This window comes from Tiliqua scincoides, chromosome 1 (assembly GCF_035046505.1).
Source record: "Tiliqua scincoides isolate rTilSci1 chromosome 1, rTilSci1.hap2, whole genome shotgun sequence".
In the NCBI taxonomy this organism is placed as follows: Eukaryota; Metazoa; Chordata; class Lepidosauria; order Squamata; family Scincidae; genus Tiliqua; species Tiliqua scincoides.
In genome coordinates, this window is record NC_089821.1 from 134,097,217 (window position 1) to 134,529,381 (window position 432,165).

At 44.5% G+C, this 432,165-nt stretch overlaps 5 protein-coding genes and 1 pseudogene across 5 annotated transcripts; 3 read left to right on the top strand and 3 right to left on the bottom strand.

Annotated features, from left to right (window-relative positions):
* Positions 1-24,846: 24,846 nt before the first annotated feature.
* On the bottom strand, positions 24,847-41,187 carry IRS2 (insulin receptor substrate 2). Its single transcript, XM_066637619.1, has 3 exons — positions 37,920-41,187; positions 30,000-30,049; positions 24,847-26,607 (listed from the first exon to the last, which is right to left on the bottom strand). The coding sequence occupies exons 1-2, from the start codon at positions 41,119-41,121 to the stop codon at positions 30,042-30,044; spliced, it is 3,210 nt and encodes a 1,069-aa protein (XP_066493716.1). The 5' UTR covers positions 41,122-41,187; the 3' UTR covers positions 24,847-26,607; positions 30,000-30,041.
* Positions 41,188-57,896: 16,709 nt separating this feature from the next.
* COL4A1 (collagen type IV alpha 1 chain) lies at positions 57,897-228,348 on the bottom strand. Its single transcript, XM_066633158.1, has 52 exons — positions 228,170-228,348; positions 176,085-176,135; positions 169,573-169,662; positions 169,432-169,476; positions 167,681-167,725; positions 167,271-167,333; positions 167,109-167,162; positions 166,899-166,925; positions 165,721-165,804; positions 163,981-164,034; positions 161,951-161,986; positions 157,164-157,205; positions 155,585-155,671; positions 153,588-153,623; positions 152,916-152,975; positions 150,063-150,107; positions 149,783-149,836; positions 147,231-147,272; positions 145,851-145,944; positions 145,306-145,341; positions 141,061-141,225; positions 135,639-135,734; positions 127,346-127,429; positions 123,539-123,609; positions 122,393-122,584; positions 120,470-120,638; positions 110,089-110,181; positions 109,861-109,965; positions 108,863-108,960; positions 106,117-106,267; positions 102,364-102,477; positions 101,690-101,857; positions 100,129-100,218; positions 98,714-98,866; positions 96,121-96,219; positions 90,686-90,775; positions 90,388-90,527; positions 87,173-87,299; positions 86,999-87,079; positions 85,205-85,303; positions 82,797-82,847; positions 80,166-80,351; positions 76,824-76,957; positions 76,414-76,486; positions 74,899-74,970; positions 74,016-74,144; positions 72,390-72,488; positions 67,554-67,766; positions 66,335-66,512; positions 63,778-63,892; positions 62,335-62,507; positions 57,897-59,384 (listed from the first exon to the last, which is right to left on the bottom strand). Exons 1-52 carry the CDS (start codon positions 228,248-228,250, stop codon positions 59,303-59,305), a joined length of 5,016 nt encoding a protein of 1,671 aa, XP_066489255.1. The 5' UTR covers positions 228,251-228,348; the 3' UTR covers positions 57,897-59,302.
* On the top strand, positions 147,010-147,129 carry LOC136637914 (5S ribosomal RNA; annotated as a pseudogene).
* COL4A2 (collagen type IV alpha 2 chain) lies at positions 228,286-393,247 on the top strand. Its single transcript, XM_066633056.1, has 48 exons — positions 228,286-228,506; positions 228,899-228,981; positions 229,554-229,614; positions 253,275-253,355; positions 293,545-293,679; positions 293,769-293,813; positions 296,246-296,362; positions 298,351-298,422; positions 303,263-303,298; positions 303,393-303,455; positions 303,873-303,908; positions 305,980-306,021; positions 306,949-307,035; positions 307,713-307,757; positions 310,193-310,255; positions 313,766-313,810; positions 315,686-315,739; positions 316,801-316,867; positions 319,498-319,599; positions 328,321-328,476; positions 332,402-332,494; positions 334,425-334,588; positions 335,933-336,005; positions 336,180-336,286; positions 339,139-339,340; positions 340,535-340,594; positions 341,868-341,930; positions 344,482-344,589; positions 345,236-345,457; positions 346,242-346,403; positions 347,552-347,722; positions 350,573-350,716; positions 352,756-352,881; positions 353,275-353,456; positions 361,210-361,273; positions 362,038-362,112; positions 364,358-364,465; positions 371,870-371,977; positions 374,162-374,233; positions 376,876-377,001; positions 380,010-380,126; positions 380,928-381,089; positions 381,175-381,273; positions 381,612-381,758; positions 384,686-384,802; positions 386,210-386,401; positions 388,469-388,755; positions 390,361-393,247. The coding sequence occupies exons 2-48, from the start codon at positions 228,938-228,940 to the stop codon at positions 390,613-390,615; spliced, it is 5,157 nt and encodes a 1,718-aa protein (XP_066489153.1). The 5' UTR covers positions 228,286-228,506; positions 228,899-228,937; the 3' UTR covers positions 390,616-393,247.
* Positions 393,248-401,294: 8,047 nt separating this feature from the next.
* On the bottom strand, positions 401,295-407,941 carry RAB20 (RAB20, member RAS oncogene family). The gene is made up of 2 exons (XM_066610126.1): positions 407,770-407,941; positions 401,295-401,877 (listed from the first exon to the last, which is right to left on the bottom strand). The coding sequence occupies exons 1-2, from the start codon at positions 407,936-407,938 to the stop codon at positions 401,345-401,347; spliced, it is 702 nt and encodes a 233-aa protein (XP_066466223.1). The 5' UTR covers positions 407,939-407,941; the 3' UTR covers positions 401,295-401,344.
* A 5,892-nt stretch (positions 407,942-413,833) lies between these two features.
* On the top strand, positions 413,834-416,477 carry MLNR (motilin receptor). The gene is made up of 2 exons (XM_066622194.1): positions 413,834-414,602; positions 416,086-416,477. The coding sequence occupies exons 1-2, from the start codon at positions 413,834-413,836 to the stop codon at positions 416,475-416,477; spliced, it is 1,161 nt and encodes a 386-aa protein (XP_066478291.1).
* Positions 416,478-432,165: the final 15,688 nt, after the last annotated feature.

Below are 432,165 nucleotides of genomic sequence, written 5' to 3' on the forward strand. Positions count from 1 at the left end.
TTCCCTTCCAAGCCAGATGTGAAAGTCATTCTGGGCAAGGTAGATGTCACTATGCTATAGGGGCCCTACGGTCATCTATACAATTAGAAGAAGAGTACATGATCTTTTACCAGAAACAGTTTACTGGATCTCATGGACATGTGCATGGTACTGTCAACTGTGAAGCAGTTTATCCTAAGTCAACAAGGCAAAGTCAAATAGCAAAATTCACTTCAGGATAGCCATTCATTGGAAAATCATTCTGGGTACATGTGTCAGGCACAACCGTTCATCTAGTACAGGGGTCTCTAAACTTTTCAGCCAAAGGGCTGCATCAAATATCTGGCACAGTGTCGAGGGTCAGAAAAAAAAAGTTAAATATAAAATTTAAATAAATACATTACAGATAGAACTTAGATGAATGAATGAATGAATGAATGGGCTCAAATGTCCAGGATTTCTCCAAGCACCAACACAGCTCAAGAAATAAAGCACACACTTAAATGGACCCCCATTCCCCCACCCCACAAGCACAACTCTAGTTAGTCAGGGGATTAGAGGTTGACCACAGGCCAGTTAGAGGCTCTTTGTGGGCCACATCTGGCCCTGAGACTAGGGTTTGGAGACCCCTGATCTAGAAGATGTTGATGATGTGGTTAGGCTGAAATGCTTGTACTTTGCATGGACAATGGGCTTCCATCTGAGTAGACACACCTAGGACTGTGCTCTTTGCTTAAGTAAATGTTGATAATTGCTTGACAAGTTAAGGATCTCATGCACTTGTCCATTGTAGATATGCAACCCTTTCAGCTCAATGTCCTCTTTGACATCTTCTAGACGAATGTGTTGCGCTGATAACTTGTACCTGAGACTTGTGCTCAGCCCAGAATGACATTCACATGAATGTCTATGCAAAAATGAATGGTGCTATTAGTCTTTGCCTTCTTTACTTTGGGTAAACTGCTGCTCACTTCTCTGAAGTCTGCCGCAGGCGAGGTCATCCAGGACCAGGTGCAGCAGATGGAACACTGGGTGCAGCACTACTCTGAGCTATATTCCCCAAAAAATGCAGTAACCGAGGAAGCACTGAACAACACTGAGTGCCTGCCTGTGCTGGAGGAGCTTGACAGTGACCCAGCCCTAGCAGAACTTTATGTGGCCCTGGACTCTTTCGCCTCTGGCAAGGCACCTGGGAAAGACAGCGTCCCTGCTGAAGTCCTAAAGTGCTGCAAAGAGATCATCGCCACTGAGCTGCATGAAATCCTCTGCCTTTGCTGGAGAGAAGGTGGAGTGCCACAAGACATGAGGGATGCAAACATTGTCACGCTGTACAAGAACAAAGGCGACAGGGGTGACTGCAATAACTACCATGACATCTCTCTCCTTAGTGTTGTAGGAAAGCTGTTTGCCCGAGTTGCACTGAAGAGGCTCCAGGTACTTGCAGAGAGCGTCTACCCAGAATTGCAGTGCGGATTCCGAGCCAACAGGTCCACCACCGATATGGTATTCTTCCTTGGACAGCTTCAGGAGAAATGCAGAGAACAATGACAGCCACTCTTTATAGTCTTCATAGATCTCATGAAGGCTTTTGACCTGGTCAGCAGGGATGACCTCTTTAAGATTCTCCCCAAGATCAGGTGTCCACCCAGGCTCCTCAGCATCATCGGGTCGTTCCACAAGGACATGAAGGGCACTGTAGTCTTTGATGGCTCCACATCAGACCCCTTTGACATCCAAAGCGAAGCAGGGCTGTGTTCTCGCGCCAACCTTGTTTGGGATTTTCTTTGCTGTCCTGCTGAAGCAGGCCTTTGGAACTGCAACAGAAGGCATCTATCTCCAGACCAGATCAGACGGAAAGCTCTTCAACCTCTCCAGACTGAGAGCAAAGTCCAAAGTCCAGCTGAAATGTCTGTGCGACTTCCTCTTTGCTGACGATGCAGCTGTCACCGCCCATTCTGCCAAAGATCTCCAGCAGCTCATGAACTGTTTTAGCAAGGCCTGCCAAGACTTTGAACTGACAAGCAGCCTGAAGAAAACACAGGTCATGGTTCAGGATGTGGACTCACCTCCCTGCATTGCAATCTCTGCGCATGAGCTGGATGTTGTCCATGACTTCGTGTACCTTGACTCAATGATCTCTGACACTCTTTCTCTGGATACCAAGCTAAACAAATGCATCGGTAAAGCAGTTACCACATTTTCCAGACTCACGAAGAGAGTGTGGTCCAACAAGAAGCTAACGGAACATACCAAGATCCAGGTCTACAGAGCTTGCATCTTGAGTACACTTCTGTGGACTTTTCGCCCACAACAGGAGAAGAAGCTGAACGCTTTCCACATCAGCTGCCTCCGACGCATCCTCGGTATCACCTGGCAGGACAAAGTTCCAAACAACACAGTCCTGGAAAGAGCTGGAATTCCCAGTCTGTATACAGTGCTGAAACAGAGACGCCTGCATTGGCTTGGTCATATCGTGAGAATGGGCGATGGTCGGATCCCAAAGGATCTCCTCTATGGAGAACTTGTGCAGGCAAAGCGCCCTACGGGTAGACCACAGCTGCACTACAAGGATATCTGCAAGAGGGATCTGAAGGCCTTAGGAGTGGACCTCAACAGGTGGGAAACCCTGGCCTCTGAGCGGCCCTAAGGCTTTCAGGCCCTCAACAGATGGGAAACCTTGGCCTCTGAGTGTTCTGCTTGGAGGCAGGCTGTGCAGCATGGCCTTTCCCAGTTTGAAGAGACACTTTGCCAACAGACTGCAGCAAAGAGCCAAAGAAGGAAGGCCCACAGCCAGGGAGACAGACCAGGGACAGACTGCACTTGCTCCCAGCGTGGAAGGGATTGTCACTCCTGAATTGGCCTTTTCAGCCACACTGGACGCTGTGCCAGAACCACCATTCAGAGCGTGATACCATAGTCTTTCAAGATGGAAGGTTGCCAACATACTTTACTTTGGGTAAACTGCTGCTCACTTCAGGATAGAACACAAGTGTCCATCAGAACCAGGTGACCGCTTCCGGTCAAAAACCATGTTCTCTCCTTCTAGGCCTGTGGTTGAACGTGTGGCCCCTCTAAAATAATGCCTCAGACATCTACCTTGCCTAGGATGACTTTCACATACCTGGCTTGGAAAGGAATCCTACCGTCACACCTGAGAGTAAGTCTGAGTAGGATTTTGCTCTGAGCTTTTACACTGGCACTGCCCCCCCCCCAAAAGAAGCACGAGACATAGGCATGGAATGATGTAAACTTTATTAATAAACAATAAACCTGTAACATGGAAAAACTAAAGTCCCTCAGCGTACTGACATCTAATAGCTTGGGAGAAATGGTGTTGGCCATCTATTTCCTCCTGACCCCAATCAGGCATCACATCTTGGCTCAAAGTGTCACTCAGTCGAGGGCTGAGTTATCTTCTCATGCCAACCCCTAAGATTCGAGGCAGCTAGCCAGCACAGACGCACACCAGAAAACCTTGTGTAAACCTTTGCTTGAATCAGCCAAGGGGCTTACCTCAACCAGCCTCATCAACCTGGACAAGTGTTGTCAGAGAGGTTCTGGCTTACCCCCTTGGCCTTGCTAACCTCAGCATGTATGCCAACCCTGCTCCTGGCTACCCAGCCAGCACATCACCTGCCATACGGGGGGGGGGGTTTGTTAGCCTAGTGCTTAACACACCCCACCCCACGGAAAACCCAAAAAGTTCCACAGACCCTGCTGCAGGTGAAACAAAAAAATATAGGTCTTTCATTCAGCTGAAAGACCTGTTTGACTTCTTCTATACTGGGGTGGACAAACCCTGGCCCGTGGGCCATTTGTGGCCCTTGGTGACCCCCAGTCTGGCCCACAAGAAGCCTCCAATCTCCAATGAGCCTCTGGCCCATTGGAGACTATTGGAGCCCTCACTGGCTGATGACTGCTGGTTGTGACCACCAGATGTGAATTGCAGTCAGAGCAAGGCCTTTTATAGTCCATGTGTTTTCTACTTTTCCTTGGGCATTATTTTAAACCCCCTCCCATTGCCTCTGAATACCTTATGTCTTCATGTGTTTCTGGCTTGGTCTGGCTTGGTCTGTATGTCTTCACTGTGCAAGAGGTATATAGTAAACAGTTCATAGTTCTCATGTGGTTCTACATGCATGTATTAGGGTTCTCATGTATTATAAGTAAGCTCAGTAACATTCATTCATTCATATAAGTTCCATCTCTAATGTATTCATTTATGTAAATTTATATAAATTTATTCAAATTTTAATGCAAAGAAATTCTTTTTTTTCCTGGCCCCGGACACAACATCAGAAAGATGATGTGGCCCTCCTGCCAAAATGTTTGCCCACCCCTATTCTGTACAAACAGCTGAATGCATTGCAGAGTTCCTGAGACATGTATGCAACCCAGAATGCAGTCCAGGCATATTAGGGGCCTTATGGAGTCTTTAGGGGGTGTTAAGGCATCTTGAGGTTTGTATAGGTGGTCAAAAGGGGGTAGTAAGCAGTTCTTACTGGGTCCAAGGGGTTTTTTGATGGGTACTAAAGTGTTCAGGGCGTCTTTATGGGCCTATAATCTGGGCAGACAGCAGTATTAGGGGGTTTTAGGATATCTTTAGGGGGTATTAAGGGGTTTTCAATAAATATTGCTTCCATAACAGTTAAGTGGGCTCTTTGTAGCCACTGGAGGGCAGAGAAAGTCCATGAGAGACAAGTGATGTGTTTCTTCTGTTGAATGTATTTGTGGCTCAAAAGTAGCTATGTACAATGCAGTAAGGGGGTGCGTATGCTTTTCATTATCATGGAGGCTATGTTTTTTTTGATATGTGCAGTGGTGACTTCACAGTTTAGAAATTTTATTATATTTCTGTTAAACTTGGCCCTTTTGATTTTTCTTTTCTTCTAGGAACTCAAAACTATACAAATTTTTACATTTTAAATAAACTTGAATTCTTTCATACATTGAGATCAATCCCAACAAGTGAACTATGTTTTTTTTTTAACTTTTCCCCCCTGAAGGCAGTGAGTTTCACTTTAATCTTTGTCAAATGAAGATGTTTATATATACCGTGATCAGGGGTACTGAGAGCTGGCCTTGGATCACGCAAGATGCCTGATTGGGCGCCCCTTCCTAAATGGGTTGGGGTAATAGAAGTACACTGAAAGGGGATTAAAGCTGTAGTGGAAACACAGCCCTGGATATCCTGAGATTAAGATACCCAAATTTATTTTGTAATAAATTTGTTTTGCACTGTATAGTTTGTTTTGTTTTGTCATGCCCCCCTGGAAGCCTGGACCCCAGGGTTTTTGCCCTCCTGCCCCCCCTTCTCAGGTTTGTATCTGATTGTTTGGTTCTGTCTCCTTAATTCTAATTGACAGTTTCTTCATCAATGAACTCACAGATGCAAGTCAGTGAACAGCACTGGAATAATGCCATTAGTAATAAAAAGTAATGCCATTACTTTATGAAAAGTCAGGGATTATGATGCCTGTTATAGACAGGGCAGAAAGACAAAAGGAAATTTCAGCTGTGTAGCAGAATAACACCAATAGATATAATGGTGTATACCATGGTGTATACCACATATATAATAATACGATGGCTCTTGCTGCAGTTAAGGTAATTTTATTAATTATAAATTAATAATTATACATTATACAATACTAGTGTGTTATTCTGTGTATAGAATGGTGTATAGTACTAGGACTATACTAGGACAGTCTGGTCACCCTAGGTATACCCTAGGTATAAGGCATCTTCCTATAATCCTCCTGCTAGCAAATTCTCCTCATCCTTCCCTCTCTGGACTCAACAGTTGCCTCTTCCAAACAAGATGAACACAGAGGATCTTGGAAGTGGAATACTCCCAGGATTCTCCTCGCCTGGGCAGTTCTGCATAAGTGCTGTGTGGTGAACAGGTAGGGAGGCCGTGGCAGTCAAAACCAGGTGCAAAACAACAAAGGGTGACGGGGACTCAATCCTGAGTCAGACACAACTGCAGCTTTGGTTGGCCCTGACCATGTTTCTTAAAAGATGATGCTGGGTGTACAGAAATTCCCCAACTGAAGTTGAATGTTCTTGGGTACTTTCAAGATAGAAATCTGCCCATCCATATGCCAGTGCCTTAGTCTCAGCATTCCACATATTATTTCAGCCAGCCCCAGCAAGCCCTGATTGCTTTTCAAAGTAAAACCCCTCAAAATACAGAGTAATGGCTTTTCAGGTGGGGGAGGGCAGGCAGCTGGTGGGACTGCTTGCTGGTGGGGAGCGAACTGTGTGGGGTGGGGAGCAGAGATGGCACCAAGATTCGGCCTGACCCCATTCCAGGGCAGTCCCGGGTTGCTCGCATTTGCAGGTGGTGCAGATTTGAGTAGATCCATTGAGGCTGCTGCAGTGTGACTCGGGGTAAGGGGAAACGTTTCCCCTTGCCCCAGGCTGGCCTGCAGTCAGCCCCAAACTTGCACTGCAGCTTGCTGTCCGTTTCCAGCACAAACTAGGATTGTGCCCTGAGAGTCTCAGGAGCCTTCCAACATGCTGGATACTTTTGCTTCAACATCCATCTTACTAACTTCCCCACTTCTGAAATTCATAACACTGTATAACTGAAGCTTGGAAATTAATCAATTACAATTTTACTGAATTACTTGAAATCTGTCATTTAACATTTAAACATTATTTTTCTGTTCCAATTAGAAAAGCCAAAGCTGAGATTCACAGATGGTCTTCTACTACAAAAGTCAGAATGACATAAATTCATTCTGTTGCATGTATTTTGTAGCACTGAAATGACTTCCTTGCACATTTTAACCTGCACACTGTTTAATCAAACACAAAAAAAAACATTGATTCAAAGTAATATTTAAGGTGCTTTCAATTTTTGAGATGACAGATGCTGAAGCTGACCTAAGCATCTTGTTGCTGAAAGGCAATATGTCATTCCTTGATGGACTGGACTGGGGTGTCCAAAGTTTTTGGCAGGAGGGCCACATCGTCTCTCTGACACAGTGTTGGGGGCCAGGGGAAAAAGGAATTAATTTACATTTAAAATTTGAATAAATTTATATAAATTTACATAAATGACTATATTAAAGATGAACTTATATGAATGAATGAAGGTCTTGCAATAGCTCAAGGCCTATAAAAGGCCTTGCACAAAGCAAGGTTGGCCTTTCCTTTGCTGCTGCTACTGCATCACAGACGTGAAACAACAAGCAGTGGAGGGAGCCCTCATCCCACAGCTCATGCGAGAGGTCAAACAGTCACCCTCACACTGAGAGCAGTTGCATGGGCCAGTGTGGGCTCCAACAAATCTCCAGAGGGCCAGAGGCTCATTGGAGACTGGGGGCTCCCTGAGGGCCGCATTGAGAGGCCTCGAGGGCCGCAAGTGGCCCCAGGGCCGGGGTTTGGGCACCCCTGGACTGGACTATGTGTATCGTTCATGATGTTCCTCTTTGGGTCTGAGTTGTTTTATTTATTTAGCCTTCCATTGTCCCCAGAAGCTATGGAAATGCTGGATCAAGACACAAGTGCAGGACCAGCAAAGAGGTTCTTACCTGGCTGCCCAAAGCCTCAATCAATAGGCCTGCTTGGGAGGTTAGGGAAGCAAGCCTTGGCACTAGCCATGGATCAGGATGCAACTAGATTTAGAGCCCAGCTCTCTAGTGCTGGTGGTATATGGGTGTAAGCATATTTATGACACCAGGAGCAATGGCACTGGGCTTCAGTGCTGGGAGGAGGACAACATGCAGCTGCTGGGGGTAAGTAGCACTGCTGGGTGGCGGTGTGGCTGTTGGAGCCAAGGGAGGGTGGAACAGGGGCAGCTCTGGCCTGGGACGGAGGCAGGATCAGCAGAGGAGGCCTCTGCTGGATCCTATACCCCACGTTGGGCTGCAAAATCTGACATGAGGCTTCTCTTGTTTGCACCAGCAAAATTGTTGGACCTGGGGCTTTCCTTGGAGGAAGGGGACAAAGGTCCTTTTAGTCTTATCCTGCAGAACTTTCCTAATGTTGCTATGTTCTGACTTGGAGCACAATTCTGTGCTTGTTTACTTAGAAGTAAGTCCCATTGATTTCAATGGGGTTTACTCTCAGGAAAGTCTGCACAGAAATACAGCCTTAGCATTGTAAGTATATTCTAAAAGCAGGAATGGGAACTCGAGTCAAGTGAGTTGCAAAAACGTGTTTTTTCACTGACTTGTGCAGGCTCGATCACATGTGTCAATCACTCAGGCAAACATTTGATTCTAGGGTTGCTGACTTGTGAGTCACTGTGGATTCAGGTGACTCGAGTCACCCAGGCATGGCTTGGGGTGCTACTTGCAGTCGATCTGCTTCCGTGTCACCTGAAAGACATCATGCAGTGATCTGGAAGCCGGGCATTCATCTGCAGCAGGGTGCATTTTGTTCAGTAAAGAGGCAGAGGCAGAGCTGTGGATGGAGGGAAACAGTTAATATTTTTTGTTTTGTGTTTGGATGGGGTTGCAAAAGTCAGAAAAGAAACATCTTTGCAAAAGGTGCTGCATGTGTCCAGAACACAAGGGAGGGAGGTGCTTCTTTTTGTCCATTGGATGGAGGATGTATCCTGATTTTGTCTCTGGGAGAGGGAGGGGAGAAGAGGAACTGTTTTTGGCCACAGGGACAAGTGGGTTTTGCAAGTGGGGGAGCTGGGGGAGGCAGTTCTTGGTGGTTCACCCACAACTCGTGTGTTCATTCATGCATCAATTGCTTGTTCCCATGCAGCAACAGTTGGTCTCTCTGCACATGCTCTCTCTCATGCATTCCTTAGTTTTTGGCTAGGCAGGCAGGGCAGGGGCATTGGGATATATACTTCTGCAGCAAGTGAAGTCAGCCTGCGCCTTCCTTTTTTTAGGGGGTGCATTATTCTACTCAGGGCAGGGTTGCTTTAATTGATGGATGCACACCAGTGCACAGCGTTTCCCAAAAATCTTTTCGTTAGCAGCCCGTCACGCAGCTTGTGTGGATTCCTTGTCTAGGATAATCTCTCATCACCAAGCTGGGGATTGTACGGAAGGAACCTGTCGGCACTTTCTGCACTGCTGCCTTCACAGCATGGCTTTTGTGGGATGGGATGGGCAGGGACAGCAAGGGAGTGTTTAAAGAGAACTCCAACACACACACGCACCCCAGCAGCAGCTCCATTTTTTTCCACGGAGCCATGGCTGGCTTTTTAAAGGGAAGGACTTGTGACTCAAGTCTTTTTGAGTTGTGAAAACACTCTGGGTGACTCAGAAAGTCGGCCCATTAGGAGTCACTTTCAAGACGAGTTGAGTCACGGGGGTGGAGACTTGTGACTTGACTTCGACTCAAGTCAACGTCAAGTCAACCATGCTGGATTTACCCATCCCTGATCAAAAGCCAAAAATATTTGCCAACTCAGCTCCTCAGACATATAGATTCTTGAACCTAACAAATACAAAACATTGGCATTTTACACCAGCAGGGAACCATCCATTTATTTAGCTGTGTAAACTCTTTGCTTACAAGGCTTTGTGAACTCTTGTTGAAAAGTGGTTTAATATTCTCAGTAATAATAATCATTAATAATACTTGCTATATTTCTGCAGTGGCAACTTTCCCCACAAAATGGTTACAGGGATCAGTGGTTACATAGCAGTTTCTCTCTTGATGTGAGAGTATATTTTGAAAATGCCTTTTGCATTTTTGACCACAAGTTTTGCATTGTCTGGTTCAATGCAGGAAAATGTGTCCCAGCAGAACCCATGCTCATCAAATACAGCAGGATTAATATCTCAAGAAATCACAGCTTCAGTCAGCCTAACATCCATACCGGGTAAGATGGTGGAATGCCTCATCAAAGATAGGATCTCAAAACACATAGACGAACAGGCCTTGCTGAGGGAGAGTCAGCATGGCTTCTGTAAGGGTAAGTCTTGCCTCACAAACCTTATAGAATTCTTTGAAAAGGTCAACAGGCATGTGGATGCGGGAGAACCCGTGGACATTATATATCTGGACTTTCAGAAGGCGTTTGACACGGTCCCTCACCAAAGGCTACTGAAAAAACTCCACAGTCAGGGAATTAGAGGACAGGTCCTCTCGTGGATTGAGAACTGGTTGGAGGCCAGGAAGCAGAGAGTGGGTGTCAATGGGCAATTTTCACAATGGAGAGAGGTGAAAAGCGGTGTGCCCCAAGGATCTGTCCTGGGACCAGTGCTTTTCAACCTCTTCATAAATGACATGGAGACAGGGTTGAGCAGTGAAGTGGCTAAGTTTGCAGATGACACCAAACTTTTCCGAGTGGTAAAGACCAGAAGTGATTGTGAGGAGCTCCAGAAGGATCTCTCCAGACTGGCAGAATGGGCAGCAAAATGGCAGATGCGTTTCAATGTCAGTAAGTGTAAAGTCATGCACATTGGGGCAAAAAATCCAAACTTTAGATATAGGCTGATGGTTTCTGAGCTGTCTGTGACAGATCAGGAGAGAGATCTTGGGGTGGTGGTGGACAGGTCGATGAAAGTGTCGATCCAATGTGCGGCAGCAGTGAAGAAGGCCAATTCTATGCTTGGGATCATTAGGAAGGGTATTGAGAACAAAACGGCTAGTATTATAATGCCGTTGTACTAATCTATGGTAAGGCCACACCTGGAGTATTGTGTCCAGTTCTGGTCGCCGCATCTCAAAAAAGACATAGTGGAAATGGAAAAGGTGCAAAAGAGAGCAACTAAGATGATTACAGGGCTGGGGCACCTTCCTTATGAGGAAAGGCTATGGCGTTTGGGCCTCTTCAGCCTAGAAAAGAGACGCTTGAGGGGGGACATGATTGAGACATACAAAATTATGCAGGGAATGGACAGAGTGGATAGGGAGATGCTCTTTACACTCTCACATAATACCAGAACCAGGGGACATCCACTAAAATTGAGTGTTGGGCGGGTTAGGACAAACAAAAGAAAATATTTCTTTACTCAGCGGTGTGGTCGGTCTGTGGAACTCCTTGCCACAGGATGTGGTGCTGGCGTCTAACCTAGACGCCTTTAAAAGGGGATTGGACAAGTTTCTGGAGGAGAAATCCATTATGGGGTACAAGCCATGATGTGTATGCGCAACCTCCTGATTTTAGAAATGGGTTATGTCAGAATGCCAGATGCAGGGGAGGGCACCAGGATGAGGTCTCTTGTTATCTGGTGTGCTCCCTGGGGCATTTGGTGGGCCGCTGTGAGATACAGGAAGCTGGACTAGATGGGCCTATGGCCTGATCCAGTGGGGCTGTTCTTATGTTCTTAGCTGTATGTATATGTTGAACATATACGGTACCTATGAAAATCCAGGCCTCTGTTCTAGTTTAAAATAGCAATAGCCATGTTGCAGAAAAGTCTCACTTTTTTCTTTCAGTACCAGGCAGGCAAAAATGAACATAATTGCATTGTCAAATTCAATCACCACACCAGGCATTCACTTGGAGTTCTTGCTGTGCTCAGCAGCATTTCACAGGAACTACTAGGGGGGCCCTTCCATTTGGCTCCATTTAGGAGAGGCATACAGGAAAGTAGTTATTGTACAAGATTAGTTTCCTGTATGTTGCAAATTGGCAGCCACAGGAAAACACAGGATGAATTTATCAGCTTAGAAGGTCAGCTAATAAAAAGAAAACTGCCTCTCTGACTGCTACTTGCTTCATGCTGTTTTTCTTGTAATTTTCACATGAAATGAGAAAGGAAGCCTTGGTTTGAGCTATTTCATTGCTGCCTTAGTGTCTACAGCTAATTGTGCAATCACCAACAAACCCATAAAACAAGTAGCACTGCTGTACTAGTAGCACTGCTCATTTAAATCAGCATATGAATGCTGTATTGCCACCACAAAGGAAGAGCTCAGCTTTGTGACAGCCTGAACTGGTGCAGTCCATTACCACCTCAGGATAAGGCCACTTAATAAGTGGCAGTCCAAGTTGATCTGCCAGCTGAAACAGTGGGGGATCTGCTGCCCCTACTTTCTGCAGTCCTCGCCCACAGTTGCACACAAACATGCATCATCACCCCCCTCCCATTCCAAGCAGTGCACACACACTACCTCCTTCTCCCTCTTCTTCTCCTCCATCTCCCAGACTTCTTGTTACAGTGCCAGGCCAGGAGGAAACTGTTTCTCCCCACCCCACCACTTTACAAGAAGTGGAAGAAAGGCAGCAGTCCTTTCTCCAAGAGCTCGGCAGAGCCCTTGAAAAAATGACTGCAGGAACTGGAAGAAGAGATCAGCTCCCCACCACATCCACTGCCTGCTTATCTTCCATGCTGTCTGAGCACATGAGACAATGGTGGCAGCAACCAGGCGGGTGGCCAGCCAGGGAAGTGGGCAGGCAGGCATTGGTTGTGACACATCCTGCACCAACTTGCCACCTCCCTCAACCTGCTGCTCAAAGTGGCCATTTTGGCAGTGGTGTCTCCAGGGTTTGTGTCACCCAGTGCGGGATGCCAGCGCATCACCCCCCATGCAGTGGGTGGGGCAATACTGCAGGTGGTGGGCGTGGTGATGTATCATCACTCCACCCCCACTGGTTTTTTGGCTGTACCTTTTGATAGAGCAAAGATAGAACACATTCTGCATGAAATTACGCATTGATTGATATATAGCATGATGGTATTAGTCTTCTAAATTGTGATTTTGGTCACTAGCGGTGTCACACACACCCCAGGTGTCAACTTACTAACACCGTATTGCAGCAGTTCTCAAACTTTTAGCACTGGGACCCACTCTTTAGAATGACAATCTGTCCAAGACCCACCAGAAGTGATGTCATGGTGGAAGTGACATCATCAGGCAAACTAAAATAAATCAGTATAAATAATCAAAGTAAAACAAATAATTAAATAAGCAGGAGCCAACCCTGGTCCACCAAGTGAATTTCCTCTGTAGCCTGCCTGCAATAACACTTCCCCTCCAAAACCACTAAGGTTTTCAGCCCTACCCAGTGCCCAGTTCAATTTAAGAACTTCTGTTTAAACCAGGATCCACCTCGCTTTGCAAATCTCAAAAAATTCACCTTATCAGCTGAAGCCTCTGTTTTGATCCTTTTTAGTGGCAGGGAGGCTGCATTCTGGAGCACTTGTTTGGTATCCGTGCACTCTCCTTTACCTGATCTTCTACACCAGCCAAGGCACATTTGCTTACTTGTGAGTAAATGCGACCGTGAGGCTTAGTTTCGCTTTCCATAGGACTCAATACATTCATCTGCTTGGGGGGAGGGACTTCTTCCTCAGGTGTTTTTGGGGGCTGCATTCATTGGATCAGGACCATTGGTGTCGTTGGATTTCTCTCAGCCTGCCCTTTCCGACAGACTAAGGCAAGTTCACCTACTCACGAGTAAACGCGTGATATGGCTCACTTTCACTTTCCATAGGGATCCTTGCACTTTTTGTTCTCCAGTTTTTTGGCCATAACTTTTGATAGAAAGGAGATATTTCACTCTGGTTTTTTGCATTCATTCTGCTCAAAATTCTGCATCCAACGGTATATAATATGATGGGGTTACTCCTAACCACTGCAATTTTAGCGTATCACCCCCCCAGTGCGCGTCACCCCCCCTGTACGTGTCACCCAATGTGGCCCGCACCCCCCACACCCCCTAGCAATGCCACTGCATTTTGGTCAGGCTCATAGCTGGACTGCCCATGCACTTCATTCACATGTAGACCAACCCTTAGAACAGATCAACAAGGGGCTGAATTTAAAACTGGCTACAACTATAAACAAATGTCTCAGGAATGTTATGCCCCAGGAATACCAAGCCACAATGTCTAATCAGAATTTCTAGAGTAATTGTGATATGCAGATATGCAAATTATAAAAGTGTATGCAGTGTTTCTCAAACTGTGTGTCCGGACCCACTAGGTGGGTCGCGAGCCAATTTCAGATAGGCCCCCATTCATTTCAATATTTTATTTTTAATATATCAGACTTGATGTTACCCTGGTATGTGACTGCATCTGGGGAGATGTTACAGATCTGTACTTTTAACAGGCTACCATGTATATGCTTTTTACAATGATAGTAAATGGAACTTACTCCTGGGTAAGTGTGAGTAGGATTGCTGCTTAGGATGGTTACCCTTCTTGATGATGTCACTTCCTGTCATGACATCACTTCTGGTGAGTCCTGGCCAATTCTCATTCTAAAAAGTGGGTCCCAGTGCTAAGTTTGAGAACCACTGGTGTATAGGATTAGTGTTGCTGGAATGGCACATGGGTCCAAGTGCAGGGCAAGGGAAATGTCCCATTCCTTTCTTGCACTTAGGTAAAGTCTACAGACAAACTTCATTTTCTGAATTTGCATGCCTTAGTGTTAAATAATTCCTTTTTAGTTAAAATGAGAGTGTAACTATCAAACAACATACTTGGCTGGCTGAACACTTGGTAATTAAACAGTGAAATCAAAGGCCAAAAACTGAATGAAAAACAAGGAAGCTTAGCAGCCTTGCTAAGAATAACAAACAATAAAATGTGACATTTGTACATTGATTCTGCAAAACAGTCCTCATTATTCTTGGAACCTGATTCCAAGTGAAGGGTGAGTTATAAGAAAAGGTAAAAGGCCAAAGTCCTACTTGCAGATAGGGAAAAAAATTGCATTAAATATGGCCTTTGGAACTGGAGGAGAGGGGCTCTGAGCAAACACAGGGAAAAACAGGTTTGAAATGTCTAAGCGTATTAGTGAACACGAAGCCACGAAACAAGCACTTAACACACATTGCTAATGTTCAGGAGAAATTCAGGAGAAATCAGCCAGGTTGCAAAAGACTGGTGTCGGTCAAGAGAATAGATGTCTCCAATTACACAAGAAATGAGAGAGTGCCAGTCTCCATAACAAGCCTGCTTTGTCAAGGCCATATAGCAAAGGAGTTTCATTTTTCTTCTAGAGCAAAACGTCAGATCCTATCCAACAACTTTTCTCTTAAAGAAGATGATTCCTCTCTCTAATGTAATTGGATTGTCAAGAGTTCTGTAAAGATATTTACTTGGGATCTGAACACCTTCTCACAGAACAACTATGTGAACATTAGAGCCTAAAGGACTGATCCTGAACACTCAGTGCTGGCCCTCTGCTGGTGCTGAGTGTCGCAAATGTGCTGCAAGGAACACCTGCGACACTCAATCCCGGGTCAACCTGGCGCCGGCTGAGCCAGCACCAGCCAGAGGCCTGCTGCACGCTGTCTGGAGTAAGGGATGAGCTTCAGGCAGTGGAGAAGGGGGGAGGGTGGGGCAGGGACAGGGAGTGAGATGGAAGGGGGCAGGACCAGCAGAGCTCTGGTCTGACTCATCCAGGATCCCATGTTGGGTGTCCCAGCCCAACATGGAGTCTCTCTGTGCCTGAAAAATAGCCCCATTGAGTAGCTCCATTACGTGGCTTGGACCTTTCCTTGGGGAAAGGGGCAAATGTCCCCTTCTCCTGAGGAGGCACCAGCGGCTGCCCAAAGCCCATAGGATGCAGCAGTAGCCATTTTGGCGCCACAGCTCCTCTGGGTACCTGGCAGCTCAGGATTGGGCTGGAAAGCAAAATCTCCCTTCCAGCACAATTAGGAATTATCCCCACTTATGTTCAGGAGATAATTGGGATAGTTCCCAATTTCCCACAATCAGGAATCATCCAGTTTAAGTGGGCTATTTATGAACCACTTTCAAAGAGGGTTCTTGAATTTAACCAGACTAGAAAAACTAGACTAGAACTGACTAGAAAGGGGGATATTTATATGCCAGATAGTATTCCATTTAACCACAGATGTGTTCATATCTTTCTGCCAGGGATGGGAACTCGAGTCAGGTGACTTGAGTCTGAGTCGCAAAATTGTGTACACTTGAGTCACCTGTGTCAATGATTCCATGTGTCAATGACACCTGTTCCACTGACTCGGAAATGAGTCCCCACATGTGCAGACTTGAGTCTATCTGTGTCTGGGGGTGCTTGCTTGCTATTTTTCACCATGTGAAAACACTTTATGGGGCCATAATTCAGACTGGGTGAGCAGCAGCAGGGAAGTTCCAGCCAGGAGGCAGGGAAGGGTTAATGTTTTGCATTGAGCAAGAGGTGGGAGAGGGAGGAGGGAATGGGCTCTCTTGTCCATTTCTGAAGGAACTGATGATCATTGGATGAAGTATGGGTGATCTTTTTCCCCCTCTCTGGACAAGGGAGGCCAGAACAAGGAGTCCAAGGTGGTTCTTGCCTTAGGATTGGCTGGAGGGGGAAAAGGAGGCAAGGAAGCCAGGGAGCGGTTCCTCATGGTTCCAAACCTTGTTACCTGGGAGGAAGAAGCTGCCTCAGTGATTGACAGGCAATGGGACTACTTCTGAATAGAGCAGCAAAGGATTGAGTCATACTCTTAACGTAAGACGCCCAGGTTCTGCTATGCAACCCTTCTCCCACTTGCTGCTTCTGTCCCCTCCCAATGTCTGTCCCTCCCCCTCCTGCCTTGCCAAGCTCGGATGCCTCTCATTCCCTTTTGGTCTGTGCGCTGGTGTGCCTGACCCCAAAGACTGTTGACTAGAGTCAAAATGACTCAGGCATTTTGAAGGATGAGTCAGCAAAGGGCACCCTGCTAGGACTCGTGCATAAGTCCAGTTGCAGGGGGCAGCGACTAGGGACTTGACTTGAGTCTCATTGTGGTGTCACGTTCCCATCCCTGCTTTCTACCATACTATTTCAAGGCTAGTCAACAATATATAGCCAACACTAACCAAGAAGATATTATAAATGCTGGCACAAATGAAGAGGTGCAAATAAAAAGGACTCAAAGGATGATAAAGATCTCAATATACATAGAACTTGTTCCCAAATAGTGGGGTTCAAGGTGAAATGTTATTTGAAAAATCTGAAACTAATTCACTGTTGAGGGATAATTAAGAAAAGTGCATATAAGCAGAAGCTCCCCTACTTAAAATGTGCATGGCCATAGGTCCATAGAAAGACCCATTCCTAGTATTCCCAGACATTTCCAGCCAGCCCAAGCAAACCCTGTTAGCTTGCTGATCACACATATGCATGCAGACATATCACACTGGTAAATGTTTAAAAGCTAATTTTTTAAAATCACATTTTAAAACATGTTGTAAGACCTGGAAAGAACACAAGTTCTTGTCTATGCAGCTTCCTCCCCCTTCTTTCTCTTCTCCTCCCCCCCCCCCCAAAAGAAGACATTCCTACTCAACCACAGCTATCTTAAAAATCTTGGAAGTCCCCATTTTATTTTGTTGGCAGCTCTCATTTCCTCCTTGTGGGAGGAAAAACAAACAATAGCTTCACAAAGATCCAGTAAGTGCCGTACTTAAACAACTGAACTGGGACTGTAGTCTTTTCCTAGTTCAAGGGGCCACATTTGTGAAAGGGAAGCATGTTATCTCTCCTTCCCTTGCATGCATGAGCTCTGCCTTCCCTCATTGGCTACAACAGTAGAAGGTAGGAGCAGGTGCTTCTCACCAATACTGTCTACAGAATTGTGTGTGACTATCACCAGTACTGTCACACAGCATACTCTCTGCAGATTTTGGCTCATATCTGTGTGCCACAGTAGTGAGAAACTACTAATGAGAAAAGGTTCCTAGGTATACCTTTTTAGAGCATAAGTTACATGAGGGAAATCTATTTTGTGTGTTGGGACTCTGTGCAGTGGCACACTCAATGGTTTGGTGAAAGAGAGAGAAATAGGGAAGCAAGGATGAAGGTGCAACAATTATTTTTGTTGTGACGATAATGTTACAAAGGCAGAGAAAGAGAATAAAAAACAGAAGCAAGTCCATGTTTCTTACAACTAGATCCTAAATATAAGCTGTTACTATGTACAGAGAGAGAAGAAAAAGAAAGGGAATTCTTAAAAAAGGGAAATGGGTGCATTATAGTGCAAGCAAAGAGGGGAGAAGGAGTGTAGTGAAATCAGGAGGGTTACCCAGGGGAACTGAGGTTGAAGAACTGGGGATCTGAGAGAGAGAGAGAGAGAGAGAGAGAGAGAGGTCAAGATGCCATGGCTGTGAAATGCTATGGCTGAATTATGATTCTCTGCAGCCTGAACCAAGGGCCATAGGCAGGGAGTGAGTCCCTCAATGGACCATGAAACCACTTCATACACTTCTGGTGAGCGGTTTAGGCACAATCCTAACCAACTTTCCAGCACCGAGGTAAGGGCAATGCAACTCTGAGGTAAGGGAACAAACATTACCTTACCTTGAGGAGACTTCCGTGACTGCCCCCCAACTGCAGGATGCAGTACACGTCCCACTGGCACAGCTGTACCAGTGCTGGAAAATTGGTTAGGATTGCATCCTTAGTCTCTCTCACTGTATTGTTACTGAATCATTATCACTATATTGTTATGACAATGGCTGTTCAAAGGGGCTTGGAGGAGAGGAGGATGGGAAAGGCAATGGGTGGCAGGGAAGGTGAGGCTTGCTGAGGCACCCCTCCAGAGGGTTGGCGCTCGGGGCATTTGCCCCACTTGCCCCCCTCCAGGTACGCCTATGACCAACTGCAAGGCTCCACTAAGGATCAAGGTTACAATTTCATTTCTGCTGTTTGGCATGTGCAATGTTGCAGAATTTGCAGGACTAGAAAGCCACAACAAAGAAGTCTTCCAATTCAAAAGCAAGTCAGATAGGGCTTTGAAGGAAAACCAGAGGTTAGGCTGTATCTATTGCTGTTCAAGGAGGGAAGTAGGGCAAGACAGTTCCTGGGAGAAGGATCACATTGTAAGGCAGCCCACATAAGGAGGACTGTTCAGTTCGCACTGGCACAGTGGCTTTCAGTTGCTCTCAGAGAAGGAAAGCAAGGCAGAAGGGAAGAAGGCTAGAAAGAAATGAGAGTGGTCAGTTAACAGTAGTTCTCGGGAAGTGGTTAGAGTAAGGGTGTTTCATGCAGCACCAGCACATCAACAAACAACAAACAGCAAGGCAAGCAATAAGAGGAAGGTAGTACAAAGATGTGGGACACTGTGACCCAACCCTTTAAACTTTGTCTTCCCATGTAATCCAATGAGATATTTTGGCGAGTGAGAGCCCAATCCTATGCATGTCTACTCAGAAGTAAGTCCCATTAGAGTCAATGGGGCTTACTCCCAGGAAAGTATGGATTGGGCTGTGAGCTCACTAAGGAACCTTCTTTTGCAATTTGATTGCCCTTGATTGCCCTAAATGGATGTTGCATCTTACCAAGGGTGCAACAAAGAAGTCATGGCAAACTCTGGAAGCCAGTTGTTTCATCAATGTGAACACCTCAATGTATTATTATTAATTTTAAAAGATTTATACCATGCCTAAGGAAAGGAATTTGGAGGCAAAGGAATGCCAGAGCAGATGAATTTAACTTAATTTGATGTTTGAATATAAAAACTGAATTTTTAATTAATTAATTAACTAATTGATTGATTACTTGATTAGATTAAATTTAATTTAATGATTGAATATAACCATGGAGTTGGTTAGAACACCAACTGGGGAACACCAACTGGTTGGGCATTCTTCTGTGCTGCTAATGGCTTTGTTTACTTCAGCCTGAAAGCTCCCAAGGTGTGGCTTTTGTTCACAAGTCAAATGCACTATGCAAGCAAGGTGAGGCCATTCATGGAATTTTCCAGTAATGAAAGTCAGGCAAAGCTTCTCTCAAGCTAGCCAGCCAGCCAGCGAGCATCAGTCCTGCTTTAAAATTACTGTTCTGGCCTGGGTCATGCTTTCCTAGCAAGCATCCAGTGTCACACAACTTCAAATGATCTCTCTCCTGATCTCCCCTAAATCGTGCATCGGCCAGTCGCTTCCATGTTGCAACACCCCAGCCGGCTGTGCGCCTGGAGTTTCATGCAGACATGGTTGGGAGGAATGTGGTTTGGGGGAGATCGGGTAGGAAGATTAGTGGCTCCCTGGCAGAACACTTAGTTGTGCCAGGGAAGCCATTTTCCATGTGCAGTGTTTGCTACTTTGAGCACTGCTGCATTAGGGACTTACCCCCTGTTGTTCAGCAACAAGGCCTCACTACAGAGGATTCTTGAAATGAGGCTGGAAACTTCTTGCACATCACATGTGCACTTGGCACAAACTGCGTATCCACATGCTGCCATTCTATTCTTCCACTTACCCTAAACAGGGTAAATTATTTTCTTTTTTGTTAAGTTAGTGAAGCCTTTTGAAAGAGCCCTGAGGAACTGAGGGTGAAGGAGATATTTAAAAAGGAAGGAAAGCTGTGAGAGTAAGAGAGGAAAAGAAGCCAAGTTTGAAAGTGTGGGTGGGTGTCACAGTTTTAACAAAATGATCCCTTTGTTACATTAGTCTTGGGGTGAGGAAACACAAAGCTTTACCCTCTGCCCGCTAACTGAGGAAACCTTTCTCCATGAACAAAATAATTGCATCTTATTATTATTAGCATTCTATGCACTTTTTTAAAAAAAGTTCACAATGTGGTTTATACAGAAAAAAGAATGACAACACAGGACTACAGCATTTTCCTGAGAGTGCTACATGCTGACACGGGATAACTGCAACATAAATTCCAGTTCTTTTGTAACAGATTTAAAACAATTATGCCATCATTCTATTGACTGTATTTAAACTGGTGAGTGTCTGAACCACTTGTACTGTGAGGGTGAATTAGTAGTGTCCTGTGCAGTTAGGACTGGAGGAAAGTGCTGGCAGCACTTTAGGATTAGCAGTCTCTGTGCTAACACTGGTGAGTTCCAGCGACAACCATGCTGACAATCTGGCTAATAAAAATGAAATCTGACAGCCCCAAAGAGTTCCCTGTTGGCTGCCTGATTATCGCTGAATGAGGAGGAGGAGGAGGTCTGTGGAGGACTGGTGAAGGCCCGAAGATCCTTGGAAAGAGAAGGAGCAAAGGTAGCCTTGGGCCTGTTGTTGCATAGGCTTGCTGGGGAAGCCCTGGTGAACAGTGACCTGGAATGCTGCTGTGTGACCTGGAATGCTCTAGTGTGCTGCTGCCAGTGCACCTTTCAGCCTCAGTTTCCTGCTCACTGTTGCCTTGTGCCCAGAGAGGTTGAGCGGGGGGGGGGGGTTGAGAGCAGCGGGGGTAAGCCCTCCACTTTGTGCTTTCCACGTGCTCCCCACCAAGAATGGAAATGGTGAGTCTGTGCTGTTTTGGTTTCTGTGCTGTGCTGCCTACAACTTCCTTTGCAAGGCAAAGTTCTGCATTTGTATTTCTGCATTTGTATTTTGCATGACCCTTTTCTTTTTCAGCACCCTTTGGTTCTTTGGTTTTCTGCTTTTCCATGGACGTTATTTTACCCCCACCCCCTTTTCTGGCTTGGTCTGTATGTTTGCGGAAAGCACATCCCTGATTGTCCCCAAGTGCATCAGTTTATGTCTCCAGGTGTTTTGTGCTTTTCCCTGGGTTGTGCTTGTGCTTTTAACCCTGCCCCTTTTCTTGATCTGTATGTATGTGACATTTTATTATGATACAGCATGGAACTAATAAGGTGTTTATATGAGTCATCTCTCATTTCAATGTATCATAATATAGTTACCCCTGCTAACTGGGTAAAAAGGCACTTTTTCAAATGGTGCCCCTCTTATATTTAACAGGAGGAGAATAATCTTCCCTCTTCACCCCAACACAGTGTCTCTAACAAATCAGGGGCACTTTTTATTTATTTACTTAATTAAATTTGATTTTGTCTGGGGGGGAGGGCTACAAATCTTCTTTGACCCCAGATAGGTAGCAGATAGATGCCTTAGCTATGCCACTGACTGAGGGGAGTCAGCAGCGCAAGTGGGTGGCAAGCTACTGGAGGGAGGTGGTGGGTTCCTCCCAATTTTCACTTTTTCAAGAGCCTGGGAGTGACATCCCTTCCAGTTGTGACATCACTTCTGGGACAACATTTTGAACTTGGCACCAGGCTACACAATCATTAGCTATGCCACTGGAAGACACCAAACTTTTCAGAGTTGTGAAGACCAGAAGAGATTGTAAAGAACTCCAGAAGGATCTCTCCAAACTGGGAGACTGGGCAGCAAAATGGTAGATGTGTTTCAATGTAAGTAAGTGTAAAGTCATGTACATTGGGGCAGAGAATCAAAACTTTACATATAGGCTAATGGGTTCTGAGCTGTCTGAGACAGATCAGGAGAGAGACCTTGGGGTCCTTGTGGACAGCTCAATGAGTGTTGATCTAATGTGCAGCAGCAGCGAAGAGGGCTAATTCTGTGCTTGGGATCATTAGAAAAGATATTGAGAATAAGACGGCTAATGTAATAATGCCATTGTACAAATTGATGGCAAGATCACACCTGAAGTATTGTGTCCAGTTCAGGTCGCCACATCTCAAAAAGGATATTGTGGAAATGGAAAATGTGCAGAAGAGAGCAAACAAAATGATTACTGGCCTGGGGCACCACCCTTACAAGGAAATGCAATGGCATTTGGGGCTCTTCAGTTAGAAAAGAGGAGCCTGAGGGGGAACATGATTGAGACATACAAAATTATGCAGGGGATGGATAGAGTGGATAGAGAGACACTTTTCTCTAACACCAGAATCAGGGGACATCCACTAAAATTGAGTGTTGGGAGGGTTAGGACAGACAATAGAAAATATTTATTTACCCAGCATGTAATTAGTCTGTGGAACTCCTTGCCACAGGAAGTGGTGATGGCATCTCGCCTAGACACCTTTAAGAGGGGATTGGACAAATTTCTGGAGGAAAAGTCCATCACAGGTTACAAGTCGTAATAGGTATGTGCAAGGTCCTGATTTTAGAAGTGTGTGCTACCTCAGAATGCCAGACAGGGTGACCAGTTATAATGGAGGATAGAGTGCGTATACCTTTAACCATTATATAGAAGAGGAAATTTTGGCAGGTGCAGCTTTTTAAACCCTCTTCTATACAATGGTTAAAGGTATATGCCCTCCCTTGAATCTGGTCACCCTGGCACCCTGAGGGGAATAATGAAACAGCAGTATTACAAAACTGATGTGTGTGTGAACATAAGAATATAAGAGCCCGGCTGGATCTGGCCAAAGGCCCATCTTCCTGTATCTCACAGTGGCCCACCAAATGCTTCAGGGAGCACACAAGACAACTAGACACAACATGAGTCCTGGTACCAGGGGTGGACCTCCTGCCAAAAAGTTTGGACACCCCTGCTGTAGCGACTACACCTCCACAGTCGTTAAAAATGGAAGGCTAGCTGTAAACCTCAGAATATTCTGAATATAGTACGCAATTCTAAACCCATATTATGATCACACATATACCCATATTATGATCACACATATACACATACCGGGTAGATGGGACTCATTAGCCTTGGAAGGCAGCTCATCTGAGAGAAGGAAAACTCTGATCCCAAATCTCCACTGCCTTGTGGCTACATTATGGCCAGTTATGGAAAAGGCTTCAGGAGTCAACCTCGAGGTAAAATCTGGAGCCGGAGTCCCTGAGGCAGTTCATGGCTGAACACAGTCACGTTCTGGCAACTCCTGCGACGCCGCTGGAACCAACCGTACTGGCTTCTGCCTTTCCATTGGACCATTTCAGCGACGTGGAGAGGGGGGATTTGCTGCATGGGTAACAGTCTATCCTCCATATCTACCTTACCCAGGCTGCGTGCACTGGAGAGGACACTGTTCTGGAACCACTATTCAGAGCACGATACCATAGTCTTCCGAGACTGAAGGATGCCAATACACACACACACACACACAAGCACGCACTTTAAAAATGAAAGACACGTTAATATTTACCCACTATTAAAATTTATTCATAAGCAGCTGTTTTACCTTATAAAGAATAAGATAATTTGATATCAACAAACAAAACCTCTACAAAAAACAGGCCCTCAAAGACTCTATTCCTTTAATAAATAACTTATTTTATTGCATATGGCTATTAAGGAGAGCAGCCAGGATCAATACAGACTAACTACATTACACTACTCTAGTTCCATGTATTCTCATCCCCAGCAGCATCACTGATTACTTCTATATACAGGGTGTACATTGGAAGACACAGCAAGTTAAGTTTTTTTAATCATTATCACAATAGCAAGATTAACATCCTGATATCCAGAAACAATTAGGTATCCAAAAAGAAAAACACTGCTTGTTAACTGTTCATGTAATATAGCAATTTTCTTAAATTTAAAAGTAAATCAGCTAAAATGTACAAAGTCCCTATATATATTACAAAGCAAACTTAATTTTTATACATTTTGGTTCCATATTGTAAACTAAATTAAATGGCCCAATTCTATCAAGGGCCTACGGCAGTGCATCTTATGATCTGCTGCCATAGGCCCTGTTGCAGTGGCACGGAAGTCATGTGCTTTGAAGCCGCTGCTGCAAAAGTGATCCAGCAGGTGACAGGTAAGGTGGCAGAAGGGGCATTTTGTGGGAAGATCAGGGCAGGGATCAGGCCAGGCTGGGAGCATCAAAGGGAGGTCAGATGCAGATTACAGCAGGTCTGCTGATATTCAATGCCCCTGGCCTGGGCCCAACAAGCCCCCTTGGACCTGCTTGGATTGAGGCCAGCTAAAGAGCTAGCAAGGATTCAAGGAGGTCCCATGGGGACCACAGAGTGGCCAGGCAGGCAAGTTTAAAATGTTCTGCACCTACCTCTCTGCTTCTGCCTGGTCTCTGGTCAGCTCATAAGCGTGCAGCAGAGGCTGCATGAGCACTGCTGCGTGCTCTGGACTGGCTCAGTATAGTATTGGGCCATAAGAATGTAAATATTTGCATATGCCCTCTGTGTAAAGTAAGATATATGGTATATGTTCAAGCTCTTTTGTTTTAGATCAGGGGTTGCCAACCTTTCAGTTTTAGGGCTCCTGGACCTTTAACAGTTGTGTAGAAGAGAGAATTTCAGCAGGTGCAGCTTGTCATCTGTGAGTTGACAAGCTGTACCTGCTGAAATTCCCTCTTCTACACAATTGTTAAAGGTTCAGGAGCCCTAAAGCTGAAAGGTTGGCAACCCTTGTTTTAGATGCTGTGTGACTCGTCATTGTGATATTGAGAACTTGTGATTTTTGAGAAGAGTGTTTTTTTTTTCTTTAAAAAGTTATATTTTGGTTTCAGCAAGTGCCACATTCAGTACTCCCATTCAGCAGGGACATCATTAACTATCATATTTGTTATATGCATTCAGACAGAAAGGGGAGCGTATTTAACAGAATCGGTAAGATTGACATTTAAATTTTTGTTCAGTGATTTTACTAGCATATGCATAATGATATTCTCCTCCCATGCTCTCAAAGGAACACCAAGTGGGTGGAGATTACATTCAGATTTGTCTTGTAATACAATCCTCTGTCCAAAAGCATGAAAGCAGGAAGACTTTGCATTGCATTTAAAATGAGCATAAGACACTGGCTCCTTTGTCTCCCTTGGTAAGGATGTTATGTATGTCATTGGAAATAATACAAGTTCATTATTTAGCACAGAGAATTCTGAAGGAAAACAAATATAGTGACTCTTTCAGACAAATCTTAGGGGAGGTAACTTGAAACAATTTTACATTTTTAAAAAAGTCTCTGATCAAACACAGACTAGGAACAATATGAGGATGAAATATTCCTTAATTATGGTACAATTTCTGGAGTTGTCATATGCAAAAATACCAACCATGACACCACTATTTTAAAAATACTGTACTGAGTACGGATTTATCATGAATTGCTAGCAGAACACCTTCTCCCTAGATTTTTATACTGCTGTTTTCTATGGAATGTTTTATTCCTGATTGATAGAAGGAAACTACAATGCCTTACTGAAGGACATGCTGTATTCTGCTCAAACCAGCATTTTTAATCTGTCTGGCACTCATTATTAGCCTTAATTTCTAGTATGTCAGTGTGTTTTTCTTGTTAAAAGAAATGCTGCTAAGATCAGGTTATCTGATACATGTAAGCATATAAATAGGAGAAAAAGCTTTTGCAATCTGACATACGGAAAATAATAGAGATGATTATATAAATGTGTCAGAGGTAAAGAATGATAGCTCAATACAGTTTAATAATTCAAGTTCTGTTGCTTCAGTTACATATTTAATAACTATTATAAATATTTTGATAGAAGTCTAATCTATCAAGTTCTGCCTTGGCTTAAATTTTTCAGTCCTCTCCTGGGTTCTGCCTGATAAGTAAACAGCAGCTAGTGACTGAGAACCAACCAGCCAGCAGTACAATTCTTGATAGGTTCAGTAAGGCTGATGACTATAACATTCAATACAGAGAGATAAAGGAGATGCTAGCTACTGTACACACTGGCAATACAAATCCAATTTCATTTTTTAACTGAGGTAGCACTGTAGTAGTAGTGAAAGGATGCCAATAAACACCAGTTTTTGCTGCCGCAGCAGGTGCAAACAGAATCTCCTAACATACTGGAGTTCATCTGCACTGAAAAGCTGATGTCTGTGTGTATGATCAGTCCACTGAAGAGGTCCAAAGTCCTGAATGCCGTCATCTTGAGGACAGTTTATGCAAACAGCAACACAGTGTCACAATACATCCCAGAGAATGAGACAGGTTGTTGCCATTCCAGGATAATCAAGAACTATTCTGAGAACTACATCAAACAGGAAAATAAGCAGATCTTAAAGTAACTTAAGATGCAAACTTTTTTTAAAATTCTACCGAATTTTAAAATGTTGAACTCTAAGTAATGATGGTAAAACTGATGTCTTCATTCTGAAAGAGAGAGAGAAAAAGACATCAATAAACCCTTCCCCAACAAGGATTAAGTTGTAGTCAGAATTCCATGACTGTCAACAATCATAGCACAGTCCAGTTCACTGCAGCTGGGTACTGTCTGCCTATGGAGGAATTGCCACAAGACTTCACAGAGCCTTTCTGCCTTGAAACAAACATACACATACCCATTATGGGTATTGTGGGGTCTGTGTGTGCCTCTTATCACCACTGAGCTCTTCCTCTCTGCACAGCACTATTTAGATAACAACTTGTATCCAGATTTTTTGGGGAGAGGGGGAGGTTGGAAAGAAATAAAAGGGGGCATTGTGACTTACAGCTCTTTAGATGTCCCTTTTCTTTTTCCATCATACAAATTTGATACAACTGTGTGGAGGGAGCAATATTGAAGAGATGCAATTTCCAGAACCATCCCAAGACTTTCTGATACCTTAGGCAGGATGCCAAATGTCGCTCTCCCTGACCTGATGATGTGCCAGCCTCTGCTTCTCCCACTCTCCAAAGTTCTAGCTCAGCACTTTCCTACACACCCACATTTCCTCTTCCTCTCTGGCCCCTTCATCTTTTTCCAATCCATGATGTGGAAGCAGGAGGAGGAGGAAAGTAGGTAGACAGAGAGGGGTACCCCTTACGGACTGTCTCAGGCAACAGCTTCAGTTGGCCTAATGGATGGGCCAGTCCTGGCTGTTTCTCTTCATCAAGCAGATACAACAAAAGATAATATACATTGTTTGTGCTCTCTCAACACTGGTTCTACAGAAAGATTCCAAAAACATGGGGGTACAAAGAGGCAGCAGATCAACCAGTGGCGGACTTACCCCTCCCTGCTCCCAGGGCAAAGGTCCATGAAGCCGCCCCCTCAAGATGCTGCCCCCTGTGCGCAAAGTCACCTCCCTCCTACCTTTGGAGCATGACGGAGCCTCGTGCAACTGTAGAACCAATCAGGGAAGCCTTCTGAAGCTTCCCCGTCAGCTTAAACTGCAGTTCCAGAAAACCGGAAGTGCAGTTTCCGACTGCGTTGTGAGCTTCTGTGTGGCTTCCTGCGCAGTCCTAGAGGCGCGTGGGCCCAGGGCATTTGGCCCGTTTGCCCAGCACTAGGTTCGCTGCTGAGATCAACAGATAGCTGTAAGTCTAAACTGCAAAGCTGTCCTTATTTTGTTCTACATTTACGAATGCTATGGGAATATGGGGTTGAAAAAGCATGTTCCTAATCATTAACAATAGATGTAAGCAAGTACGGATCTCAAAGCTGTTCATCAAGAAAATTTGATCTAGTCTCTACACACCCATTCATATGAGACAATATAAGGGTGACTTCTAAACTGCAATTCCAATACTTTTTGTCATGATTAGAGACAGAGATTTTCAAAAATTATTTGCCACATTAAAATATTGAAAATATCAGGAGTCACTGGCTGTGTGCAACTTTTTAAAAAGGCGTCACAACCTTATCCCAGCTCCTCAACTCTACCGGAATTAAAGAATCAATGCTCTTAGCTATTTGGACAAAGAAGAACGTTTTGTATGATCAAAGCTGGTTTTTAAGCCCATGACTCCCATCTGTCTTCTCAAAATTTAAAGAAAGGTAGCAAGGCAACAGCCTTTCCCCCACATGCCCACTTTCAGAAGAATACAGGGCATTCTGTGTTCTTCCTCATGTAACACAAACAGCAACAAAAATGTCCACTTAAACCAACCAATTATTGGCACTCACATTATACTCTCAGTCAACTTGGTCATTTGCTTCATCATTAAAAACAATGGGCAGTGCACTATTTTCCCCCTCACTGAAACTAAGTCAACAAGGCTGAGACAAATCTAAGCAGCCCAACTGCCTTTTCTTTGCCCAATGGATACAACTGTGTTCCCCTTTATGGGGGGCAGAGTGATGCAGAGAGACTGGGTCCAAGAAGGGGGAAGGATTGCTGGTGCTGGCATGTGCTGTATCCAAATCCCCTTGCCAAGCCTAATCCACTGCATGGTTCAGCATGGACTGAGTTGACCCATTGACCAAAAGTCCCCTCTCCCCAAAGGGAACCCCCTTGCAAGGAGACCTCCAGCAGCCAAAAATCTCCTGTGGGATTGGAGTACAGCCTGCATTGGTGCCATTGCATAGCCATGCAGGATTTACATTGCATTGGGCTGTAAGTCATTATCCCTAGTACGGGGATAAAAACACTTCCTTCCTATACAGCAGTGTTTCTCAAACTGCGGGATGGGACCCACTAAGTGGGTTGCAAGCCAATTTCAGGTGGATCCCCATTCATTTAATCAAACAAAAATAAAACATTGAAATGAATGGGGACCCACCTGAAATTGGCTCACAACCCACAGTTTGAGAAACACTGAGGGAGGTTATAGCCATGGGGCTGCCTCTTGTAGGAAGATGCCAAAGAGACAGGCAACAAATAGCTGCAAAAAGCTGCTATATTTCTCTATAGTCTGAAAAGTGGATATGGTACTAGATTCTTTTCTCTTATATGCTGTATTGCATTTGGGGAATAGATGAGTAGGAGGAGATAATAGCTCTCCAAGATTTCATACATATATTTTTCTCTGCCCTACCTGGAGATGCCAGGGATTGAGTCTGGGACCTTCTGTATACAAAACAGACAGTTTTCCACTGAGCTACAGCCCCTCCCTAATTCACTATAAGTTTGCACCCATACAGTTGCTTGCTTCAGGCACATGCACATATACAAGTGCCAAACTTTAATAACATTACAGCTCTTGATAAAAAAAACAAGTTCAACAACTATTTAGCATTAGTTATGTTGGACATGACAGCAACAAATCAGAATCCACAGTGCAGCTGTAGACATGAAAAACTGGTGGTTTATATTACTGGAATTAGAACACCCTTAACTATGCCTCCCACTTTTTTTTTCTATTTAGACTGCAAGCTAAATATGATAAAATCATCTACTACTTCCTTACATGCAGTAGCCAGCGCAACAGCATATTTTCTCAGCTGAAGGCCAGTCCAGCTAAGCCACAGTGCTTAGAAATAACCACTTCAGTAACAATGACAAAGTAATTCAAACAATGAAGATTAGCCATTAGCAACAAAAATTGTTTTTGGGAGGCAGGATTATGACAAAAACACATATAATGCAGCATCATTGTCTGAAGGATAAACTGAAAAAGAAAATCAATATGCATCTTGAAGAATCTGAAATAGTGTATTTTACTATTATATGACTAAGCATAGCAACCAGAGTTCAAAGGTACATATCCTGTAATGCTGCTGCTAAGATTAATTTTTTTAAAACCCAAAAAATTTAAATGCCTAAATAAGGCAAGCTCCACAAAAACATATGTTTCCATTCTGTTTCATAAATATAAGCTAAGCCAATAAAAAGGTACCTTACCGACTTTGCCTCTTGTTCCCTGGGATCAACATGGCAACAACGCTAACAAACTGGGAAAAGAAAACAAAAGAAAAAAATGATAAGCTTTGGGACTCTTTCCTTTTACTATTCCCTTCAAGTTATGTACATATTTGGGAAGAGGACTTATGCAAGTTGTTTTCACCATCACAGTTTCTGAAACATTTAGATTAATTGCTTGTGATTACATTCCAGCCTTTTTCATCATCCCATCTCCCAGCCAACAGCCAGGTTACATTTTTCTGCATGCGGTCAGTCATCAGTTCTTTCCTTTGGGTCCTGCAGGGTCTAGCAGGAGCCTACCAAAAAACCATCCTACAGGACTGAAGCTGCTCAAAGTTTCACGCTGCAGGATACTGTATTTATATCCTGCCTTTCCCCTCACCAATGGGAGGTGCACAAGGTGGTTTACAATACCGTATTTATTTATTTTTCTGCATATTCGTAATCCCCAATTGTGGTGTCACAATCTTAATAAAATAAAACAAACCACTCTTCACCAACTGCAGTAGCTGGAGGTGGCAATTATATCTGTTTATATTTCTGATCTAACAATCTGAAACAGTGTTTTACACGATACTCTATGATTTGTAGATACACGATCAGAATCTCTCAGAGTTAATAACAACAGTTGCACAAGTGGAGGGACTGATTGGAATGAGACAATGGCTCTCAAGAGAGGCAACCCCCCCCCCCAATGTTCCTGATGACAAATCTGTCCACCCCAGTTACTATTTTGCCCTGCAGGAAAACACACAGGTTCCCAAAGGGCAAAGAGCAGCAGGGCGGGCCTGATGGACTTTAATCTAGAAAACAGTGTGAGGGAAAGGGTATATGAACCACCATAGTTCTATTTTTCTCAAGAAACTGCTAGAGAAACAAAACAAGGAAGATCTTGATCAAAGAACAGGAACATAATGTATAGTTTTGCTCACAGTCACATAAAACATTCAGAAATTTTGAAGGCATAAAATCCACAGGTCTAGGGATCTACTTTCTTATATTTATCAGCTTATATTATCACTAAAGACAAGACTCTTAAAAGCAGTTGTGGCCTAGAGATTTGATGAGACGGATATCAGAGAAGGTATGATCACAAAGAGACAGGTCTTTTATCTATAGTTCTCTAAAAGAAGTGTGGTATAAAATAATTTTAAAATGGTATTTAACAAAGGTGTAGACCTTTTACGATTAAGACACCACTTAAGAATCATATGTTTAAAAAAAGACTACCAAAACATAGCAGAATAGCACTGTGTGTGTGCGCGTGTCAACTGTCCCTGTTAAAATAGATTGTAGGTGGTAGAACCGGGGGCTTATTCCCCTGGGGGCTGGGGATAAGGCTGTACTTGTCGTAAGAGGCGACTAAACAGCGACTGGGTAGATGGGACTCGATAGCCTGGGAAGGCAGCTCATCTGCGAGAAGGAAAACTCTCATCCCAAACCTCCACTGCCTTGTGGCTACATCCAGTTATGGAAAAGGCTTCAGGAGTCAACCTCGAGGTAAAATCCGGAGCCGGAGTCCCTGAGGCAGTTCATGGCTGAACACAGTCACGTTCTGGCAACTCCTGCGACGCCGCTGGAACCAACCGTATTGGCTTCTGCCTTTCCATTGGACCATTTCAGCGACGTGGAGAGGGGGGGATTTGCTGCATGGGTAACAGTCTATCCTCCATATCTACTTTACCCAGGCTTTGCGCACTGGAGAGGACACTCTGATCCAGAACCACCATTCAGAGCTCGATACCATAGTCTTCCGAGACTGAAGGATGCCAACAAGGTAGAACCGGGAAATCCCAGGCACTTGATCACCCAGACCTCTGCAAAACTGGAAACTACAAATGTGCTACAGGCACCTAAAACACTTAGGCCACAATCCTAACCAACTTTCCAGCACTGACATAAGGGCAATGCAACTCTGAGGTAAGGGAACAAACATTCCTTGATCTTGTGGAGGCCTCTGTGACAGCCCCCCAACTGCAGGATGCAGCACATGCCCCACTGGCACAGCTATGCCAGTGCTGGAAAGTTGGTTAGGATTGCGCCCTTAATGATACAGTACTGTCTAGGATTTGAAATATTTTTCAGTCTTGCTAGAATGATCCTCCCCCAAACATCTAGTTTTTGTGAGCAATGAATTTTAAAGTAATAAAATTATCAATAATAAATATATTACTATTTAATTTTGATACAATGATAAATAATATTTATATTAATATGAATTCACTTTAATAATCAGCCAATGAAATAAAATGTTAGCATTTCACGAATTATTACTAAAAATCTGCTTTGATTTCTACACTTTAAGCACTTATAGACTGGGTGTTTAATCTGGGATTATCATACTTCATTCATGAAACATCACCCACCTGTATTTTCCCCATAATTTTCACATTTATTAAGGCAGAAAATCTGACATTTTAGAAAACAATGGTAACAGCCAGTACAGAGGTGTGAACTGCTGTTCCTTCTTTTAAAAAACCTTCCCAGGTATAACATTCCACAACAGAAACATGAGGCATAAAAGGGAGAGGGTCAGTCTGTATGTACTGCAACATTAATTACAATTAATATTTGCATGTGAATACAAGCAAAAAAAGCAATGATTAGCTGACATCAGAAGGAGCAGATGCAGAAGTGCTCTTTAATATAACTATTAGCTGAATGTGAAGCTCAGTTGCTATAGAATTGATTTTGATAAAATATATAATTTTCACATTTTAATGTTTAATCCTCTGATCTTATTTTTTTTAAAGAAAGTTGACTTCAAGTTGAATTCTTCAGTTAAACCGCAAACCAGTTAAACTGGAATGCTTAGATTTTAGTAGCACATTCACTTTCAACACGATCACCTTTGTTCAGCTTTATTTAAAGCTGTATCTCATACAGTTTGTTGTGGGCATACTGATATAAAACCACTATAGATTTCTCATCAGAGATATAAATTCCATAGGCTACAACAGTTAAAACTAGACATAGCTGAATACTGTAACTATTTTCCCTTTCTCTGACTTGCTTGTTTTGTCAGATATCAGTATAGCCAGAAAATAAGGAAAATCACATCCAATACAAATGTCCCCAGGGAAATCTGTAAGACACACAAGCATTCACGCACCTATTTTATATCATCTCATTCTCCTGCACAAACCACAAACAACAAAACCAAGATTTTTGTTTTGTTGTTTGAACATGGTTGCAACACAAAGAGTATAGGCTTGAAAACGACAGCAGTCTAACAGCCCAATCCTATGCATGTCTACTCAGAAGTAAGTCCCATTAGAGTCAATGCGGTTTACTTCCAGGAAAGTGTGGATAGGATAGCAGCCTAAGTTTACTTGACATGACAGCTGTCTCTGCGGGTATATGTAAAATTCTAACAACTCAATCCTAACTACAAGTAACTTGGAAGGAACTGAAACCAAGTTCTGAAACTGTAACTGATAGTGATTATTTTTATTTACTTTTCTCACACTAGCAACTAGTACTAAATTTGACTGATCTTTTTGTTAATGAGCACCAAATATTTCACACTGCCTGTTTAATGAACAAATGCCAAGATACTGTCAATTCAGTTCAGAGGTTCTTAACCTGTGGGGCCTGCATCCCTAGGGAGTATGTGACCGAGGTATGTGAGGTGTTCCCATAAATGAAGAAAGAAATGTTACCTGGATACACACATTTTTTCTGTTATTGAAATGTAATATTTTTGAAGCTCCATTTCTTGCCATGTATTTCAATGCAATTTCAAGGAAACAGGAATAATAATTGAAATAAAATATAAGAAATATTTCTTAAGTATGAGACACAAAAAGTTAAGAACCTCTGATTTAGCCATTGAGTCAAGCTTAATATTTTGAAGGTGCTTGCACAATTAAAATGCCAACAGGGGAGAGGTTCCACAGCCACAGAGGGAGGAAATGTTTTTTAGGAGAACAGAACCCCAAAATGTATGAAAATAAACAAACAAACAAAAATAACTGGAACATGTATAACAGTGCAAGCCTGTGCATATCTACTCAGAAGTAAATAAAGCCCGCTGCACTTTATGAAACATACTCTCAGCAGGCTTTTCAGACTGGGCCCTGGTCTGTTTCCCTTTAAGGGATGGGGGTAGCTAGGAGGCAGTAGTGTAATCCTGGGGATCACGCCACTGCCTTCCCCCCCCAGGCTACCTCCCCCTTCCCCCGCAAGAACTTACTGCGGCTTTCAAACTCCCTGGGAGTTTGAAAACCGCAGGTGTATAGGATTGCAGTCTAACAGCCCAGTCATTATGGGACTGCCCATTCCATACAGCAGCACCATGATACAGTGGCACCAAAACAGCTGCCGCTGTATAGCCGAGCTCTCCTCAAGGTGCCTTTACCTTGTGTTGAGCCCCAGCTGGATTAGTCAGATGAGCTTAAATGCTGGCACAGAAATTGCCAGCCCCCCTCTCGGGTCTGAACCACTCTCCACCCTCTTCCCACCCAGTTTTGCCCCTTCTCTGCCTTTCCCCATCCTCTCTCCACTCTGGAATGCCTCCCCACTGTTTGGCAGAATACCTACCAGCAACAGCTCCCGGGCTCCAAAGACTGGCACAGAGGCCTAGTGCCCACCCATGCTGGCCTCCCCACCAGTGCCTCCCTTCTTCTGGCCACCATGACATGCCTTAGGAGACCAGTGCTGGTCTGGGCTAGGATTGGGCCATAAGAATGTTTACTATCAAAATTTGGAACATGTAGTACTATGTGTGACAGTGATAAAAATGATGACTGCAATTGATTGATTCGAAATGACATACAAAAAAGTAATCAGAACGCACACTAACGTCAGTGAAATACCAGAACACCATATGTACAAAATGTCATACAGTACACTTATAAATGTAATAAACTATGCACACAGTTATAAGCATAATGTCTCATTTCAGAAACTTCTTCAACACAGATTACAAGACCATTCATAATACCACATCCTGCTGTATCTTACAAGACTTGCTTGTTTCAGTTTGTGTTCCACTGACTAAGGTTGCAATCCTATACATCAGGGGCTCTCAAACTAGGGTGTCACAACGCCCCAGTCTGAGGGCCCTGAACTCTGCCCCCTTAAGGGGCGAGGGCAGGGGGTAGGCAGTGACACAAACCCCCAGGCTCAGGGGGCTGCAGGGCCCCTATCCCTTTTTGGGATTGACATCTATCTTCAAGGTGGAGCCTTCACTAAACCTTGTCTGAAGAGTTTTTGCATAACCGGCTGCCTCCTAATATGGTATGAAGTCTGTTATATAAGATATAGCAGAATCAAGTCTAGCTTGCACGATAAAGCAGAGCTTTGAACTATAACTAATTTACAGTATTTCTCTCATGTGCTTTGAAGGTGTTTCTGATAAGAGACACTATCTCATAACTGTTTACACACGTTATGAACTACTCATTTTTTATGTGTCATGTTGTATGTATGACTCTGTATATCATTTCATATGTTCAGTTTTTAGAAAGTTCACTGATAACGTGTTTTCAACATACTTTTCTGTATGTTGATTCAGAATTAACAACATAGTTTTTTTTTTAATCAGTGACATATATAATACTGTATGCTGCCAATTTTGATATTAAACATTCCAGTTATTTTGTTGGGTTTCTTCCCCCACGTTTGGGGTTCTGTTGTTTTCTGGCCCCCCCCCCTTCTTGCATTAGTAAGTTTTACAAAAACAGCAAAACATCATGAAACTGAGTTTGTGGAGGCTCTTAAATTTGGTTTCCATATATATTGCTATAGCAAACAATGATATGACAAAGTATACCTCATCCTTCACTCACTAGATTATATCACTTTGGACAATTTAGAGATCTACTTCATTTCAATATCATTACACTGATTTACTGAAGTGGCTGACAGACTCAACTGCCTATCACTTTATTCCCAGCTTGAATCTTACTTCTCGCATTAAGGCAATCCTAACCTGGAGTGCATTAAGGGCACAATCCTAACCCAGTGCTACTCTGGACCCTCCCCCAAACTTGACTCTAATAATGCAAACTCACCTTCACCGGGGCCCGCAACAGCACAGTGAGGCTGGTGCAAGTCCCTTGTGCGGGCCTCACTATGCCGTCGCAGGCCCCAGGGAAGGTGAGTTTGCATCAGTCAAGTTAGGGCGACACAGGAGTCTGGGGAAGGGGGTGGCGAGGAGTGGGAGGCGGGGCCAGGATATGGCAGTTATGCCGGATCCTAACCCCGTTCCCTGGAACCCTGGGCCAGCCCCAGGCTGCTCGTATTTCTGCCACAGATTTTGGTGGCGCAGATCTGAGTAGCCCCATTGGGGCTGCAGTGGCTCTCCCCAGGGTAAGGGGAAGCAATTCCTCTTGCCCTGGGCTGAGCAGCTAAGTGCCCAAGACTTGCACTGGATACAGCGCAGCCCCACTGGCCTGCCTGTTCCAGTGCAAGTTAGGATTGTGCTGCACCTCATTTAGAAAGACTTTAGCAAGCTACTCTATCTCAGCCTCTCCTCTCCCACAATTTGTATTGTATTGTATTGGCAACCTTCAGTCTCGAAAGACTATGGTATCGCGCTCTGAAAGGTGGTTCTGGCACAGCGTCTAGTGTGGTTGAAAAGGCCAATCCGGGAGTGACAATCCCTTCCACACCGGGAGCAAGTCTCCCACAATAAGGGGATATAAGGGGATATAATATCTACCTGACAAGGTTGTTGTAAGAATTACATTGATAATGCACATGTCAGGTGATTTATGTTAGCTATACAGATGCTAAGTACAACTATTAACTTCTGTTCTTGCTGAATCGTACTAGAATTTTTCATCAGCTGAAATACTCATTTATGAAACAGGAAAGCTGTCTGAAAACTAGTTTGAAATAAACTGTTTACAAGATAAAATATCAGACGTGAAATATCAGCTTTTAAACTGGTTTTGCTTTCTTACAAGTAGTAGTTTACCACGTTGGAAGGGTTTGGGGGGGGGATAATCTAATGCAAAAACAAACTGACCCATTTCAGGAATTTGATCTTCCTAACTAACTTTTGAAAACCTAGTACTGACAGAATTTATATTGCATAATCTGCAACATCTGCAAATAAATTCTCACATCACTAAACAAAAGCACTGTATTAGACCTGTATTAGACTGGCTTTGTTAAATCCATCAACACCTCACCTTTTTATTTCTTTCAAGCATTCCCTTCATGTTATATTCCTTAAGTCCTTGTTTACAACTTGCAACAAAAAAATACCTAATGTTTTGTATCACATATAGAAATAATTTAACTGAACAGTCTCACAGCTATTAGAATCAGAGAGCCGATGCAAACATGAGTGGCTCAGATCCATGTGGCAAGAGCCACGTGGCAGATCCATGTAAGAAAAAATATTAAAGAAGATACCAGATGCTGGACATAGGTATGAGAACAACAAAAGAAGAGCATTCACTACAGGCAGAGATGTGTGAAATGGGAGTGCTTGCACGTAAGCACCAGAATTTGGTTTAATTCAACAAGATGGCTCACGTTTAGATTCAGAAATCAGTTAACTTTGATTAGTTTCCCAATTAAGTTGAACAGAACCATTTCAAAGTAAATTAGTCAAGAATCTGTTTTGTCTTGTCTTCCCTATTATATGGTTCAAGAACTCATCGGTCACCACAGACAGAAGCACAGATTAGAGCAGTTGTTTTCAACCAGTGTGCTGTGGCACACTGGTGTGCCGCTAATGATCTGTGGGTGTGTTGTGGGAATTTGGGGGAGGGTCATTTATTAGTAAGACCATTGGGGAATGTGAGCCCCCCACTAGCAGGATGATGTGCCTTGTCAATTGTCAGAAAAACTGATGGTGTACCTTGATAATTTTAGTACCTTGTCAGTGCACTATGAGACAAAAAAGGTTGAAAATCACTGGATTAGAGCAAGGAAACTCACCTTTCACTGAAGTTGCCTCTTTCAGGTTGTGGGTCAAGAAGTCTACATTGCAGTAAGTACCACTGATATTTCTGCCGAGGGGGTGCTTGCCGTGGTCACCATTTTCCAGATGATCCCCACCCACTAGATCCACAGCAATGTAGTTGAGGCCATTCTGGAAGCCAGCTGAAGTCTCTCGGCACATGGGGCTGCTGTTCTGCTCCTCTGCCAAACCTTCATTTTTCCTGAGGGACACATTTTCCACAGAGGCAGAGTTATGTCGTTTGGGGTTGTGTGCAAAGGAAGGAGAAACAGGTGTCACTGTGGTAGTGGATGAGAATGTCTCTGAGCTGTGTCTCCGCCGTCCCTGGGGATCAGCACGGATGACTTTGGCTCCATAATTGGGATCAGGAGGAGGGTTAGCAAAGATAAAAGCCTCCACTCCAGACAGTGTCAGTCGCTTCAAACCAGCAACAGGGCTGGCTAAGCAAGCATTTTCAGGCTTGTGTAAAATGGGCTGGGATGGGCTAGTGACTGTTGTAAATGCCATCTCTGTATAATCACCTGCCTCAGACGATGGGCTAGGGAGACAGGCCATCCCCACACCAGACTTTAGGTAATGCTTGCCAGGCTGCACAGGGCTGGGGCAGGACCCTAGCAAAAGGGCTTCTTCAAAGGACCCTACTGAAATGGCATTTGACTGTAAACCATCAATGGTGAGGTTTGCATAATTGGAGATAGGGGACCTGTGTGATCCACTCAGGTCACAGCCAAGTGGGGAAGCTGAGTTGGTAAAGCCCAATTCCACTGAGTAGCCAATGTTGACGTATTCCCCACTGGGACTTTGAGGATCATGTGGAAGGCAGTGCTTATCCAAACTAGACAGCAATGGCTCTAGGGAAAGGTGACTGGGCTGGGCACTGCCTGCCCACTGGCTTAGGGAGCTCTCAGTCCGGTTGTGGTTTATGGGCAAAGGCATTGTACTGTGGCTGCAGGTGGCAGGGAAGGGCTCGCCTTTGGGGATGTGGATTAGCCTTCCTGCTGGTGAGTTCATAAGCACATACTGATCACTGTCCTTCTCACTCAGAGAACTAGCTTGGCTCAGGCAGGTATGGGAAGGTGGGCTATAGAAGTAGCTGGACTGGTCCCCAGGCCCATGGCCACTCAAGTCATCAGGAAAAGTCATAAGTGAGGCAGAAGTAGTAGAAGCCAAGGAGGACATACTGATATAGTCACCATTGGCCAATCTTCCATCAGGGCTTTCCCCAGATGACCTGGTACCAGTACCCCACATGCGCATGTAACTGCTGTCATCTGGGGAGCAATCACTGTTGATCTTGTAGGGGTGAGATTGCAAAATCTGCTGTGGAGCTGATACACTGGTGGGACTCATAGGAGCGTAAGCACTATGACCACCTTGTATAGGTCGGGCAGATACTACTCCGGGGCTCATAGGCACATAGTTCCCCTTGCCCTCCCTGCCACCACTGTGGCCTAGATGTGAGCTACTACTGCTGCTGGTTCCCCCAGAGCCAATTTCCACATCACCATAGTCCTCAGGATAGGGTGCATAGACTGCCTTTGGAGAGACTCCTGCTGTGGGGAAGGTGGCCCGCATGAGTGTGTACTCGTCCAAGGAAGCTGAAGAAAGTGGAAGCGGCACAGGGCGCTGGTGTGCCAGTGTTGTCAGGGAGCAAGTGCGCTTCCTGGGCACCTTGTCCCCTCCAGTGCTCTCCCATAGGTAGGGCCGGTGGCAGAGACATCCCTGCTCCATAGCCATGTAGCCATCAAGCTGCTGCTGCCCAGGAGGCGTGTCGGGCGTGTTGCTGTGGTTGCTGGCGGTTGAGGAAGATGAAAAGGGCCGTGGATCCCCACCAGGACTGGAGCCCAGATCCTCAAAGGCCATAAAAGCCGCAGGCTCGCTGGGGGAGCCAGAGGTGGAAATGCTGCCGCTGGAAAGGTGCTGGGAGAGTGCGGCAGGCTCCACGGCTGACCTGGGCCAGTGTCCCAAGGCCAGAGCCCGGCCAGGCTGCGTTGCTGCTGGGCCGCTTTGCCGGCAGCCGGTGGCCCCGAGGGTGTGCGAGCGGCTCAAGGGGGCGCACCCGGCGTCCGGGCTCAGGGGACTGCCAGCCAGCGAGCCGGTTCTGCAGCCGTCCCCCTCGCTCGTAGTGCGCGCCCGGCTGCTGCTGCTGCTGCTGGCCACGGCCAGCGTCTCGGTGCGCGAGCGGCGAAGCAGCGCGGTGTGGCCGGGGGGCAGCGCCACCAGGGGGTGGTGCGGGTGGCGGCGGCCGGGGACCGAGATCGGCCGGCTGCACATGGCCGCGAACCCGCCGGCGGAGGCGGCGCCGCCCGACGACGACGACGAGGAGGACTGGCTCTTGCTGCGCGGGCGGAACTCGGCGGGCTCCCGCAGCGCCCGCATGGCCTCCAGGACGGTCTCGTGGATGTTCTGCGCCACCACCGCGTCGTCGGCCTGCATCCAGAGCTCGCCGGGCCCCGTGGAGGCGGAGCGGCCGAGCTCCAGGAAGAAGAAGCTGTCCGAGTGGCCGCAGCGGCGGATGCTCATGAGCTGCAGCGTCACGCTGGGCCGCTCGCAGTTGAGGCGCACCAGGGCCACGGTGCGCGCCGCCAGGCACAGCCGGTGCACGCCCGTCAGGCCGCGGCTCTGCCCGAGGCCGCGGGGCTTCAGCGTCACCTGCCACACTTCGCGGTAGGCGGCCGCCCCGCCGCCCGCCTGCCCGTAGCCGCAGTCCTCGCACGAGGCCCCCTGCGGGCTCCCGGGGGAGCCGGGCCCGGGCCCGAGGGCGGCGGCCTGGCCCTCCCGCAGCAACTCGGTGAGCGCGCGGTACCAGCCGTCCTGCTCCTGCTCGCTCTCGGCCGCCAGCGCGAAGTACTCGTGGCGCGTGTAGAGCGCGACCAGGTGCTTGTGCTTGGCGTCGGCGCGCTTGTGGATGCTGAGGCAGGCGTCGAGGGCGATGCTGCGCCGCGGCGCCGCGGACTTGCCCCGCCACTTCTTCTCGCTCTCGTAGTACTCCAGCCGCGGCGCCTCCTCCGCGCCCGCGCCGGCCGCGCGCAGCACGAAGAAGCGCTTGTGGCCGTGCTTGTGCTTGCGCAGGTAGCCGCACTTGCGCACGCCCGGCGGCCGCTCCTGCTGCGGGGGCTGCTCGGCGTCCGGGCGAGCCGGGGGGCTGCCGGGCGGCTCCTGCGCGGGGGGGCTCGCCATCCCTCGCTTCCCCGGGAGGCCCCCTCGCCGGCCGCTCCAGCCTCGGTCTCTCCGGCGCTGCGCAGCCTCCTTCCGCTTCAGGACCACGGACGCCGCCGGCAGCGCCTGGGCTCCGGAGCAAAACAACACGTGACCGCCGGCTTTCCCTTTCTCGGGAGGCGGGGCCGTCGGGCGAGGGCGGGCGATGCGCTCCCTGCCTCCGCCCGCAGCCCCGGCGCGGCGCATTGGGCGGCGCGGCGCGTCAAGCACGGCGGCCCCGCCAATCGGCTGCGGGAAGGAGGCTCCCGCCCTGGCCTGTTTATCCCGCTGCCTGCCGCCCTGCGACAGTCTCCTTCCAGCCCGCGCCCCACGTGCCCCCGTCTGCCCTCGACCTGGAGAGGCCTCTCTGCTCGCTCGCAGGACAGCCGGGCGAGGCGCTGCGCCACAGTGGGGCTTCAGGGCACGGTCCTTCCTGTGTCTACTTAGAAGTCAGCCCTAGGGCTGACTCATAACTCAATGGGGCTTGCTCTCAGGAAAGTGTGCTGAGGATTGCAGTCCCAGGGCCCAGTCCGATCCCGCTCTCCAGCCCCGGCGTCGCCCTGCCAGTGGGGCGGGCGCTGCGTCCTGCGGTGGGAGGGGAGCGCTGGAGGCCTCCGCAAGGGCAGGGAGTGTTTGTTCCTTCGCAGCTGCAGAGTTGGACAGGACCGGGCCCTCAATCGATTAAATAAGTAAATCCATTCAATAAATAATAAATAAAACACCTGACGCTTGTGGGACGCAAAACCCTTTTGTGCTTGAGACGGCATACCGAATATTGGTCTCCCTCCTCCTTTCACGTCTCTTCCTCCTGCTCCCTGAACTGAGGAAGATGGAAGTATCCCTGATCTGTGCCATTCTGCTTTTGAATCCAAGGAGCAGGAAAAGGTGCAAAGGTGGGTGGGAGGAAGCAGGTGATGGACGATCAGGTGTGTGTTGCCACTAATTGGTCAGCCTCACCTGCTCCTCCAGACCAGCCCAACAGCTACAGGTCAGGGGACAGCTATGGGGGACTATTCTTGGAGATAACCAGGCCTTCCCTCTGAGTTGCCAGTTTTCACTAAGAAAGCACAAGCATGACCTGCAGTGGCACAAGCAGGGCCCCCCCCTTTTTTAAATCTGCAAATGTATTTACTACAAAACAATCAGGGAACCTTCTGAGTATCTCAAAACCACTACCCCCAGCACTGCTTTCAACCACCTGAATTGGTTTTCAGTATATGTAATGATGATGATGATGATCAGACCTTGTATCATGGGGGTGTATTATGGGGGTGCAAGCGGATCTGCTGCTTAAGTTAACCCAGGTCTACCCCCAAGAGTCCCCTCCCTTTTGCTCTTGCATACATTAGCACACACACCCTGGCCTGCTGCCACCTCCTCCTCTCCTGTCTGGTTGTTTAAGGAAGAGAAGAACCCAGCACTGCAAGCCTGGAGCACCCCACCTCCTCCTCTTCACCTTTAGGTTCACTGTACACTGCGTCCTCCTACTTGTTCCCAGCCATGTACAAACAAACAGGCTCGGTGGAGCAGGAGAAGATGGTGGATGGGCAGGCCTAAAGGTAAGAAGAAAGTGGAGGCAGAACAATCCTGTTTTGAGCACTTGTTAAAGCAAGGATTGCCTTGCTGTTTCTTTCAGGGTGTGTCTGTGTGTGTGGCAGCACTGGAGGAAGGGATGAGTTGTCATTGCCTCACTGTTTCTGGCTCACTCTGAACAAGCAAGATGATTGGACTGCTGACTGAAGCAACTGGGAGGGTGCCAAACTGGAGACTTGCAATGACATGCTCAGGGGGAAGGGCACTCCTTGTCAGTTCACTACCCCCTCCAGCCCACTATTTGAGGTGGTCACTTTGGTCAGCCTCATGGCTGACCCAGCCCTGTTTCTTATTTGCCACCCTCCCTCTTTCTTCCTCATTAACTTAAAACCTATCCCAGCCTCTTCTCAGATGCTACTTTTGAGAATGAATTCAGAACAACTCATTCCCACAACTATGTTACTATAATAAATATTTATATATCGCTTGTCAACAAAAAAGTTCATAAAGCAGTTTACACAACAATAAATACATAGTCCTCTGCCCCCAAAAGGCTCATAAATTGAAAAAGATGCAACAGCCACTATAGAAGACACTGTGCTGGGGCGAAGAGGGGCAGCTGCTGTGCCCCTGCTAAATATAAGAGATTCATCACTTTAAAAGGTGCCTCTTTCCCATTTAGCAGGGGCCAGTTATTGCCATGCTTCCAGTTAGAGGTGTCTGAGGGTTGCAGTCCTATGTACACTATGTGAGTAACAGCCCAATCCTATGCATGTCTGCTCAGGAGTAAGTCCCATTAAAGTCAATGGGGCTTAGTTCCAGGAAATTGTGGATAGGATTAGGCTGTAAGTCTCATTAAATGCAATGGGACTTAGATCTGAGTAGACATATTAGCACTGCACTGTCAGTTACTTACAATGTAGCTGGATGAAACAACATTACTACCACTAATAATGCTGTGGCTATATATTTATGAAGTGTAAAAGTTGTCTAGTCAGTTAATGCTACTTTAATTCTGTCCCTTTAGCAAACATGGCCTCTCTGTTTCAAATGAAACCAGTCATTGGTCACTTTAGAATCAAGGGCCTAAATGAGCATTTGGACACCGAACACCTTATTAATTTACACTGAACTGTGTATTAAGTAACTCTAATATCAGACTTATATTTAAGTTCTTGCAGTTTCACATTGACATATCACTGTGTACCCTTAAGCTCTCTTACTATACAATTTCTGACTTTTGACTTGCTCCAAACATAATGTTCCTTACACATGGAAAACTAGCACACAGTAGTATAGGTAGAAGGGGTGCAGGGGTAGCAATTACACTGGGCTGTAGGCTGTCTGGAGTCCACAGTTTGGCCGCCTGCTGCTGCAGTTACACCCTCCCCAGTGATAGCTGTTTGCGCCTCTGGCAAAAAGTGCTGAAAAAAACAACACTTTGCAAGAGGGGCAGCAGAGATTGCAGAGGTTGCTTGCTCCCCTTGCTCTGGGGGCCTGGCGAGACCAATGAAGGGCTTGGGGCGAGCAGAAGGAGGTGGGAGGAGGCAGTAGAGGAAGGGGAGTGACCAGTCTCCAGTAGCCACTCACACCTCTTGGGGGGCAAACAGGAGGGGAGCTGGGGGTGGGGGAGGTGGCAGATTTTTGTTATTTTTCAATTTTTTAAGAAGAACCACAGGTGTGACATCATAACTGGAAGTGACGTCCCTTCTGGATGTGACACGAGGGGCATTATTTTTAACTTTGCTCCAGGGTGGCTGGCTACATCACTGCTACACATGATGGAGACAAAGGCTAGAATTCTTTTCCCTGATATTTGTGTGCAGGATTGGGATTTTTCTTAGGTGGACCAGCATCCTGTCATGTGAGTCCCAGGCACAGCCCAGACGCAGGTTCACCCCCTATTTCCACCAAGCTTTCTGCAGGCACATTCCTACCAGGTGAACCCCAGGCCCTTCTCAAGGGCCCAGCATACCACCACAGCACAAAACGGCACCGGGTGTTCAGATGCCAAGTTCCCCGGTCGCAGACAGAGCAGGGAGAGAAGAGGGTCACGGGCCGCTCTTCAGATGCTCAGCATCCCCAAGTTACTGAGTCTGTGGGAGGAGAGGGATGGAAAGCTTACATCCAGACAGCACTCTTCACCCTTGCGGTCTCACATGATCTGTCTACAGTGGAGACTCAAGGCAGCAGGAGGCAGTGTTGCTCCATCTCCGCAGGAGAAACACTGGAGGGTGGCTGACGCACAACATGCTCGCCACCCCCCATTAAAAACAAGACCATGCGCCCCCTGCTGTCCGCCCTGGACATGTTTCGATCCGAAAAACCTGCAGGCAAGCGGGCAGGGGGCGTGTGCAGGAAAGGGTGAGAAGGCGCCTGCTGGGAAAGCCTCAGGTAGGGGCATGAGCATGCAGGCTTCTCAAAGACCAGCTGCCATTGGCCTCCACACGGGGACGCAGACTACACAGTTTTGGCTTTCTTCAGGCTGTTGTCAACACATAGCTGGAGGCTGCATGCAAAGCCAACAGCCTCTTCAAGGGATGCTCAGGTCTGCTGACTGCACCTGCTACCTGAGACAGGAGCATGCCTCATGAGGCATGCCGTGTGGACCATGTCCTCCTCCCAATAATGCCAGAGTTTTGTGTTCTCCATGCTGACATCCCCCTCCTCCTTGGGGAGGTTGGCCTCATCCTCTTCATCCTCGTGGCTGACTTGCCAGTCCTTGGGGGAAGGGAAGTTTGCCTCAAACGCTTTCACCATGTCGGCCATGTTGTCTGTCACCACGTAGCGCACCTTCTCCTTTATCTGGAAAGAGATGCACACCCCTTCAAAGGCCTCATAGATGTTCTTGCTGGAATGCTTCATCAGAAATTGTTAGCAAGCAAGCAACAAGCAAGTTAGTCTTCTGCTCAAAGTCCATGATCACGTACGATGTCACCCTGAAGAAGCTGTGCATTCTCTGGTCTGACCAGAAGTTGAGGGTTAGAGCCACATTGTCTGCCTGGCCCAGAAGGTGGAAACTTCAGCTCTAGCTGCCAAGTACAGTCTCTCTGCTTTGCTGCCAACCATCTTCTGGTTCATCTCTCAACAACTAGGGTCAAGCTCCCAGCAGAAGCGTCAAAATTCCGGCCTCTCCACAAATGACAGAGGGAGGGAACACCCAACAACAAATTCACAGATGGCACACCTCAGGATTCTCTTTGGGTTGTCAGCTGCATAAGCGTTGCTTGGTCCCTGGTCTACACTCCCTGCAGGAGAGGACTTAAAACTGTGTGTGTCCAGAACATTCAAACTCCTCCACCTTTGTTGGATGACGGGCCTTGAGGTGCCCGAGGAAGTTGGAGGTGGTGGATGGTTATGGTGGTCTGGCAGAAGATACACTGAGCAGAGGAATGGTTGTTGGCCAGTTTTTGCAAGTTGGTAAAACCAAAAGACATCCGTGTCCTCCACTTTCAAGAACTCATGGCAACAAAGCAAGAAGTGAGCAATACATAGCACCAGTCTACTCTTTCTGCCTGGCCTGGAAAGCAGGACTTTTGGGGGTTGGGATACAGCCAAAGATGGGTTCTACTCACCCAGCCTGGACAGCAGGTGAGAACAGCAGCTCTGGAAGGTGGTTGAATAGCTGAATGTCTGCTTCTTTTAGGAAAAATCAGGCAGCACCACTCAGATGCATACACTGTACAATTATTATTATGTATCAATTAGATTGGGCAGGAAACAGAAGGGAAGGAAAAAAAAATTGCTGTTTCTCATAAGAGTTTCTAAATTGCTGCCTGCCAGAAGTGGAGGGGAAACAAACTGAACACTAAGGAAGTGAGGCAGTAGCTGCGAAGATCTGACTGACTGATTCTCTATAACCTTCTCTGGGTTCTGTTCTGTAGCTGCCCACAATGAGGGTGACCCCCTCCCCCTGAAACAGAAGGCTTGACTTGGCTGGTGGAGAAATGCCAGATATTGTCCTCACCCACAGAGAGAGAGAGAGAGCGAGAGCGAGAGACTCAAGCTTAAGTCTCTCCTTAAGCTGTGGTCCTTCTCGACCACACTGAACCAGAAGTGAGTGCCAGGTGGGTGCTGCTGGAAACGAACCAGAACTAAACACTAAGCAAGTGAGGTAGTAGCTGTGATGATCTGACTGACGGGCAGCCCATTCCTGAGCTGCCCAGAGCTCCCAGGTCTGGTGGCTCCATGGCGGGCTCCCGCCAGATCCTGCGCCTCCCACACTACCACAGGAGGCTCCTCAGGAGAAGGGGACATTCATCCCCTTCCCCCAAATAAGGGAAGCAGCCCCACAATGGGGCTACTCACTTTAGCTGCGACCTTTTGGTTGTTGCTAAAGTAAAGGCGTTCGTGTAGGGTGAGCAGTCCTGCCCAAGTGCCTTGGATCCTGTGGAGCTCGGCTCCATGGATCTTCCTCTCCCCCTCTGCCAGCACTGACATAAGGGCAATGCAACTTATCGTAAGCTGAGGTAAGGGAACAAACATTGTCCTACTTTGAGGAGGCCTCCATGACTGCCCCCCAACTGCAGGATGCAACACACTCCCCACTGGCACAGCTATACCAGTGATGGAAAATTGGTTAGGATTGCACCCTGAATCTCTATAACCCTCTCTGTGTTTATTACCTTTTCTGTAACCTCTCCACTGTAGTTGTTCACAGCAGTCTACTCTTCCAATAGAATAAGAAGCACCCCCCCCCCAAAGTCACCACTGCCATGGCTGCTGCTGAAGTATATATCCCAATGACCAGTGACGCCTTTGCTCTGCCCACCTGCCTGCCTGCCTACCCAAAATAATTAAGGAAGGTTGCTGCCTGTGCTGGGAACACGAGAAAAAGTGTACAAGACTGCTAGCTTCGGCTGGTATGAATGAATTGAGGAGGTGGGGTGTGGCTTTTCTACCCTCTGAGAACAGCCTCTGTCCCGCTTGTCCTCACCTCCTGCAGCCTCCTCCTTTTGCTTGCAAAACCCACTTGTCCTTATGGGGAAAAACGGCTGCTTCTGTCCCCCTCCCCCCCCTCCCGGAGACGCTTCCTTCATCCAATGGATGCTCTCGGGGACCAGCAGAGGTGCCTCACTGTCTGGGTTCTGTGCAAAACCTAGGTAAAATTGATACTTTTTACAGAATCCACTACAAGTTCTACATCACGAGACCCTGAAAATTTTTTGGAGCACAAAAAAAAAAGCTAACCCTTTCACTCCACACCCAGTCCGTCTCTGAACGTAGTGTGCCCTGCTGCTGCTGCCCATGTCTGCCAAAAACAGCTTCCAGATTGTTTGAAGAGGTTTTTTATGGGTGAGTTGGAGGTGGCACAACTAGAGTCATCCAAGTCAATGGCGACGCACAAGTCAAGGGGCCCTTGACTCAAGTGCTTTCCTGAGTCTTCCACATGCATGACTCGAGTGTACACAAGTCAGCAAAAAACGCACGACTCAAGTTCCCATTCCTGGCTGCTACCTTTTCTTAGATTCTCAAAAGGGTTCATGACCTCAAAGTTAAGAATCACTGACATGAAGGAACATAAGCTGTCTTTAATCTATTCTAGGCCATGTATCCGCTACTTCAGCATTTCTTTATTGTTGCTAGTTCTAATTTATGTTGCTGCCAATAAGCATCTATTTCTTTTTGCTTCTGTATCATAGTACAACATAATTGCTTTTCACAATTGGCTTTTCCTCCTCCAGTATCTCACAGCCCAATCCTGAGCTGCCTGGGGCGTGGGGCTGCAGCGACACCGAAAATAGCTGCTGTCCCCTTCCCCTGGGTAAAGCGAGTAGCCCCACAATGGGGCTACTCGTTTCACCGCCAACTCAAAGGTCGGCAGTGAATCAAGATCCTCTGTGTCAGGCAGTGAGCCCAACACAGAGGCTCTGGATCCCGTGGAGCTTTGCTCCACGGGTCCCAACTCCCTCCCTCCCCACTCCCTTCCCCTGGCATGCCTCCTCCCTGCCCTCTCCCCACCCTCCGCCCCTCCTCCCTCCCCGGAATGCCTTCTCCCCACCTCCCTCCACACCCCACATGGCAGAGCTCCAGTGGCCCCCCAGCAGTAGTCCAGTGCTGGCGTGTGCTGGGCTACCACCAGCGCTCGCCCAGCAGTCGGGCCCAAAATGTGCCTTCTGGCATGTTAGCGACAGTACGCGCTGGTGGTAAACTGGCACACACTGTTCAGGATTGGACCCTCCGTCAATTTACTTTCCCAGACTTAGTTTTTTCCCCATATATGCTCTAAATTTCTTTTCTTGCTCATCAGCTTTCTGTTCTAGTTTATTATATCTTACATTAAATTCTTATGTGACTCTAGTTTCCGATTTGTTTATTTTTTAATTTGGTGGCTAACAATGTTCAACAGCTATGCAAACTCCACTAATTTTGTTTTTACTTCCACATCCTCATCTCTCCTTTCTTTTTTTATCATCACCCATGATTAGTATCATTACACGCCTGCCTATCCACAATTTCTTCTTCCTCCTCCCTCTTCACCTTTTAAAAAGACACAATGACCAGTCCTACATGCCAGTCAATCTACCTGCCAGTCTACTTGGCTACTTGCCAAGTACTTCCTGAACTCTCCCAGCATTGGTACTGAGCCCTAGTGCCAGTGTTGGGTGCTGTAAATGTGGCATTTAAGCACATTACGACACCAGGAGAGTAGGGAGCACTGGTACTGACTGAGTAGGGAGTGCTAGTCAGGAGGAAGGTACCTTGTAGGGAGAGGACAGAATGAGGGTGGGGTAGGGAGAGGAATGGGATGGGAGGGGCGTGGAACCAGCGGATCTCTGGTCCACTGTATCCTGAACTTGTCAGGCTTTTCAACCCAAGTCTCTCAAGTTTGTGCCTGCAAAATAGCTGGTGCAGACTTGAGAAGTTCCATTGCAGGGCTTTCCCCAGAGGAAATGGATGAAACCCAAGGAGATTCCCGGTGATTTCCTGGCACCTGCTGGATATAGTGGTAGTTGCTTTGGTGCCACTGCTCCAGCGGGTGCCAGGAAGCATAGGATTGGGCTGTTGATGTCAATACCCACAAAGATCCTGGGACAGATTATTAGGTGGAATTTCTGTGAGCGCTTAGAAACTAATGGGGTGATTCCTGGGAGCCACTATGAGCTTGTCAAGAATACATTGTGCCAGACTGACAGTGACTAGTGTGGTGGATTGTGGGAATGCTGTGGACTTAGTGTACCTAGATATCAGCACAGCATTTGATAAAATTTCCCATGAGTTCCCACATTAGGGCTGTGGATAAAATGTGCACTAAATGTTAATACTGTAGGGTGGATTCAAAGCTGGTTGCCCACATAAATTGCTCCACATCAACCTGTAGAGAAATATTGAGTAGGTGCCTCAGGACATTGTCTTGGACCTTATGCTATTCAACATTTTAATAAAATGACTTAGATGAAGTCATGAAGAAGAAGGTGTAGAGGTGTAGATACTTATCAAATCTACCGGTGAGAAGAAAGAAAGGATGTGGGGGTACCTCACATCCTGGAAGATTCAAAATGATCTTGACAAGCTCAGTTATTGGGCCAATACTAACAGGATGAAGTTCAATGCCAATAAATGTAAATGCATATAGGTAAAAAGAGTTAGAGGCAATTGTACAGAGCAGGAAAAACTTGATTTGGGGGGCATGTGTGTGTGAAAAAGATCTAGGTGTCTGTAAGTCCAGTTGTGGCCTTGAGATCTGTCAGTGTATGTCCCTGCATGGCAGTGCAATGATGGCCCCATCGGCGCAGAAGGCTGCCTACCAGTGGATGTGCCATGGATGCTGGTGCTATGCAAGAAAAACACAGTGAGGAATTGCACCATTTGAGATTAGACGTATTCTGCTGGCCCACCCTAACTACTGCAGAATTTAGCCATCTGGATAAGAAAATAGCTGTCTGCTCTTCAGTGGCATCACTAGGGGGTGTAGGGGGTGCAGAGGTGCAGGCCACACTGGGTGATGTGCCGGGGGAGTGATAGCTCCTTTCCTTCAAAGGTTATGGCCAAAACACCGAAAAGAAAAAAATGAATGGATCCCTATGGAAAGTGAAAGTGAGCCATAGCGCGTGTTTGCTCATGAGTAGGTGTACTTGCACAGCCTGTTGGAAAGGGCAGGCTGAGAGGAATCCAACAACACCAGAATGGTCCTGATCCAATGAATGCAGCCCTCAAAATACACCTGAGAAGGAGGTCCGATCCCTCCCAGCTGCGAGTCTATTGAGCCCAAAACAAAGTCACGTGGCTGCATTTACTCACAAGTAGGCCAACTCGCCTTAGTCCATCGGAAAGGGCAGGCAGAGAGGACTCCAACATCAGAATGGTCCTGATCCAATGAATGCAGCCCCCAAAATCACCTGAGAAGGAGGTCTCTCCCTCCCTCCCCGCTGCAAGTCTATTGATCCCTATGGAAAGCAAAGCAGCCTCACGTCACGTTTACTCGCAAGTAGGCAGACGTACCTGGGCTGATGGTCAGACCAAGCAAAGGGGAATGTGAGGACACCAGAATGGTCCAATGGAATGATCCAAAGGAAATGGAGTGCAACAAATGCTCAGGCTCCCCCCCCCCCCCCACTAAGAAGGATAAAAAAAGAGGCTTGAATTGATAAGGGGCATGTTTTCTATTTTGCACTTGTAAAGCTTGGTGGGTCTTTATCTTGACATGCCTGAAATAGAAGAACTTTAAACTGGGCACTGGGGAGGGCTGGAAATCTCACTGATTCTTTGGGGGGGGGGTGTTATTGCAGGCAGACTACAGAGTAAGCTCCATTGACCACTACAGGACTTACTTCTGAGTAGACATGCATAGGATTGGGCTCACAGGCTGCAATCCTACCCACACTTTCCTGAGAGTAAGCCCCATTGACCACAATAGGACTTACTTCAGAATAGATTCACTTGGTGGAACAGGACTGGCTCCCCCTTATTTAATTATTTCTTTTCTTTTAATTTACTTATTTATAATTATTTATTTTAATTTGCTTGATGATGTCACTTCCGGCCATGACATCACTTCCAATGGGTCCTGGACAGATTGTCATTCTAAAAAGTGGGTCCCAGTGCTAAAAGTTTGAGAACTGCTGCAATAAGGTATTAGTAAACTGACATGGGGTGTGTGTGTGAGAGACTCTACAAGTTTTCAAAATCACTAAAATCAGAGTGTGGAGGAATAATGTCGAGGAGGGAGTAGCTCTTTATCTGGTTGTCCAGCGGAATGCAGCTTCAAGGACACAGCCCACAATGTAGAGAGTACACAGACACAAGGAAATTCATCACCATTTCAGTCTGCATTTACAAATTTACAATAATAGCGGCAGTATAGCAAAACAAAGCAGAGACAGCAAAATATACAACACACATGACCACCAACAACCCACACATGAGGACTCTCACAGTTTCTCATAAAGCTCTGTGCACAAATCAGGACGGGTAGTGTCTCCTCCTCCTGCCACACCCTGTCTCATGATGCTAGCAGCTAGCTCATCACCTGTCTCATCAGCTAGCTCACTTTACACCTGAGTCCTGGTGACTCAGCACTTCCCAAACATTAGGCCCAACTTATTCAGGCCTGCAAATTTATCCTGGGTTATGTTCTAACCCTGACAAATAATCCCATCATGTTATATATCAGTCAGTCAGTCAGTCAGTCAGTAAGACCTTTATTGGCATAAAATACAGAGAAAGAACAAAACAAAACAGGAATATACAAAGACAACACAACACAAGCATAAACATCAGTCACTGCCCAGAGTCCCAGGGCGCTGCCTGGCTATTACCCCAGATAAAAAGGAAGCAACATTATCCAGAGTCTCAGAATCAGGTGTGGAAAGGAGAGACTGAAGCATGGTTGAATCCTCCCAGCCCTGCATGCTAGCTAACAATGGACCTAGATATTTCTTGCATGACACATCATGTAGCGGGCAGTAAAAAAAGGTATGCATTAAAGTCTCAACGCAATCCCTACCACACTTGCATTTCCTCTCTGAGTAGGGGATACCGCTGAACCTGCCCTTTAACAAGGCTGATGGAAGAGCGTTACACCTTGCCAGTGTGAAAGCTCTCCGGGCCTGTGGGCACACCAGGTGGTAAAAGAAGGAGGCCGGTTTCCCAAAACTGACTGGAATATGAAGATGGAGTGGAGAACATGTGGTTCTGGTGGCACTAAACAGCTCTTGTTGTTCGATATCCAGAATTCTTCCTTTGACAATTCTGTAAGCTGCATCACAACCAATCATGTTATATATCAATCAATGTGTAATTTTATGCAGAATGCAATGAAACAAACCACACTGAAATATCTGTGTTCTATCAAAAGGTACAGCCAAAAAACCAGTGGGGGGCAGGGTGATGGTACATCACCACACCCACCACCTGGGGCGTCGCTCCGCCCACTGCATGGGGTGATACGCAGGCCTCCCGCACCGGGTGATGCATATCCTAGTGATGCCACTGCTACTCCTCTGTATTTTTCTCTCAAAGTCCTTAAATCTCAGGCTGATCTCTTTTGCCTCCATACACAGGTTGCATGTCATGAAGTGCTGAACCTGAGAGGTCCTTGTCAGCATGAAAAAGTTAACTGGTGGTCTCCTGAACAGTTATGTCAGCTGACTGAGGTCTAACCAGGTCTACTCAGCCTATTGTGTTCAATGGGACTTACTCCCAGGAAATTGAGGTTAGGATTGCAGCCTTAGTTCAAGTCTGCTTGACTTGAACTTAGTTGACCACAATAAGACTTGACTATTGACAAGTCTACTTGACTTGAACTCAGTGGGAAAGAGCCTCCACCTAGCCTCCTGTATTTCCCTCCTCTGACCTAGGTCAGTCGGACAATGTATTGGACATCCAGACCAGGTGCTTTCCTTTGATGGATGCCAAGTGAGTCTGCCATGCATGATCTTGCTGGTCTCCTCAGAAAGAGACTAAGGTCACATTCTGCCTTGCCAATTGCTGTCGACTTTGACCATGGCGTCGTCTGTCTGAATGAGGGCATGGCAACCACAGAACCAGTTTCACTGCCCTCTTCACCAATACTGCAGCTGGGTTCTGCCTGCATATGCCTACAAATACCAGGCTTATATCATCTGACTGGACGTATGTCCCCGAGCCAGTGTGAATTGCATCCATAATGTGAATGCCCTGTTTCTTTATCCTATGTTTTGCTTATTTTTGATCAGTTTTAATTCCCTAGAAGTTTCTGGGCAGGTTTAGCAATTTTAGAATTGCTGGAAAATCCTCCTGCAAGATTCTTGTTCTTTATTTAGAAACATCATTATTCCCCAGTGTTGGATGTGGTTCCAGGGCGCATCTGGACAGGAAGGGCCCATCTTCCTGTCTGGGGCAGCTCTTCTATTTAGCAACAGAGCTACCTTGCCCATTGGGTAGCAAACTTGTCTGTCTTGATCCAAGGGATGGAATGGAGAATTCAGGTGGTTCCCATCTTCCCATCAGTAACTTGATGACATCATCCAGTCAAGGCAATATATTCCTCATCATATTCCCCTCAAGGGGCCTGTGTGGATTTCTTTGCTGATTGTGTGGCACCTTGGCATTGATGATCTCATACACCATTGCTGGACTTCCAGAATGCCAAGCTCCAAGCTGTGTGGAGTTCAGCTTTGGAGGATATTGGTATGCTTAAAGCAAATAGTGGTTCCCCAACACCCAGGAATTTATTTTCTCTGCCAGTTTCTGAGTGAGCTGTTTGTTGGGAGCTCAGAGAGAGGCACCTACCTCTCTTTCCCCATTTTAATTCTTTTTCTTTTGAACTTTTAATAAACTAGTTACATTTTGATCCTTGGTCTCTGCCTAGTCCATGTTCATTGGTAATGCAGTGGGTTGTCATGTCTCTCTGCCCTGCAGACACTACTATGGGTTTGATTTTTAATAAGATCCCCTGGGTTCAGCACTCTCATGGAAGGAGTTTCCCCCTCCCCCAGCTAGCCCTCCTCTGCCTGGTCTCTGTAGCCTGGGATGGCAGCAATAGATCCAAATTACCATGACATTTTGTCCATTCAGCTGCTGGACAAGTAAAGGGAAAGTGGGGAGTAGGAAGGTGTGCTAACTACTAGGTGCTACTCCTCTTGGTCAGCCAGCCTTCTCTGGATTCTCCTCTTCTCCTTTTCCTTGACACAGAGTTATTTTCAACCTGGGAGTTGGCAAGGCTTACACCTTCCAAGGAGTGAGGGACTTGACCCTAAGACAGGTAAAATGGCTCATGTCCTTACTGACACAGATGCCATAGTTAGTGCCATAATTAATCAAAGATTCTAGTGAATACACTGACTGGTCACATTACCTTCCAGCTCATGTTGCCTTCGGATGTGAATAGACTACTTGGTGCTTTGAGGCCTAACTAACTGTTGTGCTCTTGAATTCTTTCCAGTGTGGTCACCAAACTGCCAGGTGGAATTAAGGAAATTAGGTGGCAGAAATTGTGAAGGCTTTCCTGAACACCAGAGGCATCCCAAGTCCCTAAAAGGAGTTACAAGTGGTAGTTTACCATCTCCAGATGGTTCTTAATGAACCTGATCATGTGGATCCCTTCCAGTCTGGCTTCTGATCTGGTCTTGGGACTTGTTGTTTGCCCTGCTGGATGAGCTGCGCAGGGGATAAAAAGGTGGAGCACAACCCTGCTGATTCTACTGGAATTCTCAGCAGCACCGAGAGCTGGGGTGGGGGGGGGGTGCATTAAGTTTTGCAGGGAGCCTCCCTACAGCGTGCAAGCAGCTCCTTCCCTCTCTTTTGGAGCCATGGGGGGGGGGGGAATGGAGGCGAATGGCTCCCAAGGGGAAGGGAGGAGCCACTTCCATGCTGCAGGGAGGCTCCCTGCAAAACTTAGTGCACCACCACCCCTCTAGCTACACCAGTGCTCAGTAGCTTCTGAGATCAGGAAACTGTTTTTCAGTGGCTCTGATCCAGTCGCAAAACTGCCCCCTGTGCTGCCTAGGGCCAGGACCAAAAAACGGTCCCCCAAACCTAAAAACTCAGTTTTTTCTCTGAAAACTGGGAGTGACATTTTTAGGCTTACTGGAGGTCTCAGAAGGCCTGTAAAGAACAACAACAACAACAAAAAAGAAGGTGGAGGGAGGGGTTGTGGCAGCACCCCCTGCCAGGAGATGCCCCCAGGCATTTGCCCCCTGACCCCCTCAGGTACAACAATGCTCTGTTCCTAGATTAAGCCCAGAAGGCTTTTTTTGGGGGGGGGGGCTGCTGCTCTACCATGTAGCCACCTTTAGTTCAGGGATTTCTGCAGTCTTGTCCTCATGCTCTCAACATCTCATTCAAAAGTGGCATCAATATGCTGATGAAAATGAGAGTTAGAATGGTCAACACCTAATTCCAGGGAGGCAGTGGAAATTCTTAACTGGTATGTTGAGGTAGTTTTAGTTTGAATGAGGGTGAATAAGTAGAACTTTAATCCACACAAAATAGAGTTTTTGGCAATGGGAGATACATCTGTTCTGGTTGGTTCTGTTTATCATTTGACTTTAGATGGGGTTATGTTTTTGCTGAAGAGCCAAATACTGCAGCTTGGGGGATTCTACTGGACTCAGAATTGTCCTGGGATGCCCATGTGACAGCATAGCGGAATCCCTTTACTATCTCTGGATGGGTAACTGGTAGCCCTATATAAAAGAGGATTCCCTCAGCCCTGGTATCTATGCATTAATTACTTGATTGAATTACTGCAGTGTGGCCCTACATGGGGCTATCTTTGAAAATAGGCTGGGAGCTTCAACTGACCAGATATGTGGCTGCCAGGATACTGAGGAGAACAATCTGCATGGAGAATATTTGACTGATTTATCTGGGCATTTGCATGCCACCTTTGTACTGCCTGAGAGGCCTTCCAGACAGCTCACATTTAGTTAAACACAATTGACCTAGTTCAGATTTAAAAGCACATCAAATCGAGGAAGTGATGGTGGATTCTGTTGCTGGCTTTAATACAGCAATCTTATGTCTACTTCACTGGTTGCCAATTCACTGGGTGCAAATCACAGTGCTAGCATTAACCTTTAAAGCCCTAAACAGCTTGGGACCTGTTTATCTTAAGGACCATCTGTTCATGTATTAATCTGTCAGGCCCCTAAGAGCATGGAGGAGGTCCTGTTCTTTAGCCAGCTGTTAACAGAGTTTTGGAAGAGACAGGGTCTTTTCAGTTGAGGCAGTTCCCTTGAATTCCTTCCCTAGGAAAATTGGACTGGTTCACATTTCAGGTGGAGACTGAAGATGTATTTATTTGGCATAGCTTTTTATTCTGTCCAACATGGATTTTATTATGCTGCCATTGTCTATTTCTACTGTTTTATTGAAGTTTTTACATTTTTTAAAATTTTGAAAGCTGCTTTAGAAACGATTGGGGAAAAAATGATATAAAGCTGGGTAATAAATAGGTTGTGACCATCTATGGACCAAATGATAAGAACAGGGAAGGGGTCACAGCTCAGTGGTAAATCACATGTTTTGCATGGAAATTGTCCCAGGCTCAATTCGTGGCATCTACAGTAAGGAAGGACTGAGAAAGATTCCTGAGAAAGAATCCTCACAGCGCTTCTGTCAGTCTCTGTTGACATTATCACCTTATATGGACCAATAGCAGCCCAATCCAATGTCTCCCAGAGCCCAGGTGTGCAGCAGTGCCTAAATGTTTACCGCTACATCCAGGTGGGCTGGGAAGCAGCGCCAGGGCTACTCAGGGTAAGGAAGCTTATGCCGGTGAGCCCCAGGTGGCCCTGATGGGTCTCCTCGGATCTGTGCTTGCTATGGAGCAGGCACAAATTCAAGGAAACCCTTCTCGGGTCTCCTGGGCCAGGAGAGAGGTTTCCGCCCTGCTCCCTTCCCCCCGGCCACACCTTTCTCCCCAACCCGGAATGCCTCCCCTCCGCCCAAACTTACCTCTCTGCTGCCTGGCGCTCGCCTGGAGTTCTGGATGGCGGTCCGCCATCCTCCTCCCAGCGTTAGCTCAATGCAGGCTCCCACGAAGCCTGCTCTGGCACCAAGCTGGCATAGACTGTCGCAGGCTTGCCTTATGGCATGTATGAAACAGTGCACGCTAGCGCTGGGCCAGCACAGCGCACAATGGATCAGGCCCTAAGGCAGCATCCTGTGTTTCTAACAGATGCAGGTAAGGAATTTCACTTTGGCACCTCCTCTAATAGAAACATGGTGATAATCTTGAACCTGAGATTAGTTTGTATCATTTATACAAGCAACTAATTAAAAACAAGTGGCCATTAAAACATTTTTTACACAAATAGTTTTATTAAAATTTTTCATTTTTAAGAAATACATGGTCAAGGAACTACCCAAAAGGCCTTATTTAAAAAAAAATATTTTCATATTGGCTTACTTATATGATATAATTGGTTTTAGACATAAAGATTCTCAAATATCAGCATGTTTTACAGAAATCTAATAGAAGCTCACTGATTTGTTTTCTTAATTTGGAATATTTATCAAATGGTAAGGCCTTATCTGTTCAATATCAAGTCATTCAGTGTATTAGTGCTTAAAACCCTGAAATATTAAATACATAAACAAGGAAGCTCAAGGCATACATCTTACTGTAATAATCACAAGGTGTCTGGTTGGATTTTTTGGCCAACTAGGGGCCCAATCCTATCCAACTTCCCAGTTCTGGTGCAGCCGCAATGCAGACCCAGGGTAAGGGAACAAATGTTCCCATTCCTTGAGGAAGCCTCTGTGACTGCCTCCCCACTACAGGATGTAGTGCACGCCCCATTGACACAGCTGCACTGGCACTGGAAAATGGGACAGGATTGGGCCCTAAGGAGAATTTGATGTTTTATGCTTCTCTTCCCAAAATGAAAGTTGGTACTGGGAAATAGGAAGGAACCTCCAGAATGTTATTTGCCTAATTGCGGACATAAAACTGTGTGCTTCTCTTTATAAATAAGTGGTTGACCAAACAGAGAACATTTAAAATGTGAATGTTACATGTTTCAGTTTCTGCTTTCATCAGTAACACAGTTATCTAGTTCTAAATATTACTGAAACTGCATAGAAAGCCACGTAGTACCAAAGGGCAGATGCATTTCATTGATGGGCAAGAATTTTCCATGCTCTTGAGTGTAAGGTGCTTTTAACAAAACACATAATTCAGACAGGAGGTAACCTTGTAGGCAGCACCCTCCATTGTGTAAAAAGGGAATCCCTGATGTTCAGTCACACTCTATTTCCAGAACTCTTCTTTATATTAATATCACTTTGCATAGCAATCTTAAGTATATAACCAAGAGGCTGGAAATTCAAAACAAAAAGGAAGGAATTATAAAGTAAACCTATATATCTAATACATAGAAATGGGAAAGGGGTGTTACATACACAAGGCAGAGATGCCATCCCTCCTAGCACCTTTGGGAATTTTTCTGGATTTAGGGTAAGTATCAGTGCATCACATTTATATATAAGATAATTTATTCAGAAGTGCCATTTGAAGCTTATCTTTGTTGTTTCTCCTTCAGCAAGTAAAGGCCAAGAAAGCAGAGTTCAGTTAGGCAGGTTCCTGTAAGGTACTTGACTGTTTTCATAATGGGCAACAATGAGGTACATAGAATATATGCCTAAACTTCACTGCTGTTAAGAGAATAGCACCATATTGTGACATTAGTACAATGGAAATTCGTTATGTTCTTCTCATACAGACTTGGCAACGACTAACATTTGAGCGTAGCTCTCCTGCTTTCAGAGTGGAAGGAACAGGTTTCCTGAAAATAAAATTTAAAAAAATGAAAAGAGCCATCAGTGACCAATGAAGAAAATGTCTGAAGACATAGATTACCCAAGCCAGATAATGCAGGAGCTTTGACCCATAATAAGTCTCTAGCAGCTCTCAGCAGGAGGTGTTTCCTACAATAAACTTATTTGGAGCCTGATCCTGAGCGTCTATTGCCGGCGATATGCGAGTACTGCCAGCTCTAACTGTAAATGTTGTGAATGTGCCATAAGGCATGTTTATGGCACCGGGGAGGAGGGAGCACCAGTGATGAGCCTCAGCGCTGTGTGGACAGCTGGCTGGCGCTCTTCCAGCACCAGTCAGTGGTGAGTATTTTCAGGGGTGGGGGTGGAACAAAGTGGAGGGAGAGTGGAGGAAGGGTACAATCAGGCCCAGGAGGAGCATGGAGATGGTGACAGAGACTTCCGCCAAATCCCCTCCTGAGCTGGGTGACCTGACACGGGTCTCCTCAGCTCTGCGCCAGCTCAGATGTGGGCACAGAGGCAAGAAGACCTGTTGGCACTGCAGTTGCGTTACCTGGGATAAGGGAGCAAATGCTGCCCTATAACCTTGGCAGTAGCCTTGGCGCCCACAAGATGCAGTGGTCGCCATTTGCATCCCTGGGTACCAAGGAGTTCAGAATTGCGCTTCCCAAAGACTTGGCCTGGGGTCAATGGGCTTAGATTCTGCCTCTTGCTAAAATGGAAAGCAGGTTCATAATTTGTAGGATTAGCATAATTTACGACTTATGTGTAGGTGTTTTTCATAACACTCTGTTGGCCTCAGTGCTGCTCTCAAGATATAACTGGTCCCTCCTGTATGATTGCTGATGAATTCCCATCCTACCTGCCCATACCCAGCAAGCAGAAGCTGGCAGTGGTGGTGTATAACTTCCAAATGGGCATGCTACATGACACTTTACGCCTCCAGTGACTAGTGACTGGAGAAGAAAGCCCCTGAAATCATGGTCCTAAATTATGGGCCTTGGATTGAAAAACTCTTTCCCTAACCTCTTCTTGAACTTCTTGGGAGAAGAGATGAAGAAGAAAAAAAATAATGCCAAGGTTTGAAAGCAAAAACAAAGATACAGCTTAGTGATTTCAGATCTGGCCCTATCTCCTGGCTGCAAGACAGGGCTGGTCTGGGGAATTGTGGTGCCCTTTCTGAGGAGTCAACGGTAGTTGCTCTGCCTCCTGATTTTTTTTGGGGGGGGGGGTGGAGAGTATCTCAAAGGATACTAAAAGTACAAATCAGGAGGTAGCCTTGGTTGGCAAAAAATCCCTTGCACCGGCCAAAGGGTGTCACTAAAGTGCCGTAAGACACTTCTGCGTCAACTCTGCAGGCCGACCCAAGCCCTATTGGGCCAGCAGGAAGGTAAGCCTGTGCTGGCTGAATCAGGCAGGTGCAGGGGTTGGGGGAGGCGTGGGGAAGGTGGGAAAGAGGCATTCCGGAGTGGGGGGAGGGGGGGCAGTGGGTCGGCCTGTGGGTGGGCCATGGGTGAGTAGGTGGTGGGGCCAGGATCCAGCGCTTGTGCTGGATTCCAGGCATCCTGGAGCACCTCCAGGCTGCTCGGATCTGCGCCACCTCTTGAGGTTGCACAGATTCAAGTAGCCTCATTGGGGCTGCTGTGGTGTTACCCGGGTTGAGGGAACTGCATTTCTCTTGCCCCGGGCTGAGCCACATTCAGCCTCAACCCCGTGTTGAATATGGGGCAGGCCGGCCAGCCTCCCCGTTGCAGCGCAGGTTGGGATTGAGCTGCCCATTGCTCTTCTGTATTCCTTAGAGAAGTGCAAAGTAAGTTCACCTTATCTAACAATGTTTATATTAACTACTCAACAGACAAAATCTTCCTTAAACATTTAATTTTTAATCATGATCCAGTCCAGGTATCTCACTTTCTGACTGTTTTTTAATGATCTGCTCTTTCAACACATTTCAATTATACCCAGAAGTCATTCATTCAAAGCATGCCCTGCTCTTTCAACTTCTCTCTACTATTCTAAAGGCTAAAATTGCCCTCCCCCATGTTGATTTGCATATGACATGGTGATTCAAATTGTTTTGGGTGTGTGTGTGTGTGTGTGTGTGTGTGTGTGTGCGTGAGAGAGAGAGAGAGAGAGAGAGAGAGAGAGATCGCTTGACAACTGCAGCTCCGGATCTATTCCCATTCCCAATGGTGTCAATGGGAATCCATTTGCAGAAATCTTTGTGTGACAGCAGGAATTTGTGAGACAAAAAAGGCATTTGCAATTTGCTAGCTAAGAACCCAATCCTGAGCTTGGCATGCCAGTTTATCACCAGCATGCACTGTCATAAACGTGTCACAAGGCACATTTGCAGGCCCTAGCGCCAGGCAGGTGCCTGAGCGCTGCCTCTCGGCGGTTGCGCAGACCACTGAGCAGCAGAGGGGTAAGTGGAGGCATGGGGGAGGCGGGGGAGAGGGCAGGGGAGAGGCATTATGGAGAGGCGGGAGAGGGAGGGGAGGAGGCATACCAGGGGAGGAGGGAGCAGGGAGGGGGACAGGTGGAGCTCTGCTCCACCGTATCCAAAGCCTCTGCATTGGGCTCATCACCCGACATGGAGGCACTTGATTCACGGCCGACCTTTTTGCTGGCAGTGAATCGTGTAGCCCCATTGCGGGATTACTCAGTTTTCCCCGGGGAAAGAGGACGAAAGTCCCCTTCTCCCAAGAAGCTGGTGGCAGCTGCCTGGGGTGTGCAGGATGCGGCAGCAGCTATTTTTGGCGCCAGCACAGTCCTGAACCCCAGGCAGCTCAGGATTGGGTTGTAAAAAAGCACTGGAAGCAACACTTGTAAACTAAAAAGAGACCGGGTTCTGCTTTTCAACCGTTTCTGGTTTTCACCACTGCTCCAATTCCAAACCTGTCAAATAAGTGGGGGATGCCTGTATATCAAGCAGTGTAGAAGATGCTCCCAACTTACCTGAACATTTCATTCCTTTCAATAGTAGCAAGCCAAAAGCTGTAAGCGTTCGCATAGTAATTGCAGGTGCCCTTGCCATGGCATTCTATGAATGGGGCACTGCGAAACTCTTCAAGACAGGAACCTGGAGATGCCAGAGCTTGCCCCGAGCCCTCTGCACCAGCACTGGTGTGCTAAAAATATATAGAAATTATGCATCAGATTCTAGGAACATATTATTGGTTTTGTTATGCTGTTTCATTTTACAGCACACTTACCTATTATGTATTTGAGAATAATTCAGTATGATAAGTAATAGTTATTTGCATTGCATACATAAAATGGATGAAGAACAATGACTTGGACCAATGTACTTACATATGTTTAAATTACAGACACAAGAAATCCAAAAACTGATTCATGTGTGAAAAAGATTCATATGTGCACAGTGACATGGTGCTCAAGACCCAGTTACAGTGCATGCCACTGGAACATCCTGGCTCTCAAGTAGTCCCCTGTTAAGAATATATTCAGATGGCTCTAATGCTAGTACTGCTTTAAGGAAGTACATAATACAAGTCTGTCATGTCTACCTTAACCCATTAAGTGGTGCTTACTCTTATATTGACTTTTATATCAGTAATCTAAGTTTATTCTTTTTCTTAGCTATTTGTTCTGCTGGCCTGAGCTCTATTAATTTCATGGTATGATATTATTCAGTTTATATATTTTACTGTTTTGTATATCTTTACAAAGCTAATATTATGGTTCATAAAATAAACTGGTTTCTGTTGAGGGTACCTACATTGCTGCCTGGAACCTGCCTTCCAAGCAATGTGTGCAGCAGGATAGTCAGATATAGCACGGACCAATTCAGAAAAGTGGATTTCACTGCAGTTTGCCCTTGCATGCTTTTTTTTTTTTTATGAGGAAACAGCAGTTGCAGGGGCAATCAGGGTTAGGACCATAGTGGTGAGGAGGGAGAATGATCTTATTAACATTTTACCTATGCAATATGGCAGCAACTGTTACCCTGCACATGCCCGATCTCGTCTGATCTCGGAAGCTAAGCAGGGTCAGGCCTGGTCATCCTTGGATGGGAGACTGCCTGGGAATACTGGGTGCTGTAGGCTTATACCATAGTCTTTCGAGACTGAAGGTTGCCAACCATGTGGTCCCAACAAGAATGACCACTGACAAAAAACAGGAAGAGGGAAGCTGCCATAGCTACTACCTCTCTGAGGTGGCAGGTGCCATGTGGCATTTTGCAGTAAGGGATAAGTTACCAGCATTACTGTAAATAAATCTGAACTGTTAGACAAACAGCAATATAACTAAAAAGTAAAGTTCTAAAAAGTTGAGAAATTTGCTTGTATCTACAAAGGACTGTGGAAAAGACAGGTATTATATTTCTAAATCAGAAATGTAAAACAGCATTAATGTACTCCTTGGTGTACACCTTACCATTACAAAGGAGTAACCTATCCAAAGGGATATCCAGCCTTCTGGACATGGTGGAATTTGAACTGTTTGACTGTGAACTGCCATCACCATAGCAGGAGCTTCACATACAGCACACCTGAGTAGAGGAAGATAAAGCTGCAAAAGTTAGATGTTATCACCTTATAAGCTTCTCTCCGCCATTCCCATTTTTATCACTTACAGCCTAAACCCTGTGTGGTGATGCAGCTGCGCTTGAACGGGCTACACTACATCCCAAGGGGGATTTTTGGCTGTTGAAGGTCTCCCTCAGGGTAAGAGACCTCTCCTTTATCCCCTTGTCCACATTTGTCCCCTTGTCCCTGGGTAAGTCCCAGCAGCCTCAATGGGTCATCTAAGACCTGCACCAGCAATATTGTCTTGCGCTGTCACAACAGCACGCACTGTTGGAATGTTTGTTCCACTAGCTTAGGCTCAAGTTAGGATGTGGCCATTAATGCATTATTCATCTCTCTCTCTCTCTCTCTCTCTCTCTCTCTCTCTCACACACACACACACACACACACACACACACACACACACACCTGTACGTTCAGCACATGCCACACCATTCACTGTTTGCGCATTCAAATATCAATTGAGCAATGACATCCACATTGCTCACCTGGCATAACTGCTTTATCAAAATGGTGAATATGTTTCAACATTCTGGTTTCAGAGTTCAATACAGATGTATATTGAGCTATGAGAAAAATAGTGTACTATGCACGATAAATAAGGGAAAAGAACCCACTAACTCAGGGGTAACTCCAACGCCTCCTATGTTATAGGAAATGATGCAAAGTGAAAGTCAAAAGTTCATCACAATGGAAAAACCCCTCTTGTAGTGCTCCTTCTGGTTTAGCAGGATTAAGATGTAATCCATCAAATTTGTGTTTCAATTAGAGGTAGCCTACTTTAGTCAGAAAAGACAGGTTGCCACTCTGGCAAGCAGTGCATGAAATTGCTACACTGGAATCCAAACATTCATATTTTAGACAAAGTTTCAACCTCCCACTAGGATGAGACAATTCTATTAGTAAAATCAACAATGTATGAAACAAGGAGATAAACGGTAACATTTCACACACTCAGGGCACAATCCTACCCTTTGCAGGAACAGGCAAGCCAGGAGGCTTGCGCTGTATCCAGCAGGGACCAAAAGCAGCTCAGCCAGAGGCAAGGGAAACTTTTCCCCTCACCTCTGGGAAAGGCACCCTTTCCCCTATGGGTCTCCTCAGACTCACGCCACCTCTTGAGGTGGCACAAGTTCAAGGAGAGCAGAGCAGCTTGAAGCCTTCCGTTCTCAAAAAGAATATAGTGGAGATGGAAAAAGTGCAAAAGAGAGTAACCAAAATGATTACTGGGCTGGGGTACCTTCCCTATGATGAAAGGCTACAGCGTTTGGGACTCTTCAGTCTAGAAAAGAGGCGCCTGAGGGGGGACATGATTGAGACATCAAAATCATGCAGGGGATGGACAGAGTGGATAGAGAGATGCTCTTTTCCCTCTCACAACACCAGAACTGGGGACATCCACGAAAGTTGAGTGTTGGGAGAGTTAGGACAGACAAAAGAAAATATTTCTTTACCCAGCGTGTAATTAGTTTGTGGAACTCCTTGCCACAGGATGTAGTGATGGCATCTTGCCTGGATGCCTTTAAGAGGGGATTGGACAAATTTCTGGAGAAAAAGTACATTACGGGCTACAAGTCACAGTAGGTATGTGCAAGCTCTTGGTTTTAGAGGCAGGCTGGCTCTGATTGCCAGATGCAGGGGAGGGCACCAGGACGCAGATTGTGTCTGTTGTCTTGTGTGCTCCCTGGCGCATTGGTGGGCCACTGTGAGATACAGGAAGCTGGACTAGATGGGGCTTTGGCCTGATTCAGCAGGGCTCTTCTTATGTTCTTATGGGTTGGTATGCCGGATCTCAGCCCTGCCTCCCTCTCCCCGCCCCCAGGGCCACCCACTTCTGGCCCTCCCCTGCCCAGGAACGCCTCCCTCCTGCCTCCTCCCCGCCCCCTCCCTGCCTACCTCAGAGGCTTGCATCAGCCTGTTGGTGCAGAGGCTTGTTCCAGCCTCCGCAGGTTGGCGCACCTCTGCGTGCCAGCCTAGCCGACTCCTGAGGAGGCGTAAATGTGCCTTACTGGTTCAAGTCAAGGGCTGGATTGCGCCCTTAGTCTTCTAGTAGGTGTTATGATCCAAACATAATAATAGTTTTATTGCAAGCTGTCCTGAGCACCATTTTTTTTTGGCAAACAGATGAAATCTGTTTTCTCTTATAGAAATCAATAAATAATAAAAGATGCTTCCTCTTTCCACTAGCTCATTATGTAAAGAACATGTGTAAAATGTGAAATATTTTAAAACAAAAACACAAAATCTGTTCCAACTAATTATCAGTTGGGACTGTAAAAATGTGTGGATGACTTGACTTTCAAGCTTGAAAAAATTGGAGGACAGAAATGTTTATTTCAAGGCTGAAAAATTCTGCTTCTGCCTTTCTGAAATTTATTTGAAATATTTGTTAGCAAGATGCTTACCTACTGATGAAAGGCCTGATGCTGTCCCCTGTAATGGGAGCCATGCTCATTGGCATTGGTTCGGGGGTAGATAGCCAATAAGAATAATCATTCCTTGAGGCAAAATTGCACACATTGTTAATGTTGCAGAACAAGAAAGGCATTGTGCTGAATTTTCGTAGACAACTTCCTGCTGTACCTGAAAAAGCAAAAATCATCAATAAATCTTGGCTGCTTTCACACTACCCCTTTTCTCTTGAATTACCACCCTTCCTTAACTCACTTTTTATGGAGAATTCACACTGGGTCATTACAATCCCCTATGTACTTCAAGGTGTTCTGCATTCTCTTCCTGTCCTTTTACAGATCTGATCTGGCGTGATTATTCTGACTTGTAATGCACCTGTACTGCCAGTCTGTCTGGTGTGGAAGGCAAAGTGCTACAGATCGACCTGGTGGGGAAAGTATTGGTGTGCAGTGACTACAGCTCTTCTGGTGGCATGTACAGAATTCCCAGTTTGGTGAGTGTGTCAAGCAATCCTATTATGAGTTTATGCTTGCATGCAGCACAGAGGGAGCAGGTTCTGTCAACATCTTGAACAGCCCAGGATTCCCTTTATCCTAGAGACAGCTCTAGGAAGGCTGTCTGAGGCAGAGAAGAGTTTAATGATAACTGAGGGAGAGGAGGATGCCTGTGCCAGCTTGCCAAACACAGAAAATTTTAGATGCTGCAGCAGTGAACAGAACTGTACAGAAGCAGATTGCTTGTTATGAGTGGGAACAGTTTACCATTTGGAAGGGAAGCTACCTCTGGCCTCAGCTATCAGCCAAAGGGCCCCTGCCTGACAGGAAGAACATCAAGGGGAAGATCAACCTGGTTTCAGCTATCAGCCAAAGAAGAAGCAGCTGAAGGGAATTCTCTTTCATCCTCCCTACCAGAAAGAACTCTGTTCTGCCATACCTGCCAGTAGATCTGGGACTGGAGAATGGAAGGGTAGCAGTCTGGTTTCTGCCACTGACAAAAGGCTTCTGAACTGTGTGTGTACGTTTATTATTATTAGTGCAGCCTATTATATATTGCCTTGTAGATTGCTGATTGAAAGGTGGGACATACATACATACACAAATGGTTTCCCCTCTTTACTTAGGGAAGTTGATTATCCATCTGATTTACAATTACCTAAAATAATTTGCAAATTTGTTAATAAAAACTTGTCTAGATTGTTCTGTAGTCTCTTACCCAAGTCCTGGCCATGTGCTCTTTCATTTCCTTGTACGTAAAGCAAAGAATACCCATTGTACATTAATCTTGTTCCAAATGGACATGATGGCTCTTCTGTGGTTTGGCTGTGCCTGGTCACAAGGAAGCCATGAGCTACAGAGGGAGCACCTGGTGGACCCATTGACCCTGGAATACCTTCAGGGCCAGGTGGACCTGGAAAGCCTCTAGGACCTGCAAGATAGAATTTTTATTTCTAAGAAACAGTCAGGTTCAGATGTCTTGCTGCACCATGATTTAGAGTGACTAGAATGAGAAATCCTTGGTTTCAAGCATCCGTTTGGGGGGGGGGATGCAGAACGAAACTCCTGCGGATATTGGGACAGCCTGTATAAACTTGCACGTTCCCTCTATGTGCATGAATGATTCTCTTGATTTATTAAGTCTCTATTAAGCTCCAGAGATTATCATTAACTGAACACTTTTTCATTTTTCTTCAATCACAGAATATGGAGAAATTTGAGCTTCCTTGTTCTCAACTGCAGGGAAGTTTCCCTCCTCTTGTTACCCAGGCAGAGTCATGCAGAATAATACTATGAGGAGTGGCTCTCCACCTGCTCCCCAGACTGAACCTGGAAGCCCTTATGCAGCAACATGAATGGGTAACACAAACATAACAATAAGAGAAGACCATGAAAGGCAGAAAAATATCTCCCCATAGGACTCAAATTGCCAAAATATATGACAAGATAATAGAATCCTTTACTGGCGTATATAATAAACAGACCTGCAGACTATATACATTAGTCAGCCAGGAAGCAAATCAACTTCTCAGTTATGCAGCTCCCTCTCTTATTTCAGAAGAAGAGTCATTCAAGAGATAACGTGTTTTAGCCACATCAGTAAATGTTCTCTTGTTCTCAGGATGGGGTCCAGATGTCTTTGACAGATCCTGCCAAGTCATGTTATATACCCAGTTTCTGGACTGGATGAGAGGGGAGTCATCAAGACCATTTCCAAATTGTGCAGATGCTCTCACTCAACCTCCATACAATGAGGTGCAAAACATTCAGATGATGGTAAACAGGGCTCCAAAGCAAGAAATCTCTGAATACTGGTTGTTATGGTGGCCAGGATAATAGCTCCATCAGGTCCTACAACCATGGCCACTGAGGCTAGTGTTAGTGTTTCTTATACTGTGGGCTGGGACCCACTAGGTGGGTTGCGTGCCAATTTCAGGGGGTCCTCATTCATTTCAATGTGTATTATATTTTTAATATATTAGACTTGATGCTGATGTGGTATGTGACTGCATCTGGGGAAATGTTACAGATCTGTACTTTTAACAAACTACGTATATGCTTTTAACAATGATAGTAAATGGGACATACTCCTGAGTAAGTGTGGATAGGATTGCAGCCTTTGGGATGATTGACAGATGTCGAAAACAAAGGGGAGTTCGGGTGCTCAGGGTTCTTGGTTTTCGAACCCCAAAGCCCTCAAGGCCCCTCTGCTCAGTAGTACTGCCACCACCCTTTATGTGCCAGTGGCTCAGTCCAGGGACACTGAGACCCTCTAGGCTTAATTCTATCCCTTGCAGGCACTGAGCTCTTTCTCCAAGTAAAGCCTCAGTCCTCAAGTTACTAGACCTCAATGAGCACTTGGTAGCTTGCTGAACGGCTAGGCAGGATTCCTTTGTCCTCAACAGACAATGAAACAACTTGGTGTAAAAGATTTTAGTTTATTAAGTACATAAGATTACACAAGGCAGCAAATGCTAGAGGCATAAACATCTAGGAAACATATCAGCAATAAAATAATAAAGCTAGCTGGCTATCTCTATTAATACCTAACTCTCACCTGGGTCAGTTACTCTTGTAGATCTTTTAGCTCCAGGGCTACCTATGAGGCCAGGTGCCCATGATGGACAATGGAGCTCACATGTGTGCAGGATGTTGCACCCAAACTCTGTTGAAGAAGGCATCCTCACACCCCCTGGGCACTCATTATTATACTTCTTATGCTAATAGTACTGAGGTGACTTCATACTTATTAGCCTGTCCAATCAGAACCCTTCAGGAACAAAACCTTCTTGAAGTTGGCCTGGTTGCTAACTCCTCCTAGTTCTTACCCCTCCCAACTGGAGATCCACAGCGGCACTCCATGACGCTTGACAAGGTGCCTCTCTGTCTGCTAAGGTGCTAAACATTCCGATGGGTTGTAATTCTTGTTATCTGTCCTTTCTGACCAGCAAAGGAGAGACAACAATCCTTTTGTTTATTTACTCACATTCTTGCAGCTGGGAACTGCTAGCAACTTCTCCGTTACACTGTTTTAGTTTGGTTCAGGCTTCACTGCCAACCTAGGCCTAACATGTGCTTATTCATGACAACAGACCAAACAGATCAGCAAGTGCTTGGGAGGGTTCTTCTTTATTTTAAATAAATTTTTAAACGTATAAACTTTTAATTTACTTATTTTATTAATTTGATTTGATTTTGTCATACCGGGGGGAAGGGGTGTAAACATTTTTCTGCTTGATGATGTCAGTTCTGGCCAGGACATCACTTCCACATTAATGATATCACTTCCGGTGGGTCCCCAACAGACTGTTATTCTAAAAAGTGGGTCCCAGTGCTAAAACGTTTGAGAACCACTGGTATAGAGCAATGAGGACAACATCTGATCTTTTGGAGCACTTTTGGGATGAAAGGGAAAGGAAGACATACAGCATTCCCTGAGGCCAAGACTAGGTCAGTGAAGACCTAGTCCATACAGAATCTTGAAACTCTCCATCCTGGTGGTCCTGGGCTGGTATGAACAGGTCCACTGGCATCTTCTGGAAGCACCTGCAAATTATCTGGAACACTGCTGGGTTCACAGTTGCCACTTGAACTCATCCAATGTTTGCTGGTTGAGCCAATTTGTCATATTGGACTCACCTGTGACAGCTTTGCTCTTAAGGAATACAGGTGGGTTTCTGAATATGATTGCCTCTCTGTGCAGCAAATGGAATTTTGTGCCTCTCGTTCATATAGGCTTCTGTGGACATGTTGTCCATGATAATGAGGATGTTTTGCAGTTAAGATCTGATGTTGAAAGGCTTTGAGCTCCAAGACGTTTATGCTTCTTGCTGCCTTCGATGCTGATCATGTTCCCTAAGCTATGGCACTGGAGGTGATCAGGATCCTTGATAGATCAGGATCTCTGTGATAATCAACACTGCTCAACTGACAGCGAAATATGCACATTTGTGAGTAATGAGATCCCAAAATGTGAGATGTACTTTGTTGCTGGAAATGGACACAAGGGATTGCATCCTGGCAAGATGTCAGCATACCTGGAAGCCAGACTAATGTGGGGAGAACAGTATAGTATGGTTGCTCTTCTGAATAGAAGAAATGAGGCTTGCTGATCTTGGCTTGACACTTGACAGAGAGGAAAGTTTTTTGTTCGGTCTCCAAAATCACTTCCAGGTGTGTTGACCTCTTGCTGGTTGTTAGTGAGGTCTTGAGGTTCATGGAGACAGATATTCTGCCTCCTCTGGTTTTGGTCATGGGGATTGGATCAGGATGTCATCCATGTAGAGCTAAGCCACAATCTTCTGTAGGTGCAGATGGCCACCAGGTTAATGAGCACTTTTGTGAAAACCCTGGGTACTGACAACAGCATGGTACTGGAAATGATTCCCTGTATATGCAAGGCCTGTTAGGAATGTGTAAGTAGGCCTCTGAAAAGAAGTCTCCCTGTCTCAGTACCACCAAGACAGATTACAGTGTTTCAATCCTGAAATGGAACTTCTGCATTTGCTGATTTAGCAAATTCAGATGCAGTATCACTTAGGCTAGTGGTTCTCAAACTTCCTGGGAGCTTTACTCCCAGGGTAAGTCTTTGTGGGGGCAGGGGCAGCGAAGCGATCCCCAGGATCACACCCCTAAGGGGGATGGGAGCTATTTTTAAACATACATGTTCTTAGGGTCTGGGGGGCATGGGGAGCCCCGTGGAGTGCTTGCAGATCTCCCCGCAGCTTCTAAATAGTAAAAGTTGCAGGCATGATTAAACCGGAAGTGGAATTTCCAAATCACTTTGATTCTGAGGAACCAGTTCAATAGCCTCTATCTCCAAAATGTGGTCAATGCAGAGAGAATGAATAAATAAATGCCTGACCTTGCACCTAATCCCTGGGCATTCTACAAATTGGTTCCTGGGGATCTCTGGTAGCTTCAGGGCATAGCCCTCTTTTACTGTCTTCAGGACCCAGCAATCAGTTGTTGCTCTTTTCCACTGGCAAAGAGCTGGAGATGGTTCTCTGTATGAATAGACTGAGAACCATGGTATCATGCTGTGTACTGCTTCTTACTTTGCCACCAGCTTGCTGAGATGGGCTAAGATCTCCCACCCACCCACCCCCATCCCATCAAGGGTGGGTGGCCTCCAAGAGTTCCTGGAACAAAATCAATGATGTCAGCCCCTCATCTCCTCTTGCACCATCCAACGACGAAAGGGAGCGGGGAATGAGGGAGAATGGACTTGCTATCCTGTTAGGTTATCAGGGTGTGTGTGTGTGTGTGTGTGAGAGAGAGAGAGAATCTATTCGTGTGTGCAGAGACCCAATCTGCACCCTGCCCCAGGGCTTGCTGTAACCTCACAGTGGCCCCATCATCTACCTGTAGAAGTTCTCAAGAAGGTACAACCAACACTTGGAAGACTTAATATTTATGTTCTAGAGATGTTCCTATGATCAATCAGGTTGCACATTGTAGCCAATTCTCATTAAACTATATGATATCAATCTAAACCGTATATGCTACATATAGAATGCAACTTATCCAAGCAATGAAAATGATCTAGACTTACCTGGTGGGCCAACAGGACCAGTTTCTCCTTTCTGACCAGGCCTTCCATCAAACCCTGGAGAGCCAGGGGGACCAGGCACACCCACAGCCCCTATTACACCTGTTGAAATGATATTAATTAATAATCATTATTATGATTAATAATTGGTGACCTTTATAGGTCTCCTGACCCACCCACCAATCAGAACTCGGTTCCATCCGAACATTCTAGGAGTGAACCTGCCACAAGCCTCCTCACTCATGGTGGAATCTCCCCTCCCAAACTGAGAAGTTCATAGCTGTACCCTGTTGTTAATCAAGTTGGCCTTGGAGCCGACTTTCTTAAGAAAGAATCATAATTCTTTTATTAATTCTTCTATTAATCAGCTCAAAATGCAAATGTCTTCAGGGGGGTTGATCACTGGTATCCTGATGGGGGCACTTTACAATAACGATGTGCACAATCAGGGCTAGCAGTGTCAGCTAAAATGCAGATTGGTCCCTGGTGCCAGAGGATGTCTGGCAACTTAAAATTGGGTTTGCATAAGTTAATGTAAAATACAGGTGATCCAATGTTTTGGTACAAAATACAGAAGCTACTGGAATTGCATTCATGAGAACAAAAACAAACCGTAGATACAACGGAAAGATGCATGACAAGATTACCAAATTGCATTATCCTAGAGACACAAAAGGATTATGATTTTCCTTCCAGGATGTGTGATGGTTGAGGGGAGAGGGAAAGAATGTAAACAAACAACAGAGAGGAAATAAGGCCTGTAGCCCAGTGTTTCTGGGAAAACAGCACATCTTGCATGCTGGCATCTATATATGAAGGCCTGTGAGATGTTCCTTGATATCAGAATAGCATAACCAGAAATAAAATAAAATGGGGAGATTTTCTTGTAACACAGTGTGCACCAAGATCGTAATTCTGGCCTGGACCCACAACTAGAGGTCTCCTCAGACTTATGACAGCAAAAGAGCAGGTGGAAGTCTGAGAAGACCCAATGGATGCCAGATGGCCTGTGGACAGGTAAGTAAAGAACGTTTTTACTCACCTCTCTGGGCCATTTGGCTGCCCCCACTACCAAAGAATGCAGCACACATTCTACTGGCAGTGCTGCATGCTCTGGGCTGGCAGGGAATAGGAATGGGCAGTTAGCTTGAATTTCTTTTGGAAAGTTCATTTCAATAAAGTTAATTTATCACCACTCTTTTATTTAATGAATCCTCCATATCCGCTCTTCTGCATATTTTAAGTAGCATGCTACAAGCAAACTTTTTTAAATGCCCTCTTAAGTGATATGTCCTAAGGCAGAGTCTGATGGACATCAAGCAGCAATCCAGAAGAAGCTATGCAGGTCCAAGTTTGGCTGGTGCCCATTATACTTTGACTTTTCATGCCATTTCTGAGAACATGCTTTTATCAGGATCAAACAAAATGCTGCCCCACAACTAAATTCAAGGTGATAAGTAATTTACCAAGCAACTTAAATCATACAAAAGTCAATATCATTTGAAAACAGCCACATAGTTTACAAAGACAAAATACCTGAGCAGAACTAGGGAAGTTACACAAATACTTGTCTGCAGTATCCATCCTGTGCTATCCAGAAACACTAATGAACATGCGCTAAAAACCAACCTTGTTGTCCTTTAGGGCCCGGAGGACCAGAAAATCCTTTGGGACCAACTGGACCTACAGGCCCAGGTAAGCCTGGTTCACCTTTCAGAAGCTGGAATGGTCCCGGAGGTCCCGGTGGGCCTGGGAAACCTGTTAAAGTTGAAGTAGTAGATAACATGAGCCAGCGTTGACTGATGCAGATTGTCAAAGCCCAGTCAACAGTTATACTGCATCAACATGAACTTGCCAACAGGAACAAGCCATTCCATCAGGGCGCACACAGCAGACATCTCTAGGGATGGTGCCTGAAACTTGAGATTCTATTGACTTCCCTAGGAACTCTTTCTGCGCTTTGACATCAACACTACTATTTTCAAAATAAGCAAATCTGAAATGGAAATGTACGTATTCGGGGATCAACTCAACTGGATGAGCTGTAGGTCCTGAGCCTAGAGGCTCCATGGTTGCAGTGGCGTAGCTAAGGGGGTGCAGGGGGTAGCAGTTGCACTGGGCATCAAGCTTTAGGGGGGCAACAAGCTGAGCTTGACACTAGTGACCAAAATTGTGAAAATCTTGGTATGTATCAATAATACCATCATGTTATATATCATTGGAAAGGTATTTTAATGAAGAATGCAATGAAACAAACTGCACTGGAATATCAGTTTTCTATCAAAAGCTATGGCCAATTAACCAGAAAATGAAAACATAACTGCCTTGTAGAATAAAAAGTGGATTTTCTTAACTCCAAACTGACCTATGAGACTGTTTGTTCTGAGTGCCAATGAGATGTTATTAGGGATGTTATTAGGGATCAGGGGATGGCAAAGGGCACACCAGGCCATCCATGGGAGATGCACCTGGGACAAAAGGGTACCCTTTTAAGTATAAAATCATAACATACCTTTAGCTCCAGGATACCCTTGATCACCTTGTTCTCCCTTGAGCCCAGGGAAACCTGAAGTACCTTTCAGACCTGGATTTAAAAATATAGAAATATTTGTGGCGGCAGGGTGTTAAATGACACATACTGATCCTGCATCCTGTGAGTGGGGGAAAAAACCCTTTTCTGTCTCTTTCATCATTTATTAATTAAGCAGTCAAATGTTCCTCCACTGTTCTTGTTCTTTTTATTAATTAAGCAGCTGAGAACAAGCAACCAATGCTGCTGTAATCAGTGACTGAAAATAATGAGTGGGTGTGGATTTTCTTTCATCCATTTTTACATGTAACTGCATTGCATTAGTGAACCCTCTGTTATATGTGGTTCAGGATACAATGAAATCATTTTACAATGGACTCTCAGTAATAAAATAAGGCCCACTGTAGTTATGCATTTTACAACAAAGTCTGCACTGCTGTGATGGAGGAGAGAAAGGGAAGAGGGAACGGTGGCCAGTCAGTGTATGACGGACTGAGAAGTAGGAGGAGCTCCTTCTACCACTGCACCTGGCAAGGGTGCTACTCCGCAAAGTGGAGCCAGCGACAGTACCTTCCTTTTTTGGGGTGGCCGTAGCAGTGCCATGGGACGTGCTGAGTGAGTGGCAGCAGTTGGCTGTGCGTTGCAGGTGGATCTGCCCTCTCTGTGTTGCGTGAGTGGTTTGAGAATGTTTGAACTCACTGACAGCCATGAGGTGCAGAGATTTTCCATCTGGCTATGGCATTATCTCAAGTCTCAGTGGGGTTTTATGCAGCATGTCCGAGACAGGCTGTCTCCAGGAGTTCCTGAACAACCCAAAATATTTTATGAGGGAGCAATTTAAGAGGGACAAGCAAATATGGTACAGTATACCTCCAAGATGGGCCAGCACAGCAGGAGGAAGGCATAGGGAACACTTTGTTCAGTATGAGGTCTTGGAACAAATTACCAAAAATCAGTGTATCATAGCATTCACATTACAATATTTTTATAATACAAATGAGCCTCTGGAATGGATTAGTATTGTAAAGCCACTGTCCACTGTATATGCATGCTGCAAACCTCTGATTAATACAACTATCCAAAAGATTCAGGTAGTAATTGTAAAGTTGGTGGGACTGAGTCACAAGTGTGAATATTTGGTATGTGGGAAGTGTCTGGGGAGGACAATTTTAAAAAAGAGAAATGCTAACAGTTGACAGTGAGGATTTCCTACCTGTATGCTTCTAGATTACAGAAACTGAATTTTCATTCTTCTCTTTAGGAAATTAAAAACTGTAGATTGAGAAGAGCAAAAACCCCTCCCACCCTCAAAAGGTACACTGCTTGCTGCTAGAATGGTAGATTCTATACAAATATAGAAGATATCTTCTATGGATATATTTGCAGATATATATTTATATATAAATAAATATATATATTTGCAGATACACATTTGTAAAGGCAATTAAAACCAAAGGTTATTTTCTATTTACTTTGGCACTTATGTTTCCCCAATACCTTGAGGGCCTGGAATTCCAGGAGGTCCCATGTCACCTTTCTGACCAGTTGCTCCGGGAAAGCCAGCATTGCCCTGCACAAGACAAAACAGGCTTCATATCAGTTGTGGCACGCATGCGGCTTTGGATAAGAATGATGTATACATGATAGGCGAAGCTGAGAGATAGTGTCTGGCTGAATCAAAACGTTGTGCCAGCAAGGAGCAGCTTCTTTCAACGCTTCAGCACCTATTCCAATTGCCCCCAACGTGGCAGGGCAGGCAGGGGACACCTTTGCACCCTTCAGATTCTTGCCCTAAACAGGTGTGAGATGTCTCCTGGTCACATAAAGCCTCCTGGGAATGTAGTTGCCAATGTGGAAGAGAGCCCAGCAGAGCACAATACCCACTTGTGCTCCTAAAATCAACTTACAGGCATTCCTTGAGGCCCTTGGTCACCTTTGAATCCCTGTCTTCCAGCTGGGCCAGGCCAACCTGGACTTCCTTTTTCTCCTTTTGCTCCTGATAGTCCTGGAACACCTGGAGGTCCTTGTGATCCAGGTGGCCCTAAAGTAGAAATAGAAAATAATTTATTGGCAACATTTTGTTTAAGAAGAAAATAGAGTGATTGGTCAAAGGATGCCTGGCTGTGGTCCGTTCACACCCTCAGTAAAACGAAAACGATGCTTGAAAGTAAAGACAATGCTTTACAAAGATATAACATGAATACAGCTTCTATCTTCTTTCATTAGTCCTGTGGAACCTGGAAGCAACAGTGCTAAAGCACACCAACACAGTTCAATAGGTACAGGTAGGCCCAGGTGTCCATGGATCCGGTAACCGCAGTTTCAGTTACCAGTGGATACTGGCAACCCACTTTAAACACATTGAGAGCCCGATCCTGTGGTCTGCGCTGTGGCTCCACGCCGCAAACCACAGTCGCAAATGAGCCATAAGGCATGTTTGCGGGGCTTACTGTCGGGCTCCCGCAGGAGCTAGCTCAGCTCCAGCCAGCGCTGAGCCAGTGCACGGCGGGTGCCTGAGTTCCGCTGCTTGGTGGTCCCCTGGACTGCCGGGCTGCGAAACGGGAGATGGGGGCGTGGTCGGGGGTGTGGGGAGGTGCTCCAGGGAAGGGGGCAGCGTGGCCGGGGCGTGTCAGAGGAGGGGGAGAGGCGGATCCGTGGAGCCTAGTTCCACAGGATCCAAGGCACTCAGGCAGGGCTGCTTGCCCTACACGAGCGCCTTTACTTTAGCGGCAACCGAAAGGTCGCATCTAAAGTGAGTAGTCCCAATCCAGGGCTGCTTCCCTTACTCGGGGGAAGGGGACAAATGTCTCCTTCTCCTGAGGAGCCTCCTGTGGTAGCGCAGGAGGCACAGGATCCAGCGGGAGCCCTCCGTGGAGCTGCCGGGTCCCAGAGCTCCGGGCAGCTCAGGATTGGGCTGTAAGAGAGTGAGAAAAGGCCCCAGTAATTTGCTGGTCATTGTGCAGCGCTTTCACTGTGTTTGCAGGACTCCAGTCAGTCTCTTCAGCTGCTTCCAGCCTCTGTTCTCTCCATGCATTTATTTCCCTCTCTCCCCGTTCTCTCCCTTTCTTGATGCCACCCTCCTCCCACGTGCTGAGTTTGTGCCCATTGCAGCAGCAGCAAGACTGCATTTTATTTCATGCTCTAAAGCCCTCCCTTGCAAGTCAATGAATGAATGAATGAATGAAAAGAAAAGAAAAGATGGAAGGGGGGTTCTTCTTGGCATAAAGAGAAGTGGAACAGGGAAAAATCCAAAACAAACCACACACTGTAACACAACAGCAGAAAATGTTGTGGGATGGAAAGAAGACAGGAAAGTAGATTTTAAAACGGGGAAAAAAATTCTACAGATTCCACATGGATCTACACAAGAGGAAGAGTGTGTGTATGAGGGTGGGAAGGCAAGCAACTGAGTTTCTATAACAGCTGAAGTCAAACATTACCACTTGAGCTCCCCATCTGTTGATTCACAAACAAAACAAGCAGTAGACAACATTAAAATCGTTCTCACCCTCTCTCTTGCGCTTGTGAAAAAGTGGCTGCCGCCCCACCTCTTTTGCTCACACTGAGAACTTTTTCCGCCTTCAGCCCAACCAAGTCTAAGCTACTTCACTTGGATGATCTCAGTCCCCTTGCAAGCCAGCAGACTCAAGGGATCGTGAATGCAGCCCCCCCCCCACCTCAGGCAAACTTAAGAAAGGGGGTCAAGTTGAAACAAGCCCCATTAATCCTTACGTATGAATTTGGCACTCCTGTCAGCCCCCCCCCCCCCTCCGAATACCAGCCTCTGGACCTGGGGTCCAGGAAAGCCTTTTTTGCCTCAGTCTAATCACTGGCATTTTATACCAGTGCCCCTACATAGGAGTGAGGATCTGATGAGGGAAAAGGGGCTAGCAAAGGAAAGAGTAAGGGGCAGGGGGCAAGCCCCCTATGATCTCCAGAAAACCTTGCTAGTGCCTGTGACATCCAAGACAACCCTCCTCCATGAGGACTGTGTAATCCGTTTATTAACTTTAGAGGTAATTAAGTGGCCATAAACCCATACAACCACCTAACACCTCCTCAGGCCTCTCCAGTTTCAGTTACCAATTGCTCTTTAACCATAAGAGCCTCCAATCCTGGTAGCCAGACCAATTTGGGGAACCCTCCCCTGAACCGTGCTCCAGCCTGAGCCCCTCTGACTCAACTTGAACCCAGGAGCAGGTTCCTGTTACTGGGGGCTCCAGGTTCCACTAATTCACACTGGATTAACTCCCACAACCAAGTACCCCATGTTCCACCAATCCCAATAATCCAGTCAGCTGTAATAGATAGGATTTACTGAATATAGATTTAAAGAACAGTTATACAGACAGCACTGCATCAGACAAAGGTTTCAGAATTTAGGGTAGAGCATATCAATACAATACTCAGCACTACCAAAACAATAAAAGCTAACTCCTAATTCTAACTAGCACTCACCAAAGTCTTACACTTCCAAAGTCCAGTCTGACCCATCCCTGCTGCAGTCAAGGCGGGTCCATCTTGTCAGAATGGTCAAAGCTCAAGCTCCCATAGCCAGAGACAAAGCTAGAACAAAGGAAAGCTCCTTTCCTTTACCTTTATAGGTCTCCTGACCCACCCACCAATCAGAACTCGGTTCCATCTGAACATTCTAGGAGTGCCACAAGCCTCCTCACTCATGGTGGAATCTCCTCTCCCAAACTGAGAAGTTCACAGCTGTACCCTGTTGTTAATCAAGTTGGCCTTGGAGCCCACTTAGTAGCTTGGTACAGTATCTGAGGGCCCTGTGAAGCGGCCTCCTCCTCAGTTCTCTCAAACCTGGTATGCACTAATTAGAAGTTGGTTACAGCTGGGCCCTTGTACTCGGGCCTAACAACATGGCTACAAGCAGAAACGGTCCTTGTTCGGATGTTACCTAGCCATCAATATTCACTTTTCTGTCACAGTGCCCCAAAGCAAAACTCTCTCTCCTCCTGCTCCTTCTCTGCCCGACTCTGGAGGAAATCTTCTCCAAGGCCTGGGAACTTGGACTTGGATCAGCCTGGTAACTGTTTAAGGAAGCAAAATGTCCGTTGGCCTGTGTAATTGGAGCTTGATTACTTGGCAAAAATTTTACGCACTATAGGAGAGTATCTACGGGAATTCATTTTCAGTAAACAAAAAATTACCCTGATAGTCGTTATGATTTTCAATGCATTAGCTGCTTGGTAACTGCCTAATACAGATTTTAAATTCTAAGATTCTCTTACCTGGAAGCCCAGGTTGTCCTTGGGGTCCCCGATCACCCTTAGGTCCCTCTGTGAGTCTGCCAGGTAATCCAGGAATGCCTGGTTGACCAGTGGGACCCTGTGGACCAATAAATCCTGGCTCGCCTTTTGCACCTGGAATCCCTGGACTTCCTGGGGATCCTGGAAAGCCCACATCTCCTTTTGTACCTAAGATTTAAAACAACCTTTGTGGTTAGATGAAACATAAAACTACAGTGGAATGAAATGAAGTTTGGTAGCCATGTTGATCCATAAGAAGATAATTCATAAGGACAGTAAAATGATTTGAATGATGATATTGTTCACAGAATGAGTTTTCATTACTAATGTTGTACACAAGATTTATTTCTGCAATGAAAATTAGTCTTCAATACACTCTACATTTGAAGGATCTCTCTAGGTGGCCAACGTTTCAACTTTAGGGCTCCCTCCTACACATTTAACAACTGTGTAGAGGAGGGAATTTCAGCAGGTGCAGCTTCTCATCTGTGAAAAAAACCAGGCTGTACCTGTTGAAATTCCTATACAATTATTAAACTTTCAGAAGCCCAAAAATTGAAAAGTTGGTCACCCCTACTATAGATAAAATTATATTCAGCGGCCGTATAGTGGCCGTATAGCGGCCGTACTTGGATCGTGCAGACCTGGCCACGGTGATCCATGCCTCAGTGACATTGAGATTAGATTACTGTAACGCGCTCTATGTGGGGCTGTCCTTGAAGACGGTTCAGAAACTGCAACTAGTGCAGAATGCGGCGGCCCGTGTGGTTACTGGAGGTAGGCAGTTCGACTCTGTCAGTCCGCTTCTCCAGCGGCTGCACTGGCTGCCCATTCGTTTCCGGGCCCAATTCAAGGTGCTGGTATTGACCTTTAAAGCCCTATACTGCTCTGGACCAGGGTATCTTAGAGATCGCCTGCTCCCGTACAATCCGGCTCGTCCTCTTAGGTCATCAGAGAAGGCCTTTTTACAAGTGCCGCCACCTAGGGAGGTACGTGAGGCGGCTGCAAGAAATAGGGCCTTCTCAGTAGTGGCACCAACGCTATGGAACTCCCTTCCCCTTGACTTAAGAATGGCTCCCTCTCTTGAGACCTTTCGGCGAGGCCTGAAGACCCTTCTGTTTAAACAGGCCTTCTGAGTTCTCAGCCTTTTAACATCTTTTTAACATCTTTTAATATTTTTTACAGGCCTGATTCTTTTATGACTTGCTGCTGCTCTATGCTCTTTTTACCTATTCTTTTTACTCTGACTGCTGTTTTTTATGATGTGTTAATATGTTTTTAAATTATGTTTTTAATATGTTGTAAGCTGCCTTGAGTCCCTTCGGGGAGAAAGGCGGGGTAAAAATAAAGTTATTATTATTATTATTATTCAGTGCTGGCACTAGGTTTCTGGGAACCTAGGAGCAAAGTCACCCCCTGATGGCACAATGAGTACTGCCACTAGACTGAGTGTTGAAGGGTCCACTGATCAGGCACCAATACTGGTAGTGATTCTATGCACCTTTGGGAACAAATGGGTTTTAATGCATTATCTAGCATTCTGACAAGATCTTGAAGGAAGATTAATCTTTCTTCAAGATCAATTCTTGACAAATATTACCCCAGTTCAATGATTATATTTTTCTTACATACATGTAATGTAATGTTTACAAAAAAAATATTTTCCTGTGACTTGTAAAATGTAACACAAGTATTTCTTTTGCCACACATATACCATAAGCTGGGAAATCATGGCACGGTTTCTCAAGTGACAGAGTACACAGTCACCACCAGTGTATGGATAAATCATAAGATACTTCAACAAATCCTAAGTTCTTAGGATGGAGCTTATCAGCAACTATGCTTGTGAAATGGTATAGAATCATTTGATAGCTCTTGATTTCCTTTACAAAGGTAAGAGAAATACCAAATAAACCAAAAAAGACCCATGTTTTAACACATGCACAATTACAAGGCATGCCAAAAACACAGGAAACTCAGCAGAAAATGAATGAAGGCTATTTATAATTTCTAATTCGGCTTCTCATTTGTGGGACACTGTGGTCAGAAAGACTTACTGTAGCCAAGACTAGAATTTTACCCCAATTCTTCTGGAAATCAGTAAAATCATTATATTGGTGGTGCCTCCTTATCTGCGGGGCTTCCTTTCCTGGACCACCCGTGGATACCGAAAACTGCGGATAAAGAAATCCGCGGTTTTCAGGGCTCACTAGAGCTCTCTGAATGTGACCAGAGCCTTGCTCTGGTTGTATTTGCAGTCATTCTGAGCCCCAGAGATGCAGTGCATGGCCTCTCAGAGGCTAAGAAAGTCGCCTGGAGCCTTTTTACAGCGACTTTTGCTAAAACCACATAACTTCCCTTGATCACTCCTCAGTGTTCAGCCTTGTCGCACATGCATCCCATGTCCCTAAATTGCATCCTCCCCCTTGAATTTTCTTCTACAGGTGGGGCCTCTTTATATGTGGATTCAGTACCGGCAGATTTGCCACACCGTGGGTGCCGAACCCCTGGATCAGCCCACTGAAGACCTTCTAGATGTGATTGGAACCTTGTTTTCACAGCACTGGCTCTTCATGGAGCAAGTCACTTAACAATTAGTTTTATTTACATTACCTTTTTCACCCTTTGCACCGTGAATGCCAGGAAATCCTCTGCCTGAAATACCTATAAGATGAAGGTAGCAACAGTGAAAAAAGAGGAACATAGAGCAGGCCTGCTGAATCTGTGGATTTGGGACCCACAGATTTCAGTAGACTCACATGCACCCTCCTGAGGCAAAGATTTTCTTTCATTAATTTTTACATGTAACTGCATTGCGTTAGTATAAAGTGGACCCCCTGTTATATTTGGTTCAAAATACAATGAAATCGTTTTACAAGGGACTCTCCATAAAAATACATTCACTACATAATGTTATGCACTTTATGATAAGGCCCGCCAAAGGCCTTTTAAAGGCTTTAAATTGTCACTTCTGGTTTTTCTGTAAAACCAGAAATGACCTTCTACGGGCTCTCAGAGCGACCCCATTTTATCCCCCTGAAAGGCATTCAATGAGGAGTTTTACTAACTGAGGAATGTGGACATGAAGAGATTTGAGTTCTTGGATGAGCAGTTATTTGAAGACGGGCTCTGAAAGTGAGACCTGTGACCCCCTTCTATGCTTGTGCCTGGGTCTGCCCCTCTATTGTTTGGAATATGTAATTGACATTTTTTGCCATTTGGGTTTTGTCTGAAGATCTGGGACTGCTGCAAAGTCAGTCCCCTAATCCCCAAGGTGCTACTTCCTTAACCACTATTGCCCCTACTCACTTGAAGAATTTCAGTTATTTTCTTCTCCCTACTAGGGAGAGGAGAGGAGAGAGAATTGCTCCAAGTGCATCGACACCTTCCATGCTTGAGGCTATGTCAGACTTTGGTATGTGAGGAGAGTTCAGGAAAGCAGTGGCTTCCTCTGTCATCGCTTGATATTGCTTCTGAGGCCATCCTGGTGCCTAGGAAGTCTCCTCAAATGACAATGCAGTATTGTTCACTACCTTCCCTGCTCAGAGTAGGAGGAGTTGGATATGGTGCACTGTCCAGCTAGAGTCAAATGCATTGGAGTACTGTTCTTGGGCCAGTGCACAAGCAGAGCTGAGGTGTCTACTGTGCTAGAGAACTTTGTCCTTGACTTATTTCCAGAGCCCAGCCCAGTCTTAAGGAGGACCTGTCCTGCTGTGCTTTGGAATAGTGTTCTCAGATTAGAGGTGGCAGTTCCCATGCCAAAGCACCCTGCAATGTTGCAGGTCTAACTTACTTTGTTTGGCAAGAGCAAGAGACTAGGGGCCCAATCCTATCCAATTTTCCAGAGCTGGTGCTGCTATGTGTATAGGGTATGCACTGCTTCCTGTGTTGGGGAGACAGTCTTGGAGGCCTTCTCGAGGTATAGGAACATACCTTTACTTTGGGACTGCATTGAGGCTGCACTGGTGCTGGAAATTTGAATAGGATTGGGCCCTAGCTTAGTTAGTTCTAGTTTGGCAAGGGCTTGTCAGTATTTTCCCCATAATCCCAATTGGGCCCCTATCTCTGCCAAGAAAATGTCAGACAGGGGGCAAGAGATGGAAAGAAGGATGGAGAAGAAAAGTTATAGTTTCCATTTGCTATCAGTTGCTCTGGAAAAACTTGTCTTGAAGGGTGGCACGCAAATATGTAAAATAAATACAGTGGGTTTTTTTTTCACGGGCTAAGCATCCACCAATTTGAGCATCTACAGATGCTGAGCCCAAGCCTCAGAGGGCCTTCCAGATGTGACCAGAAGTTGCTGATGCAAAGTGGCTTCTGGTTGTGACCGGGAAGCCTTCTGAAGAGGATGGGAGGCCAGCGCAACCGTTGGAGGGCATGGCCTCCAGGTAAGTTAATGCAGGACTGCAACCCTGGTCCGTCATGGATTTCAGCATCTGTGAATTCTGCTATCTGTTGGGTGTTGTGGAACCGATCCCCCACGGATACCGAGGGCCCACTGAACATTATCCAACACCTAGACCAGCGATTTCCAACTTTTTTCATCTGATGGCACACTAACAAGATACTAAAATTGTCAAGGCACACCATCAGTTTCTTGACAATTGACAAGGCACACCATACTGTTGGTGGGGGTTCACACACCCCCAATGGCCCTATTAGTAAATGAGCCTCCCCCCAAACTCTCGCGGCACAACTGCAGACCATTCCAGCACACCAGTGTGCCATGGCACAGTGGTTGAAAATGGCTACCCTAGACGTTCTAAATCCTCTGCTCCACAACACAGTCACTGAATGATATAGGCCCTCTTCCTGGACTAGCTACTAGACCTTCCATACTGTTCCAGGAGGAGGCACGATTATGATTTTTTTTGAAATGCCATCTGTAAGTCACAGAAAAATCAACCTTTTTTTTTTTTTTAAACTCATAGGAAATCTATTGAGATCCCAATTGGTTAGAGCATATAATCAGGCAGGAAAATATCTTCTACTGCAGATGAACAAGAAAATAATTGACTTACCTGGGTCACCTTTCGTACCAGTTGGACCTGGGATTCCATCATAACCTCGCTCACCCTTTTCTCCAGGTGCACCTTGAGCCCCAGGGAGCCCTGGATCACCTGCAAAAAATTTTTTTTTTTTCATCTTTTAGGTTTCAGTATTTGTATTGGCCTTTCTCTTGGTGTAAAGCTATAGCTAGATTATATGGTATTTATACTGCCTCTTGCCTCTAGTCTCAATAAAAATAGCAGAAAATCCAGTCACCATTGCAATTACACTTAAATTAAGTCCGCATTATTTTAAAATATAAATATATTTCAGAAACTTTCAAAAAATGTAGTCCACTATCATACACTAAAACAGAATGACTTAGAGCCCAATCCTGTGCTCAGCGGCATGCCTCCATGCGAGCACTGTCGCAAAGCACGTTTGCATGTCGTAAGGCACGTTTACGAACCTCACCACCAGGCTCCCACCCATGCTAGCTCAGTGCTAGCAGGAGCTGGGCTAGCACGGGGTGGTTGCCCAGCCTCTGCGGCTCAGCGGTCTCCCGGACCACTGAGCTGTGGCACAGTAAGCAGGGGCTGGGACGGGGCGGGGAGGAAGCATTCTGGGGAGGGGGGAGGCCGGCAGGGGGCAGAGAGAGGGCAGGGGGAGGTGTGGCGTGGGGAGGGGGGCAGGTGGGAGGCATGCCAGGGAGAGGGAGGGAGGCAGGATCGTGGAGCTCTGCTCCACAGGATCCAAGGGGCTCGTGGAGGGGCTGCTTACCGTACCCTACTTACCTTACCCGGGGGAAGAGGAAAAAAGTCCCCTTCTCCTGAGGCACTTCGCATGGTAGCCCGGGGCGTGCAGGATCCAGCAGCAGCCGTTCTCTGTGCCCCCGAGCCTGGGTGCACTGGGCAGCTCAGGATTGGGCTGCCCAAGCACAATCCTGAGCTCCCGTGGTGCGCAGCTGTGGCGGCACCAGAAATGACTGCCTCCACAACCTGCACACCCATGGCAGCCGCAGGTGGCACCTCAGGAGAAGGGGACTTTCGTCCCCTTCCCTGGTTAATGGGAGTAGCCCAGTAATGGGGCTACTCGATTCACCGCCAACCAAAATGTCCCTCTCCATTCCCTCCCCTGGCACGTCTCCCCCTGCCCTCTCTCCACCTCCTCGTCACACCTCCCTCCGCCCTCTCCCTGCCCTCCACCCACCTCCCTGGAACACCGCCTCCTCGTTTCCCTCACTTTCCCCGCTTTCCTCTCCACTGCCCGGCGGTCTGTGCGACCACTGAGTGGTGGAGGCCAGTCACCCACCCGGCACTAGCCCAGGGCCAGCCAGCGCTGGGCTAGCACTTGCAAATGTGCCCGCACCAGCAGTATTCCAGTGCGTTGAGCTCAGGATTGGGCTCTTAGACCTTGGCATTCAAATAGAAACAAAATTTATATTTTCATTTGTACCCAATAATATGTGAGGAATGAGGATCAGGTACCTACTGACTTTTTAGAACCTCAAGCATTTGGCTACATGGGCACATGAGCACTTCTGAGGACTTATTTAAGTTTCTATAGGACTCATTATTTTTGCCACCATTGATTAACATGGTTACTCTTCTGGAACATGCATTTTTACACAATGTGCTAAAAGCTCTACAGAGCTGATTTATACAACATCCTTGTCCTAGTCAAATTACTTGCTTGTATTTAAATTGTATACAATTTAATTTATAAAACTCAAAATATGAAGTATAAATCACAAAAGTGAAAAGATTTCCATGTTACTTTTTAAGAGGAAAGGAACATTTCTGATTAAAAAACAAATGATTCACTACCTGTTTGTCCTTTTAAGCCTTGGAAGCCACCCAAGCCTGGGGATCCCTTTTCACCTTTTTCTCCTGAGAGGCCTGGAACACCTTTTTTTAAAAAAAGGTCAAGGGTTTAGTTTTATCATCAGAGTACTTGGTAGACTTAGGCCAGAAAGGTAGATGAGATTGTGGATCACTTGCCTGGAGGACCTTGAAAACCTATTTCCCCCTTCACACCTGGGGAACCAGGGATGCCTGGAATTCCTGGAAGACCCTTTTCTCCTTTCTCTCCATATATGCCTGGACTACCTGGCTTTCCAGCTTCTCCCTGTGGGATAAGAGAACTCACTCATTAATCAGTTAAAGCTGGGTAAAGCAGCAGGACCAGACTCAATTCCTCCTGATATTTATAAAGAAGCACCAGAGTGGTGGGCCCCAATAATTGCAGAACTTTTCACTAGAATTGATAAATTTGGGGTACTTCCGGACACTTGGACTAGATCTATCTTGGTTCCCATCTTCAAAAAAGGGGATAAAAAACTTCCCCCCAGCTACAGGCCAATCAGCCTTTTAGACCTGGCAGGGAAAATGTATGCCTCCCATCTACTTAAGAAACTTTCTGTCTGGATTTCGGACCATAACATCATATGCCCAGAGCAAGCGGGTTTTAGGCCAAATAAGTCTGCAATTGATCAGTGTGTGGTACTATCCCACCTAATCTCCAAACAAAGGACCCAAAATAAATCCCGACTATATGTGGCTTTTTTAGATTTAAAGTCGGCCTTTGATTCCATAGGTAGAGATAGACTATGGGATAAACTTGAGAAGATGGGAGTGGACAAAAGGCTATTAATATTAATTCGTGCCCTTCATTTAAACACCTCATGCCAAGTGAAATTATCTCCGAGGGGCAGCCTCTCGGCCCCAATTCCAATCAACAAGGGGGTCAAGCAGGGGTGCGTTCTTGCTCCCACCCTGTTCAATCTCTTCATTAATGATCTGGCTCCCTATCTAGCAAACTTCGACACGCTTTCCCCCAAATTAGGTTCAGTGGATATCCCTCTTCTTTTGTATGCTGATGACATGGCCCTGATATCCCGAACTAAAATAGGATTAAGGAGACTGGTTAATGCCTGCATAGAATATTTTACCATCAATGCCCTCCAGCTAAACTATGAAAAGTCCAAGATTGTGGTGTTTGGGCACTCTTGGAAACCACAGTCCTGGCTTTTCAATGGTAAATCAATACAACAAGTCAAGGAATTTCAGTATCTTGGTCTCTGGTTTCACTACCGGCTTTTCTGGTCTTCCCATCGTCTTACAGTAATCAACTCATCCAAACTAGCTGTTCAGGCTATTACTCGTTTTTTCTTCTCTTGGGGTAACTCATTCATTCCAGCTGCTCTCCAGGCTTTTAATGCCAAAGTTACACCTCAAATTTTGTATGGCATTCCTGTTTGGATGCCAGCATTAAATGACTCAATTGAAAAGATCCATTCTAATTTTCTATACAAGATCTTAGGTGTACCGCATTGCGTTCCCTTCGCGGCACTTTGCCTGGAGACAGGCCAATATAGGCTGGAGTTTCTAGCTTGGTCCAGTTTCTTAAAATACTGGGCCAAAGTGTGCTTCAGGGCTGACCAAAACCCATTGTTAAAGGGGTTATTGACTGACTCGCTGTTGTCTCCTTGCTTAGCTCTATTCAATAAGAAAATTAGACAAATGGGTCTCGAGGAAGATCTACAAGGAGCTGCTACACTTGAGGTTTCTATCAGGCTCTTGACAACAAGACTAACTGACATAGAAAGGCAAGAGATTTTGGCTGCAGCACAAAAAAAATGTTCGCCCCTAAATTTCCATCTTAACAATACTTTTGGTAAACAACCAAAGTACCTGACCTTCTTAGAGTGCCCCTTTGCAAGGAGGGCTTTTACATTAACCCGATGCAACGTGTTGCCTTCTAATGACCTACTTGGTAGGTTTAGAAATGCCCCGAAAGAAGAACAATTTTGCAATTGTGGCCTCAGAGAGGTAGACTCTCTTCCACACATTGTTCTGCGTTGTGCTTTTAATCAAGTGCTCAGAGACCAGCATCTCCCCTCGTTGTCAGGAAACAAAAAAGGTCTCTCTGAGATCACCTCTTTACAACTTTTGCTGGCGGGTGAATTTGAATTCGTGACCCTTCCCGTTGCTAAATTTTTACATTTGAGCAACATGAAACGGGCTAAGCTGCTGGTTCTAAGCAACTTGGAGTAACTGTGTAAGCAAATTGTTGTGTTTTAACCCTTATTTCTTATTTCTCTTTTAACATATACCTTCATACATGACTGTTTGGAGATATTAGTTGTAAAACTATATGCCTAATAAAGGTTTGTTGTATGTTGTATGTATGTTGTTGGATAAGAGAACTAACAATACATTCCAAATACTTGCAATTTCACATTATTTAGAATTACTTTCTTACAACATGCACTTTGATCATTATTACCAAGCCCAAGCAGCGATTTAATAGAGTGGGCATACTATTGTCCTGTGGATCAAAAATCCAAAAGCAACCCTGAAGTGAGGGAACTTGAAAGGCTTATACCCCAAAAGCCATGCCATTTCCCTTTCCATTCAAAGCAGAGTTACCTCTTGGCATGAGCAGAACAGAGACAAAGAGCCTACAAGTCTCTATCTCTGTCCCTGGCAATTGAACTTGTGCCAGTGGCAAGCAATAGAACAAGGCAGATCATAAGTTAAACAGTGGTTCTGGACCACTGGGAGAGAAAGAATTCTAATGTTCTTGATGAACAGAGATGCAAAGAAGGAGGACAACTAAATTTTACAGACTAATTACAAATAACTTTCCATTGTTCTGTTATTTATTATGTAAAACATAATACTATAACATACCTTATTAAAGGATGCATTATTTGAAGCCTTTAGTATTTGTATGTATAGTTATTGCAATTTCTTATCTCACTTGTAAAAATTCATGCCAACCAAAATGGCCCAGCACTGTATACTTTTGCATAGTTTTATGCCTTCCAATCAGAGTTGCATTTAGCAAAGCAACTTGTACAATTTGGTGTACCCTCGTATCTGCGGGAGGTTCCATTTCTGAACCTCCCATGGATACATAAATCCATGGATACGGATACATGAATCTGCAGCTCCCCTGCCTCTGGAGGGTCTTCTGAGTCCAGTAGAGGCCATGCGCATCTGCCAGGCTCAGAATGATGGAAAATAGCAAAAAAAAGTTACATCTGGTTTGTCTGTGAAAATTACGTTTTTAATGCTTTATAAGGCCTGGGGAGGCCTGGGGTAGCCCTCCTGGATTCGCAGATCAGTGAATCTGTGGATATGGGGGGTGGGGGGGGAGAAAGACTCTGTATTTAGGACATTTCATATAGTTCATGGAGGATTGTGGGTACCTTCTCACCCAAAGCCCCAGGGATACCAATTCCGGGAAGTCCTGGCAGTCCTTTGTCTCCTTTCACACCTTTCTCTCCAGGAAACCCTGGTATACCTGGATCACCAGGAAGACCTTGTACACCTTTTGCTCCTGATTGCCCTAAAATTAAAAATTCAAATTATACTATATAAAATTATATTTTTCTTCTTTAAAAGTAAAATTATTTGAAAAACTAATCTGAATATTTTGAATCCTAGAAAATGAATACCAAATCAGTCATAGTTTTTAAATCAGCACAGTTTAAAAGTTAATGTTACCTGGCAGACCCATTTCTCCTATTGACCCCTTTTGGCCAGTAGGTCCTGGTTCTCCTGGGTATCCTGGAAAACCCTGGTCCCCTTTTGGCCCTTAAGGGAAAAAAAAATATTTTTATTACACATTGTTCACTGAGTTGCACTAAAGCTTACTCCTTAATAGGTTCATGTGACACAGGGGTTTCTTCCCTCCAATTTTTTTCCACTGGAAAACTGGAAAATTTTTTTTGGGGGGGGGGGGAATAGAATAAAAACCTAATGAATTATCATCATTTTGGAACACTGAATGAAATGCTTTTTAGGGCATTTTTTTCTCAACTATTATTCACACTATTCATTCCCCTCTGTGGTTTTCACACTAGCTATTTCACCTAGAATTATCATCCTTTGATCATTTACATTTTCCAGAGAAGCAACTCGGCTGACAACTTTTGGCATCCCACTGTTGCATGCCACTTCCATCTTCTTTCAGATCAGGATTGTGATTTTTTAAAAATAATTTCTGTTGAGATGAAAGATCTTATATATGATGTGGTTGGTGATGCCCCACCTTTTCCTCTTGTTATTGATTTCAGCTGTCTTCAGAGTTTGAAACTTTCTAGGAAGGTGGCTTAGTACCTGCATCTGTTACCCTCTGTAACTTTGAGCTCTAGAAAGGGTAAAATTCCTCACAATCCTCCTCCCCGATTCCTGGTTACTACTAGTGAGATAAATCACTTGGACCAGAAGAACTGGAGATAATGGGTAATGAGTAGAGGTGGGTGAAAACGGTCTTATTTTTTCACAGGTTTTGGTGTTTTCCAGTTAGAAAGCAGAACTATGTGTTTTTATTCCAAGGGCACATTTTTATAAATTATAATCACTTTAAAAGTATACTAGGTAGGTGATATAGGTGGCATTGTGTCAGCAGATGTAGTCACATGCATGTAGAGGTGCTAGAGAATGGTTTTTTTTTTTAAGGATTTCGCATATTTCAGGTTTTTGTTTTTTGTTTTTTTTGTACAAATATGAGAAGTGCAGAAAGTGGTGTTATGTGTTTTATTCACCAACTCTACTGATGAGTCTTGGTGGCAATCTACCAAATGAATGAGATGCAACTGTGTCAGTAAAGGTGCTGTACAAAAGGAGAGAAGCACAATGAAACAGCTACTGGAGAACCTTCTTCCTTGGAACAGCTGTACTATGGGCCTAGGAGTCTCCCTTCCCAGCCTTTCCTCCAAGGTCCCATGGCGAGGAATTACACGAGGGACTTGATCCAATATTTGATTTGATCTGCTGCTATGTGTAATGTGTTCAGCTTATGTGTTAAAACTGTGAAGTTTGAAACACCAAATACCTAAATAACATATTTTGCATATATTTCAGTTTTACCCAAAAACATTTAGAAACAATAGAACCCAACATGGATATAAATCTTGCCAGACAAATCTCATCTCCTATTTTGATTGGGTTACTAGTATACTGGACTGTGGGAATGTAGTAGATTTTTACAAGTGCCGCCGCCTAAGGAGGTACGTGGGGCGGCGGCAAGAAATAGGGCCTTCTCAGTAGTGGCACCAATGTTGTGGAACTCCCTTCCCCTTGACTTGAGAATGGCTCCCTCTCTTGAGTCCTTTCGGCGAGGCCTGAAGACCTTGTTGTTTAACCAAGCCTTCTGACGTTATGGCCTTTTTAACATCTTTTATATATCTTTTAGTTGCTTTTTTACAGGCCCGATTCCTCTAAGAACTGCTGTTTTATGCTCTTTTATTCTGACTCTTCTGACTACTGTTTTTATGGGTTCTGCTAATGTGTTTTTTAATATGTTTTTATCTGTGAAATTATGTTTTGTTTTATATGTTGTTAGCCGCCCTGGGTCCCTTTTTGGGAGAAGGGCGGGATAAAAATAAAGTTTTATTATTATTATTATTAGTAGATGTAATGTATCTTGACTTCAGTAAAGCATTTGACAAGGTCCCACATGACATCCTAATCAGCAAGTTGGTAAAATACGGGTTCAAAGATACAATTGTTAGATGGATGCACAACTGGTTGGACGGCCATACACAGAGGGTGTTTGTCAATGGCTTTGCGTCAACCTGGAGGGCGGTTTTGAGTCGGGTACCCCAGGGCTCTGTCTTGGGCCCGGTTCTCTTTAATATCTTCATCAATGACTTGGATGAGGGGATACAAGGGAGCCTCATCAAATTTGCGGATGACACCAAACTGGGAGGAGTAGCAAACACAATAGAAAATAGTAGAAACCTTCAGGAAGACCTAGACAAAATGGAATACTGGGCTGAAATGAGTAAGATGAAGTTCAACAGTGATAAATGGAAAGTTCTGCACTTGGACAAAAACAACGAAAGATGCAGGTATAAAATGGGAGATACATGGCTTGGTAGCAGAACATGTGAGTGGGATCTTGGAGTTGTGGTGGATCACAGGATGAACATGAGTCAGCAGTGTGATGCGGCTGCAGAGAAGGCAAATGCAATTTTAGCCTGCATTAACAGAACCGTAGCTTCCAATTCACAAGAAGTTGCAGTTCCGCTTTACTTTGCACTGGTTAGACCTCACCTTGAGTACTCTGTCCAAATCTGGACACCCCACTTTAAGAAAGATGCAGCCAAACTGGAGCAGGTTCAGAGGAGAGCGACGAGGATGATCAGAGGGCTGGAAGACAAACCCTATGAGGAAAGGTTGAGGGAACTTGGCACGTTCAGCCTGGAGAAGAGAAGGCTGAGAAGAGATATGGTAGCTCTCTTCAAGTACCCAAACGGCTATCATATGGGAGAAGGGAACAATTTTTTCTCAGCTGTCTCTGAAAGCAGAACTAGAACCCATGGGTACAAACTGCAAGAGAGGAGATTTTGATTAGACCAGGAAAAAATTCTTGACGGTCAGGGCGGTTTGGCAGTGGAACAGATTGCCGAGAGAGGTGGTGAACTCTCCCTCACTGGAGATAGTCAAGCAGAGGCTCAACAAGCACCTGTTGGAGATGCTCTAAGAGGATTTCCTGCCTAAGGCAGGGGGTTGGACTAGATGACCTATCAAGTCCCTTCCAACTCTATGATTCTAAGATTTAAAGAGGGGAGGAACTTTTCCATGGATTTAATAAGAACATAAGAACAGCCCCACTGGATCAGGCCATAGACCCATGTAGTCCAGCTTCCTATATCTCACAGCGGCCCACCAAATGCTCCAGGGAGCACACCAGACAACAAGAGACCTGCATCCTGGTGCCCTCCCTTGCATCTGGCATTCTGACATAGCCCATTTCTAAAATCAGGAGGTTGCGCATACACATCATGGCTTGTAACCCATAATGGATTTTTCCTCCAGAAACTTGTCCAATCCCTTTTTAAAGGCGTCCAGGCCAGATGCCGTCACCACATCCTGTGGGCAAGGAGTTCCACAGACTAACCACAAGCTGTGTAAAGAAATATTTTCTCTTGTCTGTTCTAACTTTCCCAACACTCAATTTAGTGGATGTCCCCTGGTTCTGGTGTTATGTGAGAGTGTAAAGAGCATCTCTCTATCCACTTTATCCTTCCTATGCATAATTTTGTATGTCTCAATGTAATGGAAGATCAGAAGATCATCAGGTGGATGATGTGGTGTTGACAGCGATTCCCTGTTTTGACAGCTGTTTGACAGCTCTGGGAAGGGCAAGGCTGGCTCCACAGCTGTAATCAATTAAGGCCAATGGAGACCTGGATGGACACCTGAGCTTCATTTGACCTTGATGGGACTTTGAATGGACATGGACTGAAGGGATGGCTCACCTGAGCCTAATTTGGAGCTAATGAGGTAGCTCACAGCTGAGCTGCATTTGGATCATGAGACATCCAAGGATAAAAGGCAGCTTCGGAAGGAGACAGAGCTACCCTGACCCAGGACCAAGAGTGGGATGCTGACCCAGCCGGAAGCTGGACCCTGACCCAGAGCGAGGAGCAGGACGCTGACCAGAGAGAGGATCCTGATCCAGGACCAAGAGCGGGACGCTGACCCAGAGGAAGCCGGACACTGACCCAGAGGGAAACCCGGACGGACCCACACTGGGAGAAGGGGACTGCCAGAACTCTGCTGGAGGACACAGAAGAGAGGACTGCCAGGACCCTGCTGGAGAAGACACTCTGCTGGAGAGAACACTACTGGAGAGGAGGAACTCTACTGCAGAAGATTGGACTGGGAAGACTGGACTGGGAAGACTGGACTGTGCTTTGGAGACTGGATTGGACTTCGACTGGAGGCTTCAGACCTCCACCCATTAAGTGGAGTTTTGGGGAGGGAAAGCCTCTGGACAAGAGGACTTGCAGGGAGTGTATGTGTTTGCAGCAATAAATTCTTGTTAATTGCTATAGATAAGAAGTCCTGTGTTTATTCCTTTGCACACCACAGCTGTTGTTCTTGGGAAAGGGGGTTGTTAATTAGCCAAAAAGCGGGCATTAGAAGGGAGTTGAGATATTTGGATGGGACAAATTGGCGTGGTCGGCAGGAGTCGAAGATATTTGGCAGAACACTCAATATTTGGCAGATATTTGGCAGAACCCCCTTCAGGCGTCTCTTTTCTAGACTGAAGAGGCCCAAACATTGTAGCCTTTCCTTATAAGGAAGGTGCCCCAGCCCAGTAATCATCTTAGTCGCTCTCTTTTGCACCTTTTCCATTTCCACAATGTCCTTTTTGAGATGTGGTGACCAGAACTGGACACAATACTCCAGGTGTGGCCTTATCATCGATTTGTACAACAGCATTATAATATTAGCCATTTTGTTCTCAATACCTTTTCTCATGATCCCAAGCATAGAACTGACCTTCTTCACGGCCGCCGCACATTGGGTCGACACATTCATCGAGCTGTCCACCACCACCCCAAGATCTCTCTTCTGATCTGTCACAGACAACTCAGAACCCATTAGCCTATATTTGAAGTTTTGATTTTTTGTCCCAATGTGCATTACACTTACTGACATTGAAGCGCATCTGCCATTTTGCTGCCCATTCTGCCAGTTTGGAGAGATCCTTCTGGAGCTCTTCACAAACACTTCTGGTCTTCACCACTCGGAAAAGTTTGGTGTCATCTGCAAACTTAGTCACCTCACTGCTCAACCCTGACTCCAGGTCATTTATGAAGAGCACTAATCCCAGGACAGATCCTTGGGGTACACCGCTTTTCACCTCTCTCCATTGTGAAAATTGCCCATTGACACCCACTCTCTGTCTCCTGGTCTTCAACCAGTTCTCAATCCATGAGATGACCTGCCCTCTAATTCCCTGACTGTGGAGTTTTTTCAGTAGCCTTTGGTGAGGAACTGTGTCGAATGCCTTCTGAAAGTCCAGATATATAATGTCCACGGGTTCTCCTGCATCCACATGCCTGTTGACAATATTCCCATCCAGAAAGATCTCTCCACAAATTAGTGTTAATGACAAGAAGAAAACCAAGGTTTCATACCTGGCTGGCCAGGTAATCCAGGCTCCCCATCCCTCCCTGGCATTCCTGCTGTTCCAGCTTCCCCTTGATTTCCCTTCTGCCCTATTAGTCCTTCTTGTCCTGGAAAGTATAATTAAAAACAAACAAACAAAACATTATCGGCTCATTTCTCTTCTGATCACATCTGAAGTTATCCCCTACCTAACAGTGAAACTCACTTCACACACACCACTGCTGAACTGTTGGTATGAACTTGAGCCTTATATCACATGAAAATAGACAGGATACCAGTTAATTATATACCAATATGACAAAATTGATAGTACAAAAGAAAATAGAACTTTATTATTTGGGTTGATCAGTGGGAAGACTAATGATTGGCTAATTGGAATGCCTAACTGACAAAGTTCATGGCAATACATAAAAAAATGAAACTGTGTATCCCTAAGATACTAGTTTTATGACAGTACAGGTTGCCCCCCTGTATCCATGGTTTCATGTATCCCCGCATGTGACCCTCGCGTGCACCCCCTCCAGAAGCAAGGGGAGCTCTGCACCCTCACCTCCAGAGGGCCTTTTGAGTCTAGCAGCAGTGGCGTAGCTAAGGGGGTGCAGGGGGTAGCAGTTGCACTGGGCATCAAGCTTTAGGGGGGCAACAAGCTGAGCGTAACACTAGTGACCAAAATAGTGAAAATCTTGGTATGTATGAATAATACCATCACGTTATATATCATTGCAAGGTAATTTAATGCAGAATGCAATGAAACAAACCACATTGGAATATCTGTATTCTATCAAAAGTTATGGCCAATTAACCATAAAATGAAAACACAATTGCCTTATGGAACAAAAAGTAGATTTGCTTAACTCAAAACAGACCTATGAGACTGATCGTTCTGAGTGCCAATGAGAAGTTATTATGATACAGCATGGAACCAATAAGTTTTTATTTATTTACTTAATTACATTTCATTTTGTCATGGAGGGCGAACTACAAAATCTTCTTTGACCCCAGGCAGCAGATAGATGCTGTGCCACTGACCGGGAAGAGGCAGCAGAGCAAGTGGGTCATGAGCTGCTGGAGGGAGTAGGTGGGTTCCAATTTTCACTTTTTAAAAAGCCCAGGTGTGACATCACTTCTGGTTGTGACATCACTTCCGGGGCAACATTTTGAGCTTGGCATCAGGCTACACGTTCATTAGCTACGCCACTGCCTAGCAGAGGCCATGCACATGTATCTGCGTCCTCTGCTGAGCTCAGAATGACTCTAACAAGGCAAAAAACTAGACTTTCAGTTTTCTTGTCAAAACCGGTTTGGATGAGAAAATAGGAAGTTGCATTTTTTGCCTTGTTACAGTTATTCTGAGCTTGGTAGAGGCCACAGATGGGTGTGCGCAGCTTGTGCTGGGCTCAGAAGATCCTCTGAGGGTGGGGAGGAAGTTCCCTGGAATGCAATTTCACTTAAACACGGGGGGTTCCAAAACGGAACTTCAGTAGTATAATTTTGTTTGCCATCAACTGTATAGTTTAAATTTCTTTCTTTCTTTCTTTCTTTTTTCCTACCATCTGTAGTAGACCATAGGAGGAAGGTTGGCTGTCTGAAGAAGGCAGGTACCAATGCGATGCTGACAAAATTCAAGCAGGGCATGGGGGCTTAAAATCTGAACTGTCCCAAATAAACACTTGAAAAAGATGTGCCTCATTTTAAGCTGGACCAAGATTCATTTGAGCCTGGATTTGGCTAAATATAAGATTCACTTCCTGCCTCAGATCCTCTGAGGGTGGGGAGGAAGTTCCCTGGAATGCAATTTCACTTAAACACGGGGGGTTCCAAAACGGAACTTCAGTAGTATAATTTTGTTTGCCATCAACTGTATAGTTTAAATTTCTTTCTTTCTTTCTTTCTTTTTTCCTACCATCTGTAGTAGACCATAGGAGGAAGGTTGGCTGTCTGAAGAAGGCAGGTACCAATGCGATGCTGACAAAATTCAAGCAGGGCATGGGGGCTTAAAATCTGAACTGTCCCAAATAAACACTTGAAAAAGATGTGCCTCATTTTAAGCTGGACCAAGATTCATTTGAGCCTGGATTTGGCTAAATATAAGATTCACTTCCTGCTTTTCCTGATTACTTTTACTTCCTTGTTACATTTTTATCCTGTTTCTTCCAAAGAGCTCAGAAAGATGCACATAATTGTTCCCAACGCCATTTTAGTCTCACAACAATTCAATGAGGAATGTTAGGTTGAGTGTAGGTAAGCAACCCAAAGTCACCCAGTGAACTTCGTGCTGAGTGGGGATTTGAACCTGGGTCTCCCTGATCCAATACTGATTGTCTAACACACTGGCTCTCTTAGGCCCAAATCCTAACCCACTTTCCAGCACTGGGCATAGCTGTGCCAATGGGCTGTTCGCTGCATCGTGCAGTTTGGGGGCATTCATGGAGGCCTCCTCAAAGTAAGGGAATGTTTGCTTCCTTACCTAAGAGCTGCATTGTCTTTATGTTGGTGGTGGAAAGTGGGTTAGGATTGCGCCCTTGGTGGCTAAGATGTTACTAAAACATAAACACACACAAGTTTAAGCCCATAGGGCAGGTGTCATTTCATTTTACAGACCTTTATCTCCTTGTTCTCCCTTTTGACCTTTCATGCTTCCCATGTCTACGTGTTCCATTGATCCTGGTTCTCCTCGCAGACCAACTTCACCCTTTTCACCTTTCAAACCAGAAGTACCTCTGACTCCTGCCACGCCAGGTAAGCCTTGGTCACCTGCAATGAACAAACAGAACAGAATCACCAGAGGCCTAGAAAATATTGTGAGCTAGAGCCATTTTTCCAGCAGGTTCAAAAACACTTTTCTCCATTCAAGTTGGCTTTATTTAAACACATGGTTAGCAAGGCATATATTTATTAAATTAACGGTATGATCTTAACCAGTGTTTCTCAAACTGTGGGTCAGGATCCACTTGGTGGGTTATGATCCAATTTCTGATGGGTCCCACAGAGCCTCCAATGAAAACACGAGTGCTGGAAATATTGGGTAAATGTCCTAAGCCCTAAGGCTATTCAAAAATAAGACAGTTGCTAACTACCCTGCAAGGAGCTGAGCTCCTGGAGTACGTAGCTGCTAATTGCCCTGCAAACAGCTGAACTCCTGCAGTTTGCAAGCCTGTATGAATATACGGGGGGGGGGGCTGTATCTGCAGATCCCTTACCTGCGGATCAGGTCTGCTGCCCCCCCCACCCCGCACACACACACCCTCACATCTGGAGGGTCTTTTGAGGCCTGCAAGCACCCATGTGCAACCGCCCATGGCCACTGCAAACTTCAAAATGATGGAAAATAATTTAAAAATGCTACTTTCGGTTTTCGTTTGAAACTGGAAGTGACACTTCTAATGCTTTATAAGGTATTGGGAGGCTAGGAGATGCCTGGTTTTCAATAAAAAACCAGCAGTAGCATTTCTTAAAAAAAAATTTCCGCCATTCTGAGCCTTGCAGCCCAGTTCCCCTCACCTCCAGAGGGTGGGTGATGTCCCCAGTTATCCACAGTTTCACTTAACTGCGGCGGGGGTGGTGGTGGTTCCAAAATGGAACCCCTGCAGACACTGGGGAATACCTACAGAGATATAAATGTTTGAGTGTCTTTTTCTGGTGTTCCCCCCCCCCCAAGTCTGTCAATGACAGATAGTGGGGGCAGTTAAAGGCTGGGTCACATAAGTAAGTCCCTCAATCCTTGGGGCTATTCATTAGGTCTGCCACATTACAGGAAATGGATCAAGTTGTTAAATAAATATTTCTTTCTAGATCATTTTTTAAAAGTCTTTTAAAGCTAGGTGGGTCCCGACAGAGTGTAATTTTAAAAAGTGGGTCCTGATGCTAAAAAGTTTGGGAACCACTTATCTTAACTGTTTCAGAGTACATGTATTTCCACTGCACATATAAATTACTTGTACTAGATTAATTGAACACTGTGGATTTAAACCAACACCTCACCTTACTCAGCCAATTACTCAACAAATAATTCTTACCTTTTCCACCTGGAAGCCCAGGATATCCGATAGGACCAGGAGGACCTTGGCCTCCAGGGGTTCCCATAACTCCCATTTCACCTTTGATTCCTAAAATCAAATTGGAATCATTGTTTACATTACTGTGACCAACTGACTATATACTTAGTTCCATTGCCCTTCAATAACTCTGCCCAATCGTATTGCTGAGCAAATATAAAATTGCACTTTTCCAGCCAAGGCTTTTTTATTTAAAACAATTTATTCAGTTTCATTTTAAATATGCATTCCTATGTTCTAGTTGTACAGTTTTCACCCACACAGACAGACAGGCATAAGCCTTATAAACAGACAAAATAATTTGGAACAGGAGTTCCATTCTTATACAGCATTTTATTCTCATCAGCACCATAGAAATTATAGCAAACAGTAATACTAATTAAAATGATGGCCTAGTTCAAATGCTACATGAAACCATAGTTTAATCATAGTTGCTTGTGACATTCTCAGCCTTGAGCATGTCACCCCTCCCCTTGTATGCATGGGAGAAAAAGAGTAGTTCTGATCCTGACTTGGCATAAGCCTGGATTTGCCAAGACAGAATATCACAGCAAATCCTGGCTTGTTCTAAGACAGAATTGGAAGTAATATCCCTCTTCACCTTGCACATACGTGAGGCTGGGAGACTATTAAACTCCCAGGACTAAACAGGGCAGGTATCTATGATTCATTGTTTCTTCATGGATTTGGAAACTTTTCTAGTCTTATGACTCTACTTTTAAAAAATGTTACGCCTTTCACAACAGAGTAGGTGACCAGTTGGAACCATTTGCTATCAATTTACTGTGATAGCCATGTAGGTTAAAAAGTATTAAATTTTAAAAATGAAATATGAATGCTGGGATTCTCAGGATGTGAACAGGAGCCCATAGCAGAAAGTCAAAAAAATTGAACTATTGTGATGAATCTCTTGCATTTCCTCCTGCTTCCCCCATTTCATCCCTCCCTGGGATCAGTCCCATCTTCCATTTCCTATACATGTCTTTTTAAAATCCTTAACTCACCAAGATTCTTGTGTAGCTATTCTGACTTTTTGAGGTGTCTCCTCCTTTTCTTGTTCCTAGGAATTGTTTTTGACTGTGCCTGTAGAAGCCACTTATTTAAGAGCTCCCATCCATCTTGTGCCCCTTTCCCCATTTATTCATCTACCCATTAAATCCTACCTATCATTTCTCTAAGTCTTCCTGAAAACCTAAGTACTGGGGGGGGGGGGGGGCTTCCTTCCTGAAATCTCATTCTCTTTGTTTCTCGTAAGATTGAGAATTCCAGCAGTTCATGACCACTTTCCCTTAAAATTCTTGCTACTTTGATCTCATTGACCAATTCCTGGTTAAGATCAGGTCAAGGATGATCTCTCCCCTTGTTCCTTCCTCCACTTTCTGGAAGATGAAGTTATTCTCCAGTTCATCACTGGTCATTTCCTTCTTCCTCATGATAGTACTCATATTCTGGACATAAAATGCCCTTTTTTAGCCTACAGAAAGTTGATAATGTAAAAACTAGAAGGAAAAAAAATACATACCTGGAACACCTGGCTGTCCTTCTTTTCCGGGTTGGCCAGGGAAACCAGGCAACCCTTTCAAACCTGGCAGTCCTTGTGGTCCTTGACTACCCTTATCTCCTTTGGGCCCTGGCATATCTAGCCCAGGGATACCTGGATAGCCTCTGTCTCCTTTTACTCCTTGAGGTCCTGTAATAAGTAAGAAAATTCTATAGAATGACTCTTGCATTCAATATGGCATGTCATGCTTACTATTACCCCTCAAACAAACAATTTGAAAACATTGTTATCACTTCTGGCATCCTTTTTCTAACCTATCCATTTTTGTCCCCTTATGGAACTCATATGGTGAATTGTTGATTAATAAAATGATCTTCATAATTTTCTTTAAAAAAAAATTGTGCACACTTTCAGTGGTAAGCATAATGAAAAAATCAAGCTTTAAATTTACCCAAAGGTATCTGTCATATGTTAATTTCAAACTATAAAGAAATAGAAAATATTATAGAACCTGTTCTATAGCTTTACCTTACATCCAGATTCCTAACAAATGAACCATGAATATCCACGCAATTAATTGAAAATCAATATTCCATGAAAACCCAAATAAATACAGTTAATTTGAATTCATCTAAGATTGTGCATCTTATTTTCAAATAAAAACAGAAACTAAAATCCCAAATCAGCAAACTTACCTATAGGTCCTGGAGGGCCAGGTTCTCCTGCAGGTCCTGAAGGGCCAGGAAGGCCAATTCCTGGAACACCAGGGGAGCCCTGCTGACCTGGTAATCCACGAGCGCCAGGGTTACCTAATTGAACAACAACAACTAGTTAAGTTTCTTACTACTAATTATAAGGATTTTTTTTGCCATTAATTCTGAAATCCTACATTTGCCTCAGTTTCACTAAAGTTGCAATCCTATCTATGCACATGTACTTGGGAGTAAGTTTGGTTGAACTCTGTGAGACTTAGTTTGGAGCAGACATGCACAGAATTGGATTACCCACCATGTGTCACTTGCTATAATTTGAAAGAGTTGTCTAGGGATTTCACTGAAGTGACTTCAGTTAGGAGAGATCTGAAGTGTGTATATGACAGAAAAATAAGCTTTACTGATAGGGGAAAAATAGGAATCAAATGTGAAATAACGCTAACCAACTGACCTTTGCCTATGAATGGGAAAATTTGAACTGTGAATTTCTCTTCTCTGTAGTCCTGGTGTGGGTCAGTCTTGCATGATGGGGAAGGCAGCCAGGTAGGGTCACATGAAAATTTGTCCCTTGTTAGGGATAGGTCAGACAGGCCTGAGAATCTGGAACTGTTTCCTCACACGCAGGACTTGAAACTGGTAACCTGATCATCCAACAACAAACGTTTGTACAGAAAGAAAGGGCTCCCAGGAAAGAAAGCCTCAGAACTTGAACTGCCTAAACTCACAACCTAAACAGCAGGCTCTCCCTATCTTGTGCTGCATCACTTCAGTGAGGTCAGAGTGGGTAGACTAACCAGAGTGGGTGGAATCCTTTACAGAGAAGGGGAATTCACAGGTAAGCTCAAATTTCTCCACTCTCCTGTGGTTCCCGCATGGCTCAGTCTTACACGCTGGGATTCAGAATAGCTGTGCCTTTCTAAGTGCACACTGCAGAACTCTGCACCACCTTCTGAAGAACCTGGTGGCCAAAGGCTACCAAAGGCTACATCAGCTGAAACAAATGCATAAATCCTGTGTTTGGTGAACATGTCGACTAACTTCTGTGTAGCTACCTTACAGTACATTTCAAGAGATGGACTGAACCATTTTGCTGCTGAGGCTGCAGCCCTCCTGAACGTGCCCTGATATTGGCTAGCACTACTTTTCCCTCAAGCTTTATAGGCCTCTCTACAGCAGTCCTGCAGCCAATGCAAAATGAAGGTTGTGGAAACCCTTAGGACAGCAGGTCCCAAATTTACTGTGATCATGGCGCTCGTCTTTTATAGTCGCCTCTTCCTCCTGACTCTCCAGGTGCTGCCATCTTGGACCATGCAAGAATCCACAACTTCTTGTGCGATCCAAGATGGTGGCAAACAGGTGAGCCAGGAAGAGGCTGCTGGGGACATCTCAAGGCATCCTTGTGAGTTTGCCGTGGCACCTTCTGGCATCATGATGCACAGTTTGGGAACCAATGCTTTATGCCATTGTTAGAGCATTTAAACGAAACAAATAACAATTCCAACTTTCTGTACTCCTTGGTTGTAGCCAAATAAAAGCTGAGGATCCTGTGGGCATCTAGGGTGTGCCAATCCTGTTCTCTGAAGTTGGAAAGATTTGAACAAAGGATGGGAATACAATTTCCTCTGTGCTGTAGAAGAAGGAATTCACTTTTGAAATACAGAAAGGATCTATTCTCAGGACATCCTTGGCCTCATGAAACACATAAAATTCCCTGTAGGGAATTCCCTGGAGAGTGTTAAGCTCTGACATCCAGCAACCCTACCAGCAAGATTGTTTTAAGAGTCAGGATTCTATTAGAACAAGTGGCCATAGGCTCAAAGGGAGACTCGGTCAGAGCTTTAAGTACCATGTTAAGATTCCAGAAGGGGAATCTACAGATGCGAGAAGTATGTTAATGAAAGCTGCCTCTTTTAGGAACCTCCACATACAAGGACGGGGGGGGGGGGCAGAGCCTGCTGTCCTTATGCCCCAAGATAATAGAAATGGCTAACACCTGTCCTTTGAGGGTATTTGTGCTTAACCCTTTAGTGATCTTGTAGTAACCCCAGCAAATTGTGAACATCTGGGGGCTTGTGTTGCCCTTTCTTTACCAAGCTCTGGCTGACAAAGATGTGCCATGTGATGGCATAGATGTAGTTAGTAGTTTTTCTTCCGGCCAACAGGCTGCTTGTGGGTCAGCCTGAGGCAAGAGGTGGCTTCTCCCCTTACCCCAATGGTGCTCAGATCTGCACCATTTAAATCGGTAGTGCAAATCCTAGCATCTGGGACTGCCCCGGACCATCCGGCATAAGTGCCAGATCCTGCCCCTGTGAACGCCTACTGCCTGCCTCCCTCGCCCCAAAATGCTTCCCTCCTGCCTTCTCCCTGCCCTCCCCACACCCCTCACATCCCTGCGCTGGCTAAGCTAGGCTGATGCAAACTCACCCTGTCCAGGGGCCTGTGTCGGTGCGGAAAGGCCGGCGCATGTCCTTGTGCTGGCCTAACTCCACTGATGTCAGCATGAAAGGGCTTTATGGCACTTTTGCAAAAATGTTGGGCCAGCGCAAGGGACTTGTGTCGGCTCAAGGGCGCCTTTGAATTATGCCGTAAGCCCTCAATGTCCAGGGAGTAAGGTGTAGTATTTCCGGTTGTTGATGACACAGCGGGCACTGGAGAAGTAGCTCTCTCTGGATTTATAACTATTATGAAGATTTTCTTGCAGCCTGTTTGCTGCTGCCAGTTTTCATGCACTGCTCCTGTAGCCACCTGATGCCTTTCACTAAGTGCGGTAATCTCTGCCCTCAACTTCAGGAAGCAACGGTGGACTAGAGGGGGGGTTGAATCCCACAAAGCCTAATTTCTTGAGGTGTGCTCCCTAGGAAGGTGTAGGAGGAGAATCTCTAGAGGAGCCCCCTAGAATGCTACCTCTTAAATCTTCTCTTCACCACCAGTGTAGGTAAGTCATGAGAAGGAGAAAAAATACTAAATACTTGCTACTAATGGTTTGGAAAACAAACAAATTCAGCTGGAGTTGAGCAAATACCCGGTCTTCTGCTAGCCAGGTAGGTTTGGTTTGGAGAATGAGGGAGAGCCCCTCCCCTTGGAACTAATTCTTCATGTGATTCTACCTGGCTAGCAAGAGGAAGAGATTCTTCATCAAGCAAAATTGACCCACAACAGAACTCCAGGACATGTGAATTTTCACACAGAAAAAATTACCATGTTCTAATTTTAGCTATTACAGGTTGTGTCTTGGTATCCACAAGGATTCCACTCCCAGCACCCACTTGGATACAAAAAAGCGAGTAAAAGGAAATCCATTTAAAAAACAATGTCCCTTTGCTCTGCGATTTAAAAACAGCCTTGCTGACCTTTGTAATGCACAACAGAAGCATCAGGTAATCATCAATCATTCTCTCTCCAGATGCTTACAAAGGCTTCACACTGAGGCAGCGACTTCTCCCTTCACCAGGAGCTCAGCAAGGGAAAAGAATGCAGAGGAGGTGATAATCACTTCCATTCTATCACATGCTCAGGGGGAAAGGAGGTCACTTGCCTTGGAGTGAAGCTATTCTAAACACCTGGAGGAGAGAATGATTGATGGATTTTCCGTCAGTTGGCCTCTGCTGCACTAATAGGCTATTGTTGAACAACTTTTCCCTTAAAATTAAAGGCCCTTCTCATCGCTTTGAGATAAAACTGCAGGTGAAAAATCCGTGGATAATTAGGTTATACCTGTAGTGGTAAAAAAGTTACCTTGGAGCCCTGGAAGGCCAGCTACACCTGGAAGTCCTTTTTCTCCTGGTACACCAGGGAGCCCTCTATCCCCTTTTGCTCCAGGAAAGCCATCTTGTCCTTGTGGGCCAGGAAGACCTTTAGGACCTGGGAGACCTGCACCAGGTTCACCCTTAATAAATAATAAAACACTAATAACACACTATTAATAATAATAAAACACTATTAACAACTGCAAAAAACAAAAAAACAAAAAATACCCCCGTGCTCAAATACAGAAAGGAAGTATCAGTTAGGGAGTGTTAAAACTGCATTCAGTTGGCATACCAGCAGTATGCAGTATGCTGTATGTATACTAGAAGCACAAAGAAGTGACTAGCACATTCCTGCCTACCTGCAAGCACTGCTCTTTCAAATCTTTGGCTGAACTGCTCTAATGTCATGGAACACTCTGACAACCTGCGATGAAGGTGTTAGCAAAAGAATGTTTGCAAGCAGTGGAAGTCTTGTGAGGGAAATAAAGAAAAGGTTTGGGTTAAATCATTTGGGATACTCACAGGGGGTTCTGAACATGTTGCTCTCTTCATGTAAGTAATCTACCAACTCTTATATAGTTTTTATTAATTGGAGAGAGCAATAAAATAGGTCTTGAGGTTCTATCAAAGTTGGAGTTGTCATAGGCTTGTAAGGCTCAGTAGAAGCACTCAAATGTCAAGTGGCAGCCATTAACTGTGCATTAGAACAGACATTAACAAGCCCTTTCAAGTAATCATCTCTCCCCACTCTTTTTATTTGCAATGTTTCATCTGCTCGCACTGAACAGTTCCACCTGTCAGTGAATGCTTGAAAGCCACAATAATGATCTGTAGCCAGAGTAGCATGAATGGAACAAAGATCATGAAATTTGTCCCCTTCTCCCTAATGCAGCCCCTGGCACTCCTTGAAAAGCAGTCCTGAGGGTCACTGTGCTCTCATGACAGGATGGCATCTAGCATGAGGCTAGCAGTGGGAGGAAGCAAATGGTCAAGCCTCTTTACCAGTGAGGGTTTCGTTCCCCAAACCTCCACAGTTGCAAAATTTTGTGGATGACTAAGTTGGAACTGGAAATGACAAATGTCCCTTTAAAAACATGCAAAATGGGAAAGCACAAAAAAAGCTTTCCATATCTTGTGTGGCAAGCTGGAGGGCAGAAGGGCAGTCTATGGCGCTCTGGAAAACAATTTTTGGATTGCGTGGCGCCCTCTCCCCATTCCCTTGATCCTGCTTCCCCACGAAAGGAGCTGCCTAACACCTCTCAGAACAGCCGCCTTGGTTCCTGCTGGGGATGGGGATAGGGATGTGCGCACGTACACACGAGGCTAGGCTGTGCCTTCCTCAAGTACCATGGCCCCTTCCCCCCTCCGCTGCTGCTGTGCCCCTTTAAGCCCCTAACACCCACTACCCATGGCTACCCCTGTCCTCAGTTCAAAAGTTTAGAACCAACCCCAGATGCACTGCTGAGTAGTGATTCACTGAGGCCAGCCCCTCTCTTTGGCTGCTAGAGTTTCAGCTTCCTACACGCTTGCGGAAGAGGAGGGACTCAATCCCAGTGCCTTGTACTTGCTTCGCCCAAAAGCCCCCAACGCTGCTCTAAAGATATCGCCATTTACCCCGTCTGTCCCACTGGGATGCCACGCGGTCTTCACAAAGGCACCTGGTTTGGGTCTCTCCTCTCCCGCAAGGACGGAAGAAGCTGAAATGTTTTCCTTGCCTGGGGCTGCAATCCTACACACACTTTCCTGGGAGAAAGCCCCACTGGACATAATGGGGTTTACTTCTGAGTAGACAAGCATAGACTTGCTTGCATAGACAAACCCCTGCTATTTGGGTAAGAGGCACTTTTTCAAGTGGGTGCTCCTTTTTTAGCAGGGGGAGAGTAACTGGCCCACCTCACCCCAGCACTGTCTGTTCTAGTGGCTGTCTGCTGGTATTCCTTTGCATCTTTTTAGATTGTGAGCCCTTTTGGGACAGGGAGCCATTTAGTTATTTGATTTTTCTCTGTAAACCGCTTTGTGAACTTTTAGTTGAAAAGCGGTATATAAATACTGTTAATAATAATAAATGTTCTTAAAGGGACTTTTATTTTAGCAACTCTCGTGTGTGTGTGTGTGTGTGTGTGTGTGTGTGTGTGTGTGTGTGTGTGTGTGTGTCTGCGTGCACATGTCCCCTTCCCCAGCAGGAACCAAGGCAGCTGTTCTGGGAGGTGCCAGGCAGCTCCTTTGGTGGGGACGCAGGATCAAGGGAAAGTGGAGGGGGCTCTTCGTGATCTGGAAATCACTTCCAGAGTACCATAGACTGCCCTGCTGCCCTGCAGCTTGCTGTGCAAGGTATGGAAAGCTTTTTCCCCGCTTTCCCCTTGCTTGCATGTTTTAAAGGGACTTTTTTTCCAGATACTCAACAATGATGGCCTTGGCCACCCATGTTGAGTCAAATCCACAGGTGCAAAATCCGCTCATAAGGATGCTCTACTTGCATAGGGCTTTCGTATGAGTCTTCTGTCATGAGCTTCCTTCCACTCATGCTAGTGAGTTCCAAATGTGTTCCAAATGTGATGCTGCTCAGTAAGAAGAAAACCTGGAAAATCTAAGCAAAACCCTGCAAAATTAGAAACAACCAGAAACACTGTTGTCATCCTCATTAACCATACAATGATGATATTTGAACCACTATTATTACTAGCATTAGTAGCTGTGATTACTGGAAGTTAGCCCAATCTGCAAGCACTTACTTTTGGACCTTGAAGCCCTGCTGGACCTGGTAACCCTCTGGAACCAAGTTCTCCCTTCTTCCCAGTTAGTCCTGGTGGGCCTGCCTGACCTGGGAAGCCTACAGAACCAAAAGACATGATACTCAAATGACATAGCAAATAGATAATGCTAAAGTCTTTAAGCTATGCTGGAAACATAGTAAAATGATAACACTTGAATTTAAGAGAAATAAAATGCAGTGATAATATAGAAAAAGTATATGTGCTGCTATCATTTTCTAGGGGTGAGATTCGAGGAGATTCAGAGCATAATACAAATCGTAACATTTATCTCCCCAGTTGGTACCACTGGCCAAAATTTGAGGTCCCGGTTCCAATATTCCCTTTACTTGTTACACAGCAGGGTGGGGCGTTTGGCAATGATGTCGTACATTATTGCCAACTTTCGGTTCAGTCAAGCCGCTGGTGTCACCCAGGCTACCCAGTAACACATCTTCAGCAAGCCTGCCACCAGTCCCTTTGCCAGCATGGAACCAGTCCCAGGCAGATCCAACAATTTACACCACCCATGGGGCTTTCTAGACAGGTTTCCTAGTTGTTTGGGGCCACAAGAAAGCTGGCGGTGGCCTTTGAGTGGGAAGGAGGTGGAGCCACACATGCTCATAATGTAGGCTCCAGTACAAATGCCTCTGTGCCTATAATGAAGTTGTAACTGGCAGGATGCAAAGCTGAAGTCTCTACCTCTACAGCCATGGAGATACAGTAGCCCATGGAAGCTGTCCTGTGGAGGAAGAGAAAGCTAATGCTCTATAGTCTCCTCCCCTCTCAAAACAGTGTGGAGGCAATGGCAGAAGGCCTGCCAAGCAAGACCAGCAGGACTGTCTTAGCAGATGAACAGGGAGGGACAACTCTGAAGCATGACAGAATGATTCTGTGAGTATAACAGGGGTGCAAACCCCCCAATCGAAGCTAGGGGGTGAGAACTTAACATACAATCTCTATTGCATATAATATTATACCTTGTGGCCCTGGAAGGCCAGGAAACCCTATCCCTGGTGGTCCTGGAAGACCTTTTTCACCTGGCAAGCCAGGTCTTCCTGACAACCCAGGATCTCCTTTGTCACCTGTGCAGTTAGAAATAAAAAATAAGCCAAGTTTAGTTCTTATGGTAACAGAGAATTGTGGGTGGGATGGGCAAGCTGCAGAACAACAAAGAAGATTCTCCATATTAAAATAAGACTAGGTACCTTGGATGCCTGGAATTCCGGAAGGTCCATCAATTCCATCTGATCCTGGGGGACCAGGCAGAAAAATGGCACGTCCAGCTTCACCTTTGGACCCTTGTAATATAAGAAAAAGATACAGCAAACAAACAGGCAGATATACTCAGTCATTGCTTTCCAGAACACAAAATATGTATCTTCCAACTGATTGCTCTTCTCCATTTAGTAGATGAAACAAGACTATACTAGGGTTGGGAACTCTTGTCAGTGACTCAGACTCGAGTCGCAAAAATGCATGATTTTCAGTGACACGTGAGTCACTCGTAAGTCGCAAGCGTGGAAGACTCTGAAAAAAACTCGAGGCAGAGCCCCTCTGACTCGGCACTCATCCCCATGATGGTGACTTGAGTGTGCCTGTGTCTGGGTGTGCTTGCTTACTGTTTTCGTGGTGTGAAAAACCTCATAGGGCCATCATTCTGACAGGGTGAGCAGCAGCAAGGTTCCAGCTGGGAGGCAGGAAAGGTTTAATGTTTGCAGTGAATGGGAAGAGGCAGGACTGGGCTCTCTTTTCCCATCTTTGATAGGAAGGAAGGAATGGATGATCATTGGACAAAGGATTCTGATATTTTCATTGGTTGAGAGAGAGCAGGAGGAGGAGCAAATGCCTTATGATTGGCTTGAGAAGCCCAGGGAGGGGAGGAGGTGGTGGGAGGGAGTTCATAGTGATCACGCTTTGCACTGCATGAAAAGGTAGAAGGAATTCTCACTGGTTGCAGTGGGACTACTTCTAAGCAGGGCTGCAGAGGATTGGGTCATCCTGGTAAGCCTCCCAGCTGAATGTGCTCCTCCTCCCTCTCGTTGCTTCTGGCTCTCTCATAGTCCATCCCACCTGGAGGGTGGGTCGTCTTTACAGACGGGCGGGGACATCAGGGGAGTGTTCAAATTGAACTCCAACACACACACCTCCGGCAGCAGCCCTGTTTTTTCCATGCTGACTCTTTAAAGGGGGAAGGACTCAACTCAACTCCATTTAGTCACTAAAGGGTGACTTGAAGACTTGGAATGTGCCCCCTTTATGACTCTTTTTCGAGTCAGGTCGCAGGGGGCTTTTTCGAGTCAAGTCGCAACTCAGCTCAAGACATGTCAGGTTTTCCCATCCCTGGACTAGACCTCTGCATTTTATGAGAAGAGCACCTTCTCAACTTAGTTAGGGACAAAAATTTACCATACCGTTATTTTGCCCATTTTCAATATTACTTGCACTATACTCATTAAAGTAACAGTACTTTCCTATTTAAATTCAATAATCAGCAAAAAAAAAAAAAAAATACTTGGAAAAAATAATCAGAAAGATTCATTTTAAAAACAATGGCAGAATATGTTCAAGGCAGAGTTGAATATAACATTGAAAATATGGAAAATATTAAAACGTAACACCCACTCACCTCCCCACTATACCAGTCAGGAATGAAAAGCATGAAAGTAAAAGGATTTGTATTAGTCCTTTTGAACACTGTTCATACCATTTTGGGGGGGACAACGACTAAAAACATTAGATTGCTTTGGAGAAGCAACAAAGTTTTAGAAGAGATGCAGCTCAGTAAGAAATCTCTAGCACCACACTAGAACCTTATGTCTAAGTAAGTGGGTGAGGAAAAGTGAGAGAGGGCAACAACTGCCAATCTCATGCCTTTTGACCCAGATCCAAACTACATGTAACATTTACCATGTGATAATGTAGTCATCAAAGGCCTACTTATACCTAGCAGCCATGTGGGGTTATGGTCCATGGCATGGAGGTGGAGGTTATTTAACCCTTTACTTCCGCCAGGTCCTCTGAGAGGAATTTTATCAGGGGGTACAAAATTTCTTTTGACCCCTTCCCAAAGGGGGAGGGGAGAAACAGAGCAGGGGGGGAGGGTGGTGATGGGGCAGGAAGAACTGAGGCAGGGAGGGAGCAAAACAGGGTTGGGGATGGCAAAAGCTGGTCAACTGGGCTTCCCAATGCAGAGCCCAGGTCCACCTGGCCATGTGGCATCAGCAGATAGATACATTAATAAGGAAAAACAAACACACTCCTTTTTACGTATAACATTTTTATTTTATAATAATAAAAGAGGAAAAGGAGAAATACAATTTTAGAAAGGCCAACAACATTAAAAGAATATACATATGAAAATACATGGAATATCTCTAATAGTGTAGCAAGAGTGAAGTCGAGTATTCTAGTTACTTACAACTTTATATATTTATAATCTAAATTTTTATCCTTACCTATGCTGTATCTCTAACAGCCCCTCTTCTCATTATGTATATTTTCTCAGATTATTATTCTCTATTCCTTTAAATCTAATCTTCAAATCCACAACTCATTAAATCATTGTTCATGATTTCCAATTGTTCATGAAGTTTTCATTGATTTCTCTTTAAGTAAAGTCATAAGTTGTCTATTTCTGCAAAGTCTATAACTTAAGTCCACCATTCTTCTATTGACGGAATGTCTGTAGTTTTCAATATTGTGCATAAAGTATTCTAGCTGCATTTATCATATATAAAAATAAGATTTTGAATCTTTTTTCCACATATTCATCTATCATACACAGCAAAAAAGTCTTCAGGTTTCATTTACACACTTGTTCTTAAAACCAACTATATCCAATACTTTTTTTGCTTTAGTACATGTTCATCACATATGATAAAAAGATCCATCCAGTTATTTTTACATTTCCAACACTTATGTTTTTGTACATCTTCACTAACTTACTTGGTGTCATATACCATCTATATATAACCTTTTATACATTTTCCTTGATGTTAACATTTAGAGCAAATTTCATATGCTTTGTCCATAATTTCTCCCATTTTTTCATTGAAAGTTCGTGACCCACATTTTCAGCCCAATGAATCATACATTCTTTAACCTGTTCATCTTCCATTTCAAATTTCAACAATTTATAAATCTTTGAGATTATCTGCTGATTTTAAGTATTTTTCCAATATTGACTCTTCCTCTTCAAATCCATATAATTTTTTATCAATTTTAAATCTTTCTAATATTTGTACAAATAAAACCATTAGTTAAAACCTTCTCCTATTTTTTTCTTCTCTAGACTTCAATTTATAATGCCCCTGTGCAAACTCAATAGGTTTCTATATAATAACCATTTACCTCCCTGTTCTGTATTCAAACCAAATGAGCTTCTTGTGGTAAAATAGTGGAATTTTACTATAAAACCTATTTTTATATTCGTTCCATATCCTCCACACTGCATGTCTGACTTTCACTGCATTCTTAAATTCTACTTTTACTTTTACTTTATCATACCATTAAGATTCCATGCCAACCAAGAGCCCAACCCTGTGCTCGGTGGCATGGCTTTGTGCCACTGAGCACTGTCACAAATGTGCCGTAAGGTACATTAGCGAGCCTCTCCGTCAGGCTCCTGCCCGTGATAGCCCAGCGCCAGCCGGTGTAGGACTAGCGCAGGGTGGCCGCCCAGCCTCCGTGGCTCGGTGGTCTCCTGGACCGCCGAGCCACGGCACAGTAAGCGAGGGCCGGGATGGGGGCAGGGAGAAGGCATTATAGGGAGGGGGGAGGCCAGCGGGGGCAGAGAGAGGGTGGGGAGAGGTGTGACGCGGAGGCGTGAAGTGGAGGGGCGGACAGGAGGTGTGCCGGGGGAGGGAGGGAGGCGGGTCCGCGGAGCTCCTCTCCGCAGGATCCAAGGCGCTCATGGAGGGCTTGGCGCCCTCCACGAGTGCCTTTACTCTACCTCCAACCTTTTGGTCAGCGGTAAAGTGAGTAGCCCCATTTTGGGGCTGCTTACCTTACCTGGGGGAAGGGGATGAAAGTCCCCTTCTCCCGAGGCGCACCCATGGTAGCCCAGGGCGCGCAGGATCCAGCAGCAGCTGTTCTCGGTGTCGCCGAGCCTGGGTGCCCTGGGCAGCTCAGGATTGGGCTGCAAATCTTAAATCATGTCCTTCTAAATTTAGCAGTTTTCTATTTTGCAATAACAACCATTCTTTCATCCACAGAAAACATGATGCATAATAAATTTTCAAATCTGGCAGCCCTTAATCCTCCTCTTTCTTTTGCACCTTGCAAAATCTTAAACTTTACTCTTGGTTTTTTCCCTTGCAATATAAATTTTGCCATATCTTTCTGCCATTCTTTAAATGGTTTATCAGAGAGTAAAACTGGTATAGTCTGGAAAAGAAACAACATTTTTGGCAGTACATTCATCTTAATTACTGAAATCCTTCCTAGAATCGATAACTTCAGTCTTTCCCATCTTGCAAAATCTCTTTTGATCTCATTCCAAACTTTAAACAAAATTATTCTGAAACATACAGTTCATACCTGTCAATGTAATACCCAGATATTTAATTTTACCACCTTAAATCCAGTTTTGTTCATCAGCTTTACTTTTTCTTGTAAGTTCATGTTCTTAGAAGTTAAATTTTTATTTTAAAACTTGCAAACAAACCAAATTCCTTCAACTTTAACAATCAACAATTTAGTATCTTTTAGTGGTTGATCTAAAATTAAAACCATATCAGCCACAAATGCTCTTAATTTTACAGTTCATTCTTCATCCTTGCCTCCCTGTATTTTTTCATCTAATAACTCTACACCAGGTGTGCCCAAGCCCCAGCCCTGGGGCCACTTGCGGCCCTCAAGGACTCCCAATGCAGCCCTCAGGGAGCCCCCAGTCTCCAATGAGCCTCTGGCCCTCTGGAGATTTGTTGGAGCCCACACTGGCCAACTGCTTTCAGCATGAGGGCGACTGACCCCATGAGCTGTGGGATGAGGGCTCCCTCCACTGCTTGCTGTTTCACGTCTGTGATGCAGCAGCAGCAGTGAAGTGCAAGGCCTCTTATAGGCATTGAGCTATTGCAAGACCTGCATTCATTCATTCATATAAGTTCATCTTTAGTATATTCATGTATGTAAACGTATGTAAATTTATTCAAATTTTAAATGAAAATTAATTCTTTTTCCCCCCCAGCACAGTGTCTGAGAGATGAAGTGGCCCTCTGGCCAAAAACTTTGGACACCCCTGCTTCCAGGGCAAGCATAAACAATAATGGTGATAAAGAACACCTTGTCATGTTTCCTTTTGAATCTCAAAAGCCTAAGACAATTCTCAATTCACTACCATCTGCACAGTTTGTAACATATAAATTGATTTCATCCATTTAGTAAAGTTCTCCCCAGAGTTCATCTCTTCTAAGACCTTAATCAGAAAAGTTCAATTCAGAATGTCGAACGCTTTCTCAGAATCTAAAAACGCTATTTTAGTCTTGTTTGTTTCTCTATCCTTTTGTCATAATACTCCAACAGATCTAGTACTATTCTAACATTGCCACTCAAGTAGTTTTTCAGCAGAAAACCACATTGATCTTCATGTATAACATTTTGTAATATCTTCATTCTATTTGCTAAAATTGCAATAAATATAATCATTATTTAACAATGAAATAGGTTTATAATTTTTATATCCATTAAATCTTGCCCTTCTTTATGTATATTTGCGACTTTCCACAATGCTGGTATTTTCCCAGTCTGTAGAATATCATTCATTATATTTAATAACAGTGGCTTATTTCTTCTTCTAAACATTTATCAAATCTTCCTGTTAAACCATCAGGTCCAAGCACTTTGTATTTATTTTCTTTATTGCATCTGCAACTTCCAATGGAGTTATTCTGTCATTTAAAATTCTTCTTTGTTCTTCCGATAGCTTTGGTAAGTTTTGTTTCTCCAAATAACATTTAACTTGGGCTTGATCTATCTTTTGACACTTATGTAACATAGTAAGTTGTGATTATTGTTTGTATATCCTCCTGTTCAGTATACATTTTTTCTACCTCCTGCAGTTTTGAAATACTTCTCCTTTCTCTCTCCTTTCTCAATTTGTGAGCCAACCATTTTCCTGGCTTATTGGTATATTCAAAATATCTTTGTTTAGCAAATTTCAATTTAGCTTGTATTCGATTCACTGTCATAAGTGATAACTGATTCTGTAAATCTTTTATTTGTTGTACTACTTTTTTATTACCTGAAGTTTTCACCAATTCTTGTTCTTTTTTTTTTAAAAAAATTCCTCCTTCAAATAATGAAATAGTCTTTTTCTCTTTTTAGGGGCATTTATCCCATTAATATTCCAAGATTAAAACTTATATTCCATGATTAGTGTTTTCGACTGGTTCTTGCAATGTCCATAATCTCCTTTTCATATCCTTGAGCTTGCTGCATATCCCTTCCTCAATTCTCCTCATAAATTCTCTTGCTTTCTGGATCGTATCCAATCTGAAGGGTTTTTTTTGGCTGAAATTTAAACACACCTTCCAGTTTACCCCATCTGAAAACAATCTTCATATGTTTTAACACGTCCACCAAAAAAGCCATAATCCTTTCTTTTCCTTAGAATTCTAAGTGGGACCTCCTTCAACACAATGATCAGTACTCCGTGTTGTTGTAAAATCCTATCTCTTTTTCTTTTTCTTATGAAATGCACTAGTAAGTCCCTAGTGAGATTCTTCCAACTTGTAAATCTTGTGTTTACTCTAATGACCCTATCAAGATTGATCTCCAGATCTTCCAGTTCAATTTGAAGAAATTCTGCTAAAGTATCTCTCATTCTTATCTCCTCTGCTCTGGTATTGCCCTGAATCTTAAAATTTTCTCTTTTTGTGCCTGTTCCATCAACGCGAGCATAACGAGTCTTATCTTCTTTAACTTCCAAATCGTCAAATTTTGCCTTATGAGCTTACATTCTGTCATTTATCCCTTTAATCTCTGTCTTAGTTTCTTTCCACGCTGCATCTAAGTGTGACACATCTTTTTGCATCTGGGCTTTCATCCCTTGTAACTCTTGATGTGATGGTTCGAAATTCCCCTCTATCTTCTTCACTAATCTATCCTCCATCTTTTCCAATAATTCTTGGATACTTTCAATATTTAATTCTCATGCCAGAGATTTTGGAGGGAATTTCCCTTTTCATAGCTGTTCAAGAACTGGAGGTTGTCCAGGACTTTGTGTACCTTGGCTCAACGATCTCCGACACTCTTTTTCTCGATACCGAGCTAAACAAACGCATCGGTAAAGCAGCTACCACGTTTTCCAGACTCACAAAGAGTGTCTGGTCCAACAAGAAGCTGACGGAACATACCAAGATCCAGGTCTACAGGGCCTGCGTCCTGAGTACACTTCTGTACTGCAGCGAGTCATGGACTCTTTGCTCACTACAGGAGAGGAAACTGAACGCTTTCCACATGTGCTGCCTCCGACGCATTCTCGGCATCACCTGGCAGGACAAAGTTCCTAACAACACAGTCCTGGAACGTGCTGGAATCCCTAGCATGTATGCACTCCTGAAACAGAGACGCCTGCGTTGGCTCGGTCATGTCGTGAGAATGGATGATTGCCAGATCCCAAAGGATCTCCTTTACGGAGAACTCATGCAAGGAAAGCGCCCTACAGGTAGACCACAGCTGCGATACAAGGACATCTGCAAGAGGGATCTGAAAGCCTTAGGAGTGGACCTCAACAAGTCGGAAACCCTGGCCTCTGAGCGGCCTGCTTGGAGGCAGGCTGTGCAGCATGGCCTTTCCCAGTTTGAAGAGACACTTGGCCAACAGTCTGAGGCTACGAGGCAAAGAAGGAAGGGCCATAGCCAGGGAGACAGACCAGGGACAGACTGCACTTGCTCCCAGTGTGGAGGGGATTGTCACTCCCGAATTGGCCTTTTCAGCCACACTAGACGCTGTTCCAGAACCACCTTTCAGAGCGTGATACCATAGTCTTTCGAGACTGAAGGTTGCCAACAAAAACAAAAAAGAGAAATTAAGTCTCTATCTTGTAGCCATTATTTCTTTATTTGTAATTTAGAAGTACAAACATTACACAGCTCAGCACAACCTGAAACAGTTTTGTCCGGATTCCAAAATTCTCAGATGGCTGAGAGATATTTCAAGTATGTCAACAAAAAACCACAAAAATTGTAACAAGTAGCGAAGACAGTCTTTCCTTTGTTCACAAATTATCAACAGCAATCTATAAAAATACTTCATACCAGTCTCTTTTCATCTTATTCCCAATATTTAGAATCATTGCTGAACAATTAAACTTTACTGCTTTATCTTCTATTCTGTATGTAAACTCTGCTGTAGTCTCATTCTGAAATTTCTATTAGTTGTTAGTTCTTTAATCTTTAATTATTTCTTATTCCGGCTGTTGGTTTCACTTTTACTTTTCAAATCCACAGGCTTTCTCTTTATCTCCTGAGTCCATTCTTTGCTACACACCCCACAAAAACAAGCTGTGTAGAGGAGGTCAGACTTACTTTCTGTCTGCTACTTGAGCTTGATGTTTTTCTTCTCCCTCGCTCTAAACCAGGGGTGTCAAACATAAGGCCCCGAGGGCTGGATGCGGCCCGCGGAAGCTTTTTAGCCGGCCCTCAGGCTCTCAGCTGCTGAGCAGTGCTGAGGCGTTACTGCTGCAAGGGCAGTCCACATGAAAACTGGACTCTCTTATATCTTGAAATATGATCGAGATTTGTGTATTTTCTCTTCTGTCAGTTGCAGCTAATGAGTTCCTAAGTGAGAAAAAGGGCTTATTTTTGTTATGACCTGTATAATGACATCACTTCCTGCCTAATGACATCACTTCTGGCCCCCGGCAGGCATCATGAATGCTGTTCAGCCCTCAGTATGAAACGAGTTTGACACCCCTGCTCTAAACTTTTCTAAACCCTTGGAGCCTATGCTCCAATGGGAAAAGACAAGAGAGTTTGGAAGATTCGTGTACACCCTTTCCATCCAGGGGTATCTTGTTTACGTCTGCAGACGTACCTTGCCGATGCAGAGCTATCAGCAAGATTGTCAGCCTCCTTCCGACCAGAAGCCCCCGAAAAACAAACATACTGCTAATTCTCTCTAAAATCTTTGAAATGTAGAATATCATGCAGAAAATCAGCATCATAGTTTTTAGGCACACACTAGAATGGAAAGTGTCCTGACTGTACCAAAACTTACTTCTGCAGTAGTTGTAGTCCTGCAGCTGTGTCGTATACACTCCTTCATGGTAAGTGGATCCACAAGCCAAAGAGCTACTGTAGCAGGCCAGTTTCCTCCCAGATTTGATACTGTGTTAAGGAGCATCATGTATGCATTCCTCAGTCTGGGGCATATGGCAGTATCCACTGCTGCACACCTGGGAGAGTCTCCTTTGCGAGTAGCGATTGTGGGTGAGATCAGAAAATGTAAGATCTCAGAAAATTTCTGGTCCCCCTCTTGGGTCCCTTTTTTGACCCTGGGCCTGGGTAGAAATTAGCCCCTTTATCCCCCTCTCAAGGGCCCCAACATCCGCACTGTTTCCCCACGAAAAACTGAATGACTAGATTTTTGGCAGGAAAATGGGATAAAGTTAAAGGGTTAAATACGCTCTGCTTCTGTGCTGAGGACCCAATTTCAACCATGACCCTGCCCAACTGCTACATGCAACTAAAGACAAGCCTTTAACTATATCACCACATGGCAAATGCGATGTGTGCTTTGGGTCTCAATGGTATGAGCTGGGGTGGTAGTGAAGGCGGGAAGTAGTTTGCTCAGTACATACAAACATATGCCATGAGCTTGATCTTCATCATTACTGTTAAACCATGCATAGAAAATGCATAGTTTGGGTATGCATAATAAAAGTAATTTCCTTATTCCATCTTAAACAGAATGCCACAGGTATCACACTGTCGTTACTGAGTATGGTAGGGGTTGGTCAGGATGAGCACTGGCTAAGGCTATTGATGGCTATCCATCAATGGGCTCACCCAGTTTGGGTGATCCCTGAACCTTCAGAACTAGTGGCAGAAGTTCTGCCCAATGTGCCATCTATGCCCTAACCACATTTCAAATTTCATCCACATGTTTTCTTCTTTTGTTCAATTTCATCCAGAGATCCACAATGTTTCATCAATGTTTTTATGATTATTTTTCTTTTATTTCTGTTTATTTAGGTTTTTCATGCATTCCCATGTGTTATATAGTTAGCTATCTTTTTTGCTGGCCCCAAAATTTGCAAGCTGAATAAGACTATGCTGTGACATTCATTCATTTTTCATCCACTCTCTGGTACCTAACCAGAGAAAAGTGCTAGGCATTGCTGTATTTTGTCCATCATAAGATTAAACAAATCCTTTTATCCAAAAACCAGTTCATACATAATGTAGTCCTTTGAGTCTCATGTAAAATCACATGAACATCATATGTCATGAACACATGTACAACAATCTGTTGCCATTTCTGTAACTAAATTTTAGTGAAGCTTTTTCCATTGCAAAAATTCCCTCCCAGGTGTAGCAGCAACCATGTGTACACAGTATTTTAAAAAGTGTAACAAAGTATTACCTGGAAATCCTGGTGCTCCAGGGATCCCTGAAATACCTTTTTCTCCTTTATCACCAGGTAAGCCAGCAGGTCCAACTCCTGGTGCACCTGGAAAGCCTCTCTCTCCACGAGGCCCTGGAAAACCACTTGTTCCTGGGGGGCCACGTTCTCCTTTTAATCCAATTGTTCCCTGATTTTATGGAAACAGGAAAAGGATGGCTTGCTTAACTGTTTACTATAGTTCTTCCAATGGGCTTCTATCTATCCAGACACACATAGTGGAGTTCTGAGCATCCACAGAGCTAACTGTGGAAGTTTCTAGCATTTTGTTCAGCATTCTGCTCCCATGCTTGAGAAGATAGACCCCATGCATGGCTGTGTGCCTCAAGCATAGGAACAACGCACAATCTCTAAATTCCTTTGAAGACTACCCAGTGTGAATATAATAGAAGACACCAAACTTTCAGAGCTTGAAAACCAGACCTGCAGAAGGAAGGCAGGTTGTGTGTCTGCCCAGAAAGCTATTCAAAGAACCAGAGTTACAGGGAAGCAGCCTGTCCTCCTTTGTAGCCCCTGTGCAGTCACACATAGTGGTGACTAACTAGCTTTACTCTCCTACTTTGGAGAAGTGTGCAGGTGAATCCTGGGAAGCATGGGAATCATGCTTGATCAGCTCTCAACCTCATGTTGGGGCATAGTGCCTGATGAAAGTCAATGGTTGCTGCCCTTATAGAGTATCAGAAATAGGTCAAGTTAGTGACAGAAGATGTAACCTCTCTGACAGAGAGAGACTGAGATTTATCAATGTTTCCAAAGCTGCAGGAAGATTTTCTTTCCATAAATCCATTGACTTGTTGGACAGATAGTCTCCTACAAGACTTTTAGTCACATTATCCACTGCAACAACAGTAATCACTCAAAGGACCTACACCAAGACTGTTACAACAGCAAGACAATCAGAATTCAGAGGTATACAGGGAGGCTCAAACCCATCAAAATATTTTTTTAAAGATGTTAAAAACATTTTGAATACTAGTATTACAGAAAAGCCCTGGAAGGATTAAGTTCTCCTTTTCTCCAGTGTTCTTTATTTTCTGTGTATACAGTGTAGTATACAGTGTGACCCTATATCCATAGGGGATCCATTAACCCATTTCTGCCCAGCCCATAGGTGTTGATCCCTGTTGCAGATATGCAGAAATGGCTTACCACTTCCTGTTAGCATTAGAGCTAGTTTCATTCAGCATTCAGGTTTTTGGCAGCTTGCTCTGTGGCGCTAGAAGCTTAAATGCTTATAACAACCTGTTTAAACAAGAAATCTTCACTCCTGTAAGCTTTTTAACAATGTTAATGGGCGTGAGGGGCCCCAATTCATGAACAGCTGAGAGCCCAAACCTATCCACACTTACCTGGAAGTAAGCCCAATTGATTATAATGGAACTTGATTGATTGATAGGGTGCCAGGGCAACTATGTATCTAAGTATCTAAGTTCTTCCTTAATGCAGAACTTTACCCGCCTCAGCTGGCGGGGTGTCTCTCCAAGCTCTGAGACATAGAAAAATCTCTAAGCTCTGAGACCTCAGTCTTACTGAGTCTTACTGAGGTCTTCTTGGCACTCCGTATCCTCCATTGCTTGAACATTGTTCCCACCTGATCCATCCTCATGCCAATCAAGAGCAGCATGGAAAATCCTAGAGGTCAGTTTTAACTCAATTCCCCAATCCATCCAGATTTAGTCAGACTATTTAGTATAAATCCATTTTATATACAAATGCATTTCAAAGGTTCTGCTTGCAAGAGCACTTCAATGAGCAACAATTGTAACACAGAATGTTGCTTTACAACATTCCAAAAGGAATAAAGAGGGCGAAACGTGTAGATATCATTTGACACAATCGTTATTGTCATGACAAACTAGAAAGTGTCATCAAACAAATACATACCGATGCACCTTTAGCACCTGGGGGACCAGGCAGACCATCTCGCCCTGGTATTCCATCTTTACCAGGAGCACCTGCAAGTCCAGGAAAGCCAGGATTTCCTTTTTCACCTTTTAGATCAGAATCAATAAAAACATCTCCAGGTTCTCCTTTCACTCCTTGGATTCCAGGTTGTCCAGGTACACCTGGAGGTCCCTGCAATTACATTCAGTTACAGTAGGATCATGAAAGGCTTTTTGCCATTGATGTTCATAATGAGAAGGACCAACTTGCCATGTTTTTTATGATCTTCAGAATACTGCACCTGCAGCCAAACCCTATACTTGTGATATATCTGCACATATGCCAGTGCAACAATGGCTCTTCCAGTGCAGAACTCCACTAACTGATGGACACAGTACAGAAGCCAGCACAATATAGCTTAGATGCTGTTACATCTCCACTGGCAGAGAGGCCAAAAAGAGAGGGGAGATGGGGCAGGATGAGGAGGAGTCCATATAACCATATCTTCCTTCAGAGAACAGAGGAACCCAATGGTGGAAAAATCCTACATCAGTGACAAAGCTGGCAAGATAGGAATAACCCATTGGGAACAATGGGAAAGGGAAACACACCAGGAAATTGCACCTCCTGCCAGCCCACCTTCCTACCATGTCGCACATGATACAGACTACAAGGCAGAGTCAATCGCAATGCACTAACTTCAGTATACACACCCCTGTCAGGGAGACTACAGCTCAGATGAGAAAAAGCATGGCATGGGGATATATACCTCTCTGTTTTCTCAAAGGGTAACTTTGGTGATGGAAACTATGACGAAAGTGCACATAGTGCACAAAGGGAGAACTTTGTACAAACAACCTTTTGTCTCACAAAACTTGTAGACGCTTGTCTTCTCAAAATTCTTATTGCAAATATTTTACCCAGGAGGTCTCCTCACACAAACACTCAACTAGAACCTCTATGTCACCATCCCAACATACACTGGAATGGAAAAAGCATTGGCCTGTAAATTATGTGGTGTCAAAATAAGAATTTTATACAACATAATAACAATTACTCTCTATTCATTACAGGACCATACTGTTCTCTTAGCTACTGAAAAAAAGATGAGACTATGTACCATTATTTATCAGGCCATTTACTTACTGCCACTCCTGGAATGCCGTCAAATCCAGAAGGGCCCCTGTCTCCTTTAGTACCTGGGGGCCCTGGAAAACCTTTCAAAAAATAGTAACATTTAATTTAAAGGTACAAATATAAAGTTCTCATAATAAGAGATTAATAATAATGACAATTGTTCTAGCTAGAGTTTGATATCCTGAGCAGGTGTGCTTTAAAGCAGTGTTTCTCAACGTTTATCCTCCGCCGTACCACTTCATATGGTCCATCTGTTTGAAGTACCGCTAGACGTACATCAAATTACCAGTTACTTTTGAGTTGGGAGGCCAGATGTCATGTGATCAACACCAATAAGAGGTTCAAGGTGGACAGGAGAGCTTTTTCAAGAGCAGAAAAGCATGCTTTGGAACTCTACCCACCGAGCCAAGCCTCCTACCACTGTTTGTTGTATCATGTTCCTGGTCTCGCTGCCAGATGGCAGGTGGCAGGTGTCCAGGGGTCCCGTGAATATCACCAGACACCACTTCAAGTACCACTGGTGGTACCCATACCACTGGTTGAGAAACACTGCTTTAAAGTACTTCTTTTTAAAATGCAAAATATTTGCAGCAGCAATACATTGTTATCCTCCTCTGAGAATTGTTCATCTCCAGGTGCTGCTCCTTTCTTAAATGTTCCCACTGAGGATTTTTTTCTCTCTCTATAGTTTGTTTTTTAAGCCTTCCTCATCATATCTCATGTCCACCTAAAGGAGGGGGGAAGAGGAAGAAAAGGCAGAGAGGCTGTCATGAAATTGCTATATAGGTGGAGCCACTGTATTCGCAGGGGATCTGTTCTGGGAACCCCTGCTGATACCGAATTTCATGGATACTTAAATCCATGATCTTTGCCCCATTAACCCTTCCAAAGGGGACTGGAGCTGTGCTCCAGTTCCCTCTGGAGGGCTTTCTGAACCCAGTGAGGCAGTGCTGTGCAAAAAAAAGCCACTTCTGGTTTCCCAATGTGACTTTTGGGGGGGGGGCCTTTTAAGGCATTCTAAGGCTCAGGGAAGCCTTCCAGGGGCTTCCCCAGGCCTTAGAATACATTAAAAGGTGAAAAAAAACACAGCACTTTTCCCGAGGGAAACTAAAAGTGGTTTTTTTCACCCCTCTGAGCCATTCTGAAGTCTGCAGAGGCAGCGGGCAAACACGTGTTGCCTCTCCGGGCTTCAGAAAGCCCTCTGGAGAGAATTGGAGCACAGCTCCAGTCCCCTTTGAAGGGCTCAGGTGGAGCAGAAGGGCTCCAGGGAACCCACATTAAGCCAGGTCTGTGAATGTATAATCCGCAGAGAAACAGGCTTCACCTGTATTTCACGTGTGTTATTTCTCTTCCTGTTAGGTTTCTCCATTTTGCTGAGTAATTCTGTGTGATCCTCATGGTTTTGGGCATTGTCACCCCTCCCTCTCCAGCTTTCCTGTTAACACTTCCAAAAACTGCCAAATAAGAGTGGGGGAGAATTGCAAATTTGTTTCAAAACTGAGATGCAAATTACAGGCAGCTTGCTAGACATCATTCCAGCCAGGAATGATAAATCCCAACTGACGGGAAGTTCTCTCTTCCTCCAGTCATCCACAGCTTAATATTAGGAGAGCCCAGCAACCAGTGATGCAGAAGGCAAGGGTGGCTGGTGGTTCCATTATCCAGGTATACATGTTAGGCAGTACTCACGCATTTTGTTTCACTTCAGAATTGTCTCCCTCAATCGTTTTACAGACATGTTTTGTTCAAGCTCATTCAAAATTTCCGACCAGAGCTCTGAGTTATAATGCATGCATGAGGTTCTGCAGGAGCAAATCATCATCTGCTGGCCAGGTGTATGATTGGACTGCAGTAATTCATGCAGGTTAACTAAACCCTTTTTGGCCCAAGTAAATTCTTTTTACATTTTCTCTTGTGCATTTGATTTTGTTATCTCCTATTTCTTTTATTAAAACTTTTAATAAATATATTCCATTTAACCTCGAGTTACCTAGTTATAGGAAAATCAGTGGATTGCCATGTCTCCTCGCTGTGCAGGAATTACTGTGAGAGTTATTTTGACAGAGATCGCTCAGGCATTGTTCTAGGAGGGGGTTCTGCCCAGGGAGTTCTCTGGCTAGCCTGATCTCCTGGTTTGGTGGAAGAGGATTCAAGGCCCTATCCAGAACAGCCAGTGCCGGCCCAGCACCAACACTGAGCATTGCAAACGTGCTGGAAAGTACATTGCAATGTTAACCACTGGCTCAGCACTGGAATCAGCTCAGCACGAGCCCAAACTGAGCCAGTGTAAGGTGGAAGAATGATGAATGCTGGCCAGAGCTTTGGGTGAGTGCTGGGCAGTGGACTGGTAAGTTGGGGCGGTGGGGCGGGGCCGGGGGAGGGAACAGGGTAGGAGGGGGGTCGAGATGGCACAGCAGGCCCTGACGCCATATCCTAACCCCCCTACTGGCCTGGGAGACCTGATACAGGTCTCTTTGAATCTGTGCCCGCTCAGTAGTGGGCACATATCCAAGGAGACCCATTGGGGCCACCTGGGGATTACATGGGATAAGGGAGTGTAAGCTTCCTTACCCTGAGTAGGGCAGTGCAGCTTCCCAGCCCCAATGGGATGCAGCAACTGCCATTCTCAGCAGGCACTGACAAGCACAGGATTGGTCTGCCCATCTACCAAGCTTTCCCCAAGTAAGTTGTGTGTCCAGACAGAGAAGGGAATGGGAAGGGAGTGTGCATACTGAGAGGCACTACTCCGCTGAGGCACTACTACCATGGATCAGCATGTGGTCACTGGCGGCCCCTCTCTGTTGAGAACCCTCTCAGGCTTCTCTCTGTTGAAACACCAGTACCTCAGTGTGAGTCAGGACCTCAACAGATGATATGGCTGTCTCCCAAAGCACTATGGAAAGTCACTGGGGCAATTAGAAGAAACAACCCATTTCAGGATTCTCTCCTCTACTGCAGAAGAATCAAGTTATCTACCTATTCCAATGCAGACCTACAATAAGTAATGTCTTGTATTAGATTGTCTATGCTCTTTTTCTCACCATGATTGCCTTTTTTTCAGTCTTGTGAAATAAGTTGCAGGAAAAATGATACATTGTTATTGTTTTGCGTTGATGATGCAAGACAACCAATTGAGTCAACTAGCTTTTGAAGATTTTTAGCACTTATTGGACCCTTGCTAAGATACTAATTCGCATGAACCATGGTGAATATTTAGTTATTTAATTCTAATAATGCTTTTTCATTTTTTAAATCCACACAAAGTTCCCTGAAATTGGAAAACAGTTATGCACATTTCAGTGATTTAAAAAGTGGGATTCTTTTTCAACCAGAGCCATATCAACAGCAACAAAGAGATCAATGGTATTTTAGGTTTGTTTTGCATGCAAATGCAGAAGTAACTCAATTTTCCAGAGTTCTTGCTGCTGACGTCTTTGTTCTGATGAAAAATCAGTAGGGAAATTCACCAGTTTCAATGGCCACTGTTTTCATAGCAGATACCAATACTTGAAATTTCCAGTTCCAAGCATTTATATACATATTTTACTGTACAGTACCATACATTTGTACTCCCATTTTCTTCTACCAAAGTGATATATATGTATGTTCCCAGATAGTCATTTATCAGGGCACTGACCAGATCTAGATGTGCTATGCTTTAGCAATGTGATGGTATTATATGTCCTGAGATTAATGCTTTCAGACCATCACCTGAATCAAAGCAACATGAAGCAATTAGATTTACCAAAAAATACGAATGGAGAGCAAATCCTGACGGAGGTATGTCTTTTGCAGTCCAGTTATTTTGTGCTTTACCTGGTTCTCCTGGAGGCCCTTGGGGTCCTGGTGATCCAGAAACGCCAGATATATCACAGGTTAAACAGCTTATACCTTTTTCACCTGCATTGCAAAATAAAGGGATAGTAAGGGGTTTCTACTCAAGATTATTTTCAAAACAAACTGTAATTTTGTTTTGAACAAAAGAGAAACCAAAAGTTATGTCTCAAGAAACACGAGGATTTTATATCAAATTTCACCATTCAACTATTTTAATTAAATGTTCAGAGTGATGTGGTAAAAATGAGTAGATTTGTATAGCAAGTAGCTACATATAAACAGTTAAGAATAAGGAGCACCTTTCATGTGATTTGGATAAATCATGTGACCACTTGCAATTTATGAGTCTGCCCTCATTGGATCTTTAGGGAATTTTTTGGCAGGAAAATGTGTGGAACAGGAGGAGTACCCAGTGGGGCACAGCAGACAGTAGATACAGTTGAAAGTTAGGACCACACTTAGATGCTTGTTGAAGTTCCTAAATAGGGTTTGCCTAAAAGCATGTAGGGGAGATTTGCTTTGTGTGCCCACATGAGTAAGAAAAAGAATGAGGAGACGCTGGGTATGTAAGTGATTTTCTTTGTACATTGGTTAAGAAAGTATGTGTATTTGAAATGGGTGTCAATATGGTGGTAGCAGTACATGTATGTTCATCAGTGGGGATAATAGTGCCCACCCTCTTCTTTAGAGCTCACAAGCTATTGATAGTTGTATAATCCTCCTTAATTTATTCAGTCTGTAAATAAAAACACTAAGGGCGCAATCCAAACCTGCACTGGAGCAGGCAAGCCAGGAGGCTTGCGCTGCATCCAATGCAGGTTCGTTGGCTGCAGCGGCTCAGCCAGAGGCAAGGGGAAGCTCTTCCCCTTACCCTTGGGTAAGGGCTGCTAGCCCCAATGGGTCTCCTTGGACCTGCGCCGCCCCCAGAGGTGGCGCAAGTCAGAGGAGAGTGGAGCAGCTTGAAGCCGCTCCGTTCTCCCAGGAATGGGGGTTGGGATTCGGCATAACTGCCATGTCCCAGCCCCACTCCTGGCTCCCCCGGAGCCGCCCATCGCCTGCCCTCCCCCTGCCCAGGAATGCCTCCCTTCCACCTCCTCCACACCCCCCACGCTTACCTTCACCGCTTGTGTCGGTGTGGGTGCGCTGGCACAAGCAGTGGCGAGGAAGCCGCTGCAGAGGCTTCTGCCGCCCTCCGTGTGTCGGCGCATCTAGATGTGCCAACGCAGCTTCCTCCCACAGAGGCACAAACGTCCTTTATGGCACGTTTGCAACCCTCCTGGGGCACCTATGCCAGCATAAGTGCCAGTTAGGATTGCGCCCTAACAGTTCATTCCTCTGCTTAACCTATTCCCACTAAAGGAGGACAAGATTTCTTGCATCAGCACGCTTCAACCTCAGACTGATTTTCTCCCTGCAAAAAGGTTTACTAGCTAAGAAAATAAGTTCAGGCTGTCCACCTGTATCCATTTTAACTGGGATTAAATAGGTTTATAAGCACAATCTTAGGTATGTCTGCTCAGAGGGAGACTGAAAAAGGAATTCTTACCTGTGAATTTCCTGTTCTGGGAGGAGGCAGTCATCACAACATGGATTGCCCCTCCCTCTGCACAAGGCAAGACCGTCTCCTCCTCCAGGGGGAGGGCATTCCATCCCAGTCTGGTTCTGTTTAGAGTTCTTCACTCCCTTGCACCCTCAGTAGCACCATACCATAACTTAAATTTAACGGTTAACAATAGAACTGAGAGAAGCTAAGTCAGTGAGCAGCGGCAGAAAAAGGGGGCAGGAAGGAACAGACTGCCTGGCCCAATCTACCTGCCCTGTCTTCTACCCCACATGTACAGTGTCTGGCGATGTCCAATCCCCATAGGGTGGGCCGAATGCCTCCCTCCCTCCCCCCAGAACAGGAGATTTACAGGTAAGAATTCCTTTTTCTCTGTAGGAAGGAGGGGGGCATTGGACATGGGAAGCAACCGAGCAGTGTAGTACAGGGTGGGCCTAGATCCAATGTTGTCATGTTACTGCCACCACCGTCTGCAGTACCCTCCTACCAAAGGCTACCTTGGCTGAGGCTGCCAGGTCAATGCAGTAATACCTGGAGAAGGTATAGGCAAGGACCAGGTTGCTGCCCTACAGATGTTGTCAAGGGAGCACAACCCCTCTAAGGCAGCCAAGATAGCAGCCCTCTGGATGGAATGGACTGTAATCCTGGGGAAGGTGGCTTCCCTGCAGCCTGGTAGGCCACCTCTATTGCTCACTTTAGCCACCTGGAGAAGGTGGCCCTGGATGCCCGTTTCCCCATGGCTGGTCCTTGGAAAAGAACAAAAGGGCAGTAGTACCCCCATTTGTTTAGTGCTTCCTGCTCATCCTCCAGGCTGTCAACTGGAACAGCCCTGGTTGAGGGTACATCAACGGCCCTTGTCTCAGCAGATCTACCATTTCTAGAAACCTCCACTTCCTGCCAGTGTTGGAAACTCGAGTCAGGTGACTCGAACTACAGTCACAAAAATGCATGATTTGGGTGACTGCACCTCATGAGTCACACACAACGAAGACTCTGAAAAAGACTCGAGTCAGGGTCCCCCTGACTCAGCACTCGTCCCCACGTGTGCAGACTCAAGTCTGCCTGTGTCTGGGGGTGCCTGCTTACTGTTTCTGTGGTGTGGAAAACCTCATGGGGCCATAATTCTGACCAACGAGCAGCATGTGAGCTGGAGCAGGGAGGCAGAACTGAGCTCTCTTTTCCCATCTCTCATAGGAAGGAATGAACAGATTATCATTGGACAAAGGACAAAGGATGATCATTCTCATATTTCCATTGGCTGAGGGAAGGCAGGAGCAGGAGGGGTGGGACAACCCTCATTGAATTACCAGCTACAGTGGGACTACTTCTGAGTAGGGCTGCCAAAGATCAGGTTGTCCTGGTAAGCATCCCAGCTGCTGATCGTTGAGAAAGATCCCAACTTCTGGACTTTCAGAAGGCGTTTGACAGGGTCCCTCACCAAAGGCTACTGAAAAAACTCCACAGTCAGGGAATTAGAGGACAGGTCCTCTCATGGATTGAGAACTGGTTGGAGGCCAGGAAGCAGAGAGTGGGTGTCAATGGGCAATTTTCACAATGGAGAGAGGTGAAAAGCGGTGTGCCCCAAGGATCTGTCCTGGGACTGGTGCTTTTCAACCTCTTCATAAATGACCTGGAGACAGGGTTGAACAGTGAGGTGGCTAAGTTTGCAGACGACACCAAACTTTTCTGAGTGGTGAAGACCAGAAGTGATTGTGAGGAGCTCCAGAAGGATCTCTCCAGACTGGCAGAATGGGCAGCAAAATGGCAGATGTCAGTAAGTGTAAAGTCATGCACATTGGAGCAAAAAATCAAAACTTTAGATATAGGCTGATGGGTTCTGAGCTGTCTGTGACAGATCAGGAGAGAGATCTTGGGGTGGTGGTGGACAGGTCGATGAAAGTGTCGACCCAATGTGCGGCGGCAGTGAAGAAGGCCAATTCTATGCTTGGGATCATGAGGAAGGGTATTGAGAACAAAATGGCTAGTATTATAATGCCGTTGTACAAATCTATGGTGAGGCCACACCTGGAGTATTGTGTCCAGTTCTGGTCGCCGCATCTCAAAAAAGACATAGTGGAAATGGAAAAGGTGCAAAAGAGAGCGACTAAGATGATTACGGGGCTGGGGCACCTTCCTTATGAGGAAAGGCTAGGGCGTTTGGACCTCTTCAGCCTAGAAAAGAGACGCCTGAGGGGGGACATGATTGAGACATACAAAATTATGCAGGGGATGGACAGAGTGGATAGGGAGATGCTCTTTACACTCTCACATAATACCAGAACCAGGGGACATCCACTAAAATCGAGTGTTGGGCGGGTTAGGACAGACAAAAGAAAATATTTCTTTACTCAGCGCGTGGTCGATCTGTGGAACTCCTTGCCACAGGATGTGGTGCTGGCGTCTAGCCTAGACGCCTTTAAAAGGGGATTGGACGAGTTTCTGGAGGAAAAATCCATTATGGGGTACAAGCCATGATGTGTATGCGCAACCTCCTGATTTTAGAAATGGGTTAAGTCAGAATGCCAGATGTAGGGGAGGGCACCAGGATGCAGGTCTCTTGTTATCTGGTGTGCTCCCTGGGGCATTTGGTGGGCCGCTGTGAGATACAGGAAGCTGGACTAGATGGGCCTATGGCCTGATCCAGTGGGGCTGTTCTTATGTTCTTATGGTGACCCTCCTCCCTCTTGTTGCTTCTGTCCCAGCTCTCTCACTCACTCCCACACCTCCCGCCCTGTTTACAAATGTGTGGGGACAGCAGGGGAGTGTTCAAAGAGAGCTCTGACACATACTCCCCAGCAGCAGCCTCGTTTTTTCCATGGCAGGCTTTTTAAAGGGGGGACGACTCATCTCAAGTCCATTAGAGTCACTAAAGGGTGACTCAGAAAGTGCCCCTGTTAGGACCCTTTTTTGAGTCGAGTCATGGCGGCTTGGTGACTTGACTCGGAAGTAAGCCACACTGGGTTTTCCCATCCCTGCTTCCTGCCCTGTACTAGTCGAAGGAAAGCAGGGATGCCTGGGCCGGTAGGGTGCCACTAGGATGACTTCTGCATGGCTTGACCTGATCTTTTTGAGGATCAAGGGTAACAACTGCACTGGAGGGAAGGTATAAAGCAGCCCCTCTGGCTGCTTGCTTTGGATAGCATCTACCCCTTTGGCTCCCTCTGTCTTTGTTCTTATGAAGAACCAGGAGAGGTGAGCGTTGGACTCTGATGCGAAAAGGTCCACCACTGGCTTCCCCAGACACCAGGTGATTTCTGGGTGCAGCTGCCACTCTGTCTCAGACATGTGTTGCCTGCTTAGCCAATCTGCAGCTACATTGGCTGTTCCTGCAAGATGCTGTGCCTTCAGGGAAGCTAGGTGCCCCTCTGCCCAGGTGAAGAGCAGAGCTACCTCTTCCCTAAGTCTTCTGGAACATGTCCCTCCTTGTCAATTTATGTATGCCTTGGTCATCATGGGATCCTGAGAAACTCCAGAGTGTACCCCTGAATCACTGCCTGCAGGACCCAGAAGTCTGAGGTCACAGACTGCCACTTGTCTGTGAAGGCCAGGAGATGAGCTCCAATGGGTAAGGAATCACCTCCACATCTACACTTGTCCTTACTGGCTCTGGTGCCTGAAAGTGTCCAGATCCTCTGGTTCTGGGAAACACTCTACTCCTATTCCAGCAGTTTCTATTGTGCTGAGAGTCATCCTTGCTGCAAGTACTTCCAAGGATGTATGCCTTGCTCCAATTGTATGAAAGGACTGGCGCTTTTGGTGGCATACTTTTTCCTTGATGGCAGAACTTTCCTTTTGTCCCTATTTTCAACGAGGAAAGGCTCTAACACATCCCTGAAAAGTTTTTCTCCTTTAAAGGGAAACCTACCAGTCTGGTTAGGGAGGCAGCATCCCCAACCCATTGGTGAAGTCAAATATTGTGACAGGCTCTGGCATCAAGTTGCATGGCATCGAAGAAGGAATTGGCTGTAAAAGTTGCTGCTGGTGATATCTCTTAAGGCAGGTTTTAGCCTTTAGCTTGGGTTCAGAGGTGGTGAGCTCCTCAGCCCACAGGAAAGCTGCCCTAGCCATAAAATTTCTTTTAAAGGAGGTATTCATGTGCCTACCACAGCTGTTCTTGGAGCCCTCTCCTCCTCTGATGGTAAGATGGCTAAAGAGGAGATGGATGCTACTGGGACATCCACAGTGGGAACCTTGAGTTGCTTTGTGGTCTTTTGCGGGAGGAGGTAAAGCTTGTTAATCATCCTGGAGCTGTGTTTGGGGTGCACAGGTTGTTCCCAGTCACTGTCTAGGGCCCTCTTGAAAGGTTCAGGAAAAGGCTCTGTTTCTGGTTTGGCTGCTCAATAAGGAAAGAGCAGCTTTGTTTTGGAATGTGCCCCCATGGGAGGTGCTTGTGTAAGATCAGGGCTGGTGTTGAGCTCTACTAACTGAGAGGCTTTAGTCAGCATCTTTGGGAATAGATCAACTGGGAAAAGTCCATTTTCTGTACTTCCTCCTCGCCCTCAGCCCCTGAGAGTTCTCTATCAGATGATGATGGGGTAGAGTTAAGGTCAGATAGGTGTGTGATTTCTTCCCTTTAGCCAGCTTGCCCAAGGCCTGCATTGCCTATATTTTCAAAGGGGGAAGGTAAGGGATTGTCAGATGCTGAGCTGGTGGAGGAGACAGGGAAGTCAGTTGACTCGAAGGGCTGGGAGAACTTTTCCATGTGGCCTTGTGAGGTGGGAGGTGGGAAGTAACTGTTCTGCAAGTCTTAAATATGTCCTTAAAATCGCAATCCTGTCTTGCGCTAGAACAGGCAGGCCAGAAGGCTTGTGCTGTATCCAGTGCAAGATAGGACGCCAAAGTGGTTCAGCCAGAGGCAAGGGGAAACTCTTCTCGTTACTTCCTGGTAAGCCACTGAAGCCCCTATGGGTTTCCTCGAACTTGTGCCACCTCCTAAGGTCACTAAGCTTGAAGTCACTCTGCGCTGCTTGGGAACAGGGGTTGGGAACCAGCATAAGAGCTGGATCCCAGCCTTACCTCTGCTTCCTGCCTGCCCACCCCCAGGGCCACCCTGCCCCTGAATGCCTCCCTCCCACCTCCTCCCCATCCTCCCCAGACCCCTGCGTCAGTCGAACTCGGCCAATGCAACTTACCTGGGGAAAGCTGCCACGGAGGCTGGATGCAGCCTCCGTTCCCCAGTACACCTTTGTGTGCTGGCGTGGCTTCCTCCTGAGGAGGTGCAAATGTGCTGTGTGGCACATTTGCCACTCTCCTGGGCTTGTGTAAGGGACTTGCACTGGCCCAAGGGTGACCCAGAATTGTTTCCTGAGGATACTTTCAAAAAAACCCTCCACTGCTTCATCATTTTGCTGAGCTTAGCTTTGGAGATGGTGGCCCTCTTCCTGCTGCTCCCAGATGTCCTGGGGGGGGAACTCTCTCTGCCTCCTCACCGAATGAACGACTGGAAAACTGGTGCTGTAGCCTGGTTTGGCACAGTCACAGCGTGAGGTCCAGGGCTAAGCTGCCACTCTGGACCCAGTGGGGACTCCAGTCGCAGCAGCGGCGGTGTGCCCTAGGCAGGAAATGCTTGTCCACACCTACCGCTGGTTGCTGGCTCCTTCTCTTGCCCTTCTCTGTCAGTGACTCATGACTGCTGTGGAACGTGGGGTCCTGTGGGCTCCCGCAGCATGAATTGGTGAGGCCGGCTGAGTCTTCCCTCCATGAAGGGGTCTCTGGTTGAAGGGGGGGGAGGAACACTAGAACTGAGTAGGGAGTGTGGAATAAGAGTGCAGAGCCATGGAGAGAAGGAGAAGGAAAATCTTTTTTGGAGAATTGGAGATGCTGCGTTGTAGAGTTCAGCCAAGTCACTACCTAGCTCTGTGCGAGGCAGAGCCAGACTAGGGTGGGATGCCCTCCCCTGGAGGATGAGACCTGAACAGCCCTGCCTTGTGCAGACGGAAACGCAACTCATGTCGTAACATACCCCCCCCCCCCCCCGCTGAGAGAACAGTGGGACTTACTCCCAGGTATCTGTCTGTCCCAGGGTATAGGATTGCAGCCTTAAATTATGTTTAGGAGCCAGGAAGAAGGGTGACTAGCTATTGAATATATTCTTGAATCTTCTTCCAAAATAAAGAATGGAGAGCGAAGAGGTCAATAATAAACTTGACTGCAGACGAAAAGATACAAATATCACATCTGATCCTGGGAATGTAGGCAGTAATTTTGAGTTGTTGTGGAGAAATATATGTAATTTCATCAGGTTGTGATGAAAAAAGTGTATAGAATATGACTGCAGCCTCAGTGAACAGGTTGGGATGAGACAACTCATTCTTGGCTCTGACTGAAAACATACAGGAATATGTCGCCCGTCCCGTGACTCAAGATCAATAGTTGTCTCTGATTGAGACCATACTCTTTGAATTTGTTATTGTAATTATACTCCATGAAATAAATCCCTTGAAATGTATGCTACTTTTTATATCTAGAGGGAGTAAAACAGTTGCTTAGAATGGTTGTCTCTTGAATTCTTGGTATAAATTATTTGTCAGTATTGTACCTTAGCGGAACCCACAGAAGTAGTGAGGTGCATAATCCTCACAGCAAGCTTCACACCTTTGACCTACTTGAGCAGTTTACGGATAATTTAAATATGGTGTGTGTGTGTAAATCTTATCTGTAAAAGAAACGCAAACCGCAACGGTATATCTTCTGGAGATACCAAAGTGTTACCTTTTTCTCCCCTTTCTCCTGGGAAGCCATGCTGTCCTGGAGAGCCTGGAGAACCTGGATCACCAGGTTGCCCAGGTTGACAGTCCAGATCTCCATCTACAGTTTGATTAAAAGAAAAAAGAACATTATTTCTAAATATTGCATCACAGTCCTAAGACAGTCCTAGAAATCTTTCGTTCACAGAAATCTGTGTGAACTTGCAGTTCACAAGAAGGACGTGCAGTGAGTGAATGACGTTGAATTGAATCATGTAAGTATACAATCCAGAATTTACATCTGTTTACCTAGGCTAGTTCAGTGGCTCTCAAACTTCTTAGAACTGGGACCCGCTCAGCTTTATGAGACTCAAAAAAAATTTAATTTAATTAATTGATTTATTTATACCGCTAGTTCACACAGTACTCTCCTTCAACACACAAGCAAATCCAACAATCCTCAAGACTGCAACCCTGTTAAGAAATATAATGAATTGGCAAATCACAAATATGGCAAGTAAAAGTTCTTATTACCATGGTGACTAGCAAAAGTGCTGCTGCAATTGCCGAAATTGCTGCTGGCTATATCTGTAGTGAAATCATACACATGTGATGCTTCACCTTTAAATCAGAGCAACACTGGGCCTTGCTAACAGAGAGTGTCCATGGGCTTCCAACACAGTCTCAGTCTTTTCACTCCTTCCCAATCAAGGTTTCTTTTCATTCTGCAGCCCCTCCCCCAGGTGCTGATAGAACAAGCAGAGAATGGAAGAATTGCTGCTCTGCTCCTTCCAAAAACCCTGCTCAAAAGGCAAATGATACCATTGCTGATGCCAAGAGCGAAAAAAGGAGAATAGAAGTAACTATTCCATCTCCTCCTCCAGGTGCCTCTCACTGTGGGAACTAAGAGCTTATTTGCAGAGGCCTGAGTGTGATCATGGAGGCCTCTGGGGCAAACTCCTCTTGGGAGGGATGGTCTAAGGCTGTGGAGAAGCAACTCTCAGAACTCCTGGAGTTGAACTGCTCCCTTCAAGTATCTATAAAACAGAAAATGGGCAATCACTCAGTATTGGGTTTTACCAAACAGTTCTATTTTAGAGTAAAACTCCATTTTGTGCAAGTCATGCAGACAGTGTTTGAAAGTTACCAGCTTCAGAAAGCAAGAACTATGCTAGTACTTTGTGCTCTAAAAGAATTGCCTGGCCACACATTTACGGTTACAGGACAATGGAGATTTGAACAGACCAACTCAGCCCTATCTAAACGTAATCAGAACCACAGCTTGCCACTAATTAATTGGCACACCAAGAGCCTCATCTGCTTTCGTGCTCCTCTTGGATGTTCAACCTTCAAGGCTCTTTGCACAGGAATTAGTACACCTGAATTTGCCTTTGACCCTCAAAAAACTTTTGGCACTCTGTCTTTTTTTCTCTGAATTGTAAAACAAAGTTCTTATCTGGTGAACTTTGGACTTCTTGTAGGTGGGAGGATATTACCTCATGGATTAGGGTCCCTGCCTCTGGGACTAGGAAGGCAATGCTAAGAAAGCCACTTCCTGGACAGTGGAAAGTGCCTACCAAGATGGCTAAGCAATGGGAAAGCTTGCAAGACAGATAATATAAGTAAACGAAGGAGCAGAAGAAGAAAAAACAGAACCAACTAATTAACTATGTAAGATAGCAGAGCAATTAAACCAGCCTGAGGGAACTTGAAGAAGAGCAAGGGTGGACAGAACATCCTCCCACCCCTGAGAAAAACAGATGTTTACTAGATGAGAGTTTTGCTTTTCCTTCTCGTGAACACTTGGAACAACCCTTCACCAAAAGTGAAAAGCAGTGTATCTGAAGAGGGAGCTCTCTCCGTTATTCTGATAGGTATCACGTTCTAAGGTTTGAGAACAGACTGAAAGACTTGTAAAGGTATGGACCTAGTGGCTGCCCTACAAATCTTCAAGGGTTGCTATCTTGCAGTGGTGCCCCCTACAGAATGGCCCAAACAATCCAAAACAAATCAAATGAGGATGAGTAGGCAAGCACAATGTACTCTCTGAACCAAGTGAAGAATGTAATTGTGGAGACTTTGAAAGAAGATGATTTAAATGAAACAAAAAGGCATTTATGAAAGAGAACAGGCCTTGTGCAATCCATATGCAACTTCAATGCGCAGGAAACACTGAGGTAGTGTCACTCACATTCATTTGGGGAGGAGAGACGATAATAGAAAGAGGACAAGATTAGCTCTTTGGCCCTATGAAATGAAATGTTACTCTTAGGAATACAGTTCAAGACAGAGGATGACCTAGTCATTTTGAAAGTTATAAAGATCCCAACTAGTAGTTAGTGTCCCAGCATCAGGAATCCTGTATGCAGAAGTGAATGCAATAAGAAAAATAGTTTAGGGTGAGAACTTCAGAGAAGTTGCTCCCAGGGATTTTGAAGCAACTCAGAGGAAGAGCTCTGGTGACTATATTCAGACTCCAGGAGTTTGCATGTCAAACTGGAGGCAGAGAATTGAGAAGAGGTATGCAGGATCTTCCTGATCAAAGGGTGAAAGGATAATCTTTAGAACACTTGATGATGCCAGAAAGAGCTAACACCTGGTTTTTTCAGGGAATTGGGTTGCCAGAATCTAGACCATCCTGTAACAAAAGAACATCAAAAACATAGGCAGGACTATACTACTGGTATTAGCATACCATTGGAGGAAGGCCTTCCAGGTATTGTTATATAGTCTAATGGGAGAAACTTGCAAGAGGCAGGTAGAATATGAACAACTCTAGGATGCTACCCAAAACTAGGAGGTTTGCCACTCAATATGACGGAAAGTGTGTGGTTGCAGGTACTGCAAAGGATTTTTGGCACAGAAGATCTGGAATATTTGGAAGTTGCCAGGGATCCTGAGCTGACAGGTTCACCAGGTCAGAAAACCAATGGAGATAAGGCTAGCAGGGGACAATGAGAATGATACCTGCATCAGCCTGAGAGTTTTGACTGAAGGGTAACAGAGGGAAGCATGAAACCCTGTAGAGCATTTATGAAAACAGTGGTCTTTCTTGAAGCCTGATTGCCTATAGTGGTACTTAGTTGTTCATACCAGATGCAAAGAGGTCCATCACAGGAACCCTGAGCTTGACTGAGATTTGCTAAACATAGAAGAAATAAGTAGTAAAACCTCAACCAGAAATAAATACAAAAAGCAAAAGGATGCTTGTTTTGAGCTTGCATTATTGCTTTATTAGAGCGTTAATTATTCTAAGGTTTCCCTCCACATAAGAGACTATGTGATTCAGGAGTCATTCTGACCAATTCATAACTTGATAATTAAGCATATCTGAGAATTTAGCTCTCTTCTTAGATGTGCTTCTACTAGAGATGAAAAATAAGTCTCTGCTCAATGAAGTGGGAATAGAGCTTCTCTGAGAAGAAGATATGACCTGGTCACTTCTTGCCTGTTGGCACAAATCAGGGGTGTCCAAACATTTTAGCAGGAGGGTCACATCATCTCTCTGACACTGTGTTGGGGGCTGGGGGAAAAAAGAATTAATTCACATATAAAATCTGAATAAATTTGCATAAATGAATATATTTGAGATGGAACTTATATGAATGAATGAAGGTCTTGCAGTAGCTCAAGGCCTATAAAAGACCTTGCACAAAGCAAGGCCAGCGTTTTCTTCGCTGTCACTGCTGGATCACAGATGTTAAACAGCAAGTAGTGGAGGGAGCCCTCGTCCCACAGCTCAAGTGAGAGTTGAACAGTCGTCCTCTCAGTGAGAGCAGTTACGCTGGGCCAGCATGGGCTCCAGAAAGTCTCTGGAGGGCCAGAGGCTCATTGGAGACTGGGACCTCTCCGCAGGCTGGATTGGGAGCTCCTGAGGGCCACAAGTGGCCTCCGGGCCGAGGTCTGGGCACCCCTGGTATAAATCTTTGTTGGTGAGAACATCTTTCCAATTGAGTTTTAGGACAAAGGCCTTTAGAGATAGATGAATTACCTGAAATTCTGCTATTCTGAAATAACTCTGGGGACAGAGATTGAGATGGAGCAGCTTCCTTCTTCCCCGAGTTGTGAACAGAAGAAATAACAGATACCAAGAAGGGAGATGCTGATGTGCAAAAATCTCTAATAGGAAAAGGAAAGCATTGAATTTTTGTGGATAGTGAGAATTGCCCCATTTAAATGACAAGATGCAGTGAGAAACCCAATGTCAACCGTTTGGCAAGACTGAACTTTGCCTGATTGGTGTGAATTGGTATTAAGTTCCGGTTTAATCTTTTGAAAGCACTTTGTCCCTACAGCCCAGAGAAAATATTTGTCCTAAGGAAGATTTTTTTTTTGGGGGGGGGGGGGCGGGTAAGAAGCATGGAAGATGCCTACTCAACCAGATGCTTTTATTGTAGGGGCCAGAATAAGAGGAATGCTCCTCTGGTCAAGTGAGCAAGACTGTTTAATAGCTCTTGTTCTGGCTAGATAGGCAAAGGAAGTCTGAATCCATTTGATAACATTAGGGTGCACTGCTTTGCCCTCTAAAGTCAAAGGAGAAGGAAACCTGAAACCAGCTTGACTCATCCCCTAGCTGTAATCCTGTTGTAAATTGAGAAGGCTGCCTGGAGTTGAACCAGCTGTGGCTGATTACTCAGTCTCCTGAGAAATAGGCAGACAGATGCCTTGCTTCCTGCTGAAATGTTCCTTGAAGACATGAAAACAGCAAGTGTGACATTTCCCTTTTTCCTTCTGTGAGAGCAAAGCACAGGAACATGGTGACCACAGTATAAGACAGTACCAACTGCAGCTTCTAGGCCATGAGGACTCATGTAGTATTCCTTGAAAAACCTGGCACAGAGGGAAGCGGAACTGGGGACCAAATTGATCTCATTTCCAACTATTTCTTCTTATTAATACATTTTTATCTGTTGTCATTTGTTTTGTTGAATGTTGGAACCCTGAGAATCTCTGACAGAACACTTCCTTCTTGTCTGAGGCAGGAAGACATACTTGAGATTGATGGGTAGTTTCTGTGTTTCACGCAATGGCTTTCTTGGTTTTGCCTTCTTAGTCCCAGAGGTGAGACCCAACCCACTGAGGAACGTACAACAGTCCACTGGGGGGGGAATACTTGAACTCATGTTGTGCAGATTGTCAAGACTGTGTTCTTGATTAGACACAGCAGAGGGAAACTCATATACCTGGCTTGGAAGCAATTCATCAGATACATGAACTCTGTTAAAATTACAGTTAGAAGCCACTCACCATCCATTGTGGAGCCTCTTATGCCAGCCAAAGTCAATGTCCTAGATGAAGCAATTTCTGCTATGATGAGGTATTTTATTGAAAAGCAAATCAGGATTCATTTCACAACTGTTCTTACTGCAGCCTTGACATTTTCCTCCTTATCTTAGATTCTTTATGTGCATATACAACATTTGGCCTTGGCCTGCACATTAACTTGCCTGTTGTGCCAGGTGGACCTGGAGGTCCTGGTGAGCCAGGAGGTCCTGGAAAACCATCTCTTCCTTTTGGTCCAGGCAAAGAAAGTCCAGGAGGGCCTCGGTCACCCTTCTCTCCTCTCTCTCCCGGAATACCAGGTGCTCCTATTATTCCTGCACTGGGTTGCCCTTGATTATGGAAATATAACACGCATAAAAAACCATCAGAAAAATAATCAATCAAGACAATAATAAGAGCTTAGCTATGTGAAGCTCACCAAATGAACTCAAGCAAAAGCAATAATTGTCCAACTGTTGCCCACCCTGCATATTTTGCTTGCTCCGTCTTACTCTGTACCATATGACTTGGGAAAGTCATGGGAGAACCTCAACTCTTATTATAAAATCCAAAATCCTGAAGGATATTACTGAATTTCAGGGTTTATTGAGGAGGTTGCACATAGAATTGGTGGAGAGGGGAATGGTACTTCTGAACCAGGCACTTGTTTCAATCCAGTTTCTGTTCACACCTTGCTGGTGGTTATTGACATGACATCAAGGGCTCGAGGAAGCACTGAAATGGAAGCCCTCCACTTCATGGCTCTGACTGGGAAACTATATTTCAGTCTTGTGGTCACGTTTCCTTGCTGGGGCAAGTGGGAGAGGGTGTCCCAAAACACCCTTGCTTAGGGGCCAGGGGTTCAGACTAGGGATTTCTTGGTTACTTCTCCTCCCTCCATTCCAGTCTCCCTCTGACTAGCCCCTGAAGTTCTTCCTGTTCTGGTACTCTTCTTCCTCCCTTGACTTTCCCCCGGCCATCCCATTCTCCTTATTGTGCTCTGCCTTTTTGTTCTGTTTGATCTCCACTGCTTGTGTCTTCATTCCATCTCCAATTTTCACCTCTCCTTCTCCCTTTCTTTCATCCCTTGCACCTCCTCTTTCTCCTCCTCAGCTTCCTTCTCCCCTCTCAGCTTCCTCCTCTTTTTAAACCCTCCCACTACCACCTTCCCATCTGCCCCTTGAAATCATCATCAGTTGTGGAGTTGACCAACTGACAGCTCTCTGAGGCACTTGTTGATGACAGGTCACAGAGCACCAAACAGGGAAGCTCCAAATGTGAAGGGCTCCATGTAGTGCTAGTAACTGATCACACCACAGAAACATCCAACTGTGTGGTATCACTTGAAGTCCAAACATGGGACGCCTACTCCACACAGTGAGCCACTAGTGTGCAGTGACTTGCCATACAAAGCCTGTGGTTTTCGCACAATCACTGCAACATGACATTTTACAGAGATGTGGTAAATTGTTTGCTATCACATCATGACAGCCTCCAAGTGGCTTGATCAAGCAGCCACTTGGCAGACAGGCAGAAAGTCTGATGTGAGAGCAAAGAAGATGAGCATATTACTCACTGACAGACAGAACTGAATTTACCTTATCTATCATGCTGTATTTGCAAATATTGTCACCTGTGTAGTCTTGCTTTGTTTTTCAAATATAAAAATATTTTTGATCAACCTCATGGTTAGGAATGGACACACCTCGTATCATATTACCTCAAAAACATCAGAAAATAGCTCAGTTTATTTCTGAGTCAAATTCAAATTAATTTCCCTAATACCCATCTTCATACCCACCCCCAAACTTTCTTCCTTCCCTTATCTGTCCAGGGAAGAGTGACTAGATAAACAGCCATAGGAAGATCTCATCTCCTTGACCTCCCTTCTCTCCCTGTAGCACTGCAAGTGTAATAGGAAGAAAGCCTTGGGTGACACTTGGGTATGTAGTTCTCCTGAGGGTTACTTGGGCAACTGCCATTCCAGTAACCCTGAGGAAAACTACACTACATCCAAGACATATGTAGTGCAACAAAGAGCAAAGGGGAGTTGGAATGGAGGTATTGTTAAGTGGTAGAGTACATGCTTTGCATGTAGAAGAGTGCAAGTTCAATCTGTGATATCTCCAGGTAGGGCTAGGAAAGATCCCTTTGAAAACCTGGAGAGTCAGTCAGTCTAGTAGACAATCCTGAGTTAGACTGACCATGATCTGACTCAGGATAAGCTAGTATGGCTGAACAGAAGCAGGTGCCCAGTACTTACCTCACTCCTTCCTCTTGACAAAACAGGAAGCACAGGAAGTTTTGTTTTATCTAAGGGGACCACAACAAAGTTGCCGGGTAACTGGCTGCTTCCCCCCACTCCCTTCTCATTGTTTCTTCCTTGAGCAGTCATCTAAAACTTCAAGGGACGCTTTGAGGAAGGAGCAAAGGGAAGGGTCAGGGAAGCTGGTTGCCACTATTGAAAATGCTGCATGGGCAGCAGCAACCAGCTTCCTAACCCCCCACACCAATCCTTCTGTGCACCAATCCTTCTATAAGGAGCATAAAGAAGGAGCAAAGTGAGTGAAGTGGCTTGCTGCTGCCTGCATGTTTTTTTATGTGTGTTTGTTTGTTGCAGGTTGCAAATGGCTTTCCTACCCACTGGTGTACAAATGGGGGGCCGAGATGGCAGTAGGCCCCAGGTTCCACCCTCGAGAGGGTGGCACCACTAGTGGCCAAAATTGCTAAAAATCACAATTTGTAGGTATACCACCATCATGTTATATACCATTCAGTGCATAATTTACTGCAGAATGCAATGAAAAAAACCAGAGTGAAATATCTCAATTCTATCAAAATTTATGGCCAAAAAACCAGAAAACAAAAATGCAACTATCGTATGTAACAAAATATACATTTCCCTAACTCAAAATGGATCAATGAGACGGAACACAACATGGAACCAATAAGGTGTTAGTAAAGTAACACCCAGGGGGTGATACCACTAGTGACCAAAATTGTGGAAATTGTGGTTCTTAGGAATAATACCATCATGTTTTTATATCAATATATATATATAATTTCCTTAACTCAAAACTGACCAATGAGTCTGAGTGTTCTGAGAGCTAACGACGTGTTATTATGACACAGCAAGGAACCAATAAGATGTTATTATTAGTCAGCTCCCTTTTCCATGTATCAGAGCTAATACTAGAACTCCTATCCTATCTTGATACTAAAACTCCTATTCACTCCCATTCTGACTGCCCTCTGGGGCTGGATAGACCTATTCAGTTGTGAGAGTGTCATCAAGTTGGCCACTTTTTGTTGTTGGTTATTGAGTGGTTGGGTAACCTGTACCGCTCTACAGTAAAAATTAATAAAGTTAATGGGATGACGCCATGAGTTAGCAGACCGGGTGACACCAACCCTAGCGATGCCATTGGTGAGAAGGCTGGGTGCTGTACACTGGCTTAGATGACTTGGATTCTAAACACTGATAGCGGACTACAAACTATCAGTGGTTATCAATCATGATAGCTACATTGAACCTCCAGATGCAGAGGCAGTATGTCACCGAGTCAGGGATGGATCCTGTGTTTGTATTGTGGGGGACATGAGCACTATCTTAACTTCAGTGCCCAGGTCAACCAGGCAGGTAGACCTGGGCTCCTGACTGAACTTTGGTCTCTGTGGCTGAGGTCTGCTGGATAGGTAGACCTGGGCTCCCACCTGAACTTGGAGCCCAGATCTACCTGCTGGATAGACCTGAACTTCCATTCTGACTGGTGGGTAGACCTAGGCTGTTGGTTGAAGTTTGGCCTCTCTAGCCAAGTTTTGCTGGGCAGATAGACATGGGCTTCCACCCAGACTTGCAGCCCAGATTAATTAATTTTGTCATATGGGAGAGAGGTGTCAAAGTGTCAAAAATTTATGGGCCCCAGGTGCCAAATGATCTAGCTATGCCACTGTTCCTACCCCTTTGCTCCTTTCACATGCAACCTTTTAAACATCTGCTCTGTACATAAATGTGCATTTTGGCTGGGATGGGGAGTAGGTGAAAGGTCAAATTTTTGCACAATACTGTGTTGAGATGACTGCATCTGCAGTGTCAGAATTGTTCTATGACAGCCTAATTAATAAGGATGCTGTTAAAACCGGTCCTTATTTTGGACAACTGACATGCGTTACAGCACTTCTCAACAAACCAGAATTAAAACAGATAGTTGTCCTGACTAGGTTGTGAACCTGTGTCCATCTGCTGCAGAGCAAGGAGAAAGAACAGCTCTAGGAATTGCCTTCTAGCACATCAGCTACACTTTCCTTAGATCAGCATGCCTCCTAGTGGACATAAAGGAGAGAATCCCAGCATTTGCAACACTGAAAGACAATACTAAGAAAGGCAAGATTCATTCTAAACGCAAACAAAGAAAAATGAATATTCTCACCTGGAGGACCTTGTAGCCCTGGCACACCTTGAAAACCTTAAAAAAAAAACAAATGTGATGAATTCTCAGACAGCAAGCATTGGAATTAGCCTCTCTCTGAAGCTAGGCTTGGTTCCATTGAGAAGGTAGCCTAAAATATTCTTCAAAATGGGAGGTCATCTGCTTTCTCTATGAAGCAAGCTCTAGATAGGAGTAGAGAATAAAATATATTGTGGATTATTGTTGTTGCATTTTGAGCTACTGCCTTCTTTTGAGACATCTTCTGCAAAAGGAAATGCTTAAAAATAATGACTATATTGGTTGCTTGAAGGCTTCCTCCTTTCTTTTTTCCACCTCTGTACCTGTTTGGAGGCTTCTATTTATTTGCTGGTGCTTAGGAGCTGCCCCCCTTTTTTTGCTATCCTATTTTCTCTACAATTTTTATGGCAGAATATACTTACTGAAAAGAGATCCATTAAAACATGGATCTGGCATTTACTCAGATCAGTTAATTTCCAACTTCAAATAGCTGGAACATAAAAAAAGTAACAATTATCTAAATTTACCTTTTGGACCTGGCTCCCCTTTTGGTCCTGTGAATCCTGGAGGGCCTGGATCTCCTTTTTCACCTATTAGTACTTCTTTCTCTGTACCTATAACCTAAATTAAAGGACAAGAGAGAGGGAATTCAAAAGTTCAGGCAAGAGAAAGGGAATTCAAAATAAACACCAAGAAGTTCAAACCTCAAACAGAATAAATGATGGGCTTCAGTTCTCTATATGGGCAGCCACATTAACTGGCAAGTTGATTGTGTATCACAAACTCAACCTCCCTGACTGGAGACAAGTTTGGCTGCCTGGTCTCTAAGTGCATACAATCCTGGAAGGGGGCTGGCCATCTCTGACAAAAAGAGAAGCCTGAATCCACATTTATCACAAGGCTGTCTCACAAAGGCATTTTTCAAGCAAACATACAAAAAAGACTGTCTCCAAGAGGATGCCTCACAGTTTTTAGCTGTTAAATTTCACAGGGGCTTCTATGAAATTAAACATGTCTAAAACCGCAGGAAAATAGGCCAAAAAAAAAAAAAAAAAAAAAAAAAGGAGGAAATGGGATTCATCATAGGGGTTTTTTAACTCCACTTTGTTTTTTAACTCCATTCTGCCAAGGAAGCAAGTCACCCGCTATCAACATTTGTACTCCCATGTTTGTTTTGCTAACAGTCCGAAGAACTTCTGTTTGTTGACAGACTAGGACAGGGGAGTCAAACATAAGGCCTGTGGGTCAAATGCGGCCTCTGCAAGCAATTTATCTGGCTCCCCCATTATAATTGGGATCTCTCAGCTTGATAATTGGGCTGTCTCATATCTTAAAAATATGAACAAGATTTGAAAATTTTCTCTTCTGTCATTTGCAGCTGATGAGTTTCTATGTGAAAACAAAGCGCTTATTCTGGCCATCATCTGCATAATGATGTCACTTCTGGTTCTCAGCAGGCACCACGAATGCCTAACTTTGACCCTCTGTATGAAATTGATTTGACATCCCTGGACTAGGATGTCAGCAGGATAGTAAAAAGTGGTTCCTTTCACACCTTTGAAGATAAATGGTCTGCACAGAAATAATTACAAATAATTTTCAAATTCTGATCACATACAGCAGGGAACTGAATCAAAATCTTTAGATAAAGCGTTCAAAAAGAAAACTGTGTACTATGACTTTCACATAAGCAGCAACTGTTACCCAGCACATGCCTGATCTCGTCTGAGCTCAGAAGATAAGCAGGGTCAGGCCTGGTTAGTACTTGGATGGGAGACTGCCTGGGAATACCAGGTGCTGTAGGCTTATACCATAATCTTTTGAGACTGAAGGTTGCCAACCATGACTTTCACATCAAATGTAACTACTGTACTTTAAGACAGACATTCATATAGACATTCACTTACTATTCCTGGAGGTCCAGGAAAACCTGGTACACCCTTTTCTCCCTTAAAAAAAGTAAAAGAATTTACATTTTAAAAGTGATTGAAGAAAAAGAAACCTTACTGTGAATGGGCACAATCTAGTCATTATGCATGAGGACCAGTAAGTGAAGGTGCAAGCTAGCCCTCTTGTGCCATTTTACATGGAAGCGGATACAGACTGCCCTCTGTGCATCTGCACCATAGCCTGGAACATTACCAGAGCAATCCTAAATTGCGCTGGAACAGGCAGACCGTCTGGCCTGCACTGTATCCAGCATGAGTTTCAGGCTGGCTGTTGCCTAGCTCAAGGCAAGGGGAAGTAATTACCCTTACCTTGGGTAGAGCCACAGTAGCCCCAATGGGGTTACAAGGATCTGCACCACCTAAAGAGGTCTGCCCAAGGCTGCTAGGGGATAGGGATAGGATCTGGCAAAACAGCCAATTCCTGGCCCCACCCCCTGCTCCCGCCTGCCCTCCCCCCACCCCGGAATGCCTCCTCCTCGTTCCCACAGATGCCTGTACTGGCCAAGCTCAGCCAGTGCAGACTCACCTGTCTCTGTTGGTGCAAAGGCAGGAACTGGCCTCTGTGGACCAGCGCATGTCTGTGCACCGGCCCAGCTGAAGTCCGAGGAAGCGCAAACGTACTTTATGGCATGTTTGTGACCCTCTCAGGCCGGCGCAAGGGACTTGCGCTGGCCAAGTGCACCTTTAGGATTGTGCTCTACTACTACTATGGGAGACAACACAGAAAGTAAAAGGAAATAAAAACAATAGAAAGCATGGGAAATAAAATGCAATGATTGTTGCTACATGTACTTAGGCTTAGTTATTATAAGTATGGGTATAAGTGGGCAGGATCAAAGTCTTCATGAAAAAGCTGGGCTTTGTGGAAGAATTTGAGAAACATAAGAGCTGTGCTATTTCAAAGGTTTTTTGAGAGGTAGTTCCTAGCATAAGGGGCAGTAAAGAAGAAGGCACAGAATTGTTTGAGGGAGGAGGAGATATCATTTGGATGGGGATAAGCAGCAAGGTGGCCAAGTTTGCAGTTCATACTAAATTTTTCTGGGTGGTGAAGTCCAGAGTGGATTGAGAAGAGCTCAAAAAGAATCTCTCCAAACTGGAGAAATGAGCAGCAAAATGGCAGATGTGAAAGAGGTAAGTAAGTGCTAAAAGATGCACACTGGGACAAGAAATCAAACTTCCACATATATGCTCTTGGGTTCTAAGCTGTCTGCAATAGATCAGGCGAGAGATCTTGGGGTGGTGGCAGACAGCTCAAAGGAAGTGTTGACCCAGTGCGTGACTGCTGTAAAGAAGCCTGATTAGCCTGAAGCCTGCTGTAAAGAAGCTCAGGATTATTTAAAAAAGAGGTTGAAAATAAAAGGGTCAATATTATTATGCCATTGTAAAAATCAATTCTATGGCCAAATCTGGAGAATTGTGTCCAGTTCTGGTCACGGCATCTCAAAAAGGATATAGTGAAGAGAATGACCAAAATGATTAGTGAGTTGATTAGTGGGTGAATTAGTACCATCCTTATAAGAAAATGCTACAACATTTGGAGAAAGAAGGAGCCTGGGGGGGCATGATTGAGACATATAAAATTATACACGGGATGGATAGAGTAGACAGAAAAGTAGTTCTTTTCCTTCTCACACAATACCAGAAGCAGGGGTCATCCATTAAAGGTGACTGGCAAGAGAATCAAAATAGACAACAGGAAACATTTCATTACCTAATGTGTATTAATCTGTGTAACTTCTTGCCACAGGATATGTTGGCACCTGGTCTAAGATGCCTTTGAAAGGGGTTTGGATAAATTTATGGAGGAAAATTGAGTATAGGTTACAAGTCATGATAACTGTACACAGCCTCCAGACTTTAGAGGTTGCCTATCTCTGAACACCAGGTACAAAGGAGTGGCAAGATTATACAGGTATCTGGTGAGCCACTGTGAGATACAGGAAACTGTGCGATACAGGAAACTGGACTAGATGGGCCCTTGGCCTGATCTAGTAGGGCTCTTCTTATAACCAAGGGTGGTGAAGCTGGAAGAGCAAAAAGTCACAGACAGAGATAAGCCAGAATATGAGAATGGAGAGATATGGTGAAGGGAAGACCATGGAAGGATTTGAAGGAAAAGAGCAGACACAAAGCCACTATAGTTAAGTGTCACATGGTCAGACAGACAAGTGCAAACATAAGGATGTCTGGCTCTAAGTTTACTGCAAACTGAGATTATAATTTATTGCTCTTTAACTCTACACAAATCATACTATCTGCAGAATATAGTCAAAGATTTAGACTGACCCCCCCCAAAATTTGTGGTTGTTAAGTTGTGCCAATTTAGCCAAGCTGTAGTTAGAATAGATGCACCTAAGCAAGTTTCAGAACCTAGCAGTTTTACACTATAACAGCACAACTAAGGGATAAACAATAAAAGTATTTAAATATTCAGTGCTTCTTCTAGAGTTTTTATTATTCTCTGCAAGTCAAACAAGTTTTAAAGGTGTATCTTTAAATCATCTAATCACCTTAGGGCCATCTGCACCACGTAGTCCTGGGAATCCTGGCTGGCCAGCTTCTCCCTACATATGTCATAGAAAAAGAAATATATACAGAATGACTGTTCCCTGTTTCAGTACAACGCTCAATGTATGAACAAAGTATGAAAAGTCATTTTTCTGTAATAACTACACACTAACAGAGAATAAATAGGGCTTAAAAGTTTGTAATCCAAAACTCAAGCATGACCAAAGATGTCTTTAAAGATGTAATAACAATGCAATATTGAAGATAAAATGAAATACACACAGTGCTTCCTTTTTCTCCATTCTCTCCTTCCTTTCCAGGTCTTCCCTATAATAGAGATATCACATTACATGGTTAAGACAGAAATTCTTGCACCTTTTATATGACATTTTGAGATAACCAAAATGATAATGATGTATGAGCTCTACCCCCTTTCCTGGCAGCTTGATTCAGAAACCAGCTGGTTTTTCCAAGCTTTCCCAAAGAAGTTTTTAGAAGTTTCAGAAAAATCTTGGAGGTTATCTGAGGAAATCTGAGGAATGCCAAGGGAAGTTTGGAAAAGCTAAATGCAAGGGGACCCCTACAGCTCCCTTCTCTCCAATTCACTCATGAGGCAACTCTGACCAGCCCCCTCTCCCACACACTTAACATAGCTACTCAACCTCCAACCTTCACATACACCCAACATGTCAAGGGTCCACCAAGTCCCTTCCTCCTTCACTTCCACCCATTTACCTGGCTGCTGCTCCAGTAGTGACTCCAGCAGCAGCAGGAGGGAGAAAAGAAGGTTGGGGAGCTCTCTCCCCTTCCAAGCACAGCACACAAGCAGAACAAGCAGCACTTGGAACAAGTTACTTATCTCTAACTGAAACACTTTTGAGTGATCATCTGTGCAGTCACACTAGTGGGATAGGTATCTCTGCAAACCCTCATCTTTGGAAAATACTAAAGTTCTACCCAAGATTTTTGTTAGCAGTCATGCCCCCAAACAGAGATGGGTGCATGTCAGTGCAAATGGTTAGGGCATGGCCAATGCCTTCCCACTCAATTGCTTTTAACCACCAATGAACATTCGAAGAGAAATGAATATTCTCCAGCAAAATGGAAGTACGAGCAGGTTGCTTGACAGGGCTGTTCACCACTTGAGAAACTTCAAAGGAAAGCAACCTGTTCTTCTTCATGGTCTACTCAGTGGTTCTCAAACTGGTGGGTTGTGACCCACCAGGAGAACCGAAAAGGATCATGCCCCTTTAAAAGGAATGGCCCAGAAATTGGCAGCAATGTGATTGCCATGATCATGCTGCTGTCAGGTTTTTCAACTTACCTGGGGGTTGCTATGGCTCTCCAAAGCATCTGGGGAGACTGTAATCCCCTCTGCAGCCCACCTTGAGATTTGGAAATGTTGTAAAAAGGTGAAAAAAAACCCACTTCTGGTTTTAGTCCCAAAACAGGAAGTGGTTTTTTTTTTCTTTTTACATCATTTCCAAATTACAACATATCTGGAAGGGCTGCAGGGGCTTGCAGTGTCCCCAGACCCTCCAGAGAGCCATAGTGACCCCCATGTAAGTGGGAAAAAAAACCCTTCTCTGCCTGGCAGCAGCACAATCATGGTGATTGCATTGCTGCTGCCCCCAGCCAACTTACAGGGTTCCCGAAGTCCAAGTAGGTCTTCAGGAACCACTGGTCTACATGCATTCACGCCAATGGGATGTTAGTGAGCTGACTTACCTGGGGAAAGGTACAGAGTTCTGCTATGAAAACCCCTGCAGCACAGTCCATCAAAACCGTTCAAGCTTTTGGAAAAGATTTGCAGAGCTGCAACAAGGGCAATCCTCACCATGTTTATACATCTAAAGTTTTATAAACACGGTGAGGATTATATATGTTCGTAGGTTTTCATGGCCAGCAATAATCCAACAATTTAACATATATTTATTTGAGTGAGAAGACCATGGCTGTGTCAAAGAATTAGAATCCATGTTGTTAAAAAAGTCTAATGTTTCGTTCTGTTTTTTTCAGAACATCAGGGAAAACACACCTAGACAGGACACGTTGCTAGAGAAGATTGTCCATGATGCAGCTCTGCAAAGTTATTCCACAAGTAAAATTCTAGCCTCTCTTTCCATGTGGTCCTGTAGCAAGGACAAGGATCAACAAGGTTTTGGGCCTAATCCTTTCCAACTTTCCAGCGCTGAAGCAGCAATGCCAATGAGGCATGTGCTGCATCCTGCAGTTGGGGGCAGGTAGTAATGGAGGCCTCATCAAGGTAAGGGAATGTTTGTTCTCTTACCCTGGAGTTGCATTGCAGCTGCATCAGCACTGGAAAGTTGGATAGGAATGGGCCCATTATCTTTTCTGATGCGGGCTGAGAGCTTAACATAAAAAGCAAGAGAATTTTCTTAACATCTAGAACAGGGGTGTCCAAACATTTTGACAGGAGGGCCACATCATCTCTCTGACACTGTGTTGGGAGGCCGGGGAAAAAAAGAATTAATTTACATTTAAAATTTGAATAAATTTGCATAAATGATTAGAGATGGAACTTATATGAATAAATGAAGGTCTTGCAGTAGCTCAAGGCCTATAAAAGGCCTTTCACAAAGCAAGGCCAGCCTTTCCTTTGCTGCCACTGCTGCATCACAGATGTGAAACAGCAAGTAGTGGAGGAAGCCCTCATCCCACAGCTCAGGTGAGAGGTCGAACAGTCGTCCTTATGCTGGGAGCAGTTGCATCTGGTCAGCATGGGCTCCAGCAAGTCTCTGGAGGGCCAGAGGCTCATTGGAGACTGGGGGCTCCCCAAGGGCCTGATTGGGAGCCTCCGAGGGCCACAAGTGGCCCCCGGGCCGGGGTTTGGGCACCCCTGATCTAGAACATGGAAGGCTTATCATCCTGTGGGGTTGGAAAGAAAACTAGGAGAATGATGTCCTGTCCTATATGAAAGGTAGAGATTATGTTCAGCAAGAATGAAAGAAAGCATGTGCATCTATAGAATTCTCTGCATTATGAATCTAATTTCCATAAACACATTCCATTTTTTAATTCACAGGCAGGACCACTATTTTCAATAATAGCCCTTAAATGGGGCTATTATAAAAGCAAGTTTATTGGCGGGAAAAAAACACTATGCATACATACCCGTGGACCAGGTTTCCCAGGTTCACCTTTCTCCCCTTTCGTGCTGAAACCTGGTGATCCCTTCAAAACATAAGCAATGCTTCTGTGTTACTAGAGTCAATTGCAAATTAAATTTTAATATTAGTTCTAAAAGCCCAATCCTATCCTCCACCCATCCTCCACACCCCCCACACACACCCCCGCTGGTGTAGCTGCACCGAAAAGGAGTGCTCTGTATCCAGAGGGGGTCTGGGGGAGAGCAGGAGTATTCAGAGGGAAAAGGAAATTTAAATCTGCTTATGCTTCCATAAGTCACAATGGGTCCCTTCGGACCTGTGCCAGCTCTTTAGCTGCCGCAAGTGTGGGGAGAGAAAGGATGGGGGAGGAGAGTGGAGGGAGAATCCAGTGTATGCCATCACCCCAGATTCACCCACTCTGGCAGCCTTCCCATCCCCATTTCTCCCCCCTCCCATTCAGTTTCACCCCTCCCCATCTTACCTGCTCCAATGGCCTTTTGTGGCAGTGCACCCAAAATGGCTGCTGATGAGCGCTCTGTTTTCCTGTCATAAACATTTTTGCAGTACAGCCCAATCCTGGATAGGATTGAGCTGTAAACTACCCAGAATGTATTCCTCAAGATATGTTCACCATCATCTCTTAAATAACCAAAATACATATCAGATGCATACTTACTGGGTAGCCAGGGTCACCCTTTTCACCAGGATCACCCTATTAGAATGAGAAACACAGCAGATAAATACAGTGAAGTATGAGCTAGATCACAAAGAAAAAGATCCAAATTCAACATAACTTCACAACAAAAAAACACTACTTGACTCTTCTCTACACCAGCACAACAGCTTCGGGCGAATGGTTTGCTCTTCAGTTTATTTATACACCACTTTTGAAGAGGTTCCCAAGGTGGCTTACAACATTGGAAAGTACAATACATATGGAGGCCAGCACTGACCTGAGGAGCTGGCATTATAGGCTCCCTCTGGCCTAGGCACCTCTTCTTCTTCCCCTCAGGGCCCATAGACCTCAAGGAGTCCCTAGAAAGGTTGGGAAGGGGCTGACCTAACAGCCTTCACAGCTGAGTGCTGGACTTCCACCCTCAATAGGAGCTGGAGGAAAGAGCTCCCTCCTCCCCCAGCCTGGGCACATCATCTTCTTTTTGCCAAAGGTTAGTATCAGGTCCACTGAAATAGCTTAGAAAGGAGTCAGATGTTCCCTTGACAAAGTCGTTAAAATTAGAAATGATGGAAATTTGGAAGTTTCAATAGAAAGGAACACCAAGCCTAACCACTGTTCAGTTCACATGTTCAAAGTGTCAGTTACTCTTTCAGGATGCTTGCTGTATATGTCTACTGCCTACTGCTTCAAAACATAGTAAGTTTTTAAAAAAATACTTTGTAAATGTGAATGATAGGTGATAGGAAATCTACCCTATGTAAAGATTAGCTGTTCAAAAGCTCCAGTGCCTTAACCCATTTTTGCCCAGCCCATTTGGTCCCTGATGCATATATGCAACGTTGGGCAGAAATGTTAATATGATCTGTTATTAGAAACTGTTCAATAGCACACAGGCAAGGAAAATGGCAAGGAATGGGGTAAAGAGGGAAAGGAAAGAGGATGGGTAAGGTGACACCTGTGAAAGCTGGGTCCCCAGGAACCAAGATAACTCCACTGATGTCATCCTGAGGGAAGGCAGGGCCCCAAGGGACTGGTCAAAAGGGGAAGAGCACTTCTTCCCAAGGAGAAGCGGACCCAGCTTGTGCAGAGTGTTCATTTAACAAGGAAAAGAACCCCACTTGTGTGCCATTCAACAAAGGTATAGAATGCCCTCTGGACAAGACAATTCCCTTTCCCAACATATGGCAGTAAAATTCCTTAGTAACCCTAGGACTGTATACATTATTTTGCCCCCTACAGATGGGCACCATGTCTTTCCCCACACCCAATGACATGAATGTGCCCCTCAGGAAGAGGCCAAGGTGGGCGGAAGTGCAAAGGCAGTAACAGGGGGAAGGGTTCAGCTTCCTTTACCTGTACATTCCTTCCAATATTAAATTACGTTTTTCCTACTCCCAGCCCCACTTGATACGAATGAGGCAGACACATAAAATAGACATTGCGTCTGGCTGGCCCCCAGCAGTGTCACCAGAAAAATAAATACATGGGAGTGTGTGTGTGTGTGTGTGCACATACACACAAGGGGCAAAGGGAATTGGGGGTGAACTTTGTCCCACATGTTTAATTTCTGAAAGAAAAATTAAAAAATTAGTATTTCATATTAAAGTTCACATTCCAAACATAAGCAGAAGCAAAACCATGAGAAACAGAAACTTTCCTTCAAGTTATCACTGAGATAACAATGGGGAGTTGTTGGGGGGTATGCTATTTCTCTGGGTTGCATTTGTTCGCTCTGGCAACACTGATGTTTGACCCTTTGCACACTGCATACGTCATCTTACACAGGCCATGACTAATGAGAAGATGACTATGGACCAAAGAAGCTTCCTACCATCAATTTTTCCAGACAGAAACATTTGCTTACAAAAAGAACCAAGAGTAAAGTGACAGAGTACACATTGTTTATTTATTGTTCCATTTCACCCTCTTGTTTAGTTATACCTTTTGGGAACAATGTCCAAAATTAATATCTAGAAGAACCAAATGGACATTCTTACTTGATCTCCACGTATGAGTATGCTTCCTTTCTCTCCGTGGTGCGCAGTTCCTTGGGGGCCTGGAGGGCCCATGATTCCCCGTTCACCCTATAGATGCCCAAAACAAACATGCAGCATTGTACTCTACTTGAATATTAATGAATGTAATTAAAGCCTTCCATCCAATCAACAGGCAAATTCAGAGACACTCATAACTTTGAAAAGTCAAATGCAATCAAAGTCCATCATCTTAGGAATTACCACTATGTATGACTATGATCAGAAGTATGTGGTATTATATTCTTCTGAGAGGGCAGACAAATATGATTTTTACAGCCCAGTCCTAGTCCCATGCTGTGGTGCAGTGAGGCCAGTGCAGACTTCGCCACATCCAGCATGGGACCAGAGGCCCTTTACCCCAAGTAGAGTCCCAGCAGCCCCTATGGGGCTACTTAGATCTGTGCCAGTGATATTGCTGGTGCAAATCCAGGTCACCCCATGTAAGGCTTTCAGGGCTGGGAGTGGGGATAAGATGCAGCAGTAGCTGTGGCTGTCATCACCACCTGGGTCTAAACTGCCCCTTCCCTGCCCTCTCCCAGCCATGCTAATCAAGCCAAAAGCCCACCTAACTCAGTTTTCTTCTAACAAGGACTAACTCAGATGCTATAAGAAGTTAATAAGAAAGTACTGATAGAGTGCAATCCTAACCCCTTATGTTAGGATAATACTTCAGGCAATGCAGCTCTGAAGTAAGGGAACAAACATTCCCTTGCTTTGAGTAGGCCTTCGTGAGTGACACCCAACTGCAGGATACAGCACACGTCCCATTGGCACCGCTATGCCAGTGCTGGAAAGTACTGACATAAGGGGTTAGGATTGCGCCCACAATGATGTATATTCACTGTTACAGTTCCTCAAACCTGGTATCAGAATTAAATATCTGAAATAGCTACATTCATGTTAGACTCATAGACTAACTTCATGATTATACTTATTCCTTTAAAAAGTGTTACACAAATCTGAACATGAACATGATTCTATGAATTATAATCATTCTTCTGGGGGTTCCTGAAATGAGTCTAATCCTGTCCAAGCAGTATGCTGGTGCATCACAAGGTCTGCCAGCATACTGCATGGGCTGCTGGTGTGGCAGCCTCTCTGCTGTTCTGTGAAGAGCTGCTATAGGTGCAAAGGCCTCAAATGGCAGCGGTGTTGTGCAGACCGGCTGTTGACAGAGGTTTGTGGTGGCGGGGCAGGCTGGAGAGGCAGCAGTGAGGCCTAACACACTTCCTGTAGAGGAACAGAGCTATACCAGCAAAAGAGATGAGCAGACCAATAGGGTTCCAGACAGCGGCAAAAGAGGTAATTAAAATTTACTTGCCTCTCCTGGCTAGCCTGGTCCCCTGCTGGCATGTGGGATATAGTGGAGGCTGCACTGGCAGCCCTAAATCCTGTGTGCCAGTGGGAGATAGGATTGGGCTGTGAGTGGCTCATTAACGAGGTTGGAGGAAAGGGAAGAAGTTTTGTAATCACTCAGATCTTAGAAGTAGAAACTACAACTTCAAGCAAATGCAGATGACTTTCAAAAGTATAAACTTACCTTTTCACCTTTCGGTCCTTCGAAAGTCAAACCCATACGACCCTGGTGACACAAAGAAGAATGGTTTTGGAACAGAAAATTCACTTTCAGAGTAAATCATTTTCAAATTTGTTTTCAAGTCTTTTTCATGCACTGTTGCTCAACCAAGAAAGCAAATATTTTTTTTACATATAAACAGAATTTTTCAAAGGTTCTAAAAAATTAAAGATTCTAAAATTAAAGATGCTAAAAAATTTTCTGAAATGTGTATTTTTTAAAGCAATAAAGTGGTTATGAGGAAAACAAATTGTTCTTGCACAAGAAGCGGCATAGAAAAGTTATGAAATTATAGTGCTAGCAAGGAGATAGATTGGTTCATCAAGAAGCAGTCTTGGAATGTTTGGTAACTGTATATCAACAGTTGCTACCACAACCACACAGCCAGGTTTTCCCTGAATCTAAAAAGTCACTAAACTGGTTTTATCACTTCCCCCAAAGTTTCTTGCCTGGGAAAAACTGGAAAACCACCGCTCTCTCTATGACTATATAATACGGGCTCAGCCCAGTAAAAGTTTGGATTTTTGGGAGAGTGGACGTTTCTTCAGGAGAAAAGACAGTAGACCCATAGTTTCAACATCATCATACCTTTACTGGCATCACACACACACACACACACCCTATACAGGTTGAGCCTACTTACTTGCAGATTTTCCATCTACAGATTTGGCTCAACGGGGGTCCTCCTGACCCCCTTTGAGCCACTTTCAGCCCAATCTGAAGCCTCTGGAGGGGACTGGAGCTGTGCTGTAAGTTTGTTAAAAAATGTTTCACGTATAATTTTGCTATAACTGAGTGTAAGCTTTTCAGTCGGTATTGGATGGTAAACTGTGGTCTCCTTTGGGGAAAATTATAGCTTTTGTCCAGTCTTTAGGCCCTGTTCCTTTGCTAAAAAGAGGTGCGCCAACAAACAAGGCCCACCACTCTGGTTCATTTTTTTACCAATAGCGGGTATCGCATCAGGGCCTGGCTTACCAACTGATCAGATCTCTAGTAGGCCAATCAGATCTCTTGTCTCTGCTATGGGGACCAGTGTCCATTCAGGAAGACTGAAAAATACAGGGTCAATAGAAAGGACTGTAGTTCTATTTTGCTCAGAGAGCAAAGAGGGAAAATACTGGATCCAGATGTGTGGGGGAATTAAGGAAAGGTCACCTTCATTCTTACAAAAAGAACCTTTCACAATATTCCAAAAATTTTTGGTGTTTTTCAGGGAAACAGATTGTAACAAGCTGTTCCATTGCTCTTGAATAAGACCATTTCTTTTTTCGTTTATAAGATGTTTCAATTGTTGTTTCAGTAGGAAATACTGTAAAAATGTTGGAATTGGCACGTCTGTACTGTTAATAGATCTCAAACCTATCAGGATAGGAATCCAAACCTTCAGATTCTTATCAGACAATTCTTAACAAACCAGGTCTGTTTGTCCAAAAATTCTTTTTCCTTGTAAGGGCTGGGAATATGGCCCAGCTCAGCCACAATTTGCCTGGTTATTCTTTCGTAAAGTCTTATTTGCTCATACAGATCATCTGAGGTGGTAAGAGAAAGACTAGGACCAGACAACAATTCCAATAAATAATGAAATTTTTGCTTAATAAAAATATTCACCCCAATTTTAGGCAAGATTTCCAAATTCTTCATAGTAGCAATCAGATCTTTGTTAACCAGTTTATCTAGCTCTAGATGACAAATTAAAGGGAGATGGTCACTAACAGGGAAATCACCTATGTAAAAATCTCCAAGATATGTTTCAAAGCCAGTGGGATCACCAAATAATCGATGAAACTGGCTCCCTGCTGAGAGACAAAAGTAAATTCCCTTGAATTCTTATATTACTGTTATGTATTCATGATTGTATCATTGCATTTGTTTTAATTCATGGTTTTGTAGGTTAATAGTTGGTGCTGGTATGTTAAGATTTGGTTTATTGTCTCATTTCTACTTTAAACATTATTGCTAGCTGTCTTAAGGTGGATATATGTAAATCATGAACTTTTAAAATCCCAGCAGTGTCAACAGAGGATGTTTAGACACATGTTCAACTTGTCTACTGAGATCTTTGGGACTTAAAAAACTTGACCTTGGCTGGATTGTGCCCATATGTTACCACTGTATATACCAATTTTAACGCTAACATTTCTAAAAAATGAAGCTGTATAACTCACCAAACGCATGGCACGTGAATTTTTGTAATCAGCAAATTTATTTACTTATTTAAAAGATTTTTATACCACTTTTTCAGCGCTCAAAGTATACAACAATAAAATTACAATACCACAGAATTAATATAAATAAAACCAATATAAATAAAACCAATTAAAACTAGAGCAGATTGAGAGCCCAATCCTGTGCTCAGTGGCACAGCTCTGTGCCGCCGAGCACTGTCACAAACGTGCTGTAAGGTACGTTTGCGAGCCTCACTGCTGGGTTTCCACCCGTGCTAGCCCAGCTGGGGCGGTCGCACCGCCAAACCGCAGCGTGGTAAGCGGGGGCGGGGAGGAGGTGTTCTGGGGAGGGGGGAGGCCGGCAGGGGGCGGAGAGAGGGAGGGGGGAGACATGACGTGGGGAGGGGGAGGCATGCTGCGGAGACAAGATGCAGGGAGGGGGGCGGGCGGAAGGTGTGCCGGCGGGAGGGAGGGAGTTGGGTCCATGGAGCACCGCTCTGCAGGATCCAAGGTGCTCGTGGAGGGCTCCCGACACGAGCGCCTTTACCTTACCGCCGACTTTTTGGTTGGCAGTAAAGTGAGTAGCCCCGTTGCGGGGCTGCTTACCTTACCTGGGAGAAGGGGACGAAAGTTCCCTTCTCCCAAGGCACCTCCTGCAGTAGCCTGGGGCACGCAGGATACGGCGGCAGCTGTTCTCGGTGCCACCAATCCTGGGCGCCCCGGGCAGCTCAGGATTGGGCTGTGAAAGGTGTAAAAACTGTAACACATACAAATAACCAATTTCTGCCCAGCCCACAGGTGTACACATCCCTGTTGCATATATGCAACATTGGGCAGAAATGGCTTAAAATAGTATAAAACACAAGTATAAACCCCCTGCTAACTGGTTAAGAGGCACTTTTTCAAGAGGATGCTGCTCTTTTATTTAGCAGGGGGAGAATAACTGGCCCACCTCACCCCAGCAGTGTCTTTTCTAGTAGCTGTCAGCTGGTGTTGCAACTTTTTAGATTGTGAGCCCTTTAGGGACAGGGAGACATTAGTTATTTGAGTGTTTCTGTAAACCACTTTGTGAACTTTTTGTTGAAAAGTGGTATATAAATGCTGTTAATAATAATAATTAATAATAATCATCTCAAAGGTGTTAATTAAAAAGGGAAATGTTCATTAATTCCTTCATACAGATGCAGTCTACAAACCTGTTGGCACACTAAGAACACTGTTGCTAACTATTTGGTTCTCAAGGTTTGTCTTCATACTATAAATGTGCATATAGCATGGATATTGTATTGTATTGAACAATACAAAACTTCTAGGTGTTTTTCAGTCTCTGAAAACAAGGATAAACAAGGACAACCTGCTACTGAGGTTGTGGCAGCAAGCTCAGTTCTAAAGGAAATGGTGCCTAAAGCCTGTGGCACATGTTGCCTCCCCCACTGTGATGATAAGTACCTTCCTGCCCCTTCCTCCTCCAGTTTAAAAACAGAGGAGAGGTGATAGCAACAGCAGCAGCAGAAGCAGATCTCTTAGGGCCCAATTCTATCCAATTTTCCAGTGCTGGTGCAACTATGCCAAAGGGATGTGCGCTGCATCCTGCAGCAGAGGGACCGTTATGGGGGTGTCCTCAGGGTTGCATTGTGGCTGCATGGGTGCTGGACAGTTGAATAGGATTGGACCTTTAACCAGTCCATTTTCTCCTCCTCCGCCATAAGCAAGAAGAAAAGACAAAAATAATGGTCATCCTCAGAGATCAGAATTGCTGCCGCTTGCTGCTACCTCCCCCTCTACCATCTTTTCCTATTTCCTCTGCTGCAGTTTTGAAATAGGGTGGATCAGCAGCAGAGGAGCAGTACCTCTCCCTATGTACTTGTTCCACTCTGCTCTGCCACTCTATTTCAAAATAGCAAAGTGAGGAGGGAAGAGGACAAGCAGGCTAGTGGAAGCAGCTTGAAGAGGTGGCTAATGCACCTGTTCCCATCTTGCCTCATGGGTGGGCCATCCCTGCAGAGCATGTAAAAGCTGTTCCAGCTCAACCAATGCTATTTTATGAAGCCTGTTATTCAATTTTTTGCACCCAAGATGTAAGTATACCAGTAGACTCCTATTCATTCTCTCTCTCTCTCTCTCTCTCTCTCTCTCTCTCTCTCCCCCCCCCCCGTCTGTGCGTGGACATGTGCATTAATTGACTTAGGGTCCAATCCTATCCAATTTTCCAGTGCTGGTGCAGCTGTGCCATTTGTTCCCTTACTTCGGGTGTGCATTGTGGCTCCACAGGTGCTGGAAAGTTGGATAGGGCACCCTTAGGGCACAATCCTAACCAACTTTCCAGTACTGACATGGCTGTGTCAATGTGGCATGCACTGCATCCTGCAGTGGGGAAGCAGTCAAGGGGGCATCCTCAAGATAAGGGCATGTTCGTTACCTTACTTTGGGGTTGCATTGCGGTTAGGTCAGTGCTGGAAAGTTGGTTAGGACTGTGCCCTAATACACATACACAGTGTCACAGACATACAAATCAGGGTGACAAATTTCCCAAAAGAAAGTAGGACCTAGAAATGCATTTTACATATTCATGGCAAACAAACTTACCTTCTCACCTGGGGGACCTGGTAACCCTGGAGGACCCTGTAAAAGAAGATATTTTAGTGGTAATATATAATACACTTGTTTCAAGCTTGTCACATCTTCAACAAAAAGTAACACTAAAAATGGAGTTTTTGTTTCATACGAGTAGTTTTACTGGACTGACTCAGAATAGAATGTATCATGAATAGAACTGCCAGTTCTCATGGGATTGGTTGTGTATTTGGATAGCAAACCTGGTTTGAAATCTACAGAAAATCTATGGAAATGCTTTGGCTAGATTTCATTTATAAATTACAGCCTGCTGAAGAAACAATATTGAATTTATAATCTGCTTCTTGTTCTGTTTATACAGAATACACACTGCTCTTCAATGAAAAAAATTCATCACAGTTAAGAACTTAAAACAAACATAAAACTGCAGTTAACAAATACAAACCATAGACAAGTACCAAAAGTCAAAACAAAGAAGCCCCCTCCCCATTACTTGTCAAATAACTCAAAAGGTACAGTGAACAAAAGCACGCTACTCATTACTAACAAGTATCATTTTATTTGCTGCATCACCAAAGGCATAGAATGAATGAACCATGGCTGCAATCCAAATCTGCCGGCACTTCTTACTCTCATGGCACGTTCGCAACACCCTACGCCAGCACAACAGTGCACTGCAGAGGCTTAAGATAGTGCCATTAATGATTAACTGCATCTTGTATAAAAAATACTTTCCTTTCTTAATGTTTTCGCTGTAATTTTACTGCTGAAATTAATGCTTTCCATTTAGAGAAGGAATAAACAGACAGCTTCCATTCATGAACTGACAAACTTCTGTTCTATCATATAGTCAAGTTACTGCTTTCTTTCCTTTTTCTTTCTGTGAAAAGAAGGACGCAATTCAATCCTGCACTGCAGCAGGCAAGCCAGGAGGCTTGCGCTGCATCCAATGCGGGTTTCTGGCCAGCAGCGGCTCAGCCAGAGGCAAGGGGAAGCTCTTCCCCTTACCCCTGGGTAAGGGCTGCTGGCCCAAATGAGTCTTCTTGGACCTGCGCCACCTCCGGAGGTGGCGCAAGTCCAAGGAGAACGGAGTGGCTTTAAGCCACTCCATTCTCCCCGGGGACATGGGTTGGGATCCAGCATAACCATCGAGTCCCAGCCCCACTCCCCAGCTCCCCACACGCTCACCGCCAGGACCGCCCATCGCCCACTCTTCCCCTGCCCAGAAACGCCCCCTTCCTGCCTCATCCACACCCCCACCACACCTACCTTTGCCGCCTGTGTTGCCGCGGGTGTGCTGGCAAAAGCGGCGGGGAGGAAGCCACCGCAGAGGCTTCTGCCAGCCTCAGTGCATTGGCACATCTAGATGCACCAACACAGCTTCCTCCCATGGAGGCGCCACCAAGCTTTACAGCATGTCTGCAACCCTCCCGGGGATCCTATGCCAGCATAACTGCCGGTTAGGATTGCGCCCCAAGCGTCTATCTAAGAACACTATCTTTCTAAGTAGTCTAAGGGTTAAACCAGATGTTATCCAGAATGTTTAACTTGGCCCTGTTTTGTTTTGTTGCTTTTGTCAATAGTAGATTGGGAGGGTCAAAAGAGAGCAAAACCATGTCAGGAGCTTTAAGACTTCAATCCTTTTATGGTTCTGATACCAACTATGTCCCCCATGAACTATTTTAATTGCAAAAAAATATTCCACTAGTTTCAATGGAAGGTTCCCCCCCCCCCCAGCTAAAACAGTGTGTGGGAAGATGCAATCAGGTTTGGAACCATTACGAGGGCGAAGTCCTAAAGTCCTCCAATCCAGCATGGTTTCACACCTCCCTGCATGCACTATTTACCAAAACAAAAAAGAACCCCAAACCACATGAAACATTGACATATTCATAAACATACATAGGTATGGGTTCTAGGTAACATCTAATTTATTCCTTAGAAACATGGGGGAAAATTTAGACAAATACATACTTGGATGACAGAACTATTTATAAATGTTATAAACAGCAATATGCAAGAAACCAAAAATTGATACTTACTGGTCTACCTAAAGATCCAGGTGGTCCAATAGCACCTGGCAATCCAGGGGCACCCTGTGCATGAAAAAATTGTTTACATAACTATGTATAAGGCAACACAGCGTCATCCATTTATGTATGTAATTTCCAACTCTCAACTAGTTACACTTTGGGCCAAAACTACCCGTAATTTGGGATATCTAATGATGGATTTAAATATAAAAATATAATCTTCATTTTAATCTTAACAAACATGCACAGAAGTGTGTTATGTATCCACTACAATTGACTGGCAGGAGAGTCAGAACAGGCAAAAGAAAACATTTCTTTACCTAGGGAGTAACTGATCTGTGGTACCATAGGATGGCAAGGACCTACAAGTATTTAAAAGGGGATTGGACCAATTTATGGAGGAAAAGTCTATCACACTTAAAAATCATGTGTGATAAACATGATTATCAAAACCTCCGCATTTTAGAGGTAGCCTATCTCTGAATGCCAGACGCAATTAAATGGTAACAGTATTTAGGTGTCTTGCTTACTCCCAGAGGGATTTGGTGGGCCACTGTGGGGGCATTATCCTCAAGGTACCTAGTGCCACCGGAACAAGCAATCTAGTAGCACTAGATGTTTTCTGGCTGTCACAAAGAAGACACACCAGAGCAAGTGCCCTGGCCGCCGCCACAAGTAGTGAGCGGTTGGCTCCACGCTCCAGTGAACTCTGGACACCTGCTGGCATTGGTAAGTCTGCATAGGGAGTGGGATGAATGGAGTGGTGATGGGGGGGGGGGAGAAGGGCAGATTGGGACTGGGAAGGGGGTGGTTTTAGTGGCATACCACACTGAAGCCCAACCACTGTCCTGGCCTCAATCTGCCTTCCTGATTCCATACAGACTTGTGCCCGCTATATTGCTGGTGCACGTCAAAGAAGATTCAGCAAACCAGCAGGGGCTTACCCTGGGGGAAAGGAACAAAGGAAAGGAAAGGAACAAATTTTCCCTTGCCCCACGGAGGCTTCCAGAGGCTGAAACGTCCTGCAAGATGCAGTGGGCACAACTCTGGCAATGCTGCATCATCGTGTGGGAAGTTACAGTGGATTTGGCTGCCCGATACAGAAAGTTTGACTAGATAAGCCCATGATTTGATCCAGCAGTGCTCTTCTTGCTTTGCCCTTTTTTACTCAGCCCCTTCCCCTTTCTAAGGAGTTCCTTTTTCCTTCACTCTCTTCTTTCTAATAGCCTCTCCCCTAGAATCCATTGAGAGTGAATGTTAGCCACAAAATTCCTGTTTTGCTTCAAACATGAGTAAGTTCAACTAGGCCACCATTTTGCACTGTTCTTTTTAAAATAAATCCTTTTTGTGCCTTTCAGCCTCATCTCCATTTTCCTGCCAAATTACATAGCTGTGCCTCTGGGCACTATACAGGATTCCTGCACACAACTGTTTTTCTCCTGTGCATGTGATAATGTGTTTAAATTAACACTGTTTGTAACAGCTTCTATATACTCCTATAAGAAAAAGTGAACTGTTGCACTTGGAAACAACGGGGGATTCAAAACTGCATCCATGCCTTTGATAATGGGGTAGATGGTCTTCAGTGAGAGGGAAGTTCCATGTGGCTTTGTGTGGAGAATGTACAGAAATGCCCTGCAGCCCCCTCCTTCAGAGTCCTTGTGCTATATAGGTTATCTTTTTAATCTCATCCATCACCTCACCCATCATAATGAAAGTGAATGCTGCTAAATTAATATCAGATCTTACCGGTTGCCCAGGCTGGCCAGGAAATCCCTTTTCACCTTTGATTATACCATCTGGTACGAGTCCAATCACTTCTCCTGGGTCGCCCTATAAGACAAAAAGAGTATTGGTAAATCTATCAGGATAGGGCTGTTTACCTGATAGGCGTAGGGCAGCTGTCACTTGCTTTCCCCTACCTGTGCCCTACAGTTGATATTCTTTAATAAATAACTTAATTTGTGCCCTGGAACTTACTAATAACATTTACTACCTACTTTTTCCTTTAGCGCCACTGCATACTTTATACACCAGCCCATATACACTGATGTTCCATGATGATTTATCATGATGAACACAGGGAAGTATGAACGAGAGAGGCACATCTCCAGATAAACAGTAGTGTTCTTCAGGTGCTTAGTACTGCAAACACCAGTACACTCAGATTACTAAGGGACTCTCAGTTTCTCAATATTATCAACGAATAAGCTAGCAAAATACATGTTGTAAATAATTCTGTATTAAGGTCCATACTGAATGAAATGATCCACAATATACAGCAGCTGTCTTTGAATTCTAGCAGGACCACTAATTTGACTATGCTTAAGTCATGTGAATATTAATTTATCATAAGCAATTAACAGCCCAATCCTGAGCTACGCGGGGCGCCCAGGCTCAGCGGCACGGAGAAGGGCTGCCATTGGATCCTGCGTGCCCCGGGCTACTGTGGGAGGCGCCTCAGGAGAAGGGGACCAAAAGGTCGGGAGAACGGGACCAAAAGGTCGGCAGTAAAGTAAAGGCGCTCATGTAGGGTGCAGAGCCCTCCATGAGTGCTTTGGATCCTGCAGAGCGGAGCTCCACGGACCCGCCTCCCTTGCTCCCCCCGGCACGCCTCCCCCTACCCTCTCTCCGCCCCCCACTGGCCTCCCGGCTTCCCGGAATGCCTCCTCTCCGCCCCTGCTTACTGTGCCGCAGCTCAGCGGTCTGGGAGACTGCTGAGCCGTGGAAGCTGGGCGACCGTCCCACGCTAGCCCAGCACAAGCCTGGACTGGGCTAGAACGCTGGGCTAGAACAGGTGGGAGCCTGGCAGTGAGACTGACAAATGTGCCTTAAGGCACATTTGCAACAGTGCTCAGCGGCATGGAGCCGTGCCGCTGAGCACAGGATTGAGCTCTAACTTGTTTGTTTTTAATTATAAAATATACCTTTATTCCTGGAACTCCTGGGGGTCCCTAGGAAAAAAAAATAGATTTTTTTAAAAAGAAATTATAGCTTTTGAGCAAGTTTTGATGGTATGCATTTGAAATCATACTAAAATATTCAGATATTCGCAATCTCAATAGTTGCTTACTTAATTTTTTTCTCTTATAATTTTTATTCTTGTATCTCTCTTTCCAAATTTAAAGAATACTTACTAGATTTCCAGGTAACCCAGGTAATCCAGGGGGACCAAGGGGACCTCTTTCACCCTAATGAAACAGAGAAAGTAACTTCATTTCTTCTTATTTGAAAACACATATTTTCTATTCTATATTTGAAAATGTATATCAAGAGAATGCTTCTTGAAAATGTTTTACCTTTGTTCCATTGCACCCTGGGATGCCGGGAGGACCTGGAGGGCCATCTCCTCCAGGGATGCCCTAAGATTAGGGATGGACAAAGGAAAAAAACAAAACAAAACCAACAATTACCATTATTTATTTATTTTTATTTTTATTATAGAAATGTATATTCCTTTTCTATGCCAAAGCAAATGCCCAAGGTGGCTTTCAAAGCTCCATAGTAGAGTACAAATGAATTTCTACAATTATTGTTCTACGGGCAGCTCGCAGAAATCTCCTCTTCCAGATGGAATCCTTCACAGCATGGTCATCACATCTGGCATCTGGGTAGACCAGATACTATGGGTATACCATGTTGATTTTTGGTAGACATCACTGCTGAAATCTCCACAATGCTTAAGTTGTAAATTGAATATCATACATACCGGAAGACCGGGGTTTCCTGGATAGCCTGCTGGACCTGGTGGGCCCTGAAATTAATGGAATTAATATAATTAAAAATTGAAATTAAAAATCAAAAATAGTCTAAGGGCCTAAGCTTCCCCAGTGCCCAGGGAGCAAAGTTCAAGCCCAGGCAGCTCTTGAGCAGGTGAAGAACTGAGAAGACCCATGTAGGGCTCCACAGCTTAGAAGCAGGTTCTGTCCAGGGCTCCTGTGGCATGGAGAAAACTGGAAGTGATGTTTTAAGGCTCTCCAGAGGCCTTAAACCAGAAGTGATGTTTTAAGGACCTCAAAAGGCCTTAGAAGACATAGTGAGGGTCAGGGAGGCCATGTGCGGCCTCTCCAATTCTCAGAATGTCTCCAGATGGGGAAACAGCGGGTGCAGGAGGCCCTCAGGGCAGCAGAAACTGCGCCTCCCCCAGCTGTGCCTCCTGTGAGCACTTGCATCTGCTGACATCCCCCCCAAGGTATGTCAGTTCTGCGATCTGCAGATTGTAGCTTCTTAGTGGACTGGATTGTGCTCCAACAAGATGGCCTAGAATCATAAAATTTTAGAGTTGGAAGTGACTACAAGATCATTAAGTCCAACCTCTTGCCAATGCAGAATGTCCACAATTACAACATCCCCAATAGATGGCTATTCCGCTTCTATAGGTCCAGCCTTGTTATACACAGATTTTTTATACATGGATTTGATTCAACACGAATGGCCATTGCAAATGAGAAGGAATGTGCTGATCCCTGGAGAAGGGGAAAAATGCATCTATTTAAAATCACAGTTTAAAAAAAACTGCTTTTCTTACTGTTGTAGAGAGACGGTCATGCAAGTGATCATTCCATTCTTCAGCTGAGCCAGGCAAAGGCAAGGGGTCCTTTGCATTTCTAATTGCTGACTGCCTCTCTACAACAGTAAGAAGCTGTTTTTAAACCACAAATTAAAGGGACACACTTTTTAATTTTTTTAACTGCTTTTATTTAACACATTTTATGGTATGAGCAGGGAGTCCCGGAATCAAATACCTGTGAATGTCGAGACACAAACTTATTAGGAGCAATGGAGGGGCGAGAAACCTGGAAGGGGGTCTTCAAATCAATTTTTCCACTGTTTTTATCCACAGATTTTTTTTATCCACTAGGGATTCTGGAACGGAACCCTAACAGATAACGAGACACGACCTGACACGATCTATAATGATGCAGAGTCTACCACCTTCCAAGGTAGACTGTTTCACTTCCAAACAGTTCTTACTGTCAAAAGTTCTTCTTAACATTTAATGAAAATCTCCTTTAAACCCATTTGTTTAAACAAATGTCCCTCATTTAAACCCATTTGTCCCTGATTCTACCCTCCAGAGCAACCATGATCAAATCTGCTCCATCTTCCATGAGACAGCCTCTCAGATATTTGCAGATACCAATCGTGTCATATTTTAACCATCTCTTCTCCACACTAAACCTGCCCAGCAGCCTTTTCTCATAGTGCACAGACTATGTCCCCCTCACTATCCTAGTCACTGCCCTCAGGAGCTGCTCCAGTTTGTCAATATCCCTCTTAAGTTGCTCAAAACAAGACAATTGCATAAAATGTTCTAGATGTAGCGACTAACATTCAGTGGCATATTGCCTCTGAGGAAGCTCCATATAGTCAGCATAACTAATAATAACTGATAGGCCCATACTGCATGAATTTGTCTAATCCTACTTTTAAGCTCAAGATAAATGCAAGCAAACTCACCCTCGTTCCTTTTGTTCCTGGTAGTCCTGGTTCTCCAATATCACCCTATAAGAAAGGTAGGGAGAGAATGTTCCTTTTATATGGCTTCAACTTTCAAGTGAAATTCTCCAAAATGCTTTATAGCAATAGAATGTATCATACCTTCAGTCCCGCAGACCCTGGAGGCCCTTCAGGCCCTTGTACACCAGGAAACCCAAATAAACCTTGTAAACCTGGCAAACCTCTTTCACCCTATGAAAAGAAGCAACATATTTAGTAAAATATGATTCAGTACATTTTCCTTAATGAGCCAGCTAGAACAGCCCAAGACTGCAATCCTATACACACTTTTCTGGGAGTAAGTCCCACTGAACACAATGGGACTTACTTCTGAGAAGACAGATTGTGCTGTAAGTGAATGCTCTCAAAGGCAAGAAATGAACTTTTCAATCTTTATTTCCAAGTATCTTTTACCAGAACGAAGACAGCATTGTTTCAAGACATGGCAGGTACGTATTTCTGTCACTAGAGACACTCCTGAAGAACTGGTTTTACTTGTGGTGAACACACAAGTAAAACAACTCAATGCTAAACAGGCATATCCTCAACAACACACTCATAGGTCAGTCCATCAATCACGAACTGCCAACAGTGGCAGGGGGAGAAAGGCTTGCTGCAGGAGTGAAAGGTGAAACTGCTGCTCCTACTGAACTGATGTTTGAGCTGTGGGCATTGATTTAGGGGTGTAAAGGTGCCAGAAAGCAGTGCAGCAGAGCAAAGTGAAGTCTGCACACACTTGTTGGAGTTGGAGTGCTCACATCATGCAACAGTTCCCCCCTTCCTCCCAGTCAACTTCTCTTCTGGGAGAAAAAGGGGAGTCAAGTTTAAGAGCTCCTCCCATTCATCATCATCAGTATTTATATACTGCTTTTCAACAAAAAGTTCACAAAGTGGTTTACAGAGAAAAATCAAATAACTAATGGCTCCCTGTCCCAATAGGGCTCACAATCTAAAAAGATGCAAAAGAACACCAGGAGGCAGCCACTAGAAAAGACACTGCTGGGGTGAGGAGGGCCAGTTACTCTCCCCTTGCTAAATAAAAGAGGAGCACCTACTTGAAAAAGTGCCTCTTACTCAGTTATCAGGGTAAGTTATCAGTTATCAGTTATTCATGAAGCAACATCAATGTGAGTGGAGAAAGCTGCTGGTGTGGCAAGCCAATGACTGCTTCATGCTTTGAGCAGCAGCAGAATGGTCAGCAAAGCCTACCTCCTGCACAAGTTCAGCAACTGCACAGGAAGGCTGGAGAGGGAGAGGCTTTAGGTGTGTGTCTAGTTTGCTCAAAAGGGGTTAATTAAGAAGGAAACAGCCCTGATCACCGCTAACCTCCTGCACTGTTCCTCAAACATCTACTCCACTTGCTGGCTGAACCATAGCCCGTCACAGCCACCTCTGTCTCTGACAAAACAAAAAGAACCACAGTGGTCACAGGATGGCTTGATTTAAATCAGCTACAAGGAAAAGCTGATTTAAACCTTTGATTTCAAACAACTGAAATCTTTCCCATTGATACCGCTTCATTAATTACCAGATTGTGCAAACCTGACCACTAAACCATGTTAACTTACAACTTGAGTATTATTTACACTAATAGGAGAGAATACTGTGTATAATTCTTATAATTTGTATTACTCATATTTTGTATAAATTTTAGATAACTTGATTGCTTTAAAATATTCCCACAGAGGAAATTTCTTACAACCAGCAGCCATGATAGTGAGGTTGGGAATAAGAAGGGAACAAAAACATCGGGAGCTAAAAGTTGGAGTTTATGGTTTTATTTAATGTGCTCTAACCTTTTCCCTCAAACTTGAGCACTATGAGCCCAAGATTATAAAGTCTGTAACTACAACCTTAAACTCTTTAAGATGTGCATACACATACAGAAGAACCAGACTGCCAAGCATATATATTAAATGAAGTAAGAAACTGTGCATACTGTAGGTTCTCAATGATGTGGTAAAACTGTTTCTCAGCTTCATTATTCAGACTGCATGAAAGGGTTAACAAGTCTGAATGTTGCCCCATGAAAAAACATTCACATGTACAGAAAATGAGCATGTCAGGGAAACCTTCCCCTCAACATGTTAGTTTATGAGTAGGAATGTTTTTTGTGGAAAAGGATTCCATCATGTGAACCCCAACTGCAATTTTTCAGTGGTACAGCTGAAATATTAGCCCTTTTCAGGTTTCATGGTCAGCATGAGGACAAACGCATGGTGGTGGGATAGTGAGAGTGCACCAGAAAGTGCACCATTGCCCATGTGCTCCTGAAGGCCCTCCAAAAACAAGTATAGCATTTGACCACAGCAGGGCTGCTCAAACCCGGCCCGTGGGCCACTTGCGGCCCGCTGGGGGTCTCCATGAGGCCCCTGGAGGGTTCCCCCATCTCTAATGGGCACCAGCCCTCACCGCAGCCTAAGCTGCCAGACACACGAGCTCCAGGTCTGGTGTTCCCTCGCAACCACTCAGCTTCGCAACTGCAAAGCTCAGCAGCAGCAAAAGAAAGACAGGCCCAGCATGCACGCAGGGCCTTTCACAGTGGGAAGGTAACGCAAGACTTGCAGGTCTCGTGTTACTTCCCACTACAAAAGGTGCTGCACGAATGCTGGGCCTGTCTTTCCCTGTCTGGCCAGTTGGGGGCAGCCCGCATGCATAGTGGCGATGGAGGCTGCTGCAGCAGAACAAGCCATCTGAGCGGGTGGGCAAGCAGGCAGGCAGGCGGGCAGGCAGCCGAGCGGGTGCGCAGGCAGGCAGTTGGGGGGTAGGCGGGTGGCCAGGCTGCAGCACAAGCCAAGCAAGGGAAGGAGGGGGAGAGGGCGGATGCGTGGGTAGGCGGGCAGGTGAGTAGGCTGCAGGACAAGCCGCCCGAGGGTGGTGGGGTAGGTGAGCAGGCCGCTGTGCAGGCGGGCGCCCAGGCACGAGAACATGTCACATGTCAGGTCAGGTCATGAGGGACAGAGGGAGGGCGAGGGGGCAGGCAAGCTGGTGGGTGTGTGTGAATGAGAGTTCTTAAGAACTGGCTGAAGATTCCCTCCCCACATTCCTGAGCGTGAATGTGTGTTTGAACTAGTTTGAATTCATTCAGTCATACAAGTTCCATCTCTAATATAGTCATTTATATACATTATGTAAATTTATTCAAATTTGCCATGCAAATTAATTTTTTTTCCAGCCCCCAACACAGTGTCAGAGATGATGTGGCCCTCCTGCCAAAATGTCTGAGCACGCCTGGTCTACAGTGATAAAATGATGTATCCAGGGAGAGAATCTCCCCATTATCTGGAATACAGGGACACTTCCATTCCTGGTATAGCTGCAGACAAATGATGTAAATGTGGTTGGGGGGGGGATTTGGAACTATAGCAGCCCAGGACCATTTGCTGGCGCACGCTCCTTTCTCTATCACAAGTTTGTCTATATATCGGTCACACTAACTGAAAGCAGCAAATGTACCACCTTAAGCAGAAAGAAGCTATGAAAAGCTGCCACTTTATGGGCCTCTTAACCTCTTTATGGGCCTAACACAAGTGCATCACAGTGCACTTGTGTTACGCAAGTCAGAGGATAACCAAAGAGAATAGCACCTACAGTTGCCATAGTGCATCCTCTTCTGCTCTTCACTGATTTGCTAGGGCAGCAACTGAATTGGGTGGAATGGTAGATATCTGCTCGGGTAACCATGTAATGTGGGAAAAAGTCCCCTCCTAAGAGGGCAAGAAACCTAGCTGTTTTGTTTCAAAACCAAATTGCAGTAGTGAACCCAGGTGATTTTTCTGTCAACATGTACTAGGCAAGCAAAAAGTCAAAATATAACCAGTTTATTAAAAACCCAAAAGAAAAGGGAATTGGAAAGGAGCGAAAGGAAGCACAGCAAGTTGGCTGGTGACAGATGGTCACAGCTTGACAAAACTGGATGCAGTAACTAGTAATGCCCAGTAGAGAGAGTTGGAGAGCTACTTAAGAGAAAAGTACACAAAACTCCAAGGAATGGCTGAACCAAGGAAGTTTGTAGCCTGACTTGGAACGAAAGTACATCTGCCTGACAGATGGTTGCATTGACTCTTTCATGTAGACGTAGTATATATTTTGTGGTGCTTTCACACAGATGAGATAGCACAGGGCAGGCAAGAGTCAGTTGTTTTGAGGTATGTACATTCTGACTTCTGGTCAGGCCTCCGGAATAAAACTGGCGTGTATGTGGCAGACTTAGTGCAAAAGAAAATTAAAGTAATTCCCTAAATGCACTTTGCTAGAAAACTGTTTAAATCGATCTGGAAATGCTGGCCTTCTCCATTTACTGGGGAGTAAGTATTTTTATTCATTTATCTGAAAAATTTATATCCCATCTTTCCCATGCCATAGAAGTGCCTTCTGTGAACCAGAAGCTAGTTCCAATGCAAAATACACTTTCCAGCTGTATGCAGGAGCATATATCAACTAGGCTTGTGATATCACAGGATCATCTTATTGGATGAGGGGAAACCACATGGCCACTCCATTACACCCCTTTACCTGGACATATCTTCCTAACCAGTGGACACATGCCAATATCAGCAGGTGGGTTAGCTGTTGTTTCTGGGGAAGCCCAGACATGACCACGGAACAATACACATCTTGTACATGTGGCTTCTTGGAAATGGCACTTCCAACAAAAAACATCAGAGGAGCATCTCAGGGAAATGACTCCTGTATCTCTGATGCCAGACAGATTCTGTGGGAGGTTGCAGCACTCCCCCTCCCCCCACACAAGGTGAAAAAGCAGGTAATTCATCATAGCTAGTGAAAAAAAAATAGCTCCTCTAACCATAGAGAAAAAAATAGTTAATGGAAACAATTAGAGGGAACATAATTAAATTCAAGAGTTCTGTGCATCATGTGTTGTTCCAGGGTTGGAAACATTAACTGAGCTTCTGTTTAAGACTTGAGGATATGCAGATGGTAGCAGCTGTCTCTGAAGATGATACAATGCCAAATGAACAGCATCATGTGAAAAATATTAGAACTATCAGCACTGGGAATCAAATAAAAACAAAGAGCAATTTCTTTGTCGCCTGTAAGTTACAGTGCAAAATCCAGAATATGGAATAGGATTTATCTTTGTAAGGAGGTCAATGTTCGTTTAAAACAAAAACCCAACACATACACACAGCCCCAAGTCTCTACCCCTCATGCCTGTGGGAAAGTGTGCAAACATGTCTATGACTATGGTTCAAAAAGCCAAGAGACTCAGTTTTCTGGACCTGCATATTCAATGCCATAGATAGGTCATTGCAGCATTCTATTCCAATATACCTTTTCTTAATCAAGAGAGTTATCCAGCCCACAACTTTTTATCAAAGCAGCACTTTTAAAAAAACATTCCCAATACTTACCAGACTGAGGGCCCAATCCTATGAGCTGCGGTGCTAGCGCGCTGCTGGTACTACTGACCTGGCTGTCACAAAAAGGGTACCAAAAGGCACTTTTGTGCCAGTGGTAATGACGTGCTACTGGCTTTGAGCCCAGAGTCAGTCAGCACTGAACCTAAGCGCTTAAAGATGGCTGCTGAGAGTGCCTGAAGTAAGGGCAGCTGGCAACTGGCAGCAGGGCTTTTCAGGGCGGGAGGGGGCAGAAGCAGACCCCGGAGGAGGGTGGAGATGGCGGCAGGCTCTGTTGGCATATCCTGACCCCCCCACCAGGCCAGAAAACCCAACATGGGTCTCCTAGGTTCTGAGCCAGTTCAATAACTGGGGCAGAACTGAGGAGATCCATTGCAGCTGCCTGGATCTTACACATGATAAGGGAACATTTGTTTCTTTACCTTGAGGAGACCTGGCGCCACTTCCCTCCCCATAGGACACAGAGGTCGCTATTTGGCATTGCTGTAGCCCTGCGCACTAGGGAAGTTTAGGACTGAGCTGTAAAACATTGCTAACAAAATAAGGGCCTAATCCTATCCAACTTTCCAGCACTGATACAGCAACGCCAACAAGGTGCGCACTGCATCCTGTGGTAGTGGTGAGAGTCATGGAGGCTTCCGTAAGGTACCAGAATATTTGTTCCCTTCAGGGTTGCACTGCAGCTGCATCAGCATGAGAAAGCTGGATAGGGTCAAAATGTTTAGTATTTGCATTTTCTGTTCTAAGCACAGAATGGGGGGGAAGGGTTTTCTGTTGCAAAGTCTGTTAAATCTTGATGAAATCTTAGTCTTGCAGGGAAGCCTGTAGTTTAGAGGTAGACTATATGTTGTGCATACACAAGATTCGAGATTTAATTCCTGATATTTCCAGGAAAAGGTAGAAAAGATCCCTGTTTAAAATTTAACAGCTCAATCCTATCCACAGTTTCCTGGAAGCAAGCCCCATTGACCCTAATGGGACTTACTTCTGAGTAGATATGCATAGGATTGGGCTGTAAGAGAGATACTGTCAGTCGAGGGTAGCCAAAACAGAGAAAGAGTGATTATTATACTTGTTCATCTATTTGTTTGTAGAATTTTACCCTGCCCTTCAAGCAAAGCTTTTAACAATGTTAAGCCAAATAATAAAGAAAGCCATATAAAATTCCTTTCAACAGTTTGTCCAGTCAACATATACAAGAAAAAAATATGGCTATAAACACTGAATACTTACTTTTTGCCCCTTTACTCCACTGCAGTCACATTTTCCACAACCAGAACAAGCCTGAAAGTAAAAAAGAAATCTTTGACTCTGATGACATATGCCGATCTGCTAGTTAGAGAAAATGGTTACATGTAATAAAAATATACCTTTCACCCAAAGTCATTAACATATTAAACACCAAGCAATTTATAGGCCAAATTATGGTGCAAACCTACACATCTACTTAGAAATAAACCTGACTGAGTTGAATGGAACTTAATCCCAGGTAAATATGTATAGGATTGCAGCCTTTGTAATATATTTTTTGCCATATGTGATTTAAAAAAAATTAAAATAGGGTCATTTTAAGTGGCAGCTCATTCAGAAATAGCTTCTAGAGAAAGGGCATACAGTGCACATTTGGGATCATTAGTGTCTCTTATCTAGAGAAATCAACAGTTTAAAAAAGTTACATATAAGAGTTTTTCCATTTTCATAACCTCATGGGCATATTTTGTCATGCAAAATTTATATTTGTTTGTTCTTTGGTACAATTTTTACTCCATCCTTCAAGCAAAACTTATCTAGGTGACTAAGAGCCCAATCCTAACCCATACTGGAACGGGAAGGACAGCTGGCCTGCCCCATATACAGAGCAGAGTTGGGGATGCCTGTGACTCAGCCCCTGGCAAGGGAAATTGATTTCCCTTACCCTGGGTAGCGCTGCAGCAGCTCCAATGGGGTTACCCAGATCTGTACCACCTAAAGAGGTAGCACAGATCTAAGCAGCCTGGAACTGCACCAGGTCACCCAGGAGTGGGGTTAGGATCCAGCCCAAATGCTGGATCTTGGCCCCACCCCCTGCTTGGCCCCAGCCTGCCCACTGGCCTGCCTACCACCCACCTGGCCGCCCTCCTCCTGCCCCAAAATGCCTCAGTTCTACCCTCCCCCAACCCCGTGCCAGCCCAACACGGCCAGTGTGAACTTTACAAAGGCACCAGAGGTGGCCTCCTGACTCCCAAGGTGGCACAAAAGTGCCTTATGGCTGGCCCAAAGTCCGCTTTGGATTGCACCCTAACAATGTTAAAATAAACAATAAATAAAACCATATAAAATATTTAAAAAACAAGTCAATTTGAAAAAAGAATCAGTGACATTATTGAGGAGTCAATAACATAACAGTAGTCCATAGCAAATAAAAGAGATTTTCTTCTGGCATTTAAGTGAATAAAGGTTCAGCCCAGATATTATTTCTTTTGGGAGATTATTCCACAAAAGGGGCACTCTTATTGGTCCTCATCCATCACATAGCAAATTGGTCAGGGACCCAAAGCAGAGCCTCAGAGGTCAAGCATAAAATCTGGGCAGGTTGGTATTGAAGGAGACAGTTCCTGAGGTAGTCTAATCCTAGGGCTTTAAAAGAAGTCCAGCATCTTGAATTGGGTCCAGGAATTGAAAAACAGTAGGTGAAGTTGTTTTAACATGGGGAAAACATGTCTCATATACCTTGCCCTAGGCCAGGGGTGACCAAACCCCGGCCCTGGGGCCACTTACGGCCCTTGAGGACTTCCAATCTGGCCCACAGGGAGCCCCCAGTCTCTAATGAGTCTCTGGTCCTTCGAAGACTTGCTGGAGCCCACGCTTGCCCAAAGCAACTGCTCTCAGCATGACAGCCAACAGTACGACCTTTTGCATGAGCTGTGGGATGAGGACTCCCTTCACTGCTTGCTGTTTCACGTTTGTGATGCAGCAGTGGCAGCAAAGGAAAGGCTGGCCTTGCTTTGTGCAAGGCCTTTTATAGGCCTTGAATTATTGCAAGACCTTCATTCATTCATATAAGTCCATCTCTAATATATTCATTTATGTAAATTTATTCAAATTTAAATGTAAATTAATTCTTTTTCCCCCTGGCCCATGACACAGTATCAGAGAGATGATGTGGCCCTCCTGCCAAAAAGTTTGAACCCCCCTGCCCTAGACAGTAATTAGTCATTTTGTGCTAACTGCAGTTTCTGTAGTTTCTTTAAAGGCACCCCATATAAAAGGACACTGTAGAAATTCAACCAGGATGTTATCCAAGACAACTGTAGCCAAACTTATCTGGCTGGCAACACCCCATCATCAGAAGTTGTTGTTTGGAAAGTCCGGTAAATTCTTCCTCACAGAAGAGCTACATGCAACAAATGCTTTATTTGTAGTTTATTATTGGTACATAACAATAATGCATGGAGTGTGTGCACTACTGTGAACTATAAATTCACTGCTTTTGCCTGCTCCAGAGACTAGTGTGATAAGAGAGAACCCTCTCCACACACAAACACACATGCACACATACTCCAAGTTCTCTGGTGTGTGCAAAGGGTTTGTGAGGTAGGAGGAGTCAGTAGCAACTTCAATTCATGGATGGCAAATTGCCAAGCCAAAATCTGTTTGCCCATGAATTCAAAGGAACTGAATATGTATACATGAGTGGTTAGCGTCATTCCTACAACTTATATACAGTAGCTACAAATGGATACCAGGTTTATACCTATTTAACTCCTCCCAAAGAATGCTGGGCATTATAGATGAGAATGCTGGGAATTCCGAGTTAGAGATCTGTAGCCCCCCTTTCTAGAACAGAGACGTGAGATGAAAGCACGATATTGGATGATTTAATACAGAAAGACTATAAAACTACGTTAGTAACCTTCAGTCTCGAAAGACTATGGTATCACACTCTGAATGGTGGTTCTGGAACAGCGTCTAGTGTGGCTGAAAAGGCCAATTCGGGATTGACAATCCTTTCCACACTGGGAGCAAGTGCAGTCTGTCCCTGGTCTGTCTCCCTGGCTATGGGCCTTCCTTCTTTGCTTCTTTGCCTCTGACTGTTGGCCAAGTTTCTCTTCAAACTGGGAAAGGCCATGCTGCACAGCCTGCCTCCAAGCAGGCCGCTCAGAGGCCAGGATTTCCCACTTGTTGAGGTCCACTCCTAAGGCCTTCAGATCCCTCTTGCAGATGTCCTTGTATCGCAGCTGTGGTCTACCTGTAGGGCGCTTTCCTTGCACGAGTTCTCCATAGAGGAAATTCTTTGGGATCCGGCCATCATCCATTCTCACGACATGACCGAGCCAACGCAGGCGTCTCTGTTTCAGCAGTGCATACATGCTAGGGATTCCAGCACAATCCAGGACTGTGTTGTTTGATGTATTTATATATGACAACTGCTGCAAGAATATTGTATGCCAAATACTGGAAAGTTCCAGAGATATCTGCACTGGAAGAATGGTGGAGAAAGGTATTGGATCTGGCAGAAATGGATAAACTTACAATTCTTCTTAAAGAAAACTTTTACAAATTTTTATGGACAACTGAAAACCATTCATGGACTTCCTATGCATCCAGGGGAAAATGAGCCAAATAATTTATGGATTCAATGAGTAGATAAGGGATTTAATTTTTTTTCTCATTTTTCTTTGGTGTTGAAAATGTACTATTCAATAAGTAGTAGACTATTTAAGATTTGATAGCTAACTCGTATGTTGTATGATTTTGTAGTAGAACAAAGAAATGTAGATCAAGATTTTCGCACTTGCCACACAACTTGCAATATCTTTACTTTTTAATTTTTCTTTGTATTTGTTTAAATAAAATAAAAATAAAAAAGAAATAGATTCTGGTGAGGAAAAAGCACTCAGCACATGCTCAGAGTAACTTAAGGTGGCACACAGGAAGAGAAGAGGAACTTGCCGACAGCGTATATTAAAAACCAGTACCTAACCCACTGGCCAAACTGATTGCTGACCTGGGGAATTCAAAAATGTTTCCCCCTATTTACCACTACACGAGCCAGTTTTCATATGGCAGTTTCCTTCACTGATATCACTTTCATTTGTTAAAAATGCATGCTATACATGTACAGAGTATACTTTATGATAAATACACAAATGCCATGTTCACCACACATATACACCACACTATTTTACACACCCACAGAACATTCAGTTCCTAGAAGAACAATCCCCACCAAATGAAGTGAAAGAAGGGACTGAAAAGTTTATACTGGTACCCAGGAATAACCTACTACTGGATAGACCCATAACAGCAAATGGCAGCACAGCACTGGTTGTCACCAACAGCTCCTAATTAGAGCCACTCCAAAGCAAAGTTGGCATTACCATTTTGAAAAAGTGTAATTCAAACTGAATTTTAGCTTTGCTCCCAAGGAGAAACATCAGAGAATTTTCATGAGAAGCTAAATGAATTTATATAGCCAAGTGAATTTTCAGGATGAGAAGTTCTGCACATCCCTACAATGTTTCATCAAGCCTTGAATTGTAGGCCTGTTGCTGACAGGCGGCCTCCTAATCTGGAACAGCCACTCAAACAACAGACAAATACACACAGGGACCAAAGCCTGTAAGAAACCTAGATAGCAACTCTAACTTCATATCTACTTTTTACAGGACCTAATAATGCCAGCCATACCATCAGGGGTATATGCACCTGTTCTACTCCAAATGAGATATACAGTATGCCAGTGGTTTGTAAAGTCCTCCTTAGGAGGAGGGAACCACCTAAGGCTTGCGGGGGTGAGGGGATTGCAGCAATGCAATCCACAGGATCGCACTGCTGCTGGGGAAAGGGGAAGGTTGTTAAAGGGAAAGACTCATATTGAGGGAACCAGCAGCTGCCAGCAGCTCTGTTTGGCCCCTTCGAATGTGGATGAGGCCCTGGGGGTAAGTACTGACCTTTTTAACAGCTTCAGCTGGGATAGATTCCCAGGATCGCATTGCTTCTGGGGAAAGGAGGGTTCTTCGCTTACCTGAAGCCTGCAACGGGGTCCAGGGGGTGCCCCCAAGCCTTGAAAATTAAAGAAAAAAAACATGATTGGAAGTAGCTTCCGGTTTTGTGACTGGAAATCGGAAGTGGCTTACAATCGCATTTTTTAAATTTTCAAGGCTTGGGGAGCCCTGGCTCCCTGCATCCCCCAGATCCTGTTGCTGGCTTCAGGTAAGCCAGGAACCCCCCTTTCCCCAGAAGTAGTGCGATCCTGGGAATCGCTCTGCTCCTGGGACCTTGTCCAAAGTCTAAGCAGCACATTGTTGCACAACTCTGCTGAAATTCATCTAGAAATAATGATTGGCCCCTGTATAGTGCTGAATACCATGATGCATTTGTTCAACAAGCAGGATTTGCATATATAGTACAGACCTTGGTGCCTCTTTAGTCACTGGGCCTCTTACACTTTTGCCAAAGGCTTTCAAGTACTGTAGTAGTAATCACTGAAACCATAGCTTGCTTGTACTTACTCATGATTAAGAGTACAATCCTGAGCATCCTGCACGCCTCAGGACATCATCTGCTTTTTGGTAAGTTTTTTTTGTTTTTTTTAAAGGGGGCTTACTGGGGGCAGGAGTTGCAGCATGGGTGTTCCTTTAATCTTTCTTGCAGGCAGTGGCAGTAGGCAGCTCTGCAAGTCTTACCAGCAGCCAGATTATGTTGGCTGCTGTTCTTTACCCTAGGCATTCTTCCAGAGCTGCCTCCTGCCACTGCCTGCAAAACAGATTAAAAAGGCCACCTTATGCCAGAACAAACTGAACATCTAAGTGGGATACAATGTAAAAAGCAAAGCCACCAAAAGAGAAACCAAGGCATGCAAGACCTATTAAACAATGAAATGGAGTTCCATGAGATGCATCCACTGAAAAGAGAAACAGTGCAAGCTTCATGGGCTTGTTCAGAAGGGAAGCTGACTGTTGGCAACAGGGATGGGCACTTGAGTCTTGAAGACTCTATTTGAGTTGTGAAAAAACACGTTTTCTGCTATTCGTGTCAACTCAGTTATGCATATCACTGACTTGGGTGCTGACTTGTGATTTGGGACTCTAACTAGGAAAAGAGTAATGCTTTGTATAGACTCAAGTCATGAAGACTTGTCATTTTGGACCTGTGACTTGGCAACTCAACTTTGTGTGTGCATGTGCTTGCTTACTATTTCTTTTGCTACTTCTGAGTCAGGCCAAAGACCTTATAGGTGATCCAGAAGCTGGCATTCAAAATGGCGCAAGCAGCAGATTTGGTGGGATGTAGGTTGGCTCCAGGAGGTGTGGGTTGGGAGGGTGGAGGGAGGCTGCAGGAGGCTGGGGGAAGAAATCAGAAGAAGGTGGGGGCAGCCAGGACACCGGGGGGGGGGGGGGAGGAAAAGCTCTGTTATCCATCTTGGAAGGAATTGATGATTGACTGGCTGAATGGATGGCCTTTTTTGCTGAACGAGGGAGGGGAGAAGGAGGAGTCCAATGGTTTGGGGACGGGTTCTGCAACAGGGAAAAATGCCTGCATAGTCCAGCGAGAGGGAAAAGGAGATGGGCAAAGCAGGGGGAAGTATTTCCTTGCAACAGAAGAGTAGGAAGGAAGCCCCATTGATTGCAATGGGACTGTTGAGTAGAGCTGCAAAGGACTGGGTCGTAAGCCTCCTAGCTGCTGTGAGTGACCCTTCTGCCTGCTGCTTCTGTCCCCTTATGCTGCCTCTCTCTCCGCGCTTTACTGAATTCGAAACTCCTCCCTGTTGGTCTGTGGTGTGCTGCTCAGCACTCCTTCTGAAGGCAGAATTGGGAGCTGTGATGTGAATGGGGGGTTGTTGCTGGGATGCATAAGGAACCTATAGGTTTCTGCACTGCTGCACTCACTTGAATAACAGCACAGCTTTGTTTACCTAAATGAAATGAAAAGGGTGGTTGAAGTAAAGAACGTCAACACATTGCTGAATGCAGATGGGATGGGAACATCAGGGGAGCATTAAACAAGAACTGATACCTCCACCAGCACCTCCATTTTTTTTGGTTGTTTTTTTTTTGGTGGAGCTGTGCCTGACTCAAGCTGTGCTTGATTTGCTTTTTGAAAAGACTCGCACTCGAGTCAAAATGACTCAGGACGCGTCGTGATGGCCATCCGTTTTGACTTACAAGCAAGTTGAGTCAAGGGGACAGAGTCTTGCAACTCAGCGCAGTGACTCTGGCACATCCCTGGCAGCAGATGATACAAGGAAAACAAACTGCACAATATATATCTATAATAACTCTACTTTTATGTTTGTGGATTTGAACTATATAGATGACAGTTCTCAGCTGTCCCTACGAATATTGACAGTAAAGACTTTTGGTTAAAAATCACTAGATCATTGATCCCTGTGGGTCAGGATTCACAAGGTGGGTCATGAGCCAATTTCAGGTGGGTCCCCATTCATTTAAATATGTTATTTTTAATATATTAAGCTTGATGCTGCCATGATATGTGACTACGTTTGGAGAAATGTTACAGATTTGTACTTTAACAGGTTACTATGGATATGCTTTCAACAGTGATAGTAAATGGGACTTACTCCTGGGTAAGTGTGGGTAGGATTGCAGCCTAGGATTGTTAAATTTTCCTGCTTGCTGATGTCACTTCCGGTCATGACATTACTTCTGGTGGGTCCTTACGGATTCTCATTTTAAAAAGTGGATCCCAGTGCTAAAAGTTTGAGAACCACTGAGCTAGATCATCTGCATAATATGCATTCAAACAGAGAGACTCAAATTTGACTTGGCTTATAGAGGTAAAAACAAAGCCGGGATGGTAGATTTGTGTGTGCTTCATATCCCACCAAATAGGGAAACAATGAGGCATTGCCAACTGGAGGATGCTTATCTTCCAAATTCCTTTGGCATTCACTTCTCCAGCAACATGTCAAATTAAGTTTCCCACTGTAGCCTTCACTGTGCAGCAGAAAAATCAGAAAATTTAACTCAGCAATATAGCGGCTGGCAAGATGGGGGGGGGGAGAAAAAGACTTTAGTAGAATAGCGCAATATACATCTTCAGCCTAACCCTCTATTTCTGCTTAACCTCCCCCCCCCAATGTTATTTCACAATGTTTGTGAATGCATGGAATTCTATTATCTCAACATATCCTTAATTTTCTGCTGACACAGTAAACAATTTAGTTGAGACCCTAGCTGACCTCTGAAAAGGGAAAATAGTTTGGACTTACAAGCATTGTTATCTCTGGGTAATTTCTCCTAAGTAGTGGGGCTCCACAGGTAGGATCCCAATCCACCACCTGAAGCAGATGCTTTACTGTGCCTCATGAGTGACCTGGTTTTGGTCCTACTTAGAAATCTGGGTGCTCCATATGGCATGAGCCCACCACAACAAGAACCTGCCCTAGTATGTAGAGTGCATTATTTATTGATTTTTTTCACATTTTTATACTACCCTTCCTCCAAAGAGCTCAGGATGGTGTAAATGGTTCCTTCCCTCCTTTTGTCCTCGCAACAACCCTGTGAGGTTGAGCAATAGTGAGTAGCCCAAAGTCACCCAAAAAGTTTCATGGCTAAGCAGAGATTTGAACCTGGATCTTCCAGGTCTAAGTCCAACTCCAGAACCACTACACTATCCTTGTTAGCCTTTGAGATGACAACGTCTTGAATGATGGTCAGCAGGTTTAAATTTGAAAAAATCTTTTATGACCTTCTCAACAATTGAAGCTGGTGAAGAATGTCCTGGTAGCCATTAATTACCAGGCATTCACAGAACAACGGTTGGATAGCTAGCTGTCATGACTTTAGTGTTACACATAGTATCAATCAGCTTTTCTGAATCTAGTTTTGCTCCACGGGCAGCAAACCCCAAGTATAAAAAATAGTTATTTAAAATGAACAACAAGAAGGTAAATAAATATAATCCTAACACATTAATAGTGTCATTTTGTAGATAAACGGATTTTTCCCATATTTTTGTCCACCTTTCACTAATTTTAGACACTTCTAACGCCCTGCCATGAGGCTTTTGGGATGTCTCAGCATCCCAAAAGCTGAAAAGGCATCCTGCTACACTAGCAATGGTCTCTGAATTTATCACCATTACAGTAGAGCCATATACAAAGGTGGCTAGGTAAGAATGCAGATTTGCTAAGAACGATCTTTCTTAGCCAGACCTCTTGCTAGGGGTGGCACATGATCAAGCAACCAAGTTCACCTGATGAAGTCAAGTGGTAGATAGAGGTGATCAGGTGGTCATAAAATTCCAGTCAGATAAACTCAAACAAAGTCACACACAGGGATGCTTGTGCAGTTGCCTGGGTATATCATTGAAAGCAGATGCTGTTCTTTATTCAAAAGCACACCCACTATGAGTGCAGAAACCACCACCACCACCCCAGCTGTATATGTAAGATTACAGGACAATATATAGTAGAATTCTCATATCTGAGGATTCAGCTTCCACAATTTCAGTTATCTGTGGTTTACCACAGCCTAGAAATATTAAATGGAAAATTCCAGAAATAAATGATTCATAAATTTCAAATTGCACACCACTCTGAGTAACATGGTGAAATCTTTCCACCCTTTCACACTCATGACTTCTCTCTCTGTCCTCAGTACCCATTCTGGCCCACTTTACTTGTGTCCACTTAGCTTCTAGCATTCTTGCTGTCCATACCTGTTGCCACATTATTGCAATGTGTTGTAAAAATAACTTTATCATAGGTATCTACATAAAGGGGTAACAAGCTATGCAGGGGGGTGACAAAGGGCAACCCCCAATATGGTGGTGGCAGTGACCCTGGCTGCAGCCATGGTTTCCCAATCACTGGCTGCAGTTGAGCCAACAGGCTGGAGCTATCCAGGATGGATTTCAGTTGTTGCAGCCTAAGAACATGGGTGTTTAACACATCTGACCAGCCATTTGGGTAGCTGACTCTCAGCCACCTTGGCCGATAACATTCAGCAGGGGGCAGGTTGATGGTTGATGGTAACAATTAATTGGATGCAGGAGATGGTAACTGCATTATTGGGGGCAAGGAATTGTCTTACAGCTCAGTCCTGAGCTTCTTGGCGACCACTGGAACAGTGGTGTCAAAGCAGCTACCGTTGTATCCAGTGGGTGCTGAGAAGCAGCTGGAGGTTTCCTCTGGGGAAGAGGACTTTTGTCCCCTTCCTCCAGGGAAGGACCCAAGCCCCATAGTGGGGCTTCTCAAGTCTACACCAGCTATTTTGTCAAATACCCAAGGGCTGTCATATGGAAGAAGGGAGAGATTTGTTCTCAACTGCCTCTGAACTAGAACCAACAGGTACGAACCACAAGAGAAGAGATTCCAACTGGACATCAGGAAAAAAATTCCTGAAGGTAAGGGCAGTTTGGCAGTGGAACAGATTGCCGAGAGAGGTAGTGGACTCTTCCTCACTGGAGATCTTCAAGCAGAGGCTCAACAAGCACCTGTTGGAGATGCTCTAGGAGGATTTCCTGCTACAGGCAGGGGGTTGGACTAGTTAACCTATTAGGCCCCTTCCAACTCTATAACATCATAGAAAACAATTTTGTCATAGGTGAATATAATTTTTTCATAGGAAGTGCCAATGGGCCCCGAGTGCCAAATGACCTTTGCATGCCACTGCTGCATACTGCCCTTGAACTTCCTGTTACAATTTTTATTATACAAAATCTCTTACAAATACAATAACTCAGTGTTTCTCAAATTGTGGGTCGGCACCCACTAGGTGGGTCACAAGCCAATTTCAGGTAGGTTCCCACTCATTTCAATGTGTATTATATTTTGAATACAGTAGACTTGATGCTACTATAGTATGTGACTGCATTTGGGGAAATGTGACAGATCAGTATTTTTCACAGGCTACTATGTAAATATGCTTGTGACAATGATAAATGGGGCTTATTCCCAGGTAAGTGAGGATAGGATTGCTATGTTTGGGGAATTTAAAAACAAAAACAAATCAGCAACTGCTTGGGAGGTAAGGAAGGTTTTTCTTTACTTTAAATAAATTTTTAAATGTATAGGTCTAGCCTTGTTATACACGTATTTTTTATACACGTATTTGACTCAACAGAAATGAGCCCTGCAATGAGAAGGAATGTGCTGATCCCTGGAGAAGGGGGAAAATGCAGCCCTTTAAAATCACAGTTTAAAAAACTGTTTTTTACTGTTTCAGAGAGACCGTTATACAAGTGATTACAGGTATAACCTAAGTATCCACAGATTTTTCTATCTCAAAGCTGATGAGAAGGGCCCTTTAAATTAAAGGAAAACAGTTATTTAATAATACCACTGAGGGCGGCCGGCTGACAATCCATTAATCATTCTCTCTGCAGGCTTCACTTCTCCCTTCCCCCTGAGCACGTGAAAGAAGGCTAAATGGCAGCAATTATCCCCTTCTCCATTCTTTCCCCCTTGCTGGGGCTCCTGGTGAAGGGAGGGATTGCTGCCTCCTAGTGAAGCCCAAGTGCCTGGAGAGAAACTGATTGCCTCTGTGTGCATGACAAAGATCAGCAAGGCTGTTTTTAAATCACAGGAGCAAAAAGACTTGTTTTTTAAATTGATTTGCTATAGTGCATTTTTTGCCATCTACCTGAGTTCTTGGAACAGAACCCTTGCGAATAATGAGACTCAACCTGTATACTTATTGTAAACTTTTAATTTACAAGATTGATTGATTTGATTTTGTCATATGGGAGTGTTAAAAATGACATCACTTCTGGTGGGTCCCAATAGATTATCTTTCTAAAAAGTGGGTCCCAGTACTAAAAAGTTGGAGAACCACTGCAAATAACTAAATGTGAAGTATTTCATTCTAGTGTCTAGATTGGACACTAGAATTCAGTGTCCAATCTAGTGGATTGTCCTGACATGCATGGAATGTACTTGGAATATTTTTAGATATATGAATAGGATATTCATTCTGCTATGCATGTTTAGTATAATGGATTCTGTGTTTTTATGCTGAACTCTCATGAAGACAAAGCAAAGGCCTTGGAATGTAAATTATTACTGGGAGACAATCTAAAAGTGAGATGGTGTGCACCCAGAAATGTTTGGAGTATTATATTATTATCCACAAGTTCTGCTCCCCTTGCCTTTGGAAGTTTTTCTGAGCCTCCCAGAGGCAGCGTGCATCCATGCGCTGCCTCTGCGAGGCTCAGAATTCCCCGATCGTGTGAGATATGTGATTTCCAGTTTCCCAGAAGAAACCAGAAGTCGTGTCTCTCACACAATGCCCACTGCCTCTGGGAGGAAAGCTGGAGGCAAGGGGAGCAGAGCTTAGCTTCCCCTTGCCTTCGAAGGCTTCGCATAGCGTCAAGCCCCGCTTGATGAAATGGATGCCGGTCTGCATCCCTGTTAAGCGGTACATGACTGTATATGGTAAAGCTGAGAAGCTGCTACACTTACAAAACCTTTAGCTCTCCCATGACTTTCCACTGTGGTCTCTGATACTGCAGAGCATTTGGCTAATCCCCTGAAGTGGGCAACTGTGACAGGAAGCATAACTATCTCTTTGCCTTTATCCTCCTCCTGTTATTTACAGCTTTTATCTTCACTTGTACATTCATTCACTTCCTTCTGTGCTCCTAGCAAAGTGACAAATCTTTCTGCAAAAATACTCCCCTTGATATGAGTTCATGCATTTTGTTTTTCCCATGGAAAAATGCATAGTGGAGACTGATTGTTTTTTCACTATGACCCAACAATGAAAAGTCCACACCTTTTGAAGGGTGTGTGAGTGGGCTAACAGCAAATTGCTATAAAAAACACTCATGATAGTGATAGGAGGAGGATTGGGGCGAACATTTTAGTCATCCTCCAAAGCAGGTTTGGGCTCCTAATACCTACAGGCAAAACTTCCGTACATCACTAATTGTTTTGACCGTTCAACCAATTGTCAAGGGTTATTGGTTTTCTGTTGGTGGTAAATCAGATGCCACTTTAAATACATGGATTAAACTCAGGATTAATCCCTGTATTTAAAGTGGCATCTGATTTACAACCAACAAAAAGATTCACTACATTTTCTCTAAGTAATGAAGCTGTAGGGTCTCAACGCAGATTGGAACAATGGTAATAAAGAGAATGGCAGATTCAATTCTTCTGCCCTGCACAACTTTCTTCTGAAAATCACCAATGAAGCTGCTGTCTTCAGCAAATTGGGGGATGATTTCCTGAATGAAAATTGTGCAGGATAGGAAATTTTAAACACCCTCCCACACACTTTTGTATTGTGATCTTATTCCAAATAGGGGGGCTCCACAGCTGTGTTTGGTAAACAGAAAATAAAGGTGAGAGTCTGGTCTGTTTTTGGTCTCTCAGGTTTCACACTTAGGTGCTTCCAACTTGACAAGCAATGATGGTCCTTAGAGGGTTATGTGTATGTGGGGTGGTTGTTTTTTTGTAGGGGGTGGTGGTAGTGTGGGATTTGACTATGGCTGGGGACACTGTTGCCAGATCGTCCCAGATTTTGCTCCAACCTGGGACACATTTTGGGTTCTTGGCAACCAAGGCCACATGCTGCCATACAGAGCATCCACAGAAAAAAATTAATCCCTCTCTCACCTGATGAAACTGCCCACAGTCAGCATCAGTCTACCACCTGCCTGTATCCTGATTACACACTCAGAGTCCTTTATTACATTGCCCACAAATTGCCTCGGCCCAAGTAGCACCTCAAACCAATCAAGGAAGTTCTGCCTGAAACCAGCAGCTTTCCACTCAGAATAAGACAACCACTCTGTAACCACCCAATTCCTGCTCCCTTCTATCTCATAGCTAGAAACCTTGCCATTAAGACTCTGGCTATCTCTTGCTCTCATCTCCATCATTCTATAGGCTTTCTTTTCATCTTGCCCTTGAGCCTCATCTCTCATATAAAACTTGTGTGTTTTGAGGAAATTCAGTATTTTACATACATGCTGCAGCTCCTCCTGAAGTGTCTTCCTGCTACTCCCCTGCAGATGCCGTTACCCCTCTCTTCTTGTATCCTCTGAGCAGTATCAAAGCTCTGGTCAGTCGCAATTATTGGTGGCTTAATGTAGTTGCTACACTCAGTGGTGTAGCCTAGTCATTTGATACCCAGAGCCCATAAATTTTTGATATCCCCATATGGCAAAATTTAATTATTAATTATATATTTTTATACCACCCTTCTTCTAAGGAACTCAGGGTGGCATGCATGGTTCCTCCCTTTCTTTTGTTCTCACAACAACCCTGTGAGGTAGATGAGGTTGAGAAATAATAATAGTCATGACATGAAATGAATAATAATAATGGCCACAAGCAATGGATTAATGCCAGTGCCCTCCCTTGCTACAGCTTTCCTGCACATAGCACTCAATGACATACTGCCCCTGCATCTGGATCAAGCCTGTGACCGAGAGAAATGGCAACTCCAATTCAGAATAGTAGACCCTGCCACCACATGGGACAAACACTAAAGAAGAAGACTATAGTCCACCATGAATGTTTCGAATTCATTTTAAAAGTCATCTAAGCCAATGATCAACACCACCCATCCTTCCCACCAGTGGCATCATTAGGGTTGGTGCCTCCTGATCTGGTAACTCATGGTGTCACCTCCATTAACTTTATTTATATTACTATGGAGCAGTCAGGTCACCCAACCAATCAGTGGCCCAAAAACAAAAACAGTGGCCAACCTGATGACACACCACTGAGTGTTGAACTCCTTTTGAGTTTGAGTATTAGCTCTGATACATGGAAAAGGGAGCTCAGCTGGCTCATAATAACGTCTTACTGGTTCCATGCTGTGTCATAATAACACATCGTTGGCTCTCAGAACACTCAGATTCACTGGTCTGTTCTGAGTTAAGGAAATCCACTTTGTTACGTTAGTCAGTTCTGTTTTCTTTTTCTGGTTATTTGGCTATAACTTTTGATAGAACGGCGGTATTTCACTCTGGTTTCTTTCATTGCGTTCTGCTGTAAATTATTACTCTTTTGGTTACTAGTGGTGTCATCCCCCTTCCTGGGTGTCGCCTTACTAACAAATTAGTGATTCCATGCTGTATCACAACAACATCTCATTGGTTCTTCAAACAATCAGTCTCATTGCTGGTCTGCTCTGAATCAAGGAAATCTGTTCAGTAAGACTTGGGCTATAATCCTATCTTACTCATCAGAAACAAACATTTCTACCTGTACACCTCTTACTCATTGGAAACAAACACCCTGTATCTTGCAGGGTTGTTGAACAATAACAAGATATGTGAAGTACTTCTGTTTTAAGTAGACGTATTTGTTTCCAGTGAGTAATGGTGTAGCTAGGTCATTAGACAACTGGGGCCCATAAAATTTTGTCACCCCATACAACATAATTAATTATTATAAATTAATTAATTTACATTTTTATACCACCCATCCTCTAAACAGCTCACAGCCGAATCCTGAGCTGCCCAGAGCGCCCAGGTTCAGCAGCACCGAGAAGGGCTGCCACCGAATCCTGCACCTCCCACGCTACTGCGGGAGGCGCCACAGGAGAAGGGGATGCTCATCCCATTCCCCCGAGTAAGGTAAGCAGCCCCGCAATGGGGCTACTCACTTTACCACTGACCAAAAGGTCGGCGGTAAGGTAAAGGAGCTTGTGTAGGGAACACAGCCCTCCACAAGTGCCCTGGATCCTGCGGAACACAGTTTCGTGGATCCTCCTCCTGCCTGCCCTCTCTCTGCCCCTGTTGGCCTCCCCCTCCCCAGAACGTCTCCTCCCCGCCCCCGTTCCACAGCCTGGCAGTCCGGGAGACCGCGGAGCCGCGGGACCTGGGCGACCGCCCCGCGCTAGCCCAGCACTAGCCAGCACTGGGCTAGCACCGGCAGGAGCCCGACTGTGGTTGGCGGCACGCCTCCATGCTGCTGACCACAGGATTGGGCTCTCAGGGTGGTGTACATGGTTCCTCCCCTTATTTTCTCCTCACAATAACCCTGTGAGGTAGGTGAGACAGAGACAGTAATAGCCACGACATGAAATGAATAATAATAATGGCCCGAAAATAAATGCAGTGAATATTTCCTCACAAGCAATGGATGAAACTCTGCATCAGATGTTATATAACACAATGATATTATTCCTAAAGCCATAATTTCCAGAATTTTGGTCACTAGGGCATCACACCACTCAAGGATGTCTGACTGGTCCATTTTGAGTGAAGGCAATGGTTCTCAAACTTTTAACACTGAGACCCACTTTTTAGAACGACAGTCTGTCCGGGACCCCCAGAAGTGATGCCATGGTTGGAAATGACATCATCTAGCACAATAAAATAAATAATTAAAAATAATAAAATTAAAGAAAAACAAATAATTAAATGACGGGAAGCCAGCTCTGTTTCACCAAGGGAATGTTCTCTGTAGCCTGCCTGCAATAACACCCCCCCCCACACACACACACAAATATCAGTGAGATTTTCAGCCCTACACAGTGCCCAGTTCAATGTAAATTCTTATATTTCAACCATATCACTGTCAGGGTCCACCTGGCTTTACAAGTCTAAAAGAGAAAAAAAATTGACCTTACCAACTCAAGTCTCTGTTTTATGCTTTGGGGGGGGTGCTGCCTTCTGGAGCATTTGTTGAGCTCCACTTTCATCAGATGGGGACCATGCAGCCAGCCTTGCATTCCCCTTTGCATGACTTGACCAGGAGCCAAGGCATGTTTGCTTACTTGCAAGTAAATGTGACCATGTGGCTTACTTTCTCTTTCCATAGGGCTCAGTATAATCATTTGCTTAGAGGGAGGGACTTCCTTCTTGGGTGTTTTTTAGGGGCTGCTTTCATTGGATAGGAACCATTCTGCTGTCATTGGATTCCTCTCAGCCTGCCCTGTCCAACAAACTAAGGCAAGGTCGTCTAATTGTGAGTAAATGCGTGATATGGTTCGGTTTCACTTTCCATAGGGCTCCATGCATTTTTGTTTGTTTCCGGTTTTTTGGTCATAACTTTTGATGGAAAGGAAATATTTCACTCTGGACTTTTTCATTGCATTCTGCTGGAAAGTCCACATCTGACGGTATATAGCATGATGGGGTTATTCCTAACCTCCATGATGATGGCCCATTTGTGGTGTCACCCCCCAAGGCTGGTACCTCGGGTAGACCGGCCTCGGACCCTCACTAGCTACGCCACTGCCAGTAAGATAGGATTAAAACCTAAGTCTTACTGAACACAATGGGTTTACTTCTGTGTAAGGTAAATAACACTGATTTCAAACAGTTATGAGTCACTCTTGGTTTTTGATTCTGAACAGATATTAGATGCATGTCATGGAATATGTGGGTGTCAACCAAAGAATATGAGTGAAGCAACCTGAGAGATTCTGAGATGGTTGAAGTTAATTTGAGAATTTCCTATTTCAAGCAAAGGTAAAGCTGCACAATGCAAACTGGCCCTTGCTTGGCCCTTTCACACATTTCCAGGCCATAAATCCTACCAAAACATCATGATCAATCACAGGCCAGGGAGGATACCACAGTAAGAGATGGCCAGTGACATTGGGAGGGTCATCAAACTATCAAGGAAGGAAAGAGGAAGAGATTGGTATCCAATAGGAAGAGGGAGTAATCAAGATGGAAGAACACTAAGAGCCAGGAGAAAAGGTTAAAAAGAGGAACCCAGTTCAGAGATAGCAACCCAAAAGAATGAGGCAAGACATGCATGTCTGAACTCCCACCTGAAAGACCAATCTACCTAGTGCTGGCCACTCTGGTCATCTGCATTTGATTTTTCATTAGTGGAAAAGATAATACACAAAGTATAAGTAAACACTGTTCTCTGGCCTTCACCAGTTCACAGGAAAGGGACAATATTATTATTGATCACAAGCACATTGGGCTTAAAGAAGCAGAATAGGAACTTGGGCTTAATGGGCAAATCAAGCAGCATGATTCTGCCTTTCTCAGCTCTCCTGCTGCACACACACACACACACACACACACACACAAGAAAATATGAGCAACAAAATATTTTTAAGTCAAATAAAATAATCTTTTTATTATTAAGGTTATACTGCAAATGCTTAAAAGCTGCAAACTTAGAGATCAGATAAATAATAAGGGAAACTTTGCCTTCAGATCCATGTTTTGCCTCAATTCTTTTTCAGTAGCCCTTTCAGCACAGCATTTGTGAAAATCAAGAGTTACAACAGGCAGGCAGTCAAGAGACATCCTCACTGACCAAACACAGTGTCATTGTTCTAGCTACTTGGCAGGAACTTGCCAAAGCCCTGCTATAAGGGGTCTTCACAATTTTTTCCTCATTGCTTCAGGGGATGGGGTGAGGTTTACCATTTTTGGTTTTGTGTTCTTGCTTGTAAGAATTGACTATTTGTGAGTTTGTTTTCATTCTGACTGGATCAAGAACTGGGTCAATTTACAGCTGTGTCTGAACCCAAAAGTTCTGATTTATTTACTTCAGTCTGTAAACAATGAAATAAAGAAATGTTTCTGCATTGCTGTTTTGATCTGTCTTCAAGAAAGATATTGAATTTTTAGCTGAAGAACTTCACAGTATTTGTGAAGTTTTTACATGACAGGAGAAACTTGCTATTCAGACAAAGTGAAAGACGGATACATTATTCAGAACTCAAAAGGTGTAGCCTCTGAAAATAATGGAAAACACAGACTACACTGGAGATATCTGGAAACCTGGGAGGTCCAAAGAAACTATAAGGGCAGGAGGTCTGGTCTAGAGGGTCTAGCCTCCGTTTGCCTGAATATAACATCCGAAGGTCGCCAGTTCGAGGCCACGGGCACCGTGTGACCTTGAAGCAGCTGACAAGCTGAGCCGAGTTATTCCATCTGCTCTGAGTATGGGAGGATGGAGGCCAGAATGTTGCGACCAGATCAGAAAGAAACATCTGAATGTTGTGGTTTCTTGAAAGATAGAACCTTCTTTCAAATTGTAAAAATCCCTATGGGGATTTAGTTGGCCTGCCTATGTAAACCGCCTTGAATAAAGTCCGAGGAGAAATCTGAGGACCAAGAAAGGCGGTATAGAAATACCTGTATTATTGTATTATTTATAAATTCAGTTGAGAGTGTTGAATGCTCCTTACACAGATAGAAAGGATACACTATAAACACAGCTCATTATAAATCAACAATTATTGATCGTGCCAAAAGGACAACCTTCAAAAAGATAAAATAGAAGTAACTTCCCTACCATAATTCAAATTAATCTCAACACAAGACATGTCATGCAAATTTTTATATAAACCAGAAATGAAATAGTTGCAGCCAGTGGACTGTAGTGAACATGGTTTATAGGTAAAGGTATGCCACCATTCCTAAATAGTGAAACATATGTCACCAATATAGATGATGAGGTTGATTATGAATATGATACAAAATTCATGAGACAGATTTATTTGCAGTGCAATTCTATCTTGTGCCAGGAGGCTTGCGCTGCATCCATTGCAAGATAGGGCTGCAAAGTGGCTCAGTCAAAGGTAAGGGGAATCTTTTCCCCTTACCCCCGGGTAAGCCACTGCAGTCCCTATGGGTCTCCTTGGACTTGCTTCCTGAAGTGGTACAAGTCCGAGGAGAGCAGAGCAGCTTGAAGCTGCTCTGTGCTACTCGGGTATTAAGGCTAGGGTCTGGCATAACAGCTAGATTCCAGCCCCACCTCCCACTCCCTGCCTGCCCGCCCCAGGGACCACCCTCCGCCCACCCTGGAATGCATCCCTCCCGCCCTCCACAGAGTCTTGCATCAGCCAAGCTCAGCTGACACAAGTCTTGTTCCCTCCGTCCACATGGATGCTGAATTCAGCTTCCATGTGCTGGCCCAGCTGACTCTCGAAGTGCAAACATGCCTTATGGTACGTTTGTGACCCTCATGGGCTGGTGCAAGGGACTTGTGCCAGCCCAAGGGCAAGTCAGTTTTGCACCCTTAGGGCCCTGGGTGGGTCGCAAACATGCCGTAAAGCATGTTTGTGCCTCCTCAAGGGGATGCCAGGCCGGCGCTCCAAGAAGTGCTGGCCTGCGGAGGCTGACAGACACCTCTGCACCAGCTTCCCCTCCAGTGCTTCCATCGGCCCCACAGGACTGACACAAGTGAAAAAGGTAGGCGTGGGGGGCGGGGAGGAGGAGGGAGGGAGGCATTCCTGGGTGAGGGGGAAGGAGCGCGGTGGGCGGCCCGGGGGGCAGATGTGCGGGGAGCGGGAGGCAGGGCTGGGATACGGCAGTTATACAGGATCCAAACCCCCATTTCTGGGGAGAACAGAGTGACTTCAAGTCGCTCCGCTTTCCTCGGACTTGTGCCACCTTAGGAGGTGACGCAAGTCCAAGGAGACCCATAGGCACCAGCAGCCCTTACCCGGGGGTAAGGGGAAAAGTTTCCCCTTGCTTCTGGCTAAGCCACTGCTGGCCACAATCCTGTGCTGGACACAGTGCAAGCCTCCTGGCTGGCCTGTTCCAGCGCAAGTTAGGATTGCACTGTCAGATGACAACGACCATATGATAAACAATACTTACACACAAGTGAGACCTGCCAGAAAATTTTCAGTGTATCCCAACATTCTTTAGAAACATTCTTGTTCAGGGTTCCAGAAAGCCTTGAAATGCTGTTCAGATCATATGCTTGTGTGGGAATTGTTAAATCATCATCCACTTTCAAAGCAAGCACATGGATTGCTTCTATACCTATCTTTCTCTCTGGAATGAGCACTGTCGTTCACACTTTCTTTTGGAAGCATTTTTTTGTTGTCTTAAAAAGAAAACCATATTTGTGACAGGGCTTGAGGTTAGCTTAGTTTGTAATAAAACAAATGTTATTGCATGTGTAGAAACATAAATTTCTCTCAAGGTTTTTTAAGGCTTCTCTGCTTTCTGTTTAAATGTTGCCAATTTGCCTGTACTGTGTTGATCAGGTCTGGGGGATTAGTGATAACCTCTATCTGCCTCTCAATTACCTTCACGCAAGTTTCTGTTCGGAACACACACAAGAGTTAATTGTTTCTGGGGAGAGAAAAGGTAAGCTTTTAATTACTAGTTTTTCTTTACAATACTTTTTTTTCCATTTACTGTTTTGCTCTTTTGCCATAAAAGCAAAAAAATAAAAATAAAAAAATGAGCGTCAGTCAGTAAAGCCTGCCCCCACAATAACAGAAACACACACTGGGTAATTAGCGGTGTAATCCTTTAACATGTCTACTCAGAAATAATCCAGAGTTAAATGGAATTTAGTAAATTCTACTAAAATCAATGAGAATAGATTTGGGTTACCCTTTACATGCCCAGTCTTGTCTGATCTCAGAAGTTAAGCAGGGTTGGGCCTGGTTAGTACTTGGATGGGAGACTGCTTGGGAATACCAGGTGCTTATACCATAGTCTTTCGAGACTGAAGGTTGCCAACCATCTAGATTAGTGTTTCTCAACCAGTGTGGTACTGATACCACTGGTGGTACTTAAGGTGGTGTCTGGTGGTACTCATTGGACCCCCAGATCTCTACCACCTGGAGAGACCAGCAATGTAATGCGATAAGCAGCAGAAGGAGGCTTGGTTGGCAGAGCTCCAGTGCGTGCTTTTGGCGTGCCAAAAAAAGCCCTCCCATCTGCCCTGAGCCTCTTACTGGTGTTTGTCATGTTGCATCTGGCCTCCCAATGCAGAAGTAACTGGCAATGACATCATCACCAGTTACTTCCAGTTGTACTTCCAATAGGTGGACCACACAAAGTGGGATCATATGGCAGGGGACAAATGTTGAGAAATGCTGATCTAGATCAATATTATCTACGCTGACTGGCAGTATTTTTCAGGGTCTCATACAAGAGACACTTCCCAGTTTTACCAGAAACATCAAGACCTGGACCTATAATCCCTTGGTATCTTCCACACGGATTGCTATATCACTGAACTAAGATCTTTATTTAGTGGAAACGTTCCTTAGAAAAGTGTAATATTTTTCTATTAAAGTCCTTTCTCCCCCCCCCCCATCATATTTTTATATTTTTAAGAATGCTTAGTTCCTGCTCTAGTTATTCTGCTTGCTCATACCAATATGTTTGATATTTTCTACCCTGGCCAAAATCTTGGGCAAAAATAAGAGCTATCTATCTATGTTCTAAAAGTAGTTAAACAATGTTTGATGCGGCATGAGGGTAGAGTAAAGCAGTCACAGGAAATTGTAGTTTACTGTTTAACAATTGCTGGAGGTTAAGGGAAACAAATCTGTCAACATCCCTCTTCTGTTTCTCTGTTGACTAGACAGGAAACTAGAAAAATTTAAAAAAAATAACAATGATAGTCTTCCAGCTGGGTGTTGTACTTGCTAAATAAAAACATATTTTAATACTCAGTTGACTTTAGAACTCAAATTTAATAACAAACAAAATCAGTCTAACAAATTAATAGTGGTGATAACTTTTTAAAAGTAATTAATCCAGCATGGGATGGTTAACATATACTGATCAGTATTTTCACCAAAAACATTGCAGTTTCATTAGTGAGGGGGAAGACCCAATTGGATAAAATTGCCTATATTATTTAAAAATGGAGATGTATAGTCCAATCCTAACCATCTTTCCAACACATCTGCAGCCGTACCAATGGGGCACAGACTGTATTCTGTGATGTGGAGGCAGTCATGGAGGACTTCTCCAGGTAAGGGAAAGTTTGTTTCCTTCTCTGTTTGTTTGCGCTCTGCTGCCGCAAAAGTTTTTATCCCTTCATCTAAATCAGGCAACCCCCCAAACTCCGGCCCTGGGGCCATTTGCGGCCCTCGGGGGCTCCCAATCTGGCCCACAGGGAGCCCCCAGTCTCCAATGAGTCTCTGGCCCTCTGGAGACTTGTTGGAGCCCATGCTGGCCCAACATAACTGCTCTCAGCGTGAGGGCAACTGTTTGACTGCTTGCGTGAGCTGTGGGACAACGGCTCCCTCCACTGCTTACTGTTTATTCATTTATTCATATTTTATTTTTATTGTAAATTTATTCATCTCTGTGATGCAGCTGCAGCAGCGAAGGAAAGGTCAACCTTGCTTTGTGCAAGGTTTTTTATAGGCCTCGAGCTTCTGCAAGACCTTCATTCATTCATATAAGTTCAATCTCTAATAAATTCATTTATGTAAATTTATTCAAATTTTAAATGTAAATTAATTCTTTTTTTTCCTGGCCCCCGAACACAGTGTCAGAGAGATGATGTGGCCCTCCTGCCAAAATGTTTGGACATCCCTGATCTAAATCATTGACAAAGACACTAAAGTGAACCAACATCCAATAAAGAATCTTGGGTCATACCACTAGAAACTAACATGTGGATGAAGAGCCATTGATGACTGTACTCTGTGTACGACTTTTCAACCAACTATCATCTAATAGTTGTATCATCTACCTAGCCCATATTTTACTAGCTTGCTAATCAAGATGTCATGGGGAACTCTGTCAGATATGTTACTGAATTACATCCATAATACTTCCATCATCCACTAAGCCAGCTATTTTGAATCTTTTTCATCTCATGGCGCACTGACAAGGCACTAAAATTGCCAAGATACACCATCAAGTTTTTGACAATTGACAAGGCACACCATGCTGCTGGTGAGAAGCTCAGCTCCCCCAATGGCGTTACTAATAAATGGCCCTCCCCCAAACTCCTACAGCACACCAGTGTGCCATGGCACAGTGGTTGAAAATTGCTGCACTAAGCTAATAATGAGATTACAGAAAGAGATTAGATTTGTCTGGTACAATTATTTTTGACAAATCCATGTTGACTTCTAATAATCACTGCATTGCTGTATGGCGCCTGAGGGGGTACATGATTGAGACATACAAAATCATGTAGGAGATGGAGATAGACATACGCTCTTTTCCCTCTTACATAACACCAGAACCAGGGGACATCCATGAAAGTTAGTGTTGGGAGAGTTAGGACAGACAGAAGAAAATATTTCTTTATCCAGAGTGTAATAAGTCTGTGGAATTCTTTGCCACAGGAAGTAGTGATGGCATCTTGCCTGGATGCCTTTAAGAGGGGATTGGACAAATTTCTGGAGGAAAAGTTCATTACAGGTTACAAGTCATAGTAGGTATGTGCAAGCCCTTGGTTTTAGAGGCAGGCTGCCTCTGATTGCCAGATGCAGGGGAGAGCACCGGGACGCAGGTTGTGTCTGATGTCTTGTGCGCTCCCTGGGGCATTTGGTGGGCCACTGTGAGATACAAGAAGCTGGACTAGATGGGCCTTTGGCCTGATCCAGCAGGGCTCTTCTTATATTCTTGTATTTGTGTATATCCACTCAGATTTATACAGATGTGTATACAGTTTGTTCTAATAGCTTTACTGGTACTGAAGTCAGACTGACAAGTCTGTAATTTCCTCAGGGTCCAATCCTATCCAATTTTCCAGCTCTGGTGTAGCCACAATGCAGCCCTGTGGTAAGGGAACACATGTTCCCATACCTTAAGAAGGCTCCAGTGACTGCCTGTTCATCACAAGATGCAGCACACTAGCACAACTGCACCAGCCGTGGAAAACTGGATAGGATTGGGCCCTAAGTCTCTCTTTTTCTTTCCCTTTTTTTAAAAGCTTGCTACAATATTAGCCAGTCTCTAGTCTTGTGGCACATTCCCCTTCTACCAGGATTTCTCAAAGATAATTGACAAAGGTTCTGAGAGTACAGCAGTAAGTTCTTTTAGTACTCTAGGGTGCAGTTCATCTGATCTGAATGACTTAAATTCATTTAGGCTCATTAGTTTTTAACCAGAGATCTGGTTAAAATGAATTTAAGTCATTCATTAAGTCATTCAAATCAGATGAACTGCATTACTCTCAGAACCTCTAACAATTATCTTTGAGAAATCCTGGAAAAAAAGGGGAATGTGCCACAAGACTCTTAACATGCAGACATGTCCCTTTACCCTACTGTTGTGGGGCTGTGCACACTCCCTCCCTCCCCCAGCCAAAGAGCTGACATAAAAGTTTGCCCAATCCTCCTTATAGGAGAAAACAAACAAAAAGTAGGAATTCAGCGTTCTCTTTTTCACCAGATAAAAATTCATATCCTTATTAAGCAGTGACCCTACCATTTTGTTTCTCCTTCTCTTCCTCTGAATGTACCCCCCCCATTTTTTTGTGCTCTTTGCATGGAGGGTTTAGACTAGGATTGGAACTGTGGCAGGAACAAAGTCTTAAAGACCCCACCACTATAGCTCCATTCCATTTTTCAGCCGCCCCCCCCCCCCCACATACTCTCTTCTCAACAAGAGCACATGCTGGGTCATGTTGCACATCATCTTGTTGGCCCTAAACTGACAACAAAAGGCTATCTTGTTGGCCCTAAACTGACAACAAAAGGCTATTTTAGGCAGTTCACTACTATGTCCATCTGACATAGTACAGCAAGTTCAGTACAGCAAGTGACCTGTGCAAGGTTACATAGCAACTCCACAGCTATGTGAGATTTGAAACCACTCTGGCCATTTGAGCTACAGGACTGCAATACTTTCACATTTTTACATGTTAAAATTCCCGGTTTTCTCAAACTTTTTTTTTTTTAAAGTAGACAATCATGATTTACATCTTGTTTATTCTATTATGAAGACACAGTCTTGTAATGGCACAGGCAAAAGATGCATTCACATTCTTCCTTTAAAGAAATGCTTTTTTAAAAAAAAGTCTCCTATGGTCCATAGGAGCTGCAGAACTTCACTTTTGCAAAGCCCTGGCCACCCCAGAGCTGAAAAACTGCAGATAGCAAGATGCTCATTTAGCAGACTGTTGTTCCCATTTATGGATTATTGGACTTCCTATCCAAGCTTCCAACTTGTTTTTAAGCAATTCACCACTTAGGAATCTACTTCCCAAATGCGTCACTGCATATTTTCCCAAGAGCTCCATTCATATTTGTAAAGAGTCACAACAACCATGTATTAAAACTTGATTGGAGACCTCTTTACAATGTCTCTTTACAATTCCTATAGCCAATATATATTTTATTGTGCATTATTCTTGTAACATTTTTTCACAAGTTAATTTTTTTTGGCATACATGTTGTCCATGTAAGGCAGCAAATTGGGAATACATCTGGTACATTAGCAAATGTGCCAAATGTAACATTTCACAATAAGATGTTCTGAACACTCCGTTTTTAAAGTGAGTATACAGATGTTTGGCCTCAAAAACAAATCATATGATAGAGTTTTGGGTGGTTTCGGTTATGATTGATTTCAGCCTTTATCACTTTAAGATGTTTGTGCTCACCATGTTGCCAATTGTTATGTTTTTGGGGAAAAAACAGGAAGCTTTTGAAAATTTATACTACCACGAATTGGTAGAATTCTATCCAGAATGCAAGACTTTATTTCTAATATTTACATATATAGCATTTATGTGCCCTTTCATTTCCCTCATTAACAGAGCATGTGAATTTATCACCTTCATTGTCCAAACTGAATGTGCAGTATTTTCCTCTGCCAATCCTGCAGAGGGAGTGGAGGTTGCAACAATCACCAGTTGCTCTGACTGCATAAGAAAGACGGGTGGGGCGGGAGGAATGAGAGAGAGGTGACACATTGAGAACTATTATACAATACACTCTTGACATCTCCTTATGCTTATGCAATTGGCCAAAGCAGTGGTGCAGGTGCCCCCCCCCCCATCAATGTTTTGAGGACAATGAAATTTCCTGTTCTGGATGGAACATTCTTTCCTTCAAGGATCTGGTTTGCAGCTTGGAAATGCTCATAAACAATGCTTTGGTACTCTTGGGGCAACTGTGAAAGAGTTTTTCCATCGTTGGCTGGTACGTTAACTGCAAATAAAGATGCTCTAGGACAAGGGTGTCCAAACTTTTTGGCAGGAGGGCCAAAACATCTCTCTAACACTGTTTTGAGGGCTGGGGGGGGGGGGAAGAAAAAAATTAATTTACAATTCAAATTTGAATAAATTTACATGAATTTACATAAATGAATATGTTAGAGATGGAACTTATATGAATGAATGAAGGTCCTGCAATAGCTCAGGGCCTACAAAAGGCCTTGCACAAAGCAAGGCTGGCCTTTTCTTCGCTGCTGCTGCTGCAGCATCACAAACGCGAAACAGCAAGCAATGGAGGGAGCCCTAGTTCTACAGCTCACACAAGAGGTAAAACAGTTGCCCTCACACTGAGAGCAGCGCGAGCTCCAGCAAGTCTCCAGAGGGCCAGAGGTTCATTGGACTAGGGGCTCCGCAAGGGCCAGATTGGGAGTCCCCGAGGGCCATAAATGGCCACTGGGCCGGGGTTTGGGCACCCCTGCTCTAGGACACTGTTTCTCAACGTTTGCGCTCAACGTTTCCTCAAGTGACAATGTCACTTCACATGGTCCGCCTATTTGAAGTACCATCAGACATTACTGGCAATGACATCATCACCAGTTATTTCCAGGTTGGTAGACCAAATGTGATGTGACAGGGTGGTTCAGGGTGGACGGTAGGGCTTTTTTGAGCACAGAAAAGCATGCTTTGAAGCTCTGCCCACCAAGCCAAGCCTCCTATCGCTGTTTGTTGCGTTACATTCCTGGTCCCACTGCTGTATTGCAGATGTTCAGGGGTCCCATGAGTACAATTAGGCACTACCTCAAGTACCACTGGTTAAGAAACATTGCTCTAGGAGGATTTCCTGATACAGGCAGGAGGTTGAACCTTGTAGGTTCCTTCCAACTGCCCGAACTGCCCCTCCTGACCAAGGAATTAAGTCAGATAGAGGTTAAAAGATGTTTCAGACCTCATTGATAAATTAAAGATCAATAAGTCACCGGGCCCTGATGGCATCCACCCAAGAGTTATTAAGGAATTGAAGAATGAAGTTGCTGATCTCTTGACTAAAATATGCAACTTGTCCCTCAAAACGGCCACGGTGCCAGAGGATTGGCGTATCTTTGTCATGCCGATCTTTAAAAAGGGAAAGAGGGGGAACCTGGGAAACTATAGGCCGGTCAGCCTAACATCTATACTGGGTAAGATGGTGGAATGCCTCATCAAAGATAGAATCTCAAAACACATAGACGAACAAGCCTTGCTGAGGGAGAATCAACACGGCTTCTGTAAGGGTAAGTCTTGCCTCACAAACCTTCTAGAATTCTTTGAAAAGGTCAACAGACGTGGATGCGGGAGAACCCGTAGACATTATATATCTGGACTTTCAGAAGGCGTTCGACATGGTCCCTCACCAAAGGCTACTGAAAAAACTCCACAGCCAGGGAATTAGAGGGCAGGTCCTCTCATGGATTGAGACCTGGTTGAAGATCAGGAGACAGAGAGTGGATGTCAACGGACAATTTTCACAATGGATAGAGGTGAAAAGTGGTGTGCCCCAAGGATCTGTCCTGGGACCGGTGCTCTTCAACATCTTCATAAATGACCTGGAGACAGGGTTGAGAAGTGAGGTGGCTAAGTTTGCAGACGACACCAAACTTTTCTAGTGGTGAAGACCAGAAGTGATTGTGAGGAGCTCCAGAAGGATCTCTCCAGACTGGCAGAATGGGCAGCAAAATGGCAGATGCGTTTCAATGTAAGTAAGTGTAAAGTCATGCACATTGGGGCAAAAAATCAAAACTTCACCTATAGGCTAATGGGTTCTGAGCTATCTGTGACAGATCAGGAGAGAGATCTTAGGGTGGTGGTGGACAGCTCGATGAAAACGTCAACCCAATGTGCTGCGGCAGTGAAGAAGGCCAATTCTATGCTTGGGATCATTAGAAAAGGTATTGAGAACAAAACGGCTAGTATTATAATGCCGTTGTACAAATCTATGGTAAGGCCACACCTGGAGTATTGTGACCAGTTCTGTTCGCCGCATCTCAAAAAGGATATAGTGGAAATGGAAAAGGTACAAAAGAGGGCAACTAAGATGATTGCTGGGCTGGGGCACCTTCCTTATGCAGAAAGGCTACGGCGTTTGGGCCTCTTCAGCCTAAAAAAGAGACACCTGAGGGGAGACATGATTGAGACATACAAAATTATGCAGGGGATGGACAGAGTGGATAGGGAGATGCTCTTTACACTCTCACATAACACCAGAACCAGGGGACATCCATTAAAATTGAGTGATGGGAGGGTTAGGACAGACAAAAGAAAATATTTCTTTACTCAGCATGTGGTCAGTCTGTGGAACTCCTTGCCACAGGATGTGGTGACGGCATCTGGCCTGAATGCCTTTAAAAAGGGATTGGACAAGTTTCTGGAGGAAAAATCCATTATGGGTTACAAGCCATGATGTGTATGTGCAACCTCCTGATTTTAGAAATGGGTTATGTCAGAATGCCAGATGCAAGGGAGGCATCAAGATGAGGTCTCTTGTTATCTCGTGTACTCCCTGGGGCATTTGGTGGGGCCGCTGTGAGATATAGGAAGTCTGTTTGGATGAGGGAGGACAGGAGGAGGAACTCAAGGGGATTCTTGCTTTGGAACTGGCTGGAGAAGCCCAGGGAAAAAGGAAGTGAGGAAGCAGGTGGGTAGGTTTGTAGTGATCACACTTTCCAAGTGCATGGCTGCTGTGACCTCTGTTGTTACTTGGGGGGGACTAAGCCCCATTGAATGACCAGCTGCAATGGGACACTTCTGAGTTCAGCTGCAAAGGATTGGATCATACAGTAAGCCTCCCAGTTGCTGCACATGGCCCTCCTCCTCCCTCCTGCTGTTTCTGTCCCTGCTCTTATGCAGTCCTTCCCAGCCCCTTCTGCCCTGTTTACAGATGGGATGGGACAGCAGGGGAGTGTTTAAAGAAAACGCCGACACACACACACACCACCTAGCAGCACCACTTTTTCCCCCACACCTGACGTGTATCAAACAGACTCGTGACTTGAGTCTTTTCAAGTTGCAAAACCCCTCTGGGCAACTAGGAAAGTCTGCCTGTTTTCAAGTTGAGTCATGGGGGGCTGAGACTCGTGACTCAAGTCAAGTCACACCTAACTTGCCCATTCCTGCTACAAGCTTACAGACTGCCAAATGGTTAACTTAAACCAAAGGCCTCACTTTGATTGACCAATGAAGTTAAAATAACTTCAGAGCACTCAAAATCTCAACCCTGAAAAACAACATAAATAGGAATATTCAGACTTGTGTTAGTCATACACAAGTGGAGTTAGTCATACAAACCACAACAGCTCCCTAATTACTTTAACTTACACACCAGCCAAAAGGCTGTTCTATTTTGGTGCAGCCAAAAGATGAATCTAGCTTCTTCTGAGAGATCCACACATAAACACACTGCATTACAGAATCTGGCATTATTATAAATAATTATAAATGCAAAACACCATACATAAATATAAATCTGAAGAAAACATTTCTTGTTGCATTAGCACACGTATAACAACATTTTTTTTTAAATGGTGATGCAGTCCTTTAAGTGCATAACCTTAACAAAAAAAAAACTCCATTTTTTTTGTCATGGAGGAAGAATTTTTCCATGTAGACAAGGCATTAAAAGCATTTGCTCTATTTGCTCATGTAAGCGACATGACTGTACACTGAGAATGTAAATGGGTAGTGTAGCTCTATCACTAGAGAGTCCCCGCTCTTGCAGAAAATATTGGGAGTAGCCAAAAGTCTGCCACCCAATCAGCCCAAGACTAAAGTTGCACATGCATGCCACTTGGGCTCTTTCAGGAAGCAGCATGCAGGCACAAGCTCTCAGCTGACCAGGGCTGACAGTTTGAGGGCGAGTAGTAGTAGTAGGTGGTCTGCCTGGGGCACATTCATTTAGCCTAATTTCTATCTCTCTTAAAGGATCCTTTTTGTTGAGAAGTGTAACTCCCACTTCCCATTTAAATGGTTAAAAAAAACTGACCTCAAAGCACAGGCACAGTGTAACTTGCATCCTCTAAGCCCAATTTCCTCCCCCACCCTCTTCCTTGTCTTGTTTCAGGGCTTTAGTGCATCTGCATGTGGGATATCACTTTCCTGACTGGGAAAGTGATAAATTCCAGCATATGGCTGGGCTAGTCTGTTGCTGCAGTAACAACAAAGAATCCTGTGGCATTAGACTAATAATTCTATTGTGGTGTAACCATTTGTGTATTATTGTTATTATTTCTATGTCCTTTGAATCAAGTAAGAAAGAATCCTAAAGTTACAATTTTATGCATACTTACCTGGAAGTAAGCTTCATTGAACTTGACGGACTTACATCTGCATAGACATGCATAGGATTGAACTGCACATTTCACAGGATCTCCCAAGAAACAGGATGTGCATATGTGCCTCTGTGGCACAGCATTTTTCAAGAGCTTTGGGTGTGCCTGTCATCTAAAGGGGGTTTAGGATATGGCATAGATTGACTCCTCCTTGTCCCTCCTGTTTCCTTCTTGCATGTCCATTAATAACAAACAAGCCATAATAACGAACTAATAAACCATAAAGTATTGATGAATTAACTGATGCTTCAGTGAAAGTCAACTGTTAGGATAGCTTGGTTACATTCACGGATTGGAAAAAAAATGGCGTTACTTCTCGTGGTGAAGAGATGTACATTGACACAACAGCAGAAAAATTCTTATGTTATTATTATTATTATTAACAGTATTTATATACCGCTTTTCAACTAAAAGTTCACAAAGCGGTTTACAGAGAAACATCAAATAACCAAATGTTAAATACACCTGCTAGTCACAGTCAATGGGGATCAATGCAATACTACATTTCAATAGTGCTTTCTGAGTGTGCAAAGTGCTTCGCATGTATTATCTGACCCCTGCTTGCCTTGGGTGCTTCAGAAACACCAGTCTGAAAAGCATATGCCCTGCATGCCCATGGGCACAGGTGCAATAACAGTCTCACCACTGTAGCCCCAGTTTTACTGATAGATGTGCACAGACACTGACACAATGCTGCCCTCAATAATGGCACAACAACTGCTGGCAGAAACCTCCAAATGGGGTAAGGGAACATCTGTTCCCTTACCTCGAGGCTGCATTGGGGCTGGACAGTTGGATAGGACTGGGCTGTAGGACTACAGGTTGGGTCTCATTATTTGCGAGGCTTCCATTCCCAGAACTCGGGATGGATGGCAAAAAACGCACTAAAGCTAATCAATTTAAAAAACATTTGCTCTGGTGATTTAAAAACAGCCTTGCTGGCCTTTTGTAATGCACACGGAGGCAATCAGTCTCTCTACAGGTACTTAGGCTTCACTAGGAGGCAGCAATCCCTGCTGTTTCTGGGCAATCAATGAACTTAAGGTTTGCAGAGTCATAAAACCTTTTTCTAAGAAACAACCAAAGTGGGCAAAAGAGCCCACTAAGAGCCCACTCTGAGAGTTGCTAAGTATCCAGAGTTTCTAAGGGCGCAATCTTAACCCCTTATGTCAGTGCTTTCCAGCACTGACATAAGAGCAACGCAGCTCTGAGGTAAGGGAACAAACATTCCCTTACTTTGAGGAGGCCTCTATGAGTGACACCCAACTGCAGGATGCAGTACACTTCCCATTGGCTGGAAAGTACTGACATAAGGGGTTAGGATTGCGCCCTAAGAGTTTAAAATGACCCCAATTCCCTGAGAGATGTCACTATTTATTTAATGCATTTCTATTTCACAGTTCCCTCACATTGTGATTACGACTTGGAACTTCCTAGACAAGGACACAACAGTATCAATGTTATTACAGCAAGTTTTGGAATTTCATGACTGTGTGAAAGACTGAAGAAAGACTGGTAACGCAGAGGCATAAAAACAACTGAACAACAGCCATGGACAGCATCTGTCTCTAGGATTTTTCCTAGTCGTGCCCCTGGTAGTATGGTGTGAATGCCCTTAACATGGCACAGATGCAGTGGGTCATGGTGGACACACAGGCATCCTGCAAAAGTATTGGCAATGCCAACAGGTGGTGCTGTGCTGACAATGGGAGCTCTTCCAGATGGGGTGTTTAGTATTTTCAAACTCTGTTATGGTGGATTCCCATGACATCATTATCCATCTGTTGTTTTCCTGTACGTTCCCCATGCTTAAACAGTCACGTTTACCAACACAGAAAGCCTGTTAATAATGAAAACGGTGATACAACAGCAAAGTGACTGGACATGCGTACAGTTCACTTCCTGGTAGGGTTCAGACCAGTGCTTCTCAAACTCCTACAAGGGAGTTGGGAGTACTGTAAGTGTCTGTGGGGGGGGGGGGGGCCCTATGGCAGTAACATGATTTGGATTGTGCTGCTGCGGGGAGGGAGGGGGGAGTTTTAAACTTACCTAAGGGAGTGCCGGCCTCCAAGGAGTTACAGGGAACCCCGCAGAAGCTTCTGCAGGACTCCCCAAACCTCCAAAACAAGAAAAAAATGACAAAAAACCACTTCCTGTTTTGGAGGCTTGGGGAACCCTGCAGAAGCATCTGGGGGGCTCTTCAGATCCCCTGGAAGCCAGCACTCCCTTAGGAAAGTTTAAAACCCCCTCCCCCCTCCAGCAGCAGTGTGCTCCTGGGGATCACATTGCTGCTTTCCCCCCCTACCCCTTAAAGGGCAGGAACAAGTGCTTTCCTGGCTGGAAAGTTGTGACCCACCAGATTGGGAATCACTGGTTTAGACTAATTATGGCTCCATCGCACCACAGGAGTGGGGGACCAATTTTAATGGTTTGCTGATCCACAACGATTCCTGATGGTTCTGGAGAATGTTCTGGTTGCTAAGGCTAGCAATTCAGCTAAGGCTCTAGCCAGCTTGCAGAACAAGGGAATCACCAGAGCCATCGATAAGATTGCTCCTGAGCAACAGTGGTCTCTTGCTTCTCCAGGGAGCTACACATAATGAAATATGTGGACAGGTGTCTTCAGCAACAATAGAGGGTTAGAACTCATGACCTGAGGCAGTGAAGAAAGAATATGCTTCTGCCATCATTGCATCCCCAGCCAGTTGTCCAGTGAAGCTATTTAGAATTTCTGGAAATTTATTACATCTTGGTGTGTGTGTCCCCCAGGTGGGGAGGTGCCACAGGGATCCATTCTATCTCCCATGTTATTTAATATCTACATATAACTGCTGGGAGAAATCATCAGGGGATTTGTAGCTGGGTATCTTCAATATGCAGATGGCACCCTGTTCTTTGTCTCCATTCCATATGGGATCAGGGAAGGTTTGGAAGACACTGCCTGGATTTGTTGAGGGACCATTGGATGAAGGCAAACCAGTTGAAATTAAATCTCGACAAAACAGAGGTGTAGGTTCAGAGATGTGCAGCTCAGATGCTGAATTTTCAGCTGGCTTTGGAGGGGGCTATATGCCCCCCTAAAGGAACAAGTTACTAATTTGGCTATGCTCTTGGATCTGCATAGTTTTTGAATCATCAGGTGGTAACTGTGACCAGGATAAATTTTGCCCAGCTTAAAGCACACCTTAATGAGTCTCTGACTCATTAGGTTGGACAAAGAGTTGTTGGACAAGGCATAAAGAATTCCCCATGAAGGGGGACGGGGAGAGGGAAAGAGAATTTGTGTTAAGAGGAAATTTCACTGGAATTTGTGGACACAGAACTACAGGGAACATTCTGTGCCACTGACGCTGAGTACCTAATTGCTCTCTCTATGAAGGATAAGTCACACTCATCTGATAAAGAATTGCCACCCCAAATTCCATAGACCAGGAAGAACTCCCCTCAGTTACTCATGGATAGGAGAACATGTCCCATTTCAAGGAGGAGATATGTGGTGATGGTAAGGGATGTGAAGTGGGGGTTATTTTTCAATTGGCACTTAAAGTCCAATGGAATCCTGCTTCTTGGTAGCAAGACAGGACCAACCAGTGAGACTGTAGGCCTCCATCTTGGAAAAAAAAATCAAGATTGATGGCCCTGCCTCTGGGTCTAAGTGATAACGCACCTCAAAGGATGCGAAATGCCCTTCCAATTACCTTGAAAAATATTCAAGGTTGCCACCTAAATCTATAGTTCAATAATACATCTCTGAATTCTATCTAGTGGTTGCAATTAATGTTCTCAATTGTATAGAATCAAATGCATCAAACTGACCAGCAAAGCAACAAGAAGTAGGCATATGCATTTTTAGTTGAAAAATTCAAGATCTACACATCATCCTCAATACATTGAGATTGCATGATATGAACTTCCAGAGAGCCAAAGTTTAAAAATGTTGTGCATGAGATCAGGCTCAAAGAAAATTCTGTACAACTGAATAACAGTTCTCAAAGCATTTGGCAAAGTAATTTATCTTTTTATCTTTACAAAGAGTTCAGCTTTGTGCGGAATAGAACAAGAAAGTCTTTCCATTAATCCAGAAGACTATGATGACTTGACACAAAGAGAAGTACCAAATAATTTCATGTAAAGGTCAAAAGTGAAAAGCCTCTTGTAGATTCCAAGTAACCTTAAAAATACGTCTAAATTAGAAATTATCTAGAATGCCATACAATTCTTCTGAAAATTTTAAAACTATCACCTAGTTATGTTAAAAAGAACATGTAAAACATTGAAATAGAATAGGCTAGAAGGACTATGGCTTCTAGATCATCCATGTACTGATTAATCATCATTTAGTATATCTTGGACGGCATGTGTTGGCAAAGAATGTTGAGCACAGAGGAAGGAAAACATCTGGAAGTGAAGAGTTCCATGAGTTTCTCACAGAACATTCATTTTAAAAACTTCATTTGTAAAAACAGGGTTTGGTGACAGCCTGCCTATGAGAATTGCGTTGGGTCTGTAAGAATTGGTGTGAGAGTCGGTGAGAAAGGTGGTATAGCAATACTGTATAACAATAACAAACAGGTTGCAAGCAATGCCACAGAAATGTGGAGGAGTACGGAGAGTCAGCCCCCAAGAAAAGAAAGAAAGATTAGCAGCTTGGCCAACCTGAAGCTGCTCCAGCTGGAAGCTTGGAAGGTGCCAGATGTGATGATCATGCCATGAAGGATTCCATCTGGAAGTGAAGGGATCTACAAGTGTTTGCAGAACAATTATTGTAAAAACTCATTTGAAATAAAGATGAGTTTAATATAGCCTGCCTATGTGAACCGCCTTGAGTCTGTAAGACTCTCACAACGTGTTGTGAGAGTCAGTGGGAAAGGCGGTATAACACGGTATAGTAAATAATATTAATTACGTTAATTACAGCAATTGTATATGCGTACTACACACTTTCCTCCTTCATCAGCCCCCCCCCCCCAGTAGACCAGGAGGAATACACGGTCAGCTGCTGTGAAGTGTTTGCGGAACATTTTGCAGATAAAATCGATCGTATTCGTCACAACTTGGATGCCACATTGACAGTGTCTGACGATGTCCCCTTGGCAACTGCTTGTCCTGTGTTGTGGGATTCTTTTCAGCTTGTACAGCCTGAGGATGTGGACAGACTCCTTTGGAGTGTGAGGCCATCTGCCTGCCTGCTCGACCCTTGCCCAGCTTGGTTGATAAGAGCTGCCCGGGGTGGGCTGGCTGAGTGGACAGGGAGGGTGGTCAACTCTTCCTTGATGGAGGGGACGTTACCACTCGCTTTGAAACGGGCGGTGGTTCGCCCCCTCCTGAAGAAGCCCTCCCTGGATTCCACTGTGTTGGATAACTACCGGCCAGTCTCCAACATCCCGTTTCTGGGCAAGGTAATTGAGCGGGTGGTGGCGTCCCAACTCCAGAGGGTCTTGGATGAAGCCGATTATCTGGATCCTTTTCAATCTGGCTTCAGGCCGGGCTTTGGGACGGAAACCGCCTTGGTCGCCTTGGTGGATGACCTACGCCGGGGACTGGACAGGGGGAGTGCGTCCCTGTTGGTCCTGCTGGACCTCTCAGCGGCTTTCGATACCATCGACCATGGTATCCTTCTGGGCCGATTGGCCGAGTTGGGAGCTGGAGGCACTGTTTTGCGGTGGTTCCGCTCCTACTTGGAGGGTCGGTCCCAGATGGTGGTGCTGGGGGATGCCTGTTCGACACCCTGGCCCTTGAGATGCGGGGTGTCACAGGGCTCAATTCTGTCCCCCATGCTATTTAACATCTACATGAAACCGCTGGGAGAGGTCATCCGGGGGTTTGGAGTGGGGTGCCATCAATATGCTGATGACACCCAGCTCTATCTCTCCTTTCCTCCAGACTCCAGGGTGGCGGTTGAGGACCTGGAGCGCTGTCTGGAGGCAGTGAGGATCTGGATGGGGGCTAACAAGCTGAAATTAAATCCGGATAAGACAGAGGCTCTCCTGGTTAGGAAATCCTCGATGCAGGTGCTGGACTATCGGCTTGCGCTGAATGGGGTTGCACTCCCTCTGAAGGAGCAGGTCCGCAGCTTGGGGGTCCACCTGGACTCGCAGCTGCTCCTGGATTCCCAGGTGGCGGCTGTGGCAAGGGGGGCCTTCACTCAGCTTCGGCTGGTGCGCCAGCTGCGGCCGTACTTGGATCGTGCAGACCTGGCCACGGTGATCCATGCCTCGGTGACATCGAGATTAGATTACTGTAACGCACTCTATGTGGGGCTGCCCTTGAAGACGGTTCGGAAACTGCAACTAGTGCAGAATGCGGCGGCCCGTGTGGTTACTGGAGGTAGGCGGTTCGACCCTGTCAGTCCGCTTCTCCAGCGGCTGCACTGGCTGCCCATTCGTTTCCGGGCCCAATTCAAGGTGCTGGTATTGACCTTTAAAGCCCTATACTGCTCTGGACCAGGGTATCTTAGAGATCGCCTGCTCCCGTACAATCCGGCTCGCCCTCTCAGGTCATCAGAGAAGGCCTTTTTACAAGTGCCGCCGCCTAGGGAGGTACGTGGGGCGGCTGCAAGAAATAGGGCCTTCTCAGTAGTGGCACCAACGCTATGGAACTCCCTTCCCCTTGACTTAAGAATGGCTCCCTCTCTTGAGACCTTTCGGCGAGGCCTGAAGACCCTTCTGTTTAAACAGGCCTTCTGAGTTCTTGGCCTTTTAACATCTTTTTAACATCTTTTAATATTTTTTTACAGGCCTGATTCTTTTATGACTTGCTGCTGCTCTATGCTCTTTTTACCTATTTTTTTTACTCTGACTGCTGTTTTTAGTATGTGTTAATATGTTTTTATTTGTTTTTTAAATTGTTTTTAATATGTTGTAAGCCGCCTTGAGTCCCTTCGGGGAGAAAGGCGGGGTAGAAATAAAGTTATTATTATTATTATTATTATTATTATTATTATTATTTCTGATTTTATACTTGGTGCTATACTAAGTGAAGTAACAGAAGGGCACAGAACTAACAAAAAGACTTTCATCCCCGGTGCTTGAGCACCAGCATCGGGTCTTGCTTTATGCACTGGGGCAGTATTAACCATCAACATCCTGGGGGGGGGGGAAACTCTCTCGGCTTTGTGAGGAGCCACCCATGGTTCATAGGATAGCACCATAAGGGAAAGTGAAATAGGCTCCAAACCTATACTTACTTGGCTGACAATTGGTTCCATTAAACACAATGGAGTTTACTTCCAAGTGGACATGCATAGGATTGTACTGTAGGTCATTAAGTGTTGGTATATGGTTGCATCAGCAAAAGGTAGTAGTAAGAAGCATTGAAGATCATGTTTAAAACTGAGAAAGAGAACTAGGACTGCTAGGCCTTCTGACACTGATCTTCAATCAGTGTCAATTCATCAGCTGTTTATATTCCACATTGCATCATTTCAGCCCAACATTTTTCTACCTGAAGGTAAATTTATTGGTTATCTTCAGATCCTTGATGAGGTTATTCAAGGACTTTGTGATTTATTTTTGCTACACACAGGCTCTGGATTAAATTATATATGTATTTATATATAATCATCACATTGTTGTTCACACTATAGACAAACACAACAGGCCTCCAAGTTTCCTAACTTTGTTTTCCAATTTTTTCCATAATGTTGAAAACCTGTAGTTGTGCCTGTAGTTGTGTGTAGCAGGTAATGCTCAGACTATGTTTTTTATTTTCTGATATACTTTTAATGTGTTAATTAGACCACAGTGATCAGTTTCTTAGCCCATTCAAAGAACAGGTTCTTTGGCTAGTCTTCCTAAACAGAACTGATTCATGAATAGCTGAATTATTGGTTCTCTACAGAAATGTTGAGATTTGGTCTTCTAGTGCTCATTGCTGCAAAGTGTGTGGTATAAAAGCAATCTGTTCAGCAGGAAAACTTGGAGGCCTGTAAGGATTTGATGCAGAGGATGCATCTTGGGTTTTCAGACTATCCAGACTAAAAAATGGTGATGAGTCTATGGGACTCCAAATGCTGTGAATATACAAGAACTCTGCCAGACAGATAAAATTATTAATAGTTCACTAGAGATGCCATTTCAGTTTCAAACATGAAAACTGAAATGTTCCAGCTCTTTCCTCACAGTAGGAAGTTTGTACTTGCACATCTGGAATACAAGGAGCCATCCAGACTCTTTATTCATGTGTGTGGATGACAGAGACTTCTCCAGAGAAACAGAGTGAATCACATCTCCTGTTTATCAAACTAAATCAGAATGCGCTTCAGATGCACCAGACAAATTTGATTTGTAGAAGACTCACAGTGCTATACATGTCACAGTAGAAGACTCACAGCACTATACATGTCTACTCAGAAATAAGTTCCATTGCTATCTCTGAGGCTTATTCTCAAGTAAGTGTCCACTGAGACTACAATCCAGTAATGAAAGACTCAGGGCCCAATCCTATCCAATTTTCTAGCACCAATGTAGCCATCCCAACAGGGCGTGCTCTGCATCTGCGGTGCAGGGGGGCGCAGTTACAGAGGCTTCCTCATAGTAATTTGTTCCTTACTTCGGGGCTGCACTGCAGCTACATCAGCGCTGAAAAAGTTAGATAGAATTGGACCCTTAGACTGCAATCCTATACACACTTATCTGTAAGTAAATCCCATTAAACTCAGTGGGGCTTACTTCTGCATAGACATGCATAAGATTGTGTTGTCAGTTCCTAGACAGAAAAGAGAATTAGAAACAATCTTTCAACTAAGTTCCTGTTCTATGTCAGAATACTTTCCAGAGTAAATGGGTGTAGTAGAAACATCCTGTACTGGATGATGTCATAAAGCAAACATAAAGACAGAAGCTGCCATCAGCAACGGACAATTAGTTAAGCCAGGCACATCTTAGATCTGTTAATACAATAACTACTACTTTTTATTTCTATAGTCCCATTTTTTAACGAAATGTTTCAGTCGTTATTATATTCATCCTTACAACCACCCTGCAACTATCTCTTATTTCTTACATGACTATGAGAGAATTTCAGAGCTCCTATATTCCAGGATTGGCAGCCCAGTCCTATGGCTGCTGGCTGCTACAGTGCAAAAATGGTGACCACAGTATCTAGCGGCCCCGTCGAGGCCACTGGAGATCTCCTTGGGGGAAGGGGATTTCATTGCCTTCTGCCAAGTATGGCGCAGCCCCACAATGAAGTTACCTAGTCTATACTGGCTATTTTGCCGGCACAGATTTGAAAAAGGATCTAGTGGAGCAGGCCTCTGCTGGACCCACCCCACTCCTGCTCTGGGCCCTCCCCCAACCCTGAACAGCCTCACCACTGGCCACTGGATACAATGCTTCCAGCACTGGGCCCAATGCTGAATGACACTGGCTCAGAGCCAGCGGTCCCTCCGCCCACAGTGCCATAAACATGGACCTATGAGCCGATAGGATAGGATTCTTAGTCACACTGTAATGATCAAGAAAATATCTATGGCTTTTAATGCTGAAATGAAACAGAAAGGTAAAATATGCTTTCCTTTATAACCTGCATTTATCAATATTTTGGACAAAATTCTGTGGGGGGGGAGCTTCAAAGAGCTTTTATTTACTTGTTTACCTGCTTCTATTCTTCTCTTTCCTCCAAGAAGGAAGATAGTACAAGATGTTATCCATTTTATCTGTTCTTACTTGGATTTGGTGGAGTGGTGCTAATTTGCCAAAGCCGCAGTGAGTTTCATGGCTCCCAATTCCATTAAGACTGTGTATCAAATCAAATCAAAAATTAAGGGGAATGTTTATATTCACCACACCTTCGTAAATTAGAAAAACAGTGTTACACTGAATTTCAAAACTGACAGCAAAAGCAACAAAATAACTAGACCTGAACTAATGGCAATTCAAACAATCAATAATTAGGCCCAAAAGAAGCAAGGGAAGCAATCTACAATAAGTCAGGGAAAAAATCAAATTGATTTAATGCCACATTAATGGATACTTCAATCTCCAAGCCATCTCTCATCCTCCATCTGCAATATCTGGGACAGAGTCGAGGTCATTGCACAGCTTACAGGAAGTTTTTAATATCCCACAGGACCAAGTCTTTGTGATTTAGCAGCTGCCTATTTGTCATATTGTTTGCATAAGTCTCAAGGGATAGCAGTAAACGGAATTTTATACTTGACATGTTTAAAATACTAAAAAAAGTACATCCTGTATTCTATGCAGTACACAAAGAAAGAAGACAGGAAATCTTTAGGATGCTGACTTCTTTGGTTTTTTTATGCTAAGACGTTAATTGTTTAAGGATGGCAGAATGGAGAGAGCAACACTTTACTTCACACCCAAAACGTGAGTGGCTCTAGAAAAATAAATGTGATCTGGGGGTATATGAATGTGCCTGTTCCAAATTCAAGAAATTATACATGTGTTTCAGTCTAAGTTAGAAAAATAAATCGAGAAAGTAGTAGAACTACTTTTTTGTTACACAGGGCATTCTGAGGCCTGGGGAAGTCTCTGGAGGGCTTCCCCAGGCCTCGGAATGCCTAAAACACACGCTGCCTCTGCAAGCTTCAGAAAGTCCCAGAGGGGACCAGATGTATCGGAATCGCAGAAGATCTGGCAAGGAGGTAGAATGTGGTGTCAGCAGTGGCCCCTTTAAGGGTGAAGGCCTAGGCATTCAGCAGGGAGTGTGCTGCACAGCTGCAACCACTTGAAGGCAATAGGGCCCTCAGGCATAAAAGCACCTGATGAAGGGAGAGTCTGGTGTGGGTAGCAGTAGGAGGAAAGCTTGAGGAAGGGGGAGACAGGATTAATGGACTGAGAAGCTAATGGACTTCTAGGACAACTGGAACTACGGAACTGCTGATGGTCTTTGGAGTAGACTAATGGACTTTGGAGACTGCTGGAGCAGAGACTGCTGAAGACACTGGAGTTTGGTGTGTGGCTGCCGTGCCCAAGACCTGCAGAGGACCAAGGTGCTGCTGCAGTGGCAGGAGGCTGCTGGCAGGAGAGAGGACCTCTGCAGATTGAACAGGCGAGCTACCCCGGTGGTGGGGTCCAGCAGGACTGCAAGACAGAATTAGAGTTATTGTTGGGTAAAAAAGGGAGCTAATTAGCTAAAAGTGGGCATTAATTCTCCAGGCAGAGCTTTGACTGGGAATCTGGCAAAACACCAGAGCACAGTTCTGTTCCCTTTGGAGGGCTCAGGTAGAGCCAACTCTGGCTCAACATGGGACCAGCGGACTTTCCATAGGGCTCCATGCATTTTGTTTTCCAGTTTTTTGACCATAAAGTTTGATACAAAGGAGATATTTCACTCTGGTTTTTTCATTGCATTCTGATGTAAATTCTGCATCCATCATATATAACATGATGATATTATTCCTAGAAACTGCAGTTTTACCTCATGACCTCCCCAGTGCGCATCACTCCCTCCTGTATGCGTCACCCAGTGCAACCCGCACCCCCTAGCAATGCCACTGCATCCAGCTCCCCATGATTCCAGAAATATATATTTGAGTGCTAAGCCCTATGGAAAGTGAAACTGAACCCTATTGCACATTTACTTGAGAATAGGTGAACGTGCTTTAGTCCATCAGAAAGGGCAGGCTGAGAGAAATCAAATGACACCAGAATGGTCCTGATCCAATGAACATAGCCCCCCCAAAACTCCTGAGAAAGAAGTCCCTCCCTCCAAGATGACAAATGTATTGAGCCCAATGGAAAGTGAAACTAAGCATTTACTTGCAAGTAGGTGTTTACTCAAGAGTAAGCAAACGTGCCTTGGCCCATGGCCAGGCAAGGAGGAATGTGAGGGCTACCAGATTAGTTCTTACCTGATGAGTGTGGAGAAGAGAGCTGTCAAGAGAAGGAGCTGTTCTCAATTCCAGGTGAGGCACCACCACCTAGAAGGCTCTTGCCACCATCCCCCTCAACTCTGCTGGTGTAAGGACCTCTTCCGATGCCCTGAGAGGACAGGTTGGATTGTATGGAAGGAGGCATTCCCTCAAATACCCTGGACCTGAGCTGTAAAGAACTTTAAAAGTCAAAACTAGCAATCTGAATTGAGCCTGGAAATGAACTGCCAGTTAGTGTAGTTGCTGAAGCAGCAGCCAGACTGAGTCAAACCGATGAGCCCCAGCGACCATATGGATGGCTGCATTCTGCCCTGACTGCAGTTTCTAGACCGTCTTCAGAGGCAGCCTCACATAGAGAGTGTTGCAGTAATCTAATCTGGATGTCGGTTCCTGGCCTCAAGCCACAAAGGGCTTTAAAGATAAAAGTAGTTTCTTGAATTGTGTCCAGAACTGTACCGCACCCAGCATAACCACAGGAACAGCAGTTGGTCAAAATCAAACTGCCAGGCCCACAGGCTACTTCATGTCTACCATCAAGACATGGGCTACTCTGGACCAAATTAATTGGTACCATGAAAGGAGGTAGAACCTTCCTGATCTCATGTTACTGAAGTCAATTCTCATTGTAAAATCATTATATTGGGTTTTATTCCTAGTAAGCCCTTGATGACATCACATTGCATGTTTCTTTGTAAGCACACAGTCCACTTGTTACCAAATAATGAAGGCTGATTAAACAAGGCTGAATGCACGCTATGGCTAAAATGCTAAATGCAGGATCAGAGTTGGAAGAACACCAACTATAGCCCTGCTCATAAATTACATTAATATGGACGTCCATCCACTTGAAGGGGGAGCCCAAGAGTACGCCAATAAGCCAGACCACATTGCAAGGGGCCATGGAACCTAAGGCAGTGACATCATGAGGTCACTTCTGGGTTTGGCAAAGAAGTTTCAGAGCAAAGAAGCAAGCAGTCAGTGAAGAAGGGTGCCCCCTTCCATCTTGCCTTGCATGGCACCCCTTCCAGCCTGGTGCCTGGGGCTGGCTGCCCCCCTGCTCACTAAGCTACTGAATAAGCTTCACCCTGTTATACTTCCTAACCCATGTCGCCCCTCCCCCATACAGAATATTTATGCACTGACAACAGATGTGCCCAGGGAGACCTTCTCCCTGTGATCAGGAATATTGATTGCTCAGCATTCGCAATCATAGAAAGAAAGTCTACAGCAGGGGTGCTCCATAGGTGGATCGCGATCTACTGGTAGATCGCGAGGCAAAATGAGTAGATCGCGGAGTGCCGACCCCCCCTTCAGGTGCCTCTGGGAGGAAACGCCGGGAGTAAGGCCCATTGTACTCAATGGGGCTTACTCCCAGGTAAGTGTGGCTAGGATTGCAGCCTCACAGCCTAATCCTAGGCATGTCTACTCAGGAGTAAGTCCTGTTATACTCAGTGGGGCTCAAGGTACACCAACATACATTGTACACATAAATGTTATATGTTATGATGGCGCGAACATTGTAAAAAAAACTCTGGTAGATCTCCGGGCCTTGCTGGGTTTCAAAGTAGCTCTCGAGCCAAAAAAGTGTGAGCACCCCTGGTCCACAGCAACACACAGTGTTTGTCAGTACAAACCAACACTGGATTTGCGGAGTTCAGGATTTCGGTTTACAGCAGGGGTGTCCAAAGTTTTCGGCAGGAGGGCCACATCATTTCTCTGACACTGTGTCGGCGGCTAGGGAAAAAAAGAATTAATTTACATTTAAAATTTGAATAAATTTACATAAGTTTACATAAATTAATATTCTAAAGGTGGAACTTATATGAATGAATGAAGGTCTTGCAATAGCTCAAGGCCTATAAAAGGCCTTGCACAAAGCAAGGCTGGCCTTTTTTTTTGCTGCCGCTACTGCATCACAGACGTGAAACAGCAAGCAGTGGAGCGAGTTTACAGCTTACGGGAGAGGTCAAACAGTCACCCTCACGCTGAGAGCAGTTGTGTCGGGCCAGTGCGGGCTCCAGCAAGTTTCTGGAGGGCCAGAGGCTCATTGGAGACTGGGGTCTCCCTGAGGGCCACATTGGGAGTCCTCAAGGGTTGCAAGTGGCCCCAGGGCCGGGGTTTGGGCACCCCTGGTTTACAGGCATACTCCCCAAATAGCAGGGATGGGCTAATCCAGCGTGGCTTGATTCAAGTCAAGTCACAAGTCTCCACACCCCACAAATAAAAAACGAATAATAACGGGGGCACTTTCCAAGTCTCTGAGTCGCCTTTTCATGACTTGAAAAGACTTGAGTCATGAGCCTTTGTCAGGCGTGGGGAAAAAAAATTGGCCTGCTGCTCGGTGCGTGTGGGTGTCGTAGTTCTCTTTAAACACTCTCCTGATGTCTAAATCCATCTGTAAACAAGGCGGGAGGAAAGAAGCATCAAGAAGGAGAAGGGTCATGCAAGGCTTACCAGGATGACCCAATCCTTTGTAGCTGTACTTAGAAGTAGTTCTATTGCAGCTGAGCATTCAATGGGGCTTCCTCCCCTCCTCCCAAGTAACAACATAGCTCAGCTCACAGCAGTTATGTGTTTGGAAAGCATAGTTGCTACAAATCTCCCCCCCCCACACACTTCCCTGCCTCCTTTTTCCCCTGGGCTTCTCCAGCCAATTCCAAGGCAAGAAACACCTTGGGCTCCTCCTCCTGCCCTCTCTCATCCAAACGAACAAACCAGACCCTTCATCATTCACCACTGGTTCCTTCCTATCAGAGATGGGCAAGAGAACCCGCTCCCACCTCCCCACCCCCTCACATGCAAAAGCAAACATTAACTAGCCTTTCCTCCCTCGTGGCTAGAACTTCTCAGCTGCTTGCCAAGCCTGAAAGATGGCCCAACAAGGTTTTTCATGCCACGGAAACAGTAAGCAAGCATACCCAGACACGCGCAGACTCGAGTTTGCATGTGTGGGGATGAGTGCTGAGTCAAGGGGCCCTTGACTCAAGTGTTTTGCCAAGTCTTCCAGGCACACATCTCAAGTCTCCACAAATCAGTGAAAAACGCGCATTTTCGCAACTCAGACTCAAGTCACCTGACTCAAGTTCCCATCCCTGCCAAACAGCATAAACATAATTTATGGCCAGGTTTTATATGTCACTTGCAGAATTCAGAAACATCACATGCAACAGAATTCAAATATTAAAAAAAAATTCTCTTTAAGGTCAGTGTTAGGGTGCTAGAGCAGGGGTGTCAAGCTCATTTCATACAGAGGGCTGAAGTTAGTGTTCAGGGCTCCAGCTGAGGGCTGGAAGTGATGTCATTAAGCAGAAAGTGACATCATTAAGCAGCTAATAGCCAGAAATCAGACCCTGTTCTCATATAGAAACTCATTAACTGAGAATTACAGAACAGAAAGTAGACAAATCTTGATCATATTTCAAGATTTGGGAAAGCCCAATTTTCATGTGGGCTGCCATTTCAGCTGTAACACTTCAGTAGCTGAGAGCCTGAGGGCCAGATAAAAAGCTTCCAGGGGCAGAATATGGCCCCCAGGCCTTATGTGTGACACCCCTGTGCTAGAGTTTACCCTCCCGCTCCAAAAGCATGGAAAACTAGAAATTAAAGTAGTCACATCGTACAATCTTGTATAATATGCTAGTTTTACAAATTCGGCTATGCATCCACACTTTCAGCTCAACATTAGACTGGCGAGAGATGCATCCAGGTATAAATTCAACAGGTAAAGCATTCCCAATCACTTGTTAGAGATACACCTTATTAATGTCTGCCTGATGCATCTACTGTTGGCATCCTTCAGTCTCGGAAGACTATGGTGTCACGCTCTGAATGGTGGTTCTGGAACAGTGTCCTCTCCAGTGCGCGAAGCCTGGGTAAAGTAGGTATGGAGGATAGGCTGTTTCCCATGCAGCAAATCCCCCCTCTACACGTCACTGAAATGGTCCAATGGAAAGGCAGAGGCCAACACGGCCTCTACAGATGCATCTACAAGATACAGTGTTTCCCCAAAATACCTCCTACAGTGCAATGCATCAGGCAGACATTCATTAGAATTATGTGCAATTAGAGTTATGTGCAATGCAATTGAGAAAACATTGCTGCGGAATTTGTGCCCAGATGCATCTTTCCACAGTCAGATATTCAGTTCAAGTAGATAGTGGATATGCTCTGCCCACCACTCTACTCCTCTTTCACATTTCCTGTTCCAGTCCCCACTCCTTGTGACAAAGCAGAGAGAAGGGAGCCACCAAGCTGGTTGAAAAGAGGAACAGCACACCACACTTGGTGTAGCTACCACACTTGCCAGTGGATTGCTCAACTTCCAATCACTTCCAATCTTCCAATCACTTCCCATCACTACTGAGCCTATATGAGAGGGTAAATGTAATGTCACACCCTACTGTCCTAGTTAGCAACAAAAGTGCAGCACACTTTAAATTGGGAGGGGACAAAAAGGTCAATCCCTTGGAAGGGATCAGCTAAACATTCACAACTTTTGTAACTGAATTTGGATTAGCTTTGGTTAGTACCCATCACCAGAGATGGGAAAACCCAGTGTGGCTTGACTCAAGTTCCACCCTTTGTGACTCAACTAAAAAAAAAGTCATAATGGGGGCACTTTCTGAGTTACCAAGTCACCCTTCACAACTCTAAAGGATTCAAGTCACCCCGCCCCCTTTAAATAGCCAGCTGTGGAAAAAAACAGGGCTATTGCAGATAGGAAATAACAGAGAGCCTGGTGGAACTCTGGCACAATGGCTGTGGCCCATGACGAAATGCAGTAGCCCCCAAGGCAGAATGCACAATGGCCATGATGAAATGCAATAACTCCCAATGCAGAATGCAGCAGCCCAGGTGGTTATGGGGGCTAGACGGTTTGACTCTGCTTGATCACTGCTTTAACAGCTACATTAGCTGCCATTAATTTCCGGTCCCAATTCAAGGTACTGGTGTTGACCTTTAAACCCTTTAATGGTTTGGGGCCAGGCTATCTAAGAAACCACCTTCTCCCAAACATTCCAGTCTACCCTCTTAGGTCATATGAAGGGGCTCTTCTTCAAATTCTACCTCTGTCACAAGTTAGAGGGACAGTGGCTTGGGGACAAGCCTTCTCAGCAGTACTACAACAATTATGGAATTCTCTTCCAGAGGAAATAAGAACTACTTGTCTTAGCATAAGGTTTGGTCTAGAGGGTAGAGCCTCCATTTGCCTGAAGATAACATCTACAAGGTCGCCAGTTCGAGGCCACCGGCACCGTGCGACCTTGAAGCAGCTGATAAGCTGAAGCCGAACTATTCCATCTGCTCTGAGCATGGGAGGATGGAGGCCAGAATGTGAAACCAGATCAGAGTGAAACATCTGAATGTTGTGGTTCTTGAAAGATAGAACCTTCTTTCAATTGTTAAAATCCCTATGGGGATTTAAATAAGCCTGCCTATGTAAACCGCCTTGAATAAAGTCTTGAATAAAGACCAAGAAAGGCGGTATATAAATACCTGTATTATTATTATTATTATTATTATTATTATTATTATTATTATTTCCTCCCTCATGGCTTTTCAGTGAGGGCTAAAAAAATACCTGTTTTGTCTGACATTTGGTTGATGGATGCCTGTTTGATCTCTGCTTTGCTGTATCGTGGACTCCGTGTGAGGCTGGAATGCCTGACACAGAGTCACAGAATCAAAGAGTTGGAAGGGGCCTAATAGGTTAACTAGTCCAACCCCCTGACTGTAGCAGGAAATTCTCCTAGAACATCTCCAACAGGTGCTTGTCGAGCCTCTGCTTGAAGATCTCCAGTGAGGAAGAGTCCACCACCTCCCTCAGCAATTGGTTCCACTGCTGAACTGCCCTGACTGTCAGGAATTTTTTCCTGATGTCCAATCGGAATCTCTTCTCTTGCAGTTTGTACCTGTTGGTTTCAGAAGCAGCTGAGAACAAATTTGTCCCTCCTTCCATATGACAGCCTTTTAGGTATTTGTCTAATTTGTCCCTTCTTTCATATGATAGCCCATAGGTATTTGGCAAAATAGCCAGCGCAGACTTGAGAAGCCCCATTGTGGGGCTTGGGGTTTTCCCCAGAGGAAGGGGACAAAAGTCCCTTTCCCCCCAAGGAAACCTCTGGGTGCCTACTGGATACGCAGGTAGCTGCTCTGTTCCAGCGGTCGCCAGGAAGCTCAGGACTGAGCTGTAAGACAATTCCTTGCCCCAATGATGCAGTCAACATCTCCTGCATCCAATTAATTGTATATCAACCTGCCCCCTGCTGAATGTTATTGCCAAGATGGCTGAGAGTCAACTACCCAAATGGCTGGTCAGGTGTGTCAAACACCCATGTTCTTAGGCTGCAACAATTTTTCATCCTAGCAAAATGAATGGCACTGAGGAAATACTGAGCAGCTGTACCACATTCAACATGGAGTCTAAGGGCCCAATCCTATCCAACTTCCCAGTGCCAGTGCAGCCACAATGCAGCCCCAAAGTAAGGGAACAAATATTCCCTTATTTTGAGAATGCCTCTGTGACTTCCCCCACCACCACAGGATATAGCACACGCCCCATTGGCACAGCTGCATCAGCATTAGAAAACTGGATAGGATTGGCCCCTAAGTAGGAGCAAATTATGAGCAATTTTATCTGAAAAAAGTAACTTAGTGTCCTACGTGGTCAATTTGGGATCCCCCACCATCTAAGAGGGTGATAAAAAGATGAATTCAGAGGACAGATCTTTGGATCTTGGCAGAAACCAAACTGTAAGGATTTGAAAGGAGAGTTCATGCCAAGGAATGAACTCTCCTTTCAAACCTTTGTCTAACCCTTTCAAACACCATCTGAAAGAGTTAGACATAGACATGTAATGAACTTCTCAAGAAATGGGGGAAGACTGAGAAAGTCAACAGAAGGGGAGCTGGAAAGAGGAAAAAACTTGTCTTGTTCTCTCCCCGCCCAATGTATTGTGACCACTCTGCTCCCCCATTCAACTGCTTTAAAACTCTCCCTCCTTCTCCCCTTTTTCTGCACCTGAGCCACAGCTGGCCCAAGTCCCCTGACACCTGAGGTAGCATGCAAATTTGCCCCCCATTCAACAACATGTCAGCCTCTGCTCCTCTCAATCTTCAGTGCTCTAGCTCAGCACTCCATCCTCTTCCACATACCCTCTTCCAATCCAGGAATTAGAAAAAGGAGTAGAGGTAAGTAGCAGACCGAAAAGGGTGCTCCCTACCAATCTGGAGCTTAAAATGACCACTGCAATTGGCCTCATGGATGGACTGAGCCTGACCTGAGCTACTACAGTAGGAGTGGTTCATTCATGGTACCACTGCAGAAGGACCACAACACTGTGGAGCTGGGCTGCAGTGCATGGGTCCTAGGAGCATCTTATCATCAATCACCCTGTTTCAAATGAAAGGCCGGAAGAGCTGTAATTATTGCTGCTGTCACCAAGAAGGGATAAAATAAATCAAAGTCTTTGAGAAACAGGATCTCTTCTTTCCTGTACTCTCCAAAGCCCTGCATGAACTGAAACAAGACTTCGGGTGAAGGGCTGGACTTTGCTTCATTTCACATGGAGGGGGGAGAGACTAGTAGCAACCACAATAAAAAGTTTTCTAGATGTCAAACCAAAATTTGTCAACCCCTCTTGCTATTCCTGCATTTTGTTAAATTACAAGAAATGCACTTTACAAAATACAGTGTCTTGGATCAGTGCCAGCATCTCAGCTTTGAGATATTTGCAAATCTTCTCATCTCTATCAAGGAGTCTCTTGGAAAGAACTCTCATAGAATGTTAAAGTTGGAAGGAGCCTTGGAGGCAATGTGGCCCAACCCCCTGCTCAGTACACTCTCTCTATAGTACTCAAGTGACAATTAGACAGCAGTTCTAAGTTCCATTATCTGTGGGGCTTACTTCCTTGCAGATGTGCATAGACTTGTTCCGATAGACACTTCTATAAAGGTTTATGGGGGGAAACTTGAAGGAAGCAGTCACAGAAGAAATTGTACATGCATGTCATTTTGAAAATCCAACAAAATAAAGGCTTCAGTAAAATGAAAGAAAACTGACATTTACATATATCCCAGCATGCTAGAGATGTCAATTGCAGAAAGTAGATGCTTTTGTACCTGCTTTTTCATGTGCTGCTAGGCATCAAAGAAGACTTTAAAAAAATAAGTTTTAAATTATTTAAGACAATAATCCAAGATCTAGTGGCTTGATTCTATTCAGCTGGGTGACCCTATACAATATTCAATAGGATGAAAAATGAAGGTTATAGCTCAGAAGTTTCCAAACCTTGGGTCTGCAGCCCATCAGTGGGTCACAACCCCATTTTTAATAAGTCGTGAAACCTATAAGGCAGATGAAGCTGTGTGCATCAAAGGTCAAACAACCTGTTACTTGGGGGGAGCACTGTTAATCACCATTTCCACCACAGAACCTTGAGCAGCTGGTAAAGTGAAACCTTTTTAGGTGGGCCCCAATGCTAAAAAGTTTGGGACCCACTATTCTAGCTAATCATTCACATTAGGCTCTACATCTGTGATCATGAGTGTGTGTGTGTACACGTATATAAAACCAGTAAGATGATGGCAAATACGCTACTTTACATCCTGAATAACACTACATTTTTGCTTACACTTTTAAGGGAAGAGATGGGACCCAAGAAAATATTATCTCACATGCTAAACTTTTAAAAACTTTTAAGCATAGTATGTTATACTCATTAAACATGCCCACTGTGTTTCCGTTTCTCTTTCAGGGATCACAGAGAGCAGTGGAAAAGGAGAGGCACAGCGCTTTCTGGGTAAGCTTCTTACAAGTAGTGAATAGCCACACAGCTGTCCCACCATCGCCTCTCTCACAAGCATGGCCATTTTCAGATCATTCTGATCTAACGAAACCAGCCTGAGCAGACTTCATGCATAGGGCCAACCACAGACCTGGGAAATCTTCACCAAAACTGAGCTGAGCGCAAGGCGTGGGTTCTTCCGACCCACACCAACACGCCAAAGGGTCTGAAGGCTCGTTCACGATCACCTGAATGCAGAGGCACATTTATCACCTCTCTGTCCAGACTGCGTGCAAACCTCCCCCAAGAAGGGTCTGCAGCATCATTACACGTGCCAGAGAAGAGTGAAGCTTCCCCGAGCTCCAGACACGCGTGTTCGTGCCGAGGCCCCTGGAAACACCTGCCCAGGAGTGGCCCTCCGCAGGCTGCCCTGAGCGACCCCGTCGGCAAGCCGAGCCGGCAAGGGGGAGAGGCGCCGAACTCCAGCCTTCCGAGGGGAAGCATCTCCTCCGGCAGCGGCAGCAGCAGCAGCGAGGCAGGTTCTGGCGGCGCCAGCGCTACTCACCCCCGCAGCCTCTGCGCAGTCCTCGCCCGCGCTCAGCAGCCACAGCGCCAGCAGCAGCAGCGCCAGGTCCCCGCGGGCCATCCTCGCTCCGCCGCTGCTCGCGCGCAACTGTGCCCCGGCGGCCCCAATCCTGCGCGGCTGCGTCCCCGTGCCCCGCCCCGGGCGCCTCTCGAGCCGAGAGGGGAGCGCGTCTTACAGCCCCCGCTGGCGGCCCATGTGGCCCCGCCCCGCCCGTCCTCTCCGCCCCCCGGGAGGGCACCGAGGCCAGAAGCCGCCTGGACCGCCCGTGCTCCGCGCCGCTCCTTCTCGGGGCTGCTGGGTGCGGCGCGGCTGATGGGTGAGTAGCGCCTGGGTAGTGCGGGGCTGCTGGTGCCTGGCCATCTTCGCCCCTGTCCCCGCGCCCACCTGCGCCCAGTGGCCCTCTCTTGAGGGGCAGTCCTGGGACTCCCGTCCCCAGCAGCAGTGCGCCCCTCGAGGAAGGAGACCATCCTCAAGGACCATCCGCCCCCCCCCTGCCCCCCGCACTGTAGTAGTAAGCTGGTGGCGCTCGTAAGGTGAAGGCTGTGGTTAAGCGAGCTCCGAGGTGGGGAACCGATCTGGATACTCCGCTTAGCAAAATGATAGTCATGGTGTCGGTCCAGGAAAATAAAAGATGCTAATTGGGCAGAGTGTGAGGCACGACTAGTTTCTCTTAGAAACCTCTGTGTGTTCCTCCTCTTTGGTTTCCAGGAGCGTCTTCCTGAACAGGACATCAAGAGAGGGGCAAAAATGAGAAGTTCTCAGCACCTCTGTTTACAACACTGGCCTGTGCGGTAAGTATTATTATTATTATATACTGCTTTTCAGTTAAAAAAGTTCTCAGAGAAAGGGAACAATCTTAACCAGGTCTACTCAGAAGTAAGTCCTGTTTTGTTCAGTGGGGCTTACTCTCAGGAAAGTGGGGTTAGAATTGCAGCCAAAATCAACTAACTTGGGCCACTGTTAAAATCAACTTGGTGGGCCTCTGTGAGATACAGGAAGCTGGACTAGATGGGCCTATGGCTTGATCCAGCGGGGCTCTTCTTATGTTTTTAACTAAATGGCACCCTGTCCCAAAACAGCTCACAATTTAAGAAAGTGCATAAGACTTCCACTAGAAAACACACTGTGCGGGAGTGTAAAGGGACAGTCATTCTCTCTCTGCTAAGAAGGGCACCAGTTGAAAAAGTGCCTCTTGACTAGTTAGCACCTTCTTTGCACCTGTTACTGTCAGTGACACAGGGAGTGGTGTACAGCACCTTGTTCTTGTTAAAAAGAAGATATCTGAAACGTTTAGAGCTGTCCCATATGTCCAAAGGAGTGTCTCACATATTGTATTGATGTAGAATTTGTCTCATCTGTACAGATTTGTGCAAGTTGTATTACTCTTGGAGGTGACTGTACTCTTAACTGGCCAAGTGCAAGCTGTAAGTACATTTTTCAACATTTCTTGCAATGACATTTTACTCCCACATTTTACTCCCTAGCTTCTTGTAGGGCTGCAGTTAGGTCACTGCCAAAATTCTGCTATCATTTTTAATGTTCTTGAACAATCAGTTTATAAGGTTTGTTTTAACTACCCTTTTAAATATTTTCCTTTCTATCACAGAGCTTCAAATGCTTTTCTCTCTTTTTATCCAAAATGACTGTTTGAGGCTTGCATACAGAGTGTTATTCATGAGCATCTTTGTTTTCTTAGTCTTGAATTACTTCAGAAATATTTTTTTTAAAGTGATTTGAACTGTGTGTGTGAATTACACACACATACACAAATGTCCCGACTTGCCTATCAATACACAGCTCAAACCCCTGAACCTAGAAACATGAAATTTGGGGAGTATATTCTTTCCATCAGGGCCTAGGAGTGGGGGTAAAGGGGGTAATTTGTACCCAAACCCAGGGTCAAAAGGGGGGCCCAGGAGCCAAAGGAGGGGTCCCAGAAATTTCCTGGGATCTTACTTTTTCCTATCTACTCAGACCTGTTGCCTGCGTGGGATGCTGGGGACACTACTGATGCCACATGGGTTGATATATCTGGGCTCCAAAGTCTTTTCTAGCAGTCTCTAACCTCCCCCCTGTTTTGTCCTTCCCTTTGCAAAGGGGCCCAAAAGAAACTTTGTACCCCCTGATAAAATTACTCTCAGAGGCCCTGCCTTCCATGACATATGGACCTACTAAGAAGGGATTTTTGAAATTTGATCCCTAAGAGGGTGAAAAGAAGCAAGATGTGTTTTCAAGGATTCCTCAATATCTCTTAGGGTGCAATCCTAACCCACTTTCCAGCTCTGATATAAGGGGAATGCTGCTCTGAGGTAACTTGGGGTGTTTTTCTTTTACTGTGTCGATAGGTAAATTGTGTATGAATGAGGGAATTCCTCTTAAACAAGGAGGATGTAGATAAGCAGGGCTAGCAGTGTCAGCTAAAATACAGATTAGCACCCTGGTGCCAGATGATGTCTAGCAACTTAAAATGAGGTACACACAAAGTTAGTGGAATTGCATTCAGAAAAGCAAACGCAAGCTGTAGATACAATGACAAGGATTACAAAGATACATGACAGAACTACTAAATTGCCTTTAGCTAGATTACCTCTTTCTTTCAAGATGTGTAACTGTTAAGGGGAGGGGGAAAGAATGTAAACAACCAAGAGTCTGAGGCTTGACCAAAGTGGAAATAAGGCCTGTAAGCCTGTGTTCTTTGGGAGAACAGTTCATCTTGCATGCTGGCATCCATATATAAAGGCCTGTGAAATGTTTCTTGATATCAAAGTAGTAGAACCTGGGAAAAATAAAATGGGGGGGGGGATTTACTCATAACATTTTTCATTAGGTTTCCTGGGTTCTACAAAGGGAACATGGAAGAGTTTCTTTCTAGACACATATTTATAGAATCGTAGAGTTGGAAGGAATCTATAATGTCATCTAGTTTACGCCCCTCCCTGTAGCAGGAAATCCTCCAAGAACAGTGTTTTTTCAATCTTTCTCATCTCATGGCATACTGAGAAGGCACTAAAATTGTCAAGGCACATAATCAGTTTTGTGCCAACTGCCAAGGCACACCATACTGTTGACTGGGGGCTCACAATGGCCTTACTAATTAATAAATGACCCACCCCAAACTTCCACGGCACACCTGCAGACCATTTGCGGCACAGTGGTTGAAAATCACTTTGTCTGTGAAGCCAGTGCTTGAATAACTCCAGTGAGGCAGAATCCACCCCCTCCCTTGGCAATCTGTTCCACTGCCAAACTTAGCTTAACATCAAGAATTTATTCCTGATATCCAGTACTGATATAGATACTTAAAGTTCTGATGATAACCCCTTCCTTTCTGTGTTAGTATCCAGTTGATTCCTGGTTGCAGTACTGTTGTGCAGTGCAATTCATTTTCTAGTTGTATTTGGTTAGCATTCTGCTGTGTCTTTAATTGAATAGATTTTTAGCTATGGCTTGTCTCAATGTAGAAGAGACAGGAAGCATTGCTTTAGTAGCTGTATTGCCAGAGTCTGCTATGAGGAATATATCCTCCTTACTCCAAAAAAGAAAAATTGTCCTGATCTTTCCAATTTCATTTGTGAACATAAGAAGTGATGTGAAAAAAATCACTGAAGGAAAAGTGAAAGAAGAAAATAGGTGCATAAGCTTTTAATCAGGTGTAGAGATGAGAAAGTGAAGAGCTTTTAATATACAAGCATGCAAAGAAGGAAGGCCCATAGCCAGGGAGACAGACCAGGGACAGTCTGCACTTGCTTCCAGTGTGGAAGGGATTGTCACTCCCGAATTGGCCTTTTCAGCCACACTAGATGCTATTCCGGAACCACCATTCAGAGTGCGATACTATAGTCTTTCAAGACTGAAGGTTGCCTACTACTAATGCAAAGAAGAGGCAATCTATCTCTAGTAGCCTGTGCAGTCAAGTAGTGTCTGGCAGGCAGTGTCTGTTTACACAACAAAGGCAATAGATTGGACTGAATGTTCACTAATGATCTAATTGCATAACAACGGGATCAGAAAACGTATCCCAGCAGAGGCGTATACTGCAAAGAAAGAAGGGTTCCTCTAAATCCAGGAGGGTGCCCGCATGGCTAACAAGCCAAGTTAGAGAGGCTGTAAAGGACAAGGAAGCTTCCTTCCGTAAATGGAAGTCTTGCCCTAATGAGGAGAATAAAAAGGAACATAAACTGTGGCAAAAGAAATGTAAGAAGGTGATACGGGAGGCCAAGTGAGACTATGAGGAAAGCATGGCCAGCAACATTAAGGGGAATAATAAAAGCTTCTTCAAATATGTTAGAAGCAGGAAACCCGCCAGAGAAGCGGTTGGTCCTCTGGATGGCGAGGGAGGGAAAGGGGAGATAAAAGGAGACTTGGAGTTGGCAGAGAAATTAAATGAGTTCTTTGCATCTGTCTTCACGGCAGAAGACCTCGGGCAGATACCGCCGCCCGAACGGCCCTCCTGACCGAGCAATTAAGTCAGATAGAGGTTAAAAGAGAAGATGTTTCAGACCTCATTGATAAATTAAAGATCAATAAGTCACTGGGCCCTGATGGCATCTACCCAAGAGTTATTAAGGAATTGAAGAATGAAGTTGCTGATCAACTAAGATATGCAGCTTGTCCCTCAAAATGGCCACTCTTGCCAGAAGATTGGAGGATAGCAAATGTCACGCCTATCTTTAAAAAGGGAAAGAGGGGGGACCCGGGAAACTATAGGCCGGTCAGCCTAACATCCATACCGGGTAAGATGGTGGAATGCCTCATCAAAGATAGAATCTCAAAACACATAGACGAACAAGCCTTGCTGAGAGAGAATCAGCATGGCTTCTGTAAGGGTAAGTCTTGCCTTGCGAACCTTATAGAATTCTCTGAAAAGGTCAATAGGCATGTGGATGCGGGAGAACCCGTGGACATTATATATCTGTGCTTTCTGAAGGCGTTTGACACAGTCCCTCACCAAATGCTACTAAAAAATCTCGGTAGTCAGGGAATTAGAGGGCAGGTCCTCTCATGGATTGAGAACTGGTTGAAGAGCAGGAAACAGAGAGTGGGTGTCAATGGGCAATTTTCATAATGGAGAGAAGTGAAAAGCGGTGTGCCCCAAGGATCTGTCCTGGGACTAGTGCTCTTCAACCTCTTCATAAGTGACCTGGAGACAGGGTTGAGCAGTGGGGTGGCAAAGTTTGCAGAGAGAGATCTTGGGGTGGTGGTAGACAGGTCGATGAAAGTGTCGACTCAATGCATGGCGGCAGTGAAGAAGGCCAATTCTATGCTTGGGATCATTAGAAAAGGTATTGAGAACAAAACAGCTAATATTATAATGCCATTGTACAAATCTATGGTAAGGCCACACCTGGAGTATTGTGTCCAGTTCTGGTCACCGCATCTCAAAAAGACATAGTGGAAATGGAAAAGGTGCAAAAGAGAGCGACTAAGATCATCATGCCGCACACCTGTAAATGACAGAAGAATATATACATTTAAAGTAGAAAAAGTTCTGAGCTTTTTATTAAGTTTTATTATAATTTTATTTTAAAATACCAACAAACAAGTGCAAACTCAAAAAATTAGAAATAAAAAATAGTAATAATAAAAATAAAAATGAAAATTAAAAAAATAGATATTGAAAGTTGTGTGGCAAGTGTGGAGTTCTAGATTTCTTTATTAAACAGTCTGTTGGCAACCTTCAGTCTCGAAAGACTATGGTATCGCGCTCTGAAAGGTGATTCTGGAACAGCGTCTAGTGTGGCTGAAAAGGCCAATTCAGGAGTGACAATCCCTTCCACACTGGGAGCAAGTGCAGTCTGTCCCTGGTCTGTTTCCCTGGCTATGGGCCTTCCTTCTTCGCCTCTTTGCCTCAGACTGTTGGCCAAGGGTCTCTTCAAACTGGGAAAGGCCATGCTGCACAGCCTGCCTCCAAGCGGGCCGCTCAGAGGCCAGGCTCAGCGGCCAGAATAAACAGTCTATTCATTATTTTAAAATGCATTTTAAGTACGAGAGAAAAAATTGTCTATATATCCATTATCTACTCATCAAATCCATAATTCATTCGACCCAGTTTCCCCTTTGCACATAGGAAGTCCATGAATGGTCTCCAATTGTCCATATAAGTCTTTACTGACTTCTCTTTAAGAACATAAGAACAGCCCCACTGGATCAGGCCATAGGCCCATCTAGTCCAGCTTCCTGTATCTCACAGCGGCCCACCAAATGCCCCAGGGAGCACACCAGATAACAAGAGACCTGCATCCTGGTGCCCTCCCCTACATCTGGCATTCTGACTTAACCCATTTCTAAAATCAGGAGGTTGCGCATACACATCATGGCTTGTACCCCATAATGGATTTTTCCTCCAGAAACTCGTCCAATCCCCTTTTAAAGGCGTCTAGGTTAGACGCCAGCACCACATCCTGTGGCAAGGAGACCACGCGCTGAGTAAAGAAATATTTTCTTTTGTCTGTCCTAACCCGCCCAACACTCAATTTTAGTGGATGTCCCCTGGTTCTGGTATTATGTGAGAGAGTAAAGAGCATCTCCCTATCCACTCTGTCCATCCCCTGCATAATTTTGTATGTCTCAATCATGTCCCCCCTCAAGCGTCTCTTTTCTAGGCTGAAGAGGCCCAAACGCCCTAGCCTTTCCTCATAAGGAAGGTGCCCCAGCCCCGTAATCATCTTAGTTGCTCTCTTGCACCTTTTCCATTTCCACTATGTCTTTTTTGAGATGCGGCGACCAGAACTGGACACAATACTCCAGGTGTGGCCTTACCATAGATTTGTACAACGGCATTATAATACTAGCCGTTTTGTTCTCAATACCCTTCCTAATGATCCCAAGCATAGAATTGGCCTTCTTCACTGCCGCCGCACATTGGGTCGACACTTTCATCGACCTGTCCACCACCACCCCAAGATCTCTCTCCTGATCTGTCACAGACAGCTCAGAACCCATCAGCCTATATCTAAAGTTTTGATTTTTTGCCCCAATGTGCATGACTTTACACTTACTGACATTGAAGCGCATCTGCCATTTTGCTGCCCATTCTGCCAGTCTGGAGAGATCCTTCTGGAGCTCCTCACAATCACTTCTGGTCTTTACCACTCGGAAAAGTTTGGTGTCATCTGCAAACTTTGCCACTTCACTGCTCAACCCTGTCTCCAGGTCATTTATGAAGAGGTTGAAAAGCACCGGTCCCAGGACAGATCCTTGGGGCACACCGCTTTTCACCTCTCTCCATTGTGAAAATTGCCCATTGACACCCACTCTCTGCTTCCTGGCCTCCAACCAGTTCTCAATCCATGAGAGGACCTGTCCTCTAATTCCCTGACTGTGGAGTTTTTTTCAGTAGCCTTTGGTGAGGGACTGTGTCAAATGCCTTCTGAAAGTCCAGATATATAATGTCCACGGGTTCTCCCGCATCCACATGCCTGTTGACCTTTTCAAAGAATTCTATAAGGTTCGTGAGGCAAGACTTACCCTTACAGAAGCCATGCTGACTCTCCCTCAGCAAGGCCTATTCGTCTATGTGTTTTGAGATCCTATCTTTGATGAGGCATTCCACCATCTTACCCGGTATGGATGTTAGGCTGACCGGCCTATAGTTTCCCGGGTCCCCCGTCTTTCCCTTTTTAAAAATAGACGTGACATTTGCTATCCTCCAATCTTCTGGCACCGTGGCCGTTTTGAGGGACAAGTTGCATACCTTAGTCAAGAGATCTGCAACTTCATTCTTCAATTCCTTAATAACCCTTGGGTGGATGCCATCAGGGCCCGGTGACTTATTGATCTTTAATTTATCAATGAGGTCTGAAACATCTTCTCTTTTAACCTCTATCTGACTTAACTCCTCGGTTAGGAGGGGCCGTTCAGGCAGTGGTATCTGCCCGAGGTCTTCTGCCGTGAAGACAGATGCAAATAACTCATTTAATTTCTCTGCCATCTCTAAGTCTCCTTTTATCTCCCCTTTCCCTCCCTCACCATCCAGAGGGCCAACCGCTTCTCTGGCAGGTTTCCTGCTTCTAACATATTTGAAGAAGCTTTTATTATTCCCCTTAATGTTGCTGGCCATGCGTTCCTCATAGTCTCGCTTGGCCTCCCATATCACCTTCTTACATTTCTTTTGCCACAGTTTATGTTCCTTTTTATTCTCCTCATTAGGGCAAGACTTCCATTTACGGAAGGAAGCTTCCTTGCCCTTCACAGCCTCTCTAACTTGGCTGGTTAGCCATGTGGGCACCCTCCTGGATTTAGTGGAACCCTTCTTTCTTTGCGGTATACACCTCTGCTGGGCCTCTATTACTGTTGTTTTAAGCAGCCTCCATGCACTCTGGAGAGATTGGACTCTTTTTACCCTCCCTTTCAACCTCCTTCTAACCAGCCTCCTCATTTGAGGGAAGTCCGCCCGTCGGAAGTCAAGGGTTTTTGTTAGAGTTTTGCCTGGTATTATTCCCCCAACGTGCATTATTCCCCCAACTTTGTCATAAGTTTGTCCATTTCAGCAAGGTCCGATATCTTTACCTACTGTTCTTCAACTGAAGGTATCTCTGAAAGCTTCTAGTACTTGGAATACAATATTTTTGTGGCAGTTGTCATTCATGAAAGTATAATTTCAAGATCTTTCTGAATCTAATATCAATTATTCCCAACAAAAAGTTTTCTGGATTCATTTGTAAATTTACCTTCAATATCAATCGCATTTGCTGGTGTTTCAAAGTCCAATATTTTTTCACTTTGGTACAAGTCCACCCCATAAGATAGAATGTTCCTTCTTGCCAACATCTACCTGGTATATTTTTGCTAATTTAACTGGTGTCGTATACCATCTATACATCATTTTGTAAAAATTTTCTATAAGATTTACATTTAATGTAAATTTTAGTCTTTTAGTCCACAGACTTTTCCATTGCTCCATTAATATCTCATGACCAACATTTCTCACCCATTGTATCATAAAGTCCTAAACCCAGTGGTTCTCAAACTTAGGGAGACATTTGCTCCCTAAGTCTTTGCAGGGGAGGGGCTAGAGCAGCAATGTGATCCCCAGTATCTTGTTACTAACAGGGGTGAAAGGGGGCTATTTTTCCTTATTGAGGGCTGCTGGCAACTGCAGGAGTTGCAGGGCTCCCCCATGCTTAGAATGCTGACTTAGAATGTTGAGAAAAACCAGTTGCCAAGCAACCAGGATGTGCTTAGTGACTGGTTTTTCTCAACATACTAAGCATAAGAGAGGGCTGCTGGGGGCTCCCTGCAATTCGTGCAGCTGCCAGCAGCCCTCAGTAAAACAGCCCCCTTTCACCCCCGTTAGCACTGTGATCCTGGGGATCTCATTGCTACCTCCCCCTCTTCCCCTGTCCCTTTACACAAGCTGCTGGGTCTTCACCCCCCAATTTGGAAACCACTGCCTTAACCTGTTCCTCTTCTGTCTCATATTTTAAAAATAACATACATTTTGGAAGTAGTATGTTCTTCTTCTAGACAAAGTTGACTCTCTAATAAAGACATACAATCTTCAAAGCCATATATTTTTTTATCCATTTTGAATCCCTCCAAAAGCTGTATACAGTTGTGCGCTGCTTAATGACAAGGATTGGGAACACAATCCCCTTCATCAAGCAGGGCTTGACACAATCTGGTTGCTCCACAGAGAAGTGGATGCTCTGCACCCCTCTCTTCCAGAGGGTTGTTTGAGCTTCCCAGAGGTAGAACGTGTCCACTTGCTGTCTCTGCAGAGCTCAGACTGAGGGAAATTGTGTCTCTTGTGCAACTTCCGGTTTCACAGAGGAAATAGCAAGAGAGAAGCAATTTCCCTCAGTCTGAGCCTTGCAGAGGCAGCGCGTAAATATGCGCTCAGACAGGTGTACCAAGGAGGCAAGTTCTGGACTGGAAAGGGAGCAGGAGCCTACATGGGGCTGCACATACACATAAAGTAGGCCCCAATATACCGTATTTTTTGCTCCATAAGATGCACCTAGTTTTTAGAGGAGGAAAACAAGGAAAAAAATATTCTGAACCATATAGTGTAATAAAATATTTAATAAACTATAACAGAATAACATTTGAACCATGTAAAGTGAACAGCAGTCAACAGTGGCATTAAGAACCATTATCACTGTCATTAACAAATGGAGAGACTTAAAGGTTTGAGTACTCTGGTTTTCTGGAAACCCCAAGAACTCATCATCGCTAGAGTCAGAATTTATGAAGCTCACAAAAGCAGGTGCACACAAATAGGGGATCACATTATCTTTCTGCTACAATGATGTTCTGCCAAATTCCAATCCACTGGACCTTGTGCCCGCTTAAGGCTGTTCAGTCCCCCTTGTGCAACTCACCAGTGCAGCAAGCAAAAGTGAGTCCAGTTCCAGTCCACAGATGCCAAGTAAATCAGTCCCATCAATCAGAGTTGCCAAATCAGAGTCCAGAGCCAATAAGCCAAATTACAGTCCAAGGTCAGGTTCCAGGTAGGTCAGTCAAATCCATCAGGGTATCCAAGTCCAGTCACAATCCACAGTCAGATTCCAAAGTCACTAAACCCAGTCAGTCTCCTCTCCTACCTACACTCCTTCAAAACCCACAAACCCTTTCTGCCTCTGGTATTGCTTATATCCCTGAGGGCCCTATTGCCTTCCAGTGGCTGCAGCTATGCAGCACACTCTGCTGGATGCCCAGGCCTTACCCTTAAAGGGGCCACTGCTGACACCACATCAACCTCCTCACCAGATCTTCCTGGATTCCAATGGGGGGGGGGGGAAGCAGATCTCTATACAGACCAGTGCAAAAACAGGGGAAAGGTGTGGGGAAGGGAAGATCTCTGTATAGACATCACAGCAAGACCAGTGCAAAACCCCTTGCACACAGAACCAACAGATGGAAGTGGGGGGGGGCAGATCTCCATACATACCAGTGTAAAAGCAGGGGAAAGGTGTGGGGAAGGGAAGATCTCTGTATAGACATCACAGCAAGACCAGTGCAAAACCCCTTGCACACAGAACCAACAGATGGAAGTGGGGGGGGGGGGCGCAGATCTCCATACATACCAGTGCAAAAGCAGGGGAAAGGTGTGGGGGAGGGAAGATCTCTGTATAGACATCACAGCAAGACCAGTGCAAAACCCCTTGCACACAGAACCACACAGAACCGTCAGGTGCTCACTCCCTGGGCTCCCTGGACTCACTCCCTGGGCTCCCTCCCTGGGCTCACAAGCCTGCCAGGGGCTCACTCCTAGGGATGCTTGGATGGGAGAGAAGCCTGCGATTGACTCATTTCGCCTGAAGATCGACTGGTAGCTCTCAATCGACATAATGAGCACCCCTGCTCTAGGGGCTTGCTCAGCAAGACTGCCACCCCACCCACGCTTTCCTGGGAGTGAGCCCCAGTGACGCTGAGACTTACTTCTGAGTAAGGGCTCAGGGTAGGGCTCAGGGCTCAGGATAGGAGGGCTTGCTCAGCAAGACTCCTATCCCACCCACACTTTCCTGGGAAGGCGAGCAGAGTGGGCAAGGGGCGGGGCCGGGGACAGAGGTTTTTTTTTTTTTTTGCAGTATTCGCTCCATAAGACACACACACTTTTCTCCCCACTTTTTTTTGGGGGGGAAGTGCGTCTTATGGAGTGAAAAATACGGTAAATGGTTCAGTTTGTGCTAGTAAGGAGGCAGCAGTAGGATGAAAGGCTGAGGACTCTTTCTCCATAGCCGCAAAAGAAGACAGTAGCCTGAGGAAAGGAGGTAGAAACAGGCACAATATATCCCCCTAAGCCAGTGGTTCTCACACATTTAGCACCAGGACCACTTTTTAGAATGAGAATTTGTCAGGACCCACTGGAAGTGATGTCGTGACTGGAAGTGACATCATCAAGCAGGAAATTTTTTAACAATCCTAGGCTACAATCCTACCCACACTTATCCAGGAGTAAAATATACATAGTAGCTTGTTAAAAGTACAGGTCTGTAACATTTCCCCAAATGCAGTCACATACCATGGGAGCATCAAATCTACATAATAAATTAAAAATAAAATATTGAACTGAATGGTGACCCAACTGAAATTGGCTTGTGACCCACCTAGTAGATCCCAACCCACAGTTTGAGAACCGCTGCCCTAAGCTTTCCAAGCCATACTGAAGCAATAGTAGAAGGCTCTCCAGGCCAGGCAGCAGAATCCTTTCTAGATAGATGGAGGGATGGTGATATCATAGCAATGTTTCCATTGCATCTTGTTTAGCACGCTAATAAAATATGGACTAGATCAGGGGTGTTTAAACTTTTTGGTAGGAGGGCCACATCATCTCTCTGACACTCTGTCAGGGGCTGTGGAAAAAATAGTTTACATTTCAGATTTGAATAAATTTACATAAGTTTACATATGTGAATACATTAGAGATGGAATTTATGTGAATGAATGAAGGTCTTGCAGTAGCTCAAGGCCAATTAAAGGCCTTGCACAAAACAAGGTCAGCCTTTCCTTTGCTGCCACAGCTGCATCATAGGCGTGAAACAGCAAGCAGTGGGGAGAGTCCTCATCCAACAGCTCACATGAGATATTGAATAGTCACTCTCATGTTGAGAGCAGTTATGTTGGGCCAGCATGGGCTCCAGCAAGTCTCCGGAGGACCAGAGGCTCATTGGAGACTGGGGGCTCCACGTGGGCCAGATTGGGAGTGCTTGAGGGCTGCAAGTAGCCCCCGGGCCGGGGTTTGGGGATCCCTTGTCTGGGAGAACTGCAACATAGCCACAAATTTTCCCTAATGGGGAAAAATAGCTTGATGGGGGAATTGAAGTTGGGGCATCAGCATGAGGCAACATATTAGCCTCATAATGTTTCAGCCCTGGTCTGGATTGACCCTGTAACTATCACAGCTGTTCTTCTGAAGTGGGAAAAAAATTGTGGCATTTCAATCATAGAGGTCTATGGAATGTGTCATTTTTTTGGCCATCATCCAGATTTGCTCAGCAGTTTAGCAAGTTTATAATTCAATACAGCAATATGTGGCAGTTTTTTCCCCCTTAGGCAAATCCTAAGTTTAGTATGCAGTAATTTATTTTAATCTCTTTTGTGGCAGCAGTTTGCCTGTTGGAGCTTCCTTGTTCCACTTATCTGAGCCGTAAATCAAGAAGTGTGCAGAATAGAATATCTAATTCCTTTTCAGAGATGGGGCACTGGGGTTGCAGAGCATGGGAAGCCTGCAGTATTTCCTGTGGCTATCTGCCAAGACATTGTTTGCTGGGTTTGACCCAAAATTTTTTCCTTGTACGGAGTCTACTTTTAGTATTCTTAATAGACATATTAAGATATATGTCTTATAAAATTAGATATATTTTATATCTTATAAAAAAAGATATCTTATAAAATTATAGTTTATAAGTAATAATAAAAAGAAAAAAGATCCTAAAACATTTCCCTATATTTACACATGCTTGCAAACTGCAGGAGCTGAGCTCTTTGCAGGGTAATCAGCTGCTACTGTATCTTATTTTTCAATAGCCTCAGGGCTCGAGGCATTTAGTTGTCTGATCTTTCCATCATCAATTGGTAAACCCACCAAAAATCAGACCACAATCCACAGTTTGGGAACCACTGGTGTAAGATAATCTCCTCTGGGGGTCAGTGGAACATCTTGCAGGAGCAACCAGTTTGATTACAGATTGGCTCAGCTGGACATCGGTCAACAATGCAGAGCTCCAGTATTCCATCCTCATTGAGAGCGCTCCCAGTGAACCGTACAGAGATCAATAGATCTGTCTGGCGGATCTAGACAACTCTGGTGTCTTGTTGCCCAGAAGGTTTTCCACCAGTACGATTTACAACATGATTTGGTGGGCCTGTATGTCATGATGCATGGACTCTGGAAGGCCTCAAAGCAGCAATCAATTTGATGATATTTTGGAATTTCTTCAGGCTGGCCTTAAAAGACAAGTAGCAGTGCTTAATAGCATGCTGGGCTGCTATGGCTTGGAGGGTGTAGGGGGGGCCTCAGCATATTCATCTTTTGGGGGGGAGGTGTCTTCCTTGCTCAGACCTGTATACAGGTTTCCGTCATGAACTTTAAATTGGGTTCTGACAGTCCTTCAGGATATTCCTTTTGAGCTTTTGGCTACTTGTTTCTTAAATAATCTGATGCTGTTTTGTCATATGGCACTGTTCTGGGACACCCCACTCACCTGGTTTCTCATTCCCACAAAACTCAAGCCATCTGTGGGATTGGGAGAATGTTTGGCTAGGAACTGTCACTCCAGCTTGTTACTGCATGACCACTGGGGTCATGTAGCTTCCTGAGCCCATGTATTCCCAGAGTTTGCTGGAGTCAGCTGTCTGTGCTGGAGGAAAAAGTATCATTAAAGCACAGCTGTCTGGGAATTTCACATTGAATGTGCTTAGATACATTATATACCTTTAGGACAAAAATGAGAGATTACATAGTGTTTTCCTTTCTGGCTTGAAATCAAACTGCGAATCACTGCCATTTATACCAAAACAATTTAGTTGGAGAGAGTAGCAATTTTGGGAGGCAGCTTGGAACACAATAATATATATAATATTATTTATTTATTTTTCACATTTTTATACCGCCCTTCCTCCAAAGAGCTAAGGGCGGTTTACACAGCTGCTCCTCCCCTCTTTCTTGTCCTCACAACAACCCTGTGAGGTAGGTGAGGCTGAGAGAAAGTGACTGGCCCAAGGTCACCCAGGAAGCTTTGTGGCTGAGGGGGGATTTGAACCTGGATCATCCAGGTCTAAGTCCACCTCCCAAACCACTACACCACCCATATTATAAAGCATGCCCAGGTTGATATCAGTCCTGACAAATTGATAAATAGCACCCGCTGATTCATTGCCAGTGGCGTAGCTAGGTCATTTGACACTCAAGGCCCATAAATGTTTGTCATCCCGTATGACATAATTAATTAATTATTCAGGTGATATCACGACTGGAAGTGACATCATCAAGGAAATTAAAACAAATAATTATAAATAGTTAATTAAAGAAAAGCAAATCATTAAATAAGAGGAAGATAACCCTGTTCCACCAAGTGACCTGCCTGCAATAATACCCTCCCAAAAAAATATCTGAGATTTTCAACCCTACACAGTGCCCAGTTCAATTTAAGTTCTTATATTTCAAGCATATCACTATCAGGACCCACCTGGCTTTACAAGTCTAAAATAGAAAAAGTTCATCTTACCAGCTGAAGCCCCTGTTATATTCTTTTTATGGGGGGGACGGGACGGACTGCCTTCTGGAGTATTTGTTGAGCTCCACATTCATCAGACTGGGACAATTCTGGCGGCCTCACATCCCTCTTTACCTGACCATACCATGAGCCAAGGCATGTTCTTGCTTGCGAGTTTTGCTTTCTTTGGGGCTCAATATATTTGTCTGTTTGGAGGGACTTCCTTCCTGGGTGTTTTTGGGGGTCTGCGTTCATCGGATCATCATCGGAGAATTGACTTCCTGTTCAGGAAATCCTGAGAATTTTATTTCCTAGAACAACTTTCCATAGATTCTGCCCACAGCCACTCAAGACTCGTTGAGAAAGATATTACTGGCTTTATTTTTGGTAATGCACACGTTACAGGAAATGCATGCTTAGAGCTGTTGGCTTTTTTCACAACAGGCCACCCAGGTCTGTAGTGGAGGAGGGAGACATGCTCTACTCTCTTCCCATGATTCTCGGGTCCCCTTGCCTGCTATATGTCAAAGGGGAAAAATGCTTCCATTGGTACCAATGGGTACTAAATAGCCCATGTAACAAATATCTTCTGCTGGGGAACCATTCTGGATCAGGACCGTGTTGGGGGACAGTCACAAACTATGGGGAAGCACTCAATTTGGCTAGGTATTTATTGTGAAAATGCAAGCAGAAGTACGAAGTATGCGCTTCCTGTGACATGCAGTTTGACCCTAAGATTTCTTTGTGTAGGGAAATGTATTTCTGGTGCATGTTTGTGGAATTCATGATTAATGAAGACTTCCTGTGATGAACAGAAAATTCCATTTGACGCAGCCTTTCAAAAGAGCTTTTGTGATCATTCTAAAATGATTACAAATATGTCCAAAAGGGATGAGACTTATTTTTCAACCAACAGTATAGAACTTTTTAAAATCAAAGTTGAGCTAACACTAAGGATAACAGCAAGAAATGACATATTCAACTGCAGTCCTGCATCAAGCACATTACCATAAACAGTCTTGGAATGTATAAGAGTGTGCATGACACTGACAGAATCCCTCCTGTTCAGATATAATCAATTGATGAAGGGTTATGTTTACTACAGCTTCCAGGTATTTCTCAAAAAGCAGCATAACTCAAGAGCATAGATCTGCTCTTTTTCTTATCTATTGAAAAAAATAGATAAATCTGTACAACCAAGAGTAGTGGGTTTGCATGCCAGCATGATTTCTATCTTTTCTGGATGCAGTTTGTTTGCTAGCTCACATCCATCCAACCATAGCTTTCAAACAGAACCAGATACAGCTAGTCTCCCAATTTACAATATTTATTTTATAGACATCCCAACTTAAGGACAGCTGTGTCATATTTTCACACAAACACTGTCCATCTACTCTGATGTTTTCATGAGCACCACAGAAATCCAGCTTCCCTTTGGGAACTGGTTGGCCTTTCAACCCACCACACGCCAGCTTCCCTAGCTGGGAGAAGGGTACCAAGGGTTGTGCTTGATTGAGAGTGCACAGACCACCTGTGAGTGGGTGGTAGCAGTCAAAGTGGACAAGGGAAAGGGTGTGTGTGTAGGTGGAATATACAAACCCATCCACCCCAATCACTTTTTCAACATCCATGGGTGCTTAGCAGCATTTTAGAGAAGTATTAAATTTTTTAATGATCCTTAGAGATCTTTTAATGATCCTTAGAGATCCAGCTTCGTTCCAACTAGAATCTTTGAACACATAAGAGAGCTAGGATGGTGTAGTGGTTCAGGAGTTGATATTAGACCTGGAAAATCTTTGCTTGGCCATGAAGCTTGCTGGGTGACCTTGGGCCAGTCACCACATCTCAGCCTAAACTCCCTCACAGGGTTGTTGTGAGAATAAAAGAAGGCAAGGGACTATGTACACCATCCAGAGCTCCTTTGAAGAAGGAAAGTATAAACATGTGAAAAATAAATTAGGAGTATAATGAGAGAGGATGTGAACAACAGACCAGATGACATAGTTTAAATCAGCCAAAGGAAGTGCACTATGTGGCTGTTTATAATCGCAGTATGTTAGTTGTTTTTACTTTGATAAGAGCATTTTGGTATGCAGTGACTGCTGTTGTCCAAAGATAATGTTTATTCATCTTTAAAAACAATAGGCTAAAGAGGCAAGAAGCATTTCTGTTCATAAACAATGACTGAGGGCCAAATCCTATCCAGCTTTCCAGCACTGGTGCAGCTGTGCCAATGGTAGGCATTGCATTCTGTGGTAGGAGAACAATCAGAGAGTTCTCCTCCAGGTAAGGGAATGTTTGTTTCCCTTCCTTGAGACTGCATTGCTGCAGCACCGGCACTAGAAAGTTGGATAGGATCGGGCCCTAGGTCACTGGGGATCCTTCCAACATTAAATAACCCATTCTGCATCATTCAAGAAATTTAGCTGAGCAATATAGATGAATGCAAAGCTGAATTCTTCGTGGCAAATAAATACATCATTCCTGTGTTTAATCTGTGAAATATTTTGTCTTGGTGTTTGTTTTCTTTGTTTTCTTATAATTTAATGGTTAAAAGGGCCAAAATGAATCACTGGGCATAAATCTTTGTTTACAAACTTATCTCCATGGGATATTTTTCCAGTTGTGTTTAACTGTTAAGAAAGAAGATTCCTTGAATCACTTTTCACATTATGGTTGTTCTGTAAAACTGTGAATTGACTGGGGGGGGGGGGTTATAAGGTAAATATCTCTGTGAATGCTTTGGCCATGTGTAATCACATCCCTAAATGTGGGGGGAGTCAGAAGACTCATCACCTGATCATCAGTAACATTAACAATCATTTAAAAGGTTGAAGAACATTAAAATAATTATGCGAGTTAAACAACATGTTCATGTATAGATCACATTGCACATCAAACTGAATGACACTGTGTAGCTATGAAATTGGATTTCATGTCTTCTCTCTCACTATAGTAGTCACAACAAATTCAATAACTTTCAACTAGATGTAATTTTGTTAATCTGCTAAAGCTGAGGTTACCAAAACTGTGCACCGTGGTGCCTGAGGGCACCACAGCAAACTCAAGGGGTGCTATGAGTTGTCCCACTGGCCTCTTCTTCCGGGTCTCCTGGGCACCGCCATTTTGGATCACATGAGATTTCACACGATTTTCGCAAAAACTCCTGAGAATTGCATGATCCAAGACGGCAGCACCTGACAGAACTGGGAAGAGGCCACTGTGAATGAAGGGGCCCATGATCCCTGGTAAGTTTGGAAAGTAGATAAGAGAGTCAGGGTGATGTAGTTGTTTGGGAGATAGACTCAGACCTTGAAGACCCAGGTTCAAATCCCCCCTACGCCTGAAGCTTCCTGGGTGACCTTGGGCCAGTCACTTTCTCTCAGCCTCACCTACCCCACAGGGCTGTTGTGAGGACGAAAGGAGAGGAGCAGCTGTGTACACCGCCCTGAGCTCTTTGGAGGAAGGGTGGTATAAAAATGTGATAAATAAATAATAAAAAAGTTGTTCTACAGATCTCAATGAGAAAAATAAGTTCATGTCTAATTCTTACTAAAACCATTTATAGAAGAGACCATTGTCCTTGGCTTAACACCAGGGTGTCCAAATTTTTTGGCAGGAGGGCCACATCATCACCAGGGGAAAAAAGAATTAATTTACATTTCAAATTTGAATAAATTTACATAAATTTATATAAATGACTATATTAGATATGGAAGTTATATAATGAAGATATGAATGAAGGTCTTGCAATAGCTCAAGGCCTATAAAAGGTCTTGCACAAAGCAAGACCGGCCTTTCCTTCGCTGCCGTTGCTGCATCACAGATGTGAAACAATAAGCAATGGAGAGAGCCCTTATCCCACACTTCACTCAAGAGTTCCAACAGTTGCCTTATGCTGAGAGCAGTTGCGTCAGCCAGTGCAGGCTCCAGCAAGTCTCTGGAGGGGCAGAGGCTCATTGGAAACTGGAGGCTCCCCGTGGGCCGGATTGGGAGTCCTCAAGGGCCACAAGTAGCCCCCGGGCCAGGGTTTGGGAACGCCTGGCTTAACACATATGAACCTATTCATACTGATTTTGAAAATCAGTATTTAGGCATCGTAAGAGTCTTGCTGGATCAGCCAAGGGCACATCTAATCCAGATTCCTGTATCGTGTTGGCTAGAAAATGCCATTTGTTCTGAGAACAGAAGGAATTTGATGTTGTAGAGCAGTGATTTTCAACCTTTTTCATCTCATGGCACACTAACAAGGCACTAAAATGGTCAAGGCACACCATTAGGTTTTTGACAACTGACAAGCCACACCATGCTGCCAGTGGGGGCTCACATCTCCCATTGGCCCTCTTAATAAATGACCTTCTCCCAAATTCCTGTGGCACACCTGAGGACCACTTGGCACAGTGGTTGAAAATGGCTGTTGTAGAGTAATGATGTGATTCCATTAGAATGACTGATATTATAGTACAGATATTTATATTATAACTGATGGCTATATTCATTCACCTGTTGTTTTAAAACCTGGTTCAACAGCTTTCCTCTTCCCTGAACCCATTATGTGACTTTGGTAACCTATGGTCTCTCAGAATCTGTTCAGACATAATGATGAATTGTCTAGTTTCGAGACCAAGCAATGGCGAGCCTCAAGTTAACATGATTCTCCTTCCTAAAGACAGGAGGAGAGGAGAAATTTTGAGTGAGCAAACGATGATTTGCACACACCATAGTTTGCCCTCAAACCAGTATTCTTACCTACTATCACACCATAGCTTGGATCCTGGCTAGAGTGCAAAGTATAATTTACTACTGCATTGGTTGAAAAGCAACTATAACTTGCTGCTAACTGAAGGCTAGTGCTTCTAATCTCCTATCCTTGAGCACAAAAGAACGGGCACAAGGGTGTATTTAACTCCTGCTGTTTAATCTGGAGTTGAAAAATATCCACTGTCTTTATATAAAACTACCCACTTCCTTCTGTTTTCCCTAGCGATCCTGCCCCAGGTCCCCCTGCTTAGGCAGGACTAGGCAGGAGGACACCTGGTCAGGCCTTTTGTGTCATCATGCCGGGTTTTGGAACTTTCTCTCCTGTAATGTTCTTCATTACAATTCGGACAGTCTCACACTTGTGCAACAGTTTAAGAAGAAACAAAACAGCAGGTATTGCCCCTGCCGTTCCTGTCCTTATCCAATCCTCTGTATAAGTGAGGCAAGACCTCTCCTCTCTCTCTCATCTTACTAGAGGGAGAGATGTCATCTTCTCTCACAGAAAGCTTGAAAAAAGCAAGAAATAAGATTTCCTCCACTCTTTCTGTTTTTGTCCAAAACTTCCTGCAGGTGAAAAAAGATCTTAACCTCTCCTTCCAGCAAGCATGAATCATTTGAAAGAGAGGTGGGGATTTTTGTCATTCAGCTGAGATTTCATTAGATAAGAAACAGTGGGCATTTCCCTCTCTGTTCCTTCCCATTCCCACATGTCTGTGCAGAGAAGACGGGATTCTGCATCTCTCTCAAGCCAGAGAGAGGGAGATTGTGTCTTTCAGTGGCGTAGCTAGCATGGGGCGGGGCGTGGGATGATCCACCATAGGTACCAGCCTTGGGGGGGTGACATCGCACGTGACCAAAATTGTTAAAATCACAGTGGTTAGCAATAATACTGTCATGCTATATATCATTGGATGCGAAATTTATAGCAGAATGCAAGGAAAAAACTGGAGTGAAATATCTCCGTTCTATCAAAAGTTATGGCTGAAAAACCAGAAAATGAAACATGCATGGAGTCCTATGGAAAGTGAAACTGAGCCATTTGTGTTTTTACTTGTGAGTAAGCAAATGTGCCTTGGCTCATGGTCACGTCAGGCAAAGGGGAATGCGAGGCCACCAGAATGGTTCCAACCTGATGGAACTGGAGCTCAACAAATGCTCCAAAAGGCAGCCCTCCCACAATAAAAAGAATTAAACAGAGGCTTGAGACGGTAAGGTGAATATTTTTTATTTTAGACTTGTAAAGTTAGGTGGGTCCTGATAATATGCTTGAAATATAAGAACTTAAATTGAAGTGGGCATTGGGTAGAGCTGAAAATCTCATTGATTTTTTTGTGAGGGGGTCGTTATTACAGGTAGGCTACAGAGAAAATTCACTTGGTGAATTGGGGTGGCTTCCCCGATTTAATTATTTATTTTTCCTTAATTCAATTATTATAGTTATTTATTTTAATTTGCTTGATAATGTCACTTTCAGCCATGACATCACTTGAAAAATTAATTATGCATTCTAGGATTTTTATTAACTTCATTTGCCTTAATATATTTTTATATTTATAGAATTTATACCCTGCCTTTCTACCCCGCTAAGTGCACTCAAGGCGACCTCAATGTGTGTTATGGCATGTTAAACTGTACACACTTCCAAAAGTAATTGTAAATGTAAAAACTATAAATTGAAATATTCTGACACTTATAAAATAGAACGCTTGGGTTGCATTTACTCTAATAAAGAAAATGTTAATACTATATGGGAGTGGATTTCAGTAAATACTAAAGCCTCATTATCCTGTTAAGTTCATTGAGTATTACAAGCCCTTGAAAATATTATTTCAGAAGTAGAAAATATAGGATTTGGTCACATTTTTACTATGAACAAGGTGTCTCAAGCTGAGTTAAGACTGCAATTCTATGCACACTTATGTTGGTGTAACTTGGTGGGGCTTACTTCTGAGTAAACGTGCATATAGTGTAAAACTGATTAAGGGCGCAATCCTAACATGACATTAGACAAGGGACTTGCACTGGTCCAGGAGTGTCGTGAAAGTGTTGTAAAGTGGGCCCCGGGGAAGGTGAGTGCAGGGGTCTGGGGAGGGCAGGGAGGTGTTCTGGGGCGGAGGGAGGGTAGGTGTTGCTGGGGGTGGGGGAGCGGCAGGCGGGGCCGGGATCCTGCAGTTATGCAGGATCGTAACCCCGTTACCGGGCAGTCTGGACCAGCCCTGGGCTGCTTGGATTTGCACTACCTCTGGAGGATGCACAGATCTGAGTAGCCCCATTGAGGCTGCAGTGGCTCTCCCCGGGGAAGGGGAAGTGATTCCTCTTGCCCTGGTTGAGCTACTAAGCACCCGAACCTAGCACTGGATACCTTCCCCTTCCCCGCTGGCCTGCCTGTTTCAGTGCAAATTAGGATAAGGTCATACGAATAAAACCACAAGCAACTCTGATCTAAAACTTCTCTGGAATATAACCAATGTACAGTGCAGTCCTATGCATGTTTAGTTAGAAGTCCCACAAACTCAAATCCCAACTAGTTTATTAATAGACCTGTCTCAGAGCACTTCTCTTCTAAAATCCCGTTTATGGAAGAGGGCCCAGACTTCCTAGTTTCCTATTGTGTGAAGCTAATGATGTCATTGTTCTAATGACTTCCATGACTTAACTGAACTAGAAAATGTTAAAAATGTAAGCAAAATGCAGTTAAATATAGACATCAGTGCTCAGTGTATTGGTGTGTATGTATGATTGTACAGTTTATGTGATGGGGAAAGAAATCTGTTCCATTAATATGCGTTACATCTTGGTAAACATAAAATCTTAACTCTGAAGAAAGGATGGTGATTTATTCTTCTGTGGCTAAGCTCATATGGTATTATATAAGTGCATTTTATTATCACATGGTCAACAATGCTCTTTAAAAAAAAAAAAAGTAGCAAAATGTGCCAGTACTGTGGAATAGAAGATTTATATACGCATTATGGATATTTAAATATTTTGGAGAATTCCTCTGTTAAATTCGGCCTCCTGTACTAAAGAAGATTTTATTTTGGTGGGGAGGGTCAGTCTCTATTGTAAGCAGCTTAAAATATTGGATTTAAGAATTCCTTTTGAGCTAAGATTCCGTTCATAAAATACCATACCAAAACCTTTAGGTACTTTTATTTTGATGGAATACTCTGTATCCAGGAAAACAACAAAAGACTTTAACCATATATAATGTCTAGCTTTCTAAGCCAAATAAGTCTTCAAACAGTTGCAAAGCACATCCACACCCATGTTTCAATCCCCTTGATTGCTTGTCATGTTATAATTCCCCATCCTCTTTAGAATGCATGCTGTCATACTGTCTAGAATGCATACCTATCAGAATGCATACTGTCCTGCTGCAGCCCTTGCACAACAGTGGCTGTTAGCAATGCCTTGACAAGTAAGCCCAGTGATTGACATATTGCCAGGTTGGAGATGCAGAGGACAAGCTGTTTCATGTTTTAAAGCTAATTATGGGAGCTTCAACTGCAGTATTGAATCAAGTTTACTAGATTTCTTCTGTGGTATGTTTCTGCTAGAGCAGTCTTTCTCAAACTATGAGTCAGGACCCACTAGGTGGGTCGCGAGCCCATTTCAGGTGGGTCCCTATTCATTTCAATATTCTATTTTTAATATATTAGACTTGATGCTACCATGGTATGTGACTGCATTTGGGGAAATGTTACAGACCTATACTTTTAACAAGCAACTATGTATATTCTTTTAACAATGTTAGCAAATGGAACTTACTTCTGGCTAAGTGTGGGTAGGACTGCAGCCTAGGATTGTTTAAAAAAAAAATTCTTGCTTGATGATGTCACTTCTGGTCATGATATCACTTCCAGTGGGTCCTGACAGATTCTCATTCTAAAAAGCAGGTCCCAGTGCTAAATGCGTGAGAACCACTGTGCTAGAGAAACACTGTATTATGTACTTCCTAGAATTGTGTGAGTGGATTTTCATCTGTTCCACTGCACTCCATAACAAAGGTAATCATCATACATGGGGACCCTGAGTGATGGACATCCAACTTACAGATGGCCATGTTGGCGCTTTCACACAGATGCAGTCTGTCCATGCTGATGCTTTCGCACAGATGCTGCAATGGAACCAGGATGTAACTTGGGAACTTAGGGCACAATCCTAACCCCTTATGTCAGTGCTTTCCAGAATGGACATAAGGGCAATGCAGCTCTGAGGTAAGGGTACAAACGTTCCCTTACTTTGAGGAGGCCTCAAAAGTTGAGTGATACCTAACTGCAGGATACAGCACATGTCCCTTTGGCACTGCTATGCCAGTGCTGGAAAGCACTGGGTTTGCGCCCTTAGTGTAATAAGGTATTTAAAACACAAGTAAAAAATTCCAACATTAGAACAAAGAATTTAGAAAACATCAGAAATTTTCCTGCTTAGGGTCTTTACATGAGCATCAAAATTACCTGTGTTAACCACACAGGAAGAAATCTTCTAAGTGTGGATTGGCATCTAAGCATCTGCACAAAGATTGTTCTTGTTAAGATTGTCTTTCCAAAGCCACATTTAGCTCATATAGTATTAATGGGATTCATCTGCACTAAGACCAAAGTGATTATAAGCATGTGTAATATTGCTAAGTAAAAGGCTGATTATGTTCTCAATTCTTTTAGATGTTTTTTTTGTTCCAGAATATTTAAGTATTCCTAATTTCAGTACTTAGGCCACCACACTATCTTTTCTTTCATTTGTGTTGGCAAGATGACATTTACCTTAAACATTTTTTTCAATTATTTTGAAGTAAATTATATAGAATTACAACAGCGCAAACCTTTACATGTTGACTCAGAAGTAAGTTCCATTGTTTTAATGGGGGTTACTTTCAGGTACATGCACAGAAAGATTGCAGTTTAATGGGGGTTAATTTCAGGTACATGCACAGAAAGATTGCAGTTTAAATAAACTAATAAGCCTCAATTTGGGATTGCCAAATGTGAACCAAATCGCACAGTTCAAACAGAGGTCCTTTGAATTTGCTATGAGGTGCTACTGGATGATCTTCCATGTCAAGTAAGGGGCCTGAATTTTCTGTTTGGATTTGTCATGCAGTTGTAGTCCTTGCTCTTGTGATGTTATTTAAAAGACATTTGAGTGTGTGTTTTATTTTTCAGGGAGGAAAGACTTACACAGGACCATGCGGAGGAAGAGACTGTAGTGGAGGTTGTGAATGTTTCCCAGAAAAAGGCGCTCGTGTAAGTACGAATATGATGCTATGCAAAATAATCTTAGTACTTTTGTCCTAGTAAGGACCAGGCAATTTCATCTATACTGTAACCACTATGTATACTTGTCTTTGATGTTTAGATTTTAACACCAAAAAGAACATATCTACAGTACAGTATAACATGTTTTCCAGAAAACTACAGCATTGTAGAAGCATGTCATCTAATGCACTTTGAATATAAAATCTTTACAAACAGTATCTACTTAAAGGATGTTGTACTTCTCAGTCCTTCTGTTGATAAACACCAGGGAGGTCATTTGTATATTTCATACATTTCGAAGCTTCAGAGCTGATAAAACATAACAGAGTTTTGACTTACTATAGTAAGACATTGGGGTCTGTTGATATTTTTTTCTTTGTAGTTTCTGTATTTCCAGCCCTGATTAAGTGGCCATTTTTTTGTAGGAGCCTTTAATAATGAATAGCTGTCATTCTATAGCGGTCATTGTATGGGTCAGGACCTTTCTGTTCCAGAATATTTAACTATTCCTAATTTCTGTGGAATAACTTTCTGTGGAATACATTCCTCAAACTATGACTTTATTGAAGATAAGACAGAAGACAATGCAAGTCGTTATAGAAACTGAACTACTGTATATGTTAAATTCCTTTGCTATAGTTGGAACCAATTGCCTGCATCACATCAACAGAAGCAATAAACTTTTTGTTTCTACATAAGGTGTCTTGAAATATAAATGGCATGATATCAAGTATGTTTGCCCACTTTTGATGAAATAGTATAGAACATAACATGAGGCGATATACTATATATAACAAAACAAGGCGAAAGATCCCCAAGCTAATTAGATTAGTGAGTGAATTCTAGGATCACAATTCCATCTTCAAAAAACTATACAACCAACCCAATGGCTAAACAAAAAAGGGGGGGAGAGTGCTCATGTTAAAAATTGATAAATTTCTGCAGATGAAAGGATGAAGTAAAATCAGTAGTTCAGTCTTTATAAGAGTTAACATAAAAAAGATGTAAGGGTCCAGCCTTTTTATACACGGATTTTTTATACACGGATTTGACTCAGCACAAATGGCCTCTGCAAATGAGATGGAATGTGCTGATCTCTGGAGAAGGGGAAAAATGCACCCCTTTAAAATCGCAGTTTAAAAAACTGCTTTTTACTGTTGCAGAGAGATAGTCATGCAAGTTATTACAGGTATAACTTAATTATCCACAGATTTTTCTATCTCAAAGCTGATGAGAAGGGCCCTTTAAATGAAAGGAAAACAGTTGTTTAATAATGGCAGAGAGGGCAGCCGGCTGACAGTTCCTTCCTTTTACACTCTTCTTGACTTCATGGACCTGTTTCTCTTATAGCTAATACTATTCCTCCCCTCAAGCTGGAAAATGTCCCACTCAAGTAGAAAAGCCATAACAGAACTCCCTAAACTCAGGCCCTTGAAAACATCCAGCTGGAGGAGAGGCATGCTGGCAGTTCTCCTGAGGTTCATGCCAACATGCTTCTCTTTGCTGCCAATATCTGATGGTAGGATGTGGATAGTGCATATAAGCAGTCAGTGGTCCCTGCTAGCTTGGGAGAGAAGGCAGCAGGGCCCCCCCCCCCACTACACAATTTTTGTGCATATTTTGGGAGAGCCCCCTGTGCTGTCTTCTCACACTTATACTCCTACCCAGTTCATTCATATTTGTCATCCTTCCTTGCTTAATGGGGAATGATTTGCATAACACTGGAAAATGTTCAGCTGATTTATGCTAACTCCATATGATCACATCACACTCAGAATTGTAACACACTCAGAAATTGATTTTTCAACATGTACCCACATTTTACGATGCTACTGCTAGCCATGCTTTTTGTACTGATCCAATAAAATACATGAATGTGCCTTGGCAAACCAAGACCTGTGTTTTTAAAGAAAAAATTGTGTGGCAATGTCACTGGATGCAGACATTGATAATTTGGTTCACAGCTTATCATAATGACCCTAGGGTTGACTATCAGCCCAATTTTATCCCCCACTACCATCTCTGATGCAGCTATGCCAAAAAGGCACATGCTGCATCCTTTGGTGGGGCAGGGCCAGTGGCATAGCTAAGGGGGTGCAGGGGGTAGCAGTTACACCAGGCATCAGACTTTAGTGGGGCAACAAGCTGAGCTTGACACTAGTGACCAAAATTGTGAAAATCTTGGTATGTATGAATAATATCATCATGTTATATATCATTGGAAAGGTAATTTAATGCAGAATGCAGTGAAACAAACCACATTAGAATATCTCTATTCTATCTAACGTTATGGCCAATAACCAGAAAATAAAAACACAACTGCCTTTATGGAACAAAAAGTGGATTTGTTTAACTCAAAACTGACCTATCAGACTGATAGTTCTGAGTGCCAATGAGATGTTATTATGATACAGCATGGAACCAATAACTTTTTATTTACTTAATTAAATAAATTTGATTTTGTTATGGCAGGGGAGCTGCAAACTTTTCTTTGACCCCAGGTAGCAGATAGATGCCTTAGCAATCCCACTGACTGGGGGGAGGCAGCAGAGCATGTGGATGGTGAGCTGCTAGGGGGAGGAGGTGGGTTCCTCCCAATTTTCACTTTCACATCAAGCCCAGGTGTCACTTCCAGTTATGACATCACTTCCAGGGCAACATTTTGAGCTCGGCACCGGGCTACAAGATCTTTAGCTACGCCACAGGGCAGGGCAATTGGACAACCTGCAGAAGAGAAGTGAAAACATCATGCACTTACCTCCTGTAGGGCTGCCAAAACTGACGATGCATCTCCTTGAACATACACAACCTATGTTGTATATGTTCAAGGAGTGAAAATGGACAGGGTAGTTTTAAAATAAGGGGATAAGATCCAGTATGTGCTGTTGCCATTGGATCCATCCCTCCTGCCTCCCCAGGTCCTCTTCTCCATGTCCAGAAACATTAATTCCTCCCTCCCCTTCCCTGCCTCTAAGGAGGCTGCTCTTGCCTGGCTGCCACTGCTTATTGTTTACAGTGGCAGCCCAACTGCAATGAATGGGAGGTCCATTTTGCAACGCCCATAAATCATATTGCACTACTGGAAAATATGTTCTGGTGGCACAGTGGCTGCATAAGATTGGACCATAAGATGGATCCAAGACAAATTACCTGGGATAATTACCCGGAACTGAAACAGAAACTTACTACATGTTCATTTTCATTAGTAGAAGATTATTCCCTGGTATTTTTAAGAATTGGGACATGTTTTCAGACTATTCATTTGTTAAACTCCAACGGATATCTAATACAAAAAGTGCCTTGTTCTTAAAAATCAAAAAGAGTTTCAAACCAGATCCCAAACAAGACTTTATTAGCATTGGAAGGAAATAACCTTACATAAAAAGGAACATTCAAATGTCAGCAATCACATTAGAAAATCTGAGTAATGAGATGCTAAAATGAACACAAAGATGAATGAGTTTTGTTAATCGATACTGATGTTAACAAGCAAACAGGAGCAGATGTTATATAGTTTTTAAGATTATTGCATTTTAGTGCTATGTAAATTAGTTCAGTGCCCTAGGAACATAATTTAATTTTTTTTTAAATGCATAAACTATTCAACTTTTAAAGTACTTCAGAATTCACATCCAGCTCGTCCTTTTTAAGTCATTTCAGTGGTATTTACAGATCTCGAGATTTCTCTAAATCAATTGTTGATGGCCATTTTTGGTGATATAGCAATAGGACCCCTGGGCTTGTTGCTTCTCACATACTAGGAAAAATGCCAATAAATAAATAATTATATATATCTCTGTGGGGTCACACAATGTGGAAACTTAAAGAAGCAATCAAAATATCTCCTTTGAAAGTAACATTGAATCATAGAATCCTAGAGTTGGAAGGTACCTAAAAGGTCATCTAGTCGAACCCCTGCCTATAGCAAGAAATCCTCCTAGAGCTTCTCCAGTAGGTGCGTGTCAAACCTCTGCTTGAAGATCTCTAGTGAAGGAGAATTCACTACCTCCCTCGGCAATATGTTCTATTACCGAACCACCCTTACCGTCAGGAATTTTTTCCTGATATCCAATCGGAATCTCTTCTCTTGAATTTTTTACAATTCGATCTAGTTCTACTTTCAGAAGCAGTTGAGAACAAATTTGCCCCTTCTTCCATATGAGAGTTGATATACAACTTGAGAACTGTGGTAGGAGGTAAACCGTGCACATACGCAGTGTACTGCCCTTGCCTAGAGAATATATCCTGCTATGTAGGTACTCTTCAAAATAAATGTGTAAAAGAGATGACTGCGAGGTGCTGCTGGATAATCTTCCATGTCAAGGGGTCTGAAAGCTTCTATGTCCTCAAGAGCTAGGATAGCTTGCCTAATTACATGCTCACACATTCACACGAACAGATCCTAGTTTATCAATTGATTACAGCCAGGTTTGCAGTCACAAAATATAATGATTAATTTGGCACTTAATTGTGCAGATGTGCATACAAGCCCAAGAGAAGGAAGAAGCTCTTCTCCATCATACATGCTCACCAGTTGATTCCTTTGGTTAAGTTATTAGATCAGACAGTATCCTGTGAGGCAAATACATTTACAAAAATAATGGAATATATCAAAGAGAAATTACGCAGCCGTCCTATGTATACTAACCCAGGAATAAGCTCCACTAACAAAATTGAACTTTTTTTGAGTAAACATACATAGGATTGTATTCTAAATGCCTTGGCTCTCAGAGATTTGAAGTAAGGGGGAAGATTAAATGAACAGACTTGTTCAGTTGATTCCAAACATATCGATGCTGTCAAGGTACCGTACATACCACCAGCATAGGCTCTGTTGCTCATATGTTGAATGTAAAATATTTTATATACTGGTAATCACCAGCAGGAAGCAAGAAGTCAGGATAGACGTGTGCAGTCTGTTCAAGTTGGTTGAGGAGGTGATTTTTTTCAGCCCATGGGAGAAGCAGGCAGAGACAGTGACACTATGGACAAACAAGTCTCCATAAGAGGCTACGACCTGCTGCCAGTGTACACAATTGTTATTTATGAGGATGCTTGAAAATCATAGCATTTGATTTAGAAGCAACCAGAAGGCTGTGGCATCCAGTGCCTTATTTCAAGGCAGGGAACACACAACCTAAGCCTCTTGAATTCATCTAGGGTAGGGATTTTCAACCTTTTCAACCTCGCGGCACACTGACAAGGCACTAAAATTGTCAAGGCACCCCATCAGTTTTTGGACAGTTGACAAGTCAGACCACACTGACAGCAGGGGCTTGCATCTCCCAGTGGCCCTGCTAACAAATGATCCTCCCCCAAACCCCCACAGCACACTTGCAGACCCTCTATGGCACACCAGATTGCCACAGCACAGTGACTGAAAATGGCTGATCTAGAGTGAGGGGGAACCTTAAAATCATTGTGTGTCAGCAGACTCAGAAAGTGAAGTTGCACACAACTGGAGAACGGCAGAAAATTCTTCCAGGATGATCAGCCCACAAAATTGTTGAACTTTCCCAAGGAAAGTGTTGGGACCTTTCTGGAAGTTCCAGGCAAACTAAGATCATAAGTTTGGAGGCCTTCCTTTGCTGTTGGGTCACAAATTATGAGGGTCATATTACATGTTACATTAAAAATGTTAGTCTTGGTAGACTTCGTTTTGTTCTTCAGTTAGTAGCATCAGGATCAGGGTTCCTGCAGATGAGGACCATGCGAGGAGGTAGAGGGGTTTTTACCCCACTATAGGACCGAAACCAATGTTGTTTACCCCATAAAAAGGCTGTACAGTAATTACTGCCAGCTAGAACTTTTGTCTGTGATTGGTTGCAGGTGGTTTGGAACTGGGTCTTCTGGATCAGGCCCAAAGTAGGAAATAGGTTTGAAGTTCACCCATTGCTGTAATCTTAATCTACAAGGGCCTTGATTTAGCTGCTGCTGACTAAAGAAATACTAAGTCTAGTAGGGTTAATAATGCTTTAAACACCAGATCTGCATTCTGTTTTTGCCTCTTAAAGCTTAGTATGTATTGACCTTTACTCTCAGCCAAGGATCAGTTAGCATCCTGCACTACTTTCTGGCCCATGCGCTTTTCTTGGTCATCTCCTTCCTTTAATCTTTTGGCTGTACAGTTTGGCTGTCTCCTACTTACCTACTGTCTTCTACTCCTTTCCTGTTTTTCTTACCTCATCTTTTGACAACTGTTTTTGGACCTGCTCATATCTTGTTTCAGGCATAAGCGTGCTGCTAACACAATGGTGTTTGGCCACAATCTACAAATCAGTGCTGCGGTCATGTAGTAGATAGGAGTTTGCAGTTTCTTCCAATCAGGTGGGCAAGGAATGAGCTGTATATTATAGCCAGATCTGTTGAGGTGGGATCAGTAAAAAAGGCAGCAGAGATTTCTGCACAGAAATATATGACTGTTGTCACTGCATGAAAATTATATTTGTTGTGATGTACTGTTAACCATATTGAAAGGCTTTGGATTCACAGCTCTTCAGCGGCAAGCATATAATGAACCCATGTTCAATCGTGCTATTTTTTTCTAAATAAGCTTACCTTTAAAGTAAAATAGCAATTTCATTTAACAGTTTGATTATACTTGATCATTGGATTACTCCTTTGACTATAATCAGTGGTGTCGCTAGGCGGTGCAGGGGGTGTGGCCGCACCAGGTGACGCGCAATGGGGGGGTGACACGCACAGGGGGTGACACGCTAAAATCACGGCGGTTAGGAGTAACCCCATCATTTTATATACCATTGGATGTTGAATTTTGAGCAGAATACTATACAAAAAACCAGAGTGAAATATCTCCTTTCTATCAAAAGTTATGGCCAAAAACCCAGAGAACAAAAAATGCATGGATTCCTATGGAAAGTGAAAGTGAGCCGTATCTCACGTTTACTCATGAGTAGGTGAACTTGCCTTAGTCCATCATAAAGGGCAGGCTGAGAGGAATCCAACGACACCAGAATGGTCCTGATCCAGTGAATACAGCCCCCAAAAATACCTGAGAAGGAAGTCCCTCCCTTCAAGCAGATGAATGTATTGAGCCCTACGGAAAGCTAAACTAAGCCTCACGGTCGCGTTTACTCACGAGTAAGCAAACTGCCTTGGCTGGTGAGGAAGATCAGGTGAAGGAGAGTGCAAGGCTACCGAATGGTCCTGATCCTATGCATCTGGAGCTAAACAAGTGCTCCAGAAGCAGCCTCCCCCCCACTAAAAAGGATCAAAACAGAGGCTTCAGCGGATAAGGCGAACCTTTTTGAGACTTGCAAAGCCAGGTGGATCCTGACAGTGATCTGGTTTAAACAGTAATTCTTAAATTGAACTGGGCACTGGGTAGGGCTGAAAACCTTACTGGTTTTGGAGGTGGGGAGTTATTGCAGGCAGGCTACAGAGGAAATTCACTTGATGGACCAGGGCTGGCTTCTGCTTATTTAATTATTTGTTTTACTTTAATTATTTATACTGATTTATTTTAGTTTGCCTGATGATGTCACTTCCACCATGACATCACTTCTGGTGGGTCTTGGACAGATTGTCATTGTAAAAAGTGGGTCCCAGTGCTAAAAGTTTGAGAACTGCTGCAATAAGGTGTTAGTAAGTTGACACCCGTGTGTGTGTGTGTGTGTGTGTGTGACACCGCTAGTGACCAAAATCACTAAAATCACAATTTGGAAGAATAATACCATCATGTTATATCAATAGATTCGTAATTTCATGCAGAATGTGTTCTGTCTTTGTTCTATCAAAAAGTACAGCCAAAAAACCAGCGGGGGTGGAGTCCATGCCCACCACCTGGGGTGTTGCCCCGCCCACTGCATGGGGGGTGACGCGCTGGCATCCTGCACTGGGTGATGCGAACCCTAGCGACTCCACTGCTTTAATCCAAGGCAGTTCACATAGGCAAACTTTCTCTACACCCCAAGGGAGTTTTCACAAGAACAAAGAAGTTTGAATCTTTCAAGAACAACCAGCATTCCAGATGGGTCTTTCACAGTCTGGTATCAATTCTGGCTGTAGTTGCATCCCATGCTGACTGATGAACAGCTCCCTCTCTCTCACTGAAGGGTTCTACTCAGTTGTCAGTCACTTCTCGAGGTCTCAATGCTCATGGAATCTTCTGGTGATTTCAAAATGGCAACATTTAGATGTTATCTTTGGGCTTCACAGTGGCTCTACCCTTTAGACCAGACCTCCTGCTTATAAGACACAAGCTAAGGGGTGGGCAGCCCAATACTGAGATGCCCAGCATGTGGAACTGCCATGGCACCAAAAATGGCTGCTGTGGCATCATAAGCACACAGGCCACTGCTGGCGGCTCCTCAGGGGAAGAAGACATTCATCCCCTTCCCCTAGGTAAGGAAAGTAGCCCCACAATGGGGCCACTCGATTCTGTGGCAGCTCTTTCGCCACCACAGAATCCAGGAGTCCTGTGTCAGGCCACGGGGCTCTTGATCTGGTGGAGCTGAACTTCACCAGTCCTGCCCCCTTCCCGCTCCTGCTCCCTTCCCTGCCATGCCTCCTCCCCGCCTTCCAAGTGCCCCAGAACACCTCATCCCCGCCTCCTCCCATGTCCCTGCTCACCAGGCAGCAGACCATGGGCCCAGCACCAGAGCTGGCCCAGTATAGGCTTGCACTGGGCTGGGTCCGGCACTGGGCCTGTGATAAGGCTTGCAAACGTGCCTTATGGCACACTTGCGACAGTGCGCACTGGTGAAAAGCCTGCGTGCCAGTTTCAGGATCAGGCCCTAAAGCAATGGTTCCAAAACTGTGAGCCGTGGGAGGAGCTCTGGAGGAGCTCTGGGAGGAGCCATGGAAATCAGTCAGGGGAGCCACGGAAATGCAATGTATAGGATTGTAGGAGGAACCTACATGTTGAACCATGGGAGGAACCACCAGTTGAAAGAAACTGGGAAAAACTAGGCTAAATAATAGCCTCTTTGTCTTTTCTGGCTCTTTCTGAGACTTTATTCCAAGGCTAGGAAAGGTCAGTCTCCTACTATTAATACACGAGAAACTCTCCTTCCCCAAATGTTAAAAGGTTAGCAAAAGATAATTTAATACTGTGCTCCAAGAGGCACACTCTGGTTCCGTCAGCACCATAGTTCTATTTATGAAGTGCCCACCCCTGATTGAATAGGAATGTAACCCCTCACGAAGAAGATTTCTGTGTACTTGCTGAACTCCAGTAGTTTGTAAAGGCATGAAACCATAAAAAAAAAACACACACACACACAGAGGACAAAAAAGCCCCAGAATGCTTTGTATCTAGGGTTGCTAAGGGTTATAGAGAAAACAAGAGTTTTGATTCTGAGAGAGGCATCACTATGACCTGAAACTTCCTGCCAGGTGGATAGGAAAGAACTTTCAACCTCATTACAGCAAGAATTGGAACTGTGCTTCATGACTTACTGTGTGAAAGACAGAAAGAGGAGGGAATAATTGGGGACAGATGTATACAAAAAGAGTGACAATTATGGAAAGAAGATTTGAAGCAGAGAGAGAATGAGAAAGAAAGGAAAGGCTGCCTGGTCCATACTGGATGCTGCAATACAATGTTGCAACCCAACCCCTGCAACCTAACATGGTAGTCCAGAGCATGCTTACTGTGAGGTAACAGCCCAATGCTATCCACCCTGGCGCTGAAGGTTTACAGCAGTGGCATTGCTAGGGGGCCACACTGGGTGATGCACACAGGGAGGGTGACACCACCACTGGCCAAAATTTTTTAAATCTTGATATTTTCAAATACTGCCATCATGTTATATATAATTCAATGTGTGATTTCATGTAGAATGCAGTGAAACAAACCGTATTAAAATATCTATATTCTATCAAAAGTTATCATAAAAAAACCCAGCGGGGGCGGGGCAACAATATGTTGTCACACCCACAGCATCTATCATGGGGGTGATGTGCTGGCCTCTTGCACAGGGTGATTCAAACCCTAGTGATACCACTGAGCTACACTGGCACACAAATGGCTGCCGCTGTATTCTTTGGGGCTGGAGCAACTACTGGAGGTCTCCTTAAGGGAAGGGAGCAGATAGCTTGGTCACAGCTGCAATGGGTCTCCTCGAATCTAGAGGAGATGATTGGACTGGGCCCTAAGTCTCTTTAAATCCAGGAAGATTTACTCGCTACATAGTGCAATATTTTGTTGTGGAACCCCTGTTGTAATCTATAAAGGTTGAGACTTTATATCCACAAGGTTTCTGTTCCCAGAGCTCACGTGGATGGCAAAAATCATGTTAAAGCAAATTCATTTAAAAAAGAATGTCCCTTTGCTTGGTGATTTAAAAACAGTGTTGCTGACCTTTGTAATGCAAGGGCAGGCAATTAGGGTGCACCTGACCTGCACTTTTGCCGGCCCAGGAGAGTCACAAATGTGCCATAAGGCACATTTGTGCCTCCTCAGGCGGAAGCCGCGTCAGTGCAAGGAGATTTGCCGACACATGGAGGCTGAATCCAGCCTCTGTGGCAGCTTCCCCGCCAAGTCTTGCATTGACCTGGCTGGGCCAAAGCAAGAGGAAAAGGTAGGTGTGGGGGTGGCAGGGAAGAGGCAGGAGAGAGGCATTCCTGGGGGGGGGCAGGCAGTGGGCAGCCCCAGGGACGGGCAGGTAGGGAGCGGGAGGCAGGGCTGGGATCCGGCAGTTATGCCTGATCCCAACCCCCGTTCCCGGGGAGAACAGAGCAGCTTCAAACCGCTCCGCTCTCCTCAGACTTGTGCCACCTCCAGAGGTGGCGCAAGTCTGAGGAGACCCATAGGGGCCAGCAGCCCTTACACAGAGGTATGGGGAAATGTTTGCCCATACCTCTGGCTGAGCTGTTTATGGCCACTATCCTGTGCTGGATACAGCGCAAGCCTTCTGGCTTGCCTTTTCCAGCGCAGGATAGGATTGCGTCCTTAGCCTCTCTCCAGGCACTTAGAAAGGCTTCACTCTGAGGCAACGACCCTTCCTTTCAACGGGAGCCACTGCGCAGGGAAAGAATGGAGAAGGTTAGCATTATTTCAGGTGCTCAGGGGGAAGGGAGGGGTCCCTTGCCTCAGAGTGAAGCTGTTCTAATCGCCTGAAGAGAGAACAATTAATGGATTGTCTGTCAGCGCCCTCCCCCACATTAAGGAGGCTATTGTTAAATGGCTTTTTTCCTTTAGTTGAAAGGGCCCTTTTCATCTCATTGAGATAAAACTGCTGGTGAAAAAAATATGTGGATAATTAGGTTATACCTATAGTTTAGTTAATTTTATTAGCAGCATTTGGAAAGTACAGCCAGTTGTATGTAAGCAGACATACAAATTAATTCAGTTGTGCCAGGAACATAATTATTATGGTCAGACAGAGTATTTGTGTTGATTTAAGAGAATTTCATAGTCCTTGTGGTTTTTGGACCAGCTGCAAGAGAAAATGGTAAACAGCTGGACATTTCATAATCAGTTTTTCTGGGCTTTCTTTTGATACTGTTACCAATTTTAATTCGTTCAGGCATATGTGCACTTCTGCTTTCACCAAAAAGTCTTCCCTTTCAAGAAGCATCATTTTATTTAGATGGGGGAGGTAATATTTCATTCACCATAAGCAAACTTCTGTTGCATAGTGGCCAACAGTACAATCCCATGCATATTTACTCAGAAGTAAATTTCACGTACTTTAATGGGAATTACTCCCTAGTGAGTATGCATAAGATTGCAGCCTATGTGTCTTGAACTGTAAACCAGAAAATAAATAAATTTCATCTTGATATGAACATATTAGGTAGCTTTAGACAAGCCATTTCCCAGCCTTAGCCCCAGTGTCTGCAGTAAGGGTATTAAAATGGATCTACCTTGCAAGTTTATTGTAATGATCAATGACATAATGCTGGATCAGGCCAAACGCCCATGTAATACATAATTCTGTTTCCCAAACAGCCACCATCTCCTTTGGAAAACTTACAAGCAGAAAAGAGAGGCATACTTCTTTCCTGCCATTCCTGTCCTGCTGCTGATATTCAAAGTCATACTGCTCCTAAACTTGGAAAGTAGTGCATAGCCATCAGGACTAGCAGCCAACTGACTCCTAAACTGACCTTTCAGAGTCCTAAATGATGCTTTCATTGAAAACGTCTCCACAAATTTCAGTCAAAAACCATGTCCCATCTTAAGACTAGGGCTTAGACTTGTCGGAAGCATTTCTGACTGTCATCCATGTCCTTCAGATTTCAATAACCACTTTCCAGCATGGAAAGCTATCACACTAGGACCTCACCATAGTTGAACTAAGATATGCAAATAGAATTTTGTCCAACTTCAGTTGGAGAACCAGTTGGTCCCAATTCTTCTTCAAGTTGACCTAGTCATTGTAACCTCTCCTTTAGCTTAGAACACCTTTCTCCCCTTCCCCAGCATTATAAGAACTACAAAACATTCAAAATTTCCTTGAGATAGATGCCACCCGTTAGAAAGGTGTTGCAGAACACATCCCACAATCCAAGATCCATCAGACATTGTACTTCCATTACTCTACGGCCCTGAAATCAGATGGCACTCTCAGATCTATCCTTGATATAAGATACTGTAACAGATTCATCATGACCCACAGTATCTTTACAGGTCCCCCTTCCACTCTTCCAATTCAGAGACTGGATGGCTCTGGTAGATTTGCTAGATGCCTACTTATTTCCATATAGCACTCAGTTCTCAACCCAAGAAGTACTTCCCATTTCATAGTAGATCAGTGATACTATCTATATTTATTAGAGAAGTGGTTCCCAAATTGGTGGGTCTTGACTCACCACAGGAACCAGAAGCAGGGCTTTCACCGGAAGGAGAGTGCACTGCAGATGGCAGCAATGTGATCCTCAGGGTTGTGCTACTGCTAGGAATGAAGGGGTTTATTTTTTTACTTACCTCTGCCAGGCCTCCTGGGGGATGCAGGGAGCCCACAAACACCTCTGAGGGGCTCCCCAAGCTTCCGAAAGTGTGAAAAAAAAAGCATTCAGAAACCACTTCTGGTTTTTGATCTCGAAAGTGAGAGTTCTCATTTTTTTCCTACCTGGCAGCAGTTACATGGAACTGAGCAGGAAGGCACAGGCCACGCCCATGCATGCACACACAGTGTCTTCCCTCAGGGGGATCAGGGTTTGTACTGAAAACATTGGCTATAGCTCTACAATTTTCTAAAAGTTGCTCTGCCCAGGTGCTGATCCTGTCACTGCATGTGCACAGATGACCACTTGAAAAACTTTGGTTGCAGATAAGCAACCTGTTCTTCCTGTGGCTGCTTATCCTTTAAAAAAAAGGGGGGGGGGTATCTTACATGTATTTGCCATCTAACTTGTAGTTTTGCCCTTGTATATGGTATTTCTATGAAAACATGAAGAATTTATTTAGACGGCAGGAGTGAGTCAAGAGTATTAATTTTGGTACAAAAGAAATGCAGTGATATTGGGGGAATCCCAGAAGGTGGCTTTCTGCCTTTGGTGGTGGTGGTGGGGAGGTATCAGCTAGTATGGACATAAAATATCACACCATCCAATGTTATGTTGTAGACAAAAATATGGAAAACATCAGTTTATACAGAATGAAAAGACACAGGCTACAACACCAAATATGGTGCTCAAACCTAGAATTAAATTGTCCTTGAGATTTTTTTCCTAATCCATTCTAAAAGAAGACTGCAAGAGGGGGTCTAACACACGCAAACATTATTGAGATGAATACTTGTGATACGAAATGTGTTTTACTGCATACTGATGACAGATCACGTCTTCCAGTGGCTTCATTTAGATCAGGGATCTCCAAACCCTGGCCTGGGGGCCAGATGCGGACTGCAGCAAGCCTCTTTCTGGTCCGCAGCCAAACTCTTGTCCCCTGAAAGCCTCTGGCCCATTCAACTGAGCATGACCATAACTATGCTCTGATTGTGTCTGGAGGGTGTTCTGAGGGCCAGAGAGGTTGGATGAATGAGCCCATTCATTCATTTATTCACTCATCAAAGTTCCATCTCTAATTTATTTATTTAAATTTTATATTTAAAAATTTTTCCCTGCCCTCCACACCATGTCAGATATTTGATGCGGCCCTCTGGCCAAAAAGTTTGGAGACGCCTGATATAGATGTTAAAGAGCATGAAGAAAAAGTGAGACCCTGCAGGAACTTAGGCCAATAGACAAGAGGTCGAACAGTAGCCTAACAATGTTGTTTTTGAAACCCAACCCAACAGATAGGAGCAGAGCAACCATAATGTCAGCAAAATATATAACCCATCTTGGTCACTGTTGTGAACTGGCCCTAAATGGGAAATGCTGAGAGAGGTGCTAGGAAGAATATTGGAGGTTAATGGAGATTGAAATGATCCCTCCTACCTCCCTCTATCTCTTGGGGGAAAGCATCGAAAAATGACATAGGTGAAAAAAGATAGGTGCACTATTGCAAAGAGCTTTATGGCACACAAAGTGCTTTATGGTGTGCACTCTGTCGGTGCAAGTAGTAGATAGAACTGAACCACAAGTATGTTTTATGAATGGTGTGTGGCATCCCTCCATTGCCATTGGTGAGCATCCACTCATAAATATTTCCCTGTTTTGTATAAGAGCCACACAGTACTTGATGCTCAACTTTGACCTATTTGCAGGCTTTCTCTGCTGAAGTCTGGACTGATTCTTTGGGGATCAAGCAGTCTCTCATGCTCTTTGACTTCATAGATTTTATTGTGAATGACACATTTTTGGAATGCTTTCAGTGGAAGGATGCTATATAATGCGGATGTGGGATAAGCATGTGAAACAGAGAACATTTCAGATAATATTCTTTGTAACTGCAGTAGCACATTTTCCTTAATTTCAATTCCCCTGTGCTCCTAAATTTGGTTCTTATAAATGATTTGTATCCATGAGAAATTAAACTCCACTTCAGATGTGATGCTTTCTAAGAAGAAAAAAAAGTTGGCACAGCCCAGTTCCGTACTAATGTAACATCTGTTCTCATTTCAATTATACTGATGTGCAGCCAGAATAACTGCAGTATGAGAGTAACTGGTTTATTCAGTTGAATTGTTTGAGAATTGTAATCTGACTCTGGGAACCAAATCTACATTGAGCAAGAAAAGTCTACAGTGAAAACTGAAACTCCTTACTGGAGCAGGAAGATATCTACACTATCCGAATTATTGAGCAAATCCAAATGACTCTTTAGGAAGTGGTCACTTATGAGAGCGTGCATGTAACCACATGTTAAGCTGATTTCCTTTAATGTCATGTAAGTAGTTTAAGACATGAGAAGTTATTCTTGTATACAGTAACATTTGTGTTATCCAGTACTTTAAATACTGGAAAACTTGTATAACTGGCATCTCCACAGCAAGTGGAAATATCATTTAAACAAGTACATTGCTTAATGAAAAGTCAGGTAAGCAATCTGTCTGCCTCTGAGCCCCTCCCCATACCATCTTGGGATCCCATGCCCCATGGCATCCATGGATTTGACCATCCGCGAATGAAGGGGAACAGTCTCTGATGCTCCCAGAAGCAACTCCTCGGTCTCACCAGATGCGTTTAAAAAAATGTTCCTTACCCTAGCACCACAAATCATGCCAGCTGCAGGGCAGTCTTTGATGCTCCTGGAAGCTACTTGCTGCCCACCTCAAGGCCCTTGACCCTGGTGTACTTCAGAATGCATCACGGAGGTGTCTGAGAAACGTTTCTGTTCTATATGCTTCCTAGAAGTGATATCTGAAAAAAAATTGCAATTTGGTTCATTATTATACTACTAAGGTTATGAAATGATGTATTTTTAGTAATTGGAAATTACTAAATAAATAAATAAATGCACAGAAAAATGTAGCAGTGCAACTGAGGTGCTGTTCTCAGGTATGAAAGCACCTACATTAGCATCAACATTTGGAGAGGCAAAACACTAAATGCTCTTCTTGTTCTTCCCTTGTCTCCTCCTTCATTTGTCCTTCTGCCTCAAAAGTTTGACCATAGCACATCTGAAAATTAAACATCATATTTGTTGGCAGTGTTTGTGTAATTACTGGTGTACTGTTCTTGCAAAAGATTGTTTTAAAAATAAATATTATTACAGGTGGAGCCTATTTATGCACGTGAGTTCCTTTCCGTGACCCGGCGCGATTAAGGAGAAATGCGTTGTGCTAAATTCCATAGACTTACGCAAAAACGCTGCAGCCTGACACTTCCGGATGGAAGGAAACTAAGGCAATGGCTCTCAATCGCCTCCCCCTCCTCCGCTCCGTACTCAGCCCTCCCTGTTGCCAGCTGTCCCCGATTCTTTCACAGGTGGGATGCTGAACTTTTAAGAGTCCAGTCCTATGCCAGCGCAAGGGGAACCTCCTCCATGGCTCCAGGGCTATCCCCTGACTGTGCGAGGCGGAGCCTTATTGCAGTGTTTTGGGCTGCCTTGAAAGGGATTCCCGGCCCAGCTATTCCCTGCCCAGTGCAGGGCAAAGGAGGCAAAGGTGTGTGTGACTTTCAGTTCCCCCCCCACCTGATTCAAGTTGAGACAAATCTGAAGATAAAAACTTTGTGGATAAATAAGTAAATATTTATCCAAATATGGATAATAGGATAAATATTGCACCTGTATATTGTTTTGTTAGCATATACAGAGGTTACAGCATGGCTTTTGCTAATTTTTGAACTTAATAGTGTGTGCATGCACGCACACACACAGTCCAAAAATTAACAAATGGGGTGGGAGACTGGATGCAGATTTGTGAGCAGCCTTCGGATATCCGTCAAATATTTCTCAAGCAAGAAAAATCTGCAGTGAAAACTAAAGTTCCTTCTCAGGCAGGAAAATGTTTGTGCTTTCATGGCTTACTGCAACTGATTTTTTCCTTACCATCCATGGTCATAGCTTAGCATTGCTCAGACTGCCAAGATCACTTTGTATTTTTGTAAACATTATACGAGAGCCTGAATTTCTTTACAGAAGTTCCTTCACAGACAGTTTACCATATTACTGTCTGTCTGGTGATGATTTAAAGTTTGTTGACTTATAAATGCCTGTGCCGAAACTGCTGCTTATTTGCCACTTGCCTCTTGCAACATAATTTTCTACCCCTCCCCGTTTCTTAATTTATTCAATTTTGTTCTTTCTCATTCTGTTTTTCACAATCTGGAAAAATGGCAAAAACAATGTCATTCCGTTATGTGGGCATTCCTGTCATCCACCAAAACAACATAAACGTTTTGCTGTGCCACTGGATATGCAAGTGAGGCACGTTGGAGGAGAGGCATGTTGTGCTCTGTCAGTTGTATCAACATGCATGTCCTTGTCTGGGGAGCTCGTAAAAAAATAATCCTGCATATCATCATCCAAGTAATGGTAGGCATGGAGAATCAGGAGAGAGCTGCTCAAATTGCATTTTGTGAAATTAAGCTGGATACATCATGTTAAGTATTTCTTGGACTTGGGAAGAGGCAGTTACAATTTGTCATTTAAGTAGTGTAAGTTAGTGCTTGATAGAACAGAACCTCTCTTTGAATTCACAGGCAATGATTCAAGTCGAGACCACCATTTTGGGTGATAGGAATGGCAAGCAGATCTTCTCATCTGACCTAGGTGATGCTGGCCACAAAGCAGTCACACACCCATTTCAGGATAAGCAATAGGCCTGCTCTCTTCCCCTCTCCTTTCCAAAGTGTGATACAAGAAGAATTGACTATGTCTGCTGTCAGTTCTATCCAATTCTTCTGCCAGAATTGGACACAATACTTCATATGAGGTCTGCCTAGCATGGAATAAAATGAAAGCTTTCTTCTGGCTTAGAAATTATAGTTCTAGTAATTGCATTAGATTCGACTTTCTGGGGAAGTGGCTCTGCAACCTTGTGTTCAGCTTGTTATTAACTGAAAGGCAAATATTTCTTTTCATGTGTATTAGTGCCAAGCCCCATCTTTATCCTTGTGCATTTAATTTTTAATTTTTTTTCCTTCCTAAATGCAGTACTTTGCATTTGTCGCTTTGGGATTTAATTTTGCTAGTTTCAGTTTTTCATTCTGTCAAAGCAGTGACATGCAGTGAGATTCAGAACAGGGAAGGAAACAAAAATCACTCTCCCCCCTCCGCCCATTAAGCTTAGTCTCTACAACACACACTCTACCTCCCCCCAGAAATAAATAAGTAAAGCTCAATCTCTGCAACACACACTACCACCCCCCCAATAAATAAATAAAGAAAGCTCAGTCTTTGGAACACTCTCTCCAACCCCCTCAATAATTTTAAGCTCACCTTCCCCCACTCAGAGCTGGGGAGAGCTCAGCATAAGGCATTTGAAGCTACTAGAAAATGACCGCTCCTGGTACTTTGGAGAGCCAGCCCACTGAGCAGGCTCCCTGCTTTTTTTATTGGGTATTTTTTTAACAGAAGAGAAGCAACTCATCCAGCTGCCTCCCCAGAGCTTGCTGATGCAGGTGCTATGTTATTTTTTGCTTGGCTAGCCAGCTACCCTGCTTTTTTTTTAAATTGGAAGACACCCATGATTCCAGCTTAACCTACTGGAGGCAAGCCTTCCTGCTGCCTCCCTAGAGACTGATGACACAAGCACTGTCGTTTTATTAATGGGCAAAAAGAGGTAGCTCTCCCTGTATATTTTGGTCCTTTCAAGCCACCATAGTGATTGAGCTGATGCAGCTGTCCTTGTTCCCTCCAAATTTGTGTATGTGTGTGTTAACAGTGCATGTTGCTTTAAAGAAGCTATGTGCTGCAGCAGAGAGAAGCAGCTTAGGAAAGGCAAAAGGTACTTGCAGGGTCAGGTGAGGCCTCTACTTACCCTGCCTACACTGACCACACATCATTGTATCAAAGTCATAATGAATTGTATTTCTGTCTTCCGAGGTGTTATCATTAACTGTGCTAAGGAGTTCCTCCACCCTTTCATGCAAGTCTTTGAAGAAGAGCATGAGAGTATGGGGCCTAGACAAAGCCCTTCAACATCCTTCTCAGAACCTCCCTTCAATAGGATAAAGGGCCATTGATGATCACTCTTTGTTTTCTAGCCAATTGTGTGTCCGCCTGACCTTTTTATCTAGCCTTTATTGACTAGTTTGCAAACTAAAATTTAATGGGAGACTTTATCAAGTACTATGCTGCAATCAAAATGAATTATGTCCACACTACTTCTACAATTTACTATGCTAGTAACCCAATGAAAAATAAAGAGGACCTTGGTCTCGGATAAATCTATGTTTGCTTTTACGAGGGTCGCCCAGAAAGTAATGCACCACATTTTTTTTCTTCAACAATTATTTATTGAACACAATGAAACTTACACACAACCGCCTTCTAATGGCCTCACCCTCTGTGCCCAGCAACTAACCGTACTTCTGTCGACTGCAGTTTCTCCATAAACTGTACACAAACGTTTGTGAATGTTCCCAACAGTTTCTTTCTCCGCAGTGAGAAATTCAATGACGACATGCTGCTTGTAACATACATCACTTACAGATGCCATTTCGAAACACTGCTGCAGCTACGCTATCTGTCTGAAGAAACCAAAAATTTGTGTGCGCACTCCTGAAAATTCAAATAATGTATATCTAAAGTTTCGCATTCGTACCTTTACTGTAGGCTGAGAAAAAAAAAGTGGTGCATTACTTTCTGGGCGACCCTTGTACTAATCACTATGTTGTTATCAAGATGCTTACAGACTGATTGCCTTATTTGTGCCTAATTTGTTCCAAGTATCTCGCTTGTACTGATCCGACTGATTCAGAGCCCAATCCTCTGGTCTTCAGAGCCCAATCCTGTGGTCGGCGGCAAGGAGCTGTGCCACTGAATACAGCCGCAAACGTACCGTAAGGCACGTTCGCAGGGCTCACCACCAGGCTCCCACCCATGCTAGCCCAGTGCCAGCAGGTGCTGGGCTAGCGCTGGGTGGTCGCCCAGGTCCTGTGGCTCGGCGGTCTCCGGGACCGCCGGACTGCGGAATGGTAGGCGGGGGCGGGAGGAGGCATTCCGGGGAGGGAAGAGGCCGGTGGGGGCGGAGAGAGGGCAGAGGGAGGCATGTTGGGGGTTGGCAGGAGGAGGATTCACAGAGCTCTGCTACGCAGGATCCAGGGCGCTCGTGGAGGGCTGCGCGCTCTGCATGAGCACCTTTTCCTTGTACTGATCCATTGCGGGGCTGCTTAGCTTACTCAGGGGAAGGGGGCGAACGTCCCCTTCTCCCAAGGCGCCTCCTGCGGTTGCATGGGAGGCGCTGGATTCAGCGGCAGCCCTCCTCAGTGCCGCCGAGCCTGGGATTGGGCTGCCCATTTCCTGGATCCTCTTTGCCCCCCCCTTTGGAAAATAGGGATAACATTATCCCATCTTCACTCTTACGGCACCTCCAGAATTTTTCTAAAATGATAGGCAGGGGTTCTGAGTACATCAGCGAGTTGTTTTTGTATCCCAAGTTGCAATTCATCTGGTCTGGAAGGCTTGAACTCATTTAAGGTAGGTAGATATTTCCTAACCAGTCCAACCCTGTAGGCCTAGCAATTGAGACTTTTTACAGTAAAGAGAGAGTAGTCAGGCTACTGTGATTTGGATGTCTCAGTACCAACAAATGAAATATTTTGCTGTTATGAGTGAAGTGAGCAGGTAGAGATTACTAGTTTGTGTGACAGTGATGAGCAGAGGTGCAACAGACTACAGAAAATATGAGAAACAAATTACAGTACATGAGCAGCAGCAAAGCATGTATTTGGAAAGCTAGCAAAATGCCAAAAGGGGAAAGCATTTTCATTCCTGCAGTCCAGCTTTCAGGTTTATTTTTTTTCTGATGCAGTTTGCGAGAAAACCTAAAGAAAAATTACCAGATCAAGGTGTTCAAAATGATATTGCTGACAAATGGCTTTCCAAGACCGGAATACTATTGCCTTTATTATGACTGCTTTGAGAGTTTTTGCAAAACAGCCAATTTTATGTAAGGGGGAAAACATCCAAATGTTTTATTTTTCCACAGCTGTTATTTGTAAGTATTTTCACAGGAGGCAGATGGAGCATGTGAACTATTAAAAAAAAAATCTGGAATAATTACATCAAATAGTTGTGAAATGAATAGACTTTTCTGTGAGAATGCTGAAGGGGGAGTAGGTTGGAATGGCGTAGGAGAACTCATACAATTGATTCTGTATTTCATGCCTATGATAATATAATGTATACATTGATAGGCTTCTATGTTTTATCATTGTAATGTATATGTCAATATTTCTATTTTCTATCTATTATAAAGACTTTTGATGTGCTCTCTTGAAAAATATTATTTAATTCTACTCTTGGTTTTCATTCTGATCAGTATACTTTATAAAAAAATTGGAATACCAGTGCTCTAAATTCAGAAATTCCAGTTACATTACAAGAAATGTTTAGAATGTTTCACATGTTAAATCATAAGCAGTGTTAAATCCCACTGAGCCCAATTTATTGTCTTTTTTGCTGTTATAGAGTTAGGGTTAGTCTTTAATCACCTTCCCAGAAAGTATGTTTTACTAATACTTCAGTGCTTTGTTATTGATAACTTGTTGATTTATTTAAAATATGTATATGCTGTCTTGACTCCCATAAAAATGGGGACTTCCAGATACCTAACAAAAATGATTAAAATATAATATATTATATGTTAAAATAAAGTGATAATAGCTAAAAATAATAGTAGCAGCATAAGTAATGAAAGCACTAAAATAGCAGAATAAAAGCAGCAGCAGATGATAAAAACATAACAACCCTACTGGAACACTAGCAGAAAGTCAAACAGAAGAGAAAGATATACAGGCCAACACACAGCACCCTTTTTAGCGACTTGATCCTGGTGTGCTGGTGTACGTTCTCTGTGTGCTGAAAGATAAAAGTTGGGTAAAGGGGGGGTCTGTTTCATACTGCTGAATACTTCAAATGCCATTAAAGCGATCAGTTAATTTTCCTTCCCTCTACTCCTCTAATTTCCAGTTTCCACAGAAAAGTCTGATTCTGTCGGTGTTTTGCTGACTCTGCTTTGCCTAGGACCCTGTTTCTAGCTTCACAAAAGTTATATATGGTACTTTTACTTTATTTCATCATTTCAAGGTTCTTAGAACTAGGCATTGTCTAGTTTTGTTGTCAGTTTCTGTTTTATGCCACTCCAGCAACATGCACAGGAGCTACTCTTGCGTGTGTTCGAAGGCTTCTGGCCCATAGTTTATTCCAGTCTTCTCCTAGGACTCAAACTATGCAAAACCATTTGGCAGTGGTTCTCAGACTCTCAAGGAGAGTATGAGCCACAATAAGTGCATGCGGGGCGGGGGGGAGGCAGCAACATGACCCGCTGGATTGTGCCACTTTGGAAGGGCACCGGGGGTTGCTGCCACTTACGAGAGCCTGCAGCAGCCCCCTAGACTGTGTTTCCGATACCAGAAGTTGTTACAATCGCAATTTTGAGGGTCTCTGCCTTTTGGAGGTCCCTGTGGAGTCTGGCGTGGGGGCTCCCCACACACCCAGGAGGCTGCTGCAGGCTCTGGTAAGTGGCAGCAAGCCCCTGTGCCCCTCCAAAGCGGCACGATCCAGCGGGTTGGGTCTCTGCCTTCTCCCCTCCCCACCCCTTAAGGGGGCAGAGATCAGGGCTCTCTGGCTGGGGCATTGTGATGCCCCAGTTTGAGTACCACTGCCATGTGGTGACTCCATGACCACTGTCATATGGCCTTTGATGACTCCATGACAATGTTTCTTTAACATATAATCACTACACATGATTATAAAAAGGACTATGATGTTTAGACAAGATGAAGAATGATAGAATCCATAACTGCCCAGGTGCACAATTTCATTCTTTGCCATTTTAGTTCATTAATATTGTTATATGCTCTTGCCCCTTACAGCATCAAAACATTTTTTCTGAGTAATGATGCATGAAAGCAGATGCTGTGCAGGCAGGCCCCTGTATCCATGGATTCAACTTTAACATGTCTCTATAAGCATTCAATCTTATAGCATGATGTAGGCAGGCTGCCAGCAGCCTGTATGCTTGATGAGACTAGATCGAATGGTAACAGGAAATAGTTAACTTCCTTCTTCCTGCTACTGTTTGAGCTAGTTTTGTCAAGCATTCAGGCATCTGGCTGCCTGCACATGTTACTTGAATGCTTGTAGCAAGCGACCTGTTAAAGCAAGAAACATTTCACTGGTAAGTATTTCAACAATGTTAATGGGTGTGGGGGCAGCGGAGATAGAGTTCCCTCATATCCACTCTTTCTGAATCATCAGTGGGGGGGGGGCTGGAATGAATCCCCTGCAGATACAGGGGTCTGCCTGTATATTTATTGCATACAAAGTTTTTGATCAAGCAGTAAATTATTGAACTAAAACCCTTCACCCTGTTAGAAAAGATATTAACTTACTGCCCGCTGCTTCTCCAGAACTGTAGCCTTGCCCATTTAAAAGCACTTTTATTCATTTGAAAAGTTAAACATATATGAATTGATGAGGTGCATAATAGTTAATGCAGCTAACAAAGCTACAGGAGTTACACTGTGCTAGAGTTTAGTTTCCCATTCCCAATAATTTGTTAAAATGGGATAACCCATAATTCCCCCCCCCACATGCTTTATCTTGTGCCCTGAGTACAGTAGTATAATGTTTGATGTTTTTTAATTACGTTCACATTTTTACTGTGTGCATTTTATATTGTCCATTGTTTCTATCCCCTGGAAATTATTTTATGCCAATAAAGGTCTCAATCAATTAATCAAAATTATTGAACTAAAGAGTAATGAATGGGTGTACCGGCAGGGTCTCGGTCTCCACAGAGATCCTTCCTCAGACCCTCCATAGATACAGAAAACAGCAGATAAGGAGGTTCACTGTTCCAGCCCCTTTAAACCCTATGAAGGCGATTGGAGCTGTCAAAGCACAGCTTTGCTTTGCTTTAACTTTGCTTTGCTTTGCAGCCTTTAAACCCTATGAAGGCGACTGGAGCTGTCAAAGCACAGCTTTGGTCAAAGCACAGCTCCAGTCATCTGTGGAGCGTTCAGGTTGGGTCAAGTCAGCTCAACATGGGTCCAGGGGGCCCATGTTATGCCAGAGCTGCAGATATAAAATCCATGAGTAATTAGGCTCAACCTGTTTTTTTATCATATGTATAGCTTTTATGCATAACATCAATTAAGCAAAACATTATGACAAACCACCTGCTTCTTTCAAATATTTTTTAAATAGATGTTGAAAGGAAACAGCATTTAATGGAGTTTATTTGGCATTTACTTACCACAGTGAGCTAGTGACACAACTGCCTTTGTAAAATGTTACATTAAAATTCTTCCTTATTTGAGAATTCCTATGGTAGAATGAGACTCTTACAACAGTTTATCTAATTTAACTGTGGATAGAAACCAAAGTGAGAAACATCTAGAAATTCAGAGGGGAAAAAATGCAGCCACCTGCATTTCTAATATTTTTCCCCAAGGAGGTCTGTGAATTGGTTTGCAAATGCATATTGCTAAATAGTTTGAATAATTGGCAGCTTGAGAAAATAGTCTTCACTTACTCATAAATAGAAGATCTATTTCATAAACACTTCCAGCTTTATTGGACCAAATTATTCCTACTGAAACTACACAGAGTTATGGAACAAATTGAGCTGGCCCTTGTTGGGATTATTGTCAAGTGTGTTTATTTAAAATTTGTTTGTTAAATGTTCTATTGAACATGGTAAGCAAAATTAAGTACATGATCTTTCATATTTTTATGCAAACTATAGTATAAGTATGTATGCTTCAGCACTTTTGGAATATCGGTGACTCTGCTACACTTTGTAGTGATTGAAACAGTGATTGATTGATTAGCATGCTGATATGCTAATCACACATACGCTGAGCCAGGAAGAAATCATACAGGGTTTCTTGGCCTAGTAATTGTCCAGGGCTGCAATTCTGTAAACACATTTGTGACAGTAAACCCCACTGAGCACTATGGGATATACTTCTAAGTAAGATGGGATTGCACTATACAGCTGCAATCCTATGAACGTTTACATTGGTGTATTCCAATTGAAATCTTTAGAACTTACTTCTGAGTAAGCATGTTTAGGATTGTAGTGGAAGTCTCCTTAGGAACCTGCTTTATGATTTGAAAGCCCTGTATTGAAGCAATAAGGATACTTCAATGCAAGTATTTGCATGTCTACTCAGAAGTAAGTACCTCTGAGTTTAGTAAGACTTACTCCCAGGCAAAGGCAGGAGGATAGAGGAGTAATGTGGCTGGAACTGCAGCCTCATATTTCTTTCTAGGTACAGTAACCAGAATTATTGGTAGAGGTGTTTGAAACGGTGTTATTTTACTCAGAAGTAAGCCCATTGTGTTCAGTAAATCTTAGGCTGTAATCCTATTTTACCAGAAACAAACACCTCTATTTTCACATTGATTTGAAAATTTTAAAAGAAAATATTTCAAAATGGTGCATGGGTGGGCACATTTTTGTTAGCTCTCAGTTTGGTGCTTCATGGTATTTAGACCCTGCAAGCATGATTCTCCCCCTTTAGAAATGAAGAATACGATATCATATACAGCAGTGGTTCTCAAACTTTTAGCACCGGGACCCACTTTTTAGAATGACAATCTGTCCAGGACCCACTGGAAATGATGTCATGGCTGAAGTGATGTCATGGCCAAAAGCAAGCAAATTAAAACAAATAATTATAAATGATTAAAAACAAATAAATAAGGGGAAACCAGTCCTGTTCCGCCATATCAAATTTCTCTATAGCCTGCCTGCAATAACACCCCCCTCCCCCAAAATCAGTAAGATTTTCAGCCCTATCCAATGCCCAGTTCAATTTAAGTTCTTATAGTTGTACCATATCAGTATTGGAACCCACCTAGCTTTACAAGTCTAAAAAATAAAAAAAAAATTACCTTACTGGCTCAAGCCTCTGTTCTTTTTATGGGGGGAAGGTTGCCTTCTGGAGCATTTGTTGAGCTCCACTTTCATCGGATCGGGACCATTCTGGTGGCCTTGCATTCCTAACCATGGGCCAAGACACAGTTGCTTACTTGTGAGTAAACTCAAACATGTAGCTTAGATTCGCTTTCCATAGGGCCAGTGGCGTCGCTAGGGGGGGTGCGGACTGACAATATGGCTCAGTTTCACTTTCCATAGGGCTCAATGCACTTGTCTTCTCAGTTATCAGCTAAAGCTTTGCGACCCACCAACAATCAGGTTGCAACCCACCAAGTGGGTCACAACCTGCAGTTTGAGAAACGCTGATATAGAGAAAATGTATGCAAGTTTGTAGTACAGGCATGCCCCCTTATCCGTGGGAGTTCTGTTTTGGAACACACACCCCCATGGGATAGCTGAAACCATGGATACGGATGAACGCCAATCTCCATGGTTAGGGGGCTGCCCCCCCAATGCTTAAGGCATTAGGAGGCCCTTCCCTGGATTTCCTAATGCCTTATAAAGCATTAAAAACGTCACTTCCGGTTTCTGTGTGAAACTGGAAGTCATGTGTTTTCAGCTCTCTAGCTAAGTCTGAGCCCACCAAAGACTAGAGTGGACATCCTTGGCCTCTCTAAGTTCAGACTCCCCTCTGGAGGCAAGGGGAGCAGAGCTTCTTTCACCTCTGGAGGGGGCAGGCAGGGGGCCAGACCCAATCCACGAATAACTGAATCTATGCTTGGGATCATTAGGAAGGGTATTGAGAACAAAACGGCTAGTATTATAATGCCGTTGTACAAATCTATGGTAAGGCCACACCTGGAGTATTGTGTCCAGTTCTGGTTGCCGCATCTCAAAAAAGACATAGTGGAAATGGAAAAGGTGCAAAAGAGAGCGACTAAGATGATTACGGGGCTGGGGCACCTTCCTTATGAGGAAAGGCTACGGCGTTTGGGCCTCTTCAGCCTAGAAAAGAGACGCTTGAGGGGGGACATGATTGAGACATACAAAATTATGCAGGGGATGGACAGAGTGGATAGGGAGATGCTCTTTACACTCTCACATAATACCAGAACCAGGGGACATCCACTGAAATTGAGTGTTCGGAGGGTTAGGACAGACAAAAGAAAATATTTCTTTACTCAGCGTGTGGTCGGTCTGTGGAACTCCTTGCCACAGGATGTGGTGCTGGCGTCTAGCCTTTAAAAGGGGATTGGACAAGTTTCTGGAGGAAAAATCCATTATGGGGTACAAGCCATGATGTGTATGCGCAACCTCCTGATTTTAGAAATGGGTTATGTCAGAATGCCAGATGCAAGGGAGGGCACCAGGATGAGGTCTCTCTGGTGTGCTCCCTGGGGCATTTGTTGGGCCGCTGTGAGATACAGGAAGCTGGACTAGATGGGCCTATGGCCTGATCCAGTGGGGCTGTTCTTATGTAATCCGCTAATACAGGATCCACAGATATGGGGGCACTCCTGTATAGAAGGAAAAATAGAAGCAACACTTGAAACTTGTGCCCAGGTGTCACAACCCTATGGACCCAGTACAACCTTTAGCATAGGACTGCTCCTCCCTCATCCCTCCTTTAGAGCAGTTGGCAAGAAAGGCCTTGGTCCAGCAAATCTCAGAAGTTTATATAAATGCCCTCAAGCATGATTTACCCTTACATTTTTCTTTATGGTAATAAACTTGAAACCTGAACCTCAGGCTCCAGGAAAGTCTATCCGTCTCCCCCTCCCCGTGCTTAGGTTCTATTTAAATCATCATCATATTTGAATGCATCCTTGTTTTAGAAACTATCCCTCCCCTCTTTCATATCTGTAGAATGTCTGCACTCTTTCTTCCATCCAAAGGGTTGAAGGTCAGGAAGAGTTCTGAAGGGAGCTTCAACCAGTTTCCTGCACCTTATATAGACTGTTCGAAGAGTGCTTATTAAATTCCTTTAGGGTGTTTTTGAAATTGTTCCCAGAATCCCTACACAGACGGCTTAAATGTAAGAAAAGTTATAAAATGTCTTCCTTACAGCAGCTACAATGTTGGAGTTTATGATGTTTATGACGCTGACCAAAAACATAGTTTGGAAATTTCAGTGATCAGTGGTTTGGAAGGAAAATTATGTTCTCCAAAGTATTTAAACACAGCAACAACAAAAGAACAGATTTAGTTAACAGTGCATTTAACGCCTACTGAAAGAAAACATCTGTGGTGAACTTTCTGAATGTTCTTAGTCTTGAGAACTCGCCCACACAAACTTAAAATATTTTTAAAATAAATTGTTTGATTGCTCAGTTTTACTTTTATTATTGACTTACAGCACAATCCTATACATGTCTACTCAGAAGTAAGTCCTATTGTGTTCAGTGGGGCTTTCTTCCAGGAAAGTGTGTATAGAATTGCTTCCTGAGTTTGCAAACCTGAATGCACTTTCTGGGAGTAAACCCAACTAAGCTTAATGGGAGTTTCTTCTGGGTAGACATACATAAGATTGCACTTTCACCATCTTCAGATCCTGGTTGTGGTCTTCTTCTTAAGAACTTAAGGAACCAAGCAAAAAATTCATACAGATGGATACATGGTATCCACTGATCTGGCATCTGCCGATTTGACTTACTGAGGATGCCAGCGGATACTGGGTTACAAATTTTAAGGATATTTAAACAAAAAAAAGTGCAAAAAGTGGGGCTCCTACCATTGCACAGCAAATCAGCACCATTTCCATGTGCTCTTTACAAGCCACCAGTACTATTTTTAGGGCTGAGAGACCCACTTCCGGGTAGCATAGATGTTCCTGGTTCCTCTCATGTTCACCCCGGAATGTGGGGGAATGTGAAATTGACCACGAAAAAGCAATAATCTTTGGATACGCAGCCAGCATCAATCATGGCAGAGATTCACCTTGAGTCAGTGTGGCCTCCTCATTCTCCCCGGGGGGGGGGGGGACTTGCCCTAACTGTGGTTGGTGTATGACATACTCACCATTAAGATGTTTTTGCTTTGAAGGGGCTTATATTGGCCAACATATATCTATCAGAACACAATATCATTGGAGGGAAGGGGTACGACAAAAAATCCTAGGGTGTGGGGTGCACCATTCCACAGTTACTTCACACATAGCTTACTCAGAACTTCTTTGAGTCCAGAGTTTCTCTATATGGAAGATTGCCTTTTGGATCTGGGAAGATTTGACCAGGGTATCTTTGAGTCCAACCCAGCTGGTGCCGCAGGAGGAGCCTGCCATCTCCAACACTAGCATTCTCATAACCTAGGGTGGGCACTGGCCCTCTTGTCTGGCCCATGCTGGTGGGATGCTCATAGGCCTGGGAGTTGTGGGCTCATGGCTCCCCAGTTCTTCCTTTGTGCCCCTCCTTCCTTTCTCCTCTTCCCCTTTGCCCTCCTCTCCTGGCCTTTCTCCCTCTTTCCTGCCTGATCTCCACCTCTGGTTCTAACTTCCTTCTCTCTCTCCTCATTCTCCACCCCCTCCGCTCTGTATCCTGTTTCTTTTTTATCTCTTTCCCAGCACTTCCAAGAGGCCAGTCCCAACATCCCCTTGTCCCAGTTTGATTGTGTCCAGATGGGCTGACTCCCCCATATGCAACAATCTCAAGCTCGTGATGTTATTGCTGCACTCTCCTGGCCCCCTGCATTAGCCATGCCCCAGTCTGTTGGCGCTCAATGGGCAACAGTCAGACATATCTAGTTTTACAAGCAGAATAATATGCCCTTCCTTTTCTATAAAAAGTTAAATTATGTGCAGGAAATTTTGGATGAAACTTTGCCAGCTCCTCTTTACACATGTGCTAGGTGGGTGCAATGTGAGTACTCCATCCATTTCGCAACACACTGGGATTTTTTTGCTGAATTACAGTGGGGGGGGGGTTAATCAAAACTACCATTCATATTGCTAAAACTATTTTAAATTTAGTATTAGCAGCACATGTAGAGGGGCTATTTGTACAAAGTGCTCCCTGTATTTAAGGTACAAAGCCCCTGGGTACCAAAAAATGAGGGGAACAAGCCAACTTTGGATGACACTGGCTTAGTGTCATCCAAATCAGTTTAAGGTAGTTTCCCCTGACTTTATTCTTTGTTGAAAATTTCCTGCAACTGAGAGCAATATTTTATATTTTGCATGTGCTGTGGTGTGATGAGTACTCATACTGGTGACATTTGGTGACATTACTGAGCAACAAGACAACTTTCAGAAAGAACAGTTTAGGGAAAAATCTGAAAAATTGGACTGAATTGCTGTGCTGAACCGTGGGAAAGAACCTTCTAAAAGTTGTTTAGTTGACTGCCTACAAACAAGAATGTGGCTTTCAGGGACATCATGGAGAGAATTTCGTAGCAGGCATTTTAATGAAACTGTCATGTTAATTTTGTCCTTATTTGTAATTTTAGGGGGAAAAAACTAGGAGATGAATCACTTGTCTGGAATTTATTTCCTTTCCTGAAAGTAAATGTCATTTGTCTGGGCAGCACAAGTTAAATGAGCAGTAAATGAAGTGGCCATTAAGCTAAACTGTAAAAGTTTTTTTTTTCTTTTTTTGGCAATTTAGGAAAACACAATTGAAATTCCATTCATTTGATTTAAAAATGTTCTATTTTTATGCAGCAAAGAGGATGAATACAGCAAGTCTCAACATTGCAATTCTACAAATATTTACTTAAAAATAAATCCCATTGTATTTAATGGGGGATACTCTTAAGGAAGTGTATATAGCAGTGGTGTTCAAACTGGGGTGTCATGACACCCCAGCCTGAGGGCCCTGGTCCCTTTCCCCTTAAGGGGCGGGGGTAGCTAGGAGGCAGGGAGGAGGCAGCAGCACGATCCCCAGGATCATGTCGCTCAGGGGGGCTGCAGGGGCTTGGTGCACTTGCCCAAGCCCCCTGAAGCCCCGTGGGGGTGCGGGGAGCCCTGTACGACCTTCGGCAGGGCTCCCCGGGTCAGCAAAGGTGACAGCAGAGCAATTGCGCCCCGCTATGCTAAACCGGAAGCGGTGCGCAATTGCTCCATGTTCCCTTTTGACCGGGCTGCAGGGACTGGGGTGCACCCTCCAGTCCCTGCAGCAGCCGTCCCTGACTGCGGGGAGCCGGGCGCGAGCAGCTGCAGGGCTCCTCAGGTCAGGGAAAGTGAGAGTGGGGTGATCACACTCCACTTCCCGTTTTACCTTCAGCTTAATTTCAACATTGAACCCTCCCCTTCACCGACATCGATGGCTGGGTTCCCTTGGAGAAAAAACAGTCCCTGGCTGGACCCTTCTTCTCCGAAACCGTACACCATCAAGGCCTCTCCTGACTGCTGTTCCTCGGATCTCATCAGACCTGCGATTTTGGGAAGAAATAGCGTGCTTTCCAAGAGCTTTCCAGGAGCTCAGAAAAACATGACTACTCGGCCACCTCAAGCCCCGCCCCCTCCAAGTGAACATAAGTTCTATAGGCGAAGGTTGGAGTGGAAATTTGACAGAACATCCTTAAACCTGTAAGCCTCCCACTTTGAAATGGATGTCCTTAGATGTGTATCAGCAAAATAGCTGGCACAAATTTGAGGAGACAAAGAGGCAGGGGAGGCTGCAGAAAAGGGGATAGGATCTGGCACACACCAGAACCTTCCTGCCCAGTTTTTCCCCAGCCCAGTTTTCCTCCCTCCCTGCCAGTGCCTTAGCTGTGCTGGTGGCTGGCTGGCAATCCACTGGCAGATGAGGAGCCCTGTTGCCAAAATGGCTGCTTGTGAAAGTAGTCTAGGTGTATTTCTACATATCTCTTTACAGCAGCAGAGGAGAAAAATTCCTCATTCCTTTCCAAATATTGCTGCATTTTACTGTCAGGATGTTGACTCTTTCATAGCAAATGTAAAATTTCTATATTTTTGTTATGAAGTATTAAAGATGTGTGACTTCTCCTGAACTGCTGTTGGAGTGACTTAGAATATATCATGCTACTGTATTTTTAAAAAAATCAGAAGCATTTGGCTTATTTTCCAAACCAGTCCAAAAGCTGTACATCACCAACCACAGAATCATAGAATGGTAGAGTTGGAGGGTACCTTGAAGATCATCTAGCCCAACTCCCTCATCACAGCAGGCAAGTGAAACGGCATCTCTCAGATAGCCATCCCTTTTCTTATTGAAGGCTTTGAATGAGGGAGAGCCAACAACTGCGCTAGACAGAAGGTTCCAGTGCCATGCAGCTCGTCAAGTTAGTATTACTTGTTTGTGCCTAGCTAAACTTACCTCTTTGTCGTTTCAACAAATTGGTTCTAGTCCTGCCCTCAGAAACCATGGAGAACAATTCCTCCCTGTCTTCTGACTGACAGCCCTTCAGATACGTGAAGACAGGTATCACATCTCACCTTAATCTTCTCTTTGCCACTCTCAATCAGTCCTACAAAGCACCATCTTTCCCAAAGGTAGTTTCAGCACATCCACCACCTGAATTTGTGGAGCTCTGACATCATTGCCTGTGTGCCCACCCCCTTTTTAAGAAATGCACCTGAACCACTTTCTCCTCCTCCAGTTATGGGCCTGGCTGCTGTAGCTCCCAGGGCCAAGCCCAAAACACGCTGCCTCCCCACAACCCACTACCTCCCATACGTACCCAGTCACACAGAGCCTCGCATGACCTTCCCGTTGCTGCTCCAAAGGCCATCTGAGGCTTCTGGAGCACTGTTAAAAGTTCATCTGGTTTTCCAATGGAAAACGGGTACTTTACAACTGGGCACTTCCCAAGTCGCCCAGAGTGTTTTCACAACTCAAAAAGACTCAAGTCTCAAATCGTTCGCTCTAAAAAAAACCAGCCATGGAAAAAAGCGGGGCTGCTGCTGGGGTGTGTGTGTGTGTGTGTGTGTGTGTGTTGGAGCTGTTTAAACACTCTCCTGCTGTCTCCATCCTACCTGTAAACAAGGCGGGAGGGAGTGGGGTGGAGTGCTTGAGCGCAAAAGCAGCAAGAGGGGGAGGGTCATGCACAGCAGTTGCGAGGCTTACCAGAACGACCCAATTCTTTGCAGCTGTACTCAGAGGTAGTCCCATTTGCGCCGGTTGTTCAATGACGCATCCTCCTCCCAAGTAATAACAGCCATTAGGAGCCATGCCTTGGAAAGCGTAATTGATACAAACTTCCTTCCCCCCCCTCCGCTTTCCTGTCTCCTCCCCCTTTCTTGGCTCCTCCAGCCAATCCTAAGGCAAGAACCCCCTGGGCTCCTTGTTCTGCCTTCCCTCATCCAAAGAAAAAAATTAGATCTCCCATCCTTCATCCAATGACCATCAGTTCCTTTAGAGCAGTGATTTTCAACCTTTTTCATCTCATGGCACACTGACAAGGCATTAAAATGGTCAAGGCCCACCACCAGGTTTTTGACAATTGACAAGGCACACCATGCTGCCAGTGGAGACTCACATCTCCGATTGGCCCTATTAATAAGTGACCTTCCCCCAAATTCCTGTGGCACACCTGTGGACCACTCATGGCACACCAGTTGAAAATGGCTGCTTTAGAGATAGGCAAGAGAGCCTGCTTCCGCCTCCCACTCTCCTGTCTGATGCAAAAGCAAAACATTAACGCTTCCCTACCTCTTGACTAGAACTTCCCTGTTGCTTGCCTGGTCTGAATGATGGCACCATGAGATCTTTCATGCCTTGAAAAAAGCAAGCAAGCACACCCAGACACAGACTCGAATCTGCATGTGTGGGGACTGAGTGCTAAGTCAAGTGGCCTCAGACTCAAGTCCATGTCACAGTCAATGGTGTAAGTGACTTGAGTGTAAATGAGTCAGCAATCAATGCTGATTTTCCTGACTCAAACCCAAGTCACCTGATTCGAGTTCCCATCAATGCCCAGAACCAGCAGAGCTGCTGGATTTCACCAAGCACCAAAACACACCCCAGGCACCTTGCAAAATGCTAAGTATCTCAGAACAAGCATCCTGCAAGAGACGTCTCTGGGTTTCACAAACACCAAAATATGCACACACACACTAAGAGATAAAGCAGACTCTGAAACAGGTCCGCATTCTCCCTCTCCAAAAATGATTTATTTAAAGGTACAGAAGTAAATTTTTCAGAATAAACAAGAGATGTCCCTGGGTTTCACAAACACCAATACACACCGATCACTACCTCTCACCTCTGCACAGACCTGACTGAGAGGAAACCCCCCCATGCATGTACTCTCTCTCACACACACACTTAGGGTGCAAGCCCTTTTGTCAACAGAGGAAGGAGAAACTCTTGATAACATTGCCCTTTTTGTCTGTACAGTCCTTGGAAAATGGAAGCAAAAGCTTAGATCTGTAACAAGCTAGCATATGGGGCATTTCTGACTATTGGGTTCCTCTCTTTGGTTGTATATCATGTAATTATGAATTTGTTGTGTGGTTTTATTTATATATTTTCATGACGCACATGCCAATAAAGGTCTCATCATCATCACGCATGCACACACTCTGCTGCACGGTATGGAGAAGTGCTACGAAGGGGGGACAGGCTCTGGGAGCAAGGTGGAGAAGCAGGGCTTTTTAACCTGACAGCCAAAACACCCAGCAACAAGGGAGAGGAGGAGGAGTTGCGCAGTGCACAGGAGGGCTATGGGGGAGCAGGCTCTTGGAGCAAAGAGGGGGAGGAAGGGGAAAGCAGGGGTTTTGCAAGTCTCTTCTCATTTTCTCTACTCATATACATACGCCTATCACAGCTCCCTACCTCCCTCACAGACCTGAGAGAGGAAAGCAGTACAAGGGTCAGCGATAGGAGCAGCAGCGCAGTCTCTCCACTAGCAGCCCCTCCACATGGTTCTTCTTCTGTAGGTCTCTGCAGTTTAAATTCACATGGTTGTCCAAGAGCCCTGAAGTTCCCGCACAAGCTGTCACATGATCTCCAGGGCTCTGCAGAGCTTGCCCCCAAGCTTCAGGGCTCTTGGGTGACCTGCAGAACTCGTGCAAGAGTCCTGAAGTTCGTGCATGATCTGCAGTGCTCTTGTGAGAGCCCTGAAGCCCTCGCACAAGCCCTGCAAAACCCTGCCGGTCGCGCAGGAGCCTAGGAACTCCCACCCAAGCTCTGTAGAGCTTGGGCTTAAGTGACCATGGACCAGAGGGTCTCTATGGGGTGTGGGTCTCTGGGGGCTGGATCCTGGGACTCTGGGGGCCAGATCTGGCCCATGGGCTATCTGGGGGCCCATGAGATAGGGTAACAAAAACCAGTTGATGGCCATCTTAGGAAGAGACCTTATTGCCTAGATTGTTGACAGACTTCGGAGCCTGTTAGAATGATGTCATTCTCTGCAACCCTTTCCAGTCTGGCCTACTTACCTACTAACACTGTCACAGACTTTAAACTGGGATAGATTTACTAAACACAGTATTGAAAAATGGGTCTGATTTCACTCTGCTGGTATTATTAGGAGTATAGACAATGAGTGCCATCTATTGGCGATTTTTAAATATTAAAGACTACCAACAGTCAAAACTTGATGGGATTTTCTTTAACTATATATTTTTTTCTATTTCAATCTGAAAATATCCTCCAAATTTCCAGAATAACATGCCAATTAACAGTTAAACATACATGCATCCAAAAATGTGATAGTATATGTCATCTTTCAGAATGAGATAGCAAAACAGGGTAACATGGTAAATTCCAGTTAACTGTTTTGTCAAACCTCTATAAAATCAATGCCTATTAATGCAATAGATAGAATATTCAAAATATTGAGATATTACTGGGCCGATCCTATCCCCCACCATTGATTGACAATGCCTTGCCAACAGGGCACACACTCTACCCAATGGTGGGGGGGGGACGACGATCAAGAGACCTGCCAGAGGTAAGTAAAAATGTATTCTGCTTACCTCTGTGTAGGTCTCCTAGTGGTCTGTGGATCTCCTTGGACTTGAAAAGAGGGGATACGATCCTACTGATTGGGGATCCACCATCAGACTCGCACTCCCCCATTCCCCTGTGCATAACTGCTGACTGGCACTAGGGGAGTGCAACATCCCTTTGTTATTCCACCTGCACTACTTGCCGGTGTGTTTCCAGGTAAAGTTCAAGGTGTGAGTTTTAACCAGGGATGGGAAGATCCTGCACAGCTTGAGTTGAGTTGGATCTAGGGTCATTGCCCCCCATAGCTTGACTCAAAAACGAGTCATAATGGAGGCACTTTCTGAGTTGCTGAGTCATCCTTACATGACTCAATAGGTCTCAAGTCATCCTGCCCCTTTAAAAAGACCACCATGGAAAAAAAGGGGCTGGTGTGTGTGTATGTGTGTTGGAGTTCTCTTTTAATACTCCCCTGATGCTTTGTCCCATTTGTAAACAAGGCAGGAGGGGGTGGGAGGGACTGTGTGAGAGCCAGGACAGAAGCAGCAAGAGGGAGGAGGGTCATGCACAGCAGCTGCGAGGCTTACCAGGACAACTGAATCCTTGATATCTCTATTCAGAAGCAGTCCCACTACAGCTGGTCATTTAATGAGGCTTCCTCCCCACAAGTAGCAACAGAGTCAAAAGGAGCCATGCATTCAGAAAGTATGATCACTATGAACTGCCTCCCCCCCTTCACTGTCTCCTTCTCTTCCCTAGGCTTCTCCAGCCAATCGTAAGGCAAGAACCCCCTTGGCTCCTCCTCCAGCCCTCTCTCAGCCAAAAAAACCCATCATTTGTCCAGTGATCATTGGTTCCTTCCTTCCTTCCTATTAGAGATGGCCAAAGAGCTTGCTCTTGCCTCCCCTCTCCTTCTCAAGCAAAAGGAAAACATTAATCCTGACCTGTCTTCCAGCTGGAACATCCCGGTCTGAATGACGGCTCCATGGGGTTTTTCACACTGTGAAAATAGTAAGCAAGCATACGCAGACACAGGCAGACTCGAGTCTGCATACATGGGGATGAGTGCAGAGTCAGGGAACCCTTGACTCAAGTGTTTTTTCAAGTCTTCCATGTGCATGACTCACAAGTATACAAGTCCGTGAAAAACACGCATTTTTGTGACTGGAGTTTGAGTCATCCAATTTGAGTTCCCAACCCTGGCTTTAACATTTAAAGCTCTAAATCAGTGGTTCTCAAACTTCCTGGGAGCTTTACTTCTGGGGTAAGTCTTTGTGAGGGAGGAGTCGAGGGCTAACAGGGTGGAAGGGGGGCGCTTTTACCTACTGATGTGTGCAGGACTGGGGAACCCCATACTGGGGAGCTGATTCCAAAAATGGCATCTGTTTTGCCCTATCATGTTTAGTTTTGGAGACACGGCATAGCCTCTTCAGTGAATGGTTCAAGCAGCTTCCTCATGAGGAAGCCTACACCATGGCTTCCTCATGAGGAAGCTGCTTGAACCATTCACTAATGAGGCTATACTGTATCTCCAAAACTAGACGTGACAGAGCAAAACAGATGCCATTCTTGGAATCGGCTCCCCAATTCATATCAAACCACCATAAAGTTTGGGAAAATTTTTCTGACCCTCAATTTTGTAGGCCTTTGTTATTTATACTTATTTATTTTAATTTGCCTGATGATATCATTTCCACCATGATATCACTTCTGGTGGGTCTTGGACAGATTGTCATTCTAAAAAGTGGGTCACAGTGCTAAAAGTAAGCTGCAATAAGGTGACACCTGGGGGGACGACGACACCTCTAGTAACCAGAATCACTAAAATCACAATTTGGAAGAATAATACCATCATGTTACATATCAATCAATGCATAATTTCATGCAGAATGTGTTCTTTGTTCTATCAAAAGGTACAGCCAAAAAATCAGTGGGGCAGAGTACATCACCACGCAGAGTACATCACCACGCCCACCACTTGGGGTGTTGCCCCGCCCACTGCATGGGGGGTGATGTGCTGGTATCCCGCACTAGGTGACACGAACCCTAGTGACGCCACTGGGATTACATCAAACTTTTCCAAGTGGTGAAAACCAGAAGAGATTGTGAAGGATCTCTCCAAACTTGGAAAATGGGCAGCAAAATGGCAGATGTGTTTCAATGTAAATAAATGTAAAGTCATGCACATTGGAGCAAAGAATCAAAATTTTATATAGGCTAATGGGTTCTGAGCTGTGCAACAGAGGAGGAGAGAGATCTTGGGGTGCTGGTGGACAGCTCGATGAAAATGTTGACTCAATGAGCGGTGACAGTAAACAAGGCTAATTCCATGCTTGGGATCATTACACAAGGTATTGAGAATAAGACGGCTAATATTATCATGCCATTGTACAAATCAATAGTAAGGCCACACCTGCAGTATTGCGTCCAGTTCTGGTCGCCACATTTCAGAAAGGATATCGTGGCAATGGAAAAGGTGCAGAAGAGAGCAACCAAAATGATTACTGGACTGTGGCAACTTCCTTATGAGGAAAGGCTACAGCGTTTGGGGCTTTTCAGTCTCGAAAAGAGGCACCTGATTGAGACATTCAAAGTTATGCAGGGGTTGGATAGAATGGATAGAGATGCTCTTTTCCCTCACATAACACCAGAACCAGCGGACATTCACTAAAGTTGAGTGTTGGAAGAGTTCAGGCACACAAAAGAAAATATTTCTTTACCCAATGTGTAGTTAGTCTGTGGAACTCCTTGCCACAGGAAATAGTGATGGCATCTTGCCTAGATGCCTTTAAGAGAGAGAAGAACAAATTTCTGGAGGAAAAGTTCATCACAGGTCACAAGCCAGTATGTGCTAGTATGTGCACAGTATGTGCAAGTTTCTGGTTTTAGAGGTAGGCTGCCTCCGATTGCCAGATGCAGGAGAGGGCACCAGGACATAGTTTGTGTCTGTTGTCTTGTGTGCTCCCTGAAGCATTTGGGGGGCCACTGTGAGATACAGGAAGCTGGACTAGATGGGCCTTTGGCCTGATGCAGCAAGGCTCTTCTTATGCTCTTATGTGATGTTTGGGGTTTTTTTTTTAACAGATCAGCAAGTACTTGGGAGGGTTAGGAGAGTTCTTCTTTATTTAAAAAAAAATGTTTAAACTTATTGTAAACTTTCAAGTTTACTTGAGCCCAAATCATAACCAATTTCCAGCTCTGGCATAGCTGCACCAATGGGGCATGTGCTGCATCCTGCAGTTGGGGGGCAGACACAGAGAATGTTTATTCCCTTACCTTGGACCTACATTGCCCTTACCTCGATGCTGGACAGTTAGTTAGGATTGCACCCTTATTTAATTTGATTTGATTTTGTTTTATGGAGGTGTTTGTCCTGCTTATTGATGTCACTTCTGGCCATCACTTCCAGTGGGTCCTGATAGATTGTCATTCTAAAAAGTGGGTTCCGTTGTTAAAAAGTTGGAGAACCACTGCACTATACAATAACAAGGTTGAAAAATCTGGTAACTTTTAAGTCTTTTGTTAATCCCAAATTGTTTTCAAGAACATGCTGATATCTAATCTTCTGATACAGAAACAGTTGCAGGATTTTTTTACAGAATCATATGGTCTCAGTGATCTAACTTACATAGTGATCCTACCTTTATTCTCCTGCACTGATGTAGTGGTGCTGGTGTGGTTTCTGCTGCATACTGCAGAGGAATTTTGCAGGCTGGAGGTCTCCTCAGGGTGACATTTGTCCCCTTGACTGGGACAACTCCCAACTTTTTCTTTGCAAGTCTCCCAGTTGGGTCCCCACTACAGTGTAGCCAGTTTTGCTGCAACTACACGCTATTGTGGGGAAAACCATAGGTTTTGGCTGTTAATTACTTTTAGGGTGCAGTCCTAACCCCTTATGTCAGTGCTTTCCAGCCAACGGGACATTTGCTGCAACCTGCAGTTGGGTGTCACTCACAGAGGCCTCCTCAAAGTAAGGGAATGTTTGTTCCCTTACCTCAGAGCTGCATTGCCCTTAAGTCAGTGCTGGAAAGCACTGAGATAAGAGGTTAGGATTGCACCCTTAGGCACTTAATTTTAGGGAAATAATCACCTCCAATGTTCAGGGGAAAAAAAAACATTGCAAGTTATGACTCCTGCCGATCTTTCAGTCGTTTCCTCAAATATGTGGTTTCACAAATAAGTTGCACTGGTGTGTATTGCAGGATTATGATAGCCAAAGAGATTTTGCTGATGCTTGTTCAAGTGCAACACTTCTGTAGTGTAATTAAGAATCTAGGATATTACTTTTGTTACGCATGTATGGTGTGTATTTTTTTGTACATATTAATGGTCAAAAATTAATGCTTTGTGTTAAAAATACAATTTCCCTTCTTTATGGAAGTAACATATTTCTTCATTAATACAGAGAAAAAATTGTTCTGTATCCAAGCAGTAGTATGCGAAGAATTATTTTTTTGTTGTGCTTCTCAGGGCCAACCAGGACCACTGGGCCACCTGGGACCCTCTGGGCCACCTGGCGTGCAAGGTATCCCAGGACTACCAGGGCATAATGGTGACAAAGGCGAAAGAGGACAACCAGGAGTAACTGGACCAAAGGGAGAAGTGGTAATTACAACACTTCTAATAAGCTACCCGGTTGTAAGGAACTAACTGAAGGAATGATAACTTTTTATCATGTTTCTTTTTCATCCTAGGGACCAAGAGGGGTCACTGGGTTTTCTGGTGCAGATGGTATTCCCGTAAGTAATCATTATTTCGTACATTGAAATTAGGAAGTGTTGAGTTTACATAATCTCCATTCCATAAATGGTTCAGAATGGTTTCAAATAATCCTTCCATTATTAAATCTCTTTTGCTTAATTTTATAACATATATGCCAACCATTCTTAGAAATGAAACTTAAATATTTTGTATGCTAGAAATCTGTAGAGATTTGGGGGAATTTTTAAATGAGCAAGGGATATAGAATAAACTAAAAAGGTGACAAATTCATAATTCACCAAACACTGAACATAAGAACCATAAGCAATCCATGGAAAAGCATTGATATGCTTTTTTGACTGTGACAAGACAGGATATAATCTAAAATATAAAATGAAATAGTAAAATAGAATGATTTTGTTCATACATTTTAATTGATATTTTGTGGAATAAAATAAGCAAAGAACTTTCCTTCTTAATTTCTGTCATAGAAATTCTTGTACAGATTTCCCATAACTTCTTTCCTCTGCAGTGCCTTTTGACCTTTTTCTACTTCCCACCCACATAAATCTAAATATGTTCCAAATGTTATTTCAGATCAGGGTCAGTGCCAGGGTCTTCTGAGTTCTGTGGCATGCCCTTTTTCTGGGGCCTTTTTAATATATGAGGGCACCTCCTCCCTTCCTAGCCTCATCTCTCCCCCCCCCATTTTGCACATGCACAAGTTTCATTGTCTGTAGTAGCATTTGCTTTATGAAGCAGAATTGTTGGTATATAACAGAATATTAAGGAGATCTAGGATTATAGAACCTCCAACCGTTATGTAAGGAGAAGTCAGCCCTTCACACCATTTTCACATGGTGGTACAGTCAGTTCTTGTTATCTGCTAGGGTTAGTTCCTGAAAAATATAGTGGATATCAAATTAGCGGATCCTGAATCATTTAGCCTATGAGGAAAATTGGAATCAGTTCCAGGGCACCCTCTTCACCACATACTATAAACTTTAAGCATCTAAGTCTTAATTTGAAGTCTGTGGGGCTGGGTGATAGCATGAGCTCATCAACATCTCCAACATCTGATGCTTCCTCCTCCATGCTGGCTATCCCTCAACTCTTTGAAGGTTTCTGGCCCAACAACAAGGCCTCAGATTTCAGCCAGGGGGAGGGGGTTGCTTCGCCCATCTTCCTCCACCTGTGTCTTGACTCCTTTCCTAGGTTTGCCCCAGCAGCCCTCAGGTAGCCCTCCAGAGACTCTCATTTTCGCCAGGGTTGTGAAAGTTCAGTTCACTGGAATGAAGGTTTGGGGGACAGTCCTTGAACTTCATTTCTAGGAAAAATTTAGCAATTTTCTACACACACATACAAGATGTAAGGTTTCAACAGGAGCACAGAACCCCAATTATTATTAATAAATCATTAATTAAATATTTAATAAATTAAATATTTCTAGATCTCTTTTCTATCTAGTGGGTCACAACAGGTTATTATTTTTAAATGTGGGTCCCAGTGCTGAAAAGTTTGGGAAGCACTGGTATAGAGCTAAAAGAACTCTTAGGCTCAATTCTCAAACATTATGAGAGGCAAGCAAGAAGGACTTTACTCATGGTGATGCCTCTATCCATCCTGTCCTTTCAGCTGGAGTCTCCAGTTAGATTATACATGTAATGTTATGCACATAATGCAGTATCAGCCTGGGTTTCAGATCCCTAGTATTTTTGCAACGTATGCCCAGGCACAGCACAGTTACAGTAAAGGAGACGCTGGGTTCAAGCAATGTCTCATGGGTAAGTTCTTTTTATTTAGACTGAGGGCCCAATCCTATCCAGCTTTCCAGCACCGGTGCAGCCGCATGTTCCCATACCTTGAGGAGGCCTCTGTGACTGCCTCCCCGTCACAGGAAGCAGTGCATACCCCATTGGCACAGCAGCACTGGCACTGGAATATTGGATAAGATTGGGCCCTTACTGCTCAGTCCTACCCCCCCCCACCCGTACTGATGCCAATGCATTGCTGATGGAGTATGTGCTGCATCCAGTGGGGGGTGGGGGGGAGGCAAGCAGACAGCCAGCAGGAGATAAGTAGAAACATTTTTTTAAATGTAAGCTACCCAGTCACCTATGGGTCTCCTCAGACCTGTGTCAGCCATTTTTCTGGCATATATCTAAAAGGGGCAGGTGATCGCCTGGAAAAATTATTTGAAGAAAAGAGATGGAAGCTTTGCCTCTTCTCTTCCATTCCTCACAGCCCTGTGTCTAGATTTTCCCTGCCACTGATTTTTTTTCAGTTCCTATTCTCTGAAGCATCTGGTTCAGACAACAATGATATTTTTAAGAATTACTCTTTTTCACTGCCCTTTCCCATGGAGCTGCTGCTTGAGCTAATGATGAGAACATTTAAGAGCTGTGTGAAGATTAGAAAGTAGAAACAAGAAACAGATGTTCAGATACTGGTATTTATTCTGTCTTCACAGGGTCACCCAGGCCAAGCAGGATCACGGGGGAAGCCAGGCCATGATGGCTGCAATGGGACCAAAGGTGATCCTGGTCAGCAGGGAAGCCCAGGATCTGCAGGCGTGCCTGGTTTCTTTGTAAGTAGTAATGCTGAATAAATAAATCCAATGTAACCTGTATTAGTGTAATTGTTGTATTTAAAAAAAAAAAAAAACACAGGCAAAATGGACCCAAAATGAGTCACTGCTGAAGTGGGAGATTTTCCTACCATTTCTACAAGAATTGTAAACCCCAATGCTGTGGGGTAGTGACAAAAACTCTCCTTCACATAAGCTGTAGACCAGTGTTTCTCAACCAGTGGTGCTTGAGGTGGGTCTGGTGGTACTCGCAGAACCCCTGGATACCTGCTACCCTGGAACCAGGAACGTGATGCAACAAAGAGCAGTAGGAGACTCTACTTGGCTGGCAGCTCTCCAAAGCATGCCTTCCAGTGCTTGAAAAAGCCCTCCTGTCCACCCAGATCCCCTTACTAGTGTTTATCATGCTGCATCTGGCCTCCCAACACAGTAGTAACTGACAAAGAAGTTGTCCCCAATTACTTCCAGTGGTACTTCAAATAGGTGGATCATGTGAAGTGGTACAGTGGGGGTCAAACGTTGAGAAACACTGCTCACATTGTTTAGAACTACCATTGTTTAGAAAAATACAAACAGCAGACTGCCTGTCAAATAAGGTGTGAAATTTATATACTAATACAGAGCTGCCTTGTCTTATACAGTCACAAAGATATTTGTTGTTTATTATTTCTCTGGAGTGAAAGAACAAAATTTCTCCTTACGGCTAGCATGGCATTAGCTTAGTCCTTCACCTGCATCAGTAGTTTGATATTTGTACAAAAATAAAAAGAGATCTTCACTAAGGAGGAAAAGAGACCCTTCATCAAGGGCAAAAATAATCTTTTCTTTATTTTCCTAGTTGTTGTTAGCCCCAGATATATCACAGGAATCATGAAATTGTCTGAAACCAATCACAGCTTCTGAGTTATTCATTTTTAAAAGACTGGAGAAATTGTTTTGGGAGAAGAAAATTTGATTGGGATTTGTTTTTAATTATTTTAATACAAATATTTTTTAAATTCTAATGACATGTGCATCTATATAATAAAGAAGCTAAGAACACCATGTTGCAAATTATAAGGATCACTTTATCCTAGAATGTAAATATACACGTACTTTATGACAAAGAGAAAAAAAGACAAATGAATGAATAGTTTCCTCCTCTATTTGGACACCTTTGTGACTTTTGTGCTGCTGGCTGAGGGAACAAAACCTAGTGAGGATGGAGGTGGGGATGTGGTGGAAGCAGGATCTTCTTTCTTACTGGCTAAAGGTTAATGAAGCTTAACTTTGGGGCCTCGAATCCCAGAGGGTTTCTAGAAGTGACTTTAGACCACACTGCTTAAAAAATTTTGGATCTATAATAATTGTGATAATAATTAAATTAAAGTAAAACAATAAAATAAGATGAGATCAGATGGGGAAGCCAGCCCTGTTTCAACAACTGAATTCCCTCTGTAGCCTTCCTCACTCCTCCCTAAAAAACACCCTAAGATTTTCAGTACTGCCCAATGCCCAATTCAGTTTAACTTCTTATATTTAAACCAGTGCAGTGTGATTTGGGACAAAATCAGTTTTAAATCCAACATGCTTTTTGTTTGGGCTGGATTGCGATTCAAAGCTGCCCTCTAAACAGCATTAAAACCCGAGAGTGATGAGGAGAAGAAATGAGATGGGGAGGAGGAGTCAGGAAAAGACAACCCTTTCCAATAAAGCAGTGGTTTCCAAACCATTTTATACCGGAACTCACTTTTTAAAACGAAAGACTTTAAAATGAAAGTATTTTAAAACAAAATACTTCTTTCCTTCCATTGTTTGTGTCAGCGTTTGGGAAAGTTATTATTCTGTGCCATGCCCATGTACTGTATTCTAGTTGAAAATAATATTTCCTCCCTGAATGGGAAGGTGCATAATGGGGCTTATATATGGAAAACTGTGAATTTCCTGAAAGAATTCTTGTGTCATTGATGAACGCGAAAGTTAAAGGCATTTTTCTTCTACCAATGCAGGGAAACCAAGGACCCAAAGGTCAGAAGGGCGAGCCATTTGTGCTGACTCCAACATTAGCTGTACAATACAGGGTAAGTTTGTATAGCACCCACAAACAGTTTAGTTATTGTGCAATGTCATAGTGTGTTTTGGATGAAGAGGTTCTTTATTACCCTATTTGCATGCAAAGCTTAGAAGACTATCCAGTGTTCCTGAATATGTCAGAAGATTGTAACCTTCCAATTATGTTATGTAGCCCAATTTTGCATTGCAAAGCTCCTCTTTTTTTCATCATGACACCAGCTGCAGACTGGCCACAGATACATTGAAATGTTTCAATCGAAAAGTTTTTCATTTTTCAATACAGAGGGTCCTCCTTGTAAGTCTCCTCATTATACACTTCCCTGCATTTAAGTCCTCAACTTCTGGAGGCCCTAGATATCAGAATTCCCTGCATGTAACATCCTTTCTGCCATAGCCATACCTGCACACTCTTCTTTCTCTTCTGAGCTTTTAAAGAGACATCCCTGCATTGCATGCACTTATTTCTCCTCCCATCACTCTCTGAGCTCTTACAGGTGTCCTTTGCTTAACAATGGGGATATGTTATCCAGTCCTCATTGTAAAGCAAATCCATTGTTATGTGGACATCTAGCACCTTTAGTAGCTGAATGCAGCATAGTATCTATGGCGTCTGTAGCATGCATTTGAATATAATTGAATAGCATACTGGTTCCCAAACTGGTGGGCTGCGACCCACCTACCAGGGAAATATTTGTCCCAGGGAAAGGGCAAGGGGGAGGGAAGGCAGCAATGTGATCCCTTGGATCCCCACTTTCAGAAGTGGTTGTTGATCACATTTTTTTTTACTGTTTTGGAGGCTTGAGAAGCCCTGCAAAGGCATCTGCGGGTCTCCCTGCATCCCTTGGAGATCAGCACTCCCTTAGGTACATCTTTTTTTAAAAACTCTCCCCTCACTCTGGCAGCAGCACGATCCTGGGGATCACATTACTGCCATAGCCCCTTCCCCCACACACTTATGGTGCTCCCAACTCATTTGTTGAAGTTTGGGAAGCACTGGAGCGCCATTTAAGAACTTTGTGTTCCCTTCCATCTAGTGGCATAGCAGCTATACAATCTATAGCATGTAATTGAATGAAACTGATTAGCATGTAAGAACTTTGTTTTTACCTTAGGGACCACAGCTGTATATATGGCTGGTTGCTAGTCGGAACATTGCTAAGCAACACACACCTGTATTGTCAACTTTGATGTTGTTATTGTTGTCATTAGTTGGAGTAACAGGGAGGGTGACCTCCCAACACCTGCTCGCTTCACTTACCTCTTTCCCTCATGCGCAGTGCTTCTGCCACTTCCTTTAATGCTTGCAGAGGGAATTCTGGGCTCTAGCATTCCCTCTACTGGCCTTCAGAGGTGAAGAAAGCAATAGTAGTGGCAGTGCTGAACTTAGAGAGAGGGAGAAAGAGAGAGAGAGCAAATAAGCCTTTTCCACTTTCCTCTTATGTATTACTGCTTGAGAAGAGGATGGAACCAGTCCAGACTCCATGGAGATGTCAGGCTGGGTGATGTGGTGGATGGGCAAGGAGTACCCCCTCCCCCACCTCACATGCCTGCCTGGTATGAAGTACTCAAATTGCATCATGGGTGGCTGCCCCAGCAGGGGCAATGTACTACTTTGTACATATGTGTTCAGGACTGCATGCCACTCCCTACAGTCTCTATCCTTAGATTATTTCATTGGTTTTTTTGTGGAATAAAATCCCCCTCTTTCAGTACTATGAAGCGCTTGACCTTTCCCCACTAGAACATAAGAACAGCCCCACTGGATCAGGCCATAGGCCCATCTAGTCCAGCTTCCTGTATCTCACAACGGCCCACCAAATGCCCCAAGGAGCACACCAGATAACAAGAGACCTCATCCTGGTGCCCTCTCTTGCATCTGGCATTCTGACATAACCCATTTCTAAAATCAGGAGGTTGCACATACACATCATGGCTTGTACCCTGTAATGGATTTTTCCTCCAGAAACTTGTCCAGTCCCCTTTTAAAGGCGTCCAGGCCAGTTGCCATCACCACATCCTGCGGCAAGGAGTTCCACAGACCAACCACACGCTGAGTAAAGAAATATTTTCTTTTGTCTGTTCTAACTCTCCCAACACTCAATTTTAGTGGATGTCCCCTGGTTCTAGTGTTATGTGAGAGTGTAAAGAGCATCTCCCTATCCACTCTGTCCATCCCCTGCATAATTTTGTATGTCTCAATCATGTCCCCCCTCAGGCGTCTCTTTTCTAGGGTGAAGAGGCCCAAACGCCATAGCCTTTCCTCATAAGGAAGGTGCCCCAGCCCCGTAATCATCTTCACTAACCCGTAATCACTAACCCATATGCACATTCATTCATTTAATTCATTCGTTTATTCATTCATTCATTTGCAGGAATTTTATCCCACCTTTCTCCCACAATGAAGGGAATTCAAGGCAGCTAACAATAGAAAAAATAAAACCAGTATAATGTTAAAAACACAAATTTTAAAAACAGTTATTAAAACAAAACGAACACCCAGGATCGCAACTATTGAAATATATCTCATTAAAAGCACCAGCCCACAGTATCAATTAAAAGCCTTCCTAAATAAAAAGGTCTTGAGACCCCACAGAAAGTTCTCCAGGGAAGGAGCTATAATGCCAGGGGAAGGGAATTCCATAAGCGAAGCACCGCCATCGAAAAGGCCTTATTTCTAGCCACCACCCCCTCACCTCTACTGGTGACAGTACTGTCAGAAGGGCCCCCTCAGATGACCTGAGAGTAGGATTATATGGACAAAGGTGGTCCCTCAGATACCCTGGTCTCGAACTGCAAAGGGCTTTAAATTCAAAACTAGCATTGAATTGAGCCTGGAAATGAACTGGCAGCCAGTGTAGCTGCTGAAGCAGCAGCCTGACTAAGTCAAACCAGTGTGCCCCAGCAACCACACATTCAGCTGCACTCTGCACTAGTTGCAGTTTCCAAACCATCTTCAGAGGCCACCCCACATAGAGCACATTGCAAAAATGTATATCAGTGGTTCTCAACAGTTGTATGGATACCACCAGTGGTACTTGAGGTGGTGTCTGGTGGTACTCACAGGACCCCTGGACACCTGCTACCCGGCAGCAAGAACAGGAACATAACTCAACAAAAAGCAGTAAGAGGCTTGGCTTGGTGGGCAGAGCTCCAAAGCATGCTTTTCAGTGCTCAAAAATGCCTTCCCTTCCGCCCTGATTATCTTACTGGTGTTTGTCACATAACATCTAGCCTCCCAATTACTTCCCCATTTCTTCTCGTGTTACTTCAAATAGGTGGACCGTGTGAAGTCGTACAGTAGAGGACAAGCAAGGTGTTAAACAGGAACTCAGTCAACCAACTCAGAAGGACAACATGGTCAGTGGTGTCAAAGGTCACCAAGAGGTCCAGCAGGACTAACAGGGATGCACTCCCCCTGACCATTCCCTGGTGCAGGTGATCCACCAATGCGACCAAGGCAGTCTCCATCCCAAATTCCAGCCTGAAGCCAGACTGGAACAGATCCAGCTTCCTCCAGGACTCTCTTTTATCACCTTGCCATAAAACAGTTTATCACCTTGCCATAAAACGGAATATTTGAGACTATTTTTGGAATATTTGATTTTTACACCTCCTGACTCATCTAGGCAGGTCTCCATAATATACACCAGGTCAGCACCCTCAACCTGGTTTAGGCAAGTCTTATTATTCACTGACCTGCCTTTCAAAAGCTGCAATTTCAGACTCAGGGATCATTGCCTAGAGCAGGGGTGCCCAAACCCTGGCCCTGGGGCCGCATGTGGCCCTCGAGGCCTCTCAATGCGGCCCTCAGGGAGCCCCCAGTCTCCAATGAGCCTCTGGCCCTCCAGAGATTTGTTGGAGCCCCACTGGCCTGACGCAACTGCTCTCAGTGTGAGGGCGACTGTTTGACCTCTTGCGTGAGCTGTGGGAAGAGGGCTTCCTCCACTGCTTGCTGTTTCATGTCTGTGATGCAGTAGCGGCAGCAAAGGAAAGGCCAGCCTTGCGTTGTGCAAGGCCTTTTATAGGCCTTGAGCTGTTGCAAGACCTTCATTCATTCATATAAGTTCACCTCTAGTATATTAATTTATGTAAACTTATGTAAATTTATTCAAATTTAAAGTGTAAATTAATTCTTTTTTCCCCCGGCCCCCGACACCGTGTCAGAGAGATGATGTGGCCCTCCTGCCAAAAACTTTGGACACCCCTGGCCTAGAGTGCCAAATATCAGAGGGATGAGGCAAGGGCCAGAAAGAGGGGCAGTCTGTCTACGACTGACTCTTGTTCTCCTGTAATGACCTGTCCGACCCCCACTGCCATATCCTCTGCAACCCATCACTCTACTAATGGTGGCTGAACTCACCTCCCCTACATTATTTTGTCTGACAGAACATTCCCCTTTCTAAGTCATTTCGCCAGAAGTCTAAGTTTTCCAGGCTTTTACCCTAATTTATGAATGGAACTCCCTATGTAAAATGTATGCCAAATCCACTGAAACAGGAATAGCCACCTATGCAGTTTTGTTGCTTTCTTTTCTTATACACAACAGTGTGATCCAATCCTCAGGATGGGTTGCAATTGGGTAATTTGAAACACATTTGTTTATAGGTTGCTACTTAACTGTTATGTCTATATGAGAAATAGGTAATATTAAGTATTGTGTGGCTTTTTAATAGTTAAGTTTTAGTTACACTGTCTGTGTTTTATTCAGTTTCTACATTCCACAAATTATCATAAATCTTTAAAAAAATCATTGGTATTTCTAAAGGAATGTTATTTTGCTTAGTAGAAATTGTTCTTTGTCTTAGAACTATGTATAGTATTCACTAATTTAAATTCATTTTTCTCTAGGGAGACATTGGTGACCCAGGTTTTATAGGTTTCCCAGTAAGTAGCACTGCTGCAAATAACAATTATACAAACCATAGTAAAAATAATTATGAGAGAATTTGACCTTTTGAAAATGTTAATTGATTTATAGGGTCCTCCAGGTGCCCCTGGTTCAGCGGGTGTATTTGGTCCAGTTGGAGAGCCAGGTCTACCTGTAAGTATTAGCAAATACAGAAATTATTATATCATCTTGCAAGTACTTCATTGTCTGGGGAATAGTGACAACCACACAACCCATCAATGCAGATTACTACACCACAATATTTATTTATTGGATTTGTAATCCGCCTTTCTCCCCAAAGGGGACCCAAGGCACCCAAATATCCATGCCTGTGGTAGGTACATATGTAGGATTCTGGATGGTCACAAACCTAAGAACTTGTCAAGTTTGTGATACACTTAAAAACTAAACTGAAAAATGAAAAAAATTGTTAAATGCTCATAAAATACATTCTAAACTATTTTGTAGTTACATATTCAAGTTGTGTGTAACATGCTAGCTACGAATTAATGACCTCTTCCATATGAACACTCATAAGAGATCATTTACTTTCCATTATTTTGTTTCTAGGGTGCTCCAGGACCACCAGGATCTCCAGGACTTCAGGTAAGTTCTTTCTAATCAGTTATGCTCATTTTGAGAGAGTGCTCATTTTGAGCATGACATAGAAAATGATCCAAAGGTCTATAGGATGTGATCACTGCTTTATTTATTTAATAAGTAAAGGTATGCATCACTTAATGGTGGAGATACATTCTGAGGAGCCTGTCATTAGGCAATTTCGTCACCATGTGAACATTCTTAGTCCATGACACCATCTGGTGGGACTATCTGGTATAGCCAATTGTTCCTAAACTACAAACCTAGGCTACATGGGGCCCAATCCTATGCAGTGTGTGCCAGCTCACTGCCGGCATGCACTCTCACAAACGTGCCATAAGGCATGTTTGTGGCCCTCAGTGTCAGTGGAGCACCGATGCTAGCCCAGCACTGGCTGGTGCTTGGCTGGCACTGGTGGAGCACCAGAACTCCACTGCTTGTCAGTCACACAGACTGCTGGGCAGCGGAATGGAGAATCCACTCCCCCCACACTGTTGGCTGGAACATCATTATGCAGTGCATACCTGTACTTTCTGTATGACTCATAAGGTTTAAAAATCAAAACAGAAAACAAGAAAAAAAATTAATCAATAAAACACAGCAGGCATAAACAGAAAAGTGAAGCAGAACATAATTTTTTTAAATTATGTTTTTAATCTATGTTTTTAACCATTGTTGTAAGCCAACTTGGGTCCCTGCCAGGAGGAAGGCGGGATATAAATAAAGTTGATAGTAATAATAATAAGAAGAAGAACAGGTAAAATAGTCAATGACACTTTAAAATGACTGGGAAATAAAGGGGTCTTTGACTGGTACTGGAGTGGCATCCAAAAAGTGTGACTCAACATGCAAAAGTTTGATCAACATGCAGGGTTCTATAATTTGAAGGAAAAAAAACACACCCAGAGGAAGTTGTCAATAATTATCACAAGATATTGGGGGAGGCCAATGCACTGAACTGTTGTTGGAAGGTAACTTGATCCATGGGGGAGGAAGTTGTCTGTATGAGAACCTTTTTTTAAGCATTGAGACAAAACCGAATAAACATTTGCACAAAACAGTTCAATGAGAACTTTCAATTCTGATTTGAACTGAATGAATATTCTTTGCTGATTTTATTCATTTAATGGTTCATTGCCTTTTCACTGAAGATAGAGTTTAACTAGGTAGAAAAGCTAATGGAGAGTCTTTATGATACATCTTTTATTCAGTCAGCTTTTCAAGGTCAGCTTATCTGTGATGTCAAATGGTTACCTCAGGCAGCAGATTGGCAGAGGGGTGCCCACCTATCCACTGTTCCTTCCTCTCCTTCCAGTCCTTGGAAAAGGAAGAGAGGGGCAGAGAGGAAATGTGGAGGGGAGAAGAATACTGAGCTAGAGCATTTGGGAGGAGCAGAGGCAAGGAGGGGAAGATTTTGGCGTGCTGCCTCAGACAACAGGAGGTTTCTGGCCAGTCCCGAGCTTCCTGAAAGTACTATTGTGCAAGTGGTTGTGGTTCATCAATATAATCCCTATAATATTGATAAACTTGCCAATTGTCCCTATTCACCCCAGCACAGTATCTTTTCTAGTATTTCTTCTGCATTTTTTAGATTGCATCTTTTTTTAATATAGAAAACACCAGTATCTTTTCTGGTATTTCTTTTTGGATTATCTTTTATGAGTCATTTTGGGACAGGGAAGGCAAATCCATAACATAGCAACAACTAGTATGAACCAGTTCATTGTCAGTAGAGAAAATGTTCTGAATTCATTGAGGTTTCAGGAAGAAGTGCAAGAAGAAAACAGAATAATATCTATTTAGGTGATTATAAGACTTGAATTATGAAGACGTTGAATGTTCTACGTTTTCATGATCTTAGAACAGCTTTTTAAGAGGCATTATGGGATTCACGAACTTCGACTGTCTCACAGAAGTGATAATTTAATTATAGCCTAAACATCACAGCAGAATAATTCAACTGCTTTGTATTGACACTAATGGCATAACAAAGAAAGAAACCACTCACAGATTGTCATTTGTTTAAGCATGTTGAAAATACCAGACTAATGCTAAATGCTCATAAATTGTCTTTTAGGGCAACAGAGGTCTTGGCTTTCATGGAGAAAAGGGTGAAAAGGTAAATAGAAACTGACAAGTATTTGTATTTGTCCTAGAATGTGAAAGTGATGCCAGTAGATGCTAACAATCACCTAATAAATTCTGCAGCCAGAAAACTAGCATATAGCTTGCACTGGTTTTTCTTTAACTTGTGCCAAAAAAATTGAATAGTGCAAGTACAAACAAATTGATAATCTGTCATAGGCATTCTGTGACTATCCAAATACCTCAGAAAATTCATAACATGAACTTAATGAATTTTACCTGTTGTTTCACTTCAGCATGTAGTATTAAAATTATGCTGCCTCTGAACATAAAGTTTCCATTTAGCTTTTTACAGTTGGTAGCCTTTGGTGGACCATCTGCTAAGTCATCTACAGAAGTGGCCATCAGCACATTTTGTAGCAGTGAATTCTATAAATGAAGAATTCACTTCTTCATTTCACTTCTTCAAAGTGAAGAAGTACATTCCTTTGGCCCTCCTAAATCTACTGCCAATCAATTTCAGTGAGTGAACACGAGGTTTGATAATATTAAATAAAATTAAAGGGATACAGGGAGGAAGTCTCTCTGTCCACTCTCTTCCACATCATTCATAATTTTATAATTTTATAGACTTCAGCCATGCTGTCTCCCTGCCCCAGTAATCTTTGCCCCTTCCTCATAGAGAAGGTGTTCCAGCCACTGATTATTTTAGTCCCCTTCCTGTCCCTTTTCCAAGTCTGTGACATTCTTTTTGAGACAGCATGACCAGAAATGCACACTGTGTTCTAATTCTCAGTCAGTTAATATATTTGTAGCATTAGATGCTTCAACTTGAAAGGTATGAAAACAAATTCAGGCCCATCCTCTAAGTGTTTTTAATTTTCATATAATCCATGATTATATATCCAATTTTGTTTAAACATTTATTGTATTTAAACTTCCTTATGTGGCTTTCCTGTAGGGTGATATTGGGCCCCCTGGGCCGCCTGGTCTTCCATCAACTGGAGAGCTGGTTAAAACAACTGTTGAAATTTCAACTGAATTAAAGGTAATTAAGGACCTTTAAAACTAGCCTCAGAAGGACTCGGTTCTAATGAAGGCATTATCCTACTTGAGCTTTTGGATATTTTGATAATCAACCGACACAGCTACATACTACTGTTGTGTCAAATATCTCTTATTACAAATTAGTGTACAGTGGGTCTTCCTTATCTGCAGGTTCAGCACCTGTGAATTTGACCCAATGCAGCTGCCAGCCTGTGCTGGAGGGCCTCACATGACCTCCTGGATGCAACCAGATGAGTCTTCTGGTTGCATCCAAGAGGTGTTTTGAGGCATGGAGAGGCTGCAGCAGCCCCATCCCCCCACCCCCAGGCCTCAGTTACCTCTCAGAAGCATCAGGCACTTCCTGTTTTTGCCGAACTAGAAGTGCCTTTCAAATGACTCCAGCAGGCCTTCTGAGGCACAGGTAGGTCGCTCACAGCCTCTTCACATCTCAGAAAGCCTGCCAGAGCCTTCTAACAGGCTATTCTGGTTTTTCAGGCCCCTCAGATTTGATTATCTGCAGAAATTAGTATCCATAGGGGGTCCAGGAATGGATCCCCTGAGGATATCGAGGGCCCATATTTGTTTTTTTCATCGTTTGCTACATAGGTATTAAGATTTGGTTTTTGATTCATATAAATGTCTTACGATGTAAAATGTTGTGTTTTTATATATTACTAGGGTACGAAAGGAATAAAAGGAATAAGGGGAGAACCTGGAATTCCGGTAAGTCCAGAGAAAGAAGTGGAGCTAGAATCACAATCACTCTAGGATTAACAATATATGAAATTTTTTTTAGGAAAGTGCTGATGTACCATATTAGCTTACAACCATTTTCAGAAAATGTGAATATATTAGACATTTAGCATTTGGGTGTGCTAAAATTGTATCTGTTTTGCTAAGCTGAGATGTTCAAATATCAAAATCCTAAAAAAAAAAAAAGTTATCAACCAAAAATGACAATGAGCAAAGAAGACATGATTGTTATATTACTATGTTTTTAATACACACAAGCACAATTAACATGCCAGAAAAGAAAAAGGAAATCTTCCTCTTTGGAAAAACTTTTAAAACAGAATTTTGGTTAGAAAAATTGTGTTTTTAAATAGTCTAAATAGAATTTTGGATCCTTTAACTTCAAAATGCAACTTGACAAAGATTTAGCTTCAGTAAATCCTTTGGGAAATGTGGTTTGTCCACTTCTCCTCAACTTACCTAGCTGCATATCTGAAAAAAAGTCCTAGTAAATATGCCATATTTGAACAATTTTGTTGTTCACTATTGCAGTGGCTAGATTGACAATACTATAATCATAGAAAACTTCACTGAAAGTGGCTATTTAAGTTAATTATTGAACTTTTGTTTTGAGGATTGTCATGTTTTCAGTTCATAAACTAGGACAAAACTACATAAATGTGAAATTTATATGTAAAATAAATGTGTAATTTGAGCATGTGTGCTTATTTTTTCTAATTCGATTAAAAATGGGGCTATTTGATTCACCACCAACAAAAAGGTCGATGGTGAATCAAGAGCCTCCGTGTAGGGTGGCGAGCCCAACACAGAGACTCTGGATCCGGTGGAGCAATGCTCCACCAGTTCCGCCTCCCTCCCTCTTGGCAGAGGTTGGGTGCCCGTCCAACGGTAACCCGCCGCCAGCCAGTGCTGGGCTACCACTGGCACTAGCCTGGCGGTAGGGCCCGCAAACGTGCCTTATGGCATGTTTGCAACAGTGTGGGCCAGCACTGAGCTGGCACACCAAGCCCAGGATTGGGCTCTCAGTCCTTGCCCCTCACTCCTTTAACTAGGAGGACCTATATAGAGCCAAGCTGCATCTCTAATGTAATGTGTACCTTTAATATGCTTGTCTTGTAATATACTTGTATAAGGTGATCCCCTCCCTGTTTTTTGGTGTAGGAAAGAGTTGCGGTTGCTCAACTGTATCGTTACAGATTTGCTGTTGTCACCAGATTTGTCAGTAATGCTGGCAAGTAGCTTATGGCATATGCCTAAGAAGCCAAATGGGTTTACTTATTCAAGCTCCCATTCTTTCTTAGCATTTTAATATTTGTATCTGACAAATTTGTATATGCCCATGTACGCCTTAGTAACACTCAATGGTATCTCAAAGCAGGACCAGGGGGAGGGAGGGAGGGAGGAAAAGATAGAAATGTAGCAGATGTGAAAAATAAACATTTAACGTTAGCCAGATATATCAGATACATGCAGCGAAATTAAGATCTGCACACACAGAAGATACTTTCTGCTAATGACAAGTATCCAGTAGCACATTTGGGCTACAGTCTTTGCATGTTATTCTTGGAGTAAGCCCCATACAGTACTTACTGTAGTTATTGTGTTCATTAAGAACTTGCTATTAAATGTGCACAGTCTTTTGGATTTTATTTACTATGTGTCTAGCACTTTGTTTGGGCAGCAGTATTTTTCTGTTGAAACTGAGCATTAATTCAGCCAATCAATCTAAATATTCAGGGATGATTCCTGAGCTTCATGACTCTTTTTGCTACATATTGCTACATTTAAGATATTGCTGCTGCTGTAACTACTGTAACCAGGATCACTCATGTAAGCCTCCTGAACTATTACACTAATATTCAGAATTATGTTCTTGTCCTTCCAATTTGTAGAAAATACTTCTGTTATGGAAATTGTCCCTAACCCTAAAGATTCTCTTCATGTTTCATGCATATTAAAGCAATTCTCAAATTGTGGGCTGGGACCCACAAGGTGGGTTGCAAGCCAATTTCAGGTGGAGCCCCATTCATTTAAATGTGTATGTTATTTTTAATAGACTTAATGCTCCCATGGTATGTGACCGCATCTGGGCAAATGCTACAGATCTGTACTCTTTACAGATGCTTTATGCTGTACTTTATGCAAATGCTTTTAAAAATAATTTTTAAGCATCTATTTTTTGTAAACTTTTAATTAATCAATTATATTTGATTTTGTCATATGGGGGGTATTAAAAATGTTCCTGCTTGATGATGTCACTTCTGGCCATGACATCACTTCCAGGTTAATTGCATCACTTCCAATGGCTCATGACAGATTGTTATTCTAAAAAGTGGGTCCCGGTGCTGAAAAGTTTGAGAACTACTGATTTATTATGCTAAATTAGAACTTTTTTTTCTTTGTAGGGTTTCCCTGCGTATACAGCAGATAAGGGAGAAGAAGGAGTAACAGGTTTTCCAGGGCAAAGAGTAAGTTTGTAAACACAATCAAGAATAAATTATACATCCTTGCAGTATGATATTTCTTCTGCCATTCCTCTCAGACCTTTAGAAACTGCCACACCATTTGTGTAGCATGGATTTGGATGGTGCATCCAATCAAATTTGTTTTGTATGATTGGTTGTTCTGCTGTTCTTGAAGATCTGCCTGAAAATCAGATTTGGTACTGGGAAGGAATTCCTGCCCCCAAGTCAAACTGATCTGTGTTAGGCCTTACACTACCTGAACTACATACATACATACATAAGACCTTTATTGGCATAGATAATGGAAATACAAAACAACAACCAAACATTAAACATTCAGAACACACACACAATAAAATAAAGCACTCGTAATCATCCAATACCCCCTCCCCCCATTCACCATAATATAGCGGAAGACCCAGAATTCCGTCCTGCCAGAATCCCAGAAACAAAGTTGGCAACCTTGTCAAGAGAGTCAGTTTCCTCTATGAAAAGAAGAGTTTGTAATTTAAATGAATCCTCCCAGCCCTGCATTTTGTTCAGCAGTGGAGCCAGATAGATCTTACGAAGGGTATCATGGAGTGGGCAGTAAAAAAATATATGATGTAATGTCTCCACACAATTCCTGTCACAGGTACATCTTCTTTCTGAGTAGGGAATGCCACTAAACCTGCCCGCTAGCAGAGCTGATGGAAAGGCATTGCATCTCGCAAGGGAGAATGCTCTGCGTGCCTGTGGGCACTGCAGATGATAAAGGAAAGAAGCCGGCTTCCCAAAGCTGACTGGGATGTGCAGATGGAGAGGGGAGCAAATGGTGTTAGCTGCACAGAGTAGCTCTTGATGCTCAATATCGAGCAATCTTTCCTTGATAGTCCTGTAGGCTTCGCTTAAACCAATCATACCCAGGCTTGCTGTGTCTAGTCCTATCGATTTAAGCTTGGTGAGTAAATCCGCAACCTCCACAAGCAGTACTGGATCAGCCAGAAGCTGGTACATTAGCCCATATGGGGCAGCATTGAAGAGGATCGCAAGCCAAAATTTTACTGATCTCAACCAAGCCAATGTTTTGAGTCTAATAAAACCCACTTCAAGCAGAGTCTAATAAAACCCACTTCATAGCAGAGTATGGAACACATCTGGGGAAACCCAAGATCCTCCGCAGGAAGGAGGCCTGTATGCTCTCAGTTGAATGATTCAAGGCCTTATGCCAGATTGGACAGCCATAAAGAATTTGCGGAAGTACCTTAGCCTTGAATACCTCTAAAGCAGCCGGGACATATCTGTTACCTTGGCTAAAAAAAAACCGGGAAATTGCAAGGGATGAGATTTTTGATGCATTTAGGACTGCATTACGATGAGAAACCCACAAATGCTTATAGTAGAAATTAATGCCTAAATATCTGAATGTCTTTACCTGTTCCATTTTGTTGCCCATAAATGACCATTTAAATGGTTTCCAATTGTTGGCAAACACCATGATTTTAGATTTAGAGTAGTTAATCTGTAACTTGTTGGATGTAAAATACTCTATAGATTGATTAAGTAGACGTTTTAAGCCAATTCTTGTTCGAGAAATAAGAGCCGCATCATCCGCATACAGTAATAGCGGCACTGGATGGGACCCAAGTATCTGGCAGTGACTATCCACTGTCTTCAAGGCTGGGGCTAAATCATTCAGGAACAGGTTAAGTAGCATGGGAGCCAAAATGCATCCCTGCTTAACCCCTTTGTTTATAGCAATGGGGTGTGTGAGGCTACCACTCCTGGTATATCTAACTTTACATGATGTGTTAGAATATAAGATCTTAATTAACACCAATAGTCTTTTATCAATCCCCATGCTGGCTAATTTAGACCAAAGAAGAACTCTATCAATGGAATCAAACGCAGCTCTTAGATCAAGGAAAGCCACATAGAGTCTTGCCTTGGCTTTCTTAATCTTTTTATAGACTAGGTGAGATAAAATTAAACAGTTATCCATTGTTGATTTGCCCCAACAAAATCCTGATTGCTCAGGACCTAGGATATCCTTAGAGTTGGTCCAGGTAAAAAGCTTATTATTTAGGTATTTCGCATAAATTTTGCCTATTACAGAGAGCAAGCTGATAGGCCGCCTGAACTAGCATTCCAGCACTGCAAGGTCATTCTGGTGCAAAAGCTAGGCCAGTTCCACGCTGCCAATAATTGTAAGAGGCACAGTGTGCATGGCAGCATTTCCAAGTGGCTTTGTTGGCATCATTTAGTTGGCAGCATGGGGCAGGTCATAGGCAGGGAGGGGGAGTAACAGGCTGTGGTGGGGGGAGAACCAGAATCGGGTATTGGGGAGGGAGTGGACCTGGCAACAGTCGCACTCGATGGATCTAGTCCCATTTTTCTGCCTGCCCTGCCCAACCTCAGATTTGTGCCAGCTATATAGCTGGCATAGGTTTGAGGAAACCATAGGAAATCTGGCAGCCTACTGGGGGTAAATAAAAAATATTTTTACTTACCTCCTGTATGGTGTCTGATCACCATCATAGCATGCAGCTCAGCCTCCACTGGTGCAACTGCATGCTATAACATGGTGAGGGATAGGATTGAGCAGTAAGGGTGCAATCCTAAACAACTTTCCAGCACTGACCTAGCCATAATGCAACCCCAAGGTAAGGTAACAAGCATGCCCTTACCTTGAGAAGGCTGCCTTGATTGCCTCCCCACTGCAGGATGCAGTGCACGACACATTGGCAGAGCTATGTCAGAGCTGGAATGTTGATTAGGAGTGCGCCAAAGGGCACAATCCAGAGGCACCCTTGGACTGGCACAAGTCCCTTTCGCCAGCCCAGGAGGATTGCAAAGATCCCATAAGACATGTTTGCACCTCCTCAGGAGTTGGCAGGCCAGCGCACAAAAACTCACTGGCCTGCAGAGACTGACACAAGTCTCTGTGCCAATGGAGGCACCGAGCCTTGTGTCAGCCAAGCTGGGCCGACACAAGGCTCTGGGGTGGGCAGGAAGGAGGCGGGAGGGAGGTTTTCCAGGGTGGGGGGAGGGCAGGCGGTGGGCAGCTTTGGGGGTAGGCTGGTGGGGAGCAGGAAGCGGGGCTGGGACCTGGCAGTTGTGCCAGATTCCAACCCCCATTCCCGGGGAGTTCAGAGTGGCTTCAAGCGGCTCTGCTCTCCTCAGACATGCGCCACCTCAAGAGGTGGTGCAAGTCTGAGGAGACCCATAGGGCCAGGGTGCCTTACCCAGAGATAAGGGGAAAAGTTTCACCTTACCTCTGGCTGAGCTACTTTGGGCCCCTATCCTGCACTGGATACAGTGCAAGCCTCTTGATCTGCCTGTTTCAGCGCAGGGTAGGATTGTACCCTAAGTTACATATGTGTAAAATCCAACATATTTAGGCTGAAATTAATTCCTGGATGGGGGGGGGGGGGGACAGGGATATACCAAAACATATTTTCAAATGTAGCCAAGGTTGAAAAATCAGTTGTGTGAAATGGTTGTGTTTGTCAATAACACCAAACTCTTTTATAGGGTTTACCAGGAATCAATGGTCTAAAAGGAGCAAAAGGGAATATAGTAAGTATGCAGCCCAATTATATTTCTAGCAGTGTTTCTTTTCATTAATTATAGTTAAAATTTGTACCATGCTTTTCCTTAAAAAAAAAAAAAAAAAAAAAAAGCACACACACGCATCAAAACTCTGTACAATGTTAAGGGCACAATCCTAGCCCCTTATGTCAGTGCTTTCCAGCACTGGCATAGTGGTGCCAATGGAACATGTGTTGCATCCTGCAGTTGGGTGTCACTCACGGAGGCCTCCTCAAAGTAAGGAAATGTTTGTTCTCTTTCCTCGGAGCTGCATTGCCCTTATGTCAGTGCTGGAAAGTACTGACACAAGGGGTTAGGATTGCGCCTCAAATACATAAACCAGAACAAAAATACATAAAAATATTTACTACTACTTGTTAAATGAAATGTACATTGCTTGTTTCTTTGGTGCACCTGCACCTACCCACTTAAAGGAAGGAGAAAAAATACTGCATACCACTGGAGCATGTGTAGTATGAATTTCAACATTTTTTTCTGTGGAGTCTTATGAAAAATATTGAAGCTCCTTTCTTACTTGTGCACTATAGTGCAATATCTGAAGAATATAGGTTGAGTCTCATTATTTGTGAGAGTTCCGTTCCCAGAATTCACATAGATGGCAAAAATTGCATTAAAGCAAATCCTTTTAAAAAACAATGTCCCTTTGCTAGGCAATTTAAAAATAGCCTTGCTTACCTTTGTGATGTAAGATAGAGTAATTGAGAAGACAATCCATCAATCAGTCTCCTTCCAGGTGCTTAGAAAGGCTTCACTCTGAGCTAGCAACCCCTCCCCTCACCAATTCAAAGTGATTATCTTTCTTTCACTTGCTCAAGGAGGAAGGAGGGGTCGCTGCCTTGGAGTGAAGTTGAAGTTGCCTGGAGAGAGAATGATGGATGGATTGTCAGTCGGCTGCCCTCTCACATTAACAAGGCTATTGTTAAATGACTTTTTTCCTTTAATTTAAAGGACCCTTCTCATTGTGTTGAGATAGAAAATTCTGTGGATATTTCCACGGGTGAAAAATCTGTGGATAATTAGGTTATACCTGTAATTGCTTGCATGACTGTCTCTCTACAACAGTAAGAAAAGCAGATTTTTTTAAAACTGTGATTTTAAAGGGATGCATTTTTCCCCTTCTCCAGGGATCAGCACATTCCTTCTCATTTGCAAGGGCCATTCCTGTTGAGTCAAATCCTTGTATAAAAAATCCACGTATAGCAAGGTTGGACTAGTATGTCCAAAGAAGAAGGTAGCGCAACATGAAATGAATGAGGAAAAGGGGGGCAGAAAGCAGACAGATGTGGGAGTGAGTCTTTAACTAGGAATTCAAACAATTACAAATGTTGGTTCACTTCTGGTTTGGGTCATCAATATTGTTTAACTCTCCAGTTCAGACACTAACTTTAAAAAGTGGTTTGGTAATTGGTTCAAACACGTTGAACTGATTTTGAACCAGTCTAGGTACATTTTATGCAAGAAATTTATAAAAGCCTTTTGCTGCACTGCAATTCTGTAAAATGAATACAGTTATAACTTATTTTTTAATTGTATCTTTTTGCATTTGGTTAAGTTTTTACAAACAAAATACATACAGCAGGATTTAAAATGACAACAGGAAAATATCCTTCTTAGAATGAATGGTAAAATTGAAACCTCCTGATTTTAGAAGTAAGCTACCTCCGAGTGCCAGATGAAAGGGATGGCACCAGGATGCAAGTCTCTTGTTGTCTTGTGTGCTCCCTGATGGGCCACTGTGAGATACAGGAAGCTGGACTAGATGGGCCTTTGGCCTGATCCAGAAGTGCTCTTCCTCTGTTCTTATGGATCCAAACCAATGTAACTATTTGATATGTTTTTCAGGGTATCTCAGGTTATGATGGCAACCCTGGCATCCCTGGACTAAAAGGAATGGAGGTACTTCTTTAATTTTTTTAGTTGTTTTCATGGTCAATGAGCGTCATTAACCATTGAAGTAGAACACATTGTATAAAACGAACTATTTCAAGTGCACAATTTCTTTGGTTGCCACCTGAAGCAGAATATTTTGATGAAAGTGATGAACATTAAGAGCACAATCCTGTGGTGCCCGAGTGCCACACTGCAATCACAGCGCAGGTTGTTGCAAATGTACCATAAGGCAAGCAAGCGGCACCAGTGGGAGGCTTGTGCCGCTCCATCGATGCTTCAGTAAGAGCCCAGTCGCCCCTCAGTTAAGCACCTAGTGGCACCAGGACAATGGGGACTGCGGTGGAACAGCAGGGGGAGACATTTCTGGGGAGTGTGAGGGTGGGGACAGACCTGGAAGGGGAGTGGAATCAGCAAAGGCCTCCTCCGCTGAATCCTATCCCCTGTGTAGAGCTCAGAAGTGAAATAGCTGGCACAGACTCAAGAAGTCCAATTCAACAGGCTGGGCCTTATTTGGGGTAAGGGGATGAATGGGAGGTGTTGCATTCCTCTGAGGACACCTCCAGACTACTCTGATTCACCAAAGCAACCAGCAATAGCCGTTTAGTGCTGCTGCTGCTCCTGTGCTAGATAGGATTGGGCCATCAATCTAGCAATAATTTATTATGATGAAGATATTCATGCTTGCATATGAAAAACAGAAAATTGGTGATTTATGGGAACTCTCTAAGAAAAGTGATTGGATTTGTAAATGAGGAAGAAGCTTTTTGCATCAACATTCAGAATAAAGGCAGCTAGCGTGCCCGTATGGGCACGCTAGCGCTGATTGCCAGGCTAAACCCCCCTATCAGCCGGCAGCAGGGCTTTGCTGCCAGCTGATTGGCTGGCTGGCCTTGGGGGGGCGGGACAACTGAGCCTGATCTAGCGCGCAGGCGCTAGACCCGGCTCAGTTCCGTTCCTGGAAGCGACCGAGCAGGTCGCTTTTCCAGGGGCGGAGGAGAGGCAATTTCTCCCACAAACAGCAACTTGTGAAACATTTTTATGAGATAAATTAATTTGCATTTTCTAAGGGAGAACCAGGGGAGCAAGGTGTTCAAGGACCACCAGCTTACGTACATCAGCCCACACTAATAAAAGGTATTGCTTCTTGTGAAGTTGAATATATTTAATGTATCTTACCTATTCCTGTTTTAGTCAAATAGAGAATAGAGCCATCATTATTTAGCAAGTTTGACAAATAGTTGACTTAATTTTGATTAATAAGCACATGCAGAAAGGAGGCTTACACCATGGCTTCCTCATGAGGAAGCTGCTTGAACCCTTCACTAATGAGACTATACTGTATCTTCAAAACTAGATGTGATAGGGCAAAACGGATGCCATTTTTGGAATTGGCACCCCAAATTCATATCTAACCACCATAAAGTTTGGGAAAAACTTTTCTGACCCTCAGTTTTGTAGGCCTGTGTTATCCACAGATTTGGGACCTGTGGTTTTATCTAACTGCAGGTTCCGAACCTGCAAGTTCCGCTGGACCTGGTCTCTCAGAATGTGACTGGAGCTGTGATCCAGTTGTGTCCAGAGGGTCTTCTGAGGGGTGGGGAAGCCATGAGCAGTCTCCCCAACCCTTAGAAGTCCTTCTAAGGCTTCCAGAAGGCTGAAAAGAGCAACTTCTGGTTTGTGATCAGAAGTTGTGATTTTCGACCTTCCAGATGCCTTAGAAGACCTTCTGAGGATCAGGGAGACTTCCCGGCCATCAGAAGTCCCTCTGAATGTGTCTGAAGCTCTGGTCACATTTGGAAGATTACAGGGTGCTTGACCTGCGGATTTCATTATCCGCAGGTTTCAGCATCTATGGGGGTTCCAGAAACGGAACCCCTGCAGATACCAAGGCATGACTGTACATTTTTTTCCAATGCCATTCCATTCTAATATACCTTTCCAATGTGGCCATTCTAATTAACCACTGCATAGATTAAGTCAGTAGTTCCCAAACTCTCCCTGAGAGTTTGGACCTTTGTAAGTCTTTGCAGGGGAGGTGAGGGGGCAACAATGCAATCTCCATGTTTACACCACCACTGGGAACAAACAGGTTGTTGTTTTTTTAAAACTTACCTGGGGGTCTCTGTTGCTCTCCAGAGGGTCTGGGGAGCCTGTGCTCCCCCCTCTGCAGGCCTTCCCGTGCCTCCAAACTGCTGTAAGCATTTCCTACCCACTTTTGCAGTGAAAGAGGTAGTGTGTTGGGAGCACAGTTTACAGTATTTTGGAGACTCAGGGAGGCCTGCAAGAGAGATCCGGGCTCCCAGACCATTTGGAGAGCCATAGTGACTCCCAGGTAAGTTTTTTTAAAAAGTTCTTTTATCACCAGCGGTAGCGCAATCATGGCAATCATGCTGTTGCCATCACTGTTGCCCTGCCCCTTAATGGGGCAGCAACAGAGCTTCCTTGGCTGGGGCATCGTGATGCCTTAGTTTGGGAACCCCCAGGGTTAAACAAGGAAGCCAAGGAACCATTCCTTTTGTATTTTAACAAAGCTGACCCACTAACTTGGGAATCATAGACACTGGTGAATTTACATTTGCCTTGAATTTTCCTTGCAGTTGTCTCTTTTAACATGTCTCTCCCAGATGCAACAGCCTGGGCTCAGCATTTTTCAAGGCTGGGGCACTGAGCAGGGTGACCATATAAAATGGAGTACACAGAACCTATACCTTTAAACAATAGAAAGAAGAGGACACCAGGATGCAGGAGGGCACCGGGCACCGGTGTCTCTTGTGTGCTCCCTGGGTCATTTGGTGGGCCACTATGAGATACAGGAAGCTGAACTAGATGGGCCTATGGCCTGATCCAGCGGAGCTGTTCGTATGAAATTTTGGCAGTTGCGTCTCAACATGGAAAGGCTTAAAAAGTTGCACCTGCCAAAATTACCTCTTCTATACAATGGTTAAAGGCTCCCGTTCCACCAGGGAGCCACTGTTTCATGCCGCTGATCTCCCCAAAACTGCAACCCAGCCAGCTGTGTCTGCCCAGAAATCCAGGTGCAATAGCTGCTATGGTGATGGAACCTGAAAGCAGCTGGCCAGGGCACGGTTTTGGGGAGATCAGCAGCTCAGAACAGTGGCTTCCCAGCAGAATGGGAAGCACTGTTCACCCAGGGGACAGATTTAGCCGTGCGGTATGGAGAGTCCAGCTCTGGTCTAGAATATCCTCTGCTCTACTTTACAGTATACTCTAGAACAGTGTTTCTCAAACTGTGAGTTGGGACCTACTAGGTGGGTCCCCATTCATTTCAATATTTTATTTTTAAAATATTAGACTTGATGCTACCATGGTCTGCATTTGCGGAAAACATTACAGAGCTCTATTTTTAACAGGCTACTATTGTATATGCTTTTAACAATGATAGTAAATGGAACTTACTCCTGAGTAAGTGTATGTAGGATTGCAGCCAAGAATTGTTAAAAAATTTTCCTGCTTGATGATGTCACTTCTGTTCATGACATAACTTCCAGTGGGTTTTGACAGATTCTCAATCTAAAAAGTGGGTCCTGGTACTAAAAGTTTGAGAACCACTGCTCTAGAATACTGTATTTTCTCAGCCCAATGTTTCTTAGTGATTAGAATTGGTAACGAAATAATGTGGCCTTAAGTTACACATTATTTTAGTGAGTCATTTTAATGAGAGATTTGATGGATATCTCTGGTGTGCTGCATGTATATGATGTTCACTACAGAAGTTTTACTTGTTCTCTTGGGGATGTTTTCAGGTGCAAGAGGTGACTGGGGAGTCCGTGGTGCTCCTGGACCTGGAGGAGATAGAGGCGAGCAAGGCAGTCCTGGCATCCCTGGTCCAGAAGGACCATCAGATGGTAATTTTCTGCCTTTCTGTTATTCAGAGATTGACTTGCAGAGAATTAATTCACTTTTCTCTAGTTTATAATTGCACTGTTTATTCCAGGAGTGTTAAACTCATTTCATACAGTGGGCCATAGTATTCATGATGCCTGCTGAGGGCCAGAAGTGACATAGTTAAGCAGGAAGTGATGTCATGAAGCAGGTCATGACACTTTTTTCCTCACTTAAGGAACTGATTAGCTGCAAATGTTAGAAGAGAGAATATGCAAATTTTGACCATATTTTCAATATATGAGAGAGCCCGATTATCATGTGGGCTGCCCTTTCAGCAGTGACACCTCAGCACAGCTCAGCAGCTGAGAGCAGCTGCTGGTGTTGCTGGGAGAGGCTAAGGGTGGGATAAAGAGCTTCCATGGGCCACATCACACTCCCGGGCCTTATGTTTGACACCCTTGGTTTATTCAGTCTTTCTTGTTCTTCTGATCTTTGTTGTTGATCACTAGATCCCAAGCACATGCTTCACTAGACTTGCTTGCTTAACCATCTTAAGTTTCTTTTGCAGTACAGGCTCTTTTTCATAATGTTCCTGTTCTTTGCCTTTGACACACTGTAGTTTGTTTGTTTTCATGATTCTGGTACAGAAGATTGGTGAGTGGATGCCTTTTTCTATTAGGTGTAAAGTTGGAATTTCGGTTCCTACCAGTGCTATGATTCTGTTAGTAATCTTTATTGTTAATACAGGCATATCCGTGTATCTGCGAGGGATCTGTTCCACGGACACCCTGCAGATACAGAAACTGTGGATCTGCAGGACACCTGTATTGATAATGCCCCTCTCTCCTGTGGAAATGGAACTTACCAGAGGAAATGGGCATATCTTCCTTTTACTCAGGGGTCTCCAAACCCCGGCCCGGGGGCCAGATGTGGCCCATGGCAAACCTCTATCTGGCCAGCATCTGACCCCCTGAGAGGCTCTGGCCCAGATTACCAAACACAACTGGAGTTGTGCTTGTGGGGTGGGAAAACGGGGGTCCATTTAAGTGTGTGCTTTGGGCTGTGGTTGTGTTTGGAGAAATCCTGGACATTTGAGCCCATTCATTCATTTATTTAATCATCTAAGTTCCATCTCTAATGTATTTATTTAAATTTTATATTTAATTTTTGTTTTTCCGGCCCTCAACACTATGCCAGATATTTGATGTGGCCCTTCAGCCAAAATGTTTAGAGACCCCTGCTTTAACTGGTTGCTGTAAGCATGATGAAATTAGGCTCCTGGCAGCTTGAATACTTGATAAAACTAGCTCTAAAACTAAACAGGGTTAACTGCCACTTCCTGTTTAGCTTTATTGCTGATTTTATCAAGTATTCAAGCTGCTGGGAGCCTGATTTCATTGCGCTATAAGTGTAACTGCTTACAGAGTTCTGTTAAAGGAAGACACACACATTTCCTCCTGTAAGTTTTTAAACTGGGATGGCTCTGCATCTGCAAATAAGTGAAACCATAGATATGGGATCTGCAGATATGGGGGACTGTACTTCTATTAAAATCTGTTGTGGAAATTTTGAGCCAGATTCAAGCTATTCAGAATATTTTATTTATTTTATATATTTAGTTCTTAAAATATTTATATCCCATCTCATTCTAAAGACTCAAGTCAGTGAAGAGTTCCATTTAAAATCTGATGGACTTCAAAACCTGCTGTAGCCCTGGATTTCCTACATTTAGTACATCTAGCAGAGGTTGGATTAGATGGCTAGACAAGACAAGATCTCCTATATCTGTGTGGTTCTATGATTCTAGTCTGTGAGAGAAGTGTTCCTCCCCAATTTGTTTCCAGAGGCTGAAGAACTGATCTCACCATTTAACTCTGTGCCCAAGACTCTCAGTGCAAAATAATATAAAACCTTTTGCCTCAGCTGAGGAATTGGTACCTATTCAAAAACTCTAGAAAAATGGTGTTCTCTGAGGGGAGGGGAGGATGCTGTCCATCCACTGCGAAGAAAGAACTTCGCAGTCAAGTCTAGTATTTTTCTTCCTCTCACAGTGAACATCCTTGGATTTCATCTACTGTAGCTCTTTTCCAGTCTGGTACAGTAAAACTGTTATTCTATTCAGTGGATGTGTGCAATCTGGAATAGCTTACAAAGGATGAAAAAGATCAAGTGGCTACCTTTCACCTTTCAGACCAGGAAGCATGAGTGTTCATGTGTTAATACTGAGCATGATACTCTTAGGTGATGCTCTTTGGCAGGGGTGCCCAAACCCTGAGCCAGGGGCCATTTGCAGCCCTCAGGGAACCCCAATCTGGCCTGTGGGGTGCCCCCAGTCTATAATGAGCCTCTGTCCTGCCAAAGACTTGCTGGAGCCCACACTAGTCTTACACGACTGCTCTCAGCACAAGGGTTGACTGTGTGACCTCTCGCATGAGTTGTGGGCTTCCTCCGCTGCTTGCTGTTTCATGCCTGTGAAGTTTGGCTTGCTTTGTACAAGGCCTTTTATAGGCTGTGATCTGTCACGAGACCTCCATTCATTCATATAAGTTCCATCTCTTTTTTGTTTGTCTGTTTGTATCCCACCTTTCTATCCAATGAAGGGCATTCAAGGCAGCTCACAATCAAAACTATATTAAAAATATAAAATGTATATATATATAGTATAAAAGATATTTTAAAACAATAAACACAATAAAACCTTATTATAAAACCAAATTAAAATACATTCAAAAGTGCCATGCCCCATACATAAATTTATGTAAATTTATTAAAAATTTTTAAATGTAAATTAATTATTTTTTTCCTGGCCCCCGACACAGTGTCAGAGGGATGATGTGGCCCTCCTGCCTAAAAGTTTGGACACCCCTGCTCTTAGGTACTCTCTATGATGAGGCCTCATATGCTTGGGCTATGCTTCATCCAGCCAATTTTCCTTTGAGGCTCTCTTTCCCAGATTGGCTGGATGGGAGGGACTGAACAAGGAATCATGCCCTGGAGCATATGGCCTTATTCAAAGCTCTGTGCACATCTGTGCACTTCAGGGCTCTGTGCACATCAAGTTTATATCGTTCTTCTCCTAGGATGGATTGGAAAAGCACTCCAAAAGACTGTGTTACCTTGAGGTAGAAAGATCAGAGTTTTTCTCAGAATCGCTAACATCTTATAAAAAATACACAATTTTTTGTTGGGAATATTCAATGACTGGATTCAGAAAGACTTTGAAACTATATTTTTATATATGACAACTGCCACAACATTATATGCTAAGTGTTGTAAGGTTCCAGAGATACCTTCAGTTGAATAATGGTGGGTAAAGATATTGAACTTAGCTGAAATTGACAAACTTATGATTCTTCTTAAAGACAAATCAGTAAAGACTTCAGTGGTAATTGGAAACCATTCATGGACTTCCTTCATGTGAAGAGGGAAATGGGCTTAGTGAATAATGGATTTGATGAATAGATAATTAATATACAGTCGTGCTTCGCTTAGCGATGCAAACCAGCACCCCTGTCGTCATGCAAGGCTTGACTATCTACAAAGCCTCTGAAGACAAGGGGAAGCTGTGTTCCCATTGGCTTTGGAGGCTTGGGTGTGTGCGTGCAGGGACTAGCAGTGGTATCTCATATGCGGCCTGTTGCTTGTCAGAGCCTCGCAAAGCAGCGCTCACCTGTACAGATATATTGGAATCCCAGAAGATATGGCGAGGAGATAGGATGTCATGTCTGCAGTGGCCCTTTGCTCTGGTCAGTCTGGGAAACGTAGGGTTAAAACCTGGGCTTTGATCAGTAGGTGTGCTGCACAGCTGCAGCCACGAGAAGCAGTCAGGCTGTTACAGGATATAAGGAATACCTGGAGCAGAGAGTGTTGGTGGGTTGCAGTTGGAAAGAGTGTGGAGGAAGGAGAGGAGACTTGCTGGCTAAATGGACTGACTTTTTGGCTAACTGACCTACTAGCTTGTTAACTCACAAACTGACTCACAGCTCTGCTTATCAGACTGACTCTCTGGCTAACTGACTTACTGGCTGTAAACTCATGGACTGACCCACAGTTCTGCTAACGGACCAACATACCAGCTAACATTTTACTGAACTTTTGGACTGATTAACTGGCAACCTGACCAACGGACTGGCGGACACATGGCAAACTGGTGAACTGGCTTGTGGATTAACTGACCACCCAACTGATTAATGAACTGCTTGCCTGGACTAAGATTGCTAGGTGGTGGAGAGCTGAAGGGGCGCTACTGCACCTGCAAGGACTGCTGCCTCAGGAACTGAGAGGATCCTGCAGGCCCACAAGAAAGCTACCTTTTTCACTGGTGCTGGGGTACAGTGGTGGTGTTTGCTAGGGCTGTCTGTGGTTAAGCTGGAGGAACTAATTAGCCTTAAAGTGGGCATAGGTTCTCTAGGCTAAGTTTATAGGAGAAATTTGGCAAGACAAACTGGAACCAGGAGTGGGGTGTGAGCCCAAGGCAATTAGTTTCATCTTTGTGTAACAGGAGAGCAAAGCAAATGGATCTTTGTCAGATCTGGGAGGCCCTTGCTATATGGAAAGCAAATGCTCCTGCCATATTATGGAACGTCTGGACTACTTCGAGCATTTTTTGGACCATATTTCAGATGGTGCAACATATGGGGAGGCTCATTAAATGTGGCATCCTTTCCCTGAAAAGGCATAGAGGGTCAAATGTGGGGGGAAAAGGTCCTGAGAGAAGAAGGTACCAAGTTAAAAGGGCTAATTTGCATATATAGAGAGAAAAATCTGGCATATGTGGAGGCCTTGGCAAATGCCCACAAAGATATAAAGGCAGCAGAAAGCCTTAATAAGGTACAGGCAGGGCGCCTGGCTGAACTGAAGTGCTGGTCTTGGCTAGAGATGAAGAGGTGGGACTGCAGGAGCAGCAGAGAGGGCCTTTTCAGTCCCCTGGACCTGACTGACTGATGGACTGGAGGACAAACAATGAACTAGCATACTGACTGAAGGACTGATTAACAGTCTAACCAACAGAGACTGCTGAGTGGCGGAGAACTGGGTTGGCACTGCTGTAATTGAAAGAACTGCTGCTTGGAGAATTGGGAGGAGGGACCCTGCAGCCTCACAGACAAGCCACCTACTAGACACCTTCTTGCTGATGCTGTCGTTCAGCAGTAGGTGTATATGTTGCTAGAGCTAGCTGTGCTTGAGCCCAGGGGAAGGGCTAATTAGCTCAAAGTTGGGCATAAGTTCTCTAGGCCAAGGCTAGAACAGGAATTTGGCAAAACAAGAGATAACACTCTTTTGTTGAAAATGTATTTTAGAGATATAGATGGTTTAAGTTATGATACCTAATATGTTATATGATTTTGTAGAAGAACAAAGCAATGCAGATTTACTGTAGACTTAGAACTCTGCACTTGCCACGTAACTTTAAATATTTGTTTTTATTCTTATCTTTATTTCTGTTTTTTCCTTTTTCTTTTCTGGAATTTGTATTTGTTAATTTTTGTTGTTCGAAATAAAAGAAAAGACACTGGAAAAAAAGAAAATACACAATTCCTCCCTTAGTGACAGAGCCCCAAATTTTCACACCCTCCAAGCTGAGTTGACAGCCGTGAGGAAAAAACCTCACATTAAAGAATCGAAAAAGGAATTGGCTCGGCATGCTCAGTGGGACTGTCATAGTTCTAAGCATCTTGTTTAAGTCCCATGTTGGCTGTCTGAAGGAGAACGAGCGGAGGTGACAGGAGGAAAGCTCCGCTGAGAAAACATTTAAGATGTGGATGTGAGAATGACTTAAAAAAAAATCTTTGTAAAACAGTAGAAATACCTGGAGCTTATCATCTCATGTTTCAGGCCTTGACAGTGACGTTGCTAGGGGGGTGCAGGGGGTGCGGGCCACACCAGGTGATGCATACAGGTGGGTGATGCACACTGGGGGGGATGACACGCTAAAATTACGGTGGTTAGGAGTAATACCATCATGTTATATACCATTGGATGTGGAATGTCCTACAGAATGCAATGCAAAAAACCAGAGTGAAATATCTCCTTTCTATCAAATGTTATGGCCAAAAAACCAGAGAACAAAAAAATGCATGGAGCCCTATGGAAAATGAAACTGAGCCGTATCGTGCATTTACTCGTGAGTAGGTGACCTTGCCTTAGTCTGTTGGAAAGGGCAGGCTGAGAGGAATCCAACAACATCAGAATGATCTTGATCAAATGAATGCAGCCCCAAAAAACACCTGAGAGGGAAGACCCTCCCTCCAAGCAGATGAATGTATTGAGCCCTATGGAAAGTGAAACTACGTCTCACTGTTGTGTTTACTCGTGAGTAAGCAAATGTGCCTTGGCTGGTGGTCAGGCCGGGTAAAGGGAAATATGAAGCCACCATTGTGGTCCTGATGTGATGGAACTGGAGGTCAACAAATGCTCCAGAAGGCAGCCCCCCCCCTTACTAAAAAGGATGAAAACTGAGGCTTCAGCTGATAAGGTGAACCTTTTTGAGACTTGCAAAGCCAGGTGGATCCTGACAGTGATCTGGTTTAAACAGAAGTTCTTAAATTGAACTGGCCACTGGGTAGGGCTAAAAACCTTACTGATTTTTTTTTGGGGGGGGGGGTGTTACTGCAGGCAGGCTACAGAGGAAATTCACTTGGTGAACCAGGCTGGCTTCTGCTTATTTAATTATTTGTTTTACTTTAATTATTTACTTATTTGTTTTAATTTGCCTGATGATGTAACTTCCACCATGACATCACTTCTGGTGGGTCTTGGACAGATTGTCATTGTAAAAAGTGTATCCCAGTGCTAAAAATTTGAGAGCTGCTGCAATAAGGTGTTAGTTAGTTGACACCCTGGGGGGGGGTGTGTGACACCACTAGTAACCAAAATCACTAAAATCACAGTTTGGAGGAATAATACCATCATGTTATATATCAATTAATGCATTATTTCATGAAGAATGCGTTCTATCTTTCTTCTATCAAAAGGTCACCACGCCCACCACCTGGGGTGTTGCCCCGCCCACTGCATGGGGGGTGACACGCTGGCATCCCGCACCAGGTGCCACAAACCCTAGTGATGCCACTGGGCCTTGATCTAAACTGGTCCATAGTTTCTATGGTAGCAGAGACCTCTGTAATCAGTTCAGCACAGATTTGAGAGCATTCACCGAAATAATAAACTGATGGTATATGAATCCTTTGAAATTAACCTACAGTTCTGCAAATTCTACAAATTGTAGAATTCTGTAGTATTCTACAATACTCTACATCAGGGGTGCCCAAACCCCAGCCCGGGGGCCACTTGTGGCCCTTAGGGACTCCCAATCCGGCCCACAGGGAGCCCCCAGTCTCCAATGAGCCTGTGGCCCTCTGGAGACTTGCTGGAGCCCACACTGGCCCAACATAACTGCTCTCAGCGTGAGGGTGACTGTTCAGCCTCTTGCGTGAGCTGTGGGACAAGGGCTGCTTGCTGTTTGACATCTGTGATGCAGTAGCGGAAGCGAAGGAAACACTGGCCTTGCTTTGTGCAAGGCCTTTTATAGATCTTGAGCTTTTGCAAGACCTTCATTCATTCATATAAGGTCCATCTCTAATATATTCATTGATGTAAATTTATTCAAATTTTATTCCTGGCCCCCCCCCCACAGTGTCAGAGAGATGATGTGGCCCTCCTGCCAAAAAGTTTGGACAGCCATGCTCTACGTATTCTGCAAAACAAAATATGCAAAACAGCTAATTTTCTTACTACTTTCAACTAGAGTCAAAGTTGCCTTGTTGAATGTCTTCAGTGGGATGATGTATAGACCTGTGATGGAGAAAAGTATGTGTATCATTGCTTGAAAACTCACACACTAAACATAGCTGGCAAAGGGAATAATAAAAGTCACAAGTACTGCCAGGACTGGGCCTCCAGGCACGGCATCTCCCCGGGAGTAGGGCCTCCGGCCTCCTGGGAGCATCCAACAGCCATGGTGCCGGCTAAGCCAGACACAGGCTTCATAAGCAACCTGAGCAGCCTAGGGAAGGGTCGCTCCTCCCCAGGCAGCAGCAGTGCCGGAGGGAAGGCCAGAGGGGGTTTGCAACCCTTGCCTTATTCTGCTGGTCCATGACCTGAAAGGAACTTGACTGCCCCAGTCCTTGAGAGAGCGAGCAGGGACTGGGAGCCCCCAGGACTGGGACCTGCCTGGGCTTCCTGGGTCCCTGGGCTGACCTCAGGAGAAGCAAGGCCGCAGGCTCGAGGACTGTCAGCCAATTCTTCCCAACGCTGGCCAGCTGATCAAGGTACAAACACTGAGGTATCTGAGGTCCTCCTGAGGACATCTGGGCTGACCCCGAACACCAGTGCTGCAGGCGACCAACCTCTGGGGAACCCCTTTCCCGCGGCAGCAGCCATCAGCCAGGGAGCTCCACCTGGAACATCGAGGGGTCAGGAAGGGTCTGGCAACGATCCTAACATGCGTTGACGGCACAAGTCTATGTAAGCCAGAAGGGCCTGTGACGTAACAGGCCCCATGAATGTTAAACGTCTGACTCAAGTAAACCACCTGTGCAAAGTGACCATGTCTGTCTCCCGTCCTTCTCTCTGCCGACAACTGCCCATCATCAACAGGGTAGCCCCTCACATTCAGTTCCACACCAGGGGGCAGAGTTTTCACTCGCTATGGACATTACATACCTACATAGGCTAATGAGAATCTGTTGTTTTGTTTCATTTAGAGCATTCAAAAAATCACTTATTTTTTTCCATTTCAGATATCTCTATAGGAAGGGGTTTGCCTGGAGAAATAGGACCGAAAGGCTCTGTTGGTGATCCAGGTCTTCCAGCTATTTATCCAGGTCTTCCAGGTTTAGATGGTCGTCCTGGACTACCTGGTTTTATTGGTTCACCTGGCCCTCCAGGAACTCAAGGTAAGAGACTGGTAAAGGATTAATATAAACTTTAAGGAAATGTAAGGAAATATCATGTGACTAACCTCAATAGAGTATTATAAAAAAATGTCCTTATGTAGGAAGTTGGAGAGACCAATGGGAATCCAAACTTTCCACTAGCAAAAGTTTGATAGCTGGGCAAATTGACATATTTAAAAGTGGTATATTTAGCAGGGGGAGAGCAACTGTGGGCACAATCCTAATCTCTTATATCAGTGCTTGCGAGCACTGGCAATGCAGCTCTGAGGTAAGGGAACAAACATTCCCTTACTTTGAGGAGGCCTCCGTGAGTGACACCCAACTGCAGGATGCAGCACAAGCCCCATTGGCACCGCTATTCCAGTGCTGGAAAGTACTGACATAAGTGGTTAGGATTGCGACCTGTCTGTATTAACTACAACACAGCATCTTTTCTAGTGGCTGCTGCTTGCTGATGTTTTTCTGCATTTTTTTTAAGATTGTAAGCCGTTGAGGGCATAAGAACATAAGAACAGCCCCACTGGATCAGGCCATAGGCCCATCTAGTCCAGCTTCCTGTATCTCACAGTGACCCACCAAATGCCCCAGGGAGCACACCAGATAACAAGAGACCTCATCCTGGTGCCCTTCCTTGCATCTGGCATTCTGACATAACCCATTTCTAAAATCAGGAGGTTGCGCATACACATCATGGCTTGTACCCCGTAATGGATTTTTCTTCCAGAAATTTATCCAATCCCCTTTGGATTGGGGAATAATTTATTTATCTTGCTTCATAAGCCACTTTGGGAACTTTTGTTGAGAAGTGTGTGCATGTGTGTATAAGTTTATATATATTCATTAGTTTTTACCGAAACCGGAAAATACCTTTAAACTGCTCCAGGGAGCATATCTATAACACACACACAATTATCTGCAGAGGTTTCATTCCTGGAACCCCTACAGATACCAAAATCCACAGATGTTGGAATTCTTAAAAAATTTATTAAAGGCATTTATGCCCTGCCTTTTCGCCAAAAAGTTGCCTAAGGCGACTTACCTTAAAACAATCTAGAACAGAGGTGCTCAATACGTCGATCGCGAGGCAAAATGAGTCGATCTCAGGCTTCTCTCCCGTCCACGCATCCCTGGGAGTGAGCCCCTGGCAGGCTTGTGAGCCCAGGGAGTGAGCACCTGGCAGGCTCCTCCCTGGGAGAGGAGCCGCTGGCAGGCTTCTCTCCCGTCCACACATCCCTGGGAGTGAGCCCCGTTGACTCTACTGGGACTGACTTACCTTTCCCCTGTTTTTGCACTGGTATGTATGGAGATCTGCCCCCCCCCCCAACTTCCATCTGTTGGTTCTGTGTGCAAGGGGTTTTGCACTGGTCTTGCTGTGATGTCTATATAGAGATCTTCCCTCCCCCACACCTTTTCCCTGTTTTTGCACTGGTATGTATGGAGATCTGCCCCCCCCCCAACTTCCATCTGTTGGTTGTGTGTGCAAGGGGTTTTGCACTGGTCTTGCTGTGATGTCTATATAGAGATCTTCCCTCCCACACACCTTTCCCCTGTTTTTGCACTGGTCTGTATAGAGATCTGCTCCCCCCCCCCCACTTGTATTGGAATCGAGGAAGATCTGGTGAGGAGGTAGATGTGGTGTCAGCAGTGACCCCTTTAAGGGTAAGGCCTGGACATCCAGCAGAGTGTGCTGCACAGCTGCAGCCTGAGCACCTGAGGCAGGAAGGGCTCCACTTATTTATGTGAGTCAGCCTTTTCCTACATGAAGATCATTAAGTCCAAGTACCATTCCACCATGACTGATGAACATTTGGAAGTGTGCTTGAGGCTGGCTGTCAGCAGCTACTGTCCGGACTATGCATCCTTGGCTGATTCACTTCAGTGCAAGTCATCAAAGTAAACTCAAGTAATTACAAAAAAATGTTTATAGTTAATTATGTTGTGTTGTGCAATATTGGCTCATGCGGTTATGCAAGGTACACCAACATACATTGTACACATAAATGTTATATGTTATGATGGCGCGAACATTGTAAAAAATCTCTGGTAGATCTCCGGGCCTTGCTGGGTTTCAAAGTAGCTCTCGAGCCAAAAAAGTGTGAGCACCCCTGATCTAGAATGATAACCTTTTAATTATCTCTAGCTATCTGCTTAATTTATGTTTGCCCGTCTGCTTACCTGAGTTAAAATTGAATTATTACTGTTCATTCAGCTCCTACTGAGGTCAATTAATCAGAATTGCACTTCACATGTTATGTGAATGCAAATCTGTTTGCTAATGCATATACATAGCAGGGAGCATGAAAAATAAGGCCAACAAGCTGGTTGGCTCCACCCCTTCTGGCTCCTGTGCCAGCCTGGAATCTCGTGAGATCTCGGCCGGGCAGCACAGCACTCAGACGCACTTCCACTGCTTCCACCCTCTGCCAAGGCAGTGAGGTGTCACTCGTCCGCCTGACCTCCCCATTTTGCACCCACCCCCAGGTTGCTCTGGGCTGTGGTGGTGGTCCACTGGTCAGCCCAGTTTCAGGCTTCTCTGGCGCTGCTCTGATCCCATGGCGGTCGCTCTGGCCCCCCACAGCTGGTGGGGGGCCCAGGTGAGTTCCCCCGGCGGATCAGGGCCAGCTGGCCCGTCACTACCCTTTTTTCATCCTGCCCTGCCCTCTTTCTCTCCTCAGACTTATGCCAACTACATAGTCCATAGGCAACCAGAAGGCCTACCCAGAGGTAAGTTAAAATGTTTTTTACTTATCTCTGATTGGCCTTCTGGTCACCCACACCCAGCATTGGATGCAGCATGTACTCTATCAGCCTGGCTGCATTATGAATGATGGTAGGGGATAGGATTGAGCTGTTAGAGAAGGTGAAGAGAAGAAGGAAAGCTGAGAGTATTGCGAAAAGGGGGATATACTTGATCCTGAAGCTAAAAGGTCTCAGGGAAGGTGTTCTGCGTTAGGTTGATGTGAGTTGGGGAAGATGAGGCTCAAAAGTAGTAGAGCCTCCTGGAGCGCTCTCAATGCCTCACAATGGCCTCTTTTTCCTGAACATTCAGTATGCTTGGCTGATGCTATAATGACTGGAAAAGAAAGGCAAGCAGAACCAAGCAATGTTTGCCCAATTCTGTTGCCTCGATCAAAAGCACTAAAGCAATGGACCTCAAGTTTCAGGATCTCCAAAGCATCACTTCTCTCTTGATACAAAAATAGAGGAAAGGAAAAGAACCTGATCTACTCATCCCTCATAAAAACTAGCCCCCATTGCTTGTTCCTTATATGTATGTTCATTTTACTGCAACTGTTGTCGGCACCCATGACCATGAAGTGGATGATGCAGTTCAAACTATGGGTCATGACCCACTGGTAGGTTGTGAGTTCATGTGCATGGGTCATTACCTGGGCTCTCCTACCCACTCTTGCTCCAATTTGGCTCCAAATTGGAGCCATTCCAAACCAAATCACCAGAAGGATGGGGCGGCCTCTTCTCGATTTGCTGTGGACTGGCGACCCACTATACTGTCCTCTACCAGCCTCAAAATAGCCTGCAGAAGCCTTGGAAAGCCACTTCCAGTTTTTGAAGTAAACTGGAAGTGGGTCTTTGAGGCTTCTGTGGGCCATCCTGAGGCCTACAGATGTCAGTAGAGTGGGTCACTAGCCCAGCGCAACCCAAAAGAAGCCTCCCCACCACCCCAGTAAGTCATGCTTCTTGACCACCATGGAGGATGTGGGGTCACAGTGTTGAGAAGATTGGGAACTACTGAGTTAGTCACAATCCAATTCCTTTTTTGGAGAACTGCCACACTCACAGAGGAGTGGAGAGGTAGGGCACTCCTGTCCCTTTTTGTCTGCCATTCAGCTATGCTAGTGCTAGTCAGCTCAGAACTATACAATTATTTCCCTTCGTCTAATGTTTTGATTTTTCAATTCTTCAGGTTATGTTGTTGGGCTTAAAGGATCTCCAGGGGTTCCTGGCGCTGCAGGCAGTCAGGGTTACCCAGGGCCACGAGGACAACAGGGAGTGAAAGGTAAGGTTACATCCAAACTAGATTTTTAATTTGCCATCTGCTACTGCTTGTGATACAGGAGACTAAGGGCTTAATCATATACTTACCTTAGCATCGGCAATGAGTCCTAGCATCAGTGCTTGGTGCCGTCCATATTTATGTCACCTGGGGAGTAGGGAGCGCTGCTGCTGGGCCAATACTAGTCAGGTGCCAGGCCCAGCACCAGCAAGGGGAGGACATGCCACCACCAGGGGTAAGTAAAACTGCCAGGTGGTGGTGCAACCTCTGGGGGGCAAGGCAAAACAAGGGCAGGGCCAGAGGGAGGAACTAGGGTGGGAGAGAGGTGGGACTGGTGGAGCTCTGCTCCACCGTATCCTGAACTCCATGTCAAGCTGAAAAGCCTGACGTGGAGTCTCTCAAGTCTGCGCTGATAAAATAGCCAGTGTGAACTTGAGAAGCCGCATTGTGGGGATTAGGACTTTCTCCAAAATCCCCTTTCCCCAAGGAGACCTCTGGCGGCCTCTGTGGTGCCGCTGGATGCAGCGGTAGTTGTTTTTGTGCCTCTGCACCCGGCAGAGCCCCCAGCTTCAGGATTGGACTGCACAGGCCCAATTCTATACAACTTTCCACTGCCAGTGCAGCTGCAATGCAGCCCCAAGAGAAGGGAACACACATTCCTTTACCTGGTCCTGGAGGAGGCCTCCATGGCTGCCCCCCTTCCACAGGATGTGCCTCATTGTCAGAGCTGCACCAGTGCTGGAAAATTGGATAGGATTGGACCCTTAATCCACACAGCTTCTTAGGACCACTTTCTTCTGATTAGTACTTCCAGGTTTTCTTGCCTTGTATTCTTGAACTAAAGCTTTTTTTGCAGCTAGTCTGGACAGAACTTTTGTGCTTTTATCCCATTTCTCCTTCTTCAATGCCTCTTTTAAATCTTCTCCTTTTTGTCTTTCTTGATTTCCTCTGCTACTTAAAGCTAAAATCTTGACCCATTTCAGTCAGGCTTCTGGCTAGTCTGGGGATGGAGGCTGCTTTGGTTGCCCTAGTGAATGACCATCTAGAGAGGAGGGCAAAGTGCATCCTTTTTGATTCTGCTGGACATGCTGGACATGGTTGCAGTGCCATCAACCATGGCATCTTACTGGACCAGTTGGCTGAATTGTGTCCGTGAGGCATTGTTTTGTGCTGAATGTGGCTCTAGAGAGCAGGTTGCAGAAGGTGGGACTGAGGTGTTTCTTGGCCTTTGGCCAATGGAAGCCTGAGACTGAATGGATGTGGGCTGTTTAATTTTTTTTATGTATCATAATAATAATAAAAAATTAAATACAGGTATTTATATACCATCTTTCTTGGTCCTCAGATTTCTCCTCAGACTTTATTCAAGGCTATTTACGTAGGCAGGCTATTTAAATCCCCGTAGGGATTTTTCGTACAATTGAAAGAAGGTTCTATCGTTCAAGAACCACAACTTTTCAGATGTTTCTTTCTGATCTGGTATCACATTCTGGCCTCCATCCTCCCACGCTCAGAGCAGATGGAATAACACGGCTCAGCTTGTCAGCTGCTTCAAGGTCGCATGGTGCCGGTGGCCTCGAACTGGCGACCTGCAGATGTTATCTTCAGGCAAACAGAGGCTCTACCCTCTAGACCAGACCTCCTGCCCCTGAAGGTTTGTATGTTGCCTTTTCATCCCCAAGATGACTCGCATTCAGTTTGAAAAGCACTGCAGGTTCCAATGGTGAGAGGGATGCCTGCCTTGTTGGCTTTCCCTCTTTTCCTCACCAAAGCAAATGTGCAGTAGCCTCCACTAGTGTAATGTCCCTGGGACATTACATGGCTCTTTTCCGTTCATTAATGTTTGTATCAATGTTTCTTCTGAGATTTCAGAAGATAATTTTCTGGGAAAAGATTGACTTGATTCTGCTTCCTGTGGCATGTGTTTTGGCAGGTGAGGCAGGCGATTGTAAATGTGCTGAAAGTGATGAAGGAAAAAGAGGTCCTGCTGGTCAGCCTGGTCCACCAGGCTTTCCTGGTCCACTGGGACAGCCCGGGAGAAAAGGAGAAAGTGGAGACCAAGGGCAACACGGGATTCCTGGCTTTCCTGGTGCAAAAGTATAATATTTACAGAATAAACTTACGTTATTTAAACATGTTTACACACATAGCAAAAAGCAAAATTATTTTAGTTTTAAATTACAAAATGGCTAGTTGCTGGATATTTCCCATTCTCTTAACGGTTTTCCATACCCTTAGCAGTGTGTTTTTTAAAAAGTCATTGTTGAATTACAAAATATTCTAACAATTTTGTTTAAAAAATTAAATCATTGATAAATGATATGCACAAAAAGTTGTTCTCTTTTCTGTCAGTTATTTTCAGGAATTTCTGTTCAAAAGATTCAGGGTAGATTCTGAAGTAACACTGCTGTTTTTGGACAGGAATGCACATAACTTGCATTTCTGCATATGAGGAAAAAAATCTAGGACTGGCTTAAAATGCTCCCCCCACTTTTGCAGCTTACAAAAGGGATAATTTGGGGGATTTTTCAGGGAATGGTGAAATTTAATGAAAGTTTTGAGAAGGACTTAGCTGTGAGTAGCTACTGTTTTCATTCCTTCTGGGGGGATGTAGTGTAAAGCATCCAGCAATTGGTCGCTGTTGTTCTCCCTAGAGTACTCCAAAATAATACCATTTATAATGGCATCATTCCAGGGAGTTTCTGTGGAAGAGGGAAATAGCTGCAGAGAGGAACAGTTCTGCTACTGCTTAAGATGTAATGGTAGCAAAAATTGTTTATAACAGTGTTTCTCAACCAGTGGTATGGGTACCTCCAGTGGTACTTGAAGTGGTGTCTGGTGGTACTTGTAGAACCCTTCGACATCTGCTGTTTGGCAGCAAGACAAGTGACACAACAAACATTGGTAGGAAGCTTGGCTTGGTGGGCAGAGCTCCAAAGCATGCTTTTCATGCACTTTAATAAGCTCTCCTGTCCACCCTGAGCCTTTTACTGATTTTTCCATGTCGAATCCAGCCTCTCAACCCAGAAGTAACTTTCGGTGGTACTTCCAGTAGGTGGATCATGCAAAGTGGTGTGGTGGAGGATAAACATTAAGAAATGCTGGTTTATAATGTTGTCAGATAACACTTCCACCAGGTTTCATGTTTGTGTCACAAAAGAAGCAATGCTGCTGTAGGTGTGCATATTAGCAGCCATTTGCAAAGTTATAGATCATGATTCTATATCTGAAATTTGTTCACAGTACTAGAAGAATTCCTGCCAAATTTTTCTCTGCCCATTTTAAAAGCTGTATGGAGCGCAAAAGTTAGTGCTGCTTCTTCCCTTTCTCACTGTGAACCATATTTTCTACGTATTTTGTCACTGATCTTGCAAGCAGAAATAGGTACTTTATGTTTGTGTATGACGGCTTTGATTAATCTCGTTCTGTTAATGCCAACAGGGAGCCCATGGTATACCTGGAGCCCCTGGAAGACAAGGGCTAAAAGGGGATTCTCGATACGTTACAACACAAGGTATAGGCAGCAATCTGCTTTTTCAAAAACAATTGCAAGTGTAGCATATGGTTACTGTGCTTGTTCACTTGGAAGTAAGACTTGGTGTATTCACTGAGACTTACTCCCAGGAAATTGCAACCCTAGTGGTTTATCTTCTACAAGACATGTGTCTCACTACAAGTATTATTTTAGGTACCAAAGGAGATGAAGGAATTCCCGGAATTCCTGGACCTAAAGGAAAAGATGGTTTACCAGGCAGAGACGGGAAGGATGGTTTACCAGGAGTCCCTGGGCTTCCAGTAAGTAATCTGATTTTTAAAATTTATTAAGTTCCGCTGTACTAAGGTCATATGATAATACAGTAAGATTTTAAAATAACCTGATTTAAAATGAAAGCTGAACTAGATGCAAATACAGGTGGAGCCTGTTTATCCAGGCTAAATCTGGCTGAACATGGGTCCCCTAAACCTCCGTTGGGCGAGACTCTGCCCACTTCCGCCCTCCAAAGGGAACCAGAGTTGAGCTCCAGACCCCTCTGGGGGGCTTCTGAAGCCCACAGACTGTGTGCATCTGCCCATGATCTCTGTGGGCTTCAGATTGGCTCCTGGAGCTGAAAGAACATGATTTCTGGTTTCCCTCAGGAAACTGGAAGTGACATTTTAATGCCTTTTAAGGCATTCTGAGGCCTGGGGAAGGGAATCTGGAAGTCACGTTCTTTCAGCTCCAGGAGCCATTCCGAAGCCCACAGAGGGCATGGGCAGGTGCGTGTGGCCTCTGCGGGCTTTGGAAAGCCCTCCGGAGGGTTTAAGAGCATAACTCTAGTCCACTTCAGAGAGCCAAGGGGCTGAAAATCATGGATTTGCTTGGGGATCCCCATGGATACTGAGGCCCCACCTGCATATACCAGGGGTGTCACTCATTTCATCCCGGGTGCCACATCAGATTTATGGCACCTGCTGAGGGCTAAACTCCAAATGTGGCCCCCAGAAGTGATGTGAACACTGGTGACGCGATGTGATGTCACAAGTGATGTCACTTTCAGTGTTTTAAAAAAATGGGAAAACCCTGTCTCCTCCCAGCTGCTCACTGCCCCCTTGCTCTGCTGCCTCCCCCCAACCCAGCCCCCTTCTGTTCACCCCTGCTAATCCCCAGTAGCCCCCCCCCCCCATCTACCTGGAGCAAGGGAAACAAGCAGGCAGAGGCTGCAGTCACCACCTCTGCTTGCAAAAACTTTGGTTTTCCTCTAGGGAAAAAACCCCAAACTTCTTGCAAGCAAAGGTGACGAATGCAGCCTCTACCTGCTCGCTTCCACTGCTTCCCCTGCCTCCCACAAGCAGCATCCCCCTCCCGCCCAACCCCCAAGCAAGGGAAAGGAGCAGGCAGAAGCTGCATTAGCTGCCCCAACTTGCAAGAAGTTTGGGGACTTTTTTCTCTGGGAAAAGACCCCCAAACTTTTTGCAAAGAGAGGCGGTGAATGCAGCCTCTGCCCGCTTGCTCCTGCTGCTCCCCCACCTCCCACAAGCAGCACCCCCTCCTGCCCACCAGCCAAGCTCCCTGATCACCCCCCCCAAGCCCCAACCTACCTGCTGCTGCAGCCATCTCCTCCATGGTGGCTGCTCTGAACGCAACTCTGCTCCAGTCACATCCAGAGGACATTCTGAAGGTTGGGGCTGCTGTGCGCAGCATCCCTGGCCCTCAGAATGACATTTTGAGGCCTTGGAAGGCTTAAAAGATCTCCTCCGGGTTTTCGGAAAATGTCATTCTGAGAACCAGGGATGCTACTCGCAGCATTCCTGGCCCTCAGAATTCTGCTACAGACATGACCGGAGTAGAGTTCCTGCTGTGGTCGAAGCAAGCAGGGGTGGGGCAGCTCTGGAACGCCCCTAGAGTACAGGAGCTGCCTGAAAAGGCTCCACAGGCCGTATCCAACCCGCAGGCCATGCGTTTAACCCCCCAGTATATATTCTCTTAAAACGCAACATTTAAAATACTTACTATTTTTCCTTTGCTTTTGTTTTTTTAAAAATCCTTCCAACCTTTCTATATCTTCAGGTTGCTTCAAGTTTATTAGGTTGATCAGCTCATAAGCCATACACCTATTTATCTAAAATCTTAAAACCAGAGTTTAAAACCATATAGAAACAGAATTTGGCTACATCCACAACACACTCTTTGCAAAGACTACTTAACAGTAATTTCAGTCTGCCACAATTCTTCCCCCAGGTTAACAGAGCTTACCATTCCACCTGGAGGCCTCTCTTTGGTCTGCAGAGGAATCCTGACCTTTGCTGCAGCCAGCTGTGCATGCCCGGAAATTCAGGCGCAAAGCCTGCTGGGGCGACAGGGTTGCTTTACTGCACCAAAGAGAGGCCCCCAGGTGGAACAGTAAGCTCCATATGCGCAGGTGACACCTTTACCGGCATGCAGCAGTTTCCACTTTGGAGACTGCTGCTGTGGTTGATTGATGGAATACAAGTGCTGGAAGAGTGACAGCATGTGAATTTGATCTGCATGATAACAGATTGTATGGGTATATATCAGTGGTTCCTAAACTTACCTGGGTCATGACACCCCTGCAGCCGCCTCCTTCCTGGCTCAGCCGGGCACCACCATCTCGGATCTTGCAAAATCTTGTGATACCCAAGATGGCAGTGCCCAGATCTCATGAGGTTTAGTGAGATCTGGTGGCACCCGAAGAAACAGGTAGGAGAAGCCACCAGAGACATCCTGCAGCGCCCTTGTAGAGCATGCTGTGGTGCCCTAAGATCTTGTGATGCATCCTTAAGGAACCCCTGGTATATGTATTCATGCCCACCAGTAGGGCAGAGGTATTACCTATTGAGTTCTAATTGAAAGACTGGTGGGTTGCTATTTCGGACTTAATTAGACTTTCTATTAGCTTTTCTTTCCTGTCTTGCTGTACTGCAAGTGTAACAATGGCTGCAGTTCTTTCCTGGTTGCAGTGAAGTTCTTACCAAACTCAGCTTTGCTGTGTGGACTGATTGATTCATTCAGCTATGCCAACAACAAGAAGCCAGATTTGCCTGTGTTTCAGCACTAAGTGAGACTGCTGAGGAAATTAGGAATGGCTTACTAGGCTAAAAGAAATCAACCATTGTTACAAGTTGTGTTATATTAACTTTCTTTGCAGGGTGATGGTGTAAGGGGTGCCATAGGAGATGCTGGTGAGCAAGGCCCACCAGGTCCTCCCGGTTTTCCAGGTGATGTTGGTTTTCCTGGTGTTGGCTTGCCAGGTCCAAAAGGATATCGTGGCCCTCCAGGTGACCTCGGGACATCTGGCAGACCTGGTTTTCCAGGTCCTCCAGGTCCTTTAGGTTCTCCTGCTGAAATAGGTATGTAGCCAATTCAAATTATTGCAAGAAATTTCCCTTCAGGGCTGTTCAGATGCTGCCAAATATGACAATGGCCTGCCCCACAATCCACTGCCACAATAGTAGGTTGACGAAAATACATTAAACTGATGTGCCAGATTATACATAGGCTCCCATTGTCTTGCAGGAACATTGCTGGCTTTATACCACTTTATGAACATTTTTGGTTGAATTTCATATAATTAGCAATTATATTAATAATAACCATATAATTGATAAATACAATATATTTAATATATATAAAATAATATATACTGTAATAATAAAATGGGACAATGATCACTCCTCCTAGCTTTCTTATTTCAAGCAATTGAGTGGCTAGCCAAAAATGGGTTGAAAGAGCTCCTATTATACATAGGGCGATATCCTAACCCCAGCTTTCCAGCACTGGCATAGCGGTGCCAATGGGACATGTGCTGCATCCTGCAGTTGGGTGTCACTCACAGTGGCCTTCTCAAAGTAAGGGATTGTTTGTTCCCTTACCTCGGAGCTATATTGCCCTTATGTCAGTGCTGACATAAAAGGTTAGGATTGCGCCCATAATTACTGAATGGTACAGTATGAAAATTGGTCCCATTATACAGATTGGGATTGCAGTTCTGCTTTGAATGGGTTTTAAATAAGGTCTGATATGAATCCAACTGAACTGTCGCTTGACTTTCTTCCTTGACCATTGTGTTTGTGTGGCTTTGAACTCAAAGCCACACTCAGTGCCAACTCAATGTGCTGTGCATTCTCTCTAATCCTTTGGACTAGAAACTTTTGGCCTCATATTTTCCATAGATAAAATGGGTGAATTATTTTCTATAATGTCTTTAGGCTTAATCCCTTGATATTATATAGAGTGTGTGTGTATGTTCATACATGTGAGATGTAAACTGTAACTTTGCTCTTCTTGTTGAGTAATGCACTTTTAGGCCTTCCTTTATGTTTTTGTACTCCATGTCACAGACAAGAGTTCCATAGGGGTTATCATAAACCATCACAAGCACATTCAGATAACATTCTCTGCAACAACCCTGGTTTTCCAAGAGATCAGTACTGCCACATTGGATGGCTCTGCTTATAGTCACAATGCCTGCCAATTTCTGGAGGAATGTAGATTAACTTGGTTTTATTCATTCTATTGATTTTTTCTTTTTAACTTCCTTGTAGACTGCGGACAAACAGGGCAGGTCATTATTAGAGGCAACGGATCTGAACCAATATACTCAGGTAAAGAAAACAGGATATGATCACTTAAAAATGTATATGAGGTTTAAAGCTGCCTTCTTCTGAGTCAGGTCATCAGTCTCTGTTGCTCAGTACTGCTGACACTGATTGGCAGTAGCTCTCATGGCTTCAGATGGAGGCCTTTCCTAGCCATCTGTCAGGGATTAAACCTGGGACCTTCTGCATGCAAAACATCTGCTCTGCCACTCACATTAGTGCTTTTAAATGAAATTCTTAATGGGGAACATGAGTAGTTTTTGGAAGTATGTTTTAATTTGGCAAACTTCATTTGGTTTAAATACAGTATATCATTGGCCCACATCATATGCAGACTTTACTTCCACAAATTCAACTATACGTGCTCAGGAAACAAAAAGAGAGAAAAAAACAACAGTCTAATAGTGTGGGCAATTCTACCAACCATTCAATTTTCTGAGTTTATACCCAGGAGGGAGCATGGGATGGGAGAATGAATCTGCTGTTCCTCAATCACATCTGTTCTCACATGTTTCTCATATTGTGATTTTAGTTCTTAAAGAAACAGTACATATTTTTCAGGTTTAAGGCAGTGTCAGCTGTATGTAATTTTCCCCTTATGCACTGATTTCAGAACCTAATCTTTGTGCAAAATGTGGACTGACTATAACATCATGCAACTGTCACAAATTCCAGTGAAGAAAAGTATACAAATTCTTTTAAGTTACTGGTGGGACTCACCAGGCACATTCACTGTGCAATCCTATGCACATTTACACTGGGAGTAAATGTCATTGAACACAGTGGGACTTACCGCTGGGTAAACATGCATAGAATTCCACTGTTCTAGTATTGGGGAAGGGTGGGGAGAGGGCAGGGCGGAGGTGTTCCAGAGGGGAAGGAGTGGAGTTGGAGAAGGGCGGGACAGGAGGAGCTCAGCTCCACCAGATCCTGAGCTCCATGTTGGGCTGTGTGGCCTGACACGGAACTCTTTGATTTTGTGGCAGCTCAAGAGCTGCTGCAGAACCAAGTAGCTCCATTGCAGGGCTACTTTCCTTACCCGGGGAAGGGGACAAAGATCCCCTTCCCCTGAGGAGCCTCTGGCCACTGCCTGGTTGTGCTCAGGGCACTGTGTCAGCCCATTTCAGTGCTGCTGCAGCCCCATGCACTGAGTAGCTTAGGAAGCTGGGTTGGAAGTGGGTTTTGGCTCTGGAAAGTTTGTGCTTTCTTGAAAATATATATGTACTAGAGTTGAAGGGCACCACATGACTTTGTTTCAATCTGCAATGTTTGTCTCCAGGAACTGGCTGTCCTCAAGCCCCAAAAGGAGTTCCAGGAATTCCAGGTCTGCCAGGACGACCAGGTAAAGTTCTCGTGTCATTTTTGTTTTCCTATTTAGCTTTTAAAATATTTTCATCAACAGCATTAGTTCTGATTATAATTATTCTATCACAATTTGTATGGTTTTTTGGAAATGAGTGAGATTTCAAACATAGAATGGAAAACAAAACACATAGGACACGGTTCAGAAAAGTTAAGCCATTGATTTCAGACTTATTGTTCCTTTGTTCCATAGCTCAAGATATAGAACTCCTCTGCCTGAAGCTTTCAAGTAGGATCAGGGCTAACAGCTCTAATCATAGAGTGATAAGATCAGCTAATGAGAGCTCTGTTCTTCACATCTTGCAAATGTCCTTTCAAGATTGAGGGGAGAGATCAAGAGATGAGATGGCTGCTCCTGTTAAGGCAGAAAAGGTGCCTTAAGGAGGCAGGAAGGAAATGGTAGTCTGCTGCATGTTGTGGGAGCGGAGAATCAGATTCTTAAAAATGTTGGCTGAACTTACACACACACACACACACACACACACACACGCTTTTTGAGTGGAACTAAAAGGTTAAGGGAGCCCAATTCATTTACAGCTCAAGTAACCTGCTACTTAGCCATCTTTAATCTTAACCTAGACAGCATAACTCTATTGATGTGTTTAAAATCATTAAAACCACATGCATTCAATGTTGCACAAATAAGTCATCACAGAGTAGTTATCACAGTATATTCGTATAGCTTGCTATTAAGCAGCAGTCACACCACCCTAGTAACATATAAATCCAAACATACATATATTTAGTTCCTTTTTATTGAGCTAGTATGTGTACTACACCAGACATTTCCTAGATTAATCAAGATTTCCTAGATTTCCTAGGTCCGCACTAGTAGCGGACCTGCCATTAAATGAAAAAGGCAAATGCCCCAGGCACAGAGCCTCGCACACCTCTAGGATCACACAGAAGCCCCTCTAAGGCTCCCAATGCTGTTAGAAACTGTGCTTCCGGTTTGCCGGAAGCGCAGCTTAAAACGTCAGGGCAGCTTCAGAAGGTTTCCCTGACACATTCTGGAGTCATGCAAGGCTCTGTGTGCTACATGTAAGTGGGGGGTGGATTTGCATGTGGGGGCAGCAGCATCCTGCGGGGAGGGCACCATCGTGGACCTTTGCCCCAGGGCACGGAGTTGGGGAGGTCTACTATTGAACTGCACTATTCTTGAAGTAATACCTGTTCTCTAACATCAAGATAACCAATTATGGCTAATATTTTTGAATTGTTTGGTGTGTTTTTTAGTTGCTGTCATGCCAAATCCTCAAAACTTTATGAACTTTAAGATTTCAGTAGGATGACAGCCTTTAAGTCTGCTAGGAAAAGTATTTGCACGCACATTTCTTTGAACCACGGGCTGTTCCTAGATCTCATTTACTAGCATTTATGCTACCAGCAAAATCATTGACGCACATTTTAAACAACCAAACTGGTTGTTTTTAGCTGTATTAGACCATTTTAAATTTAATATTTTTATTTCAACTGAAATTTTAAAATCCACAATAAATCTTTTTTGCATATTGCAGTTCACTAATAGAATTCTCCCTATTAAATCCCTATTAATTCTTCCTATAAAAACTAATTCACCAATTTGAACTACGTTATCTCCTTAACACTAGATTAACAACCCAATCCTATCCAACTTTCCAGCACCGGTGCAACTGCAATGCAGCCCGGGGTAAGGGAACAAAATGTTCCCAAACCTTAAGGAGGCCTCTGACTGCACCTCCAACACAGGAAGCAGTGCATACCCCATACGCACAGCAGCACTGGAAAAATGGATAGGATTGGGCTGTAATTGTATTCCAGTAGTAGATTTAGGGCCCAATGCTATCCAATTTTCCAGCACCGGTGTAAACTCAATGCAGCCTTAAGGTAAGAGAACAAACGTTCCCATACCTTAAGGTGTCCTCTGTGACTGCATCACCACCACAGGATGCAGTACATGCCCCAATAGCACTGCTGCTCCTGCACTGGAAAATTGAAAATGGATTTGGGCCCTTATTGAATACTTCTATAAAATTCACATATTTCAAACTTGCTTATCTAATTCATATGGGGGGGGGGGGAAGAAGATGAAATATTTCATTATAGTTCAACACTTCCCATTCGATATGCTAATTGCAGACATCTCTGCTTTCTTCCAGAACTGAGCAGTAATAACTATCCTTCCTGCCATTAACAAACAATAAACATTACATTTCATATAATGTGCCTAGTGCTTCTATATCATATAATCATGGAGTTGGAGGGAACTTACAGACTCATTGAGTCCAGCCCTCTGCCAGTGCAGGCTGTGCACAACTAGTAACATCCCTGATAGATGGCTGTATTTCCTTTGCTTAAAGACCTCCAATGATGGAGAATAAATCATCTTCTGAGGCAGACTGTTCCACTGCTGAATAGTTCGAATCATCAGGAAATTCTTCCTAATGTTTAATTGAAATCTCCCTTAATGTACATATATATTGTGTTCCTTTTATATGTGTGTATTTTTCTTTATTTGCATTTCATTTTGTAAACTTTCTTTAAAAATACAGGTGCAAGAGGCGCAAAAGGGATTCCAGGTGAACCGGGCCTATCTGGAGCGAAAGGGCTAATAGGTCCTCAGGGGGACCGAGGTCTTGAAGGTTTGCCAGGTCCAGCAGGTATGTAAAACTCCAACATACAATTTCAAATATATGCAATTGATCCATTTTTCCCTGATTGATTTGTTTGCAGTTATTGTTGGGTCTTTTAATTAATTTGACCCTAAGAACTGCCCACAGTCTTGAGAGGTTTAAGCATCGCTGCCATATTCCTGGTGAGGCTATTGTACCAAAGAGTCACCTACAATTGGATTCTTTTCCAAACTGTACTCAAATTGCATTCATACAATAGCTTCTGATGAAGCCAAAGGTAAGAACTTTTAAGTTCAATTGATTTCACTAGCACATATTGTTGTGCAAATTTCTAACTAAAATCAAAGGGATTTTAAATGCGCCTATTTGGCTTGGTAGTTGGCTTGGTTGATTTGCGTTGCTCTGATTGTCTTATAATGCAGTTCTCTGGAGGATTCCTCAGAAGTGCATGTCACCAATTTAATAGGACTTTCTTATAATATGTCTAGAATTGCAGCCTAATATAATCTTATGTGGGTCTACTCACAAGAGAACTCCATTGAATTGAATGGGACTTACTCCCAAGTATATGAGTGTATGATTGCAGCTTTAGTCATGTTTTTTGTAGTTTCATTCAAGATTGCTATATCAAATATCTTATTTGGAACTAGAACGGTCATTCTATTATACTTAGGATTTACTGGACCTAGGGGAAGCATTGGTGCACCAGGATTACCAGGGGAACAGGGCATTCCAGGAGATCCTGGTTCGCCAGGTTTGCCAGGACCTCCAGGACTGAAAGGAACTACAGGTGATATTCTAGAAGCATCATCAGGCCCTCAAGGGGATGTTGGACCACCTGGATTCCCAGGTCTGAAAGGCACTCAAGGAGAACAAGGGCTACCAGGACTTAAAGGTAAATCTTGTTTAAGTCAATGAAAAACATGAACAAATGGAATTGTATGAATGCAGTCAAGCCTTCCTGATAACCTTCTTGGCTAGGCAGGGCAATTGGTAGCTCATATGATGGAGAAAAATGAGAGAGAGAGTGGCAGCTGTGATCCGCAACGATCTTAATCGTTCTGTTAATCTTTTTTCAATGTAGTGAAGCTTGTTTCTAACTTATATAGGGTCCAATCCTATCCAATTTTCCACTGTCGGTGTGGCTATGCCAATGGGGCATGCACTGCTTCCTGTCTTGGGGAGGCAGTCACGGAGGTCTCCTCCAGGTTTAGGAACATTTGTTCCCTTATCTCGGGGCTGCATTGCAGCTGCCCCGATGCTGGAAAGTTGGAGAGGACTGGGCCCATAGTCTTTTCATGACATAACCCTAGAGCTGATTATTTCTACTTCTGTCTAATGACAGCATTGGGGGGGGGGGATAGATGCCTACAATTCTAGAAAGTTTTGACCCAGTTTTAGAAAGTCCTGTCTGAGTCAGACTGACAAGGACACCTTGTCTATCACCCCTACTCAATGTGGTGTGGTTCTGTTTGTCATCCTCCCTACTTGGGCAAAGTTCTTGGTCAAGGACCTCAACTTTATATTGATGGTCTGTTCTAAGCAATGCTATTCAAACATTGCTCTTCAGGTCATGTCTGCTACAAGTTCAGTACCAATTCTTCAGCAAAGGTTTGGTTCGCTCTTCTGTGGTCCAATCCAAACCAATAAGGTTAATAATTTGTTTTCTTTATTGTTAGGCAGCATTGGCGTTCCAGGTCCATTTGGAGTCAAAGGTTATGATGGGTATCCTGGTCCGCGGGGCTTGAGTGGTGAGCCAGGACCACCAGGATCATTTGGAATCCCTGGACTGCCAGGCCCACAAGGTTCCAAGGGCAGGGCAGGTTCACAAGGGTTTGCTGGTGAGAGAGTCTTCCTGCATTTTACCTAAATAAAAATTTCCTCATACTTTGCCAGTGTTGTTCTAGTAGCCTTCTGGGAAATGAAGCTTTTTGTAAACAGTAGGAATATATCTTTAGAAACCACAGTTCCATCCTATTAAGCTTTTATTTAATTTGAATAATTAATGAATTAATGTGGAGTATGTGTTCCATGTGTAAATGCTGCCAATATTTGGTGCAATTATGATCTTTAAATAAATCAATGGACATTTTATTGTTGATGTGGGATTCTTCTAACTTACATGATTCAAAGATTATACAACCTATGTGGAAGTCACTGAAAAATGCTTTGGCATACTACTGATTCATCACACAGGTGGCTGTGATATCTGTATGCAGCCTACATACAGCTTGGCCCAATCATATAGAGAGTTCCAGGTCCTGCTACAGACTCACACACCTCCCCCCCAAACCTGAAGGGGTTGGGCAAAGTCAGCATACTTCTTCCGCTGGCACTGACTGCCATAAAGCAGTGACAAAGTGTGTGTGTGTGGGGGGGGGGGAGAGAGAGAGAGAGAGAGAGATAGAAAAATGCTAAGGCAGAGTGGCATTCCCAGAGGAGGTGCAAAATAAGTTGTGCAGGAGAGCCTCCACATTGCTCTCATCACCCAGAATGGTTTTGCAGGTGAGGAGGAGGGACTGCTTACATGGCGCATTGAGGCGCTTGCACAACTTACCATTTACCCCCCCCCAAGAATGCCACTAATAAGGCAGAGGTTCCTAAACTTACCGTGGTCACAACACCCTTTCACAGCAGCCTCTTCCTGGCTCTCCCAGACACCCTCAACTTGGATCATGTTTCATGATGGCAGTGCCCAGGAAAGCCAGGAAGAAGAGGTCACCAGGGAAATCCCACAGCACCCCTGTGAGTTCACCACAGCACCCCCAGGCTCTGCAGTGCACAATTTGGGAAAAAGCTGAGCTAAGGGACCAGATTCTAAGTAAGAGTCATTTTTACTCTTCCAAATGACTCTAATTTGGAAGTACAATTACTAATTGTTCACTCTTCATTTGTAGATTTTTTTTCATATTTATTCACAATGTCTGGCTTCCAGTGGCCCTGCTTTATTCAATGTATTTTCTCTTTCTTTCTATGTGACTCTCCATAGGCTTACCTGGCACAAGAGGAACTCCAGGAGACCCAGGAATGCCTGGACCTATAGGCATGAAAGGTCTGGCTGGTGACAAAGGTGAATCGGGTCTCCCTGGAGCAACAGGTGAAGCTGGTGAGAGGGGCCTTCCTGGAATGGATGAAATGCCTGGCCGCCCAGGACTGAAAGGTAAAATAAGAAATTCTAAACCGCAGTTATATAAGCAGCTGCTCTGAGTTCGAGAGACTGATTTAGAATCGATGCTTGGCAAACATGTTTATAAATTTATAAATAATGGGTTTTTAATTGGCATTGTAAATCTCATGTAATCTCATGATCAGTTAGCACAGCCATTCTGACATATAGCACAAATAAAAATGCATTATTAACAATATTTATACAGGTGTGTGTCGCTTCATGAGATTCTGCCTAATGACCGACTGCATATACAGTGTGGTTGTCTGAGATCAAAGTTCCCCTAAGAGCACAAAACTGCCTCCACACATCTTGTAAAAATCTTTTCTAAAGCTTTTCTTGCTTGGCAGAGGGAGGCGTTCTGGGGCAGGCGGAGGGTGGTCCCGGTGGCGGGCAGGTGGGGAGCAAGAGGCAGGACTGGGACCAGGCAGTTATGCTGGATTCCAACCCCGCTCCCCAAGCTGTGCGGAGTGGCTTCAAGCCACTCCACTCTGCTCGGACCTGCGCCACCTTAGGAGGTGGCGCAAGTCCGAGGAGACTCATAGGGGCTGCAGTGGTTTACCCAGGAAGAGTTTCCCCTTACCTTCAACTGAGCCACTCTGCAGCCCTATCTCGCACTGGGTATAGTGCAAGTCTCCTGGCTTGCTTGTTACAGCACAAGATAAGATTGCACTGTAAATGAGCCAACTGAGCATCTGAGGCCTGTATACCTCTTTTTTTTTTTTACAATTTTTATGAGCTTAATGAAGCAATCCTTCTGCATTTGTTTACTCTGTAAACCAACACGAAGAGTTTAAGGAAGCAATCCAACTTCTCCCTCTGCTCAGAGTAAACAGACATGTGGGAACAAGCATGATTAGTTTAAGGAAGTAATCAAGGGGCTCCCTCTGCTTACCCACGTCTGTCCCATTTACAAACAAACATGTTGCTCCTGTACAAACAAACATGGTAAGCTTAACGACAGGTTCACCTAACAGGGATCAGAGAATGAATCCCCATCGTTAAATGACACACACCTGTATATGCTTCTTTTATTGGGAAATCTATTAACTGATCTGGAAAAGAAGTAGAATTGCTCAGGCAATGAGTACATCTTGTTTTGCAAACAATTCAAGTGATTCAGACTTGACCAGTTGACCCATTTTGCACCCAAGACCCTCTGAAAGGATTCTGGGACGGGACCTGTTGTAGGCTTGGCTGATCTCTGAGAAAGAACCGCCTTAGCTCCTCTCACCTGGATCAGTCTCCTCAGTTGTACCGTCCATCACCAAACTGCGCTGGAAGGGTGCTGATGGCTTTAATCAGCAGTGTCAAAAAGAGGTTTGCCAGGGAGAAACAATCTAAATTGATTTCTTGCAAACTTCTTCTCTGAAAACTCTTCATTTACTTTGGGGTGATCTTAAGGAGGCTCTTGCAGTTGTCTCTCTGTCTGTATGACAATCTTGGGGATCCCAGGCTGACTAGGTAGGAGTGGGGCCAGCCAACTGCTGTCACAGTCTAGCATGAACATCAGATAGCAAGGCTAGGGAGGACCTATCTGAATTGCTGCTGTGTCCCCGTTTGTTTCCTAACACATTTTTCTTTGGCTTGACGTGTTTGTCTACATGTGTATGTGGTGTTGGATATATGCCAGGCAAGCATGAACCAGACAGAGTCTTGTGGCATTCTCTTGGGCTGATGGCAGAGAAACCTCAGGCCTCCATGGAGGAGGAGAGTATTTAGGGCCAGTCCTATCCAACTTTCCAGTGCTGGTGCAGCTGCAACAGTCCTGAAGCAAGGGAACAAATGTTCCCTTATCTTGTGGAGGGCTTCATAACTATCCTTCCAACACAGGATGCAGCGCACACCCCATTGGCACGGCTACACCAGGGCTGGAAAGTTGGATAGGATTTGGCACTTAGCTAGCTGGCCCCACCTTCAACAGCATGGGAGGGGCAATTCTAAAAATCAAGAATATCACCCCTCCTCTATTAAAGAATAAATCTTTTGCACCAGTTTTTACTGCATAATGTGCTGGAGAGAAGCCCAGACTGTCTGGTTGGTCACTAAATTCCCAAAAATGAAAACAATCTTATGCAACACATGTGACCTAGAACATGTTTACTCTGAAGTAAATATCCACCATAGAGTTCAGTGAAACTTTCTCCCAGAAGTAAGTGCATCCTACCATGTACAAGACCCCTCCTGTATATACTAAAAACAAACTAGGGTGATTTGAGTGTCTGGGTTATGTTTACTGTTTGTTTTTGTGTTTAGGAATGAAAAATATCAGTACAAAACCATCATAAGTTTTTTTTTTTTTTAATTCAGCTTGTCTTTAGCTTAAACTTTAAGTGGTTCCCAAAATCTCAGAGTTTGGAAACCAGTAAGTATTTGATGGAGAGGGGAGGGTCAGGGGCAGGGAAGGGTTATTTCAACTTACTTGGGGGTTACTATGGCTCTCTAGAGGGTCCAAGGAGCCTGTGACCCGCTCTGCTCCAAATTAATGAGAAAAAGGAAAAAAATCACTTACCATTTTCATCACGAAACCAGAGGTGGGTTTTTTTCTCATCAGTTTGGAGCTGCCGGGAGGGCTGCAGAGGGGGTTGCCAGCTCCCTGGACCCTCCAGAGAGCCATAGTGACCCCCAAGTAAGTTGAAAAAAGCCCTTCCCTCCCAGGCAGCAGCACGATAATCCTGACTGTGTTTCTCGCATTGCTGCTGACCTGCCCCTTAAGGGGGAGAGGCAGAGCTTCCCTGGCTGGGGTGTTATGACACCCCAGTTTGGGAACATCTGACTTAAATAATCAGGTAGAGATATGTATGGATAGGTATGACATTTCTCATTCAAATTTTTCATCAACAGGTGCTAAAGGCTCACCTGGCATTGCAGGTTTCAAAGGCTCTATGGGCTTTAAAGGTTTGCCAGGAAGGAAGGGGGTACCGGGAGAGAGCGGCACTGCAGGCAAGCAAGGTTCTCCAGGTCTACCTGGTGAGCCAGGATTGAAAGGTATTTTCCTTAAATTTGTCCGATATTACTCTAGATCAGTATTTCTCAAACTGTGGGTCGGGACCCACTAGGTGGGTCGCGAGACCATTTCAGTTAGGTCCCCATTCTTTTCAATATTTTATTTTTAATATATTACCTTTGGGGAAATGTTATAGACCTGTACTTTTAACAAACTACTATGTATATTCTTTTAACAATGATAGTAAAGGAAACTTACTCCTGGGTAAGTGTGGTAGGATTGTAGCCTAGGATAGTTAAAAATTTTCCTGCTTGATGATGTCACTTCCGGTCATGACATCACTTCCGGTGAATCCTGATAGATTCTCGTTCTGTCCCGGTGGGTCCCAGTGCTAAATGTGTGAGAACCACTAGACACATTCAAATACAATTGTGAACACCTTTAAAAAATTAAAACATTATGTGCTTCCTTACTACCTACTGTTATTTACAGCCTATATGTCACCTATTGTAGCGATCTTGTATATGAGGCAAGTGAAGAACAGCTGTCCAGTACAGACAAATGTATTCTTCTCTTCTTTAGGAGAGAGTAATCAAGAACATTTCATTGATGACTTGATCCCTACAGGAAGGAGACAATCTCTATAACTGTATTCATCTTATAGCGCAATCCTAACCCCCAGACTAGGCCGGCACAAACCACTTGTGCCGACCCAGGGGTGTCGCAAACGTGCCGTGAGGCACATTTGTGTCGATTGAAGAGTTGGGGAGGCCAGCGCAAGGAGCTGCGCTGGCTTCCCCGCACCAGATCCAGGCCCAGCGGAGTAAATTTGTATTGGCCGGGCTCAGCCAATGCAGGGGCCTGTGGGGCGTGGGGAGGAGGCATTTTGAGGTGGGGGAGGGTGGGTGACAGGCAGGCAGGTGGGAAGCGAGGCCAGGATCCCGTATTTATGCCAGATCCTGACCCTGTTCCCAAGTGGTGCAGCACAACCTCTGGCTGCTCTGATCTACTCAGATTTGCTGCACCTCAGGAGGTGGCGCTGATCCGAGTAGACGCATTGCGGCCAGTGCAGCACAAAACACGGGGTAAGGGGAGAGTTTTCCTCTTGCCTTGGGTTGCGCCCATTCTGGCCCCAAACATGCCCCTGCCTACTCTAGCGCAAGTTACGACTGTATCCTTAGTTGGCCAACTGAGAGGCCTATCGTTTCTCATCAAAATGTCAATGCTATGATTTAAAGGGAGCAGGTGCTAAGCTATACTCCATCAAATAGGTGCTTACATCCTTCTCCTGTCTCCTGCCAATCCAGAGTATGCAACACTGCTGATAGAGCACATGCTGCATGCTATAGTTGTGGGAATGACCAGACTGCCTAGAAGAACCCTTTAGGTTGCCTGACCTCCACTGGGTCTCCTCAGTCAGGTATTTTACTGGCATAATTCCAAGGAGAGTCGGGAGTGTGTTGGGCTGGGAAAAGGATCTTGCTGGGTGTGGCTGCTGCCAAGATCCTGCCTCTCCTGCTGTTGAAACACTCCCTGCCCTACTCCTCCCCTAAACCATCCCTGCCGCCACCTCATCTGATCCAGCAGTTCCACCAGAAGCTGTTGTCCCATGCATGGAGCCACTGGCTGTTTGCTCTTACGACCCTGGCACAACTGTGGCGCAGCTTTCACACCACCAGACTAGGACTTGTATTAGTGGATCACAGTGGTGGTGAATTATGGTGGATTGCCACTATAAACCTTGGGTAGGATTGGGGCCTTAGATAATACCTACATTCTCATATACTACTTTGAGAAATATGTAGATACCACATCTACAGGTCACAATTAAGGAAAAGTTGCAAATTACGCAACTGTTTAATTAAATACTACAAGAGGAAGGCCTTTGTATTTGCATTGCCTTTTAGCTGTCTCCCCTCTTAAACGTCATCTTTATATTGTAAGGATATTTTTAAACACAGCACATATTTTATTATTCATAGTAGCTATGCAGAATTAGCAGTAACATGATGGAAGCCTGCGTAATGGAAGTCTGGGTGTATTAATATGGCAACCTTGGTTAGGCATTTCTTGTTAATAGGTGACCGTGGGGAACGTGGTCTGCCAGGAGAACCTCCTAAAATTATGCCAGGCATGCTACTGGAAGTGAAAGGGGAAAAGGGAACTGAAGGTATTAGAGGTGCCAAAGGAAGGATTGGATTGCAAGGTAAGGAACAACAATGGTTTAATCAGAAATATGTGTGATATATTGTAACAGTTATCTACTGCACCGATTTTTAATTTGGATTTTAGTTATAATTACTTGATTGCACATTACATAAAGGACACTGTCAAAAACAGAAATTCAGATAAATGACAAAAAGTCATTTTAAAATATTAAAAAATGTACATGCACACCAGCACAGATTTCATGGTTGTTTATTAGGGAAGGGCATACAGCGACACAGAACTTTGTTTCCAAACCGTTTTCACCACCAAGATCAAAAATGAAATTGTCAGGATATACAGTCCATCATGAAACAAAAGGTAGCTTTATACAAGGTATGTGACTCACCAATCTCATCCGAAATTAACCTATTTCCAAATGTCTGTCTTGTAGGCAGTAAAGGAATGCCAGGGTTACCTGGCCAGATTGGAAGACCAGGTTTACCTGGATTTCCAGGTTATGTTGAAGGTCAAAAAGGAGACATTGGGATTAAAGGAATCAAAGGTCAGCCAGGATATGCTGGTGTCCCAGGATCTCGTGGTATTCCTGGTTTCCCTGGAACTACCGGACCCAGGGTGAGCAAATTTTGTTTGTTGAATCAAATTGAATGCTTGTTTGTCACCTTTGGAAACCTTGAAAATAGGCCCAGCCCATCAGTGCCTGAGGCAGTGCTCCCCTTCCCTCAGGTGGGCAAAGCACATTTATCCAACTTCACCACAGCTAACTACTCTAGGCTGACCAGACTTCATTGATGCCCCCTCCTCTTCTTGCTTCTGTCAGATTTTAAAAAGGCAGAATAGAATTGAAGAGGCTTGTGGGGAAGAGGAGGAAAGTGACACTGGCATTAAATGCAACAGAAATGAAAACAAGAGGTGGCAAAGGAGCCTCAGGAAGAAGCAGAAGAAAGGGGGTAGTAGGATAGGGTGAGGGCTGCTGAAGAAAAAAGTGGGGAGGAGTCAGATGGTGGTTAAGTCACCCAGTGGCATAGCGTGGGTTACCAGTGCCCACGGCAAGGCAGGTAAGAACAGCCCTGCTGGATCATGCCCAGGCCCCATCCAGTTTCTTGTATCTCACAGCAGCCCAACAGATGCCTCAGGAAGCACGTACAAGAACACAAGATACTTGCATCTCGCTGTCACCTCCCTGCATCTAACCTGCTATTTACACTCACAACCCCAAGCGAAGACACCATATTGCAATTGGGTTTAACTTATGCTATTTTATTAAACACAGTGACCAATTTTTAATGCATGAAACCTACTGAATATACTTTCACTTCCTCACCAGTCTGGGGCGGTTAAAAAAACTGTCATCCACGGCCAATTCAGGTGACAGAAAAAAATTTCTACCCAGTCCTCATAATGAGCAACCAACTAATCTCAGACTATACATACCTATCATGGCTTGTAACCTGTGATGGTTTCCCTCCAGAAATTTGTTCACTCCTATTTTAAAGGCATCTAGACCAGATGCCATCACCACATCTAAGACTAAGAAATATTTTCTTTTTGTCTGTTCTAACTCTCCTGACACTCAATTTTAGTGGATGTCCCCTGTTTCTGGTGTTGTGTGAGAGGGAAAAGAGCACCCCTCTATCCACTATCCATCCCCTGCATAATTTTGTATATGTCAATCATGTCCCCCATCAGGCACCTCTTTTCTAGACTGAAGAGCCTCAAGCACTGCAGCCTTTCCTCATAAGGGAAGTGCCCCAGCCCAGCAATCACTTTGGTAGCTCTCTTCTGCATCTTTTCTAATTCCACTATATCCTTTTTAAGATGTGGGGACTAGAACTGAACACAATAGTCTAGGTGTGGGCTTACCAACGATTTGTACAATGGCATTATAATATTTGCTGTTTTATTCTCAATCCCTTTAATGATCCCTAGCATGGAATTGACTGTCTTCACTGTTGCCGCACATTGGATTGACACTTTCATCGAGCTGTCCACCAGCACCCCAAGATCTTTCTCCTGAGCTCCAGTAGACAGCTCCAACCCCATTAGCCTATATGTGGTTTGGATTTTTTTTTTTGTCCCATTGTGCTTTAATTTACACTTACCTACATTGAAATGCATCTGCCATTTTGCTGCCCATTCTCCCAGTTTGGAGAGATCTTTCTGGAGCTTCTCACAATCCCTTCTAGTCTTCACCATTCAGATAAGTTTAATGCCATCGACAAACTTGGCCACCTCACTGCTTATCCCTATCTCCAGGTCATTTATGAACAAGTTGAAAAGCACTGATCCCAGCACAGATCACTGGGGCACACCACTTTTCTCTCCATTGTGAAAACAGGCCCTTGACACCCACTCTCTGTTTCCTGTACTTCAACCAATTCTTAATCCATAAGAGGACCTGCCCTCTAATTCTCTGACTGTGGAGTTTTCTCAGCAGCCTTTGGTGAGGGACCATGTCAGATGCCTTCTGAAAATCCAGATACATAATACCCACGGGTTCCTCCGCATCCACATGCCTGTTGACCTTTTCAAAGAATTCTAAAAGGTTCGTGAGGCAAGACTTATTCTTGCAGAAGTTGTTCTGACTCTCTCTCTCAGCAAGGCGTGTTTTAAGATTTTATATTTAATGAAACTTTCTACCATCTTACCCAGAACAGATATTAGGCTGACCAGCCTATGGTTTCCTGGGTCCCCTCTCCTTCCTTTTCTAAAGATTAGCATGACATTAGCTATCCTCAAATCATCTGGCATCGTGGCCATTTTAAGGAACAAGTTACGAATTATATTCCCCTATTATCCCTGATTATAGTATTGCATCCCCTAACCCATGAACCATTGTAATTGAAGTAAAATGAATTTAATGCTAGTATATGCAAATTATAATATAATGCTAATATATGCCTGGTTTTAACCCATGTCTGCCCAGCCCACAGCTGTACACATTTGTATATGCAACATTGGGCAGACATGGCTTAATTTGTGCAAATTTTTCAATAACTATTGAAATCTACACTTAAATCTCAATTGACAATATTGAGTCTTGAAAATATAGATTTGGGGTGCACAGGATGTCGGAATTGACTGGCCTGCTTGAAGGGTTGACGAAGACCCTGTTATTCCCCAGCAAAGCCTCCCCTTCATCCACATGGCCTCTTGGGACCCTAGCCACTATGGCCCGGAACTCACCTGCTTCAGAATCCCATGTCAGCTCTCCCTCTTCTGCCAGCCCTTTGAATTTGGAGGTGCCCCACAGCACCGCCTGCACATAGCTCTCCAATTAGAGTTCCATGGCTTTTTGCCCCCACCATGGTGTTTAGGAAGGGCAGCTTCTCCTCATTCTCATCATCCTCCCTGTCTGAGAAGCAGCAGCCAGGAGGCAAGGGCAGTGGCAGGGAAGGATGGTTGAAGCCCCCCCCCCCCAGTTGCTACTGCTTCAGCTTGAGCGTGTCCTTGACCGAGAAGCCAGGCTAAGTGACATCCATGCAAATGCACTGCCTTTTGCTCACAGCCTCTTCACAGACCAAGTGCTGATTCCAGACTCTGAGCCGCTTCTATGACTGCAGTGGGTGCTTCATGGCAAGAAGGGGTCAGGCTGAGGCTGTGCCTCCATTGGAAGCTGGAGGAGCTTCAACCAGCTCCCTGAGGTTCCAAAAGGGAAACCTGCAGGCATCGTTGCAGCGGCCAAGTCAGCAGAAACCAGGCCATGTCGGGTCAGAGGGCCCCTGGGGTTGTCCGGATGAGTGAGGCACCCTCGAGGCACAAGGAGGCCCTGGTTTGTATGAACTAGAGCAGGCTGAATGAGGGGGGCCTGCACCAAGAGGGGGCACCCCTTTCCAGACCAGTCTCTCTCTCCTTTTTTGGTCACCAGCATCGCCACTCCCTTCCTTTCCTGTGGCTCCAAAGAGCTCCATCATGTCCCTCAGGGATTCACCCAGATTTGCAACTTGGGTGTTTGTTATTGAAAGTCTGAAAGAACCGAATGAAAAGGGGGAAAGGGGACAGAAAAAAGATAACCCACTGTGGAAAAGGGCTATTTTTTAATTTATTATTACTACTTTTTTTCTTTTGAAATTTTACACCCAGGGCAATTGTCCTGTGGCCTCCCTCCATGCTATGCTACTGAATTCACCACCACCTTCCAATCCTGAAGTGACCACTTCACCTAACCTCATAAAACAGCAACCTTCATTTAATAATAATAATAATAATAATAATAATAACAACAACAATAATAACAACAACAACAACAACAACAGGTATTTATATGCCGCCTTTCTTGGTCTTTATTCAAGGCAGTTTACATAGGCAGGCTTATCTAAATCCCTTATTAAATAGGGATTTTTACAATTGAAAGAAGGTTCTTAATTTCAAGAACCACCACATTCAAGGTGTTTCATTCCGATCTGGCTTCACATTCTGGCCTCCATCCTCCCACGCTCAGAGCAGGTGGAATAGCTCGGCTTCAGCTTGTCAGCTGCTTCAAGGTTGCACGGTGCCGGTGGCCTCGAACTGGCGACCTTGTGGATGTTATCTTCAGGCAGAGGGAGGCTCTACCCTCTAGACCAGACCTCCTGCCCCATTTGAAAATCAAATGAAAAACATTTGAAAATCAAAGTTCAGAATCCCAAAAGCTAAGTTTTGTAAATACCCCAAAACAGAAAAGTTATTATTACCTTACTATGGAGTGGACCACCCATGAGCCAACACTCTTGCATATTTTGTTACCGACAAAGGGTTAGCTGGTGGTGTCACGAGAGAGGGCTTTCTTCATGAGGAACACCCTGCCTACCAGAGGTGTATTTCCCCTAAGGCAAGCTGTAACTCTTGCCAGGGGGCGCCATTTTTACAGGGGCACAAAAACCCGAAGACACATGCACATTTATGTGACTGGCTGTGGCTGCGTTCCTCATTCTGCCCCTCACCTTCTTGCTTCACCCTGCTACCTTCTCACCTCACCTCTTTGCTTTGCCCCGCCACCACCTCACCTCGCCCCTTGCCTCGCCTCGCCTCGCCTCATCACCCCTTGTCTCACTTAGCCACTGCTTGTTCTCTTCTTCAGTCAGCCAGCCAGGAAGCCCCTTTTGAGGTTGGGGATTTGTTCAGGGAGGGGCTGAGTGCAGGCAGGGGGGGGTGAGGAAGGGAAGGGCCTGGCTGTGAGTGGAGGCTCCTTGGGGTGGGGGCCAGCAGAGGGGTCAAAAGGGAACATAGAGGGAGGGAGGAAGATAACTGGAGGAACACTGGAGGGGCTTCTTTATTGAATGTGGCTTTAGTTATGTGGCTTTTCTCTCTCACTCTCCACCCTCCCCCCCCCCACATACACACAGAGGCAGGACTGCATTCAGCCCCCACCCCAAGGAGCCTCCACTCAACTCTGCTGCTTCAGGCAACTCATTTGTCTGCAGCTATCACTTTGCATCACTTTCTCTTTAAAAACTTCAGCTGTTCCGGGGCAAGGACCTGCACTTTCATCCCCTGCCTGCTATCAGGGCAGAAGCGCTCTAGACAGGGAGCTCCTCTCTTAGCAGGAGGCAAGCACCTGTCCCTCTTTGATCTTGTGCCTTTTTGAGACAGTGAATGTTTATCTACCTTGCTATACAAACTGTGTTGTTGGCTTTTGTTGAAAAGTGGTGCCCCTTTGCTTAGTTAGCAGAAGTCATATAAATACTAAAATAAATTGGTGCTGGGAAGGCACATTTTCGAGTGAATTAAAACCAACAAACCACCTTGCTTTGCTCCACCAGCCCCCACGGAGGAGAGAGTGCACATGCATTGATTTATGTTTAGTTGAATTGTACAGAATGTGTTTGGTTTTTTTTCAATTGGGATATTTTCAATGAGTGCAACTCCAGTTGTTCTGAGGAGGCAGGAAAGGCCCCTGGTGCCTCTGCTCACCTAACCTTGAAGTAGGTGAAGCTGTAGATCTCACTGACGGGGAGGCTGCCGGTCTTGCTCTTCACAATCAAGCAGCTGTGGGGAGGCAGCAGGGAGGTCAGTCCCTCCCCCCCACGGCTGTACAGTGCAGAAAGCCCCCCCCCCCCACACACACAAAAAGCTCAAACTCACTTCATGGCCACGCAGGACAATAATACTCCCCCCCACACACACACACACACTCCTTCCTGCAGTTATAAGAAATTTCTACTGTGCCAAGCTCTTTAAACTCTAAGGTGACATTTTGCATATGAGGTTGCCAAAAAGGGGACTGCTTTTAGACAGCATAAATAGGGACAAAAGGTAGAAAAAGATTGTACTGGGGAGGAACATGCATTCCTCAAAATGTTTAGAATCTTAGATTCTTTTTCTAACATGCAGAAAGTGGTCCCACAGTCAACATTAAGCTCCCGCACTACAACTACCTGAGTGAATCTTTTTTTTTTTTTTTTTTTAAGACCAATGGGTATCTTCTGGCCCCTTGTTCAGAGTCTTGGTCCCACAAAATCTCTGATGGCTCACCAACCTGGATCCCTGATTCTACCATGTATACTCTGACAACAATTCCTATCCTGTAATCAGGACACCAGATAAACTAAGGGTTTGTTATATAAACCAAATGATGACTCATTATATCACTGAGTGATCTTGGCAGAAAAACCCATTTTGACCAGTGTAATTCCCCCATCTCCTCAGATTGCAATCCTATTCACACTTGCTGGGAGTGAGTGATAGCGGCGCAATTTCAGTGCTTGGCATGGGTGTCATTTCCCCTAGATATGCCTCTGCTGCCTACAAGATCAAATTGGGTCCCTCTCTGCCAGTAGTGGAGAAAACTCCATCACTGGTTACAAGCCATGATGATTAACCGTCTGAGATTAACTGGTTGCTCATCATGAGGGCCACGTCGAAATTTTTTCTGCCACCCAAATTGGTTGTGGATGGCAGTATTTTTGCCTACCCCAGACTTGTGAGAGAGGAAAGGTGTGTTCTGCAGGTTTCATGTATTAAAATTCGGCCACTTGCGTTTAATAAAGTGGTCCAAATTAAACCCAAGTGCAGTCTAGTGTTTTTGTTGGGGGGTGCGAGAGTAAACAGAACATCAGATGCAGGGGAGTGGCAGCAAGATGCAGGTATCTTGTGGTCTTGTGGGTGGTCCCTGAGGCATCTGGTGGGCTGCTGTGAGATACAGAAAGCTGAACTAGATGGGCCCTGGGCCTGATCCAGCAGGGTTCTTCTTATGTTCTTATGTACGCTAGTGGCAACAAAAAACACATGTGATTTTGCTTCTGTTTGTGTTTTGTTACCCTTACTGATAATTTTTATGCTGATTTTGTAATTTTTTTTTAAACTGATTTTTAATTTTGTTCTAAACTGCCTTGAGTGCTTCCCACTGGATGGGAAAAGATGGATAAAAATATTTTAAATAAATAAAACTGCATGGTAGATATAACTGACTCCTGCAAATCCATGAAGTAAGTCTATGACTTATTATTGAACTGTATTCAATACTGGCTTTCAAAATAATTGTAGATAGTGGGAAGAATAAAAACTTTCTGTCCCTCATCTGTTTGTAAGGACTTAATGAATCTTGAATTACAGGTCATACCTTGTTATTTACTGGAGTTCTGTTCCAGAACTCCCAGTGGATAAAAAAAATCAGTGGATACCAAATCAGTAGAAAAATAGCTTTAAAGACCCACTTTCAAGGTTTCTTGCTCCTCTGTTGTCACTCCAGAATGTTATAAATACTGTGCCGCATCCACACACTAGATGGGGTGAATAATAGAATTGAATGGGATGAAATTATTTCATTCGATTCATTATTCACCCCATCTCGTGGCTGAATTTGGTATAGCATCTATACCCATGCATTTTGGGGCTATAATAGATGAGCAAGAAACCCAGAAGTGTCTTTAAAGCTATCTTTAACCCTGAGAAGCTTGCAACTGGTGTGGTTTAGCAGTGCAAAGGTAGGAAATTTGATTTTGACACTTTTTTTCCTTGATACATGGCATTTAAAGGTGGACCCCGGTATCAGTGGTGAGTCAAATCAGTGGATGCTGAATCAATGGCTATCAAGGTCCAACCTGTACTTTAGGTTTAGGAGTTGGGTTTTGGTTATGTTTTCAATAGAAAATGGAAACATGAATAGAAAAAAGGGTTAAATATGTTAATGCATTGCCGCAGTTATGCTGACTGAGGGCCCAATCCTATCCAATTTTCCAGTGCCAATGCAGCAGTGCCAATGGGGCATGCACTGCTTCCTGTGGTGGGGAGGCAGTTATGGAGGCCTCCTCAAGGTAAGGGAATGTTTATTTCATTGTCTTGGGGCTGCTTTGTAGTTGTACTGGTGCTGGAAAGTTGGATAGGACTGGGTCCTGAGTAATATTCATTCTGATAAATAGCCTGATGTCCATTTTCAACTACATCACAGGGAGAAAAGGGTATTGCAGGGCATGGAGGTATAGGTGGCGGAAGAGGCCAGCCTGGAGAAGTTGGTGAGTCCATTTATTATCCAGCTAAGCTTTAAAAATAATTATATATAAAAGAATCATTTCATAAGTGATGTGTACAGAATGGATACTAGATGCAGAACAAGCTGAATTCACTCAAAATATCGTTATTCTTATTAAGGATCTTCACCTTGTGTCTTTTTGTTCTTTGTATATTTTCTTACTGATTTTTCATTTCTGGTGCAATTCTAATGTCTTCTTGTGCCGGTGCAGTGACTGTTGCACCAGCACGTTCTGGTATCCATAAGATATGGATACGTGGAAGATAAGGGTGCCGGTGGGAAGTCCTTTGTTGTCCCACTGGTACTAGGTGCAAGAAGGAACGCATGCCAGAGTAGGTAAGACCTGCTCCAAGCATCATAGGAGTGGGGGTGGGGGTGGGTGGATCAGGTCCTGGGAGGGACTTGGGATCCACACACGTGAATATTCTGTCTCCCTCCCCAGGCTTGGAATCCTGACACTGCTCCACTCAGATTTGTGCCAGCAAATTAGCAGGTACAGGTCCGAACAGACCCATTTTCACCACTAGAGCTTTCCCTGGGGCAAGGGGACAAATGTTCCCTTACCTCAAGGAGACCTCCAAGCTGCTCAATCCCAGCATAGGATGCAGCACAACCACACTGGCCCTTCTGCAGCAATGCTGGTTAGGATTGGATTGGACTATTCCTTAAACTTTAGGGAAAGATACCTTTTTTAACACTAAACAATTATAGATACACACACACACTATTAATTTCTGCTTCTTACAGGCCTTAGGGGAGATACTGTGAACTTACCAGGAAGACCAGGTTTTAAAGGGGATGCTGGTGTGCCTGGAGTTACAGGTATTTGTGTGTCTGTGTGTGTACATGATGCAAAATAGTTCATCATTGGACAGAAAGTCATATGTGCACTTGGACAGTGATGTCCAACCTGCATACAGTTAGTGATGTTTCCATAATGTATTTTGGCTATCTATCATTGCGATACTATGCATATGTACTCCAAAGAAAGCCCCATTGAGTTCACTGTGTCTTAGTCACAGGTAAGTGTGTATAGGATCGCAACCTAAAATGTCATTTTAGAGAAAAACTAGAGGCAAGATAGTACCTGTATAGTTAAGGTAAAGTGTTCAAACAGCAATTATCAGTCATAAAATCTGAACCCACCATTCAGTCTGCCTCAAGTTTGCAGGAAGTAACTTGATGACAGTCTCTATCACAACTTCATGTCTGATGCAAATCTATTGAGATTCAGCATTTCAAAATCTTACCTGAATCTGCAACAGCACCCTAATATTTGTGAATTTTTTTAAATTTAAATTACATTTTATTTTTTGGTCAGGCTAACTCAGTTCACTTTGGGCTTATATCCCTGACATTGTTTCCAAAAAGTCACATTTGTTTGGAGTTATTAGCTCTTAAAAATGTATTGCTTTCAGTGGGGAGTTGGGGGATTGTTCTGACTGATAATATCTCCCATGTCTATTTAGGAGGATTAAGAGTTTTTGTTTGCCCTTAGCAGTCATGGGTGCCACTGGGCAGCCCAATCCTGAGCTGCCTGGGGCACCCAGGCTTGGCGGCACCGAGAATGGCTGCCAATGGATCCTGCGCACCCTGGGCTACCACGGGAGGCGCCTCAGGAGAAGGGGCATGGGGCTACTCACTTTACCGCAGTGGGGCTACTCACTTTACTCTTTACGATGAGGCTTTACTTTAGGAAAAAGCGCTCATGTAGGGCGCCGAGCCCTCCATGAGCAACTTGGATCCTGCAGAGCAGAGCTCTGCGGACCCGCCTCCCTCCCTCCCCCGGTACATCTCCAGCCCATCTCCCTCCCTGCATCACGCCTCCCACCCGCCCTCTCTGCTGCCCACAAGCCTCCCCCCTCCAAGGAATGCCTCCTTCTGCCTCCGCTTACCATGCCTTAGCTCAGCGGTCCAGGAGGCCGCGGAGGCTGGATGACCGCCCCACGCTAGCCCTGCACCAGCCGGCACCGGGCTAGCACAGGTGGGAGCCCTGTGGAGAGGCTCGCAAACGTGCCTTATGACATGTTTGCGACAGTGCTCAGTGGCACAAAGCTGTGCCACCGAGTACAGGATTGGGCTCCTTCTGAGCTAAAACCAGCTTGACTTAAATTCTTCTGTTCATAAAATCAACACCACACGTCCAATCTTCCTGGAGTTTGATATGGATAGAGGTTTATCTAATTATCTGTCCAACTATCCAATTAATCTTCTTGGAGTTTGATATGAATAAACTAGAAGTCACCCACCATTTTCACCAACATGGTCCTGACCCACAGAGATGAGCCAGAAAGAGGGGAAGGAATGAACTTCCTGGCTGGCTGCCATTGCCTCCTACCAAGCCTGCGTACCTACTTGATAAGCATGCAGGGAAGAAATGAGTCAGAGGACATGACTTTATGCCAGCCCACTTTTAGTAAGCATATCAAGATTGACTACTCATTTCATGATGTTTTCATGCTGACCACTATGTGTGGAATAGGATGCTGAGCTGTGTGGTTGGAAGCCATTTTAGCAGGGCCTTCTTGTTGGCATCCTTCAGTCTTGGAAGACTATGGTGTCACGCTCTGAATGGTGGTTCTGGAACAGAGTGTCCTCTCCAGTGCGCGAAGCCTGGGTAAAGTAGGTATGGAGGATAGGCTGTTACCCATGCAGCAAATCCCCCCTCTCCACGTTGCTGAAATGGTCCAATGGAAAGGCAGAGGCCAATATCGTTGGTTCCAGCGGCGTCACAGGAGTTGCCAGAACGTGACTGTGTTCAGCCATGAACTGCCTCAGGGACTCCGGCTCCGGATTTTGCCTTGAGGTTGACTCCTGAAGCCTTTTCCATAACTGGATGTAGCCACAAGGCAGTGGAGGTTTGGGATCAGAGTTTTCCTTTTCTCAGATGAGCTGCCTTCCCAGGCCGACGAGTCCCATCTACCCAGTGGCTGTTTAGTCGCCTCTTACGACAAGTACAGCCAAACTGAGGGCCTATTCTTATCCCTAGCCCCCAGGGGTAGCAGGGCCTAGGCCTGCCTTAAGAAAAGTTTTGTTTTGCGTTTTCATTTTGTTTTGTTTTTTGCAGGTGTGAAAGGAGCCAAAGGAGAAAAAGGTGAAAGTGGTACTCAAGGATTTTTTGGCATTGAAGGCCTGAAGGGCTCCAAGGGCACCCCTGGTTTAAGAGGACAAGAAGGTATATTTTCATTGCATTCATATTACCCATTGGCACTGTTGAGATTAGGAGCAGGTTTAATTTTTTCCCTTATATTGCTGAAACTTAACATGTTCTTTGGAGTGACTGCATGAAGTGACAAGCTAATTAAACAATTAAACACCTTTGCTCTGGGAACTAAGTGCCAGGTAAGGCACAAGAGTTTAGCACCTGGGCGAGGAGAAGGCAAGGAGACCTCTGAGTTTTGGAGAAGGAGAGGAGGAGGAGCAGGAAGAGGAGGTAAGTGTACTCATTCTAACGCTTTGTCTTTCTAACTCCCTGTCTTCTAACCTTAACCTTACCTTTAAAGCAACCTTAAATCAAAATTGAAAGGTAGCATCTAAGGGAGGTACATAGGGCTACTCTGAGCAGGAGCAGAGTCCTACTCGTGAGTAAGAGCAGCGTCCTACTCGTGAGTAAGTGCCCAAGGGTCAGGCATTTAAATCAAAATTGAAAGTTAGCTGCACCTAAGGTAGCACTTAATCGAAGGAAGGGAGGAGGATAAAGTGAAAAGCAGGTTTTCTACTTGTTTAAATTAAACCTATACTTAACCCAGGTTAAACCTAATCTAAGTTAGAACATAACCTAAACAGGTCAGTAAATTGGGACACAGGATCTAGAGAGCAATAAATAATTAAACAAACCCAAATAAAAACTAGCTTGAGGTTACAAAAACAGTCCAGCCTAAGAGAACAGAACTAGGAGGGAAAGGACCTAGGAAGGGCCAATTCCCAACCTATTAAGAGCCCCATTAGGCTAATCCAAGCAGTCCATTCAGGAGCCTGCAGAGTAGGTCACGCCCATCAGCAGCCATTTGCCTTCCTGAGCTTTTGTAAACTCACCTGGGAAGGCCAGCCCCCTTTCAATCAGGAAAGAAGGAGGGGGGAGGAGCCAGCCAGGAGTATAAAGCTAGGCAGGCCATCGCGTGAGGCTCTCTGCAGACGCGTGTGGCCTCTGGGAACCCAGTGCCTCTGGGAACTAAGTGCCAGGTAAGGCACAAGAGTTTAGCACCTGGGCGAGTTCAGCAGCAGGGCGAGGAGGCCAGGGCCCCATACGCTGCCCTTCCTCTTCCCTTGAGAAGAGGGCTGCTATCCAGTGTACGGTTTTTAAAAGGACCCCTAAATAAAACAACAACAACAACAAAAAAGCTATGCAGTCAGACAGCCAGCAGCAGGGTGGGGGCTATCCAGTGTTCTGCATCGAGTGCCACATGTATGATTATATGCCTCTGGGGCATAAGTCATGGGTGTGTCCTCGGTGCAAGGAGCTCCAGGCTCTCAGGGAACGCGTCCGCTCCCTTGAAGCCTTGGTGGCCGACCTGGAGAAGCGCAGGCAGCCAGAGGAGGACCGTGGGGAGACTTCTGGGGACGATCAGGCTTCGTCCCAACCTCAGGCGTGCAGCTCCTCGGCTGCCCGGGTGGGAAGTCTCGGGACTGGAGGACGTCATCCTGGAGAGGAGGGAAGCAATCCCCTAGGGGGGATCCCTTCTCCAGGGGATGGGCCCGTATCCGAGCGCACTCGGGATACTCCTCGGCGGGAGGGGGGTCGGGGGCTTCTTGTAGTGGGGGATTCGATTATTAGAAACATAGAGAGGGGGGTTTGCGACGGATGTGAGGACCGCATGGTGACTTGCCTGCCTGGTGCGAAGGTTGCGGACATCACTTCTCGTCTAGACAGGCTGGTAGACAGTGCTGGGGGAGAGGTAGCGGCTGTGGTGCATGTCGGCACCAACGACGTGGGCAAGTGTAGCTGGGAGGTCCTGGAGGCCAAATTTAGGCTTTTAGGCAGGAAGCTGAAAGCCAGGACCTCAAAGGTAGCGTTCTCTGAAGTGCTACCTGTTCCACGCGCAGGGCCAGCTAGGCAGGCGGAGATCAGGGGTCTCAATGCGTGGATGAGACGGTGGTGTAGGGAGGAGGGGTTTAGATTCGTTAGGCACTGGGGAACGTTTTGGGACAAGCGGGGCCTGTACAAGAGGGACGGGCTCCATTTGAACCAGAATGGAACCAGACTGCTGGCGCATAACATTAAAAAGGTGGCAGAGCAGCTTTTAAACTGATCCCTGGGGGAAGGCCGACAGGAGCCGAGGGGCATCCGGTTCGGGACTCCTCATCCCTATGGGATGAGGATGGGGAGGTTAGAGAACAACAAGACAAAGGCAGGGTAGGAGAAGAAATTGGGAAAGGTAGGGAGATGGGATGTGATAGACGGTTTGGCACAATGAGAGGATGCGGGGACAAAGGAGCGAATAAGCAGCCCATCCTGGGGCATTCCGTGTATAAATGCTTTTATGCGAATGCCCGAAGTCTACGAGCAAAGGTGGGAGAACTGGAATGTCTGGTGACAAGGGAAAATATTGACATAGTGGGGATAACGGAAACCTGGTGGAATGCGGAGAATCAGTGGGATACCGCAATCCCGGGCTATAAACTCTACAGGAGGGACAGGCAGGGGTGTGTTGGAGGTGGGGTGGCCCTTTATGTTAAGGAAGGGATAGAATCCAGCAAAGTAGAGATTGAAGGTGGGTCCGACTCCACTGTAGAATCTCTGTGGGTTAAATTACCAGGCTTGAGCAGCGATGTAATACTGGGGGCGTGCTATCGTCCTCCAGACCAGAAATCTGATGGGGACCTTGAAATGAGGAAACAGATCAGGGAGGTGACAAGGAAGGACAGGGTTGTAATCATGGGGGACTTCAATTATCCTCATATTGACTGGGTCAATTTGTGTTCTGGTCACGATAAGGAAACCGGATTTCTTGACGTGCTAAATGACTGTGGCTTAGATCAGCTAGTCACGGAGGACAGGAGCCACCAGAGGACAGGTGACTCTGGATTTAATTTTGTGCGGTACGCAGGACCTGGTTAGAGATGTAAACGTTACTGAGCCATTGGGGAACAGTGATCATGCTGCGATCCGTTTTGACGTGCACGTTGGGGGAAGAATACCAGGCAAATCTCTAACAAAAACCCTTGACTTCCGACGGGCGGACTTCCCTCAAATGAGGAGGCTGGTTAGAAGGAGGTTGAAAGGGAGGGTAAAAAGAGTCCAGTCTCTCCAGAGTGCATGGAGGCTGCTTAAAACAACAGTAATAGAGGCCCAGCAGAGGTGTATACCGCAAAGAAAGAAGGGTTCCACTAAATCCAGGAGAGTGCCCGCATGGCTAACCAGCCAAGTTAGAGAGGCGGTGAAGGGCAAGGAAGCTTCCTTCCGTAAATGGAAGTCTTGCCCTAATGAAGAGAATAAAAAGGAACATAAACTGTGGCAAAAGAAATGTAAGAAGGTGATGGGGAGGCCAAGCGAGACTATGAGGAACGCATGGCCAGCAACATTAAGGGGAATAATAAAAGCTTCTTCAAATATGTTAGAAGCAGGAAACCCGCCAGAGAAGCGGTTGGCCCGCTGGATGGCGAGGGAGGGAAAGGGGAGATAAAAGGAGATTTAGAGATGGCAGAGAAATTAAATGAGTTCTTTGCATCTGTCTTCACGGCAGAAGACCTCGGGCAGATACCGCTGCCCGAACGGCCCCTCCTGACCGAGGAGTTAAGTCAGATAGAGGTTAAAAGAGAAGATGTTTCAGACCTCATTGATAAATTAAAGATCAATAAGTCACCGGGCCCTGATGGCATACACCCAAGGGTTATTAAGGAATTGAAGAATGAAGTTGCAGATCTCTTGACTAAGGTATGCAACTTGTCCCTCAAAACGGCCACGGTACCAGAAGATTGGAGGATAGCAAATGTCACGCCTATTTTTAAAAAGGGAAAGAGGGGGGACCCGGGAAACTATAGGCCGGTCAGCCTAACATCTATACCGGGTAAGATGGTGGAATGCCTCATCAAAGATAGGATCTCAAAACACATAGACGAACAGGCCTTGCTGAGGGAGAGTCAGCATGGCTTCTGTAAGGGTAAGTCTTGCCTCACGAACCTTATAGAATTCTTTGAAAAGGTCAACAGGCATGTGGATGCGGGAGAACCCATGGACATTATATATCTGGACTTTCAGAAGGCGTTTGACACGGTCCCTCACCAAAGGCTACTGAAAAAACTCCACAGTCAGGGAATTAGAGGACAGGTCCTCTCGTGGATTGAGAACTGGTTGGAGGCCAGGAAGCAGAGAGTGGGTGTCAATGGGCAATTTTCACAATGGAGAGAGGTGAAAAGCGGTGTGCCCCAAGGATCTGTCCTGGGACCGGTGCTTTTCAACCTCTTCATAAATGACCTGGAGACAGGGTTGAGCAGTGAAGTGGCTAAGTTTGCAGACGACACCAAACTTTTCCGAGTGGTAAAGACCAGAAGTGATTGTGAGGAGCTCCAGAAGGATCTCTCCAGACTGGCAGAATGGGCAGCAAAATGGCAGATGCGCTTCAATGTCAGTAAGTGTAAAGTCATGCACATTGGGGCAAAAAATCAAAACTTTAGATATAGGCTGATGGGTTCTGAGCTGTCTGTGGCAGATCAGGAGAGAGATCTTGGGGTGGTGGTGGACAGGTCGATGAAAGTGTCGACCCAATGTGCGGCAGCAGTGAAGAAGGCCAATTCTATGCTTGGGATCATTAGGAAGGGTATTGAGAACAAAATGGTTAGTATTATAATGCCGTTGTACAAATCGATGGTAAGGCCACACCTGGAGTATTGTGTCCAGTTCTGGTCGCCGCATCTCAAAAAAGACATAGTGGAAATGGAAAAGGTGCAAAAGAGAGCGACTAAGATGATTACGGGGCTGGGGCACCTTCCTTATGAGGAAAGCTACGGCGTTTGGGCCTCTTCAGCCTAGAAAAGAGACGCTTGAGGGGGGACATGATTGAGACATACAAAATTATGCAGGGGATGGACAGAGTGGATAGGGAGATGCTCTTTACACTCTCACATAATACCAGAACCAGGGGACATCCACTAAAATTGAGTGTTGGGCGGGTTAGGACAGACAAAAGAAAATATTTCTTTACTCAGCGCGTGGTCGGTCTGTGGAACTCCTTGCCACAGGATGTGGTGCTGGCGTCTAGCCTAGACGCCTTTAAAAGGGGATTGGACGAGTTTCTGGAGGAAAAATCCATTATGGGGTACAAGCCATGATGTGTATGCGCAACCTCCTGATTTTAGGAATGGGTTAAGTCAGAATGCCAGATGTAGGGGAGAGCACCAGGATGAGGTCTCTTGTTATCTGGTGTGCTCCCTGGGGCATTTGGTGGGCCGCTGTGAGATACAGGAAGCTGGACTAGATGGGCCTATGGCCTGATCCAGTGGGGCTGTTCTTATGTTCTTATGTTCTTAACAATACATCACTGCCTGTAAGGATTATGTTAAAAGGTCCCTGAAGGCCTTTTAAGGAGTTTAAACATCACATCTGGTTTTATGATAAACCGGAAGTGACCTTCTAAGGCAGGTGTGTCAAACATAAAGCCCGTGGAAGCTTTATTCAGTCCTTGGACTCTCAGCCGCTGAGCTGTCACTGCTGAAAGGGCAGCCTGCATGATAATTGGCTCTCCTATATCTTGGAATATGATCAAATTTGCATATTTTCTCTTCTGTCATTTGCAGCTAATGAGTTCCTAAGTGAGAAAAAAAATGCTTATTTCTGGTTATGACCTGTTTAATGACATCATTTCCAGCTATCAGCAGGCATCTTGAATGCTATTTGGCCTGCTGTATAAAATGGGTTTGACACCCCTGTTCTAAGGCCTTAAAGGGCCTGGGAGGCTGCACACAGCCTCCATGGGTCTCAGAACACCTCTGAAGGTGACCATAGCACAGCTCCATTCACCTCTGGAGGGTGCAGGTCAGGCCATCCCTGCAGGTAAGTAAAATCTGTGGGTTCAGAATCCGTGGACACAGAGGTCTGACCTGTATCTGAGATTAATGCACATATAACTACAAATTTCTGATGTTTTTATTTATGCATCCTGTAGGGGACCCACTGGGTCATGGGAGGCAGTGGCAGGGCACCTTAAGGTCTGGCCTCAGAGCTGTCAGCCTGGCCCAAGTGGCCTCAGTAGGGTTATGGGGGAAGGGGGTTGCATCATCTGGGTCTTTTTCCCCACCATCTGGGGCTCTCGCAGCCCCATTCAGCTTTGGCTCATGGGCTGGCCAGCTCCTGCTCCTAGCCAGTTCTGCCTTCATCCTTGGCTGGGCTGGGCTTTATGCTGGTGGCCAGCCCCCTTTGGCTCCACCCCTTCCTCCCTGGGAGGGTCATAATGCTGGCTACCAGAGTCCTCCCTCCCTCTTCTCACCTCTGCTTCTCTCTCCTGCTCTGTCTGCCAGCCAGGCTGCAGGGGCTGCTGCCTACCCCACCGTCCCTGGAGTGGGCTGGGCTTGTGGGTGGTGTGGCCCCTGCAGACCGGCAAGCAAGGGGGCAACAGCAATCTCTGGACCTTCAGGCAATCTGCTGGAGGCCTACCCAGTCAGTCAGGGACTCGCTTGGTTCCCCATGGCCCAGGCACCTTTCCCGAGACTGGGCCGGGTCTGCTGCTGAGCATCTGCTTGCAAGCGGGCTGTGGGAAGTGGCCCCCCAAGCCACCGCAGAGGCTACCTGAGTCAGCCTGGGCTGGCACCCCCCCTGTTCCCCCCTCTCTGATGCTTGGAGGGGTGGGGCCGCAGTCAGCGCTCAGCCGTGGTCTCTCTCCAGCTGGCCGTGTGCCCCTCAGTCATGGCTCACTCAGTCATTGCTCCCAGGAGCCTGCAGGCTGGTCTCCCCCAGCCTTGCTGCTCCTCTCCTGACAGGTGCAAGAGTCTGCCTATGATAGCCTCGTGGCTCCGTTTCCCCTCAAGCTGCAGGAGCTAAGGCGGGCCCTTTCTCCTCACTACTGCTGCCACCCAGCCAGGGGGCTGGCTCCTGGATGGCCCCACTCCCGGGTAAGTCAGGGATCCCTGACACATCCACTCAGCATTTATTTACAGTGTGATTATACATCAAATGTACACTAACAAGAGAATGAGTACCAACATTCCTACCATTTCCATATTGTACCAGCATCCTGTAAGTTACTAGTGAAACAGAGAATTGTTGACCAACAATAGAGCTGTGGAATGTAAAATAATTGGTATGGAAAACTCTCATGTAAACTCTGGTTAAAATATATCCTTTTCAGATCAAACCAGCCAGCAACTTCGGAGTAGTTCACAAATAAACCCAACTAAGGGCCCAATCCTTTCCAATTTTCCAGTGCCGGTGTAGCTGTACCCATGGGGTGTGCACTGCATTCTGTGGTGGGGAGGCAGTCACAAAGACCTCCTCAAGATATGGGAACGTTTGTTCCCTTACCTTGGGGCTACATTGCAGCTGCACTGGTGCTGGAAAGTTGGATAGGATTGGGCCTTAAATCTAGTCACAGTTATTCCATCATTTGGATGATGTAGTAACAAATGTCATGATTTATTTGTACCATAGGATTCCCAGGACAAGTTGGGGAACGAGGTTCACCTGGAGATCCAGGTATTCCTGGATTATCTGGTGAAAAAGGAAGTTCTGGATGGCCGGGGCCTCCAGGAGAAAAAGGTAAATTATTTCTTTGTTAATTATTAATTATACAGCAGTACAGGGGGCCCCTGTATCCATGGATCCAGTATCCGCAGATTCAGTTATTCATGGATCATGTCATCAGCCCTCTGCCAGGCTAGAACTGAGCCTTACAGTTAAAAAAAAAAAAAGCAACTTCCGGTTTCTCTGTGAAACAGGAAGTGACTTTTTTAATGCCTTGTAAGGCATTAGGTGGCCTGGAGGGGTGTAATAAAATCGTCATGATAATGCCTTATAAGGCATTAAAAATGCCATTAAGACATTAAATACCTTATAAAGCATTAAAAACATTCTTTTTCCACAGAAAAACTTAAATCTTTTTTTTCTTTTTTTTCTTTTTCTTTTTATTGTAAGGCTCAGTCTGAATCTGGCAGAGGCAGCATATGGACATGCTGTGCTCAGAAGACCTTCTGGAGGCTAGGAGAACAGAACTTCCCTCACCTCCAGAGGGTGGAGGGGAATTCTCTGGTGTCCATAGTTTCAGTTAACAGCGGGTTGTTCTGGAATGGGAACCCCCCCCCCACGGATACTGGGGCGTGTCTGTATGTATTTTACTGGGGCACGTCTGTAACCAGCTAACTGGTTAAGAGGCACTTTTTCAAGTGGGTGCTCCTCTTTTATTTAGCAGGGGGAGAGTAACTGGCCCACCTCAGCCCAGCAGTGTCTTTTCTAGTGGCTGTCTGCTGGTGTTGCATCTTTTTAGATTGTGAGCCCTTTTGGGACAGGGAGCCATTAGATATTTGATTTTCTCTGTAAACCGCTTTGTGAACTTTTTGTTGAAAAGCGGTATATAAATACTGTTGTTGTTGTTGTTGTTTTGATCTTAAAAGAGAAAAGCTCTGCACTTTGGTCTATCAGCAACAAATGGTAATATGGTTTCTGTGGCATACTAGTGAACCATTCTTAAATTCTCCTCACATTTTTCCACTTCTGTGAAGCATTAGGAGATAGATTGGCCCAGGGAATCCTAGAAAGAGCCTCCCACAAATATGCACGGTGGTCGTGAAAGCTCAAGTTCTTACTTGGTTTTGTCTATTTCAGCTTTGAGTGGTCTTCTTGAAGATACTTCCTGATTACAGGAAGTAGAATAAAGTGATAAAATGAACATAAAGGACTTCCTTCTCATGACTATTCCTCTCTTTGAAGCTAAATATTTTATTTTCAGCTGCCTTGAAAGCCCTCACACACTCAGACAGGTCATTTTTCTCTCTGAATTCTCAGAAGGAATACCAAAATGATTGAGAGGGCACTTCCCTCTGTATTAGTATGTAGGGTCCAAACTAGAAGATGCTTCTCCAGGAGAGGAGCTAGTCCCATCACCCTGACCAGCACTGCCAAGTGAGCAGAGCAGTAGGGTCCATTTGGAGCTCTGGAGTCCCACTGATTTCGGCTCATTTTCTCTCCCCCTCACCCCACCGGATTGTTTTTCCCACTGAGGAATATGTATGAGTAGGTTCCCATAGCTCCCTACCCAAACAGCAAGAAAGGGGGCTTGATTCTTGGCCTGGAAACTGACATAGGTGGGAGGTTCCTGGGGGTGAGATGGGGTTAGCAGCTCAGTGACTTGACAAAATCATTGGATCTGATTCACAGTGGTTACAACTGGAGCCAAAGTGAACCTAGCCAATCTGACTTAGTTGTTGGACATGCTGGTCTCATAACAACTAAAAGTATGATCCAGACTGACATCCATCATCCAGACATCCGAATGTTGTAGGACTCTTCTTTAGGCTAGATGTTATGGTAAACAAAAATAGCAAAAAAGGATATATATGTGTCTTGGGACATGATTTAAAAAAAAATGTCCCATTGTGGTTGGTTGGCAACCTTCAGTCTCGAAAGACTATGGTATAAGCCTACAGCACCCGGTATTCCCAGGCAGTCTCCCATCCAAGTACTAACCAGGTCTGACCCTGCTTAGCTTCTGAGATCAGACAAGATCAGACTGTGGTCTAATTCCAGAATTAGAACTGAAACTTTTCTTTCCTGACTCATGAGTTGTAAGTACAATATTGAATGGAACTGTAGTGTGTATGTAAGAAGGAGTTATGTTACAAATTCTTTCCCCCACCCCCAATTAATAACTACATGAACTCTGTTCATAAATTAAATGAGCAAAACTAAAATATATGAATAATGCAGAATGTATGGCATATTTGGCAGGTGGCCGTGGCTTGAAAGGACTTGCTGGGTTAGATGGTTTGCCAGGCACCAAGGGCTTGCCAGGATCCCCAGGTATGTTCATGTTATGTTGACTGTTATTGAGAAGTGTTGTCTTATGACTTGACTTTCAGATCCTTATGGCAATCATGCCTTCACCTTATGCCTTCTGGAACGCATTCCTGACTTTCATGATAACTCCTCCTCCTAGAGCTGCTAGCAGTCTCCTCAACAAGAGGGAGAGTTATCCCACTCTCCTGGCCCAGTCCTGCCTTATGTTCTGTAGAGCTTCTACGTAGGTTTCTTGAAGACCTTTTCCTTTTTTATTCCCCTTCCCAAATCCTCCCTACATATTCCAGGTAGGGAATATGTTTGCCTAGGGAAGCAAGAGTGGGAAGGATATTGAGGGTGTTGGAACAGCAGTTCTCTCCCCCCCCCCCAGGTTTTGCCACAAGTGGTGGCAGCCCAAACATGGGCACAACTTGTGCCCAGCAGTTGATTTGCAACTTGGTTTTTCACTGCGTCAGGTGTAGGTATAATAAAAACCCAAGTTCATTCCCCCTTATCCAAACACCTCCAATTTGAGCATGAGATCACTGTCAAAAACTCATTACACTCTTGTCCTTTTAACCAGGGTGTGGGGAAGTTTCATCACACCTTTCCCTGAGCATTTTCCAGGCCCTCTGTATGAGGCTGTCACCATCTGCTCAGCCCTGCCTGATTGAGACAGCTGTCAGAGGGGTCGCTGGCAGCATTTCTTTGAATGTCAATTGTGTTATTGCCAGGCACTGCAGAAGTGAGCTGCCAATTGCTTCAATCCCAGGCAGCAATTCCTGAGCTGCAGTGAGCTACTGGAGCTAACAGTGCCTTTGCATACATTTGCACAAAGCTACAGGATTGATAAATTTGCCTCTACAGATGCCACCTTCAGCAGGAGGGTATTGCAAAACATGCATGTCCATTGATTTTTGGCTCCTGTGGAGAGCCCACCTGGAAACTTTACTGCTGTTTACATTCTAAAGGTCAGGAATGCTCTCCAGAAGCCACAGAAGAAAGGAACGTTTCTTGTCTTCAAAAGGACATTCCAGCCACTGCTTCACTCTCCCCAGGACCAAAATCTTGTTAAGACCTTTATTTTGCATATGGAATGCAAGAGCTCCTGGTAGGGAGTCCCATTTTTCCCCTCGCAGGGATTTGGTGTGAATAGATCCAGCTGGGAATGACCACAATAGTCCTTACCTTGATGAGAGCTGAATGTTTGGCTCTGTATCCTGGGTTGAGACAAATGCTTCTGCAACTTCCGTTCAGTTTGGGAGAATGGGATTAACCCCCCCCCCCCCCCCCGGAAAGTGCAGGGATGGGAACTTGAGTCAGATGACACAAGTACGAGTCGCAAAAAACATGTTTTTGCTGACCTGTATGCGCTCATGCTGATGACTTAGGCACTGGCTCGAGTCTGAGGCCACTTGACTCTGCACTGATTCCCCTTGCATGTGCACTGGAGTCTGTCTGGGTGTGCTTGCTTACTTTATTCACGACATGAAAGACCTTGTGGAGCCATCATTCAGACCGGATGAGCAGCAGGGAGGTTCCAGCAAGGAGGCACAGCAGGGTTAATGTTTTGCATCAAGGGGCGGGGGAAAGGTTCCTTTTTCCTTCAGTGATCATTGGATGAAGCATGGGCAATCTGATTTTTTTTCTTTTGCTGAGGTAGGGCAGGAGGAGGAGCACAGAATTAGCTGGAGAAACCCAGGGATGGGAAGGAAGCAGTTTGTAGTGATCACACATTCCAACCACATGGCTCCTATGGGCTCCAGTAGCATAGCTATAGGGGGGTACAAAGCATTCAGTTTTGCAGAGAGCACTACATGTTGAATGGAGTCTCGCTGCAGGCATGCAAGCAGCCCCCTCTCCTTCAGAGCACAGGTGAGGCAGGTGTTGTCTGTGAAAAAACACCACAATGGACCCGCCTGCTTCCACCTGAGAAGGCTCTCCTTACACCTGAAGGGGCTATCCTTATGACCACTTTCTTGGGTATAAGTAGGCAGGGTAACTGCTGTGTTTTTCCATGGACGACAAGGCAGTTCTGCTGCTCCCTCACTGCACATCCTGGCTCGGAAGGGGAAGGGGCCGCTTGCACCTCTCACCCCCTCTTGTCTTTTTTTACAGATGGGATGGGGACATCATGGAAGTGTTTAAAGAGAATTTCAACACACACACACCCGCAGCAGCCCTGTTTTTCCCCCATGGCTGGGTTTTTAAAGGGAACAACTCAAGACTTGAGTCTTTTTGAGTTGTGAAATCACTCTGGGCAGCTCAGAAAGTCTGCTGGTTAGGACTTGTTTTCGAGTTGAGTCGCAGGAGGTGGAGACTCATGACTTTATTCAAGTCAAGCCATGCTGAACTCATCCCTCCCTGGGAAAGGGAATGATAAAGTTGAGGACCCTGCCTCCAGCTCCAGGAGGAGCCGCTGTCCCAAAGGTCAGGAACATCCTCCAGAAGTCACAGAGAATAGGAATTCACGGTGAGAAATTTCTTTCCACAAAGCAAAATGTGGGAGAATTCAAGGTGCTGAAAACAACAAAGAGGCTAGAAGCACCTCAAAGACTAACATGGGTACTGTCTAAGCAAAATTAGGAAGATGCTCATTTCCATATCTAGGAAAGTGACACTATAATATTCTGTGGCATCACAGTCTCTCTTATTTTTCACAACAGGTCCAGATGATTATGGCCCACCAGGTTTCCCAGGCATTAGGGGGGACAAAGGCACAGCAGGAGAGTCAAGTTCTGTTCAAGGTCGTAGTGGAGCTCCAGGTCAGCAAGGAGAAAGAGGAGATCCAGGTTAGCATATTCACTTGTTTTATACATGGTGCTCGGCTTTGTCTCCTCCTAGTTAAATGTTTGCTGAAACTGCAACAATTTTTCTGGGGAAAGCTGTAATGACAACAAAATACAGATCTCTGTGTATTCATGTTCATGTGATGCTAATCTTGGAAATGTTTTCTTGCTTAATTTTTTTCTTTGGCTAAGAAAAAAGAGCTGCTTTTGCTAAGAACAATAACAAGCACCTAACTGCCTTCTTTTAAAAGTGGGGAGGCACTGCTCAAAGCCTGTACCACAATGGTCCTTAAACTTTTAGCATTGGGATCTACTTTTAAGAATTATTATCTGTCTGGGATCCACCAGAAGCGATGTCATTAACTTGGAAGTGATGTCATGGCCAAAAGTGACATCATCAAGCAGGAAGTGCTTTTCTAAAAATGCAGCCAGCACAAAGATCATATGAGGAAGCCAGCCCTGTTCCACAAAGTGAATTCTCTCTATGGCCTGCCTGCACAAACCCCAACCCCCCCCCCCCAAAAAAAAAAAAACACCATAAGATTTCAGCCCTGCAGTTCAATTTCATTTCTTATATTTAAGCCAGTTCAGTGTGATTTAGGACAAACTCAATTTTAAATTCAACATGTTTTTTGTTTGGACTGGATAGAGATTCAAAGCTTCCCTTTAAACAACATTAAAAACCCAGAATGATGGGGAGAGGAAATGAGACTCCAGTGGGGAGAAGGAGAGGAATCTTTAAAAGATAACAACCCTTTCCAATCAAGCAGTGGTTCCAAACATAATAGCACTGGAATCCACTTTCAAAAATTACACACCATCAGGACCCACCTAGCTTTACAAGTCTAGAAAACAAAAAAAGTCTTACCAGCTCAAGTCTCTTTTTACTGTACAGGAGGGGGTCTGCCTTATGGAGCACTTGTTGAACTCCCCTTCACCTGACCTTCCACATGAGCCACGGCATGGTTGCTCATGAGTAAACACAAAAGTTTCACTTTCCATAGGGTTCAATACATTCATCAACTTCCTTCTCTGGTGCTTTTTTCGGGGTTGTGTTGATTGGATTGGGGCCATTCTGGTGGCGTTGGATTCCTCTCAGCCTGCCCTTTGGAATGGACCAAGGCACACTCGTCTATTCACAAATAATGCACAGTATTGCTCAGTTTCTTTCCATTTTTCTTGTTCGCTACCAACTTGTCAGTTGCAGCTTTGCGACCCACCAAGTGGGTCATGACCCACAGTTTGAGAAACCCTACACTACATAATGCATCACTTCAGATTAAAGCTGCCAACTTCAGAGTAAAAAATGTGGCTCCCAGGATGACCAGGAATGTTGCTGGGCTGAGTCAGATCAGAACTGTTCAAATTACCATAGGGTTTCTCAAACACTTGGTGGGTTGCAGTGGCATAGCTAATGATCGTGTAGCCCGGTGCCAAGCTCAAAATGTTGCCCCAGAAGTTATGTCACAACTGGAAGGAACATCATGCCCGGGCCAGTTGTTATCATTTTCTGGTTAATTGGCCACAACGTTTAGTAGAATACAGATATTCCAGTGCAGTTTGTTTCATTGCGCTCTGCATTAAATTACCTTTGCAATGATATACAACATGATGGTATTATTCATACATACCAAGATTTTCATAATTTTGGTCATTAGTCTCAAGTTCAGTTTTTTGCCCCCCTAAGCCTTGATGCCCACAGCTGTACAACAGCTGTACAACAGCTGCCCCCTGCACCTGCTTAGCTATGCCACTGGTGGGTTGCGACCTGACTGTTGGTAGGTCGCGAAGCTTAAGCTGATAAACTGACACCTGAGAAGGCAAATGCATGTTGCCCTATGGAAAGTGAGCCATATGGTGCGTTTACTTCCAAGTAGGTGAATGTGCCTTAGTTTGCTGCAAAGGGCAGGCCAAGAGGAATCCAATACCAGCAGAATGGTCCTGATCCAATGAACACAACCCCCAAAAAACACCCAAGAAGGAAGTCCCTCCCTCCAGGCTAACTAATATATTGAGCCCCATGGAAGGCGAAACTAAGCTTCATGTTCACATTTACTCATAAGTAAGTAAATACGCCTTTGCTGGTGTTGAAGATCAGGCAAAGGGGAATGCACGACCACCAGAATGGTCCTGATCCAATCAATGTGGAGCTCAACAAATGCTCCAGAAAGCAGCCGCCACCCCCCACTAAAAAAGATAAAAACAGAGGCTTCAGCTGATAAGGTGAATTTTTTTATTTTTTAAGTTGTAAAGCTAGGTGGATCCTGAAAGTACTAATTCCTCTCCCAGTGGAGCCTAATTTCCTCTCCTCATCACTCTGGGATTTTAATGGTGTTTAGATGGAAGCTTTGAAGATCAATCTAACCCACACAAAAAACATGCTGGATTTAAATCTGATTTCATCCCAAATTACACTGAACTGGATTAAATATAAGAACTTAAATTGAACTGGGCACTGGGTATGACTAAAAATCTTACTGATTTTTTTGGGGGGGGCGGGGGTTGAGGTTATTGCAGGCAGGCTACAGAGATAATTCACATGGTGGAACAGGGCTGGCTCTTCATCTCATCTCCCCTTATTTCATTATTTGAAATTATTTATTTATTGTAATTTGCTTGATGATGTCACATATGGCCGTGACATAACTTCCATTAGATTGTCATTCTAAAAGCGGGTCCCAAGCTAAAAAGTTTGAGGACCACTGCCTTTATAATAAGAAGTTTTAATGATAATTTTTAAGAATCTCCATTCATACTTTGTAAGATCTGTTCTATTGTATCTCTTTCCATGGTGACCCAGTTTGGCAACCTACAAAGTTCAAACAGAAGAAAATCTATGCTATGGAACAGTTTCAAAGCAGTGTGGAGGGTAACTTGCTGTGGTGAAAAATACCCACAATGGCAGACATCACTGCAAATACCAGTATTTCTGAAAATATTTAATGCAGAGTATGCTTCACCTTGTCTGTGCATTCTTTCCTAACACTAATTCCTTTACTTCTGACCTTTAGGACAGCAAGGCTTAGTAGGTCACCCTGGACCTGATGGAATACCAGGCATTCCTGGAGTTTCCAATATATCTGGAACATCTGGTGACATAGGATCACCTGGTTTGGATGGAGTGCCAGGTAACATAATCCTGCTCACTATCAGTAGATGTAGGTGTGTCTCAGTTATGTTATTATTATTGCTGCTATGAACAAAGTTACTTGGAGGGAATAAGTGGGACAGTGATTTAATCTTGTTTGGGGGGTTTTGTAATTGTTTAAATCTATTGTAATCAGAATGACCAGATACAATGGAGGGCAGAGTGCCTGTACATTTAACCATTGTATAAAAGAGGTAACTTTGGCAGTTGCAGCTCAACATGGAAGGGTTTAAAAAGCTGCGACTCCTCTACAGAGGCACAAATGCAGATGGGCAAGACCTGGCTTGGTTATTATTCAGAAGTCCCGCTGTGTTTAGTGGAGTTTAATCTCAGGAAAATGGTACAGGATTACAGTCTTAGTTAGACCATAAACTGAACATGAGCCAGCAGCACGATGCAGCTGCAAAAAACATTCATGCAATGCATACTGCATTAATACGGCATAGAGTCCAGTTTACATGAAGTAATTATTCTATTCCACCTGTAGTAGTCGGACCTCACTTGACATAATGCATCCATTTTTAGAAGGAAATTCTAAGAAGCTGGAATGGGTTCAGAGAAGGTGAGGTGTGGAGTCTGGAAGCCAATTCCTATGAGGAACATTTAAGAGAGCTTGGTGTGCGTAGCCTAGAGAAAATTAAGTGGAGATGTGATCTTTTAGTATCTGAAGGGCTGTTACACAGAAAAAAGGCAGAACTTACATTACATGACTCCCAAGTGCAGTACTAGAAGAAATGGTTGATCCACAGTGGTTGATTTATGTTATGTGTACATCATATAGGTTACCCAGGGCCACCAGGGTTACCTGGAATAGTTGCTCCACCTGGAATCAAAGGAGAAGCAGGACAAATAGGGGTGGCTGGAGAAGATGGTCCACAGGGAATTAAAGGAGACCGTGGCCCAGATGGGAGTCCTGGAATACCTGGGTTTCCAGGAACAAAAGGTATGATGGCAAAACACAGTACTGAGGACTACTAATTTGGGCTATTTGTGCATATATATAATACCATCATCATCTTGCCTTGAAGGATATAAAGGTGAACAAGGAGTCATGGGATTTGTTGGCATAGTGGGACTTCCTGGTGATTTTGGCCCGAGTGGACCCAAAGGAGATAGAGGAGCAACTGGTAAGTTAACATTTGTTATAGTGGATTAATAATGTTTGAAATGACTATCTGCCTCTTCAAAAACGGGTGTATTTAGATTAAAATTCACCATCACCACCCCCAAGCTATAGCATTTTTTTAACTATACAGCTGAAATCTCATAGCTACTTCAGTCTCTCCTCGATTTTCTTCTCATTTTGGAACACTTGAATAAGTCTGGTTACTTTTTGGGATGGCAAAAGCAGTCATAATCCAAAGTAATCAAAGTCTCCAGTGAACAGAGATAGGGAACTCCGTGCTTAAGTCAGTATCTGCAAAGTCATTCTGCTTTGTTTCACAAATTGATTTTTTACTTATAGGATTTCCAGGACCTGTAGGTTCCCCTGGACTGCCTCCTGTCCCTCCTAAACTGGTTGCTGAGCGAGGGACATCAGGTGTCCATGGAAGCAGGGGGCCTCAAGGCACATCAGGTGATATGGGTCCCCAAGGTCCACCAGGAGATCCAGGTAGGAAAATCATTCTGCAAATATGTCTTGCTATGGCTGTTTTTTCGCCACTGTTCAAGTGGGGAACATGAGCTTTCTTCCCACTTAAACATTTCTCTGTGAAGGAATACACATTACATCTGAATTTGTCATCAGTGCAGACTTTTTTCTTAATTATCAGCTAAGCAAAGGTTTGTAGAAATTCAGTGGGTGACTTTTAGAATCCTAATGGAAAACACTACACAATTGGTCAGCTTTGTCATCATACCTTTCACAGTGTCTGCCTTCACTGGAATCATTTCAGAAGTGCTTCCATGCAAGCAACAGTTATTGGCCCTTGGTGATGCAAACACATGTTCATTTCCTGATTCCTGACACGCCAAACTTCAGAAGAGAGACTCTGTTCTGTGTAGCCCGTTGAGCTTTCTAAATTTTTCCAACATTTGTCTTCTCCTCTACCACTTCACATGGTCCACATTTTTGAAGTACCACCAGAAGTAACTGGCGATGACATCGTTGCCAGTTACTTCTAGGTTGGGAGGCCACATGTGGCATGACAAACACCAGTAAGAGGCTCAGGTTGAACAGGAGGGATTTTTCAAGCATGGAAGAGCGTGCTTTGGAGCCTCCTACTGCTGTTCGTTCTGTTGCGTTCCTGGTCTTGCTGCCAGGTGGCAGGTGTCCAGGGGTCCCACGAATACCACCAGGCACCACCTCAAGTACCACTGGTGGTCTCTGTACCACTGTTTGAGAAACACTGATCTAAGTAGTCCTACTGTCTTCAGGTATTGTTCTGCCACAACTGTGCAGCTCCTTGAGTGTTCTCCATGAAATCTGTAGTAATTTTCATTCAGAATCTGTGTTTTTGACTTTATGAACTATTAACCCAGTCCTGGCATAGATATTTGACCCTGTATAAGAACACAAGAAAAGCCCCACTGGATCTGACCCAAAGGCACATCTTGTCCATCATCTTAATACCCACAGAGTCCTACCAGCTTCCTTTGGGAAGTCCACAAGCAGGAGAGAAAAGGCATGCTTTGGTTCCACCCAATGATTTCTCTAAACCCTTTTCCAAGCCATCCAAGCTAGTGGCCATCACCATATCTCATGACAAAAAATTCCACAGGCAAATTATGCACTGTGTGAAGGACTTCTTTTTGTCTGTCCTAAATTTCGAAAAAACCAACCAATGTCATTGGGTGACACTTGGCTCTAGAGAGATAAAAGAGAAAGATAAAAGAAACTTATCTTAATTACCTCTCACCATGGCATTGGCTAAGAAAAAAGAGCTGTTTTTGCTAAGATCAATAACAAGCACCGAAATACCTTCATTTTAAAAGTGGGGAGGCACTGCTCAAAGCCTGTACCACAACGGTCCTTGGGGCTTCTTAGTTTGGGGGAAAAAGGCCGTTTGGGGGGATGTGATTGAGACCAAGCTGATTTTTGGTAGGTCATGAAAAGTTTTTGGAACATTAAAAACAAAAACACTTTACAAGGACCCTTGCCCAGTTTGCAGAAGAAAATTGTTACCTGGAATGCTAACCTGTGGTATGAGCTAATTTTAATACCCCTAAATTAAAATATCACATTATCACATTTTCTGTATTAATTGGTATGCTGTAGATAATGTGTGAATCCAGTTTCAGTCATTTGTCTGGCCTGGAAGTCTCTCTAACTGCACATCTTGCTCTCCAGTTCAGCCTTCTGGCTACCCTGGAATGACTGTAGAATGGTCAGGGAGAACAGTCCTTGAATCTATTTCTAGGGAGAATTAGCAAATGTCTGCACACCATGAAAGGTCTCTAGCAGCCTTGGGAGCACAGGACTCCTATTATTAATTAATAATTTGTTTCTTACTAATAAATAAAATATTTCTTTTCTATATCTTTTTTTATGTAGTGAGCCACGATAAGCTGATGTTTTTAAATATGAGTCCTGGTGCTAAAAGTTTGGGAAGCATTGGTACACAGTATTCTACATGTGACTGTACCATAGACTTTTATAAGGATCCTTGCCCTAATGACCCCTATTGTAGAACTGGACTCTTCTGCTCCTGTTGGTAACACAGTAGACATTCTGTCTGGCTTCTGTTCACTCAAACATAAAAGCAGTAAAAATATGGGTGCAGTCCGTCCTTATGCTGATCACCTGCAGAGGATTCCTGGGCCTATTTAGATTAGAACTATTGGGCAGCCCAATCCTATTCTTCCTGGCATTGCAGTGTACAGCTGTGCCAAAATGACCACTGCTGTATCCAGGGAGGCCACAGAGGTCTCCTCAGGGGAAGGGGGGACATTCATCCCCTTACCCTTAGTAAATGGGACTACTCTAGTCTGCACCAGCTGTTTTGTCAGGCTTTTCAACCTGACACATGGCATAGGATTCGGCAGAGGATGCCACCACCTGCCCCATCTCCTCCCAGGCTGGTCCCACTCCCCATTCCACATCCCCACCCCAGAATGCCTCCCCCTCCTAGAAAAGCCACCCCGCTGCCTGGCAGTGCTACTTACCATTGGTGGTTCCTGTGTGGCTTCGTCATGACGCTGAGGCCAAGCACCAACTGGCGCTGTCCCAGTGCCAGTGCTTCCTCCTTGCCAGGTGCCACGAATGTGCTTTATGGTGTGTTCACTACACCAAGATAGGATTGGGCCCTAAGGCTGCAATCCTACACACTTTCCTGGGTGTAAGCACCATTGGACACAGTGGGACTTACTTCTGAGTAGACAACCTAGGAATTCATTGTAAAGCTATTAGCTTTGTCATCAAATACAGCCTCCATTAAAATATGTGATTTACAGGAACACTCCAATAGTTGAATTATATTCATACATGTTATATTCAGATGAGCATTCAAGGAGTTTAATGGACTATAATTCACTCATTTCCAGGATAGCCTTGCTATAAAATGACATGGATTATTATTCTGTGTAACTTTATTTTCTGAGGTCCTAGAGGCCCGTCAGGTAAATCAGGACCACAAGGAAGTTCGGGAATATCGGCATCTCCAGGCTTCAGAGGAGATCAAGGGCGAACAGGACTGCAGGGTCCAGGGGGCTTTGAAGGTAAATGTTGTTTCTAGAATTCTTCCTTCCATTTACTGCCACAGGTTTAGAAACCTGTTTTTCAGGTGCAATATCAACTTCCCAATAGTGCAGATAGTTGCTGAGGAAATACAAATGTCTTCTTAGCTCTATCCAATCTAATTTCTGTATGTGGCTGTTACTGGCATTGGATATCAGAATACCAGTCCTTCAGCCAGGATTGCAGTGATCCTTACTGACTAATAACCCAGTCCTGAGCTGCCCAGCCCACGGGGCTGCAACAGTGCCGAAAATGGCTGCCGCTGCATCCAGCATGCCCCAGGCAGCTGCCACCACTTCCTCAGGTGAAGGAAACTTTCATCCCCTTTCCCCAGGGTAAAGCAAGTAGCCTCACAATGGGGCTACTCGATTCTACAATGACTCAAGGGTCAGCATAGTATTTAGAACCTCTGTGTTGGGCAGACAGCCTGACACGGAGACTCAGGATCTGGTGAAACAAAACTCCTCCAGTCCTGTCTCCCTCCCTCCGCACTCCCTCCCCCACAGCATCCCTCTTCCCTGTCCTCTCCCCGCCTCCCCCTGCCCTGGAACACCTCTTCCCTGCCTTCCCCTGTGCCGCCTCCTACCTCTCCGCTGCCTGGCAGTCCATGCAACTGCCAAGTGGCGGAGCTTTAGCTAGCACCGGCACTCGACCTGTGCTGGGAGCCACAAACATGCCTTATGGCACATTTGCAACAGTGCATGCTGGCGGTAAGCCAGCACACACTCATTAGGCTTGGGCTTTAAGGTGACCAAGTGGGTCCCTGTTTATAAATCTGTACTAAAGTTCATACTTTGGCTCACATGTTAGAACCACATACTTTATTAAAATATTATTTGAATTTTAAAAGAGCTTCTGAATACACTCCTGGCCACAGCTGTAACTTGGATCTCCAGGGAGAGCTGTGAGTCCAGGTGCAACCCCAAACAGCAAACTCAATCCTGCAGAGGGAATGCAACCCCATTCTGGGTGGACAGATTACTCCGTACCTGCATCAAGGATTTCCTGACGAGGAAATCTTGTATATATGTAATAAATCTTTCACAAATTAGATGCTAGAGGGTATACTACTGAAATAACTTCAGATTAGTAGCTGTAGGGCACAATCCTAACCCCTTATGTCAGTGCTTTCCAGCAGTGACATAAGGGCGATGCAGCTCCGAGGTAAGGGAACAAACATTCCCTTACTTTGAGGAGGCCTCCGTGAGTGACACCCAACTGCAAGATGCAGCACATGTCCCATTGGCTGGAAAGCACTGGGGTTAGGATTGCGCCCATAGTCATCTAACCTCTTGTTTTGGCTTATTGTATTTCAAGCTGATTGAGATCAGCCTTAGCTTGAATTGGATTTTAACAAGTATTTCCATATTTTACTTTCTTCCCCCCAGGTGCATCAGGTGATCCAGGTACACCTGGAATACCAGGAATGCCAGGTCGCAGTATTAACATAGGTTACCTCCTGGTGAAGCACAGCCAATCTGATCAAGAGCCAATGTGTCCAGTGGGTATGAACAAACTCTGGAGTGGCTACAGCTTACTATATTTTGAAGGACAGGACAAAGCACATAACCAGGACCTGGGTATGCATTTTCCACACTGCTCTGTATTGTAAATCTGCATTTAAACAGTATTTGCAAAAAAGCTGACTCTCAGATGTCAGAATACTGGTTTTATTTATACTTTCCAATATTTCCAAGCCTCTCAGTGAATGTGACTGATACACCCACTTCTTGTTTTACATGGAGTTACGTTCCTGAAAATCAGCACGCTTTACAAAAATACGTAAATTAAAAAGCCAAATGCACACACGCAAAACCAGCCAAACATGTAGGAGCACCAAGAAGTTTAAGCCAACATTGCATATACGCAACAGGTGTTGGGATATCCCTGTATGTGAGGTAAGGGGTAGCAGAGGAGGGTTGCAGCAGATCCCCCTTTGTTTGATATTACCTCCCTCACCCAGGCTGAGAAGAACAGACATGAGGCAGAGACAGAGGCTTGTCAAACATTTCAACAAGAGGATTTTACTTACCGTTTCATTTTGTAATTTATAGCATCTGATTAACAGAGATCCACCTAAACTTGGTTAATATCAAGCCCCTAAAGCTGGCTTACCCTGCAAGCCTTGTGTTCAGGATGGCTGAGGCATCCAAGGCCCTGGTTTGCCAATCCTGTCATAACTCTGATCTGAGCTGGTCTGAGGAGAAAAGAACACCCTAAGGCAGTAGTACTCAAACTGGGGCGTCATGACACTCCAGCTTGAGGACCCTGGCTTCTGCCCCCTTAAGAGGTGGGGGCAGGGGGAAGGTAGCGACGCAATCCCCAGGATTGCATTGCTAACAGGGTTCTAGGGACTGGGATATATTCACCAGTCCCTGCAGCAGCTGTCCTGAAGTGCAGGGAGCCCTGCACAAGCGTCTGCAGGGCTCCCCAGCATGCAGCAAGTTAAAGTGGAGCTATCGCACTCTACTTCCGGTTTTGTGGAAGTGGAGTGCAGTCACTGCACTTTCACTTTCTTCAGGCTGGGGAGCCCTGCAGATGCTTGCGCAGGGCTCCCCACACTTCAGGACAGCTGCTGCAGGGACTGGTGAGTGCATCCCAGTCCCTGCAGCCCCCCTGAGCAATGTGATCCTGGGGATTGCGTCGCTGCCTTTCCCCCGCCCCTGCTGCCTCCCTCCTGCAAGCACTTACTGCAGCTTTCAAACTCCCTGAGAGTTTTGAAAGGAACGTTATTTTGAAAAAGTGTAAATCAAACCCATGTAGAACAGAGAGGTACCTGTTGATCTTGATCTGATTTTGGAAGCCCAGTCTGATCCTGGGTTGACCCTGGGCGTGCTGCAGAAAGAAGAGTATGTTGTCACCACTGAAGCCTCCTGGTCTACTCCCTCCCCCCATGCTAGATACAGCATGCCTATTTTTGGCACAGCTGCACCAGTTAGCAGGTTGAGCCAGCAAAAAAGGAGGGATGAAAGCTAGCCCAGTTCGTTCGGCGGGATCACTGTCATATGCCACTTCATTGACTGGAGCGTCATTATGCAGTGCATACCTGTATACCTTAGAACAGTGGTTCCCATCCTTTTTAGCACCAGGACCCACTTTTTAAAATGACAATTTGTTGGGACCCACCAGAAGTGATGTCATTAACCTGGAAGTGCTATCATGGCCAGAAGCGACATCATCAAGCAGGAATGTTTTTAACATTCCCCCATATAACAAAATCAAATCTAATTAAGTAAGTTAAAAGTTTACAATAAGTTTAAAAAGTGTACTTAAAATAAACAATAGCCCTCCTAACCCTCCCAAGCAGTTGCTGTTCTGTTTTAAAAAGTTCCCCAACGTTCCAGTGCTGCCATCCTATCCACACTTATTCAGGAGTAAGCCCCATTGACAAACATTGTTAAAAGTATATACATAGTTGACTGTTCAAAATCATCTGTCACATTTCCCCAAATGCAGCCACATACTATGATATGCATCAAGTCTAATATATTAAACATAAAATATACATTGAAATGAATGGGGACCCACCTGAAATTGGCTCACAACTCATCTATTGGGTCCTGACCCACAGTTTGAGAAACACTACCTTAGAAGTTAAAAAAAATTAAAAACGTACACTAATGAGGCTTTGTGTTTTGGTTTTCCAGGCCTAGCTGGGTCTTGTCTCGCTCGATTCAGCACTATGCCTTTTCTTTACTGCAATCCTGGGGATATCTGCTATTATGCAAGTCGCAATGACAAATCCTACTGGCTCACAACTACAGCCCCTCTTCCAATGATGCCGGTGCAAGAAGAAGAAATCAGACCTTATATCAGTCGTTGTTCAGTCTGTGAGGCTCCAGCGATTGCGATAGCTATTCATAGCCAGGACGTTTCTATTCCACACTGCCCTGAAGGATGGCGGAGTTTATGGATTGGATATTCCTTCCTAATGGTATTTGCTTCTTTTGCTGACTGTGATACAAAGTGTGATACATTCACACACTTTACAAGTGTGATACAAGTGTGATACATTCACACACAAATTGTGTGTGAATGTGAGAGTGAATACATATCCTGCTCTGACTTCAACTTCCCAGTGGTCTCCTACTCAAGAGACTGAGCAGGTCCACACAGGATCAGATGCTTTGGGGTCATTCAGTGGCCCCGTGGCACATAGATGTAAGCCAAGTTGCTTGATTATTTTTGAGTTTAGTTCTTGAAACAGAACTTGGTTTTTTGTGTGTACTAAGTATACAGACCCCCCCCCCCCATTTAAATGAGCAAAAATGCTAGGCAAAGGAAGTTCTGTTAAAAACTGAGAATTCAAGAAAATACAGCTAAAGAGGACATTGAAGCTGCAGTACTACAAAATATGAGTGGCAGCATTTATGTAGCTCTGTTGAGCGTTCAGAGCATTTCAAATGTATAATCTTGGTGCAATTATTTTACCTAATTTTTATTAGCATCCTAAAATTTCAGAAGGGACAGAAAGAGGGAGGGTCTTGCCTAAAATTACCTGGTGAATTCATGGCAGAGATTAGGTGTGAATCAGGGAATTCCTGATTCATAACTCAGTGCACATTATGCTACTCTACACTAAAACTGACATTAAGCACACATTATTAAGCTCACCGTTGGCAACCAGAACTTATGTAATAGGCAAACAGCCAGCACCAGTGCACTGGCAGGACTTTTTTCTTTTTAAAGCTACTTTAGATGGGATGTCTCTTTCCCTCAGGGTAACACATGGACAGGTCAATTTTTGCCTGCATTAACAGAATGGTAACTTCCAAGTTACAAGAAGTTGTGGTTCTGCTTTACTCTGCACTGGTTAGATCTCACCTGGAGTATTGTGTCCAGTTCTGGACACCCCACTTTAAGAAAGATGCAGCCAAACTGGAGCAGGTTCAGAGGAGAGCGACGAGGATGATCAGGGGGCTGGAGGACAAGCCCTACAAGGAAAGGTTGAGGGAACTTGGCATGTTCAGCCTGGAGAAGAGAAGGCTGAGAGGGGATATGATAGCTCTCTTCAGATACCTAAAGGGCTGTCATATGGAAGAAGGGAACAATTTATTCTCAGTTGTCTCTGAAAGCAGAACTAGAACCCATGGATACAAACTGCAAGAGAGGAGATTTTGATTAGACATCAAGAAAAAATTCCCGACAGTCAGGGTGGTTCGGCAGTGGAACAGATTGCCAAGAGAGGTGGTGGACTCTCCCTCACTGGAAATATTCAAGTAGAGGCTTGACAAGCACCTGTTGGAGATGCTCTAAGAGGATTTCCTGCCTAAAGCAGGGGGTTGGATTAGATGACCTATTAGGCCCCTTCCAACTCTATGATTCTAGGTCCTACTATTATTTTTCCTCTTGAAGCTAAGTAATTTTCACTTGCATCTAGATACAGGAAGCTTTCTTCTCTTTGCTGCTACCATAATTTGTGAATTTTATAGATGCTATTTTATTGTTTCCAAATTTGTAAGAGATTTAGATAGCACTGCTGTAGGTAACATACTGCACATTTTATTCTGCATTTGAATGTATATCTGTTCTCTCCTAGCACACAGCCGCTGGTGCTGAAGGAGGGGGCCAATCCCTTGTTTCTCCAGGAAGCTGTCTGGAAGACTTCAGAGCAACACCGTTTATTGAATGCAATGGCGCTCAGGGAACCTGCCACTACTTTGCAAACAAATATAGTTTCTGGCTTACCACCATTGACGATTCATTTCAACACTCGCCTTCCTCAGATACACTGAAGTCAGGACTTATCCGAACACACATAAGCAGATGTCAAGTGTGTATGAAAAATTTGTAAAACAAAGTTACTCCAGAATAGCAAGTCTTATTGGTGCTTATTTAACTTGTTACCTCAAAACCTGAACAAGATTAATTTCATTTATTTTCGAGAAGAAACAAACCTTTGGAAATGCTTACAGCCAACCTTTAGTTTCTGCTACTATTAACATTATTTGTTAGTCATACTCTTGTATGGTTGCAATCAAAAAGTCTAAGTTCTCTTATAAAGTACAGACAGTTTAATGGGTTACTTACCTAGCGTTTGCTGTCAGGTGTGATGTATAGTACCAACTTGTTTTTATGCATGTGTGCTATATACAGACACAACACACACTGAAAACAATTCAGTCATTGTTACCTAGTGATCAACATTAGAACAGATGTGCAGACTACAATGAAAAGAGCTCAGAACTGAAATTCAAGTACCATGTTAATGCTTACAATTGGTACTAAAATAAGTGCTCAGGCACTTGTCTTCTAGTTTGTAAGATTTTAGCCATACTCCAGCACAAAGTTATGTGTATATCAGACCCACTAATTGCAAGGGGACTTCACATGTGCACTAGATTGCAGCTTATGTGTTGTAATTTCATTAAAGAGCTGCTTATTTTCCTTACAGTTTTTAAAAACAGAACAGTCATTACTTCTTATGTCTAGTTGTTCCCATAGTTTTCTGTGCCACTCAAAGATGATTGTACTCTAAAATGCTAGCTATTGTATTTGGAACAAAATGTTAGCTCCCTGGACTTAATAATGTACTACTTCTGCTGGTTTAATTAAGACCAGTTACACATCTGGGGGGGGGGGAGAGGAAGAATTTTTTTTTTTTAATCACACCTAAGTAGTATACATCCAGCTGTCAGGTTTACCACTGAGCAAGGGAAAGATGGGATTTTCTGGATGTGCTTGTCAGCTGCAGAGTCCTCCTTGCAGCTGACACATTGGGACATAGAATGTAAAAAAACCTACACATACAGACTTACCTGCATAAAAACTGTAAACATCATCCTGGGCAAAAAAGAGGATTAATTAATACCTTAAACACCAGAGCTAGATGTCTCTCAGAGCCTCGATATTTACTTGGAGAATACGCACGTGTATGCAGAGCCTTACAACAAAATGGATACACAGAACAAGAAATTAATAGAGCATTGTGACACTGACAAAAAAATAACACCTGAACAAAAGTATTTTTGCCTTATATCTGGAACATCATGGATAAGATTAGGAGGATATTGGAAAAAGCCAACCTCAGACCCATCTATAGACCTACCGAAAAGATAATAACATAAGAACAGCCCCACTGAATCAGGCCATAGGCCCATCTAGTCCAGCTTCCTGTATCTCACAGCGGCCCACCAAATGCCCCAGGGAGCACACCAGATAACAAGAGACCTCATCCTGGTGCCCTCCCTTGCACCTGGCATTCTGACATAGCCCATTTCTAAAATCAGGAGGCTGCAAATACACATCATGGCTTGTAACCCATAATGGATTTTTCCTCCAGAAACCTGTCCAATCCCCTTTTAAAGGCGTCCAGGCCAGAAACCGTCACCACATCCTGCGGCAAGGAGTTCCACAGACTGACCACATTAGAGGTCATTAGACTGACCACATTAGTGACCACACAGACTGACCACATTAGTGGTCATTAGACTGGCCACTGAGAGATCTCTCAGGCATTACCATCTGTGAAGGATAAAAGACTACTGCTTTTCATAGCTGGTGCATATCATATTCTTGCAAGTGTGGGAAAGTCTACATAGGGACTACAAATAGGAGCAGGCTTACTAAAGGAACATGAACACCACTGCCATTTAGAGCAAAGTGAAAAATCAGTGGCAGGACATGCTGTGAGAACTGGCCACCAAATAAATTTCAATCAGACTCAGGTTCTTTCTACAGTGCAACAATATCATTCAAGAATCTATAGAGAGGCCATTGAAATTGCAACATAAAAACAGTATGAACAATAAAGAAGAGTCAGTACGTATAAATAATGTCTGGCTTCCAGCACTCAAATCTACTAGAATAAAAAAGTTTGAGAAGCATATATAAAAAAATTGCTCGATGAACAGGCAAAGGAGTGTTAGTATGCCTTTAAAAATTCAAGCAAGAACTGGCAGTTAAGCCAGTAGCCAACTAACACATAAGAGGATACAAATTCTTTGTAACCTCTGAAGATGCTTTCCACAGTTGAAAGTGAAATGTTGTGACTAGATCCTACAATGTGTTTAAACCCGTGGCATAGTTTTAAATTATGTTTTAAGCACTATGGTTTTCTTTAGTCTGTCCAAAATCAATTAGCAACAGAAGTATGTTCTGGATCGATGATCTCATGATTACCAGGCATCAGCAGACAAACAAGACATTTGGGGGATTGTGCCCCATAGCTGGTAGAATTGTAACTCAATCTTCTACCCACTATTCTTTGGTTCTAGGACTGCAACAGGAAACATTCTGCTAGGAAGGGCCAAACTAACCATGTGCTTAACTTTGATGTCCTTGGTTTTTCTTAAGCAATGTCAGAAAGATTTTCCCTGTACCCTGCAGATCATAGACCAGGATTACTGGAGTGCAGCACTCCAGCTTCCTGGCTCTAATTATGAATAGGTTTGTAATTCTCTATCAAATTAAAGACTGTTTTGAAATTTTTGTTGTGTGGTTTGATGTTGTATAACCTACATTCCTGGATTTAAATTATAAACAGACCCGTGAGTGCATATAATTGGCCTCAACTGGAGAGATCAAATCAGCACTGATGCACAATGCTCTTTCGGTGTTCATAATGACCAGATTTAGGTTCAAGGCAGCGACCCTGACTAGGAAAAGAGTAGTCTCACTGAAAGTACTTTTAATAGTTGATCTGGCCTGTGCTCCATATACTAGGCTAGTGATTGAAGAATCTGCTCTTACTGTCACATTGTAAGGACCTCAAAAAATCAAAGATTAGGTTAAAAAATGAGAATTGGGGCGGGAATTGCTATATGGCAGTGGTTCTCAAACTTGTGGGTTGTGACCCTTCAGCCTGAGAACAACTGCCCCTTTCCCTTTAAGAGGCAGTGCAGGGGGAAAGCAGCGATGCAATCCCTAGGATCCTGCTGTTGAGGGGGAAGGGCAACTGTTTCCAACTTAACTTACCTGCTCCCAAGGTCCACACCCCTCTGCAGGACTCCCTGCTGCTTGTAGAAGGTTAAAATAAAAAAAAAAAACCTATCATGACCCACTTCTGGGTTGCAATCACAAAACTGGGTCACAATCATTTTTTTTTCACATTTTACAAGCTGTGGGGGCTCTGTGGGGCTCCCTGCACCCCCTGGACCCCAGCAGCAGGTAAATTAAAAACAGCCCCGCTTCCACCACAGCAACATGATCCTGGGGATCATGATCAGCCCCACAAAGACTTACCCTGGTTCTTGAACACCCAGAGTTCTTCTCAAACTTCTGGGAGAGGGGGATCTGGTATTTCCTTCATTTTAGATGAAGCAGCTCTAGTTTCTTAGCTTTGCACAAATAAGTGTTGACTATTAGAAATGAAATGCTTAACTTGCCTTAATATGCATTTCCTTGGGTCAGGAACTGAGAAGAAAGAAAATATATTCTCAAAACTTGATAGCATGTTTTAAGTACAGGCATGCATCGCTTAACAACCTTCCATTTAGTGGCAGATCACATATACAACAGTGATCAAAGCACAACAAAGAGGCTCTTAACAAGGCAGTCAAGTCTGCTATAGCCTGCAGGAAAGTGTCTGTTTACACAATTAAAAGGCTCTTAATGCAAAGATTAACTCCAGTAGACTGTGCAGCCAGCTAGTGTCTGGCAGGGAGAGTCTGCTTACACAAAAAAGACACTAGATTGGGCTGAATGTTTGCTTAATGACCTAATTGCATAATAACAGAGATTGGAGAATGTATCCCCATATACCTACACATGTATATCAATAGGATTATAGTCCAATTTATACTTCAGCAACACCATTCTGATAACTATGTGATATGGCACGTGCTCTTGGTGCAATTACAGCCCCACCAGTCAGCTGTTCTGTCAGTGGATGGGCCTTGGATCAGTGACGTCACTAGGATTCGAGTCACCCGGTGCAGGAGGCCTGCGCCTCACCCCATGTAGTGGGTGGGGCAGTGCCCCAGTTGGGTGTGGTGATGTACCACTGCCCCGCCCCCCACTGGTTTTTGGGCTGTACCTTTTGTTATAACACAGATATTTCAATGTGGTTTGTTTCATTGCATTCTGCATGAAATTACGCATTGATTGATATATAACATGATGGTCTTATTCCGCCAAACTCTGATTTTAGTGATTTTGAAAACTTGTAGAGTCTCACACACACACACACACCCCGTGTCAACTTACTAACACCTTATTGCAGCAGTTCTCAGACTTTTAGCACTGGGACCCACTTCTTAGAATGACAATCTGTCCAGGACCCATTTTTTGTGAGGCGCTTTTGTGCCAGGAGCTTCTTGGCTTCTCCATGTTATTTTTCCCCTGAATCTGTCAAGTGGCGAGGGGAGCAACGGTCCAGAGTACTCCTAGTGCCAACCGCCTCATTCTCCACATGCCTCCGCAACCCAAACAGGTCCCAAAACTTCACACCTCACAGCTGTTATGGCAGAAGTGAAGGAGCTGACGGGCCCCCTTTTGCCCGCGCTTTGAGTGCTGCTCATTGGGGGCAAGGAAGGGACCTTCTATAAAACAGAGCACCTGTCCTGCCCGACACTCCCAAGCTTCAGTAATTTATCTCAGGTTTTGGAGGTAAAACTCTCGGGCACCATTTTCCTTTCACATGCTCTGTCATGGACTAGAACGGGTCTCCAAACCCCAGCTGGGGGCCAGGTGCAGCCCGTGGCCAGCCTCTATCCAGCCCGTGGCCAGCCTCTTGACCCCTGAAAGCCTCTGGCCCACTTGGCCGAACGTGACTGGAACTATGCTCTGGTTGCATCTGGAGGGTGTTCAAGGGCCAGAGAGGTTGAATGAATGAGCCCATTCATTCATTTATTCACTCGTATAAGTTCCATCTCTAATTTATTTAAATAAATTTTATAATTAAATTTTTTTTCCGGCCCGCAACATCGTGCCAGATATTTGATGCGGCCCTCTGGCCAAAAAGTTTGGAGACCCCTGGACTAGAAGATGCGAAGGATGATCTCCCCCCACTGTTTTACCTCAGGAAAGTGCTAATTAATTGGCTCAGGTGACTCTGAAGGGCTACCCCAGGGCAGTGGTTTTCAAATTCTAGGAGAGTTTGCAGTGCTGTAAGTACTAGCGGGAGCAGGGGGAGGCAGCAATGTGATCCCCACGATTGCACCACTCAGGAGGGTGGCAGGGACTGGGATGCACTCACCAGTCCCTGCAGCAGCTTTCCCAAGGTGCTGGGAGCCCTGCGCGAGCACCTGCAGGGCTCCCCAGCTCATTTGAAGTGAAAGTGAAACAACTGCGCCACAGAAGAAATGAAGTCTTCTTCATTTATGAGCACCACCAAGCACCAGATTCCCCCACAGAAACATAGCTTGAAGGGGCCTGGGGGGTGGATGGCTTAGTGAGTCAAACTCCTCAGATGTCCCCTCAAGGGAGCCCCACTGGATCAGGCCCTCTAGTCCAGCTTCCTGTATCTCACAGTGACCCACCAAATGCCCCAGGGAGCACACAAGACAACAGACACAACCTGCGTCCCGGTGCCCTTCCCTGCAATCTGGCAATCAGAAGCAGCCTGCCTCTAAAACCAAGAGTTTGCACATACCTACTATGATTTGTAACCTGTAATGAACTTTTCCTCCAGAAATATGTCCAATCCCCTCTTAAAGGCATCCAGGCAAGATGCCATCACTACTTCCTGTGGCAAAGAGTTCCACTAATTACATGCTGGGTAAAGAAATATTTTCTTCTGCCTGTCCTAACTCTCCCAACACTCAACTTTCGTGGATGTCCCCTGGTTCTGGTGTTATGTGAGAGGGAAAAGAGTGCCTCTCTATCTACTCTGTCCATCCCCTGCATGGTTTTGTATGTCTCAATCATGTCCACCTTCAGGCACCTCTTTTCTAGACTGAAGAGGCCCAAATGTTGTAGCCTTTCGGCATAGGGAAGATGCCCCAGCCCAGTAATCATTTTGGTTGCTCTCTTTTGCACCTATTCCATCTCCACCATATCCTTTCTGAAATGTGGCAACCAGAACGGGACACAATACTCCAGATGTGGCCTTACAATTGATTTGTACAACAGCATTATAATGTTCGCTGTCTTATTCTCAATGTCTTTCCTAACGATCCCAAGCATGGAATTAGCCCTCTTTACTGCAGCCGCACATTGGGTCGACACTTTCATTGACCTTTCCACCAGCACCCCAAGATCTCTCTCCTGATCTGTCTCAGACAGCTCAGAACCCATTAGCCTATATGTAAAATTTTGATTCTTTGCCCCAATGTGCATGACTTTACGCTTACTTACATTGAAACGCATCTGCCATTTTGCTGCCCAGTCTCCCAGTTTGGAGAGATCCTTCTGGAGCTCATCACAATCTCTTCTGGTCTTCACTACTCGGAAAAGTTTGGTGTCATCTGCAAACTTGGCCACCTGGCTGCTTAGCCCTGCCTCCAGGTCGTTTATGAACAGGTTGAAAAGTACAGGTCCCAGGACAGATCCTTGGGGCATGCCACTTTCCACCTCTCTCCATTGTGAAAATTGCCCATTGATACCCACTCTCTGCTTCCTGGACCTCAACCAGTTCCTAATCCAGGAGAGGACCTGCCCTCTAATTCCCTGACTGTGAAGTTTTCTCAGCAGCCTTTGGTGAGGGACCGTGTCAAACACCTGCTGAAAGTCCAGGTATATACGTAATATCCACAGATTCTCCCGCAGCCACATGCCTGTTGACCTTTTCAATGAATTCTAAAAGGTTCGTGAGGCAAGACTTACTCTTACAGAAGCTGTGCTGATTCTCCCTCAGCAGGCTTGTTTGTCTATGGGCACAATCCAAATCCAAAGCCAGGAGGCTTGTGCTGCATCCAAAGCGGGTTTCTGGCCAGCAGTGGCTCAGCCAAAGGCAAGGGGAAACTTTTCCCCTTACCCCTGGGTAAGGGCTGCTGGCCCCAATGGGTCTCCTCAGACCTGTGCCACTTCTGAAGGTGGCACAAGTCCAAGGAGAGCAGAGTGGCTTGAAGCCGCTCCGTTCTCCCCGGGGATGGGGGTTAGGATCCAGCATAACCGCCGGGTCCCAGCCACGCCCCTGGCTCCCTGTGCACTCACCCCCAGGGCCACCCAACACCCGCCCTCCCTCTGCCCAGGAATGCTTCTCCAACCTCCTCCCCACCCCCCCCACACCTACCTTCACCACTTGTGTCGGCAAGGGTGCACTGGCACAAGCGGCGGCAAGGAAGCCGCCACAGAGGCTTCTGCTGGCCTCTGTGCATCGGCGCATCTAGTCAGCTTCCTCCCATAGAGGCGCAAACATGCTTTATGGCACATCTGTGACCCTCCCAGGGTTCCTATGCCAGCATAAGTGCCGGTTAGGATTACGCCCTAAGATTTTATCTTTGATGAGGCATTCTACCATCTTAACTGGAACAGCTGTTCCAACACAGACCCCCCTCTCTGTGTTCCCACCTCAGCGGGAGGTGGGTCAAGGACTTCTTGTAGTGGGCGATTCAGCCAGACAAGAAGTCCTTGACTCACCTCCTGCCAAGGAGTATCCTTCGTGCAAATGGATACGGGCCCATCTCTTAAAGAGGGGGTACCCCCTAGGGGATTGTTTCCCTCCTCCTCAGAGTGATGTCCTCTAGCCCTAAGACTTCCCACCCGGGCAGCTGATGAGCTGCCTTCCTGAGGATGGGACGAAGCCTGCACTTCCCTGGAAGTCTCCTTGTGGTCCCTCTCTACCTGCCTCTGTTTTTCCAGGTCGGTCACCAAGGCTTCAAGGGAGCAGACCGGCTCCCTGAGGCCTTGGAGTTCCATGCAATGAGGACACACCCATGACTTATGCCCCCAAGACATATAGTCATACATGTGACACTTGGAGCAAAAGGACAAACTCTGAGGAGAAGTGAACAACAGTGTGTACAACCACTTAGATAAGCTCTTTCCTGTGGACACTTTCCTTAGATTGTTGTCCAGGGCAACCAGAGCTCTTAACCTTAATCCCAAGACTGAGCCTAATACCTTTTCTTCTGCCACTCTAACAGAGCTGTGGGCTAAGTTTTTTGTTTCCTCAAGGCCCTTGCAAGACAGCAGAAGTTCCCTTCCCTGATGCATTTAAATCTGTCATGCACACAGAGTGAGCAGTGCCTGCGCAAAAGATGCACACACCAAAATTGATTGGTAAGCTTTATTCTTTACCAGAGAAAGCTTTGAACACTGCAGATTTCCAAAGTAGATGCACTGGTGGCTGCTTTATCCTATGCCGCCATTCCTGCTGAGGAGGAACAGGGTCCAAAAGACCGTGAAATAGGAGAGTTGAAGTGACACTTAAGAGAGTGTTTGAAAACTCCTCATTTGTGTTCAGGGCTAGTGCTACTAACTCTAATGCCCAGGGCTACTTATTACTGGGCAGAAGAACTAGCTGGTGCTAACTCTTCTCTCCCCAAGCTTGGGATGGATACTTTTAAGAAGTTAGCTCCATCCACAGCCTCTAATCGCAAAGAGAACGTTAACCCTCAGCGTCAGTCCTTTTGAGGTCAAAGATGGTCTTTTCACCCCAAAGGACAATCTAAATTAGAGCTCAGTTGAGCAAATTTAGATAGGCTCACCACACAGCAAAGTCCTCCAACTTTCCATCTTCCAGCCAGTCCTCTAAACAGTACAAGGGCAGAACTACCTGATGCCATGATGCTCAAAGACCCAGTGCTGGTGGGGGCAATCTCCTCAAGTTTGCACACTGTTGGCCCTCTGTGTACTCTGATGTGTACACTCTGGAGTTTACTCACTATTCTTCCTTGTTTTAAAAAAAAAAAGTAAAAAGGTCAAACGAGCTTTTCTGGATCTCAAGTGGTTAAACTCATAGTCTACCATAAATTCCACAGTAAGAATATCAAATTAGTACTGACTTCCCTGGAGAAGGCAGATTTCCTTTGTGTGCTCCTTGTTCAGGAGAGCCCACAAGCATTATCTCAGATTTTGCTGCACTGGGCACCACTTAATACAGAGCACTCACATTCAGGTTGGCGTCATCCCCCAGGGTCTTCACCAATATCTTGGTGACAGTTGTGGCTCATTGCACCAATAGGGGATCTTTGTTTACCCCTGTCTGGACGGTATTCTGCTCAGGGCACCCTCCAGCCTTGAATAAAATCCTGACCATGATTAAATCCCTGAAATTCTTGGGATTTGTGATCAACTGTACGAGTTCCCTTGTCCCTTCCTAGACCCTGGAACACCTCAGGGTTCTCATCAATACAAGATCCTTTCAGGCAGCACCACTTCAGGAATGTTGTGTAAAGGTAAAGGGACTCCTGAAATTAGTTCTCACATCCAGCTCCTTGGATGTGATGCAATTATCCAGGCTGCTAGGAATACTAGTCTCTCTCCAGGATCTACTAACTTGGGCTCAGTTTCACACAAGGTGACTTCAAAAAGTCCTCCATCCCTTTCAACTAAAAATAGAGAGCAGCGTTCACTAACACATCTGAATTCCCCTGCTTCTCAAGCAGGACCTTCCACTGATGGTTGCAGAAGGACAGACTCGTGAAAGGAGTGAGTGTGGAGATCCCACACAGAAGCATCAAAACCACAGATGCCAGTTTATTAGAATGGGGTGCACACACTGAGGGTCTTTTTGCTCAGGGCAAAAAGGGTACTCGGAGGTACTCTGGCTCAGCTGCCAGAGGCTCAGGGAGGAGGAGTGGGGGCTTCAACGCCAGGCTTTCAGACATGACATTTCACCTGGGCACTCCAGTAGTAGTTCTGTTCGAATCAACAGATCCTTCGAAATTTCCTCCCCATCAAGATCTCCTCTCCCAGGGGCCCCTCCTTCACCCACAACCCATACAGTTCCACCTGACTGTGTAGAGTTTGACAGGGTAGGACTAGCTCATCTTGGCTACACTGAGAAAGTGATTTCTGCCTTAATGGCATCACCATTCCACTTACAAAAGTCATAACTGGAAAATATTTAGACACAAAGACCCTGTACTCTTTCCAGCATTCATTTTAACATGCTTGATGACAAAATAAGTTATTAGTTTATATCTCCAAGTGTCACAGTATGCTGATTGAAGTTTTTACCTGACAATACCTATGAGAAGGAGAGGACTAATTTGAAACCCAAAGTGCTCCAGCTTGAGACAAGGACCTTTCTGTGCTGTACATACACCCAGTGTGTTCAAGTAGCTACCTCACACCTGCATATTTCCTGAAAAGCACTTATTCACATGTTAGCAACTCTTCCTTCCAACAAACATATGTAAAAATTATTCAAACAGAAAGCAAAGATGCGTCAGCAAGGCAGCAATCTTCCTTGTAGCAAGATCAGCAAGATACAGCTCATGTGGAGAAATCACACTGAATCCTGTGTAAGAGAATTGCTCCATATGGAAGCCTTTTTAACATGGTGTATTACTTCTAAAATTGACTTCTATCATTCGTATCACTTAAACCCCTGCATCTGTGACTCAAATCAAGTTTTACAAAATCTCTTATGTAAAAAATAAAATCAACTCATCTCATTGATCTTGATGCGTATATTATAGCCTTTACCAACTTAAATTGCTTCAAATTAGTACAGTGCAATTTAGCTTAATGGTTTATCTGCAGCAGCCAGGTTGTGTGCTTTTTGATGTCTTGTAATTACTCAAGTCTACAGTCTGTGGTGATCCTTCAGTTTTCTGTTGCAAAATTACTGGTACCACCATCTCAAACACAGTTTCAAAGAGATGGTCCACCTTATATCCAGTTTTTGCACTGGTTTCGAAACACATCTTTTCTGCTGCAGGAGCATTCCTCTCATCCAACATTTTGTATTTTAAGATCTTCTTATAAAGCGCGATGGCATCATCCCTGTGTACTTGTTTTTTCACTTTGGAAGAAATGCAGTTGCTGATGGATGTCTCAGAGTGACATTCATCTTCTGTTTCTGACAGTAAGGCACAAGCATCTGTAAGGTCTGCTTTATTTCCAACAATAGCAAAGATGCATTCTGTACTGGCAGTGTCTGTCAATGCCAGGAACCGATCCTCAAGTTCCACCATGCTTTGTGAATTGGTTACATCGTAAGTGAGAATAACAGCTGCTGCTCCACGGCAGTACATAGACCCAAGGCCATGAAATTGCTCACGACCTAGAAGACAGAAAACAGAAAGATGTTTGGAGCACTGACATCCTACTTTTCAAAAAATAAAAAGCTAAAAAGATGTAGAAAGGTAGGATATTAATAAGATAGCCCATAAAGCCAACCCTCAGAGATTCAATAGATCCAACACGAGACCAAACTAAAATAGCAAGAGGAGGCCAGAATAAGCTTCAGGAAAACAAAGGACTACAGTTTATGTTAACCAATGGGGGGGAGGGGGTTTGAAAGCTTATTAAAAATCTGTCTAGACTGCAACAATTTATAATGCCATTGTGCAATCTGTAGTTGGAGTACCCTACCATGCTACAATGCACATTTACTCCCAGTGAGCAGGAAGATAACTACTGTTCTTCACCCAAACTACCTCTTCTTCCTCACTTCTCCCTCCTCTGCTTCCTCATCCTCTCCCTCAGAACACTTAGTCTTACTACCCTGCCACAAAATTAACTGCAGTTCTTGCTTCCTCTCTCTCTCCCCCTTTGAACAAGCTGTGCCCACCTTCCTCAATACATTACTGAAGCAAAATCTCTCTTTCAGTCAGCATAGATGACAGCCTGAAGAATCAACCTCACATCTCTCTAGAACAGGGTTCCCTTAACCAATCTACCACAACCTCTGAGAAGCAACTGCTGAGCTGCCTTTGTTTGCACAGAAATGGAGACCATGGTTCCTTTTCAACACCCATTTCAGAGCACCAGTTAACAGTCATTATTGTGCTGAAGCAGTTCCCTCACAAGTGAGCAGTGAGGCAATTTCAGCTTAGGCTTCTTCCTATTTGTCTCTTCTTTGCAACTCATTGCATGCATTGAGTCATTGATGTGCCCTTCTGCTGTGGTCAGGCTCTCAGCTTCTTTGTGCCTTACACCCAGTTTTTTTTTTTCCCTCTCTCATTCACACTCCTAGATACAATTTTCCCCCCAAAATGCCACTTATGGTCTCTCAGTAATTATAACACACTTGCACCTCTCCCATTCAGCATGGGACTTCTTCTGTAGAAACTAAGCTGTCTTCTTCTCCTCCTCCTCCCCACTCCAAGTATCAAGTCAGCTTTGGCAGATTTTCTGGGCTGAAACACACAAGCATACACAGCTCATTATAAGTGAGATTATGCCTTGTTTACTTTGCCCCTTGGACTGCATCTATTACAACTCCCTCTCCTCTTGCCGTAAACAAGCCCTAAATAAACTGCATATTGTAAGCTGAACCTTCTGGTTTCTCTTTCTTCTTTTCCCTACCAACTCCCTGTAAATGTGCTACCACTGATCAAAGTTCCCTTGTTTCAGTAGAGGTATAGGTCCTTTCCTACAAGTTCCTGATCAAAGTTCCTGATCAAAGTGAACCGATCAAAGTTCCCTTGTTTCAGTAGAGGTGTAGGTCCTTTCCTACAAGTTCCTGAACAAGAGTGGTAACAAAGGTGAAGGACAACTTTTAGAATCCCTTGTTCAGTGCTGTCAAGACTTTCCAAACAAGTCACATTTCAAAAAAAGGGGAATTAACATAATTTTGCAACAGGCAGACAGCCTTTCCTCAACAGAAGTGCCACTAGGCTCAATGTAAAGAACCAAATATGCAAGTTATGTAGGCAACACTACAAACTGAATCTGAACTGCACTTTACTGATTTCAAAAACAACAAGTTTCCGTTTACAGCAGAAAATGCAAACCAAAATTTCAGGTGAATTTTCTGAACTCCCACAATACTGAAAACCAAACATCAAAAATCAACATTCCTTGATTTTTATTCTTGGGTAAGGTAAAATGCTCTAATTTCAACAAGCACTGAAATTCACTTCACTACTTGGAAGCGTAGAACAAACATTTTCTCTGGTGAACATAAATAAGACCAAATGCAATCTTCTTCCAATCTTCTTCTCTGGAAAGATTCCACAATACAGTGAGAAAACACCAAAAATAAACAGAGTCTCTTCTTTGAAAAGAAGTGGCATCTCCCAGTAACAACAAATGTGAATTAAGAACTGCTGCATCTTGTACAGTAAATTACAATCCAATCCCAATGCATAATGGAATGTTCATAAATAAGTACCATGGAGTACCATGGAGTACAGTCTGACTTGCATCTTCAGAAAACTTGCATAGGTCCCAAGCTACAGATGTTGCAGAGGAAGGTGACAGAATTCTGGACTTCTCTCTATTCCGAACTGAAATGGAGAATCACTTCAGACTGCAGACACTTTTGAATTCTCCTTTGTGCAAAAGATATCCTGCATGTGCTAAATCAGGGAAAGGCCTGCAACTGATTTCCTTCAGTGCACTCATGTAGTATATGCAGCAAAGTTTTTTGCTCGAGTTTATAAAAATATAAAAATTAGCTTTAGAGCTATTTGAGTTGTGTACTCCCACCCTAGACTAATAGCCAGGACCAATTTCCAGTGTTCTTCCCTCAAGTGGCTGCCCATAAATATCAATGAAGAAATCCAGAATTTTGATGTCGTGCAGATACTGAAGTATAAGTTGATCTCACAGGTAAGTGGAGGGCAGGTTTTGAGCAAAAAACCATTGAATTCTCTATGACCCTTGGAAAAGTCGGGAGGGGGATTAAACTTAGAGGGGTGTCTGACTATAGTTATGTCTGATTTTACCCGTGGCCAAATTCTGAAAAATAACGTACTGATAATTGTTACCTAAGAACTGTACAATCTCTAATTTTTTAATTCTGATCTTCACAACCTTTTTGTAAACACTATCAGAGTAACTGCACTCTAAACAACATACCAGTAGAACCATTAATCAAAGTCTCAGAAGCAGTGAAAAGGTTAACTAGGGCTATAGCTTGCCCTGGAGCCCATCACCATGGAGACTGATTGTCCTGTCATTATCTCTGCTGCAGGAACAGACCTGAGTGACCTCATAGATAAGCCGAGGAGATGATCTACGCTTGATTTACTGGCAGATATTTCTTGCCTTATGGACGAGTACCTACGGTAGTTAAGATTGGAATGAATAAGCATGTCCTCCTCAAAATGAAAGAGAAAGAAGTTTACTCATTCCTATTCTCAACTTGTCTTAGGATGCAATCCTATACTGTGTCCAAACTCTTTGGCAGGAGGGTGATATCATCTCTCTGATATGGTGCCAGGGGCCAAGAAAAAAATAATTTACATTTCAAATTTGAATAAATTTACATAAATGAATATATTAGAGATGGAACTTATATGAATGAAAGAAGGTCTTGCAATAGCTCAAGGCCTATAAAAGGACTTGTACTCACAGATGTGAAACAGCAAGCAGCGGAGGGAGCCCTCATTCCACAGCTCATGTGAGTGGTTGAACAGTTGGCCGTCACACTGAGAGCAGTTACGTTGGGCCAGTGCAGGCTCCAGCAAGTCTCCTGAGGGTCAGAGGCTCAATGGAGACTGGGGGCTCCCTGTGGGCCAGACTGGGAGTGCTCAAGAGCCGCAAGTGGCCCCAGGGCCAGGGTTTGGGCACCCCTGCTATACACTAAGCCCAAGATACATACTGGTTCCATTCCAGAGGTATCTCCAGAAGTCGGAATGCACATGGTTGAAAACAGCTGGCTTGTGCTGGCTAATTATGTCTGTACAAAAGAACCACAGTAGATGGACTGCATCTGCACGAAAGCACCAATGCAAACATCCATAACTCAAGGACCCACTGTAGTTCAGAAATATCAATCTGTGTGACATGGGATATGGCATATGTCCTGGGACACCTGCAAAGCAACAGCTACACTAGTGCAGCAAAATACCCAATACGGATGTACGTCAGCTTCTGAAGGCCAACCTGGGCCCTGTGGAGCCAGCGCAATGGTAAGGTCAGGCTAGCCAAGTCAGGCCAGCATGGGGGCTTGGGGTTGGGTGGGAATGAGGCATTTCAGGGCAGGGGGAGAGCAGGGGGAGGGCAGGTGGGCCCAAGGGTGGGCCCAAGCGCAATACCGTAGTCTTTCGAGACTGAAGGTTGCCAACACACACCACAGACTCCTATGAGTCCCATATACATAATATGGGATCTTTTATGGGATGAGTTCCAAGCCGGGGGTGTCAAACTTGTTCCATACTGAATAGTATTCATGATGACTGCTTAGGGCCGGAAGTGATGTCATTAGGCAGGAAGTGATGTCCTTAAACAGGTCCTAACCAGAAATAAGCACTATTTTCTCACTTAGGAGCTCATTAGCTGCAAATGACAGAAGAGAAAATTTGCAAACCTTAATTATATTTCAAGATATGAGAGAGCCCAATCATCATGTGGACTGCCATGACACCTCAGTACTGCTCAGCAGCTGAGAGCCTAAGGCTGCTGTTTTCAAACTCTCAGGGAGTTTGAAATGCACAGTAAGTCTTTGCAGGGGTAGGGGGAGGCAGCAGGGGCAGGGGGAAGGCAGCGACATGACCCCCAGGATCGCGTCACTCAGGGGGCTGCAGGGACTGTGGTGCACCTTGCAGTCCCTGCAGCAGCTGTGCCTAGGTGCGGGGAGCCGTGTGTGAGCACCTGCAGGGCTCCCCAGGTCAGGGAAAGTGAGAGTGGAGAGATCGCGCTCTGCCTCTGCTAAACCGGAAGCGGAGTGCAATCTCTCCACTCTCACTTTCCCTGACCTGGGGAGCCCTGCCAAAGGTCGTGCAGGGCTCCCCGCACCCTTGGGAGGCTGCAGGAGGCTTGGGCAAGTGTACCCAAGCCCCTGCAGCCCCCTGAGCAGCGTGATCCTGGGGATTGCGCTGCTGCCTCCTCCCTGCCTCCTGGCTGCCCCCGCCCCTTAAGGTGAAATTGACCAGGGCCCTCAGGCTGCGGCATAGCGAGGCCCCAGTTTGAATACCACTGGCCTAAGAGCTGGATAAAAAGCTTCGGTAGGTTGCATCTGGCCCCCAGACCTTATGTTTGACATCCCTGTCCTAGCTGATACCTTTGGGCAGGCTATATCTGCATTTGTTCATCCCAGATAGTCCCTATCAAAAGGCTTCTTCCCAGTTGCTGAAGTCCCCCATAAGGACTTGAACTCTTGCCATGTGTTTATTTCACATGACTGCACTCTTGTCTTGGGTCTGGTGTGCTTGCACAAAGCGCTTGCATGAGCAGAGTGAGAAAATCTGAAGTGTAGGCATTGAGCGTTTTAGCAGTTTTCTGCTTTTGCCTCCTTGCTGTGTGCCACAGTAGCTCACATGGGGCTGGGAGGGTTGTGGTGCACGCGCACGCGCACACACACACACATGTCTCATTCTCTATGACAGTGCTGGGGCTTTGAATTTTTAAACATTTCAGATTAACCCTGACATTCAAGTTCCAATGCAGTACAGCCCAGTACTGCAAATGAGACTGTGGGGCTGTGCCCAACAACTCTGCAGTGTAGTCCAGTGTTACTGCAGACGGGGGGGGGGTCAGGCTGAGAATGGGAGAGGAGCAGAGAAACCACCCCGCAAAACAAGAGCCCAATCCTATGCCTATCTACTCAGAAGTAAGTCCCATCAGAGTCCATGGGGCTTCCTCCCAGGAAAGTGTGGAGAGGGTTGTGCGGACAGCTCACTGTTTTCGCAGTCTAGAAGCGGGGTGAAGGCTGGACAGAAAATACCCCACAGCCAGGCTGCAGCAACGCCCATCCCCCTAAAGCCACATACGAACTCCGCGACGCTTCGACTGCTTGTGCTTGGGATTCCCCGCCAAGTCTTCCCAGGTAGGAAGCGCTGCTCGAGGGGGCGGGGGCGGAAGGAGGCTCGCTGCTGCTCAGCCAGGCACACGAGGACCTCGGACATCGCAGGACTTTCGTGGGCGGGCTCCCTCCTCCGGGGAGGAGCGGTCGGGGTCCGCCTGGGGCAGCGCGGGGGGGGGGTTCCGGGCGAAAGGGGCCTCCCCGTGGCGCGCGGCTGCTCGGCACTCGGCCCAGCGCGAAGGGAGGCTGCGGGGCGCTCACCTGCCGTGTCCCAGACGGAGAGGTTGTGCGGGCCCCACTGCTTGAGGTAGAAGGCGCCGCCGACGGTGCTGACGGTGTCCTGGAAGCGGCGCTCCATGTAGCGGTGCAGCAGCGACGTCTTGCCCACGTTCATGTCCCCGAGCAGCACCACCTTCCCGTCGGGCTTCATGCCGCCGCCGCCAGAAGAAGCCTCCCTGCGAACTTCGGAGGGGCGGAGGCGGGCCGAGGGCGTGCGCCAGGAAGGGCGCGCCGAGGGGCGGGACGGAGCTGCCCGGGCCGGGCTCTGCTCTGCTGTCCCGTCCCGTCCCGTCGGCAGGGAGCAGGGAAAGCGGCGGCACTTCCGGGCCTGTGCTATGTTGGAGACTCTTGCTGGGCGCCGCGGGAGCCTCGGCCGGCCTCGGTTCAGGGAGGAGCGCGCGGGCGGGACGGAGCAGAGCCAGCAGCCTCGCCCTCCGCTGGGTTCTCTCGCCAGCCCGCTCCTGCCCACGCTCGCCACGTTGGCTTCCTTCTGAGGACGCTGAGCAGGGTGGGCGCCGGCTTCAGTGAGCCAATTCCAGCCCGGTCCTCGCCACACTTCCCTGGGAGGAAGCCCCATTGACTCGGAGGGACCAGTGGCGTAGCTGGAGGGGGGCGGAGTACGGCTCCGTTTTGCTCCCCCCCGCCGGGAATGGCTCCGAAGGGAGGGGCCGCTGGCTCGCCTCGCTGCCAGCCTGAGTGCGCCGCCCCCCCTCCAGCTACGCCACCGTGAGGGACTGACTTCTCAGGAGGGCTGGGGCTGCGTGCCTGGACTTGACAGAAATCATAACACGTCCATAAGTGTTAAAAAAAAATACTGGGCTCCAGGCTCCCATCCTTGAGGAGGTGAGCAGAACTTACTCCCGGGACAGTGTGCACAGTACTGTATAGGATTGCAGCTGAAGCGGGCAGGCGTCCTGCTGCTTTGAAAGAAACCCTGAGATCCACCCGCTGAAGCCAGGTGCAGGGCGGCTGTCTAGGAGCTGGAGCCAGACCCCTTACTGGCATGATCAGAATCAGCCTGTACAAATTATATCAGAGTCACTCCAGATTAGGGATGTTTATAACATAAAATGGTTAAAACTGACCAGCATTTTAATTTTTTTTAAATTATATTGAAGTCTTCTCTCCTCCCCCCCCCCTTCAGATATTCCAGTTCTGCAATTTGCTAAAGGAATTTTTGGTCAGCTCCAATCTAAACAGTCCAAAACAAAGCAAACAACAGAGGCTGGAAGGCCCAGAGCTGGATGGTTACCTGGTGGAGTGTTATAGAGAACTGGAAGAAACATTCTCACTTCTGTGGGTGAACCAGCTGATGGGCAACCCAATGCTGAGCTGCCCAATGCATGCAACATGCATGTTATGGCACGTTTGCAATAGTGCATGCTGGTGGTAAGCCAGCATGCACTTTTTTGGATTGAGCCCTTTGAGTTGGGGGAGCTTGCCAAAGACCCCAAGGCAAGGCAACTATTCTTCCTAAATCAGACTAAACTACATTAGTTATGCTCTACCTATAGGCCCTCCCTTCCCTTGTGAATTCAGAACTTAAAATAGTTGTAGCATGAGCAGCATATAGCATATGTTACTACCAGGGGTGGACTTTGTACTCCATGGCCAGGGTTCCTACGTTTACCTCCAGCTAAACACACTGGTGATGGTTGAGAAATGGCATTCTCCAGTCCTGAATTCTCTGGATGCAGGCAGTTGAAGGTCTTGGATTGAATTTGGAGAGTGTTTCTGAAGGCAGCTCTTGCAAACTTGGTCTGACTATGAAATTTATTAAATAGCTACACATCCTGTATAAAAATGCCTACTGCAGAGTGAAAACTAATTACGTCCAGGTTCCCCTGTTTCCATTGTGGATCCAGGCAGAGCCACCCCTTGTCCCCACTAGCAGTTGAAACTTTGGCTTGTGCCATTCACCTAAGATTAAGGTGACAGTATTTGGAGATAAAGAGCTGATGTAAGTGTATGGTGGGTTGGTATTTTTGTCTGAGCCAAAATTCATTGTCCCTTATCTCATGGTCTTAACTGATATGTTTAGAAGAGGCTTGGCATAAAAATTAATTTGAGGAAAAGTAGGTACAAAGGAGCCCAAAAGATCTGGGATTAAACAAGTGGTCTTTCAAACAACAAAAAGACTGTTTTAAATGCTTGACTCTGTTCTTGCCAAGGGGCACAAGGATCAAAGTTAAATTAAATCTTGATCCCTTGATAGCCCAAATAGTATTATGGTTTTCAATTATTATTTAAAACTGATTGAACAATTTTCATTGTATGCAACCCCAAACCCTTCTCCTACCCATCCAATAATAACCCAAACAAGTGAAAAGGAATAGAAGAGAGAGAAAGAGAGGTGGAAAGAGTAAAGTGAAAAAACTTGTTTAGTAGGAGGGAAAAGAGGAACAGGTGCCTGTTAATCACATGGCAGAGTCAGTCACATTCATGTGAATATTTAGTCAGAGCCAAATCTGGGGACCAAACAGCAAGTCCTAGGGTATGCCTTCTCAGAAGTAAGTTCAATTGTGTTTAATGGGACTTACTTCCAGGAAAGTGTTGTGTGGGATTGTAATCCCAATCTCATATTTTTCACTCATGTATTTCCTATTGTATATGGGCTTTTTTCTTTAACAGTTGTTCAGCATCTCAGCCTGCCAAAACACTCTTACCATTAAGTCATTTTTCCTGGTATTCCATCAAAATCTTTATTGCAACTTCAGCATATTAGATCTAGTTCTTTCTGGGGTAGCAAAGAACATATATTTCTCCAGTTGGTCCAGTCAGCTACTACTAGTGCTGTCTAGGAGAAGCAGCTGAACAAAATTGGCTATCTGTCTGTGTCAACTTAATGGTGTATTCTGTTTCAGCCATTTCTGCCCAATGTTGCATATACGCTACAGAGATGAAATGTGTACACCTGCGGGCTAAGCAGAAATGGGTTAAGGATGTATTGTGATTCCACACTCAACTTAGGGGCAAGTTGATGGCTGAACCCTGAAACATTCGTATTGGTGTCACTTGGTGCAGCCCTCATCCCCTGCACCCACATATTGATGCCACTCAGTTCTATTAATGCAATAAAAAATTGAGACTTCAAAAATATTCTGTTCAATTTAACTTTTGTTTTACAGTGTGCCTCTTCCTCCTTGAATTTATCATCAGACAGTGTCTCAGCACGGACAAGAAGTAGTCAACTCTATGCACAACAGTCTTCTAGTTAGTTACTTTCTTTAAATTTTGCACTTTTAGCAAGAGATAAAGCCATGATTCTTATTCCATCTTGCAAAAGGAGAACCAGGGTAATCACACCTGTTTCCAATTTCCTATTATCTTTCCTTTTCATATCATGTGATTAACTAGTATATTATCTCTGGCGACTATGTACCCAGTTACCAAAGAAAACCAAATTATTTTATTTATGTTATAACATATTTTATTATGTTACTTTATGTTTTATTTTATTATTTTAAAGCATAAATTATTATTTCGTATAAAATCAATTTATTAAAAAAGGCCATCTTCTAATCTATTCACACAATAATTTCCTGCAATTGGTATATAATTAGGCTTGTTAGGCCCATTTCACACCAGGAAATAAATTTCCTTCCTGAGAAAAAGGAAGCAAAACTAATTTTGAGACACTAATTTTATTGTAAGAACAAATTCAATAACACTTCCCTGTCTTCTCAATTACTTATGACCCTGAAAGCTACCAGAGCTGTTGTTGGATATCTTGCTAGCATTTGTTACCATTTAAGCTATAAGTACCATTACAGTTTCTCAGAGCCAAAAGCTCTGAGATAATTTAGAGCTCTTAAATTATTGTTTAGGAACAGATTTTGAGCTAATACCTTAAGGCTGCAATCCTATCCACACTTACTTGGGAGCCTCATTGACTACAGTGGGATTTACAATGAGTAGATATGGATAGGATTGGGCTCCCAAAAAACTGACTGGGCAAACTTTGCCTCTTTCTTGCTTCCCATTTTTTATTTCTTTTGCTGCTGTCTCCTTGGCTATAACAGGATCCCATTTTACTCCCTCAAAGTGGGAATTGGGACCCCTCCTCCACACATACATATATAAAAATAGAGCTATCAAACAGGTATGGGATAAAGTATGTCATGTATGTGTGAACAAAAGACCTTAGGAATACCACATTTACTTCTCATGTTTTATCTGTTGGAGGATTTCTCACAGGCTTATGCAACATTTTAAAATACAGTAATTTGACCACTACGTCATTAATAATGATGAAGAAAAGTTACTCCAAAAGCAGACTCTATTTAGAAAGACTGTTACTCTGTGGTCACAGGGGATTAGCCAAGCAAAAGCCAGTCCAGTCTGATTAAAACAGCAAAATGGCAAGTTTTGGCAAGCTAAACAAAGTCAGGGAAAGGCACTCAGGTAGGCATAGATACAATAATTTATAAGTGTGAGTCTACACATGTAAGGCTGCAATCCTAGCCACACTTTCCTGAGAGTAAGCCCCATTGAACAAAATAGGACTTACTTCTGAGTAGACCTGGTTAGATTGTGCCCTAAATCACCTAATTTATGCAAACATTTCTGCTATGCCTGTTTTGCAGAATCCTCCCTCCCTCTTTCCCCCTAATCCTTTCAGCAGCTGCTTATCCCTTGAAGTTTTGTACATAAGAGAATGAAGAATCAGGCTCCATGCTAGCATTTTCTTTTATTGAGAGAAATTTACAGTTGATACCATAAATAAGTTAGGAAAATTGGAGTAGTCTCATATGATATCTCATGGATATGGTCAGAGAACAATCAATAGAGCACAGGATTTCAATAAACTTTACTGTTGTGCTAGCTATGGTAATTATTTGCCATGTGAGGTAATCTTTAGTGACCCTCTGGATTTTTATCTCTCACACTTGTACTACAGTTTCTTCTGCCATAACCATTTACCATTTCCTCATTTGAAGGGGTTTAGAAAAACTTTCCCTGCTCTTTCAGAAATTTTTTTTTTAAGTTATTTGTAACCAGTGTGCTGCAGTCTAAGAACAGAGCATAAGAACATGTTTGCCTATAACCAAATTGGTTTGTAAGTAAATCAAAGGGTGGCTATGTTGATTTCATCTTGGGATTTGTAATGGAAATAGGAAAGATACCTCGAGGAGGTGTGGTGTGGTGTCAGTAGTGCCCCCTTTAAGGGTTAAGACCTGGGATTTCAGCAGAGAGTGTGCTGCACAGCTGCAGCCACTAGAGGCAGTGAGGTCTCTAGGGCAGTGATTTTCAACCTTTTTCGGCTCACTGACGAGGGACTAAAATTGTCAAGGCACACCATCAGTTTTTTGATAATGGACAAGGCACACCATGGTGGGGAGCTCAAATCCCCCAAAGGCCCTATTAATAAATGACCGTACCCCAAACTCCTGTCGCACACCAGTGTGCCACGACACAGTGGTTGAAAATGGCTGCTCTAGGAATATAAGCAGCACCTGCAGGAAGGAAAAGAGGTGTGGGTAGTAGAAGGAGGAACGCTTGAGATTGGCTTGATGGAACTTCCAATGGACTGACTCAAGGACAGAGGGGTGAATGGACTTTGGAGACTGCTGGAGACTGGTGTGTGGCTGCCTTGCCCAAGACCTGCTGAGCACCAAGGTGCTGCTGTAGTGGCTGGAGGAGCTGCTGGCAGGAGGGGAAAGGAAGAAGGACCTCTACAGGTTGAACAGGTGAGCTACTCTGGTGGTGGGGTCCAGCAGTGCTGCAGGGTGTGAAATAGGGCTATTGTTGAGGAATACGGGAACTGATTAACTTAAAGTGAGCTCCTTAGGTGGAGCTTGGCCTCAGAATCTGGCAAAACAGGACTCATTGTCTTTTCATGGCTTTCTATCAATCATGAGATTAAATATTGACACGTCATTTCCCCGCCCAGGGCGTGCATACCTGATAAAATATCCAGACCAAGCCTCCAGACCAAACTTTCAAACGGTGAGAGATCGCAAATGTTTGGAAGTCATTCAGATTTTTTTTTTCATAGACACCTTTATAAACCTACAAAAATCTGTACTGTAGTGTTGCCTGCAATATGTGCTGCACTAATTTTAGCAGTGAGGATCAGGATATGGAAATATGGATTTTGCCACCATGCAGCAAATATCTATGTCCCTTATTACCTATTGCAGCTCTCATTCCAGTCACGGTGGTTTCCTTGATATTGCTGGTGCTTGGTGTGGCAGGCAATGTTTTAACAGTGTTGTTGACAGCTCGTGTTCGAGAACTACGCAATACCATCAGTCTGTACCTTGGAAGTCTGGCTGTTGCTGACCTGCTTTTGCTACTTCTCGGACTGCCAATTGACTTGTACCGGTTGTGGAGGTCCCGGCCATGGGTGCTGGGTGTACTAGTGTGCCGGGTGTGGCACTGGTCGGGTGAAGCATGTGCCTACTGTTCTATCCTGCACCTGACAGCACTGACAGTGGAAAGATATCTTGCCATTTGCTCTCCCCTGCGTGCCAAAGTGCTCGTTACTCGATGTCGAGTAAAAGTATTGCTTGCAGTAATCTGGACAGTGGCACTGCTCTCAGCTTCACCCTTCTTCTTCCTGGTGAGTGTTCAACAGCCTGCCAATATCTCCACTGATGATGACTTCAGCCGTGAATGTGTCCCTACGCCACATGCTGAGCAGTCAGGGATGCTGAGGAACATGCTGTGGGTCACAACAAGCTACTTTTTACTGCCCGTCTTCTGTCTTTACATCCTCTATGGCTTAATAGTCAGAGAACTTTTACGTGGCAGTGCAGCAAAGCTGGGTGTGGCATCTCACCGGGGACACCGACAGACAGTACGTATGCTTGGTGAGTGAACCTGATCAGAACATAATCTGTTTGTTAAGAATAGTATTTTGGCATGGGTGGGACCTTGGGGTTGGGTAGGTTGGGGTTAAGGACCAGAAGCCTTGAACTTAAAGTGAAATGACTTATAAACCATTTTAATAAAAAATGGACTAAGGTGGAGACAGGGACTGTAAAGAATGGCATGTAGTTCTGAATGCATATAAGACAGTATGCCCCTCCTTGCGGGGGCAGCCATTCTTGATGCAAGTTGAGAACTTGATGTCAGGCAGCAAATTGGGGGAAGTGGTGAGTTGGCAGGAGGTACGAGTCCATCTGGCGCCTCCCCAACTTGTCACCTCTTCTTGCCCCATAATATGCAGCAGGAAGATGGGGAAGGCTTACCTCTCTGTCCACTATCGCAATCTCTACCTTCTCATGCAGCATTACCACAACTGTCTCCTTTTCTTCCTGTAATGGTTAGCACAGAGAATGCTGAGAGCCCAGTATTCCCTCTGTGGCCATTAGAGGGAGCAATGGAAGTGGTGCTGGAAAGAGGAGGATTGGGAGGCTTACTTCTCAGCATTCACTACCATTGCCACTGCTGCTGCCTCCCTCTAATGGCCAGCAGAGGGAATGGTGGGAGTCCAGCATTTCCTCCATAGCCATTAGAAGTTGATGGGCAGCAGTGGTGGTGGGGCTGGACACCAAAAAGAGGATGGGGAGGGCTTGTCTCTCCATGGAGTCCAGTGTTGCCTCCTAACAGCCATTGAAGGGAATGCTGGGAGTCTAGCATTTCCTCTGCAGCCATTAAAGGGTAATTGTGGTGGCTGACTCTTCCCTCACCCCACCCACTTGATTTACCTCTCTCCTTCAGTGTCCAGTGCAGTCACTGCTGCTGCCACTTCTTCTAAAGGCCACCGAGGGAGTACTGGGTCCCAGCATTTCCTCCATTGGCCATTAGAGGAGGAGGCAGCTGTAGTGGCAGCACTGGACACTGAAGGAGAGAAGTAAGCCACATCTTCCTCTTGGTTTCCAGCATTGGCACTTCTTTTTTTCTCCAATAGTACTGCACTCATTACAGGAGGTGGTGGCACTGAACACTGAGGGAAAGAAGTAAGTCGAGCAGGCTGAGGTTAAGGATCAATCTCCCTGTTATTCCAATTAATGACAACATCAGCAACAGTGCCAACATTGACTAACAAAAAATGATGTCCCTTTATGAGCCCAGACAATGGGAATGTACAAACAACACATCATAGAAATTATGATGGGTACCCCCTGTAACAGGTATTTCAGACATGTTATTCCAAAAACTGGCAATATCTGAAGAGGTAGGAAGAGGGTTGGAAAAGGTGCTTTCATCATAAGGTATTTAATTTATCTGTCCCACTAGTTGTAAGCGCATATTAGTTTTACATAGTGATTATTGGGAAATGTTAGGTCCAAATGAATTCCAGTGGCATATCTGTATTCATGATATTCTATATTTTTTTCCTTCTTGCAGTTTTTCTGGTACTGGCTTTTGTCATTTGCTGGCTGCCTTTCCATATAGGCAGGATCGTCTACATCAATGTGAAGGATTCCAGAATGATGTACATATCTCAATATTTCAATGTTTTTGCAATGCAGCTTTTCTACTTAAATGCTTGTATCAATCCAATTCTATACAACCTCAGATCAAAGAAATATAGGGCAGCGGCTTTTGCATTACTAGTGAACAGATCTGGAAAACAACCTTCTAGAATGTCCAGAACCACTACTAGCTATAGAGAAACTAGCATTAATAACACTGGCATACTTACAGGGGATCAGGAGGAAGAAGTGCCCTTGAGTTGCAAACGAGTGGGGGCACCACCACGCTGCCATCCACTATCCCACAAAAGCAAAAACAAGTGAAAAACGGGGTACAGCTCAGAACAGCCGTCCAGTTTTTTAAAGTTGTTTTTCAAAGCTAAAAGCAGCTCTGAGCACCACCCACTTTTGCTCTGACAAACGAGCTAATAAAAGTGCCAGTCTGAATGGCCACCCTGGCTTTTTTGCTTGCTTTCCAAAATGAAAGAATCTGGTGGCCTTAGTGCTGCCCACTTCTTTTGCTTTGAAAATAAAGTGCAAAAAGCAGGCCACTTGGAGCAGTCATTTTTTTGACGATTTTCAGACTGAAAGATGCAGGCAGCACTCAGAGCTGCCACCCACTTCTTTTGCCAGAAGTAATTGCAGTGACATCATTACGTCACAATTACTTCCAGGTCAGATGGGCGTGGCGTTTATGTTCCTGGACCCAGGCAGTGCATGAGCCAGGAACACACTGATTAATAATTAGACCAATATAGCATTACCACTGTGTGCATCTGTTACTTAACAAACTATGATGTCCCACATGATTTGGCATCAAAACCCCTTGTGCAAAATAAGATTGTATTAGGACTGGCAAAAGAAGATCACGTTTTCTGTGCCTTTCCACTGCTCTTCTTTGTGTACATATATCGTATGGTTTTGTATGTGTAGTCTTTTGTTCTTGTATTTGCCTGCCAGCAGGACTACTATCTGAACCTGAATGCTTCTAAACCACACAGCCTTTAGTCAAACAATTAGTGTGGTACTCACTCATCCCAAATGTAGTTCCATTATTTATGGGAGTATTGTAATTGCTCATTTATTAGCAGAATGCATCCGATGCAAAGTTCATCTTTTATACTGTTGTATAGATACAACAAAGTACAAACATCAAGTATAGATACAACAAAGTAGAAACATCAAGTATTATAGAAACAATGATAATGACTCTAACGGTTATCAAACAAGTGCTCAAAATAAGTTTGCCTTTTCTAAAATGTTGTGACACCATATTATATTTATTAGAACAAAAGCTGTGGAAATAGTGTAAGGGCTGTACTTTAATATTCATTGGGGAGAAAATCCATGTACCTTCCACAGAATTATATACTTCACTAATAAAACCCATTTCAGTTTGGTGGTGTATCTCTAACTTCTATTCTAAGTACCTCAAAGGCACTCTGAAAAGATTTGAAGGTGCAGGCTTATAGAAGCCTACATTTAAAGATATGTTTAGGCATTTCTGATAGTCATACACTGGTACGGTCCTTTTCTTATGAAAACAGATTTTCTATTATCTGTGTAGCATAGTGTTGTATGTGTGAATCATTATTCTTACTTAGTGTTATGCTATGGATGTAAAATTAAGATTATTTTATGGTCTCCACTGAGGAAGAGCTAGTCACTCAATATGTGTTATTGTGTCAGTGTAGTCAGCATGTTGTGAAACTTGGTTATGTTTGGCAATTCCAAATATGCTTTGAGCCAAACTGAGTAGATTGGAGGCACTGTAGAAGTAAGGAGCTAGATAGGGTTTACTGTCAATTCAAAAGATAAACAAGAGGACAGAAGGACTAAACTTCAGTTTCAGTGGTTCTGGGGTGGGGCAGTTTTTCTTCCGGGGAAGTACCTCACCTTGGTTGAAAGGCAGGGTCTACAAACAAGAATGACATTCAGGAGAATTTTATCTCCTTTGCTTCCAGACCAACTCTGCCTGGTTAGAGGTGACAATGTTCTGGTATCACTCATGCCTGAATCACACAACATTTAAATTTTACTTTACCTATTTATTTTTTAAAAAGAGACAAGGACAATCAAACACAGGAAGGGGACAAGAGACAAGAGACAATCAAACACAGGAAGGGGACAAGAGACAAGAGACAATCAAACACAGGAAGGGGCTGTGGCTTTGTTGTGTTCCAGCCCTTAATAAAAGTCCCGTCTTCTCTGTCTTGCGTGACTTCCCCCTTTCCCTTGCAGGGAATTGGCACTGAAAGAAAGGAGGCTGGGGAGAACTGTTGTTTGCTCCACTTCTTTGGGCGTTGTAGAGGTAGCCAATAATCACAATTCACAGCCCAATCTTTTGCTGCCTGGAGTGCAGGGCTGCCACAGCGTCAAAAATTACTGCCGCTGCATCCTGAGTACTGACCGAGCAGTGCTGGCGGTATCTCAGGAGAAGGGGACTTTCATCCCCTTCCTCCCCCCCCCAAGAAGACCCACAATGGGGCTACTTGATTCTACAGCAAACCTTGGGTGGATCCAACACAGAGGCTCAGTATCTGGTGGAGCAGAGCTCCAATGGTCCTGCCTCCCTCCCATCTCGCTCCCTCCCCTGGCATGCCTCCTCTCTGCCCTCACCCTGCCTGCCTGGAACGTCTACCCCTGCTGACCTCCTCCATGCCCCCACCTACCTCTCTGCCACCCACCGGTCTGTATGACTGCCAAGTGGTGGAGCACCAGTGATCAACAGGTGGTAGTCCAGCACCAGCCAGAGCTGAGCTAGCACCAGTGCTCCACTGGCACTAGGGCCTTGCAAACGTGCTTTAGGGCATGTCTGCGACAGTGCGTGCCAGCGGCAAGCCAGTGCACACTGTTTAGGATTGGTCCCTCAGTCTCCAGTGAAAAACATTTTTGGCCCCCCAGCAAGGGTGGACCAGTGTATTGCATCCAGTTCTGGTCACCACATCTCCTAAGGGATATCATGGAAATGGAAAAGGTGCAAAAAAAAAAAAACTGACTAAAATGATTACTGGGCTGGGGCACATCCCTTATGGGGAAAAGCTACAGTGTTTGGGGCTCTTCAGTCTAGAACAGGGGTGTCCAAAGTTTTTGGCAGGAGGACCACATCATCTCTCTGACACTGTGCTGGGGGCTGGGGAAAGAAATAATTTACATTTAAAATTTGAATAAATTTATATAAGTTTACATAAATTAATATACTAGAGGTAGAACTTATATGAATGAATGAAGGTCTTGCAATAGCTCAAGGCCTATAAAAGGCATTGCACAAAGCAAGGCTGGCCTTTTCTTTGCTGCCACTACTGCATCACAGATGTGAAACAGCAAGCGGTGGAGGGAGCTCACAGCTTACGGGAGAGGTCAAACAGTCACCCTCACGCTGAGAGCAGTTGCATTGGGCCAGTGCGGGCTCTAGCAAGTTTTTGGGGGGCCAGAGGCTCATTGGAGGCTGGGGTCTCCCTGAGGACTGCATTGGGAGTCCTTGAGGGCCACAAGGGGGTCTAGAAAAAAAGGTGCCTGAGGGGGGTCATAATTGAGACATACAAATTATGCAGGGGATAGAATGGATAGAGAGATACTCTTTTCCCTCCCACACAACACCAGAACCAGGGGACATCCACTAAAATTGAGTGTTGGGAGAGTTCGGACAGACAAAAGAAAATATTTCTTTACTCAGTGTGTAGTTTGTCTGTGGAACTCCTTGCCACAGGATGTGATGACATCTGGCCTGGATGCCTTTAAAAGGGGATTGGACAAATTTTGGAAGGGAAAGTCTAACATGGGTTATAAGCCATGATGTGTATGTACAACCTACTGATGTTAGAAGTAAGTTACATAAAGGGGCTGGGGATAAGAATAGGCCCTCAGTTTGGCTGTACTTGTACTTGTCGTAAGAGGCGACTAAACAGCCACCAGGTAGATGGGACTCGTTAGCCTGGGAAGGCAGCTCATCTGAGAGAAGGAAAACTCTGATCCCAAACCTCCACTGCCTTGTGGCTACATCCAGTTATGGAAAAGGCTTCAGGAGTCAACCTCGAGGCAAAATCCGGAGCCGGAGTCCCTGAGGCAGTTCATGGCTGAACACAGTCACGTTCTGGCAACTCCTGCGATGCTGCTGGAACCAACCGTATTGGCCTCTGCCTTTCCATTGGACCATTTCAGCGACATGGAGAGGGGGGATTTGCTGCATGGGAAGCAGTCTATCCTCCATATCTGCTTTACCCAGGCTTCGCGCACTGGAGAGGACACTCTGTTGCAGAACCACCATTCAGAGCACGATACCATAGTCTTCCGAGACTGAAGGATGCCAACAACATAGATTGCCAGATGCAAGTGATGGCACCAGGGTGTAGATATCTTGTTGTGTGCTCCCTGAGCATTTGGTGTACCACTGTGAAAAACAGGATTAGAGTGGCCTGATCCAGCAGGCCTGTTCTTATGGATAAAAATATGCAAAATAGGCCCCTTTCCTGCCACCAGTAATTTCTCCCAGCATCCCTCCTCTGGTCAGATTTGCTTGTGATGGTGATTGCTCTCCTCAATCACAGTTTAAGTACAGCTCATGGTTCATCAGCTTCCACATCTTCCTTTGTTTTGAAGTTCATATCCCCAAAGGTTCCTCTGTTTTCCTTTTCTCTTGCACTGTTACTGGCAACATGTGGCTCCTACATGCTTTCTCCGCTTGGCCCTTCACAGTTGATGGGCAAGTTAGGAGCAGCTTGACTCGAGTTGAGTCATGAGTCTCCACCCCCCTGAAACTCAAGTAGAAAATGAATCCTAATGCGCAAACTTTCCAAGTCACCCAGAGGGGTTTCACAACTCAAAGATTCAAGTCATGAGTCTTTTTGATACACGTATCTATCTTGGAGGGAAAATGGAGCTGCTGCCTGGCTGTGTGTGTGTGTGTGTTCTCTTTAAACAATCTCCTGCTGCCCCGTCCCATATGAAACAGGGCAGGAGGGGGTGGGATGAACTGCATGAGAGTGGGGCAGAAGAAGCAAGAGGGAAGAGGGTCATGTGCAGTACCTGGGAGGCTTACAATAAGACCCAATACTTTGTAGCTGTACTCAGAAGTAGTCCTATTGCAAGGCTTCCTCCCCCCAAGTAGCCTCACTGCCCCCTTCCTTTCCCCCAGGGCTTCTCCAGCCAATTCCAAGGCAAGTACCCCCTTTGGCTGCTCCTCCTGCCCTCCCTCATTCAAAGAAACAAATCAGACTTCCCATCCTTCGTCCAATGACCATTGGTTCCTTCAGAGATGGGCAAGAGATCCCGCTCCCATGCAAAAGCAAAAGGAGTAAACCTTCCCTGCCTCATGACTGGAACCTCCCTGCTGCTCGCCTGGTCTGAACAATGGCCCCACAAGGTTTTTCACACTGCAAAAAAAGTAAGTAAGCACACCCAGACTCAAGTCTGCATGAGTGGGGACTGAGTGCCAAGTCAGTGGTCTCAGACTTGAGGCAATTCCTGAGTCATCGGTGCAGCTAATTTGAGTGCACGAGTCAGCGAAAAATGCTGATTTTTTTTTTCATGACTCAGACTCAAGTCACCTGACTTGAGTTCCCATCCCAGCACAGAATCAAAGCAGGCGTGTATGGTGACTCCCTCTCCTAAGCAAGCTGTCTCCCTTTTTCTGTAAAGTGGCACAGAGTTGGAGTGTGACATGAGACAAACAAGACTACTGAAGCCTACCACTTTAGGAATTAGTGAGAAAGATGGTAACTCGAAATCCTTTTTCGATTGCACAAGCAGCTCTTTCTTTCTCTGTCCTTACCACACCACCAAGAGTCCAGTGGTAGCATTCCTGTGCAGGTGCTACAGCATATGCTGGACACAGATTCAACAGTTTTATGGTGTGTGCTAGGATGCATGCTCCAGGGGCAAGAGTTTCCCCTTCCCAATCTTTTCTTAGAACAAAAACAATACATATTTTATGGAGGATTTGTACCAATGTATAAGCAACATTCCAACAAGTATGGGCAGTATTCCCCTCCTTTTCTAAAAATGGGCCCTCCTGTCCATGAATCCATTGAGGAACACAACACATGAAGAATTCCAGATACAATTCTGACAAAAGTTGAAACTTGTCTTTTAATTTCCAGATCAAAACAGTTTAGATCTATATGGTCACTTCTCCTCAGATGTTCCTTAAGAAAACCTGCTCTCAAGCCCAGGAGTTCTTGAGGAAACAATGTCTGGGTTTCTACTGTCTAACACTTAATTCTCTCTTTAAGAGACCAAACCCATACAATTGTATTTTGACGTTTTTATGATGGTGAAGTGACATTTAATTTATTTACAGCCCAATCACATCCTATTCCCCCACTGATATAACAATACCAAAATGGTTACTACTGCATCCTGTGGGGGGCTGGGAGGAGTTGCTGAGCTCTACTGGGGGGGGGGGGAAGCTTCTGTAGGAAACTACTTGGAGGAAACTACTTGGATCTGCAGTAGCAAAGTTGCTGGCGCAAGTCTGTGTGGACCCAGACAGTAGGATCCTGTCAAGCAAGGAGGCTTGGAAAGGGCCTAGGAGAGGGGGGTAAAGGGGTAATTTGTACCCAGGCCCAGGGTCAAAAAGGGGGCCCAGGAGCCAAAAGAGGGGGCCCAGAAATTTCCTGGGATCTTACATTTTCCTATCTACTCAGACTTGTTATCCTGCACAGGATGCTGGGGATTCTACTACAAGCTTGCAGCTGCAGCTACTGCAACTATTGGCAAGCCATATATGCTGGGTCAAGGAATGTATACATGACAACATAGTGTCAAATCTGGGACGAAACTGGACTGCTACAGTAATAATAATAATAATAATAATAATAATAATAATAATAATAATAATAACAACAACAACAACAACAACAACAACAACAACAACAGGTATTTCTATACCGCCTTTCTTGGTCTTTATTTAAGACGGTTTACATAGGCAGGCTTTATTTAAATCCCTTATTAAATAGGGATTTTTACAATTGAAAGAAGGTTCTTTCTTTCAAGAACCACTACATTCAGGTGTTTCATTCCGATCTGGCTTCACACTCTGGCCTCCATCCTCCCATGCTCAGAGCAGATGGAATAGCTCGGCTTCAGCTTGTCAGCTGTTTCAAGGTCGCACGGTGCCGGTGGCCTCGAACTGGCGACCTTGTGGATGTTATCTTCAGGCAGAGGGTGGCTCTACCCTCTAGACCAGACCTCCTGCCCTCCTACAGTAGCTCTTTGACTTGTGAATCTGCTTACCATGAAGGAGTGTTGAGGAGCTCAGGACACAGCTGCAGGGCTACAGCTGCTGCAGAAGCAAATTTTTGCACTCACAGGACTCTTTCCATTCTACTGTGAGCCAAAATATAATGATACTTTCTGCATGATTTTCTATATTTAAAAGATTTTAGAGAGGAGTGTGTTTGTTTTTCCATATTACTGTATCAAGCTGCCAGTGCCACATGGGTGGGTAGACCTGGGTTCTAAAGACTTTTCCAGCTCCTTGCCACAGGAGGTGGTCGCAGAGCCTCTGAGAGGAATTTTATCAGGGGGTACAAAGTTTATTTCGGGCCCCTTTGCAAAGGGGGAGGGGTGAAACAGTGGGGGAGGTTGGTAATGGGGGGCAGAAGAGGGACAGGGAGAGGCAAAACAGGGTGGGGGGAGGGTGGAGACAGCTGGAAAAGTCACACTTCTTTGACACTGTGTTAAGGACTGTTATGTATGCATTCCTCAGTCTAGCATATATAGCTTACAAGTAGCTGCAGTCACACACTCATGGTAGTGTCCACACGCTTGTGGTAGTGTCTGTCCCCAGCATCCCATGTGGGCAACAAGTCTGAGTAGATAGGAAAATGTAAGATCCCAGGAAATTTCTGGGGCCCCTCCTTTGGCTCCTGGGTCCCCTTTTTGACCCTGGGCCCAGGTACAAATTACCCCCTTTACCCCCCTCTCCTAGGCCCTGGGTGGTAGTGATGGCACATAATGGCCTAGATCAGTGGTTCTCAAACCCAGAGGCTGTGGGCATTCCCAGCGGTCTCCCGGGCAAGGGTCTCTAAGCTCTGGGACCCTGAGGTCTGGGACACCTGAAGTGCCTTTTATTGTAAATTTTGGTGTATTGTTAGAGAGTCAGTGTGCCTGCTGACTCTCAGTCAGAGAAGGGTCTGATAGTTACCACCTGTGGCCTCGGAAGCCAAACCAGCCCTTCAAGTCTGATTGGATCCCTTTATTTGCAGATAAACTGCAAAAGGCTCTGGCTTGCCAGAGGCACAAACCAAAGGACAAGAGCCAAAGGGTTCTTGACCCATGGCTCTGTGCCCAGGGGCCCATCCCCAGAAGACTGATCTGCCTCTTCTTGTTTCACATCTTGCTTCACATCTGAAGCAACAGTGGCAGCAAAGGAAATGCTGGCCTTGCTTTGCACAAGGCCTTTTATCAGCCTTGAGCTATTGCAGGACTTTCATTCATTCATATAAGTTCCATCTCTAATATATTCATTTATGTAAATTTATTCAAAGTTTAAAATGTAAATTAATTATTTTTTTTCACTGGCCCCCAACACACTGTCAGAGAGATGATGTGGCCTTCCTGCCAAAAAGTTTGGACACCCCTGGCTTAGACCTTTAAAGCCCTATATGGCTCAGGGCCAGGATATCTGAGGAAGTAACTACTTCCATATAATCTGGCTCCTCTTCTCAGATCATGGGAGAAGGCCCTTTTACTAGTGCCACTGCCTAGAGAGGTGCAGGGGATGACAAGAAACAGGGCTTTCTCAGTACTGGCACCAACTTTCTGGAACTCCCTCCCTCTTGAGCTACAAAATGCTCCCTCCTTACAGACCTTTTGGCAAGGCCTGGAGACTTTTCTTTTATTCAGACAAGCCTTCTGAGTTTTGGCCTTTTTAATGAACATCCAGCTTTTACAGGCTTGTCCTTTTTAGATGTTGCTGCTGCTCTTCTGTTGTAAATTATGTTTTACAGTTGTTTTAAAGTTTGTTTTAATGTTTTGTTGATTTTTATGATTGTTTTTAACTATGATTTTATTTTTTGTACCTGCTCTTTTGTAAGCCACCTTGAGTCCTCTCGGGGTATAAATGCTGTAAATAAATAAATAAAATATTGTACTGCTGTTAAATTATTCAAATAGATACTATGCAATGGTTACATGTGGAAAACAATAAACATTTTTTTTTTTAAGAAAGAAAAGTTTAACAAAACATTTGAACAACTGACAAAGATGTTAGGACTAAATTTGGTTGGACCAGACAATATTCCCATCAGTTCCCCCTCTCTGGCAGTGAGGTCCAAGGCTGGGGAAGCACTGCGCATGGAGCTCGGTGACCAGGAATTATGGTGGTGACGTGATGATGTCAACACATCACCACCAAACTTCCAGGTCACAGAGCTTCCACATCATTTTTACATAGTGCACATGCAATTGCAGTGAAGGCTGAGCTTTTGCTCAGTGAAAAACCAGAGTTGCAGCAGATAAGAACTCAGCCTCCCCTGAGTTTGTGTGATGACTCAAAAACTATGTGGAGCACATGTGCAGTGTGACTCCCTAGATTCCCAGCTCTAGTCTAGTAGCAGCAGGAGCTCAGCCTACCTAACCCTGTGATTGCTGGACCCCTCAGGAAGTGGGCAAGGCAGACATGAAATTACAAGGGAGACTGAGGCTATTTTCCTTGTATGACAGGTGGGGCTCTGCCTCCTCTGACCAAACATCCCTGCTCTCTGGGGTATTTGCTGGTAGAACACAAATTTTGAGATATTTTTGGCTCAGAGACAGACTCCTGCTCAACTTACCAGTAGCAAGTCTAGTGTGACACTGCATTCTGAACCTAGAGAACGGACAATGCAGAGGCTGCACTTGCAATAGGCATGACTGTCAGAGAGGGGCTCTTTGAAATACTGCACAGCTTTTACTAGCCTTTACATCAAGAAATTTCTGCCAGTAAATCAACTGTAAAGCATCTCCTGGCCTTAATCTGTGAGTCACTCAGGGGTCAAGGCTGTTCAGGCAGTCAGGAGAAGCCTAAAGGAGAGCAGGAGGACAATGCAGAGATAAGGGCTATTAGTCGCCAGGGCAATAGTCTCTGCAAACTGAGCCAAAGTTAACCCTTTCACTCCTTCCTCCTAAGAAAAAAGTAAGCCAAGGCTCAAGGTTTCCATTTAAATCAAGCAAGCTTGCTTCTCTTTGGCAGATCAACCCAACCCTTCTGCACCTCCTTCCATTTTGCAAATATTTTGCAGAGATTTGGTTTTCAAAACACCTGGATGTAAACCTCATTTCCATTTGAAATGAAATCCCAGGCTACAATTCAGTGCACCATTACTTAAGAATAACACCCATGGAAAGCAATGCGTCCACTTCTGAGTAAATCAGATTGCAACTATGTGTAGCTGTGCTTGTTTACGCTCAATCTTTGTTGCTTGTCTCTCTGCTGTAAATTGAATTGCACGCTTTCAGTTATGTTTTATATGTTGTATGTTATATATAGAGCCTCTGGCTTAACACACCAGGAACCTTAATGAAGGATTTGATTCATGGTTCTACTGGTATGTTGTTTACAGTGCACTTACTCTGATAGTCTTTACAAAAAGACCAGAATTAAAAAAGTTAATGAATAAAAATATATCTTATGATCTTTTAATTAATTTTTAATAAATTAGAGACTGTACAGTTCTTAACAATTATTGGTAGGTTATTTTTCAGGATCTGAACTCTGGTAAAATCAGACAAAATTATAGTCAGACGCCCCCTTAAGTTGAACTCCCCCGACTTATCCAAGAGTCAGAAAATTCCATGATTTTTTGGCTCAAAACCTACCCTCAACTTATCTGTGAGATTGACTTGTACTCCAGTATCTGCGGTGAGTGTTTTTAAGTAGAACCCTATAAAGTTTAACTATATCACTAGTTGATTGGCTGTCTCTCATGTCTTTTGGGGAGGGGTCAGGCCTAGACTATGGAAAGGTAAAGTCCTTGTAGAAACTAGGGAGATACAACATTTCACATAGCAAGGAAGCGGACTGTACATATGTACTAACCTTTAGCTGGGCACATTTCTCTCAATGTTCATGGAGAAAGAAACAACAAATAGTCAGATTCCTGCCTTCAAAATATTGGTTGGGCATCCTTTATTCAAAGTGCTGGAGACCAGAAGCATTTTAGGTATCAGATTTTTCCTTATTTTGGAATACGTGCATATACAGAATGAGAGATCTTGGTGATGGAGCCCAAGTCTAAACACAAAATTCATGTAGGTTTCATATAACCCTTATACACATAGCCTGAAGGAAATTTTATATGTTTATTAATTTTGTGAATGAAACAAGGTATGTGCATGAAACACATTTTGTGGTTTTATTTCTTTAGGCAAAAAAGTTGGCGCTCAAAAGTTTTGCATTTCAGAATTCTGGATAACGGTCGTACAACCTGTATTGTTTTTCAAGCACTTTGCTTGTAACTCCCTATCACTAACAGATCAGTGGGTTAAGAAAACTGCCCCCAAAGATAAAGATTCTTGGGACACATTAAAGACTAACAGCTAACAAAAACACAAGTTTTTATGGGCTACAATCCACTTTATTAGATGTATGAAGTGAAATCTTCAGTAGGTAGCTACATATACATGTGAACAAAGAGATATTAATTTTTAACTGCAGAGTCAATTAAAAGAGGAAATTAAACAAGATTGAGCTTGTAACACGTAAGTATACAAGATAAGAACTGTGACAGTTCTTGGTGATAATTTATTTGAAGTTTATTCTGCAATGTGATTAAAATTGATTAAGGCATGCTGTTTAGTCTCCTTATCAATTCTAATTCAGCTTTTCTTCAATCTTATCTCCCTTTCAAGTTTTTCGGTTGAAGAATTGTTGCAGCAAAATATCCTGAGACTCTAATGTTCCCCTGCTATTTTCTGGATGTTGGCAGTCCTAATTTGAGCCTATTCTTCTGCACAGAGGCTAACTGTTTTGTTCTACATAGATAACCCAAAAGCAGATAACGGCATAATTTACATTAGATTATTAGGAAGTAAATTAACCTGATAGTGTAGTTGATATTATTTGGTCATGTAATGGTATTGTCTGAGCAGGGGGATATTTGAGATTGTCATTTTTATCAGGCTCTGGTCTTGTGTTTGTATCTCTCTTATATATAGTCAATTCTAGCTACCTATGTACTCCGTTCCTGCAGATTAGCTTACTCGCCAGGAAAAAATTGTAACTTACCTTGTGTCATCTGCTACCTGTTCTCAGCTATCCATGGTCATTCTCATTCATCCACAGGCACTCTGAAGCTATCTGCAGACATTTTGGAGCTATTCTCTGCATCCACTGTGGTCATTTTGAAGCATTCACAGCCATCCTGAAGCTATTTGCAGTGGCCATTTTTAAAAATCCACAGCCATCTTGAAGCTACTAGCACAATTCCAAGGCTATCCATTGCTGACATTCCTGACCAGGTTAGCTATCCTTCCCCTAATGCCCCTGATTCCATAGGCTCAATGATCCTATCCACTGATTCAGTATCCACTGGGGTTTCCGTGAACCTAACCCCAGGTGATAATGAAAATTGATAATAGTTTGTCATTGCTTTTTGTTATAGCACTTTTAGGGGCTAGAATGTAAAAGCTGTCTATCATCCTATGGAGGCATATCATCCAAGGTTTGTGAGACAGCTATGGTCTTTGATAGTCACTGATATGTAAATGGACCCAGACATGGCAAGAATACCAACATCCAGAAATTTGAAGAGGAACAGATCAAATTCCCAGAACATTCTACTGTAGCCCATAAAGTGACAGAAACACTTGAAAGGGAAGTAAGATTGAGAAAAGACTGAATTAGAATTTATAAGAATGGTTACTACCATAGCTTAATAAAGAATATTACAGAGCACTGCTGTGAAATAACCAAGAGTTGTCACCATGCCTATTTTGGAAAAAATAGCAAAAATAAAAATTAATAGATCTTGGGTATAAAATATTTCTGACCCCTAAAAGCATGTGTTTTGACCTAGAAATCTAAATGGGCTTACATTTGACACAGTCCTAGTATAAAATCACTGGTGAAATCTTGGATGGTATTCTGGTAGATTTTGAAAGCAATATATTTGACTCTGTTGCTTATCTATGTAATTGATAAATAGCAATTGTTAAGGAATTCAACACAGTGAGATTTAGCAGCTCCTGCACATGCATTTCAGCAAGAGCACTGTGAGAGTTGCATTTATTTATAATTTTGTCTTTTCTCTCCCCTGTAGGGAATTGTCCACAGTGACTTGTAATGTGGAGGGAAAGGGATGTCTCTGTGGCTTCTCCTCCTCTTCATAGGGTGGCTGGTGTTTCTCTTTGTAAAGCTGAACTGTGCCACTCCCCAATCAAAGGTATCAGAAAGTGGAGGTGGTAATGGTGAATTCCTTCCTAGCATTTACTTCCATTCCCCTCATATACCTTTGTTCATAATTATCCTTGGCTTGATGGCATTTCTCTTGCTTGTGGTTTTCTGCTCAGTGTTAGGAGTCTTCTTTAGAAGCAACTGAGTATAATCACTGCAGGCACAAATGAATCAGTTAAGGCTCCATAAATGTCTCCTGTAACATGGAGCCATCCTTCATGCTTAAAAGCTAATTATATTATGTCTTTCTTTAAAAGAAACAAATTAAACTCTGTATTTTGCTTGGTCTTTGTCACTGTGTGATCTATACACCCCTTCCCAGATCTTATTTTTAGAAAAGTACATACCCAGATACTAAATGGTTTCTTGTTAATAAGAACTCGGTTAAATGGTACAGTAAGTCCAATTATCACTTTTACTCTGTTGGAACATTTTTCTTGATATTATTAGTCAGTATTATAGTAATTTTGAAACTGTCCACAATGCAATTTGTGTTAATTAAAATAGTGTATCATTTCCTCCTCGAGGTAAGCAAAGATTTCCCTACAAGAGATATTAATTCCAGGCATTGTTTACCATTATAACCTCCAATTTCACTGGTATCTCACGTGCAGTGCACCTTGTGCTCAGCCACAAACCTCTGCAGCCCCACACCCAGGGCAAAGCTCCACGACGACGCCCCCCCATGCAGAAATCAGACCCCCCCCACTCACCAGAGACTCATGGAGCCTTGTGCAACCTCCACCCACATCGGGAAAGCCTCCGTGAGGTTCCCCAACACTATAAACTGTGCTTCTGGTTTTCCAGAAGCAGAGTTTCTGCCCCCTTCAGGAGCCTCAGAGAAGCTTCCATGGGGTCCTAGTGGCCGGCGCCTGGGGCTTTTGCCCTGTCCCGGTCTATGGCAGGTACGCAATTGCTTGCGCTGGAACAGGCAGATCAGGCTGTATCCAGCGCAAGATGGAGGTCCAAAATTGCTCATCCGGAACTCTTCCCCTTACCCCTGGGTAAGCCACCACAGCCCCAGTGCATCTCCTCAGACTTGCACCACCTCAGCAGGTGGCATAAGTCAGAGAAGAGTGGAGCAGCTAGCAGCCACTCTGTGCTGCTCAGGAACAGGGGGCTAGGATCCAGCATATCTGCTGTTGTCAAAGCCCTGCCTCCTGCCCATCCCGGGACCACTCTCTGCCCGTCCTTCCCCTGCCTGAAACATCTCCCTCCTGTTTTCTCCCCACCCTCCTCAGACTCTTGTGTTGGCTGAGCTTGGCCAACACAAGCCTCCCCTTTCAAGTCAGTGCGGAGGCTGGATTCAGCCTCTACTGGCCAGCGCACATCCCTGTGCTGGCCCAGCCGACTCTCAAGGAGGCGCAAACGTGCCTTACGTCACATTTGTGACCTTCCTGGGCCAGCACAAGGGACTTGCGCTGGCCCAAGGCGTAGTCTGGGTTGCGCACTTAGAATAGGAAAGGAGGGACAGCCAGTGCAGAAACAGAAGAGATCATCCCTAAGATGCATTAAAAGTGTTATTTCTATGTGCAGCAAACAAAACATCTCAAGAAAGTATTTTCTCAAAACACATTGAGGCTAAAGCTATAAACAAGGGGTGGCCAACCCATGGTACACATGCCACTAGTGGCACACTGACACTTTCTAAGTGGCACATACAAAGTCACCATAGATTTTTGAAACACATTTAAATAATAATGATGGCACATTGTATGGACTTTGGAACAAGTCCTGCTGGGCCAGACTAAAGGCCACCTTTCTGGCTTCATCAGCAGTTAGGTGTCCTTGGAAAGCCTCAAATAGGCAACAGCCTTGATTCTTGCTGTATACCTTATGGCACTTACTGCCCTTGAACTTGGAGGCTCCGCTTAGCCACTGTGGTAATTGCTAAAAGCAACATTAATATGGAGATGCACATTCAAGGTTCTCTACATAAAAAGTGGCACATGGGGGAGGAGGAGTCAACAGTGGACGAACAGACATGTCTCCAGAGGCTCCTGAGAGACAGTCTGTTTTCCCCAAAAAACTGCAGGTCTGAAGAGGATCTGAAGATCTTTATGAGGATACGATCTTTCCACGGTGCAAGGTACCTGAGAGATTGGAAGCCCTATTTGGGGGGGGGGGGGCTTTCTTCTCAGAAACCTAATCATCAGGGACAGTACTGGGGGAGGTGCAGTGTCTGCAATCAAGCTGCTGGCTCCCTGCTAAGATAGCATATAGAAGAAAAAAGCATGAAGCGTAAAATTTAAGTTGGAAATTTAAGATAAGTATGTGTTAATATTGTTCCCGGCTCCGATTGACTGATTTGGCTAAAAGCCCTGGATACACTCCAGGCGTTAATGAGAAACATTTTAAGGATGTTGAAAGTGCTCTTTATCTTTGTAGTGGAATAAATCGGTTGTGGATTATAATTGTAAATATAACTTGGTGTGTGGATTAAAATCCAGAATTATTTTTGGATATAATTTTCATTAGACTTGAAAGAGTTTTGTCTTGTTGAGACTATTTCTTTCGTTTTGTCTCTCTCCATTAACCACACTGTTATCTGTAAGAAATAGTCGAAGAATGCCTTACTGATAAAACATGTGGTAGAATTAAGGAGAATAATACACAGTAGACATCTTGTGGATTAGA

Excerpts from the sequence above, each read along its gene's own strand:
- IRS2 (XM_066637619.1), bottom strand. The coding sequence starts at position 41,121 with ATGGCGAGCCCCCCCGCGCAGGAGCCGCCCGGCAGCCCCCCGGCTCGC.
- COL4A2 (XM_066633056.1), top strand. The coding sequence starts at position 228,938 with ATGAGAAGTTCTCAGCACCTCTGTTTACAACACTGGCCTGTGCG. Across the intron at positions 303,299-303,392 it reads CAGGTTTTATAGGTTTCCCA|GGTCCTCCAGGTGCCCCTGG; the intron begins GTAAGTAGCACT and ends ATTGATTTATAG. Across the intron at positions 332,495-334,424 it reads AGGACAACAGGGAGTGAAAG|GTGAGGCAGGCGATTGTAAA; the intron begins GTAAGGTTACAT and ends GTGTTTTGGCAG.
- MLNR (XM_066622194.1), top strand. The coding sequence starts at position 413,834 with ATGTGCTGCACTAATTTTAGCAGTGAGGATCAGGATATGGAAATATGG. Across the intron at positions 414,603-416,085 it reads ACAGACAGTACGTATGCTTG|TTTTTCTGGTACTGGCTTTT; the intron begins GTGAGTGAACCT and ends TCCTTCTTGCAG.
- COL4A1 (XM_066633158.1), bottom strand. The coding sequence starts at position 228,250 with ATGGCCCGCGGGGACCTGGCGCTGCTGCTGCTGGCGCTGTGGCTGCTG. Across the intron at positions 167,334-167,680 it reads CAGGAAACCCCGGTCTTCCG|GGCATCCCTGGAGGAGATGG; the intron begins GTATGTATGATA and ends CCCTAATCTTAG. Across the intron at positions 122,585-123,538 it reads ACGGCATTCCAGGAGTGGCA|GGACCTCCAGGTGTACCTGG; the intron begins GTAAGTAAATGG and ends ATGTAATTGCAG.
- RAB20 (XM_066610126.1), bottom strand. The coding sequence starts at position 407,938 with ATGAAGCCCGACGGGAAGGTGGTGCTGCTCGGGGACATGAACGTGGGC. Across the intron at positions 401,878-407,769 it reads CTCCGTCTGGGACACGGCAG|GTCGTGAGCAATTTCATGGC; the intron begins GTGAGCGCCCCG and ends TCTGTCTTCTAG.